This window comes from Strix aluco, chromosome 6, assembly GCF_031877795.1.
Source record: "Strix aluco isolate bStrAlu1 chromosome 6, bStrAlu1.hap1, whole genome shotgun sequence".
In the NCBI taxonomy this organism is placed as follows: Eukaryota; Metazoa; Chordata; class Aves; order Strigiformes; family Strigidae; genus Strix; species Strix aluco.
In genome coordinates this window covers 43,003,046-43,522,193 of record NC_133936.1, presented here as the reverse complement: position 1 = coordinate 43,522,193, position 519,148 = coordinate 43,003,046, and the positions used below count along the sequence as shown (strand labels likewise).

The window sequence follows — 519,148 nt, the reverse complement described above, 5'->3', positions numbered from 1 at the left end:
GTATGAAAAGATTCCTTTAACAAGAGCTTTGGGGGTCTGGTTAGATACTGAAATGAATGAGCAGTGGGATAGAAATGTGGCTCTTCTCACTGATCTGTTAGCTCTCTCTTTTCATGTTTTATGGCTTTAGAGAGTTTCCCTTCTGGTTGCAAAAGGACTGACTGTTTTGGTGCCACTGTGCCACCCCACACTAATGCAGCTGGTGGCTTCACAATGATGTGCAAGTGTTGGAGTTTAAGGCCAGCATAGTGCCTTGGACTTGTGTGGAAATGCAGCAGAACTGGTGTAGTCAGTCCTGCAAGGCTGTGTGTTTTTTTTGAACTGTTGCAAGATCTTTGAGTTTTCACGTTCCAGAGGGTGGTTGTCAGAGCCGTGGACCTATGGGTGTTGCAGCTCAGCAGTCTGCTTCCTTATCTTGTGTCTCTCCCAGGAAGGTGCATCTTAGTGTTCTTATGCCTGAGGACTTGTACCCCTGTGCTCGGCACTGGTGAGTCCGAGGCCGCACCTCGATGACTGTGTTCAGTTTTGGGCCCCTCACTCCAAAAAGGCCATTGAATGACTTGAGTGTGTCCAGAGAAGGGCAACGGAGCTGGTGCGGGGTCTGGAGCACAGGTCTGATGGGGAGCGGCTGAGGGAACTGGGGGGGTTTAGTGTGGAGAAGAGGAGGCTGAGGGGAGACCTCCTGGCCCTCTACAACTCCCTGAAAGGAGGGTGCAGAGAGGGGGGATGAGTCTCTTGAGCCAAGGAACAAGCGCCAGGACCAGAGGGAATGGCCTCAAGCTGTGCCAGGGCAGGGTCAGACTGGCTCTTAGGAAGTATTTCTTTGCAGAAGGGGTTGTTGGGTGTTGGAATGGGCTGCCCAGGGCAGGGGGGGAGTCCCCATCCCTGGAGGGGTTGAAGAGTCGGGTTGACCCAGCGCTGAGGGATCTGGTGGAGTTGAGAACGGTCAGTGTGAGGTTCATGGTTGGACTGGAGGATCTTTGAGGGCTTTTCCAACTGAGATGATTCTGTGAGGTGAAATGAACATCTGCTGTGGCTTTAGGTTCCCTGTGGAGTAGTCCAGATCTGTTTTTACAGGTGTCCCCCATCTCAGTATTGCTGTGTTCTCCAGGTGCTGTAATTCACTTGGCAATGTGTGTGCAACCTGATGTTGGATCTCCTAGAAAGGTGTTTTGTGCTGTGTGTGGTGCTAGTGAAGCTGTTGTGTTCAACTTTGCCATAGTGGGGCAAGTGGGGTGCAGAGCATTTTGAAGAGCTTTCCCTGCCTGCTCCAGCAGCACACTGAGAGCTGAGCTTTGAATGTAAAGGAGTTTAATTCCAGTCAGGAAAAGCAGTGTTGGCTTCTATAGCAAGCAGTGTGGTATGACAAAATGCGTGTTGAGCATACTTTCTTATCCTGGTTTTAACTCTGCTTTAAAAGTAAAACTGTTTATAAACTAAATCTGTGAAGGAAATAACTTTCTCTCCCCTTGCTGTAGGAAGGAGTGTTAGCTGTGTTTTTCTCTCCCCTCCTTCCCACTCCAACACCTCAAAAAAACATCTCTTAGCAGACCAGCTGTAAAATTTTTGGCTTTTGAAGACTGTGCTGTGCTAGTTGGATGAATTTATCTCCAGTTCTTTGTTAGATTGGGAAAGATAAAATGGCTCAAGTCCTCTCCACGCCTCTGTGTAGGTGCGCATGTGATATCATCTGTGGTCAGTCCTCTTATTCTATTGCCTGTGTTAATGCATGGGGAAGTTTGCCTCTTGCCCGTCGTGTCCTGTGCTTGATTCTGCCTGCTTTAGGAAGGCAGATTCCCTGGGAACAGTGGCATTTCATTTATAGTCATTGGCCACGTTTTATGGGCAGAACTACCAGCTTTCCCAATGGCTGCAGTTGGTCAGTCCAGAAGTCCAGCGACTTAACTCCCTCTTGGGTTCACTTCTTGGTTGCACAGGAGGGGTGAAAGGAAAGAGGAGGTGGGTGGGAGTGGGTCTTGTCACAAAAACAAAGGCTTGACATGCTGCAGCCTCAGATGAGGTGGTGAAGATTGCCTCTCAGCCTTAGGAACCTGTGATTTCATGCCAATGCTTGTCCCACTCTAAAAACTTGGCTTACTGCATTTCAGATTTATTCTCTTAACCATCCCCCTCTGACCTTTGCTGTGGTTGACTGGTGCATGTTTCTGCTTTCTCAGTATGTCCATTAATAGCTTCCTCGTCAGCTGGGGGACAGCTGAAACTGTCTGGGGTGTGACAAGGTCAGCCTCTCTGCTGAAGATACCTGTGTGTGTCTGAGCCTCCTCGAGCTTTGCACTTCAGCTTGAGGTACTGCTTCCTCACCTGCCCCTACCTACCTTGTGCTCTTAAGCAGTGACATTTGGCCCAGGCCTAACAATTAAGAGATCCAGTGAGTTTCTTCTTCCCCTTCTTCCTTCAAGGTGTAGCTCTCATCTTTTAGTAGCATTGAGGTTTGGATATTAACCATGCTGCTTCAGTTCTGCAAAAGGGAAGAGCCTCTGCAGTGAAAGAGAGGATGTGCATTGCTGTGCCCCCACCACAGGCAAAGATTCAAACGAATCCCTTCTGTTGGAAGAGCTTGCTGAGCAAGTGTAATTTAGGTGCACAACAAATTCCAGCTGGCTTTGAATGCTGTTTACAAAAGACTGGGCAAAATGAATCATTTGTGCAAAAGTTAATGGAAGCAACCAGAGCAGAGTGTGCGGGTGGGACGGCACACCGTAACCTGATGGGTTGCTCTCCAGAAATGGGCCTGCTCAGGTTTAGTGTAAACTGAACGTCTGTGGAGAACCTCAAAAGCCATCTGCGTTCAAGGAGGTCTTGGAGGAAAAGGAGGTCCAAAGACCAGTGAGAAGGATTGACTCTCCTCCATGTGTTCATGGCCTTCAGTTGACTTGCATGTGATCTTGGCAAGCTTCTTGGAGGCGCGTGGCCTGGGGAGCTCCTGTCTGTGTTGGTCAAAACTGAGCCCATCTGACAGTGTTGCCTCCCATGACCCTGCTTAGCTCATATGCGAAATGAGTGTTTTATAAACCACTGGTTGAACGATGGGCTAGGCATTCAAGACTGCATCCTCTGCTTTCCTTGGGGCTGAAGGGAGGTAAGGTCTAGGTTTCCCTGGCAGAAAGGTGCAGCTCTGGGATGCCAGCTTGTCTTTCTGCTGTGCTGGTGACAAGATGCCATGTCTCAGTCTTGCTGCAGTGATGAGCAAAGCCTTGGCCACCCAAGAGACTGCTTTGCTCCAGTTTTGGTGGTGTTGGTTGGAGATAATCTATTACGCTAGAGAAAGGAGCTCATACCAGAGAACTTTCCTGGGAAAGGGAAATTATTTCCCCTTGCAGTCGCTCAGGAAGAAGCACTTAATTTGTTCTGACCCTTTTAACCCTGATAGGAGGGCAATATTCATTACATAGCCGCTGCTCGGATAGCGTCACGGGCGGCAGGATGGCATGGAACTTGCAGGTTCTGCTCTGGTTCCCAGCTTTTTAAGTCTTGATTTGCTAAATACATATTCACAGTGAGATCAAAACAAGCGTGTTGCCTGCTGGTGCTGTGTAATTCCTCTGCAGGTGCTGGAGCCCAGCCTAGCTGCTTCTAGTTGATAGGACCACTCCTGCCGGTGTTCTCTACCCTCCCAAACAAAAAGGACAGGTACAAATGATACCCAAATTTTTACATGCCTGAGAACTTCATCTCAATTAGCTTAGTGGGTACTGAGCGTCTTCAAAGATAGCCAGGCATTGAAATCCGTGGCAGCCGCTGCAGTTCCCTCCGGGAGAGGCAGACGCCACACCTCATTCCTCCACCTGCTTGTGGATCAGCAGTTGGCGGAGCATGGCCTGGAGACACAATCCCAGACAGTGGTGCTGCACGGGGGATAAAGGCTGCATCTGCTGGTTGGCGTGCGGGCTGCTGCGCCGGCGGGAGAGCCTTCCCAGGCCTCGGCTGGGTCTCTGCACACAGGCATGAGCTGGAGGAATGTCAGTGCGTGGCCAAGGAGGGATTGCTGGTGGAGCTGGCTGCGTGTGGGGTTGCTGGCATGCCAGATGGGAGTGTGCTTCTCCCAGCTGTGGGCTAAAAGTTGTGGCAGAGCAAGGGGTTTTGGTTTTTCTGGGTTCCTTATCTCGCTGCTTCAGGTGGCCTTTCAGTGCTCGCGGGGCTCTGGCAGAAAGTGGGGAACCAGCTCTCGGGGTGGATGGTGTTGTGCTGCATTATGGTGCCAGAATAGCACAGAATGCCCCTCTGCCTTTCAAGAAGTGGGATGTAAGTGTGATAGATTGAGCCACTGATGTACAGGTTTGCTCTCTTCTGGTTCTGCTTCTTGCTTACAAGGCTGGTCCAAACAGATTGCTACTTTGTGTGGAAGCTTATTTCCTTTTTAGGAATCAAATTCTTACATGCAAAGTTCACAGAGTTTGTTGTGTGAAAGGGAACCGATGCATGCAAAAAATTGAACAAAACAGTGTTACGGTAAAGTAGGCATCAACTGTCCAGCCCTGACATGGCCCACGTCGGCCCCCAGGCTGTGCCCATTTGATGGTGCCTGCCATGGTCTCTGGGTGTTTTGGGAGACAAGGTTGATTTTTATCATCCTTGTAAGAGGTGAGGGTGTTCAGAAACTGGTGGGACCCACCGCTGAGCACGGTGGGATTTGCCATTGTGCCATTTGCTGCTTTCAGGTTCCGGTTTCGGCTTACGGGGAGACCCAAGTGTCTGAAGGAGGAAGAGAGGAGGAACTTGACAAAATCCTTTGCTGCTTTTATTTTTGGTTGTGGGTAAAACTCAGGCTCGTGTTGTCCTTAGTGACTGAGACAGGAGTATGGAGTCTGTCTATACTGGCTTTGCCTTCATAAAAGCCCTTCCTGCTGCAGAAGCAGTTTCCTACTCCCAGAATAAAGGCCCGTTTGTGACACGGAAAGCCGCAGCTATTCAGCTGGTCTGTTTGTCTTTGAGGATTAGTGTTGATACCTAGACATGGTTTTGATCTTCTGTTCTGAAGAAGCTGCCTGCTGCTGGGGTCATTGCTGGGAACTGGGGGGGAAGAGAGATTTTGACATGTTATCAGCAGTTATGGCATCTTTTGGGGGCTCAGCTGAGGTGGCCCAACTTACCCACAGCAGAGCAGGATGGTAGGTGGGTTATGGACTTCTGACCCATGCTGTGTGTGATAGGACCACGGCCAAAACTATGGCACAGCTTTAATCCTTGCTCTAGCCCTCATTCCCTCTGCCTGCTCCCTTTGTTGGGCAGTGCTGTCTGGGAGCTGAGGTGGATGAGCCAGGCTTGTCCTGCTGGCTGAAACGGTCCTGGAAGTCAGGCTGGTGTGGGAGGAAGGGGCTGTACCTTCAGCGAGAATGGGAAACCGAAGACAACACAGTCTGAGAGGTCTCACGGATCCCTGCTGACTTCCCTCTAGGGTGCTTGCTCTGAGCACGAGTGACAAAGGGATACTGCAGCTCGACGGAGCAGGAGGGAGATGAAGGACTGAACTGGAGTGAGGCATCAAAGCCGATTCTCTAACTGCTGCTTCCTGATCACAGTCTGGGTTCTGCTGGGTTGTAAGTTGGTGACACAGACCACCCACCAGTCTCCAAACAGAACTGGGGAGGTGAGCAGATCCTTCTGGCAGGGCATTCAGCTCAAGCATTGCTTTCAGATTACTTTGTCCAGTGTATTAATTCAATAGATGCGATCCTTGCTGCTTGCAACGGTTCCCCATGAAGGACCATGAAAGGTCATTGCTGTGTTGGGACAGATCGGTGCTGTGTTGGTCTCCAGGTGGTGATGGAGAGCAGTGGGGTGGAAGACAGTGTCTTCTGTTTTGTGCGTATGGCTTCCTCACACGTACTGGCATGTCTGCCAGCTCTCTGATGACCAGCGCACACCACTGTACGCATCTTTGAGTAGCTCCCAAATCCTGTCGGTGGCTTCAGACCCTGCTGCCAGTCCCATGGATAGCCCCAAGTTTGCCCTGTGCAAAGCAAGGTCAGGTTGGCCAGTCTTGGGGCTGCTCCCACGTAACCTTCTGGTTCCTTCAGGCTGGTGAGATGGGGTGAAGCACAGCCGTGCCATTTCCAGTGCAGGGGTCTCGTGGGAGGCAAGGGGGCAGGCAGAGGTTTGCAGGCAGGGATGTCAGGCTCTGCACCCCCAGGCTCCCTCTCAGGAGGTATTCGTACAGTAAGGCTGTTGAAGTTGAGTGGTGTGGGCTCTTTCCAGGAAATGTTTTGGTGGCTCTTTGCTTTAAGACACGGCTGGCTTACTGCATCGAGGAGCTCAGTGGGAGGGCTGCTTCCCAGCCTCCTGCAGGACTGGTTTTCTTGGGCATGGGGAGGTGGAGGCAGATCAAGTGAGTTGCCTGCAGCAAATCTGGGATTGCAGCAGACATAGTGCATCAGTCTCTGCCTAACTGGTCCCATGCTGTTGTGGCACATCTGCCCCCCCCCCCCGCCCCTTTCTCCTAGCCGTACTGATTGCCACCCCATGGACTCAACATCTGTTGCTGGAGTCCCTGTGCGTCTGGTTTTCCCCTTGGTGTCTGTCTGCATGCAGCATTTTGGCAAGGAGGCATGTTTAACTGGACAACGTATCTGCTTCCTCGAAGAGCTTAATATTAAACATGCTCTGCTGGCAGGAGCTTTTACTAGCCGTGGAGGCAGTGAAGGGAAAATTACTTTGATACCCAATAAACCTTTTGCCTGTGTGTTCAGATCTGGGTTGTGATACCACTGGGTCACAAGCAGTTGGCTCACGCTGGTGTGTCCTGGCGCAGCTCTGAGTACACAAACCCGCTCGCGTCCTCCTCATCCTCTTTGATTTGTGCCTCCTGCACTGTTTTATATTACAGTGATGGGGACGTCCCAACCAGATCTCTACTGGTGCTGTGGAGCTGTGGGTAAGCAACTCCACCTCTTGCAGAGCCTCCGGTATACCAGTCTTGCTGGTTTCCAGTAGGATGCACAGGGCTTTCCCAGCACATCCCATTAGGTGGCAATGCAGCCCTGTTCCTCTGTGCAGCACTGGAGGATGATGGCAGCCAGCGTGGGGCTTCAGCCTGCCTCGGGGGGGAGATGAGCTTCAGACGGGGGCCTGCAGACTGCTGTGGGATAGGCTGGGGCAGCCAAGGCTCTTGAGCATGTAGGAAGGGCACTTAACTCTGTGCTTTTTAGTTCTGCTTTGGCTGCCGATGCTAAGAACAACCCTGGGATTTCCATCCTCCTGTCTTTGAGGTGCCCTGTATCATGTGGTGGTTGTGGTGATCCTCAGACCTACTCTGTACCTTTTGTGGGCTATGTAGGTTCTCTGTAACCCCATTGGCCTCTGAGTCCACAAGCCTGGTGTTCCCTGTTGCCTTATTGCACCTCACCTCCAACCAGGGCAACAGGAGAAAGTGCCCAAGTGGCATCAGGACAGGAGGGGCACAGAGCATCTTCTCTGGAGTGACCAGCAAGCCAGGCAGCTCTTGTTCATCTGGCTGGCAGCCCGCATGCCCTTCCCTGCCCTACAGGCCCTGCCCCAGCTCGAGCTTCAGACAGGATAAAGCTTCTGCTCTCCATCCTTCCCAGGCCTGCAAAGGATGGAGGGGAAACACCTGCCATGCCCTTAGCCGGGGCCCTCAAGCTCTTGCTCAAGAAACTGGTGTATAGAGCTCATCTGGGCAAGTGCTGACAGGCATGCTGGCCTGCAGCCAGGGGCCTTCCCAGGATGACTGCTGGGCCAGACAGCAGCATTACTCATGGACCACGCAGAGCATCACCTGTGTGAGTGCCCTGTGCATTGGTGGCAAGGAGATGCCTGAATTTCAAACAGGAGTTGAGATCAAAGCATGAGGCTAGAGGCTGTGTGGACACCCCCAGGGAACACATGAGGGACTGGAAGACCTGACGTGGGTTGGGGATGCTCTGCCACCACCCAGCTCAAAGGCTGTGCATGATAGGTGCCCCCACATGCAGCCCCATGCTCTGTGCCCCCTTCTCCTGGGCTCTGGTGGGTCATGCATCCCATTAGCTGCCTCTCCCTTGTTTCAGTAGGATGTTATCTGGAGATCAGAAAGCGCTTGGGTCCACCTCTCGAATCCAGCAGCATTTGATGGCAGCCTGGCCAATGGGAGTTAAGTAATATTAAAGTGTGATATTTCATTGCTGTGCAATTAACTTCAGCTGCTTTCGAGCTGAAACAAATTACCCTCAAAGACTGTTTTTGTACCGGGGAGAACTTTGAACTGTGTTACCAGCCCTTTTGTTGTCTGGGAGGGGAGCAGCCCAGCTGGAATAGGGAGGCTGCTCCTTCTGTCTGTGGCTGCAGCTCTGTGTGTGGTTTTAGATGCGATAGTGTGGCCCAAACCAGCCCCATTCCCAGTGACGGCGGGTGTGCCAGCCTCCAGTGTAAACAAAGACAGAGGTTGTTAGCTGTGAATGTAATTAACCCCTAAAAGGGGGAGCCTGAGGCATGGGAAACTACCACAGCATCCCAGGAGAGCCTTTGGCTCCACCCTGGGTGTCTTCTCTGCTCAGATATATCCTGATGTGCCCCCAAGATGTTGGGCTTGCGGGTGGGAAGGACTGGCTCCTGGGTCTGCGTAGCCAGAAGCGTGTGTGCCCCACGCTGCATGTTGCCTCCGGGCCTCCGTGACTGCCTCACAGGCTTCTGGTGTGTGCTGCCATCCCCAGGTCTGCCCAAATCGCCGTGTGCAAATTAATCCAGGGCTGAGCTAGTTGGGAGAGAAAATACAGCTGAACTGCCTTATCTTGCAGTCATCCATGTTAGAAGGTGGCTGGCTGGTTCTGCAAAGATCTGGTGATCTGATCGCCTGCGGGAGCCACGGATGCCCTCTTGAGACAGGGATAACGCATGGCTCAAGATACAGCTCTGCATTTCCCAGCAGGACCCCTCCTTGCAGAATACACATAGCACTTGTTTGCGTTTACTTTGCGTTTGCATTTACTTTGCATTTGCATCTTTTATCACTCGCCAGCAGGGACGGTGCTGATGGTACGGCTTGACCTCCTCTACAGCCCAGGCCGAGGACTGTGGCACAGACTCCCGTGATGCGCCCGGTGGCTCGCGGCCGAGCCACTGCCAGCACTGCAGGCAGAGGGTCTGCCTGGGCCGATGGGGCTGAGCCCTCCTCATCCTGGAGAAGCTGCTCTGGAAGAGCAGGAGGACTCCAGCAGCTTGTCTGGGATGTCTCAAGCAGGGGTGGCTTAATTGTCTTTGATAAATTCATGAGATCATAAAAACAAATGAAGATGGGAAGCGCTCATGCTAATCCCTCGTTGCCGATGGGATGCAAGGCAGGCACGCTTGGAACTGGCCTGAGAGGATTAAGCTCAGCATCCTGAGGAACTTCAGAGGCACTGAGGGCCCCCGCTTTAGCCAAAAAACCATGCACTTAAAAGATGAGGAGAGCAAGCCTCCCAGCTCTGCAGCGTTATTGGGGGGTGTGTGTACCCCTGGGAGCCGAGGGCTGGGATCATGTTCTCAGCGAAAGGCTGGCTGTCCTCTTGGGTGCCCTCAGGAGAGAAGAAGGGAAGAACTGTGACTGGTCTGGACCTCTCTGCTCACCAATATACCCCCTAAGGTGGTCAGAGGAGTTTTAAGAGCTGCTCTGTTACTTTAGATGAAGATGGGGGATGCGAGTCCCTGATCTGGATGTGTCAAACGTGAGAGGCAAATCTTCTGCTCAAGTTCCCAGGGAGAAAACCACCAGCCCACATCTGATTGTGGCACCCTGGTCTCGCCTCCTTTTCCTCAGGCAGCAGCGAGTGCTTGCTATGCCTGCGGTACTGGGATGGATCACTCCCAGCGTGGGACTCCAGCACCCCTGTTTACCACTGCGGGGGCCAGCTGCAGTGGGGTTTCAATGCCCAGATGCAGTGTAGGAGGGGTCACAAGGAGCTGGATCTGTGGAGCCAAAAGGGAGATGTCAAATCCACAAGCTGGGGGAATTCAGGTTGAGCACTCTGCCATTGCCTTTCCAGGGCTGCGTTGTGCTGTGCTGCATCTCCAGCCACCGAGGAGCGTGGGATGCACCACAACCTCCTTGCTGCTGGGGGCACGAGATAACCAGGCTCTGCTTGGAAGTGCTGAATAACCAGGTCTGTCTAATGGGGCTGACCTAATGCCTTGTGCTTCTCTAAAAGCCAGCTCTTAATTTTAAGCCTGGGCAAGAGCGATCTCTTCAGCCTGACTTAAAAAAGGAGGAATTCTTCACCTCTGGTTTTGGCGCTGCCCTTGGAGCAGTATAGGAGCCAAGGCAAGGCTTGTGCCCCATGCATGAGGGGCTGCAGAAAGAGGTGTCAAGTGCCTGAACACCCCTTACTTACCCAAAAACATCCACCTGGGCGAAAGTGTGGGGTGGATGCATCCCCCTGGCACAAGGCAAGAGGGAGGGCAGAGCCTCTCTGGCTGGAGAGGCCCCGTCAGGGCTGTGAGCCGGCAGCAGCTTTGCCGAGACGTTGGCCGTAGCGAAGCGGGCATCGCTGTGTGAAGCTGCCCTTCCCTGGGGAAGGCAGTTGGTTTGCAGCCCGCTGGGGCAGCTGCAGAGCCAGCCTTGTAACCTTCAGATAGGCCAAGTGTAGTAAGTTAATGATTAGATTTATCATAAAGCAATCTAATGAGAAGCAATATAGCCAAGCACTTTCCATTCAGTGACGCACATCCAAATCTTAATAGAAGCTGACAGCCTGACCCTGTTACCGTGCTCCGGCCAAATAAAATCATCCTGATAGTTCCCTGGAGAAACAGCCACGGCTTTAATATAACTTCTCAAAACATTTATCTGACCAGCTTTAAAAAAAAAAAAAAAAAAACAAGACTTGCAGTGATTCAGAGCTGGTTTACATGACCTCTCCTCACGCTTGCTTCTCCAGCTCCTCTGCAGTGCAGGGGAGTCAGGGCAATGCAGCTCGAAAAGCCTCCACCTGCCCCTCGGCCTGGGATCACACAGCAGTGCGAGCACGGGACAGCTCGACCCCGTGCAGAACGCTCTGGTGGCATCCCCAGTCCTCTCCGGGCTCTGCTCTCGGGTTCCCAGAGTCCATGGCACTGGCACCTGGAGAACGTGTTAACATACTGCAAGTACTAATAGGGAAGCTTCAATAGTTGAAGGTATTGAACGGCTTTTACTGGCATATTATTTCTTTGCAGGTAACATTTTACCTTTACAGCTCTTGCAGGGCCAAGCCTCTGCTCTAAACCTTTCCTTGCGTTCTCTCTCTGCAGTTTAAAAGGGAAACAACATGTGTTTTATTACAAGTTCCCAGTGCAAGTCTCTGTCCCTCTCGCCAACTGTACTTTGATTAAAAAATCTGGGCATGTTTTAGGATCTTAGAAATCATTGCACTTCAAGCAAAAGATCAAACCCTGGATATAAAATGGGACTGGAAAGAAGGGTTGGTCTTTCCAAGCCCAAGTTTTATTGTTTGACTCTGTGTATTCGCATCTTCACATGTTTTCACATCTTCTCTAGAGCTGTTTTTTGATAATCAACCATGCTACTGTTGTAGACCTGTTTAGTGCATCAACTGCAGTAAAGAGAAGGACCAAACCAGACCATGACCTCAAGCTGCACCTGATGGTGCCATCCAGAGCAGCTGGGACATTAACGGAGTTAAATCCAGTTGGCGGCCGGTCATGAGTGGTGTCCCTCAGGGCTCAGTTTTGGGGCCCCTCCTGTGTAACATCTTTATTGATGATCTAGATGAGGGGATCAAGTGCACCCTCAGTCAGTTTGCAGATGACACCAAGTTGGGTGGGAGTGTTGATCTGCTTGAGGGTAGGGAGGCTCTGCAGAGAGACCTGGACAGGCTGGAGCGATGGGCTGAGGCCAACTGGAGGAGTTTCAATAAGGCCAAATGCCGCAGCGCTACAGGCTTGGGGAGGAGTGGCTGGAGAGCTGCCAGTCAGAGAGGGACCTGGGGGTGTTGATTGACAGCCGGCTGAACAGGAGCCAGCAGTGTGCCCAGGTGGCCAAGAAGGCCAATGGCATCCTGGCTTGCATCAGCAATAGCGTGGCCAGCAGGGACAGGGAAGGGATCTTACCCCTGTGCTCAGCACTGGTGAGGCCGCCCCTCGATGACTGGGTTCAGTTTTGGGCCCCTCACTCCAAAAAGGCCATTGAATGACTCGAGCGTGTCCAGAGAAGGGCAACGGAGCTGGTGCAGGGTCTGGAGCACAGGTCTGATGGGGAGCGGCTGAGGGAACTGGGGGGGTTTAGTCTGGAGAAGAGGAGGCTGAGGGGAGACCTCATGGCCCTCTACAGCTACCTGAAAGGAGGGTGCAGAGAGGGGGGATGAGTCTCTTGACCCAAGGAACCAGCGCCAGGACAAGAGGGAATGGCCTCAAGCTGCGCCAGGGCAGGGTCAGACTGGCTCTTAGGAAGTATTTCTTTGCAGAAGGGGTTGTTGGGCGTTGGAATGGGCTGCCCAGGGCAGGGGGGGAGTCCCCATCCCTGGAGGGGTTGAAGAGTCGAGGTGACCCAGCGCTGAGGGATCTGGTGGAGTTGGGAACGGTCAGTGTGAGGTTCATGGTTGGACTGGAGGATCTTTGAGGGCTTTTCTAACCGAGATGATTCCGTGATTCTGTGACGTGGGCTGGAGCTGCAGGTGCCCTTACACCTGAGCCCGGCACCTAATTTTAATGCTGACTGCAGCTCCTTGCAGGGCAGGCACAGAGATGAGGAGCCAAGATCTTCCCAGCAGTGGTTATGGGGATTTGGGCAACCAAGCTGGGTACAAGGGAAACCTTCCAGGAGTGGCTGGAAGGAGCAAGTCATGATACCCATCCTTGTGATGGGAGTGTCAGTTGCCACTGTCACTAGCTAACACCTAACTCAGCCAGGGTGGCATCAGCTGGTACCAGGAACCTCAGGGAAATTTCCATGAAGTCCTGCAGTCCACATCCAGGCTCTTCCTAGAACCTGTTTCCAGAAAAAGTGGTCTCTACTTGGGAAGTCTTCTCCAGCGTGGTGCTTCATGGGCAAAACAGCCCGAGCGGTTTTTGGTGCTTGCGTGTGGTTCACTCGGCGGGCTTTCCCCATTTGTATGTAGTTTATTTTTTGGTATGAATAATAGAAATACCCAGGGTCAGCTCAGCAGTTGTTTGATCCCACAAGTCCCTGCCCTTGGCCACATCATATGACATTGAGTTCCCCAAGGCAGATTGTGTGAAAAGATGCTTTTTTTCATCACTTCTGAATTTACTGTCTCTTCATTTCTGCTGAATGCCCTGTTGTTCGACGAGTGTGAATACAAGCTCTGTCCCTGGGACCGGGATGGCCCCAACCGCTGGGCACCAGAGGACCTCAAAGACGCATTTTCTTGAATGCGCTGATTTTGAGAAGGGCCCTCCAAGGCAGGGCAATTACCCCGGCTTTGTGCAACAACCTTGGTCCAGGAGATGGCCCAAGAGGAAGATGGAGACAGAGGCACAGAGAAGACCCACTCCGAGGGGGGAGGGAAGCTAGCCAGCTCTATCGGGAAGAGCTCTGAACCCCTCTTTGTGTTGCTGGCCTCGCGTAGCAGTGACCCCGTCCTTCCTCTGCCCTCGTGTGAGTGCAAGTGCTGCAAAAGTGCCTGGGAACCAGTGGTGGAGCAGGGGCTGGGGATGATGGGTCTGGTATTATGCTCATTCCCTCCTCGGCCCTTTCCTCCCCTGCAGCCCGGGCTGCTCTCTCCCTTTCTCTTTTTATCATGCCGTATCTCTTTATCCAGTTGGAAGCTCGAGCGCTCTCTGCTGCTGCTCCCAAGGTCTGACCATGCTTGCTGGGCATACCAAGCCACCAGCCCCTCAGCCCCAAAGCAGAGCCCCATGGTGTGGATGCTCCCTGGGGCACACAGCCTGCTCCACACACATCCTGACCCCGTTCTTCGATCAGCTCAGGTTTTGGCATGTCCTTGGGGACCACTGCACCCCCTCAGCTGCTCCCTGCTGAGCCCGGGCTGACATGCACCATCTTGCTCGAGTGCAGCTCTTGTATGTGCTCGTTTTCTACAGCCTAAAGCAGGCCACGTCCCCCGACACGTATGGCAATTTACCTGGGAGGCTAAGCCTCCCTGGGCTCTGTGTCCCCCCCGGGCTTCTGTCTGGAGGATGCCTGCGTAGGTCAGGATGCTCTGGGGAGGCAACAGTTCCTCAGTAGAGGGTTTCCAGGGGGAAATCCCTTCCAGAGCCGTTGCTGACTCACCTGAGCAGAAAGGGAAACCTGCCTTCCAGTAAAACGGGAGCCAAGGGCTGATTAATCGGAGGAGGATCATATGGCTGATGAATTTTCCATCCCTTGGACTTTAACAGGTACATGGGCATCAGGAGGAAGAATGCTCCAGTGCAGCTGAGAGGGACAGGTCAGTGGCAGGGAGGCTGGGGGACAAGCCAGGACACCGTGATGGGGACCCCCTTCCCCATCCAGGACCTGTCAGTGCTACCCGGGAGCAGCAATGCCCCCACCAGCTCAGCTGGGACTCGCTTCACAAGGTCAGCATCCCTCATGGTAGTCTGTGGCCACGTCTGTGTCACCCCTCAGATGTGGGGACTGAAAAGTCTCCCCTAAGTGTCACTAGAGGTCACTGCCGCACTGGCTGGTCTCCGGAGCCTGCTCCTCACCAGGACAGCCAGCAAGCTGAGGAGGAGCAAAGGCAGAGGAGCCCCAAGGAGCTGGAGCCATGCTGCGCAGCCCCGCTGCAGCTTCTGCAGGAGCAGGTGCTGGCAGGGAGATTTAGCTTGGTAGAGGAATTGTGCACTGGAGATGCTAAGCAGGGAGGGGATGCTGCTGGATGCTTCCCTTGCCGTTGGGCTCTGTCCCAGCCCTGCTCTCCTCTCGCTGGAGCTCCAGGACCCAAACCTGTCCCAACGCATGGCTCGTAAGGGAAGGAGTACAGAGGGCAGGGAGCAGGCAACGTGCTCCTCAGCAGCAGAAGCAAATGGTGGCTGTCACACGGCCCATCTTCCCTTCTTACTGAAGGAGCTGGGGCAAACAAACAGCCAACTAGACTAGATGGTCTTCAAGGTCTTTTCCAACCGAGATGATTCTGTGATTCTGTGAACTGTCCTCCTAAAAGCGAGGGCTGGGAAGAAGGTAGGCTCTAGTTCATCTTTCTGGGTAAACCCTGGCACATAGTGTTGTGCTCCAAGTGTTGGAAGCCTGTCTCACTTTGCTTAGAAAGGTGGGGTTTGTGTTTATGTAGGGGTTTTTTTTCATATTTTTTTTGCCTTAGGAGCATCCAGGTAAAACTCTTCAATACTTTTGATCTTTGGGGATTTGTTTTGTGTGCTTGATTTATCTTTCATCTCCCTAACACTGTTGTAATCACAGTAGGAATCACATCTTCCTTGTCACATCTCTAGAAGAAAGCTGAAAGCAACCTGTTCCTCCATAGTTCCTGCCACAAGGATCCTGCCAAAACAGGTCTGACCAATGTGCTTCGGAGACCAGATCTCAGTTGTAGCTGACTTCAGCACCTACACAACCCTCCCCAAACCAGCCCCCTGTTTCCATGCTGGATGGAGGAGAGCAGGCACCCACCAGGGAGTATCTTGGTGAGAGCTGGTCAGCTCTGAAACGAAGTGCATGGGGCAGGACCTTGCTGTGGTGTGCGATCCATCCCATGTACCGGGAGGAGAGCAGAAGGAGCGGTCACTCTTCTCTGCCTGCGTCCCATCCCTGCACACTGCTTGCTGCCAGTTGTCTGAAGAAACAGAAATTGCCGCCAGGTTTGGAGGTGTTTCTCACCTCCTCGAATACAAACAGGGCTGATTTGTTTCTTAATTGCTTGTCCATGGGAGCTGCAAGGCTTTGTCTGTGTGGGGTGGGAGGTGGGAGTTTTGCTCCATTTGATCGTGTGCTCTTTTGCCTCAGCTTCAAAGATCTCTTTGGTTTTCCTCTTCCTTTTATGTCCCATTTCTTGAAGTCTCACTCCTGCATGAAGGCACAAACCCAGGACAGCTGAAGGGTTCCAAATGCAATTATTTTGCAGAGCGTTTCAATAAATTAGCAGCTCATTTCTTTGCCAGACAGCACTTACTTTTCAATTGGCCCGTGTCTGTGCAGCCTGCAGTATGCATTGGACCTTTAGCCTTAGGGATGTCAGCTTGGGAGGACAGAGCCAGGCATGCTTAGCTGTGATTCAGGCCTGGATGTGACTCTATGCAGGTTTTTGCCCAGTAAAAGAACAATGTGCAATTTCATCTCCGTTGGAGATTTCCACAGTTTGGATTTCACAATGTAAAGACAAGGAGTTCCGCCTGTGAAACGGGAATGCAAAGTACCAGCACCCAGAGCTGCTGCTGGAGAAGAAAGGTTGGCACAAGCATCTGCAGATATATTTTTTTTTAATAGCCTTTTATTTATTAAGCTCCTTTGGAGTCTGATTCACTTGCTTTGCTCAATATTTATTAGTACTTCACCTGCCTTGAACTGGGAGCTGCAAGCACTTTGATAAATGGATTGCCTTTCCTGGAATGATGTCCCAACATCAGCTAATCAGTATCCTCAGCGAGATTGCCAAAGTACCACTCTTGTAAATCAAGGATGGCAAGGAGAAAGACCTCGAGCGCCAGCAGCGCAGGGCTCGCTTGGAGGCAGGACGGCCACCTAAGCACCAATCTCCCCATCTCCATGGGGTTTGGTGTTTGTGTAAGGGATCTCTCCAATTGTCTGAGCTCTCTGTTTAATTCCGGGCTCTCTCGGTTGTAATTGCACACAGTAGCATCGCCCGTTGGCCTGGCTCAGAGACCTGCCAGAGGAGTCAGGCCATGCTTAGTGCGACTGGATACCAACACCTGGTTGCAGCTGGCCATCGCATGCAGAAAAGGCAACTCCCCGTCTTTGGTAACAGGAAAAATGCCATTAAGCAGCAGACCTACTTGCTGTAGGATGTTGTGGGTGCCAAACAGCTATAAACGGCTTCAAAAAGTGACTTAACAGATTTGTGGTAGGAAAATCACACCGGGGCTGTGAGAAACCGAAGAGCGGGCTCTGGTCTGGGAAGTCCCTAGGCTCCTGTAATCCCCGGTGCTGGGAGCACAGGCTGGGCACAGCTGCAAAGCAGGTTGCATGAGGAACACATTACCATTGCGGAGGTTTTCCACCTCGTGCTGCCAGTGAGTAGGTTTGGGCTTTCTGAAAGAGGGTTTGCTGCAGTTGAAGCATCACCGCGGTGCCCGCCGAGCCTGTTTGTGTGTGTGGTGCCTTCAGCCTCCCCTTACAGCACTCTGCAGTCCAGCGGGCTCTCCATGGCACACACCATGCAGTGAGGGCAACCATCCCCAGTGCCCTTTCCATACCAGCTCCTGCCTGCCGCTCACTGCAGGAAGGTCCCTCACCCCTGTCCTAGCACACTCCAGGCTTAAAGGGCTGAGGTGCACAAGGATCAGGTAGCAATGTTTTCATAGGAAAGAGCCCGGAAACCCCAAGTTTGACCTCAAGCTGCAGCAGGGAAGGATTAGACTGGATATTGGGAAGTATTTCTTTCTGGACGGGGTTGTTGGGCGTTGGAATGGGCTGCCCAGGGCAGGGGGGGAGTCCCCATCCCTGGAGGGGTTGAAGAGTCGGGTTGACCCAGCGCTGAGGGATCTGGTGGAGTTGGGAACGGTCAGTGTGAGGTTCATGGTTGGACTGGAGGAGCTTCAAGGGCTTTTCCAACCGAGATGATTCTGTGATTCTGTGACCTGCCATCATTGCATGAACAGCCTCCCTGGGCTGGGGTCAAGGAGGCTTGGGACATTTCCCCAGGTTCTCATGGGTGTGATTGCAGCTTTTCCTGCAATGCCTCGCATCTGCCAGTGGTGTCCAATAAAGATTTGGTTCTTCCCTCAGCGGGAGAGTCAACCGTGTCTCCTCTCACCCCCGCTGTCTGCTTGTCATGAAACTGGCAGGAACCAGGAGCTGTACCCTCTGCTGAACTTGCCAGAGATGCGTTGCTGGGGATATCGTGGGGAGTCACAAGGCAGGCAAGCAGAGCATGGCTGTGTACTGTGCTTTCTCAGAAATGCCCAGGCTTGAGCAGAAAAGGTGAGTCAAGAGCCACAGTATTTTTGTGTGAAAGTCCCAGGACACAGTGGGGGCTGTGGCTCTGGGAGGCACTTCTCTTTCACGCGGTGCCAAGACATGCTCTTTTAGCATCCTGCCCAGTGCAGCGGCTGCAACCTGCCTCCATGGCTCTTCATTTTCTGGCCTCATATTTTCTCTGCTGCTTAGCAATGAGAACTGGGTGCTGGGCTTTCCTTGGCCCTCCTTGACAGTCTCAGCTGTCCTCCTCTCCTTGTCTTTCCTCTGCCCCCCTCTACAAGCATTAACTGATGAACGATCCCCAGGAAGGTATTTGAGCAGCATCTTCTGTGCCGAGGTTTGCTGTGGCCCTGAACGTGTTCAGCCGTTGCTGAAGAAGCTGCCTTGTCCATCCTCCGAGGGCGGTGAGGTGAGTGCTGCTTGCAGCCTGCACCCAGCACCGGCAGCCCCTTGCCTCTGGGGGTCCTGGCTGCCCCCAGCCCTGCTTTCCTCCCCGGGGTGTGAGCAACCTCTGGTATTGGAGTCTCTGGCACTGCCCGGCTGTCCTGGGGAGCAGGAGTTGTCCCTCTGCATCTGAAGCCATAGGTTAATCTCTTTCAGGAAAAAAAAATAATTTAGCAGCTCATCAGCTAGCTAACAGCTTGGGATGCAGATGATGCGAGACCACTCCTAATTAGCTGCTTTCCCATCTTCTTCGTTTGGAGATGGGTAAGAGGGAAATGTGCTATTCCCTGAAAATGCCTGTCTGTGGTAGGGAGCGGTGGCATTTTTGCAAAGGCGGTTTGGGGATGCATCTATATTTAATGTCTAGATGTTGCTATGGAGAAGCTGGATGGAGGCCATCAGGAAGTAGCACCTGGGTGAGAAGGGACCGTGGCCCCAGGGAAATGTTCCTGTGGGGCTTCCTGCTTGCCCAGGTGGCTTGTGCTGGCCACTGGGGTGAGCCGGGCCCCCTAGGGCAGGGCTGTCCACGTAGGTATGAGATGGGTGGGTGTCACCCTCCCTGCTGCCCCTCCAGAGAGGAGGGTTGCAGGTGGGGGACAGAGGGGACAGGATGGGCAGACGGAGGAGCTGCCAGCGGGCCTGAGCACAGCAGTGGCACCCAGCGCTGACGAGAAGCTGTACCCATGGCTGTCCCCTCTGCATGGTGAGTTTTCTTTAAAAAAAAAATTTAAAAAAAAAAAAAAATCTCTGTCACTTAACAAAAATGTTTCAGGCCTTTTGGGTTTTTCCCTGTGATTAAGTCTAATGAGAAGAGACAGTGGAGGATTTATTAGTATCTGCTTGCTGATTTCAGCTTTGCCTCTGTTATAACAGCGTTAGGTCTTCTGTCACTCCTGAGCAAAGACTTCACGCAATGTGACCACAGCCCTGACGGCAGAGCAGCGTCCTAACCCTTTCCCAGCTGCCTCATGAGGCGGGCTGCGCCAGTGTGGCTAGCGAAGTACTGAGTGGGGGAGAAACAGAGCGGCAGCAGAAATTGGGATGGAGGAAAATGTTATCTGAACCTTGACAGCATTGCCATGGTAACAGGGGACCTGCCAGCAAATGCTGCAGGCTGGTACTGCGGGCAGCGTGGCACTGTGGGCAGCGTGGCACGCTGTCAGCTGGGCGTCAGAGGGCTGCTGGGATGGAGAGGCTGCGATTTCCCCTGGGGAAGCCGGCAGGAGCCTTGGGAAGGTGCTCTGGGAGGTGATGGCAGGGTGAGAGGCAGCTCCGGGCAATGACAGTCCCTTGGGCAGCGTCTGGCCTCCTCTCTCTCCCCTCTGGTCTTGCTTCGCGGCTGCGCTGCCGCGCTCGCGAGGGGCCAAAGCCTCGGCCGCAGCCCTGGCACCGCTTCCCGAGCAGCCTTGCAGCGCGGCCGCCTTTCCACCCAGCTGCTGCTCGACCGCAAAGGCCACAATTAGCGAGGTTAGTCATGCTGGTGGGAAGCAGTGATTCCCCTTCGTGAAATAAAACCAAGGCTTGGGCTATGTTTTAATTCCCCTAAGGAGTGAAACCCAGACCATCACGCATTGCTCATCCAAACCAAAAAAATCCACTGGCCCGCAACATCCGCTGGGCAAGCACCCACAGTGTTTGCCCTGGCCAGAGGCGTTTGCATCCCTGGCCGAAGCAGCTCCTGATGGTCCCCAGCTGCCTGCCTGCCAGGCTTTGCCTGAAGGCAGAGACAGGCAGAGGAGACCCTGTCCCATGCAGCGCCCCGTTTCTTGCCCCGCTGATGGCTTTGGCCAGGCTTCAGCTCTGAACACAGCTCTGGGAGCTTTTGCCTTGCTCCAGCACCCCATGGCCTTCCTGGGGCCAAACTGCTCTTGTGGTGTAAGAGAGGGACGGCATGAATTGGGTCCCTTGGAGCAGCGCTGGTGGGATGGAAGCGTGTTTGGCTGGAGGTGTCTCTAGCCGGGGGGCTGGTGCGGGCAGCGGTGTTGGCTAGGAACAACCTTGCTGCCCTGGAGCGGCAGCCCGTGGGCTGGGGAGCAAGTCTGCAAGCAGCAATTGATTTAATGATGATGACCTGTAATTACCAGCAGCGTGTTTGCCCCCAGCCCTACCGTGCTGTAGAGGGAGAAAGCGCCCTTCCAGCCGCTGCCGTCGGTCTCCTGCATGCCTGTGGGGTGGGGGTGCTCCCTTTACAGCCATGTGAGAGGCATCGTAGGAAAGATTAAGTAAAAATAAACCAGAGTAAAAATAGTCCCACGTGTGCTTGCTTTCTATGGGAAATGAGGGGAATTTTGATATTAAGCAAAAAATGAGAGTGAAATTTTCCCTCCCAGCTCACCCTGTGGAAACTGGGGCCTGTCTCTGGGTGGGGGGAGAGGGGTTTTGGTCCAGTATAGCCCCTGGAAGATGGGAAGATACCCCCTGAAGTGGGTACGTCAGCTGAAGCGAGCGACCATCATCACACGTGGGTTGCTGCCCCAGCTGCACCCACGAGCTTTGGGCAGCACATCTGGGCTGATGTTCGCAGCACAGAGCTGGGCTGCCACAGACAGCTCCACGGCTGCGGAGAGCCCATCTGCCTGGCAGAAGGAACAGCCACCCGGCTGAACCCAGGGCTGGCACGTCCCAGCGTTGGCTGCCTGTTTAAGGGGCAAAGAGAGAAAATCCAGCAAGAGCTGCGTCGGGCACCCCCCTGCACTGCTCCTGGTCCCTGGTGCGCCTGAGGGCATCCCCACTGCTGCCACCACCGTGAAAGGTGGCTCATGGGCCCAGCCTTGGGTGCTCAAGTCCTGCTGCAGCTCCAGACAGCTACAGGCTGAGCTTTGAAATCTAGCAAATGCTGCTCTGTCCTGAACACAGACATAGTGCTTGCCCAAATAGGGCAAGGCGGAAAAAACCTGCTATTAAACTAAAAAACTGGGGTGGTTTCTTGGGAGTTTCACATAGGAAGATGCCTAGTCTGGATTAAAGATGTCACACGGTACAGACACATCTCAGCCCGTGCTAATTCACAAAATATATAAATGCACCTCTCCCCTCTGTGTTGCTTCTTCCCTCTTTTGCAATTTCTCTCAGCTGCTGTAACCTTCCTTTCTGCCCAGCTAAGCTCTCTTGTGCTTAAGCAATGCTTCTGGGGTGACCTAACTTTTCTGTATGCAAAAGCAAATATAAGGATTCATCCTTAATTGCACCAGTGGGAAAAGAAAACATTAATGGTATTGTAATGGCAATACAACCCCGCCCAGATTTGTACACGGCCCCGGTGCACTGGGAGGCCTGGGAGTCAGGGGCTGGGCTGCCTGAGCCTTCGCCTGGGCTGTCGGAGCTGACGGCTGGGGCTGTGACCACTGCACAAGGCTCCTCTCTGCGTTCTGACACCAGTAAGGCATTAAAAAGTCCAGGCAGAGTTCCCGTCCAAGATCCATGCAGGCTAGCTGTGCCAGGACTGCCAGTTTGCATTTTGCTTTTCCAAGTGTTGTCTCCTAGGTATTTTTATTACGCAGCAATCCTCATAAGCCCAGATGGGCTGGGCAGTGAGTTGTGGGGATACCCTGAGTGTCCTAAATCACAGGCCTTCCAAATGTGAGCTGTGCAGGGGCGCCTCTTGCCCTGGGTATGATGCAGATGACTCCAACTTCTTCGTAGGTACTTGGGTCCCACTGCAAGCCCGTTTGGTGGGAATTAACCAGCTGCGCTGAAGCTGGGGCAGCAGCATTGGCCTCACCATGCCACGCATTGTAAGGTAATGATGTGTTAAAAGTACAGAAAGCAAAGACTCACCAGGGAAGCTGTGCTTCAACCCAGGGACTGCAAGCTTAGGTGGGTAGGTATGGTTGGCTCCCAGGCACCAGGATGGGGAAAAGCCATGGAAAAAGGGGTTCGCTGGGAGGGGAGTGGATTTGGCTGATTAAACACACTGAGAACAGACCCCAAACCAGAAGTGTAGCAACTGTGGCTTGTCCCATGCTGTGTGACTGTGGAAGGAGCCTCACGTATGGCATTGGCTTTGGCTGACTCTGAAGAAAAATCGTTCTGTTCACTCTACCCAGTAGTTCTTGAGCAGACCTCTGCCACATGCTGAAAGCAGCAGCAGCCCCTTGGGGCCAGCAGCCCCCAAGAAAAAACATTAAAAAAAAGAGTGAGTCCCTGCAAACAAGACACCACCCCAAGAGCCCAGGAAGCCCCTTCTCCTTCCTGCAAAACACTGGAGTATAGAGCAAAGGCCAGGTGTTATGGAGACCTAAGGTTTTTAAGACCCTTTTGATGTGCTGATTCCCACAGCACCTGATGCCGTAGTGCCAGCTGGCTGGCTTTAGGGCAGAATAACCCTTGGGCAGCATTTTCATGTGCTGTTCCATGGGCTCAGGAAATCAATTCCAGCCATGGAGAGTGCCAAACACCCATAGTGAGCCCTTCAAGGGCAAATGTGTGCAAGGGCAGCGCTCCTGTTAATCAGAGGTGGGAAGGAGGGGTGGCTGAGAGAGGGAGTGCAGAGGATCCTCCTGGCTTTGTGCGTGGGCAAAGCTGACTCTCGGGGAGGGCATCTCTTTTTGTTGTCTGGGTATCAAATGGAATCGACTTTTCTCTGCCACCTCCCTGCTCTGTGGAGGGCAGGAGTTGAGACTTAAATCTGCACCTTTGCAGCTCCTCTGGAAAATTCTCCAGAGTTTCACACATAAAACAGGGCTAAAAGATTGGCTGAGATTCATCTGTCTGTTTGACTCTCACTCTTTCAACTTAACATCCAGTTGTGTACATATTTAACTTTGCAGTCTGGCGGGGCAAGATGGGCCACGGGTCATGGCTGCAAACAACATATTGGTCCTGGAAAAGAAGATTTTGGCTTGTTGCTGCAGTAACGCCTGTGCCGTGACAGCAGGAGGCTGATGGCTGTGTCTTGACGGTGCAGCTGGCTGTGTCAAGCTGTACTGCAGCGGGCAGATGAGGTCCGATGGGAGGCACCGGGTCGCTCAGTACGCAGTTATCCACCGCTGTAACATTCAGAAGACGAGTCTCCCCGGGTAAGCATAAGGCACAAGGATCCTGCCTGGGATTTGCCACAGACGTTGGAGCTGATGAACAGCAGAAACTGTGTGACCAAGCTATTGAAGCTCATCTGCGCCCTGTTACAGCAGAAACAGAGGCAGCAGTGGCAAGACCAAGAGATGGGCTGATTTATAAGAAGTCAATTTACTACATGCCTTATCCTATCCTCCCAGATCCTCTTCATTTCCTGTGTCCAGAGAGAAAGGAAAGCAAAACAAGGGAAACATGTTAACAGCGCACAACAGCAAAGCAACCCTCCCTGGTGGCTTCTGTGGGCTAAGTCTGAGCAAACTACCTTTCTACTGACGGCCTCTGTCCGGATGGATCCCAGGCAAGTTAGTAAGTGTAAAAGCCAAAAGGGACCGTGATTAGATCTGGTCCTTTTGGGTGCCACAGCCTGCAGTATCTCATCTTGTTACAGGTCATCTTGAGCTGGCCTGTGCTGACACATCTGATAGGAGTGCTTGATGACTATGGGGACATCAGAATGGGACTAGAGATATCCTGGGCTTCTCTCCCCATTTCTTGCCTTTTCTTTTAACTGGCAACCAGCATGGCCTTTAGGAAGCAGGGAAGAAACATTACTCAGTTACGCTAGCCAGGCTTCTCATGCATGACACACAGAAGTAAAGAGAAGCTGAAGTCATGGTCGCCCTTCATGTGGGCCACCTGTCTGAGACCTGATGGAAGTTTATTGAACCTTACTGGAGTCTGAATTCAAGTTTTTCTCTTCAAATCTGTCCTTTATGGGCTTGGTTGCATTTTAGAAGCTCAATAAAAGCAATCGTTTAAACTGAAACAGAAGAAAAATGGTCATTACATCACATTCCTTCCAGGCTGGCACATGTTAGAAATATTTTTAATTAATAACACGATGGGAAGAAAAAAGAAAGGGAAATGTTAAAGGAAGACCATGGACAGATGTAGAGGAGGAGCTCCATGAAGGAAGATGTCCACAAAAATCTCTCCTACCACACAGCCTCCAAATTGTTCCCAGGAGAGGACTGTGGAGCCAAGGCCTGGCTAGATCAGCCCCCGCGATGATCCAAGCTGTGGCAGGATGGGATACTTTGGTGGTGCCAACATGTGAATGTAGCATGAGGAAAGGACAAGAGTAGACAGTCTTGATTTAATTGGAGAAGCTGTGTGGTTCTTTCGGTGAATCTGCCAGGCTTGCCTGCCTAATGAAAGGTGTGTTTTAATTTCTGACTAAAACTTCAGTTTGGCTGGGTGAAATGGCATTTTGCAAAAGGAGGAAAGACAAATCACAGCATCTGAGAAGGCTTGGTACCTGCATTAGGCAACATGTGGCTAGCTGTTGTGAGATCCTGAGGTTGTGCTTGCTAAAAGGGACTTCTTGGGTCACGCTGGATGGAGATGAGGTCTGGTGAAATCCAGCCAAGTTGATCCAGAGCCAGTTAATGCAACATCCCTCAGCACACTGACCTCTCCATGCTGTTATACAAGGCTTTTTGAGGTCTACCAGGACAACCTGTGTTTTCAGGCTGGAAAGGTGCTCCCCATCTCTGCTTTATCTTATGTGTACACATGAAGGAGAAGTGGGGAAAAGACCCTTTGACACCTTCTCATTCCTGGATTTTTATTGGGACAAGCTCCCTCCTCAATGCAAAACGCAGTTTTTTTTACATGTCGTCTTTGTTTTGTTTGCTTGGAGAGAGCACTGGCACTCACTCCAGGAAATTAGCTCTTAACTAAAAGCATTTATGTAATTGGGGAGGGAGGGGGAGGTGTGTGTGCACTGAATTTGGGGAAGTTCAGTCTACAAAAACAAACCTCGCTAACTACACTTGGTTCTGATTAAGGAAGATAAATCTGTCAGTGAGAGGCTAAATTTACCGAGAGTGTAACCTCCCGCCCCTCGCCCCACCAGTGATGGTCAGGCTGCATTTATTTCTATTGGGCAATCTCCAGAAAGCATCGGGAGGTGAAAAACAATCCCCAGAAATGTGAAAAATGTGGAATGAAGTGGGGGCGGCAGGAGGAAGAGTGGGGGGAAGAGAAGATTGAGCGACCAATAGCAACACGATGGGTACAATTTCAGCTCTTTCGCTGCTTCCACAGCTGAAATAAGAAAGCCCAAGATGCGTGCTGAAGCCCAAGATGTGCATGCTGAAAATGCAGCGAAGGGAATCCCTGCTCCTCAGCTTCTCATGAGAATTGCTATAGGTGGGATCCTCGCAATTGCAGAGCTGAAAAAGCCATCCTAAAGCTAAAATGCAAAGGGGTACGTGTCACTAAAGCCACCTTGGTGCTGGTCTGTACAGCCAAGGTGTAGCTAGCCCTCTGCAGTCACCCACCACGAGGCCAAAGCTGGCCTTGGACGCGCAAAGCTGTGTTAGACTGGTCAGAGGATGTGAGGAGAATTGGAAGGACCAGGCAGCAGTAAATCTGAAGACACAAGGTAGGTCTTGCAGTTGGCTGAGTAATGGTTTAGGTCCCTGGTTACGTTAAGGTGGGAGAGAGATGATTTTGCAGTGAGAGCTATGACAGCTGCTTGCGAAGGATATCTTCAGTACTGCTTACTCTCAACAGTGTCACCTGCAGGGCCCTTTCTTACAGGGATGCAAGAGCTTTTGTCACATGCCACTGGCCAGAGCAAGCTGCTTTTCGATGTATTAGCTTGCCTGCTGCCACCAGATGGTCCTAGCGGTGTGTGGCTCGAGACACGTGCCAAGGATGCCCGATTTACTGCTGACCTAGCTGTTTATTTTTGTTTTCTCAACAGTTTGCTCTCTTTAAAGCTTTTTTTTTTGCATCCTGCAAGGAGCTGCTTTTGGTCACACTTGGTGTTTCTTTTTGCAGTCAAAGAGAGGGATATGTTTGACCCTGCCAGGGAAGAGTTTTGTGAGCAGAGATTCCTGCAGTAGAACTGAGGAACCACAGCATGGCAATGGCACCTCGCCCCATAAATCATGTACACTGTGATATCCCCAGCTCATGTGGAGGGGAAGCCCCTGTAACCACTATCTGTGGCCATCTATCTGTGCTACCGTGGCAGTTGTCTCCCTTTGGTTAGTTCGTCAGGAAATAAGCTGGTTACATCCTGGAGGAAAGTAGCTAGGAACTAAGCTTTCTAACAGTCTGATGAGGGACAGGGTGGCATCCATAGCACATGCTTCCCATCCATACCGTAGCCACCACCTTGACCTCTCCCACAGGGACAGACCTGCTCTAGGACACCATCACTGATGGCTCATGGACTCCAATCTGCTGCGTGAGGGCACTGGGAACGATACCATGCATCCAGAGCAATCTTCCTCTAGCATGCAAAAGATGTATGCATGGTTGAGATTTGGCTAGCTACTCAAATCTGTCATTGTTTTCTGTTAATCAATAAGTCACTGACTTCCACTGGACGTGAACCAGAACACAGGCTCACTTGGTTCAGGGTTTTAGCCCTCTACAGCAATGCTTTTTGTGGAAGAAGTACTACGGGATGGGAAAAAACTTGTTCACGTGGTCATTGGCAAACCGAGACCTCTCACTTGCAGGCTTGCTCTCGGAACTGTTTGAACAACCTGATCCCTTCTGAGTCTTGCTGAGACCAGAACTGAGAAAGCCATACTGACACTACAAGGAAGGCTTGGCTCCTGAACAGGAGACATCGTGACTTGCTGAACCTCTGTGGAATGTGGCTGAGTTTGATGATAATCACAGCACTGTGGCATCTAGAAAGCCACCATTTTGTAGATTAAGCATGAGAAGCCCAAAGGAGATGTCAGAAAACCAGAAAATGAACAGACCAAACAATGAACTAGGGCCAGATGCTCAGTTGGTGTAAAGCAGTAAAGTGCCATTGGATTTGCTGGAGCTGGGTGGATTTCTGCCAGGTGAGGATTTGGCTCTGCTGTCAGAGCATCCCTGTGCTGCTTTGTTCTAGTAGCTTTGGCTCTCTCCAATGGTCTATGCAATCTATACAACAAGGACATGGTTTTTTAACAGACTTTGCAGCTGCCAAAATAAACCCTCTCTAAGATACAAACAAAAAAGGCATTAACAATATTGGCATGTGCTCTGGCTGCTGCATTTCCTCTGACTATCCCTAGCTGGACCTTGATAAGCTTGATTTCTTTGTCACTTAACTCTACCTCCTCCTTAATGAGATTTCCATTGAAATGAGCCAGCCTGGGTTCCCGGCTGAGGGAGAGCACTAGTTGATGTCCTTTAAGAAGTTAGTCCAGGGAGAGCCGCTCCCATCCACGGCAGGAGGCAGGGACAGGCAGGTTCAGACCCTGCCTGAAAAGGATGGCCTCCTGGAGCTCAGAAGCTTGCAGGAACACAGGCTTCTGACTCACTTGGTGCACACTGTGCCTGTGCCTTTGAGGCAATTCAAGCACAAGGAAGAGGCAATATTTATCCCCAGCAGCAAACCCAAGGGGTGAGGCTTGTGATGGCCAGTTTACACAGCAACACCACCCAAGGACTGAAATCCTCCCTTGGGCTTGAGCCAGAGACAGTGCATGTCTAACAGTCACCCATGCCCCTTGCCTAGCCCCGGTCAGAAGAGGAAGGGCAGTGTGTTCTGTCTCCGATGATTATCATTTATCAATGCTTAGTGTGCAATAATACACCTGTCACTGGTTTCCCTCTTAAATTTTCCCTTCCACAGTTCCATCTCCTCTTTTCATGTCCCCTGTCAAACTCTCAAAACATTTAATCTTTTATTATTGGTCTTCAGATAAGCTGACTTGGTTTTCTTGTTTCTCACACCAAAAAGCCTCTGTTCAGTTCCTCTGATTTTGCTGCTGGTGTTTTTAAGATGGGTTTTGGATAGATGAAGCAAATTCAGCTGATGCTCCAGAAAATGCCTTGCATGCAATGACAGTCAGTTTTCTCTTTCCAGATGGGGCATGAGTAACAGATAGACTGGTAGGGACATTCGTGGACTCCATTCTAGAGTAATTTTATGTTTGTTTTCTCTTTGGTGCTACAGCCTTTGTTGATACACAACAAATGGTTTAGATCTGGGCTGCTGTGAGGACAGGGGCAATGGATTGTACATCTTTTCTGCAGTTGCATTTGCATGGCTCAGTAGAAGATGGACCTGGAGCTCAGAGATGTTCCTCCCCTTGGGACATAGTGTCTGCAGTGTCATGAAGCTCGGAGGTGGTTTTGAAGTGGGTCACAGAGGCTAGATTAGGATTAGAGTTTGGAGGAGGACTTCATCATGTCTTTTGGGAGGAAAACCTCATTTAAAATGTAACGAGGAGGATATCCTCTCCCAGCCATGGGGTATTTTTGTAGAGAGGATCTAATGTGGGTTTTAGGTCTTTCAGGTCAAGCTGTCTGAGACACAGGGCACAGCCTGTGCCCTTCTGCTTCTGTATGTTCTGGGGAGATGGTGAGAGGGGGTTTCTCTGTGTTCAAAAAGGGTGGGGACAATATACATCTACTTCTTTATTTCCCCAGTCTCCCTGGCAAAAACAGTCACATTAACATGTGTGAAAATTATTTACAACCGAGCTTTTACACTCGTGTCTTCTCCAGGCAAGGCGAGGCGGCACAAGGCGGGGAGGTAATTATCCCCACCACCCTGCTGAATTGCTGTTTTATGGTGAAGGCCCCCTGGTTCATCACGGGGAAAAAATACAGAGAGTTTTTAAAGGATTATTTAGCAAAATAATCAGGAGAAAGGTGCTGTGTGGGCTGATGCTGTGGGGTCAGCACATTGGCCTGTCCGAGGGGATGAGAGGCTGCCTCACCCACACACAGCCACGTGAGGTAACCTCATCCCTGCTGCCTCTCCCCAGGGATGCGGGCCTGAAAACTGCTGGGGGAAAATCAACAGGAGGGCTGGGACTCTGCCCTCTGATCCCACAGTCCAAGGCTTGCTGCCTTTGGGGAGGGAGGGAGAAGATGGTGGAGAGGCATTCCTCTATGGTGGTTCTGCTTCCCAGGTGACCTCAAAGGATGCAGGGAGGTGGCCATCTGTCTGGGTCCTCGTGGTCACCACCATAGAGGGGTGCTGGGCCTGGTGATGGTGGGCTATGCAGGGACAGCGGGTCAGGGAGATGCCCGTAGCCACCTCAGAGACAGTAGCCTTCCCTTGCTCAAGATGGCCTCCACCTCCAGCGGGGTGAAGGTGCTGCCACTGTTGCTGTCCCTGGAGAGGCAAGCAGTTGCAGCCCTGCAACCTCTTGCCATGGCTGCCACCACTGTGATTAAAAAAAATTGTGAGACTGCAAAAAAACCCAAACCAAAACAATCCCTGTATGCACATTTATTGCATTTATCCAACAATTTTGTAGTGGAGGAAAATAATATTGGCTTGGGAAGAAATGTAAGTTATATTCAAGTCTTCTGAATGTGTTCAAATGGGTTTTATTAGAACTGGAGATTTTAAAATATAATTACCGCTCTCTGCTACAAGGGCTCTGCTCATGAAGGGGTGTCCCTTAGTGGGGTGATGGTGCTGCTGCCAAGGTGTGCTCTCACATCTGCTCCCTGTGGCTTGCACAGGCCTGAATGTGAGCTCTTCAGCTTGATGCTTTGGCCAAGCCAAAACCTTGGGTTAAATAGTTCAACCTCCTGTTGAAGTATTTTGGTTTTCCTTTCTTGGGATTGGCAGGGCTGGGTGTGTGGTAAATCAGCTCATGCCCATTAATTAAAATGGTGCCTGGAGTCTTGGTGGGGTGCAAGGGCTCCCTGGCATCAGTCCGTGGTGTCCAAGCCTCAAGGAGCCGCCCAGAGCTCCACACCTCTGAACCTGGACAAGTCATTGTGGTCCAAGTTGACTATGAGGGAGTCCAACAGGGAACAGCATCTCTTCTGGGCCAGCCAATGCCCTGAAATGCTTCACCTGGGCAGGCCATGGAGGGAAGGCTTTGCTCCCATCTCTTGTGCTAGGGTAGGTAGGACGCTACATTGCTCGACCTGTCACCTTCTGCAGCTTCTGGGGTGGCTTATGTGGTCATCTCCCTCCCACTGTGCTTGAGCTGGCACTGTCCTCCACCCAAAGCATCCCTTTTATCTTTTCCAGCATAGAAACATTGACCTGAGTGAAAAATCTCTGTGTTTGTCTGCGTGGCATGTGCTGGATGCAAGAGTGGACAGTCCCATGTAGCCTCGATCCAGCCAAGCTGGTGTTGGGATGGTGCGTGGTAAGTCCTGCCTGGGTGGAGGGCTGCTGGGAGGACAGCTGTGGTCCAGCTCTCCCACCACCTTGGCTTGCTGGCGCGTTTCCCTGATAAATGAGCTGCTACGTTGGGGAGCAGAGTGGGGAAGAGAAACTATTGCTCAGACCTCACGCAACAGCTGTGATCTTGACGTGGACCCCCTCAAGGCTGAGGCACTCTCCCTCCATGGGGGAGAAGGTCTCACTTGGTAGGGGATCTGTAGTCTCCTCCCCTAGACCTCAAATCCCCTAGTGTGTTGGAAGAGAGGGTGCTCTCCTGCAGAGTTTGGCTCCATGATCAGCTGCGGGTCTCTGCCCTGTGTTGGCTCTGAGATTTGGCCCTGGGCTGCTCTGGTTTCACTGCCATCTGAGTAGCTTTGCCCCTGGCAAAAGGGTGCAAGGGACAGCTTGTGTCCCTAAGGCTCATTTACTGACCTAACCGATGGCAGACATCTGCTGGGAGTAATGGGCAGGTAATTTTCCATGTCCATCTTGGACTGCATATGGATAAAATTAGGGGAAAGGGAAGACTGGAAAAGAAACAGACTGTTTCTGCAGGAACAAATGAGTGTATTGAAAGGGAAGGGGAGGGAGGGGAAACTCAGCCCTTTTCCCAGCTCCCTTGCAGAGTGAATAAGATGTCCAGTGCCCCAAGTACCAAATGGTCTCAATTTGCTCCTGCGTCAAATAGAGCTGGTTCTCCGTTGGCGGGGGCCTTGGCAGGGCCACGAGGATGCGTTTCATAACAGCAGCTCTTGTCAAGAACAACAACAACAGCATCAAAACCATCAAAAACCTGTTGAAACTGTGCTATGCTCAGAACAGAAAACACATGCAAAGAGGAAAAACTCCCTCAATGAAAAAGCCAATGTAATTAGTCCTGACAAACTCTGCAAACCAGAGTCAGCCAAGTGGTGGAAGAGGAGGAGAGAAATAACCCAATATCATTTTATAGGCAAATGTAAATGGGTCATTAGCTGTCTTTGAACAAAATGTTCCTTGGTGGGGAAAGCAAGGGGACAGGCCTGGCTGTAGGAAATATTGCGGAAAGCCTGGCAGAGCATCCTGTGAAACCAGCTTTTGTGAGATGCTGGATGAAAAGGTTGCTCTGCTTTCTCCAGTTGTAAGGAGAGCTCCTGGGCTTTTTGCCTTTGAGCTAGGGTTACGGTGTCAGGACACAGGCACTTGGAGCTCCTGCCTGACTGGTTAAGAGAAGGAGGACTGCTCTCTGAGGTGCCTAAAGTCAGCTCTGAGCCTCTCCACATCATCTTCTCCATCAGTAGAAGTATTGACCTGCTCTAGGGTCTCCTGACTAACAGCAAGCTGAAGGTCCTCCTTTGCTGTGCTAGGTGCTGCACAGTCATCAGGGAAGACATAGAGAGTCCTCTCGTGATGTTAGAGCTTGGCTGGAGCAGTGGAATAGTGAGAACAGTTGATGTAAAGTGAGAGCAGCGGTAATAAGAGGATTATTGCATGCAAACCCAATGCGTGCTTGTCCAGACTCTGAATCAAAAAAACACCTAAATCAATAGTACCTGATCCTGTCCTGCTGCCCCTGTTACCCACAGCTCTTCCCCTGGAGGCTGGACAGGACAGCCATAGCTTTCAGCTGCTGTTTCTATAACCTAGCGAGGAAGAACCTTTGGGCTTTTTAGCTGAGACTAGACTCAATCCCTGCTTCTGGTCTCAGCAGGGAGGCTGACATTACCTTTCCACATTGTTAATAAATGTACCCTAGGAAGGGTGGCCCTGGTGAATTTTGCTTTTGCTTGTCTTGAACTTTTCCTGGTTTCTCTCCATAATAAAGGCACGTTCAGAAATTATTTCAAAAGGGGGAACAAACTGAGGAGCTGGACTTGGTTGCTGCAGATCTGATCAGCCTGTTTGATACATAACTATCCTGTGTGGCCGTATCAAGGCTGCTCAAGCCAATAACTGAAGCTCTACATACTCAGAGCAGAGACATACCTAAGACTGCTGCACCCCTGAGCTTCCAGCTCAGCTTCTAGTATCAGGATTTTGGGGAATGTTCAGGCCTGGAAGTTTCCATCAGATCCCGGTGTTTAATGGCCATTGTTAGATCTATTGTCTTAACTGGGTCTAATTCTTTTTGAGCCCTCTTATATTCTTGACTCCCACAAAGTCCTGTGGCAGTGGGTTCTGCTGTTTAACTGTGCGCTGAGAGAAAAATATGTATCCTTTTGCAGTGTGAAGCCCATTGCCCGATCCTGCTGCTGCAGGTCCCTTAGGCCTTGGACTGTACGGAATAATGACCGGATTTTGTATCCCTTCATAGTTGTTTTTGGTTGTGACTATCCTGTACATTTTCTCTCTTTCTCCCCTTGCTGTTCATACCTTCTCCAGACTTTGCCCGTGCATGTTGAAGAGCAGCATCCTGGTAGTACTTGGTTGATCACCATTGCAAAGACCACTTATTTTTTTTCACGCTTTGTTTTCTACCATTCCTCCCTTTTGTGAGGACCTTAATTTAGCTATTTTAAAAGCCTTGAGGGATCTTGGCAAAAGTTGAAAAGATAACACAATACATTGCGCTTCTCCCTGCATCTTCCACTCTGCTGTCTTGCAGTTCCTCCTGTCTAGCTTGGCATAAACTACTTGTAGCGCCCAGGATTTCGCCTGAAGCTCTATTCAGATGTTGCATTTGCCACTTTAGATTTTTTTTGATCCTGAGCAGCACTTCTGATTTTCATGTTTGGGCTCTATCAGAGCTCTTAGGTCAATTACAGCCTCGTCCTGGCAGGCAGCTGATTTTTATTATCCACACCTTGGCTTCAGATGGTTCAGGTCTCTTGTGACCTCTTTACAATGAACAGAGATTGCAATTAGCTTTTCTGTGCTAGTCTTATTTTTCTGGGTGTATTTAACAATAAAGCGTATCATGTGCGAGTATGTGATGCGTGTGGGGTGTTGGGGCACAGCTAGCAAAAATAAGTGTTTTTCTTAAGCACTGAGTCCATGCGTTTGTTTGGATTGTTTGTTTCTGGTCTCCCCACGGAAGATCTGAAAGTTTCAGTTTACTTATCCCACAAGAAGGGTGAAACAGCTGGATTCAGAAGATCAGTACCTCCTGCTCACTCTCTCTTAATAAATTTTTAATTGACTCATAATACCCTATATCTTGCTCTGCAGGATTGTCAATAGCCTGTTTCCAAACAGCTGGCTGCATCTCTTGCTCTGAGAGAACCCACAGAGTGGGAGGAGGGAAGACCTCCCCTTTGTTATTGTGCAGGAATGCTGATGGATAGTTTTATTCTTATTATAAATTTAAAATACTTCCACTTGCCTATTGCAAACAACAGATTCGTTGCAGATACCAAGCATGCATTTAGCAGTCTGACAGTGAAAACAGTACCAGTACAAACACCCTTCTGAGCCCAACCTTGAAAACACAGAATCACAGAATCATCTAGGTTGGAAAGGACCTTGAAGATCATCTAGTCCAACCGTTAACCTAGCACTGACAGTTTCCAACTACACCAGATCCCTAAGTGCTATGTCAACCTGCCTCTTGAACACCTCCAGGGATGGGAACTCCACCACCTCCCTGGGCAGCCCATTCCAACACCCAACAACCCCTTCTGGAAAGAAATACTTCCTAATATCTAGTCTAAACACAGAACAGTTGAGTTGAAAGTCTCCTTTGTACCTGCAATAGCATCACTTTTGCTGTGGTCAGTGAGGCACCTGGATGCTTCCTCACAGCTGCAGCGTTCTGGGAAATCTTCTGTTTTCCCCTATAGTCACAGAGAGACATTATACAAACTGATCTGGCCTAAACTCTCTGCTGGAACTTTCCATGAACACAACCTGGATGAACAGGGCTTGGTACCCATTCATACCTGAATGTGCAGAAGCCAGACAATGAGGCCCCCTTACCAAGGAAAAAGCCCTCTGATCTTTAGGGGAGCAAGAATTTCATTCCCAAGTTTCTACATGTTTTAACAATGACTTTGAGGAAACTGAAAAACTGGCCCTGGAAGGTCCCAAGCTGGCACCACTGAGAGCAGTGGGAACTGAACAACATCGCTGACACCACTGAGGTTGTCCAGGTCATGGAGTCTGTGTCCTGCCTTGGCTGGCTGTTCGAATTTAGCCCTTCAGAGGGCTGGGAACATCACGTTCGAGAAGAGGTGCCTCAGAGCAATGTAGCTTGAGTACTGCCTCTGGTGCAGGGAAATCTCTGGGTGCAGGTACCACTGCGACGGAGAGATCCTACTGCTGATCTTGCTGTCATTAATACAAGGCTGGGTGTTTGTAAAGGGTCTGTGGGAATCTGGGACTTGGGTCCAATGGCAGCTGGCAGGTAATCGTGCATAACTCAGTTAAGGTCTCCAGGGAATGCCAGTGGAACTTCTCCTTTATGTGTCCTCAGCAGAAAGGTGACTAATATGGGCACAGAGGTGCCACATGCTGGGTAGGGGGAGTGTGTCTCTAAGCTACCTGCAGTCTTTGAAACCTTCCTTCACCTACTTTTCTGTCTGAGTCCTTCATGTCCAGAAATCTGATTTTAAACAGTAGTTCAGTCCTACCTCAGATCTTTCTTCATTTCTGGTTTTTGCCTGGTGTGAGGTTCTGTTTGACAGTGGACTGGGTCACTTGTTCTTCCCAGCTGTGTCTCTTGATGCAGGCTTGATTTGAAGGTAGTGCTTCACAGACTTCTCCAGCTTTTAAACTCAATTAGAGAAAATTTGCATGGCCTTATTTCCCATGGGCCAGCTCAGTGTCCAGGGGACTAGAAGAAACAGCTGTACACCTGCAGTTATGGGTGTCAAGAGACAATTCTCCAAAGCCAGCCCCTAGAAAAAGGGACCCTCAGAGCCATCCCCAGTGCAGGGCATACCCTTTAATTCTTCTCCCCATTTTCAGGAGGGACAAGAGCTGTAAGCTGGTTGCAAACAGCTACACTCAGCTTCCCCTACCCAGTTTGACACATCAAGGGACTGTGCTGCTAATTCAAGACCACTGTGGTCTGGTTTCTGCAGCATTTGTTCTCTGCTCCAGTTCTTCCTTCCCACCCCAGTTCATCACCCTTCTGTGTGGTTTTCTCCATAGCTTATCAACTGCTTTTTCCCATCCCCATCCACTGACAGAGAGCACATCCCAAGAAAAGAAAAAATAAAAACAATGAGACATGAATGCTGCTGCAGCCAGGGCTCCTCTGTCAGGCAGGGAGTGTGTCAGAGCTCTGTGTAGCCCAGCAGCATGAATACAAGCCTTTCTGTGTCCCTGGCGTGTGCTTCCCAGTCGTCCCAGAAACACAACATTTCTGTCAGAGATTGTTTATTAGCCCCTCCATCTGGAACAGAAGCCGTTTTCTCTGGAGAAGAAGCCAGCAAGCTTTGTGCTCGCTGTGCATGATGAACACACGCAGAAGGCCACGTCCCCTCCTGCCCTCCCACTGATGCTTGGTGTGCTTCTGGGGACAGCAGTTCAGTGACATGGGTTTGCACCCCTTCAGGCAAAACTTCTTGAATAATGAATAGTCATGACAGGCCTGGCTGAAATGATAGGTGGTTTGGGTTATTGAAAATAAACAACATAAACTGCACAGATATATTTACAGTGATGAGCTGCTGCTTTTAAGTGGGCTCTGTTTCTCTTAGATTTCCTTAGTCTTCCATTCCTTCTTCCCTGGAGACTTTTAATGCCTGCAAACAGGTCCCAGTTAGTTGTTTTCGTGCTCTGTCTTGAACCACGGTGCAGTCACTGGTCTCTGTTTATCTTTCCCACCATGTTGCATCTTCTCATAGCTCATTGAAGGAGTCTGCTGCTTTCTACAGTTCTGGTGAAATGCTGAACCATCCATCTCCTTCTTCCAGCCCATGCAGAATGGGGTGTCTTCCCCTTCTCTGTGTGGGAGGTTCAGTGAAGCAGCTTTGGATGGCATGTTCAGAGGGTACGTACGCTGCTGCCACAGTGTGGAATGGGTTTGGGGGGATTATTATAATGGGCTAAAGAAACCATTGGGCAGCTTCTGGATGCTTGCTTTTTTGACCCAACCTTTTTCCTCATCTAGGGTTGAGGGTTTGGGTAGAGTTTGTATGACATACATACTCTAGCTGCTTCATATTGCCTGCACCTCGTTATGAAGACCACTGAAAAAAATTCAATTTAAAACGCAATGGTGATGTTTGACTCCAAGTAAGAGCCTGCCCGTTCTGATCTGAGGATTGGTCAGGTTGATATTTTGCTCTAGCAGGGGAGGTTTCTGTAATGCTATCCAGCTGAGCCTGCTCATACCGAGATGCTGGCATGTTGCTCTTTAGGCTATGAACTTCCAGGAATTTGTAGGTGGAAATCTGACTTGCTTGCATTATCAGAGCCTGGCAATGGTGGTGGTGGTGAATACAGAGTATGCTGCTCAAGCTGTGCTCTGCTAGCACAGGAACCTCGAGTTTAATAACAGCTTTGGAGTCAACTGGAGAGCAGCTATTGTTCTTGGGGCTTTTTCACGCATATATTACTTCAAGGTTTTTCCCTCCTTTCAGCTTAAGTACTTGGGGATAGAGGAATGAAGGAAGCAAGCTGCCAGTGCCTAATGCATATTTCTCGAAGCAAATGTATTGGTTTATTTTGTTTTAAACAACTTATTGCAAATGTGGAGCAGCTGTGGATTTTGTGATGACTTTTTTTATTTTTCGGAAACATGGGGTCATCTTCCTATTATTTGACAGCATGCTTGCTATAGAAAAAGTTGCAATAGTGAAGAATTTCAAAGTAGTTAGACTCAGCCATGTTTTTCACTCCCAATCTATTAAAGTCTATTCTGTAAGCACTCTGATGAGAAAGAATCTGGGGTTTCCTCAGGGGTCCCTCTTGCCCTTCTCTTCTGAGGCTGAAATTGAAGCAGCCCACAGTTCCACGCATCAGATCCATAAAGGGATTTAGGTATCCAAGTCCCAGCTCTAAATATAGTGTCCCAGCCTATCTCCAGAGACATTCAATTTTCACAGTGTCTTGTTCACTGTACCACAAGGCCTTTAGTCACACTTGAGTGCCCCCAGGGTGTCTGATCTGGGCATCTCTACACATCTTCTCTGAGGAACCTGGACAGAGAGGATTTGGGGACTTATGTAGTAGTGTTGTGATTCAGGTTTATGCACTCTTCTCCCTAAAAGAAGATGGCAGGGTTGTTCCTCTTTGGACCATAACGCACTAAGTGAGTGTGCTGTACGGCTTTGAAATAAAGTCAAGGAAAGAGCGGAATTCAAGGGGTAACATGAAGTAGGTAGGGCTCCAGCTCTTTGGAGGGTGGCTGGCAAGGAGGTTTTTTGTTTGGTTTTACTAGAGGCATTTGTCCAGCAGGAGGTATTATTGCTGCTTGGGATGGATGACAATTAATATTAATTTCATAGCACATAGTTTGCAAAGTGGTTGCTAGTACCCTGTGAGGCTGAAGATGGCCTGGCAATTCATTCATGAGAGTCATCTCAATTAGTCCTGCAAAAAGTGGAGTACTGATTGCTTACCGATGCCAGGTTAAACACTGCGACGGCCCATGGTAACTCCTGGGGGTGGGTGACATGTTCAGTGCCTAGTTGTGTATTCTCAGCTGTCGTCCCTTGTTGAGAGCTGAAACCCTCCAGCAGGGCTCTTTATTGCTGGGAGAGTGGCAGCGTTCCCTGTGTCTGCTGTGCCCGTGTCCTCAAGGAGACCTGGTTTTTAGCATAGCTCCGTTGCAGGGTGGATGCAGACACCCTGTAACAAAGGAGCAGACCCTGAGTATTTTGAGGGAGGGAGATAATAAGCCAATCTGGCACAGCGCTTTAGTAAGCCTGGCAAGTCAGCTCTGACAATGTAAACAGCTCTTTGGGGTGAAATGTTGCTTTTCAGTTTCAGAAATCTGCTGGCCAAGCTCTCTGCCAAAGCGTGGCATGAATGAGGTGCCCTATATTTTCTTGATCTCCTGTTCTGCCCCTCTTCTGCAAAAGGGAGATAACTGCTGGCTTTGCAGGGCTGGCCCAGGGTCTGTGGACCTGGGAGCCTTGGTGGTCGCTATGGTCTGCGGGCAGAGCTGCCCCGAGCACAGGAGATGTGCTTCCTTCAGCCTTCCCTCAGCCACACAGCACTTCTCAAAGCTGTTTCCCTAAAGAAACCTGAATGGGAGTTGAAGCTGCAGCTACCACAATAGCAGTGAAGTCCCAGCAGAGCCCCGGACTCATCTCCAAATGCCTCCTGCAAAGATGCTCTGGGGACTTGTGCAAGATCTTCTGGGGAGGAGGGGGAATGGAGCAGTTTGCTTCCCAGGGTTAATGTCAGCCTTCACGACTCCTCTGCCGCCCCCAGCTCCGCTCTGCACACCCGGGCTCTCGGCTCTGAAGTTTGGGAACGCCGGCCTCTAACTTTTGACCTCCCACACAACTCTAATTCCAAGAAACAATGCCCTAAATCTGCTTGCAGTGACGACAGCTCTCTGATTCCTACGGCATGGCTTGTTAAAAGATCTGAATCCACTAATAGGAATTGGCCTGATAAAAGTGACTTTTTTTTACCTCCCCACTTAGCAGCTATATGCAGCCCGGGGAATCTAGAAATTAAATTGGCTTTTTTTCAAGCCTCTTCTATGCAACAGAAATGGGACCCCTGCAGTGCAGTGCAGTGTTTCCAATTATATTTTGGGGCATGTTGCTAATTTTTGGCAGACAGAGAGAAACAGGCCAGGCAAATGGCAGGTGGCAGGCTGTTTTCATATTTTTACCAGGAGCATGGGGGAAGGGAGAGGGGAGAAGGAGCTGAGCTGAGCCAAGAAATGTGACCTCGCGCGAGTGTGAGCAGAACAGTTTTGGCACATGCCGGAGGATGGAAGGCTGGGCAGGGATGGCTGGGCCCATTTACATCCCCTCCTGCTGGGAACACGTATGCATGCAAGCAGGACTGAAATAAACACGCTCAGGCAACGGCAGCCGCCAGGTCTGGACTTGGGGACCTCTCGGTCATGCATAGCTCCACCAAGACTAATCAGCATCACGGGGCACACTCGGGACGCCAGTGTCATCTGTGGAGTCATGCTCCACCTCCCTGCTCTTACGTGTTTCTCTCCTCTGCCTTCGCCACATAGTCAGAAAAAAAATTGGCTTTTGTTCATTCATTTATTCATAACACAGCTAATGGATTCAAGATGGCACTGTCTCCGGAGGGCCTGGATGATTTTTCAAAGCTATTACACAATCTGCATCTATGTGCATGCATATGTGGAGTGAGGGTATTAATAACCAGAAGCTAGTACCCAGGACCTGCATATCTTCCAATGTGTCTTTCCCCCCTCAGGACAGTGGCATGGTGACATGAATGTTAGGAGTCAGAAATGTTGTTGTGTTCGTAAAGAGCTGCCTGAATTTGCGTGGACCAGGGGCAGAGCGCCCACGTCGCCCCAGTGATGCGCCAGCCCCGGAGGACTCTAGGGGGAAAAGCACTAAGACTCAGCATGGAGTCTTCTAGATGCTTAATTTAGGAAACAAATCCAAAAAACAAATTGTGAAAGCCATGAAGGAAAGTTGTGAGATATCTTAATCCAGGTCAATCTGAAGCTTTTTTTGGGCTGGGTTTATACTGAAGCTTGAGGGTATTAATTTAGTTATAATTGCTGAATTTTGTTATACAGTAATTATTTCACTGGAGAAAAGCAGAAGTGTTTCCTTTTGAAAAGACTGTACGGAGAGACTGGGGATGGGAAAAGATTTTCCCATAGAGGAAAAACATTGGTGAAGTGGGCATGATGTTGCCAAGCATCTTGTTTGGGTGGAATTGCATCTTCTGTAGGGGACTGGACAAGCTGAAGGTTTATTTCAAGCTGGCTTTGCTGCTTTGTGCTTAGATCTATTGTCAGAGGTCTTCAGCTGATGGAGTGTCATGGTGACAAAGAGTATTAGCTCTGGCTGAAGAGAAAGCAAGAAGACTTGCTGGAGTGGTATGAGGTGAGTGTGGCTGGCCATGTTTTCCTGTCGACAGCAGGAAAACCACTCTACAGCTCTTCTGTTGGACCTTTTTGAGCTGTTCTTGGACTTCTACAGGGACTTGCAAAGCAGTGACTTCCCAAGGGTGCATTCACCTTTGCTCTGCCATTGAGGCACATCGCCTCCTAGCCGGTGTTGTTTTACTCTTCCTGGCATGCCAACTAAACGAGATCTCAACAGCTCAGCCCCACCCATCACTCTGACTATTCAGACTCTGACATTTTATCTTCAGCCTCCTTCTCCTGCTGCTGTTTTGCCGCAGGGACAAACCCAGATATTTCTGGCACCAATGTTAATGTTCTTGAAATGTCTTTCAGCTGATAGCAAGCCAGCTAGTTAGGGACTTGCAGGATCCTCAGTGACCTTATTTCAGAAGCAAATTGTCAGGGTTTCAACCTGTTAATTTGCTTTCTTGTAACCTGCCTGAAGGGCCTGGAAACCAGGGCCCTGGTCAGCTTAAATCTTGGCAGTGTGCTTTCAGGAGGAGGTGCTGCCTGAGGATGGAGGGATATTAGTAATGGATTGTTCCACTGCTAATGGGAGTGTGGTTAATGTATTGCAACCTTTATGTTAAACATTTTCTGATCACAAGTCTGAAATTAGATGACAAGCAATTTGCCATTAGACCTTCTGTACAGTGATGGGCTAAACCTAGCTCTTGGTTTCACTGGTGTAAGTTCAGAAAAGCTCTATTGACTCCACCTGAGGGATGCTGGAAGGGAAGGTTGGTTTGATGATTTTTTTATCTGTCCCCTGTAATCCATTTGCTGTTAGTGCTGAGAAGCAGTGTTGTGTTATATGGCCTTCACGTGGTTGTCTGAAGGGAAGTCAGTCCCTTTTCATGCTAGCATCTACCCTTAAAGAACTGAAAAACCTTGTCAAAAGCCATGGCCTGTCTGCTCTGGCTTTGATCAGGCAGATCTGACATTTTATATCCACTCCATACTGTGGTAAATCATGCCTGTGACAGTGGCAAATCTTACTTTTCATGAGAATTCTCACCTACAACAGTGCACAAGAGGTGAACACACTTGTCTCAACACTATTGATGCAGCAACTCTCCTTGGTGTCCTGGGGAGGCATCTAGTTCTTTTGCCCCTGGACAGGATCAATTTTACATAAATAATTCCTGACAGGCCTTTGTGGAGACTCCATGCTCTTCCAAGACATCATCTCCCAGTGCGTTGTTGCTCTTCCCACTGAAGATTTTTCCTGAGTGTTTAGCCTGGATTTTCTTTGCTGTCTGTTCAAAGACATGCACAGGATGCTTAATTACATCTGGATTAGCCCCAAGACAAGGTGCCTTTTACCTGGAAACAGCAGTGCATGATGGAAGGGGAAAAATGCCAAACAGCCTAGAAAAGGACTTCCAGACCTGTTGAGTCTGGTATATGGAGCCAAGGGGTTCCTTAGGGATGGGGTAATCTAACACCACCCCAACATTGAGGTGTTATATGTTGGAGTTCAGGGCAATCGTTGCTTAATGTCTTCAACCTGCCAGTGTCAGAATGGTTCTGGTGGCCTTCAGAGCTGTTCTTATCTCTACCCTACTGTCCTGGTTTCAGCTGGGATCGAGCTGGCACCCAGCAACTTCCTTGAGTTCGACATCTTCAACCCGCAGACCATGAGCGTGGACTGCACCAGATACATCAGTTATGAGCGTCAAATGTAGCAGAGACTACACACCATCCTCCTGCCTTGAAAGACAGTAGTGAAGATGGAACCCAAAGTTATGGACTAAAGGAACTCACTACACATTTTTGAGGGGTGGGCCGTAGACTAAGGGAATTATGTCTGTGTGTATACATCAAAAAACAGGAAGAAGGATGGTGATTAATTAGAATGTGTTGGAAAACATGGAAGCTGAGCATAATGTAAATGGTATGGAATAAGGGATGGATACTGTCCTGGTTTCGTCTGGGATAGAACTAATTTTCCTTCTTAGTAGCTAGAACAGTGCTGTGTTTTGGATTCAGTATGGGATTGGTATGAGAATAATGTTGATAATAAACTGATGTTTTCAGCTGTTGCTAAGAAATCAAGGACTTTTCAACTTCCCACGTCCTGCCCGTGTGCAGGTGCACAAGAAGCTGGGAGGGAGCACAGCCAGAGCAACAGACCCAAATTGACAAAGGGAATATTCCATATTGTATAATGTCGTGCTCAGTGTATAGAGGAGGATTGGCCTAGAAGCTCGCTCTCTCTCTTCTGATTGAGGTTTCAAGGTTTTCTCTTCTCTGGGATCTCTAGCTATGAACAGTTTGGGCATCAGTCAGCAAGTGGTGAGCAATCTCATTGTGCGTCACTCATTTGTATGTTCTATTATTACTATTATTGTTATCATTATTATTTTAATTTTATTTAATTTCAATTATTAAATTGTTTTTATCTCAACCTACGAGTCTCCTTACCCGTACCCCTCCAATTCTTTCTCCCATCCCCCAGGGCTTGGGGAGGGTGAGTGAGCGGCTGCGTGGTGTGTGGCTGCCGGCCAGGTTTAAACCATGACACCTCCCCTCTGCAGTAACGGAGGGTTTAACGTTATCAATCTTTATTAGCATACGTGGAGCACTGACGAGCCTGATCCATCGCCTGCAGTCCTTACCAGTGTTTAAGTCTTATCACTAACCACATATTTACCTTGCTCTGATTCCAGAAATGGTAACCACTTATTTATAAAGTCTGTTTGATCCTGAGGCAAGGCTCACTGCCACATGCCAGTGAAGGCTTTTCCTTATTTCACTTATCTGCAGTGCTGTTGTTGGGAGGGCAGTTCTGTCCCAGCAATGAGGCCCGTTGCACATCTGGACAGCGTAGAGATTGCTAGACAGGACCAGGCTGTTGGTCTGTCAGATTCCATTTCCTGCATCTGACAGTGACCAGGACTAGACTCGTTAAGACTATCCACCCCAAGAAAGAGAGATCCTTATTCCTACTAAAAGTTTTTCTAAATCCGAAGCAAAGATGAAAAGGAGAAGTTCAGTGAGCACTTAATTAAATGTAAAGAGTGTTGTTAGTGCTGTGAATGGCCAACACAACTTCAAAAGTGCCTTGAGCTGAGACACATCCTTTGTTTTCTTGCTTCACTTTGACTTGCAAAGATATACGCCTAACACCTTGCTGTCCCAGTATGGTCTTTGCTCTTGAGGCCACTGGAATTCACTCAGGACCCTCAGGCACACTTGGATCTCCAGAAATGTCTAGCTTGGCTGCCCAAACCCACCATGTTGCACGCAGTCCTTGCTTCCCAGCATCTTCATCCCTGCCTTGCTTATTTCTGGAGTGAACATACCCAAAGAGCAACACACTTATCCCCGTGCCTGTGTCATGACCTGAAGCCTTGTGGCACAGTGGAGGTGGTACTGCATTTTCCTAGGGAGCTGCTTGTAATGTCCATCGAAATTATTTTGGGAGAAGCAGTATATATTCCCAATTCCTCCACCTAATGAAGATCTTCATAGACCTGTTAGGGTAGGATGGATAGTATCTCTCCCCCCCCCGTACCCATGACTTGCAAATCTTTAACAATTTCACAAAATAAAATGGAAATTGGATAACACCCTACACACCGCCTTTTTTTGTTTTGTTTTGGTTTTGTTTTTCAAACTGTGATTAAAAATACGAAAGCTTCAGCTCTGCTGTCTGTAAATTGTGTGCCGATGTTTACATTGGCATTTGAACTAGAATCGAGTTGCCTTCATTATGAACCAAAACGAGGTGGGGGGGGCAGGAAGGGGAATATACCCCTGGAATGATAATAGCTAAGCACTTGCACACTAATAAATTTAGGTGTTAATGTCTTGTTTTTGTGCTGTTTGGTTGCCATAGAGATGGGCCGCCTGAACTAATGGGTTTGTTGTGAGAAGTTCAATACACATTTGCCAAATGTTCTGTTTCTCTAGTTACCTCTCTGCTTTTTCCCATGCCACAGAGCAAATGGGTTTGGAACCAAAGCCCATTCGCCCTCCGTGAGCTGAGGGCGAGGGGTCCCTGAGAGAGAGGATCCCAGAAAATGGGGCTTGCTGCGAGTTCTGCAGAGCTAAATAAAAAAATAGACGCAAGAAACATCAGGGAGCAGCACTGCTTACAGTGTAACCCTGCAAGGCTATTTTGGAAACTGGCATATGTATTTATAGCGTATATTCCACGAAAGGCTGCGAATCAATGTCAGTATGAACAGAACAAGCAAGGGGGAGTGCTTACCTCATGAAACAGTGCAGGTAGGGACTGATATTTCTCCCCGCCCCGCTCCATAAGGACCTCCACCATAGACACCCCGCCGGGGTAGAACTTGCTGCATGAACTTGGTACACCTCTGATTTGCACTGCTTGCTTGTTCCTCCTGCCTGGGGCTCATCCAGGGCTAGAAACAGACCTCCGTGACTTGGGTCCTACCCCGCTGGGAGGCTTGTGGTGAGCTGATGCTTCTGAGTTGGATGTTTCCATGTGATGACATCTGAGGTTTAGCGGCAGACCATTTGGAGAGCCCTTCTCTGTTCTGAGAGTAAATTCAGCTGATGCTTAGGACAGATCATAGCTTTTTGTATGTGCTTTTAAAGGCCCAAAGAGATTGTTATCCTGTTCTATATATTGCAGCCAAACAATACCAAGAGCATCGACTCCAAGATGTGTGCAAGGGGCATCTGGTTTCCCAGAGCTTTACCTCTGCTGGAGGAGGCATATGCACCCATTTCATTCCTGCACAGAGTTTCCATCGCCTGGCTTAGCTGACGTACAGAATGTCTCGTTAGAGAATTGTGTTTGTGCACAGAACATGCACTGTGTGCGTTTTTCTCTTGATAGACTAAAAAATAAAATAAATAGGTGATTATTGTTTGGAACAATGACTTCCCTGTTCCTGCTTTGTGATAAATCTCATCTCAGCTTTGTTTACAAAGTAGTAGCTTTACTTTAGGGTTGGAATCTCTCTTTGCCAAATCATCCAGCTGCAAGCAACCAAAAGAGACCCTGACTCATTCATCTCTGCTGCAAAGGCAACGGCATTCCAGGGAGTTGTGGAGCGTTTTGGGAGAAGCGTACACTGGGACTAGCACTGTGGCATGGGGAAGGCGATGGAAGAGGTGAAGGAACTGCTGCCGGGCAAGTGGCCTTTCAGGGAAGAGGAATCCAATGAGATGTTGCTTTTGTGGGTCTCTAATACTCATTTGAATCTCCTCTGATGGTAGCTGGGAGGAATCTGTCATTAAGGGGGAAATAAGTCCATGTAGCTGTGTGTGGTCCTCCTGGGAATTTGACTTTAGTCTCAGATTTAGGTACCTTTTTACCTGGAGCCACTGAAAATTCACCAGCAGGGAGGTTTTTTTTTGGTCAGAACCTTCTCACTCAAAGTGCCAACACGCACTTTCTCTCATTTAAAAAGGAAAAAAAGCAAAATCCAAAGCTCTGAACAAATTTTTGTTTTTCAAAGCTAAATATTTGGTGGCTGCTAAGCACTAAGCTGAGAGGTGTGTTGCCAAAATATTCTTTTCCAAAACCTCCCTTTTAAAGTTGGTGCTTGTTTAAAAAAAAAAAAAAGGCATTTTTTTCCCCTGCATTTTTATGCAGAAAATTATCTGCGTAATTTTGTATGCTATGCTTATCACAGCATGTCTGGAAAGCTTTATCCAAAATGAAAATGTGTCTTGTTTTAAAAGCTATTTCCTTCTATTTGAAAATGTTGATGATTTTGGTCCATATTTGAGGCGTGGTTTTTTGTGGTGGCGAAGTTTTTCCGTATCTCCTGGCAAAGATCAGTGCACTTTGATAACAGAGATTCACTATTCGATGGCAGGGCGATGGGACAGAGTTTTTGCCTGGTGTTTTGGGAGCATTTTGATTTGTTATTCAGCTCAGTGGCTTCCTGGGAGTGCTGTCTGCAGTCTCAGGAGAAAGGCACACCACCCAAAGCAATGCCTGAGCCAGCAGCTGCTGCTGGCATCCCTTGTAGGATGTTCACACTGGCCTTGAGACTTCTCCACGCCAGAGCAGGGAGTCACCAACCTCAACAGCCCCATTGAATAATCAGTTCAGCATTAACAATGAACAGTCATCCAGGGAGCAGGCACAATATCTAAAGAACAAAGAGCAGGTGCAGATATGCCTGATACAGCAAAATAAACTGTGAGTTGAGCTAACTACTGCTGGGTGACCTCATGGGCTGTGCAGTTATTCTGGCTGTGTCTGCAAGTCAAGGTTTTGGATAGAGGTGGGGAGTGTAATGATGGGGGCCTTTTGAGCCAGCTGGGGATGATGCCAGTCCCGGGGGGACTGGCTGCCTGGTGGCATGTCCATAGCCTGGAGGAGCGAGTAGACCCAAGGCCAACACAAACTGAACCGCGCTCTCAGTTTGTGAGGGCACACATGCAGCACCAGCGTCATTGCGTGACTCGGGTGGCAAGACTCGTGAGGCAGAGGACTTGCAGAAGGACCTTGGGCTGAAAACCTGGAGGCAAATGCTGTGCCAGTGCCCTGTGCCCTGCTCTGAGGGTGCTCTGGGGAGTTGGGTCTTGAGGATGGGTTGTCCTGGGCTCAATCTGTGTTGCTTTGATGTGCTGGGCTGCTGGGCCAGATCCCATAGGAGTTTTTGCCCAAGCAGTTTTAGAGCATAGCTCTAACATCAGTGGCTTTCCCAGCGTAAAAGGTTGAGCAGTTTTGCTAAAGGTGAGAATGGAGTGAACTATGTAAGAGGGCAATTATGGATGCCAACAAACAGGTTTCTGATCCTTGAGCTATGTACACACAGCTTGCTTTCACTTTCCCAGCTAATCATACAGAAATTAAAGAAAACCAATGTTTTTCAACTGAGGATAGCACCAGGTTCTTTTTTAATGGGATCTTTCAGGCCACTGGTTAACTCATCAGTGGCTTGTGAGGGGTGGATGTGATACACTTGTTCCAGGTGTCACGTGAAACTTCTGATACTGCCTCCTTCAGTTCAGAAACTTGTGGTGGCAGAAGGTTTCCTGGGACATGAGGGAATTTATTCTGGGGGCAGAGAGGAAAAGAAATGGGGAAATGACTGACTTGGCAGGAAACTTGTCTTAAGTTATTTGAGGAAAGCATGAGGCTGACTGGAAAACAACTGCCCATGCACAAAGCAGAGATTTCACTCTGCACTGGTAGGGTGGAATTGAAGAAGAGTCCTTTCCCTATTTTTTTTTAAGAAGTGGAAATACAACAAGACATGACTGGTAGCCTAGGAGGAGAGACGTGAGGTACCTGATGGGCCTGGACTCATGGGAGCATCCTAAAACAGAGGTCAGTCTCTTGAGGTCTCTGTTACACCAAGAGTAACAGCAAACCAAGAAGTGCCACTCCTTGTGAAACTGGTTCTAAATGTAACACTAGACCAAGTGCTTGCTGTGGCTTTAGGAAAGGTTATGATGAGTAGGTTAGAAGTGACTTACACTTTAAAAAAAATCTTTTATATAAATAAATATCATATAAATATATATGTAGATAAAATCATGTAAACCCAAACTGCCCAGTCATGCTAAGACCTTAGCTAAGACTTTGGAAAGCCTTTGACTGACTTCTGATGTTAGATGAACACCTAATAAACTTAATTAAAGTTCAATTAGTGTAAGTAGGCTAAGTGTGGTGGTCAGCAGGCACAGCATAAGCTAAAATACTGTTGGCAATACTCAACCTGACAAAAAAAAAAAACCAAAACAGAAAATTCCCTTCTTAAAAAGAAATACCTTTAGGGGACTAGTTTAGACTAGCTGCTTCATCCCTCAGTGGTGGGGTTTTTTTTCTTTTCTTTCCCCAGGCAATACTGACCAGTTAAAAGCAAAGCCTGTTTCCTCACATCAGTGAAAAAAAAATCAGTTTTCATCCTTCACATTTCTGCTGCACTGTGCTCTGGAATTTCCCCCAAAACAGTTTTCTTAAGTCTTGGCATATGACACAGAGAGGTGTGTCTCACTGTTTTCTGCTGTTCTTTTCTTTCCAATAAAGTTCTAGCTGATGAGTGCTGTGGTTAGACAGCCTTAGCTGAGTTTATTAAAGATCTGATACTCATTTATTAAAGGACTTAAGTGAAACTCAGCACCGCATCACCAGTCTTGCTGATCCTTATTGTTTAGGATGTCCTTCACAGCTAAGGATGATGTTTCCTTGACTTTGAAATGAAATTTGGCTTCAGTTTGGGTATTTTGGCATTCAGATGACCGTGTTTACCTATGATGATCTCTCCTTTTTGTCCTAAACCTGAACTGTGTTGCTCGCTGGATGCTGGTAGGCAGCACAACCGAGCCATCAAGGTCTGTTGATGCATCCTTGGCCCGTTCAGCTGTTTTTATATGAAGGTGTGCTCACTGTCTAGGAAAGCTTATGGACAGCAAGATCACAAAAGGAGGCTTGCCCAAATAAGAGCTTGTTGGTCCAGTAAGTAGTATTGTCTCTCATAATGGGAAAGGACTACATCAGTGAGTAATGGTGGCTGAACCCAACACCACCGACCAAGAATGTGATCCCAGTTAAGTGTGTTTTCTTTCAAGTGCTTTTTTGGACTGGAGTGTTGGGCTGCCTATTGTATCATACCAGCTTAAGCCTTTCTGCACCAGCATCAACATCACCTGGCCACTGTTTCTCAGTTCAGCTTCAAATTCAGAGCTGTTGTATTGCAGGGCACCTCTGTTTGCTGTTGCACCTCCCTGTGAGAGGCCACAGGCTTCTTCTGCATGGGATCTCTCTAGCTCATAAGCAGGAGATGGCTGATGCCCAGGAAGCAAGATACCAGGGAGAGAGAGAGACTAATTTGATAGCTGGTGTGCAGGCTCTTCAAGGCCCTGCTCTGAATCAAGTCCATCAGTAATATGTTTTCCTCTTTCTTGGATCAGGAATTCCACTCTGGCCATGAGACCAAGTACGGGTAAGTCACAGTGTTTTGCAGTCAGCTCTAGCAAAGATTCAGCTTGTTTCTTATTTTATCTGTCTTGATTTGATCATCCCTAAAAATAATCTGCAATGCAAGATACCGCAGTGCTGAATTCCCCAGCTGAGCAAGTGGAACATGTTGAGAGGGTTTCTTGGATCAAAGTCCTAGGAGAGGAGCCAAAAGCAAAAGTCAGACTAAAGTTCAGGAGTATCCTTCAGATATAGAAAGTAACCGCACACAAAAAGCTGTTGTTCTCATGAGACTTTATTAGGCGCTGGAAGAAGCAATGCAAGTTTCGGACTCTACTGCATTTAAGTTGGAGGGAATGTGAAATGACCTCTGGGATCATATAATGTCTGGGAAAACTGAGAGGAGTAGGAAGTATTTAGGGCAATGGTCTCAGACACAACAAATGAAATCCTCTGCCCCCAAAAGCCATGTGTCAGACACAGGCTAAAACTTCCAGTGACCAAAGTCTGCTCTTGTAACATGCTAAAGCTTTCTTGTTGAGTCATTATCACTAAGCACAGGCAAGAACCAAGAGGTCTGCAAAATACATGAGCAAGCTACTAAAGGGAAGAAATATGTATTATTTGCTTTATTAAGGATAATTAGAAAAGTCTCAAATGAAGGAAAATTTCAGAATTATTCAAGAAAATGGATGGATGGTGGTGGGCTATAAGGCCTTTTAAAGGACTGAAACCCAAGCACAATGAACTCCTCATGTCAGCTGGAGCTACAGCCATATATAATCAGTCATACAGCTATCTCTTAGTAATAATGATGGACAAGTAATGGTGGGAAAGTGATGACATGATGTCTGGGATGCTGGAAGGGGCTGAAAGGAAAATGCAGCGTGGGAGATGAAGTAGAGTCGCTAACGCAGAGGCTTCTCCAGGAAGCCTCCTCTTGCAAGTGAAACATAAGCCCTGGTGGACTCCAGGGTGTTTCAGATCAAGGAGCAGCTGCTGAAGTCAAGCCCTTGTCCTGTAGGATATTGTGGGAGTCTCTCCCTATTTACATCTGTGTCCTGTTGAATCTTGCCATCAGGGCTCATTTGATTTTACTCCTGCAAGCATCAGATGAAGAGAGCATTTATGCTTATGTCTCCAAGTACTTGATGAGTGCACTCCTATCAGTAACGTCCCACATGCCTACCACCAGCCTCATCCCTTAGGAAAGGCCATTACTGTCCAGCAGCTTTATCAGAGAGAGACCTGCTTTGCTATCCTAATTTTGCTGGGCATGACTGAGGATCTGCCACCCCCTGCTCTGTGGGTAAGGCTGGTCATGCCAGCAAAATCACTTTGAGTTAGGTGCCACTTGCTCTTAATGAAGCCTGAAAAAATAGTCTTGCCTCTACCCTCTGGGTCAGGACTGTTGTGACTGCACAGTTCAGGTCTTCTAGAGGGTACTGCTGTATTACTTTTGCTGCAATTGCTTTTGCTGCTAAATGTTAGGTCTCCAAGTGTCTGGCAGGAACCACAGCCCAGCTGAGCACAGGCAATCACTCCATGGTGTAGAGGAATAGCAAAAGATGGAAAATGACCTTCTCACATCTAGAAAGCTGGAGGCACTTTCAGTGGTCCAGGCTGGGACACTTGCCTCTATTTCCTACCCAGGCATCACCCACTCTTTCCATTTGGCCAAGGGAATATTTAATTATTTATTTTTTAAAATAGAGCAGTTTTAACAACAGGGACTAATGCATCCTTGTTGACAGTGCACCTGGCAAGATGAGACATTTTATGTGAACACAGACTGATGTTCATTTATCACTGCTTATTGTTGTCACCTGCCTCAAACCCGGCATGCAAGTGCTTTTTCTTTCAAATGAGCTGTGCAGTCCCCTGATTTCTAAGTGGCTTCTGCCAACCCCTTTCTCGCCCATCATGAAATGTGGTTTCCCAACAGGGCTATCACCTGAAAATGGCCTCCCCAGCAGCACAGCAGGACACAAGGTCACTCACTTCTTAATGATGTGCTCAAAGGAGAAGGCAAGCCTGGGGCCAGCCTTGCAAATCCATCCTGATGCTTGGGCTGCCTTTGAAACTGGTTGAAAATTCAAAGTGGACAGCTAAACGCAATGGTACGGAAATTGCTGGAAGAACGGGATAAAATAACCAAAGACTCTATCTAGAAAACAACACAGTGTTGTGACTCTTTTAATTTGTCCTAAGTGCTTTTCTTTCAAGTGAAATCAATTTGCTATATATCTGCAAAGGACTGCATTCAGCCCAAACCCTTACAAACAATGCTTGTGTTTCACACCAGTTTACTCCCTCCCAGATCATATGTAGCCTGCTTTCCTCTTGTCCTTTGTGCCCTGCTGCTCACCGATGTCTTTAATGTCTTGATGAAAATCAAAAAGCAGGTTCTCCTTGGAGTTCAGAGGGACTGGACTGTGGTCAACCTAATTGAAGAAGGAAAAGAAAATCAGCAATTTTTATTTCTCTGTGCCATCATGGACAAGGGCACAGTTAGTGCTGGTGATGTCAGGGTGAGGCAGGTGCTTTCTGGGAGATTTGGAGCAGTTAGGAAGAGAAAATCATATCACATGTCATTTGAAATTTCCACTGCCAGCCCTGGGAGCCCACAGAGAGGTGTGAAATGATGCATCCTACTTGTTCTCCTAGCTGGGCTGAACCTCTAGCTGGAAACACATTTTTGGTCAGGCTAAGCAGATGTGAGTGAGGTTTTATAAGGTAGCAGATACCCTGAGTAAAAAGCTTCTTTTTTTAAGATGCTCTAAGGAGACTGCAGGGGATGCACACCCTCCGCTTGCAGATGATGGTACCCAGAGGCCTTTTTAATATCCCACATGCAGGTGAAGCATGAGTATAAGTGTAGTCTGCACTTGTGCTTTGCATTTTGAGCTGCTAGTTTCCAAACCTCCTCTTTGCATCTTTAACTCAGCTATTTCTGGTCATGGTGGCTGGGATGCCATGTGATGGAGCACAACACACCTCAGGGGGACAGCGACATGGCTCCGTCAAAAGGAGAAATAACAAGTTGGGTCGTTTGTCTTTCTGGAGACAGCGTGAAGCATCTCTGGTTTGAATGCATCTCTTTGTATATCTTGCTTTCTGCTGATTTGATCCTGGCTTTCTGTAGCGCCACAAGCAAAGACACGTGCATGGTATCGCAGAGTTATTCAGGTTTATAAAGTACTTGGTGCCCTATGCAGAGTAGTTACTTTCCACACATACCCTATACCTATTTTTTTACTGTATCAGTTAAAGGTTAGTAGTAGTCTTATACTCTTTTATGAGGCCATAATCAGACTCCCAAGTGGATAATTCAGGAAAGCAAAGGAAAACACAGTGCAACTGCTATTATTGTTCTTCAATGAGGTTAAAGGCAGTTGTTTAACAACTGAAGGACACTTGGTATGAAGGGAAATGGTTGTTTCTACCCTGGCTCTGGCAGATCTTAAAACTAAGAAACCTACTCTGTTGTTAAAAACAGCCATCTGACTGAGTAACCACTGCACTTTCTGAAATGGCTTAATTGGAAGTGGGGCTTTTTCCTGGATGAAGACTTTACAACTGAAAAAATACAACTCCAAAGCGCAGCAGGCTGTTATTTTGTTCTGCAGGTCATTCCAGAATGTTCTATTTTGGGACATCTTGAACTTCTTCAGGGGTTCTTCTTCTTCAACTCTTCTTGAGACCCTGTTCAAGCCAGGGGTTCAATGGGATTTGTCTTAGTGCCACTTTGCCACTGCAGGGCTTTGATCTTCGGTTTCATAGCCAGCCAACGCTCTTGGGTTGTCACTGGGGCAATGTCAGACCCTTACTCTACAGGATCATTTAAACTCTCTTGAATGTGGGAGAGCTGCTGAAGACTAAGTCAAGAGCTGGTTTCAACCAGCTATTAAATCCAATAGCAAGCCAGTTCCTTGGAGGACTGGGGCATCTGAAAACATCTTATGAACCAAATGGAGCAGATGAGCCACATGGGCACGGCCAAAGGAGACAAGATCCTGTCACAGGTCCCCAGGCTGACACGCTCAGGCTCTTCTCAGTGAGGACATTTGGAAGGGACAATCTTTGCCCCAGCATCCCCAAGTGATGCCCCGCAGGGAGGGTAGCTGTTGGGCTATGGATGGAGCAGCCTCCAGCCTGAGCTGTGGTTTTAGCTGGGGAAGGCAGCCAAAGGCAGACACTCTGTCTTGCATGGCCCTTCATCTCCCAGGTCTGCTCCTCTCACTACACAAAGTGACACGGACATGGCCTGGACAATGTCCTATAGCTTAGGAGAGCTAGACACACTGTGCCAAGGTGTTCATGATGTGCCTGGTTAAAGTTACTTAAAAAACAAAGAAAACAAATTATAGGAGGGTATTAAAAAAATCCAGAAGTTAAACTATTGTTTGATTTTAAAATTGGCACGTTTCCTTAAAGTATCCAAGAAACTAAAAGCAAAGCAAAAGATTTTAGGTCAAATTAAACATTTCAGGTCAAACAGAGACTTTGTTTTTGAAATCTAGCTAAAGAATATGAATTTTCTTTTCTCTTTTTGTAGTTTTTTTTCTTCCTGTTTATAGAAGTGAAGGGGAAAAGAGACTCTTTTTTGTGCGACTCCATAGATGTGCGTGCCAGGCTGCAGATCTCCAAGCTGCAGCTCAACTCTGCTCTGAACTTGGCAGTCTCACCCTGGGGTGGAGGGGTAAAATCCTCACAGAGGTTTGAACCTCCCAGTCCACCCTGTCTCTGGGGTAGTGCAGCTCCCATGGTCATGTTCAAGCTGGGATATGTGTGGGGTGTTGGGGACCCATACTAGGCAAATAGATAGGCTCCCTGTGTCCCTTGGCTCTACAGGGTTCACCCTCTGCTCCATGACCCAGTGGCCGTGTTGTTTGATCTGTGCCCATGCCTCAGGTGAGAGCAGCAGCACACATCCCCTGCCCTGCAGCACATGTGCGCAGGGACCTTGGTAACCACCACGTTTAGGAGCGCTGCATTCGATGGCCAAGGCACTAAGCATTGGGTTTTCAAGCTGCACTGTTTTTTTGACTGCCTACTCCTTGGCCTGGCATTTGCAAGCAAAGGGCTTCTGCTTTTAGTACCCAGTTCTGCTGGGTTCTGCCAACCCAGGTCTGCTTTCACAGGCTTCTCTGAAATTCCTCCTTCCACCTTCCCTGGAGACAGACTAACCTAGCTTTCTCCTCTGTGCACACCCTCTAAATCTTGCCATCTGCCCAGCTCAGGGCCCAACTTGAGTATTGTTTTCATTAGTTTCATGCCCTGGATGCCATGTGTACAAGTGCAATCTGCCCTTCTCTAGGGTCACATCTCTTTCAGCTAATACCAGGGTGCTGCCTCTTGCTGGAGCTGTACCCCATTAAAATTCCCCCTTTCAATATAGCGACATGAAACAAAGGCACAAGACTCTGAAAACTGTTGCCTGAATTGCCAAGCACTTGCTGACTCTGGAGCATCCTACTACTTCTTTAAACAGAGCCTTTAAACTGAGTCCATGCATTTATGTGGGCTGCAGCATGTTACTTGTCTGGAGACTTACAGACATGGGATGGGGTTTGGTTTAGGGTTTTGGGGTGGCTTTTTTTTTTATATCTCCTTCCTCACATGGAGGAAAGGTGAATCCACAGGGATTCACAGCTGGAGGAAAGGATGAATCCACAGGGGCCCCTTGGGTGGGGGAAGGGGTGAGGAAATGAGAGCAGCTTCAGAAACAGCAGGAGAATGAGCTTGAGGCAAAACATGAAAGAGAATATTCAAGGAGGAGGGAAAAAATCCACCCCAGTTGTTGCTCGGGGAGGACTGGTAGGGAATGTGTCATCTGGTATGTGCCACCATAGCTGCCTGGAGAGCGGCAGTGCTAGCCATTGGCCATTCCATGCCTGCTGCAGGCAGCTGCCCAGCATGGTGAGGGATGCAGCCATGGGGCTGGCAGGACCCCTCGCCCCCCAGACAGGACCTTGGCTCCTGACATCTGCACTGGACTGGTCCTGGCTTTCATTTTGGAGAAAGAAGGAGCTCTGCTCAAAAGATGGTCAACTAGCATGCACATAGGGGAAGGTTGCATCCAGGAGGGGTGCAGAGCTGTGGGCTGGGGTCATATTGGCCTGTTTGCCCCCTGTCCATCGAGGGTGGATGTTGAGGACCGCCGGAAGGCAGGAGGGATGGTGCTGGCAGATGGCACTCCAGAATGCACAGCGCTGGCTCACCCACCTCCAGCAGTGGTCCAGCACATTTGCTGGATGAGTTGAGTTGGACAGCGGTCAGGACCTTTTCAGAAAGAAAACGTAGGTGGCCTAGAGGGCTGGTGTACCCTGGAGTGAGCTGTGCCCTGCCAAGCCCCTCTGAAACCCACTTGATTGTGGGGCAGAGCCAAGGCAGGGCTTGGTGCTGTGGAAATCTCAGCACTTTGTTCCAGTTCAGAAATGATGGTTTTCAACAAGCCAAAGCCAGAACAGGAGTAGTATTGGTTAAATGAAAATGAAAACACAAACAATAAAAAAAAATCAATCTGCTGTTTGAAACAAGTCAAAGCAGCACTGAGCACTCTGGTTTGAGGACGGCTTTCCCTGCCCCTCCAAATGAAAACTCTAAACTGTGCCTGCTGTATTTTAGCTTTGCTCCATTTTTACCCTAAAAAGTGTGTTTATAAGCATTTATTTGTAGCTAGCAAGCCGCTTCCAGATGTGTTTATCCTGAATGTGCTTATCGGTTCCTGTGTGCCACTTTGTCATAATGAGCTCAAGAGGGAGCTTGCTATGTACTCAGTTCAGAGGACATTACTGCAGGAGCCGCTGCTCTCAGATACTGCTTGCTGCTGCAGGATGGGCTCGAGACAGCTTTGAGCAAAGTGCTGTACAAACATCCAGGAAACATCCATTCCTGCCCTAGGCCCTGCTCTTGTCCCTGAAATGTGCACCCCATAAATACAGCCAAATCAGTTTGGGTACTTCATTTGTGCAGTGCAAAGAGAGCTGCTGTGGGGACCTTGAGAGTTTGAACGTCTTTAGTGTTTTGCATTTAAGTTCTCAGCGTTAAAGTGCATAGCTAGAGGGCTTTGCATTTAATAATTTATTATTCAGTCCAAGAAATACACCAATACCTTTCTCAGAATTACATACGTCGTTCAAAACACAAAAGCACAAATCACTGAATCACTGAGGAATGGGCAGACATTAATGGCTACTGTTCTCCCTGCCTCCTGAGTGGTAGCCAATAATCAGCAAGAGAAACATGATTTTCTCCTAAACAAATGTTTCACTTCTGTGTGTGTATCAATATGTACAATTTCTCTCTTTTCTTTTTTTTTTTTTTTTTTTTTTTTAATTTTTTAAGGAGGCCAAGGAAAGAAAGGAAAACTTAAGTGCCTGAGGTGTGGTGAAGCATTTTGCTCTATCCTCTGACATTGCTAAGTGCCAGCTGTGTTTCCCGCCTGCTTCCCAGGAATGGGAGGACAAGAGCAGGAAGCGTGAGGATTTGGGACTGGAAAGACTGGACTGGGGGAGGAATTTCATCTTAGCTGTTCCAGGTCATGGGACCTCTGGTCCTGATGGAGGTCTGGTGGCAAGGCAGCGAAAGAAGGGTGCTCAGTGAGATAACCCAACCTCAGCTCAAGAGATCACACTTGAATGTTCCTCTACCATGTAAAGAGGTGGTGGAGAAGCTTCTATGTGAGAGGCAGAGGACGGGTTTGGGTGCTACCTAAGGAATTTCAACTTAAAGCTTGTTTCAGTAAAACATTTTGGGGACCCTCTCATGGGTCTTGCACAAAAGCAGGTCCAGCTGCTGCAGCTGGGCTCAGACAAAGCTGGTCAACCCATGACTCACACCATATTGTCAAGGACCTCTGAGATCAAGTACCAGGGCTAGGCACAGAGACCTACATGATGAGACCCCTCTAGCCAGAGCCCCAAGGTGCCCCAGCATGATTCTCACCGGGAATCTGGCCAGCAGCATTCACCCTACAGCACATGGAGCAGAGGCAGGAAAAAAAAAACCACTCAGGAGCGCTCACGCATTTGCCAGCGTTGCTGTAGCCAAAATATATTCTGGAAAGTATGGCGCATACCCGTAATTCATTTAACACAGCCCCGGGCTAAGAAGAAAACAGGAACTGCCCTTCTGAAACCCACTAATGGACCTTCTCCTTCAGTCTCCTGTTGCTGATAAAGCCCAACTTCATAAGCCACAGGGGAAGTCATAAAACTGGTGTCATGATCCCAGTGCTCGAGCCAAAGGCAGTTGAAAGTCAATGGAGAGGCTCTCATTGACTTGGATGTGCTGTGAAATTGGAGCTTATGCCATTAAACCTCTATGGCGAAAGATGAGGGAGGGAAGATGTGTGGGAGTAGGACTGTGAGTCCTCACTAAAACTCTTTGTTCCCTTATTTTTAATCTCCCATCACTGGACATGGTCCCTCTGGAGGTGCTGCCAGACCATTGAGTGCCTCCATCCCTGCACATCAGGCACCCTCTTCCTTGAGCAAAGCGGGGAACTTTGGTTTTATTCCATTTTTTTTTCCATGCCAAAGTCTATTTAATATCAGGTTTGCTGTGGTTTTTTTGGGTTTGGTCCCATAAATGCCTCTGGGGCAGGTCAGTACATCTCCCAAGCTACCAATTTGTTGTGCCTTTGGAGCATGCAAAATCCAAGGAGACCTCCACTGTTCAGTTTGAACATCACTCCCTAGTTGAGACTCAAATGGCGGGAATGTTAGAGAATATTATTGATAAACAATAGATGTCTGGTGGAGACGCTGATTATTTTCCTGGTATAAAAGGATGCTGCATCCTATGTGATAATTCCCCTTTCTTTTCCTCCTTGTTGGCTTTGTGTTTTTGTGATTTATTTGCGGGCTGGCAAGCGTCCACAACCCTGCAGGAAATGGATGTCTGCTATTGTGTTTGGGGGGGCTATATAAACGTGTAATTTTCCCACTACATTAATTATAGACGTTTCTCCCTTGCTGGAGCAGCTCCATGTTTTCTCTGCCCTTTCAGTTTGGAGACAGAGCGTTCTCCCCACACTCCCAGCCCAAGCTGCATGTATTTATAGGGAACCCTGACTCTGACATCCTCAACTGAGCTGAGGGAAAGTTAAAGAGTGGGTCATTCCCATTCGCCAGCTTGGCCTGGTCACAAAGGGGAAGCTGTAGAGGGGAAGCTCACTGGATTTTTTACCTGATGATAATAGCTCCAGAATAGCAGCATAGGCAGGTTTTCTTTGGCGATTCCTCCTGCTAACACTTTCCTCAAGAATAAAAGTGGTTTGCCCTAAGAAAACAACCGTCTTGTTATGGAAAAGCAATCGTAGAGCAATTTACTTTGGAATAGCTATGCTACTTAATTTCTGACTCCTGGATATAGACCCAGCTGAACTTGGAGCATAGAAATGAAACCCCAGGCAAAATTCAGGGTGGTTAGATCAGGTTTTGTTCAAGAAAAGGCTGGAGGGAGAGGTCATGCTGAGATACACCATCCCAGCTCTGTGCTTGTTTGGCTCTACTCTGTCAACCAGGTCTGGTCATATGGCCTTCAACTTGAATGGACTGGAAAAGTGTCCCTTTTTTGTTTCTTTCTTATGAAAATGTGGCTAAAGTGAGGAATTCCTCAGTGGAAAATGCCCTGCTCTGAAGAAGGCGTTTTAAAAAGGGATTTTGTCAAAATCCTTGTTTGGCTGAAGTGCAGGTTTTGTCCCCTACAAGGCCACCACAGTGCTTGGTTGGATTCATAGTTTGTGCTTCCCATCCCACGGGACCCCGCTCAAGGTTCCCGTGCAGGTGCTGTCTCCCACGGTTGATTTGGGACAGCAGTGGAGCCACACGGTGGGTGTGTGCCTGCAGATCTATATGGGAAATAATCTGACAAGGGAGCCCAGGCACAGAGGGAAATGGAAAAACCACACTACAGCTATGCAGGTCCTACCTTGCAGCCTGCCAGGCTCCAAAACCTGAATTTCAGGGCTGATGTGGGTATTTTTTGTCCTTGGTGGCTGAACTGACATGTGGTTGCTATTCACCTGAAGCTGTGATGCCTCTTCTGTGGGCTGAGCTGTGATCTGTGTTTGCTGGGTGGTCTGGAGAGGATTTGCTGTAGCTGGTCGTTGTTTCAAGGGTTTATTGATCTCCTGTAGTGCATGAAGTTCTTTCACATTACTTAAATGCTGGAGCTGGGCAGTGAGATGTTTAGGAAGCCCCTGACACTGTGTGTTTTGGCTCATGGTGTCTCTTGCTTGCTTCTGACCCAGGAAGTGTTAAAGTCCCCTGAAGAAAAAACATCTTAGAAGTACAGATGCACACAATGCAGACTGGGACAAGGAGAAGCAAACATCTACTCTTATTTTAGAGGGCATGGCTGCCAATGAGAAGTCTTGAAAATGAATCATGTTCTTTCTTTCTTGAGCTGCAACTCCTGGAAATAAGAAACCTGGACAAATTTGTACCAGAGGGTGCTGCATCTCTGAGTAGACCCTCCTCCTTCAACAGAGCAGCTCTGTTGAGCATCCTGGGCATCTCCGGAGATAATCGAACAGGTCTCATGATTTCCAGCAGGCTGGAGGTACCTGAATGTCCTTTGGCTTGTAATGAGGGTTCCCCATAGGCTCCTAATGAAGTGCAAGTCCTGCTGTGATTTTTCTCATTTTTTGCCTGCCAGAAGTGGGCATGTTCATCACACAGGGTATGTTGGAAAGTACAGAGCAGGTCGGATTTATTACAAGCACACAGGCTGTGCTGCCTGACCGTCCCTGTGTCTCCTACAGAGGCTTTGTAGAGCTGATGCGTGTGGGGGATATGGGCACACTCAGTTTCCACAAGCCAGAGACTAAGAGCCAAAAGGAAGAGAGTGGGGGAGGCCAGAGCAATGGGAGATGGCTCATTGGTCTGTGAGAAATCTGCAACTCATTGCTCTGCAAGAAATCCCAGACCAGGGTTGAGCCATCATTTTGGTTCTTCACCATGGGACTGAGAAGGGAGAGGGCCGTACCCACTGCATCCAGTCCCTGGGAGTGGAGGGACGCATGCCGTAACATCAGGGAGGTCTGCAAGGACAGGGCACAACCTGAGCCAGCTTGGTGGCATGAAATCAGGAGGAAGGTGAGGATGTGTGATGGGTGGACATCCTGGGATTCAGCTTTCTGGGGATCTGGTGGAGTTGAGAACGGTCAGTGTGAGGTTAATGGTTGGACTGGATGATCTTTAAGGTCTTTTCCAACCTAGATGATTCTGTGATTCTGAGCTGTGTCAGCCTCCTGTCTGGAGGCACTGCCTGGACGTGCTGGCACCCTGGCCATGCCAGGATGTGTCCCCTTGGTCTCTTTGGGGCTGGGAGTGTGCTGCCAACAGAGTTTCTTCCAGGGGTCCCAGCTATTCACGTGAGGTAAATCTGTCCAGATCCACATCAAAGTTAAGTGGCTTATTGTGTTTATTCTGCCTCATCCCTGTAAATCTTGAGCACTTTTCACAATCTCTCTTGCGTTTGACTCTCAGAGCACAACTGCCACACAGTCCATGTGCTGGCCAAACACTTTATCAGTCTGTGTAGATGAAGCCTTGTGGACTTGTGCAGGAATGTTATTGTATACCTGTGGCTGATGTCAGCAGGTTGAGGCTGGGACAGTGCCGTCAGAAGCCGTGTTTCCTTGAGAAAGCACCCACCTGATTGTGAGCATTTTTGGGGTGAGTCAGTACATGCAGCGTCCAGAAGGTTGCCGTTACATATACATGTGGTCTGGCCTCACTGGCTGATGGAAATCCTCCTGGGGAGGGAAGGATACCTTCATGGAATCTTTTGTTATCTTCAGTTCATCTCTTTCGAGAAAGATACCAGGAGGGGATGCTGCAGTGCTCAGCAGCAGGGGAACCAGGGCTTTTCTCTTTAACAGAAGTCAGCATCAGAAATTCCCCCTAATTCCAGCTTGAAGGCAAGGCTCATCTGTGCACTGGCCACTGATGAGGTGGGACACGGAAGGACCTTAAGCAACTAAGCTTTGTCCATTATACATCTGCTGCTGCTGCCCTGTCAGGTGTCATGTGTACCCAGTGCTGAGAACTGGCTGTGACCAGTTGTTTGGGTGGGTTGCCAGAGGGGTCACTGGCGTGGGGGTGAAGGGTTGGGAGCTGGGCTGAAGTCTCTTCAGGGGCTCTCATTTCCACCCATCAGGCCTCTCAGCACTGCCGCTGGTTCCCCTTTCCCATAACGTCAGTAAGATTTGGGCAAGGAGAGCAGACTGTTGACTGCTTGCCCACTCTTCCCGAGATGCTGTTTCTCAACCTCCTTTTTATTCTGAGCAGCCAAAAGGCAGGAGCGCGGGAGGCAAAGTGTGGCACTTGCAGCAAGCACTTCATGACATGCCCTGCGCATCCAAACACTATGCAATTTTGCATCTGAGTACCAAAAGCTAAAAAGCAGGTGAGACTGGGTTAACAGCCTGGGCATGGCAGTTTCTAAAGCAACGCCTGGGGAGCTCTAAACACAAACACCATTAGCAATAACAGGATCTGTGCACTTAACTCCCTGCCCTGCTCTAAAAGCACCAGCCCCAGCAGCAAACGTCCTCCACTTTATCCTCTTGGTCCAGCTCAGTGTTTAGCAGCCAAGCCCAGCCCGAGGAGCTGGACCACCTGCCATCACACAGGCATTTCGTTTAAATCGCATCCACGCCCTTTTCCATTTTGCCAGTTTTGAAGAATATTCACCATTAAAGCCCTTCCTTTCACGCATCACAAAGGTATGGATTTATTTGTGCGCTGTAACTGCCATGAATTTACTGCCCTTGTCAGTAACAAGGAGGTGCTGCTGTGATGCTGATACAGCCACCAGCGTGTGGCCTTCAGTGGCTGTAAGCTAAAGAAACACCATCCATCTGAATACTGGGCACTGCAGGGGGAAAGTATGCAGGGCAGGTGTAAATGTGGGCCAGACCTGAGATAAAATACAGGAAGGCAAGTGTGCTCAGCTTCCAGAGACCCAGGGAGGCTGCAGAAAGATGCTGAGCAGAAATTGAAGAGCAGGACAGCGCAGGTGGTAGAGGGAGTCAGAGAAACATCTATTATTTATATACCCTCTGCAGTGAGCTCACGGCAAGTTGGGATTGGTCAGGAACTGGGTCAGGACGAAGTGGGATGAAGCAAACAAAATCTGAAGTCCTTGAGCAAGGCCCCCTGTGAGCCCGTGCCGATGCTCTTGCACTCTTCCAGCCACAGCACCCTCCAGCCAGGTTCTTGGCAGCCACATCTCTGTGGCAGAGCCACCCTCTGCGAGCTGGATATGCCTGCAGTCCCATCCTGGTGAGTACGTATGGGAAGAGTGATATGTATTGCACAGTAACACACTTTGGGCACTTAGTAGTTTAATGACCCACATAAACATTTTCATCTTGTCCAGTTTTGGGTAACAGAATGGGTTGTTGCATTGATTGTGTCATGCTGGTGTATTCAGCAAACCCAGAGGCAGAGACACAGCTGATGGAGGGGAGAGGTGTTCCCTCACCATGAGCCAAAGGGGAGATATTGTTGATGTGTGGGAGATGCAATGAGTCAAGAGAGCCCCTGCTGCCTGCCAGTGTTAACCCCCTCTGTCTCCCTGCATGCCCAGTGGGGAAGGTGGATTCATGCATTTGGCAAGGCCTGGTGCTTGTGTGTGCAGAGACAAGGGGTTTAGTTTTACATGATGAATCGATGTGTAAGCCCACGGAGAGGGCCTGTGGGTTTGATGTGGCACTGGCAAGCTGTCCAGTAAGGCAAGTGATGCTCCTGGTAAGTGTTTAATCATGCTGCATTTTCTCAGGGAAAGCAATGATCTTCAACCACAAGGTCTGAAGGGCAGGCTCAGAAGGTCTGAGGCCCATCAGGATTGTTCTACCAGGTCTTAGCAAAGGCTAGCTGTCCCTGGGGTTCAGCTTCAGGTTTCATGTGTGCATGTGACATGACCCTGCATGACAAGCTACACTTGCAGAAACAACAGCCACATGTGCACTTGTAAAAGTATGAGATTGGTGGACGCATGCTGGCTAGGCACCATGGGCTGCCTTGAGTGTCTGCAGCTAGCAGCTCAAGGTTTGGGCTATAGAGTAACCCAGGTTTTAAGCCAAGTGACATCATCTTCAATGCTATTTCAACCTGCAGTGAAACTGGTTTCAGAACATATGAGTTCTTTGGTCCCTGCACAGGCGAATTTGTCCATGGAGATCACAAGGTACCCTAAACCCCCTTTTTCTACACAGATGTGTCCGTTTCAAGATCCTGCTTTGAAAGGTACTGAGAAAACTCCAAATATTACAGTCAATGGGAAGAACCTATGAGAAGCAAGAGTAGCAGAAAACTGAGGCAGCACACACACTGTTGGGGAAGTGCTGGCACTGCTGCAAACCACTGCAGGTAATCCCACAAATGCACAACACAGGATTTCTTGGTTTCCTCCGAGGCTGCTGGTATCAGACATGAAATAGGAAAAATATTGCACTGGATTGACTTAGTTTCCCATCAGGTCTGGCAATCTGTTTTTTCTTAAGGGGGGAAAAAAAAAATGAACACTCACACACACTGCTACAACAATGTGAAGTATTTTCCTCTTCAAGAGTCGTTCCTCACTATTCAACGCCTTCCTTTAAAGAATGGTGCAGAAGTCAAGAGCTGTGCATCATCCAGAAAGCACGCAGCACTCAACCGCAATGCTCAAGGATTCCTAGAAGCCAGTGTTGCACGAGGAGAGCTAAAACAGGGGACTCTGCAGCAAGCGTGCAGCTGCTCCTTCCATCCGGGGAAGCGGGGCTTGGAAACAGCACTGGGGGTTTGCAATCTGGCAACGCGCGCCTTCCACTTGGAGGAAGAAATGTCAAGGAGAATTAGTGAGATGACTGGAGACTTAGACTGCAATGGGAAGCAACGGCTGTTCATAAGCAGGCTGTGACTACTCAGCCTTGCTAATCAGATTTCAGAAGATGCTCAGCTGGCTCATGCTGTAGGGTGCTCATTGCATGTTTTGCTAACAGGGCTGTGTTGGGGGCGTCTGTCTTCCATGAGGAAGGAGAAGGCTTCCCTGGGGGCAGCCTGATTTGATGCCCAGAGACCTGATTTTTTCAGTGGCAGGGAAAAAAGGCCATTTAGAAACCTGTACCTCTCGGGCATGGCTCTGATACCTGCTCTGTAGGTCATTTAAAGCAAGCAAGGCAGGACCAGATGCTTCTCTGAGCACCAGCTGTGAGCACCGAGGTTACCGCACCCCAGCCTTACCCCAACAGATCTGCTGGCTGGGGGTGAACCAACAACCTGCCCAGCCTCCTGGGCAGCTGGAACCTGCCCTGATGCCAGAGCCACGGTGGCTTGGCACAAGGCTGGGCCTTGGCATGCCAGTGCCAGGAGGAAAAGCAACCGCATCCAGCACTGGCATGGCAGCTTCCTCGTGCTCGGCTGGTCCAGCTTGCTTCAGCCCCCCCACCAGAGCACACTTTGGAGCTGAGGCACTGGAGAACACGGATCAATACCTGAGCCAAGGGAAATGGGGATCCTTCGCACTGCATCAAGGTTTTAATTAGTAAAGGACTGTGCGATTTTTTTCATGATTTTCTTGATACCAATTCCCATGAAGAATAAAAGTTTATTTCCATTTCCCAGTGCTCTATTAAAGCAGCTTCCGTTAGCGCTGCCTGTGCTCTCGGCTGTGCTGTATATGGCATTTCTATTTTTAGAAACCAGGGTTGCCATGACAACCCAGTGTATTTTTTGTTAAATATAGCAGCTGTTGCAGGGAACTCTTGTCCTTCTGGATGTAAAGGCTGTGTTTTTGCCCTCTGACAGAGCTCAGGGTATTAAATGCAGATGAGAAAGGATGATTAAATAAGTGGAAGCCCAGAAGAAACCATGGATCTGTAATTACACAGAGGGGTTTTGAATGAAGCCGTGTGTCTGCTGCTTCAAAAGCAGCCCTTCTGTGTTAGAAACGGTGTGGGGACAGGGACATGGAGCTTTTTAGTGTGGGCTGTGGGCTCCATGAGACCACCCATCCCCTCTCTTTTGCCAGCCGGGATGCTGTCTTGCTGGCTGACTGGTCAGCTTGACTTTGTCCGTTCTGGTCTCTGCCCCTTCCAGGAGCCAGCCTGGTCCTGGCTGTGCTGCCCAGGACTTGTCCCATCTGGGAGGAGACGTGGGGGTACCAAATAGGTTGTGCCACCAGAGGATCCCTGTGGGAAGGACAGAGCCTGTTTCGGGAAAAGCAAGTTTTACCTCCTACCTACACTTAAGGAACTTAAAGAAGGGGGTTGTGTTGCTGGGTTAGGGTCTGGAGCTGCATCTCCTGTTGGGTGATGGAGACTTCACTGGAAGAAGTGCCCATGCACAGGTGCAGGTTCCATCTCCAGGGCTGGCCCAGGGGTGCAGCATGAGAGTGCTACAGAACGGTGCTGCACCCCAAAGCAGTAATGTGCCCAAGCTTTGGTGTTCGGTGGTAAATAAACTGACTCTGTTTCTTTTCTTTTTTATGATTTGTTTGGCTTTGTCTCTTCTTTACTGTACCCCTGTACGGTGCAAACACATCCCCTCAAAAGGGCTGTTTTTCATCTCCCGGGAGAAGGGAGAGGAAGAGGGAGTTCTCATTCTGCCAGGTTCATTTTGTGGCTGGCGCTTTGCCTTCCCGTTTCGATGGGAGCTTCCAAATTCAGCGAGCTCCAAGGGGCACTTGCGAGTCTCTGTCAGCACAGCCTCTGCTTTGCATTTCTATTTCAGTTCGCGTTGTGCCCAGGCGGCTGCAGCAATAGCTCTGTGCACAGGGTGGGGAGCACTATCGCTTGGGCCAAGGGCAATATGTCAGCTGGGAGATGGAGATCTTTTTTTAATTAACTGCTCTTTGCCTCATTAAATGAAAAAGGAAACCTAGCGAACAGTAGATACACAGCAGGGTTTAGGGTCTTTGAAAGTTTCTTTAAAAAGCGGATGCAACAACAAACAAATAAAGAACCAGAGTTGAAACAGCTTGATTTTTAAAATATCCGTGGAGGTCACTGTGACCAAGACTTTGAACAGGAATAACATATCTCTGGGATTCTTATCTGTTCCTGGAGTTATCATGAGCGGGATCTATTGCTGGGGATGTTATTGCTTTTCTGAATTTAATAGCATAAACGTTGCTTATGCAAGCAGAATGCTGCAGGGGAAGGGATTTCTTCTCGCACACCGCAGAGATGCCTCTGTGGACATCGGGGGCTTGGCTCCTCAACCAGCTGTGCAAGGGGATTTTGAGGGGTGGGGGATTTTGAAAAGTCAGGGATTTAGGAGGCAGTAGGATGGAGTCAGATGCTGGCTATGCTACCAACTGCCTGCTAGATTCTGTCCTGGTCCCTCTGCAGAGCTGGAACCTCTTTCCACGTGTGCTAGGGCATCTTCCTCTAGCTGAGGGCATAAATATGGGGGTCATCCCTGAGGAAGCACTGCCTGTACTGAAGGAAGGAAAGGCTGCCACATCAGGCTTGAAGACTCCCTTGCATCCTTCAGGGAATATGTTGTCAGACATTTCTGGCCCAGAAAACGTAGCTTGCAGCTAGGCGGGAGGTTTAGGGCAACCATTTTAGATGCTGCTTTGGTTTTAATCCAGCACGAGGTGAAGAGAACTGTGGAGTGGGCACAGTTACAAAAAGAGGTGATTGCACATGGACCCGACGTGGACCTCCTGTGTCTTCATGCTCCTCCAGCTGCGATGCTCATGCTGCAGCCTCTCTTCCTTAGCAGCTATGGCTGGCAGGACCTGGTGCTTTTGATGTTCCCTCTCCCCACTCTGGCTCTGCTTCGTTGCATCCCTGAATGTGCACAGCTTTAAAGGTGGTGTCAAGGCCCCAGAAACACTGGGCAGCTTTGGTGAACCCTGGTCCCAAGCGGTTGGACCTGAAGAACTTCAAGCAAAAATCACGTCCCTCAGGGTGTCCTTTGGAGTGGTCTTGTCTGACAGCCAGGCCAAAGACCACCCCAGAGCTGAGGACAAAGCTGCTTTGTGGCCTTTCACCATGCTTCCCCCAAGGTCAGTGCCCCAGGACTTCCCATAAAAGTGCATCTTCCCATTGCACTTTTATGGGCTCCTTGTAGGGGGTGCCCTTGGCTTGTGACTATCCCTGGTCTCGTGGGGATGATGCCTCCCATTTCTCACATGAAGCACTGGTGCCCCTGAGATAGAAGAGCTGCTGCCTGTGTGGAAAGAGTGGACACAGATGGTACAGGGGAGAAGTAACGCTGATGTCATACAATAGGACCCCAGCAATGTGAGGAGCTCAGGCAAAGCTGCCAGCAAGAGGTGCAGGATGTTTTGTCCTTGGAGCCACTTCCCCATGATGACACTTCCCACAGGGTTAGATACCATGCTGTGTGCTGGCAGCTAATCCTGCTGAGCTGCCCAGGAAGGGACAGGCACTCCCTGCCCACCTCAGCTGTACCCACCCGCAGGCAGGGCTGTGGGGCCAGGGTGATGCGGTGCAGGTTGTGGGCTCCATCTTTTTTCCTTGGTGGGTGCACACACCCAGCTGGCCCTGCCCACAGGGCACCAGTCATTTGACTGGCTCCACTCTGCAGATAAACTTCCTGCTGGTGCCAGAGGCAGAGTTTCCCCAGGAATGCATATTTATTAAAACTTCTGCCTCTGCTTATATGTCCACTTCCCTGTGTATTCAGTGATCATCTTGGTGTTTATGCTCCCTGCTTTCCCCCTATTGATTTATGGGTTTATTGTAATCTCTCCATTGTGTTGCTTCCCCCTCCAGGCAGCATGGAGCAGGCAGCAGTCCTGGGTGTTTTTTCCTTTCGCCCTGCGTGTTGGCTGGTTCATCCCTCAGCCATTTGCAGTGATTTGTGTGAGGAAGGACCATGGCAGTGGCACGCTTCAGCTGCAGACCATCACCCACAGTATCAAATATTGATGAAGCTGTGTTTTTCCCAGCGAGGATGCTCTTGAAGGCAGTGAAATTTCCCCAGCAGTGATGGGGGCTGCTATGAAGGATGGAATGCTTTTCACCTGCTCAGGAGATGGGTAGGGCTCTCTGCTGTGCCTCTGCAATATGAGCATGCCACTCCAAGTTTGCAGCCTCTTATCAAAGCCACTTGTGAGTCTTTGTGTGTTTGGTTTCTTAACAGTCTTTCAAGAGAGGAAGGAGTTATTTATTGCATCTCTCTTTAGTTTCTCATCTTGGGCTGTGGGACTTGTGGCTCAGGTGGACATCATGTCTGAAGGTCTGGTGAGAGGGTGCAGCTGCCAGGAGCATGTCTGTGAGTCCCTGCCAGGGAAGAGGGGGTGAGTGTCTGGCTCAGCAGCAATCTGAAAATCCCTTCTCCTGGGCTGTTTTTCTTGCCCCCTCTTTCCTCCAGCTTTGTGCAATGCTCCTCCCGTAGCTTTCCCCATCTCCCAGTGGAGATACCTTTGCACCCTGGTCTCCAGGCAGTCGCAGCTTTATCCAGTCCTGAAGCACTGCACTGTAGGCTGCAGCCAGCCATAGATCTCATCCCCACAGCTGAAGAAGGGAGCTTTGAGCACCCAGTGTACTGAAGAGATGAATGAGCATCTCCTCCGAGCTGGGGAAGAGAGAAGGAGTGCTGGGAGTTACCTTCCCACAAGCACAGAGGAGAGAGGATTCTCAAAATCTCTAGAAATGGGGCCCAAATTCCCTTGTTATCAGGCTTATACCTAATTGGGAAGGACATTTGGAGCATGCAGGGAGGCTGATATTCCTGCCCAGCATTCGCATTGGATGCTGGGACCCCACTGGGCTGGGCATTTCTTGGCAGCTCTGTGGGTCTTCTTGTCACTGTCCTGCTGCCTGGAAAGGCTCTCTTGGCTTGTACAAAATAAGGCAGGGTGTCCTTCAGTGAACGAGAGCCACTGCAAGGGCAGGGCTGTTCTGGAACTATGTGCATTGGGTGTTTTCCACATCAGGTTTTTTTTGGAGGGGAAGGGGGGAACACATGAATATCAAAGGAATTTTTGTTTGTTTGCCCCTGAAAGCAGACAGTTCTGCTCTCTCTTTTTCAAGCTCAGCCCTGTATCAGTACTCGGTGTGTTTGCCAGGGCAGCCTCAGCAGCATCCATATTTTTGTGCCATTTGGGGAAATTCTCTGAGAGAGGAGTCTCAATGGTAGTTTTGATTTAAGGGGAAAGTCCATACCTTCTGTGTGAGTGAGAGTTTCTGGGCACCAAGAAAACAGGGAGCAAGTTTTCAGGATGAGGGCACAGAAAGGAGAAAATGGCTTAGTCTCTTGTTCAAGGTTCCTAAAATGATTCCCAGCCTCCGTGCCTCTCACAACCCTGCCCTGCACAGCATTTCTTCCCTGGGTCTGCCCCATACTGATTTTTCTCATGGCTCTGTGTCTGCTGGCATGTGGGTGTGGACTTGGGGTGAGTGGGAGACCAGCTTATCATCAGGTCCTTTGGGTCTCTTCCACACCCGCTCCAGGCTGAGCACCTGCAGTGGCTCACAGTGCCTGGAGGGATAACTGAGGACCAAAATGGCAAAGGTCTACAGTGGCTGCTGAGTGCCAAGTTATCTGGAAATCCCAGGCCCAGCAAACACTGAGCCTGATGCCAAAAACTTGGCCTCAGCGGAGGATACAGACGAGAGATTCCTCTCTACAGCAAGAGGATGGGCTCAGGAAGACTTGCAGAATACCTGCCAGGCTACCTCCTGTCTTACTGCTGACGAGCAAGAACATCTTCGCTTGTTTCTGGCATGGGCAAGTGTCTGTAGCCTGTAACAACTTCAGGTGAGATCAGGTTAAACTCCTCACTTCAACTACAGGAGTTCCAATTAGTCTTTAGTAAAGACAAGAAGCTTTCGAAGGAAGAGGTTCAGAGAAGCCTCGCAGTCTGGGAGTGAGACCAGGAGTCTCCTGGCTGCTTTAGGACCTCTATTTACCACTGGCTACATTCCCCTTCCCAATTTGTGAGAAAGCCCATGGAGAAGACCTCCCCGAAGAGCAGGACGAGGAATGAGTTACGATCAGATTTGCCCACAAACTTCAAAGCAGCCAAGGTTTCCACCCTCCCCACAGGAACGTGAGCTGTTTGAGTAGCACTTGTTTCTGAACCAAAGCTGTGGCAGGAGGTGAGGAAGCAGCAGGCTGAGTTTGCTGTAGGCTTGTACCCTTGTTTGCTTTTAATCCAGCTTAAAACATGGGCAAGCATGGAGACACTGTAATCAGTTGTGCTGGTGCCTCCAGCTTATTTAGATTTTTTTTAATTTTGGTTTTGTTTTTTTTTTTTTTTTTAGTTTTAGCCTCCCCAAACACTTAGCTCAGTCCCTTCTAGGAGTAAATTCAGGAAAACTGTGTTTTGCCCTTTGCTGTGATCTCCCCATGCCCCAGCCCCTCGCCTGCAGGTTGGACTACACCCCTGGCAGCTGCAGGATCTCTGCCCCTCTTGCAGGAAATGGGAGGCCAGAACAGATGAGGTGAAGGTGAGTATCCTCCGGTGAGCCTGTGGCTGTGTCCAGGGTGGTGTGGAAATAGCTGCTGAAGCTTCATTCTCTTTGATGTATTCTTGGATGTGCAGTGTGTGGATTTTCACCTTCTTGAATTTCGCCCTGAGCCTTGCGTTTGTCCAAACAGGAAAGCCTGCCCTGAAATCCAGACATGACCACACAAGACAGGCAACAGGCTCATGTTACAGGTCTCCTCCTGAAAACAGCCCTGCCACCTCAGAAAGTGCGGGGGGCACTGGGGAGACAGATGCCAAAACCTCTCCTCCAATCCAGCAATTCTCAAAGGCAGCTGCATCTCTGAAGGAGAAGCAGGAACAGCTGGAGCAGAAGAAAGGCCAAATGAGATGATGCCATTAGGATTATTTCACCTCCCTGTTGAACGGGAGCCCTTTGTCAGTGAAATCCTCCTGTGTGGGGCTGTTACACCATTGCAGGGCAGGGGTCACAAACACCTGCAAGTCCTGGAGCATTTCACGCTCTGGGAAGGACAAGATGTCCCAGAGAAATGGCCACAGGGGATTTTTCAGCTCCTGACCTATCCATCACAGGTAGCGCTGGAGGAAGCTGTGATGAAACAGACTGTAAAAAACACAAAAAATCTTGGAAAAGGGTATATGGTGCCCCAGGATAACCTGTTGGGAAGGTTAGTTAAATGGTGTCTTACGTGAATAACAGCATCTCCCTTCCCCACAGAAAAAGCTTTCCATGTCCAAACCAAAACCTGTTGTTTGGGTGTGTTGTCTTTTGGTTTTGTGGGGGGGTTTGTTTGTTTGTTTGTTTGTTTGTTTTTTCCAAATGAATGCCATGACACAGGCCTGCCCCTTCAGGGAGGGGGGTCTGGCATGGATGCAATGACAGTCTCTCCCCGCCTCCCTCTCTCTGTGTTTCCCAAAGGGCTCATTCTTGCTGGATCCTCTCTCTAGTGCTCTTTGCATCTTTGTTGGCTCCATCTGCAGTACACAAGTGCATGTAAAGGCCTTGGAAGAAGAAAGCATTAGGTAGAGGTAATTATTAATGGTAGTAAGAACAACCGTGAGAGGGACCCTACTTGGGCTGCATTATAAAGCCTCTCTGAAACCAGCCACCCCTGCAAAGTAACCTCTTTGCTTGCTCTGCTTTGTCTTTCATCCTCCCGTGTGCCAATTACTTAACTCATCTCACTTCATGTTTTTCTTTCTCCTCCCTGGAATCTGGATCAAGTGCCCCTTTCTGTGGTCATGATATGCCTCCTCCATATCTTCCTCCCACCTTGTCATGTGTAAAGAAAAAGGGGGGGAATAATAATACTTTTAATCCCCTGTGAGCCCTCCAATGCCACTCACTGTGTCCTCTGATCCAAAGGCCACATAAAGGGGTAGCACAGATGCGTCGCTCAGCTCCAACGGCTGAAGACAGTTGTTAAAGGCTGTCAGTTGGGTGCATACAGCGAGGAAAAAGGACCCCCCCTCTTCTCTCCTAGGGCCTGGGAAGCTTCCCGGTTTCCCTGACACCAAAAGCCTTCCCCCTACAAGGTTTCAGCATTTGGTGCTGTTAACCCCACTGATCCCAGGTGGATCAGATGGAGGGGTCCTGCCAGGGATGCTCTTTCTCTTTCTCCCCCCCATGCAGAGGGTGGGTTGCAGTGCTTCCCATGTCATCCTGTCAGTGTCCTCGCAGGAGACTCTGGCTCTCTCTGCTAGGGGACACTTGTCCTTAGCACACCCAGCTCAACCCGCAGCTGGCAGAAAGCCTCTACAAAGCCAGGAGCTGTCTGGGAAGCCACCTCTGCTTAAACAGCAGGATGGACCCCAGCTGGGACAGATGCTGAGTACAGTTCCTCCTCTGGCTGGTGCCAAGCTGCCTTCAGAAAGTTCACCTTCACTACCAAAAAGCTGACCTCACAAGTATGCTGAGTTTTTCAGGTGGGCAATCCCTGGTGTGTTCCATGTTCAAGAGCCACTTCACAAAACAGAGTCCCTTCTGTCATCCTTTGAGGCCAGGGATGCTCCTCTGCTCCTCCTCTCCTCTGCTCTGTGTGTGCACAGGGGCAGCTGTTTAAAAGCCTCTCCCACCAGCGTCCCTACACACTCTGTCCATGGGGGACATGGGGAGTGCTCAGCAAACACGCCCTGCACCCAGTCAGTTTGCAACAGAGAAAACTCATCCAGTGCAGGAATTAAACTAATACATGATCTGTTTAATTTCCGGCAGCAGTGGGGAAAAAGAGATCCTCCAAAATCTATAAACTGGCCATCTCTCGAATGGTGTGGGATTAAGGAAAAGGTGCAGAATAGAAATAATTTTCATGGGGGGAAAGCATATAATTTCATTTGCCAAGGAAATAATACACTGTCTTCATGTGTGTCTTCCAGAGACTTTAAAAAGAATTAAGTGAGGGGTCAGAGGATGCAATTATAAGCGTGGTTTCCATGGGGGCAAAGTGGGTGGAAGAAATTTCCCTCCTCCCTCGTGACCTGGAGGTTTATACTTGCCCTAGTCCTGCAGTTCACTGCCTCTGTAGTCACGTTGGTAACTCCTTGTCCCCAAAAATGCACATACAGAATGAAACACTGGAATAGGCCAAATACCAAAATCTGGCAAGGACCACTTTATTATTAACTTTTAAAACCAGATCCCACCCAATATGGGATGCTATTCGGGGGGGAGATTGTCTCGGTCCAGCTTTGCTACCAAAAAAATGTCCCCATGCCCCACACTTGGTTTCAGCCAACAATTGGCAATGTTTGGGAGTGGGTCTGTGGTGGCAGCCCCAGCGTGGAGTGAGAGCTAAAGCCAGTGCTCCCTGTGCTGAGGGCTGGCTTTGCTGTCACCCAGCTTGTGTCCTCCGTGCCCCAGGGAACCTGATGCTGGCTGTGGGGGCCATGCTGTGCCCCAGCTCCAGCATGGTTGGTGGGACCTCTGCTCAGCGTGATTGTGGGGCATACGTATAGCCTGCACCCACCTCCCCATACCCCTGTGCTGGAAAAAGGGAGACGAGGCAAGACTCCCTGAGAGCCTTTGATGCGCTCTCATTAGCTGTGCAACACTGCTATGGCCTCTGATCTCATAATGCTAGTTTAAGACAGAAACTAAAACTTTTTGTTCTCTCTCTGCCGAAATGTGAAGCAAAAATCAGCAGCAGGACTTCTCGTATCAGCTGTGATTCCCATCAGCATCCATGGGGCAGGGGGAAGTGGGACACCAGTGGGGCTGGATGGTGGAGGAGATGGATGGGTGCCGCTTTGCAGCCTGCGCATGCCGAGGCAGCTAGTAAAAGCCAACCCTTGGCAGCGTTGGTTGTATTTTAAAGAGACCATCTGTTCCCACCAGCCAGCAGACCAGCCACTCGGGCAGAGTGTGGCTAGCCATAAAACGAGAGCTGGCAGGGACTGCCCCAGTGGGACCGCATCCACTGGACAGACCCCAAAACCACTGCATGGCGAAAGGGCTGCCACCCAAGGTCCCAACCCTGCACTGTCCCAAAGGTATCTTTTATTTACAGACCAGAGCCATTTGATGTGAATTCCTCCTCAATTGTCTTCACTCAATTGTCACATGGAAATCAGGTCTATTAAGCAGCTTTGGGCTGCAGCCAGTGCGCTATCCATTACAGCAAACTTTCATCCAATTATTATTATTATACCTCCCTCTTCTGCCATAAATAAGATTGGAGTTTTTTTCTGGGGCTCTTGTTGGAGCAGGACAGCTGTGAATCGCTGCCCAGAATTGCACAGGCGAGCCCAGCACCGCCATGCTCCCCTCCTGCCTGGGACACCCTCCTGGGACAGCAATAGATCAGGGTGATGATGGGAGGCTGCAGGTTCCTCCCCGGCAGTGGCAGGAGCAAAGACCATGAGCAGCTGAGCAAGGAGAGGTGCTGCTCCTTGAACCGGGGGTTTGTAGATTGATGCTGCAAAGCCTTGGGCAGCATCGTGGTTCGGTGACAGGGGCTGGTTCATCCCAGGGGACAGCTGAGCAACAAAAGGGGTCTGACCTCTTCTTCCTACCAGCCTGCATGCATGTATAAACATTCTTGGCACTCCCCTGGGATGTTTCTCCCTTTGTTTTGCATTGCAAATAAGGAATGGATCAGCTTGACTTTTTAAATTGAGTTGTGTCAAAACTCAATGGCAAATTTCTGTGAGCTCTGAAACGAGTGGTTGTGCCTCTTTGGGGACCCTCTGTCCATGTTGATCATGGGGGGAGGGTCTCTGTGTGTTTGTGTTAGCTCCCAGACACCCCAAGTCCCCCACATCAAGCCCTGCTGCCTGGGGACCGCCATGGACCATGCCGAAGGTGCTCTGCCTGCTCCAGGCCATGTGTACTCCACCATGCCGCTGCTTCTGCTTGAGTTTTTCTACCTTCTATCTCCATTCACATCCCTTCCTCACATTTGCTTCCCGTAGGTGGTGCAGAAAACAGCCCACCCTTCAAACAGCAGCAGTAATTCACAGGCACCACATGGCAGGTGTAGTCCCAGCTGCAAGCAGGGGCCGCCGGCCAGCTCCAGTCACCCTGGAGACCTTTGGCCAAATAAGATGTGCAGCTCTGGCGTGGGCCCTGCAGCACCCCGGTGCTCCCTGCACCCTGTAAATGACATGCCCACATGTGCCATCCCTCATCTGCTCTTGCCTGCATTTTCTTGGCATGCAACCCCTCTGTCCCTGATGGCATGCCTGGTCCACAGCTGCTAACCCCAATGATTTTTACTGTAAGTCACCAAAACTATCATCTTGTTTGAAGAGTGGGAGAGGGGTAAGTCCAGCTATCCAGTGGATGCTGCAATGAGATACTAATTAAATTAGCAAACTCAAGGAATTTTGAGAGGGTCATTAGGACTCCTGCCCTGCCTTCTCTCAAGCACGTGTACAGGAGGGCAGGTAGCCCCACAACTGCCAGTCACAGGCTTTCTTGCAGCCTCCTCCAGAGCTGCTGAAGGCGCCTCGTGTCAGGAGCAGAAGATGCAAGGCCAGCCTAATCTGCTCTGGCAATTCCCTCATCTTTAAGCATTGTTTCCCCCCTCTTCTAGAAAACAAGCATGTTTAGCGTTACACGGTTTTGGCATCTGAGTTGCCTGACGGCTTTAAAAGGGAGTAAACATCCATCCTGCTGACATGGCAATAAAACTGGTGCATCTGGAAGAGAGGAGTCAGCAGCAGATGTGCCCCTGCAAACTGCTCGCCGTGATGAATGCTCTTCCCAGATCCTGCTAATCCCTTTTCTCTTGCTCGTAGGCCTCCTTAATTGTGCTCTCTGTGATTAAATAACTCTTTGAAGACATCACTAGAAGTTATTTCTTCCATGTGGGAATGTCGCTTGCCAGGTTTGTAGCCTTTGGCTCTGGGCATACACAGCTTGTATTGCAAGGGAGCTGGGGAGAGCAGTGTCCGGGGTGCTCCGGTGACCCCAAAGTGCTCTGGGGAGAAGCCTGCACCAGAAGATCAGGCCCAGCCAGCTGCCCAGGAGGGTTGCTGGGCTTGGCAGAGATGCACCTGGATGCCCCGCATGAACCCAGGGATGACAAATTTCCAGGGAGATGTTGCTTCCCTGGTGGTGATTCCTCTCCCAGCCATCTGGAAAGAGCAAAGTGTATGGGTCTGGGGAGGAGAAAGGTGCCATGGATGGGGTGATGTGTTAAATCAGGCCATCTTTCCGTGGGCAGAGGGGAGGTGGGCCCTTGTTTCCAGCCTCCACAGGCTTCCCTGCAAGCATAGTACCCAAAGTCAGGTTTTTCGAAGGATGCTGAAGGTCTGCAGGAGGAACACAAAAGCCCAACAGGGCTTCAAGGGTGTCTGAGGAGCTTTGCCAAAATGCAGATCAGGAGGGAACTTATGGGTGCCTACACCCAGGAAAAATACCAGACACAGGCACTTTCTGCAGGATGGGCCCTATTGCGGTGGGAAGCTGGCAGAAGTGGTGTTCCATCTTCCGCATGCCATACTGCTGCCATGCTCCCGAGTGCTCCTGAGGAACCCAGCCCCACACCAGCAGAGCCTGCCCCACCACTGCCCACCCTGGAGCTTGTGCCCGCCTTCCCTGAGGCGGAGGAGGCAGGTCTCCCTAGATAGAGGCGAGTGATTGCCTGAATATTCATGTATCGGCAGGCAAGCTACAGCAGGCCCTTGTTACAAACTGCTACCCAAACTGCTTACATCCATAAATGAGGGAAATAAATAAACAGATGCTTGTTAATTGACTTAATTACCCACCAGCAAACAGGAGACCGGGAGCACATCAATAAAAAATGTTTTAAAAAGCAACTGATAGTAATTCTTTTCCATATGCAAACCACGCCGGTCTCTTCTGTCTACAATAGACTCCCCAAAGACAAGAAATGGATTTTCATTACACAGGAAGGAGAGATCAAAGTCTGAAAATTAGGGTTGTGGCCCAAAATGAGGCCCAAGTTTATGCCCTCTTCCCAAAACCTGAACTCTTCGAAACCCAGGCTGGGCCAGCATTTAGCCATGCCAGGAGTTACTGCAAACAACCCTCCTTGAAGAAGAGAAATCCAGCAGCTGAGGTAATCCTTGTTTTCCAGCGAGGAGCAGGCATGAAAGAGAAGGAGGCAGGGCTGGGAACTCTTAAAGATTTTTTTTTTATTGATTTTTTTTTTTTTTTTTGCAGAAGACGCTCGAGCAAAAGGGAGATGGAAAAATTGAAGACCTGTCCCCACGTCCAACCTGAGAACACGGGATAACTCTGATGTGCTCCTGATGGGGCTGGTGCTCAGTGCGAATACCCACAGCCAAGCACTGAGCCGGCAGACTCGGATGGATAAGTAAGAAATACCACCCAAGACAGAGGCTTATGGCCAGACCCCCGATCTTTTGTTCCAGGGCAGATGCAGAGGGTCCTGTACAGACCCTGGAGCTGCCCTGCTGAGCCTGGGAGTGGGGATCTGCCCCACAGCTCTGGATGGACATCCCTGTCCCCACCCTCCAGCTTTTTGCATGCCCCTTCCTGGCAGCCTGTAACTTCTCAAGGGGAATTTTCTGTCGGAGTCCATCGGAATGAAGCACAGACCATGATGTGGTCTGTTGACCAGAGCTGCAGAAGCTGTCATCTCCCGCAACCTCACCTGATCGTAACAGCACCAAAAAAAACCCCCAACCCTGCAAAAATGGCTATGCCAAGTTCCAAATTCTGCAACAACTTGAGTTTTAAACTATTGTTTTTCACTTTCTAGAAGTGATTCCCCCTGTCTGGGTGCTGCCAGCTCAGCAATGCATGAAGAAATCACTGCTGCAAACTGCCTCGTGCAAGCACCCTAACCCCCACCAGCCAAGACAGGTACCTGCCCTTTTCCAGCCTCCTCTCTCAGCGTGTTTGCTCTGTTCCCAGTCTGGCAGGGTGGCTGTGTGGAAAAACCAGTGTGGGCTCCCTAGGGACTGCTTGCAATCAGCCTCCAGTGCCGTTACCTGCGTATCACGCAGCCCCAACATTTAATGAGTGCCCCCAGGGCAGGCAGATTATGAAAGAAGCCCCATTAGCGTGCCCCTCACCGCCTCCCTGACGTCAATGTGACGCAGTGTAATCAGGGGAAAACGCAGAGCAAGGTACAAAACGCTGGGGAGCGCAGGCTTTTGGGTGCAACCGGAAAAAAATAAGAATTGAAGGGGTGGAGCAAGTGGCAATAAGAGATGAAGGGAGATTGTCTTATCACCCAGAGCTGGCAGCTGGAGTGAATTTCCCCTCCCAAGTGCAGACTCTGCAGGCGTGGGTGATGTTCTCCCATGGCTCAGGTCCTGCAGATCCAGCCCTTGCTGTGGGCACCAGGGTGACTGCAGCAGAGAGGGGACAGCGGGCGGGCGCTGCACCAGATCTCAGGCTGGCCTTGCTCAGATCTGATGGCATGTGGATTTTAGATCATGCAGGGATAATGTTCACAGAATCACAGAATCACAGAATTGTCTAGGTTGGAAAAGACCTTGAAGATCATCCAGTCCAACCATCAACCCAACCACTGCAATGCCCAGGCACTTTAATTTTGCACCTAGATTTTCAACAGGCTTTAACAATATTTGTTGGAGAACAACTTCAGTAAAGAGCCAGAGCATCTGCATCAACAGGAAGCTGCGCGTATGGCTGCATCTGTCCTGTGAAGTCAGGGAAAGAAACTACATCTGCAGAGTCTCTGTGACAGCAACCGAGCAGCAGGTACATTAGGGATTGTCCCACTTGAACTGTAGGGTGGCAGACTGTGTTGTGCGTGTCGTGCTGTAGAGGATTACACATTCACTGCAAACTCAGTGATATTTGCTGAGCCATCTCCATCAGTATTTCTGGTTTTGTCTGAAAGAAAGGAACAAGCAAGAGTATTTCTGTTCCTCTGCTTGCAGGGCAGGCCCTGCAGCTGGGACCCACGCAGGCTGAAACAGCAGAAGGCTCTTTCAAAATGCACATGAACCCACGTCTTACTTCTGAATCTTTTAAGTCTTACTTCTGTATTTTTTAACACAGCCTTCTGACTTTATTTTTTTTTTTCCTTGGCGCTCACAGCAATTGCTGAATGCAGGTGACAAGGGGGACATGGGCTGGTAGCAATACTTTCGCTGTGCTGACCAACCTGGCTTTGGCTGGACATCGCCAGCGCTCAGGAAGGTGACTGTTGGGAAGTCCCCAGGGTCACAGGCACAAGCCAAGTGGCCAAACACTCAGTGAGCACTGGGTGGTGGAGATGGAGAGAATGGGAGCCAGTACAGGGAGGGGAAGAGGCAGCCTCTCAAAGCACGGTGGCAGTGTAAGGCAGCTAGGATGTGCTTGTTGCTCCTGCTTGGGAATATCAGGCTGGAGTGAGTCAGACACAGTGATGGCATCTGGGACTTTTGCTCCATCTATCCCTCGGTCTCCCACCGAGTCTGGTGTCATGGGACACAAGCAATGATCCCTCTAAAGCTGAGGGCATGTTGCAGCTGGCACTGCTCTGCAGCATCAAGGGACAGATGCAGTTTCAAACACGGGAGCTGTGCATCTTTGAGCCTTGAGCCCATGCAAGATAAGCAGCAGCTCCATAAGCTCTCCATGCCCTGCCAGGTACAGGTCCACCCTGTCATCTGGCACTGCTCCTGGTTCAGTGCCTGGGAAATAGATAAGAGGCTCAACTGTGGGAATGGGACCATTGCACATCCCTCCCTCTTGAAAGCACTGCAGGAACCCATCGAAGGCCAGTGGGGAGACGCGTGGAGCACAATGAGGTGGTTGTGGTGGGGCCAAGCTCGCAGTGCTTGGCCGGTCTGTCCTGCCCTGGGGGAAGGGAACGTGTTTGAGTCTCTCCGAAGGAGCAGGGTGCCAAGCAGGCTCCCTGGCAGCCTTGCACGACCAGTTTCCAAGCACAACGTGCCTTTCAGCAAGACGTGCAGTTTCACCACCTGCTCATTCAGGCCTCTGGCTGCCACATTACCTATTTGTCGGTGTGCTTGTTTGGCTTTCTGAAATGTGCCTGTCCAGCTCCTCTGGCATCCAACATGCTGCTGCCTGCCTTGTGCAGTCTCCAGATTTGGGTTCCTCCTTGGAAAGCATCCACATTGCCAGCTATTTTTGGAACAGAGGCATCTATTGTCTTGTGCTGTTCCCTGCTGTGTTCAGGTCACGGCTCCCCCAGGGCCCCCTTCCCCCAGTACCCTCTCCCTTCCCGTGGCATGACTTCCGCATGCCCCACGGCACCTCTGGTACAGAGTGCTGCTAGAGCCCCACGAGGCAGGGCAGAGCCCTTGCCACCATTTTGTGGATGCCCTGAGCCCGTGTCTGCCCTGTGAGTCATCAAGGGGGTCCAGGAGCGGGGTGGACCTGGGTGTGTGAGGTGTCCACCTCCAGCGGTGGGCTCCTGCAGTCTGGCATGATCCTACCATGAGCCAACGATGGACCTGAGTGGCTCCGAACAGGATGGGTGGGAGCTGTATTTCGGGGTGAGCCCCTGCATTAGGCAGAGAGAGATTGATTGCTGGACAGACTGGATGTTCTTGGCAGGTCATGTGTTAGAGGCTACGCTGCAGCCCTTGGGCTGCCCTTCTCTCTTGCCACAGCTGAGTTTTGCAGCCATGGTGTCCATAGCAAGAAGGATGGGCTTCTGCTCCCCCAGCTCAGGACCTCTGAGACACCTTTAACCAAAAGTTACACCTCTTTGATTTCCTCAGTGGTGTTGGGTTCCACTTGCTGCCAATTTAATTGTGCCTCTTCCAGGAAGCTAGTCAACAATCTTCAACTGTGTCAGTTTGCAGAAGATAGAAGCGGGGTGGGAAGGGGAGATGGGACAGAGCTATTTTAGTCTAAGTCCATCTGCGTTGATAATTCTCCATCCAGCCATGATCATTACAGGAGCAGGATTTGATGGGTGACCTGGCTGAGCAAATGCTTTACACGCTTTGCAAGCACCTCAGTCTCTGCATACCCATGCATCTCTGCTTGCAGCGTGGTGGGTCAGCACGTGCTTCAGCAGAGCCACCAATGGAGCTGCAAATGTGGACACTGCTCCACAGCAAGAGGAACAAACAGCACCAGCAGCTCCTTCCCACCCCACGTTCCTCTCCCTGCAGTCAGCTCCACATCTCAGGAACAGCGATTTCGGCACTGATGGCCCCTCAGCATGTTAGAAAAGTTTCATGCAATCTGTTTACTTTTGGACATATGCTGTGTTCATGCTGCCTGGAGTCTTGCTGCCTCTAATAACTTTGGGTGTAATTTTCTCCAGTTTGGTGCCTGGGGCACTGATTGACACCTGTGGAAATAGGCCTCCAAGGGGGTGCAAAATGCCTTTGTTCCTCTGCTATAACTTCTTTACTGCAGATATAAAAAATGACACATGTTGCCCCTGAGGCACGGATCCTCCATGAGAAATCAGAGGGGAGAGATGGAAGGAGACGGGTCCACGCTGCACATCACCACCTTAGGAAGCTCAAGGGAGCCTGAGGTATCTGTGTATACATGTGTATAGATCTATAGTGCTAGATATATATGTCCCACAGAGAGTGAATAGTGCATCTCTCACCTTAGTTTCAGGGATGCCGAGGTCTTGGCGACAGCAGCTTTGCTGCACCTGGAAGTCACCTGGGTGGACGGGAGGTGTGCATTTAATGCACAGCATCTCTTCTTGCAGAAAAAGAGCCCAGCATCCTGGTTTGGTTTTCCGATTTTCCTCACTTTCTGAGTGCTGTTCCAAAATAATGCTCTGAGGGGAGTCCTTTGAGCCCCCAGCTCTGTGCCATGGTGTCCTGCTGTATGTGCCTAGATCACCAGCTTTGCTGCAACACAGTTTGCACCAAAAGAGACAATTAAAAAAAAAAAAAAAAGAAAAAAGTGCACTATTTCAGGGCTAGGAAAATCAGGTTTTTTTCAGCATGAGTGAAGTGATGGGACAGTGCTCTTCCAGCACTGTTTCTGATCTCAGGTGAAGTGTTTGGGCTGTGATGTACTCTGTGAGCCAGGTAAAGCTGCCTCCCACAGAACTGTTTTTTCAATGTACATATTAGAGTATATTTGCAATGTAAATTAATAAGTGCCATCTGCTTACCTCTGATGTTATGAGAATGTTGTCTTGTGACTGGCTACAAACAAGACAACATTGAAGAGGTAACACCTGCTGGTACATATTACTGCAATTTATTTTCAAACATTAGAAGATTATTTTGGATGGGAGAAATAGGTATAATCTCCTCTTGCTATGTATTAAGTGCTAATGAGAGGCACGTGTGTGGATTGCCAGACAACATCTTCGAGGAATAAGCAGTAAAGATGGAGTAAACCGCATCCAAGGGCAGAGGGACCTCAAGAAGGAGGCCGTACCTCTGCAGTTTGTCTGTGGCTTGGCCCCTGACTGATGAAGATTTAAGGGGATGTTTAGCTGGTGATAAGTTGCTGCTTGTCAAATGTAAAGCTTGCTGCAGAAATATATTGATTTCAGTCAAGAGAGCCCTGGAGATAAAAAAAAAAAAAGAAAGGTTTGTCACAACATCCCACTTTAGCCTTTGGGGATGGGATGGTCTGAATTTTCATTTCCAAAATCACAGCCTACTTTTGAAATGGAAATTATTCGAATGCTGAGACAGAGATGAAGTCTTTCTGCTTTAGCAAAATGAAACGTTTCATTTGACCCCGGGTCCACTTTTTCCCAGTTTTCCCAGAATAGGAATAAAACTAAAGAAACAGATAGTAGATAAAAAACTGGGACCCTTGAAGACTACCAGCTCACGTTTCTGCTCAGATATTCCCAAGCTGACATCCATCCTCCCATCATACCTCTTTATTTTTCTCATCCCCTTATTCTTCCACAGATTGGCAGCACCACAGGGCAGGGACTCACAGGCCTGTGTTTTAATATCTGACAGCATGCGGGTTATGAATTCCAGTGTGGCTATATAGGTATTTATGTAGGTAATTGTTATGTTGGTGACTAGTTTTTATTTTACGCTGCCTGAAGCATCTTGTGGTGAACAGGCGGGAGTGTGGTGCCAGTGTGTCCGCTCGGCAAAAGCGCCGTTGTGAAAGGTATGGCAGCTGAACTGCTCTTACCAGGGAGTAGGCAATGTTGATTTTTCCAATTTCTCTGCAGCCTGCATAGAGCTGGGTGTGCAGGACAGGTGTTTCCCCCAGGGCAGAGCAAGGATGCTGGGGGGGGTTAGACCTCCTGCCCAAACCTGCAGAGATGGGGGAGCTTGAGCAGGGGAGAGGAGAGCCCAGTGGGATTTTACAGAGGAGATGTTTTTTTCTAACAAAGGAGCAAGGTGAGAAAAGGAGAAACTGGCTGCAGAAGGGCAGGGTACTTACTGCTGGGCAGGTCTTGGGCTGCCAGAGCAAACTGGGGATTGGAAACATTGGAAACATTAATGATGCTAGCCAAAGAAGGGAATGAATGAGTTTGGGGATGCTCCAGAGAGCTGGGGCACACGTCAGCTTCTGCAGAGAGGTCAAGGCAGAGATAAGTGTCCTGTTCTCAAGAGCAAGAGCTTTCAACATGACCCTAAAGAGGGGGATTTGGAGACTGGAGCGGGCTCGAGGTGCATCCTTAGGGAGGATGGGGAAGCCTGAGCAAGCAAGCCATGAGCAACTTCAGAAACATTCCTCCTGGGACATGCGTGGAGTGAATTTTCTAACAGTTATTTTTGAGAGGCTTGTTATCAATGTTACTAAGCAAACCTGGCAGGTCCCCTTCCCCTTCTGCAGACCTGCAGGGAGCAGTTTTAACATGGTGCACCAAGGGGTGTGATGCATGCCAAGGCTCTTCTTACCCTGGGTGCAGGGTGGACCACAGCCATCCTGGTCTCGGTAGCAGGACGAAACAAGCAGACCGAGGTATCTGCAGTGCAGGTAAGTTGTGTGGAAGCATTTTTCTGCATTGCATGTAACTGAACTCCCGGAGTCCCAGCTGCAAGGCAGTGGTGGCTCAGAAGCAATAACTGGAGCAGACCTCTCATGGAAGACAACTGCACATGTCATTTAAGATGGAGGAGGCAGAAATGGCCTAAAGCGCAGAAAAATCTACTGGGGAAAGTATCACTGTGTATTCACCTGGTCCTCCTGGTCTTTCCCTAAACATACACCCCTGTTGTAGACTGGGTGAGATGCTGCTAGAGCCATTGCTGTTAGACAGGACCCTGGGCTAAGCAGATCTGAAGTAAAGAATTGCTTTCTGATGGGAAAAAAAAAATTATGTTACTCTTAATTTTAAAAAGGATTTTTACAATGAAAAGGCACCAGCGGAAGTTTTTCTCCCATCTGACTGACTTCTGTGTCATTTTAAGCACAGGGGCAATGGTGGGCTGGCACAGGGATACTCTTCAATGTGGGTGGATACTGTTGCTTTCACTGAGTTTTTAGGGCAAAGCAGAGAAGGCTGGGGTCTGGAGCATCACCAGGGTGCTCACACGTGCTGTCTTGGCTGTGCTCGAAGTACCGCTGTCTCCTGGACATCCCTCCCTGATGCCCCATGTCACCCATGGCCCTTGCTGGAGGGAATGGGAGCTGTTGGGGCCATATTTGTTAGATAAAGCCTTTTATGCATGATGTGCCTCCACTGTGCTTCCTCTTCAGTTTAAAACTCCCAGTCCTTTAAATTATCCTGGTGATGTTCAGCTGCCTCTCTGCCCCTTGGCTGCTTTCCACCCCTCCTACTTCCCAAAATCCAGAGTGATACAGTCAAGCTTTAATGAAACATTACCGGTGACTCAGGCCCGCTGGCTGTTATGAGTGGCACATGGCCCAGAGCAGAAATGCCATTGTGGGTGTTTGCACTGGAAATGGAGGGCCGGGGAGGGAGAGGGGTGCCGGTGGCATCCACAGGGCACTGCTGCCTTGCCACTGGCACAGCCTCATGCCATGGGACATTTTGCAGCTGATGCTGATGTGGGGGGATCCTGAAGGGCAGGGGGGATGCTAGGGGCAGGTGTGCAGGGAGGGGTACCCAGCAGGGATGTTGGCATGATGCATGGTGGTGGTGGTGATTGGTGTTCCTTATCCCCAGGCTGGGCAGCTGCCAGAAGAGGGCTAACCACAGCTGGATTTCCTGGTAAAAATAACTCCAGAGCATAAACTTTCACAGGAGGAAGGGTAGAGAGCACCTGGGGTCTGACTCCCTCCCTCCACCACATCAGCAAACATCTGCCCAGGCCAGCTGAGGCTGGGGGCAAGTTGGGGGAATGCCTTAGGTTGACACTGGTAAAACCCAAGAGAAGTTTTTTGGGGTTGGAAGGGAAATAGATACTGGGCTAAACTGATTAAAAGAGGACCTCTGGTCCTCTGGCTCACTGACCATTTTCATAAGAGCAGCAAAAATGGGCGAAGGGGAAAGAAACAGAGGAGGCGACGCACATGCCTTTCCTGAGAGGAGTGGGGGAAGATGGCTTTGCCCAGGGTGGTGATGCTGTTTGGCTTTGTGGTATTTCTTTTGTTTTTCCTCTGTGTCCTAGTCACCCAGCAGGATGGGGCCAGGCTGCCTATGTGATGCTGGTGTGAGTCTGATTGCTTCGCCAGGGCACGGTGGGAGCTGCTTTCCCACCCCAGCCACTGGGCTGGAGACCGCTGCCCCTCTTCCCAACTGCTGCAGCTGCTCCTGTAGTCCGGAGCCCAGCACAAGGGTAGCCGTGAGCCATGGGGTGGGGAAGGAGGACACGCATGTCCCTGGTTGCCATTTCCACATTCCCATCAAGACGTTTCCCTGGCCAATGCTGTGCTTCTCCTCCCTGTGATCTGCCATCGGTTGCAGGGGATGCTTTTGGCCATCATTTGGTGAGGTTACATCTATACAGCCACCTTGCCAAGCAGGGAGATACCGTGCCACCCCAGCAAGAAGAGGGCACCATAAGCACACTGCGCTCACCGGCTCCTTCTCTACAGGATGTGGTGGCAATGTTGTCTCCATTCAGTGTTTCCCGGGTCATGCCAGCGGTTGATTCCTTCACCCTGCCAAAGCCTGCTTGTGCAGTGGCGCTGGGAGGAGAAGCCAGTAATTTTCCACTATCCCCAGCATCGGGAGGCACAGAGCAAACACTGAAAACCTGGCAAGGCTCCATGGCGGGTTCACACCTATTGCTTTCGCAAGACATGCAATGATAAAACCCCGAAAGGCAAAGAAAGGCCATTGCTCTGATTCACTTAGCATGCTGCAAGCTGTCTTGCTTTGTTCCCTCTCTTCTCTTTTCTTCCCCCGTTTTGGGAGAGGAGGGGGGGGGCATTTAATGTTCTCAGGCTATTTCAGGCAGTGGCGGTGTTAGTGTCTCAGGTAGCCTGACCCTGCCACCCTGCTTCTGTCCCAGCACTTGCAGCGAGCCCGGGATCTGCATATTGGCTGTGACACTTCCTAATTGCTCAAGATGGATCGCTTAAGAAAAAGCCTTCCATATGGTCCGCAGGATTTAATTTTTTTGTATTTTTTCCCCCCCTTGCTTCTACAACTGTTACAGGAAAAGATATTTTTCCCCCTGTTTGACATATATGTAATCTTCTTCTGATACACAAATGCCAGATGGCACTGCAAAAAGATAATAAATGTGTCTGCAGCCTTCGACAGTTAAGTCTGGGAACCTTGAATATGGCTATAGAGGAGCTGGGAGTGGCTGGGCTTGGGTTTTTTTTTTTTGGGGGGGGGCATGTTGAAGATGGATCATTTCATCAAAGGCAGTTAGGGGAACTGGAAACAGTCCCTGTCCACCCCATGCCCAAGCCCTGCTGGGCACCCCAGTCTGGTATTTGCACCGTACTGCTTTCAGTGGTGAGCAAACCCAAAGAAACCAGAGTGGCAGAGGGATGTTGTTCTTAAATCTGCCTCTGGGAAGAGGCCCTGAGATGCAACGAGCAAGAGGGAAAGAAAACTTCAGAAACCTAAGGGCAGAAAGCTCGTTGCAGTCAATGGGCACCTTACTGCTGGGTTTGGACTCTCTTTGGATCGGGTATTTAAATCCCCTGGGAACAGTGATGTGAACACAGTCCCGCCTGCTGCAAGGGTGGATGAGCTAGGCGGTCTTTAATTTGGTTAGGAGTACCATCCCGTAACCATATTACTGTATGTAAATGTTGCTTAACGTTAATCTGCTAACACGCTTTCTCTAATTATGGGGGTGAAAAATGACTGTCGTCTTGATTTGTGCTCCGGGATAACCTTGGAAACACAGTCTCTTACCGCAGCAAGGAATTTCCTCCCGAAACCTTTGTTTAATAAACAGATAGGAGAGCAATCAGGTTGCAAAGCACTTTCCTGGAAAAGGGCAGATTAATTTTTTCTCTGCTGAAGCTGTGGGGGGGAAGGGAGGCCGTCTGTCTTCACATGTTAAACTCCTTTCCATGCTTGGTGTGGTGACTCACTCCTGACAGTCCAGCAGTGGATGTGCTTTCCTGCCGAAGTGGCTCGTCCTCTCCGGGACCAACCTCGCCGCTGGGCTCGCTGCAGAGCCACAGCAGGGTTTTCACCAGCAGAGCTCTCCATCTGTTTGGGTTTCTTCATGCTGGGCTTCACCTCTTCCCTACTGTCCATGAGGGATGCAAGCAGACATCAGGCAGGACCTCCTGTGCGTGCGCTCCATTACTCATCCCCCTACTGAAGCATCCTATCATCTTTTATCTCTAGCAGGCACCTTCCAGAGCTGCCTGCCCCCACCAGCCCTCATGCCATAGCTGATGGCCTCCACGAACATATTTTTTAGAAGAATGGATGGTTTCCAGCCTTGTCTCAGGACCAGCAGCATGCATCACCTCTTGCACGATGTTCACCTTGGGCAAAGCACAACTGGGATGAGTTTGGCTCAGCATCATGCTGCCTGCATTGAGCACAGGTTGGACTCCAGAGCTCCTTCCTGGCCAAAATATCACTGCTGGTGACCATTGCAGAGGGTGTTTGGGACATCAGCGGTGGGAAAGGTTGTCCAACTCTTTGGCCGGCTGCCTTTGCTCCATAGTCCCAACAAGGAATTTTCCACAGCCTTTGTACAGATAATCAGCCACGCCATCCCCAAACAAGTTGACGGCCTGTGCATAAGGTTATGCAACTGTTTTTTAAAAGCTTTACCATAAAATGCAAGCTATATGGGAGGCAGAAGGGCAGGTAAACCTGCTTGTGCATGAGGAAATTTAACTGGCATTCCCTTTGTTATGCCTAGTCCAGAATAACTGCCCACGCAGACATGCTTTTTCTAGAGCAAGGGTTTAGACTGATGCACCTGATGTGATCTCTCTGATGGGTAGGTGTCAAGCAGAGAGGTGTGGGATGTGCCCGAGCACGGGGCTGCAACCCTTCTCAGGCAGGAGCAGGTCTCCTGTGTGGCTGCACGTATGCAGGACAAGGTTTGCTCTTTGGCCTCCGCTTTCACCTGAGACCACCTTGGAAACCATGCAGCTTTCCTGCAGAACGGAGCAGGTTTGGCCATTGCTGCAAGTTCATGGGTGCCCTTCTTAGCCTGTGCAGGGCAAGTTTGTTAGACATCCGCATCTGCTGGAGGGTGACCATATCTCCCCAGCTTTCCACCAGCTGCCACCATCAGTTCTGCTTTGAGTTATGCATTTTTCTGCTGGGTTTTTTAATAGCTGCACCTCTCCTGGTGCTCCACGGTTGAAGCAGGGAGTCCTCTGCCGTGGGGTCTTTGCACCCCGATGCTGCATATGAACCTTGAAGGCTCTCTAGTTCACCAAAAGTGAGGGGAAATGGAAAAAGGAGTGAAGCACCAGAATGACATTGCCTGCTTCTCTGTAAACACTTGGTGCCATCACTCTTTCTATCACTTGCCATGAAGTCCTGAACTGCTTTCAAACTTTATTTTTAACAAAAAAGGTGGGAGATTGCTACAAATAGCATTCTTCCTGCCTATGGGCACATAAGCCAGGGAGGAAATATTTGCTGGCTGACCTGCAACCGGCAACATCTGGGCTTTTCCAGAGGCAGCTGACAAGGTTTTGCAAGGAGACCTTGGGCAGCTGTGCTGCTGATTCAGGAAACGTCTGACTGTGGGTGTTTTATGGGCACTTGCAGATCATTGCTGCAGTTCCTGCGCTCTCACGGGGTTAAATAACAACAAAAACACTGGGGAAAATGTTACTGTCGCCGATATCAGCTAAAGAGCTGTTCAGATGGCAAAGCGGTTATTAGATTTGGTCCTAACATTGATTAAGTGTGTGTGTGTGTGTGTCTCTGAGACATTCGTGCTGCTCCTCTGTGTATCTTTGGACATGTCAGCTATACCAAGGCATTTCCAATTATCCCGTCATCTACCAGATAAGGTGGTCTCAAATAGGTTTTTAATTTCTTGGGGGAAATAAAAAAAAAAAAAGGAGAAAAAAAGCAGCTCAGCAATCTTATATTTTAAATGGCCTTTGAGTAGCAAATGCTAACTCTGTTTCATCTCAGGAAGCCAAAGGAGAGCACATACACGTGTGTGTGCATGCTCACACGCATGCGTGCATGCCAACACCACCTGGGCAGATAACACTCCATCACACCTTCTTGCCCTATCTTTGACATTTCTTGGGCTCTGCAGAGAGTTTTGCAGACCAAGAAGCAACAGATACATCTGGGACCCTTTCCGCATAGTTTTTTTTTTTTCTTTCCTGCAGTGCTTCTGACAGTCTGGAGAAGTTCCCTTCAAAATTTGCGTGCAGTGGTGCAACAAGTGGGCAATAACACTGGCTCTTTACAGAATTTCACTAGGATTTCTCCTGTGTGTGCCCTCCATGCTTCCTCAGGCTTGTAGGCTTTGCCACGTGCAGAAATGAGGACAGGAAGGTGCACGCATCTCTGTTTTGCTGACCTGTGTCTTGGGTCACCTGGGGTTTCCAGCTTGCATAAGGAGTTCAGAAATGCCCCAGGCTCGATTTCAAAAGGCATTTCATTTCTAACAGGCAGGTGAATTTGGTGCTTAACTTCCAGTGAGATCTAACTAAGCAGCCTAAGTGCCTTTACAGTTCTTGCTGGGCGCCTATCTATATCTTTAGGTAGAGAAATACGGAGGGAAATGTGGCTTTTAATAGCTTGTGAGTCACGGTGAGGCATGCCTGCGCTGCAGGCGAGCAGCTGTGGCTGTTGCACAGTGGAGACAGACCCAGGCAACTTTTAAATGCTCCCACACCACCAGCCGTCTAGCTGGGACCAGCCCGGGCAAACTTGCCCTGCTTCATGGCATCGGGCAGCAACGTGCAGGAGCATCCTGGATTCCAAAGGCTAGCAGACCAGCCTCAGGCTATTAAAAAAAAAAATGATTGATTTACCAACATTGCCTTTGGTTTGCCCTCCTAGCGAATGTGCATCCCTGGGAAAGCTGCAGCCTGAGCTCAACGGAGGCACAGTGCTGTGGGGATGGGGGGAGCGTGGGGCTCACTGGGAGCTGCTGGAATCAGCAGCAAGAATATTCAGCTGACCAACTATGGCAAGAATGAGCAGGTTTAAGTTATAGCAGGAAGGATTTTGGTCAGACATCAGGATATGCTTTCTATGGGTAGGAAAAGCAAAGCACCAGCTACAGAAAATAGCTTTAGTACGTCGCAGAAACCAACAGACTCTGAAAGGGAAACCGGGACGTGCCTGGTGCGATGGTGAGGTTAGTCATGGAATGAGGAGATGGATGTGCAGCTGTGGCTGAGCTCACCCCTGCAGACGGGCTCTGAAGCACTGTTGTGTTTATCCTAAAATCAGTGTAAATTGGGACAAAGCTGGAGATGGAAAGCCTGGATGGGCTGCTGTGTCTCATATGGAAAGGAAACAGAAAGTGCTCTGCATGGGGATGGGGATGGAGACGGGAATGGGGTTGGGAGTGGGGATGTGGTGGGGTTGGGGATGGAGATGAGGATGGAGATGGAGTTGCAGATGGAGATGGGGATGGATGGGGATAGGAACTGGGATGGTGATGGGACACAAAAGCATGGCTGGGGGAACACAGGTGTGTTCCCAGCTTCGCTGCACTTCCCACATGACCCAAGCAGACCCCTTAGCCTCACTGCACATCCTTTGCCCATCTCTACATTGATGTGCTGAGCACTGCCCTTCCTTGCAGTGTCGTTGTACATCAAATGAGCTGTTTGAAGCCTGTAGCAAACAAGTCTTACAGAGAAATTTGCTATTATCCCTGATTGTGTGGACTCCAAGGCAAACTATTATCATATTTCCCTGTGATCAAAATGTTAGCGGTTATCATAAAGGATGCTTTAGGGTTTAAGACAGATACAGACTCTTTTAACAGCATTTATTTCTGAAGAACCTTCATCTTTACTCTCTCTCATGACAGCTGGTTTTTGAGTCATGAGCTGGTTGCAATTACTTTGCCTCTGTAATTCCATCTTCCCCACACTCTTCCTGGCTTCAGAGCTGCTGGAGGATGGTCACCTGTGTGGAGCCGTGCATGAAAATTGGATCCCAGCTGCAGGCAAGACTAGGAGGAAGTGAACGTGGAATATTTCAATTTAAAGTGTGTTTATTGTGCATTCTGTCACTGATTTGATGTAAAAAAATTTGCATGCAAATGACAGCAGATTTGCATCTCTCCTTTCATTGACTGCAGATGTTGAAAAAAAATATTTGAGGGGTTTTTTTTTAAGCTTTCAAAACATCTTAGAGGAGATTTTGGCGGCTGCCCTATTAACGCATCTATGTAGATATGCTGACCTCTCTTGAAAACAGCAGGCTGACGCCAGGGCATTTACACAGAGATGTTTGCTGCAGCACTCTGCAGTCTTCGCCTTTCTAAGATGTCCAGCATCATTTTGGAAGGATGTGGTGCTGACATCCTTGGACACAGAACCGTGTCTCTTATAAAAGTGGATTTTTTACATGGAAACACGTGGAAGGATTCTTCTGAGTACCATGAAGATGCTAGTTGTTTTTTATAATAGTTATAATGGGCTGAAGAACATTCTAACCAAGGCTCTAAGCAACCAGGAGGCATCCAGAGAGTTTTGGAGGCATCTTCTTCTATTGACAGTAGCAGGCACCAAGATCAAGGCAGCCTTGGGTAACAGTGGAGTGAAATTGTTCATCTTCCCCTTGAACTGGACAGATGGTTGAGTGCGTTTTTGGCAGCACAGGGGATGGGATGGGACCTGCCCAGGGGGACACTGGCTCTGCAGGGCTCTCCTGCCCAGCCTGTGCCCAGAGCAGGGCTGCCTCTGGAGACCCGTGGCTGTGGTCCCTGTGTTTTATTCAGAGAAGGTATAAACACTCTTCCTTTGTTTTCTTGGCAGCCCTCATTTGCAGAAAACCTGGGCCTGCTTATCAGAGGACTGGTGCATGTTTACATACATGCTGTGTACACAGAAGTATCCAGCGTGGAGTGCACTGCTTTGCCTATGCTATAAGAGATCCCAAAGCAAATTTGCAGCCCTGGTAGGACTAGTGAGCAGAGCACTATGTAGGTCCTGAAAACCATCCAAGCAGTAGCTGGTTTCCTCTCCTAATCTCCTGAGTGATGAGTTGAAAATTTAGCCTCTCGCTTGACTTGATTTATTCCAGTCACCTGTGCTTCAACTGCTGTGCAGGAATCAAAGACTTTGTTTTGACCCTGTCAAGGTTTTTTTTGACCAGGGAAGCTAGAAAAATGACCAAAGGGGAAAAGAAAAAAACCCCAGAACAACCAGAAAACATAAACAGGAACAAGGCAGCTAATGAACCAAGTTTTGCTGAGGTTGTTGTGACTCTACAAAAAATAGGCAAAGAAGTTACTCTTCTAAAGCAACCAGGTTTAAATAAGATGTTATCTGTGTAGAGATTTTTGTAACATTAGCTCTGCATCTGTCTGCAGCTAAGAGATATAAATAGATTTATACCTTTCTCTCCATATATATGATTTTATATATAGGTGTGAGTGCACATTAAGTGTATGCACGTGTATTTGTATATAAAATATGCACACTGGCTAGATAGAGACATCCATCTATCAAGTTATTGGCCTATCTTGTGCTCATTCGAGAAAGGGTTTAAAAGGAATTGCCTAAATACATAATACATGCTGGGATTTTTTCTTTTTAAGAGATGAGTCAAGTCAAATGCTATGATATAAATTTTTAATACCCCTATGACCTGATTTTTTTTCCTCTTGTGCAAGGAAGTTAACAATATGAAATGTCTTTCTGTTGTCTCTAATCACGGGCTGATTTGATAAGCTGTAATTATTATTCATATTTGAGATCTGCAGCTAGGGAGATGCAGGAGGTGTGGGGACTATTGGGATGTTTAGGTTTATTATTATTTATTACTGCTATGAATAAAAGAATAATGATTTCAGAGATTCTGCCAAGTAGTTCAGGCTGCAAATTTAACCCCTTTAAAAACTATTGCAATCCATTTGCATCTGATGGATGCTGGAAGTCATTTTAATCATGTTTTTTGGTTCCTTACTCCATTGGAGGAGTTGGAAAACTAGAAGAAATGGAAGAAATTATTTTTGTAGGCCCTATCAAAACTCTTTGTGTTTGTTGTTTGACCTTGGGCACTGTGTCTCTTAGGAACACTGGAAGAAGACTGTGCAAGGGGTAGTCATATCTCAGCTGCTGTTGTGATTATAACTATTGATCATCTTACCAGATACAGCATTCAAAGGCGTGTGGTGAGCAGAGAGAGAGTTGTGATCCCCACTATTATGGATATCTAGTGCTATACAAGTGTCGTGGCAAAGGTGAGGGGGTTTGTTAGGTGGGAAACAGCAAACGGCGTCTTCAGTTCAAGACCAGTATGTGCTTGTGTTGATTTCGACACTGGTCCTCATGACCAAACCCATAAATCTTTGGTTGTCTGGGAACATTCGGTGTCCTTGAAAATGTCCCAGTGGCTGCACCGAGTCAGACTGAATGCCCGTCTCGCACAGAGGCAGAAAGGCAAGCACAGGTGGAAGGTTGTTTTTAAGCCTCTGACATGTCTGTGCAAAAGAAAGGACACATGTAAAACGGGTGTCTATCAAGGTGCTGGGGGTGATGTGCAACAGGTCAGTTGACTGTATTTTAGATAAAGGAGAAAGTGGAGAAGATGGACCCTGTCTCGTTGCAGGGTCTTTGCTGTAAATACAGAGCAATATTTTCACTGATTCTGGACCAAGGTCCCCAGGTCTCTTGAGGGAGGGAGTGGGGGAGGTCAGCTCCTCCTGGGTCAGGTCTGATGTGCACCGCTGCCATTTTCTCCTTCTCTGAGCTTTGCCACCAAGCACCCACAAGCTTCCTCCCTTCTCCTTGCCATCATGCTCACCTTGGCTCACCACTTCTGAAATCCCAGTTCATAAATACAGATCCGGGAGTTTTTGCTTTAGCCACGCAAACCTGAAACACCGCCTATGGCTTCCAGCCACCGTATGAGGCAGTGCCAGAGCCCTGGTAAAAGGAGAAGGTGTAGTAGGCAGTCTTTAGAGACTTTACCTACCAGCATGCCAGCCTGTGTACAAGTAGATCCATCACCTGAGAACACCAACCTCCACCAGGTCTCTCAGCAGCTTCGTTGAAGGGTTTCTGGCACCTCTCAAAACCATATCATTTGAACTCTAAATAGGGTTTTGAGGGTTTAGCATTGGGCACTGGTTTGAAGATAAGAGTGCAGGGATAAGTTCTCGTAGACATCCTCCACAAGCAGAACATGATAGTTTTAGCTTGGATGAAGGAAGGAAAGAGCCCTTTTTTGCTTTCAGATCTGGAACCAGTGTGGCACTGTCCAAGGAACAAAACAAATGTGTTTGTAGGCTACTGATTCATCTGTCAAGTGATGTAAGTGCTTTGGGCTGCTCCACTTAAAGCCTTTGACATCTGTGGGTGTATGGGTGCAAATACATTGCTTATTTGTTCCTATTACCCTCCTGGAGTCAGAGCCAGAATTACCTTCAGTCATAACTCTCTCCTGTCTCCGTAAGTATAGACTGTCCTTGAAAGAGAAATGAATACATCTAAGTAACATCCCTTCTGAAAAATGTGGGTGTAGATTCCAGGAAAAGATGCTTTCATAAAACTCATAGTCGTAGGAGGCTTAGCCATGTGATGGCCAGAAACACCAGAAGGAAGAGCTCTGCAGCCAGAGGCCATGGCTTGAAAAATACATGATCAGAAGCCTGAAATGTCACTCAGCAGAAGGAAAAAAATCAGTGTGATGCTCATAGGGAACAGACTGGTGCAGCTGCCCATGACTCGCATTGGGAATCAACTCCTGAGCACATACCTTAGCAGACATTGGTGTCTCTTGCAGAATCTCTGGTACCCATTTTCTGTCTGTTGGTTGCTGGAAATTTTGGAGATGGTAATAAGGGGCTGGAAGGGCCAGTGAGGTTTTAGGCAGTAATGTTGCAGGGGGGTTAGAAAAGCTTTGACATTTCAGTGGCATTTTTCCTATAATCAGTTTCCCAAAGTTGGATCTTCTCTGTAACGTACTCAGAGGCAAGGAATTAATCTCAGAATATAAAATATACAAATCTCTTCCAAACAACCACATTTTAAATGAAGTCAGAGTCCCCTTATGTTGTGGCTTTATATTTCTCTGTCTTCAACTGTTTTGCATGTTAAAGGAGAACTTGAATTTAAGATTGTCCACACCAACATGACCTCGAACAAATTACATGTCCTGGATCCTTCTTTTCCAGTGAAGGCTGTGCCAGACTTCATGTCTGCTAGCTCTCTAGTCCTTGCATGTTTTCCCATCCACCTTTTTATGCTGTAGTCTCAGTATCTTTTCCTTCCTTTATTATACCAGGGCATAAGTTTAAAGACGTGAGCCACAACATATGCCATTGTCCCCTCCTAGAGATGAACAAAGTATATTGTTATGCTCCAAATGTGATACTTTTTTCCCCTGTTAAATGTTTTCTAACTGCATAGACCAACCATCTGTTTCTCTTTCTCTCTTCCATCATTCAATTCTTTGCACGTTATTCAAATTAATTATCAATTAAGAACCTGAAAGACTGGATAATCCAATTACAGAATGGTAAGACGGTCAAAGTAACACAGCACCTTATTAAAAGTCTCCAGATATTTAATAAGACAATAAATTCCTGATCTTTTGTTCTAAAGATGAACCTTCAGCCCAGTAAATGAAAACAGATTGACATGTATCTCTTCTTGGTCATTTATTTATGAACATAGGAAATGACATTGACTACCCCCCTTTCCATTCCAGATTTCAGATTGCAATCTTCTCCTCTCAGATGTCAAACTAACCCAGATAATAAAACAGCTTGAGTCTCAAGACATTCCCCAGAGAGATAAGAAAGTTCTCTGTTATTTTTTTTTGTGCTGAAGTGAATCTGGTTTATAAGGCGTAAAATCAGCTGTCCTTTAGCTCTGTGGTTATCCCAAAAAGAGAAGGGGGGTCTGGTTTTGGGACAAAAGCAGAGCAGCAGTGCTGGCTGCTGTGCCCTTGGGCAGCCATAGGAGAGTGCAGTTGGACTGTCTTTCAACACCCCTCCACCGAGAGGTGCTCAGAGAGGGAAATTTATGAGGCTTGGCATCAGGGTTGGCACGCAGGGCGTGCCCGAGGAAGATTAGAATGGAGGAGAGCTGATTGTGCCCTGTGTGATACCTGAGAGATTCTGGCTCTGACCATCTGTACAGTCTGATGTGCCTAAACCTTTCCCACAGTAATCCCTCTGGCTGCTTGCCCTCCTCTTGTAGATATAACCACGTCACATGGTCGCAAAGGTGGTGGCTCATCCTCAGCCGTGAAAGCAGAGATTACCCAAAATTTAGGGCTGAAAAGGACTGGAAGAGATCACATTGTCTGGCTGCGAGCCCCAGGGGATGAAGTCCACCTACCCCACTCCTGGTGACACCAGGCTGCCACCTCTAATAATATGGTAGCTTTCATTTTCAGCTGCAATTTTACCGATGGGACTTGAGGGCAGCTTTGCAACTGTGCCAAGAGCACAGATGCCCTGCAAGCCCGCTTTGCTCTGGGGGAGTATCCTTAAGGGGCTGCAGCTTCAGTTAGTTGGGCCCCTCAGATCTGCAGCAGCCAAGAGTAAAGTTGTGTAATTAACACAAGCGGTCATCGCTATTTGGTGCGGTTCCCGACGACAACTCATTTGCTTCGGTATTACCCCTGTCCTTTTTTTCACCCTTCTCCAAAGCCTCTTCCATCACCCCCCGCCCCCAACCCAAATTCGTCAGAGCCTCATAGCCATCGCAGCCTGCAAAGCGTCCTCTTCACATTCTCCTAACGCAATTGCACATAATTAAGCGGTACATTTACATGTCAGACTAAACCCACTGTCCAAGCTGCTCGTTCTGCTTTGTGCAGCGCTGTGCCAGGCGTCCTCCAGAAAGGATGCAAATCACAGCACAGAAAACATATTACGAGTGGCATGCAAGATCTGTGCCCACTTTGCCCATTGTGTCAAGAAAACAGAAATGCTTGTCAAAATACCAGCTCGAGTAGGAGCTCGCGGCTTCTGGAGGAATAAAAGAACCATGTTGGCAAGCACAGGACTAGACAGGCAGATGTCCTCCTCTCCACCCACTAGAATTTTATTGGCAATTGAGTTAACAACCTCTTTGCATATGAAAGTAACGGAGAGGCGCTGATGCGGCCTCGCTGGCAGGAGACTTGGCTGCAAAACCAGTGAGACATTTGACAAGGAAGCAATATGTTAGCAACATCTCTTCATCCGTGTTATCAGGGCCAAATTGCCACGGCACTTGCAGCCATGTGGAGGCATTAGATGCAAAGTGTTAGACGCCCTGCCATTCTTCCTCGTCATTTTCTCTTTTCTCTTACTCCTTTTTCAGAGCAGCCTGGTCCTGACACTTCTCTTCAAGTGGCTCTGGAGCCAATCCTGCCTTGTGCTGCTGTATATCCTTAGAAAATAGGCTGCCAGGTGCTGAACACCCACATTTTGAAATGATGGCTCATGGTAATAAATGGTTCTGGGGTTTTTTTGTGTTTGTTTTTTTTTTTTTTTTGTGTGTGTGTTTTTTTCTTTTTTTTTTTTCTGTAGAAGCAATTGCATTTTCAGGTTTTCCTTTAAGAGGTCACATTTCCGAGCTGATGAATGGGAGGAATACAGACTGGCAAAGCCCTTCCCCACACTGAATCCTTACAACACAATTTGTACCCCACAGCAGTTGTCCCCATACTCTTTGGATTTGCAGACTCACAGTCTACCTACTGTGGAAAAACAGACTTCCCTGTAGTAGACTGACAATAAGCTTGCAGTGATGAGCTGTATTTCATTGGTTTCTGGACACTGTGCTGTATCCAAACGTACCAGTGGACCCCCAGGAGAAAGGTGCTGCAGAGAAATCCATAGAGGTCTGAACAGGCAGAGGAGTGTAATCAAGTCAGTAGTCTTGGGGTCATTTTTGAGGACCCTGCGTAGCTGCAGTCTGCAGCAGAACCTCTGCCCTTGTGTTTACCAGGGAGAGAAGGAGGGATGGGGAATACTGTAGGAAACCTGCCCAATCTCCCATCCAGCCATCGAGCCCTCCCCCAAAAGCCGAGCCCAACAATGCAGCAAAGCTTTGCAACAGAATTGTTTTCTCACTGGTTCCTTCCCACTCTCTTTTAAGGCTCATTGGGTTTAATCAGCCATTGCAAACTGATGGGGTCACATCCTGCTGTCTGTACAGCTTGGAGGTGAACAACTCTCCCATTAAGCATCAAAGGATTATGCAAAATTCCTGTACAGAGCTGAGGAAAGAAATTGTGGCAGGAAAGCTGAAGGCAACCCTCTACCTATGTAAAGGTGCTCCTGAACTTAGCACATGGACAGCACAAACTGCCTGTGTGCAGGCAGAGAGGTGCATCGAGGCAATGTATGGTGTGGCCCCTTGTGAAGATCTTGGCCTTTCCGTACTGTCGGGTTTTGGTGATAAACTGGCTTCCCTGCGCATAGCCCCTCCACTTGCTGCTGCTGCATGCAAAGGGCTGGTTGGTCACCAAGAAAGAGAACCAATCCACCCGGTATAAAAGGAGTGAAGTGGGAGTGGAAGGGAATTGAGGCAGGTGACTGCAGGTTTGACTTAGTGTAGTGAAAAGCCTCCCATGAATGAAACCCGGGTCCATGCAAGAGAGGCCACTCATGTCCATCCCTGAACTCTGGGTGACTATATTTGCCCCTCGCCTTTCTGCATTGTCCCAGGGACTAACCACAGCCCCAGTCAGTGTTCCTGCAGATCTTTGCATTGCCCACTGTCCATGGGGACATGGTGAGCTCTCTCTAGGCTGGCACTGTCTCTCGTTGTGTGGTCCTTCTTTCATTCTCCCATGCCTTCTTCCCAAGCACCGCTCTTTAAGAAGTTTCATCAGTGCTGCTGTGGTTTCTCCTATAAAGCACACACGTAGACCTGCTGCTCCTTCAGGGCAGGTATTTAAGCTCCCCATCTCACTGTCTTCACTGTGATGGCCAATAAAGCCATCCTGTTTTAATGGCATGCAATGATGTTTCTCACAACTCAGCTTATCTTTCAGCTGCTATCATCTCAACCCCGAGATCTGACTCTATAACCTTGTGTTTTAAAGCATCTTCTTCCCTCAGGGTCAGCAGTACGCTGGCACGCCACGGCAAGCCGAGCTCTTTGTGTGACTGCAGTGCGTAAGCTGAAGATGTACCCTGGGGTTCCTCCAGGCTGCTCTTCTTGCAGGTTTTCCCAGCTTCCTTGCTGGTCCCGGGTAGGACAGCACGTCTTCCCTGCCTCCCTTGTGCTCCCCTACCCCTCTCTGACTTGTTGAATCATTGCTCCAGCCCTGAGACACTTCTAAGCCACAACACTCATTTCGCAAGGATGAGAAAGCAAGGTTTTCTCAACACTTCAGGTGCCCCAGGTGAGGCTGGGAACAAGTTGGCTGGTGGGGGCATCATCTCTCCAGTGTCCTCTCCCTGACATGCCATAGAATTAATACTGAATCTAGAAAACTTGCTGAAAATCCCACCTGGTAATTTTTCTGCATCTCCCACTTCCTCTGGACAATGGTCATCTCTCCTGAGCAGAGGTATGGACTGGTCATTCCTACTCCCTGAATCCCCAGGTAGACATGGCAATCACTGGGCAATGGACCAAAGATGTTGCACCTCATTGGAGGTGTTTTAAGTTTTTATGTCGCTCTTCTTCCCAAGCCGTGATGGACTTAAATAACAGCTGTTGATTGCACGCTGACTTGTTCACCAACAAAATATGCAACCGTTGGTGTCTCTTGCAAGGTCACTGATGTAGTTCGATGTCAAAATTGTCCTTGGTTCCTCCTTGATTGGGGGACAGAAGCATCAAAAGCTCTGCTGGGCTCTGAGCTCAGCAGAAAACCACAGGCAATGCTGCAGCAGGTCAAGCCTAGGACTGGTGCAGGAGGCAATCCAGCTGTGTTCAGGCAAAGTTTGTGGCAGGTTTGTGGCTTTTTTGTAGTGCATCTTCAAACACAGCCTGCCAGCCAGAAATACCTGGTCACACCATCTGGATTCTGTCAAGGGACAAGAAATGAAGGTTGCCCTCTGAATTGTAGCAAAGGGAAGGAAAGGCTGCTCTGGCAAGGGTCTCACTTTCTGCGGGTGCCAGTGAATGAGTTCCCAAACAATTCCACTTGCTCCAGCTCCCACGCATGGCAGAGGAGCTTCCCCAGGTATCTGGCTGGTGTTCCCATGTGAGCCTTTCCTTGCTGCCCACCTGGATGCTTTCTTCAGTGTTAGTTGGAGAATGTTTCTCACTTCCCGTACAACATGTTGCCCTGCATGGGAAAACACCTGCTGAATTTTACAACCAGAGATGTTACCCCTTGGGCTGCTGGTGAAGCTATCCCAGTGCATTACGATAGCTGTGTACGTCTACCACTGTAACACACGCTCTGGGTAATTTTTCAGTGTAAAAAGTGCTACCACAGTTTCACGTTTCCTCTTCACATTTTCCTGTTCTGTGCAGCACTCAACAGAGTGCATACGTATTTGCTGTTGTGTTTCTTTTGCGTTTCTCTTGTGCTGTCATGGGCATTTCCAGTCTGGGATTCAGGACCAGACATGCACAGCACTATTCTCCTTTTCCTGCCATATAAATTGCAGTCATCACCTGAAATACTCAACAAGAGGACATCAAGTTGCTCACCTGTAGGTTACTCCACTCTCAAAACAAGTCTGGAAAGGGTCCATCAGAGATGGTGCTGCTGCTCTGCATTTCTGTCTCAGGATGGAAAGGAAATAATCGTTTACTTCAAACCTCCAGATAAATGTAGAGCACCAGGGCCAGATATAGCTGCAGTAGCTATGGCTTTCCCTGGTCTCTGGCAAATGTATAGTTGGCTCCTACAGCTGCAACCTGGCTTGGAGTACGTTTAAGGAGGGTGTTTCAGGAGGAGAGGCCGTTGAACGGGTGAGGAACAGCATGTCATCCAAGACTACAGCAGCTATATGGGGGCAATTTGTGCTGGAGCCTAATGAGGAAGAACATTAGCTCCTCATATTTTTCACCTGCAGATGAGATCCTTAGAGAGGTCTGTGTGATTCTCTGCTTTCCCTCAATGGCTTTCCATCAGTGAAACATCTGTTAGTGTCTGGAGAGGCTTCCCCATGGTGTAGGTCTGTGGTAGAAGCTGAAGCATGGAGCTGTTTCCCAAAAAATTTGGCTCCCATTACATTTCTCTAAGATGAATCCACACAGCTGCGTGGATAACCCTGAACACATAAATCAGTGCCGATGGACACACCAGTGGCTGCCCACAACTGCAGAGACCTGAAACACTGGCACCAAGAGCTGTGACCTTCCCCTATGATGTGAAGGTGAAGAGGAGGTCCTTCTTTGCATAGGTCCACCTTGCCCATGCAAGATCTGCTGCAGGATCTGTGGGAGGACACGCTGGTGAGCAGAGACAATTATACCTCTTTCACTTGACCCAGATATTCCTAATGGGATCAATGGGACTACGGTGAGTCTCACCTCCAGAGGACCTGGCCCATGTTGTTGTGTCAACTGTCGCCAATTACTGGCTGTTTAAAATCTTTCTGGAAGCCAGACTTTGGCTCCAAAGGCACTTCAGTGGGTTTTAAAATGGCATTTTCACTCTATCCCAGTGGTTTGGAGAGGTTGTTACCCCAACGGGGCACACTGTCACTCTGCCAAGGTGCTTAAACAATGAACAGCCGAATTCTGGGAAAAATGAAAGGTGACTCTGAGTAAGTCTGCTTACTCATCAGGATATGGAGCACCTGTCTCTGGTCTCTCCCATTATTACCTTAGTTCTCTGCCATGGTGCTATTCACAGCATAGAGCACATTATGAAACACATAAAACACAAGAGTGTTTGGAAATCCGCCATTGACTTCCCATGATCAGTCAAACCCCAGACAAGCAAGGGAACCTCATTTTCTACTTCTCAACCCTCCATCACAAATCTGCACAACCCATAATAGCCTGCATTCAACCAGAGCCTCCCATCAGCTCCTGAAGGAAGGCAGCAGCTGTTAGAGCACTCAGCGTTGCTGTGTTCAAACATATCATCAGAAAAATGCATAAAATGATGAAAGCAAACTGCAAGGTCCTTGCCGTTGTTTCAGAAAGAAAGGCTTGTGTCATGGAAAGCCTTGCTCTCCATGAGCATTTCTGTACTCAATTTTCTGCTTGACAATTTATTCCAAGTATCAAAGGCTCAAGTCTCTCTGGATAATTCTTCTGGTCAGGGAATAAGCATCTGGTCTCTCTGATTGCAGGTTGCTTCTCTCATGCAAAGCTTGATTGAGACATGCATGTCAAGGTCAGAAATGAGGCTGAGCTTGTATTGTTCACCTAAAAAACCCACCAAGCAGCAGAAAAAGAGATAATAACATGTCTTTAAAATGGATTTGGGTAATATGCCTTTTGTTGTGAGTAATTATGATGTAAAGAAGAGTCAACTGTAGCATTCTAATGCATTAATTGCTCATTAGTTGTTAGGTTTATATATTTTTGCTGGAAAGGGATGGAGATACTTGGATGGAAAGCAGCCTATTTGAAGGGGTAGGAAGATTAAAGGGTTAAAAAATGGAGGGTGAATACAGTGTGATTGGAGCATAAAAATAGAGCATTCCAACCAAAATAAAGCACCCAGTTATCAACAAGACCTAAGCAGATCATTGGTCGGGAACAGCTTTGCACAAACATTGGCTGCCGTCAAAATGCTTGGTGGTGACATGGCTGCAAAGTGTTTTGGCCTCTGGGGCTGTAAAGACCTGGGGTCTGCCACTTGACTCATTTGCTGCTTGCAAGACTGTAAAAAGAAACTTGAAGAATATTCACCTGCCTTGCAAATTATCTGGTCCTGATGTGTTTGCTAGGTGGAGCCTTTTCTTTCCTGCTTTTGGGCTTTCACCTCTGCAGAGTCATTTCCAATGACAAGCATACCCCCCTGAAAAAGCACGCGCCAGGCTTTCCGTGTCAAATCAGCGATAAAGCTTTCGGGAAAACAATTTCCTCTGTGACATTTGTGAAGGGAAATTCTGCCTGGAAGGAAGCACTGGCAGGGTGATCTCCTACGCGGCCCCAAATGCAATGAGCTGTTTAAATTGCTTGATGCAGTGGGCAGGCCCATCACAACCATCCTAGAGAGGGGAAAATGGCATTTCTGAAATACTTATGTTTTTTAAAATACACTTCCCTTTTTTTTCCTCACACAAAATGATGTCTCTGATGGACTCCAAACAGAGCGTGGGCTGAACTCCGTCCTCTTTCATCTGGATCCCAGAGGCGTTCTCACCCCCGCTCCCTCCACCTCCACACCCGACGTCCTTGCCAAGCACATTGGGAAGAAGCTCCAATCTGGAGCACAACAGCATACACCCTGAAGCTAGCTAGCTAGCTTGAGAGACTACTGATGAGCTGCTTAAGGGTTTCCCTTTCATTCCTGCCCAAGATTTGAGGCTCCATCTCCCTGTCCTAGCCAAGTGGAGATTCAAGAGGCAGAAGAGGATCTCCACCGGTCTCTCCCATACTGGTGATCCCTATGTGCCCCCTGAACCGCGTGTGCCTGTGATGTGAAGCAAGCCACAGTCTGCACATCTGAGCGAGCCAGCAGAAATAACATGGCCTGTGGGAATAAGTTGCCTCTCCCCAGGGGCTGACCACACGTGTTCTGGTGTTACCCCAACGCCTGATCCAGCTGCAAGCCCAGACTTACTTATGTTAACACACTGTGAGCAGGTGCCACCCACCCACCCACGAGGGGCCATTCGTATTAGATCTTACTTTGTGATCTTCAACAGCGTGAAACTAAGATCGTGTGTTGCCTGTACCATCCAGTTTATGACCTAATGACGCAAGAGAGAAAGTACTGCGAAGGGAATTTAAAGCTCTCCTGAGCCAAATCTACATAGCTCATCCCTGGAACGACTACAGAAGGAAACTCCTTGTGTTGAGCCGTAAGATGCAGCAGATCATATGCCTACCTGCCAGGGATAATTTACTGGGCATCGGTGGAGTACAGAACTGCTCTTGCAACGCCATCGCCCACCTCCATGGTATTGTTCTTGAGTACTGCAAGGCTGCAGTTTCTGATCAAATCAAGCAACAGGAAACAAGGGAAAGTAAAATGTGTGTTCCTTGAAGAACTCTGTCAGCACTTTGTTGGCTGATGATCAGGCTTTGCTCTTCCTTAAATAAATATTCAGTCCGTTGATGCTTTTAGTCCCCAAACTATCTTAAGGGTGAAGCAAACAATGGCTCGTGAAAGTCAGTTTTCCAGGAGGACGCTTGCTTGTCTTTCAAACACACTTCTTGCATTAGCCAGCAGTGATTTCTGAGACAGGTGACATGCTGGACACACACAGGCTGTGTAGACCATGAGCTGTGGTGACTGTCAGCAGGCACCACATCCTGGATGGGATGCTGCTGCTGCTGCTGCTGGGATGCTGCAGAGGTGAGAAAGGAGAAAACTCCTTGTCAGATTGTGTCATTTCAGCTTTGGGGCAGTGGCCAGCTGGAGAGGCAGGTAATACATTTGCTCCAGTCAAACAGCCAGCATGGATAAAACATTAAATACACGAGTCGGGGGACCTCAGCCACAGTTAATGCCATGCATTTTTAATCAAAGAAACATGTCATTATGCAGCGGGATGGTGCATGCTGTCAGGGAGATGCTGCTCTGCACCCACAGCCCACTGCAGCCATCAGGGTCATCCCGGAAAGTGGAGGGGCCCCTGGAGCATCGCCAGACTGCAGAGCTGCTGCTGCTGCTGCTGCTTGTCCCAGGGGTCGTATCTTCTGCCTCTTTGATCTCCCTCTGACCTTTGCTGTTACAGCCGGGAAAGCTGATCCTATCGATTTTATGTGGATTATGATTTTCTGTAGATTGTCCTGAAACCTGCTAATTGTGCACACAGCTATTTATAGCATCTCAGAGTAGGAGTCAGAAATTTTTGATGGCACGAGAGGTTATCTGCACACACACACCCGCGGAGCTGACACTTCAGAATGTTCTCTTAAGTGACAGTAACAGACATTTCAAAGTACACATTTTCTATCTGGTTTTAAAGGTCTGTGAAATTTTCCACCTTCTTTCAAAAGAAAATACTTCATTTTCTGCTGACCTTTTGAAATTTCTTACTAGGAAGAAGCTGTGTTTGTGGGGGTGGACTGAACAATAATTTGGGGTCAGACCTGCTCCTGGCCAGGGTTCAAGACACCACGTTTGGTCTCTCCCCTCATCACGAGCAGCTAGAGAAAGGTGTCAAGTCTGAAAGAGGAGGTTTAGCAGCTGCTCTATATTACATCCCTGTGTCTGGCTGTGTGACTGCACTTCACCCTTCCCAGCAGCTTCCAATTCTCCATCTTCCTGCATCTCCACCCCAGCTTTGGAATGTCCGTGTCTGCAGAAGGTTCAGGCGGTAAAGCAGCAGAGCTCAGTGGAGAGAGCACCAGTTGGAGCCGGGATGCTCACTGCAGTGTTGGTTAATTTGGTTACACAGGGATGGTTGCACCATCTCTGCTGGCTGAAATGTAGATACTAAACCAACCAACTAAAGTCACATCTTGTGCTAGAAAATGCATTTGTGTCTCTACATTTGTTCTTTGCATGTCCCATGTGGGTTTTGCGTGTCTTCTTCGCTGAGAGAGGAAGTCAATATAATTTTAGGTGCATTTATTAATTGAAAGCTTGGAAAAATAAAAATCAGGGTTTTATTAGAGCTGTTGCTACAGGATTCTGCACCTTCCCACTCTGGCTCTGGACGCCTCTGAGTTATTTGTTCCTTTTCTGCCTTTTCTCCCAGTGAAATTAAAAAGGAGCATCACTTAACCAACTTAGTCCAGCCTTGAACACTGCAGTGTCAGTAAATATTGTTTCAGCAGCATCAATCCGTCATACTGAGCCCACTCGATACCTAGCCCAAACTGCTGCTCCAGTTGTAGTGTTTTGCAAAATAAGACACTGCTTCATCACAGATGCAGCCCACTGACTTCCTCAGTGAAAAGAGGGATGGGGTGTTTTTTTTTTTTGCATGCATTGTGTTAAGTGTTTGCTTGCAGCAGCCTGGAGCAGTCATTCAGAATATTTTAAGAGTGTCTTTCATACTGTCTGAAATACCTGGCAGTGCACAAAGGCCGAAAGTGGGAGTAATTGCAGGATTATTCTACACTGCCTGAAATAAAAGTAAAATGGCTGTGAATGTAACAGGGAGTCAGATCCACACCGTAAGGTTCGTTGAGTCTTTTGGTGTAATTAGCCACTATTATCCAGGTGCCACGAGGCAGTACTTCAGCAAATCTCACTTTGACTTGGAAATCATGGGCTAGAAGACAATAATCAAGGTCTTGGAAACTGGGAGCTTTGGAGATTTGTAGGGGCATGGTATTTGTCCTCAGGCAGTGACTCTTGGAGATGGATCTTGACGGGGAAAACCTCCTGCGAGAATATCAGAGGAGTTCCCATGAACTTCAAAGGCTGGCAGTACAGGTCCTGCCTGTGCCGCTCCGATGGCTGCAACAGTTGTAGGCTGCATGCATTTCATAACCTAAGTCCTTCTGAATGATATATAGTCACCTGGGATCTTTCTGATTCCTGGAAGATGGATCCCAGAGCCCCAGTGGTATGTCAGACCATGTCTGCTTCTTGACGGCATTCAGACCAGCCTCTGAAACATCTAGAAGCTGTTTTATAGGACTTTTTCTTCTCCCAGTCAGATGCTTGTCTCTGTCCCTCAGTCATCTCTGAGAACTGTGTTAAATCAGCCAAGGCTCATAAAGGATTACAAAACCTTGCTGAAAGCCAGAACTCCTTGTAAAATGGAGAAGGTGTGTAGAAAGAAAAGGGGTGGGTGTGGTGAGAAAATGAAAAGAGGAATGTCTCGACTAAGAGAAGAAAAAACAACACCTTCTCGTCTGTAGAGGTGTATCCTTAAGAAGGAAGGAGAGACATCCATTCATGTGGGTGGATAAAGGGAGAAGGGACACTCTGGGAAGGTAAATCACAAACTAATCAGATAAATGCTTTTTCACCCAATATGTCTTTATCCTGAGCAACCTAGTGCCAAGCAGTATCACTGAGGCTGAAAGTGATGCCAAAATCCAAAATGGGTTTTGCAGAGTTTATGGCAATGGGGAATGTCCATGTTTTGCAGCAAATATGTAGTAAATACATGAGTTTTTGAAAGGGACCTGGCTTCTGATAAAACCTCTGGGTCAGTGGAGGTTAGCTAATAGCTGTCTTGGGCACGGCTTCCTCAAACACATCTCTGAAGGAGATGGTGCTGCTCAGAGTGACTTTGAGAGCAGATGCCCTCACTCAGGTGGAGCACAGCACTGATTTAGATTGGCAACGTCTTTGCTTCTCCTAGCTAGGCTGCAAATGGGTGGTGATGGATGCAACCAAAGGAGGACATGCTGCAGGATTGCTGGCTCTTCACATGCTGGCTTGCATGTGTGCTTTGACTGCTTGAGTTCCAAGACCATGCATTGTTAAGGAGACTCTTTTTACAGCAAGGGACAAGTCTTCAAATAGTAAAGGGTCAGACCTCGAGCTGGTGTAGCTCCCTGGATCTCCATGAGCTCTGCCATTTTACAGCCATCCTGTTATATTTTTTTAGGCCATGCTTCATTTGAACAGGATGCTGCCTGGGCTGTAATTAGATGAGCATCTCATCCTTCACCACTTTAAGAAAGACATGTTTCCTGCCAGGAAGCAGGTGATAGGTTACAACTGGAGGTACTTTTGGGTTTTGTCTTATTAACCACACTGCTTCCAGTTGGCTCAGTAAAGCAGGGCTTTGTGCTTGGAGGTGGAAACTAGAGCTTCAAAGGCAATCCGTACAGGTCTTCAGACACTAAACGTCACAAGAAAGTCTGCCCATGGACACAGACACCAGGGTACACATCTCCTGTCCTCAGCAGGAACAAACGGTACCCAGGGAGCAGGCTGACCGCCTGACACGTGCGACTGAGCGTGCATGTTTGTGGTGAGTGATGCTGCCCTGTGCAAACACTCACATGCAGAGGCCCCAGCAGAGCCTGAGGATGCTGTACAGAGGCACACTGGGGGCTGGGAGAAGGGATACTGCTGAACAGGTTTGAGAGGAAAGATGGGTGTAGGCAAAGCTGGGTTTAGCTCTGGAGTGGCCGATGCAAGCCAGCCCTCACTCTCGCTCTAAGGTACATGATGAAATGCCTTGAGACCATCATCACCTTTCAATGAAGCCCAACTTCTCACAATTCCAGAGACTGAGGGAGGACCAAGGCTGTGCTTCAGGAGATCCCTGGACACAGCAGGGAGGGAGGGCTAGAGGGTGATGCCAGGCCAGTGATGTCTGGTTGCCCTCTGAGCACAGATCTTCATCCTCTGGAGCAGGTCAGAGCAGGAGTGCTCAGGTGGGCCGGGGGAAGCAGCGTTTCTGTGACCCTGCAGACTGCCTGACCCATAGCCCAGGGGACACGGCAGACTGGGTCACCCCTGCCTGGCGCTGGCCATGTCATCCTGTCCTCCCACATCTCCCCTCACCTCCATGCCTGCCACCTGACCTGACAGGTTAGTCTGAAAAGTCTCAGCAGATCCAAGGCCCCATGGGAATAATATCCACTGGCACAACTGCAATTAGGACAATTAAATAATATAATGATGGTAATAATGATGGGCAATATGGAAGCAGGCATGCAAACTACCTATGGATATGTTTCCCTTGAAGGACAACTCCTTGAGAAGAGTCTTTCTATGAGGTACTTTTCTTTGCCAGGCTGTTAAAAGCGTATTTGTCAGGTAGCACTCCTTTTATCTTAAGATCTTTCACTTCTTTTCAGGATAATGCTTTTATTATGTGACTTGAGGGGGGAAAAAAGTGTAAATAAGCCAGATGTGACTTCTGTAGCTTGGAAGGAGCTATTACTTGACCCTGCAGCTTAATAAAAATGCTTTCACTGATTTTTATTTTTTATAAAGGTAGGCACTGAGCAGTGCTGCTGATCGAAATGTATATAGAAGCTTTCAGTTTTCCTCCGAGCTTCAAGCTCTCCTGAAAGCAGGCCATGAATTATTAAGGCAGGAGATTACCTTAACTGGAATGTGTGTGGCTGCTTCATCAGTGAAGTTGGGGATCACTCTGAGGGGGCGGACAGAATTCCTGTGGAGGGTTAGAAACCCCAAATGGTAAGGCTCTCCTTGCTTTCCCTGCCTCTTACGGGAAGTCTGCAGCGGCTTACAGAAACTTCTGCTCCAGATCACTCCATCCTGCTTCAAAGTGGATGTTTTAAATTTTGTGTTTTAAAAGCTTCCTCCCAAAGACTCTCTTTGGCACTGCTTTTTTTTTGCCTGGACACACATTTGTTTTACATTTCTTTTTTGTTAAGATATATTAGGGTCTGGGGTGCCTCTTTCTCCTTGCTGTGGATTCGTCCTGGCTGCGGCACTGGGGTGCTCGGGGCAGGAGAGCCCTAAGCATTGCTTTTCCTTGCTCTCCTTGGGTAACAAATTGCTTGTTAGTGCAGGGCCACGATCCTTCTGGCCTCCCTGATGGGTGCCTTCACCAGAGGCCACTGGAATTAAAGGATCTGAGGGGGAGCAGAGAGGATGTAGCAGCAGCAAACCCTCCAGGGGACAGTCCAAAGACTATCTCAGTACCCCCCTGCAAGGCACCAAACCCCTCTGTGGCGGGGCACGCACCTCTTCAGCCCACTTACTGCTGCAATAGTGTCCACGTGCCTTTGGGGAGGTGGCCTTCAGACCTTGCTGCCCACCTTCCCAAAACCTCTCTCTGGCCTGGGGTGGGGGACCTTCACTGCTCTCCCTGAGTCCAGACATGCTTTGGGTACTGCAGCAGAAATAAGACAATGAGACCAAAGTTGGCAGCACTGAGGCTCTTGCATGCTCCTCTTTAAGCACTCATATGTCTCTGCTTCAAACTCCCCAGATCACCTTCTGAATTCATAACCGAGAGAAACATCCGACTCTGCATTAAGTCAAAGTTGTCCCTTGGGTCTCATAGGTGGTGATAGGAACATCTCAGCTCCTGAGTTTATATTCTCATAAATCTTAAAGAAGGTGATTTTTCCTTTCTTTTTTTTTTTTCTTTTTTTTTTTTTTTCCCCTCTCTCTCTCTCTGCTTTAATTACCAGCCGCAGGCATCGTACTGATGAACAACCCAGCACAGGGCGCACTCCCCTTGCCATGGTCAGAGCGTGAGTGCTCCCTGCCAGCAGACCCCGAGCAAAGTCATGCTTAGAGAATTGCTGAAATCCCAACCCCCGCAAAAGTTTCCAAGGACTCTAGTTATAATCTGCAGGGATTGCACCGGTCCTCTGGGAGAGCCAAGGGGATGCTGAGCAAATTTGGGTGCAGAGCTGTGAATGCAGCCTCTTTCTGCGTGGTTTTCAGGGCTGTTGCTTTCCTGATGATGGTGTTTATTATGTTTGCTAACAAAAAGAGACAGGGATGGACGAATACAGATCATCCCCTGACTTCCCTCCTCTGGCGTAGGACTAGGTTGGCTGCTGGCACTGGTGTAGTAACAGGGGAGCTGGAGACAATGGCATTTCCCCGGGTCCAGGCAGGCTGCGGGCTCTGTCCCGGTGTCTGCGATGCGAGACAGGCAGCGGGTACAACGTGCACCAGAGGGATCCCAGGGGACATGCCACACCGTGCAGCTAAATTAACGGGCTACGTGGGCTGAAGTGCATGCTGCTTTGTAGGAAAGCCCACTAACTGGCTCAGGGCAGCAGCAAGGCAGGATCTGCTGGAGGCAGACGGTGCTTCCCACCATCTCCTTTCTGCTACATCCCTTTACCCCATGAGATTTTCATTTTGGTGAGCAAATATTTCAGGCTGACATTTTCAATGGCATCCTGTGCACAGTATCAGCCAACCAAGGGCTCTAAAGCCTGCCAGTGCCTGCTTTACCTCCCCTGCAGCAGGTACCGCCCTGGACCTCAGCCTCCCAATGCACCGCTTCTAGGGATGCAGTCTGGTCGCCAAACTCTGGTAAGGATTCACCATGGTTGAAGGGCGTTGACATGTTGAGAAGCACTCTGTGCTGCTTGACTCTCCACCTCACGCAGATCAATTTAGAGAGGGATACGTTTGATTCCAAACCCAATTAGACTTTGTTTTCATGGTTTTACGTTCTTCCTTTGCATTAAAGTGCTACAACACTGCAGCCAACCACTAAAACCTAAAACCACATTAAACAAAACAAAACGAAAAACCTAAACCTGTGACTCGGATAAATTAAGTATTTCAGAGTGAAACATACTATAAAACAATAGAAACTATTATAAATCACACCGAACCAACAGAATCAACATACCAATATCTGGTTCGCTAGCACATACTTCTCAGATAAAAATAAACTGTTCTTGGAATGAACCCCTGCTTTGATTTATATCTCACAGTCCAAGTACACACAAGGAGGATGTAAAATCTGCTAATATAAATACCACTGGTCTCAGGCTTTTATCAGATGCTTTCTACCAGGAAAGAAAGGCTCTTTTTTTCCTGCTCAGGTAATTATTGTGTTCCTTTGAGCCAACCTCCCATGTTTCCTCGTTTTTCAAAGCTGTAATCCTGGGTGTGGGCCTCACACAAAATTACCCCAGCACTCCTTGCCAGGGAATGTCTCTGAGCCACGAGCCAGGCTCAGAGAAAGGATGGTCGTTTCGTGGGCAAGCACAATGGTAACTAAAGTCACAGACCAGCTGCAGGGGCCAGGAGCCACAAAGTGGGATTAGACCCTCCTTGGATGGATCAAGTCCCTCCAGCGTCATGCTCAGTGTGTGCAGGTAGGGTTCTTTTGGGGAGATGCTTGGGAAGAACCTGCTGCTGGGCAAGAGAGCCCAGCTCTTTCTGCATAGCCATGGCACGACCATGCTGGTCATCCTGGCATGTGCCATAGGCTGTATGTGAACGAGGCATCTCGTCATCCCAATTTCAACCCACAGAGCAAGGCTGCAGGGGGATGATGGGGAGAATATCCCTGAGATGGAGGTACTGGTGCTTCCACCTTGTCTTTTTGTAATGCAGTGGAAACGTTGTCGAGCTGCTGGCTTTTTGAATGCTCACTTCTTTCTCACTTGATACTGGGCAAATAATCTGTGATTAATAATTTATTCTATGAATTTTGCCTCTGTGGCTGAAATCTAATTATCCAAGTTGTAGACTAGCCAGGCTTTGGAAACAGCACATGAAATGAGAGGGTTTTTTTTCTGGAGTTGCCATTTACCTTTTTTTTGGTTGCATTCTCCTTGGAGAGCCAGCTGGGATGATGGGGCTTTTACTCGCACTTTATGGAGCTGTACTCAATCTTCTCACCATGTCCACAATTCAAAACTATTTGTGAAGGTGCCTCGGGGAATAATTTGTGTCTGTTGCTCTTGAGAGGCCAGTTCAGAACAGAAATTCAGAACACGGAAACTGGAAAGGGAGAAGAGATGCTCAGATGCCCACGTGGGAGCATATCCTCTGCTGTGTGGCATGAATGGTGTGTGAATCTCAGCCCACGTTGTTCTCCATCCTCTTCCAGAGCAGGCAGGCTGCAGGCAGCGGTGGCATTGGCAGTGCTCCATCCCCAGTGCCTGCCCAGAGTCCTGCTCTGTCCGTGCAGTGTCTCACCACTTGATGGGGACAGTCACAGCAGCGCTGTGGTCATGGCCCTTCCTAAACTTGTCCTGGCTCAAAGGCTGGCTGCAAATATCACCGGGAACCCAGCCGGGCTCTTCCTGGCTTCACCTGCTTCAAGGTTTCCGTGATCAGCCCATCTGTCTACTAACCAGGCAGAGCTGCGATGCTGCAGATAACATCCACCATCTCTGCGAGATGTCAAACACCGAATAAAACCTGCCTACAGCTGACACCACCTAAATCTAGGGTGGCCTCTGGCTCTGAGGGATGGGTGTAAATGTTACCCAGAGGATGCACAGATCAGCAGTGCACCTCACCCCAGGATTTCTGTTGCCAGGACCCAGGAATGAGAGGTTTTGTGATGTGGTGAACATGCAGATGTAGCCCTGGAGATGCTGTTTGTCCTGTCTCAGGGCATCTCTGCTCCACAGACTGGACTGGGGACCCAAAGCATCATCTGGGCAGCCAGAGCACCTCCAGCATGTTTGTGGGAGCTCTCAGCTTCATTCCTAGCTAATCCCCATGGGTCCACATGGGAGTTTAGCAGTCAAAAAGGGCTTTGGTCTGGTGTAGCACTGGAAACTAAATAAGCATCATTACACAGATACCTCCTGGGCTGGATAATTCAATCTGCTGGGCAATTTACAAAAGGCTACAATCAGCATGCAATTGCGTATCTGGGAAATAATGCACATGCAATGCTCCGGAGACCTTCCTAGTGTAGCTCCGTGGCAATGCGGAAATGTCTGCACTGACCACTCCGAAAAACACCACTTGTCGTTTATTTAAATAACAAAGTCGTGTTGCATTGTTTGGTAATGAAAAAATAGCATTTCTGGATGCCCAGGCTTGAAAACTACAGTCCAAATATTGTGGGATCAGATAAAAAAATATGACTTTTCATTCCTCTTTCGGTTTTTCCCCTTGAAGGTTGTGCTGCCAGGCCATGTGGCATTCCTGTGTCCCCTGCCCACTGAGCTTTCCTGATCCACCTAAAACCTTTCTGGAGGTATAGCTTTCCTGTGAAAAAAAAAAAAAAATCTCAATTTTATTCTCTTCCAGTGAATATCACAGAATCACAGAATCATCTAGGTTGGAAAAGCCCTTGAAGATCATCTAGTCCAACCGTTAACCTAGCACTGACAGTTCCCAACTACACCAGATCCCTCAGTGCTATGTCAACCCGACTCTTCAACCCCTCCAGGGATGGGGACTCCACCCCTGCCCTGGGCAGCCCATTCCAACGCCCAACAACCCCTTCTGGACAGAAATACTTCCTAAGAGCCAGTCTGACCCTGCCCTGGCGCAGCTTGAGGCCATTCCCTCTTGTCCTGGCGCTTGTTCCTTGGCTCAAGAGACTCATCCCCCCTCTCTGCACCCTCCTTTCAGGGAGTTGTAGAGGGCCATGAGGTCTCCCCTCAGCCTCCTCTTCTCCAGACTAAACCCCCCCAGTTCCCTCAGCCGCTCCCCATCAGACCTGTGCTCCAGACCCTGCACCAGCTCCGTTGCCCTTCTCTGGACACGCTCGAGTCATTCAATGGCCTTTTTGGAGTGAGGGGCCCAAAACTGAACCCACTCATCGAGGGGCAGCCTCACCAGTGCCGAGCACAGGGGTAAGATCCCTTCCCTGTCCCTGCTGGCCACGCTATTGCTGATGCAATATACTCTGATATATTCTGAATATTCTGATGCAATATACTTATTATTCTTTCTTTTATTTTTTAAAGGACATGGGCAACTTGGGGTACAGAGACAAGACTGGTTTAACTTTTGCCCCTTGTTTACCTTTGCTATTTTTTCCAGATAAGTCTGCCTCAGATTTCTGACCACAAACTAGTTTTTATTTGGTGGACTGTAGACAGGGGAAGGGCTATGTTAGCTCTGTGACTTGGGATTTACAGTCACGGGAGCGAATTTTAAGCTCTGGCATTGGAAGTACGGTAATTTTCTATGGCCTTGTGGTGTTCAGAACAGCAGGACAGGATCGGTCGCATCCAGCCCTGATGGAGGAGGCTCTTTTCTGGGCATGGGGAGGGATGCCTTGTTTGGGTCAGGTTATACTGACATTACGGGGGCAGAACTTGCATTCTGTGGCTTCTCTGATTTGCTGCCAGACAGCGCAGCTCAGCAGTGCTGAGGCAGCCTGTTTAATGGGCTGAGGATACGCAGATCTCCCTTTGCAAGATTTTAATCACCGGACAATGTGCAGGCGAGTGCACCGCTTCTGGCAGGGGCTCTCCCTGGAGTAACGCTGGCGGGCAGTGGCGCTGATATTTTTTTTGGTGATTTTGTTGGTGGCTTCCCTTTTTTGGGTTTATTTTGGAGGCTTGTGTTTTTTCTGCAGAAAGCAGAAGCCTGAAGGAAATTCAAGCTCTATCTCCCATGCCTGGGTTTGCCAGGATGGGGGGAGAGACACACAGGAGTGTAAAATGCTGCGGATCTGTGACCAAAATAAAGAGATTGGTGCACACAAACCCAAACTTCCTGCCACTGTAAAGCTATCAAGAGCCCCTTGATTATTTTGAATCCTGTCCTGATTAGTAATGATGTTTTTAATTGAAATTTCAAGGTTCATTACTGAACGCAGATTAATTAAATTGCGAGGAGAGATAATGAGAAATGTTCCCTTTGGACCCATGAAGGAACACATGTGTCCTAGAGAGACTCTCGCAGCCCGACCTGCTGCCGATCTCCCCAAAGAGCATCTTCCAGCGCACGCCTGCAGGGGCTGGGGGGTGCATCCCCCCCGGGCAAATCACAGCCCTGCTGAGCACCAGGCACGGGGTGCATGCTTGGCACCTTGCAAAGACAAGCCAGAATCATCTGTAAATCAGACTTGTCATGTTTTGCTTGGTCTCTGCTCGGTGAGAAGCTTGAAACCTGTGGGTTTCCCTGTGGGAAAAATTAATTGAAAACCGAGGCTGGGACCTTGAGATTTCCTGAGGTTGGGAGATGCTGGTCTGGTGCTGGGGGACTCAGCAATGTGGCTTACTTGCTGCTCTGATGGGGATGTCCCTGGACTGTATTGCCCCATGCTGTTACCCTGCTGCGTGCCCACGGCAGGGCAGGAGGACAGCGCTCAGCAGCGAGTGCCCCCGTGGCTTTGCTCCTGCTCTCACAAAGTCACCCCTGTAACTTCAGCAAGCTTCTGGCTAAAAGTAAGGCAGTTGGGGTTGTTGTCAGGGTTTTTAACCAGCCCTTCTTGCAATGTGCACTCTGAGGCAAAGCCCTCCCAAGTTTGCAATGGCTTTGCATTCAGAAAATACCACTGGGAAGGAGCTGATCACAAACCCCTCCCAAACATCTGTCTTGGAAGAGGCACCCTGCCTACTTACCTCATCCAGAGATCTCAAATGCAGTGGGATGGGAGGTGTTTCAGCAAAACCTGTGGGAAACTGGGACTGTGGTTGCTTGGAGTCCTCAAGTCACCGGAGACATGGCCCTACCCCTGCTTCTATGGAAGAGGTTGTCTTTTGGGGTGCCTTCTGCCCCCTCAGTGAAAACACCTCCCATAGCACTGCACATTGGGTGACCCTTGGTGGGTCTTGGAGAGCTGAATGTCCCTAGTGTGTTTGCTTTCTTAGCCACAAATTCCAGCTAAATGGGGTCAATTCTGCCATCCCTTTTCTGCAAACCTTGCCAGAAAGGTCTACTCCCCCTCCCTAATGAACTGCAAATAGCTGATGAATTTCTTGCAGAGATAGGGTTGCCCAACGAGAACCTCTGTGCTCCTGAGGACAGTGTGGGACCTGGCAGAAGCCACACTGTGTGGCATAGAAAATCACAGCCTGACTCGTCACAGTCACGAGAGGAGGGTTGCAGAAACTGTGAAGAGCAACATGGTCTCCATGAGGTCTTTGTGACCTTTCTTCATGACATATTTTCTGGAGAGGTCTGTGAAAATTAGAAAGATTTAATTGGGCTCATATGGACACTGGTAAAATCTCTTCTGACTGCAGTGTGATGAAGCAGATAAAACAGCACTGAAGATATTATTTCCTGGAAGCTTTTCTATTTCTGTCAGTTCTTACTTGCTAGCTCTCCCCTCCCTAGAGGATGAGCTCTGCTTTCATACACTAGTGGGTTTTTATTTTGGCAAAAAAAGTGTGGGTTTTGGCAGAAAAAAGAGACAGTACATCAGTGAAGAGGGGAAACCATTTTTTTTCCAAATGCTTCAAAGCTACCAGTTAAGGGTTTCCAAAAAGCTTTGGAGTAAAGACCAAGTGGATGCTAAAAGAGATGGGAATTGGCTCATATACTGAATGACTTCCATTATTGCTCGAAAAAGCAACTGAGTTTTGTTATTGTATTTGTGTAGACCACTGTGCTGGAGACTCCCCGCTGAGAAACAGGGTTATTTTATCCAGATACTGCACATAATACCGAGAAACACTGACATGAATAAACCTCATTAGAGAACAGGCATGCACTTCATGCCTACAGATGCAGAGGAGATTGCTCAGACCCTGCCCTGCTGGAAAGGCTCTTTCTTGGGACCAACGGCCCCAAAAGCAAAAGCATAATTGTTGCTGATGGCCTCATGCATCCTGGCTTCCCACTGTCCCCACAAGACCTTCCAGAGCATGAGATGCACAAGGAGGTGCAGAGCCGTGCCGTGGGACACCAGGGCACCTGGAGCATCCTGATGGAGCAGCAGGTGTGATCAGCTCCTGCTCCCGCATTCTTGGGCAGCCCCAGCTGGGGCTCAAGAGGAGACAGGTCTGCACTGTAGCAGCTCTTCAGGACTCATATGTTCCTCTGTGAGCAGGTTTGCCCAGGGAAGATGCAGCCAGGCAGGTGAGCAGCAAGACCTGTGGGCAGCAGGGTGATCCCATCAGGCTTAAAGCAGCTTGGAGGACAGGAGTCAGGTGCTGTCACCCCTGTTGCAGAAGGCACCCCAGTGTCCACAGGAGGGAGGGGATGGGGCACGGCTGGTTCAGTCACTCTGCAGGCATGGGGGACTAAAATGGAGACTCCTTCAGTGCTCACACCCCCCTGTGTCCTCTCTGCTGCTGGGGCCAGTCACAGCTCACGCCTGGGTGAGTGGAAAACCCACCTGTGCCATCTGGGCGTGGGCTCAGGCCACGTGGCACTGTGGCATTTGGGATTTAAGACCAGCACAGCTGCTGAGACTTAGCACAGAGGTTTGGGGGACATCCATACCTGTCCAGTGGTCTGCAACGGATTATCCAGCCAAAAGGACAGCCCTCCTTGTTTTTATTTCTGTCTCTTTTTTTCCCATCAGGATAACCAAGCCTGGGACACCACAGTGGTGAACTCATGCACCATGGCTAGACAAAACCCGTGCCGGCGATGCTGCTGCACCTCCCACCTGTGGAACCACTGGAGAGGCACCCTCAAGCACTGCTTCTGTTTCTGTCCTCATCGAAAACCAAAACCCAAGTGCCTTTCTGTCTTGGTAAAACATGTCTTCAGGGGATAGAAGAACAGCTGTCTTCTTTTTCTTTTCATCCCCCAGCAAGCAGCATTTATTATCTTGCAGTGGTTTTGCAGCTTGTTAGTAAATATGGCAGTGGGAGGGGAACTGGGCAATGCTGGGGTTCGCCAGGCTGGGTGCCCAGGGGGGTGCTGCTACTTGCCCTGGGAAGCCTTGGCAGCAATCTTGATTTCTAGGGGAACATAAACCATCCTGTCGGCAGCCCATCAAAATGGTGATCCCGGAGTAACGTTAAGGTGTAAGCCTCCATCTTCTCATCCAGAAGGAAATGATGATCTACCTGTGGCCGGATAAACCCCTACTAAATACTGACTGGTGATAAATAATTGCACAGGTATCGTTACCCAAATCACTGGCCCACTGCCACTGGGGAGAAAAGCAAAAATAACTGGAGAACACACACCAAGAGATGTTTTTGCTGCATGTTGCCTGAAAAGCAGAAGAACATCCTTCGATACCGGGATGCTGTTGCAGGAACGCAGCCTGTGCGTATATTTTGCAAACAGCCAGTCCAGTCCATAACACTTAAGCTGAATGGGAGACTAATAAATATTAAATGGAGACTGATGTTTCTATTTGCACTGGGAGAGGTCTTGAATCTCTTTTAGTTGCCTTTTTGAGAACAAAACCTGGGTTAAGCCATTGCCTCACCCAATCCTGTGCATTTTTATCCCCAAGTTTGCTTTGTTTCCAGTAGGCCTCTTAATTACAGTGAATTAAAAATTAAAAGAGAGGGTGGCAGCAAGCAGTGGGTAAACACTGTCAACAACCGGCCATGACGCAGGCTACGTGACCGAGTGCATCACTCTAGAGATTGTATTTACACTGAAATAAAGACAGATAAACCGGCGAGAGGGCGAAAACCCTTCTACCTCATTTGTGTATAATTATAACCAAACTTTTTCAGTGAAGTCACTTCCACTTGAAAGATGCTGTTTAGTCAAAGCAGAGCCTTTTCATGGGGAGGTATTAATGGGACGAAATCCTGTTTTCAGAAAACCATTGGAGAACCATGCTATTGCTAGCAGAGTGAAACACCACAGTCTTTCCTTTCAAGGGAACTTGGGGTTTGCTTTCTTTAGAAACCCCTGACCTAAATGGTAATTACAAAATTTTGAGAATTGGCTGAAACAAAAAGAGAATGTTCTTGCTTGTCCCAGCACATTTTATTTTCCTCCTGAATGCAATGAAAATGAATGTGGAAAAGCCAGGATACCGAGCACAACACAAATTTGGGTTTTGACTTCTCCTGTGCTGACATCTAGAATGAGATGTAAACGTATGTGAACAATCAATCTTTAAAAAAGACAAAATCAAGCCAAATCCCTCTTGAATCAACCCAGAACTTCTCCGGTCTCTGAGAGGAGGGATTTGGGTTCAAGGGGAGACCCACCCACCTTCTTTGCTGCTCGTGGCTGGAGATCGCCAGTGGGAGCAAACTGTGCCCCCCCCGCCCAGGAAAAAGCCACCTACCTTCGAGCGAATGCAGCGAGATGCAGGATGAATAAATGGAAATAGCAGACTGATTGCCAATTAAATGCTCTTTAAAATTTAATCTGAACATTAAACCTAACAGAGATCTGCACTTACGGGATCTGCCCACTGGGGCTGGCTCAAGCACGTATTCCCCAAGCGCCGCGGGGTCTTCAAGGGCTGGGCACACTCCCTCTTGGCAGTGCCTCCAGAGATGCCATGGGAGTCCTCGGGTGCAGCGCTCGCCTCCTCCAAGCCAGGGTGCTGGGGGGAGCCCACAGCTGCCTCGCACCCCACAGCTGGGAGCATCCCTGGCTGTTTTTCCCACTCAGCAGCCTGTGTTTCCTTCCTTGGGCATCTCCAGCAGCTGGATGTCCTGGTCCTTGGTTCACTTGGACACTTTGGGACCTTTTATTCCCTAGCTCTGATTGGTGTCCATGTTGTCTTGCTGCCCCACTCCTGGGCACAAAGGACCCAGGGGAAGGGGTCCTGTCCCTCGCTTGTAGGGAGCATGACCATCTGGGGAAAAGGGGTTCATGAACAGTTGCAACAAGAGGAGCTGGGCATGGGGGAACTCTTTCAGGGCAGGTGACCAAACAGAGAACATCTTTGCTCATCCCCCCTGAAGAAGGCCAGTAGTGCCCTGAGACTACCACCCAAGGTATCATCTCCTGCCTTGCCCCCAGCCCGGGAGAGCACATACTAACCACAGCCCCATGCCATTGGTGGGGAGATGCCATCCAACCCTGGGGACAGCGCAGGCAAGTTGCCAGGGCCCTGGCACCGCACTGTCTGCTGAGCTTCCTGAGCATTCACCATCCCTGAGAAAAGCTCTTCTCAATGAAAGCTGCTTTGCGACACCGAAACGGCAGTTTAAGACTTGAGTTTGCAGGGAGTAGCTGTGGATATAAAAATATAGGCAGTTTGGAAGCAACAAAGCTTCCTTTCCATGAATGTTTGGGGCAGCAAAGTCTTGTCCTGCAAACATTCCCAAGACCTGCAAGCTGGAGGGCACGGGCAAGGTCACAGCTCAGGCTGGGAATTCACATTTTTCACCAAAGTTTCCACCGGTGTGGTAACAAGGTTTTTAAATCACGTGGTTCGCAGCGTTGTTATGCCATTAGATGTCCTTGTGTGCTGCACAGAGCTGAGGCGGGAGGTCACCCCTGCTAAACAGCAAACACCAAGCTGGAGCTAGAGCCCTGCAGAAGCCTGGGTTTGTTGGTTTTTTTTTTTTTTTCTTTGTAGCTTTTGTCTGGTTTCTTTAATAAATGCCTTTTCTCTAGGAGAGACTGTGACTCCGCAAAGATGAAGCTGGTGCAGTGATGAGTTTAGGTGGTCATCTGGTATCTGTGGGGTTTTAGCACTCAGAAGGTTTTCTCCAGGGCTCTCAGATGGAGCAGGCAGCAAAAGGCTGGAGCCCATGGGGATGTTTGGGTTATAAACTGTGGAATGTGACTGCTCCGTAACGGATTGCTGTGGTTCAATGCATCACACGACACATCTGCACGTCCAGTACGTCCTCATCATATCCTACCGACAGCCAGGAAGCGGGGAGATGCGAGAAAAGTAAGCTATCTATATTTTTTCAAGCACACCATTTGCAATGTGGTTTGGTGAGCTGCTTTGGCAAAGTTCTGCTTTTGCTGGAAGGGGCTCATCCCTCTGTATTTGCAACGTGCGTGGGGCCTCTGAATGACCACTGAAGCCCACACCTCTTAAACCTTTTTGCAGAGACAAGCTGTGCTGCATCCACTGCAGATACAGTCTCAGCCGTAGCAGTGAGTACGATGCATATTATGAGCTGCACGTACTGCCAACACTCAGAGAAAGGGCCGTGCTCTAACAGCTCTCCAGGGGACACTGGAAACAGCACACGCCTGTCTGTAGCTGTGCATGATTTTTTCCACATTTGTAATTGCAGCCTTTTTCCCCTTTTGGTGGTTATTAATGTTGTTCGTTTCCTCAAAAATTACATCTGTTTAGATGTTAATTGAGTTAATTGTTACCATTCAGCAGCTGGAGCAGCAATTTAGCACCTGCTAATAAAGATGCTCGGTTTGAAGTTGTGTGAAAATGACCATATTACAGGATTGCTGTTGTACTGTAGTGCCAAAAGTGAGAGCAGCAAAGTTAGAGTGCAGTAATGGATGGAGAGATGTGCTGGAGGGTGGTTTCTTTGAGCACAGTGTCAACTTTCAGAGTCAGAGATCAGTAAACAAGCTGTGCAATCATGATAGAGAGCCATTGAAGCCAGGGTGGTGTGGCGGGGGAAGCAACAGAGAAAATACAGGTGGCAAGCACAGAATCAACAGTAAATACTCTTTCTCTTTTAGAAGAAGAAATACAGCTTATCTGTGACAGGCTAATTGGGTAGAATCAAAGGAGGGAAGAAATGTAAAAAAGAAGGACTGACGGCATGTATGAAAAGACCTTTTACTAAGTGTTTTCATGTCCAATTACGTGAAGACCTTTCTATAAAGAAAATGCAGGAGGTTCACAGGGGGTGAAGAGGATGGTGCTTGAGCAGAGTACCTCTGGGATGAGCATAATGATGACCACGGTAAGCAGGGTGGCCATTTCGCTTGGCATCGGTTGTGCCAGGCTGCAGAGGGACACCTGCCCTGCAGGAAGGATGGAGTAGGCAACACTGTGGGACCCCCACGCCCAGGGACCATGTGTGCTCCCCGGCACCCGCATGTGCAAGAGGTGGCAGACAGGGAGGAGGGCAGTTCAGCACACACCAGCACACAGTAGAAATCGCCAGTGAGGCATCAAGCCTTCTGCACAACACCCCAGGGAACAGCAGCCAGTCACCCCAGGCAACAGATTGTCCTGTGCTGAAGATGCTCTGTCTCGATAGGAAAGTCCCAGCGTGATGGAGACTCTCCTCCACCCCTCAGTTACGTGCTGCTCTCCTTCACTGTCCAAAGCATGGAGCTTATTTCTCATCATTTCAGAAATTTTTAGCTTTGCTGTTGCTGTCTAGCATCCTCTCAAGGATCACATACTTCCTTATCCCACTCACCGTGATTCCTTGCAGAAGCCACGTACTGAAGCCACCTCTGCCTGTTCTGCATCAGGACCAGTGTACTGACCTATGTGTAATTTTAACTGACCAGCACAGCTACATTTGAGGGCATATAGAGTCCAGTGTTTCCTTTGGCTGGGGTGAGATCACAGTCAAGGATGTGAGATCTTACCTTTTCATGTCACGTTAATTTTTCCTTGCTCTGCCGTCACAGAGAGGATTACATCCATGGGAGGTCTTCAAGGAGAAGCAGAAATACCCAGGGACACCTCTAAGCCCTGTCTGGCTTCACTGCCATGACCTTAGCCAAGTCACTAAAGGCATTTGGAGAGAGGTGGCGCTTCAGGGAGAAAACCCCAAACATTGCAGGACCAGCTCAGCAGTCCGGCAGCTGAGCAGTGTTCTGGGATGCCCTGATGCTTCTTTCTTTTCACTATCAAATTGTGCCACACATGTGGGCTCTTACCACCTGTGACACCACCAGAACGAAGCTGCAGGTTTGGGGTGGGGGGAGACCCCTTCAAAGCTCTCTTTAAAGCAAGGAGCAGAGGAAAAAGCTGATTCCTCTGAGGAAAAGGGTATTTCGGAGCAGTGGGTGAGTCACAGCCAGGCTCCCTCCCACACAGCCTCGTTATTTTGGCTCCCAGGCGCACGCACAAGCTCGCAGAGCTGTGCCGTCGCCCCTGCACACAGAGACAAGGGCACGCAGGGGCACAGTGTGTTTTGGGGAGCCATGCATGGCCCCCCACGCCATCACAGCCCTGGAGCTGCACGGCAGTCATCCCCAACACCACAGTACATGGGCAACAATTTCTGTACACGGGGACACCAGCCTGCAGGGCTTTGGGTGGCATCCCCCTGTTTTGGAGAGTAGAGCGCTCCATGATGTCCTGCACCCCCGTGCCAGCATGCCTATGCTTGTCCCATCATACTTGGTGGCCTGGGAGCCACCCACAGCTGCCAGAACACCTTTCCAGCCCTCCATGATGAGGCAGAGATGGATTGAAAAGAGGGCAGGGAATACCCTCTCACTTCAACCAGAAAGATGAACACATCCCGCTCTGTTACTGCCTGGAAGGGGTTAATGAGGTGCCTCATTACCTACCCAGGCTGTAATCAAGTGCCCAATTAAAAACTGCTGAAGAAGAACAGGCTTAAAAGGAAGGGTAGAGCTGCAGCAAGGTTTTGGGGAGTTTTCTGCAGTGATGGCCAGAGGAGCAGGGGGCTGTAGGCCAATTAAGGACATAGGAAAGCTGTGGTGTCAGCAGGGGCTGTTAATGCTCCTGGAGCTACATGAAAAAGATTGGTGCAAGAAGTAGAGTCCTGTTGGGGTTTTTAGGTTGACAGGAGGAGAAATAGGTCCCTGGGAAAGATGGGGTCAGTTGGGTAAGAAGGTGGAGACAGGCTGATATGCGAGCTTGCTGGAAAAGTGAGAGTTGGGGTGGGGATGGTGGGAGCATTTGCTGCTAAAGGCTTCAGAGAGTGCATAAGTGTGTGCTTGCCTGGCACATGGATATTTGCACTATGGTTAAATGTATAAGCCAAACCTTTCTCCCTTGCTGTCCTGGCCGTTGCTCTGGCTAGCTGTGTTGGGCAGTGCCTCAGGGTTGGAGCATGGCCGTGCTCTGGGATGCATGTTGGCAAGGCACTGCTGTAACCTGGCTCTAGGAGATCCTCAGCTGAGAGAAATGCTTCTCTTGCATGTGCTCGGCATGGGTGTACGTCGTCCTGTCCTGCTGGTGTCCCCTGGGTTGGTGATCTTTCAAGTGGGTCTGATCCTTTCAACTGCAAGACCCTCGTTCGTGCATCTCAGCATCCTGCTTCCCTGTATGGCTGCTGGGGAGACCTGCTCGTGTCCCACATCTCCACCCAGGGCTGCAGGCATTGCCAAAACCTCCCTTGCAGCATTACCAAACAGGCAGGAGGTCGAAAAAATAAGCGGATTCCTCTGTGTCAGCACAGGCAGGCTGCAGCCTTGGCCAATAAGCCCATGTTGTTGGGTCTTTCTGCTCTAGCAGTGCTGCTAAACTGTCCCTGTGCTCCGTTGCACCCTTCTGATGCAGGTGGCTCTGCTTCTGTCAGCCAGCATTGTGAAGTGTGGGGAGCCAGCAAGCTTGTGCTGGTGTGGGTCACTGGGAGGACTTGGGTTTGCTGGTGGTTAAGCGTGTGCCTCTGGCAGCAACATCTCCTCTACCTTCCTCCCAGTGTAGCAGGTCTGTGCGGTTCCCTGTGTCCTCCTCACAGAGCTACAGGGTCCTGCAGAGCAGCATCCCTTCTATCAATGTGCATCAAGGCTCTGATTTGGGAATATCCCAGTCCTCTACCTTTTATTTTTTGCATTCCCATTAGCTCATTTTCTGGGGATCCAGACTCCAGATCACTGTGCCATTGCCTGCCGACAGATGTGGCTGAAACCTGGCTTTCTTGAGATTTCTAGGAAAAGGCTACAGGCCAAGGAGAGATGCAAGCTCAGCCCTTGGACACCATGGCACAACCTCAGCAGCCAGAGGTGTTTCTTTGGTGTCAAAGAGGTGACCCTACAGTGCAGTGTAACCAGGAGGAGAGAGATCTGGAATTGGTGGTTGGATGATGTCCTGAGACAGAGCTGATCTGGTGGGGAGGGTGGGACAAGCTGTGCATGCCATCTCCCCCTGGCCAGGGCAGGCTGGCATGGGCATGATATGGGATGGGGGGAGGAGACAATAAAGTTGCAAAGTGGGCAGAAGCCCACCCTGCTGCTGCTTCTCCCATTTCACTATCTTCTGGTAGCTACTGGTCTCTTCTGCTGGGTAGCCCTTCAGCTGCCTTTGGTGGTCACTGATGGTTTGGGCACTGGAGGTACTGTGTTGCTTGTTGTGATCCGGAATAAGACATTTCTTGCCTCCCCGAAGAAGCTGATCTCGTAACATTAACCCTGCAGCTGCAGCAGCGAAAGGATGCTCTGGATGCTCCCCGCTTTGCTTCCAGGAGGTGGGCAGCGCTGGCATGCGATGCCTGCATTCTCCCACTCGGCAGAAGGCGTGGAGCTCCGTCTCCGGGCTGGAAGAGCAATCGCTCTTCCAGTGCTCAGCACTGCTGCTCTATTTCTGTACGGCGGGGTGTGAGGACTTAGCATGCTAAAGATAAAACGGTGGAATTTAATACTCCCAAGTCCCTTGAATTCCAAAACCTGGTATGAAATCCCTGCTTATGTTTAAATAATCTGTATGTTTGAGTAAAGGATTATGAACCAGTGGTGGAGGCAGTGCTTTCTTCGTTTCCTGCAGGGAAGTGCAGAAGGGAGTCCTTGGGAAAGTCAGCTTGCCAAAGAGCAGAAAGGGCAACCCAGGGGTGCTTCCAGCAAGCTCCAAACACGGGCGAGAGCCAGGAGACAGCTGCTCACAGAGGCAGGGGAAGCAATAACTAGTGAGAAATAACATTTAATTACTTCTCACTCCTACCAGTCTGGAAAAGAAAATCTCTGATGCTTTCCTCTTATGCCTGGTGGAAAGGGACCACGTTCTGGTTGTGGTTGATTATTCTTCATCAGGTGAAGAACCAGCCTGAGTAACAAGGATCAGAGCATCCCTGCTGCAACCCCTGGTAAAGCGTTGGTGGGACTGCAGGGTGGCAGCCACCACGGAGCTGCTCGGGTCTGGCTGCTGGGGTTGGCTTGCTAATAGCAGAGATGGGGCAAGTGGAAGGCTGTGCCTTTGCTGAGCTGGCTGGCAGGGACGTCCTGGGGCTGTGGAGCAGGTGACCACACTAAAAGGGTCCCTTCTGCCCCATGTGTGCAGGATCCACCCCCTGAGTGGCCGTACTAGCAGATATGACCCTGTCTCAGTTTGGCACAAGTGTTGAGTCGAGGGCAGGGAGGGAGCGTGTGGAGGAGGAATGCTTATAAACTTCCCTTGCTTTTGATGGAAATTGAGTTGGTTGCTGCTGAGACAAAATGCCTTGACTCTCCCTTTTGACACCCGGAAGCACTTGCTGAATTCAGCAGGGCTTTTCTACCCACCACCAACCTCCTCCATCTGTCAGCCTACTCCTACCCTTCCTCTACAGCTACAACAGGGAGAAATCAGTGATGGGTGCTGTTATGGAGGGCTGTTGCTCTATAACTGGGCACCTTTCTGGTGCCACTTCTACTTTCACTTGTTTTCTAAATGGTAATTTGAGGCAGACCACATAAACACCCTGTAACGGCTTGATAATTGCAGGTTGTAATAAATGACTGCAGTCACACATGGCAGAGCCAGGAGAAGTTGCCACATGGCCTGCATCACAGGTAGGAAGAGAGGAGCATTCACTTGCAATGAAATGGTATTTACCATGTAATTACCTTGGTGCTACATGGTAATTACTATGCAATTAAATGGTCAACAGGTACTGTCTAAACAAAGAGGACTTAAGTGACATCTCTGTCCTGAAGCTTTTAAAATATTACAGCGTGGTAAAGGGGGGAATGGAAATCGTAAAGTATTGATAGAAATGTGATGGATATAATATGTCCCTGACTTCTCTGAGCTGAAGCTGGCAAGGAGCAAGAAGGAAGCATCTAACTTGTCGGTGCCACCCTGGAGAACAAGGGGCTGGTGTTTATTGCAGAAATAGAGATTATAAACTCAGCGGCAAGGCTGCGTGCCAGATCGACACATGCCTCCCTTGTCCATGGTCCCCTTTTTCCCTGCTTACAGATGTGCACTGCAGCATGTGAGCCTGGGGATGCCCTCCCTTGGCTGCTGGGCCTCCAGCATGTGCGGGGATGGGGTACCTCCTGCCGAGCTCCCACATGCCACCAGCCCTAGATACCTGCTCCTGCTCCTGTTCAGTGACCGTCTGGGCCCTGCAGTGCCACACTGCCCATCCCATTCCTTAGAGGCTGTGGAGGGGCTGTTTAAAAAAAACCAGCAGTGACTCCTCCACGTTGCTGTGTTGCTGCTGTCATGTTCCCTGCGCTGTGACTTGTCCTCGCCTGACTCCCGTTACAACTAATTAGCACCTTGACATTTACACAGCGAGTGAGGCAGCCTTGATGCTTGCAAAAGAACAGAAGGCACATCTGTCTGCATGATCCATTTGAAGAGGAGGAACATGGCTATGTGGTGTTTATAGCAGGCAGTTGGGGGAGGAATTAATTTACAAAATTTTTTGAATGAAAACAATTCCAATAACTTAAGTGCCCTCTCCCTCCCACGTCAGCTGTTTACAAACTGTTGAGTTGAATCTGTCCCACATGTCCTTTGAACCTACTAGTAACAGAGGAAAAAAAAAAAATTAAATGCATGATGAAAAAACGATTTAAAAAAAAAAAAATCCTGCCCACAGAGTTCAAACAACTTGTCTTGCTTTAGCTTATACCAGTCTTCATGTACTTAGACAAATGTCATCAGAACAAGACTTAATTGACTCCATTTTGCTCTTTATGCTCATTAAAGAGGAATGTAGTTGTTCTTCTCTGTCTCTTCACCCTCTACGCCTGCCCCATGAAGGTGCTTTGTGTAAGGCAGTGATTAACTTTATTTGTGTGGCAGCAGACCTTTGGAGTTTAAGGGCATCCAACTGTTGTGGCGACGGAGCTGGGGTCTCTCCTCCTTCCCAGCCCAGTCGAAGCCTTGCCATGCTTGCCCTGTCCTTTCTCCATAGGGAGGCTCTGCCTTGTAGTACAGACCATGGAGACTTTCAAGGATCTTTAAAAGTGCTTCTCCAGCTTTACCGGGGCTGTGGAGGGAGGGGGAAAGCTCCCAAGCCTACCATCTTAGCTTAGGTCTGGCATATATCCCTTAGGTGTTAATGCATCGCAGATGGGCCATCTACTGCTCTCCTGTGATGGCAGGAATGGCACTACTTAGGGGGTAAGTAAAATGCTTGGCAGAGTGCAGCAACGGTTGGCAGTGCCATGCAGTGCCAGCGGTGCTGCAGGTGAGTCCTGCTTGCCTACGTCTCAAACTCAGGCTGGTGTAGAACAGCAATTTTCTTAGTTTTGCCTTGAATTCCTGATGACTTGCTCCTGCTTTTAAATGGGGGTGGAAGCTAATTGAAGGGAAAGGGTTGCAATTAAAAATGCTTCTTGTAGTTTTTTTTTCTGAAGGAGATCTCTGGCTCATTAGCATTGCGTAAGTGTCTCCTGTGTGACGTCCCTTGAAGCTTTCCAGAATCAAAGCTAAGCTCTGCCCTCTGGTATTTAGCGATCTGTCGTAGCCAAGCCAGATGGTGAAGTACAGGGGAAATATTGACTTCCCCACCCATTTTTGCAAGGAGGATAAAGGAAAGGCAAACCACTATCCCTAGCCAAAAATAAGTGGGGCAAAGTTGATAGGGTACCACTTTTGTAGAGAGCTGATGGCTGTGGCTTGGGGTCCCCTGCTTGCAGGTGATGAGTACAACCCATTTGGTCATGGCAGGAGTTATCTGGGATTAAAAAAAAAAAGAAAGTGTCTATGGTTGGCCAAAGTCAGGGTATGACTATGCTGAATTTGGGATGCAGGGCATCTCCTAATGCCTGTGGGAGGCCAGTGGGTCCAGGTGGCTTCAAGCGTTTTCTCAGCCAAAAGCTTCCTGTTTCAAAGGGAAGAAGGTTTGAGGCTTGCCTTGGTCTGCTCTGGATTCATGTAACCCACAGGCCAAACAGAAATGGCACAAAAATGAGATTGGGATTCTGCCCTTGGATCCAACTGCTTGTCCGCTTGCAATAGGTATTACAACAGCGAACCTGGTACTTTGTTATTGACTTCACTTCAGGATGGAGTCCCAAGTCAGGAAGGTTAACACAACCTCTGCATCATCTTAGATCCTTCTGCAAAACATGGGTCCTCACAGCAAATCAAGTTATGGGTTGCTCTGGCTAATCCCTCAGGCTTCCTTGGGTTTAACTTTGGATACCAGCACAGCATGGTGACCTGCTTTACAGGTCCCTGCTATGAGTTTTGGAGCTGTTTGGTACCTTTAACATTCTAGTTTGGGATGCTGTACAACCTTGAAAAGTCTTTGAAGGTTCTTGCATGTGTTTGAGGCAGAACCTATGATGTCTTGGGATCCTGCTGTTCTATGGGATGGATTAGACTCCAGTGGCTACCTACCCTACCTTCTGGGATTTTTGCTGAAAAAACCTGCTTGGGGGTGGGAACACCCTGCTCTGCTCTTCTTCACGCAGTGAGACCTTGAGACAGAAAACAGTGCACTCTTGTTCCACCCTCCACCACCTGCATGATGGAAAAGGTTCTCATGGTAGTGCCATGTCAAGACCAGCCACCCCTGCAGAACAAGCCTCCCTCTGAAAACAGAGGCAGGATGACAAAAACTACTCTTATCAGTGAGGCTGCAGTCCAGCACTGCTCCTCCACCTCCACCCCTGGTCAGAGACAGGTTATCACCATGCTGCTGCAGAAACGCGGCAGGGCTGAAGCATCTCCTCCCAGACAGGATGAGAAGGCAGCAGCGCTTTGGGCACGCTCCTCCTCTGCAGGTGTCAACAACTTGTCAGCATGGCCCCTGGTCCTGTAGTAAATCCTGGTGGTTTTGCTCCAGCAGGCACCACGAGGGTCATACAGACCAACCTACTGCGTCATGGGGAGAACACCCGGCTATGGATGGCGAGGGGCTTCTCCCTGAAGGGCTCTGCAATGTCTCTCCTGCTCGCCCCATCAGATGTCATATACAGGGATGTATGCAGAGGGCTGGGCTGACGTGGGATTGCTCATAGTAATGATTTATATTGGGCTTCTGCGCCCTCTCTCCCACCCGTTGTTAAACGTCTGTTTAAATACACGAGTTAACCCATCTGCCAACAGTGCTTTGATTAAGGATAAAACTTTAGTCAATGGTGAAAGGTAACTTGAAACGTGCAAAAGGAGGGAAGATGAGGGGAGAAACACGTGTAGCATAATAATAAGCTGAATTTTGAAGGCTCTGGGATGGCTCCTCTCTATTCCCCATCTTGTTGGCTGCTCCTAGGCAGCAGTGCCCATAGCAACACCGCCTGGTGCAAGCAAGGCTGCAGTGATCCCACTGGCATCCCCATCACAAGAGGGACCTGAATTAAGTTGTCGTCTGCTGCGGCTTTCCCCCCAAACCCAGCTGAGCAGCGCTCGTGCCAAGCATCCCGTTGGGAGGAGGTGAGGGATCTTTCATCCATCAGGGATGCTGAATGAGAGCTACGCCTCTCCTGGCTGTGAATGCAGCAAATCTACAAACCTTCCCCTTTTTTATTAGTAACTTTCCCCATGTAACCACGTTCCTGTGGGTTGGGGTTGAATGAAGAGAAGCTCCTGTTTTAATTTTTGCTGTCAGGAGTAACGGGTAAGTGTAGGAGGAGGAATATTAATCATACCCAGCAGGCATTCTTCAAACTTAGAAACAGCATAAGGAAGGAGCCCAAATGGTTTAAACATTGCGGGGACCATTTGTATGGGAGTCTCATGCTCGAAAACGTGCAGGATACTCTTTTTATTTTTTTTTTTTTTACCCCGATTTAGTTTAAAGGGGAAGTCATTGCTCTATCATCTCCTTTCTGCAGTAGGGACCAGGGTCTGCAGCCCTGATTGCCAGTCAGGTCTGTGTTCCCCGGAGAAACCAGGGAGAGGTGTGCAGGGGACATCATCCCTCCTGTTGAAAGCTCCATCACATCAACGATCTGTGTCTTTTCCTAATTCATTCTCTATCTGTATACAAAAGGGGAGGGAGTATCGTGTTTGTGCTATTCCAAATTTTTGTACTGGTGTTGTAGCAGGTGCAGCTCTGCCACAGGAAAATCAAGCTTTTTGCCTCTTTGGGGTGATGTGAGGGAACATCAGAGGTTCAGAAGGGTCACACCACGGGCTTCTGGGTCCACCCTGTGAAAAGAAGGTTGCTTTAATCTATCTCCTGGGCTTTGAGAGGCCCCCCAAACCTCATCCCCCTGCCGCACAGATGTGCAGACTTGCTCACAGTTTACCCATGACTGAGGACATCAGTCCCCACCGCGTGAGCCTGGGTGAACTGCGGCATCCTTACGCAACTCTTTCCCTTCCCTTTTTACTTTTCTCTACCCCCCCCCCTTTTTTTTTTTTTTTTTTTATACAAGAATCCTCCATATGAAGGGTGTGAAGCTGGCTGACTGCCTCCACTGCCCAGGGCTGTCCATGCTGACCTGGGACTGGCAGCCACCAAGGACAAAACACCCTTACCCAGGTAAGCCAGGGTACAGGGGATCTTCCCTGGGGCAGGGCACAAGGCATTGGGCACTTCTCCCACCTCCTCTCTTCTGTTTTGTTAATATATCACAGAAGCCTTTCTCAGATCGGCAGGAGGCTACGAGGAGCATCACTGCACTGCTGTGCAAAATTGCTATTCTCTTGCATCTCGCCACTGCTGAAATTGGGTACGAGCATCTGACTGGGAACCAAATTTCCTCTCCATCTCCTTAAGCATACAGAAAAGACTGCTTGACAGATTTCACCGTGCCTCAAACATTGGAGAAAAGAAAAAAACCAAACCAGAAAAAAAGATATGAGTTGTTCACAGAGCTGAAATCCTGCAATGAATTTTCTCAAACAAAACACAGTGGTCCTGGTGCTGAGCCAGTTTGTCTCGCTGGGCTCCCCAGAAGGGCAGACCTCAGATAGGATGCTGGAGAGCTGGGCTTTCCCAGAAAGAGGGTTTCTGCTTTTTGTCAGGGGATCATCAAAACAGATGCGTGAGTGAAGTGTTTTGAGTTTTGAGACAAAACTTCGTTCTCCCAGCTTAACCAGCTTCCTTGCAAAATTCCCAGCCCCTTCTGGTAAGGCATCCCAAACACGATGCTTGCGGGAGGCTGCAGCATTCCTCGCTTGCAGAAGCTTGAGGCCTGATTCCACATGTGCAAAATGAGTTTATTCTTCTGAATCGGCTCATGTTCTTTTTCAGCAACACATGGTTTGTTTGGGTAGGGGAATACATCCACTGAGGATGTCAAGAGTCCAACAGTAGAGAAAGGAGAAGAAAAAGCCCTTGTGAAACTTGGACGAGTATGCCCTGGCATCAAGAGCCAGAAGAATTGTGGTACCTGGAGTTTGCAAAACTCCCCAAACCTGTTGTTCTGCTCTGAACATATTTCTAAGGGGTTGTGGACCACTGTGCCTGGCTCCAAGTTTTGTTTCCCCCCCTTCCCCTGCCAGCAGCATTCAGTGTAGCAGCACAAATTGCAGCAAGCTGTAATTTGCCAACAGGGCTGTGTCCCTCAATGAAAGCTTCCCACGTGTCTATTGGAAGATTATCCTATCAAATCCTATGCTGCTCTGAAAGGTACGCATTTAAAACATGACTAACACTGATAGATGCTATTATTCTATTTTATTCTCCAGCTTGTGAGTAATGTCTCATTATAAATGGGGACGCATTCAAAAAAACATCATCTGCCTGCTGGAGCGTGGGCTCCTCCGCACGGGCAGCTCATGGCAGAGGAGCCAGTGCGTGGCAGCACGTGGCTGCGTGCGGGTCGGCAGCATCCCGGGCACCAGCATCCCATGAGTCCTGAAGTGGCCTCGAGCCCTGCTTGCTGCCCAGGCTGGGCTGTAGCTCTGTTTTGGGCTGGGTTTGATGGCCCTCAGCTCCCAATTGTCAGCATGCTGCAGGGACGGTGATCTGCAAGCCCAGGCTTCAGAGATGGCACTGGTGGAAAATGAGGGGTACTGGCAAAGTTTGTGCAGGTTATTGCTGGCAGAGCTGGCAGACTCTTGCCATGAAGGTATTTTATACCCTTCATGAGGTACGTGCAACCCTGCTGAATGCTGTACCTTCTCAAAGCACTGCAGTTACCGATAGCTGAATATCACCCTCTACAACTCCCTGAAAGGAGGGTGCAGAGAGGGGGGATGAGTCTCTTGAGCCAAGGAACAAGCGCCAGGACAAGAGGGAATGGCCTCAAGCTGTGCCAGGGCAGGGTCAGACTGGCTCTTAGGAAGGATTTCTGTGCAGAAGGGGTTGTTGGGCGTTGGAATGGGCTGCCCAGGGCAGGGGGGGAGTCCCCATCCCTGGAGGGGTTGAAGAGTCGGGTTGACCCAGCGCTGAGGGATCTGGTGGAGTTGGGAACGGTCAGTGTGAGGTTAATGGTTGGACTGGAGGAGCTTCAAGATCTTTTCCAACTGAGATGATTCTGTGATTCTGTGATCACAAAACTGAGCTATGGGAAAGTTCATTAAAACAGGGGATAAACAGGCTCCTGCCTGGTTTTTTGGCTCCCCAGCTGGGGATGTCAGTCTGTCTAGGCTGTGCTGCTTCTCTTAATGCCACTGAGATGTAATAGCTCTGTACCTCCTTGTCTAGAAATCATCCCTGATCTCCCACTATAAAGGAATCTTCTTGTGTATACGGAAGCCAGGTTCCTCTCCCCTATTGGAGATGTCTCTTGTCATCCACCCTCTGTGATCCTTTGCCAGTGGTGCTAAGCACTTGCATTTTTGGGGTCTTCATCACAAGCTGATCTTACTGTTGCATTTTTTGTGTGGGGAGGTCTCAGGTTTTGCAAGCCCCCTGGTCCAGACAGCAGGGCCTCCCTGGCAGCTAGTACAGCCATCACGTCCACGGACTGTTCTGGATCTGCTGGGGCTGCTTTGAACCACTGAGCAAACAAAGTGCCTCCTCTCTAATAAAAGCCTAGATATGTGTCTGCCTGATCAGCATGCCTGGGCTATTGTGTCAGCTCTCCAGGGGATAAAAATATCAGCAAGCAAGCGTGCAGCAGGCTGCAGGCATGTGGTGGGAAGTCTGCCTTTGGAGGTGCCTCTGGGAGCTGGTGGCAGGACCCACTGGCGGTGGCTGTCAGGGCTGGGGAGTTTGGTTTGCAGAAGCTGAGTCCATGGGGGCTGCCGGGAGCAAAACTGCACAGCTCTCGGTTCAGGCTCTCTCCAGGTGTCCATCCTGAGCCTTCAAACCTTCCTCCTAAAAAAGAGATCCCAAAATGCACAGGTGCTCATGGAAATGGTCAGTGCTGGCCAAGTGGCTTGTTTACTTTTTTGAATGCCATCTTGCCCAGCTTTCCAGGATTCGGTGGCGGGTGCTCTGGCTGTGTGTAACCCCGGCTGGAGAGAGGTGGCACCGACCTTCCCTGAGGCTGATGCAACCCGAGTGCCTCGTCCTCTGCTGCTGCCCAGCATCCCTGACCCAGGGTCCTTACCATCTGCCATCCATCCCTGACATCTCTCTTCTGACTCATGCAAAAGAAAATTAGATGTGTTTTATTTTCCAGGCGTTGTTTTTTCCTTCACCTCCTGCTGTGGAGGTTTTGGGGGTTTTTTCTTCTTTTTTGGTTTATATTGTTGGAACATTTATTTCCTCTCCTGTTTTTATTTTGAAAAGGGGAAGAGAGCCCACATCCCCCTGAGGTGTTATTAAGCTGAAAGGCTGGTGATTTGACTGTGAGGCACGCTTGCACCTCCCACACTCGTGCAGTCGGTGACGCACGCTGCAATCAATGGAGAGGGGATGAATAAACCCAGCTTTTGCTCCTCGCCTGCCATCCCCAGAAAGAAGGGGGTGGAGGAGAGAGGGAGGGAAAACTCTGCTCCAGGCATGCAGTTTTAAGAACTGTTTTCTATATAGCCAAGGGATGCTTGCCAAAACATCTCCGTCACATGACAGGTCCTCTTTGTCTCATGGGGTTAGGGCTGCACTGCCATGAAGCTTATGGGACTGCTGCAAGCCTGGCTCTGGTGTCCCTCATCTCATTAGGCTCTTTTCAAGGCAGTTCACTTCAGGGCATGTTGGACTGGTCCATGTGGGCTGTGGCTCTCCTCCACCTCATGCTTCTTGCTGACTCTGGACTTGTAAATGATGGGAAAGGGACCTTCCATCTCTGTGGTGTACAGCTCCTGGCACACTGCTGTGCGGCTCCCAGTGATGCAAGTTTAAGATGTTGAGTTCAAGAACCTGTCTTTTTGCTGTAATGGTCCATGTCGTGGTCTCCAACAGCGTATCCCAGACAAGGCAATTCCTCCCTCTCCTGATGGGGTGTCAGTCCCAGCGGCTCTTGAAGAACAGAAATATATGGTCCTGCATGTGAAATGAGGGTGTGCCTAGGCTGATGGGGGTGGCTGATGATGGTAGTACATTACCCTGGAGGACAGGAGGTGGCAAAGGCTGAACTGCAGGATTTGTGCATCTCCTGCCTGCATGAAAAAAGTCCCCAAAACAAAACAGCAAACTGGCTGTTGGGTACCTGGGACCCACCACGCTGAATAGATGACTTGAAATGGCTGAGCTGGAATCAGATGCTGGGCTCCAAAGGCTTCCTATAGCACAGAGAGGATCAGGACCTCCTCCTCCTTGGAGTGTGTGTTCCAGCCCCAAAGATTCCTCTTGCCTGGGGGAGAGGTATCTGAAACTGAATAATTAAACACTGGCAGTTGTTCTTCTTTTTCTGTCCCCCTCTTGCCTTCCTGCATGTGCAGCATTTCCCTGTGTGACAGTGAGTTGTTCCTTGTGGTGGTGTCGTGCCTGCAGTGGGATGAGAGGACATGAGACCTCTTTCTTCTGGTTCAGGCCATGCAATCCACACATCAGTGGGACAGCACTTCCCTTTGAAAGACATCAGTCCTTTTCTTTTTTTGCTGCCCATGTCAAGTGCTGCATCTTTAGTCCACCTTGGAAAACTCTACCTGTAATGTGCCTCCTGGCAGCTTCTCACTTCCAGAGAGCCCCCTCCAGCAGTGCCCACCCCCATGCCTCAACAGGGGAAGGAAATGGCATTGCAGAGGCTGCCGTCGCTTGTACGAGCAGTCAGTGCCAGCTTTCAGAGCTGTCACGTTAAGGATGCAGCTTGGATGTAGCTGTATCATAGCTGTATGCCCATCACTCACGGGCAAGTGTTTTTATGCCCCATATTTCATGCTTCAGACTATTTTTAATAATTAACACTTTACAACAGAGGAAATGGATAGCAGGCCATCATTTACACACCACATCAATAATAAATAGCGCAGTGCCAAAACACATCAATAACAGCTTGTTTGCCCCCTTCTCATGTTCACAGTGATCCAGTCGTAAGGAGGTAGAGCATGGGCAGGTGATCAGGCTAAGGTGCCAGCAGAGATAGATACCTGCTGAGGAAACAGAGCAGGGATAGTGTAGGACAATTCTGTCCTTCAGAAGGCTCAAACTTGGACAAAGCTCTGTGTGCTATGCAGAAGCTACATATGTGCTATTTCCCTCAAGAATACCTTTTTTCTGCTTAATGCAGCATCCCCTGGAAACTGGAAGCTTACTTGAGCAAATGGTTTTTGATCCAAATACAGACCCACGTTCCCCAAGCACCTTCCCATCCTCCTGATGCTGGCACCATCCCGGCTATGAGCTAAGCAGATGCTGAAACATCTGTGCCAACTGCACTGTCGCGGGCTCCAGCGTAGCACGAGCTTGGCGTGGGGGCAGAGCTCGCTTGGCACCCGCCTGCAGAAGACCACATTAACTATGGGTGCGTTAAGAAAAATATTTTCTTTCAGATCAGGCGTGCAATGCGTGACCACTGTTAATAGGCATCCAGGTCACAGGATCAGACCAGAGGTATCCAAAGTTAAACTCTAAAACATATATAGCATGGCTGTAGAACAGCTGTTTCACTCTACAAACCTGCTGCTCTGGTACAGCACTACTGATCCATGTAGATACAGACTGTATCTGCCTGAAGTCTCCCTGGTCAGCTCCTCGGCAGAGGAGAAATGGGTTGTATGGAGCATGGGAAATGATTATCTTAGCTCACATATCTGTTAAATCTTGTAGTTCCTCATTTCTTGCGGTCTTTGAACTGGTTTCCAACTTGTTTCTGTGTGGTTGCTGTAAGGGAAGCTTGTGGGTCCATGTGCAATGCTCTGTTATTCTTTATTGCTCATGTAATTTATATCTTTTCTCTGTCCTGCATCAAACCACAAGCATTTTCTGGGCTCCTCTGCTTCTAGCATTGGCCTTGATCAAACACGGTGGCAGTGTACCTGGTGCTGGTTTTCTTCTGCAGTCTGTGAACATCTTCAGGTCTGCCTAAGCTATGCTGCAGGCACCTTTTCCCAGAAGTCAGTACTGAAAACATGATGCTCACTCCAGCTGAGTTGTCTCTCTCCTTCCACATCGGTCACTCTGTGCTTTGACCTTTCTGCATGAGTGGTTGCTCTTGTTCTCCTACCCTGGCTATTTGGAGACATTCCTCTAGAGTTGGACCTCTAGATGTCCATGGCTTTCTCCGTTTGCAGGAATCCTACTCCAAAGCCAACATCTCCAAAGGAATTGTTACAGATTCAAAATTAACTGTGGGTGTTTCCGCTTTGCACCTTGCTAACCTCATTCCTACCTCTTGGCCCAGTAAAGCCCAATACCCCTGCAGCCTTGCTCTGTCCTGGTTACCACTCTAGACCATTCTTACCACAGTTGGCTGCTTCAGGTGTAATCCTGACAATAGCATCCCTTCCCACTCCATTCCCTTTGGCAGGCCTAGCAAATATTTCTGTTCCATACCTCTACTGCTCGTAACCAGTTCTGTATATATTTTGTATTTGGACCCTTCTGCAGTAAGGCTTTTTGAGGAAATCCTTGATGCTGGGGAGTTGGGCTCTCTCTGCTGGCTCTTTTGTTCTGGTTTCTTAGCCCACAAGTTTCACAGAAATGGAAAAGGGGAGCAGAAACTTTCTGAAGAAGGTGGAGATAGCAGGAAGCCAGTGTTTGTGGACTACTCTTTGAGCTGATCTATGTTAATAAGTGCTTGTCCTCGCTGTCAGGCTCCCTAGAGTGACTGCTGTCAGCAAGGCAGCAGCAGGAGACCTGTTCTAGGCTTGTAAAATGCAGCAGAGCAGGTGAAGCTGCAGATGCTGCTGCCGTTGCAACCAGGGGATCTCAGACTTCCTTCCTGGCACCGCTGCTGAATCCTGAAATATTCTGCTCATTTTTTCAGGGTCCATGAAGTTTCCATCCCAGGAGACAGACAATTCTTAAAAGCTTCCAGCAAGCTGAGCCTGAGCAGAAAGCTCATGCGTTTTCATGCAAGTGCCTTCTTGCTACTAGTTTCTCTTGCCCCAAACTACATAACCCGCTCTTCCTAACATGGTGTGTTTTCACAGGAGCTGGAACTGGCATGTTCTTGAAGAGAAGAGCACCCTGAAGATCAGTGTGCGACTGGGCTACCTCCTGGCACCTACCAAGACAACCTCTGCTGTGTTACTTGCTCCTTGCAACTCGTAACAACCGCAAGAGACTCTCCAAGCAAATGGTAATTCTGATGGGGGGGGGGGGGGCAGGAAACCCTCTTGTGCTGATGTTGAAATATTTCACGAGCTCAGTTTGACTTCAGGGAAGCTGTAGGGGAACCCAAGCAGGTTTCCATTGGATGCCTACCGACCTTCTCACTGCTTTTCTTCTTCTGGCTGACCGCTGGGGAGAAGTGAGGACTGCCCCAGCATCTCTTTCCAAAGTGCTCTGCTGCTGGGCAAGGCACTTCTCCTCCTCGAGAGGCAACGCAGTCCTGCTTGGCTGCCTCCCCTTCCACACAGAAGGTTAAAAAAAGAAAATCCAAACCTCAAACCAACCAAAAAACCCCCTTGAAACTAAACTCTACTTCCGACTCCCCTTTGAAAAGGAAGTACTTTTCTTTCCATGTAGCTCTAACAACGACCCTCTTTGCTGCCTGTAATGTTAAACCGCCCTCCTCTGTTGTCTTGTTGAGTCCTTGCAGATTTTAAGCAGTTCGATGTATATTTTAAGGCGCTCTCTGCCATTCCCTTGCCAAGGATATTTTTAAATAGCCATTATTTTGGTCGGACATACGAAAAGCCGAGTTCTTTCTATTGCTGGCTGTGCAAATCCTGTTCCTGAGGCTGTGCTGAAATGGCTGATGCCAGGATGCAGACAACGGTGTTTCTGGCACTGCTGGGAGGCGAAATTGCTCTTGGCAGGAGTAGCTCAGCTGTTTATTTCATCTCTGCTCATGGCAAGGGGTAGATGGGGAAGGGAGGGATTAATGTTTACTACATGGGAGAGAACAAAAGGAGAAAAATTAAGTTTGAGTATTTTGGAAGCACTATAAACAGTGGGGGAAAAAACCATTGACATTACCATTTCAACACACAGTTTAGCTCATTCTTCCCTTTGTCTTTCTAAGGACTCATACCTTCCTATCCCGTGAACCAGTGCAAAATTGCTTGCTACCTGTGAAGCAGCCTGCTTTCCTCACTGTGGAATAGCGGGATTATTTAAGGACATTACTGGAACTGGGAAAGACTATCCAGCCGGTCAGATGAGGAGAATTTAAATCAGGCTCATAGCAAATGACACTCAGATATGACAAGTTTACTGGGGATACGGCAAGAAAGTTATGATTACACCTTATATAACAAGCTGAGAAGTGACAGTAAGAAACTGTGAGCACATTAAAGACAAAAGCATTATGTGAGCTGGGTGGTCATAAAGATACCGTTCATACCATCTCTTTATAAAAATCATTGTTACCTGTTGGACGGTACTCCAGCTACCAGCGACAGAATTAATTGGACTGGTTTTAAACTAGCATAGATGATCTAGCCATGAATGGTGTCCTAGATTACATCCTGAAATGTCAGCATCATTGATGGCAGCTTCCATCTTCAGGATGTCTTCATGGCAGCCTTATGGATGTGTTATTTTTTCAAGTAATTTCAGATAATAACAGTGTATGAAGTGTTCTGCTGTCAGTAAAATATCAACACAGGCAGCTCTCAGCAGGTATCTGTAATAAAAGAATCAAATGCTAGTAGTTTTAAGAATCTGTGGATTAGGATTTACTGCTGCTTTGGCACTCTAGAAAGAGCGAGTATTAAAACTGCCAGTGCCTGAAAATTCAGGGTGCAAAAGGACCTCAAGGGACTGAGTCAGGAGTGTCTGTGTGCGTGGTGGCATGTACAATTAGCAAGAAACAAGGACCGTGTAAGAGTTAATTGGTATAGGCACTCATCTTTTAAGATCACAAGTGTTTCTGGCCAGAGACTCTGGAAAGAAATAGTAAGAGCTGGTGGCTACGGGCTTAACAGCTCAGCTGAGCAGTGAGGACAATGTTCCCGTGTGCATCCCCTGATTTATCTCTTTCTTATTCTTATCAACTTCCAAAGCGAGATTGACTGCACAGGGGACTCCTGTGGCCAAGCTTCTTGCGTAGGTTGCCTGAGGAAGGAGTTAGGCAGACGACAGCTTTCTCCTATAATTAACTTGCAAGGGAAAGGCAGTTTTTCAGTCCTGCCGGTTGGGACCAGTGAAGGAGACCGGTTTCCTACTGAAAGCACAGTACTGTCAAGGAATAACTGATCACAAGAGAATCCATCTTAAAAAAAAAAGGAAAAAAATTAACGGGGAGGGAAGTCAAGATGCTGCTCTGCACCTTTCAGCTTCTAAAGAGGTTTCTCTGCCTCATAGCTCAAGCCCTGGCTCTTGTAACAGCTGCAGTTGCTGCAGCTCTGGGGGATAGGTGGGTTAATTTCCGAGACAGAACCAGAACTGGGGTCACCCAGGTGGGATCAGCACACTCACCACTTGCTGCAGGACAAATTGGTTGTGGTGAGACTGGGCTAGAGGCATGGTTGCAGACAGGCCCTGCCCATCCATACCTTGATATCAGCTGGAGCAGACCTCTGCTCCAGGGTACTGTTCACAGCATGGTGTCAGGACCAGTTTTCAGTCATTTGTCACCAAACTGCATTTCATCCAAGTCTTGCCTCTCCTTCGTTTTGTCCCAGTCCCCTACAAGATGTCTCCCTGTCCCCAAATTCCCAAGCCCTTCTCCTCTCCAGCATAATTTCCTGAACAGCCACAAGCGTACTGCAGCCACTATTTGAGGTAATTTTGATTTGAATTAAATTTGATTTGCTCTCTTGAAGATGGCAAGGGGCACTTCTCTAAAGGATGGATAGTCTTTTTTTTGTAATTTCTTGGATCCTGTGTTTTGCATAGTAGCATCCTGTGCTGCAGGCAGGGATCACAGAGTTACCTGATAACAGCAACCGACCCATCAGAGGAAATCATTGGGTTAGTTTTGGTTGTAGTGTAATGGTACTGCCTTTCCATCACAAAGAAATATAGTCCTATGATGCTTAACAAAGACTTCTTGTTAGCAATAACTCAGCTGAGTGTAAACAAATCTACTCCATAACACAAGTCAGCTGTTTAAACACAGAACCTAAGGCATAGCAGTAGATCACCAAAATATACAGCAGATATTATCATAATATCATAGAACAGCTTCTCACAGAATTAAAATGATCTTTTGGGGCATTTGGCTATCTTCAGTTCTTGAAGGAAATATTCCCCTAACTGAAATAAATTCAACTATCTGATAACTACAGACAAAGGAAGAAATTAGATTGTCTAGTGACACATGGAGAGAAAATAATACAGCCTCTCTGAGAACTTTGTACTGTTGAGCAGGTGAAAATCTAAGGGTAGAAAATCTGATCTTGCTTCAAAAAGTACGTGTTGCTGTGATGCCCAAAAAGGAAGCAGATTTTTAAATAATAGGTTTCCTGGGGGTTCCTTTCAGAACCAGCTTTTTAGTGAAATATCTCTTTTGGACTTACAGACCTGTCTGGCAGTGGCTGGGGAGGACTCTGCTGCACAGCAGGGTTGTTTCAATTACTCTTGTTAGCACACAAACGTTTCACTGCTACTCCAGAGACTGAGTCCCACTGCACTCAGCCAGTGGGTTCCTGAGCCTGTTTCTCCTAAATTCAGGAGACCTCTTTTGCTGGAAATCTTTCCTCCTGCTCTTCCAGTATAGGTTGTTACGGACTCATCAGACCATCTCTCCAGCCCATGACGAGATGACTCGTTTCAGCCTTGGACTTCAGGGCAGGTTTTCCAGGCTTCAGCTGAGATCTGTGCCTCTTCCCTGAATAGCTGCTTTCCAGATGTGCTTTCTGCACTCTTCCAGCCATGGTCTTGCCAAAGCGCTTTGCTGATTTTCTGCTGTGTATGTATCCAAGTACTGAAATGAGCTCTCCATCTCTTCCTGCAGTTCCTGTGCAGCTAGTTATTTGCAGGGACTCTTTGGTTTCAGACCCAAATTAATGCAGTCCCTCGTCCTCAAAATGCAGCGTGTGCTCCTGTTCCTATATGCAGATACTTGCATTTGGTTGTCTTGAAAAATACGTGTTGTTCTGTGGAGCCCAGCTTCCCGTGCTTTCCAGATTGCTCTGCATCGTTTCTGTCTGTCAAGCTTCTTACATTGCACCCAATCAATATGACATCTGAGCCTCACTTGCTGGGGAATGGAAATCATAGTAAATATTTTGTAGTCTGTGCAAAATGAGTTGGCGGTCTCAATTCAGTTGATTTTAGGCAGGTGTTTGCATATATTCCCTGAGACCACTCTTAGATTTGGCACCCGATACTGTGCTTCCTGGTGGGCACTGCGTCAGGATTTGGGGATGGATCCTCTACCTGCAACCCCCCCAGCAAGCTTCCTGGACTCTTCAGCGAGGTGATGCCCATCCCTCAAAGAAACCCATAACCTGATGGGCTCCCTGCCCCCAAGGAGGGCAGCTGGGAGCACAGTACTGTGGCTGGATCGTGACACTTGGGAATGCTGCTGCCCAGGTGCTGGTTATGTTGGGAATTATGCCGGTGACTTCAAGCACCTGCAACTACCGCCGTGGTTAACTTTGTGATTGGATCTAAATGTATTTTATGGATTTACTTGAGGGCTGTGCCAATTTCTGTTGACATCAACGGGAGTCTTTCCATTGACCTCAGTGAGCGCTAAATGTATTTCTATACGCCTGTATGTTGTTCCAGGTTTGTTTTCACAAGGAGGAAAATAGTGGAGTCAGGACTGTGTTCAGTGTGGTTAGGTACATTTTTTCTGTAAATAAATGCAACATCCTCTTCCTTGAACTGGTTTTGCAGAGCTCAAGTCTGCTTTTCCAGGCAGCCCTCTACCTCAAGACACACTACTTTTTCCTTCTGTGTCGTGCTCACAGCAGCACCTCTAGCTTTCCAACCTTCAGGTAGGGTTAAGCACCCAGCTCCACCCAAACCAGCATCCCAGATTTTCTAAATGGAGCAATTAGATGGGGCAGGTGCATCCGTCAGGCTCAGCATTGCCTCCAGCTACCCCGGGATCAGAGAGGCTTGGTGGCAATCTGTAATTTCTTTCAGCATGCCTGCATGCTGATTGCAGACGTTGATGCAGTCAAAAGTGTTTCTCCATGAAATGGATGTTCTGGGAAATGTCTGGCAAATGAAAGTTTTTGAATAAAAAAAGTGATGCTTGTGAAATGTGCTGGAAAGTAGCCTCATCCATGACACTGGCTAGTTGGCAAAAAAAGAAAAAGTATAGAAGATTGATTTGTATCCCGCTTCAAAACCACTTTTACTGTATGAAGATCTTATAAAACCTACTGCCTGCACAGTAAGATTGTTCAAATAAGGCTCATGGAGATTCAGGGAACCTCTGCTGTGTGACAGAGCAACCACACCTCAAACCTACAGAAAAAGCAAGTGAGCTGAACGCCTAAGTGGAGATCTCACTCCTTGACAAGGAAGGTGAGCCAGGCCTTCAGTGAATTCAACGGGAGGCTCTTCCCTGCAAGGGAAGAGGCTCCACCGCCGTGGTGGTGGTGGGCAGCAGCGAGATGGCGGCTGTGCCGCTCTGCTCCTGCGAAAGCAGAAGAGAGCGCGTACTGAAATATCCTAGTTAATTCTGGATTGCTAACCTCGGCTAACATTAGCTTTGTACCTTCTGCTTTCCTGTTCTTTTTTGCTTTTTATTATTTCTAATCTGTGCAAGGACCTTCCCTCTTACCCCATGGCATGTCAGAGCGCTTGGTAAAGGAGAATACTAGAAATGCTTTGGGAAATTCAAGAAGATTAGAGCAACTGTCTCCCTTACCCATATGCTTGCTGACTCCTTCACAGAACCACCATAGTTTGGTGAGGCAAAACCTCCCCTTACAGAAATCATGATGATTCTCCATGGCTATACCCTTATTCACCCATATGTCCTCCCTTTTTAAATGCAAAATTCAAGAACAGGTACTAAGGCAACTTAGGATGGCAGGTTACAAGCTTGGCTGGTAGTTCAATTATTTCTTCTTTAATTTCCTTTAGAAGACTTTAGAAGATGACTGTGCTGATGAGAAGTAATTGATTCCAGTGACTTGATTATTGTTTGCTTTATTTGTCTAGTCTCTTCCTCAGATACTTCACACACAAGGGTCCTGTCTCCCTCCGATTATCCCCCATCAAGAAGGTTGTTGTGGGAAAAATTCCCCTTTCTCCAAATACTCCTCTTCCCTACCCCAGTCGCATGCTTTAGAAGTTACATCCATGCCTAAATCCTATTGACTTCAGTGTTTTTTTGAAACTATATTTATATGAACTGTTTTGAAAGCACTGGCTCCATTAGAAACGCATGCTAGACATTCTCTCCCAGACTCCTTTCAATGTTTTCCTTCTGTACCAATTATGTCCGGATGCAAAGTTAATCTGTGAAACACAAGAGCAGCTGTAGGGAGGCAGAGCGAAGGCTCAGCTAGCTTTGTGCACTATCTCTGACACTGGCTGGTAGTGGACACTTAATGGAAGGAGCACAAAAACAGGCATTATGCTGGCTCCAGCAAACCCTCCTAGCAAGCTGCAGCTTAACAGCTTACTCAGCTAGAGGTTTTTTTCTCTATTTTTATGTTTCCTAGATCTTTTTGTTCAGCTTACCTTCCATTATTTTGGCTCACTGCCTTTGGAGCACGCTCACTTTTCTGGCTTCCACAACCGTCTACGGTAGCGAAGCCCACAATTCGCATGAAAAAGTGCTTTGTTTTGGTTTTTAATCTGCATCGTTTTAAGAATGTGCCTCAAACAGTGCTCTTGTACTGTCAGGAGCGATGATGTGTTCACCACCACCACACACCTCCTGATTTGATGGAAAATGTGACGGACATCCAGAAGTCACCCCTTTTTCAGGCAGAGAAGTAACTGGCCAGACGTAAACTGTAACTTCAGGGGAGCTATTTCTCAAGCCATTTCCTGACAATCCATCCATCTCTTTGCTCACTGTTTGGGAATGAACTGATGTTTTTGTTGATTTGGATTATCTCTTTCCTGAGTGGTAATAACTAATGGAGGGACTATGGTGAAGTCAGTTTGGTTTTGTGCTACTGCGTATTTATCAGCACCTGGTACTCTGTTTTATCGTCATGTCCTTCAGTCCTTCTGCAGCTCTCTGTGGACAGCACTAATTTCTGCTACTTTCAGTAATTATTTTTTTCTTTATCCTCTGCAAATCGCTCCTGTATTCCTTTTCCAGATCCTTTAGGCTCTGAGAACAACACATGTCAGAGCCCAAATTGCTGTGGGATTCCACTGGGATTCCCTCCACTGTGAAAAATAACCATTTATTCCTACCTGTCCCTTCCTATTTTCTACCAGTTTTGAATTCACTTGTGAACATTTCTTCTGATCCCAGGAGAGATTAATTTTCTAGGAGCCCCTGGTGAGGGAGCTTTTGAGAAACCAGAGTACATGGTATCAACTAAATTGCCCCTACTTACATATGCATTGATGCCCACAAAGAATTCCCCAGGAGGAATGATTCCAACTACCAAAAGCATGTTTTTTCATCCTAGTTTTCTAATTATCTATAATGCTATTACATAGCCTCTACTGCTTTGCTCAGTGTTCAACTCAGTGATAAGTAGCTCAATGAATTCCCCTTTGGATTATTTTTGTTTGGTTGGGTTTTTTTCTTTTTATTTTTTGACAGCCCCCTTCCCTTTTTCAAAGGCTGACAGCCCTGGAGTTGATGTCATCTTATGCCTGGATTATCCCTCATCTGCACCAGTATGCACTGGTGCTGAGCAAAGGTAACACCCAGACGTGAAACTGTGCTTTCTACAACAGTGAGGGAGAATATTTGATGTCCCACGAACACTTAAGGCATCACCTGTGGTTTATGTGCACCATGCAAAACAAGCGCTCGGGATATTTCACAGTCTTTCTCTTATTTTGGAATGAGGTGCTGAGGATTAACATTGTGCCTATAGCCCCTCAGTGTGTCTGATGCTGCCAAATAATTTTTGATTTCTAGGGCTACCGACTGGTTTGCTGTAACAGGTAAAGAAAGACTTAACTGCATTAGTCCTTCTCCTTTCCAGAAATGCAATCAAGCTTATTCCACCACAATTACACCTGTGTTCACAGGCAGAGATGGCCTCAGGAGCTCGTGTGCTGCAGAAAGTTGTTGTGTCAGGATCCTTCAGGGTCCTGTAACCCAGGTGCCTGTTCCTTTCATAGCAGTAGTAGATTTACATGAGTGTATCTGTGGCCTTGCTTTGCAAAGAAAAACATAATGGCTCTGTTTAAAAGGTGATTTTTTTTTCTCATGTGGTGTAGGAACAGTGTTAAGGTTGACAAGCTAGCTCAGTTCCAGAGAAGCCGAGTTCTTCAGTCTGCAAAGGGCAGGCTGGCACACATTTTTCTTAGCTGTATTTTCAACATCTCTTTGAAGCCACATGTTTTTGGGTTTTCCACTCCTCCTCATCCCCATTGTCACTTTTTTTTTTTTTTTCCTCAAGGAGGACGTCTTATGGTTTCAGGAGAGATGCCACCAGGGGCTAGCCCAGCATGGAATTTCTGCAATTCTGAACCACTCTATTAGTGTTCCCAGGGCTGGATTCAATTGACAAGAGGCTCTGCAGCCAACCCCCTTGGACTGCACATGTGTTTATTTAAATGTCAGTGGCCCACACAAGCTGAATACCTATTAGCTAGAGCATGCATAAAATCCAAAGCACAGCTACAGTTCATATTTATTGTTCAAAGTACAGATGCCTTTATTGTTGTCATTTCAGTACCCTTGTATTTATGGTATTATTCAGTCAGCTCTGAGAAGTTAACTAGCACTTTGCAGTGTTTCTTTACTGCGAGAGTATAATATCTGCCTTATAATAAATATACAGGTAAGGGATTTAAGAAACAAAACAAAACAGCAACAACATATTGCATGTGAAAACTTTACTAAGCAAATAAAACATTTCCCGCCAGAGCTGCAGAAAAACAACCCAGCAAGCTGGTATCATCTGAAGTCAGTTAATGAAGTCAGTATATGTATACTTCCACTCTGTATTTTTAACTCTTGTCTTTTGTCATTCTCCAGCATTTCTGTACCCCACTCTCTCTAAAGCTCCCATGCAGGATGGAAATAAATTCACAAGTGTTGTAGAAAGGCTTTTTTGGTAAGGGCGGCTGGGAGCTGAGGACTTCAAGGCATTCAGGCTGGGTGTAAGTGCTGCTCTTCTGGTGTTTTGACTTTCTGCGCATGAATGATACTAGAAACGCCACTCCCTGCAGAGCTGTGTTAGCAAACCTGCTCAGCAGTGACAGGACAGAATTGGTTTTGCCAGAAAAGCTTGTAGTGGTCCTGGGAAAGAAGTTGGCAACTGTGGCAAATGGCCACATTTGCCACAGCTTTTGGCATAATCATCGTTTTTGGCATAATCATCCCCCCAAAATGTGAGGAGGTAAACCAAGCCTAGAGAAATGAGGATGCTGTATCTCTTCTGAAGGCAGGAGGAAAGCAGATAGAAAACACCTTTTGCAGTTGATAGTCTAGAAAATCTGCCCTATTTCAATTCTAACAGTTGGCTTGGTGAGGAAACATCCAGAAAAAAAAAAGATACTTTCTGCTAAAAGTAAAGCTATTTCAAGCTGATTTTAAATTTCACTGGCAACATTCACCTGTGATCTTTCTTAGTTTGGAGTGATGACAAAGCTTGCATTTGATTTGAGAGAGTAACAGTTTAATTAAAGGGAAAAAAAACCCAAACCCCTTTGTATTTGGCTGGTGTTGTTCTGCTGACATGAATGAATGTGAGTTACTCCAAGTGGGATTTTGGGCTCAAGTCCAGAAAAGCAAAAATGCTTCTTTAAAACCAACAGTAATAGGAGGCTGTCCTGCTCGCTCATTAAAACATGTAGAAGATGGGATGTATCAGGAGTAGCAATCATTTTTGCTTGAGGTTGCTGGTTTGAATCCTGTCCAGGCTGGTAGTGACAGAGAGCTGCAAACCTCCAGTGGTTATTCAGTAACTGACGTGAAATAAGTTGGTGGTCTTGTTCCAGTTCCTGGCGGTCAGGTGTGTGCATCACAGAAACCACCACTTCATTTGGCATCCTCTCTGAAAGCCGGAGCAGACAGACCAGTGATTGAATCAACAGAGAAGGGCACTGAACAGCCCTACAATTTTAGGATTAAGTCTTCAAGGCTGCTGTTGAGAAGGGCTGGCAAGACAGTCGGAGAGAGCCTGCTTTGCCCTGTAAGGGGGTGCTGCTCGTATGAAAGGAAATCCAATACCAAAGCCTGTCAGCTTTGCATCTTGCGTGAGTGCTCCATTCACTACTTAAAAGATTAATTTTGATGGGTAAGTTTCCTTGCAAAAGCATGTATAGTAGAAGAGCTGCAAGTACATCTTCTGCCGAAGGTGTGCAGCTGTACCTTACGCACTGTAGGGTTGTGTATTAAAGGCTAAGGATGCCCATGCTTTTAAAGTGGTTTCCAGGTCTGACTGTATGATTTCTGTATGAGAAGAAATCTCAGGTTAGATTTTTGGACTGTGACTTCAGAGATGGTTTTATAGACAGTCAGGCCCTTAGTGTACAGAGCTGCCAGTAACCGAGGCCCCCAAAATGGATGGATGCTCCTGGTAATTCGACTTTGAAATACATAAGAGATCTTCAGAGAATTTCTTTCATGATGGCACTGGACTCCACCTTCCAAAATCCTCAGTCTTGTGGAAAGATCCACATGGCCATGCACAGGAGAAATGGCTCAGCAGTGACACAGTCACATCCAAAGTACATTCATGTACCTGCGTAGGACACAGCTCCTTCCTCTGGTCTGATAATTACAATTCCTTTAGTTTTGTGACCTTGAAAAGTCTTCTTTTGCTTTTGTCATGTTAAGGATATCCATTTCCATTTTATTTTTGGCTGACTGTAGAGCACGAGCATCTAGGCCAAAACTCAATGGTAAATCTGTGACAGTCTCTATCAGGAAAAAGAGGATAATGATTATACCCAGGAGTTTTATCAGCCACAGCTGTTACACTGTTTGCTGGAGAAACTGTTCTTTGAAATATATGACCAAAATAAACAGCCTAGCATCTGTAGCATTGTGGATAATTTAACAAGTAATTTCCCCTGAAACAGTTGTCTGGATTTACCAAAAAGCAAGGTGACAAAAAGCGTTCTTGTGCTTTGGTGTTGGACATAAGCAGTTAGGGTTTGTAGGGTTCAGAAGAAAGTATGAAACTAAGAAGCATGCCTCTCCCACTCTTCAGCTAGTCCTCTGATACCATACTCTAATAACTCTTTTATGTCTACCTGCCTTATCCAAAATATGAGTTAGTTCATGAGTGTTGGGTTTGCAATCAGGCAAATTACTGCTTGTCCTTTGTTCACTTGACCAAATGAGCAGAAAAAAACCCCAAACTCTAACACTTTCTCTCTTCTCCTTGCTTATATAGAATCACTGTCCAATTTTGGTCCACTATGCTTCCTACCATTGCACCCTAGTCTCTCTGTGTGAGCCTGAACATGTCTTTCCCCTCATTCCAGCACAAGGCAGAGGCTTTATTTATCATATTCATGTTTCCCAGTCAGTCCAGCAGCTTTCCTAGAGGTTCTCCATATTAGCCTGCTAACGTGTGATGTTTGAGAAGTTCCCATAAGGGTTCATAACTGAGTCTTTATATGCAACAGGCCACCTGCTAACCTGATAGGAAGCTCCTGATAAGGATGAATCAAGATCGGTGTGCCTTGTCTCTTTGGGTGCCGGAGTATCGCAATGCGAACAACCTAAACCAATTCTACTGGAACGATACAGACACGTCCCATTGCATCATCATCTCTACAGGTACCTACTGCTAACTCTTCCTTTTCCAAAAGGAAAAATATACAGTACTTATTATGCAGTGCAGGTATTATTGATCAGTATCTCAATTACTTACATTCCGTTTCTGGGTTGGTCTCTACTGCCTTGCAGCTTTTTGAAACAGCTCTTCAGTTTTAGTTTCCCCTCTATCCCATTCAGTCCTTTTCTTGAATCTGGTCCATGGCACCATGGGGTTTCTGCTATCTGCTCTTTTTCAGAATGTGAAGCCTGCCTTTTTTCTTCCTTTTTTTTTGTGGAAGAAAGCTAGAGGGACCTCCTGTTCTGTTATAGGCCTGATTTTGCCTAGTGATCCTGTAAGAGAGAAGTAACTCTCCTTTCTGCCCATGTTTTATAGACACATACACAGATATTTCTAGGGATGCAGAGGTTTTGACTCTTCTGACCTCTCGTCACAATACATTCTAAATATTGTTTTTAACATTAACGGCTGAATACTCACGTCTTAGTTATTAAACAACACATCTTGTCTATTAAACAACATACCTGCAAATGAGAGTGCTAGATTCAAAAGTCCCATGCAATTATTTAATAGTGCCAAACAGGGTCTGAGTATAACTCTTCAGACTTCCAAGACATTCCTTTCATGATTTTGATACCATTTTCCACAAGCCCATTTCACTGTTGCTATTCTGCACACTTGTACTTCTGTTGGCGTGTCTTGATCCGCTGTGATGTTTTTTAAGAACTCAGTGAAAGCACTTATAATGAACGCAAGTTTTTAAGAGACAATGGGTAAAAAACAAGTATCAGGAAAAAAATCTTTGAGAGGAGAGAGAAGGATCTGAGCATTTTCCCTCTTTAGATGCCTCTGTGTCTGTGCATAAAGAGCTGAACCAGTGCTACAGGAATGATCTGTAGATTACATGTTTCAGCACAAGACCTACACATCCACAGACAGCCTCCCAGTGTGAGCTCCAGACTTTGACATTTGGAAACTTTCTGGATTATTTATGTGAATGTATTCAGGTACATTCAGCAAGAACAGATCTTTCTCCTTGCTATATTTTATCCTGATGCTCTACTCTGCTTTCTGAGTGCACCCAGTTGACACTTCTGTTCAGGTATTCCTCCTTTTGTGCCTGTCTTTTTGCCCATTCTTTATTGGATGTGCAACAGGAAGGTTTGATCTGAAAAACTGATATACCATAGTGATTGCTCCCCTATATGCAGGGAGATAAAATTTGAGGTCTTTTTAGTACTTCCTAGTGGGTTCAAATCTAAAACTAGGGGTTTCTTTTGGTTTTGTCATAGGAGAGGGAAAACAACATGACTGAGGTTTTGCCAAGTGCAAAACACAGCTGCCTAAGCCTTTTAATAGATATAGGTATTCAGGAAATGCATGGACTCTAAAGAAGAAAGCTGTGAGCCATATGAAATGAGATTAAACAACCCTTAGAAAAACAAAACGGAGGAGGAAGAAATTGAGAATTTGAAAGGTCCATGCAGTTTTGCCCCCACACATCATCTATCGGTGCTCCTTTTAGCCTCAACTGCTTAAAACTGAAATCATCTTCTGTTCTGGACCTTGGTCAAAAACCACCATGTCTGACAACACATGATTTATTCCCAAGCAGCACCGAGCTCCTGCCCCTGGGCACTGTTGATGTACTTTATATCTGGATTGGTCTTGGCTTCCATGTGCATAAAATAAACCTGCCTGATGGGACTTTGACTGGTGTGCTCATCAGCACTGATGTCACGTGGCCATCTCCAACCAGCGGGGAGAACTAAGCAGTGATAATGTCAACACGTAGCAGTACAGAAGACAACAGAGAGTCTGTGTTTACTAATCTTGTACAGTTGTGACTGATATTGGAGTTGCCATTTGCTTTTAACGGAATAGAGCTACAGTAGGCAGAAACTGTCAGCAACTTTATTAGTTTCCCACAGCATAAAGTTTTCGTTCTTTCATGCAATGACAAAACCGCCTGGTGATGGTTTGGGGTTTTTTTGATGCTCTACTGCCTCATTTATATGTGCAGATCTCCTACTAATGGGTACAAAATCCCAGTGTATTTATCCTCATCTTGTTTTTAGGCAGGGAAACAATAATATTCCTGTTTTACAGATGCAGAAACAAGGCACTTAAAAGAAAAAGGCTAAATCCAATAATGTAGTTAGATTTTGTTCAAAAGTGCTCTTCCCCAAGCTACAGTAGGTTGCTACCTTATTATGAAGGCAGCTATTAAGTGCTTCCCAGAGCTTAGTTTCTAGACTGCAAAGCCCCATCTTGGTGCTGTGTTGCTGGTCCTGTCAACACCAGTTTAAACTTAGACAATGTTCCAGAACCTAAATGTTTCTCAACCCTCCTCTATAACCTAGTGGCTAAGGAACTGAACATCTTGCCTGCTCTCTCACCTCATGCATCCTGCACATTTTCCTGCTCAGTGGCCTGCCTTCACAGCTGGAGGGATGTTATCCTATGCCATCATGATCACAGTCCTTTAAGGAGGAGGAACCTGCCAGGCAGAAGAGGGAAGTGAGCCTGGATCCCCCATTTTGTGGGTGCGTGCTCTGAACACTTGAAAATGCTGCAAGCTCTAGGCACCTGTAAAACAAGTAAACTGCCTCTAATTCAGTTTTTAAATAACAGAGTGAGTTGTGGGTCCCAAGCAAACGGCAGAATGTCCCTGCAGGCCTTAGTGACAAGATGTATTTAAGACTTGCTCTTGTGCTCGGCATTCCCCATAGACCAACTACAGGCAGCTGCACTGAGAACTTTCTGAATTCAGGCCGCTCGCCATGCTGGCCATTACAGATCCCATTCTGCCACATCCTTTGCCTGTGAATCTATTTACACACTCTCCCATAGAGTCCTGGATCTAAGAGACCTGGGTTCCCTTCCGGGGGCTGTAATTGTTGGCTTGGCTTTTTATTCGAGCTTTGATCCAAAGTAGATTGGATCTGCGAAAGGAAAGGCTCCAAGTACAAGCTCTGCCAGCTGCTACTTGTCTGTAAAATCTGAAAGTTGCTTCTTAAAGGCAGTTGCTGCTCCTGAAGCCAGGCATTTTTATTTGCATGAGAAAGCCGTAACTGCCTGTAAGATAGTCTATGATCTTATTTTAAAAGAAAAGGATAAAAATAAGTTTAATTGTGTTCTTGCTCTGCCTCAATTTAGCGGCTAGTCGTTCTCTTTTGTGCTCCCCACATTTTTGGAGAGCTGGTTGACACTTATTTAGGTTGGCACAAACTAAATATAACCCAGTGTGTGTGAAAGAGCATGCACTGGGTCACAGCTTCAAGAGCAGCAGACAGAAGCATTCTGCCTTTCACTGCAGAGCAAGGGGGTTATAGGCAAAATACGGCTATTCTGAGACAGCTCAATGAAACACACACAACCTGAACAAAAAGTAAGTATTCCATTCAACTTGTGAATGCCTCTGAAATTTATTTTTTGCCAGCTTTTACAGTCCACAGCCTTCTCATTCAATCTTGAATAATAGCTTTGAATTGAGCTGTAAAAGCTTCCGAAGTTTGAAGTCTTTTGACAAGTTAATTTAGCTGTATGGTAAAAAGTTTTTCCCCCAGATAGAATAAAGCCATCATATCATGAATGTAGTAGTCATCCAAGAGAAAGAAAACACCATTAGGATTAGAAATGATGGGCTTTATGGAGATAGTTTGTGGTTTAGTGTAATCTACTATCAATATTTCAGTAGAAAAATATTCTACTCGTCATTCAGCTGGAAGTCAATATCTTCCCTTAAAACCAACACCCAGGGGCCAGACTGCATATATTTTTTATTGAAAAAGTAACTTGTTGCTTTTTTGTCATTTTTTTTCTTACATTTATTTAGATTTTAATTGTTTTTCACCCTGTATCATGCAGGATGTCTTTTTTTTTTTTTCCCCCTGGTTGAGACAGAATAGAAAAATGAATCAATATTTCCTCTAAGGTTCCCACTACAGAGACACACACTTTTCTCCCAGCAGCTGCCACGGATGGAAATTCAAGGAAATAAATAACAATTTTTTTTTTTAATATTAAGAATCAGAAAACAATTACTGGTAAACTAAGTGTATCCAACAATTATTATAGCCTCAACTTCACAAAGATTCCATATTAATTTTAGATTTATTTCTTGTTTATATTTAAGCCTAGTGTGCCACTAAAATTGATTGAACTGAAAAGACAGTTGAGGGGGGAAAAGAGATTTCTTTTGTACTCTTAACTCTTCAGTTTAATCAAGAGGGATGATGGCATATTAAGAACTTTGGGACAGTGGTTTGTAATGGCTGCAGAACATTTCTCTATATCATACCAGTTGAGAGCACAGCTGTTATTGCTAAATAAATATGGAATTTATAAAATCCAGCAAAAATTGTTCAAGTTTTAGCAAGGAAACTTATCCAAAAAGTTTATTGTACTTATGATAAAATGACTGCCACGACAATCACATGTATATTCATTAGCGGTCTTCATATGTAAACTTTTTTAGTAAGTTTCCTACTTTTTCAACTTATGTCTTCCTTAGACTTACTTTTCAAACAGTGGCAATGTGACTTTTCCGTACTGCAGCCCAGAGATGAAAGCTGCTGCTCCTGCTATCCACGCTGCACAGGATGGCTCTTTCCAGGTGTAATTCAGGGCCGGAACATGGTGGAGCTAAGCTGCCTGACATCTCTGTGGCAAACACACAGGTGTGAGTTTCCAGCTGTGTTGCACCAAGCCTCCACCAAAGCTCCAGCATGGGAAGGAAGCGGCTGCTTGTTGTGTGGCTCTCTAATCTACTGCCACTAATTCTTGTATTCGGTGACATCGCATTGTATTTGATATTACTGAAATAAAAAGTATAATTTGAGAGAGTACATAAGATGGATTTTTAAAAAGCGTAAATATGGAGTGGAGAGCAAATTTTACATTGTGACCTTGACTCTGAACTTCACTTGCTTTTTTTCAAGTGGGAGACTTGAGTTTGTCCAAGACAACAGCAATAACTTGTTTCTTAGAGACTGGCTCTTAATGCTTCAGAATTTAAGCTTTTGTCCTTGAGTGATGAAGACTTGATGAAGTGTTGGGTCTGCAGACAAGCTGGAAAAATAGCTTCTGCAGCCAAATACAAGCTTCTTCAGCCTCAACAGGCACTCCCTTAAGTGGAGGAGAACCACCTTGTTCTCCTTTAGAGCTCACATTAAGCCAGACAGGACTGCTCTGAACAGAAGACAGATTTTGCAGCATAGCAAAAAAGAGAAGTCCTTGCAAGAGTTTTTTACAAAGATAAAAGAAGGAGTCCCAGCCAAAGCAAAATTCACCAGGAAAAAAAAAGGTATGTCAGAGGAAAACACGGGAGTGGGGTGATGTAAATTTAACATTCTCTATTTCATTACAGCCGCATCTTAAGTCTGGTTGGTTTGTTGGGGGTTTTTTTTTTGATGGCAGAAAGGAGTAAACAAGTATGCTGTAGGAAGGATGAAGAACAGATGGGAGTGGGAGACAAAGCAAAGAAGGGTGGCTGGCGGGAGAGAAATATCAAGGGAGAGCAACGATGGCAACTAACGGATCAGGAAGAAGAAGAGAAAACAATCGCCAGGTAGGAACTTGTGTCTAGGCTTGGCTCTCTCTAAAGAAGCAAGTAACACTGGCACTTGAGCAGGTCTTCAGTAGCTAGGCTCTAGAGGAAGTTCCTGCTGGCTTTCTTCCTAACTTGGTACTCTTTTTTTTGGCCATGGAGGTGGTGGGAGAGGCAGAATTAGAGTGGAAAGCTGAGGCACCCTATTTTACTTTCACCAGATCCATGTGACTAGAGAGGGAAATTAGCTGGAGTGTTGTGATGGCTGTTTCCTGCTTAAGAACATAAAAAATGGAACCATTCCTGACAAACACGAAGTAGAATTCAGCTAAAGATGAGGTGGAGGTAGGCGGGAAGTTCTGTAATTGCATTTTATTTAAGCCTTTATGAATTAGCTCTGCCAAATTTTTTATTTTTATTTTTTACTTCAAATGGCTTCTGAGTAAACTTTTCAGCTGCAATTACTGTAAAAACAGACTACACTATATACAATTTGATATAACATATAGGAAGAATACTTTTTCTTGTTAATCTTTGAGCTCTAATTTACATGAACAATGACAAGGTTTAATTTTCTGTCATTATGCACAGGTTAGCCTAGACTGGATATTAATAGATACACATATTCACACCCACAAGCACTAGTACTGCATCAATCAAATTTTGAAGATAAAACTTACACTCCATGGCAACTTTTAGGGCGCAATTTTCTTCTCGTGTTTCCTCTTTTTAAACTCCTTCAGTGATGCAGAAAGTATTGGAGGCATCTGGTGTGGCCAGGCAAGTAGCCTCTGCAGTTTGTAGCCAAGAGTCCGCAGTACAACACCCAACCCTTAGCGTTGAGGGTGTGGGGACAGGGGATGTGGGTGGGGGAGACAAAGTAGAGTACCTCTGGGCTCCATTCCGTTTAGAAGCTGCAGAGACCACTGAGGCAAAATGTTGGTTGTAACCCACGTTGGTGACCAGACCATTTCCCAGTTGTACCAGAAATGGGGAGCTGCAAGAGAGGGCAGCCATCGTTAGATCCACGGAGGAACTCACAGCCTTTGCAAATATTACCTTGTCAGCTACACAGTTGGCATTAGTAAACTTTTGATCCTAAAGCACTTATACCCATATGTCTCTTGACACTTAAAAATAATTTAGAAGATTATTTATACATGCATACATACATCGATGTGAGCACACAAACTGGCCCTGAATAAAGATAGCAGAACAACCATAGGAGGAAACCTAAAACCTCACTAACCAAAGAACAACAAACAAGCCCACAAGCCAATATAAGCTAAAAAAGAAACAAAGAGGGCTTCATCTTTATGCAGAAGCTCTGCTCTTCATGCCAGAGGTGTTCTTAGGTGCATATTAGAGGGAGGATATTCCAAAACTTCAAGCCTTCTCCAAGGCAAGCCATGCTGCCTGTATGCTCAAGCTTAGACTAATGAAAATGCAATGTTTTTTGTAAGTTGACAGTAATAAATTAATCTCTTAAAAATAAAGTAAGACTGGAAAGCTTAAGTTAATGGGATGCAATTGCTGACGGAACTGTCAGAGTAATTCTGACCTCTGCCAAGACCCAAGCATGTTGTTCACAGCATGGGAAAAAAAGCAACTGTAGGGGTCAGATCAATATGGCAAGGATTTTTAGATGGGTGGCCCTTTCAAAAGGAAATGTAGTTGCTAAACATCTCAAAAATAAATCAAAAAAAAAGGAGCAGTGTTTATGTACTACCACATATATGTAAATTTTGAGGGAGGGACAAAGTTGTTAGCAATTCCAGTCAGGTCCCAGAATTTATGTAAATCCAGATGGCTGAACTACAGGAGTTCATTTTTCTTTAAGGAAAATCTGGAAGTTTAAAAACAATTTAGCAAGAGCCAATTAATCAAAACCACCAGAAGTGTGCTGGGATGGCTGCCTACAAATAGGAATGTTATGTTTCATATTGTCTTAGTCAAGGATGTTAAGAAACTCCTTGAAAGTGAAGTGGGAAGCCCCCACGTATTTAATGGGCTAGTAGGGCATAGTGACTACACTCTAGGACCCTGACTGCTACAAGAGGTGTGAAAGCAGACCACTGCCCCCACGGGATGGTACCGTTAACTCCTTCAACTCTGTGCAAGCCAAGGGCTCCACCTGCATGAAGGACAAGAAGCCTCTGCAAGTTGTACTTGGATGGGAGAGGAGAGGTTGGAACAGCGTGCAGGTGGCCTTCGCCTCAGACAGAATGGAACTGCACAGAAAAGGGGTCACCTTCTTTCTAGGACCACCATGGTGGCTTACGTTCAAAAAAAAGGTTAACAGCCATCGCAAATGTAATAACATCAGATGTGGTGGCATTTGAGACTTAGACTTTCCTTGGCCATTGGCGATCTCTTCAGTGAAGCCTGGGATGGTTATCTAAAGCATCTCAGAGCGTGCCTCACAGGTATCCCCTGGCTGAGCTTTCGCACACCAGCTAATACAGATGCAGAAATATTTTGCTTCCCGTGATGCAGAATGTTTGCAGCGTCACTTCTTAGTTTCAGGCACTGTGCTAGTCAAAAGGCAAAACAACAAAACACAAGCGAAATGAGAGTTGCGCCAGCCACGGGCTTGGCCAATCAAGAAACTGCAGCTAGAGAAGACTTGACAGTTCAATAGGGTAATTCTTCAAAAAATAGAAAAATCAATTAGATGTTGAATGGTTGCTAGGAAAACATGGGTAGAGGTAAGTATGCTGAACAGTTCCTTTTAATTTTTTTGTTTTTTACTCTTGGTAATTCAGGCAAAGACTTGCAAAGATTTTGAACTATGCTCTCCCCTTTTCATTTTTTATATCTTGATTCAGCTGTTTGCTATTAAAAGCAGTGTACTCAGCAGCCATCTTTTATAGACAATACTTGATAGATAAAAACCAACACTTTAGGAGTGGGATCTTGGATGCAGGAAACTGGCAAAAAAAGTTTCATATTCTATTAAAATCCTATATATATATACCATGGCTTGCATTTTCTATGGTATTTGTAGTTAAACCATCTCCATTAGTATCCTGAGAACCAAAAAATCCAGTTTCAGATCTGTCAAACTACCTAAGAAGACAGAAGAACGCAAAACTTTTGTTACAGGTGAATTAGCTTCAAAAGAAGGCTTCTCCTACACTTGTTTTCCTACTAGTCCTGTCCTCATGTTTCCCCTAGCCAAATTACAGAATCACAGAATCATCTAGGTTGGAAAGGACCTTGAAGATCATCTAGTCCAACCGTTAACCTAGCACTGACAGATCCAAACTCCACCAGATCCCTCAGTGCTGGGTCAACCCTACTCTTCAACCCCTCCAGGGATGGGGATCCACCACCTCCCTGGGCAGCCCATTCCAATGCCCAACAACCCCTTCTGTGAAGAAATACTTCCTAATATCTAGTCTAAACCTTCCCTGGCGCAACTTGAGGCCATTACCTCTTGTCTTACTGCTCATTACTTGGTTCAAGAGACTCATCCCCCCTCTCTGCACCTTCCTTTCAGGGAGTTGAGGAGGGCGATGAGGTCTCCCCTCAGCCTCCTCTTCTCCAAACTAAACACCCCCAGTTCCCTCAGCTGCTCCTCATTAATCCAGATTTGAGTTTTTCTCTCTGTTACATTTCCACCTCTTAGTAGATACAGGTGAAACTGTGGAGGAAACTAGGAAGCAGTGGGTCAAGGAGAAACAGGGGGCAAGAAAAGTTTGCCGCGCTCGCATGACTTTCTCGGAACAGCCTCTCAGCACTGCTCTGAAGTCTCCTCACTTCATGCCGGTCCATAAAAACACGCAGTTTGTTCTTGGCCGCGAGGTGCCGGTCACCAGATGGGAGGGGACAGTGCTAAGCAAAGGCTCCATCACACCCTACGGCTGTCGGATGCTGAACTCAAGCTGGCAAGTGAGGGTCCCCGCCTGCCTGGGCCCCCAAGGCTGAGGGGGCACGGCCTGCCCGGGGACCTCCGAGACCCACACCCCGCTTGGTGCTCCTAGCCCGGCACAGGCTGGGCTCCTCCGCCGCTCCCTGAGGGGCCGCGGGCCCAGGGCCGACATGGCGGACACCGGCCTGAGCCCCCCGGGCCGCGCCGTCGCCTAGGCGATGGGCCGCGCGCCACGAGGCGGGGCGGGGGGTCAGGGCGGAGCCTGATTGGTTCCCTTCCCCCGCCGGGATGGCGAGTGGCGCGGGGGGAGAGAAAAGAGGGAGCCGCGGCTATAAATAAACCGCGCGTCCTGATTGGCCGGGGAGAAAAATGGTCGCACCACGTGACTCTCCATCTAAAAATTCCAAGATGGCGGATCCCGTCACGGGCTGAGTCCGTTGGTGGCGCGCGCGCCGCGGTGTCCGCGCCGGGGCCATCGCCGCACCGGCTTCGCCGCCTCGCCCGCCGCCGCCCAGGTCAGTACGCGGCGTCCCGCCGCCTCCCCGCGCCGCGCCGGCCCCGCCGCTGCGCCCGCCTGCCCGCGGCGCGGCCCCTTTAAGGCCGCGCGCTTTTCTGCCCGCCGGCTTTTAATTGCGGCGGGGGCCTCTCCCGGCCGCCAGGTTCTTAAAGGGATCGGCGGCGCGCGGCTGTTTTTTCGCTGTGCTCCGACCGTGAAGCGCGGAGGGTTCCGGAGGGGGAGGTGATGGGCAGTTCCCGGCACCAATCGGATTCGTCCGTGCGGCCGTGGCGGGTGGATTTGAGCCACTCGGTGGCTCCTGCCGCGTGCTGATTGGGCGGCCCGCTCGGCGGGGCGGGGCCACCGCGCGCCATCACTCGGCATGGGCGTAGCGGCGCGGTGGGCGGACCGGGGAGGGGGAGGCGTGACGGGCAGCGCTCCCGCCCATTCAGCGCGCCGGGGCTCCCCGCCGCTCGCGTTTTTGTGAATGAGGCGGGTGGGGCCGGCGCCGCCGCAAGTCCCGCCCCCTCCGTCGTTGGCCCCGCCCCGCTCCTCCCCTCCCGGGCGGCCGCGGCTCCTCCCCCCCCCCCTCCCGCCCCCCCCCCCAACCCTCCCCCCCCCCCGGCGAGCAGCGCCGCCGCCTCGGTGCTGCGCGGGGCTCGGCGGGGAGCGATGCGGGCAGCGGTGAGTGCCGCGGGCGGCGGCCAGGCCGGGGCGAGGGCGCGGGCCCGGGGGCGGCGAGTCGCGGGTGCTGGCCGGTGCGGCGGGGCGGGCGCGGCGGCCCTGCGGCGGGGGCGACGCCCGCGGCGGGGCCCTGCGGCGCGGAGCGGGCCGCGGCCCGGGGTCGGTTCTTCCCTCCATGCCCCCTCCTCCTCCTCCTTCCCCACCGCCCCGGGAATAACGCGCGACTTGGGGAAAGTTTCTGTCGGGGCCGTCTCCGCCCGCGGCCCCGCCGGGCTCCCCCCGCCGGAACGCGCCTCACGGCGGGCCCGGGGCTGCCTCACGGGGCAGCGGCCGCCCGGGCTGGGCCACGGAGGTCGCCCCGACCCCCGGGGCACCGACCTCTTCCTCAAAAAGAAAAATAAAAAATCACTAAAAATGGCTTTTTTTGTAACTCGGAAGAGAAAACAAGGGGTATTCTCCTCAGCATCACCGCGCTTTTTGGAAGTCCTGAGGTAACGTCGGGCTGCAAGGGAAGATGACAGGTCCAAGCCGGGGCAGGGCTCCGTCTCCAGCCACAGACCACGGCTTCTCCCCTCCAAACCAGGCATTTTGGGCAGAGCTGGTGGTGAATAAAGTGCGTGTGTGCTGCTCCGAAATGTGAAGTGTTGGTTTGTGCAGCGCTAAATTAACAACAACAACAACAAAAAAAAAAGCTTGTAGTGCGTTCGGAGGAGCGCGAAGGGAGGTGTTGCTGAGCAGTTGTGTGTGGGTTTTGCTGCAGGAATTTATCAGGAAGGATGCTGTGCAATCCCTCGGCTCCTTAAATGTTATCTTTTGAGTGTTCGTGGCGTGGCATGACATCTTAAGCAAGCAAATGTATTTACATAACAATTATTTGCCACTATAGCTCGGTGCGGCGTACCATTTAAAGGGAAGTAAACCTGCCCTTTATTCAAAACACTTGCGTAATTGTTTTGTGCAGGCATTTCATGATAGTGGAAGATTTTATTTTTTTTTTGGGTGGTTGTTTGCCTGTCAATAGCCTGCTTTGGAAGATTTGCATAAATTAGGCTTGTCACCGCAAACGCTTGTTTTCTGGCTATAAGAGTGGATTTCGTGCTACAGGCTTGCCTGATACTCCAGACTGGATTACAGGTCTAAAAATGTTCCTGAGAAGTGGGATCTGTGTTGTAAAGGTGTGGGTGGATTCAGGATGTGAAAATCGCTTGTAAATCTGGGATGGGGCGTGCAGCTCAGGGTGGTGGAGTGGGGTATAGGCGCTCTCCAGTGTTCTCCATTTCTTCTCAACAGGGATATCCAGGCAGCTTTATTTCGTGCTTGTTTCCAACAGCTGTATTCTGTTGCCTTCATAATGCTAATTTGAGACTGAAGAGATGGAGCAAGTATTATTTTGGCCCTCCGTGCTACAGTGAATTTCATCGTTGAGTGAATAACCTTCTTGCCAATGCATTTTGATTTACTGGTATTATGTACTGTCAATAAATGGGACTTGTGCTGTATTCACTGCTGTCAAAGTGCTTTCGGTTGTTGCCAAAAGCTACCTGGAGTTAATTATCTGAATTGGACTTTTTTTAACAGCAACATTTTTAAAAGCTAAGGAGCTCTGAAGTTTATATAATAATCTGGTTCTTGGCAAGGCGGCTTTTTTTTTTTTTTTGTAATGCGGTCTGTCGTGGCACTGAGTTTTAATCGTTTATGATGTTTCCACCACTGCTGTATGGAGTTTTCAGCCTAAAAGCTGCCGTTGTCGCTCCGCAGTCTCTCTGAAACGAGTTAAGAGGGCACTGAATTAAGAAAGCTCAGCTGCTTGTATACAAATATACATCAATTACAAGGCAACAAAGTTATTGCAGAATCCTACTGTAACCATGGCAACATGTTCACTCAATTACATTTGGAAATGTAAAATGCCACCCAGTTAGAAAGAGTAAGTTTTAGCGACTGCAGATTTTCTGTATAAAATGAAATGTGTAAGACACAGCTTTCCAGGTTTATATGCTTTTCTTCATATTTGGATGGCGTGTTTTAGCATGTGCATCTGATGACTTTCCGTTGCTGATATTGAGCTGTGCCTTTGGTTGTCTGAACTGAGGGGGGGAAAAAAAAATCCCCAAATCTTTAAATCTTTAAAATTTAACTTTGCCATCCTGTAATTTCTTTGGTTTTGCTCCAGGACTTGGCTTTAGAAAAGCGGACAGATTAGAAAATGCACAAAATGCATTTTGAAAATGACCTCAGAATACCAGAGGAATTTGTCACTTACTTAATGGGATGGAGGCATGAAAGAAAACCATAGGTATGGCATGAAAGCTTTTATTCCCTTGGGAGGAAATGTTTGTTGAGCAGTCTGTGGTCGTGTAGTGCCATCTTCAACAGATTATCCTAAAGCAGAAGAAAACTGGCAGGTGTGAGTGACCGAACTTGTGGTCAGCACCAGGAAGTTCTCAAGAAGCCCAGGGAGCGTCCATCGGCCCCAGGTTAGGAGATAGCAGGCCCAGTACACCACTGTCCTGATGTGCGATGCAGGTGAACTCCCTACTGGAAGTTAGTGTCATTTATTGCTTGCTTTTTGATGGTGACTTCCTAGCAAAAAGAGTAAAACAGAAAAAATAGTTTCTTGCATATGTTAATCTTTGAGTTGGTCAAGACACAACTTTCTGATTTGCTGGGCTCATGTTTTCACAGGCAGCGTCCCATTAATGCGGAAAGGGGAAAACCAACAATACGCTTAAAAAGAGTTGTGTTGTTTTTTTTTTTTTTTCAGCTAGGAGTGTTTACAGACACCTGGAGATTGATGAACTTCGGAAGAAGTTATGTAGTAACAGGGGCTGTTAAGAGTCATTTAGGTGGATGCAGATTGCAGTGGGTTGTCTTGAAGTAATGCATTTTGCCCAGATCTTCAGGGGCTTGAACTCCAGGCTGCCTCCTGAACCTTTGGAGTATCTGGATTGGAAAAGATTTGCAGGTCCTGTGGACCTGTGTTAGATTACGGTTAGTTTTGGAAGGAAGCTCTGTCCAACCTGTCAGGTTTTTCTGTTTTCGCCCTGAGCAGATAAGTTTGTCTGCCTTGTGGTTTGCATGCTCCTCAAAAGAAACAGCTTGAGCAAAGGGTGACTTTCTGCTCCCATGGTGAGTGCTCGTTTTTCTCTTTGCCTTCTGCGGTGGGCAGAGGTGGAAGCACAGGAGCTGCCTGTTTATAGACTGCTGAAAAGGTGGAGTTGATCTCGGTCTGCAACCTTAAATCACATGTTGAACTGCAAGGGTGAAGAGTAGGATTTGTTAAAAATAAAGGTTAAAATTGAGCAGGAGTCCATGGTTTTAGATTACATTGCCCTCTTAATCTTTCTTTGAAATGGCTTCGTGCTTTCTGGGGAGTAGACTTTTTAAAGGCATCTTAAGGTGTATCTGTGATTCAGAAACTTGGTGCAATGCCTGAAACTTGCCCTCTAGGATCATTTGTAGGTTTCAAATCTAAGGAAGCTACAGGCTTTCTATACACGAACGTGCCCAAACACATTTGAAACAAAGTGTTGAGACAAAAACTTGCCACCAAGTACATAGTATGTGATAGGATCAAATATTCTAGGCCAGATTTCTTTCATCTTCCAGAGCTGAGAATAGGCAAGAGCTTTTAAAATGGTTTGCTCACAAATGTGCTTATCAAATAACTGTGCTAAAAGGAGTTAGTATGTTGAGTGTGTCTTAAAACTTGCTGTGCAGCCTTACCTTAAGGAGGACAAACTGACAATTTCATGTAGGACATTTATGTTCATGGTCAGCTGAATGTTGTGCATGCTCCACTGAAAGACTACTGTCGTCTTTTCTTGGCGCTTCTGGATTGCTTGAAGTGTTTCTGTAATGCTTGTATGCCATGCTGAACCTTTGTAAGGTCACAGTAACTACTCCTCGTGTTTTCTCAAGGATAGCATCGTTTGTCTGGGTTAAGGAGCGTAAGTGCGTGCAGATGTGATGCTCTCTTCAGGGCTTGAAAACCTGAATGCTCACTGCCCAGCTGTGCCAACTTAATCTTGGGGTTAAAACATTTCTTTGGTGTCCTCTTCCAGTTAAAGAAGTGATTGTGTTACATTCCTTGGCATTGTATATATTTGTATTTACTGGAAGGAAATACTCCTTGGCATTGTGTGTGTGTGTGTGTGTATGTATAATATAAAACCTCAAATGCTTGGGACCATATTTTTACCTGCATCTATGGTTGAGTACACACGATAATATTACCAGAATACTTTATTTGCTGAATAGTTTCTGTTGATAACTTGTTCCAAATGGGAAAGCTTGTCACAAACCATGGAGAAATATTAACTGAGCATGTTACTTGGACACTGGTAATGGCATTTATTAAATACTTGCCAAGTATTTTTGACTTTTTTTGATGACTTCTTTGGTGGTATCATCTTCTACTTCATTGCTCCTCCAGTTCACCTTTGGCTTGTTTCCAGCTATCCTGTTGCTTTTCTGTGATCTTTTCTAATCCTGCTGCCCAGTCAACAAGTCCAGCCATTGGATTTAAGTTTTATCAGACTCCTCCTGGTATCCTTTGCGTTTGTGCTTTTGTAAAAATGCGTTTTACTCCACAGAGAAGCTCAAGGATGTGTCTTTCACTGAATTCAAAATTGCTTTTCAGTTTTGAGTCCACTTCCCTGATGGATAACTTCTTTTTTCCATTTACCTCTGCTTCAAGGTTCCCCAGGTCCAAGCAAATGAAAGGAACCTGGTTCTCTTCAGCTTGCTTGCTGATCTCAGAAGTCTGGGTAGGGGGGAAAAAACACATGAAAATATGTCGTTTTGCCTCAAATTGTTTAAGCTGAGAAACAGCAGAAATGCTAAAACTGTCTGCTTTAGTAATTAGAAATGTGGCAATATTGTTACCTAGTAAAAGAGGTAAATAGTCTTCTAAAAAATTGAAGTAAAAGCTGTGTGTGGTGAGGGAGGAAATGCGTCTTAGCATTTTGATTTGGTATAGATTGTCTCTTACATATATCCAAGTCCCTGGATGGGGTAACTCCCCAGACCGCTCTAGTAATTAATGCCACTTGCATTTTGATTGTTATGCAGAAAACTGAAGTGGGCCAGGTTTACTTTATCCTGCAGTGGACCATGTTGATAAGGCAATATATAACAGATGATTCATGAAGTGATGCTTGTCACTGCCAGGACTGCTTGAATAGCAAGCAGATTTTGGGCAATGCTTCTTCACCAGAAAGACTTGGGCAGTTTAAACGGAGAGGAGCAGGAGAGACAAATATGCACTGTATTTCTGGCTCTCTTAAAGGAGTTGCTTCACGAAATTTAAAAGTTGGGGGAGGAAGGGAAATGGGTGGAATAAGGGGGGTAGAGAAGCAGGAAAGCGCACAGAGGCTCCATGATGATGTTGAAAAAGGGAACAATTGGGAAAAGACTATAAAATCTCTTGGAAAGCTTCTGTGGTTTTCCCTTTGCAAGGAAATACAGCTTGGCTTTCCTCTGTAAAAATTCGGTCATTTTTTTCATGGCATTCATTACTAGACACATCTTGATCAACTTCATTTTTTTTCCTTTATGTTTTCCTATCAGATATTATCTTGGAAAAGTTTGATTAAAATTTGCTTCAAACTACCACCTACTAGTGCAGAGGAATGTGTGTTAACTTGTGGGCACGCTTAGCCATCTGCCCTCACCAAGTGATTGAACCTTTGTTCCTCGTACAAGAGGTATTTAAAAACCAGAAAGCTGCAGTTTGAGAGTTGGGTCTTAGGCTAATAAGAAACCTCTTTCTAGTTTGGTCAAGATTCGGTTGTGTTTTTTTGTTTGTTTTTTCCCCGCTTTTTTTTTTTTTTTTTTTTCTCCTAAGAGTCCTTTGAGACATCCATTTAGTTTGGTTGAGGACCAGAAAGGATCCGGAGAGGTGTTGGGAGGAGCTGGAGGCGATGTGTGCAGCTAATGTGGCTTATCCAAGGTCTGAGGAAGGAAGAGCTACTTTCTTTGGGGCATCATTATAGTAATTTAGACAAATCCTTAGGATATGACTAAGTGTTGCTCTGGCAGCGTGTTGCCCACGAGGTGATGATGTCTAGGAAAACATTCAGCAAGTTTTTCAGCTCTCCGCGTTGCAGATGTGACTTGCTGAAACGGCAAATTGAAGACCCTGCCTTGGGTACAATCTGGCTGTCACGTCTGGGTTTGTTGATGTGTTCACTCTCTTGTTTTCTTTCAAGTTTGATCTCCTGTAGACCATTCCTGGACGTGTGTATCTGTACATTTTATAGCAAGCCAGTAAACTGTTGGATGAAGAATTGTCTTTTAGGGGTTTTGGGTTCTGCAGTCATAGGATAAAATAATTTATCGGAGATTAACATCTCAGATTGGGTGCTAGCAGCGTAGCAATATATTGTTTTAAATGATCTTTTTAAGTGTGTCACTCTTTCATTCTGGTGAACACTGACATCCAATTGAACTTAACTCCATTTATCTTTTACGAGTAGTGAAGAATTTTGGTATTTCACACATAGGAAATAATTCACTTTATTAATTTTTCTGAAGAACTGGTGCTTTAATGAGGTGTCTGTCAGTAAGACTTAATTACCGGTAAATTCTGTGAACATTAGTATACTGTGACTTGTTCTATGTAAAATCAAATTTCATTTGTCAAACGCACAAGATAGCATTGGTTTGCTGTTGTAATTTGCGTTAATTTAAGTTTGAGAAATAGCAGTTATTCATAACTGGCCCGTCACTAGTACTGGTGCGCAGGATTTTGCAGGGTGTTGTACTTGCCTGAACTGGTGCTGCCTTGTTCTCGCTGCGATTGTGCGAGGACACTGGTAGTAAGGTGTAGCATCGCAGCTGTGTCTGTACTAATGTCTTTGAGCATTTCGTGTTGAATAAGCAGTTATTCAAATTTGCTTTTCAGGATTAAAGGTAGATGAGCACATTATGCTGTTCCCCCTTCCCCTAGTGTTTTCCAAGTTGTCTTCCCATTTGAGTTCTCATTTTAATTCACTAAAAACCTGTAGTTTTCACATTATCTCTAGTCAGTTAACACACTTCTGCTGTGTTGCATTTTCCTAATATGCTAAAATAGCTTATGTTGCTCAGTTGAAAAATGCTCAAGCTAGTTCTGGTGTTGTGTTGACAAAACTTTCCATCTTATATGCATCACTTGAAGAAAAGGATCTAAAATTTAAGCCTGAAACAGCGAATTAATTGTTGTATGCTGTTCCCAACAAGTATTCAGAAAGGGAGTGTTATTCAGAGTATTAGGAAAGTTACATTTTTTCCCCATGGGAGCTACAGTTACCTAGTTTTTGTTAGTGTATGTTCTGGATTCTGTTAAAATCCTGAATACAGGTAGTTCTTGCAGTTGAGCAAAAAAAAATGGCCTGCCTTCTTGCTGCAGGTTTGTGTAAAATGTGGAGCAGTGGGATATACTTTTCTGCTCAAATAATATGCGTGTAAGTGGAGTGTTAAGTGACAAAAGTTTTACAGTGATGAGGATTCTGAAAAATGGAATAGTCTTGAGTTTTAACTGTGGAGCTTGGTAGCTCAGGGCGGTGAGAAGGGAAAACTCTTTGCTCTGGAAACAGAGCGGCAGCGGGGCAGACGTTTGCAAATGCTGGCTAATTTGGAAGGAGGTGGGATGAGATAGAAGACGGGCTCTTGGCCTTGACTTTGAGTGCAGTGGCTCAAACTGCAAACAACTAAGGATGTAAAGGCTGTTTAATTCCCAAGGACCAGCGGAAAGGGAAGACCCGTGGTGCACACTGTCCTGCATGAGGGGTCTTGGAGAATTTGTAGGTAAAACTGAGCTTTCCTGCAGGCTGGATTATATTTTAGAGCACTGCATAGGTGGAACTTGTTTCTTTGAATGAAAAAAGCTGGCTGGCTTCTCCAGCCAGCATAGACTTTAAAAAAAATTAAAAAATGCTGTACCTAGTACTTCGGTTGAGTCTGGAGGAGACTTCTCTGAGTCATGGTGTGTGGACACGGTAGCAGGACTGACACAGAGGTTGGCTTCTTGCAGCACAGCGGGCTGTGCATCCTGCTGGGAAGCCTGGCTTGTTTCTTTAGTCTGTTTGGGGAAAAAGGGAAGCACAGGTATCTTTCTGGAATATCTCAGAAGATATTGGGTCATCTTTCACATGGAGGTCTTGTTGGAAGGAATGAATGATGGCAGCTTTTATAAAACTGCAGAGGGCAAGAAAGCAGGAAGGTGCAGTCTCGTGCTGCCTTGTGCCACCTTCCCAAGGAGACGATGCAGTTTGAGTGTGGTTTGTGTTGCCGTAGTGTCTTCAGGGTCAGTGAAAGAAATGGCTCCCTACCATGCCAGCAGGATCCTTGCTGGGTTGATGCTAAGCACAGCCCTTTCTTGTTCCATGTGCAAAGCAGAAAGCCTGGTCTGTCGCTGCTGCTTTCTGCTGTTAGTCAACAAACCAACCCTTGGATTTCTGTAAACCTTACCTCTGCTGTAGGTGGTGATTACTGTCACAAATTAATTGAAGTTATCCAAGTGTAGTTCTGTTGCTGCGGCTCTTATTCAGCAGCACTGTGGTGGAGCAAGGCCCGGATGTGTTTGGTAGTGAGTATGCTCAAAACTTTTGTGTCTTGTCTTCATTCCGTGAGGGAGAGGAAGGGAAAGCAAGATGAAGAGGCCACACACGTGCAGCTATGTTTGAATCTAGTGTTAGATACCCCGCTGAGTAACCGCTTCTTCCAGTGGACTGGAACAGAAATTGGCTACCGTGATCTGCATTTGCATTTTATTTTTTCCTCACTTGATGTAAATGAGCCTCCTAAAATAATTTTCCAGATGGATTCTGTTGTGCACTTCACCTACCCAAGACTGATTTTCTGTTTGAATCAAATGGCAATGCTTTGGTTGGGAGAAAATTTTATTATATATTTTCCCCAACTCTTACCTGCTGTCAGATCCTGGTGGAGGCTGAAGGATGCTGTTGAGTGAAGACTGCCTCTCACAGGATTTTTTTTTAGCCTGCAAGCATGATCAAAGGAGGAGGGAGAGGACTAGAAGTGAGCAGCAGGGTATTTATTCTGATTGCACGTGGTAGGTATCGTACGCTTTGTTGGGAGCTGTACTCACCTATTTTCTATTGGGTTTTTCTTCATCTCTGTACAGAAGTCAGTGCTTTGCACCGCACTGAAGACAGGCTACTGCCTCATCTGCTCCCTGTGCCTTGAATGGAGCATGTGAGGATGGTCTTAATCATAATTATGAATGAAATCTTAGCATTAGGAAAACAAACTTCTCGCTTGAAGTGCCGCAAAAACTATGAATTTGTGACAGAGAATGGTAATCTGCATTTTTACATTATAAATTGTCAAACCTAGCATAATGCACGAGAGCTGGATACTTCTGGATCAGTAGATTAAAAAGGCTTATGTTGATGCACATATTGATGTGATCTTGGGGCAAAGTGTAGCTCTGTTATTTGCTACAGTATACCTCGAAGAAGAGGGCCCTGTAAGTTGAAATCTTGCTCGTGAGTACATGTTGTGAATTGTTGACAACAGAAAAGACTTTATGCAATTTTATGAGCAATCCATGCTGGTTTTGGGTGGATTTACACAGACTACGTGGTCTTGTTTGCCTCTGTGGCTGTATGTGGGTATCCTTTGCTGATGTTTCCTATACTAGGTTATGCTTTGTAAACAGTAATAGGTGATGGTGGTACCTGATAAATTTGATTGTTGTGTCTGGTCTGTGGCACTGCGAGTGTAAAGATTGCTGGTGGTGTGTTTATTGGTGGGGATCAAATCCTTCTCAGTGCAGAAAGTTTACACACGCGTGAAAAAACAAAGCACGATCTGTTCTTTTGGTGGAGAAGTGAATGGTATGAATCCCTTCTGGGCAATATTGGGCTGATCTTTGTGAACTGGCTGGTAGCCTGGAGGCGACGGTGTGGGGCAATTGGGAAGGTGCAGCAGTGAGTGCCCAGGGTTTGACAGTGGGCCTGGATGGCAGACATGTAGCTAGTACCAATTTTCTGTGACCATCAGACTAAAGTGTCCTTATGTCAATTATCGACAGTATTAGCAATCTCAGCTGAATTCAGTTTGGCACTGAAAGTGTGCTGCTTCTGGTCTTTGCTATAAAAATGCCGGTCTAAAAATAAACTGACGTACAGGGATGCTGAAAGCAGGGGAGCAAATGAAGAACTTGTGCACAGAACATAAGGCAGAGCGCTTGACTGATTTACGGAGATGGCATCACAGAGTAATGCTGACCGTGGCGTGAGTGAGGTCCAGGCAGGAAAGTTTTGCACAAGGTAATAGTTCCATTGTAAGAGGAGAAGGAAGTAAGAAAACTGAGACTCTGAGATAGACATCGACCTCTTCAGTAAGCTTGCCGGCGGCTGGACTGCCACACTTCAAAGGGTATGCGTCATAAAAGCCCAAATAGCAATTGGGTGAGGAATATTATACTCCAGATATGAAATCCTGTAGTGTAACAGCAAAGCCAGGCTGTTCTTTTGCAGGTCCTGTTAGAAATTGAAGTTAGGACTGCATAGGCAGTATAAAAAAAATTGCGTTCATGTTTAATTAGGTATTGATCTCATTTAAAATGACAGAAAACCCAAGCAACTTGAGACACAGTCGTCTAATGCTAGAAATGAGAGCATCTGCTTTGCACAGGGCTTATCACCCCTCCTCATGAGAAGGATATCCAGTTATTGTATACTTTCCATTCCTAGATCTTCCCAAGTGCCATTATGAATGACATTCCCCACATTCTTTCCTTTGCTGGAAGGAGCTGATCAAGCCGGGAGGTTGGGAGGCACACTGGAAGCTGAGAGATAGCCTAACGAACTAGAGCCTGAGCTTTCTCTTCACTCCTCTGAGGATATTCCCACTGTGGTACCCTCCTAATCTGAGGAGTTTGGTATGGACATCTGATGCTCCGTGCTGCCTTTTTGCCCCAGTAAGAAAATTCTTCAGCGTCTGCATTCACTAGAGCAACTTTAAAGAGGAGCAAGTTAGGCTATATTTAAATAAAAGAAAAAAATAAAAGGCAGCATATTCTTGGCAATAATTTAGACTTCTGCTGTAAACTGTCTACATTCCCTGGGGGATGAGGTCTCCTTTTGTGAAAATCTGTTCTGGATTCAGTATGTTTGACAATTTCTCTGTATGACTACCTTCAGTTTTTCATTTCGGTGGTGTAAATGAGCAGACTAATGTGTGTGCTTCTAAGTACTGAGATTGTTGCTTTTTTTTAAAAAAAAAAAAAAATCAAAATAACCTCTTAAGTATACCGGGGACTGATGAGGCTTGCATTCCTAGTATTGCAACACAAGGTGTTCTCTATTCTAGACTGTAAATATTTATCTCTTGTCAAAGCAGAGCAGTTACTATTGGGAACTGATCTGGCATGCAAAAAGGTTTTCCTTAAGGAATTTGTTTCCTTTTATTTACAGTGTTATCATATATTTAAATTCCAGGGCCTCAGTGTATAGCTCTGAGGCTCGTTCTTAACACTGGCAACAAAAATCTAAATTATCACAGCCTTTGAATACGGATAAGTGAATTCTGAGCATATGCTGTAGCCAACCAACAAGTGTGGGTGTGAAATTCAAGCAAACATAGGAAAAGGTACTAATGTTTTCCTGCAGCTACAGGAGGACTATGAAATGAGAAGGATCGCAAGCCGTGTCACCGGGTGCTTTCTGGGCAGCAGGGAATTAGCTTCCAGTGCGGTGCTTGGGGTGCCTGCGATGGAAAGAGCACAGGCATTTTCACGGTCTGGCATTTTGCAGTTGCTTGTCTCTTCCCCTCCTCTTCGTGGGGCTCTTCTCTCCTAGAGCAGGCCCTCACGAACTCTTCCTGTCTCTCCGTTTAGCCTCCGTGCCAGCAAACATGCTTTGTCATAACCTTCCTTCAGGAGCTTCAGTGCTGTGAGTTTTGCCGAGTGATCTCTTGTTAAATTGCTGTCTGTTATGTTTACCACAGGTATGGAGAGATCTAGAGATGGTTTCCTGCAAGTGGTAATATCTGAATCCTCATTGCTGGCTACAAGTCCTGCTTTTGGAGAGTCGTAGGTTGCTTTAACCTCTCTGCAGTGGCTTACATTTCTGGGTAAATTGTTTCTGTTGGTTGTGCCATATTCAGCCTGGAAAGGTCTGATTTTTTTTCTTTTTTACATCTTCCTGGCTTTTGTACATAGTTATTTTTTGATACTGGCAAGTGCTGAAGTTCTCCGTGCTTGTTAGGTAGCTGACTTCCCCATGTACTTCATCTCAGAAGAGAAGCCAAGGGCTGTCAAGCAGGTGTCCTAGATGGAGTACTTTTTTTTTTTTTTTTTTCCTCTTTTAGGAAACAGACTCACTGAATGAAGTTACTGAAGCTGAGTTCAGTCGCTGCTGTAGTATGGAAGAGCTGCTTTTGCTCTTGCTTATAAATGTGCAAAATGCTTGTCTCAGGCTATATCCAAAACTGGCCTTTGAACTTGTGTCTCTGATTCAGAGGTGATAGGCAGATAAAATGAAGTGAAAATAACAAGAAATGCTCTGGTGTTTTCATATGTATACATTTTTTTCACATGAATATATTTCATATATATAAAATGATTTATATATTTCATATTTTCATGTATATACATTTCTGCTTGGTGTGTGTCTCAAAACTTTGAGGACAACAAACGGATGTCCAAGCGTTGCCTTTTTGAAGCAGCTCTCCTGAGTTTATCATCTACTATCAAGTCACGTAAATGTCAGTTCTTGTTCTGTAATATCTGTCTTCAAGGATGCATGGTCAATACAGCCTTTATTTTCTCCTCTCTCTGAAATCTTGTGTGAAATTTGCTGTTTGTGGCTTCAGGGCAACAAGCTCTTTTCTGGTTTGTGGAAAGGTTTGTAACTGGTAATTGATGCAGCTTTGTCAGGGTGGCTTATGGCTTTATGCAGAGTCTTTTTTATTAGAGTGCTAAATTAGAGTGCTAAAAGGTAAATGTCCAAAGTGATTCATAAATACTGGCGTTTTCAAAGTGAAGACATTTTTTGCATAGAAACCTTTGTTCAGTGTTTCCTTGAATGAGAAATAAAGCTGTCTTGGTCGAAGGGAACTGTTCTGATTGTTTCTGTGCTGGACTTGTCTCTTGCTTTAATGCAATATATTCTAGCAGAATTGAAGTTGGTTTTGAATGTTACTGGCTTTTTGCACTCTTGGTAGAAATGGCTGCTTATTTGTACACTTACTGGCTTCTGTGCATCTAGATATGTCAGCAGCCTCTGCTCCTTTTCGCTTGATCTTAATCTCCCCATTCCATTTCAGGAAAAAATGATAATAATCTCCTTCTCCCCTGCTCCAGCCTCGGAGTGTGCTTTGCGTGCACGGTGTTTTGAGGTAACAGGGAGTCACGTTTGTTTTGCAGTGGCTGTGTACTGTTGTTTGAATTTAAAACTGGTGCTGAAATGTAAATTTTCGGAGACGACTAAAATCCAAAGGGGCTATTTGTCTTTTGCAGTGCACCGTAGCTAGCTTTGCATTTTCACTGACTTCTTACAGAAAGAGACCGCAGTGTTAGCTAGCGGTGGTTGCTAGTGTTGGCTCTCAGGCCGCTTTTTTTCTTTTGGCATAATGTAATTTAGTAATCATTATATTCATGGTAACACAGATTCATCCAGATTAACATTTAAAATCAACAAAACCAAAGATTTTGAAAGTGTCTTGCATTCCTTCCTGCTCATTTATTTTAGAGTCTTCCAAGTAGCAGGTGATAAAGCGAAAGGAGATTCTGCACAGCAGAGCTTTGGTGGCTAAGGGCAGCTCATCTTGAAAGCCAAGCAATTCCTCCTGGTGTGGTAGCTGTGGAACTTAGCGTGAAGGTTTCAGGAAGATATTTAGGAGCATGCAAAGGTGCAAAATCCCAAAACCCAGAGGGGTGAAGAAAAGACCCTGAAGTTTGGGCTATGGTGTTTTAGAAATGGAGGGTGAAGGCTGGAGAAGGACAAAACTCAGGTTTAAATTACTTTGCTTGATTCCTACCCTGAAAGAGGAATGTCTCACAGGGAAGAATATTGTGTCTATGCTGCTTAGTGTGTAAAGCCATAAATGGCAGCATAAATTTTAATCTAGATCATAGAAAGTTAACAGAATGTGAATCCTTGCATATCTAAGCTAGGGCTCTAAGGCTTCCTTGAGGATGCTGACTTTCTCTTTTCAACTGGCGACTGACAGTGTTTCAAAACCTACCTTAAAAAAAACCAACCCATGTCAGATACTGTATCAGTCCTTGAAATATGTCCCAGTTTTTGTGGCTTTACAATCCAGTTTTCTTACTTCAAGGGACAATTCCAATTTGTCTTGCTGTGTTCGTGTTGTGCAAACAGACAAAATGGGCTGTATAGAATGTGGTGTAAATCAAAAAGTAAATGGAGCTTTTCCTTCGCTCTGAGTTAAATAACAGCCCTGGTGTTAGAAGCAACACCTGGTAAGTAAACTCTCAAAAGTTTGATGGCTGTTGTCTTGCTAAAGGTAACCTGTAAGTACTCTTTAAAGGTTTTGTCCTTTCTTGCTTTGACGGTGTTATAAAACAAATAAATAAATAAAAAAACAAGCCCAAACCCCCTCAAGAATAATAATGTCAGTTGTTCCTTTCTTGCTTTTCTTGCTTGTCAGTGTCAAGCTTGAAATATTTGACCAAGGATTCTAGTACTTTTTAATGACCAACATCACTTTTTAATAATTTAACCCTGCTTAGAAGGAAGGGTACCACACAGGAATTTACATTTTTCTGGTGATTGAATTAAATTTTCTATTACGGCTGTGTTTGTGGCTCAAGAGTGTGACTTGTAATTTAAAAATAGAACAAGTGGAAAACCTGGAACCCCTGTGAATGTAAAGGCATATGTTTCCTTTAGCTTCCCATGGGGATTGTCGCCTGTTTGGTTACCATCAGACTTGTGCTTTGGCAGATAAAGTCTCAGCAGCTTTGGCGCTGGGGGACTGAGGAGCATGGCCAGGACTGCCCCGCATCCCGAGGGGTGACCCTTTGTGCTTCATGCAGGACCTGGGAGCGGCGGGATGGGCGCTGGGGAGCTGGCTGGGCTGCTGGCATTCCCTCAGCATGAAAGCAGTGTGCTTTAGCAAAGGGGGTTCCAAAGGGGGAGAAAAAATCACAACTAACTAGCATGTCGCATATCATTTAAAGAAAAAAAATTCTAGCTACCATTTAAAGTTCTTTACATGGCAAAAATAACCGGTGACTTAGCTTTTAGTACTCCATCAGTTAACTGAATTTCAGTGTTTGACTGCCAGCTCTGTCGTGCTTTTACAGGTGTATGTCAGCATCACTTTTCATAAGTGTATGATGAGGGAAGAAAAGGTTTTCCCAACAAATAAAAACGTTATATTGCACTTTAAAGGCAAAGTTTTTTTGGTTTTTTTTTTTCTGTTCAGTGAAGTATCCTTTATGCTCGCATGTAAAATTTGTGTTTAGGTGTTGCCCTGGTTAAGATCCTTTGAGTAAGAAGACATGCAAATACATAAATGCACTACAGTTATACACTGTAACACATTTTTATTGGCTGTAGGAAAAGGGGCACATTAAAAGAAGAAATGGAAGAGTGACACCACAGGTTCTTTAGGACCGAGGTCTGGATTACTGCATTGCTGAGGGAAGTGCAGTGTTTTGGTAACAGTATTAGCATTCAGTGTAAGGCAGTAGTAGTAAAACATACAAAAATGTAAACTTTGGATCCCATGATGCTAGCTTTTGTGGGTGAGGGCATGCTGTTGTCTGAGCTGGGCAACAGCCAGAGTCAAGGGTGCTTATGTGAGGTCTGCACACTTTCCTGCAGTGTGATTTTGACAAGCACAGCCCTGTTTCTGTGGGGCAGGCTCGTGGGATATGGAGTTTAGGAGCAAAAAGGGGTGTGTGTATGAATGGTGGTAGTTGGCAGTTGGTTCCTGCCAGTAGCGTAATAAGGTTGCATTAATAGGTGTTTTTTGTAGGGGGTGTGTGTCATTCTAGATTTAGAAAATGGCATCGGATTGTTCTCAAATGAAATAAGTTTCTGAAGGTTGACAGTGAGTGTTTAAGCCACTTAACTGGGGCATGAAAAAGTGTCTTGAAGAACCGAGCTAAGTGGCTCTTCCCAGAGAGTGTGGCTGGACAAGGCTGGGTGAGGAGGCATGGGTGCATAGGGGGACCCTTCTGTCTGTCTGGGAGGTGAGCTCATCTGCTGGATACGGAGGGATGGAGGTGGTGGAGCAGGGCTGAGATCTTCAGCGGGTGAGCTAGTCCAGCCTCTGAAGCAGTGGGAGAGTCCAGGGGGTAGTTTGCATCACGCTGTGTGAATCTTAACTGATTTTAGTCTGTGCTGTTAGCATGATAACGCTTGTTGGGTGATGTTTTTTTTTTTTCCCTGTGCCAAAAAAAAAATTGGGTATCCGTGTCACAGATTAAAATGCACAAACTGTTTGTGGCGACCTTGAGGCATGTTTCTTTCCAAGAGCATGATAAAGGTCAGAACTTGAAAATCACGGTGGTAGTAGGTGGGAATGGCAGCATGGTTAGCATTGTGCAGTGAGCACAGAGTATTTGAGAACATGCATAATTAAGTTTCTGGTTAAACTTAATGCTGGTTAAAACTAGCGTTGCAGTGTAGTCCGTTCCAAAAGACACTTGGGGAAATGTTTTACTAGACAAAAGAATTGGACGAGTTATGTGACAGGGTTGCTTTAGTGTTCAGACTAAATTTTTTTTTCTCTTGGTAATCAGATAGCATTCAATTAAAAAAAAAAATAGACTAACCTTAAACAATGTTTGTTCTTTAAAAAAAGTCAATATTCTTTTTCCAAGTTAATGAAGTAATTAACAGTGATTGATGACACATGTACTCAGCTATTTTATGCTGGTAGACCAGATGGGTTAGGCACAGCTAGTGACCAGTAATTTTGATTCTTTGTCAGAAGGAACAAGAAGTTCAGATGTGGGCTGTAACAGCTGAAGTACATGAATAGAAGAGGTAGATGTTTTTCTCTTTGCCTTTCCCTACCTATGTATGAGGATTTGAAAAACAACCTCAGGTAAAGAATTGTGGGTTGTTCATTTATAGCAGTTGAGAAAGCTGAGCTAGAGTGAAAATGTGGTTGGCAAGCTGAAGGTTTTCAGTTGTTTCCCAAAACTAATTACATCAAGGTGTCGGTATCCTTTTTTCGTCTATGTTGGGCTGTTCTGAAAGGGAAAGGAAGATTGTGTGTGTATACAAGCAGGTGAAGAAAATAAGACTGTTTGAAAGCTGCGTTATTGAGCAAGTCTACAGAAAAATGGTGACTGGATCTGCGAACTTTCTATCGTGATCCGATTTTTTTTTTTCCCCCCCCCTTGGTGTGTGCTGCGCTAGCAGCATGGAGGGAGAGGATTTGGTGAATATCTTTGGTACAGCACTCTGAATATGGGTGTCAGCAAAGTAGAGAGATCTCAGTGCTGCTGAAATGCTTTAACGGGACTTCAGTGATACAATGGTAAGTTTTAAAATGTTGGGATACGTTACAGGTTGCTGAAACTTTAACTTGCACGAATTAGAGGGGGATCTTAATATGTTGTTGAAGTGTTGTGTTTAGATCATGGGCATTGATAACAAGCTTCAGCTGTTCTGAAGTTTGCATGGGAATGCTTCAGTCAGTGAGATGAGCTTGCTGTCTGCCAGTCCCACAAACTCTTCCTGGCGCTGAAAACGTTATTAGGGGTGTTTTGATTAAAAAGAATATACCATTTTTTATCACTTCTCAGTCAAGTATTTAAAAGGAGTTTTGATTTTTGTGCTTCTGAGTGGTGATCTACACGGAAGGAATGAAGAACTGAGACGGACGTTGTCCATAAACTCTCAGTATTCATATACCTTCTGTCAAGCGCTGCTTTTGGCTGTCTGATTTGAACTCTGCATTTCAAATGCAGAAATACTAGCATGGAGGAAAAACATGGCATGGGGGAGGAAGAGGGCTTCAGAAAAAACCCAACATGGTAGATTTTTATAGGTAACTGCCCAATTTGTACCGACTCCTGCAAGGCTTCAGTAGCAGCTGGAACAGGCTCCCGAGGCAGACTTTTATCCTTTCTCCCTCCCACGCGGATCCATCTGTGAGACTGCTTGTTCTTGCTGCTCTTGCTGAGAAACTGGATCAAGCTCAGAAGCATCCTGCTCTTTCAGACCCTCTGCCAGAGTCTTGCTAGTCAAGGAGGGCTCTGTAATCCTGCGAATCTACATATTCCCAGGTTTTACACACAGTCAGTTGCATTTCTGAATGTGCAGCTCTTCTATGAGCTGTTTTCCTGCTTGACTCTAAAAAATTTTTCCAAGCTGTTGACCACTTTAAATTGGAGCTCCCACAGAGTGAACATGAGGTGGTATTTCCAGATTTGCTCGGGTTCCTGAAGATGATCTTTTGTTCAGAGTCTTGGATCACACATCAGAGGATTTGGGCCCAATCATTATCCACTTGGTTGTTCCCGAAGCTTTGGTTTTTGCTTCTGGGTGTATTTGAGATACTTGCAGTGCTGCTTCGACAGCAGTACTTGTTGAGGTCTAAAAATAGAGGCGATATCAGCAGATCCCCTCTTTGGCTACCCAGTAGTATTACTATTGGTGTGAAATCTGTGGAAGTAGAAATAATATTAATGCTCTTGTGTACCCCTAGCAATGATGAAGGCTCATAGAAACTTTTGGGGCTTCATGGGTGTTTACCAGAAGATTTAAGTTTTTCCTTTTTAAGACATGCCAGCACCTTCAGCTTTCGAAGCAGCTGTAACTGTTGATCAAAGTGGTGATTTGCAGAAGTGCCTATAGATGGTACCATGAGGGACTTTGTGCAGAATATGCAAAAAGCATATTCTTCCAAGTAGCCCTTGGTTTAAAGCTTAGTGAGGAAACCTTGCAGTCTTCTACTAGGGGCAAGCTCTAATAGTGGCAGGTATGTGTTAGTTTAACATTGAAATGGGTGAAAAGGTGTTCACTTCTACTGAAATATCAGTGTCCCCTGTGTTTTCAGTTTGGGCTAGTGTCTCAGCATTTGGATTTACACAACTAAAGTGTAAGGGCTGCCACCAGAGATCGGTTTGAGACGCTGACTTGACTTTGAAACACAACTGAGAAGAGCCTGGGAAAGGCAGCCTTACTTAAGAAATCTGCATGCCATGGATGTTAGTAGTGGAGTGTTTCTTGACAATAAGAAGCAAAGGCATATGAAACTGTAGAAACCAATTTTTCTTGATTATTTTTATTGAGAATTTGTTAGACATAATTAGATTAATTATTTCTATATAGGTTTGCTACCCTTGAGTTGCTGTGGATTAGTTCTGTGTTAATGAAGTTAGCTCACAATTAATAGTGTCTTGCCATTTGTGGCTGTTGTTCATTTTGTTTTCTTTTAATGTCTGATGGTGACTTCAGTGCATGTATATAGCACTGCTTATATTGCAAAGGCTTGCTTAACGAGCCACTGCCTGAAATAATAGCAGGATTGCTCCAAAAGCGACTTCCAGGGACTGTCTAGCAATGTATTACAGGCTTCCCTGAAGGAACTGCGTAAATACAGAGTAGGTATCGGTTATTCTTGAAGTCTTAATGCACATATACTGTAATTTAACACTTAGGACAAATGTGGTTAGAGATTGAATCTCTTTCTGAACGTTATACCATACAAAACCTGTCACAAAGTGAAAATGTTTAGTGTGAGCGTATAAGCAATAAATCTTCACAGCGTGTATTTGAAAGTGGAGGTTTAAGGGAGAGGCGGAAACACAATATTTGTTCTACTCTAGGCTGTCATCTGAGAATAGCATTTGTAATGGCTGGCATTGAAATGTCAGCATTTGCTAAACAAATATACTGTGTTTTAATTCCATGAAGTACTGGATAATGCTTCTGTATTTCTTAGATCGTTAGTACATTTGATTCATTGTGGTGAGCTTTTGATCATAAAAGGTAAGTACCTCTGGTTTTGCTACTGCGAGATAAGAGTATGGAAACAACAAGTTTAGCAAAGATGGGATGCTCTAGTGATAAGGACCAGACTGGTCAGCCTGGATCTGTACTAACTGTGACATGTATGTACGTACCTAGTACGCTGTTGGTGAGAAGCTATTTGTAACAGCTGTATTAAGTTGGGTTTTCTGTTTAATTATTAGTTATACAGTTCTAACTGTTATGAAGGCTTCAGGTACTCAAACTGATTTTGCTCTCTGTTCTTCTTCCATGTGGATACCTGAGTGCTGTGTAGATACTTCCACTTGCCAGTTCACTTGAGTATTTTTCTTTAACTTAATGCAGGTGTACTCACCACTTGCGTAGAAACTAATTTAAGAGTTTGGTATGTGATTTCAGTACAATATAAAAATTTATAAGGAGTAAACTTAATATTTCTCAAGATGGGACTGTCATGTCAGTGTAGGACAAAGCAGAGTTGAGTTGATTTGGTGACTGTAGGTTGGTGTGTAGGTGGGCTTTTGTCTTTTAAAGGTACTTGATTGCCATGTTCTCCAGCAGCATCCAAGATGATGCACCTTCGGAGGCGTTTCACAACAAGACATGCATGTGGTGACACTTCTCTGAAACACTCTCCTGACTTGTCTCATGGATTTCCTGGTTTTGTGCAGAAGCACTTGGTGTTTGACCTCTTTTCTAAGATTTGTCCATTTGCTTTTGGAATTCAGGAAAACTTTTGCTTGTTCCAGCACCCTGAGTCAAGACTTTTGTAGTGCATCTAAGAAGGAGCCTGTAATGCTCTCTGCTTCAGCTTGCCACCTGAAGTATCTTTTCTGATACCTTCCCTCCCTTCTGTGTCCACCCAACCTGTCTCCCAGAAAAAGAATGGGAAAAACTTCTTGCTCTGAAAGAAATAGATGGAAAACAGAGCGATTGGTGACTTCTCTATATTAAGGATATTACAGTGATGCAGAACCACGATTAAGTCATCTCTGTCTTGGCTGAAGACTTATCTGCTTCACCTGTATGAGGAATTTGTACCACACTTCTGATAATTTTTTTTCTTGCCCTTCTGAAACTCTTATACTATGTACTTGGAAATTGAAGTGTCTAGATTTACACAAAATATTAATGATTTTGGAGGAACAGGGCTAATACAGCAGTGAATTTGGTGTTTTATTTTTATTTTCTATTACTGTCATGGTATTCTAGTTGCTGTTCTGTCCACAGCTGAGTGTTAGGCTGATGGTATATTTTACAGTGCAACCTGTTACTCCTACAATATGTGTTTAGAGATAGAAACACTGTCTTCAGAGTCTTAAAACTCTTTGAGAGGATGTCTGATGATGTTTGAGGCTTGCAAATATGTTTTCTGAGAGGTCTGTTTTGAGTATCGTTGAAACTGTAGGAAAACCAGCACTTCTGGAAGTGGGCAATGCCTGTGGAATTTGGTCTCCCAGGACAGAATCAGTAAAGCTGTATCCTGCTTGAGAAGCAGGAGTTGAAGTGATGTTGTTGAAGGGTTGTGTTGGTCCTCAGGACTGTCGGCACTGTTTTTGTCATCTTTCAAAGTGGTGGCTCTGGAGACACAGTTCCTGGAGGGACAGATCAGCCTGGGAGACAGTTTCACACTGCCTTTGCTCTAAATAAAGATGCAGTAAATCATTTTGTGGTCACAGTAAATTATTATATTTTTCAAACAGCTATATACCTCTTCCTTGACCCCTCCTCCTTTCATATATAGATACTATATTGGCAGTATTTTATAAACAACCCCTGAAAAGCAAAGGCAGCCTCTTTTTTTTTTTTTTGCCTCTGGGTAAAGTTCAGGATCTGTTGTTAAAGGAGAGATTTAATCAATAAGCTCCAACAGAGGCACTGCCTCTCATTAGATCTGTGAGGCTGTGCAAAGCACATGCGTTTTATTTGCAGGCTGCATGCTATGAGTAGGAATCCAAGCAAGCATCAGGACGGTGTTGTCATCACCTTACGTGGAGCACATGGGATTAAATGTAGTGCTGTTTGCCTGTTAATGCAGCAAGGGATCTAATACATTGGTAGATTTTGGGGGGGAAAAATAAAGAAAAATTATTACTGGTATTTAATCTGCAGTGTCAGGCAGAAGGATCGATGATAATGCTTTTTGGAAGATGGATGTTTCCATGGCTTTTGGAGACCAAACCCAGCAGTGTTGGAGCGCTGCTGAAGAAGTGCCAGGGTACGGAAGGCATTCTCCTTGCATCCCTTCTGCTGCTGTCTTTGCAGCGCTGGCTTTCTTGTCCTGCTACTTCTGCAAAGCTTTTAACATTCAGGGGTCTGAAAGGCAGAGCGGCTTTCTCTGAACCTAGAAATAAACTTCAAAGCACAGCGATGGGTATAGTAGGTGTATGACTTACACCATATTTTGATGCATTGGGTCAGCAGGCAGTTAATTTTGTTTAACTGAGGTTTTCAAGTGATCTCATCAGCTGGCTGGAATGTTGCTGTCTTGGGGTGTTGATGGTAGGCACCTGAGAGGGCCTGCAGATTGAGCTAGGTCATGGATAGCTGGCTATCCTGAAGCAACCAGGCTGACTTGGCTTAAAACAGTCTTGAAACTTCACCCTTAGGCCAAGATTTTTATCTTGGCTGAAGTACAGTAGCAATTTAAGCTCTGAAAAATAGAGCTTTGTAAATAAAGCTCTATCATAACTTTAATTACTGGTTACTGCACATCTGTACTTGTGACTATTAAAGAGGCACATCTGGAATGGGATGGGAAGGGGAAGGTGAACATTCATACTGTCAAAACACTTGTATGGTGGAACTGTAGGATTCCTGTTACTTATTATTAAAAAAATACTTTCAGTAGCTGCAAAATTTATGGAAATAGACTTGGAAGACTGTGGGATTATTTAGATTTCCTAGTTCAGATGCAATTCTGTCTCTTACTGGTTGGCTAGATGCTCAGTGGTGAAAAAGTGGCCTTGGAAAGTGTGTGGAAGGAATAGTGCAGAGCTGAGTTGTGGAGCTGTCGTGTGTGTGGTTTGGGGGGGCAAGCTGGTCATGGAGTTGGAGAGAAAGAAGGTGAGGGACCTTCTGTTCAAACAGTTTTGTGTTTAGAGCCATACGCTTTCTCCCTATACACATTATTCCTGTATATAGGTGGTTTGTTGCCACATGTGATGACGCAGCCTGTTGATGAATTTTCCACTGTTTTCTTTGTAGCTTTTTGAAGAAGCAGTTGAAGTCTCATGAAAGTATTTTAATCAGACCCATCAGTTCCTTGACATGAATGATGAAAGGTCTGCCTGCCGTACTGCTGAGGACCAAGCGTGCTGTGTGATGTACTCACTGGTAGGAGATGAATAAGTAAAGAATTAAAATGACCAATAGTGCCTTTAATCTAGGAAGGGTGTATAGTTAGGGATGGTGGTTTGTTGAGGCACCAAAACAGCTGAGAAACAAGGGGTTTTTGCTGAGGCTGCAGCCCCTCAGTCTGTCTCTTGCTGCGTGGTGACTGTAGATATGGAGGTGCCTTATCAGCTGGTGACAAGAAGGTGACAGCACACTCGGGCTGTGGCTACCTCCTGAACCAGGGATGTGATGAGGATATAGCTGCAGTTGTACCAGTCTACATGGTTTTAGGGAGTGTGTACTCCTAGGCATACCCTGGTAGAAGTAGGCTGAAATAGATAGGCCTTAATTTGCCCTTTGTACTCCTATTCCAGAGTTTTTTGAAGATCCAGCAGGTACCAGACTGAACAATTCTGAGAGGCAGGAAGCTTGATCATAGCAGTCCTATTTGCTACACCTGATTAAGTAAGTGTGTGTTTTATGCACCTGCTTGTTTTAGCCTACAATTCTGCTCAGCCTTTCTGCCCTGTAGTCTGAAACACGTGGTGCCATCCACCATCTTGTGTGCGGATGCTCTTCGGCTGCCCTTTGCTCTGTGCCTAGGGAAGGACTCCATGTGAAGTGCCAAAGCCAGCGTGGTCAGTATGCCACTGCTTTTTGTTTGCCAAGAAAATTCACCTAGCCGGCAGGAAGTCCTGGGGCTCGCTTGGAGACAACAGGTAGGCTACATGAAATGCTCCCGTGGCAGCAGCAGTCCATCTCTTTTTTTCTGCACGCTGGAGCCCAGTGAGTCTGACCTGAGTACGCGTACAGTGAAGCCTGCTGTGCCTGTGATCCCACTCCCCCCGAAAAAGGAAGGTGAGCGACCTGTCTGGCCAAATTAGTTGGTTATGAAGTTACTCATGAGAGGCTCATGCTGCTAGAGATGAACACATACCCATCTGCATCGTGTACAGCGTACGTCTGGGTTAGAAGTGGGCAGGGTGCCTGAGCAGCTCATCCCGGCCATGACCCAGTCCTTGTCTGTGCCCAACGAGCTCGCGAGAAGCGTGCCTCCAGAGAATGCGTGGGGTGGGCTTGCTGTTCTTATGGCCGAGATGTGCAGGCCAGAGGTGATCACTCTCGTCCTAAAAGGCAGTGGAGTAGAAGTAAAATAAGCTCTGTGGGGTTTTTTCGTGTTTTTTGTTTTGGTTTTTTTTTTAAATGAGACAATTTGCTTGAAAAACCCTATAGACCTCCAAATATCCTAGGCATAGGGGTAGACAGCATTGTGCTTCTCCTAATTTGAGAAGTGTTTTTGTGAGATAATGGCAAAAAGACAAATTTACACAAGAATTGTTGCAGATAGGGGGATGATAGCAAGTTGTGACTGCTTTGGAAATGTCTCGTTGGACAGCATTGAGATCCATGCAAGTGGTAACTGAAAATAAGATTTTGGTGGTGGAATAAGTTGGGAGATGATTGCTGTCTGTATCCTAGGAAGGTTTCTTTTGCTTATGCTTTACTCAGTCTTCTAAAATGTAGAACACATTTAGAAAAAAAAAAAGTATAGCTGAACTGAATCTGTAGCTTATCCAACCTGAGCATGGTTATTCTGTTGTCTCTCCTCTTCCCCGGCACTAGCATTACTTAAAACATGCAGAATATTTTGGGTCTCTCATGCCTGACTGAATTTAGATAGGCCTTTGGGGGAAGGAGTGGGAATAGGTAAACTGGTGATACTGTTAAAATGGATTTGCTGCTAATGTTTCAGTCCAGTTTCTTTGGGAAATTCATACATGTCTTTTCACTGTCTGTGATTCTTGCATTGTGAAAATGAGTAGACAGAAATGTGTTAACTCCATTCTGAATCCTTGTCTACAGCTGAGATTGCTTATGCTATAACATTACCTTCTGTTTTTATTGGAAATGAATGATGTTAATATTTTGCTAGTGCTTGATCTGAGCTGACTTGACTCTGTTCAAGAGGATATGCAAATTAATGGAACTGGAAGATCTTGAATGTTTGGGATGGCAGAGACCTGCGGGGATTAGAAATGACACTTAAGTAATTTTCTCTTGAATTTGATGCATAACATGAAAGAGCATTCCAGGTCTTTAAAAATGCAAGATGGGCAGAGGAACTTGGAGAGTAGTAGTGCTGAGACACTTGGGGTAGAGAGAAACAGCCAATTAAAGAGGCTTTTTAATGAAATACTGTAAGGAAGGCCTCTTTGTTCAACAGTGCCTGCCTGGGCATTATTCTGCAAACCAGGGAAGCACCATTACAAAGCAGGGCCCATCATAAGCGCTGGTGGTGGTATTTAAGCCTTAGACCTGGTTTTGCTGTGTTATTGGAAAGGAACACAAATATCTGAGCGTAAGAGCTCTTCCAAGAATGGATGGGACTGCTTGGAATGTAGTGGCACAGATAAATTGTGGACAGATGCTCATTGTGCAAGCGGCAGTAGTAGTTACTATCATAATCATCCCCCGCCCAAGGAATATTGCTGTCTCTTTGCTGGAGGTCACCACACCCTTGGATCTGCTGGTGGAGCAGTTTGGGGTGAGTGCTCCTTGCTCTGCTTTGAGCGGAGTCAGCTGGATTAATGTAGATGGGTTAACTCGTTGGCTTCTACCAGCAGGCTGACTTTGTGGCTGAACTGGGTTAGGGAGTGCTGGGTATAAACTGTTCCTGCTAGCCAAGCTGCCAGGGCCAAAGTGCCTTGTCAGGGCAGCGAGGAACTCCTCCGAGTACCAGCTGTCTGTAAACACATCATACTCAGTATCCAGGAGGGGTTATCATCTGTTGGGAGCCTGAATGCTGGTGGCTTTTTCAGTGCAAAGAGGAGAAATAACCTGTGGTTGTGAAATACTTTGCATAAAGGACACAGTTTGGTTTAATCTGCTTCAGTAGCTTTAGCATGGTTCTGAACATGACCTGCTGGTGGCAGGTCTCTCGGTGTATGTTAAAAAAGAGCAGTCTCCCTGAAATACTCTGCCTGTAAAACATGCCTATATAGAAATACTGGATGCTACTTGGTATAGTGCCAAAAAACCCCTGAACCCCCAAACCTGAACTTCAGGATACCTTGCAGCAGGGTCTTTTGCTGTAAGTATTGCCGGTTGCACCAGAGACACCATCTGTGGGGGCCTCTGAGGTGGGGGTTTCTATAAGCTAGGGTATCTACTACATTTATATTTTTATTTTGGGGGGGGGGCAGGGGTACACTAGGTTGCTAACTCAGTGGGGTTTTTTCTCTCTTCTTCCTCCCTCTAATATACAGCTTAAAAATAATTGGGAACGGTGGCTTTTTTCCCTCTGGGCAGTATGAAGTTGCTTCTTAATAATTTGTTAGAGGCTTGGGCAGAGTGGGAGTGGAATTGATTGTGTGGGTTTTTTTCCTTCCTGCTCCAAGACCACTTCTTGGCACCGAGGAATTTTTCTTTAGACTTCTTTGGGGAACAGATGCGTGGAGTACAGTTACCACTCATACATACGGCTTTTAAAATATGGAAGCTGTTGGACTGAAGAGGCTTCATATGGTGCTGTTGGAAGATAAGAATTAACACGCAAATTTGGGTTTTTAAGACTTGCATATGTAGTTGAAAAGTTTTTTAATTGTGATGTTAAATATTAATCTGCGCTTTTATGGTTATTAATCAAAATTGCATCTATAACTGAAAATTACTTTCTCTGCAACCTTTAATGCCTAAAATAGTTTCCTAGTTTAATCTTCTGGGGATAAATATGTTACATAATGTGTAATTTAAATGGTTGAAAATCTTAATTCTTTAATGTAGACATCTTTTTCTTTAATTGCAGGTTCCCATTTTGAAAGCCATTAGAAGATATTCTGCCACCCTATTGGATTATTTCCTATACAACTCAGCATGTCACTGTGCCCTGGATTTTATAAGGTGGCCATGATTTAATCCCCACTTCCAATTTCTATGTATTGGTGAAGCATTGGAGCTCTTTAGAGCTGCTGTTACTTGTGTGGAAACTGATCCGTCTCGAATCCCTTTTCCAAAGGACTAGACGTTACTAGCAATGAGCTCCCAAAGCCATCCAGGTAAGGGCAAAACCGCTTTAAATCTAGTAACGACAGCAAAACACCGTGTGTTTGTTGCATGAACAGACTTTATTGTGTTGAGATGATAATCCGGTCTCTCTCCCTGGATGACTGCTATATTGAAAACTGAGACTTTGCATGAAGATGAAAAATTGTGTTGGTCTTACCCGAGTTACAAGGAGATCTTGCCATTTTAGGTTTCTGATTGTTGCATTACATACCACTGGAAGTTGTAGGTATTTTCTGAGATGTTAACCAGATGTTTAATTTGTTAAATCTATGCTGATAAGTCTTAACAGTATGTAGTGTACCTCTAAGGAATGGTCATGGTTCTGCTGGTGTGTCTTTATTGATATTTAAGAAAACTCAGTCTTTTAAAGGACTTTTTAGTAGAAAAGAAAACGAGTCAATTGATCCATCTCAATGTTTTCTGGAGAATTATTCCTAATGTGTCTTGTAATTTAAGACATGATTCATCACTACAAAATTGCACATTTCTGTCTGTCAAGAGGATCTGTAGGTACTCAGTTACCTGCTTTTTAGCTTAAAGTTCTCATACATTTGTACTTAGTGAATTTCAGGTAACTTTGGGTTAGGCAGGGTTTTGTGAGCTTGTGCTTTGGAAGAGGAATTTTAATTGCGCTCTAATATGCCTGCTTTGACTGCTTCAGTTTGTGGTAGAGAAAATGACTGCTGGGAAGCAAGTAATCCAACAACGACAAGCCACGTGAAAGTACTTACTTAGCTATGCCTTTGAGAGGTTACTTTTGGGACTTCAGTTTAATCAGTTTTGGGTTAACAGTCAAGTAAGACTAAAGTGCTAAAAGCCAGTGAAGAGCTCCTAAGGTTTAAGGAACTGTATATTTATGGGGAAGAATTTTATATTTGCTTCAGAACTACTTCTAGCAGCTCATTTGTGTTTCGGAGGCTGGGAGCAAGAAACGCTGCAATAAATAGGGAGTTAAGCAGCAGCAGCATTGAAAATCTGACTCTCACGTAGGAACTGAAATGAGTTTATAAGCCTCTAAAATTGTCAGTATTATCAAAAAGGAAAAATCTGGCTTTTACTTCCATAATGTAGCAGTCTCAGATTTTGAAACTTGTTTTTGGTACTATGGGGAGTTGGGAAACTAAGTATATTTGTATGAGTAGAGTGCATTCACCTGTGACACATTTCTCGCAATGTGATGTTTTTAAAGAGATCTGTTCAAGTAAGTGGTTAGTTATTTGAATACTTTCCTGTCTCAAATATGAGTGAGACTGAGGAGCTAATGGTGTCCTGGTTTTTTCTCATTGTGGTGGGATAGGTTAAATATGTATCTACATTCAAAAACCAACAAACCAACCTAACTTGATACTGCTTTACTACTTAAGGAGCAGTTCTCCAGATATTTGGGAAAGCAGGATGTCCTTTTTAGTTGGCCTGTTCTGTTGATGGAGGAGTATTGAAAGCCTACTACTGATTTGTCTTGTTTTCTCTTAATTTATCTGCTAACCTTTACATTTTTTTTTTTATCTTGCCTCTTTTTACTGATTCTGCTACTTTTGCTCAAGTTCTGTGCTGATGCTGTAGCAGGGAGTCACTCAAGAAGAGCTAATGAAAAAAACCAAGAAGCTTCTCGTGTTAAGAAGTGTTTCTGTAATGCTAAAAATCCGTTTGAGCCTACCTTTTCTAACAACCGTGTCTAGAGTGGCCCTTGCTGAGTAGGCTGGTCTAATCAAAACTCAGGGGAGTGGCAGCTCAGCTGGATGGCTTTGGACATAAGTACGTTCTCCTGTGCTGCTGTTCCTAAACCTTCTTGGCCCTTGTCACGTAAGACCTTAGAGTGAGGTATGGGATGGCTCAGTAAGAGTTAAAGTTGTGACTACTATGTGTGTTTGGTGGAATATAAGACTACTAATAGGGGAAAGGTTTTTTTGTCTACTCTGGTAGTCAGCCCTTTCAAAGGTAAGGAAAGGATTGCAGTTTTATTATTAGAAATACAGCTTAAATTTCCTATTGACAGTAACATTGAAATGAAGAACATGTAATAGAAACTCAAGGCCCATCGTCAGTTGGCCCACTGGATATAATTTAAAGAGTGAAAAACGTTCATAAAACTGAAAAAGTGGAGGAAATGATCTTGTGGTGCTGTTTTTCACAGAATGGTGTTCTGCAGGTAGTCTTTATATGAAAATATTTTCACACAGTACCAACTTCCACAGAGTCTTACTTCTCATCAAATGTGGTTGAGAAACTCTCTCTGCGCCCTTTCTAGGCCTTGAGTTCTTATTTTGGTTGTATTTCCAAGCATTGGGTTGAAATTCTACAGTGTATCGTGGTGGCTTTTTACCCCTGGCTTATACTGTGGTATTCTTATTGCCTGTTTCTCTCTTAGAGTCAGTTTTATAATAATCAGTAGAAATATTTTTCCAAACCTTGCCAAAGATGGCATCTGGACTTCTCACGTCAGTTGTGATAGCTATTTTGATTATACGGCTACAGGTAATTATTACTAATGATGTGCACTGTTTAAGAGAAGGCTCTGGCTGAACTCAGCAGCCTATTAAACCTTGCTTCAGTGGATACAAGCTTTCTTCTCTAATCTTCTCCAAACCTATCACTAATGGGATGTTTTAGGACCAGTGCCATAAAACTGTTGCAGCATAGATGAATGAAAGTGGTTTAGGTTTTTTCTTTTTTCCCTTCCACTCTGCAAAGCTCTCTTGTGAGAAGTGTTGGCTACTGAAGGCATCTCACTGAAAAAGGCAACAAAATATGAAGACTAAGAAAAATATGACTTTCCCCTCATTCTTCCTCCATCAATGCCACTTTTCTTGTTATATTTTTCAGTAAACTTTCTCAGAGGATAAGTAGTAACTTTTTGAGGAGTACCAGGTGGGAGAAGTTAATCATCAAAAACTTTCAATGGATAAATCAGTCTGTCTTGGACATAGGGTAAAGACCTTGACCTTTGTTTTCTGAGCCAAAGGCTCTCTCCACAGTCCCTGGCTTGAGCTCTTGTGAACTGAACTTGCCCCAAAACCACACATGGGTGTGCTGTGTGTGTGAGGAGCAGAAGCAGCAGGTGGGCTGCTCGTGTCCCTCTTGTCACAAGCACTGTGTGCCCATCACCGTGTGGTCCCCACTGCTCTGGAGGAACGCCCAGCTCCCTCCAGGTGTCGGTAGGTTTTGTGGATTCCCCAGGCAGGAATGGGAATTGCTTTGGATGGAACTGCTGGGCAGGATGAAGGCAGAGGGGGGAAAGGGACTGAAATTGGAGGGTGGGGTGGCAGCAGGACGGGCTTTCCCCTGCAGTGACGGGAGCAGGAGGCTACGAAGACCTAGTCAGGACAAAGCTCAGAGGCATTGCGTGCCCTTTGGGTTTTGGCAGAGGAACCACTGCTTCTTTGGGTGCTGCAATAAAACTGAAAAAAATGCTGAAATTGTGCTATAAAAGATCAAGTTGCTGCAAAGTATAATTAAGAAAACTGGGCTAATTAAGATAACATTTAGGATTGTGGCAAAGCTTGGGGGGCGCAGGGGAAAGCATATTTCGAGTCACTACTTAACCTGTTATGTTGCCCACAATTTAAACTGACCTTATGTAAGCTGTGGTGCTGACGCCACTCATCTTACCCAGGCTGACTGGGTTGTATGTGATGGAGGGGTATTGGTTGTTTTTTTGTTTTCTTTTTTTTTTTTTTCCTTTCTCTCTTACTGACCTTAAATGATTTCTTACGGTCGCCTTCTACCTCCCCCCCCGCCTTAATTTTCAGTGGCTTGAGTTTCACTATCATTTGGTTCCTTAATCAGTAAAGATTGTTCTGCTGATACTAGTTATACATAAAGATTAGTTTAAAAACCCAAAACACTTAAAGTTAATCACTCAACTGATTTGTATTTGTTTAAAGTTCACTTTCCTTTGTAAAAGCTGAAAATCTCCATGTTCAATGAAGCATTTTGTTTATGAAATGTTATCTTACAGGAATTAGCCAGTCTGAATGCAAATGCTATATTCTTTCTTCGGAGCTACTCTTGCAGAGATGCAAATTTTATTTACATTTTGAAATGCTGAATGTTTGATAATTAGGAATATTGAAGTTTAAGAATGAGCTGCCTATCTGATATGGAAAAATCTGCGGCACGATCATTAAGACTGAGAGGAGATACCAGAGAAAGCAGAAAGCTTCGTGATCACACAACACTGGGAAAATGAGTTAGCAAGTCATGTGCTGTGATTTGCTAGATTGATAAGCACTTTTGTATGGTGTTTTATCTGCTGAGTGTGAGAAGCCACTCTCCTTTCATACTCCGTGGCTCAATGAGGCATGGAAAGCCATTTCATGCACTATACATAAGAGCTTCCCCTGTTAGTCTCTCAAACATTTTGCACCTCAAATAAATATTTTATGTGTTCTCTTTTTAAAGATTAAGAAGTTTCTGTGGAGATGCATTTCAGACTGGCTTTAAATGACACTGACCTACTTTCTGGCAATAATGAGTCTGTTTCTGTAAGTTATCTGGGGGCAAGAGCATTCTTACCATAAACATAAGGACTGAATTCTAGTCCTCCTTTAGCAGGACTGGGGCACAACTGGTGGCTGTCGTCTGAAAAAACATCTGGACATGGTGTATGCCTGCTTCCCCCTACCTGTCTGGTGCTCCAGTTCATTATGGCTGGATTCTTCTAGACTCAGCATTCAGGCTCCTGATCACAATAAAACACTGCTAGTAGTGGGTATAGGTAGAACCTCATTCTCTCTGATGCTGTCTTTTCTCTGCATGGAAATACAAAGATTTCTCCAGACCTGTCCTCTTGCCACACTGCCATGTGTGTGCTTCATGGGAAGCTGAAGTTTTGGGGAAAAGTTCAACTGTTTAGCAGGCCCAGCAGAGGTAACAGGACCTCCTCTGAAGGGATGCTGATGCCTGTCCTTGACAGCACTAGGGTAAGTGTTGAGCATGTGAAGTAGGAATGCAGTAGCAAGAGCTACTGCTGTGCCTTGAAGCTGTTGCCCTGAGCAGTCTTGTCCCCCGGCTTTGAGAGGGAATTTGAGGTTGGTTGAGAAGTAAACTCAGCAGCAAGATCTGGCAGTAAGAAGCTTTGGTTAGAAAGCTGAAAACCCTTGTGGATGGGAACTGTGCATGTCTTCATTTACTTTTCTTTCTTCAACCTACAACAGAATGCCTACTCCACCTGCATTTGGATTCCTATGTGTCTGTAAGCTGAGCCTGTCCTGGATTTCCTTTAAGAAGGAAAGTATCATTTTGAGGACCTTGAAAGTTTTAAGGCTTCTACCATGAAACCTGTGAAGTTTTCACTTTCTGGAGCATCAAATAGCAGAGACTTTCTGTACAAGGTTTTTATTGTACCCTCAAAAGAAGAGAATTGTTTTGTGCTTCAACTTGGGGTTCAAGTTGAAGTTCCTTCTAGGTCAGTGTCCCTGCTAAGTACATTCCTCTCATTTCTACTTTTTCTTTAAATGTAGTTCTTGCACTTTGGAATTCTTTAAAAGCCTGTTTCTAAAGTAAGTTTTTTTGCTTGTGATGTATCTTGCAGTGCAAAGATGAGAAGCAGGTACTTACGATGACAGACAGAGAACTCTGAATTATTTTGAATGAGGTACAAAGTAGGAAAAAGATAGAAAAAGGTCACGTGATAATATTTGAGATAGTCCTTGGGACCTTGCATCTCACTTGGAAAGGAGAGAAACCTTTTTCTATATGGTTACTACATTTTTTTGTTACTCACTTTTGGTCAACCTCAGTTTGATCTGTGTCTTACCTCACGTGTGCTTCCCCAGATTACATTTGTTACCGGACTGTAACAAGGAGTGTATTCTCAGTGTTTATTTTAAGTTATTCGGCTTGTCATCTTTGTGCCAGGCTCTCACACTGATGAGGTTTGTTCATGTGCCTTGATGTGGTCAGATCAATTAGGACAGAGCTGGTGTTGAAGGAAGGTTTTGGTCATCCCACTGATTCTGAAAGTGATTCAAGAGCAGGGGCTGAAAATCCACTTATTCTCAGGTGGATGTCAGCCATACATGGCATTTTTCATCCTTTAAGTCTAGAAAATCAGCTGCCTGGCTACCTGTGCTTTGATAGGTACTGCTTACCCTCACTGCAAAAGAAAAAATACTGCCTTCTTTTTGAGAGCTGTTGGTCAACAGCTTTTAGAGGTGGGTTTTTTTGTTTGTTTAAGAAATTTTCATACTGTTGGGTTGGGGAGGAGAGTGGAGAAACAATTGCAATGATGTTTCTTCTTTTAGTGTAGTTTTCAGTATATTTTTTTCCATCCATTAACATCTGTAGATACTGACTTTACAGACAGAAAATAGCCAGGAGTGACTGAATATGGAGTATCAGATGCCTGACTGGAGAAGGAAAAACTGGACATACTAATTCTCCCATCCTTCAGTAAAGGCTTGTCAAGTCCCTTTCCCCCATAGGTTGTAATATACCATGAATTTCCCCTCACCCTTTGTTCTTTTCTATTTAGGCTGTTAAGCAAAAAAGGCCTTTGAAGTGCACTGACACCTACAAGGTTTGAGGTACCAAGTGGAGTGGTCAAAGGTCTGGGTAAAGCATGCAATACTTTTCTTGGCCAAACTGTGATAGCGGAAATATTACATATATATGTAATAATAAATACACGAGAATGATTTTATTCATAGGCACCACCTATGAAATACAACATTGCATGGATTTTAGGGTGGTTTTCTAGTTTTCATGAATTTACACTTAAGAGCATTAAAGATGCTCAGTGGGGTTAGATCTCAAATAATTGATCTAACTAATTAACTGGCACAATTGCTGAGGTAGGATGGGCAGAGATTAACTCTCTCTGCAGCTGCGCTTCGGAGTAAAACTGCAGTGTCCACTTTGGTTTTTAGCCCTTGTGATGGTCTGGCCAAATGGAGACTCTCTGGCCACTTGTGCAGTGTGTTGCTGTTATCTTTTCTATTCCTATCCCTTCTCCCTCCTTTTTTTTTTTTTTTTTCTTTCCCCTATTTGCTTGAATCGTGGGACTTGGCTTTCTTCTCCCTTGTCCACTGGTGTTTGAGAGCTAGAGGCTGGCTGGGGCAGGGGCCACAGCTCCAGTGACTTTCTTGCAAGAAGAAAACAGGCAAGGGAATCTCCATTAGCATCTTTGATGTGCTCACTAATGAGAATTGTGGCATACAATTAATTCTTCCTTCAAGAAAAACTAAAAATATATCAGCAGATCTTTTAAACATTTTGTTTCTATAACCTAAATCAAAATACTGTTTCATCAGTTACTGGGAAAATCAGATGCTTTACCTGCAGTGCCCTTGTTTGCTTTAAAATACTCAGCATCTCTTGGTGTTCCCCCCAGGAACTACTGTCATGGTTTGGCTAGATGATGCTTGATAGACTGATGTGCTGAAATGTTGAAGCAAATTTTTAGCCTTTCAAAAGGGTGAACCTAATATTAAACTTTGCACTTACTGAAAGCTGAATTGCATACAGAAGAATATACGTGGGCTTTTTTGAGATCCTCCTGTCTCCCTGTGATCTCTTTAAAACTGAACTAGATCAAGATTACTTAATGTCTTCTTTCAAACAAAAGAAATGTGTGCTGACTGTAACAATTTAGGAATTTGTCTTGAATTTCAAACATGATTCAAGCTTATCTGTTTTTTAAGCATTGAAAAATCAAGTAGTATGTAAAAGCCCTTCAGGACTAGACCAGATCCGGCAGTATCCTGGAAAGCTGCTGTTGCAGCTTATGAACCTTATAGCAGAGCCATGCTCTGCCTTCCCCTGGCTCCGTGGGTTACTGGCTTGCTGACTTCCCATCCGTGCTGCTGTCAGCCCAAGGGCAGAGTCTGTATATCAAGACTATAATGGGGAATATTGGCTAGTTAATATGCAAGTTCTGCAACTAAGTCTGTTTACGAAGTGCTGCTAAGCTGCTTCTCTTTGGTTAACTTCCCTGAGGGGGGTGGTACAGTGTGTCCTCCTGATTGTGAAGGCCCTTCCTTGTCCACCTGTGTCGTGGTTTGAACTCGGAGGGCAACTGAGGACCATGCAGCTGCTCACACCCCCCTTACCCCCAGCACTGAGAAGGGAAAAAACAAGCAGAGATGCTGCTCACGTCCCCCTTCTCCTTCCAGCATTGGGAAGGAGAAAAGGACAAGGTCCAGGAAATTGAGATAAGTATGGGGAGGGGTGAACTCATCCATTATTGACACAGGCAAAAGAAAGGCTCGTTAGGGAAAGAAAAAAACCCCATAAATTTTATCCAGGCACTGCCAACAACGCTTAACAGACAGAGTAGGACCATGAGAAGCGTTACCACATCCTGAAAACACCTTCCTTCATCCCTCCCTTCTTCCCAGGCTCAGCTTTGCTCCTGATACCCCTGCGTCTTCCTCCTCAGCGGTGCAGGGGGCAGGCAGTGGCGAGTGTGGTCAGCCCTGCCACTTCTTCCACCTTGGGGTGGGAAGGGGGTGGACAGGTGGACTTCTGACATTCCTTCCCTGTCCCAGCATGGTCCCTCTCTCACAGGAGACAGTCCTCCACAAACCAGCTCCAACAGGAGTCACTCCTGCGGGCGTGTGGGTCACCTCCACATGTTGCAGTTCTCCCAGCACTGAACTACAGTAGCGGGGACTTCTTTCCACAGGGTCTTGGCCGCCCCCTTTGGGTGCAGTCACCTGTCCCGGGATGGGGCCCCCCACAGGCTGCCAATTGGTATCTGCTCCATCGCAGACCCCCGTGGGTGGCAGAGGGGGACAGCTCTGCTATCTCACCATGGGATACAGGGGAGTCTCTGCTCTGGCACATCTCCCCCCTGCCTTCTCTTCCTTTCTTCCTCTGACCTCAGTGTTTGCACAGATGTTCTCCTTGCAACTTCTCCTCACAACTCCCACCACTCCTCCTAGGTTCCCCCTCTTAAATATGTTATTGCAGAGCCACAACTAATTGGCCTGGGCTTGCTGCAAAGGCGGGTCCGACTTGGAGCCAGGAGAGCTTTGAGAAGCTTCTCACAGGGGGCCACAGCTGCATGTAGCCCCTTCCCTCGCTACTAAAAAACCCCTGTCACTCACTCAGAGCAGGACAGCCTGTCAGCCAGAAACTCAGCTTGAAGGTACCACTGGTGGCACCAGTTTTTGAGCGTTACCAGAAGCCCATGCATGTGTGTGAGGTTCAGTGGGGCATTGTTAACCCTCCTTTGAAACCCAGCAGTACAGGCTTTGCCAGGGAATCCAAAACTAGACTTAATTTTCCTAGTGGTTGTATGTGCTCTGCTCAACTTTGATGTAGCAACATCAAATTTATTTTGAAGGCCTGAATTGTGAAGTCTGAGTATGTTCTGCAAGGATGGCTGTGCAAGGTCAGCCCTGGGGAGACCAGGTCCAGGAGCCTGACCACATCAAGCTGTGGATGCCTGGGAAAGAGGGTAACAACAGGTAAGATTGTGGCAACAGCTGTTAATACTCCCTCTTAACTTCTAGTCAAGTGTGACTTGGATTTTTCTGGGGGCTAAGCGTGGTAAGTTTTACTTCATCGGACCTATTTCTGTTTCTGTCATCTGCCCAGTTGCTTTTGGAAGCTGCTTAAGCGTTGGCGTTTGTAGGGAATTGCAGAGTTGGACCTTGCAGCGTGAGGAACGTTGCATTGTATCCCTCTGCTTCAGAGCTCCTGTGGCTGAAATTGATGTTTCTGAGGGTCTGCTTCCTTCCACTGAGTTGAGGAGTGGAGTGGTGGCATCTGAGCTCTTCACTGTAAGCACCGGAGCTGGCATACTGGTGGAGATAAGTTGTACAAAACCGTTCCATCAGTTCTGTTTTGCACTGGTTTGGTTGTACCAAGGGTTGAATAATCCCAGCACTGAGAAAAAAATCTTCCTTTGTGTATTGATACTTGACTTGAACACGAGCAAAGAGTATTTTGCCAGTGCCATCTTCTCTTCCAGGAGAAACTTCCAACTGTGGGCAAGGTAGAGTTGCTTGCAGTAGAGGGGACTACTGGAAACCCTCACTGTGCTGTAGCTGTGCTCTGTGGTAGGGCTAGGATCAGGATGTTGGAGAAATGACAGATGAATTCAAAGAAATCATTTTTTAAAAAAATCAATCCTGACCCTTTCACTATTCAAGAATCTATGTACTCATTTTGTTTGTAGCTGTTATGTTGCCAAACCACATAAATAGCTTTATAGGGAAAATTGTAATAGGAGTGAGGTCTAGTTTGTGAGCTTTGAACTGCTAGCCTTGGCTTCAGGTAACCATTTTGTCCTGAAAGGCTGCTGCTGTAGTCGTGTAACCCCACCAGACTTTATGTAATAGCAAGGAGCCTTGGGGGTGAGGGGGTGTGGGGTTTGATGCCTCTCTTGGCAGTGTACTCATTGTGTATTTTGACTTTTTTTTAAATAGATGTTGCTGTCCATGAACTACCGTGTAATGACTCTTTGCTGTCAGGTTTCATCTTCTAATCAATAGACCAAGATCAATGCAGTTATTTGTACATGCGGTCACTTCAGATATACAGCTAGTCAAGTTGGGTGCAGACGGGAGATAGGTGATGCCCCTTCGGTTGCTTTACTTGTTGAGAGATAAGAGGGCAGGTTTTTTTACTACTTGTGTAAAGTTGGTTCCAGTATTTTCGATCAATTGACAATTTTTCAGGCAGGAAACCCTTAAAGCCTGGTGATTTTAAGATAATCCATTGAGAAGGATTTCTTGCTATTCTGTTTCAGCATTCAAAACTTGCACTTTCTAGCTAAGCAGACTTTTGCTTTATGCTGGCTGTTTTAAACGTGTTAGTTTAAAACTTTTTTCACACTAGTGTGCTCCTCTTCTATAAAATGCTTGAGCTGCTCTTGTGGGAAGACATAAAAGCCTGAACTAGACCAAGCTCTTTTGACCAAACTCTTCTCTGGTCAAAAAATAACCCAGAACAATAAAAAGACCAGAGCCCATACACCAAACTCCAGTAGTCCATCCAAGTATTGAATCTTTAACATCTGTCACTTTAGGAAAAATCTCTGAAACTTCCAAGTGCTTGCTTTATTCTAAATAAGGTACCACTGGTCTCTTACAACCTTTGCCAGGAGAAGGCATGAGATCCTTACAGCTTAACAAACCGTGAAGGGCTTTGGCATCTGTTCCCCGCCAGCAGCAAGTATCTGATTGGCATTAGATTTTTTTTTTTTTTTTTCCTTTCCAGCAGGTGGAAGGCCTGTTCTGCAGGCTCGTAACTCTTGACAGGTTTATCATGATGGCTTCTTGGCAGGTAGGGGTGATGCTGTTCATTCAGTCTGCCTTAAAGATTCTTGCTTTTTTTTTTTTCTTTTCTATAAAATGTAGCTTGTGCAGTAGATATTTCAAATAGGCCATGGGACTTTTGCCTCTGGTTTACTTCTCAGTATCCAGAATTGCAGCATGTAGAGCCAACTTGCAAGGTCAGTATCCCTTAATTGTCACCTCTGCCTCCCCCAAATGTGTTTGGGACAGGGTGATCTGAACAAACATAGAATCAGCTTCTGTTAACAAAGGTTTGAGAATGCTCTGAATTAGTCTTTTCACATGTTTTCTTTTCACGAGGAAAGATATGCATAATAGTTCTGTTCAGGCACTGGCTTCTTGTGATTTCCAGAGTCTTTCTAAAGTCACTGCTATGCAAAAGTTGCCCTTTAAATTTTTTTTTTTTTTGATCATATTCGTCGTGCAAGACCTCAACTTGTTGTTTTTAGCAGTTCACCAAAGTGCTTTCTAACTGGGCGCTTAAAGAGAATTCCTCCTCCTCCACTGATTAATTTCTGGCATGGAGCATGAAATAGCTCTTGCGTCAATAAATCGTCACAACCTTTGCTTGTCTCTGTCAGCGTAAATACAGTTGGACTCTAACATGCCCGAAAGTAGGCCAGAGGTTGCTAATTTTGCAGCTGTAAAGTGGTCAAGTCCGAGAGAGTGCTGTGGGATGTGCATGCTTGGTGGGATATCAGAGCTGCTGCATTTCAGGTTACAAGTTGGGCCCCTTTTCCCCTCTGTTAACTTCTTACATTCTGGAATTGTATTTTATATAAAAGGTACTGTTTTACAACTGTCTTAGACGATAATGTTTTTAGGTGCATTTGTGTTATTTACTAGAACAAATGTGTGTGTTTTTATAGCTATGAGCAAGCCAAATGCCTTTCTTGTCATACTTCAGTTGCTTGGGTTATGTTTATGCTAGTTATGAAACAAAAATCACCAGCCTGCCGTGACCCTGGTACTCCAGGCTTTGCTGATTTTCTTCAGTGAACTTGGGTGCTCCTCACACCTGCTTACTTCTTGCTACCCGGGTACGTATCAGTTGTTTCACAGCTCGGCTGCTGCAGTCCTCTGCTCCAAGGCTACCTGCGTAGCCTTGTCACTTTGGAGATGCAGCCGGGCTCAGAAGAGCGTCTGCGATGGTTCTTGGCTGTGCCTGCTTCGTGCTCGACGTCTTTGGGGGGGCTGCTGAGTTGAGTTCGAGACCTCGTTTCACTTCTTCACCTTTGGTCACTTGGGAAGGCTGGCTTTTGAGCTGGTTGTTCAGACTGTTTTTTTTTTTTCTTCCGGTAATTCTGCAAAGCAGAACTGGTGTTTGCTTTTGTCAGGGAGAATATGGATAACATTGCACTAAAGAATTGGAAGTGTTGGGCTTAATTGCCCAAAGTAATTGGGCAACAGTTACTTGATCTTTAGGTGTTCTAGCAATCCCATGAAAGAAACTTTCTACAAAGCCATTTGCTTGAACAACTGTTGTGCAAACTGGATGCTGAATGCTTCAGGAAATGGAAGGTAAGAAACATGGTAAATGACTTAGCAAATTTTAAAGATAGGGTAGAACTTAATTTTTGGGAAATGTAGTGTTTATATTTATTAAGTAGGTGGAAGAAAACTTGTATTTAATTGCAAGGATGACAGCACGCTTCAGGTATGCCAGTCACTGCTATTTGTATGCCTGTCTCAGTTAAGAGATCCAGTTGCAAGCCTAGTCTTATCTAAAAAGGAAAAAAAAAAGTACAACTGAACACTAAAGCTCATCTTTAAGTTGCTTTTCTATTGCAAAAAGCAGTGCAAGGTGTTTGGGGATTTTTTAAAAATGTTTTTTGTTTGTTTCTTTCTCTGAGTGAAGTAAAATCCTTCTCTGCAACAAGCTTACTACTGATGGTAACCAGGATCTACCATATGTCATCCAGGTATTGCTGTGTGTGTTGTGACAAGGTATGGCCATGTCAGGGTAAGACGAGTGGTGCCACTCGGCTCGTGGGCTGCTGTGGACGCCTGCAGCTTGCTGTCAGTGTATGGCCAGAGCTGCCTCTTTGCTGGAGTAGCTCTCTAAAGCCATTGCAAAAAATGTTAGTAGTTTATTGACTCTCAGTAAAGCAGGAAAGGAGCAAAGTGAAAATGTGAGGTGTTTGAAGTGACTGAATACTATGAAATGTTGTCCTGCTGATTAAGACACACCGAAGAAATGTGTATAAGTGATGGACTTAGGTTTAAAGATGTTTTTTTTCCCATCACAGAGTAGCTGCAGTCTGACACTTCAGACTTAGTCTTCTTTCTGTGTTTTGATTCTTGTAGAGAAGCGCGAGGGACCTGCTGAAGAGGCTGAAATGATACGTGTGCAGCTGCTTGTCAGTGCGAGGTTGGGATAAAACCTGCTGCTTCCCTGAGACTCCAGCAGTTTCTGCTTGGAGAATGCCCTGACGAAGCAGCGTTTGGTCTTTCTGGAAGCATCTTCTTCCTCCTACTTGCATCACTGTACCAGTGTCCCTGCAGCTCCCCTACCTGTAAACTGAGTAGTTGAGCTGACTCGATGGACCAAATGGCAGAGAAATTTCTAAAATTAGATGTATTTTCTTTTTTTATTCTCTTAATCTGTATCTAAATACAAACAAACACTACTGGTGGAGGGGCAGGGGAAAATTTCTAGACATCCCACTCGTGGATGAAAGCTTTTGAAGTTATTTTTGCCAATTTTGAGAAACCAGCTGCAGCTACTATGAAACAAACTGTTTGTTTCATAATAAACTTAGGCAAATATTCTTTCTGTCCTTTGGAAAACAAACAATCTGTTGATACTAATGCCCATGTCAGCCTTCTGCAGGCAGGAGGAAGCCTGAAAGGGCAGGCCTTGTGTTTTTAAATACTTTCAGAGATGTAATATGTGTCCGTTTGAGAAAACTGTCCACTTAAAGTTGACTTTGTTGCCAGAAAGGAAAGTATGGCTTGTTCTCAGCCCAAAGCGGGCGTTTGACAAGCTCTGTATTTTCTAATACAGGATAATTCATCATGTGCCAACTGTTAGACCTACAGCATTTATGTCTCCCCTTTCACTTCCTTCTCCTCTCCTTAGTTGTAAACTAGTATTCAGGAAGAGATTTAGATGTTTTGGTCAAGTTTAATGCATAGTATGTGCAGAGAATATTCTTCCCTGCCCTTTTTCCCATTAGGGCTTGAGACTTGAGAATGAAAGCATTTCTTTAACAGTATTTCACTGTGTAGTTTTATTCTTACGTGTGAGATGTGCCTGGTGGTGCCAGAGAAGCCACAAGATGTTGAACATTGCAGGAAAAGGCAGCAGTGGTTATGTCACTGGCTTTTTGGCAGCTGCTTGCCCATACCTGTGTTGGTGTGCAGACTGCGTGTGCTTTTCCTGCTTTTAATTGTAAATTCAGATGGCGGTGTTAATGCTTTTGTGCTGTTCCTGTAGTGAGGGTCTGTGTCTAGCCTGAATCGGAGGATCCTGGCAGAAGGTGACTGCTCAGGAGTGTATGATGCTGTTAGACAGCAACAAGGCTGTTTGGAGTTGGCTCAGGGATGTGGGGTTATTGTATTCATGTGTGTGTAATGTGTGTGTGTGTATATTTATGTCTATCCTAACTCTACCTTGGTTACTAAAGCTTGAGTTTGTGAAGGGCTGTTTGTTGAAGCTGACTGTGGGGTCATCCTTTGGTGCAGATACCAACTCTGCAGTGGGTACAGATCCTGTTCGCTAGGGTGAGTGATACTGCTGCATTGCCACTCGTCTGTCTGTCTGGCCTCCTCCCATCTGAACTGGCAAAAGTTTATTCCTTAGGGCCTGTTTGGCGTGGGCTGATGTTGGATCGGGTTGCTTCTGAAGTCTGATGTTGTTTTGGGGTGTTGTAGCCTGCTCATCACAGGCATGCTCATTTTCCCTGATTCAGGTGTCTAACATACCTTTAAATAAATGGGGTATTAGTATGGTGTGCTGTAGATGATAGGTGATGTTGGGCTAAAGACAGACTCCCGAACTGCTGAGTAAAGCTGTGTATTAAATCAAGGTGTGCTTTGCTTTTCCTTTTCCCTGGGAACTGGTTGCTGAAGAGCTGGAGATTAAATACCCACGTTAATCAGGCTGGGATGTGGCATGGTTATTTCCCTCCACGGAGGTGAGGGTTGATCCTGAGAGCTTTCTGGGCTGGAAGGTGCCCAGCACTGACCATTACATGTCGAGTTGTCTCTTTGGCTTCCTTTGTGCCTGAAGTCCCAAGAGGTGACCTCTGAGAAGTTGCTGCCCTGTCTAATGCTTGCTGCAGTATCAGCCTTCACGGGTGCTCGTTCCTGGATCATCCAGCATGCTGGCAGTGCCCATCACAGCATGCACAGAGTGTGGTAGGATGCATCTAGCAACATTTTTGTAAAATTTTGAGTTTGGCCAGCCTTGCTAAGACTTTGGATAAGCAGGTTAAAACTGGACACACACACACAGTGCGGCCTTTGCCTGGCCAACAAGTTAGTAATGCATTTGCTCTGGGTGTGTTGGTCTCAAAGGAAGGGCAGATGACGCTGCTGCTGAGTAGATGCTTTCACTGAAAGCCAGTCCTTGCTTGCCTTGCTGTTGTCCTGCTAAGGCTACAATACCTGTCAGACCCTCAGCAGCTCCTCATCAATATTGGGCTGTAAAGAGGGCAGACCACAGCAGCCCCTGCATTGATTGGGACTTCCAGCAGGAAGCAAGGGGCCCTTGTAGCCTAAAACTGTATCGGTTTCCTTCCTTCTGGAAGGAATTTAAAAATAGCTTCATACGGGCTCTAAAATTCCTTCTCTGCGTATTTTGGTTTGTATTTTACTGTTGAAGCTGCTTTCTTCATGAGAGGCTGCCTGGAGAATAGTTATTCAGGAACTGCCAGTCGTGAGCGTTGGATTTCTGTAGCTGTGGGAGCCGGACTCTGCTGGCCTGCGGTGCCGTGGGACGAGCCCTCCCTCCTGGGGAAGGTGAGCTGGAAGCAGGGCTGGCTTAAAAGAGTGTGGTTGCGGTGTTTCGTTTTGCTTTGTGAACTCCTGAAGCCTGCAGATCTCTGCAGAAGGAACTTGTTTTTATATTGAAATAATTATGCTTGTAGTTACTTTAGACACAGATGTATTTGTGGCTTTAGCAAGAAAGAGTATGAGACATAGTTGCGTTGGAAGATTATTTTTTGTTGTGCTAGAAACTCCTTTTTTCTCTTGAAAGAAACAAGCATGGGATTATTTCTTTTGAACTCTAGTGGCTTTTTCCCCCCCCCGATATTTTAAACTGGAATTATTTTGCACTAAGAATTAGTAAGTAGTGTTTAGAAACTGGTGTCAGTGAGACAGTAACTGGCTCTTATTTTGAAAGAGGCAGAGTGCTCAGTATTCACTCTCTTAATATCTTTTTTTTTTTACTGTTTTCCTGCAAGACTGCATTTTCATCATGTCTCCGAGCTTGACTGTTTTTGTCACATTTGCAAGTTGTTAATGACATCCTGGTTTGTTAATATATTCTTTGTATTGGCAAATTTTAAGTGATTTATCGGCTTAGATCCCCTTTATTTACTTCCCTGCCACTTCCAAGTTAGTAATTTTGCTGACTAAGCTGTGCAGAGGATACCTTTGTGCACGGGGAAGACAAGGGGAGGAAAACTCAGACTGGGGTGTTTCTCCTCCTTCCTCCTCACAAATTGAAACTAACGGAGCTTGCTGGATGCTTTCACTGATCGCCTGCTGATTCCTTTAACTAGAAAATTTCTAACTTGGAGCTTCCACATACCCGATTCATGTGTTAGATGCACTCAGAGGTATTTGAGCTGGAAGGCTCTTAAACACGACTAAAGCAGACAGCCCTGCCTCTGCTAGGGAAGTCTGGGCTGCATGCGCTGTTGCTGGGCTCTAAATTTTAGATGTCAAGAAAATAAATTCAGCTGTGTGGGTTTGGGTTTGCCCCCCCCCCCCCCCCCCCCCCCCCCCCCGGTATTGGACTTGTGAAATGCTGCTGTGGACCTCTTTCCAGGATAACAAACACTGAAACATCTAATTATGGATCAGTCTCTCATTCCAAGCATCACATGCTCACAGGGCTTTTTGATACATCGCGCAGATTCTTCAAACCACTGACCTTTGCAGAGTGCCCTTGGCTGTGCCAGCAGAGAAGCATGCTGGCAGCTTAAAGATGTTTTGTCTGGCATTTGAGCAGAAGTGAAAACTTATTGCTGGTGGAAACAGATGAGAGGGCAGAAAATGCAATGTGTGCCGAGGCTTTGGATGTCTGGCATTGTCTGATGGTGAACGGCTGTGGCAGTTTGTTCTCCTGTGTTGAAAGGTGACGTTAATGTTGAAAGCTCGGGGGGTTAAGCACAAATTGGACAGTCATTGCGACAGCTGTGTTGTCAGCCGTGGTTTGCTGGCTGTGTGCAGCTCTTTATTAATTGGACTGTCCCATAAATAAGCAGTTGTACACAGCCTTACGCACGCGATTCTTTGCAACGCTGCCGCACCGTAGCGGAGCAGCCAGATGTCACAACTCACTCCCGATTGTTCTCAGCAGGTAAAGCTACAGGAAGAAAACACCTACAGCTCTGGAAGAGACAATAGCTGAGTGGAGGGAGCTGGGGGTGATGCATGTGAAGGATATGTGATTTGTGATACCGGAGGCTTAAAGGCAAAAATAGCGTCATTTATAATAGTAAAAGTGAAGGCTTCTGCACTACGCCTTTGCATTCTGCCAGTCTGTAATGAATGGAGGAGTAGTTTGCTTACAGATGACAAGCAGGAATGAATAACTACTTAAAATTTTGGTGCTGAAGAAACAGCTTTTTCCTTTTTCATCTTGGCCTCCGAGAAAGTCAGAGCCATGTAGCCCCTTTTCTCACAGTCGCGTGCTGCTCTAAATAAAAATGTCAGGAAGCATAAAATTAAAACTCTCTCTGCATCCTTCGTCATCCCTGTGGAGTTTGCTGTTCTGCTTTTGGCGTGCTTGAGGACTTGTTATGACTAGGGCTACGTGCAGATTTTTTGGAGAGGACCCCCTTTGCTGCCTGTTTGTTTTTTGTTGTTCCTCCCCCCGCCGCCCCCTTTCAGCAGGAGGAGGAATTCAAAGAACAAATCCTCATCAGCAGGAGGAGGTATTCAGAGAACAATCCACTGCTTTGAACTTCTTCACCAGCTATAAACATCTCAGCAGCATGGGCTAGGAGATGATGTAGGCACGGTGTCTTACTGGGAGTGAGGTAAGGTAATGCCAGCAAGAGTTCAGCCGGAGGATAACTGAAATGATTCAAATTAGGTGGTAGTTTATCCAGGGCGAAATGTAAAGCTGTTTCTCCTTTTGGCTAGCAGGAGGTTGCCCTCTTGCCAATGCGAGGGCTTCCCTCGGGAGTGCGTTGTGTGTTTCTGTCTTCAGCGTGAACGTTTCATAGAAAGGAAAGTTGGATCCTTTGTGGGTTTTGCAGGCAAAATAGTGGCTGGTGTAAATGCAGCTTTCCTTGCTGACACAGGGTATTGGGTTGTTAACTTTTTCCTAGTCCAGTGACAGATTTTTACCCCAATTGCAAATTTTGCCTTACCAAACTACCAAAACAGCAGGCTACCTTTGTGTAATACCCCCAACCACTAGGATTTCTTAAGTTTGTAAGAAAGCTGTTGCAGTTAAATTGCTTTAAGGCAATTGCTGTAATGCAACCCTGATGCATTTTAGTAGATGGACACCTGAGGATATTTTGAAGGTGAAATGGAAGCATATTAATTTTGATGCTTCAAGAAGAGAAGCAAAGTGGGGGGGTAGGTATAAGCTATGTGCTGGGGTAAGGAACTAACATCCCTTGCAGTCTCATCTGAACCAGGGCTGTTGGCTGGAGCAGCTCTGCCTCTGCTCCTTGCCGCTGGCTGTTTTCCTCTGAGCTGATGCATCTCTGCTTTGTTTTCATGGAACCTCCTTAGGAGACCTTAAATATCTTAGTGGTTGATATTTGTAATGGAAGGTGCCGTTGCTTTTTTTTTCTTTCCTTTTTTTCCTTTCTCTCTTCCCCTTTCTTCTCCTAAGCCACTGCTTCGAGTAGTTCTTCCTGGACTTGCTAAGAACCTAGTCCAGTAGGGAAATGTTCAGAGGGAAAAAGCACCTCATGGTAAGAAGTTGAATACATCTAGTACAGTCTTTTTGTTCTAAGATTAATACTACTTGCTTGGTATTTAACAATAAACCTATTAAGATGTGACCAGAAGTGATTCTCTTTCACTGGCAAAATATCCTTTTTCCTTTTGTTTGCCAGGCTGGCAGCAGATACCTGTTGTACCTGAGGGACAGGCTTCTTGAAAACTATGGTATTTTGGAGTATTTTTCCACTTGTCTGCCCATGACTAATGCCCTGAACATTTCTGAGATCATCTGCATACCATGTAAGATAAATGTGTGCAGATTTATGTAAGAAGAAGGTGGGGAGAAAAGCCAGTAACTGGCCTTTGGGAATCGGAAAACTTTAAGGTGATATCTGTCAACGCTTTTATTATTTTCATCTTTGGCTTCAACTTAAATGTCACTAACTTACTTCAAGAGGTCCTATCCGCAGGGAGTCTTGGCAGGCGTTTCCCAAACAAAGCATGGGGATCTTGTTGATTTGGTTCAGATGTTGGGACTACCTGTTAGCTCTTAGAGCCTGTTGATACCAAGCTGTTGGTAGAGACAAGAGTACAGAAAATCTTTTTTAGAAAATTTTTGTCAGTTCTAATGATTTAAAATGAGATTTATTCCACCTCTACCAAAAGCAATGTTAGATACCTGCAAGCCCGACTAGGTAAGTGTGTGAAGGAGTCAGTTGCTGCATTTGCTTGAACCCCTTTTAGTAGGGTGCGTGGAAGAGGAGTTGCCTCCAACATTATTCACTGAAATCTTTAGGTATCAAAGGGATAACGCATCCTGCAAAATTTCCTGTGAGTGGGTTTGTGCAGAGAAAAATGATCATGAGTTCTTATAAGTGGTTGTGCATGAGACAGAGTTAAAGGCTGTATAATAGGAGTGTATGCCTGGATTTATGCAACCTGTGCTGTGTGTTAGGTCTCCTTTTCTCCATATAAGACCTGTTGGTCCCCTTACAGGACAAAATTTACACCCTCAAATTGTAGTGGTTGTTACTCTACCCCTTTTATTCTTCTTGTGCAGAGTGAGTCCCATGTTTGCTTCTTTTAAAAGTAACTTGGGGTGATGAGGTTGCCAAAATGGGAAAGTCCTTATTGGAATTAGTCTTTACTGAAGCTATAAATCCAATCACAGAGTGTATTCCCTTCAGCCTGCTTAAGTACTTATCTAGTCCAGTGTCGTGCCTGATTGCGAGTGGTAGGAGATGTTTAGAGCTGCTAAGAAACAAAACAGAGAACCCAAGATGAGTATAGAGTAATATAATATATTAGATGAGTATATAATTCTTTCCATTATGGTGCTTGATAATCTGGATGCTTTTGCTGGCCAAAATGCTCTACTTGTGCTGTGCAGAAGTGCAGGTAAAGGAGGCCGAGCTGACAGATGTGCAGTTAGAAGCTTGGAGGTACCTTAAAGTTTGGGGTTACTTGAAGTTTGGGGTCACTCGCTTCATGTTCTAACTGCGGAAAATATTTTGTGGATGCAATTTTCTGTGACTATAGGATTTGTAAATGATACAGAATTGTTCCAGATAAAAGTTGAGCATCCTGTAGAGAAACACAGGACCATTGCAAGCTGCATAATTTTACAGCTCTTGGTGTTCATTTCTGTGTGTTGTGTTTTGGGGAAGGAAGATTCATTCAAACGGGGAACAGGGGATAAAATTGTGCGTTTGAACACATGATTTAGAAGCTTCAGAGATGTTACTGTATGTTACTGGAACTCTGCAACTGTGTTACGTTCTATTTCTAAAATGCAGTATACTCAGATGCAACTGTTTTGTTGCATCTTGCAGCGCTGAGGAAGGAAGCACATGCAGGCACACTCTGGAAAGAAATCTGTAATCTGCTCTGATAAGCGCACCACAGGTTTTGCGTAGTGAGGATGATCTGAAACCTCGCTGACATACAAAGATCACCTGTATTCAGCTGAATCAGCCTTATAACAACTGCATGACTTCCTGAATTGCTGCGAAGGAAGGATGTGCTGTTGACTCAGAAGAAAGTTTATAATGTGTGTCTAGGGACAAGGTCAGCAAAGTAGATGTCTGATTTTGAAAGTTACCCATTTGCATGTGCTCTTAAGATTGTGAGTCACTATGACAGCCGAAGTGACTTAAAAATACTATTGTCTGAAAAAAAAAAAAAAAAATCATTTTACAGACCCAAATTAGAAGATGGAGGCGGGGAGGGGGGCATGAGCGATGGAGAGTTGCATTTTGTTAGATAACAGTAACGTGACAGGGCAGAGTGGAATTTGTGTTTGCATCATTAAATTTGGCACTTGCTTACCTAACTGTTTCACCCGTGTGTAAACTTGTGTGTTCCCTGTGGCTTGTTCTTACAAACTTTGTCTGTACAGCTGCGAGCGCTGTTATATGCAGATTCAATTCTGAACTGGATTGTGAAATGGAATATTTTCTATACGGATTTAAACACACATCCACCACACCCCCCCTCCCCCAAATCAGTCTTATTTTTTCCTTTGAAAACTGCTCGTTTGTCTTTGCCTTTGTCTGCTTCAAACATGCCTCTGTGTGTGTGGCATAGCTTAAATTTTTATGAACAAGAATGTAAACACCAAATCCGCACAAGACTTGCAGAAGAAGGCTGTAGCCCTAGTGCATCATCTGTTTGTTATGTAATCTGATATAATGGAAGCGAAATAGAAACCAGATGTCAAGTCAGAGCAATTACTATTTTTCATCTGTGTGTATTACAGTAAATGTACTTTGTATTCCTCCGCTCCCCCCTCCCCGCCCCCCAAAACCCTGAATACGGAGTTTTATTTGTTGGGGGGTAGGGAAAGTGCTGCAGGGGACTTAAGAGCTCTCAGCATGGTTCTTGCTTAAAGACTTTGTTATTCTGTACTTGTGTTCCTTCACGTAATTAAGGTCCGTGTGCTACTCCAGATCTGCGAGCTGGTGTATTTCCAATTTAAAAAGAGCCGGACAAAACCGCTTAGTCCCAGGAGACCACCTCTGCATGGCCGGCTCGATGGGTTGTACAGTCAAGCTGCAGACTTGCACTAAATTTAGCATTCGAAGTGAAGCTGCTTTACTTATCACCCTCAAGTTTGGTAAGAAAATCCTATTAAAACAGGTTTGGTGCAGACTCTGCTGTGGATTCTTTAGCTGAAGAAACATCTGGGAGGAGAGCAGATGGGAGCTGCCGTTAGCTTGTTTTCTCAAATTCGCTGTGTGACTAGGAGGATAAAAGGGAAAATGGATAATCATTGATTCTTTCTGTTGGGGAAATGGATTCTTCCACTGCTAGTTTATCCAAGAGGTTTATCTCTGCTGTTTTCCATTAAATAAGGCAGCCCCTTGGTTGAGAGAGAAATCAATAAACATCTATCTTCATATGCATCTTCACAAGTCGAGGTGTATATGTGATCTCACTGAGTGGTGGCTGATTTTAATCTTTCTCTTTCCTTCTCTCTTGTTTTTTAACCTGTTTTTTTGTTTGTTTGGCTGGTTTTTATTTGTTGCTGAAGATTCATTTTCTTCCTCTCTGCATCGCTCTGTCTGGTTAAGCTGAGAAGCCAGCAGTACCTTACTGTTGGGGTTTTGTGCTTGCAGGAGGCCGCAGCGGCTGGAGATGCAATTTTTCCGAGGGAGCGGGAGGGCGCCGGGAGCCACGTCAGGCATCCCAGCTGCATCCTGCAGGCCGCATTTGGCACTGCTGATTTACGGCTCCCCTTGGCGGGCTGTTTCACTGATGACTGCGAGTATGTTATGGATGAAGGTTTCATGTTCCACTGAATAAAAATCTTTCTGTTCTGCACCGACAGCTTTTTACTGGGTGGCTGCTGCGTAGCATACCTTAGATGCTAAACAGGCCTTTACTTTCTGTGCCTCTGTGAGGAATAATAAGTCAGAAATCTTTCATGAAGCTGGTATCTTCATTTATCTGTTAAGTACAGATAACTTCAACAAACCCTTCTATCAGTTCTATATTCCAGCCAAAGGAAGTGCTGGCAATGAATTAAAGATTCTTGCTCCTTTTAAACAGCAAGTCTCTCCCTTTAAAACCCAGCAAAGAATGAGGATAGGAGATCAATGTGAACACTTGCTGCCAGCCATTACAAATAGCATCTAATCCATACCACCTCTCCTTTCAAGGACAGCCTGGAAAGAGGACTTGGGTTCATTATATGTGGTTACTGCTCAGCTGTACTAACACCAAGCAATGGCTTCAGCAAGTCCCAGTGATGAGGGATGTGAGCTCACGTGTGAAGAAGTTGATAATATTTGAGAACAAGCCACCCTTAGAAAACAAAACAGGGAATTCTTCCGTTCCTGGAAAAACAATAGGCTTTGTCTTGGGCACCAGGATTTTGTAGTTAGTGCCCTGCAAGTTGCTGGATGGTGGGCAAGGAATCTTTTGAAAATGAGACTGTTGCCATGTGAAGTGGTGATGAGCCTTGCTAACAAGCGCTGTACCTGGACTGCTAGAGAGGAAGACAGAGGGGGACTTCAGGACTTGGCGTCGTTTCACTTTGGTTCCAGTTACCCTGTAGAAATACGTGCTCAAGCTTTATCCTGCGTTGAGTCTGTGCTGAGCATGGCTTGTGTGGAAGGTGGCAAACATTAAGGAAAGGAGACTGATTGGGATGAAAATGCACAAAATGATCCATGTTCCTCCTGTGCTCTTCAAAAAAGAAATGCAAAATCCTCCAGAAAAGCTCTGATGGGAACAGGGACTTGGCTGTTAAAAGGTATTTGGTTTTTCCTCCTGTAACATGATTCTGATCTGGGTATTTAAATTCAACCTTGAAATACGAATTTGCAGTGTGGATTGGATTGTGACTTTGTATGGCCTGCCTTTTCTCTCCTGTCCTTTAGCCAGTTGTCTCCTGCTGTTGTCTGCAGTAAGGATGAAGCTTCACAATAGAGTTCATTCCCCTAAATTGAAGATTTAACTGTTGAAGGCACTTTCTTTCCTGCCACATGAAGCATTTATAGAAAACTTTACAACTGCAAGGAAGCAGCCAGGCCTCTTGCACCTGTGAAGTCCTTGATGCTGCTGAAGGCAGGCAGCATCAGGCATTCCTGGTTGGAATCGCTTCCTTTCTAAACGGAGGCCGTGGAGCCCAGCCTGAGTCCCCAGGGTCACTGTGGAGATAACCCTCACGTTAGTTCTCCTGGACCTTCAGCCAGCTGGCTGACAAAGGCACCTTTCTGAAGGTAGTGATGCTCTTCTCTCTATGCTGGTGCTCTGCAAGGCCAGAAGACTGGGAAGCTCTGTGGCTTGGTCCATGTAAACACCTCTCACATCGTGCTGACTCTCACGTTATTGGAACTGGAGCCTGTGCTAATGGGGCTTAAAACCATGGAAATGCGTAATGGGAATGTTGGCCAGAGCATGCTGGTAGACAGAAATTGCTTTTTTCAATATAAGCCAGCAGAGGATTAGTTTTAAGAAGGAAAACAAGTCAATCAAATAGGTGTTGGGCTTGATTTCTCTGCTGTGGCACTGTTGTATAGGTGGTGACTGGCCTCTGTGACCTTAATTCTTGGCCAAGAGAACCTGATTGTGCAGCATGTTTTCTGGGGACAAAAATACTCGCAATAGCGAGTCACATGTCACCAGAAGCTCTTACTATAAAAACAGCAGCTCTGCTGAAAGCGACCTTCAGCATGGCTGCGAATGTTCGAGGTGTTATTTTTAACCTGTCTGGGTAAATTTCCAATACAAATGCTAGTGCCAATCTGATGTGTATGCTTTCCCAAATCCTTATCTTCTGCTTTCTAGTGCAGTGACGCATCGGATGGAACAGCTAGTTTTGGGGTTGGGTATAGCTTTGCTTTTATGTCTGCAGTACCAGAGAGAAATAAATACATCAGCTCTAATAAATTCTCTTTATCTAAATAAATCGGGGATGTTTTTAAGAAGATGAGGTTTAATGATATCTTTTTGTTTTTTTAAAAAAAAGACAAATGCTTTAACTAGGGCTTAAAAATAGATGAAGGCTGTACTTTGATTAGGTTGCTCTGGCACTGACGTCAGTGCGTGACATTTATCTATGTACGGATTTGTCGCTCTGTTGACTAAGGCTGTATTTACACAAATGGGGATATTTCTGACCACTGTGAGGCAAACGAACATCTCTGCTCAAGTTGTGTCCTTGCCCTTAGTATTCTTGGAGTCTGGCTTTCTCTCTTACTGCTTGATTTTTATATCGGGGTGGCAGCAGGGATTTTTTTATGTGTTGGAGGGTAGAGTTTTAGGTTTTTACGTTGCCATGAAGGTCCAGGCAGTAGGATGCTGTCTTGGTGGAGAAGCACGCTGGTGCTTCTTGGTCCAACTTGATCTGGACTTGGAGCAGGATAACAGAAGGTGTGAGCCTATATGGGTCCTTACTGGATGGCTTCATTAATAAATGGATAATGGATATTCTACAAATAGGAATTACAGAAGATGTGTCCTGCCAATGTGAAATACAAATGAAAAGCAGTGAGCAGTTTCAGATTAGCATGGCTTTGAGCGTAGCACCTGTATTTCTCTGCCATTTATCATTTCATGTTTTTATTCAGAGTAGTTACTATAATTCACACTGAGATTATTTTTTTCTTTAATTATTGCAAGGTTAAAAATTTCCTTTTATAGGGAGGCTGAACGTAAAGTTGCTGATTTGTCAATGTCACTTGGATGTTCAGCTGCAGAAGCTTCTCAGAGCCTCTCTCTTCCCTCTCCTCAAAGCAACACTTGGGGTTTCCCTGGCTCCAGATCACACTGTTTGTAACAGTAGCAGAAATCACTAAATAGTTTCTATAATCACTCTTATCTAAAATCTGGTTCGTGTAGGCTGGGGTTTCCCAAAAGTAACTTTTTGGGGACATACATGCAGTCGAAATGAAAGGGCAGAGAAGCAATCCTTTTCAGTTGTTCCCTTAGTAGCAATGTGTATTGCCAGTGTAACTGTTGCCTGTATAGAACTTGACTCTTGCGTTCTCATGCTGCTACATGAGGGAGCTACACGAAGCAGGAAGGCACCATGTCGTGTTTGTGGCAGAAAGCGTGATCTGCAGTGGAAGGGCTGTGACTCGCAAGTGGAGGTTACTGATGGTGAGACAAGAGGGGTTAGTGTTTCGGCTGCATGCCCCAGCTTTGTTGTGAGTGCAGCTGAGCACAGTCCGAGGCGGCTCTGGAGCAGCTGCAGCTCAGCCTGACGTTCTACTGCAAAGTAAAATTATGGCTGGTTTACGGTTTTCAGACTTTGGGCTGTTATCTGCAGTGGCATGGGAAAGATCCGTGTGCAGAATGAGGTGCTGCGGTTGGTTGGGGATGATACTGTTTTGGATGTCTTTGCCCTTGAGGTAAAACCCCCAATACTTTTTCCAGTGCTGTCATGATCATCTGGAAAACAAAGTTCTGCTCCAATAGGTCGGTCCTTTTCATATGCAGCAGTTCAGATCAAATAAATGACAGATCCCAGAGGCTGCGTTTAGGACTACAGGGACAATGCTGTCTTAATGCACCACTTGTTTATGTTTCCATTTTCTGTTTCTTTACCTTTCTTTCATTAGAAAGGCAGCTTGTTGGTACTGCAATCCCTTTTGAAATAGTTTTGACCGAAGGAGGGGGAAAGAATAGAGAGGTGGGTAGGCTCTTGAACACATGAACAGATGGAGGTACGATTGTTTGCATGTTTAAAATCTAAAATCCTTTTAAAAGGTTTTCAATCTAAACCTAAAAGGTTTTTAAGTCTAAAATCTTTTAGCGTACTTGTCTTTCCATCTGAACAGCCTGTAAGAATCTGGCTGATGATCTCAGTACACCTTTTAGCCAAGTGGGTTCTTGATTTTGTTTAGGGTTTTTGCTTTGGTGGTTTTTTTGTTTTGTAAATACACAAACCTTTCTAAGAAAAGCTAAATATTCCCTTGCCCCCTGTCACTTTTTAAGTACTTGTGCAGATTTAGATTTAAAAACTTTTTGAAAGATTTAACCTTTTCTATGGGAATTCAGATTTTGCTGTTTGAAACGAGGAGTGCAACTCTGGCTCCATTTTGTTTTCAGTTGCTGGTCTGGGGTTTTTGCATGTATTTATGTGGAAGCAGGAGCAGCTCATGGAGAAGAGGTGTTGAGGCTGTGAAAGGTTGGTTCTTAAAAATCAAACTTACTGGACTCAAAGCCCTTAAATGCTTTACCTCATCAACAAAATACTAAAGCTGCAACACATGCTAGATTCCCTAAATATGGCCTGAAAGATGCTTAAAATCTATGGCTGTAAGAAAGAACCTACCTCATCGTGCTGACTTGAATATGCAGTGTGGCCAAGAGAGAGGCTGCTGCATTGCAAAGGTGTGATTTCTTAATTGTGCTAAGGGAGCAACCAAAACAGCAGCATGAGCTAAACAAAATGCTAGATGGGTTCATGTGCTGGAGAAGTGTAGGATCTCTTGGGACTGTATTGATCTCATTGGGGTTCGTGTCTGTACTAAAAACCCATGCCAACCCTGCCCCAACCACCAAATCGTATTTTCAAATGATTGGTATCGAACAAGTTGAAGAAAGTCCACCTTGAAGTTTGTATGTCCTTGAACCTCATACCAGTCTTGTACTGAGGTTGACTTCTTTGGAAAAGCTCAAGCTACTTCTAGAGATGCTAAAGCTTCTGATATAGTAATACCTGATCAAACAAACCAGCTAATGCCAAAGAATTGAGTTGCCAGTATTAAAAAAACAAGTTCTGCTCTCATGCTCAGATTAGCTCATTACCACACACCTGAAATGTTTATCCGGAGAGCCATTAGTTGTCCAACTGTAGCTTTATCTGTTTTGCAGAGCTCCTGCTTCAATTGTCTTGACAACTTCCTGGTCCAGAGCTAGGCCAGTTCAAAGGATGACGGTTGAGCTGATGCGCTGGTACCCACAGAGGGTTGAAGAGCTTGTAGGCATGGCCTGGGGGCTGTGCTGACCTACTGACATGGTGTCCTGCTGGGTCTCTGTCCTCAGCCTCTGCCTGGGTGGAGGGAGCTCATGGCTGGCCCTGCTTCCTCCATCTCTGTAAGATCTGGTACCTCTTTACAGTCAGAAGCGGAGCCTGAGGGCATAGTTGCATCTATGACTTCAGTGATTACTGCAGGAGTCCTGTATCCTTTGGCAGGTGGAGGACAAAGCCATCCCAGTTCCAACAGACAATCCTCCTTAAAGGAGAGTGCAGTAAGTTCTCCCGTATGGGTCTTGATCTTAATGTCATAGCTTGTGTACTTGCCCTGGCAAATCTGTAGGTGACAGCTGTTGCAAACCGAATGCAATTTTGGGCCGCACAGGGCTGTCTTCTTGTTGAAATGAGTGTACAAAATGGAGATAAAATATCAATACCTTCCTCATTTTCTGTCCACAAGGAAAGCTAAGGGTAAAAAGTGCTCTTAGTGTGAAAACGTGGTGTTAGGGTCGTTGGTTAGTTGAAGCTTGAAAGAAATGGAGCTTAGTTTCCAGGTTTTTGGTATTGTAACTGTATTAGGCAGCAGCTCGTATGTTGGGCTGTCATGTAGGCTGACTCTGAGAAGTACAAGGCTTGAGATTTAGGCTCCAAAAAGTTCATCACCAATTCCACCCTTTAGTACAAGGATTTTGTTATATGGGGGGTTTGCTTTTTGATATCACAGCTGGGTGGGATGAAGGCACAACTCAGAAGAATTTCTCACATTTCTGGATGTCACAACTGCATGTGGTGTCATGAGCTGTGGTGCAGGCTTTACATTCAGAAGCTGTCCTCTTATATCCATCCCAGCCCATAATCATGCAGTTCATTAAGTGACTGTGCAGCCCCCCACATCAGCGCTCTCCACCAGGTCTGTATCTGCCCATCCTGTAGAACACCAGCACCGCTTTCTCAGTGGCTGGCTGGTATAATCCTAATTCCCAAGGAAGCAAGCCTAGGAAGTGACCCTTGGTCCCCATCTGGAAAAGAGTCCCAGCACCACCTTGTGTTGTAGAGCTTCTCAGGGCTTGGAGTTGTCCAGCCATGAAGGTGAGCTGGCTGGGGAGCAAGGGTGTTGGTGAAAGCAGACAGAAAACCCCTCTGTCTTATCACAGCTTCCCCAAACCTCGCTCTTTCTAACTGGAAGTGTTAATTCAGTAGTGTCTTAATATTTGTTGCATTTTTTTGACATTGTCTTTCTGTAGGGTGATGCCTAACAGAACTGTAGGGTAAAGGATTCAACACACCTCCTGCTATTACTCCATGCAGCATGAACAGAGTTAAATCCAGTTGGCAGCCGGTCACGAGTGGTGTCCCCTAGGGCTCAGTTTTGGGGTCACTCCTGTTTAACATCTTTATTGATGATCTAGATGAGGGGATCGAGTGCACCGTCAGTAAGTTTGCAGATGACACCGAGTTGGGTGGGAGTGTTGATCTGCTCGAGGGTAGGGAGGCTCTGCAGAGAGACCTGGACAGGCTGGAGCGATGGGCTGAGGGTGACTGTATGAGCTTCAATAAGGCCAAATGCCGGGTGCTGCACTTGGGCCACAACAACCCCCAGCAGCGCTACAGGCTTGGGGAGGAGTGGCTGGAGAGCTGCCAGTCAGAGAGGGACCTGGGGGGGTTGATTGACAGCCAGCTGAACAGGAGCCAGCAGTGTGCCCAGGTGGCCAAGAAGGCCAATGGCATCCTGGCTTGCATCAGCAATAGCGTGGCCAGCAGGGACAGGGAAGGGATCTGACCCCTGTGCTCGGCACTGGTGAGGCCGCCCCTCGATGAGTGGGTTCAGTTTTGGGCCCCTCACTCCAAAAAGGACATTGAATGACTCGAGCGTGTCCAGAGAAGGGCAACAGAGCTGGTGCAGGGTCTGGAGCACAGGTCTGATGGGGAGCGGCTGCGGGAACTGGGGGGGTTTAGTCTGGAGAAGAGGAGGCTGAGGGGAGACCTCATGGCCCTCTACAACTCCCTGAAAGGAGGGTGCAGAGAGGGGGGATGAGTCTCTTGAGCCAAGGAACAAGTGCCAGGACAAGAGGGAATGGCCTCAAGCTGCGCCAGGGCAGGGTCAGACTGGCTCTTAGGAAGGATTTCTTTGCAGAAGGGGTTGTTGGGCGTTGGAATGGGCTGCCCAGGGAGGTGGTGGAGTCCCCATCCTTGGAGGGGTTGAAGAGTCGGGTTGACCCAGCGCTGAGGGATCTGGTGGAGTTGGGAACAGTCAGTGTGAGGTTCATGGTTGGGCTGGAGGAGCTTTAAGGTCCTTTCCAACCTAGGTGATTCTGTGAACTGTCAAAGTCGTATTGTCATCCAGAGTGAATTTTTCCCTTCCCAAACCAGCTAAGACAAACCATGTGTTTTGCACACAAGAACATACAATCTCCAGTGAAAACAGGCAAGAAAGTGCAATTTGAGGGATGCATTTGATCCGATATAGCCAGCTGGTTTTCTGTCCTTTTTATTTATCCTATTGCAATATCTGTTTTTATCATATTAAATCTAAACTTTTGCAAAGTAAAAGGAGACTTAAACTTATAGAAAGTCATAAAGGATTTGTTAAAAATTCAAGGAAATGCATAGAATTTTATTTATTTAAAGTAGCATCAAATCAGCTGCTATAATAATGATGTATGATTGTTGTCTGCTTTTTTAACTCTTGGCCTTTGAGGGAAATTTGTAGCTGGACTAAGAACAAAAGTGGAGGGGGGAGTGTTTTGCAGATTGCTATTGAAGGGAGCTGTTAACTCAAACTGCTGATCCAAGTGAGGCAATTTTTTAAAGCCAGTGTCTCCAGTGGATGCTACTTAAGGACTGTCAGGTTCTGCCTACTCAGACTTTAAGGAGAGCATTAATTCTGCAGCAGTTGGTCTCCAGCTCTGGCTGTCAGTCTCTTGCCCTCTTCTGGGCAGCCTCAGGAGAAAGCCCACGTCCATGGGCAGCAGCTAAAAGATGAAAGGTCCCATGGATAGGAGAAGCTTTCACGTATGTGTGATTGAAAGGTGATGGCATTATTTGGACTTGCATATGTGCCCTTTGGTGACGCGTTTGTGAGCTGCGCCGTGGAAACACATACAGATATCAGTGGCGGTGAATCTCAAAGTTGCTCGTTGTTATGGGGATGCACTTGACATCTTTGTCGTAACTTTTAATTTGTCCTTGACACTGAGACAATAATAAAGGAAAACCACTAGAAATGGACTTGATTAAAGGCTGATACAAATTAACTTGCAGACTCTGTCAATTTATCATACTATCACAGTGCTGTGGCAGTCTATTTTCAAATGAAATGTGGATTTAAACCTATAAGCCTTTTCAGCCCTACAGGGGAGGGGGTAGCTGATGTCTGCTCCATTCAGGAAGGCATGAAATTTGTCGCTGTCTTTTGAAGCTGTGAAATTAACTGTTTCACTGCTACGTGATAGGCACTGACTCACAGATTTAGCAGACTCATCGCCCTGACTTTTGCATAGCTTTTACTTGGCCCTTATCCCTTGGTAGGAGGGAAAGGACTACTACCTAATGTCCTGTAAACACAGCTTGCTGGCACAGGAGTAAATTTTGATGCTAGTTTCAGACAGTCGGTAATATGGTTATGGAATATTTTCCCCAAATTTCTTAGTGGATGAAACCTGCTGAGTAAAATGCCGTTATCTCCGCTGCTAACCCTTATATGTTTGGGGATTTTTTTTCAAATAACAATTCTTTAACCTGCACTCACCTGCAGGCTTGCTGCCACTGCTGAAAATGATGTTTTCTCTGTGAGCTGAAGCATGGCACAGTCTCAGGCTGATCATTTCACATCTCACCCCAAGGCAGCTGCTGGTTTGTAAAGCACTGTAATATTCCCCTGAAAAGACAAGGGAGCTCAGAGGAACTGCTGTCCGGTGGCATCTGTGCTGGGCAGGGGTCTTGCTTTCATCCCCTTACCTCCTTCCCCCCAAAATCCAGTATCTTGCCTGGTAAGTGTCTGGGTGAAGGCTGTAAGGTAAGTCAGTAGTACACCATTTTGGAGACGTCAGACACATTAGGGTAGTGGTAAATCTTTATCTTGCCGAAGAAGGGGTTGGGGCCACATATTCTGGATGGCTTGAGGATACAGGGCTTTCTGTACCGCACGGCTTTCACTTGAGGATTTTTTTGCCTTGTGGTTAGTTCCTCAGCATGGCGTGGGATGGGCTTGCACAAGGTGGGGCTGTAGTCTGTGCTTTGGGTATCCATGGCACACCTGGAATAGGATGATTTTCGGACTGTGATGTTTGCTGAGTGTATTGGAGAGGTGTCATAATTTTAGAAGATGAGATAGTATGATCTTGGACCAGTGCTGGTTGAGGCTTTTGTACTGTTTTGCATCTCAAGTTTTTTTTTTTTTTCCTTGGTGATATAATGTATTGCCCGTATGCACAATCCTTGCATTTATAAATTTCTTACTCTGAGCATTCATGGAGCGCAGATGTTCATAAAACAGACATTCATGTCTTGAAAACTCCGCTCGCCTGTGGTGAATGGGAAGCTTTCCCAGGTAAGCTAGAGCTCACTGTAGTCAGTTCCTGAATAAATGAACCTTTCATCATTTATGGGAGGAGGGGGGGGAAACACCACCTTGCTGTGATGGATGCAAAGAACGCCTTCCAAACGCAAACACGGTGCCGGCAAATGCAGAGCTGTCTTCTCTGCTGCTGAGCTCAGGGGCTTCAGCAGTTGGGAGCTCCCTGCAGCAGCTCTTCGGGGCAGGTACCAGGAAAAGGATGTGGGATATAACAATTTGTTGGTAGCTGTGCAAGCTGCTTGGCAAATACAAGGCTCTGTCTGAATTGAAGCTGTATCAGTGGCTTAATGGGGTTTTCATGATAAATGGCAGTTGCTGCTGCTGTTGAATATGCTTATATATACAAAATACATGTTGAACATACATATATGCACATACATACGAATGCATATGTGCATCTCCTTTGCAGAAACAAGCATATTGTCTCTGTACCCTGTTTGCCCAGAGGGAGACAGCAGCCGGCAGTGACGTGTGTGGAGACAACACCAGTTAAACAGAATAGCTCCTTTACACACAGATATTTTGCATGCAATCAGCTGGGGCTGACTTGAGCTTACTCTTTTTAAATGTAAAGGAAAAAAAAAAAAAAAGAGGCCTCCTGGGCACTTCTTGTTCAGATACGGGCTGTGAAGAGGTGAATGACTTCTCATATGCTGAGGCTGCAGCAAAACGTTTGTGGAGTCTACCTTAGCTTGGAGGTCGAATGGTTTATGGCTCTTTGGGAAGGCGGCTTTCAGGCTCAGAGGGTGCAATAATGGATATTTAGGTATTTCTTTTCAAGTAGGCCTGCTGTTTTTAGTGCTGGCTGATCAGCTGAGATCGTCTAGGTTTTAAAGCTCAGATGAGAATCTTGTGGACCCCAAAAAACATCAGGGAAGTGAGTGTTCCTGACTAACGCAATACCCTTAGTTTAGTTATTGCATTTAAAACTGACAAAAAATAGCCTCCAGCTTTTATGGGGGATTTATGAATGTTTAAGCGATCACACAGTCCCTGTGAAATGGCATTCTTCGCTTGTCTGTTCAAAGGCACTTTGGTGTAACTCTGACATTACTGACGGTTGATTTGGGCATTAGACCTCTGACCCATCATCCTCTCCATGGGGCATGGCCTTGCAATTCAGCTGCTCCTTCCCCGTTGCATCTTGGAAGAGGCTCCTGTTGGAAGGTGTTTACATTTGAACTAATTGCAAGAGAGCCTCCAAAATTTTTTTCCTCTGCTAAGCTGATGTAGTACACTGCTGCCTCGACTTGAAGGGTGATTTTTCTCTAGCAACACCCAGTATTAACCTCTGCATTTGGTTGTTTGCTACTGGTTTAGTATGAATCCCTTAAAAGCTCTATGAAATAAACTTCTCGATCAGTGTGCTGTCGCAGGATAAAGCCAGGACTTGATTTAACTCTGTGGGATGGACTTCCACTCTCAAGACCCAGCAAAGAAAGGAGGTTCGCCTGGCTGTCTCTGCAGTGCCATTCCTGAGCAGTGATGTCTGTGGGCTTCTCACCTCTTTCCTCTGAGGAGCTCTGCAAAAACCCATGAACTTGTTGCCAGGGACAGGCGTGATGTGCATGTTTATCACAAAATGAATACTTGTGGTGAGGGACCACAAAGCTAGTCCATAAATGTAGAGAAATGAGTTGCTAAAGGCGGAGCTGAACACTGGTGAGCAGCGGTTTGTGTTCGTTGCAGTCGGCTCTGCAATAGGTATGTTCTTCACCTCCCTTCCGTTGTCCTGAAAAGCAGAGTTGAGTTATCCAAGCTGAACAAGGGGGAGCTTGCAAGGAGAGGGGCTATTCCTCAGTGTATCATCCCACGCTCTCAGCTTCAGTTGCAACAGAGTTATAGACCGTATTGCTCAACAGGCAGGCAGCTCTTTAGCTAAGCATTGATTTTGCAATGCACAGCTAGCAAAATGAAACTGGGTAAATCACTGATGGGAAAGCAAAGGTTTGGTGTTGGTTTTCCCCCCCTCTCTTCTAGTGGCTTCTACCTGTGGATGAAAGTGAGTTTCAGGGCCCCAAGCTCTGAATGTATGCTAACCAGGTTCCAGCCTTGGTTCTCTTTTCCAAGTTGTTATTAAATTTTCAAATGGAAAAGCGATAAGGAATCTTTGTGCAGGGGACATTCCTCATACCATGGGAGTTAAACTGCAGCTTTTGGGTCCTGCTCCGATGAAGCTCTGAAAATCTGATTAACCTAAAAGAGATGAGGTGTGCCCTGCCTGATGCCAGATAAAACAAAGCACTCGCACATGTGGTGAACAACTTGATTGTTTCTTCTCAGTCTGTTTATAGCAGCTTCCCAGCCTTCATTTGCTCTGATATAATCATTGGAGAGTGCTGTAGGGTAGCAGCAGCAGTGACAGGCTGTCCCGGCAGGAGATGTGCCTCCAGCCCTGTGTCCTGCTCCTCATGTGAGGATGGCAGTGGTGGTAAAGGCAGTTACCAGCTCTGTGTCAATCTTGGTGTGATAAATAGGTACAAGAAAACTTTTTTTTTTCTCCCCCAAGAGGTTGGGAAGGAAGGGGAGGGGAGTTGTCTGCGTTTCTTTTGGTTTGGGGACTGGTGTTAACTGCAAAGCCAGATTTAGCTCTGGTCTGTGCATATGTATTTCGGCACTAAACGTGAGCTGTTGCCGTAGCGAGTTGTGCTTATCACGTACCTTTGACCACCTCACCCATTGATCTCTGCCCAGTCACCAGCTATTTCTGGTGCTCTGAGCCTGAGCAGCAGCGGTCCCCAGAAGGCGGCTGTCTTGCACGCAGTGGTTTGTCTTCTCACTGCCAGCGTGGATTTTCCACAATCTTAAGAAGCGAAACGCTTCTCTCAACATTCAAGACTTGGTCCTGCATAGGACTGTTTAAGACAGGCTGTTTCGCAACCCCGCAGAGCGATATGTTACAGTCCTACAGTACTGAAAAGAGAGAGGTGGTCAGCTTTGGACACACTGCATTTGCTTCCAGGGCACAATATAGCTGTGTCTTCTGTGCAGAGATGCAGAAAGGTAAGGATAAATTTATAGAAAATAATAACCTGTAGAAGTAATAGATTTAAAAGAAATTGGACAGTCTTTCCCAAAACCAGAATCTGGATACCAAGTTTACCATTAAAATATTCAAAAAGGCTAGTGCAGATATGCTTAAACAGGAATTTATAGCGAGTGAAATTGAGAAAATTGGCTTTATGTTTTTTAAACCGCAGAAGAATAGCGTGGAAGGAGATTACCGCTCTTCTCTGTGTCTGCATACAGCTGCACGCCAAGGCTTCGCAGCTGGATTTTCTGAACATCTTTACAAAACTCACCTAGAGTTCCCAGTTAAAGATCTTGCAGCTGCTAACAGTTCTGCTGTTTGATAGCAGCTGCTGTATTGACAAGTGCATTTTTATCATGGGAGATGCCGGTGGAGTGGAAATGAGCAAGAAACAACTGTTTATATAATCCGTGCAGTATAGATCAATTACGGTGAAAACAAGCCCTTCGCTTGTCTGTAGCAGCGTGCACCTTGAACTGCGCCTGCTATAAATAGCTGCAACGCTGAGCAGCAGCATCTTCCGAGAAGTGCCAGCTTGAGTGCTTTTGTGTTCTCCTGGTGCAAGCAGGGACATGGTAACTGCTCTTTTTTAAGTGAGAGTCGTTCCCACGATGGTGAAAGTTCTGGTTTTTGGGTGTTTGAAAAGTGCCTCTTCCTTAGCTGGAACCCTGCTATACAGAATTTCATGCATATCATAACACTTCCTTCTTATTTCTTACCCTAATTGCCAAATTGGTGTTCAAGCAATATAAATGATTCATCAGCCAAAGCTCTTCTGGGACTCTCGTAGTAACTCCCATTCCTAGTGCATCTAGAAAATTCTTTCTAGTTTTACATTAAAGATTTGGAATTGGTGATTCTTTAAGTCACGATTAAAACTGGACATCTTGAGAACGTGCTTGATGTCAGCTCTGGAGATATATTTCTGCTTGGCGATTGCAATACTTGCTTTATTTACGTGGCTGACATTTTTAATCAATCTTGACAAGCGTGCAAAAAATAAACAAACCAGTACTAAGAGTTTCAGCTACACAAAGTACAGAGCAGTCAAGGTATTGCAGCCTTGAGCAACAGCATTTATGGTGATCCCTGATTTTTAATTGCTTCATCCTATTTTACCCTCATAGTCTAGTAACTCATTACACAGACAGTGAAGTTTTCTTCTTTCTAGATCGTACCATGAGCCATACTTCTATGGTTAGCTTTTTGGAGCCAGATAAAGACAGTGATGATCATGTCAAGGACTCTGCTTTTGCTGACTTCCAGTAAATTGGGATGTTTTTCTTTAACATAACGGGAGTTTGGGAAGCTCTTACATTGAGTGTTCCCGTTGAGGTTGGATTGGGGAGTCCTGGGAGGGTTTTGCTGTGCATGCAGGGTCACCTGCTTGGATAACTTCCCCCCCCAACAGGACTCTGGCAATTTTGCAAAAATGTTTCCTTTCCATAATCATTATTTCTTATTCCTTCTCCTTTCTATTTCTAAAGCAGAGGTTCTCTAATGTCAGACAGAAGGACTCAAGCAAAATCTCTTAAGGTTTTATTTTTTTTTTCTTCCAAACCTCAGAAGGTTTTCAAACATCACTCCTGCTTTAAATTTCTAAAACAAACCAAAAACCCAATCCATGCTTCTGCTTCAGATTTGATAATTTGAAATTATCCATGTGTAACTGTGGAAGGGCTGTGAGCACAGTTCCTTGTACCGGTGTCTTTCATCTTGTTTGCTGTTCTGAGATATCTAACGTGGCAATAAATTATCTAGGGCTGCCCTTGCTGCTTAACCAGTTCTTGCCACCTCTTAATGTTAATTAAGGTGGTGGGGGGAACACCCTAAAAAAGGTCTGCACTCTGAATATACTTTTCATATTTATGCAGCATACAAGTTTTATTGACTTTAGTTTTTAAATGTGTCCATTATTCACAAGTGGTAAAGCTGTAAGAGCCATCCTGGTCATGCCAAACAAGTGTCAATAAAACCTCCAACCACATTACTTGCTAGATGCTGTAATTTGCTGTCTTTTTTTTTTTAAGCATTTCAGACTGTTAGAAAAAAGACAGGTACTTGGGAGGGAGGAAGGTAGGCTGTTACTGCGCAGGGTTTAAAAAGAAAAAAATCTCTGCTAGAAATGAGACCCTTTCTAAATAAACAAGACAGCTTTTTTTCCCCCAGTTGTAAACTGGTCTTGTTGCCATAACCTAATTACTGGTAGTGAGCTGTTTGACTGACTTTGGTTGTAAATGGTACTTCTAGAGATTTTTTTATTTTATTTTTTTTTTTAAGTGTGTGAAGAAGCTCTCCTGGTAAGAGTACCAGGATGCTAGTCTTGTCTGGAAGATTGTCTTGAGGGACCTGGGAAGCATGGTCCAAATAGCATTTGCTTGGGAGAACTGTTTTTGAATTATATTTTTTAACAGTGTTAAACTCTTGTGATGTAAGCCCTCAAAAAAATCAAGGAGAAAAAAATTCAAGAGAAATCACCTCAGATTGCACCATGTCATTTCTCTGTTAAATAGTAGCCATTAATAAAAAAGAAAAAAAAATAAAGGTTTTGGAAAGGTTTTGGGCCACTCTTAACTAGTTTGATACCCAGTAATCCCTCCCCAATTTTTGAAGGGGACAGCTGCAGCTAGCAAAGGTTTTAGCCTGCTGGGCATCCGTTAAACTTGTTTTGCTTTTTAAAATCTTTCCCCAAACAATGTTCCCTAAGCCATGCTTTGTGCCCAGCTAGGGCAGTGGAAAACTCAGTGGGGCGGGAGACTTTGTGGGGGGCTGTTCAGCGGCGTCCCAACCATAGTGCTTCAGAGGCATGGCTCGGATGAGTCCTGTAGGAAGTTCTTGAGCTGTATGATGTTGGGGATCCCAGATTGCCTCTGACTTCTCAGAGGGACCTTGGGGTGGCTCAGAGTAGCACCAAAGTGCCCCAAAAGCCTAAAATGAGATATTTGACGTAACAGCAAACAAAACAAGCATACATTGTACGGTGTTTAGATGGCAAATTCGGGGAAAGCAGTTTAAATCAAAATCACTTCCCACCCTATAAAAATCTTTAATCTATTCAGATGCTTCTTCTAATGCCAGTAACTGGATCGCATGAAATCCTAAAAATGTTGAGCAAAGTCAGAATCCGTGTTGTCCAATGGTACTCCTTTTGAGTGTGTTCTTGCTGGCTTTCTGAGTTAGAGGTTATAATTTTTTTTTGTGATACAACAATACATACTGCCCTTTATGACAGTCATTTTTCACAGTAGTTAATCTTGATGATGAAAAATCTGTGGTCATGGGTGTACAAAGTACAAAACTTCTGATGTAAAATATTAAGAAAAGCTGAAATACAAAAAGGTGATGGAATTGCTTTGAAATAATTTTTATCTCTTTTCACAAGGTGTCAATGAATATTTAAGCATTCTTAGCAGCTGGGAAAAATGTTTTGTTTTTAATTTTAGCCCTGCTAATAAAGTCTTGTCATGTATGTCAATGAAGCAGAAAGAAAATTACTACAGAGCTAACTGTAGGTTGTCATTAAAGCTGATTTCCTGCATTAAGCCAAAAACAACGCAAGATTTCATTTCTGGACTTCCTAAGTATGTTAGTCATACTGATGGTTTCCTAGAACCCGAACCCTAAGAGCTATAGAAATGTACTATACTTGAAAGTATTTATTTGCTCTTGTCTGTCACCTGATCTTCACATGTTGATCTTCTGCTGCCCCCTCTAGTTTTAAGATAATGTGCTTCGGCTTCCAGCTGTTGACACTTGCAGACAGCTGCTTGTAGGGTCCTGCCTGAAAAATCCCTTCCTCTCTTCATTTAGCCAACGAAATAAGAAGCGATCTGTTGTTTGGAGAGCACAGCTGAAGTCACATCCTGCCAGATTCTTGGGCAGCAATGTAACTGGTGAAAAAATCCTGCCATAACTGTACGGGCACTTATTAGTTTGCTCACAGCAATTGAGAACACTCCTTAGTCTTCCGACTAGATAATTCACTATAAACAGAGAAAGGGGAGTTTCCTGGGAGCTAACTATAAAAAAAAAAATTTAAAAAAAATGGCAGTTCTTCGGTTTTTTGAAGCTCAGATTAAGTAATTTGTTCTAGTGCTGACCCTTTGATAGCACCTCCTTGTCTTCAGTCTTACTTGCCTTTTCACCTGCTCTCAAGTACGAGCTGCCAGAAGGTTTTTGGGCATCAGTTATTTTAGTGGCTTGTAATACCTGGAGCTCTAGAGTATCTTCAACTCTTCTGGCTTGTATATTTGACATAGCGCTTAAAAACGACATGGGACCGAACGTGTTTATACTGAAAAATATTGAGTCAAATGAGCTTTTTCATTTCCTGCAACATGCTGCAGTGCTTCATCAACGAACTTCATGAGGCTTTTGTGCTTTGAGTTGTGTTTTTTTTAATGATGACTAAACCAGAAACTGAGGAGGGGTGACAACTGCAGTGCGAGAAATCTTCTTTCCTTGTTTTCTGTCCCCCTCTCTCTAACTATTTTCATCCTGGTGAGTTAGATCTGATATTCTTGCGTTGGTGGAATGACTTCTCCTTAGGCTGGTCGCATCTGCAGTAATGCAGAGATGTTGAACTTGAGTGCCTCCAGCCTTTTAGACTTGTTCCTTTTGAGCCAGCTGCAACGGGTGTGTTGTACTGAAAGCTCTTAGGACTTACCCTTCAGTTAAAATATCTCCTCTGTAGCAGAGCAGCACTGTTGGAGTATGGCAGTGAGTAAGTGGCAGAGGCAGGGCTGAGTCCAGCCTGTGGAGGGGCTCTGAGCGGGCAACTTGGTGCGCGAGCAAAACTGGTGACATGGGCTGTGTCCATGCTGGGAAGAGGCTGATGCTGGAACATGTGCACGTGTCTCACAGGGGCTCACTTCATATCAGCTCTAATCTAGTTGTGTGGACTGAATATCCATGAGTGGAGAAACTCCATTACATGTACTCTTGGAGTACCTCTTCTGGGTTAATTTTTCTGCAGAGAAATCTAGTTTGTGTGCTGAAATGTCTCTGAGATACAAACCAGAACACAGTTTAAGTGGTGTGTCCCAGGAGATGCCCTTCTGAAGTGCACTGGCCCAAACGGACATGTTGATGTGGATGTACCCTGTGTCTAAGGTACTTGCTGTTTTGATTCTGTTCTCTCCCAGGATCCTGGATGCTGCTGCCAGCTTGGTTTAGTGTTTTTTTTTCCAGCTAACTTTTAAGAAAATGGTGGGAGGAGGTAAGTCTTGTGGACTTGTGATGGTGGGTGCTTCCATTGCTTAGCCTTTTCTTTACCCATTCCTGAACTGAGCTAGGGGCGCTACTTTCCCTGGGTCGTTGCAAGGCAGCTGGGTCCAGAATCCAGCTGGAAGGAGAGATGAGGGGCTGGGAAATGCAGGTGGTGATGGGGAAGATCTCAAAACACCAGGAACTGGAGGGCTGTGGGTGATGCATGGGAGTTCAGGTGCAGAACATAGGCCTGTTCCAGCAAAGCCATCTAGGGATCTGTAGGTTTTGGGATGGATTGCCATGCTAGCAGAGCTGGAGGCTGGGGAACATGGGTTTGGTGCAGACCACGGTGCAGATCTTGACACCCTTTTCGAGCCCCTCAGAGGGAAAGATGGTGTCTCATTTAGGCAGACTTCCGGGTAAGAGGTGCGTGTTGTTCTAGGTACCTTGGTATTGTCAAGGTGTATCTTGGATTTAAGAGTTAATTCAGAAGTCATGCTTGTTTGGATCTTCTTACCTACAGTTGTGTTTTGTCATGAAATGGTTTACGAAAAGATTAGTATGGAACAATATCTTCAGTTTATTTTGTGTTGTTGGCAGGATCTTTGTATATTCTCTTTTGTTTCTTAATTGTTTGCAGGAACATGATGGTGTTATTTTCATGAGTTAATTGTGGTAGAAGTTTGTATGCTCTCTTTGTTTGTGGTGGGGAGAGCTACAGCAGCACAGCACCAGCCTGCTGCTGGTGGCAGGGACCCTCCTGTGGCCCAGCAGCTCATTCCCCCAATTCCCACCCTCTTCCAGCTAGGAGGAGAACTGAGGTCTTTGATCTATGCTATTTCTCTCAAATTTGCAAATTCAGAGTCGAGCCAGAAGGTCTGATTTCCTTGGGTGCTTTTGTGTAAGCCCTGTGGGTGCAGTGGTAGGATACCTGTCTCTACTTCTGGGGCAGATGTGGCCTTACTGAAGTAGAAAGCATGCTTCTGACTCGACACACTTCCTCAGGATGATGGTTAGCTCCTTCAAGAGAAGGCTGCAACTGTCTCATGGCATGGCTCTAGACTGCAGACTTTCCAATTGGATGACTTTGAGGATTAATCCTAGAATGGTTTGGGTCAGAAGGGACCTAAAAGATCATCCAGTTCCAACCCCCCTGCCATGGGCAGGGACACCTTCCACTAGACCAGGTTGCTCAAAGCCCCGTCCAACCCGGCCTTGAACACTGCCAGGGAGGGGGCAGCCACAGCTTCTCTGGGCAACCTGTGCCAGGGCCTCACCACCCTCACAGGGAAGAATTTCTTCCTTATATCTAATCTAAATCTACCCTCTTTCAGTTTAAAACCATTACCCCTTGTCATATCCCTTTACTCCCTGATCAAGAGTCCCTCCCCACCTTTCCTGTAGCCCCTTTCAGTACTGGAAGGCCGCTATAAGCTCTTCCCGGAGCCTTCTCTTCTCCAGCTGAACCCCCCCAACTCTCTCAGCCTGTCCTCACAGGGGAGGTGCTCCAGCCCCCCGAGCATCTTCGTGGCTTCCTCTGAACCTGCTTGAGCAATTCCATGTCCTTCTGATGTTGGTGCCCCCAGAGCTGGACACTGCACTGCAGGAGGGTCTCACAAGAAGACTGAAGACACGTGAAGACATGGAGTCAAGTCACGTTTGCTATTCATGGTGTCTCTTCTAGCTGCCTCACGGCATGGCTCTAGACCGCAGACTTTCTAATTGAACTGCTCAGAGGATGAAGGCATGGAGTCAGGTCACGTTTGCTTTTCATGGTATCTATTCTAGATATGTTGGACTGAGATGTGTGGAGGGTATAGAAAGATCCCAGCTTTATCTACATTTGTGAACACCCTATGCAGAGCCTGCATGAAGTGCAAGGAAAGTGGGACCAGTTCAGGGCCAGCAAGAAGGAGAGCTGTAGCTTGGAGTTGGGTCAGATGCTGCTCTTTCCTGAAGTCACCCTTACGAAATGGGGCAAAATGTTTCTGTCCCCAGCCACAGACCTGTCTGGTCCTGCTCTTCATGCTCCTGGGAAGCTCATGGGAAAGGAAAAGAGAAGGGAAAATGGCTTAACCATGGAGGGGAGAGGGAGTAGACTTAGACTGGTAATAGAAAGGTCAAAATACGTGTCTGAGCATGCGGCAGCCCTACTGTCAAACTGGAGGAAATCGGTGGGGTCTGGTTGTGGGTTATCCCTTAACTCCACTGGGATTATGCCTTAACTCTATTTGACATACTATTCTTTTCTGCCAAGCTGTAGAGAAGTACAGCAAGATGCTAATTACACACTCATGCCTGAAGAATTATTACAACTGTTACCTAGGAAAATACAAAGTGTCTTTTGGGGGGGAGGAAGGGGAATAAAAAAATCACCTTATTGTGAGTGGTCTGCATTTGACTCTAATGCCTTTCGTGATAGTGCTGCGAGTGCATTAGCAAGTTTGTCCACATGCTGTTTTTATGCAAGTGTTACGGTCTGACAACTATGAATCACCCGCTCAGCTCTTGATTTACGTCAATCAAACCACATTTAAGAGAGGCTTTGTTCGCAGTTTGGAACACAAGACCAAGGCAAGTGTGTGAGTGACTGTTTCGAGCAGAGCCTCTTGAAACTGGGTTCAATGGTCCAAGCTGAAACTCTGGGGAGAGAGCCTCTGGTATAAGCGGGAGGTGAGAAGTTGCTGTTCTTTTCCTTCCAGTCCCCCAGACCTCTCCTGCTGGTACGCTGAGTTATCACTGAACTCTTTGAATGTACAAGTTTGGGCTTGTGTTTGAGAGACTGATATATGCAGATTTCTTTGTGTAAGCATGGGGTTTATTCCCAAGGTTGCTGTGATGAATGTTTTTATGCAAAGGGATACATGTTTGTCTTTAATTATTTGTGTTTGTTTTTTTTAATAAGAACAATCAAATTAAACTTGTTACAGAACCATGTTTCCATATCTCCAAACGTGGGAGTCCTTTCTTGCAGAATTATCTATACTTTTAGACAGTAAGTCTTACTTTCTGACCTAGAAACTGTGACTGCAGCAGGATCGCAAGCCAGGCAATGTCAGTGCCGAAACGGAGCTCCCACCTCGAAGCGGATTGCAAGCCCAGAAATAAATCCTTTTGGCAAACTCAGCCTTGGGGTGGGACACGACTTCATGCTGCCGATGTGCAGAAAGTCTTTTGTAGAGGCGTTGCCAAAAAGGCAATAACCCCCAAACCCACGACAGTCTTATCCGTCCTTCACTTAAAATAGCTGGTACCTAGCTAGAGATCTTTAAAATAGTTACAGAGCTGTTCCTGGAAATACACTGAGGTTTTATTTGTTCCTTTTTGAAGGCCTCTTGGTGAAGGTTTGCCTAGCAGTTCAGCAAACTGTAAGGTGCGTGCTGTCTTGTATGCAAGGTCTACTGCAAATCCATTTTCTTTTTTTTCCACCTCTTAGTATCCTCCTTTCCCTTGTAGGTGAGAGTGACCATATTTCCTTGTTTCATCTCTCCTCCCAGCCCATATCTGAGGTCCTCCCTAGCTCTGATGTTCCTGTGCAAGCATGCTCTGCTTTCCCTTGTCCTAAACCCACCCTTGACCTAGTTCATTCTCAAACTACTTCTCTGCCTCTTCCTCTCTCCATGCTTTCAGCTCATTGAAGTCTCTTCTCCTCCTTCCCGTCCCCCTCTGGCACCAGTCCTTGTGCTCATCAAAACATTGATCTCATGGGCTGTAGGCTTGCCAGCATAATAAGGCCACTGCTCTTCCAAACGCTTTTTTTTCCCCCTCTTACAAACACAGAAACAATTTTATTTTTTTTCTTCATTGGACTTGCTCTCACTATTTTTCAGGCTGAAATTAGAGGATTAATTCCTGCTTTCCTGCTGACAGTCATGGAAACGAGCTAATTTCCAAGTGTCACGATGCTGATCCTTATCTCATTCAGTTCCCAAAGAAGGTAATAAAATAACTATAAGAATAAATTGCTGTAGCAGATGCAGCACATGGGCATATGGCAGTCTATTAATTTCTTGTGTTCTACCCAACTTTTAAAATAAATCAATAAATGTTGATAAAACACTAGAGAGCATGCAGGGTTTTTTTCTCTACCCATATTTTCCTCCTCTGGACTCTCTGATCATAAATTTTGGCTGGTTTTAACTGTCCGGTTTTTGGACAACCTTAGTGTTTCCCTGTGGAAATGAACACTAACAGGCCTGCTTGCCTCTTTCTCCAGACTTGGGGATGTTATTGCTAGCTGGTTTTAATCCTCGGAGGCAGACTAGCAAGGAGGTAGCTGTTTTATCAGTTCATTGCATCGTATATTTGCAGTACGATAGTTCATAGCCTCTATGAAGTTACTTTGAGTTAGAGAGGAAACAGTTTTCCTGAACATTGCAAAGGACCCTCGTGCCCAACCATCATCACCTTTGTCCTTCTGCAGATCTATTTGAGTTGTTACAACAGTGACCCCATGCTCTTCCATACCCTTAAACTGGTCAACGTGGTGGACTTTTCTTGCCCGCTTTAAGTGTGGTGACGGAGGAGCGTTCATGTATTTGCTAGTGCTGTGGATTATATAACTGAGAAACCTGCTCTTCTTTATATACTCCTAATAAAACAGAAGTAGCTTGGTTGAAGAGCCTGGTCACACTATTCCATTTGTTGGTCCTCCTGGACTAGTGGTGGCCAAGCTATGACGTGGATGATGTTGGTGCTTGGCATGGTGCTGCTGTCCAGGTTCTTGTTTCCTCTGCAGTGTTTCTGCTACTCAAACTCAGGTATTGCATATAGGAAAGGTGTAAATAAAATAGATTAAAAAAAATGATAGAAAAAAATTAAAATTTCTCTTAAAAGTGGGGGAAATGGGTCCTTTATCTGTTTGAAATTTTGCGTTGATTCTTTTTGTGTCGGAGGAGGTGTTTGGGGTGTGTGTGGGAACTGTATCTTTCCTTTCTTGAGGCTTTTAAGTGACAACGTCCTGTTTTCATAAACTTAAGGAGGACGACTTTAAGAAGGGACCTGTTCTATCATCATGTTTTATCACAGACAACCACATGCAGATACAGCTTTTATATAAGGAAAAAGAAGTGTTTGCAAGTTGCAATGTTAGTTCTGCATTGGTGTTTAGGGGCACTTTTAGGGGAGGTGCCTTTAGGTAATCTGGCTGCACTTGTAGATGTGTGGGGCGGGAGACATGTCAGAAAAGTCAACTGGAGTCAGGTGGTTCCCTAGAGCAGAAATTCTCCTCTGGTTTGTGGGATATTCGACAAGTTCCAGTTGTTTAATGAAGTACACAGGTGGATTCCTAGCACCTTCTGACTCTCCTTGTCTTGCAGGTCTTTGCACTGTTAGCTGACAAGTGGCTGCTTAATCTCTGGTGCTTTCACAGGTACTTGGCCACCTAACCCTGCTTTTGCAGGCTAACAAAACCCCAAGAATATGGCCTAAAAACCAAAGAGTAATTGGTGATATGTCTAGACTGATGCTGTTGTTAGAAGGTTATTTCCCTGCTAAGAAGTTACGGAAGTTGTAAAGAGCAGCGGTCACCAGCTGCAGTGACTAAATTGTTTTTATGCACCTTTTGAACTTTGATTTATGAACAACTGCATTTCGAAATTAGGAAATGGCTGCACTTAAGGCTAATGAGTGAATAAAAGGGCAGTGTGTTACAAAGGGCTTTGAAGAAACCGAGACTGTTCTTGGACTTAGAAAAAGGAGGACTTGCAAACTAGCATAGTACATGGCTGCGTATTTTTTAAGTCTGCATGTGGCCAGTTCGGTGGTCCATCTCCAAATGTCTATTACCCATGCAAGCTTTGAAACATTTAAAAATGCAGGTCGTAACCCAGCAGCTGCTTTATGATGAAGTGTATTTCTGATTTGGCAGACGGTAGGTGCGGTTGCACAACATCGATCCCCTCCCGAGCATGTTTCGGTATCTCCTTTACACAATGAACTTGGCGGTACGAGAGGAGATGCGTGCCAGTGGTGCCTGCTCAGCTGGACGCGGGAGCTGGGCTGCTGGTTCCCCATGCCACATGCAAAACAGGGGCCTTGGTGACACAGGTGGGACTTCATTATGGTGGGGAATTTGCCCAGGCTTCAAATCTGCTTTGTTGCCATTGCAGGCTGCAGCAGTAACACTTCTGCCTCCAAAAAAGATGAGAGATGGCTGCTAGAGCAGGCTCTTGAACAGTCCTGCTAGGGGTCTTTCTGGAGGAGACCTACTCAGCATGAGTGTGTCTGCTCAAGGGAGATCTAGGGCAGGAGAAGAGAGGAGGTATTTCATAAAAGACATTGCCCTGTTTGTCCAAAGCATGCAGTCAAAGCGGGGCATGTTTCAGGTTGGCTTTGCTTTTGTGATAGCTTCTGGCCTGGCAGATGGGAGAGGCAGAAAGCTGTACCGAGGAAGAGCTCGGCCTCCATGAGAAGACCCAAATGCAAGGGGAAAGCTACAGTCAGTTAAACCATGCTTAATTTTGGCACCTTCTTTGTGCTTCGTCTCCTTTCCTAACTGTATCCTGAGCAAGCTGAAAAAGTGGAAGGGGGAAATACTTTTTCCATCCTAAACTAAAGGAAAGCTTTTGGGAGTAATTCAGTGGAAATTAAAGTTAAATCTTTCTATTAGCTTGATTTAAGAGGAAATTGTTAAATACTCCGGGATGCTGTCATTCTGTAACCTTAGACTGCAGCTTGAAGTTTTCTTCACCAGCTTTCTGAGTCCTCGAGTTGCTCGTCAACTTTTTGAAGATCTTCACAATGAAAATCTTCATGTTGTGTTTTTCTTTTTTCTTTTAACTCTTTACAAGTAATACTTCTGGGCTTGAAACTGTCAATATTAACACAAACTCCATAGGCCAGTGCGTCCTGTTTTGTGCCGTTCTAGTAAGTGAAGTTCAGTTTTATTAGATAACTACATATGTTTCAAAAACCTTTTTATGCTTCAGCAGCATAGCAGCTGAAGTGCTTTCAGAGTGCAGTCTCAAGCCTGCTTCTTTGATCTCCCTGGGGATTATGCAGACAGAAATGGGTGGAAATTGTACGTATATGTATGATGTGAACTTCTAACTGGGATTTTGACTTTAGGTGAAGGTGTTTTGGTTTCGAATAAAGCCTGGAGAGGGTTGGTCCTTTGGAAATCTAAACTTGCCCTCATTTGATTTATCAGTTAGTAGTACCTCAAAATATGGGTCTTCTTTCATATTAGTGAGTTTTTGTTTATTTAATCCTCTTGCTGGTCTGGTTCACTGCATGTCTGCAGAAACAGTTGCTATGCTTCAACTAAAAAGCTAGCACAGAGGCAGGAATGAGATGCAGGAGCAAGATGGGGAAGGAAATGGGACCTGCTGAAGCGAGTACTTGTGGCAGAGGAGGTACTGGTGGTAAAGCCAGTCGGGCAACCCGTGAGCTTTCTGCTCCAGGGCCCTGAGCTCCACACATGCCTTAAGTGTTGGTGTGTGGTACCCTTAGTGGGAGGCGGCTGTCCTGTGGAGGAGAGGAGGGTACAGCTCGGATTATCTTGGTGGCTGTGGCCCTACAGTATAAAGGGTTTGCAGTGGGGCCGCTCTCATTCTGCCTTGAAAGGAATTACTTTGGTTTTTATATTAGTTAATGAGAGTAGAATCTTGCCCTGAATCTTACTAGGCACATGAGTTTTCCCTCATAGGCTTAAGTACTGTCAAACCTCAGGGTTAGCATCTTTTTATTCAGTCCCTACCCATATCTGCATGCTTTCCCCCCTTTCCTTCTGATCCAGTCATTGTCTGATGAAACACTTAGTGACAGAAACAAAAGAAACTTATTCTCTTCTGTACCACTCATTGCTCTAAAAGCCCCGAGTGTTTAAAAATCTGCCTGCTGCGTTTCCCTTATTCTGCTGCCTTATTTTTCAAAGCAGATCTTTCTCTCCGAGGCAAACATGAATGTGTGGCTGTGAATTTGTCAGTTGTATATATTCTGGGGTTTTTTTTTGATTAACCTTAAGTAGTTGCGTCTTGCCTTACGCACGTGTGTGTATATGTTGCAGCAGCACCGTAGCATGCATGTGCATGTCTGTCTATGCAGCAGCACAGGCTCATGTAGCAAGTGTGTATTATTCTGTGCGGAGGAGCTGCTGCTGGGTGCTGCCTGGCAGAACGTAGGTAAAAGCTCGGCCATATAATACCAGCACCAGATTAGTGCAATGCCTCCTTAAGAGGAAAGATTCCTAAACTGCGAGTAAACAAGAGCCCCATTGATCTCTGTTTCTAAACTGCGTGTTCAAAGTCCTTTCTGATGACTCTTACATAGAGTATCTACTTTCGAGGACAGATAATAATTTTACGTGCATATTGAAAACCACCGTATTGCGAGGGATGGCTTGCATTTCTAATGGTGTCCACAGGAATAAAAATAGCTTCACCTTATGTGGTTTTATTAATCATTTGATGTGTGTTTAGGGAACCCGGCATAAGGTGCTGCCAGCATAGCAGGAGCAGATTGACTGCCCTTCCCCGAGGCGAGGGCTGGCTGAGCTCCCCACCTCTGAGAGCCACCAAAGCTATGTCTGAGGAGCCCTCTCTTTCCACTTCCCCCCCCAGGAGTCCAGAACCCAAACTGACTTGCAGTATTTACCCCATCTGCTTTGTACTGGTGTGTCGGTGCACCCCGTAGAGGAAGAAGTGAGTCTGGATTGTGGGCTTCTGGAGGAGCCCTGTTCTGAAGATCCCTGTTCACACGACCTCCTCCTGGTGTTTCTTTGTTTTGTCCTTCCCCGCTTAGCTCAGGTGCATTGCAGGGCCGCTCGCTTCCAGCGCTTATGGGCGTGGAGGTGGTGGTCACAGTGGTCACAGCTGCCATCAGTGGTTACAGAAAAGAAAGCAGCAAGATTTTTCTGTCTTTTGTTGATCCCAAGTTGCTACTAAAGGATTTCAATGGCAGCAGTTCAGCTCTCTACCTCACTAAAGCTGCCTGTGGCTCCAGGCTTCAGGTCTTCTCCTGTGGCTCCAGGGTGCAGCTGCAGACCCAGACTCCAAGTTTATGGCACTGAGGTAGGAGTTAGTCCTCTGAAGTTGCTCCTACCCATGAATGGTTGTGAATTGTTTCAGTGCAAATGAAGTGAACCAAGGAGAGACCAGGCAGGCAGGCCCTTTCTAAGGACAGCAAGTGCCTGTGGAACCCCCCATGTCATCCACTAGCGATGCTTGCTCATGGTCTGAACTGTGTTTTATTGGCTCTTCTTTTGGTTTTGCTTCTGCTTGTGACTGGGATGCAGAAGCTATTCCTTCCCGACTCGCTGGCAATTGGGAATGTATTCACATTTCTAATACATATGTCTTCTTGCAAACATCACTGCAGGTCCTGACCCGATGTCTGACAGCACGTGTGTCTCAAGGCTTCTTATGGGCTTCAGGTCAAAGTATTGGCATCGTTGTTTACTCCTCTGGGTGAAATTTGAGTTTGTGTGATTTAAACTTTCTCTGCTCTGCTGTTCCTTGTGTTTCCAACAGGTAGCACGTCAACAAAACGAAACCAAAAAACCCACCACAAAACCTCCTCTCTTCTAATGCTCACTCAAAACATCCGGGTGAATCATTCAAATGGTTGGAACTATTCAGTCACCTATATAATTTTTAAATATCACGAGGCACAGAACTGCGTACTTGCTATTTGGTGACTTTGTTTTTTGAAGTATTTAGCAAAAAATGGGCACATGTGTGGCGTTCCTAGTACTCTGTAAATGGGTTTGTCCTGAGTCTCTTGGGGATGGGTGTTTTCCCAAGGTGTTATGAAAAAAGCATGAATTATGATCTAAAATTTACATTCCAACACAAACTGGGCAGGCTTTCTGTGGAAAACTCTCTGGCCCTGTAACTTCCTGAAATCTCAGCAGCTTTATATGATCTCAAGGCCCGCTACTAAGTCAACAGCTTCATTCCAGGCCATATACGTTGCAACATGAGAGATGTCCTCAACCAGATGGGAGGTGAGCACATATTTTTGGGGTGGTCTTTAACTCTTCCAAATGCTTTTTCTATGGGTTTAAGTCTAGGGTGATGGAGACCAAGTTTGTTTTGGTTTGGTTGGGGGTTTTTTTGGTGTTTGTTTGTTTTGTTTTGTTTTCCCTCTAGGCACACCAGAATTGATTTTCTTTGCTTGTGGAGAGCATCTTGTGTTTTCCTTAGCAGCTCGCTGTGAGGCTGAGTGTAAGTCACTGAGGTGTCACCTCCCCAACAGTGACGCTTGGCTAGCTACTGTGGGACAGTCTGCTTGGGGCCTTTTTGCTAGGGGTTTATGAGTAGCTACACACACCAGCCTCTTCCCACACATCTCTTCGGAGCTCCAGTTAGCCACAGACGATCGAATATGGGCTTTGTGGTGTTAATCACAATTTAAGAATGAGTAAAATAACTTCGTAGCCCGTTGATAATTTGTTCTCTTCTTAGTGCACTACAATTTTCAATTTTTTGGGGTGAAAAAATGAGCCATCCTTTAAAACCTTAAAGGTTCTGCTTCCTCGGGTGTTTTTTCAGGACATGGCACTTAGATTACGAGAACTATGCTGTACAGCATTATCTCGAGCTGCCAGAAAAACACCCAGATCCTGTCTTAATACTTTGTTTCGGAAGGGCAGGGGATGGTAGCACTAACTGGTAACCTGGGTCATCACCCCAGTGGTGTGGCAAAGCTCTGCTGATGGCTCTCACTTTTTTTAGCTACTTTGCTCAAAAGCTTATGGATATTGTAAACTCTCCTTTCACAGGTAGAGCTTTCAAAGTAATGCCAAAAGTGAGCTGGCTTTTAGCCCCAAGCAAGACTGTCAAGGTGGCTTTTCATTTGTTTTTTTTAATATTTTTTTTTTACCAGCTATGTCTTATTTTCCTACTTCTTTGCACCTTTCCTAGAGTCTTGTGCTGCCTGTCCCCCTTTTGACAGTAATTCCCCATGTCCTCTGCCCCATGAGCTGTCTTCTTTGCAGTTAGCTATCAATTTCTTATCACTCTCTTTACCTTTTTGCTGGATTTTCATCTCAGTCATGGATCAATAGATTTTATTGATGAAGGACAAGATGGATAGACTGGGCATGGTAGTAGTAGTTTAGGAAAAAATTGCTAAAAAGAGGCAAGTGCTTCTGATTTGTAACAGTGTTGTACGTGCACATTTGTGTCTTTCCCATCTGTGCAGTGTACAGTGCTGGAAATACCACTAGGTGATTAAATATAAAATATTTTAAATCTCATGGATTCATTCTGTGTTGCAGATGAATTTGTTTTGAGGGAGAATTATTTTGAGACTGAGCATTTTATAGGAGGCTGATAATTTGCAGGGTGGCAAGCTACAAAGTGAGGTGGCAGGTCTTGGGGAGGGAATCTGTAGAGAAGATGCTTGGGGGATGCTGCCAGTCCTTGAACTTAGCACATCTCTTCCTCTTCATGCTCTTTATCTTCAGTGATCAACACGTTAAAAAATTAAGTACATAAAAAGGGTTAACTTGTTCTTAGTAAGATGACTGACCAAGAGGAAAAACTCTTTCATGCTGTAACTTAATATTAGTGCTGATGGTGGCTTCTCTTTTGTGTTCTTGGTAGCACTTTTGGATGTGCATACTTTATAGCACTGAAGAGCATTTAGGACTCAGGAGACTTGATTTTTTGGTGATACTTTGAATAGCCCAGCCCAAAGATATTTCACGTCTAAAGAAGGATCATGGTTATCCAGAAGCTGATCATCATTATCCAAGAGCGTGGTTCTGCACTCCTGTGCAACTGTACAGATATGGTCACAGAGGGTGGGAGCTCTGGTAAATCTGAGCGTGTATTAAAAGTAGTTGATGCTTTAGGAGCAGTGTGTGCATGCCTTTTGTGGGGCTGGCAGTGGAGAGAAAGGTCTACCCCAGGCTGCCTGGGGGCTCCCCCAGCCTGGGAACACAGTGTAACTTGGTGTGGTACTGAGGCAGCTGGATGGAAGGTATCTATATAAATTAAGTACGCCATGAAAATAAATATGACATCTGCAGCACAAAGGAAAAGGAGAAACATGAAGCTGGATGCATGGTGGGACACTTTTGGAAGTAAGTGCCTGGCTTTTCTTCACTTGGAAATACAATTGCTGGTCTGCTTTTTTTTTTTTTTCCTTTTCTTTTCTGCTGCATTCTTCATTTGGAGCATTGTTTGTGCTACCCTTGAACATTAACTGCCAAAGCATCTTCACTTGTGTGGGCAGCTGTGGAAGTCTGTTTTCCATCTTTTGGAAGATTTCAGCTAGTTAGGTTGCTTTTGTCATTCAATTTTCTCTTGTTTACCAGGGTATTAGGAAGCTGGAATACAAGCAGTGCATGTTTTGCCCAAGGAAACATCAGCAGTCCAGTCACCATTCCAGAAATTCCTCTCAGTTCATTTTTCTCTGTAACAGAGCTCAAAAAGATTCTGAACGCTGTAAACGTAAATCTGAAAAGGTCAAACCTCACGTATGCCAGAGACAGGAGTACAGGATGACAACAATGCAGGGGAACAGATGAATTTTTAAGCATGGATTGAGAACAGTACGTTCAGGGAAAACTGTCAAAGTACATGCCTTGGGTATTGAAGAGTTTGAGGTAAAGCAGCGAGGATTTCTCTTGTGTTACTTGGTGACTTCTTAACATACAGCAGAGACGGATCAGAACACAAGATTTATGGCCAGGAAGAAGGGCAAGAGCTGCATAAACTGGGGTTGTGCTTTGCTTGTGGGATGCTAGTGGCAGAGCAGTGCCCGAGGGAGGCAGCACATCACTGGGTCTTCCTGCTGGCCAAAGTTGTGTTGAGTATGGGTTGATGCAGAGCTTGCAGCTGAGACACGTTTCTGTTCTGCGGGTCTGTTCACGTGTGAGCTTGACGGTTTTGTGCTGAAAGCCTGTCCAAAGGCTTCAGTTTGGATGAAGTCCTTCATGTACATTTCCGTAATGGTGGGATTGGCTTTGCCTTGATGCATTTCCAATTCAAGACGTGGAAAACCGTGCACAGTGCAGGGGGAATCTCATCTACGGTAACAGAATTGACAAATGTCAAGTGTTTTCAGCTGCTCCTTTGCACATGGTGTACAAAGGACAAACAGTTCTTGCTAGCTGGGCGTTTGGCGTGTTGAAATGTGGGCCAGAATTGATTTTTTTCAGGAAGGCCATTGATTGGCACTGCCAGTTTGACGGGGCTGTCACTGCAGCACTGCCTCCAGATGCTGTTGCGCCAGCAAAAGACAGCACGGCAGTGTATGAGAGATGAACAGGGCTGGGTTCTCCATCACTGGCGGGAGGAAAGGAAAATAAAAATAGCGTCAGTGTAAAACACTGCAAGATGCAGCCAAAGCTGATGGAGGCATCTGTCATTTAACGAAGTGTAAAATCACGGGCTTTTTTGTTTTAAATAACATACAGATAAGATAATATGTTCAGGATAATAATGTGCACTTGTTCTAGGAAATGAGAAACTGAGAATATGAACGTTTTCTTAGCTGTGAATGCCTTGGAGCATGGGAAACGCCAGCAGACTCCTCTTCCCCTGCCAGCACCAGCGCCGCTTACCCACAGCCAGCTTTGTCATCCTGAGATCCCACCTTGCTGTTCGTGTATTGAAGTGAGTTGGCACAAGGAGAAAATCTTACGGTATTTAAATCATTTCAGGGAATGACCTAAGCTAGAAACGAAGGGTGAAAGGTGCTGGGGAGTGCCATGCACTGCCACATGTCGTGACTGCCGGGAGCTGGCTGGTGCTCCTCCGGACTGAGGAGTGGGTTCCGTGCGGTGGTTTCCGAGCCAGGCAGCAGGATGGGTGTGTTCCCCTGTGCCCCCCTTCCCCTGCCTCAGCTTCGTTTCATACGTGGGCTGTTTTAGGGCTGTTCATCTGTGTTTGGTGCCTACCTTGGACTTTTTTTTCCACAGGCTGTGCAGTACACAAAATTAATGTCACTGTTACGGTGCAGGGAGAGGCAGTTCCTACGGGCCACCAGTTTCACCAGCAAGCAGGGAAGGCAGTTTTGTAGTGAGAAACCAGGAGTCCACCATCTAAGGAAACTGCCCATTTACAGTTACTCTTCCCCACCCTGAAAGAGGTGAGGATAAAGCTTACAGAAAGGCATTTCCAGCTGAAACATCTCCAAATAAATTCAGGTCTTCTTTGAACCATTTTTAATTTTTCTCACCATTTTTTATTATATGGTGCGTTTACTGAACATACTGTTACTTGTTGTTCATGTAAACTAATGGAATATATTATTGTGTTAGGACAATAATTGTATATATACATGCATATAAGGAATACATAAGCATGCATTTATATAAATGTGTTAACTGATGTGATAACATTGTCTTCTGTGTAATAAGCCTTCTATTTTATGATCTTCAACATATATAATGTGGATTTGGAAGGGCGTTATGAAGGAAAAGCCATTACTTTTAAATTTATTTAAAGAGAGGGAGAAAGTTCAAGGCCTGTTATGCATTAAACAAAAATATTCTTTAAAGATGTTAGCTCATAACTCCAGGCAGCATATGTCTCCTCTCCAGAGAGTCCTACTTGTGAAAGCAGCATCGCTTGTGAGGGAGAGAATCACTGACTTGAAAAAGACTGGGTTATTTTGTCCAATCTGCCCTAGTTTGGAGCCTTTTCATCTTTGTGGATATTTAGGAGAGCCAGAAGCGTAACCCAGAGACTCATACCTGTGTTGGTTTTTCTTTTTTCTGATTTAAAAAAAAAATAAATCTCACCTGTAGCATGGGAGAGGAGTGACTGTTTGGGCTTGGTGTGGACAGTGCTGGTTGCACCAGCATGGGGTTTCTAAGTGCTTTTTCTAGCAGGTCCCAATTAATAATTTGCTGATTTTCAAGCTGCCATCTGTCTACACGTTTCCCTCCCTCCACGAGAAGTCTTGAATCTGTTTTGTGGCTTTCCTAAATGTATGTGTAAAATCACGCTCTGGCCATTTCAACATCCTTAGGACTTTAGCGCAGCTTCCAAGCAGCTCAGAGTGGTGGGATGGCCCCTTCCCCATAATGCCACCTCCACGAGATTGGCAGCAAAGGCCCTGGACTTCTGCACTGTTGGGAATAGGTTATTGCATGGCCACGGCCGCCTCGCTCTTCGAAAATTTGTTTCACAGTAGTATGAGATGTTAATTTTGATTTCCCCACTCCCCCATTTGCTGATAATCTTTTTTCAGTGTCCTTCCCCTTCCATGGGAAGGAGGGACCCCTCAGCTGCAAGAAGCTCTAGCGGACTTCTGAAGGCTTTCTGAGAGGTGCCACTTGGCTTTTTTGGGGCACACAGAAAGCTGTGGGAGGCATGGCTTTAGGATGAGAAATGGAAGATAAATGACTTCAGATTAAAAAAAAAAAAGTACAAAAAAACAACAAAACCAAAGCTGAAACCCCTCTCTTTTTTTTTTTTTTCCGATTACTTATAAGTTAATGGTGCCTTGAGCAGTTTTTCAAGCTGTAAAAACAAGTATCTTCATTTACACTTTTCTACTTGCAGTCATCAAACAAAAACCAATATAACAGAACAGAAATGCCTAAAAAAAAAAAGCCTTGATTTTTTTTTTTTTTTTCTTTCAGATATATTTTGATTACTAAGAATGATGACCCTTCTTGGTATTGCTGTTTTTACAAGTTGGCTTATTGTATTGCTTGCAACTCTCAGTCTTTGTTTTATTTAGCTGTGGTTTTTAATTTCCTGCTTGTGGCGGGGTCCGTGTTTGTCAGACGCTCTATAGCTGGGATCGTGCGGCTTGCCTTTCCGCTCGCAGTTATCGGGTTACGGCGGCGTTTGCTTCACAGACGGTTCAGTGTGCAAGTTGACAGCACGTGGCTATATTCAGCATAACCTGCAGCAGCTCCTGTCAACTCCTGTGCAATGTAAAGCCTGATGTTTTCAGTAGGCATAAATCAGTGCTTAAGTCTTGCTTGAACTTGGGAGTGAGCTTTTAAATCAAGAATGTATTCTTGCTAATGCCTCATCCTCACTGGGTTAATTCAGTTTTGAAACTAACGTATTAATTTCATTTTTGGAATGGGATTATTTTAATTTTTTTTACTTTGGAGGGAAGAGGAGGGTTGGGAAGACCCTTAGGTCATCTTCTGATGGCACACGGACTGTTGGGACCCTGCAGCTGTGGGATCTCAAGACATTCCTGAGCTGGGAATGGGGACTTCACTGTTGGTCCAACACATTTTTGCTTGAATGATGTTTAGGGGGTTCACAGTATGTTGCTTGCAGTTCATCTGCATCATTTCCCTGCTTATGGAGGTGGAACCTGGGAACTGCACTGGAGCAAGCCGAATAGTGCCTTTGGTTGGGAGGGGGATCAGGTGTTAAAGCGTACAGCAAACTGTCTTCCTGCTGTAATATTTGGAGACCTCTACAGAATATATTTTTGGAACATCTTTTTTCTTTTGTAACATATGAAAAATATTTCATCATGCAGTCATCTGATTCTGTATTCAGAGAAATCCTCATGGATTTCAGACCTCACCTAGGTGTTAAAACTCCTGAGATGTCATATTATGGATTAGTGCTGTCTCCGGACAGACCTTGTGCACTGTGCGTATCCGGGTGGCTGCGGCATCTACGCCGGTGCAGTCCGTGGGGTGGTTTGTGCTTCTCAGTTCCATGTGAGGCTGCACGTAGCAGGTAAAAGCTTAAGTGCTGAAAAGGAATGGACAAGTAATACTTGTTAATATGCTTTTTCATTTCTTTTGTCCCGTTTATCAAGGAAACTTTGGCACAGAGTTGTGAATTTCTTACGGTGCATTTTACTGTTAAACTTAACATGCTTTTTTTTTTTTTTTTTTTTTTTTTTTTTGTTCGAAGCTGCTCAGCACCATCAGTTAGGTGAGTCTAAGTATCTCATAAGCAGTTCAGAGTGAAAGGACTCTGTCCCAGTCAGGTGAGGAGTAGAGACTCATGCAGAATTTTATTGAAGCAGCCTGGCAAAGCAGGTGGGCATTTTGGCTGCCTGCAGCCACTGAGCAACATGAACCTTAAGGTAAAAGGGAGGGAGGATGTCAGACAATATATTTTTTTTCGCAATCCCCCGGTAGTGAGGTACTGAACATATGCAAAGTCCAGCATTTTGGGTTGGTCCTGTGGTAAGGTGGACTTGCTTCTCCTTGGTTTAGAAACAGGAGTTGCTCCTCAACAGACCAGGGGTAAGAAATTTCTGTTTCAAGATGTGCTACTCTCATGTTACTGTGTTTAATGCAATTTAAAATGCTTTTACTATAGCAAATCTATATTGCTAAGATTATCTAATATTACTATATTAGATAGGCATGGAAAAATGATCCATTGTGGTAAAGCGGTAAGAAAAAACTTATGCATTACAGAAGCATTTCAGCTTGTGTTAACCCCTTATTTGCAACAGAACAGGAAACAGAAATTTTGAGTGCGAGGGAGAAATTGTTCATTGTACCTTTCTCACGGCGTTAGCGAGGTTTTCCTCTGCCAGAGCTTTCTGTTGTTTTCTACTGTCAGGGTGAATCAGAGCAGGTGCCAAGGTTCGGTGTAGGGAGCTGTCTTCTGGGTGAGTCACGGTCTCCCCGAGGTGCATGCTGAAGCTGGTGAGCAGTCTCAAGTTTCACGAGAATAATACTTCCATCAACAGCAGGGACTACTGACAAAGTGTAAAACAGCCTGGGTTTCTCCTAGACAAGAGAAGATACCCAGGGGAGTCTCAGGTTTATGAGAAATGCAACAGTTTGGAGACGGGGTAAGGATTTTACACTGTTTGAAATGCACACAATTTATCCAGCTGGAAGCTTGCGTGCCTGCATCCTGGGCCGTCCCACAGATGCGAGTGTACTGAAACACCCGATCTGAGAGGAGTGGAAGAGACTTTCCTTGCAAAAAATGGGAAGAGCAGAAGGAATTGCTGCAGCAGAAGAGCCGCAGTTTGGCAGTCAGATCTGGAAGCGTGCAAGATGAAGCCCATGTAACCTCGTGGGTGAAAATCAGAGGTGCCTAGAGTATAACGTAGAGGAACACATGGTGGCACGCTGCTTGTGGCATCCTATAGAACAGCTCTTTGTGTTTCTGAGGTCGTGTGCCTTTTCAGCTGGCTATCAGTGTAGCTCTGCTTTCCTTTCCCATCAAGATTTCTTTCTTTGAGCCTAGCACCTTCTCCGATGTCCAGCTATACAGCCAGCAGTTAACAGTGCATCCTGTTATGGGAAAAAAATCTGGAAGCAAGCTGGAGAGCCTCACTCGAGGGAGCCTGCCTTTGGGGTTGGTTATCAAGCTGGGAGAGCAACCTGGGCTTGTGGCACAAACCGTGTTCAACAAGGTCGGGTGCTCAGGAGCTTTCTTGGCCTTCAGTAGTGGTGAGGTGGTACAAGTTGCACTTTTTCTGTTGGCAAGTAAGGTTTTCAGAGAGCACCTGAGTGATGACAATTATGTTCTTTACCTGCTGGAGGACCTTGCTCTGAGCACAAGGCTGGAAATGACTGCCAGATGCGTGTGCTGGTGATTAATGCAATAAAAGAAAACAGTAAATACTTTCTTGGAACAGAAGGTCTGTGTGTTGAAATCTGCCTAAAACCAAAACAAGACCCTCCAAAATCCTGGAAATATCTGCCGCAGCTCTGGTGTGAGCCAGCTGGGAAGAGCTCCTTTATGAACTCCGTTGATGGACCGTTATCAAAATTCAATCACAAGCAGTTCAAAAAGTACATTAATGCCTTTGGGATTTCTGCCTTTCTGACAAGAAGCAAAAAGTCTGTTCTCGCTGTTGCTGTTATCGTGACGGCGTAAGAAGTCCTTTGCTGTCCTCCTCTTGTGCGAGCGCAGATACACCCTTACCTGCCTAACTGGCTTTTGTGGTCTCCATCTGGTGCTCTCTCTACAAAGTGTGTGTCGTCGTCATGGCTCTAATATAAAGACATCAATTTCCACAGAAATACTTAGTTTGAGTATTTTAAAGTAAAACAGCCTTTTGATGAATGGCTCCACATTCTTATCTTCAGTTAAAAATAAGCTTTCGTCTTTTGGGGTGTTTGTTTATTTTGAGAGTGAGGAGCCAGCGTTGAAGTTTGGAGTATGGTCACGCTGGGCACAGCTGTTTTGAATTGCATACATTGTTTTAATTGCAGTTTATTCATGTACTTCTAGGATCGTTTCAGGGTTTAACTGATGTTTTTGATTAAACAGTTATCCTTTGCTGGGCACTGCCTCTGTTGGCCGTTTTGTCTCGAGCACTCGGAATTAGCATGTTGGGAAAGGATTTTGACCTCTGGATGTTGATGATTTTTGGGGTGCTGCATGTCAGCTTCACCCAGAGCAGCACCGTGAATTTGGTACGTAAAACCCCGGAGATTGGCGCTTGTTCATTCACGTGGGCTGTCCCTTCGTGTGCTGATGATATTGCAGCTCTTCCTTGCTGGAGTATTTCTGGTAGCGACTACTTTGTCTTGATGGTCTATTATATGACTGCACAGAAATAACTGTCCAAACTTTGTAGGCCATTTTCTTAAGTTTTTATGTGCACCTACTTGAAAAATGAGCGAAGCAAGGAAACAAAACTTGTCTTTTTCCCTTTTTGAGAGTGAGGATGGCATATTAAACATGGGATTGCTGTCTTGGCGTAGGGTGAATTGCAGTTCAGGTTGCTAATAAGCATGGTCAGCTTGTGTCTGATCCTTAAAGTTTAACCGAAAGGATTTTTCACTGGTGAGCAATAGAATTTATGCTGTTACAGTAACGGGCTTGAATACGGAGAAGATACCACATGGGAGGAAGGGTTTCTTAGGAAGGTAGAGCTGCAGAGGCTGTGCAGGTACCCAAGGAAGAGCGTGCAGGTGGGTGGGTTGGCAGACTGGCCAGCCCTCCATCCAACTGCTGGCTCTTACCCCAGTGGTATGAGCTGAAATGAGTCCCTGCCTGCTGTAGTTCAAATATATATTTAAATATAAGTTCTTAGGATGAAGTATTTGACCTAATAAATAAAACAGGTAGCAGGAAGAAAGGCATTTACTTTCAGACCCAGTTGAGCTGGCCCTGGCACTGGGTAGGTGGGGAGCAGGCTGATCTCACTCAGGACGGGTTAATGTTAAATTCTGCCAGTCTGATGGATGTATGTGAAAAAGGGGGGAGCTGGGTTTAAACAAATTATGCTGGTTTACATAATTCAAGCCATGGGAAAGAGGAGAGCTGTGATTACTTGTGATACATGGGGGATAAAGATGTGAGACACCAGAGCTCATGGAACTGTTGTTCCAGAGGGTGTTGTCCTGATGCTCATTGAATAAGATTGGTGTGACAGCAGGGAGGTGAGAAGAGCCCTCTCCAGGTCTCACTTAAGCTTCTGGAGTTGTAGGTCTCCAACAAGCTGTGTGTAAAACAGACGTGTCTAGTCCAGCTTCCCTGACCGTGCTGTTTGTTTTTTGCCTTTGATTGGCAGCTTTCTCAGATCTCTGATGGGGTTTTTTTCATTTGTGTGGGATTTTTCCTCAGTGTTTTAGCTCTTGTTTTGTAGAAGAAAGGCTTGATGGAGCACTCTGAAGGGTTGAAACTTGAAGCCTTGCACTCTGACAGGCACCTGGGACCCAGCAGCTCCATCAAACCCAAGTCCTGCTCTATTTGCTGACAGTCCTGTTTCCATGTCTATTTATTTTCCTCAACGAAAAATTCTCCCTTTTTTCCTCTGCTCTTTCCAATTCTGCCATCCACTCAAGAAGCTGCAGCTTGTAAGGCGAGAAGGCATCTGCTTAGTAGTGAAATCATAGATGGTTCCTGTTGCCAGCAATGTCCAGGGAGGGGTCTGAGCATCAGTTTCCTTTGCCTCTTTTCTCCGTGCCCTCTGCTTCATCCAGGAATTTTCCCTGGGTTAGCCTGCTTTCTGAAAGCATTAGTGTAATGGGTTGCTGAGTAATTATTATCACTTCCCTTTTCTGCTGTGGAAACTATCAGAGCCTTTGGACACAGCCTGCCTTGGAAATAGTTTCATGGATGAGTTTTATTTAGTGTGTGTGCTAGCTAAATGCAGGGCTGGGGTAAGGAAGGAAACCCATGCTGTTTGGTTCATATCACATACAGTTTGTTCCCTCTTTAACGAGGCAAGCCTTTTCTCCACTTGGTATCTCATTAGCTTGAACATAGTGTCCTGTGAGCGTGTGGGAAGGAGCTGGAATCTCGTTTGAAGCTGTAGAAAAGCCAGGCTATCTTTTAGCTGGATTTCTTCCTGACAGTTAATTCAACCGGAGAGAAGGGAAAATTAAGCAGGTTATTGAACCTTCTCTCCTGCCTTTAAAATGTGCTTCGTAGGTCTCCTTCTGCTGACAATTGCAGATAATTTCAAGGTTGTTTTTTTTTTTTTTTCTTTCCTCACTTCATTTTTGTATCACCAATCAGTTTTTAAAACCTACTGAAATATTAGTTTTGATTAAAGTGACATTATATCTGTGAATTTGGAGCTATCAAATGTGAATTCATGTGTTCTGAATAGTCCGTGATTGTGAAATGGCCGGGTGCCAGCAGCACCTCTCCTGCTGAATGCCAAGGGAGTCCTGTGGAGTTTGCTTTTTTTAGTGTGATGAAGTTCATGGGATCTGTCTCAGCAGATTAAGCACCTCACATTGATAATACCGATCTCCTGTGGAAATATTTATCTGTGATTGTGGAATACTGGCTTTACCCCGTTCACATACCAAGAAGGATGGAAAGTTTTATTCACTTTTGATAAAAGGCTACATTAAAACTTCTAAAAAAACCCACCATGCCGTTATCAGGGAACAGGAACATTTTGCAGAATGGCTCTTGAAAGAGTCTGTTGGTTGAACATAATATTCTAGAGTTAAGTTTAATGCTTGGACTATGCTAATTTCTTGAGGACAGTCACCTTTTCAGATGGATAGCACCCTGCAGATGGTGGCAGATTGCACCCTCCTCCACTCTTGCCAGGAGCGTGTGCTCACTGACAGAATAAAAGCAGTAAGGATGAATCTATCCATAAGAGTTGATGAATCTCTTGCCTTTAAAATTGAAGTGCTTCATGCCAGGGAAAATATCTGTGAATATATTTATAGTAATAAACAGTGTAGTCTCGTCTTCTTCATTGCAAGCAGGGAAATTGCTGTTCCACCAAGTCTGTGAAAGTGGAATCTACTTTTAGATGCTTTGAAATGGTAGTCTTTTTTTTTTTTTTTTTTTTTTCACTTTGGGATTTAAAAATATCTGAAGTCCAAATTTTAGAAATCTGTACATTAATTGACATGGAAGATATTATAGACAGACTACCTAAAGCTGATAGATAATGGCTGGTGTTATATCAGGAATAGGAAGACTGGGACATTTTTCCTGCTGCCTGGTGTTGATAGTCATTGACGTTCTATCGGGTAGGGCTGGGATAATGGGGAAGTGCTGTGCAAAGTACCAGCTTGGTTCTGCATGCAGCATCTCAATCTGAGATGGATTTAGAACATCAGGACATAGCAGGACCCTGCAGACCCCCACCCTGAGTCGCCCAGCACTCTGGGGGGACAGGGACACAATGATGTGTTCTGTTCTCCATGTGGTGGAAACTCTGAGCTGTGCTGTTGGGCCTCAAGATAGCCCCTGGGTGTTGAAGCTCTCAAATGGAGGCTGAGCTGGCTCCTACCTCAGGTGTCAGAGCACGTTCAGGAATGGTTGGGATGCTGGTGTTAAGCACACCTTTGTGGTAGGCTGCATTTGCTAGGTAGGTGTTTGGCATTGAATGGGAGCAGGTGTATTTCTTGGTTTTCCATCTTGCCTGAGTAAGGCTGAGCAATCTCTCAGGCTACCAAGGTGTGACAAGTGATCAGGACGAAGGACACTTGTTTTGCTTCTACTGCAAGTGCGTGCTGAAGCTTGTCCGTAATTGGACTTTGTGGTTATCTTCTGTGTACCAAATGAGCTGATTTTGAAACTTGTTCCAGAAGAATGGAATGAAAAACAACATTAAATATGGCTATTTTTGGCTTAAAAGGAAAAATACACATCAAAAGTGTGCTATACATGCTGTTTCTTTAATGTGGTAATTCTTTCTGTTGTATTTTATTTTTTCCTCGCTTCATGCTTCGTCTGTCTGGGGGATGGTGGAAAGGCTGGCTGTAGGGGCGTTCTGACTTTCCTTGCCCGAAGGGGGAAGCAAGTCTCCTGAAATGGCTAGCTGTTTCTTTTGGCTGTAATTATGTCAGACCATTTTCAGTGAGCTTTATCTGGTTGATCTAATGGATAGGCTACCACAGGCTTTAGATTACTTGCATTTACACGTAAAGGGTTATTTTATTACCGTGGATTTCTAAAATGACATCTCTTTCAAATTTTATGCAGATGAAGTCATCAGAGTTTGCTGAAGAGAGTGAAGATTGTCATGTTTAGTAGGAGTTGCGTTAGCCTCCCACTGCAAAGAATTAAGGAAAATAATGGCATAGGAAGTAGAACACAACGCTTCTACGGTTTGGCATTTGAAAAGTAATGTATTGTCATTTGGATATTAAGCAATAAACACTTTGAGGACCACAAGATTTCCAGTTTTAATGCATCTTGTGTATTTGGCTTCTAGGGTAACTTCCTGATAATATAATAAAGGTTGCTTTTCTTATTAACTGTTGCTGAGTGTTCTTTTTACCTTGATGTTAACCAAAGTGGGATCTGCTGGATTTATCTTTACTAGGTTCTGGGTGGGAAAACAGTACGAAGCTCTTGCAGACATAATGCCTTAGTATCTTCTAACTCTTGTGAAATAGTCACGTGGATAATAATGCTAAAGAAAGCTTGAAACCCATCATAGTTCTCACCCAGTGCTGTGGTCTGCTGCTGGCTTCAGTGAAACGCTCCTCCTGACATCTGGACCCATGAATGTCTCTGGAGGAATCAGTATTGTCATGGGCATGAAGGAGGTTTACAATTCCAGATATGTCAACCTCTTCTGTAAATGAGATGAATGTCAGCCTGACCTAGTTTCTACTGCATCAAAAGAAAGAAGTCAGAATTATAGCAAATTAAATATATACAAGACCATGCTGATGATGTTTATGCATTATGTCACTCACTGGCAATGGAAGGTGGCTAACTTGGATGTTAGATGATGTAGTAGTAGTAATAATAATAATTAAAGAAACCCTGAAAAAAACCCCCATATAAACAGGATTAGATTAGCTTTCATCTAAATGGGTGTTTTCTTGATTATACTTGCAGGCTAAAAACTAACGTATTTAGAGTCCAGCTCTAATAGATATTTTTTTGATTCTATCTTCATCGTCCATCCCCTGTTCTGCCTGTGGATATCTGCAGCATTTTATTTTTGCCATCCACCTTTAAGGTATGAGTAAATAGTGCTTAAATATTACGTTTGTTTTTGTTGAATTCTGTAGGCTGTTGCGATGCACTGGATTTTTATAGCAGTTGCAGTCGATTCCAATTGAAACCGTAATTGGTATTTCGACTTGATAGCTGCTGTAAATCTCAAAGAAGGGAAGAGAAGGATGCTCTCATTTTGTTAGGCTGCTTCTCTTTCGGATGCATAGTGCATCTTCCAGCTCTCTGGGCTAATTAAAATGCCATTACAGTACATGTGGTGCTACAATACAGTCTAGGGAGACTTCCAAAAATAGATTCTTGAGTGCAGACAAATTAGAGAGGAAATATGCACTGAGCATTTTCTCATAGGTTTAAAGAGAAATAATCCATTTGCTGCCTTAATTGCTTTCTTGTAAATGTTGAAGACTTTTTTTTTTCCTCTGTAAATTTTGAATGAGTAGACAAATAAATAATACGTCCATGATAATTACTATTCTCATTACTAATATTTTAACTTGTTGTTACACGCCATAGCTGTTAATATGCAAGTCAGGATGTTTTAGTGGACTGTGCTTAACGGTCAGGGACAGAGACTTTTATTTCTCAGCGATCCTGTTTTAGCCGCCTGGTATCCAAGGGCTCCAAGGTTAGTGCATGGTCTGGTTTTATAAATACAGCAGTACAGTTGACCAGAATCACCCACTCACCCACCCCAAATCCTGCCAAGAAGTAACGCAGACAAATACTGTTTGCACTTTGTTCAGCAAAACACCCCCCCCCAACTTGTGTATAAAATGCAAGATACTTTTTATGAAGTGACTGTGGTACATATGTACTGATAGCAGGGGAAAAACTAGATGTTCTTGGGCCTGGAAGGGGTCCATGAAATTGCTGTGGGCTTACACATGTAACAGAGACAGCGCATAACTGCCTGGGCAGTGCCAGTAAGAGTGAGGAGCGCTCGCTTTTCACAGCGTGTACCTCCCCGTAAGCTGCTGACAGCAGCCTGATGACAAGGGATGAGGCTTACGCTGGCGTGTAGACCACTAGCAGCCTTAATCAGGGGGAAGGGGAAGACAAGAGGAACAGCTTGTGATGGTGATGGCAAGTACCATGCAGAGGATCATAGCAAATGATGCCGATGAGGTATAGACGCTGTGTAGGGTTGTTCTGAAGCTTGCCCCTCAGACACGAGTCCCCATTAGTGGCTGGAGTGTGTTAGGTGAACTGGAGGGTGTTTGAGGTTGAATTTGAGGTGAATTCCCCCCAAAAATCCAGTCTGTGTGCTCAGACTGCTCCGTGATGCAACCAAAAATAGGGGATGTGGAAGAGTATGGGGAGTGGGGCAGCCAGGGGTTTGCTCCAAGAGCCTGCTCCCGACACTCCTGCCAGCACTCCTCTTTGTACAGGCTTTGAAGGTAACCCTGGTCAAGCATGCACTAGCTCATCTCTCGAGTGAAGATGTCTGTGAGGCTGATTCTGTCCTCAGACTTTTCTGAGAAGTGCGCTATGGTTGTGTTTGAGTGTCTTTCAGTTGTGCCGTGAAGCAGACAGGAAGGTGGCATGGTTGGAGAGAAGAGGAATGGATCTCTTTCTTCTCTTTGTGAGACAAGTTCACAATTGTTTTACTAGAAAACAGTGAAGAGAACAAGGTAATTGCTTGATGACAACTACAAATTCAGGAGTCATTGATCCAGAAACATCCCCTTTCTTTCTTTCCTTAGTGAAAGCTTAATTTTGAATGTGGATGCACGCTCTTAAAAGGATGTGGTTGGGATAGTCTCTCAGATGCCAACTGATGGCTATTTATCCTGGGCTTACTGTCAGCTGTCTGGTTTTGCCTGAGGCTTTTTATTGATTGGGCACTGAGAAATTGAAGCTTCTTTCTATTTTGGCTAGGAAGGCATGGGGGTAAGCTTTTGAGCTGTATCTTCCTGGGGAGAAAATAGCCAAAATAATCTGGTAACTGTCATGGTTTGCAAAGAAACAACTATCAAATTCGTCAGCAGTCGCTTGGACTGTTGCAGATGTCTTATTGGGATGTCTTATTGCTCAACAATTGTCCTCTGCGCTCTTTTTTCTTATGTAGGAACTGGAAATATGTAAGCAAAAAGCTCTAGTTCCTACTGAGAATGGTAGAGTCCGTCAGAGGTTTTGCAATTTGTGTCCCAAGCCCACCCCAAAACCAGCTTGGAAAGGAAGCTGTGAATGGCAAGTGGCAGTAGCTGCCTCCTGTGGAGGACATGGACTTGGCAGTTCAACGGCAAAGTCTTAGGTTTTAGGACTTGTTGCTTAGAGGAGGCATAATTCCCTGCCTTCTCAGAAATAACCAATCGCTGATATGTAGTGAAGTGTTGTCCAGAAAGTATATGACTAAAGAAGACCAGAAATGTATTTGCTCGAGATGTCTCAAGCTCCCTACATCAGCAGATAGTTGGCTCATCCTGAAAAAGTCTCAGAGCCACTATATTGTCTTCCCTCAACTGAGAATAGGCTGACATTGGAAAAACTCCCGAGTTCTGCAGAGCCTCTGTTGCATTTTTAAAAATCTTTTCTCGGAGGTTTCTCCTTGATTGCCTACAATTCATCTTCGGGTGTTGAATCTAAAACTGAGGGCAGTGCATTGGCCACAGAGGCTGTCACATCCCTGAGTAATGACCTCCCTTGCCTTGCAGATGTGCCTGCTAATGCATCCTGGAATGAACTTTTGTCTTCTGCATCATTACCAAATGGTGGATGCCTTGGTTTCATAAAGTCCTTGGCTTTTTAGGTTCTATCCTTGATTTGCCAGGTATTCCTCATTTGTAATTGTACGTTTGACTACTATTATTATTATAATCATCGTTATTAAGATGGTAGGCTTTTACTCATTTGTCATTGAACCTTGCATCCATCCATTTTCAAACTTGTCGTTGAGTTCTGCATCTCGTGCTCCAAAGGCCGATCTCTGTGATGGAAGGGCACATCTGAGTTTTAAATGCATCTGTACTGCTCTTACCAGTAAATTGTGAACTACTGCAACACGCTGGATATATAAATTCAGAAGCAGATGCTTGAGTGGGCTTTTTAAACCAGGTGTGTACTTGGTTTAGGGTGATTTATTCAGGCCTGGTTTTCTTACTAATCTGCCCCCTGTAGCTTCTCAATGTGGATTGTTGTGTTTTGGTGGGTTTTTTGGGCTTGTGGGTTTTTTTAAATTAAAACTTGAATAAAATCAAAACTTTGTTTGCCAGCCAGACATACTGACAGAGAAACAAGTAATTTTTCTGCCTTCAACTTCACCTTGATCCATCTGTCTTTTTCTCTTACCTGATTTTTTTGTTCTGCCTCTCGAAATTGTCCTTTCTTTCAGGAAATCAAATCCTAGGCAATAACGCCAATTTTCTATACCTCTTGATTCTGCCTTTCTTCCCTGCCTCTCTTAAAGTTTTACCCCTACGGTTCTGTAGGACTTTTCCTCTACTCTGGGTGTCCTTTAAAGATAATTGTTGGCGGTTCATCACTTTACTTAAGGAGTTCAGGTAGGCCAGGGTGATTTGCATCAGGTCGAAAGATCTGAATACATGGAAAACTATTTAAATAACCTCATAATTCCCAGTTCTGCCCTGCATTTTTAAACTCATCAGAGTAAGGCCTCTTACAGTTTTCTGTAGGAGCTCACTGAATGCTTCAACCTTCTGTTTTTGTTCATTATTCGTGAACATTATTGTGTGGTTGTTTTTTTTTTTCAAAGTAATAAAGCTGTACTTCCCTGTCCTTGTCTGTTTTGGTTTTGCCTTAGATATTGTTCGTTTTGCACCTTCATCTTTTCTAAGAGTTTTTATCTGTGCATGTTTCTGTCTTATTCTGGAGTGTACTGTAGACATCTTGTCTTTGTGTTTTTATTTTCAATGTGTTTAAGTCCTACAAACCCAGCTACTTCCAAACCTGTCCTGGCTATATATTTAAAGTAACTTAAACAACTCTTTGGAACAGTCTAGGACACAAATAAAGTGTTCCAGTTCCCATCAATGAATAATGGCTTCATCTTATTAATTAATGAGTAGAAATACCCATCTGGAAATTAAGCTACACTAAATGTTCTCTGACTCAAGCCATAAATCAGACAGTCTGGTATCTGCCTCCTTCCAGGCTCGATGGGCATGTAGTTTGTCTTTCCCTTGTGAGCATCTTGGACTGGACAGTCTGCAGGCATCACTTCATTGCTGGCTGCTGTCAACCCTGAGGTTAATCTGCGCGGTTCAGCCTCCCTGATACATCTGGAGCAACTCATCCCTGCACTTTTCTCATATTTTTGGTGAAATCGTTAGATTTGATTCATAGAATCATAGAGTCTCAGGTTGGAAGGGAGCTCAAGGATCATCTGGTCCAAACTTTGTTGGCCAAAGCACGGTGTAGACAAGATGATGGCCCAGCACTGAGTCCAGCTGAATCTTGTGTCCAATGTTGGGGAATCCACCATTTGCCTGGGGAGATTATTCCAGGGGCTGGTTGTTCTCAACATGAAAAATTTTCCTCCTGTGTCCAATCGGAATCTCCCCAGGAGTAACTTGTACCCATCATCCTTCGTCTTTTCCATGTGACTCCTTGTAAAAAGGGAGTCTCCATCTTCTTTGTGGCCACCCTTTAAATACTGGAACACGGTGATAAGGTCTCCCCTAACCATTATCTTCTCAAGGCTGAACACACCCAGTTCTTTCAGCCTTTCCTCATGGCAGACTGCTCACTCCCTTGATCATCTTTGTGGCCCTTCTCTGGGCCCTCTCCAGCCTGGTCACATCTTTTTTTTGTATAGTGGGGATGAAAACTGAGCACAGTATTCCAGTGTGGCCTGACAAGCACTGAGTGGGATAATGTCTTCTTTATCTCTGCTGCTGATGCCCTTGTTGATGCAGCCCAGCATCCCGTTGGCTTTCTGTGCTGCAGCAGCACACTGTGCACTCATGTTGAGCTTGTTGCCCACCAGGACCCCCAGGTCCCTTTCCACAGAGCTGCTCCCTGGCCAGGTATATCCCAGCCTGTGCTGCACTCCTGGATAATATTTTCCCAGGTATAAGACCTTACGCTTGACCTTGTTGAACTTCATAAGGTTCTTGTTAGCCCACCATTCCAGCCCATCCATGTCTTCCTGCAGGATGGCTCTCCTTGATTGATTCGTACAGAACCAATTCAAGAGGGCAATTTCTTGTCAATTATTTTTAGTAGCTTTGGAAAAAATTGGCTAGTAGAGCTCAAAAACGCTTTGTATTTGTAAATATCTGTCTTGAATAGTACAACATTCAAACCAGGGTTTTTGGCTTGTGAAAGTCAAATCATGATTGCATGGTTTGACCTCTTTGCACTTTCTTTCCTGTCGTGACGGTAAGACAAGCTGCTTCCCATCCCTCTCCACCGTTTGGGAACTGCAGAAGCACTCCCTGTGATCCCTTCTAGGCAGTAACAGGGATAAAACCATAGAGCTGTGTGTGGCACAGATAATTTTAGCGTCTTCTGTGTTTTTCTCTTAGTTTTGTATGTGCCAAAGCTTTCTCTGTAGATACATGGTGAAGCGTGGAGAGAATTGGAGCTGAATGCTTTGTAAAGCTGGGAGGTGGGGGTAAAACTTTTGGGTTTTTTTTTTGGTAATGGAAGCTGATTGTATTCATTTTGGCATTTCCAGACCCAGACTCTTCTCTCTTAGTGCTTTCTAATTGTTGGCAGAAACCATTGTGCTTTTCCCTTGTCACACAAAGGTCACTTATACAGCTGTTGGTTTAGGAGAGATCCTCCAGTAACAGTGGTAAGAAAACCCAGTGCAGCAGTAGCATCAAGGATGCTTTTCTTGAGGCTTAGTTCCCCTTAGGTGACCAGTTTATCTTCAGTGTGATGGTGCAACAAGATCTATGAAGCAAAACATAAGGTATTTTTTTCTCTTTTAAAGTTATTTAGAGCACATAATCACAGCCTAGAAATCCGAACCCCTCCATCATTGAGGGGTCAGTTCTCAGGATTTTTTTAACAGATAATTCTTTTAAAGTTTGACTTCGGTTTAGCTCATCTGTTTGAGAGAAGGAATCCGTCAAAGCAAGCACTTTTTCATGCGTAGCAGTATTGCTGAGCAAGGAGGAATCTTGGTAGATTGGGTGTTGTATGGGTTTTAGTACTTGATCAAAACTTGATGTAGTGCAGTTAGGATTTTAAAGCCTGCCTTCAGGCTGGTGTTAGGGTCTCTTCTGCTCCTTTCAGAAGGCTTAAGGTTTTTTGTTGCTTTGGTTTGGGGTTTTTTTGGTCAGTATTGTGCTGGCAGTAGAGAGGATGCTTCATTAAATGCAGCAGCATTTTAAATTTCCTAATAAACTGATCACCTAGACTCTTAAATGATTTCTTTGCTCTTGTAGCATCTTTAGCTCATTGTAGGAAACTGAGGAGACAAGAAGAATGTTTAACTGCTTCAAGAGGCTAAGTTTGTGTTCTGGGGGTTTTTTCCTTCGGTTTTGGGCTCAAAAGCCAAGCTAACTCTGAATGTGCGGCAAAGTCTTTTGAGTCTTAAGATGCCCAGTTTTTTGTTGAGTGAAGCTTATTGATGGTACAAAATATGACAGCTTTGAGTAATACAGATACTGTGCAACCACTACAATCCAGAACAAAAGAATATCTTGCATCCTAAGTACCTGACCCGGTGTAGGATTGTGTTGGTTTTGGGGAATCTCCTGCAGTATCCTGATAGCAAGTGGTGTCTGAAACCAGATAGAGTCTGCCTGCATTTATGGAGGTATCTGGACTAAGAGTTTTTTGACTTTGGCTTACAGCTGTTGGGATGCTGCTGGGAAAAGGACACCACTTGAGTTCCAGCTTGGAGAGTCTGGTTACAGAGCATAGGCCTCTCTTAAATACAGGCTGCTTCTGCAGTGAGACATAGTAGTTGTGTAACATGAGCTTGAAATCTCTCCCAAGGTCCTGGCTTCTTAACTGCTGCTTGTGCAGCAACAGAGAAGGTGTATGGGGAGCAACAGAGCAGTACGTGTGTTGTCTGCAGCTACTTCAACTAAAAAAAACAAACCCAAAACTCCTAGATGCTAGAAAGTGTGTAAATGGAAATGTCTTCAACACTGCTTTGCTTCTCAGCATTATATTAACTGTGGAGATGCCAGGGATGCTTGTTCCCACTGCGGGGCTACTGCCTGCAGCCACAGCATGGGGATTCACAGAATCCTCTCGGTTGGAAAAGCCCTTGAAGCTCCTCCAGTCCAACCATGAACCTCACACTGACCGTTCCCAACTCCACCAGATCCCTCAGCGCTGGGTCAACCCGACTCTTCAACCCCTCCAGGGATGGGGACTCCCCCCTGCCCTGGGCAGCCCATTCCAACGCCCAACAACCCCTTCTGCAAAGAAATACTTCCTAAGAGCCAGTCTGACCCTGCCCTGGCGCAGCTTGAGGCCATTCCCTCTTGTCCTGGCGCTTGTTCCTTGGGTCAAGAGACTCATCCCCCCTCTCTGCACCCTCCTTTCAGGGAGTTGTAGAGGGCGATGTGGTCTCCCCTCAGTCTCCTCTTTTCTAGACTAAACTATTGCCTGGTGCCCCAGCTGTGATGGGTGCTGCAGCCTCTGAGCAGCAACCCAAAGCCTTGTGTGTTCACCCCTCCGCAGCAAGAGGTGGGGGTGCCCAAGGCATGTCCCGGGTCATCCGATGAGGCTGAGCAGGCCTGCCTGGATGTGCAGGCTCCTCACCTGCAGCCAGAAGGTGACGCATCTTGTGGTACCCAGCTGCAAGTCGCAGGAGAGAGGAGGATACAGAGGGCTGGGAAAAAAGGTGGTAGGTTACCAGGAGCAAGAAGGGTGAAATGATTATGCTCTGGATGTACCTACCCAAAGAGGTTCTTTTTAAAAAAAAGTCTCCTTAAGGTAACCAACTTCTACAAGTAGCGTATTATTTGGGGGGTGTGTGTGTGCTTAGTGTGGTGGGTGTGAGAGGTGTGAGATGGCTTGCTCCTCAAGGGGAAGGCAAGTCGTGCTGACTTGTGCCTTTACACCTTTAACCTTTTTTTATCTATGCTAGTAGCCTGGGAGAAGGGGTGCCTTATACAAGTATCTCCTGATAAACTGCCGCCTCATTTTTTTTTTTTTTTACCAATAGAGATTTATTTTTTTAATCACTCAATACAGCAAATACAGAAGCTCACTCTGACATAGTTTGGTTTCACTTCCAGCGTTTAAGGCGTCAGTGCTTTTAAAGATGTTCTTAAATGTTCTTCTGTGATTAGTCTATTACTCATTTTGAAACAAAGATTAAAGAGTGTTGGTTTGTGTTTTTTTTAAATTAGTTGAAAAATGTAAATATTTGTTTCTTAGAATTTAAAAAAAAAAAAAAGTCTTAAAAATCTAACTTTGGTGATTTCTGATGCACTGGTGAGACTGAAAATTCACAACACTGGGAGTGGAAGTCCACGGACAACAAAATAAAAAACCTGTATCAGTTTGGCTTCGAAGCGGGTTACTGGCTTCATGCAGGTGCCCGTCCACGGTGTCTGTCCAGTCAGGTGAGCCTGCCAAAATAACTGGTGCTGTGAACTCACGCTAGAAATAGGTGGGCTTTTTGTCAGTTCTTTTCTGCCAGCAGCTTTGTCCCACTGGAGGTGTGGGTTTAATACATCACTTGCTCAGAACTGTTGGGTTTAGCATGAGAAAGGACACCTTTGCTCCCAACAGCCTCGCTGCAAATGGGTGTTTTTATCAAAATTCACCCGGATTTGTCTCACGGAGCACCTGGACTGCTGATACAGGGCTCTGTTTCATAGCTGGGTCCTTCTCTGAAGGCACATCTTCATCTGAAGTGGCTCAGTGGAGAAGCTGAAAATATTCCACTCCCCAGGAAGACTCAGGGGCTCCCCTCGCCTCTCCCCACCGCGCGCTCCGGCTGTGCCGCAGCGTGTGCCGGAGCGGGTACGCGTGCCGTGCCGGCTGGACGCCGGGGCGGCTGCTGCTTCGTTGCTAGGTGAGCCCAGCAGAGTGACATATTTATTTTTTTTCTTCAAGCCGCTGGCAGGCTGAAGAGATGAGTTTTGGGAGCTGCTCGTGGTCCCTGGGCAATGCTGGTGTGTTCAGCACAGAAACGTAGCGAAGGCTTCAGCAGCAAGTAGGGCTGCAGTTTGCCAGGGAATTAAAAAATTACTCACGAGGGCTGAGATGGCAAATGCCCGTCTTGTAGAAAAAACAAGGCTGTAAAACCCGACATTTAGTAACCAGGGAGGATCATATTTTTTTTGCTATCCGCTTAGCTCTTTGATCTGCAGTTGACCACTGGATTGTGAATCTGGAGAGGGCGACATCTGAATGTTATTTAAAATTATGATGTTTCGCTCTACCCCTTCAATCCATTTGCCTCCTCATTTATTGCCATTTGCTGCTGCTCGTGTAGGTGAAGCTCAGCTGGCCAAGTGTCATCCCACCGACACTGTAGGTTGGCCACTCTGGTACAGCAAGCCCAGCCACTGTCTTGGCTCTAGAAGTAACAAACCCAAAGCCAAAAATGTTATAGTGTGAATAATCTGTATTATTTGTTTGAGAAGAACTCAGCATGGTTATAGTTTAATTTATTGACACACTGCCTGAGGTTGCACTGATCCTTGGTATGGTCACTGAAGGCAAAGCCATGCAAGTGATAGAGAAGACCCAACTATGTTCCCTCCAGAAACCTGGAATGCAGAAAACAGAGAGAAGAAAACAAAGTGTGATTTTTTTTTTTAATTATTTTTATTTAATTTTGTATGTTTTTTAACATTCCACTGACTTCTTAACATTTTTATAATACTGTCCTTTGCTTTGTCTGAGAGATGGGGTGACTTCTTTGATGTCTTCAGACAGGGTTTGGCTTGATCGTATCTGTGCTGTAGCCCAGAGTGCAGAAAGGTGTTAGAGGAGAGCAAGTGAGACAGAACTGGCAAAGGTGGAGATATCTACAGTGAAACAAATAGGTTTGAGATAAGTTTTCTGTATTCAGGTATTCATAATCTAAGTACTGAAAACATCATTTAGCGTTTTTTGCTTCAACTTTTATTAGGGGGGGCAGATGGGAGGGGTGACTAGAAAATCTGGTCTGGCAGTCTACAGCAGTAGGTATTGTGTTCTTCTGTTTTAACTCTACCTGAATGCAAGATACAATCTTTGAAATATTTTAAATAGAGAACTGCTTCAGCAAGATGGATTTCTGCATATCATTTACAAAGTATGTTTTTAATGCCTTTCTGAAATCCAAACTTATGCAAAATGGAGCTTGTTATGCATGTCTATGCATTTTAATCTCCTGCAGTGATTTGTCAGTTTTCCTTAACATCTCCCTGGCATATTACAGCCATTCTTCAATTTTGCTTCACAGGGTTGTGTTTCTGTCTTAGCTCGCTCAGTTCTCCAAGCAAGGAATGAATTGCAGTTTAGTTATTGTATGGTAAGGTTTATAAACTGACGTGCCTGTTTCCTTGGATTGGGATTAGTACCAGTTATGGATTTAAAGACTGGGAAAACCTGAGCGTAATTTGGGATACAATATCTTTTATTTTATGCTTTAGTATAAGCAGTTGTTACGCAGCTGTCCTGTTAATGTTCTTGTTTCTATTGATTTGTGCTACTTGTGGGTTTCTGTTTTAATTGATAATTGGTTAGTAAGGTTTTTTTAAAAAAAATATGCTTGGAATGTCTAAAATAGCTCAGCTAACCAAAGAGTTGATGTGATTTTTTTTTTTTTAATTTTTTTTTTTTCCTCTTTCCAGATGGGCTTTCTGGCAGAGACCAGCCAGTAGAGCTGTTGAATCCACCTAGAGTGAACCACATGCCTAGCTCTGGTAAGAAGAAACTTTTATTAAATATTGTTCCTATTCTGGGAATGCAGTAAAATATTCTGCAGCTCTATCTTGCAAGTGGGAGAGCAGAATGCAAATGTAAAATGCTGGAAAAAAGTGTTAGAACTTGCACACATCTACTTTCCCAGGCTGGGCGAGTGGGATTTGGGAGTGGAGGGAGGATGGAGCACAGCAGCCTTGGGAGTCTTAAATAGCTCAGCCCTCACTCTCGTCAGAGGGCTAAGGAGAGCCTAACCTGGTTGAAGCTGCTTATCTGCCTTTAGAAAGGAGAGGACAGCAGAACAAAGCAGCACCTTAGAGTCTTCACGGCCTAAAGGGAGCACTGCGAAGCAAAGTAGGTTTTTGAGTTGCTGCTCCCATTAAGGAGAAATCTCCTTGTGTTGAAACGAGGAGCCAAACACGGCTGATCAAAGCGTATCACGCTGGGCACCAGGCTGTTTGCTTTTCTTCCTTCTTCTAATGATCCTGCTATGGTGTCTCTTGGGTCTTGCCCTTCTGGTATGAAGCAAGCACAGCAGGCACAGTGTTCATCCTGGAGACTTGTCTGCTCCTCATGGGACTGAGAGAGATCTTATGGTTCACAGTTGCAGCACTTCAAGTGATGGAAACCAGAGCTTTGGTCATAATACATGAAATGCTGTGGAAAGGAATCTGCTGCTGTCTTCTGTGTCTTCCCCCTTCTCTCTTCCAAATGCGTTTTGTTTCCAGGTGCGAACAGACAGAGGTATTTATGCTAGGAATGATAGGATATACGAAGCATTATCTACTTTCCAGGTAGGAGCTTGAGTTTTCCAAAAACCCAACTTTCCCTCCTCTGTTGCTTCCAAAATGCCTTTAGGTCCTTTTACATTAAGGAAGAGATCTTGCAGAAGATCTAAGCGCTTCTGGTAATGCAAGTCGGAAAAATGTAAACGAATTTGTTATTCAAAACAACTTCAGTAGATTAGGGAGGGAAAAAATGGACTGTGACCTAACCTAGATTTTTGTGGATTTAAATGCATATCTGGCAAAGGAAACTTTTAAAGAGGTAGAGCTGTTGTGTGGAAAGAAAGGAAGAGATCCTCATCTACCAGGTATGAGTGCTTGGCTTCGGATTCTGAGAAATTTCTCTTCCTTCTGTGTGCTCCAAAGCTTGTCCGTGAGGTAAGGGAGATTATATTTTCCTAACCTTGAGAAAGATTCTCATTTTAAGACTACCATGGTAACACAGGTCAACTTAAAGTTTTTACTACCCATTTCGTATCCATGTGCTAGATTGAATTTTGTGGCTCTGCACAAAAGGAGTCACACTCCTCTTTTCTGTCAGCAGATCAGTGGTCAGTATTGTGAATGTGATGGGCTTTAGTCTTTTACTTTTTTTCTTTTTTTTTTTAAATTATTTTCTTTGTTGCTTATGACTGATGTTTCATTTTGAGATATTTCAGGACAAAGGCTGATGCTGGTTAACAACTTGAGTAACCTGATTGTAGAGTTCGGCATGCTCTGACTATTTTTCCCCAGATGAAAGGAGGCTTTTTTAAGGTGTTATGGACTTATACAGGATTTATGGAATTCTTACTGTTTGGACTCCATTTTGAGTATTTTTTAATAGCTCATCCGTATGCCAACTGAAGAAATAAACAGCTAGCAATTACTGGGGAGCTGTGCTCACCCTAAGTGGGCGGGATGTGCGATAGGCAGCGACGTCTCTTTGTTGAATAACTTCTGCGAGCGTTTGAGCCGTGGGAATTCCCGTCTTGTGCTGGAAAGCTCAGGCTGGTTACGTGTGTAATGGACAAAGCGTAGGACCGACTGGGAGTGAAGGTGTGACCTTCTGCAAGAAGCAGCATTAACTCTAGACAGTGGTCACCTAGCTACTATTCACTCGAGTCCCTACACTTACTCAGTTTCTGCTAAATTTTGGAGAAGTATTTTCAGCCCTGCAGTGTGTATACAGGCTGGAAGAGTCTCTCTTATTTTTGATTTTCAGAACGGTAATGAAAAGCTGGAAGCACACTATTTGGCAAAAAGCTGTTTTGGCATGTTTGTAAACGCAAGCAAATATCATTGATCTTGGAAGTGGCTCATCAGCTGGCAAGTGTGATGCCTGCCTTTACCTGTGTATCCTGGTGGTTTTTTAAAATGACCGTTAAAAGTTGCTGTCAGATTGAGGGAGTTACCCACTTGGGCAAACCATTGTTGTGTCTGTTTTTTGTCATTATTGCGTTTAGGAGTTGGCTGCGGATCCTTCTGAGAGAAGAAAGGAGAAGTAATACCGAATATTGCTCTGGAAAAACAAGTTATGTGTGGGTTTGTGGGGTGTTGTTCCAAGTCTCAGGCATGGCTGAAATAATGGTGTTGAAAAACAGCTTAAGGAAAAAAGTGCTTGATAGTGTCCTGCGATAGTCCGTTGGAAACCTTACCCGTCCTGGTTATGGTAAAGCGACTGATTTGTAGCCCTCATGATGAATAAACTTGAGCGGACGATGAGCCTTTATCCCCAGAAATACGTTTCTAGTTAAGATAAAATCATTGCGGTGTACTTGTAGGAAACCAAAATGTTTTCTCTTCACCACGAACCAAGTGAAGGAGAAGTTTGATCCTTGTTAGCTGTTTTTCTCTGATGTAAAGGGCTGAAAAAGGGATGTACAATACCTAGGTCCTAAACATGCTCTGTTCTGTGGAAGCATCTCAAGGACAAAGTCAGAATATTTAGAGTATTTTTATGAACCATTTTGGGAGCTGAGCAAAAATGGAGTTCAGTCATTGGCAAGGTGTGTTTTTAGGAAACTGATGTATGTGTCTCTGTGTTTTGCATAAATTAAGGATTCATTCAAGAAGGGGAAACATTTTCTCTTTTCAAAAATGTATCACCCATAATTGGTGCTTCTGAATTTTAGTTGCTTGTAAAAGTAAAACAAGACAAAACCCCCACAACCCACATCTTGCACAGGAATATAAGAATCTGTTTGATAATGCTGCTTTCTCTTTTTCTGGCTTCAGAATGTTACTGTATCTTTGGCGTGGTGGGGGGGGGAAAGAGGCAACATTGCTTTTCCTTAACTTTCACTTGATGAATTCAGAGATCTTCAGCGCAGGGGCTACACAGATTATTTTTAGTTAATGTTACGTTAAAAATCTCATGATGATTAAGGGGCTAAGTTTAGCAGGAGAGAAGGCTTCTCAGATACATGGGAACGGAGGTGACCACTGCCTGGTTGGGATGGGTGGCAGCAGATCGCTTGTAGACGGGCGAAGGAATTGTCCTGCAAGTTAGCATCCTGGTTTTAAGTATTTTTTTTTTGTGTGTTTTACAGTGTTGTTCTTCTTTTTAGCAGTGAATTTAGCTGTAGTCTGCATAAGAGAACTGATTCATATGCAAGGAGGGAGGCACAGAGCTCTCTTGTCTTCTTCCTTTTCCTTCCTATGCTTTTAAACTATGCTTTGTGAAGCTGGGGAGCCGGTCTTAAAGACCTCGATTGTGTAAATATCTAGATATGTTGTATATAATCCTCTTAAAAACATCACCTGTGTACTGTTGATACCATCCTTGAGATTTATCAAATAGATCTTCATAAAGCGTACTTTGTAGAATGAGTTTTCTTTCTTTATAAGGGTGTGTTTACAGTACTTTAGATAACTACCTCCCTTAAGTCTTTTCAGTTTTGCTTGTTGGTATAAATTTTGCAGTTGCTCATTTTCTTACAGTGTAATCTTAAGCAACTTCTTTAGTATTAGAAATGTGAAAACAACTTGATATCTGTAATATAGAAGTAAAATGCTAGAATTAAATAAAATGGAAACTAGTCCTTTTTAAGCTTAAAAGCTTTACTTTAAGTAATAAAACTGCAAATTGGGATGAACAGTCTCAGCCAACCAGCTGTGTTTCCCCAATATGCTGGTTATGGCCTGATGTGAAGTTTTGGGGATATTTGTGTACAGTGCGATTACTGAATTAGGAAAGAAATTCCCCTTCCCGTTACGATTCCATTGGCTTTTCAGGGATGTGTTCCCGAGTTGTGATAAAAATAATAGTGAAATCATAGAATTATTGCTGTGGTTGAGTACAGCTGACAAATAGTTTGCGTTGGGACATATCCATTGCAGAATACAGGTGTATGGAGAGGCTGAGGAAAAGACACTGGGCTTCTTGCCCCTGAGGTGAAAACCTCTCTCTGGCCGCTGTTGTGGATCAGGTGGAAAGCTGCTGCCTGCCTTCTTGAGGTTGTTCTCCATCTGTCACCTGCAAACCACTGGAGGTCTGTGAGGCCGTCGCGCACATTAGCAAAGCGATTGGTGGTTTTCTGATGCGTTTTAGAGGGTTGATATTAGTCTCCTGCAAAACATTAGGAATTGATAGGTTAAAGCATGGAGGGTGGCTGCTGCTGAGCCGTTTCTGTAAGAGCAACAGGGGCTTGACTGGGGATGTCCTAATGGCAGTGATGAGCATCTTCTACATGAGGCTGCTCGAAGTGGCCCTCCCACATGTGGCTGTGCCCCTGCTCTCCAGGCGGGTCACTGCTGCTGGCCACGCTGCCCTCCTGCTGCTGCCTTTACTGCGATGCTGCTGCTCAGCCCTTGGGACGGCTCTTCTAGCACCATACTGGGGCTCTTCTGGATCTGACACTAGCAAGAGCAAGGCCAGCATGGCAGGGGCAGCCAGAGGATTATGCATGAGATTTCAGCTCCTTGCTTTTTTCTTCTTCCTGGATCTAATTATCCAGTCTCACTTCCACATTCATTTGAAAAAAGTGTTGATGTATGTATGAATAAATGGTTTGCAAGAGCCTCTGGACTAATATTGTTACATTATTTTACAGGCTTTTGAAATCAGAGATTAATTCCCGTCTAAGAGGAAGGAGTTGGTCTAACAGAGCCAAAGACTGAGCCATTGTTAATTTATCCCTTCAAAGGAAGGGGATGCCCTCTCACTGCACCGTGTTTTCAGATACTTGCCTGGTTCCTATAGCGTGTCTGCTTCAAAAGCTCCTTCAGAAAGGTACCAAATCAGCGTGGTGCAGGGGGGCTTTGAAGCAGGTTCAGATTGCTGGCTGGTCAACTAGAACTCAGAGCCCCCGACAGGCTCATGCCTCCGCTGACAGGACCCCGTTCATCCTTGTTCACACAGGGACGTGTTAGTATGGGAACGACATACGGTTTTCTCGTGCCCCAGAAGTGTAGCTCACATGCAGACAGGCTAGTCCTTTAGTGTTAAAAATATCCTTATCTATTCTCCATGGAATCTGGGAGGGAGCAAGGGCCCACCCAAATTATCGTTAAAAGTGAGATTTTTGAGAAATCATTTTAACGTCACAACCATACACTAAGCAGATTAAATAGTTGTTTGCTTATCGTCCTATTGTTAGCTTATTTAAAAGCTGTAGGTATTTTTGTCAGGCTTGGTGTATTAATTTTACCACCATTTAGATGCTCTGGTATAAGATAGTGGAGAAACTGGTGTTTGCTTAGAGCCTTGATAGTTAAAATCAAGTTAACCTTGTACTTACTGCAGCAGGTATTCTTGCTAACCCTAAGCTGGATGTACAAAATGTAGCCCATGCAGTAATAATAAAAGAAGTGTTTTACTAGCTAGAGGTACTACTGAAGCTCCCCTTTGTAACCCGTTGCTCAGCAAGGAAAGCCTCGTGCAACACTTCAGCCAGCTCCCAGATTTCCACAGATGATTCGCTGTATTGTTGTGCTTTTATAAAACCCCTCTGCAGCACGCCGAGAATGTGGTCAGCAAATTTGGGGTTATTTTTGCAGGACAGGGGAGGGAATTGCCACATCTAGAGACTCTGGGCAGCTCCCTGCAGAGTAGCAGGGAAGTTCAAGCTTCAGGACCTCTTTGCTGGACTAATATTGCGCCCAAACTCCTGTTTTGTCGCTCAGAGTCGTAGGATAATTGAATGCTTCACTCTCTAACTCTCCGTCAGCACGTGCCGGTTGCAGGGTTGCGTGTGCATGTGTAGGGATGTATGCAAGAGGGATGAGCTTTTTGGCCAGCCTGGTGAGGCACCATGTCTTGCCTAAACCTCAGCATCCATGTGCTGCAAGGAATTAGACCACTTCTCTTCCTGAGTTGGGTTTGCTGGAGCGGGGACCGCTCTGTTGTCTGCCCAGAACGTGGATGTCCTGATCCTGTGGGGTAGGAAGAGCAGGACCCCGCAGCTCCTAAACTCTGCTTTGTTGTGTTTTGTCTCAGAAGAAGTATTTAGCTTGTCACCTCCTTTCTTACCCACAAGGAAATGGTTATTAAATGGAGGAGGTGGGATGAATTATTAACGACTTGTTCCTCTTTTAAAAAGCAGCACTTAAATCTTAAGCACTTGAATACAGAGCTGTTTTCTTAGATGAAAGGTAACTGGCAGGAAAGTTTGATTTACTGCAAGAGCCAACTTGCTATTTTTCTTATTCCCTCACCTTGTTTAGTTTATTAATTCACCCTGATCAACTGTAGATTTCACTGGATTTGCTTAGTTCTGACTGTTCACAAAGTGCTATTTTCAAAATAATTCTTCTCCCCGTTTCCCTACAAAGGAAAGGTTGGTTGTGCCTTTGCTTTTATATAAAAGCAGGTGATGGAGGGAAGAGCCTTTGAATGCGTGACGGTATTTACATTAAACTTTCTGACTTCTCAGGGAAGAAGGATATGGCACAATACGAACAGACATTTAAAGGCTCCCTTGAATTGTTAATCAGTAATCTGTTCCCATTGCCTCTGGCTCTTCTAAAAATAACAGGACTGTGCAATGAATGAAAAGCGATAAATATTTCATGGAAAGTTGATCACGGATTGAGGCATTTCTCGGTGAAAAAATTCTGCGTGTCTCAAATGCAGTCTCTTGGTGACTGTGCTGTGTCCTGTTTGTCATGTGTGTTTCCACTCCGGGTGTTTTGCCTAGATCTGCAACCCTAAAGAGGTAATCAAGGTGAAATCTTTGTTGGTGTTTTGTTTTTTTTTTTTTAAATTTTGTTTTAATTTTGTCCTATGGCTGGAGTGGTCTGACACACCCTGTACTCAACTCCTCTTTTCCATCAGCTTCTCCTGACGCCTGCTAGATCGATGTGAGCGTTAGCTGGAGGACAAGGGTGGAGGAGTTGCTGAGGACTGTTTCGTTAGCAGCATGTTTGCTTTGGTCCACGTTCCATTTTTATTGGTGTGCTCTGTGCTACGGAGCTCCCTGGGGTGCTTTATGCCAAAATTAATTCAGGGTAGTTTATTGCTAAAGGGGAAATAGATGCCATAGGTCTGTGCTCAGCAGCCACCTGCGTTCCTAGGATTTTAGGAATTCCTCTTCTGACATAAGATGCATTTATCAAGATCCTAGAGGCTCTTTCCCCAGTGTATATTGATTTTCAGGGCTGTATTTGGATCTGCTTTGTCTTTGGGCAGTGGAGGGAATATCAGGTGAATGGCTTGTGCAATGATGCCTAAAATATTGTAGCAGTCTCCAGATGCTGAGCTGGAGAATTGCCGTTGGTTGATTTAAATAGACCTTTCCTGTTGCTTTTCCCCCCTGCTCCCCTCCCATGCCCCCAAATCCTGCTCCAAACCCCAAAAATGATTAGGGCTGAGACATAATTCACCAAGTATACAAATAAAAATTGTAACCAAGCTACTTCAAGCCAAAAAGCCCAGGCAACGCTGACACGCCGTGTTAACGCGAGAGTGCTGCCGATGTGTGATGGTTTCACTTTGGTTTGACTTCTTAGTTGTTTAGGCCTTGAAAGCTGGACGTTGCCTTCAGCATATAGGGTCTTCTGAGAGCTGCACTGCGATGTGAGCACTTCAGCTTTACCAGCACGGTTTCCTTCTGCTCTCCTAAATCAAGGACTCTCCAGGCTTCTGAAGGAGCACCGTCTGGGAATGTCCTCTTTCATCCTTGCCTAATTCCTCTCGCCACAAAGCAAGTTTGAAATCAGCGTTTTCTGTGCCTTGGATGCCAGTAGTAAGTTCATTCACGCTAAAGCCATCTCATTTATGTTTATGGTTGCTGCTGGCTTGGCATTTGCCCCTTGATTTGAGGTCTACCTTAAGCCAGCATCTCCTCTAACTTGAACAAGTGCTTATGATTAAATATCTGCTCCTTTGGCTTAACTCATATCTTGTGATTTAAACCACTCAATTGTTACTACTTTTCCATCTGGTTTTCATTCAGGAAACTGTGTCATATCAGATGATTCATTCATATTTGATTAGAGATTTCATTATAAGCTGGTCTTAAGTTTTTATGATCTAATAAAAGGCTTTGGAATCATTGACTTGGAACTGTAACTGTAATATACAGTATAAATGTACTGCACATTGTAATGATGCTTTGCTAGGTATTTTTTTAAGCTGTTGCAGTTCTTGCTAGTGAATTGTGTACAGTGAATTTGTTTAAAAGTTTCTAATGAAATTCAACAACTTGAACTTTTCCGTTGGAGAGAGGAAGTCTTCACAAACTAGTGTAGCAGTTATCCAGGTTGCACTGAAGACTAAACTGTGAGTGAGATTTAGGTCAAAACTTGCTTTTCTTAACCCGTTTGTAGTCCTGCTCATAGTCATGCTGTAATGATATTGATGAAGGTCTTGACCATCCTGACTTGTCAGGGTGTCACGTGCATTGGTTAAGTGACACAGGGAAGGCTTTTATTTTCACTAAGGACAGGGATCTGCCACCTGTATGCAAATTGTTTCTCAGATTAACTAAATGAATACAAAATTTTTTCAATTTCTTCTAAAAATGGATTAAACTGTTACAATAAGGTATTTTAAAAAAAGTTTTGATGGGAGGGGCTACATTTATCCTCTATTTTTTGCTATTTCAAAACTGTCTTTAAGCTCTTAAATATTTTTTTCAGTTGTATATAAAAAGAGCTTATTTTTGTGCTTAAAATATTTTGGGAAATCGTTTTGTTAGAAAAATATCAGACCAAGTTATTTTCTGCTGTGCTTAATGTTTGATGCCTGTATAATATATTAGAAAATGAATATATAATGCAAAACTAGTCAAAGCAAGACTATCTGCTTGATAATGCACCTGTGAAGGAAGCAAATCCATGTTCTGATTGAATGATTTCCATTAAGTTTTGCTGGGTAGACTGAATTCCTCGAGTTGGGGAAAGAAAAAAATCTGTCATGAATGAAATTAGCAGTTTTGGTTTGTTCATATGTTTTGCGGGGAGGATGGGGGAGGGATGGACAGACTCAAAAGTTTCGAGGTGGGTATTTTTGAGTTCATTTTGCACTTGAAAAATAATTGCACCTCATCAGTATCGTTCTTGGTGATCCAGATCCTGTCGTAGATGTTGCCAAAAGCTTTCATTGGAATGTTATACTGGAAGATTAATTTGAATGGGGTGTTGTGACTCTATTAGGGTAACTAGACAAGCACCTTGTTCAGTGATGGTGCTTTTGCATGACTGTTGGAGCTGGGTTGTGGCTTCATGGCAAGTGTGTCACCGGGATCCTGAGATGGTAGCTGCAGGAGGAGTCAACTGAACAGAGCAGAGAACTAATGAAGGTGCAGCTATTTTGTCATGAAGGTAAATGAACTTTGCGAGAAACTGGATGGTCTGTGTCTGACACAATCTTCTTATCAGGGAGTGGGCAAATGACATACCAGAAGTCTTTCCTTGCACATCTGGCTGCAGATCAGGCCTGGTCTCCAGATGTGCAAGGGATGAAGAGGGGTTTCCAGCTGATGCACAGATGTTTAGGAGCTGGGATGGTATGGTTTGCACCAGTAAAGATGAGTTTGGAGATACACTCCCATAAGCTGGAGTGTGAGAGGGTTCTCTGCAGTCATCTAGGATTTTGCGTTGCTTCGTGCTAAAAGGTCAATTCAGAATCGCAGACAAGCAGATATTCCCATCCACGGGAAAAATAAATACACAGGTGGTTGCAAATGCAAGCCTAACCCTTGCAAAGCCTGCTTTGGAAACAGGTGGGTTTAGTGAGGTTCCCTTGCATAACGGCAACCTCGGGGCTTGGCCCATCATCTCCGCATCGGAGCTGTGCTGCTTTGAACGGCGCTTTGTGGCGTCTGCGTTGGAAAAGGCATCCAGGTCTTTTTTTGAAGGAACATGACAGTTCCCCGCCTGACTTAGAAGATACCCGGGATTCATCCTAGCGGCTCGTTGCTCTGCAATGACGAGGCTCTGTGTCTGCTGCCAACTTACTCTCTGACCTTTGGCAAACCGGTTGGCTTCTTTTCTCTGCCTTTCCCTAAAATCAGGTAATAACTGTATTTGCCTGTCCTAGCAGTAGTGTGTTGTAGTGGTCACCTGCACAATACCTGCAGCAGATAGTAGGAAATTGAAATGAATTTGGTAATAATCAGGTCCTAGTCACATCCCGGTGATAGCCTGCTGCCTTGATGATCCCACGGTGGAGGAGTTGTTAGCAGACGTCAGTCCGCTTTCCATCCATGAAAATTCAGTATCCTGATTAGCAGCGTGAAGCTTGTTGCTTGTCTGAGAAAATAAGTTATTCCTTATTAAGCCTCATATTAGAATCAGGGTTTCTGTGCAGTAAATGTGAGGGTATTTCCCTTGCTTTTTTTTGCAGGCTTTTGCTTTAATATAATACAGAATCAGGTAAACTTCCATCTTGACTAATTCCTTGCACAGTTGTATTTGTATGCATCTACAGAATGTGTTCCTGTTGAGCAAATGATTTATTGTGAGAGTGAATGAGTTGGATGAAGGAAAAGAGAATTTACAGGAAATAATCTGGCTTCTGAAATGATAGAGGTGCCAGAAAGCAGGAGAACGACAAGAACTGAAAAAAAAAAAAAAAACCCTTAGGTGGGGATGAAAGCCACAACAGCATTTGGATGATGCGTAGAATATCCTCAATTAAAAATCAGCACTATGGGAGTTTTAAATGGGGAAAAGTTGAAATGGTGGAGACAAAGGAGAAGTGGCATCAGTTTCCTGCATTTCAGTGTGGTGGGGTTTTTTTGTTGTTGTTGTTGTTTGTTTTTTTTTTTTTTTTAATTCCTTTTAATACAGGCTGTCTGAATTCTTTGTTCTTGTACTTTCTTTGAATTTGGACCATTTTGGCTGGACTTCTCCTGATACGCACTATCCTTAATTGAAACAACCGTAAACTTGGGGCTTTTTACATGGAGGCCTCTGGGAGACCTGACAAAAATATTGTGCTCATATCTTATTTTGGCAACTCAGAGGCTAAAGCTTTGCATCTCACAACTGGTTAATAACTAAATGCAGTTGGTGCCATCCGAATTTTATTCTAGTGCCCCGAGTCAACCACCGATAGGTAGCACTTTTTGTTGAGTTTCCAATAAGCTGCCGTATAACCTCACTCCACCAGATCCCTCAGCACTGGGTCAGCCCGACTCTTCAACCCCTCCAGGGATGGGGACTCCCCCCCTGCCCTGAGCAGCCCATTCCAACGCCCAACAACCCCTTCTGCAAAGAAATCCTTCCTAAGAGCCAGTCTGACCCTGCCCTGGCGCAGCTTGAGGACATTCCCTCTTGTCCTGGCGCTTGTTTCTTGGCTCAAGAGACTCATCCCCCCTCTCTGCACCCTCCTTTCAGGGAGTTGTAGAGGGCCATGAGGTCTCCCCTCAGCCTCCTCTTCTCCAGACTAAACCCCCCCAGTTCCCTCAGCTGCTCCCCATCAGACCTGTGCTCCAGACCCTGCACCAGCTCCGTTGCCCTTCTCTGGACACGCTCGAGTCATTCAATGGCCTTTTTGGAGTAAGGGGCCCAAAACTGAACCCACTCATCGAGGGGTGGCCTCACCAGTGCCAAGCACAGGGGTAAGATCCCTTCCCTGTCCCTGCTGGCCACGCTATTGCTGATACATTTCTGACTTGTCCCAGCATAAGCCCCCCCAGAGCTGCTCATGCTCCGTCTGTCCCATTGTGCCCTGTGCTGGTTCCCCACTGTGCGAGCCCACAGCCCTCATATTCTCCTGCTGGAAGCGAGGATGTGCGTGTTCACGGTGGTCTCTGGGGCCCGCAGCAGCAACGCTTGGTCACCTCCTCTTGTGCAGGCAATGTTTATTTGGTCCCCAGAGTTTAGTCTTGGGCATCGCATGTCAGAGGAGCGGATATCCCTCGTGCATGCTGCTCTTCAGTGCAGTGGAGGCTTTGCAAGGAAACACGTGAAAGCCAAGTGTTACACAAGTCATACCTGCTTAATCATCCTTTGCTGGCTGTATTGGTGATAAATATTTATAATACAGAGCTGCTTTTTTTAAAGTTTGGTGTGCGGCTGCAAGGAAAACATTCCTTAATCCTCATGGTCACAAACAATGTTCTTGTTTCCTTTTGACCTTGCTAAACCACGACACCTGAAAGCGAAGGCACTGGGTTTTATTCTATTTTGTGTGCTATTGTCATAGTTTTTAAAGCTCATAATATTTAAAGTGATGCTTTTCTCTCACTCCTTAGGAATACAGAGAAGGATGACTGAATTGTAGTAGAAACCCTCAGACGTTTAGATGCAAAATCATTAGCACAGGTATAATTATGGCCTTTTTTAAATTTGCAAGATGTCTTTTGCTGGTAGGAAAGATGATGGGGGCAGAGCAGGATCCTTTCAAATGTCATGCTGATATTGCAGGGCTTGCAGGATGGGGGAGTGTGGAAGCAGGGTGCTGCTTTAGTCTTGTTCCAAGCAGAGATCTCCTTTTAGGAGGAGACATCATATTGTCATCATGTAACACAACTTTGTCTTGCCAGGTCTGGTATCACAGCTAACAAATTATTGCTTCTGCTGACATCTAAGTGACAGGCAGAGTTGAAGGCATTTGCCCAGAGAGTGCTGGGACTCCAATGCCCGAGATACAGATCTGGCCAGCCAGCAGGTGGGGTTTTATTCCTCCATTTCTGAAATCGTTCTTTGATGAGCAGTGGGTTTTTCTGTTTGTTTTCTGTTAGTGAAAGACAGTGATTTGAGGTTTCGGGATCAGCAATAGGTTTGTGAAGGTGTTTGTGATGCATTGAGAGGGAAAAGCGAGCAAAACTAATTCTTGCTTTTCTGACAGTAAGCCAGGGAGCTGGCATGCTTTTCATTTCAATTGGAGGTTTCTTAAGATGGTATTAGACCTGCCCCATCTGTCTCAGCCCAGGTTAGATGACAAGGGATTTTGCTTAACCGAGCAGTAAAGTTCTGCTGATAAAACCCAGCTCAGAGAGCGACAGTAATTCCCTTCACATAATACGCTGTAGCACTCAAACATGTTACCCTCTCAAACGCAGCATGCCTCAGTCCTGGGGTCCAGGAGCATGTTGACTATGATACCTCCAAATATTCAAAAAAGAGCATGATTGAACAAGTGGCAGATCTCTAAAAGCATTCGTGAAACATCCCCTTCTGTGTGCTTGTGTACCCACACTGAAACACAGCCCAAGCTGGAAGCGCTTTCTACCTCTGAATACACAAGAATATACAAGAATAAAAATGCTACATCAGGAATCCTGCTCTCAATTACAGGAGCTTGCTTAAAATATTTGAGCAGACTTTATTACTGTATTTTTGAGTGAAAGGTATCGTTACAGATGCTGGACAGGACTGGCCACGCTGCGTAGTGGCAGCCACGGGGCATTCCTGAACTGGAGCAGAGGTGTGGAGCTGGGGAGAAACACCCAGCTCTGTCCCTGAAACTCAAACAGATCATGGTGTTCAGGTTTCCACTCCACTGGAAGTGTCTATGTGAGGGCATTTAACCTCACAAATCATGTTTTGGATTTTAAAGCCAGCTAAGATGTTCCAGAGAGAATGGCTCCTCTTCTGCATTTCCTGCCTTTGATAGTCTATAGGGTTTAAAAAGCAGCCAGTTTTTCCTTGTGGTAAACTACAAGTGGAGCATTAGCAAAAAAATACTCCCAAACGTACATTTATATAGATAGAAAAAATAAAATTTCTTTCATGTTATGTATAAATCCCTGTTACAGGGATTTATCATGTCTTGAAGCAGTGCTAGCCAAAATTTACAGAATCACAGAATCGTCTTGGTTGGAAAAGACCTTGAAGATCCTCCAGTCCAAACATTAGCCTAACATTGACAGTTCTCAACTCCACCAGATCCCTCAGCGCTGGGTCACCCCGACTCTTCAACCCCTCCAGGGATGGGGACTCCCCCCCTGCCCTGAGCAGCCCATTCCAACGCCCAACAACCCCTTCTGCAAAGAAATCCTTCCTAAGAGCCAGTCTGACCCTGCCCTGGCGCAGCTTGAGGCCATTCCCTCTTGTCCTGGCGCTTGTTCCTTGGCTCAAGAGACTCATCCCCCCTCTCTGCACCCTCCTTTCAGGGAGTTGTAGAGGGCCATGAGGTCTCCCCTCAGCCTCCTCTTCTCCAGACTAAACCCCCCCAGTTCCCTCAGCCGCTCCCCATCAGACCTGTGCTCCAGACCCTGCACCAGCTCCGTTGCCCTTCTCTGGACACGCTCGAGTCATTTAATGTCCTTTTTGTAGTGAGGGGCCCAAAACTGAACCCACTCATCGAGGGGCGGCCTCACCAGTGCTGAGCACAGGGGTAAGATCCCTTCCCTGTCCCTGCTGGCCCTGCTATTGCTGATACAAGCCAGGATGCCATTGGCCTTCTTGGCCACCTGGGCACACTGCTGGCTCCTGTTCAGCCGGCTGTCAGTCAACCCCCCCAGGTCCCTCTCTGACTGGCAGCTCTCCAGCCACTCCTCCCCAAGCCTGTAGTGCTGCTGGGGGTTGTTGTGGCCCAAGTGCAGCACCTGTCCTCCCTGTCCTCCGTCCTTGACTGTGTTTTCAGGGTCAGGAGTTAAAAGCCCTTGGGAACTGGGGGGTTGTAAGATAACACTGTGAAGAAGCCAGAAGGAAAGGCTGGAGGTGAAGAGGGCTGAGTCAGATGTGTATCAGTCCAAGCACAAACCAAGAGAAGCTGGAGAATCATCCGGCTTGTATGAAGTGGACAATATAGGGTAAAGATGACTTTCCATCCTGGCCCAAGCTACTGGAATGACAGAGCCCCGAAACTGGTTCCAGGTGATATTACAGAAGAAAAATGGGCTGGGTTTGATACGTCTAAACTTTAATGGAGTGGGAATTAACATAACTAACCCTTCATGACAGGGACTTTATGTACAGTCTTTTGAGCAGTAGGCATTGTATAAGGAAAAAAAAGCACCTCATTGCTGGATATTTCTTGCGTGCATCTTGCACTTTAGACCCGTAAGTGGGGGGGAAAAAAGTACTTTGACTTGAAGCTGCTCTGTTGTGACAGGGTAACAAAGGTGGGCTGTTTCCACCTGCAGCTGATCTGGAGAGTGGATTCTATGGATTGGGGTTAGAATGCTTTATTTCTCTTAAATGTAATTACATTTAAACAAAGAATTACCTGCATTCTCACTTGTAACATATTTTCTCCTGAAGTGTGCTGTGCAAAGCAGCAGAGGGCTTCCCCCATAGCTTGTGTACCTTAATGTTAGCCTGGTGACCACCTGCCCTGCTGGGACATCTGGTGGGGAGCTTCACTCTGTGGTGTACCTGTATTGCCTTGGAAATGTTTTATTACATAAGGACGTACTCATTATGGGCTCAGTAATGGCAACTGCATATATAGGTTGAACGGGAAGTTCTCACTTTTGCTGCTTGAATTTTTTTTTGGTGTGGTATAAAGTGTGGACTGTGAGTGCTGGCAGCATTGTTAGTGGTGCTTTGGGTAGGGGAAAAGGTTTGCTGCAAAATGAGTTTGGTTGCCAAATTATTCCTTCCTTATATTTCTTATACTGTGTTGTCTGTACTCCAGGGCACCCTGTGTGAGAAAATCAGGCCTCTGGAACTGATGGTCATCTCCACAGTGTGGTGGTAATGCGTAAGCCGTGTTGGGGAGGATATACCTCTCTTATGATTGGTTTTGGCTAACAGAAAAACCTGTTCTGTAGTGGGATGGAAGATGTCTTTCCAGAATGGGTGGTTAGGTGTTGGAATGGGCTGCCCAGGGAGGTGGTGGAGTCCCCATCCCTGGAGGTGTTTAAGAGTAAAGTTGACTTAGCGCTTAGGGATCTGGTGGAGTTGGGAACTGTCAGTGTTAGATCAATGGTTGGACCGGATGATCTTCAAGGTCTTTTCCAACCTAGACGATTCTGTGATTCTGTGATATGTTGCACTGTTGCTCCAAGTAAGGAGAAAGGGGATGGTGAAATCTTACTAAATCTATTGGGATTTGAGAAAAACTTCCATTTTGGGTAGGGCTGGAGGTGACCTGGCTGTCAGTGGTCACGTTTCCTGACTCCCCTTGTCATGACCCAGCTGCTGCTCTGCTCACCATCATCCTCCTTCTGGTTGGCCACCGAATTTGGGGGGCAAGAGCCCATGGGAGGGAGTTACGCCAGGTTCCTCTGGAAATGCAGTGGTCTAGCTTTAATCTTTGCTGTGAACACCCCTCAGGGAATATTGCCATGTGTAATATATTTTGCATTTTCGAATCCAAATCATGCGAGAGCATTTTATAAAATGACTAATTGACAGTGCTGGTATGCAACATACTTTAATAGACAGGTGTTTTGGTGGCAATCAAAGCAGCACCATCTTTCTCCTCCTGGTTCTGAGTCGTTTGACAGAGAACTTGTTTACTTAAGAAAGCAAAGCAAATTTGCAGAAAGTTAATAGCACCTTCACCAGTGACCTTTCCAAGGTTAAATATGAGCCATCTGGGGGCAGGGTACGTTTCAAGTGTGCTACCAGCATGTCATCATTTGTTATGTTGGTGACAGCAGTAGTAAAAACCTCATGTCTCATCGGTGTTCAATGACCAAGTTACTAACCTTCAGAGATGACACCCCCAAAATTTCATGCAATGGCCAGAGCACCTGAAATGGCTAAACAAGCTCTATCTTAACCTAATGGTGCTAAGAATAAATAAATAGATTTTAAAAAATTCATTTTGGGACTGTGAGGACCTACCATGGTGACCCCACGCTGGCTCATGAGGCATCATCACAGCCTAGTATGGGCTGCAGCACACGGGCGTTGGTGTGTGCTGTGGGTGGGTGAAGGGAACTTTTTCCTCTTTTTTTTTTTTATTTTTTTAAGGGAGGAGAGGATGTTGTTACAATGAAAAAAAATAGCAGGGGAAAAAAAAAAAAAAAGGAGTAATAAAGCAATCCTTAAAATTGCAGAGAATGAAATTCTCTAGAATTCCTTTCTCCAATGACAGCACAGGGCAAGTTTTAACTTCTGTTTAGACCATTGCTTTACACTTGCTTTGATACATGATATGGCAACGTCCAGCCACTGATAAGAGATGGAAATAACATAGCAGGAAAGACATTGGCTATGTTGACACAAATATCAAGTATCCCAAATAAGTAGCCAAGAAACTTCATCTAGTTTTATGTGAAGCCAAATATGCACGGTATCTGAAATGAGCTTTCTGAGGCAGAGGGAGAGCCACGGGGTCATTTCACCTCATTCAGTGTAAGAAGGAATTAGGGGAACGGCCCCGAAAACTGTCAAGTTTATCTTTATTTGAGAACAAATTTGGGATTAATCCACTCTGCTTTTAACTGTTCACTCCTGAAGCTAGCTAGTGGTGACCCACCATTCAGTAGAAAAAAGACAATGTGATATTTACTGTCAAAATAAGAACAATGCACAGCAATACTAAAATAAAAGAAAACAGCCCACAGATTATCCTTTTGCATAGGACAGATGCGTTAACAGTAATGACACTATATGTATATACACACTTTGGTTGTTTTGTTGATTTTTTTTTTTTTTTTTTTCCCCCCAGAAAAAGGAGATTTGCATTTTGAGCAATAGTATTCAAGTTAGATCTTAGGAAAAGGCTTCTGCTGTCAGACCTTGTATTGCAGGTCTGCGGATGCTCCTCTGCCTTCCCAGAGCATCTCGGTGAACATTGGCTTGGAGATCTACGACTCGGCGTAGCCTTTAGTTACAGCACTGTGATTAGCACCTTCTACAACGCATAAAATTCGCCGAGGTTGGGTGCCTAATGGATTCCTGTTTCTGGCTTTCTTTTTCACTCTTTGTGCTGTATCCTTTTTTTGTACTATCTTTGCACTTCTTTTTATAGCATCAGTGCTTAGGGCTGCTTGGAAAGGGACACAAAGCAGTACGAGGGCGACTGCCTGACCCTCTTCCCAGCGAGTGCTGCTCCCGCAGATGGCAGCTCGGCAGCGAAGCTGTGAAACGTTCGCCTGGACTGATCAGCAGTTAGGAGATCACGGGCTTCCTCGAGATCTGCCACCTCCTGCCTCTGCAGCCTTCTGCAGACCTGATGCTCTCGTGGAGATGAGGGAGCAGCAAAGGGAGCCTGAATTGGGAGCCCAGTTTCCCTTTGCTGGCTCACGTGCCAGGGTTGGGCTCAAAGCTGACATTGCCACCACCTCCACTCCTGTTGTGCCCCAGGAGAAGAGCTGTCTCAGCTGTGTTGCTTGCTTTCCATTCCAAGTGCTAACCAAAGCCTTCAAACTCTACGTGCTAAGAGTCATCTTGGAACATCATTCCCACCTGGCTTTTACCAAGCACTCACTCAAAGAAGGTCTCACTTGGCCTCTGCAGTTGTGGCTGCTTTGCAAGTGTGTGCTCAACCCAAGTATGACATTTTATAGCTATTGCAAGTGTGTCCTGGAATTCAGTTCACCTTCCTGAAAAGCTTTCTGCACCAGTTTTCAGAATACTGTATATAAAACAACCCTCTTTGTTGAAGCCTTTTAAGTTCTTTGCAGCTGTCTGGGTGCTGAATATCTGCTGTGCTAGTGTTGTATTGCCTCTACGTATCGTACTTGATTTTGTTCTCTGTCAGTGCCCTCAGGTTGCTGATGATGGCCTTGAAAGCCATTTTGGGTAGGCACGAGTGGACAAAGCTGGTCCTCTACCCTAATCTGAAGGGGGGGATTTCAGGGGAACTTCGTTAAAGACACCATTTTCCCCCTTTCCCCAAGCATTCACTTAGAGATGCCGGTTGTACATTTTCAGGGTCAAAAATGTGGTTTACTCATATCCAAGGAAAAAAATATTTGTTGGATAAACTCCGTTTTCTCTTTAGAAGAAGCCAGTTTCACCACAAATTGTGTTCTTTTGCACAGAGCTTTGAAGTTTTGATGCTGTTTGCTGGGTTGGAAAAGGCTGGCTGCAGTGCCATGCCAAGAGAGAAGCAGAAAATGCAGTTACTTGGCAACTTGTCATTATACATCATCGAACCCCACCAAATTCCTGAAGCTTGTAAATACCCATACGCTTCTGTCAAGCAATAACTCTTTTGCGCTATTTCTCACAGGTTTATCAATGTATACTTGCTGCTTTTTTTTTCCCCTTTATTTTGAAGAATTTGGGCTTCAATGTAGAGATTTTGGCGACGTGTAAATGTGCCAACGAAATTACTGATGCTGGTCAGCGTAGGGTCCAGGAGCTTCACCATAGTTCTGCTGCGCAAGAGAAAAATCACTTTTGAGGTGCGTGAGGTGACAGACGAATAAGAATTACGTGCCATGTAAAAATCACTATAATAATAATAATAATTCTAGTCCTTTTAAAGCAGATTTAATAGGGTTTTTCAAACAGTCCTAGAGCATGTTAGATATTAAGTTGGTGTGCATTTTAAAATATGCTTTACTCTTATCTCAGAAAGTATGTTCTTGTATATGATGAAAATTTCAGCTTCTAAGTAGCCCTTATATGTGTTATTTTACACCTTTGACTTATAATATTAACTGCTATTTTATATGTAAATACTACTTCATCCGAAAGACTCAGCTGTGCATCTCTTGGTGAATATAGCTGCCTGTGAATGTTGAGGACATTTCTAACTGCAATATAGGTGACGATGAAGGTTTAAACCCTTCTTAAAGGTGTCACCTAGTTAATGGATTCAACACCATCTACGATATGGTAACAGTTGTGGGTTTCTGCCTCGTTACCTGCCGCTGTCGATTCTGTTCAGCAAAGGAGAGCTGTAATGTTACGAGTGTCATGTTATCAGCCTTCCTCAGGTTGCAGGCATCTGGAAAAGTTGTGGTTGGGAAGCTGTTTGCCTCCCACAAATGAGATGAACTGGGTTATTGTTAAAGCAAATTCAAGCAGCTGGGTGCCACATTAAGGCTTTGCCCATGTGCAGCACTCCTGGTTTACAGTACATTCCCTTTTTCCTCTAGCTATAAACAGATTTAGACTTCCTTGGTAAAGCAGTCTTGGAGGAGCAATTAAACTGAGCTGTTTTGTACTTTAAGATATTGCAAACCAGATCTTAACGCTATGCTAATCTTAAGACATTCATTTTCACAAGCAGCAGATATTTAGTCTTACACGTGCCAGATGGGTTTGCTGCTGGCACCACTTGTGAGATTATGGTCAAAACAAGGACAAATAAGCTATAAAATTCCAAGACCTTACTGAGTAATTTTGTGTTTTCCTTCCCAAGGACCAGCTAGTTGTTGTATTGCCTTATTTTTGTCGCTGTCAATGTGGCTGGAAAAGCTTCTTCAAGCATCTGAGATGGGCTCATAATGAGAAGAAAAGTTTTGCAGTGAAGAGTCTCTCCCATCACAGGTTTAGTTTTGTATTGTACAATGGCACGTGACTGCACAGGCATTCTGCTCTGATACCCGTGTTCTGATTACAAACAGACTTAAAGCAGTAAACATGTGCAGCTGCCTACAGAAGACTCACTTATACTAATGTAAAGGTACCATCAGTTATTATCTTAAAGCTTTGGGGGAAGAAGACTAATATAACTGGAAGCAAATACAGGGAATAGATGTGTATAGTGGGAGTCTTTTTAAAAAATATTTCTTTTTTTTTTTTAAGCAAGCTTTATATTATACCTTAAAAAAAAAAAAGCCATTATAGAGCATTGCCAAACTATTATGTAGTCTTTGTCCAAATCTACCTCTGTGCCCTGTCTGGAATAGAGGGTGGTGCACACCACTGCAGCCTACATCTGTATGGAGAAACACTGAGTTTAGGGTGAGCAGCATGGGTGTCCATTTTTATTTACAGCCCAGGACTAATGTTTTCAGCACGCCATGATGCTAAGCTTTTAAAAACTGTCTTTATAGAAGTTTTGGACACTATTAATGGAAAAATGATGCAGGATCTTTCCTGTGAAATGTTGAGGTTGTGCAAACCTTGAAAGTATTTTCTGGGAGAAAATACTAAATTCGTGATTTCATTTTAATCCAGTGAAAATCTGCCAGTGTCCCCACTTGTGAGGCTCTCCAGGGATGGGTACAGTTGCCTGCAGGTTGCTCCCTGCTGCAGGAGGTGGTGGTGGTGGTGGACAGGCATCTCCCTGGGGTGTTCCCCGTTGAGCAGCGACTGTCCCCAGTGCTGGCCCTGACCTTCAGGCTGTCCCACACCAGCCTTTCCAGGGGAGTTGGTAATCATACCCTGACCCAGTGCGGGGCTGAAGGGAATGAGGACAGACACCGCTAAAGGCCTTTGTACAGCTCTGGTGCAAGCTTTTGATGGTACCTTTTTCCATTAATCATGAATATTTACATTGGGATGAAACAAAATCAAACTGCTGCCGGTTACGACATCTTCACAATTGTGTGTGACACCAGGGATTTCAGAAACAACACTTTCCTTAAGCATAAATCAAGGCAGATGGTAAAAGCAAGTGACCTACAAAATATAACAAGTTTGCTCACCAGAAATGTACAGTACAAACAAATGTACTGTCACCTAAAAATACTGAGATGGCATTTCTGACAAAGTGATGATTGTACGAGGAAGTCAAAGTTTGGGTAAGGCCAAGAATGAATTTTACTACCTCTAAATACACACTGGTGATCAAACTGACTGTAAGGTATCTCAGCCTAATCTTTCTTCCTCCTTGTAACTTTGATCGGGTTTATCTAGTTCTGTTTTGTTTGGAAGTGAAGTTATTACATCAGGCCTTCTAAAACTGCTGCAGTCTGAAGACCTCAGTGTCTTGCAGAAAACAGCACTGGTTTGTACTGTTCGTATTCTTTTTCTCTGAAACGAGGGCCCAACAACTTCCTTTCTAACTAATGTACTATTGTGATCTGCAAATAGTGGAGTTTTTTGATAGACCCTTCATGTATATGTCCTCACACGTTCAGCTGCAAGTTGGTTTTGTAGCCTCCTTGCAGAAGTGCATCCTCTGCTCCGGTCACCCCAGTAAGCCAGTTCCTCCATGCTGGCAGGCAGGGACCGTGCTGAACCCGGCTCATCTCCGCATCCTGCTCAAAGCCCTGGCCAGTTATCCCAGCACCAACTGGGCACACGTGGCAGGAGCTCCTCAGCCTGCTCAGCCATCAAAGGCACAACAGCTCCTGCAGCTTCATCCCTCCCCCATTTTCAGGCGTCGCCTCTGGAGCCCCGAGCGCCTTGTGCACGAGCGGTGAAGTCTGTAGTAAATCTCCGAGGCTCTTTGCAGGGCTGGGGATCAGCAGAGAGGAGCTGGTGTTGTCTCACAGTACCCACCAGAGCAGGGCTCTGCAGTTAAAGCCTGCTACCTTGAGCAAAGCAAACTTGAGCAAATCATCTGTGAAGTGGAAACATGCGAATCAAAGCCGGCTAATTGACGGGAGGATTAGGCTGTAGTGATTTAAGACAGCTTTAGTTTGGTATGGAAACACTGACGCAGGATTTAACATGCTTTAAGTTCTGCTTGTGGTCTTCGGAGTTAAGATGGGTGGTCTGACGCACAGGCAAACACAGAAATCAGTCTTCTTCTAGAAGTTTCTGCGTACCAAAAATTTGTAACAATGGCATTTGGAAATATTAAGTTGCTGTTCTTTGGATGGGGTCCTTCGGCTGATCAGCTGGGAGAGCAGAACGGCTTTCATAGACCTCCAGGCATGGGCTTCTGGCATGGCGGGAGACGTGTGGTCTGGGATTTGTCTGGCAACTACCTCACAAAACGCCGTTAGATCACCTCACCTGGCTCTCCACTATATTTTAAGTTCAATGCCAGCCAGAAACATTTAGGTCGGTACCTTATGTTTTGCCACAGATTGTTGTCTGGCAAGACTGAACTGAGAAAGGGAAGATCCACCACTTCTCTTGGTAGTTATTGTGGCCCTTAGATCTTGGCAATTAGCTTGGCCTCTGTTAAACTTGCTTCTCACAGCTGAAAAATAGGCCTTTTACTGCAGCCCTGGAGCCTGCAGGCACCTGATAGTTCCTCTTAGCTGGTGCTTACATGCTGTAACCCTGGGGCTTTGCAGTTTTGGTGGACTGATCCAGCTGACATCTTTCACGGTGGTGTATTCCCTGCTGTCTTCCAGCCACCGTGGTCTTTTTCTCAGCAGTTGTTCCAGTTCTTCAACACACGTCCTAGAAACCAGTTACTGGAACCGTAAGTTTTTATCAGTGCTATTTAAAAGTAAAATCTCTTTATGCCCTCTCTCTATTTTTAGGATTTATGAGCAAGAATTGCTTTTTCAGAGGATGATGCTCTAAAGAGAGCTGAGCAGTTCGTTTTCACACATGCTGTTGTGTTTTATGAATATTTCAAATGGTCTGGCTTTCCTTGCAAGGATGACTTGTTTCGGTAATCTTTTGGGTATACATTTTATTGGATAAATTCTGTGCTCTATAAGAAAAAAAAAACCACCTTAAGTTCAGAATTTCTTCAAATGACTTAATGTGCTAAGGCAACTAGACATTAAGGAGAAGTAATTTTATAAAATATTTACTCTAAATGAGATAAGAAATTCCTGACTTAATGTTTCCATTAACTTGATGTGTTTTAGAAACAAAAACTATGACTTTGGTAGCTTTAAAACAGAATGGCACCTCGAAGGCAATAGGTAACAATGACCCCAGAGCTAAGCAAGGTCTCATGCAACTTGCAGAGGTGCTGTTTGCCTCTTCAGCAGCAGCAAGTTTTTTGCAGCTTTGTGTTGCACAGAGGAAGAATTACAAAGAGTAGTTGTTTGCAAATGAATTTCTAACATTTTGTGAAAAACATCGGTTAAGAGTGGGTTCATAGGCTTGAGGGGTGAAGCAGTAGAACACACAGTGCCTCGTTAGAGTGGCCTAAAAATAAAATACTATTAATGTAAAGCATGAATTTCTTGATGAGGAAGGATTAATTGTATTGGTGTCAAACAAGAATTTTATCAAAAGAAGGTTTTGGTTGTTTTAAAGATTATTTGTTTGGCTTTGGATACTTTCTTTGAAATAATTTTTGTATAGGAATATTTGAAGTGAATATAAGAACTGACTGTCCCATTTTTGTCATGTTTCAGTTATTGTAGAGTGCTATAAAAAGAGATACGGGGTCTGAAGACAGGCCTTGAGGAGCCACGTCATGGACCTGTGGTCCTTTGTGCAGTCCCTGATCCGAAGAGAGATAGTCTTCTGGTAGTTTTCCAGATGAGTTGCTGTTCACAGTCTTTACCAATAAAGATGCTAAGTTTGAGAATGCACGTAGAAGACTGCTACCGTCTCAATTCCTTAAATCCAAAGGCGAGGATTTGGGTGCTGTTGTGCCAGCGTTGCACTCTGGTAAGGCACAACTCAAACCACTGGTGGTTTTCCTTAAAGGAGTGAGAGAAGTCATCCAGAAATGGTTGGCAGCTGGTAAAATTCCTTTGTTGTTGATTTGGGATTTACCCAAGTTGTGCTTAGAGCTGGTCACACCATGGATTGCAATTGCTGGGAAAGACTTGCCATATCCAAAGTCACTGTGTCACACTGGTTTTCCTCTACCAGCCTTGCTTACGTGCCCTTTGCTTCCTGCCTCATGCTGTCACCTTCCACGCTCATACCCAGCCTTTGCTCTTCTGCCACCCTGGTTTCTCTTTTTTCATATGGTGGCAAATGGATGGAGAGTTTCATACTAATCCTTCTCCAAACTTTTAGAATAAAAGGGGATGTGAAGGGAGACGACAGTGCAAGCTCTGCCTCACGGTCAGCCTCGTCCTCCTCCCTGAAGCCTTTTGTCTTCAGCTGAGAAGCGTTTCAGGGCTGTTGCTGGCTCCAGCGATACATTTTGGTGTCTGGCACAAGTGTGGGAGCCCGGTATGGGGCTTCTGGAAGCAACCCTAATGCAAAAATGAATGTCCCACTGACATTCATTTGTAGCCTCATTTCTTGATAATAACAAGGATGTGTACTACTTCAGGGAAGTGGTTGGCAAATAATTTCCATCTCTACTTGTCTCTAGTTACAGCTGAATCAACTTTAACCTTCTTAAACTTGCTTTTAGAAGCCTTCTTCTTCAGCTTACCTCCTGTAGCTCCTCCGTTACTTGTCTGGATATCCTTTTTATCTCTTTCTTCCAGTATTCTGAATGCCTTTTGTCCACATTTCCCCTTCATAACAAAGTGTCCTCTTAAGCCTCAGTCATCTGAATCACTGAACCCTCTTCAGGTTCTTTCCAAAGTCTTTTATCTTTTTCAAGTGCTCTGAAAAGTCAGTCATTGTTAATTTATTTTGGGTAAGGATACATATAGGATCTCCATCCTTATATATATTTTTATATATAAAGTCTCTCACCTTTGGGCTTCTCACAATATCCTGTTTATTTTTGTGGAAGAATCAGGCTACAGTCAAGCCCTAGGTGGAGAAGTTTGTTGCCTGAACATAACTGATGCAGAGTTGTAGCCTGCCACATAAGTAGGTAGGCACCATTTAATTTGCCACAATCTGGAAACCCTGTAGTTAGGTCCAGGTTTCACAGTCTGAATAGCTACCCAACAGAAATAAGCCATCTGACTGCTGGTGGTCTGATGTGGAGCTGAAATGTGAATATCGCCTGGGGTCCACGGGCAGTGCTTGCCTCCCACACAGGAGGTCCCTGTGCCAGAGTCTGCTCTGCACGCTTTGGTCAAGAGCCAGCTACAGGTTCCCAGACTCATTGATGTCTGCCCTGTCCTTTGATCAGCCTGAGTTACCCTATCACAGAATCATTCAGGTTGGAAAAGACCCTTGGGATCATCGAGCCAACCATCGGCCCAACTCTGCAAAGGTCTCATATCCCCCAACACCACTGGATACCACTCTTACAATTTCATAAGTTAGATTATTTAATTCACTGAGGCTCTGCTGCTCTTTATTTTTGGTTTTACCGCTTTTGAAGTTCTTTAGCTGTATGCTGTGATTTAGGTTTTATTTTAGCTGGCATACGCACTCCCCCATGGCCCTGTGGTCAGCTGGGTGCTGTGCAGAAGCTCGTGCTGAAATTCAGATCTCCGAGGAGCGAAGCATTTTATTCTCCAAATAACAATAGGCAGTAAAGGAGATGGTTTAGCACTAAAAGTTTGTTTTAAGGAAACAACTTACCTAGATGAACCTGGTGAGCAAACCCTCCTGACCTTTCTTAGGTTCCACAGAAGAAAAACAACTCTTTGTGGAAGTATTTTGACACAGGTTTAGCTATGGTGATGTTTGTAGTTAATGATATCAAGACCATGTTTCTTTTAGTAAAAACACCATTTTTGCATGAACTACAATTAAATGGAGTTTGATGCTGAACGACTGACTTGCTTTTTTAAGCAACATAAACCAGAATGGCTTTATTTACAGGATCAGTGAGGGAACACTTGCTCACCTCTTGCTTTGGTTGTAGTAGATGTTGTGTAGATGTGATATAACCTAAATTTTATGCAGCTGTGAATGACTTGTCTTCAGGTTGCGTGCTGCTCAGTTGGGTAGTTTCCAATAGCGGAGTCAAAGTAAAGTTGAGTCTTTAACTTCTGTACCCAACTGGTGCCTGTCTTTCTGCTTTTCTATGCACACTACCAAGGCTTTTGAGAGTGACGGATGCCACAGAGAAGGTGATGAAAATATGATGAAGGAAATATGAGGGGAAGTGGGAACCCATGTGGGTGTTCGTCCCTGTTGATCCGCCCTTTGGGAAAGTGTGTGCTGTTTCCCTGCAATATGCATCGGAGTAAGGGAACACTGACTGTGTCCCTCTCTTCCATCTTCTCCACAAAGCCCTAGTGGGGCACGGGAGTTTTGTGGTCATGGCTCTTCAATTGGATTTAGGTCATCCAATATAATAAGGATGCAGAGAGGGGAAAAAGGGGAAAAAGTGTTGGTTGTTTTTTTTTTCCCCAAATATTCTTGTGAGCCTTAGAAAGCGTATGTTTAATTTTTCCTTGTTTTACACAGTAGCATTTGCTTCTTACTCCAGCTGAAGGACAGTCTTTGCAGAGGGGGGGAAACAACCATCTTGTGCTCCACCTTTCGTTGATGTTGGGCAAAGTGGGAGATGGCTATTTTAAGTGCTTGACCTACCATTTATAGAATCAGTGTTCTGCTAAATTCAAAGATTGTTCTCAACGTCGGGGACCTTTTAATTGCAACTGGTTGCGTAAGGACTTGAATGCATTGGATGGGCAGGCACTGACAGCAGTCCTCTTAGGCCTTCTGAAATGCTGCTCGACAGGTGGTTTGTGAAGCTGCTTAACAGACACATCCAGGTGACCAACCAACTTAAGCCCTTTAATAAAAAATATTAGAACTTTAATTCTAGAAGCTTGTGGCAATAAAATTCAGTTCTCCTTTTAAAAGAAAGTGTTCATTCATGGAGATGTCTCTTGCTTTCTTGCTACACTATTTTTTCCTTGAGAAAGCAAGTTTAAAGTAAAAATATGTGAAACTACTATAATTAAACTTAGATCTTAATTATTGCATCATTGTGGATCTGTTGTATTAAAACTCATCCCTATGTCACTCTGGCTCTCCATGTGCGAAGCAGTGCCTGTCCAATACTGATAAAAGAAAATGATGTTCTGGTCTTCACAGATGGGGATATTTTCAGCAGAATGAGTGCTGAGGTTTTGTTTCGGATTTAAAAGGCCACGCTGATGTCAGTGGCTTGTGCATAAACGCTGAGAAAAAGCTCGCTTTGAGTGAGAGTCATCGCTGTGACGTTGGGAAATCTTACTGCTAGGATGGGGAATGCGGGGAAAATCTGCCATCGTCCTTTCGGGTTTCAGTGCGAGCAGTGGAAAAGCTGATTCTTCCTGTTAGCCCACACTCACACCGATGGACTTCCTTAAGAAAAGAGCTTTGTAATTATTCTCAGACTTTTATCAGCCTGTTATGTTTAAATATGTTCCCTTTGGCTGATGCAGCTTTAAAAAAAAACAAAGGAAAAGTTGTCTTTTTTTTTTTTTTTAGTAGATATCTTAACTCAGGTGCGTGTTTCATAGTGTTTGTGTTAAGGAACTGAAAGGCATTTTGCAGAAATGAAAGTGCTTTAGTGTAATTTCTCTGTGCTGTCGTGGAATCGGAATATTTTGAGGTTATCTGAATTTCTCTAGAAAACTATTTGTGGTTATTCTCATAAAATAGCATATTTTTTTTTTTTCCTATGTGTCTTCATCATTGTGAATGGATAACAAGTAACATCCTGGGTCCTCATGCAGCTGAGGTACCTGAGTATATGTGTTATTTGAAAGCAAAAGCCCTGAGAGAAGGGGCTGCAGAACGCTGTGGGCTACTTGACTGTTTGAACATACGCTTCTCTTCTTGGACCAGGGTCTGGGTTTCTAATAAACTGCTGAAAACGCTGCAGCCTTTGAGCAATCCATGAGACTTTTGGAGAGCTGCTGAACGCTTTCCTATTACACTTTGCTATTTACCTGCTGGTTTTGCTACTTTTACTTTTTTTTTTTTAATGAGAGAGGAGATTGCATTGCGTGTTTTGGGGCTTATTGTACAGCTGGGAGTCCCTTGGCTGGTGACAGCAGTGGGTTTACTAGCCTGTGTTAATAACCATTTATTTGCTGTTTAAAATGATCAGAATATGTCTTTTTAGTAAAATTACAGCATATACTGTAGGGCAGGTAATTCCTAAGAATTTTGTTTCACCTCTTTTGATCTTAGGGAGTTAACATACCATGGCTTAATTTCCAAATAAATTGGTACGTTAGATCTTGCACTGTTTGTTAAAGCTCCCATTCTCATGGAGTCACCAGCTGCTAATCCAAGAGACTGCTGTGTTGCCTCTGCTCCGCCGTGCAGTTTTCCTCGGTGGTGCCCAGATCTGCCTTCAGCAACATTTGTGCTGCTGCTTTTTCTCCTTTTAATGATAATGATTCCCTTCCCTTGCCTTGCAAGATGGTAGGACGCAGCAGGCGTGGGAGAGCAGGGGCTGGCCGCGGGTTCTCCGTGTGGTTTTGGCAGAGGACCAGCCTTCCTTCTCAGCAGCACATAGGTGACTTTGATCTCCCAGCTCCTCTCGATGTCTTTAGGAAGCTGACAGCATTTCCTCATAGCCATAACTGCTTTTATCACACAACTCTTTGTCAAATGGCCTGGCTGTTTACCAGCTGGCACCATCTCTACTTGCGAGTGAACCTTCACTTCAGTTCTCATCACATCATCTTGCCCACTCTGCCCCAGGATCCCCTCCGTCTACGTGAATGGCACCACTGTGCTTTGACAGGAGTTATAATGGGAAAACAACTCTTCCTTGGTGCATCCGAGTGAGGAGATGTGATGTCTGCTGTCCTCCTGAAAGTTCACTGTTTAACTCTTGTCACCCCTGCTCTGTCGCTGGTTCGTCTGCTGGCTTTTATTCTTGCCAATGTAGAGGTCACTGCTTTGCAGGCTCCAGAGAAAACGCTGTGGGAAGGTCCAGGCGTTTGTGTAACCCCACCTTTGCTGTATATCCCTTAAACTCACCCGTACGTATCTAGCTGAGTGGATTTTTTTCTTTTCCTCATGGGGAGTTTTTCATGTATAATCTCAGAATGAGACTTGCAGGCTCCTGCTCCATCTCCTCCATGTTTAATTCTCTTTTCTAAAGTATCGCTTTCCCTTGAAGAAGTTCATGGTGAGATTAGAGAGAAGCAGATGAGAAATCCATGTGGGTTTATCTCTTCAAAAAGTCTATCAGATCTTCCTTCAACCTGCCTTTTTGTCTTGGCTATCTGGTAAGGTGAGGAGTGTCTTGTACCAACAGTGAGACAGATGGATTAAAGAGCTTCAGCTGCCGGATAATGCTTGAAACAAGGAGGCAGGTGAAATTATATTCCCAGGAATGCCTTTTAAGGAGGGATATATATTTTATGTTTTGTTTTCTGGTGTTTATTATGCTTTTTTCTGTGGAAACTCTGAAGGGTTTTGGTTGTCTACCCCGCATCGTGCAAGGAAACCATGCAAGAAAAGGCTTACCACAATTGTATGAAGTCTAAAGTAAGAAATAATCCAAGATGACTCTTTTGATTCCATTATATTTAATTTCGGTAAAAGCGCTGGCATCATCCAAGACGCTCATTTGTTAAAGATGTCATTGATTAAAACAAGAAGAAGACAGAGTAGGATAATGATTGAAAAGGAGGTGGCAAAACCTGAGTGTCTCCCTTTGGAGCTTCTCTATCCTGCACAGGCTCATCTGTTGGAGACATCTGTGCAATCAAGGTTTTATCCTGGCCTTCTCACAGGCACTGTGACATTAACTCTTCATGTTCTTGTTATACATTGTGTGTTTGACAGTGCCCTGTTTCGTCTGTGAAGTGTTTGGCTTTCCTGCTGTGACAAGACACAATGCTGAAGGTGCTCAGGAGATCAGGGTGGTGCTGCAGCCCCTGGTCAAGAGTGTTGAAGTCTTTTGCAAGTACTTTAGGTGGGACCATCAGAAATGCAGCTGGCTTGTAAGATATTTAGTCATAAAAGTTTATATTTTTCCAAACTCTGATGTACTGCTCTGAGGCTGCAAGCAGGAAAACACTGTAAAATGTTATTTTCTGTCTGTTGTTGATGTAACTTGGTGGTTTTTCTTCTTGGAGTAAAGAGACATATTTTAGTGTTTTAAATCTAAGATGGAGAAGCAGGATAAGCTGCTTGTTCAAGTTTTGGTTTTCTTATCATCATGAATAAAATTTGTATGTAGATCTCTCGTAGGCTTCTAATAAACGCTAAAGAGATCTTTTCAGGGAAGGTATTAGGATCAAAAAAGCTGGTTATAGAAATCCAGAATCACTGTGCCCTTATTATGTCTTCAGGTCTCAGTAGTAATCAGCAAAAAGTTTCTTTGCAATGAATGAGTGAGTGACATTTCAAGCTCCATCTGTTGCCTACGGTGCGGTGCCTCACGATGTGTTTCAATGGGTGATGGGATGATTAATTTTGGTTCCCATTCATGCCGCATGAAATATTCTCATAGCAGGGAATGACTCCAGCCCTTGCTGAACTGCAGCATGTGTGGTGCTTGTAGGAAACCTCAGCTGCTGTTTACTCCTAGCTTGTGCGCCGAGAAAGGATCCAGGCTGCGTTTGCATTCACCCACGCAGCTCCCTAGCAAGCTATGCAAAAATACCGGCGACTGCGGTGTGCTGACCTGCCTGCTTCGGAGGGACGGCTCCATCGCCAGCGCCGCTGCAGCCTGCGCTTCCTCACAGACCTGTTGTGAACAGAGGACTGGCCTGTCCCCCTCGGCGAGGACCACCTTGTCTCAGGGCGAAATAGCGGTCTGACTTCTTCATCTCACTGTCCTTCCGACTGTGTGCTTCAGCTCGTTGTGTAATTCTAGCCCAAAATAACCCCCCTTGGGATCCTGGTCCTTGCCTTTGGGAGAGTAGAGGTAAGAATTAAGTAAAGCAGAGCTGATGAAGTGCTTCTCCCCGCTGCCCTGCGGCACCCCACCTTCCCAGGTCTGCACATAGTCCTTTAGTTTGCCCTGGCGTGGTACAAATTCACCTTCATCCTGCCTTCGTCCTGCCCCCGTATGATGCTCGTGATGTGCCGCAAGGGATGTTGGTGTCCTGCTCCCACCACCTGCGCAGGGTCCTGGGCAAGTTTTGGGGCTCCTCTAGTACAGCCTGGTGAAATTTCTTCTAGAGAATAAGCTAAATGTAGATAGTAACGTGTTGTTTGGTTGGGTTTTTTTTCCCCCTCACCCATTAATTTCTGTTTATATTTGGGGCATCTAGCATGCTGTAGATTAAAACCAACTAGATCTCAGGCGCTCCGAGGGTGCTGTGCCGTGTCTGTGTCCGCTTTGTTCCGCTTTCCACAAAAAAATACGCTGCTTTTATCCTGGCACTGCAGTCAGATACTGCAGTAGCTTGTTTCTATTAATAGCTCTGATCTCACCGTCCCTTAGTGTTTCAGTGAGTTTTGACATTTTTGGAAGTGGAAGCCCTTCTGGAAAAGGGTGCCTTGCTTGCCCAGCCACCGGGCTGCCTGGCAGAGGGCATGCCAGCACCCCTGCCTGCTGCTGCCAGCACCCCTGCCCGCTGCTGCCAGCACTGTGCCGGCAGAACAGGCAGTTCCCGACAGGCCAGGGTCGGGGGGGCGGGACACAGGACTTAATTCATAATAATCTAGCGACACTCAAATAACACAAGTCTTCCTTCCAGAATAAACCACTCAAAAGCTCCCTCGGCTGCGCTGGATGTGAGCAGTTGCTCCTTGCCTCGTTTCCAGTCTGATTTCGAGCAAAATGAAGGCGGTGGGTTTTAGAAACGGTGTTTTGTGGCTTTGAAGCCTGCCTGCGCCGTGCTCCTGACACGCCAAAGTTGCTTCTGCCAGCAACGACCTGGTATTTGAAGGTTTTGCAAAACACAGGAAATTTTTTCAAATTCAAAAGCTGTTGCCAGACAGCAAGGGCAGCCCCCAGGAAATAAACTTGATGGAATAAACAGATGATTTTTTGCTTCTGCCCAGCGATGAAAGCAGCTGAAAATAATGCTTCGAGGGGGAGGTCCATGCACACGCTTGCTCGGAATCCCACAGCTTGCACCGTGCTGGGATGACGCTGGTTCGGCGGGGCGGGATGGGGTTGTCTCCGACAGCAGCGGAGAGCTTGGGGATGCTGAGCACAGGCTCTCGGTTTTGTATTTATTTTTTTGTGTCTGCTGAAAGGCTGACGTGCCGCTTTTGGCAGAATCTGGAGGGCAACGCTTGCACGCCAGTAATTAGAAAGCAAAGTCGTTAGTTAGAAATAAAGTCCCAAGTCCAGAGAGGATGGGAGATGGGGAGAGGAGGGGAGAAGCTGAGTCAATGGTTTCTGGAAAGCCCTGGCCAGGGAGGTTCAGCCGCAGCTGTCCAGAGGAGCGTCCCCTCCCTGGTGTGTGGCGATTTGGAAAGGCACCAGGGACTATAGAGTTACTGTAGGAGCTGAAATGCTCTTTTATTGGGGTTTTCTGCACTCTGTCTCCTAAGCTCGCTCTGTCACAGGCACGTGGTGGTATGTCCGTACTTTATATACTATCGGGGCTGGCAGGGGGGTGCTGCTTTTCTTCATCCAGCCTTGACCAGACACTCATCCTGAGGGTTTTGCAGCAGATTTGGGGAGGTTGATGCGATTTCTCCCTTCAAGCCGAAGGGAATTGCCGAGCAAAGGAGCAGGGCGGCTGGGAAGGAGCTGTGCAAATTCAGTGGGACTCGCTCCGTGCCGGAGGGAGGGAGATCTAGGGGAAAACATTTCATGCACTTTCCATTTGTGATGATGTATTTAAAATGTGAGAGGTAGTTTTGTGTGTTGCTTAAATTTAGATGAAAAAAAAAAAGGAAAAAAAGTATTTCTGGCAACAGCATTTGATTTTTAAAAAAACTAGTTTGAGAAATATTTTTCAAGTTCAGCTGAAGTAAAGGTTATGCTGAAATGAGATTTGGATTTAAATCTTTGCTTCAAATATCCCGTCTCCATCTCTTACTGAAATTTTGTTTTAACATACATTTTAGTGTGTTTTCAGGACTCAATCCGTCTATATTTTCGTCCTTTAAGGACTTGCATGAAAATGCTGTATCAGAGTAGGGGAAGAAAATAGTTATTACTGTTAGTTTTATTTAAATATGTATGCACATATTTAAGTAGTATCACCTTCCCCTAATTCCTTCCAAAATGCTCAGTACTGTGGAGAAGTTATTTTCCATTTTGGAACATGGAGAAACTCAACATATGACTTCTCTGATAATGTGTTTATCTGCAGCCTTTATGTGAAATTATTTTAATGTCAAACGTTTTTTGTAGAAAACGCACCCTGGCTTTCAGGTTTGAGGTTATCAGTTTATTCACAGCAAATGTTTTTAACAACTTAAATGTATTTAAGATGACTTCCACTCAGCGGTGTTATGTGCAAGCTGCGAGATGTCAAATTTACAATCTCAACCACGAGGCTGCTCTGTGCCGGCAATCGATGGGGACTAGAATGCTTTAGGTCTTAATTAACGTACAACACGCAGGCAGTCTTTGATGCATAGCCATGTTTTATTTATTTTGGGAGGGAAAAACCAGCAGAGTGTTTCTAACTTGGTATAAAAATAATGGTAACTTGATCTGAAAAAAAATCCCTACGTGCCTCGGTTAAAAAAAAAAAAAAAAAAAAAAATTCCTCCTGTTTTCTCCGTCTGTTCCTACGGGGAAGGAAAAGGCAGGGAGAACATGAGATAGTTTATTATTCATAATCGAGATCTTGTCTTCTAATTCATGAGTTTGGCATTTCTCATTAAAACTCTGAATATAGTCTTTGTGCTTTTGCTAACGTCATGAATCTGATTGTATTAATATGTTCTCAAGGCAGAACCTATAAAAGCAATTTTCTAGTCTACCATAAAATATTCATAAGAATACAGGCTTTTTTGTTTTGATGATGTGTTCATTAAGCAGAGAAGGTTTTATTGTTTTCGGGAGGGCTCTGTAGGTCAGAAGCACTCGCCGCTTCTGTGGGGAACTCATGGCATTTCAAATAGGGGTTTTTTTGAGACTGAAATAGTAAGAGTTGGGGATGACGCAGCCTCCGCCGAGGCTCTGAATGGGAATTGTGGTCGTGATCGCTGCAGCTGGCGCCCCGTGCCCGCGTGTCAGGCGTTTCGGGGGGGATGAATCCCTTTGGATGGGAAATGGGAGGTTTGTCAAGTTTTCTTGGGACTGTAACCCAGCACGGTGCAAGTTAAGGCTGTTACTAGGGCGTAAAGCAGGAGTCATTTATCACAAGACGCAATCACAAGTAGTAGTAATCATAAGTAGTAGTGTATTCCTTCTGGCTGGAAATGGATTTAATTTAACGTATTGAAAGCTTTTATTTTCTGCTTTTAGGAAACGCAGTGTTTGGATCATGGGGAATGTAGGAAAACAGAGGCAGATTTCAAGGAAAACTGCATTTAGCCTAAATAGCATTGACAAATTCAGAGCGCTGTATTGAAGCTAAACAGATTTATGCGGAGACCGGGTAAGCGGGAGCGGGTGGCTGCTACCTCGGTATTAGTAACCCTGACCTTTAGTCCACATGTATAAAAGATGGGAGATGTTATTGCCAGGTGCTCTGAAATCTTCAGCTGGACATAAAAATAGTCAATGCATTTAAAAGGCTTGTGATTCACGGAGCCCGCTGCACTGTTTGGTTTACTGACTCACTGGGTTTGATCCTCTAGGATTAACTGTTTCGAGCTCTCCTGGAGCCTTGGGGGTTATAAAGTTGCATTAAATCATACTCAGGATTATCTTGGGGGAGTTTTGGAGCTCTGGGGTATCTGTCTATAAATCTGGGAGGCGGGAGGAGTAACAGGAGAGCTCCAGCAGCAACACTGTGCTCGTGTCCGTATCCAGCACTTGCCTGGACGTCGTTTCCACGTGGATCCTGCGCGTTGCTGATGGTCGGGTGTGTCTGCGTCCTTTACATTGGAGTGATCGCTGTAGGTTTGATTCGGTGGGGTAAGACCAAGCTGAGTTGTACAGTTCTATTTCAGCTTTTTTTTAAAGGTGGATGTAATTTGTCCTGGAAAGCCGCTGCCCCTGGTGAAATGGTGCAGCAGCCTGTGGGGTTCTTCTAGATTTACCACCTGATAAAATCGCTGCTATTCCAGGAATAGGTACTGAGCGTCTTTCATAACACACAGTAATTACATTAGTAATGCCCAGGATATAGCATCTGTATGCAGATGGTTAAAGTGGATTTTTGATAGCCACAGTGCGTTGTATTCTTGAAGATGGATTGCATTTTGGGGACTTTTTTAATTTGTTTTGTACAAATACATGTTAGTTTGCTTTAGGACTCTTTTTTTTTTTTTCCCTTTTCCCCATTTTCCATATACATCCAACATAATAGTGGGGTTTTTTGCTGGCATGGACACTTTACTCTCTTACTTTTCCAGGACATGTCCCGTTTCCCACACTCCTTGGGACACCTGATGGTTTCAGATTGCACCTTTTGTCCCATAAACTGTGCTTCTGGGGCAGGTACCATATAGCTGTAGGGCCGTTCTGGGGTTGCCTGAGCTTGACCACTGCTGGAGGAATCCATAACATTCTTCTGTCACTCTGAAATCCTGGCAAACCGGGATCCAATTTAAACCATCGCATCTAAGATGAGAAGTTTCTGAAGCGACAGTCCGTGAAACAAGATAGCCTCCGCAGGGCTGGTTTCGAGCTGTCAGCTCCCACTCGCGTGCGGGGAAGACGGATGAAGAGTTTTTTCTGTGCGAGCGGCTGCAGCAGTTGCCATAGGGATGCTCCGTGGGCAGGAACGGGAAGGGGCTGACCACAGTACCGACCACGTAGGAGAGCATCGGCTGTTCCCAAGGAGAGCTTAGGACTATGTTGTTTAGGTGGGTTTGAATGGTGATGTATAGGTGAGAGCGTGGTGCTCTCCCTGAAATCCCTGGCTGCGACTCAGCGACCTGTGGTGAGGAATCCCAGCTCTGGTCCTGTGGGGGAGAGAGGGCAGCGGGGAAAAGGCCCACAGGAAGGAAAACAATGGGGAAGTGAAGGGAAGAGCTTGTGGGTTGAAAAATAGCAACACTTCCAGTAATGTGACCTTTTGCAGAAAATGTTTCCATCCAAAAAAAAAAAAAAAAAAAAAAAGTCTTCTCCCCAGCACAAGCTGAGCGTAGGGAGGGGGAAGCACGCTGCTGTTGCACGCGTACTGTGCTCCTGCAACCCTGCTGCCTGCTTTGGGGGGGTCATATGTGACCGAGCCGGTGATGGGGAGCAGGACACGGCCCCTGCACCCTGTGGGTGCGGGCAGGAGGGACGGTGTGGCAGGGCACGGGGGGTCTGCTGCAGCCCTGGGCTCGCTGAGCGCCTGGGTAGTGTTGCCTTCCCAGCCTCGGAGGAGTGCCTGGGCACCCGGGGTTTCCAGACCAATGCCCATCTGTGGGATACACAAAACCATGGCCCCTCTTCTCCAGAAACGTTAAGAAACTCAACTCAGATAATTTTGTAACACCCTCCCCGCTCTTTTTTTGCGTATTTATTTTCAAAGAAAAGCAATGGGTTGTCTTTTTTTACTGTGCTTTTCATTTCCTGCACTAAGCTGTATTTCTTTACTAAGCTACATTTCTCTGCTTTTGAAGAAATGATGATGTTGTCCCTGAAATTGGTCTTGCAGAGAGCGAGCAAAATTTCTACATTCATCCTTTGGTATGTGATTTTTGTTCTTGTTTTCCTTCTTCAGCTCCAGCAGCATTGGCCTGGCTGTGCTTGTTTAAAACCCCATCACTTTGCTCAACATCCTCCTTTCCAAGGAACTGCTGTCTAGGATGGAGTTGCCTTTCCAGTGGTCCCTGTCCCTGCATTGTGGCCTTGCCCTTAGCAGCAGGGCAATGCATTTTGGTTTACATGGGGCCACCTTACAAAACACCCCTTTTTTTTCCGAATTACTCCACTATTTTTAAATTTTATTTTATTTACCTGTGCCTCTGTGCTTCATTTAGCTTCAGATTTTACTAGCATCAACTTCTTATGCATTTCTCAATTGCTAGCAAAAATAAATAAGTGGATAGCATTTGGGGAAAAATTATAAACCCTTTCTCTGGGATTGATGATACTAATGTCCTGATAGAGGTTATGTGCGGGCATTTGCTGGGTATCGCTCTTTCTTGGGGGATGGCACAGAAGGGTGACAGTGAAGTGGCTTGTGTGACCAGGGCTGCGTGCCACCTTCAGCACAGGAGTCCTCATTTATTTCTAACAATTTACAGTTGATTTCAGGTGACCTCTGAGGAGATGCTGCTTGGAAGGACAGGCTCAACTTGTTCTGTGCTCCTGTCTCACGTCCTTGAGGAGGTGGCTGAAGTCAGAGCTAGGGTTTAATGATCAGACTTGAAGTGAAGGAAAAGTTTGATTTTTGTATAAAATGGAAGTTCCTATTTTCATGGGTGACATAGAGGTGGTGAAAGGTGGTGGTTTGTCTTAGTAAAACTTTTCCTTAAGCCTTTGCAATTCATAAACATTTTCCATGCCTTTTCCTTTTGAATTGGAGTTTATTTCACCAGCTAGTTCATTTGTAGGCAAGGAGAAATCAGCTTTTGCGTAGTAAAACTGCCTTTGCTTTTGCTTTGGAAGGATGTCTGTCCTACTGGGGCTGGCCTTGTGGTGACTTGTACCAATGGTTTTGTGGTAGGTTGGCATCTCTACCCCTGTGAGATCTCATAGCCTTCCCCAGGCACATGCCAGAGCCCTGCAGACTGCCGGGCAAACCCCGGGTAACCCTTTCATGGGGAGTGGGATGTTTTAGCAGGTGTGTGACTGATGCAGCTTCAGTGATGCTGCCGATGCTCCCTCCCAACTTTCACAGAATCACAGAATCGTCTAGGTTGGAAAAGACCTTGAAGATCATCTAGTCCAACCATTAGCCTAACATTGACAGTTCCCAACTACACCATATCCCTAAGCACTATGACAACCTGACTCTTAAATACCTCCAGGGATGGGGACTCCCCCCCTGCCCTGGGCAGCCCATTCCAAAGCCCAACAACCCCTTCTGCAAAGAAATGCTTCCTAATATCCTGTCTAAACCTGCCCTGGTGCAGCTTGAGGCCATTCCCTCTTGTCCTGGCGCTGGTTCCTTGGTTCAAGAGACTCATCCCCCCTCTCTGCACCCTCCTTTCAGGGAGTTGTAGAGGGCCATGAGGTCTCCCCTCAGCCTCCTCTTCTCCAGACTAAACCCCCCCAGTTCCCTCAGCCGCTCCCCATCAGACCTGTGCTCCAGACCCTGCACCAGCTCCGTTGCCCTTCTCTGGACACGCTCGAGTCATTCAATGGCCTTTTTGGAGTGAGGGGCCCAAAACTGAACCCACTCATCGAGGGGCGGCCTCACCAGTGCCAAGCACAGGGGTAAGATCCCTTCCCTGTCCCTGCTGGCCACGCTATTGCTGATACAAGCCAGGATGCCATTGGTCTTCTTGGCCACCTGGGCACCCTGCTGGCTCCTGTTCAGCCGGCTGTTAAAAAAGAAAGCACTAGATAAAATAAAGCCCCCAACCAACCAAGGTAAAAAAAGCCCTTTACTTACCAATTTTGTGGAAGCTCAATGTTTTTGAAGGGTTAGCCTCTTTTATTCTGCAGATTATGTTCATTCAAAGGTATCAGAAGGGTTGTTGAGTGATTGCCTTGTAGAGAGGCATTAAATGTGGCAAATGTATGGAGTACATGTGAAATGCAGAACTGTCATTCAGGTGAAATATAGAAATTTTTAGTCATTCATGGGATGGCAGTAATTTTTTTTAGCAGAAAGACGCTGAGTTCAGTTATTGCAAAGGTAGTTTTTGTAGATGTCTGTTGTTGCCCTTTTTTATGACAAGCCCCTTGTCTTTACTACACAGGTTATCAAGGTGTTAGTTTTCCCTTTTTCCTTCTCTTAGCATACATCTCTTATGATGAAGCTGTGTTACAGGTCCTCTTGCTACACATTACTGTTCTCTGCCTGAGTCTTGGTTGTGCGTCAGGTTTGTCCCACTTGGGACAGACTTGAACAGCAGAGGAAAGTCTTTGCATTTGGGCACCTGTTTCCTATCACTGCCTGTGAGATACGTTTGCACCTTTCTGGTGGTTGCACTGAGAGTCTAGTCTGTCACTGAAGCACTTAACAATTTTTCCTAGGCGATTCATTACATGTTTGCTTATGGCTAAACTCCTTTCCAAAACTGGTTATAAAGGATACAGCACGTAGTGGTTTTCTGCACAAATTTCTTGAAGTGGGACCTTCATGTTCCTGACCATAGGAGTCCATTGGTTGATCCATCGCAGGGCAAGATTGATCCTTTCTGTTAAGTTGTAGATTAATCTTAATCCTTCTTATTTCAAGTGATGCCAGAAGAGTGGAGTGGAGGTGTATGTTTTGAATACACAGATGTAGAATGGTATCAAGAAGGGTCATGCACAATGTGTTGAAGACCTTTGCTTTTAGAAAACACAGGTATTTGTAGGAGGTGGTGGCTGGAGGAAAACTTCTTGAAGTCTGTATTCCTGTAGTGGGTTTCTACCATTTAAACAGTGGTGTGAGTTTAGTGCTGCTGTTCTTGATTCAATCCGTGGTTCCTCAAGGTCTTTGCTGGACACAGTATGAGAACTAGATCCCTGTGAGAATGGGGAATACACTCATCTCTCCTCTTGTGTTTTCACGTTGTAGTTGATGTGACCACAGCACTGCCCTTGCAAGTTGCACCGACTTCAGTCCCAATGGATCTGCGCTTGGACCACCAGTTTTCCATGCCCGTGACGGAGCCGACGCTGCGGGAACAGCAGCTTCAGCAGGAGCTCCTGGCGCTGAAGCAGAAGCAGCAGATCCAGAGACAGATCCTCATCGCCGAGTTCCAGCGGCAGCACGAGCAGCTCTCCCGGCAGCATGAGGCCCAGCTGCACGAGCACATCAAAGTAAGTGATGGGCAGCTCTGCCTTGGGTGGCGTGCGAAAGCATCCCCTTACCAGGAGGAGATGCACCAACTGATTTATTTTGGGGGTGGAGATACTGTGATGGACTTGGTAACCCATGTTTAGAGAGTGAACTTTTGTAAAGGGATGCGAGCACAAGATTTAAAAGGGGGATAGGGTAGAGGAGAGAAAGCAAGCAGTGTGCCCAGGTGGCCCAGAAAGCCAACGGCGTCCTGGCTTGTATTAGAAATAGTGTGACCAGCAGAAGCAGGGAGGTGATAGTCCCCCTGGGCTCTGCACTGGTGAGGCCACACCTGGAGTGTTGTGTCCAGTTTTGGGCACCTCGATACGAGAGAGATCTTGAGGTGCTGGAGCGAGTGCAGAGGAGGGCAACGAAGCTGGAAGAATAAATCCTGTGAGGAGTGATTGAAGGAGCTGGGACTGTTTAGTGTGAGGAGGAGAAGGGGAGGGGAGACCTCATCGCTCTCTACAACTACCTGAAAGGACATTGTAGAGAGGTTGGTGCTGGTCTCTTCTCACAGGTGATTAGTGACAGAACAAGAGGGAACGGCTTTAAACTGCAACAGGGGAGGTTCAGACTGGACATTAAGAAAAAATGTTTCCCAGAAAGAGTGGTCAGACAGTGGAATAGGCTGCTCAGGGAGGGGGTGGAGTCACCATCCCTGGGTGTGTTTAAGGGTCGTTTGGATGAGCTGTTGGGGGATGTGGGGTAGGGGAGAAGTTTGTAGAGTCAGGCTGATGGTTGGACTCGATGATCCCAAGGGGCTTTTCCAACCTGAATGATTCTGTGAAATCTCGTGTCACGTTAAACATTATCCACCCATCTGCACATATTCAGAAGTCCTGTGCCCTACTGCCAACAGGTGGCTTGCTTTCCCTGGATCTGGGAAATTTCAAAAGAATTTAACCCAACAGGAGGGCTTTTAGATTACCTGTCACTAATACCACATATTTGGGAGTAGAGTGGCATATAAACTGCTCGCTGGACGTGTGCCGTCAGCACAAGATGCAAACCAAATGTTTGGACCTTAGTGTGTCTGCAGGCATGGGAGTCGCAGATGCAGCGGGTGTGGGTAGTTCTGCACACCAGGAGATTTTTTTGGTGTTGCACGGTGCAAGTTAGGCACCGGCCTGGTGCTTTGCACTGCTCTGTCGCATGGGACGGAGAGAAAATGTAACACACGGGATAAGTAGGAAGTACAGTTTAGAAGATGGCTGTTGCATAGTGAAAATGTTAGACATTATATAAATATTTCACAGTGATAGACTATTGCTATGGTAACATAAGCTTTCAGAATTGCTAATATGCTCTCTTTTCAAAGGGGGATTAGCACTGCACATGGTAAATAGCGTTAATGTAATATTAAAAAGCAACCTCAATTCAACCTTATATAACTTTCATTTTAATACAGAATACATGTCAGAGTGGGGAAGATAGGATTAAAAGTTAATGGTGTATTATTTAGACTTTTCAAACACAGATACGAGCTTGGGTTTCTAAGGACAGTTGCTGTTTGAAGACTGATTGACAGCAAATGCCTGTGTCCTTAGTGGGTCCTCTGTGTTCTCTTCAGGACATGTAGGTTTGGGGAGGTGCTTGTGTGTAAATACATTTATATATACGCTCATATGTATGCATAGTAAGTGTATACATGTGTGTATATGTATGTATACATGTGTCTTCACATTTATGCACAAATAGCACAAGAACATTTACCACATTTGCAGTCCACATAGTACCTTCAAGAGGAAGTGATGGGAAGTATCTATGACAACTCTTTCCCTTATTTCCTTATAATTGCATGTGCCTATAGATATTTGTCTATTAAAAATAAGAAAGGGTCGTTCGGATTTAATGGACAAGCTCTAAGCACTGATGATAGGAACATATCTGCTCTCTTTTACGTCAAAGCTATGACTGATTCTGATAAAAGTCTGTGTTAAAAGGAAGTCGAGATCTAATTTTGAGAAGCCAGTTAGCACAGTATATCTAGACCATTAGGTAATGAAGTTCTTCCTCTAATGTGTAAGCTTGGCTAGATGAAAAACTTAAAATAGGAATGATACAATCCTGTATGAAAAAGGATGACCTGCAAGGTGATCTCCCATAGCGGTAAGTGTCATCGTGCCCAGAATTGCTTTAAAAATAAAACAGCACATTATAGAAAGAAACCCCATGATATCTCGCATATAAAATAAACCCCAAACCGTATACTAACGTGTAATTATGATGCACTTTCTTCGGGGAAAACATACTCAGCCAACAATGTCAGCCTACATTTGGATGACTCGTAGATTAAACCGACTTTCAGAAGCTGGCAACTGTGTTAAGTGCAGTGACTGTAGGTGCAGGGAAGCTATTATTTTGTCCAGAGAGCTAAAATTCATAACCTTGTATTTGGACTTTGAACTTTGAGCCGTTCAGCTCCTTTATAGCTCATGAAAAAAGCAGGGTGGGGGATATTAAAACACGTAAAAAACATTTATTCCGTATAAGTGAAGCGCTAGGGTTTGAATTGTGAAATTTGGCATAGAAATGAAGATGCAGGGCTCTTTTTGGAGGAATTCAGGTGTTTTTTTAAAAATCAACTGCTCGGGGTGCGTAGTAAAGGCCCTGTGTGCACACGTGTGTGCGTGCACACCACCCTGCTCCAAGCGTGCAAGGAGGGGCTTGCTCTTGCACGTACGTTGGATCAAGGAAATGCTTCCTGCTGCTTCTCTCCTCATCTGTTAATGCCATGGGCAGGGGGTGCACAGCACACAAACGTGCCTGTAGCACACAAACGTGCCTGTTTTGTGAAAGGTCTAAGCAGATGTGCTGCTGCTGGGCATGTCTCTGGCATGGGGAGGGGCAGGATCTCTGACATCTTTTCTGTTTGCTCAAACACTTGACTAAAAACGTGAAGGAAACAGCAAATTCCTGACATCCTCTTTGGGAGCTCAGGATAAGTTAGCTTCGTTTGATGATTGGCTTATGGCATCACTGACGAGATTAAGAATTTCATTAGTGTCTTGTCTCCAAAGCGAAGTGTTCAATATGCAGAAATAGTTTAGTCTGAGCAATGTAGTTGTGAGATTCTTCAGTTGAAAGTGAGTTTTAGCCTGAATGTAATGGTATTGTAATGAAGGTGTCATGCGTGCATGACTTTTATAAATTCTCAAGTTCCTTCTTCAGGTGGAGATGGAGTCTCACTTTGGGCAAGAGAGGGCTTGGGAACCTAAACCTGCCCAGATTTATGTGGGTTAAGACTGCATGTAATGACTGATCTTGCAGAGTGCCTTACTGCTGCACCAGGTTTGCTTCTTGGACATCTTCAGTGTCTTCCCTGACATTGGGGTTGGTTTTTTTTTTTTTGTTCAGAATGCAAAGTTTCAGCGAGGTGACTGTGCATCTTGCAAATTTACTTCCTTTCCAAAAATTTGAGGCTCCTGCAATTTTGTTAGTATTTTCAGTGTCAGAACAACCTCAAAATCTAATGAAACAAACCAAAATGGTAAAATGCAAACATCAAAGCTCTAAATTTACTCTGATGTCAAACAAAATGAGGCTTGTTTGACTTTCTCCCTGGCACTGGTTTCCTTGGGAGGTGATCAGGGCCTTCGCTAATCACACTATTAAATCCTGCAATTGCTTTGTAAACTATTTCTGTGGAGAAGGAAGAATTTCTGCATCTTACTAGGTTTTGTATATCTAGCACTAGAATCAAATAATTTGACTTTTTTCATTACAGCTTAGCATCCACTATTTAAATCAACAAGTGCAAAGCATTTATTTGTTCATATTGTGTGTGTACTTGAGCAGCAATTTTTCTGCTTTACCCTGTCTTATGCCTGTTTCTAAATCCCATTGCTTACAATTCCTAGATTATAAACATATTTTGGATATAGCAGACAAACGTCTGGGTACAGTTACATATGCAGAGCAAATATTGCAGTGGATCTTGTCTTTTGCTGAGATGTTCAGGTTTAAATACCTTTGCACTCTTCCACTTACTGCAGTTGAGTAGTTTTGTCGACAGGAGTTCAGTGCCTGGGCATCTGCTGCTAAAAGTAAAAAATAGTTTCGGTGTATTTCTTAAGCAGCTTTTCTGTTTTTTGGACAGATGTACATACAGCCAGCATTGCTAACTTACAGCAAGTGGCACTATGAACATTTTAAAGAGCTTACTCATTTTAAATGTTAAACCCGTAGCTGGTACAGGAGGAATCACATTCTGTGTTAGTTTTCTTTCTTTTATTGCCGTGGTGTCAGCGTGAACAGAGGAACTGCTCTGACTCGATGTGAACTAAGAGGAGGGGAACATCTCTCCCTCCCACCCCCAAAAAGCATCTTAAGGTCGTCTTAAGTAAATGAAATTTGGCTTGAAAATGCTGGCATGTATGTCTTGTTTTTCTATTCAAGTAGATAACTTTTTCCTTTTGAAATCTGAAGTTCTGGCATTTTCCAGAACCTGGTTTTATTCCAGCAGCTGAGTTTTAATCATCTGACCTAGTGTGAGAGGAGAAGACGATGGGATGGTCCTTCTGTGTGCATGTGCGATCCCTTCCCTTGTCTCACCCGAGCAGTCCTTGCTTTTATAGACATTTTATTTTGGAAGAAATGGCCTTCACATAAAGGTGGCAAATTCCCGAAGATCGTGCAATTTGGAGAGCCAAGCTACGAGTGAAATAATACTTGTATATGAAGTATAATGGACGCAGTTAGAGCTCGGCACGTGGGGGGAGTGGGATCGTTGCGTGTGGGGCATGTCAGGAGAAAACCCTGACACGCTTAGGGAAAATAAGCCGAGCCTTATGAAGACTTCACACCATACGGAAATAGAGAAAACTGTCTTTCACAACTACAGCGCAGCTTTGCAGATTGCTGAGGTTTGACATCTGAAAGTGGTGCAAGAAGGGAAGCCGGAGCTGGTGAGCTCTGGAGGCTGCTGTGGGCTGGCTGGAGGCAGAGGCGACGGCTCCTCTCTCCTGTAGCTGCTTACCTTCAGCAAGATGGGTTTTCCATTCAGGCGTGCCTCGCCAGATGTATAACAATATTTATAGCCTTCAAATCTGCCTTCCTAAACAAAAACAAGGATGGAATAAGGAGCCTGGTGCCCAGGCCGTTGCTGGTGAGACGGTGGAAAGCCTCTCCACAGGTCCCAGTGTGAGCTTTGCTTGACCTTTGATTGTGAAGGAATCGGCAATGAATTTTTTCCTTTGTGAGTCACTCATTCCCAGCCAAGATCAGCTGGAAGTTACCAAAAGCTTTTCCATTTGCCTTCTGGTCAAGGGCTGAAGCGAGATGATTGAAGAGGGGCAGGATCCACGCTTTGGCAGGGTTAGAGGCACCTCAGGCGGTGTGAGATCAGCAGAGAAGCGAAGGACGTGGTGGGGAATGTGGTTAATCTCTTCCGTTCCTGCACTGCCCGAGCTCAGAGCAGGGCTCTTCCCAGCTCTGGCTGTTTTATAGCTAAAGCCGGAAACTTATTCAGGATGCTGACGCACGTCAGCATTAGCACATGACAGCAGACACCAGAAGAGTCCTGATGGCCATGGGATAGCAACACAGGCAAGCAGCTGAGCCTCACAGCTCCTCGTGGACCTGAAATCCTAACCTGGAGGCATGCAAAGTTGTTAATTCTGTCATGCAATGCTACTCCTGGTTTTCCCATCATCTAAGAAAAGAATATTTGTGTGCATCAGTAGCAGGGGGAGGACTAGCCTGTACATACAATGTATACAGAGAAGTCATGGGTTTGTGTATAAGCAGCAACAGCAAAAAGAGCTTTGTAACGATGTTCACCGAGGAGTGATTCTGAAATAGTTTTATTTTTATTAACACAACAATTTCCTACGTTTAAGAGTATGCTATGCTGCTTAATGGCCTTGTGCCAATAAATAAAAATACGTGGAATGTTTTCAGACATTGGCTATATATATATATATATATGTAGCAACGTTCAGATAAAGCCTGATGGTTTTGTTAGTTTTTGCTGGTTTCAGATGACATTTTTTTCATCAGCGTAGCTTCCGAGCCCTGATTGGAGAGGTGATAACACATCTCAGGTGTTAGGCCCTTGTGGGGTGAAACTCTCTGGCCATTCCTTATTTTTGTTGTGGAGAGTAAAAGTCTTTCATTAAGTCTTCCGGACAGATTTTGAAATGCTGTAAAGAAAATGTAAAGTTATCTAGACTTTGTGCCTTGGTGATGCTGAAGTGAGAAAGTGCTCTGTGCTTTCATTTGGAGCCACCTGCCCTTGGAATAGCAGGTTTGCTTGCAGGATAGCTCACTGGGCACACAAATCGCATCGTCTTTTAGTGTGACTGCTTTCAGAGTCGCCCTGACAGTACCTAGAGCTTCTTTTTGGTGGCCTCTCTGTGTCAGTTCCTGCTTAAGAGGAAGAAATGTGCTTTTTTTCAAATCTGCTGGTGGGGTTGGTGTCATCTGCAGCTGTGCTGGGTGGCACCTTCCCCGTGCCCCCAGGCCAGGGATGCTGAAGTTGGCACCTTGGTTCCTGCAAAGCTTGCCCCTTCCCCCTGTGTCCTGCTCCTCACGTTGCACTCCGGAAAGGCAAACTTCCATTTTAGCCCCCATACCCCGACTCTCGTTGCTGAGCGTGTCTGCTCCATCCTTCCTGCCTACATCAGCCAGCAGGGAGGGACTCCCTCTGCTGCGTTTTGTGCCTTTCTTCTGCAGTCTGCATCGTTTTCAAGAGAAATTTAAAAAGCCTGGAGATACCAGGTGTCTGCCTCTGTCTGTATTCTGACATGATAGGATTATTCATTTTAGAAAACTGCAGCTGGGTACAGTCGGCGGTAAAAAACCAGACTGAACATTTTGTGCCTTGTTGCTACTTGAATGTATTGTACCGTGCTCTCTTGCTATTTCTAGACGGCTTCCTGTTCTTTTTCGGTGACCTTGCCTCATTTTTCTGGTGCACAGAGCTGACTCCAAGACTTAGACCTGGATCCTGCAAAACTTAACTTCTGATGGAAGTAACCCTGGGGAAAGCTTTTGTAAGATCAGAGCGTTTGCTCTCTTTGAAGAGTGGGGGGTGACTTTCCTCAGCCTCAGTCAAGATGTTTTCCAAGAACGATGAGGACGAATCTGCACATGGGTAGTGTCAACAAATTCATCTAGCAGCTTGGACACTTGTAAGCCCCATCTCTCGGTTGAAGAAATTAATAAATTAAATTTTATTTTTTTAATTTCATAAATAAATTAACATTCATAAACTTGGAATTGCTGTTGCTGCATATGGGCTCTTAACAACATTGAGCTGGCGTATGGAAGAATGAAGTTGCATTTAAAGCATAAATCATGTTGTGAATAACTTCACTCCCGTATACGCACTGCGAACAACGTTGTGGGATTAATCCCTATGTTTACGTTTCCTGTTTAACTGGTAGAGGTGTGTAAAAATGATAAATACTTGGTTTTTACATTGGTGACGTGTTACCTTCAAACACCACGCTTCTGCTGCGCTCGCACGAGCATCAGATGATGTTGAACGTTCATTTTTAGCATGCAGCCTTCCTTGGGGCACTGCAAGTGCTGGGTCTGTCAGTGCCCCATGTCAGACGACGAGCAGCACTTTGCAGTTTGCTTCACCCCCATGTCCACTCCCTGTCAGATGGAGCTGAACCCGAAATCTCACGGGAACGGCAGCTGAAGCCATGTGTTGGCAGCCACCCTGCCCGCAGTGGTACTCCACTGGGAGTAAAAACCAAACCCAATGGGAGCACTCCGGTGAGGTCTCCCATCTCTGGGTGGGTTTACTCTTCTTTCATACAGGTGCTCGGGAATGGTGGATCAGTGTAGCCACGCTTTTCCTTTTCTTTATTCATATTTCTTTCTTTGAAATGACCAAAACCCAGTGGTGGCTTCTCTAGCTGCTCCCATTACAGGATCTCTTTGTCCTACATCTCCGCTCCTCATACTGATTTTAGCATCATATTCCCATTCCAACACCTCTGCTTCCTGCACCCTGAAACAGTTCACAGAGGACATAAGTGCTCCTCTGAGGACTGAGGTATCGCTTATGTCACGATAAAGTCTCATGTAGTATTAAACATCTGGGTCTTCTTCCTTTACAGGACAATTTATATGGTTCTTTGATTTACAGAGATTCCTTATTGCCATCTGTGGTCAGATGGATGTTCCCTGCTCCCTGGTGCAAGGTGTACGGATTTGTCCTCCCCTTCAGTATTAAGCGTGTAAAGCACAGCACAGACAAATGCAAAGGAGTTTTCTCCACCTTTAGAGGGGGAAAAAAAGGAGAAGGAACTGAACATGATGGATACTACAAATGGAGCTCACTGCTTTCTGGAAAGGCTCTCAAATTGCTTCTGGAGAAAGTGTATAAAGTCTAAACTGGAGTGTTAGGGAGCTCAAGGCACATGCAAATGCATTCCCAGCACTATACCTCTGCAGATATTCGGGGCTTAAAGGGATGAAGCTGCTGTGCAAACTTTCAGCCTTTTAGGAGAGGTGAGCAGTAATGGCATGGAAAGGAAATGGGGACACAAAATTATATATCCATATATAAGCTGCCAAAGTAATAACGTGGGATCTTTTTACCTAGAGCTGGCAATAGGGAACATAACTATCATTCCCTTTCCTGGAGACATTTGAGCCTCATAAACTTGAACACCAGACGCTCCCAGTAGGATATATCTACCCAAGATCAGTCTCTTGCCCAGGAAGCTGTCGTCTGGGAAGGATCATTTCCCTGTGTAGTGAAGAGATGCTGCCCATGGGAACTTCTGGCACAGGACTGCCTGCTGTCAGCCTGCCTGATAGCTGGAAGGGGGCACGCTGAGTATATGTTCAGCTGCTGATGTGTCCAAGAAAAGAGACGATAGACGTTCATTCTTCTGAGCTGTGCTTTCAGATTTTTGTGTCTTGGCTTCTGCTGGAAACCACAAGTTCCCCTTCCCCTGCCCCCATCTCCCAGTACAACTGATTAATTCTGACTAGCCTCCGGTGCTCCAGGAGATATCTGAAACACACCGTGATGGAGCCAAGAGAACGAATCCTGAAACTGGAGCCACAGCCTGAGAATTTAGTAAACAGGATGGGGAGAACGTGAAACAGAGAGTCCAGCCAAAGGAATGACCAGCATTGAGATCGCTCTAAAATAACCTGGTACAACAGTTCTTCCAGAAATCTGTTGACATCTGTGCTTTGCTTCTACCCGTAGCTAATGACTTTTCGGGGGATGGGTGTGATTTGATGTGTGCATGTCTTGGTGAGTTCTTCAGTCATCATCACCTACTGTTTTCCTTTATTTTTACAGAATCTGAGCTCCAGGTCATTTTAAATACCTAATTTAACCCCCCAAAACTGTAGAATTTTGCCAAAGCAGGTGGCAGATGATTTACCTTAAAACCACTATTTGCACCAAACCCCCAGCCTTGCTGCCTGCTAGGTGAGAGGACAATCACCTGAAGCTTCTGAAAGTGTTTACTGGGTCATACCTTAACTCAGCCTTTAAGAGTACAAGTTCAGGGGGTGCTAAGATCTACATTGTTGGGGTTTTTTTGGTCTTGTCTAGCATTAAGTTGTCAGGTTTGACGTGAGTACTTTACTTGGGCATCCTTACAACTTCTTTGAAGCTGTCGCCTCCATCAGAGGCCAATGTCTTGTTCAGGGGTGGCAGGTGAAGTCGTTGTACAAAGTCCCTGAGCTTGCCTGGAAGGAGTCTTCAGACTGCGGTCTTGTGACAGGCTGGACCAAGCCAGCATGACCTTGGTCTGAGGTGGAAACCACGTGTACGTGTGAGGAGGAATGCTGACCCATGGGTGGAGGATCAGGCCACCTTTCCATCCCATCTGTGTTTCTTCGTACCCTGGCTGCCTTGTGCTGGAAGTAGGAATCACCTGCAGATACTAAGAGCAGCAGAAGTGCTCAGGGTGACGTCCCACCATGCTGGAGCACCTTCAGCAGGTTATCTCAGGCGTAGATCGAGATGCAAGTTAGGAGTTGGACACAACACTAAGCTACTTTGGATCCCAGGGAACATTTATTGGCAATAAGTATGCAAACTGTTGTTCACCCAGACTTGCATGTGTAATTATCTGCATGAGTAAGGGTGAGCTGTCTGGGTACAGATAGTTTTACGCTACCTTCCACTAATTGCAGTGAGGTATTCAAAACATACATTATAAAAACCAAGGAGCCATAGTCTAAGCTTCAAAACCTCTCCTGCTTTGCAGATTTTAATCAGTTTTACCATGGTGTGTGAAGTAAATGCAAGCACCTTTAAAATGATGGCTGTATGGGAAAGAAGAAGCAGAGGAGCATGGGCGGAGGGCAGTGCCTGGCTTCTGGGGGACAAAATAAGGTAGTGTCTGCCAGGTACTGGGATGCAGGAAGGACTCCCATTCTTGCTACTCATGTAGCAGATTGAGGAGTGGATAAGGAGGTCTTAATGCAGCATAGAATCATAGAATGGTTTGGATTGGAAGGATCCTGAAATATCATCTAGTTCCACTAGCCCAGGTTGCTCAAAGCCCTGTCCAACCTGGCCTTGAACCCTTCCAGGGAGGGGGCAGCCACAGCTTCTCTGGGCAACCTGTGCCAGGGCCTCACCACCCTCACAGGGAACAATTTCTTCCTTACATTTAATCTAAATCTACTCTTTCAGTTTAAAACTGTTCCCCCTCATCCTATCCCTACACTCCTGATGCAGAGTCCCTCCCCACCTTTCCTGTAGCCCCTTTCAGTCCTGGGAGGCTGCTCTAAGGTCTCCCCAGAGCCTTCTCTTCTCCAGCTGAACCCCCCCAACTCTCTCAGCCTGTCCTCACAGCAGGGGTGCTCCAGCCCTCTGTTCATCTTTGTGGCCTCCTCTGGACCCGCTCGAGCAGGTCCATGTCCTTCTGATGTTGGTGCCCCCAGAGCTGGACACAGCACTGCAGGGGGGGTCTCCCAAGAGCAGAGCAGAGGGGGAGAATCCCCTCCCTCGCCCTGCTGGCCACACTTCTCTTGATGCAGCCCAGGACACGGTTGGCTTTCTGGGCTGTGAGTCCACATTGCTGGCTCACAGTCAGTTTTCCATCCACTGCTACCCCCAAGTCCTTCTCCTTGGGCTGCTCTCAATCCACTCCTCACCCAGCCTGTATTTGTGCTTGGGATTGCCCCGACCCATGGGCAGGACCTTGCACTTGGCCTTGTTGAACTCCATGAGGTTTGCCCAGTCCCACCTCTCCAGCCTGTCCAGGTCCCTCTGGATGGCACATCCCTTCCCTCCAGCGTGTCAACCACACCACACAGCTTGGTGTTGTCGTATGTCTCTGTGGAATACGTCCTCGTTCTCTCTGGTAAATGGGATCTTTGCTGTCAGAGGGCACTGGCTGACTTCTGGGCTGAAGTTGCTGGAAGATTTCGGAGCACTACCTTTCCACTTCTGTTGTAACAACTAAAGAAACCATTTTAGCTCCACTTTGCTTAAAAAGAGGTTTCTTTGTGCCGTGGAAGTTGACAGTGTGCTTACTGATAAGGTGTCAGTGCCTGTTCTAGGTAGACATGCTCGAGAACTGAAGACAATTGGGGAATGTGATGGCAAAATCCACTGCACCACTGAGTCCTCATGGCTAGCTGACGGTTGATAAATGCCTGGAAATGCTCTACATTCTTCTTATTACATTTATTAATATTAATATATGCTAAAGGAGCACCAGCAACACTAACTACAGGTACAGTTGAACATTTGTGCAGTTTTCATAAATAGTGGAAGCAGTGACATTAAACATATGCAGGAATCCCCATAGTTATAAATATTTACAAATATTTATTTTGGCAAGAGCACCTAATTCAGATGTTCCTAGCTGCACTCCCTAATACAGTGTGTATGTTTGTCACACGATATGGTCCTCAAATTGATAGTTGAATTAGTCTGAATGCAAGGGATTTCCCTTGGTGTATCACTTTGTATTTCTCAGATATTTAAATTTCATTACAGCTGAGGGGAAAAAACACACCGCTCCAGCTACGCACAATTAACGCACGAGTGTCGTGGAGCCAGCATTGATTCATTTGCCAGCAAGAGAGTTCTAACGTATTGTGTGGTACGTGAGCACGATCTTGCTCGGTAATTAATAATCCTTATCAGAGCCACCTAAGCGTCTCTTGGTATGCTGTGAATTGCAGTTCAAGAGATGCTTATGAATTCCTAACTCAGGCACATTCCAAAAGACCCAAGCGGGAGAGATTGTGTCCCACTGAAATGCAGCTCTGAAAAATGTTGCCTTTAGACATCAGTAGACTTTTTTTTCCCCCCAACTGAGATAGTCAAGGGAAGGTTAAATGCCAGACCAAGCCCACAACGTGTGGATATTACCTTGGCAGAAGAAATCTAGCATGTGGTGCAGCAGGCGGGTAAGACCACGCTGCAGTTGGCCGCACACAGGTCTGAATCGCTACCTGTTAAAATTTGCCTCGATGGTTTTAGCTGAAGCAGAAGCTCATATTTTTCTGAAGTTTCAGTTCAATTTGTGCATAGGACAGCTTACTGTATGTTAGCAGATTTCCTGCTTCTCCTCTTAGTCAGTTGGTGGTGGGTTCTCTTGCTGCTTTTTTCACAAAGCATCAGCAGAAAAACCCATTTTTAAATAAGAAAATTAAATTGCAAGCCCCCCAAAATATAAAGTTGGGCCACAGTCTAGAATCAAGTGAGTTTTAAAACTCGATGGTTTTAAAAGTTTATGGCCTCAAGTTGCACCAGGGCAGGGTCAGACTGGCTCTTAGGAAGGATTTCTGTGCAGAAGGGGTTGTTGGGCGTTGGAATGGGCTGCCCAGGGCAGGGGGGGAGTCCCCATCCCTGGAGGGGTTGAAGAGTCGGGTTGACCCAGCGCTGAGGGATCTGGTGGAGTTGGGAACAGTCAGGGTGAGGTTCATGGTTGGACTGGAGGAGCTTCAAGGTCTTTTCCAACCGAGATGATTCTTTGATTCTGTGATTTAATGTGATGGTTATATTCCTTCCGTGTGTATAATAACAAGATGGGCATCAGTAGCATCAAGGACGAGCAGTGCAAGCCCTACCTTGGGTCAGCACCCCAAATCCTTATCTGAGGTCCTTGGAGCGTTTGGGAAACGGGGATGCAGTCTGAGTGATCATCTGAGCTGGCAAAGGCACCGCATCGCCAGCACCCCTGCGTTTTGCTGAGCCTGCACCATATATTTCCTGTCAAATACTGTCTGTGTGGTTTGTTTTCAGCCCTAATCATGAAGAAATATTCATGCCATAAGAAGACATCACAGTTCAGACAGAGCACTCCAATAGGTTTTCTTCAGTCATTTTCTGAGGCTACAACAGACACCAACAAAGTGATTTCTTTTCGCTTTTCATGGATACGATTGGAGAGGTTGCTTCATTATTTTTTTTTTAATTTTTATTTTTTCAACTTTGAAAAGATTTGAAAACTATATTAAGAATAGGCTTTGTGGAAACTAGGGTCAAAATCAGCGGAAACAATATATCTCTAATGAAACTTCTATAAGCCATCCAGATACAAATTGGTCTTTTCATTTACATTTCACTACAGATGTCAATGAAAGCACAGTTCCTTCTAAAGCATCCTAATGTATGTAAACCATTGCAGGAAGCATAGCATGCAAAGCTTAGGAGACTGCAGATGGAGAGAAAAGGCTCCTGATTTCATAAAAATAACAAAACCTGTTTTAACATATTGTGCATTAAATATTGTTCATTTGCATACTTTCTATGGCTAGGTTATAAAAGCCCACCATGTGGTGGACTTGTTGGAAGTCTGAAAAGATACTCTTTCTCCAAATGGAGATGTGTTAGTGGAAGCTGCTGCTTAATTATAAAACAAAAATAACTAGTTTCCTCTAGGGTTTTTTTTTGTTTTTTCTTTTGTAGGTTTTTAGAGTCTGGATTTTTTGTTGTTTACATAAAATTCAATAGAATTAGGAAGGGAAACATAGGTGCAATCACTGCAGATTCTGCTAACCGGGGTTCGGTGTTTCACAACATTCTGCCTGCTTGGAACTGGCAGCAACAGGGACTCCTCCATCAAGAGTTTCCAGCAGATAGCCAGGCAGATTGTAAAGCACCTCTTAGATTATTTTTTTTTTTTTTGCATCTTTATATAGAATGGTATAATTTTATGTGTATCGTCTATAGTGTATCTGCGGCTGAAGCATTGGATGGTACAAATGTACAATACCTCAAATAAGAAATTTCTGTCAAAAGCATAAATAGAAAAACGTGCAAAAGGAGAAGGAAAAATCAGTGTACGTGGGGTGCGGGTTTGGAGAAGGATGGAGCGAGACATGCTCTTGGAGGGAGCAGGTTCCCTGTCTTAATAGCCATGGCTTGCCCTGTTCCCTTTCCTCACACAGGATTTTGTGAGGCTGGAGCAGTGGGTGGTATCTGAGCACAGGCACCCATTAAGTCCAGCCTTGGAGAAGTCTCATCTATCGCCAGAGCAGTGAGAGGTTTGAAGGTTAAGGTTGCCAGCTTAAAATCAGTCTGCTAGTTTATAAGCTGCCAACATAAAGAGTGCAGGGCAGGCATAAGGCGAGCGGGGCGGCGGGGAGCCGGCGTGCTCCTGCATTCAGGGGAGTTTGCACGAGGAATTGGAGCAGCCCAAGTAGTTGGCTTTAGCACGCATCTTGCTGGAGAGGATGCAAATGAAATTGGGAGGTGGTAAATCTTAATTTGAGCTTTTTTCTTAGAATTGTCAGTAGAACTCCAGGGAGGAGCCCTGTGCCAGGGGAATCACCTTTTACAAGCCCCATGGAGATCCATTCACACCTAGCCAAGCTGCAAGCTGCTGAGACGTGTCATTTGTCATCTGCTTTTCCACAGCCTGGCTTGCTCCTGGCCGGCTGTCAAGACATGGGGTGTTCTCTGAGCACTGACAGGTACCGCCCCAGGGCCCTGTGGATCAAACTGCCACCTCTGATCCCTTGGGAAATCCCTCTTGGACCCAAAAAGGATGCTCTGGGCTGCGGAGATCCACCCCAAATTTCCCAGGAGGTTGGTGGGTCCATGCACATCTTCCAGGTGCTGGGATTTAGAGACGCAAGGGGGAACTTGCACAGTGGACAGGGGCAGGAGCCTTTGGTGCTTCAAGTCTTGAACATCCCATTTGATGAAAGCTTTGCAAATCTTGACCTTAATTAGGCAGTCTGTCTCTTGGTTCTTCCCAGGAATGTGTGTGAGTCGAAAGGGCTGGGGTAAATCCCTCCTTGAGAGATTATTCATTTAAAAAACAATTTTCCAATCAGTTCTTTTGTAATTAGGCTCAGAAATGGGTGGTGATCATGCCCACAAGGCAACTAGTGCTTTTACATTTAGCGTTGGGGTGTGAGGTTTGCACAGCAGACTGGAAGCAACCAGCGTTTGATAAAGTTCAAAAGATTTGTCTCAGTCCATGGGAACTCCTCTATAGACACAGAGAGAGAAAAGGACCGTTGGAGAAATAAGAGTGCAAAGTCATATAATTAAAGACTTATTAAAAACACGTGCAAGGGAACTGAACTGGTCTTGTAGAGCCTGCGTTGATGATACCGTATTTTGCTGCAAGTGCCTGACTTGGTGAGTTCAGCAGTATTCCTTCAGCACAGGGTGTGTACGTGGTGAACACTTGAGTATTTGTAATTAAAGCATCCTAATGGGGTTTTACTTAAAACACACGGTGGAGAGAAAATGAAGATCCAGCTGGAGTAGTGCTTCACCGTGGCTCAGCGCAGGCTCTGGCACCAGGCTCCGGCAGGGCAGCGGTGGCAGCAGTTGGTTTGTGGAGCAGAAGTGGGGACCCAGCCACACGCTTCCGCAGCAACAAAATGGTTGGGGAAGCACCTCTTTGGGTGGAAGCTTTTTGTCACTTTCTCAAATTAGGTGCTTTCTAAACAGGATGCTTGTGCTTATAAGTGGACCGTGGACCATGCCCTGAAGCCTGGAGCATATAGTGCCTATGGTTTAGCATAAGTGCTGTCCTGAACTGAAAATGGGACTGAGTGAAGTGAGTCATGGTGCAGGAGCCTCCAGAGAAGGAAAAGGCCATTTTTCTTGTTTCTATGAATTAAGCAACATTATTGTCACCTGATAGCAGCTTCTGGTTTAGCTCTGAGAAGTCTGGTGGTGTTAATTTGTTGTTTTTCCCCTCGTCCCTTCTCCACAGCAGCAGCAGGAGATGCTGGCAATGAAGCATCAGCAGGAACTGTTGGAGCACCAGAGGAAGTTGGAGCAGCACCGACAGGAGCAGGAGCTGGAGAAGCAGCATCGAGAGCAGAAACTTCAGCAGCTAAAAAACAAAGAGAAAGGAAAAGAGAGTAAGTCGCAAAAGCTCACTTGTTTCAATGATGACAGGTAGAGCAGATGAATGGAAGCCATAAAGCAGCTAGCTTTATAAAGCTGGAGAAACCTTCCTGATAGCCTCTCTACAAAGCTTGGCTGCACAGGGAGCTTATGTAAAATGTGCGGAGGTATTGAGGGTAAAAGAGAAATGTATTTCTATGCTTTATCTTCATTTTTGTCTTACTAAATGCCATTTTAGCATTTTTCAAAAGGAAGCGTATCGTCTCTTCACTTGATTTAACATTTTTTGAAGTATTTTTGGCAGCATTCCTAATGGAGGCAGAATATTAAGCCCGTAAAATACACCAGATGCACACTGCATTTCTTTTTCTTTTACTTTTCTTAATTTCACTCTTTTAAGACGTAGCCGAGTTCTCGGTTCTTAGCTTTAAAGTGTTTTCATTCAGAAAGTACTTCTTTCATGAGGTTACAGATTGTGGTTGGCTTTCCCATGTGTCATTATGCACTTCATGAGATTCAGTAAAATGATTATGGCCTCACAATTTCCCTTATCAAAGACACTTTGGTTGCTTGTTCGGTTTTCTTTTAGAAGTGAATGGGAGGAAAAATACCTCTCCAAGTTGTACTATCAACTCGTTAGGTCTTCATTTCAAAGGAAAGAAAGAAGCCTGTGATGGAAGAAGCGGAGAGCACTGAAAGGTGCCAGGAGATGGGCTGTTCTGTGGGACAAGGAACAAGATGAAGCTCCAAGAACAGTTTTTCTAGTAGGAAAGGACTGGGGTCTAGGAGACTGAAAAAAAAACTATCTGAAGGTTGAATTCCCTACTCCCTGCATGTGCATCTTGCAACAGCAGGCTTTAAACTGCAGCCAAAATGGGGGAATGCACAGACCTACCCCAATATCTTCATAAAGCAGTTCATAGGAGGTCCAGTGTGTCTGTGTGTGTTTGGTTTGAGTTTTGTTTGTTTTAAATACTGGAAAGACCAAAGAATCAGAATCTACTTAAAAGAAGCAGGAGTGAGTAAAGGTGATGATAACGCAGGTTTGCTACTCTGGTGCCTGGTTGGCTGCCACGTGCAACGCTTTCCATTTTCCCCTGGCTGATTTGTGTTATTTTCCAAAGTAAAGGCAGTCGGTTCGAAGTGGATGAAAGCTATAAGCATTTCCACTTCGCCCTGCTGTTCTCATCAGCTGTTGATATTATATCAATGTTTAGCTGGGCCTCGCTGCAAAATGGATATCTGGCTATTCTCATTAAAGTAATTTACAAATAAACAAAAATGCCTGAATCTCTTTAAAATGGTAAAAGCATCGAAGCACCTTTTAGATGAAACACATAGGTGTAGAGGGAAAAACAGAATTTGGGGATGTTAAGTTGAAGATCCTGTTCCCATGGCTACAGTTTTATTTTTAAATTACTTTTTATTTCAGAAGTACTATGGTGTATAATCATTATAGCACCTCAGCTCTTAAGAATTCTTAAGTTATTTTTCTCACATCAGAAAATTTTGCTAAGCACACCACAGCTAAAATTGTCCTGATCTGAAATATGAAGAGTGCTTAACAGATGAATAGTTTATTCTCCCTCCTTCATCCATCACTGTAAGCCAAAATACAGTTTTGTACCTTTTAGAAGGCAAATCACAAATGGGTTTAGATTAACATAATATCAGCTCCTTGCGTTTTCGTCTTGGGAGCCTTAACCTGTCCCTCGTGAACTGACACCTGCTATCATAAAGCTTTTGATCAAAAGCATGGCTTCCACAAAAGGAAGGAAAATGTATATGAAGGTAAAGGTGTGTTTTTCGCAGGATGAGGAGCGATAGCTAGTCATCCTGTCTTTGCACTGTTAGGATTGAACCTAGTCCTGCGCATCGGCGTTTTCAGACACTCTGGGCATGCACCATTCAATCCCTTGCTGCTCAGGCAGCCTTGGACCGTGGCTTGGCTTGGACTTTCTCCTACAAGTTGGCCAGCTGTGATCAGCCCACCCTATCATTAAGGGCTTTCTCCTGTGAATTTCCATGTGTTCTGCTCCTGCGTTGTGCAACCTCCTCCTTCTGTGAGAGCCCGGTCCTGCTTCTGCCCTCCCTTATCCTCTCCCCGTTACCCCTGCCTTATCCTCTATTCCGGTACTATTTGATCCTGGGACAATATGTAACTTGTTTTTGTCTCTGCGGTAGTCTTCCGACTCTGTAGAGCCATCCTGTCTGCAGTACTTTGCTCATTGTGGCTCTCTACTGTTTGCGGTCTTATCAGTTGATCTGCTCTTTGCTCCCTGCTCCTCTTAAACACTCAGACCCTCCAAAACGAATAGACCAGCTTCCCAGCTTGGTTTTCCCCACCATGCACAGCTGCTCCCCTAGCCAGGGCTGCTGCATGGGCTCTGGCTCTCCGGTTCCTTCTCTCTCATCCTCCTTTTACTCTCCCATGCCTTTTGCTTCCATTGGGGTTCAGTGTCTTGCTTCCTGCCTGTGGAATTATTCCATCTATATGGGCTTTTGATGTCCGATTTCTGCTCTTGTCCTCTTTGCTTATACCCCTGCATGGTGTATTTTATCGTGTTTGTGACAGGTGGTCCCTTTCTGCCTTTGGAGGCCTCTTTACTGAATATTGCACAGTGCTTCTGCCTGTAACAACGTGACTGGGTCCAAAATAACCCAATATTAAAAGTGACTTAGACTGTTTGTTTTTTTTTTTTTTCTTTTGGTCTTTCAACTCAAGGATCAAGAGCTGAGTAAAGGTCTTGCATGACAGCTTGGTCCATGGCTCCGATGTTGCCCAGGGAAGGGGAAGACTGCACGTTTTTATCTTGTTAAGCATATATGGGGCCTTTTAGCTTCTAATTAAGGAGGAAGACATGCCAGGGGAGCTTTTGTAAACCTCAGGATCCAAAAATGTTTAGCTTCAAGTCTTCTAAATAATGTCAGTTTTATCCAAAACTGACAGAACGCAGCCATGTTTGATTATTTTAAAGATGCTAATAGATTAAAGATGACACTTTTTGGAGAGAGAAGGCCTTTAAGCATGAATTTGTCACCTATTCTGGTCTAGCCATGTGGCTTGCTACGCTCATATGAATTTAACTCCAGCTCCTCAGTTGAACTTCCCACTGGGCTACATGCCAACCCTTCGTTTGTAGAGTTAGTGAGAAAAGGCAGAGCTCCAAAAAGGTGGATTTTCAAGCTTTTGAAGGCAACTTCGTAGTTGAACAATATTACATCTTCAGGCAGTGCTTTGTAGAAATATTGCCGTTTTCTTCTCTTGGGGAGATACAAAAAACTGTTTCCCCGGTCTGTCAAATGTCATTGTTGAGTAGGATCCAGGAGACAAAAGATCACCTTGTCATATTTTAAGTTTTTATTCCCAGTAGAGCAGACAGTTTTCCTGGCCTTTTCATTTTCTTGTAGCCTGGATATTTTCCTTTGGAATTCTTGCTTTACGCCACGGTATAGATGAACCATCATTTTCCACATGTTCTGCTTGCCAAACTTTCTATGCATTACTCCATCAGGAACTCTGCCTGCGAATCTGTTCTGTCAACCGAATGATAATTCTAATCCATCATCGCAGTAAAACAGACTGGTCTCTATTGTGGAGGAAATAATGATTAGAAATTACACAGTTGACATTTTAACTCTGCGCTACAAAATTACTGACTTTCTTCTTTAAATGTTAGATTTTCTATTTGAAGAAATAGATTGCACACTTGTAAATGAATTGGAATATTATGTAGGTCTTATTGTACACAGATACTTTTGAACAAAGAGGTCCCTATTTACAAGAGTTTTCAAGACAAAAAGTACATATGAGACATTCGTCTCATCCCCCTTCTGCTTGCAGATGTGACATTTAAAAACTTGAGTGTACACAAGACCCTTTTTCTGAAATACCTTTGATTAAAAGAAAGCTGGAATACCTAGTACAAGTGCTTTATTCTAGGCGTACTTTTATGCAAGTGTAAAAATCCTCTTCAGAAATCTTTTATAGTGAAATGATAAATCTCTGATTAAATCTCTGTTTTCAAACATAAGTTGTGATTATATGCAAAGCTAAAGGAAAAAAAAAAAAAAGAGAGAGAGCTCCTTACTAGAGGCGCTTTGTTCTTTCCTCTTTGAAAGAAAAGCTCTTCTTTTGGGCTGGAAATCAAAGATTGCATTCTGGATCTTTTTAGAAATTTAAATTCTTTAAAGTATGTGAATTGATTAAATAACCTTTTTTATTTTTTGACATTTCAGGTGCAGTGGCAAGCACAGAAGTAAAGATGAAATTACAAGAATTTGTCTTAAATAAGAAGAAGGCATTGGCACACCGGAATCTCAACCACTGTATATCCAATGATCCTCGCTTCTGGTATGGGTAAGTGGTACTGGGCTTATCTTTATGATTCAGCCGGTGCCACCTTTTTTCACAGTTGCTGGAGATGTGGGGAATAGACCTGATGTGTTTACTGGATGAACTAGAACAGGGATAGAACCAGGGTTTGACTTTGCTGTACGTTACCCAAGTGCATTTTTCAGAGCATTTCAGTGTGAATAACTTCTGTATCTCCTATGATGCTCACAGCATTTTTGTGAGTAGAGTTCTTCGCTATCATCTTTAACCCATGATGATTCAAACTTGTGAGTTCTACCATGAAGATCAAGCTTTGTAAGATCTCTAGCTTTTCACCCAGGATTTCATCCTGCCAGGTGTTCTAAAATTTGAACTTTAGTAAATTGGGGAAATGATTTTTTTATGTTCAGTGAATTGCAGCTTGGAATAGTTGACCTAGCGTTACATTTTTAAAGCCTTTAATGCTTACTGCTCATCTTAATCTCTCAAAGTTGAAAGTTTTGTTTACTTGGCTCTTCTCTGTAAACTGCTGGAAACATCAAGTGTGTCCCGTCTGCACGTCTAATCGCAATTGCCCCAACATCTACATTTTAAACTGAAAATTTTCAGCTGTTGGTCTCCAAGAAAACCCAAATGTCATGTGGGTTGAGAAGGTAACAGCTGATCTTATAATGACGTGGGAACAAAGAGTGACTTCTTTGATGAGTTCAAATGCACCAAATAGCAAATATAAATGATGGCATTATGAACAAAGTACAAGTTTCAGTTCCGGAAATTCACTTCTTCACTGTATAAAAGAAAATCAGCAAATTTGGGGTGATTTGAAAACTTCCACTACTATAACATTGTGAATATCTATATTTTTAAAAAAGAAAAAAAAAAAAAGAGAGAGAAGAAAAGAATAACTAAATAATTTTTTAAAAGAGCGTTTTGGATGTTGTCTTTAGTGACCATAAAATTAATGAAATTTTGAATGACAAAAGTCAAGGAAATTTTGCTGTGAAATTTGTGTTCAAGCTGAATGCCTGACAGTATTTTAAGACTTAAGAAACTAGCATGGTTACAGGGATGATGAGGTCATAGCCAGAAGATGTTTCCAAATTCAAGAAACTAAGCTGAAACTAAATTTGAAAGACATCCCAGCTATGAGCCAGTGTAGAAATGCTGAAGTGTAGTTGGCAGAAAAATTAAAATATTTTTCCAGTAGGGTGAGATTGAGCGGTTTTAATACTCTCTGAAAATCTAATCTGAGACTTGAAAATTGTATGGTTATGTCAGTGGTTAAAGTAGTGAGGTGTTGTTAGTTTATGCAAAGATAATATTTAAGGCCCACTAGGTCGGTATCAAGGATAGTAGAAGAAGCAGGAGAAATGGAATTTCAGTGAAGACAACATAAGTATCTTTTTTAGATAACTGATTTTCCACTGTTCTTAATTGAGACCAAGAAATTTGGGAATTTTATTAAAGGTGGTTGAAGACTGAGCCCCTGTGTTCTCCATTTTTTTTGCAGTTGGTTAAAATACCCGTTAATGCAGAAGTGGTATAGTCAATTAGAATTAAGGATGGTGAACAAGTGCTTTGTTCCAAACCCTTTGATCCTTTGGCCCTAGAGAAACCTGGCATAGAATTGCCATCATAGGTGAATTTAGACAAGAGAAAAATAAATTTGGGAGTGGTCTGAATTCCTTATGATTTTGCACAGTTTTCGATGAACTGCTTTTCCACCCGGAATCCAGCATGCGGAGATGAATCAAAGAGCAGCAGTCTGTAATACCCCCATATGTTACAGGGCAGGAGATTATTTAGCCAAGTCATGGTTAAGGTTTCAGTATGTTCCCTGCCTTGTTCTAAGCTAAGGCTGAGAACTTTCTGAGCACCAATATATTGTTTAGGTTTCCTGTGATGCCAACAACATACAAACTGTTGCACAAGGGGTCATCCTGTTTCTTATGGATTTAACAGCCTTGCCATCCCCTCATCTTCCCTCCATCTGTTTTGTGGTGGGGAGAGGATCAGTATTCTGGTTTTCTAACAGAAGATGTGAAGAGGGAAGAGCGAGCCTCGGAGGCCTCACGAATCTTTCTAAGGGTCTGTCTCAGTGAGAAGTTGCAGGCAGGCATGAGCTCGTTCTGCTCAGCCTTAGAGGAGGGCAGATGGCAGCAGGGCTGCGTGACTGTAGTGTCTTATCTTGCGGTGGAGGATTTTGAAATGCACCCTTCAGTTGTTAAGGCAGAAGTTGAAGATCTTTCGTTTCCCTTCTATTTAAAAAATATTTTTTTAAAAAGAGAAAACCTTTCAATTAATTACGTATTACTGTTTATTTGTATGTCATCTCATAGGTTACCAATTCAGTTATAGAGATATTTATGTACGCACATACTTCTAATGTGATTCAGTTGGGTGGTGTTTGGATTTCACACACGCAAATGAGGCTTGCAGAAGATAGACTTGATGCTCCTACTGTGAGCAGGCAAGCCAATTAAATGGTAACAGATGCTGAAATAGTCTTTTAAATGACACGCCTGCTTTTAAGCACTTCCTTTGGTCTTATTAAGGTTTGTGAATTCCCTTTTAAAAAAAATTGAAAGCATTACTTGGAAAAACCAGATCTCCTAAGGGTATTGAACACCACAACGGTTCTGCGTCAATGGCTGTGACATGAAATGTGTTCTGTTGACATGTGAAATAGTTGTCGTTCCCCTGGCCCTTTGGGCCAGGCTTCACTTGTCCACTGAGATGTCCAGATGCTTTTGCCTTCAGTGACTTGCATCTGTTTAAACTTCAATACTGACGGTTGCTGGTGCAACACGGAGTGTTTATAGTTACTAAATATTTTCTGATTAATCACTGATGTTAAAGGGCATTGTCGCACGTGCGGATCAACCCTTGAGATGAAAAGGGACCAGTTTTAGAGGTTTTGCAGAATATTGTTGTGGTCCAAAGGATCTACTGAATGAAAGAAAGAAACTTGGTAATGCTCAGTAATGTTTCTCAGAGGCTTTCGTAGAGGTCTTCCTCAGTCTTCAGCTCTGTGGTATTACACTTTGTACACTCTGTTTAATATATAAAGCTCCAGTCTATATGTAATTGTTTAAAATAGCTTTGTGGACTATAATTTTCAGATTACATTGATGATAGGCAACAACAAAAGAGGCGGTTCTGAATTTCATTGTCCGACTGTCCCTCCTGTGGATCCTGATCCCACTGGACAGCCCTGCTCCCAGGAGGTTTTGCTCTTCAAGATACAACATAACTAAGAGTGGTTTAGCAGGAACACAGACAGAGCACCTTGGGCTTAGCAAACAGGGCTATTATTTCCCTAGGAAGTTGTCAGAAATGCACTTAGGAAGTTGCCACTCAAGGTGGTAGCAATCAGGAAAGGAAGTTTAACTGAGTATTTGCATGGTAAGGAGGGAAAGAGAGATAATTATACATTAAATTATTCCAGTGTACCTAGGTGTCTACAGTCTCAGTAGACAAAGCATCCTAGCACAGATTCATATGTTTGAATATATTCAGTTTGCGTTGTGTGAATATGTTTGAAGCATCATGCATGCTTTGCTGGGCGCGTGGGTTTTTGAAGGCCCTGAGAGCTCGAAGAACAGGGGATGCGTTATGTGAAGGTATGTGCTTTCAGGAATGCCTGCAAACTCAGTTTAGTATACAATTTCATCTCTTTCAAGACCTCTGAAATTCTTGGGCGGGCATGGAGACCAGTTCATTTTGCTCGAAGCAGCGTAGGGTGTTGGATCCCAGTCCTCGAGCCGTATAATGTATTCCTGTTTGCAGAGTTAAATATCTGTCATTCAGCAACCCCAAAGCACATCTAAACAGGCGCTTTGAGTTCCTGTGCGTTCCCTAACAAAGCGATGAAAATAGCTTCAATGTACATGATTGTGCAGCTTAAGTCATGACTTAAAAAGAAGAGAAAGAAAAGCCTATTGCTTGTATAGGCAAGAGCAAAAAATGCCATTGTGTGACACGATGGGTTTAAGGGCTCTTGGCTTGCAGCATCCAGGCTTCCTGTTTGTGAAACATCTCTCTGTGCTGCCTTCCCATGGTATGAGCAGATCTGGGCAGAGAAAGCGACTTCTGTTTTCGGGAGGGATTCAAATATTTTTCAGTTTGGTTCTGTTTTGATTGCAGGTGATGATTAAACTGTGCGTGCATGTGGGCATTTATTGGTGCGAATGTAAAAGAGTACACGATGTGCGCAAATGCTGATGAAAAATACAACTGTGTAAGAGCCTGAAAAATTATTCTGCCTATATGTACAGAGGGGTTTGGAATATAAAGGGGGGAGGATTAGGAAGCCACAGTGAATGACGCTGCTTGGTAAGAACTGTGGGTATAGAAAATCTTGATGTAGATGTTCAAATAAACTTTTCAGAGGTTTTTGGTAGCAAAATCATGTAGAAAATTCGATGTGTTTTCCTGACGTTTTGTTAGCCCCTTATTTTTGGAAGGGTATGACTTGTAGTGGAATTGATGTATCTCACCAAACAGCCTACTTCTGATTTGAGCTTTCAAAACGTACTGCTTAAGGAATTGGATGAATTGGTGTAATTTTCAACTGGGAATGGCTCATTTTGTTTCCTTAAGGAACCTTTTGTAGGGGAATATTTTTAACCAAGGTCTCCAAGAATGCCTGGTTATTAGGCAATGTAAAATTCCAAATATTCATTTCTTTTGACGAAGTTGTCCCATATTGTTTAGCATCTTGAGAAGTAATACAGGGTTTAAATTCTGTTTAAGCTTAAAATGTAAATTTTTGTTGATAGCTGTGTGGCTGTCACCTGTGTGGCTAAACAGTCATTCTGTTGATGTAGCTACTCTGCTAACGTGCAGAGTCTGGAGGCTTCCTGAAGTCTGTACTGATCGGGCTTGGTAGAGCTCCCGAGTAACGGCAGAGCTGGGCACATGTCATTAAGCAGGAAAGATGCAGCCAACAAACTGGTAGGAGGCTTAGAAAACTCATTCATTATTTAATATCCTTAGCAAACAGACTGTAATTTACTTCCAGCAGCCTGCTCAAACAAAGCTATAAATTATCAGCTTCGAGAAGTTAAACTGGAAAGGTGTTGAGTACTTTGGCCCTATCTCTGCAAAGTACTTGTGTCGGGAGGCAGAGAAGCAAAAGGCAGAAGACCACCTATGCAGCATGGCTGCTGTTAGCCAGTTTAAACGTGTGGCACCTAATGTGTTCGTCGTTCAGTTTTGTTTCATCATTAGACTTTTGTCTCCTATGTCTGGATTTTATTCAGTGAAGGGAAGTTGTTCGTTTGTGCTATGGTTGAGGGGAGTAATGACACCCATGCTTGGCTTCAAGGGTATGATTTATCAAAACCCAGCCCAAGTATGTGTTTAAAATTATATTCGTGGTTAAATACCTTCATGAGTTGAGCCATGCTCCACAGGGTAATTCTTATACTGACAATTAAGCATATGTTTAGTTACCTCCCTGTATATTAGACTTCAGTGTCTTTTTAGTATGAGTGCCTAGGAGGAGAAGGCTAGTACCAAGATCTTTTCCTTTGCACTGATCACTGATAACAGACGAGGCGAAGCTGCACTTGTTCCCTTTGTGTGTCGCTGGTGTAAAGCTTCTCCATTCTCTTTCTCTTTCCTTCTGTGCAGGAAGACGCAGCACAGCTCTCTGGACCAGAGCTCCCCACCCCAAAGTGGCGTATCCGGCACCTACAATCACCCTGTACTGGGGATGTATGATTCCAAAGATGACTTCCCACTCAGAAAAACAGGTAGCGCTCACGTTAATTTTCTGTGTCGCCTGCTGTCTTTGCTGTGACACTTGGTCCTTTTTTTTTTTTTTTGAAAGGGTACGTTACCAAAAAGCTGTATTTCATGATTTATTTAACAAGTACTTACTCTCCGTCCTGCTCCCCCTTCATCTGTCACTGTACGTGCAGTGTTAGAGGGAGGCTGGAGTTGCTTTGGGTGTGCAAACTTGAAGAGCTGCAGGCAGGAGACAGCGGAGTTGTGTGTCAAAGTTTGTGAGATGTTTTCACAGAGTCAAAGCTAATACAGAGATCTGGGTGTCTGAAGTCAAAGTATGTTTTGCTGAGTGAGAAAAGTACCAAGAAAAGTTCATTTCTTCTGGGATTTGCATTTTATATACAAGTTTATACTTAAAATAAATAAAAATGTTTCTGCCAGTCAAAGCGTCGGGACTTCCTGCAAGGGTTTTCGTTCACACCTAGACAGTTATTTCTCAGTTAGGTTTTTCCCTGCACGGTGGCTAAGCAGGTCAGTTATTTCTCAACTATATATTATGTAAACCAGGTTGCTTTGGTTGGCTGTGGTCCTCAGCTCCATATCACATGCCTAAGCCAACACAGCCTCAGCTTCTAACCTGGCCAGCTCGTGATCCTCGGCTGCTTCCTTTGGGGAACAGCTGAGCTTCGATGAGCTCGTCCTGATTCGGGGAGCAATGCTGCTCACGTGGGTGGTGCAGACAGTGCTACGTGGTGGGAATCACTTCAGAAGACGAAAAAAACTTTTCTGAAAAGACGGAGTGGAGGTAAGAGGAAAGCAGGGGTTTGATTGAGCTACGTACCTTCTGCAGGTGCTGCCTAGCTATTTCTCAGGTACGCTTTGTGGATCTTCAAACGTGGAGGGATGAGCACAGGTAGTCAAAAAGTATGTCGTCCTTGCAATAAGGGATGATGACAGTGTGTTAACCAAATCCCTCTATGGATTTACTAGTCTTTGCTCTAAATCAGTTCCGAAGAGCTGGCAGCCCCTTCTTTTCCTTCTGGGAGGGGTGTAGGTGCTCTCATGGCACTTCTTCTCCTAATAGTTAGAAGTAGAGCAGGTCTTAGGTGCAGTGAATGGTGTAACACAATTCTTGTTACCTTTGTAAACTTCTTTTTTTTCTTCTTTCATTAGCTGATGAGAAAAAAATACACTTCCACACTGTTGTCTTGTTCCTTCTGCCTCCTAGCTCTGTGCATTAAAAGACCTTTTTGGGAACTTCTCATTCTGGACCATAACACCTGGCCTGCTGGATGGATTCCCATCTGCAGGGCAGTAGACTGTCTTCCTCCTCAGCAGGCATGATGGGTTGGTGACAAACACTTCAGCTGCACCAGGAGTCAATCGAAAATTGGCAAGCTCTCTCCAGGAGATGTTTTTTTTTTCCCAGGCACACCCTGTACCTTTGGTGGTGGTAGTTTTGACTGTGCCCTTTCTGGAGGACTCCAAAAGCAGAGCTTAGAAAACTGGATTTGCTGAAGGGTAGGGCATCCTTTAATCTCCACTTCTAGATAATGAAAGACCAAACACCCCATTAGATTTGCTGTCCCAGGCACTGCCAACACAGCAGCAAGCGATGCTGCCTGGGCTTCGGGACTTTGCCTTTCGCAGGAGAGGTGAGCGCTGGTGGAGGACAGCCCTCAGAGACTTCCTTCAGCTCTAAAGCCGGTGAAGCAAAGATGTGCTTGGCGTACACATCTGCCTGAGAGGAAAAATGCAAGCCCAGGCTGCTAGCAGCCATTGCTGCTCTTCTCTTCTGCTGAAGGCTCCTCTGGGAAACTGCAGCGTTTCCACACAGGGAGGCATCCCTTGCCACCGTACCTATCACTTAAGGCCTGTAGACAGTGTGATTCTGAGAGATTTTTAGCCCTTTCCTATACCTTGTGAAACTAGGTGATCCATTTCTGATGTGTTAGCATCCCCACAGCATAAATGGGCTTCGACGTGCTCCAAAACGTCCCTTGCTCATCGCTTCAGGGGACCTTCCTTGTGAGATTGAGTTTGAGGATCAGTCGCCCTTCTTGGTGCCAGTGTTACGGGAGGGGATTTCTGCAGGAGAAGGGAAAGCATCCGCACATCTCAGCCCTTTGCTGCTTCCCAGACTGAGCTCTCAATAAGACTCTGTCTGAATAAAAGCCCTGTCAGACAGGGTGAATTAAGGATGATAAATGTATCTAATCACATTATTAAAAATGGAAGCAACCAAAATCATTGTTGTTTTAAAACAGGAAGATGTTGAGCTGATTTTGTTTTTCCAGAATGCTGATGCTTGTTCTTTTTGGGCACTAGCATTAATCTTTTGGGGACTGGTCTGTGATACAAATGAGTTCACTTGTAAGGTTCAGGGGAGAATTTTTTTCTGTTGTTTTCTTTTATTTTCCTTTCAACGCAACAGCACGTCAGTCTCTGGCATAGCAATATCCTGCAGAAATCCCATTGCCAAGAATGTTAAGTTGCTTGGAGAAGAAAGGCTTCTGAACAGTCTGGTGTAAACAAAAGGCAGGGAAGGCTGGAGCCCATCCTAAATAAAGTTCTTTATTACGGGTGAGCTTTTCAGATTTTTGGCACCAGACAAAACTCTGGCTTTGTGTCGGTAATTTAAAACCGCCATGTCGTGTAGTCCAATTTTATTAAATTTGATTAAATATTTGCAGTTCAAATAACAGAGTCCATCACAATACAGTTCTGATTACCAGGGCTGGAATCTGACCAATACCATCATTAGGAATAGGGTGACTTAGGGGGCTGCAGGAAGGCAGTTTGAGTGATCATTTCTTCTAGGGTGCGTTTTCAGAGCTGGCAGCCTGTCCTGCATGTTGAGAAATTTTTAGGAAGAATAAATACGTCATTGCGCTGGGTTTTAAAAATACTACCTTTTTTTACTGTTATTTAAAGCATCATGATGTGGTCACAGGTTATCCCTCTGTGCACACTTGGAGATAACTTGCTAGCCTAAAACCCAAGTGTGAATGTTGTGAGAGAGACCCCGTGAACTCGCTTTGGTAGAAGATGTGTGCGTGAATGTTGTCTTAAAAGTGCTTGAAAACATTCAGCATGGGAAACAGTCAATGCTTGCAATGCACTCCTAATGCATCCTGTCCCCTGAAATCCTACCCTGTCTGATTTGTTTTACTAAATTATGTTCCAGTTTCTTGGCCATTTGGTTTCTGCATGAAATTGTTTTCCTGTCAGGCTGCTGGCTGGTGCAGTTACTAATTGCTTGAATCCTGTTCTTAGCCTGGCTGTGGGATGCACTTCACTCAGTTCCCTCTATCTAAACAATTTGGGGCTCTTCCTTTTTTTTTAACTGAACTAAGAACAGTTTGGTTGGTGCTGCTCGTGCTTTTGCTGATAAGTAACTGGATTAGCACAAGGATTTTTATTTCCCCTTTTGTGGAGTTTCCTTTATTGTATGTCCATTATCCTTAGTATATGCATTCTGTCCACACCTGTCGAGAGGGGAAATAAAAATATATTTTAAAAATTTTTTAAAAATATAATAATAGAGGGGAATAAGTGACCTTTACTGCCCCCAGATCAAGGTTGGTGTGTTCCAAATTTAATGAAGCTTCATTACGTGCTGTACTGGGACCCTCTAAGAAAAATCTCTGGAGGATCCTTTCAGAGTGATTTTAGTCTGGGTTGGGGCTGTCTTTTGTTGCCTGTTTTGATAACCCCACGAATTGTTTGTCAACAGTTTTCTTGGAGCTGCTGAAGTTATTTTTAACATAGCTTTTCAGTTTTGCATTTCTAAGGAATATGGTGTCCTCATTTTCTCCCCAGGAACAAGGTTGTTCATGGCAGTCCCTGCTTTCTGAAAATTGAGCAGTGGACATATTAAAACGTGCTGTTAATTAGAAAGCTGACACAGCCGTCATCACTGAAATTTGTAAAAAGAGAATTATTTAACATTTTAACGTGCTTTTCCTCTTCCTTACGTAGGGTTTTTTGTTTGGTTTTGGGGTTTTTTTCACATCCTGAGCATGGCTGGACCATGTCCTGTCAGACACTAGCTTTTCCACTTACTCCTGCATAGAAGTAGGGTAAGGATTCCTTGTGTTCACTGGGACTTGACAGCCAATCAGGATTTCTAATGAAAGCCACAGCATTTCAATTAGTTGTCGTTAAAATCAGGAGAAGTTTTGCCAAATTCAGCACCTGCTAGACTTGCCTGGCCAACACGCATTCAGCTCACTAGGATGCACGACCTGGAAACATTTCCCTGTATCTATATTTAAACCTGACCCCAGAGTGAGAAAAACAGCTCATTTCTTTTGAAGTACTCATAAAAGATCTTCTCCAAAGTCGTACGTGTAAAAATGGCTGCGTCTGTAGGACCCGTGAGGGTTGTGAAGCAGGCTCAGATCTTGTCATAGTTTTGCTCCTGCTGTTGGATAAATCAAACCTTTCCCAAGACAGCTGCTCTCCTTCGACCCTCCTTGTGCCCGCACGAAGGGATCTGTGCCTTTGCTGCTGCTTAATTCCCCTGCCTTGGGCTGGCTGCTGGTCTTTAAACCTTTCTCCTGAGAGATCTGTCAGCGGAGGTGGGATTTTTGACAAAACTGATGTTACCAAAAATGCGCAATTGTTTCACTTTGTCCTTTTTTAATTTGTGCTTCTCGACCCTCTGGTGTTTGCCAAACCGCTGTGGTTCGTTGGGCACAAGATGTCCTCCTGCATCCTTCAAGAGCAGCGGGTGGCTGGTTTTTGGTGTCTTTGGCTCAGTTCCTGGGGGTACTTGGCCCACGGCTGCTGCATCCACGGTCACTGTTTTGTGAAGCATCACTGAGGCTCTGGGTCCTGGCTTTTTTCTTTACCTCCAGTATCACAGCTGGCTGCACTGGAGGGGAGAAGATCAGAAGGATGTTGATGGGCATGAAGATTTTAAGGAGGCGAAGGATTCCTGTGGTTCCAAATATGTTTTCACTGCAGAGCTGTGGGATAGCATCTCAGGGTGTGAGTTTCCACTATTTCCAAAGCTAGACTGAATTGAATGCCAGACTGGGAGTTTACAAAGACATCTTTGGCGAATATGTGTCTCTGAATTTCCTGCCTAGATAGTAAATGAGTGCATGCGTGCGTGTGGTACGTACCTGGGGAGAAAGGACAAGTAGAAAGTGTCACAGACCCCTCTTTCAGCATCTTTTCTCTGGGGACCAGGGAAGAACAAGTACTCTACCCAAAAGCCTCCCATCCCAGAAACGTCTTTTGCCTTCGACACAAGTCATGACGGAAGAAGAAGGGCTGGTTATAGGTCAAGTACTGTGTCTTAGGGCTTGTGGTAAAGGCAAAAAACCCTGTCCTCAACCTTCACAGCCCACACAGTTAAGAACTAGCAGGAAAGGTCCAAGGAGAGGTTTTTAGCTTGGCATTGTCAACCCACAGCTTATGCACCCCTTTGCTGCAGTGACTTCTCTCAGGGAGTAAAGGAATGCAACGAAATGAAGACATCTCCTCCTGCTTGTCTGTATGTGGTGCAAACGGGCAGAATCCAGCCCATCTGCCACTTGGAGGGCTGCCCTGGCCAGTGGTTTTCCTGAATTTCACCACTATTTGGGACCTACTGCAGCAGGAATCTGACAAATACGTCACCCATGCTGATGGTCCCAGCAACCGCTACAGTTTCCAGCTCACCAACCTGCTAAAAGGAGAAGGTTGATGTTGTTGTTCTGGCTGTATCAAACATGAGTGGATTGGGAATGATGACTTCTTCTAAGCCCCAGCTTGCACTTAGGTGGGTGATGGTGAGATGTACCTAGGCTGCAGGGTCCCGATCCCTTGCTGCCCATCCAGAGCTGGCCATGAAACAGGCAGCATGGTCCTTCCCTGCCTGCATGTCCCTGCCAGGCACCACAAATCAGTGCTTGTGCACAGTGTATGCTCCCTGGCTTACAGTGGGGAGCCCACGGGCTGGCACTGTCTCCCATTTTCTAATATTCTTCTTTTTCCATGCAAAAGAGAGGAGCCTGAGAGAGGAAAAGCATCCAGCATCCTGTGATGTTGTTGGTTTCCTCACAGTATTGCAGAAACACAAGTTGTTTGAGTGTTATTTGCAACCAAGCAGGTGAAATTGTTCTGAACTTCTTGCATTTGAAAGAAAGAAAAGGGAAAATGAAAGGATTTGTCAATAATTAAAATGCTGTATTTCTCAAGAAAGGCATAATACCTCTCTGAGTTGGTTCTGATTATTGGAATGTTTTAAATGGTTTGTTTTATGACAAAGATTGTTTAGAGGAAAATAGAGTAGGCTGAAATCCTGGTGTAGCGTGGGAGTATAATTTAGAGAAAATCTTTGAGCTTTGTACGGCATGGAGTGTCACTCAACTTGGAGAGCATCTTTGCTTTCCCACCCACGTTGTCCTTCCAGCTGATGTGGTCGGAGGTCTGGCTTCCCTGGGCAGCTCGCTGTGTCCCAGGGACCCACGCACTGCCTCGGGGTGTGCTCTGTGAAGAGGAGGCACTGACCTGCGTGAGAAATCCCTATTGGTATAAATGGCCTTTCCTGCTCCAGGTGGAGGACGTCAGTCTCTCTCATCCAAAAATAACTTTATTAAACACAAAAATTACTTTATTATTGTGATGCTACAGGATAGCTCTTCAGACCAGCCTGTCGACATTTCAGAGAGCAGCAACAAACCAAAGTGCAGTTGGAGGGACCAGCAAATGCTTGCTTTAGTCCCTCTATTTCTTCTGGCAATTGCAGCTATATGCACGCTGGGGAAATCTTTGCTCCTGTGTTTTTTGGCACCAGAGGCTATGACCTGTGTTCCATGGGTGCTCCTCTAATGTTGAGGTTTGCCTAGAGGCAAAAGGAGGGCACACCCCCTTTCCTCGCTCAGGGCTCTGATAAAGCAGGTGCACTTTTGACATGAGAGCGGGGAATCCATGAGGAAAAAGCATCTCTTCCCATCAGTACTGTCAGTGGTGCATTGAAGGAGAAACCTCTTTCGGTAGAAGACCAAAGTCTTCTGGTTTAGTGTCCCCTTTGAGGAGCAGGGGCTCCAGGAGGCCCAGGACCTAGTCCTCAATCATTCAGTGAACCTGCCCTTCTCCTTCTTGGCCCTCTCAGCTCCATCTCTGCTTCACAGGCACTCCCAGGAGCGTGCATGATTTCACCTCTATGTGTGCATATATATATATATATATTTATATATATGTTTATATATATGGTTTGTTCCAGCCAGTGCTGAGATGCTTGGCCTCTGGGCCACTGCATCTAGCAGAAATTAAATTCAGGTCTGATCTAGGAGAGCATGACAGGTGTGTGCCTGTCCTCTGTGGGTCAGCTTTGACCACAAGCACCACATGAACAGCATCCAGAGTGGTAACTTGGAGTGATTTCTCCAAACTGAAACACAACAGCTGAGCTCTAAGGAAACTGCATCACTCGAGCCATGTTCCACAGGCTTCTCAATGCACTGTTTCCCCTCTCCTGACCCTCAGCGGTTTGCGACCGTGTGTGACAACGTGAGATTGATTTACTGGGTTTATGTTGCTCTCTTACAGTTCCTTGGAAGAGCACCCAGAGCAGGAGGAGGCTGGAGGTAGGGCAGGTTGCTTCTTCCCATGGGAGCAGCCCAGCATCAGGCAAGGGCAGGGGAGATGCTTGTGGGACGTGTCAAGGAGAAGGGAAGAAAGGCAAACTGCACAGGGCTGGCAGGACAGGGCATGGATGTGGTCATCATGGCTGTAGCAGGAAGGTTTCTAGGTACAGAACAGATTGCAGCTCAAAAACAAGTGCTTGGTTGGTCCGTGAGGCTCTTGATGAAGGGTGGAGGGGACACCACCATGCGTGTTTTGACCCACCTTACTTTAAGTTACATTTCAGTAAAGGTCAGCACAGTTCTTGAGTTTAAAATGCCTGTAGGGTTTTTTTGGGAGAAGCTCACTTTAATGTAAGATTGTCCCCAAAAAGTTGTGGCCACCTTGGGTCGCTCGCTGGGGTCTCCCTGGTTTTATAGCTGCTCCCTGCCCTCACGTTCAGGCAGCCGGTAGCTCCCTCTGCTACAGGCACTGCAGCTTTTTGGTTAATATCAGAAATTGCGTGTTTTTCTCTTACCTTCTACACAGCTCAGTGCTGGTTTAAACACTTTCTTGGAGAAACTCGCTTGGAGGATCTCATTCTCTCCTTTCTATTCCTTGTCCCTTTCCACATGTCTCTTATCTTTCCTCTCAGATAATACTTTGAACGGTGCAAAGCTGCTGTTTTTATTTAGACTTTGGAAAGGGAAAGCAGAGACAAGATGTGGCATTTCCACGTGTTTATTTTTCTAGTCCACTTTTGGCTATTCACAGCGGAAACCTTCCTGGTGCTCCATTATGCTGCGATTTTGTGTGGTTTTTTAGTCAGGCCAAGTAAATGATAGTGAAGCTGTAAAAAGTGTCAACGTTATATGCTCGGTTTAATGGGTGTTAAAGCCTTCTTTCTGCTGCTGAGATGCTGCGACTACTAAACTTCAGCATGAAAAGTGCCAAATATTGACCTTTAATAAGGTTTCATTTTAAGGACACAGTACTTCCATAAACAGCCCTTCCACAGAGCTCTTACACAGTCCTCATGCCAGCACAGAGTTAGGAGAAAAGGAAGAAAACCCAACAAATATCTTTATCTGTCCCTTTCTAATCATGTATGTTCCCAGATGTAGTATTCCAGGTGATGCCATCCAGCATGGTACCAAGATCATGAAAAATAGTTTGTTTCAGCAGAAGAGCAGGCTGGCTCGTTTTCTTTCTTGTTTTATTTTCTAGTTTGGGAATTTTCTGCTGCCACTTTTGCCCTGTGGTACCTGTCTCCCTTAGGTACATTTGTGGGACGCTATTCTTCTTGTCCCCCTCTATGCTGATGCCTGAAAGTATTGAAAATCAAGAACGTTGGCTCGCTTGGGCTTCAGAGCGATAACGGTGAAATGATTTTCAATCTTTTTGTTTGTACCAAAGGTGAACTTTGCTGTGTCCAGCGTTACCAGGTCCTCCTGACTACGTAGGTCACGATCCATGATTTTTGGAGAGGAGAGACCACACCGTGCATGCAAAGGAGCAGTAATGAAGGTCTGGGATAGACCCAGCCAGGGAGCAAAGAAGCCGCAGAGTGGGGAGCAAATGCTTAATTGCAGAACGTGTGGTCTCTCCTGCTTAAGCAGAATAAAAATTTATCTTTTTTAAAATCTTGGGTTATGCAAAAGACTAGTTTCAGACAGCTGTCTCTCTCCCTCTCCTATGTTTACCCGTGGGGTGACCTGGATGTCTAAAGGGAGACAAGGTAATTGTGTTGGCCTTTGCCTGGCTGGTGAGGCTCAGTATGGAGCTTAAAAATAATAGTAAAAGAACAACAGCCCTCCTCAGTCCGCAGCTGCCGAAAAGTAAGATGTGCAAAGACTGGGATTGGGGTTTTCATGGTTTTCATGGTGCATTGTTTGTGGTTTTTTTTATAAATGTAGATGGGTAATGGGAACAGGGCAAACACTGCCCCGGACTTTGTGTTGTTTGACTTACATAGACTTAATGTCAGATTAGTTCAGCAGCTTAGTGGATGCAATTCTAGGAAGAAAACAATGAGAATGACATAAATGTTGAAGAATTGGATTACATGGGTCCTGCTGCAATAAATGACGTATAAGAAGGGTAACTTGGGCTTGAGCCTGTGAAAACTAGGGAAGCTTTTGGCTTATGTTCTAGTTATTAATTTACTTGGAGGAAAACAAAATATTCTTTGTATAAATCCTTATTATAGGCCAAATTAAATATGTCACTACTGAAGAAATCCCACTGGCTTTGTGGAAGCTGACTCAGACTTGGACATGGGCTTCATTTGTTTGCTAAACAGGAATCAAACTAATTTTTCGATAACTTTAGGGCATTTGTTTAAAAGACTTCACCTTAAGATGTAGAAAGCTACTAAGTTTTGTAATTTAGTCTTCAGTTCTCTTAAGCTTACACTAGTTAGCAGTGATGGGGAGCAAGGCTTTGGGCATGTTGCCTGACAGGGTGAATATCAGGAGGTTTTCAGTGGTGTTGGTGTTCCCTAAAGAACACTGAACCTGTCTGGTATTGATAGTTAGGTGTTGCTTAAATTCCTATTTTATCCTTTTGAGGGACAGCTCTCTTCAGCTTAAATATATTTTTTATTTAAAAACATCTGAATAAGCTTAAAGTATTTTGAGTTTTGGAAATGCCTCTGTGGAAAGCTACATATTTTATTATAAATTATGCTATATGTAAATTCTTTGAATTTGAGACTGTTTTGCGCTGCCTGTGCTGAATTTTAATTCACCTACTTTGGGCTATATAGCACCCAATTAAATGCATGTAGGGATTATGCTCTCTGAGGTCTCGATGACATGTTAGATTTGGGATTATATCTGGGGGATAAATGGAACAAAATCAGAGTGAACTAAACCAATGTGGTTCTTTAAATAGACTGTTTGCTGTTTCAAAACTAAGCCCTCCAGCTGAGGAAGCGAAGGAGAAATATATGGCATAGTTTTGCCTGAAAATAGTTTTGTCTGACGAATTAGAATACACTGCTTTTGCCATAACTTATTCTCGAGGTGTTTTCTCTTTTAAGGCTGTGATTTTCTATGCTCATTCCCTTCCTGGTACATGGAAGGATGTTTTTATTGTGGCTTTACGTATGGGATCTATATGGTCATGTTGGGTAATCTGTGACCCTAGTTCTTTTTTCCCTGCCATTTTTAAGGTGTTTCTAACCAATTCATTCTCTGTATTTGAAAGCTGCACAATTACTTGTCTGTTCCCCACAGAAAACATACTTCAGATGAACACCATGCGGGGTATAAATTGCGTATGAATAAAATTTGTGCTGAAATACAGTTTTTATTGTCATGTTTTTCTTTGTCAGAAGACAGATCCTTTCAACAGCTGTGGCATAGGCTTGTATTTCATTTGTTGTTTGGCAGTGCAAATGTATCTAAAATGGATGTATCGGCATCTTGCTGTGACATGTTCCCATTTGTTCTTTAAAGTCTTGACCGGAGCTTCAAGACAGTTACTAGTAGTCAGTATTTGGAACAAATAAAAGCTGTGAATTAAAGGATGTGGGATGAGGTACCAAATGTTCGCATGCCCAAAGACTACTTTTAAAATAATGTCAACTTCTGTTTTGAAAAGAACTTTATCAAGTAGCTGGTTAGAGCGTACGCTTGTGTTTTGCCTAGCCCACCCTTCTGATATTGCCCTCCGAGCAAATGACAGATTTGCATTCAGTCCCCTGCCATTTTATATGCAAATGCCCTATAAGATGATTTCTGCTTTGCTAATGCACTTCATACTGCATTTCAAGCATCATCTTAAGGAGTCTGACGCTTTTTTTTTTAGTGCTCCCTTTATCTCTTGCTGGCATTTTTCTGTCCAAAACATTCATGAAAAGCTTTTATTTTTTTCCCCCCCTCCCAAAAGTTTCATCAAAGAACTGTTTTGATGGCTTAACTTCAAGCATTTGATCTTGAATTCATCAGCCTTCTGATTTTTTAGCCCTGCAATTAACATTGTCAGGTTTGATCTTTTACATGACCCGGTGGTCAAAGCCAACTGTAGGGAAATATATTTGTAGCCAGACGTAGTTAATTCAAATCAGTTTGTAAACCCTATTTTCATTTTTCTAAAGAAGTGTAGATTATTGGCCCTGGAGTGTAGGGAGCAGAGTGTATCGGTACTTAATGGTGAGAGCACAGGATTTGCTGGTTCAAAGGGATTAAGCTGCAGAGTTGTTAAGAGTCTGAGGAAGGGAAAAGATACGGCCAGTTCACAAATCTTGTAACTGTCAGGAGCCCTCAAGCGCCAAAGCAGATATTTCATGTATACTCAAGAGATCAGAAAGTTTACAGAGAAAATCATCTTGCAGAAGGAATCTTGACTTAAGGCTTCATTACCTTTATAAAAACTTGATAAGCTGTGCTGTGCAAACGTGTGCAGTGTTGCCAGCTGTCATTAACCCGGAGGCATTAGGGGTTCCCAGGAGCTCTGCTTTGACTTTTGGACAAATGAAATCTCAGGATTTGGGTACAGCAGAAGTTTTAAGATAGTCTCTCAAAAGGATGATGTACGCAAAGCAAGTCAGACTGTGGTCTCGGGAAATACATGCACACCTACCCTTGGCAGTCGTGAATTTTTGAAGTATTTGATGTGTTTTTAGATATGGTTTAACTTTGTGGCTGGGATGACGTAACCAAGTTGCTCCCCAAATAAACAAACCTTCTCCTCCCTGGCGCTGGCTTTGGCCTTGGCCACACTCTCATGCCCTTTTTCTTAAGTTGATACTGGCTTCAGTTGACACAGGCTTCTCTGACTCCAAGGTGAGTTGCTTCAGGGAGGTGAACCAGCAGAAAAACATTCACCTGTTTTGGTTGTGGGGTTTGATTCTCGTATTTTCTTTCCCCCTCTTCTGACGTATCTCCCTAAGCCAGCTCACCATGGGGTCGGATGACTCCAAGGGTGTGGAGCTGCCCATTTCAGCAGATAGCGTCTCAGCCCCACGGTGATGCTCCACACTGACCAAACATCTCAGTTGTCTCACCAATTTGTGTATTGATTTTTCTGATCCCATGAGTGAGGTTTACCGCTGGCTTGGAAGCAAGTTGGGCAGAGGTGGGAAACTAGGGGATGTGAATGATGCTCTCTGCAGGAGTCTGAATGAGTTCACAGCAGGTTGTAAGTCTGCGTCTTCATTTGAAACAAGAGATTGCAGGATGATGATGATTTTTTTCATTAAAATGCTATTGACTTTCATTGCCAGTGAATTCGGATATCGCATAGGCTGGCACCTGTTCATTACATTAAGAAATCTTTGTTCCAGATATGTGCTATCAAATGACTAATTTCATTTAGGCTTCTGCAAATGCTGAACTGCAACCCAGCCTTTGCGTTGAGTAAAAAACTACCGACATAATATTAACCAAGACACTGTTGTTCTTTTCCTTTTTCTATTCAGCGTCTGAACCCAATCTGAAGTTACGATCCAGACTAAAACAAAAAGTTGCTGAAAGACGAAGCAGCCCCCTCTTGCGCAGAAAAGATGGTCCGGTGGTTACTGCTCTTAAGAAGCGCCCGCTGGATGTCACAGGTACGTCGGGTAAGCAACAGATCTGTGCCGGCAGCCACATACTCAGTGAGATGTCCCTTTCCAAAATGAATTCTTGCAGCCAGTTGATTGTGCAGTCTGGATCTCTCACGTGCCTCTCAAGGTTGGCAAAACCTGGATGAAGTTGGCAGAATTCAGCGGTGAGTGACGCAGGTGGACATCAGGTCCGTTGGGTACCCATCTATTGAGACAACGTTACCAACTCAATGAGCTTTTTTTGTAATTTTTAAGACATGCACAGACAGATAGAGATATGTCACTAGAGTGCTATTTTTTTTCCCCCAAGCATTTCTATGATCTTCAGCAACAGGTTGTTGAGAAATAAAATTTCTCAGAGGTGATCCTATTAGTATCCATGAGGAGGCCATAATTCATGGCTGTTGTCCTCCAGCAGTAAATGCTTTACAATCCCTGTTTGTTTTAGGCTTTGGGCAGACTGCCATAGTTCCTTGTTAAGTAATTACGCCAAAGTTTTAAAACATGTAAGGCACTTTTTTATATATATAGCTGATATTTCTGACTACTTGACAGTTTCTTGTTGAAAAATAATATTCTTCTGGGAGTAAAGTTTGTAAGGAGGGGTCAGAGTAAAAGTAGATTATATACATTACCATAAAGTTAATTCTTAGCACCATCTAGGGATGCCTCTGTGTAAGTACCACTATGTGACAGCTTTTTCAGACTTGTCTCACTTTAAGGCACGGTGTCATCGTTCAAACAAACTCTAAAAAGTGAGCTCCCTTGAGAGAGCTGGGTGGTTTGGGGAGACCCTGGGGCAGCTATGCACCACCCTGTATCAAAGCCTCTCTGTTTGCAGAGGGTATATATGATTTCAACAGCTAAGCATAATTTATATCGGATCTGAAAATTGAATTCACTCCTCATATATTGCTACATGTCATGCGGCTTTTAGGATAAATCAAGCCCTAATAGCTGACTGTTTGGTCCCAGTAATGCCTTCAGAAATGGCAGTGGAAGCTCCAGCTTCTCCCTGAGCAGGGACTTGGTTCAAGAAACCAGCCTGGAGCCTGGCTAAAAAAATGTCTGAGTTGTTACAGTAAGAGGGAGCTTTTGAATGAAAAATAACTTTTAAAAGAAGTCCCGCTTCAGGGAATAGAAGTTACATCTAATCCCTGAAGAATACATCTCCATAGAGTCACAGGTTGAATGTACCAGGTACATTTCCTATGTCTAGATAGTATGCATGAGATCTAATACGTTGTAGTTAATGACATGGTCCCAGAAAAAGCACTTCTTTTCCATGCAGTCAATACTTTTTCAAAACACCCAGACTCTCCAAAGTTCCTTTCCGTGGAGAAGTTCAGTGTTAGGTGTTAGTCAGTGACGAGCTTTCTTGATAGTGAGATGCCTCCCCAAATGCACAGCCAACAAAAAGCAAAATAAGGTTTCTTTTTTTTTTTTTTTTTTTTTAAAGGAATAATCTCTTTGCTACTTTGCTGGAGGTACTTGCAAGGACCAAAATAACAAAATAGTATGTACAGAATAATGCCACAAAAGAAATAATTTTTTAAAATCCCCCAAATTGTAACAATTGGCTTTTATTTCTACTGGGGCATCCTAGAGCAATTAGGAGACTGCTGCAGCCTGAACCATTGCAGCCGCTGGGAGATTCTTCTGGTGTTGGGCAAATCCTGTGCTTGGGGAGGAGGAAAGTTCAGAAAAAAAGTTTTAATGTTATTTACCTTCCAAAATAAAAGGAGAAACACTGGAAGCTGTGCCATACACCAGGTGAGAAACCTTCCGAGGGAACTTTTCTGACTGTGGCAATTTCATGTGCTGTTTCTGTTCATTATTATTTCTGTCTCATTAATGCGGAGGCTTTGATTTCAGGCTGGTCATCTCCGTGGTTCAGGTTGGTGAGTTCACAGGGAATGTGTTGATAAAATATACAAAGCTGAGAGGATTTTTCGAAGCGTTCAGGTGATAACAGAATTGAGAGATTAACTCTGCCTCGGGTGTTTCCAGTGACAAAGTGTTTTAGTCCCTGAGTGGAGAAGACTTACTGAAAAAAAAAAAAAAGGCAGTGATGTGAAACAGATTTACTGCTTTGGACCCTGTAGAGTTTTGCCTGATTTTTGTAAAATGTGCTCAGCCATGACCACGGCCAGCTGTCCGTCCAGTCCCATCTCAGGCGGCTTTTAAATCTCTTAAAATGATTTAATTTGCCATCCTGGCAAAACATCATCCTTGTGAGTCAGTCCCCAGGCAGTTTTGGGGAGCTCAGTGCTGTGGGAGCTGTTGTGCTGTGTGAAGGGCAGTCCAAGGCAGGTCATGTTTCTGCGAGGACCCAGCACGGTGTGGGCACTTTGCAGGGGACAGGGACATTACATGTGCCCACTTGCCTGCACCAGAAAATCTCAGTGCTGCTGTATAAAAGCAGAGGTCAGCCCTCATGTGTGAGGGCTGCGTGCTGGCGGTGTATTTCCAGTAAATCCAGACGCACCAGAAGCCTGCATGGGAAAATGGCAACGCTGAGATGGTTCCCTGGTTGTTCCAGCGTGAAGTCTGATGCAATATGTGGCAAGAGGGTGTCGTCAGGGTTATAGGTGAAAGAGGGTGAGAAGCACTTCTAGAAAAATGACGCAGGACAATCTTGACATCCTCCAGTTCGGGCTCTTCAAGCCTTCCGTGTCTTTTATTATCTTCCAATTGTATTTCGAGTTATTAATACACTATAAGAGAAATCCCCGTGAGGAGAAGACATAAATATGTTAAGTAGGTACTTGGACAGACCATCTGAAAGTGTTTGTCAGTATTTTAAGAGCCCTGGGAAGATTTATGGGGGAGATGGGGAGGAGGAGGGTTGCTTTCCTCCAAAACAAAACTCGAGGGGTTGTTATCTGTCTAAATACCATCGCGGAGATTGTTTGTAACGCTGAAAGTTGGTTTTGGATGTGTTTTTAGACTCTGCATGCAACAGTGCTCCTGGATCTGGTCCCAGCTCTCCAAACAACAGCTCCAATAACATAAGCGCCGAGAACGGAATTGCAGGATCAGTCACGAGTATTCAAGCAGAGGTACAGAGCCCTTCCTCACTCTGATTTTTAATGCTTGGGCTTCTAATCAGTTTTTGCAGAGTTTTAGGAATTTGAGCGTACAAACCGGTGTGCACCACGCTAAAAAGAAACCCAGATCGTGACTTGGAGCGGACTTTGGCAATTACCTCTCAATCTGGGCTGACAGGATGCATTATCTGTTTATTAAATCTAGTTTGAGCCAGCTCGCAAGCTGCTTGTGGTAACTTGTAGTGGTTTTGTTGTGAGGAGAGAGTAAAAATAAAGTGATTTAACAAGGTAAAGCATGAAGAATGTTTCCTGGTCAAATGCAAGTGTTTTAAAATTTGGGGAATCGTTTCTCATATGTTGTATATAGGATAAATTTGTGGTGTGCAGTAGGTTAGTCTAAATATGGCCAAACCAGAACTGGGTTAAAGGGAACAGATTTAACCTTTTCCTCCCCACCTAGGGATGTGAAAGCTTGGTGCCTGGTGCCATGTGCCAGTTTATAATCCCATAAGCTTTCAGCATCACTTGAGGCATCTGCTGTGGATGTCAAGGACAGGGGTATTGGGCAGAGTAAGCTGGAGTCTAATTCAACACGGCAGCTCCTGTGATCAGGGTTACTGAAACCCACCATTTTCTAAAGGCAGGTAATGGGGTGTGAGCCACGTTAACTGGCTTTCACCATAAGGCTTAGGTGTAGAACACCAGTGTGATTGTGTCATGTCCCTGGTGCGTTTCTTTTTATCCAGCTTACCATTAGCTGTTCTCCCCATGAATATAGCGTCTGTCTGAACATCAGGACTGTAAAAACAGGCTTGTGCTTGTTCTCCCAAAATTGTCATTTAGAGCTGAAAAAGACTTCTTATAGTACAAATGTAAGCCCTTACTGCTTTCTAGTTTTGTACAGATTTTCACTTTATTTTTATTTCTAATGTAGTGTAACAGCATTTAATATAGGCAATATGCCTTCTACTCCACCCTCTCCTCTGCCAAATTATCCAACACATACCTTCATCCACTCCAGTCAGTTGTAGACCTTAACAAGATTTAGACAATTACTGTAAAGATTAAGATGGTGTAAGGTGGAATCTTCCCTTGACACTGGGAGCTGAAGCTGCTCTAAAGAGACATGGCTTTTGAGATGCACGCTGACCATTTAGTCTTTTGGAGCAGACCTGGAAAAAGGGATCTTAAATAGAGCGTTATTGATCGGATTTGCAGAACTGAAGACTGGCTGAGCTGAGGGCACATCTTAGGTACGTTTGTGTTAACCCCAGGAATACTAGCGCTGATCCACGAGCTGTCAATCTTGTCTATACTTAGCAAACTGCAAATCCCCAATTACTGCTGATGGAAAAACTAGCGGATTCTACGATTTCTTGTGATATAAACAGAGCAGGCAGCTTGCCACAAGTCAGAGTTAGCGCATGCAGGTGAATGTGTAGCTGTAACACTCTGCTTAACCATTTTATTTTTCAACTAAACAATCTGAGCTCATCGTCTGTGACTACACCACCAATACCTAGTAAAATGGACAAAGACTATAAGAAAAACTCTTTTCATCAGCTGCTTGCCATGCAGCAATTTTGTAACTTAGGCTGAGGCATGAGCAACGCAGACGATTTGAAAGAAATCCCTGTACTGCCAAAGCCTTTCCCTGAAAGTCATCTTTGCCTCTTTTGCAACTGTGCTGCAGTGGGTAATTCACAGCGATGCCACTGCATGCGAGGAAGGAAGCATGTTCAGCTAGCATTTTATAACAAGAGCAGCATTTGATCCATCATCTCCAAACAACCTGTGCATAAAGGAGGAAGAAAATTTAGTTTTAGTTTCCCTGAAAATGATGTCTGGATTATTTCTCGTCTTTTTATAATTTTTGGAAAACAGGAAAAATATAGCATACAAATGATTGTGCAGTTCCAATTTTAAAACTGCCCAGGACTGTGTTAAGTATATTGGATCGTTGCCATCACAGAACAAATTGAAACATAAATCACTGTGTGATGGCAAACAGAGCGTCGATAACCTGTTGCACAAACTGTTCTCCTCCCAGCATTTCAGGTGTACTTGAATGACTTAGCTAAATGTCCTGGTCCTTTGTGTTTATTTTGGGGGGAAAATGACTCTCCACTTTGTTCCAGCATTTCACATTGTGTGATGCTAGCACATCCATTTGCCTGTATAGGTTCATCTGGGAAAAAATAACCGGGCAAAGCAGGGTTTTGGTTTCTTTAAAATCTTCAATAGAAGTAGTATTACCTGGTAGCTCGAGTGTTGGAGATTTCTTTAATACCAGTTGACCAGGCTTTCTGATGTTCCCACTTTTAAATATTTAGAAATATTTAAATGTTTCGGAGAAAATAATGTTGCCAACTTTAGGTGTTTCATGCTTACCTTCATGTTTTATTTTAAATGAGAAATATGTCTCTTTGCTTCTTAGTTCGCTGGGTCACCTCTTGAACAATTTCAGATATGTTGGAAGATGGTATCTGAGTTCATTATTTAAGTTTCAATCCTTGCTTTCGGTGTGGAAAGACTACAGCTCTGCCTCGTTTTAAAATAGACAATATCTATTTTTAAATACCGTTTTTAAATCAAAAGATTTTTTCCATCTCTGAAAGGTACATGATATTCTTTGCCATTGCAGTTGATACAAGACTATAAAAAGTACTTGACTATAGATGAAAATTGTACATGCTGAAATTGTTCTCTTCTGTGCAATTCAAAAAATGTTTGTGTACAACCCATAGATGGGATCTGTATATTTAAAGTGATGATAATGCTGCTAAATACCATTCGCTGATAGCGTCAAGCTGCTGCGTTTTTCTCTTCGCCGTTTTTAAAACAAATCCCCAGGAAGTAGTTTGAGGCACAGCTATGGAGTATTGATTGTTAGAAGAGAAAATAGATGTAGTTTTGTTTCATTTATGATACCAGTAAAATATTTCATTACTCCGCTGACTGTAACTATCTTATTCTCGATGTGGCATGCTAACATTATGTAATTTAAATTAAAACAAAATTGCCAGTAGTGCTCAAAATTACTTGGAAGGAGTGTGTGTCTGTGCTCAGTCACATGTCCTTACCAGGTGCCACTCAACAAAATGCTCCCTGCAAATTTCCTCCTTTAAGGCAGCAAATTGTCAACTGAGATCTAAAAAAGAGATTTTACTCATTTTACGGGAGAACTGATCTGTAATATATTTCCAATAAGCTTGAATGACATTAATGAAAGCACAGGAAGGCAAAAGGAAATAAGAAAAAATGCACTTTGCACGTGAAATTTTGCACAGGGTCGTAGGAAAACTAAATGACTTTGAACGCTTGGAATTTAGACACGGCTGGACACTGGGAGAGTGACTGGCAAGTTGGTGGCACGTCGAAGAGCGCAGTTGAAAGGCAGCCCAGCATCTGATAATGATGACACACACGGTCATGGGAAGGCTTTACTCCTTCTGTCCTCCTTGCACAGGCAGCACCAACCTCAGGTGCCAGAGGTGGGGTGTCCTGTTAAAGCTGTCAGCTGGCCCAGTTCAATTTTGGTAAATCAAGGAGGCACAATTGCTCTCAAAGATTGTTCTATAGAAAATGTTTGGTTTTCAATATTAGTTCTTACATGCTTTTTTTTTTTTTTCTTCCCTAATAGGTTGCTGCAGGGTTTTTTTAAGTTTCACCTTAAAGTCTTTGAGGGAGAAAAATAGTTTCTTATTATCCAGCACTGCAACCAGGGAAATAACCTGCAGAGTCTCATTTACTTACAGGACTATGAATTTAAGTCTAGAATGTATAAAGCCATTCTTCAGATCTCTGTTACATCAGTATAGATTGTTCCATAGTACAATATTAAGTTAATCCTTTTTTTCACCATAGCACTTGAGTTAAACAGTAGAAATTCTATAGAAAGTCTGCTTGAAATCTAAACTCTCTTTTATTTAGGTTGGAAAATCACCTGCAGAGAATTCAGGGTGATCAGAACACTTGTTTCCTAACAGGAAAATCAGGCAGTTTATTGTAATTTTAAAAACGAGTTTTCTAGTGCATATTTCAAATCAATCTTGTTTTGAAATTAAAGGTATATTTACTGAAGTGTTTTTGCTTTAAATGGCCATTTTATAATTCCGTAAATCTTGCATTTCACCCTGAAAATCAGGAAATAGCTACATAAATGCAACCTTAAGGCTTTTTGATGAAATTTTGAAGTCTGATTTAAGCTAAAGCACGTTAGTAAATAGCATAAATTGTCTGTGATTTGCTAAAGAGAACAACAACCATTGTAACGCTGTTTTTTTAAGGTAACCTGTTTTAGCCTTAAAAGGGCAAATACTCGAGAAGAAGTAAGCTGAGACGTAATCTTCTTTGCAAAAGCTTTTTGCAGTGGCACTGCATGAAGACTGAGCAGAAGCAGAGTACCGGTGAGGTTGTAGGGGTGATCTTTAGTCTCCAGGAAAGATCAAATAAACTGTAAAAGGTGTCTCTGTAGGGCAGGGAGGTTGGCAGCAGCTGCAGAGCGAGACCATCCCTGTGTTGGTTACCCTGGTCTCGTTGCCCCCTGCCTGGCCACGGCAGTGGCGTTCAGGGCATGCACCTAGTCTGTGCTTCTTTAGGCTGGGTCTGAAGCACAGCTTAGCTCCCCCGTTCAGTATTTCCAATGTCATAGTGAAGTTACCCACTCTGTGCGTTTGTGATGTGTTCTCACAGCAAGTGTACTGTATCCTTGATCCAACCTGTGGATGCTCTCTCACCAGGACGATGTTCTTGATTTTGTTTGCAGACCAGCCTGGCTCACAGGCTTGTGAATCGTGAAGGCTCAGTAACACAGCTTCCACTCTACACATCTCCCTCTTTGCCCAACATCACACTAGGACTGCCTGCAACTGGCCCTTCCAGCGTAAGTGGTGGGGGGATGCAGCCTTTGAAATGCTGCTTGCACCGATTTATCCCTTAACACACTGTGTCATCAATTGTGCGTTGGCAGGGAGGATCAGCACAGCAGGATGCTGAGAGACTTACTATCCCAACCTTACAGCAGCGGATCTCTTTATTTCCTGGCACTCACCTCACTCCCTACTTGAGCACTACAACGTTGGAAAGAGATGGGGGAACTGCACATAACCCTCTTCTGCAACACATGGTCTTACTGGAACAGCCAACTGCACAAACTCCCTTAGTCACAGGTGAGCGCTCCGTAGATAATGTGCAAAACTCAGTCCCAGCTGCGGAAAGAGAGCCAGTGACAGCTGTTGTTTTTCTGTAAAGTCTGTCTCTTGTACAAAAAAAGATACTGCATCATCTATACATTCCGTAGGTATAATATATATCCTTTAGGGGGTGTGATACGTTGGGTAGAGGCGACACTCGCAAAATCAGAGGTTGCCCACCTCATCCGGAGGTTGGGGGAAGTTACCTTGTCATTTTGGCAAAATGAAAATGGTATTTACTTCCATAAGTAAAGCCTAAGTTTGTAGGTAAAAATTTAAAACTAAACTATTAAGAGCTCTAACCACTTTAGATTCAAGTGGAGACAAAAACATTGCGTCTTATGGTTACCTTTGCAGTTTATCACGGATGGTTTCTATTCCGTGTATGAAAGTCACGCACTTACAAAATCACGGATTGAAATACTTGCTTTTCATCGTTATTATAAATGGCAAAAAGATGGCAAAATCAATTGCATTCAAACAGATTGTATTTGTTTGTATATGTTACATTTTCAGTATGCTAATTGCTTTGAATCATTCCCTGTGTCATATTTTCAGAACTAAGTACCTGTGGGAAGGCATATTTCTATAAATAGGGTTGATTCAAAGCAATAATTCCCAGTAGGATGCATTTCTGGTTTACACTATGTAATGTTGGAACAAAGGATGTTCTGCGTAAGTTATAGACAAGTTGATTTTTATTTCTTTCATTCCATTTCTAATGGAAACTCTTGAGAGATGTTGATCACTGAAGCATCACGGCACGGCTCGCTGGTTTGGCTTGTGTCTGGTTTTACATTCAAATCCCAGGAATATACGTGGGGTTGTGATAAGCTTATAAGCATGTGCATATGGGGAAGCTGAAGCACAGAATCCTGGTATTTAGCCAGCGCTTCCAGAGCCGTGAGATGATGTGTGCAGGTTCCTTGAACCTTTACATCATTTTCTGCTGCCTCCTTCTGCCATGGTTGCTGTGGCATGACGAGGTTACCCAGAGTCCTGACATGGCTCTTCGCCTTTGCCCAAGGTCTGTTGATGAAGAGCCATTGGAGAAGACTTCCCCTCTTATCCAATCACCAAAACTTTCTTCTCTGTTCGTGCTGGTGTTTGCTTTAAAGCACACATAAGGAAGAAGTGCTGTTCTGTTTCCTATTCGACCTCTCTCAAAGCTTCCCTCAGTTTACAGTGTACTGTGTTTGCTTCCAAGTGTAATCCTTCTAGTCCACCTGCTACGTGTGGTGTTTTCAGAGTGAGTACAACATGTTACAAACCAACGCTTAGGAGGAATATTCACAATACAACAGAGCAGCAAGAAGAAATACACGTTGCAGATGCAGCAAGCTAACACATGGTCTCAAAAGCCCTGAGTGGACTGGCTGCCAAACTACAGTTAGTACTTCGAACTTCCTTGGAAGCAAAGTGGCGTTTATTAGTATTCTGCTGATAGCCTTCAGCTCTGGAGATAGTCTCCTGATGGCTGCAAAATGATCCAGCATGATGACATGCTCTTTCTGTGCAGGAAGATAGACACGGGGGGTTGGAGAAACTAGAGGAGACTTCCTTAGGTCTGCTACTCTTGTGACAGGTTACTCTGAATAATATCCTTCACGTTGCCGTGTACGTTCTGAGTAGGAACAAGGTGTCTCCCTGAAGGGCCTTCATGGGGGACCTTGGTCATTCACTTGGAGGAAGGTAGTCTTCCAAGGTGTCCTATGCAAATGTAAAGGATCCCTTCCTCTGCTGTCAAAGTTGAACTTTTGGGAAGAAGAACTGTGATATAAGGGAGATGGACCACACCTTTCCAAATTATTCATATATTCGTACCCACACAGACATATGTGTGTGTGTGTGTGTGTGTAAATGCACACACATTTATAAAGTAAGATACCCTTTTACATGATTCTTTTCAAAAAAGCAAAGGGTGGGAGAAACTCAGAAAATCTTTCCCCAAGAAGAGAAGCTTTTAAATGAGCCAGATTCTTCCATGCAGGGCAATTCTGTGAATCAGTGGGAAAAACGAGGTAATGTCCTGGGACAGAAATGTCAAGGTGTCTCTAAACCACCGTATTCAGCTGGCTGCAGACTTCTGGGCAGCTTCTCTCTCTTCTCAACCAACGACTGAAGAAAGAAAAGGTGCAACTTCTCTGACTCTCGAACTGGGCAGTATTTCTGAATGTTACCGACCACTTGCACAGTCTTTAGTTTGTTTTATACAACGAGGTAAAGCAAAAGAGTACTTTTTTCCTAAAAGTGTGTGCAGCCTTATCTACATGAGGGAGACACCAGTGATGCCTTTCTATCCCAAGGTGTAACGAGCAAAAGTAAAGACTTATCCTCAGCTCCTCCACCCTTGGGTTTCGCTTTGTGTTGGGCATGTCTTCATGTCCCAGCTTTCTAAGAAGTGTGTGAAGGTATGTTTCTGGAGAGCAGAGCAAGAACTGGCTTACCTCAAGAACAGCTAAAAAGACAAGATGCTTTCTAAAGACGTGCCGTTACCGGAGCTCAGACAGGTATTTCACGTGGTAGTCATCAGAAACGCCTAAATTGCCAAGAGCATGTGAGTAATGCAAGCTATCTCAAAATAACCTTCTGTTTTCATTAAATTACTAGCATGTATACACAGGACAGTGATGGAAACATTTCTAGCTATTTGTCATCTTGGCCTCCAACTTTCTTTCTACAGGAATAATCAAGCCTGATAGCTCCCATATTCCTGAAATGCCTTTTTCCAACACAAACCTGGCCAGGGGTTTATCACATGGAAGTTTTCATCCCTAGTCATTTCTACGGGGTGGGATATAGCACAGCCAAAAGCAGATGTGCTTCCCTACATGGTCTAGAGTGGGAAGCAGCTTCATCAACATCCATCATCCTTCAGCACATCCAGTGAGCCCTGTGTAAGGTATAATTACTGGATGCTGCGGAGGTGGCAGCTTGGGTTGGTGGTTTCCTAGAAATGAACCAGGAATTACTCCCTGTACGAAGACAGGCTGTAAGACTTTAACTTCTCCAAACTGCCACTGTGATCTTCATTCACATCACCCACCGAGCAATAGAAGGGTTCGTAAGGTATTGCTGATTTTAAGAAATGAAACGTTTCCCTAGGATCTGTGAGTAAACAAGCTAACAAAGAATTCAAAAGAAAGCAAAGTATTACTCCATCCAGTGGTAATTAATTGTTATCTGTTCTCTTTTAAGGGTGCTTCAACTGTAAATGGCGAGATGGCTGGTTTTAACGTTATGTATCATTGTCACCATCAGCGTTACTCAACAGCCGTTTTCTCCCTTCCTTTCTTCTTCCTTTTTTTCTTCTCTGCTGTTTTTTCCTCCATATTATCTTCAGACTGGTATCTTTCAGGACTGCCCCTCCATGCACAGTCTCTGGTTGGTGGAGAACGGGTCTCCCCGTCAATACACAAACTTCGGCAGCATCGCCCGCTGGGGCGCACGCAGTCCGCTCCCCTTCCCCAGAACGCCCAGGCCCTCCAGCAGTTAGTGATCCAGCAGCAGCACCAGCAGTTCTTGGAGAAACACAAACAGCAATTCCAGCAACAGCAACTGCACATCAACAAGGTAGGCCTGATGCTTTTAAAGTCTGTCTTCTTCATACAGCATCGATACCAGCGTTAGCTGACACTATCTCAGAGTTTCTTGTGCGGTAATGTTTGTGGTCTCAACCTCCATAAGCAACTGGCCTTCAGCCTTGAACCTGTTTTTCATGATTTTGAGAAATACCTCGACAAGAATGTGGACATCCATCAGCAAGGCGAGCATCAATACCTGTGTTGCAGACAGTGGAAAGGCAGTACAGTTCAAACTTCTGGCTTTCCAGTAATATTTTTTAAAGTTGTCATTGCTGCTGTTCATCCAGATCAGGATCTTTTGTCAGTTTTGTGGCAAAACATAAAATGCTGTCAAGGAATATGGGGGGAATACCTACTGTGTATATATTCAGTTTGGGAGGGAGAAGGAGCATGGATTTGAGAGAAAAAAAAAAAAAAGGCGCAAGGGATTTCAGACATGACAACACCAGAAAGTAATTGCAAGTGAGATGTTCAGATTTGCTGAAGCATTTTTCACTGGAATTACCTTTGGAAAGAGAAAAGCTGTTCCCATCTCCAGTCCAGATTCTCTAAACTCTGGCCCTGTGTAAAGCATTGCAGTGTCCTATCCATTTCTTCTCCTGAAAATGAGGATAGTTTTGCTGTGCATCCTGCAGAGGTTGTTTTGAAGATGAATTAGATGTGATTCAAAAATTGCTTTGAAGAAAGCAGGTACTGTGTTTATTATCTCGCGTTCTGTAAATCACTCGGAGAACATCGGGTGAACGTTGCAGAGCACCATTCATCAGTGTACAGATTTTGCAATTGCTGTGTAGCCAAAATAATCTGTCTGGGCATCCTGGTATTACAACGAAGCTCAAACAAAGCTGCTTTGAGATGATTGCATTGAGTGTGAATTAAAAAAGAAAAAATCTGTCCTGATGTTTTAGCCTATGGGAAGGTAAAACTCACCTTTTACACGCAAGAGGTCTGATCGCAAGTGGTATGGATGGAGCTGTGAGGTTTTACCCCAGCTGAGGTTTTCTCCCAGGATTTCAGAAGACACGGTCTGTTGCTAGACTTGCAATATAAAAAAGGCTGTTAGGGAAGGGGGAAATCGATCATAATCAGCGTGATGTTTCTCTGACTGATTTATACTGTTTTGAGGCTTTCTAAAGACTTTTCTCAAGGCGTTCCAGTTGTGGCTTTCTCTAAGAAACAAGCAAATCCAGTAGTTAGGTTCCAGTCTGGGGAGGACAAGTTCGATGGCAGGCGGACCTTTCAGATTGCTGCAGTTTAATTTATTGTGGAGGTTTCTCCAAATATTTTTACTGTTCCAGTCCTATGAGAAAACACAACTACTGAGAGCTGGATTTAAAAAAAAAAAAACACCCCACAACCCCAAAAAAACCGCCACCAAAACCCACCACACAACCCCCCAAAACTTTGTTTATAGACTCGAGCTAAGGCAGGATGATTACACAAGTTACTGACGTCAATCATGTACTTCTGGAGAGCTGCCACCACGCACCACGTGTGCCAGCCCTGGCCCTCGTTCAGCCCCTCACACTGGGGTGGTGGGGAGCTGCCACTGCCATAGAAATTTCCCTTACCCCCCTCCGAACACCCTTCGTGACCAGGATCATCGGACGCGGGGCGCTAGGTAGGGTTTCTTTGTTCGGAAATGAATGTCAGCTTGGCATTTTGTTTGTTTGAGGTTTTCAAGGCTTTTCCGTTGCCAACGCTTGTAAGCGTCCAAAGACTTCGCCGTGACGTACCCACTGAACTCATTCAGACTTCTGCTCGGACCTCCCAGGAGCTGGAGAGCCTGTGTGACCAGAGCCAAGCCAGTTTTCCCGCAGCACTCTGAATTTCAGCTTTGTTAGAGCTGTGATCTATCGCATCCATAGCAGAGGCAGGCGGGGGGCGGGGTGGGGGGGGACTGTAATTAAACTGATTGCGCAGGGGCGATTTCCCTGTGTTTGATTTATATAAGTAATGAGTTTAAATCGTTTTGGTACTAGTGCTGTATGCGTGTGGCAAATTTATCCCCTGGGATAGCATCCAAGTGCTGACATGGAAAAAGACTTTACCCAGATGCGCAGATATTTTAAGACCCTTGTGTGTAGGAGAGTAAGGGCACGACTAAAAATAATGTGATAGATTGCTGCCTTTTAATTATTAGCAGAACTGACAGCACTGTCTGTTAAGGTTGTCTTGGATTTCCTGTAAATAATATGAGGCTGTTTTCAATTGCTTGTGATTTGTCCAAACTTTTAAGATTTTGGCCTTAAACTTTCCCTGATAGGTGTCTACATCAGATGAAATTTTTGAGAAGATTGCAGCCAAAACAAGTCTTGCTGTTTCCAAGAAGGTGACTAAGGAAAAATGTGTTGGTTTACTCCTGATTAAAAATAATAAGAATAATCATCTAGGGGATTGGGCTGTGAAGCCCTGGTGCTGGAGGCTTTGGATCAGGAACTTGGAATTGGACAAATGAGGACAGGGTGGGTGGGTGGGTAGGGAAGGAGAGTGCAGAGGGATGGGTTGGGAGGGGCAGGGCTCCTCGGGGTGACCGGAGAGGGGTGTGTGATCCCTTCCAGCATGGACTCTGAAGTCCTTGGTCAACTGCCGTTGGCAGCAAATTGGGCATTGCTTGAGCCTTGCAAAGCCCATGGGAGTAGTTAAGTCACACATGCAAGTCTTGTTCACTTTTCCTTTTTTCGCATCTTTTCGATCCAATTTTTGATAAGTCGTATCTCTTTTACAAGATTCTGAAGGGTAGTACAGAGAGGGGTAAGAGCGGGGCTGCTCTCCAGTGGCGTGCTGCCTCGTTTGTCACAGAAATCGGAGGACACATAAGGAGTGGAAGAGGGAAAGAGGGGGCCTTAGGGCTAAGGCAGCTTGATGCCGTGGCAGGGAATTGGCTTCCTCCTCTCTGCCGCAGAGCCACAGCCCACTGAGCAGATCCAGCCAGCGGGCAGCTTGCAGCAGCACGCTCAGCTTCTCCCTGCCTTCTGCAGGACAGGGAACCGGAGCTGCTAGCTGCAGAGGTGTGCTTGCACACCTCAAACATGTCATCTTAAAATCAACTGTATCCTACTGAAGCCCCCGTTCAGCGGGGTTTCCTAATCTGCCCCAGCTGTGCATTTGATGGCATGGAGCAGCTCTGCTCCCTCCCTGCTTGCTGTCAAGTCATCGTGAGCACAGACGTGCTCGTATTTGCAGAGCACTCGTGCTCTAGTGATTGCACTGCACAATTGTATGTAGAAATCAACAACTCTTTCTTCCCAACCAGGGTTTGAGACATTAAATGAGATTCTGGATAAGATACTCAACAGAATCACAGAATCGTCTAGGTTGGAAAAGACCTTGAAGATCATCCGGTCCAACCATTGACCTAACACTGACAGTTCCCAACTACACCAGATCCCTAAGCGCTAAGTCAACTTTACTCTTCAACCCCTCCAGGGATGGGGACTCCACCACCTCCCTGGGCAGCCCATTCCAACGCCCAACAACCCCTTCTGTAAAGAAATGCTTCCTAATATCCAGTCTAAACCTTCCATGGCACAACTTGAGGCCATTCCCTCTTGTCACTTGTCACTTGGTTAAAGAGACTCATCCCCAGCTCTCTGAATCACTTCACGCTAATTGAGCACTGTGCAACCTTTGATCAGAATGAGGTATGTGCCTTAAAAGAGTAAATACGAAACGGCCCTGAAAATAAAAGCCGTAGCATTAATGCAAGTGCACGGGAGCGTTGACCTGAAATGATGCAGTCAGCGTGCGCTCGTGTTTCCCACCTTTCTGTGTGTTTAACACTCAAACCTCGGGAATGGTTTTTCCCCACGGTCAGAGGAGCTTTGCGGGACGAGGGGGCTTTATTTGACATACGATAAATAGATGCAGCAATCCCGACATTGTTTCATCTTCAGCAATTACCATTTCTCTGCAGTCTTCAGTCTCTTTTAAGATAACAAATTTTAGTCTTTTATATATATGAGAGAGAGGAGCCATGATATGCTCATGATTCCCTGTATCGTTTGGAGGTTGACACTTGGGGAGGTATTTTTGTCATGACAGTGAAGCAGATAAGGTAGGACGCTGTTCTCTGAGCAGACTCCAGGTATTTTGAGTTAAGTGTTAGTTCTTCAGTGTGATAGATCTTGAAGCAGCAATTCCCTTTCTAAAGAGAAATACGCAAGTGACATTTCTGTAAATTCTATGCCAGAAAACTCAACTTTTTACCTTTCCCTAGTGAAGATGAGTGTTTTGGCTTTAGTGCCCTGGATGTATAATTCACTAGAACAGATAATCTCCCTTTTAGCCCTGTGTTGTGCTGTTAAGCAGATTAACACTGAGCTTTTGTGGTCGAATTGTGGTTCTTCTGAGTAAACCCCATTTTTAGCAACTGGGAAGTGAGGTGTTTCTCCTGCTGTGGCATATATATGGCAACGTATATACGCCAGACCACAGTGCCCCAGTTTGTCTGGTGCAGCAGCGTTGGGTGGATACATTTTTATTAACACCTAGAATTTAACCTTGCTATTTCCTGATTTGTTTTTTTTTCTTTTTTGGAACGCGTTAACTGTTTAGACTCAAGGGGCTCCTGGAGTAGCTTTTCATATGTAATGTTTACTTCGGAATGTTAGAAAAATACAGTGTATTAGGTTGATTGCACAGCATTCAGGCAGGGCTGTTACCCTTTGAACGGTTTAAGGGAAGCCTGGTTTTGAAGCCCCCAGACATAAGTTTGGGTGTAACAAGTATTGAAAAAGATCTCCGGAAAACCTCCTTCAGCCTTCATGCTAAGCATCTCAGCCTATTGAATAAGAAATGCCTTTCAGCAGGATAGGAGATGCTTGATATTCGGGTGCTTGTGCACTGTCACACTTATTACTGCATAAATGCTGTTAAGTGGTTTTGCCAGGAGCCTTTGCTCTGCAGGGTGTCTGTTGCTGCAGGTCTGGCGATATGTAAATGTGTACCTGATATAATCGAGCCCGTAATTCCAATTATTTGGGAGAGGGGGGAAAGAAAACAGCTTCTGCTGGTGCCAGTGTGTTTTCTCCTCGTTCCCCCTCCTTTTCCCCCCCAGGCAGTCCCTGTTCTTTGATTCATTACAGTTGGGTGTAAGCACAGGCCAGCAGTCTCATGGTCCTTCCAGCAGGTAGGCTGCCTCAGACAGTTACGTGTTTTCCTGCTGTCTCATCATTTCAGGGGGGAAAAAAAAAAAAGAGATTTTTCTAGGCTTTGGCTGCTGCAGAAGGCTCTGCCAGCTCTCTAAGTGGCCTACGCCCATCTCGGCCTCTCCCTTATCATCTCTTGTTTCTCCTTAGTCTATAAAAGTTAAAAATTAGAATCCAAGGGGTACGTCATGTGGGAAGAGTCATATCAATAGCTAGAAGAGCTAGACTTGTGTTATCGTTTCTGAGTAATTAATTCAATCCCCCAGCAATATGTTTTCTTCTTGTCCACGTGCACGCTCCCCTGCAGATGCACTCTGTCCTTACGCCTCTCTGCTAGTGCTCTTTTTTCTCTTCAACATCCCAGCCCATGTACCCGCTCCACACCGCCTACCTCCCACCTCTCGATTCCTAGCCACATCCTTGACTCAAGACCAACACTTTCTTGGTCGTCTGCCTCAAGTATGCTTTTGAGCTGAGCCTTTATTATCTCTTTTTTCTTCCTCTATTTTTTCTTCCAAGCTGTGTCTCCAGCTATCCAGAGTTGTTCTCTTTCTTCCCTGAGTTTGTCCTTCATCTCCAGAGGGAGGAAAGGCAGGTTTCTGCTGGTTTCTGCACAGCATGGCACGGTCAGGGCCGAGCCGGTCTGTCATCCTCCCTTCCTGGCTTCTCTCTTCCTCTGGACAATGGGACGTGCTGTGCTGCCCCACCAACACCTGTGTCCCCCACAATGCTTTCAAGGAGGAGCAGGACTCGGCGTGGTTGATGGTACCAGCACGGAAGATGCTGAGGCTGGCTGGGTCCTGGCTGGTACCTTCTGCTACTCCACCCCGTTCCCAAAACAGGGAAGTCACTCCACCTCGCTGGGCATGCTCTGCACTTTCCGGCATATAAACTGGGTAGATATTAACAGTAGTGCTGTCTCGACCACCTTCCAGCATGTTCCTGTCTGCACAAAGTTTTGACCAGCTGTACATATCTGGCAAAGTGGAATGAGGTTTTGGTGTGTTGTCAAGTGTGATCTCTTTGACCTTCTCCTACCTGGATGAGCTGTATGGAAATGTGATGATTTATCCTAAACTTTGAAGCTGTGTGTGGTTGTTTTCAGCCACCAACCTGTATCCTTTGATGCACACCAGTCTGTCCAGCAACACTGAAGTCTCTGAAGGGCATGACTAAGATATTCCCTCCAGCAGAGATGCCCTTGTCCACAAGGCTGTTACTAATCTCATATCTGAAAGCAGTCCCCTCAGTGATTCAAACTTGTTCTCTACTTTCAGTAACCGTTACCAGGATGAACAACACTGGAGAAATGCCACATTCCTGTGTTGGACTCCTAAATTGGAAGAGATCTCGAAAATAGATCTGTCTCAAGTTTTACTTAGAGTCATGCCCAACTTTCATCTCTGTCAGTCTGTGATAACCGAGGTGATCCATCATGTTCAGTGTCGAAGGAGCCTTGTCCTTTTAATTGTGCAGGACCAGCAATTTCCTCTGTAACTGCTTGTTGTCACAAGAGAAAGATTCAGAAGTGCACAGCTTCACCAGAGTTAGTCTGTCCAGATAGGAGGCTTTGCTACGCAGTCTTATGGAAGTTCTTCAGCTCTGCTTCTGCTTCCCAAGGAGCTCTTCAGCCACCTTTTAGACCAGACAGGTCCCTGGGACACTTGTTGCCTAAAGACGTGCATTAGTTATCTCCTTCTAGGAGCTTCTCAAGCATTTTTCTGTTGGGGACTCTTCATTAGTCTGTGATGAGTAAACAGACATTTCTAGCCAATTTAGTAGTATCTTCAAAGTCTTTGGTGTCCTAAGAACTTAACCACTACAGGGAAGGTATCATGAAGAAGTAGATATATCATATCTAGTAGACAAATCAGATGCCAACTGACCTGAAATTTTGCTAGCAAAGGAATGCAGCTTTTTTTTCCGTATGAAACATTCCACAGAAAAATGATGAATTCTTTGGTTTTCCCTGTATTGTGACCTGACATTGCTGTGATTTTTTTTTTCTTTCTATTCTTTATATTTCAAAGGTGTAGATAAGAAACCTGGCCAGTTGCACTGAGTCTTTTAAAAAAGAAATTTCTGTACCGAAATAGTTAGTAGTCCAAGGCTAGAGAGGCAGTGCCTTTAACAGCGTTTTATAGTGGCAGTATGTGATAGCCAGAGGCGACTCTGTTTGAAAATAGAGGAGCAACCTCGTTGCAAAGGAAACTGAAGAGCTAATTTTCAATGCTATCGTAACTTTATATTCATTCTCTTGCACTTTTATTACCTTAAATTTTCTTAAATTACATGAACACGTGTTCATCGAATTGCAAAAATGGAAGATTTTTAGGAAGTTTTAATGGGCCTGGGATGCACATACTCAGGTATTATATGGAATATGTTCATAACAAAGTGCTTTCTTTGCAAAATTGTCCTTTAACAAGAATAGGGTTGCAGCAGCTGGAACAAATGACATACCAAGAGATTCACTTTGAATTAGGACAGCAAACCGAATGTTTGAAATGTCCTTGTCATTGACCACTTGATCTTTCAACCTTCATTGTGCTTTTCATTTAATTCTTAAATTTTTATGGAGATGGAATAATTTAAAACTTCTAGGGAATTACACTGCTTCTCATTTCCATTACATTTGACAATGACATTGTAAGTTATGTTCCCAGCAATTACCTTGCGTGGTTCTTAAGTTCAAAAGGTATTAAGTTCAAAGCTTGAGACCTTTGATCCAAGCAGAACAAAGAGTAGCAGAAGATGGTTTATGATGATTTAATTATCTTTAAAACAGATTATATTCATCAAGCTGAAGAGAGCTTAAAGAAAAATGATGGAAGAACTAACTTTAGCTTAACGTGCTTTAGTTATCCAATGTGTATTGCAAGTAATGGAGAGGGGGGCGGTGGTAATTCACAAAAATCCTTGAGAAGTTTTGATCACTGAATCTTTTAGGTTGGCAGGAACTTTATGAGATCATTTAGTCCAATGTCCCTGCTTGAGCAGGGTCAGCTAGAGCAGGTTGCCCAAGACCATACGCAATTGAGTTTTGAGTATCTCTAAGGATGGAAACTCTATAACGTCTATGGGCAACCTGTTCACGTGTTTGACCACCCTCACAGTAAAAAATATGTTTTCTTGTGTTCATAAGGAATTTCATGTGTTTTAATTTGTGCCCCCTGCCTGTTGTCCAGTCACCTGTGAGTTCAACCATCAGGCCCCATGGAGTTATGTATGTCCAGGTTTTCTTAAGTGCTCCCTAAGCCTGGTGGTCCTCCACCAACAGTAAGTCTTCCTTGCTTCAGATTTTCCCTCTGGTCTCAGGGGCTTGGGATTCCTGAAGGACGTTTTTATTAGTAAAGAAGGCATTATGTGCCGTAGCCTTTTCTGTGTCATTTGTCACCAGGTCCCTTCCCCCATTCAGCAGTGGGCTCATGATTTCCCTACTCTTCCTCTTTTCTTTCTTGATGTCTTTCATGTCCCTTGCCAGATTCAACTCCAGGTTGGCTTTGGCTTTCTTAACACTATATGTACAAGATCAGATGGCAACTCTTTACTCTTCCTGGGTCACCTGTCCTGCTTCCAACTCTTGTATACTGCCTATTTATATCTTGTGTTCAGTTAGGAACTCCTTGCTCATCCATGCAGACCTCCTGCAGCCCGTGCTTGATTTCTCACTTGTTGGGGTGGACCTTTCTTGAGCTTGTAGAATCCTTGAGTATCAGCCAGCTCTCCTGGACCCCTCTAATCTCCAGGACTGTATCCCATGGGACTCTTCCAAGCCTGAAGAGGCCAAAGTCTGCTCTCTTGAAATCCAGGGCTGTGGCCCTGCTTTTTGCCCTGTTCCCTCCTCTTCGGATCTTCAACTCTACCATCTCATGGTCACTGCAGCCAGTGCTGCTTCTGTGACTTCCACGTCCCCCGATAGTCCTTCCTTGTTTGTAAGTTTCAGGTCCAGGAGAACACCTTCCTTGTTGACATCTTGATCACCTGTGTCAGGAATTCATCATCAATGCACTCAAATCTCCTAGATTGTTGGAGCCCTGCTGTCCCGTCCTTCCAGCAGATAGCAGAGTGATTAAAGTCCCCCTGGTTAAAGACCAGGACCTCTGAAAGTGAGGCTTCTTTTGGGTGTTTGAAGAAAGCCTCATCTATTTCTACCTGACCAGGAGGTCCACAGCAGTTTACCTACTACAAGAGCGCTCATCTTGGTCTGTTCACTTATCTTGACATTTAAGCTCTTCAGGGAATCACAGAATCATCTCAGTTGGAAAAGACCTTGAAGATCCTCCAGTCCAACCATGAACCTGACACTGACCGTTCCCAGCTCCACCAGATCCCTCAGCGCTGGGTCAACCCGACTCTTCAACCCCTCCAGGGATGGGGACTCCCCCCCTGCCCTGGGCAGCCCATTCCAATGCCCAACAACCCCTTCTGCAAAGAAATGCTTCCTAAGAGCCAGTCTGACCCTGCCCTGGCGCAGCTTGAGGCCATTCCCTCTTGTCCTATGGCTTGTTACTTCATTAAAGAGAATCATTCCCAGCTCTCTGCACTCCCCATCTGTACTGGGGCATCATTTGACTGACTCCAGATCCATACCAAGGCACAGATCCCCATGCATTCCTGCTTATCCTTCACATAAAGGGCAACTTCCCCTCCTCACCTTCCTAAAAAGCCTATATCCCTCCATCATAGCACCCTAGTCGTGTGAGCTATCCCACCAAGTGCCCATGGTCCCAGGGAGGTTGTAGCCCTGTAACGGCACACAGACTTCTAAGTTTCCTGCTTGTCTCCTAGCGTAGAAACATTTGAGAGGCACTCAAGCATACTGATTCCCTGGGCTTGAGACCTTCCCCTTCAGACCGTTCTGCAGGCGCTTCTTTCTTTACATGCCTGTGCTCAAAGGATGCCTCTTCATCTCTTGTTTGTTGAATGGTGTGTCCTTTCTGCTCACACCACCCCAAGGCCCTTGGCCCATCTCCCCTGTCGTCAGCTTCCTTAGCTGCTTGTTGAGGAGCCACTCCCTCCCCTGTTGTTTCAGGTTTAAAGCTCTGACTACGAGCTTGGCCAGCCTGTTGGCAATGGTACTTTTTCCCTGTTTAGTCAGGTGGATCACATCTCTTCCAAGAAACTGTTGACTCTCAAAGACAGTTCCACGGCTGTAGAAACCAAAACTCACTTGCCAACAGCAGCTAGTTGTTGATCAGTATGAAAATATTGCCTCTTGTTACTAAGAGGGATGGGACTGCACTCCCCATCTCTGCTGGGGGAGTCACTTGAACCCCAGAGGGTCTTGACTTAAGCTTCTAGGAAAGATAATGCCCGTCTGCATGTTCTGCTCCTTTCAGGAGTCCAGACATCTGAAACGCAATAATCCACAAAGCACTGGCCCTGTGTCCCAGTCCTTCAATGCTCCATTTTTACAAGCTTTGAGCTCCAGTTATTTGAGATCCTCTGCTGTAGCTATAAACAACCTCTTGCCATCCTTGCTGTGATACTTGCAGGCAATTAAACCTTTATATTACCTTTGTCTGCCTCAATCTGCTTTGTATAGGTTTGCTTAAGTTATATGGCAGAGCCTCTCTTTCTACATTTAGGGAAAAAGGCTTAGTTTCTCTTTCCACATTTAGGGGAAAAGGCTTAGTTTCAGGTTTGAGCCACTGTTCTTCAAAGAGCAAGTTACTTACAAGTAGTCACTCATTCTGCATGTGTTCAATAACCATGTTTTGATTTAGCTTTATTAGATTTAAAATCAATATTGCTTTTCATACCAATGACCTAATCCTTATTAAAGCTCTGCCCTGACAACTTTCAGAGTTCAGCAGTTTCTTTATAAGCCTATAAAACTGGTACAGCCTGAGCTCTTGTAAAGAAAGGAAATTGATTTATTTACCTACGCTGGATTTAAAAACAGTCCACTTTTTTTTTGTTGTTCCAAATAATCATAAGCAGTCTGAGTGAGAACTGTGAGTTTTATCTTGCCAATGAACTTTCAGAAAGTCTGAGCCTGTGTGAATGATGGTGAAAATTATACTGTTCCCTTTGTTCTAGCAGCTGCTTTCAGAGGAGTTCACTATCTCTGGTTAGGAAGGTCCGATTAGAATGATGCTGCTCTTGCAGTTTGCATCTGTACAGATGCTGTAAGTTGAGTCTTCTCAGTTTTCTCCTAAATACATAAGAATGCAAGTTTCAGAGGAATCTTTTTAAGATGGCCTCTCACTTAACAGATAAAATTCAGGGGGTGATTCAAGAAGAAGCTGGGCAAACAAGGCAGCAGAAACCCTCTTAGAGAGTTTGCGTGTCTCTTACTCTTTTTCAGAATTTAATTGCCAAATATATTGATGGTTATGCAGCTTCTGTGTGGGTTTGTGAATGGAGTAGCATCCATAAGTGTGCAGGCACAAGAGGCTCTTATTTATTCAGAGGGAAAATCAAGTGCAAAATGCAGGGGCCACCATTACTTGGGACACAGGATTTCATAGCACTTAAGGTTAACCTGACCTTTCCCTTGAGTGGTTGTTTTGGACCTAGTTTATAAGATAAAAGCTGTAATTCACAATTGCTCTTTTCATGAAGCTGGTTCTTTGTGGAGAACAGAGTGAACATTACCTGTGATGAGTTACATTTTATTTATTGGTTAACCTACGTGTTGTTTACAGATTATATCAAAACCCAACGAACCAGCTCGCCAGCATGAAAGCCACCCTGAGGAGACAGAAGAAGAGTTGCGGGAACACCAAGCCCTTTTGGAGGAGCCATACAGTGACAGAGTCGCAAGCCAAAAGGAGGCCTCAGGGCTGGCCAATGTGGTGCAAGTGAAGCAAGAACCCATCGAGAGTGATGAGGAGGAAGCAGAGCCGCAGCAGGAGCTGGAGTCTGGGCAGAGGCAGGCCGAGCAGGAGCTGCTCTTCCGTCAGGTGAGCTCCCAGAATACCAGGTTTGAGACTTGATTCTTTGTAGAATCACAGAATCATCTCGGTTGGAAAAGACCTTGAAGATCATCTAGTCCAGCCATTAACCTCACCCTGACCGTTCCCAACTCCACCAGATCCCTCAGCGCTGGGTCAACCCGACTCTTCAACCCCTCCAGGGATGGGGACTCCCCCCCTGCCCTGGGCAGCCCATTCCAACGCCCAACAACCCCTTCTGCAAAGAAATACTTCCTAAGAGCCAGTCTGACCCTGCCCTGGCGCAGCTTGAGGCCATTCCCTCTTGTCCTGGCGCTTGTTCCTTGGCTCAAGAGACTCATCCCCCCTCTCTGCACCCTCCTTTCAGGGAGTTGCAGAGGGCCATGAGGTCTCCCCTCAGCCTCCTCTTCTCCAGACTAAACCCCCCCAGTTCCCTCAGCCGCTCCCCATCAGACCTGTGCTCCAGACCCTGCACCAGCTCCGTTGCCCTTCTCTGGACACGCTCGAGTCATTCAATGGCCTTTTTGGAGTGAGGGGCCCAAAACTGAACCCACTCATCGAGGGGCGGCCTCACCAGTGCCGAGTCCAGGGGTCAGATCCCTTCCCTGTCCCTGCTGGCCACGCTATTGCTGATACAGGCCAGGATGCCATTGGCCTTCTTGGCCACCTGGGCACACTGCTGGCTCCTGTTCAGCCGGCTGTCAGTCAACACCCCCAGGTCCCTCTCTGACTGGCAGCTCTCCAGCCACTCCTCCCCAAGCCTGTATCGCTGCTGGGGGTTATTGTGGCCCAAGTGCAGCACCCGGCATTTGGCCTTATTGAAGATTGTTTGATTCTTGGTAGTCACCTTATACTACTCTTAAGGGGGACAAGCTAGGGAGAACCAGCTCCTGAGAATTTCCTACATAAAGAAACCTGCGCATAAAATCAGTGCCAGCCTTCCCTGGAGTCACTGTCAGCTCAGAAGTAACAAGGAGGGGAATCTGGATCACCTGCACAAAACACAATGTGTTTGCAGCCACTGAACCAGTTTCTGTTTGTTTCTTTGGGCAGACAAAGTGTGTCTTAACATTTTTGAGCACTAAATGCTAGCAGAGGATTTTATGTTTTAAAACCAATTGACTTGCCCCAGTGAAGGGCTGGATAAGGGATCGAAGGATGAGGTTCATTGAAGGGGATTCCTTTTTCACAACTGGAGATCCCAGAGATTGCAGCTGTGCTCACTTTGGAGAGTAAACACCAGAGGCTTGTGGATTGCAAGTAATAAATCCAGTAACAACGTAGCATAGCATAATCTTCCCCAGTTATATGGCAGTCTCCCAAAAGCTGTCTGTTGTGGTAGCAATAATGAAGGTGAGAAGGTTGCAGTTCTCTTAAGGCATCAGTGCTCTGCTTATCTTTGCAGCCCTTAGCACTCAGCATCTGACTGTACCTACAGCCGTGTGTAACCCCCGCATGGGATCTGCAGCCAAGAGCAGATTGCTGTAGCCATGCCAGGGTGTAGCTGTCTGAGAAAATCCACAGCCCTTGGCTAGGGAAAACGGACTTGTGCCAGGTTTGCAGTTGCAGTGTCTGTGAATCAGGTGCAAATCGGTTGATCCCTGTAGTCATTTGCATCTCCCTGCTCACTGCCATCTCCCTAGCACTGCGGAGCTGACTCGCGTGTCCCCAGTGAATGTCACTGGCTGGTGTTGCTCAGAGACTACATTTTTGGTTCCTTATTGAGCAGCATTATCTTCATAACGGTGCTGCCTTGGAAGATCAGTGCCGTTGCCACCCATGCTGGTGCAAACTGTTATTTGAACTTATATTTATATACGTATAAATATTAATATATTTTATATATTTGATTTAACTTTAAAAACCCTTCTATGAAGGCACCACGCAGACTTTCAGCAAGTGCCTGCTTCTTTTCCCCACAGCAAGCCCTTCTGTTGGAGCAGCAACGCATTCACCAGCTGAGAAACTACCAGGCATCGCTGGAGGCAGCTGGCATGCCTGTCTCTTTCGGAGGGCATCGGCCTCTGTCCCGTGCACAGTCCTCGCCCGCCTCGGCCACCTTCCCAATGTCCGTTCAGGAGCCACCCACTAAGCCAAGGTTCACAACAGGTAACATTTTGGGGCACTGGAGGCTGAAGCGGTGGGGCTGTGGTTACCGTTTTGCCTTATGTTGTGTTTTTCTACCCTGGCCCTGCCTCTCAGCTGCATTTGGGGACTCCATAATATCCTGTCTTCTTCAAGGATAAGATTCAGTTGTCTTGCACCCTGTTGTCCTGCTTGTCCCTTCCCCAGAAGGACAGACACCCTACGGTCCAGACAGAAAATAAACTGCAAAAAATCAATAGAAGCACAGCACAGTACTTTAATTATGTATCTCCAGAAAAAAAGGACGAGTCATATGCTGTGACAAAGCTGATTTAGATGCAAAGCAGAGAGAGGCAATGTTATTGAAAAAGGACAGCATGCCAAATGCAGTATCTGTTGGCTGTATTTTCTGCACCTTCTCCAGTCCCTATGCAATCTCATGCCATAAGTTATCCACTCCGGGCTCTGTGCCAGCCTACCCCTCCTTCTGTAACACAATCTCTGCCCAGGAGTCTGTGCCTGTAGGTTAGGAAAAATGAGGTGAGTTGATTATTTCAAGTTGTCTTGAGCAGACAAACAGACGGAAGAGTGTTTTCTTACCTGTTCAGTCTTCATCTCGAAGGAAAATTATGAGTGCATAATTTTTATGAGTGCATTATGAGTACACGTGTCAAGTGAAAACCAGAAGTGCAAAGAAGGTGTTAATCTCCCCACGAAGATTAAAGGCAAAAAATAATTGTTCTTCCTGAATCCTGACAACCAACTTTTTTCCACCCAAATCCTTTCTGTCTATTCAGTAGCCTTAGTAACAGATGAAAGTAAATTTATGTGCAACTTTTCAAGTCCTATGCCGGGTGATTAGGCGGACTTATTTTGAAGTCCGCCTTCTTCCCCAAATGTCAAGCTCTATTTTGTGAATGAACATTTTGCAATGTGATGTGTGCCCTGGGAAAAGGAAGGGGGGAAAAAAATCCAGAACGCCCAAGTAAGAGCAACTCATGATTTTGTTTCTCTTTCACTTACCCGTTTATTCTTATTTAACCCACACTTTCTGCATCATTAAAATCAGCCCTGTGAATCGGATTTATTTTCAGACACTGATGGTGTAGTAATAGTGATGTGTTAAATACAACTTTGTTCTTCAGCTGCTAGCTGCAGGGTAGGAAGCATGTGCGATCAGCTCTGTAAAAGCTCAAGCAGTATCTCATTTTTGCAAATCATCCCTTTAAGTCCCTATTTGTTGTTAATATTGAAACCTTGAATTTCAGCAAAACTGTTACTTTAATGCAACCAGTTAGAGCAAGATTATTCTAGATTTTAGCTTTTGCCAACGGTGCAAAGAAGGGTAGTCTCCTGGCTCATGTTCAAACCAGATGAAACTTGAGCATCTAATACACTTAGACCCAAACCTTGTTGCTTGAAAAACAAGGAAGCCTGGCCCTACTTTAAGAGATTATGCATTCCCTCTCTTCCTTCCCTTCTCCTCTGGTATTTAAGTTGCATTGTCAATCGTATGCAAGACTCTGAACATACAATAACATTTCCTACCAGAGGATAGAAGTTTGACTCAGATATATGCCTCTGAATTTCATTTAAAATTACAGGTAACAGTAAGAATGTAGATTTTGAGAATTCTGCTGCTTTGAAAAGACACTGTTATTACGATGTTATGATTTATTTCCCTTGGAGGCGGGTTTTAAACAAAAAAAAAGAAGCGGCTTAAACTAAGAATATCACATTGCTTTTATCCAGTACAGTGATATGAAGAGTGCTTAGTGTAGTTCACCTGTAAAATATCGTTTTCACAGCATTTGTCCGTGTTAGGACTCCAAGGGCTTGATTTTTCCCTTGCCTTCTGTCTCGTGCTGTTCTCTACATTTATGCTAGGTGAACGGAGTAGGAAAAACACAATAAAGTGCTGTCAAGGGAGGAAGCATTTGGCATTCACTGACACTAATAAAGGTGCAAAGCAGAAAAGGGGAGACCTTTATACTGGTCCTATAGTTTAATTAACCATCACTATCTGCTTAACAGTGGCAGGAAAAAAGAGCCTATGCTATGGGCATGCAAGCACAGCGAGGAAGGGCAGGCGTTTCAGCTGCTGAGCATGTGTGTGCAAGTTAGATTGCTAATGTTTTCTTGAAGTTGTCCACGGTGTGTCGGAAATTGTGGTTTTGGAGGTGGATACTAAAGCTTAATCACTAGGATTGAACTATTCTTTGAAAGGCAGGAAATTAAAGTCTTGGGTATTTTTCAAAACAAGCAGTGCTGAAGTGCATCAGGCTGCTGCTTCTCTAGGAAAATCCATCTGTTTGATAAGTGGCTGCTTTGGAGATTGATCCTAACACAATTATGCGCTTTGGATTTCAGAGGAATTAAGATTTGAATGGTTGAGATCATTTTGTGAGAGGGCTGGAAAAAACAAACCTCATTCAGTGGCCCTAATGAAGTCAACCGTGATCGCTAAACATGAATGTGGCTCTTAAGAGATCAGTTATTGTCCAAGAGACAAAGGAATTGTTCATCACTTTCATGTTCAGGATATTATATAGAAAACACTAACGCTTTCTTTGGACAGAATTAGGACCAGACAGCTTAAAATTCTGGGTTTTATGTATAATTTATTTTCCTGTCTCTATCGGTGACCGATACCTGAGACTTCAAAGGTTTAGGGAAAGAACAACATAATACACCTCTCAAACATGTGCATTACTCCACATGAAAGTGAAAACAGTGCCCTTCCTGACTTCTTCAAGCGATCAGTTTTATGTCCTGAAGCATGACACTTAATTTTCCTTCCGACTAGCATACAAAAGAAAGCTAGTCCTTGAACTTGCCCTCACTAGCACAAGTAGCCCCCTTGACTTTAATGAATACTTCTGCGTGCACTGTTCTACACACTTGAATAAGACTTCTGAGGTTAGGCCATTAATTTGCATAGCTCCAATTATCCAGTCTCTGATCTCCTGTAAAAATGGTTCCACAAATTATTCTGATGTTCTGCATTAAAGTATTTTTCATTTCTGATGAAGGCATTTATTCTCTCCTGTGCAGAGCAATATAATTATCTGAACCTCAAATCATATGTTTGTTCTGCCAAGAAAAGCGAGTTGGTTATGCTTTAGTGCTGACCTTTAAAAATGATTGTTCTCATGTCTTTAAGAGTATTGCTTCCAGCACCACTTAATTTAACTTGTAATGGCCAATGTAGTTTTGTATTTTAAGCTTAAATTGCCAAGCTCTCCTTTGTGTGTGTGTGTCTTCATCTGAGTGTCCCCAGCCGCAGGAAGGAACTTGAAACAGAATCACAGAATCATCTCGGTTGGAAAAGACCTTGAAGCTCCTCCAGTCCAACCATGAACCTCACACTGACCGTTCTCAACTCCACCAGATCCCTCAGCGCTGGGTCAACCCGCTGTTGTTGTTCCCTTCTTTCCAGTGGTTTAGTTTTTAAAAAAGAGAAACGTTGAGTGACGTGTGATTACAGTACGGAAGAACTTCATTGAGGGACTTGTGTTATCACTGAGTCATGGGGGAAGCTGAAATTATACAGATCAACCAAATTCTAGAAACCCCCCTGTAGCCTCCATTAACAAATAGAGATGAGTAGGCATCCTACCACGCCCTTTTCTGAAAACCTTTTCTTTAACCCTTTCGTCTACCTACATTGAATAGTCTCAGTTACCAAACCCCATTTTAGGTGTTTGCATGGATTTTAAACACGTGTAGCTTTCCAGCGCTTGCAGGTGCAGATGAGGAGGTGCTGGTCTGTGTGGCTGGGGATCTCACCCACAGCTGCCTGTGTTTGCTGTCATCGGTGCAGTGCTCTCAGCTGACACCGAGTAGGATGAGCTGATAAATACCACTGCCTCCTTCTGAGCTGACACCAAACTTCCTCCAGAAAAAACTGGGAGATACCTGGCAGATCTGCTGCGCTGTAGGGAGACAAGGGAAGAACAGAAGTATATAAGGTCGATGCAAAAAGCTGTTTTTTCATTTGCATGGCTTCTGCCCTACCAGGCTCTAGGGTTACCCAGGTACAAAAAGAGAGAACGACACAGAGATTTTTAATCCAGCTAGGCATTGCTTTATCTGTGTACCTAGAATTGCATCATGATAGTTTTCCAGGAGTTACTATTTAAAGCTTAAAGACTTGGGAGAAACACCCTTTAAAAAGAAACTTGCAACACAGACTCACCTATCGAGTATTTAAATGGTCTAAGACCCCTTTAAACTTTGCAGTGCAATCAGGATCATTCACTGTCAGGTTATGCCCAGCTCCCAAGTAGCAAAAAGATTTGTTAGAGCAACAGCATTAAGCATCGTCTGGGCATCCAGGAGCTGAGCAAGAAGAGGTTGATTAAAAAACACTACTTGAAAATGCTTGATTTTTTTCCCACAAACTTACAAAGGTATGGCATGAACTAGCCTCAGATTTATCTCCAGGTTGGAGTGTCCTTTGCAAATGAGGTGCAGCTTCGTGTTCATAGCTTTCCTGTATTATATTTTACTTTTCCCACTTCCGTTAGTGAATTCTCTGATGAACTCTCCTGCCTGGGGTCCATGCAGTGTGGTTTCCCATTGCCCTTCTCTTTGGCCATCACCTGAAGGCCTCAACTGCACCATCTTTTAGTCCTTGGTGTCTAAGGTCGATGCCCTCAGAGGGTGCAGTCCTGGCCCTGCAGAGTGCCCATGGACAGAAGGGAACCAGGGTTGCACCCAGGCAGGTCAGCAGCTATCTGATGAATGACTTGCTGCTTGTACTTCTTTCTGTTTAAATTCAAGGCTGGTTGTTAACTGTGAATATATATATGTGTGTGTTGAATAGATATGCATGCAGTTTTTGGCTTTAAATCTATAAAGCCTAGTTGTAGTCCCTGTAGATACGTCTGGAAATCAGAGAAGGCAGAACCACTTTCCTTTTTTTAATATGAATGATTAGCCAAATCTAGTGCAGTCCCGTATGGTCTAGGAGGACATCTACATGGGGTTCTTTTGGGTAACAAATACTTTGTCAAAATGCATGATGTCCCCTGAAGATGAGTTTCCTTCAAAAATAAATCAACCTGAGGCAAGGTTGCTGCAGACCTTGCACTAGTTTAAATGAACTCGGACTGGGGAGTTCTCATGGACAGCCAGCCTTACCACTGGGCTACAACTTCTTCTCAGGTGACATCTACAGTGCTTACCTTTGCCCAGCAGCTCCTGATGAAGTTTGATGCTGTGAATCAAACATGGGAGACCTCTACAGAGCTTTGCAGCATGATCTTCTTTAACTGAACTTTGGCTAACCCAAAGGCAGTCAATTAACCAGTGCTATGTTCTCTTCCTAGAACTGAATGTGGTTTGGGTTTTGTTGGTTTTTTTTTCCTTTGCACTCACCTACAGCAAAGTGAGGAACTGCCTGATACCTCCCCTAAGGCTGAATACCTGAAAGTGTCAGTGCCAGGGTTTGCCTCAGAGGGGAAAGCTAAATTTTTCAGTGGCAGAACATGTCTACACTCAGTCAAAAGGTGTGATTGGAGCTCAAGCCAAGCTTGGGTACGTGCAGCAGCACGATGCACAGCTCCAGGCTGTGTGTCCATCTGTGTTCTCGGAGTCTGGTTTCTTACAAGCCCTTTTGAACTCCATGCAGTTGCAAATTGTGCTGTTTATCTGCTCCAGAACTGGCTGCATGAAAGCTCCTTGAGCTGTGTTCATGCCACCCACCACAGCATAGGTGTGCTTGTCTGGGATTTCGGAGGAGCGATACTGCTTGGAGTGCAGACCCTTTAACATCAGGATCTGGGAATGCCTCCTGCCTTTGCTGCTAATTCAAAGGCTTTGGATTCCCATCAAGGTCTTTGATTTGCAACTTCATACTGTGCTTTCAGACAGATATTTCTTGCAAGAAACCTTACTCCTTGGGGGGAAAAAAAGTTCAACCCCTTTTGTTCTGTTTTCTGGAGCTTGTGGCTGAGGGGAAGGGTAGATTTAAACATTTAACTCTTTTGCTTGAGTGGAAAAAAAAAAAAAAAGGTCTTTTGTCACTGGGACTGCATAGCTGTGGAGGACCTGCTGTTTTCCTCCAGTGGAACATTGGCTATGAAATCATAACTCCCCTTCCAAAAACATACCCGGGCAACTCTGGAGCATGAATCAAAGTCTCCTACGCTGTTGTCATGCCATAAATACTTGGTAATGCAAGGGGATTTAGCTGCCTGACTCCCACGTTCAAATGAAACAACACTGCTAAATACCTACATATCGTGCTGAATAATTATGCCCAAGTGTGTGCTAATAGCCTTAATTAGCATGTTGTCAAATAATGTTGATGCAAAGACTTCAGCACAAACTATTTTATGAAGCAGGGTACCTGCTAACGACTTATTCCTTATGGTTTTTAATCCCAAGCCCTAGAGTCATTTTAGCAGCAATTATAAAAGTACCCAGCAGAAAAGTTGCGAGTCGGTCCCCTCCTAGATCACGTTCCTGTGCTGGCACCTCTGTATTCATGCTGATGCTTTCAGTTGTCACCTTCTTCTGTCACTCTCACACTTTCAGCCTGCAGAGATGTTGGTGACTAATTTCTTTACCAGATCCGTTGAGGATTTCCAGAGGAAGGGATCCTTGCAGGTTTGATGCTGTCTCAGCATCTTGGATTTTCATTTCATAGAGCCCTGTGACTCCTGGTAAAACACACAGTCTTTGTCTAAGAAGTGTTCAGTTGAATATAAAGTACTGTTGTAAAAAAAAAAAAAAAAAAAAAAAAAGGAGAGTTTTTTCCATATATCTGGCAAATTTTATTTTTTTTTTTAACCGAGAGCAATTTTGTAACCTCTGCTGCAGGCCTTGTATATGACACCTTGATGCTGAAACACCAGTGTACCTGTGGAAACACCAACAGCCACCCAGAGCACGCGGGGAGGATCCAGAGCATCTGGTCCCGGCTCCAGGAGACGGGTCTCCGTGGCAAGTGTGAGGTAATAAAAATACCAGCAAAGGGGCAGATGAGGTGGTGGGCCTGGGAGAAAGGGAGAATTTGGATTTGTCTGGTCGATTCAACTGCTGGATTTATGAGCATTTTGTGGGGCTGATTTCTGGTCTTGACGGTAGCATATGTACCAAACCTGCAGCTCTGGCTGTTGACTTCTAGCTGGATGTGCAAACTTTATGCTGCATTCTGGCTTGAAATTTGTATAGCTCCAGCTGTTGGCAGCGTTTTGCCATTGTGGCCTGAATTTAATCCATTCCTAGATGACTGCTTATGTTCGTGAGTGTGCGTCTGTCAGGGGTACTTTTCAAGCGATCTGATTTCATTGCATTGCAATGACTGTTAGAAATTTCATGAAACATTAGAGGATGCTCTTGCCCGATGTTGCAGTGAAGCTGCTTCTGTAATTTTCAGTCCTGTTCCCTATAAACTGGAAGTCTCTACCAAGAGTTGCATTTTGAAGCAGCCAAAGATAAGAGCACAGCATAAAGTAGCCATGTTACTTGTCATCACTCCAATCATAACAACAAAAGCTGTGGAGCAACAAGTTTGTATTTCTGAGGTTTAATAACTTTATTACTCTTTGATAAATAATGGTCAACCTGTGGTGAAGATACTGTAAAAAGAATGAGGGTAGGAAGATGTTACTAAGCACTATTCCATCACAGGAGGTTAAACTAACCTTATTGGACATAAATATTTTAAGAGCAAGGCAAACTAAGAGAAAAGCTTAGATACTAAAATACAAAGGCTAATGATTAATAATTGTGATTAATAGTAACTATTATTCATAACTAATAGCAGTGATAACTTAATGGTAGCGTGTGTTCATCAATTCTTTGAGCAGCTGAGGAAACTGAATCACACAGTATATTTGATTTATGTCAGCATCTGGCTAGAAATATTTTCTGAGCAATCAGGAAAGACATCCACGTGGTGGCAGCATTGCCATTGGCTAAAGTTCCCCGTTGTACCCTTATTTATCCCTGAAGAGAGTAAGGAAGAACTTCAAACCTGTTTCTGTCTATGGAGACCCATTTAACTGGATTTTGGGTTTATTATTTGGAACCAAAAAAAAAAAACCAAAACAAACACCAAGCACCCCACTGCTGTCTAGCTCCTCTGTTTAGAAGCAGGAGTTAAATTGTGCAGTGCTAATTGCCTTGTGTCCTAAATTTGTGTTACAGATGTTCTCTAGTGTGTCAGTTCTTCACTGCATGATCCCAGGCAACAGTTACTTTCCTTAATTTGGTATTTTCAGTTGCTCTCACAATTGGAGTTGTCACCTGCTTTCCACCTATGTTTCCCTTCTGACTCATCTTGACTGTTCCTTTTTCTGAAAACATAAATATGTGATGTTAGCTTCCTGCCTCGATCCCAGTGTTTTCTTCTCTGATGGCTTTCTTACGCCATTTCAGGATAACCAGCTGCTCCAATTGCACTTGCTTCTCTCTCTCGTTAGCTTTCCTGTTCCTTTACCCCCACCGTCTACTAGTCCTGCCCAGACCTGCGTTAAAGTTTCCTTCTTTATCTTAACTTTTCTCAGGGCCTTGATGGGCACAAGCTTTCCCTGTTTTTCCATCTTCTTCCTACGTTGTCACTTTTCTGTTCTTTGTAGGGTGTTTTCTGGAGCCACTCATTCACTTTCCAATGTCCTTGACCGATGTAATTCTTTTCCACGTTGCAAAGCCATTTGATCACTTCCCTGCCCTCAGAGTCTTTCTCAGTTGCAACCTGTCTTTATCAGTGAGCAGAGTGGAGAGCAATCAATATAGGGGTTTCCTTCAGTGAAGATTACCTTCACATCAGGTGGCAAGGGAATAGCTTTTGGCACGAGTGATCTCTGCTGCTAGTTTGGAGCATGGGCGTGAGCTGTTGGCATTGCCTGGGACAATGGATTTGTGTCCTGACCACAAGGACAGGAATGCTGTAGACTTACCATGTAGAAAGCTTCATTCTGTGGGACATACTCCATGATAGGACTGATTTAGAAGGAATTTTGCAGTCTGGCCTAATAATTACGCTTACTTTTAGTAATTACAGTACTTTTTCAAATCCCTGTTGCCTTCTGATGACACAAAGCTGAGTGGTGCGGTTGACACGCCTGAGGGACAGGATGCTATTCAGAGGGTCCTGGACAAGCTTGAGAGGTGGGTCTGTGTGAACCTCATGAGGTTCAACAAGGCCAAGTGCAATGTCCTGCACCTGGGTCAGGGCAACGCCTAGTATCAATGCAGGCTGGGCAAGGAGTGGATTGAGAGCAGCCCTGAGGAGAAGGACTTGGGGGTATTAATGGATGGAAACTTGGACGTGAGCTGGCAATGTGTGCTCGCAGCCCAGAAAGCCAACCATATTCTGGGCTGCATCCAGAGCAGTGTGGCCAGCAGGTCGAGGGAGGGGATTCTCCCCCTCTGCTCTGCTCTTGGGAGACCCCCCCTGCAGTGCTGTGTCCAGCTCTGGGGGCACCAACATCAGAAGGACACGGACCTGCTCGAGTGGGTCCAGAGGAGGCCACGAAGATGATCAGGGGCTGGAGCACCTCCCCTGTGAGGACAGGCTGAGAGAGTTGGGGGGGTTCAGCTGGAGAAGAGAGGGCTCTGGGGAGACCTTAGAGCGGCCTCCCAGGGCTTATAAGAAAAACGGGGACAAACTTTTTAGTAGGGCCTGTTGTGATAGGACAAGGGGTGTAATGGTTTTAAACTAAAAGAGCGTCGATTCAGACTAGATATAAGGAAGACATTTTTTACGATGAGGGTGGTGAAGCACTGAAACAGGTTGCCCAGAGAGGTGGTAGATGCCCCGTCTCTGGAAACATTCAAGGTCAGATTGGACGGGGCTTTGAGCAACCTGATCTGGTTGAAGATGGTCCCTGCTCATTGCAGGGGTTTGGATTAGATGACCTTTAAAGGTCCCTTCCAACCCAAACCATTCTATGATGTTGAAGCTCCATGCAGGACAGCATAAGCTGTGCCTCCTGTCCCCACCTGCAGCAGTGTGCATGTGATGTGCAAAACTTTAACAGAGCTGTTTCTATGAGGATGGCGATGCAGCCTGTTATGTATCTACATTTTTTTAATGTATTATAACTGCTCCATCTACACTCGGAAGGAGGTGAGTATTTTCAGAATTAGTACTAACTAGGTCTGCAGCGAGTCAGCAGCAACACCTGGATTACAGCACTCAACTATACACTTAGTTTTTTGCTGAGCTCCTGTTTTATTCTTTTTTTTTTTTTTTTTAGCTGATGGACACATCTGTGCATGCTCATTTTTATCTTCACTGTTGCAGGTCTGTTGTCCTGTGCCTCAGATATTATGAGCCAGTTCAGTAAGCCCAGAGGCCTGATGTGAAAATTGTCTGTGATTAGGTAGTTAAATCCATTTCTTGCAACTCATATTTGTAAAAGGACAGTTTGAACTTTGACATTTCCATATCCTCACGTTTCCCCTTCCTTCCTTAACATCCCTTTGCTGTGGTCTGGGTGTGGATATAGTTTGATCCTGTTGGTTGCAAGTAGTTGCTCGACATGGATTAAAAACACAGCGCCCTGCGTAGTAAATAATCCCTGTACACACTGTGTGGGATCAGACGAGACTCCACTGGATCCCTGTCCTCTTCCAGGAGTTTAACAGCTCTTGTTCCTCCCCATGACTGCACACTGAAAATAAATCCCAGCTCTGCTTTCTCATGCAAACTCAAATAATTCTCAGTGTCTGTCTCCTGGAAATGTTCTTTTGGTGTTTCTGTTGCACACATGCCCCAAGCCAGAAAAGGACTCACAGATAAATATTTTTATCATGCATGCAAACAAATACTTGCTTTGAAATTTCAGAAATGAACTAAGTGAAAACCTGTTTTCATCAGGCAGCTGAGAGGCTCCTAGACAACCTGCCAAGTGCTGAGTTCCCACCATTTGTCTCAGAGGCAATAGAAATGATCCAGAAGGGGCACGAATATTTTTAGAACATTAAAAAACATATCGCTTCTCCCCCTGCCTCTCATTTTTCAGCAGTGAAACAGATAAGTATTTGCTGAAGTTGTCCAAAAACTGCTTTACGTCCAGCTGAGGGGAAAATGTGTGCCAGATTTGTCGTGTAATAGGTAAGAGTCTGGCAGAGTTGCACAAGTTTAAAGATGACCCTTTGGAGTGAAAGCAGTTGTCCAAACTTAACGACAGCTGCGGTTTAGAGTATTGCTTGTTCATTAAGTTAGTATAAAATCCAGCAATTACTCTGGTGTACGTTCAGAATTTAAAAGCAACAATTACACTAATTGAGGCAATCTTAATAAACGACTCTGCCCCCCAAACGAAAACCCGCAATCACAGCATACTGTAATACCCCCAGCCTTCATCAAGAGCGTGAGGAAATCAATACATTTTGCTCTGTTTCAGAGGTAATCAAATCCCTGGGCTGCTCAACTAGGGTGGGGAAGAATGAGTTCCTCAACCAGGGTCCATCTCCAGGCGCATCCTGGCAGCAATCCTGCGTTGTTTAACGCATGAGGACTGTTAGCTGGAGGTTAATTGCAGCTGCTGAGGACTGACATGGCAAAGCAGAGCCAGGGCTGGGCCGTCTGCAGGAGCAGAGCTGTGTCCGTGGTGTTCCTGGCACAGCATCGGGCGGGTGGCTGGTTGGGGTGCAGGACGGGTCCGGGCGGTGAAGCCTCCGGAGAGCTGCTCCGTGCTCAAGGGTTCCTATCGCAAAGCACCGAGGGCACGCAGGAGGTGGTGGTGGTGGTGCCTGGGAAGTCAGTCTCTGGAGAAAAACTTTATAACTACTTTCATGACTTTTTTGGGGCCACAGCTGAAACAAAATCTGGCTCACAGTCTCTCAAGATTCATACCTTGAATGTCCTTTTTGAAACATCGTGGAGTGAAAGGGTGAATAAAACACAGACTAAGAGGGCAGCGGGGGTGGGTTGGTTGTTTTTGGCTCCAAGATAATGGATGAAGAGTGTGGAAGTACAAATATAAAGCAGTAGGAGAAGAGAGGTGGTGTGGCATTGCGAAGGTCAGGTTCCGTGCAGAGAGAGGCACCAAGGAAACGGGGTAAAGAGCCAACCACTTCATCAGGGTTAAGAAGCCAACTCCTGAGCTGAAAAGCTGGGGTTTAGCAGCCAGGAAGGAGGTTAGAAAAGAGGAGGGGTTCTATGGAGTGAGCAAGCTCAAAAGACAACACAAAGCCTCAAAGATAAGAGTATCATGACTTAAGAGCTCTTAGAAAGTGAAGAACTGCTTGAATTAGGACTGAGCAGACTGAGCCGTGGACTGAGATACAAATCATTACGGGTCTGGAAACAGGAGTGAGGGATGTGTTGTGTTCTCTAACTTAATGGGGGGGGGGGGGTTGAATTCATTTTCTTGCTGTCTTTGTGTTAGAGCCAAGGACAAAGCTTGTGGCGTGTGAGCTGGGAGATGAGAAAGGTGCAAAAGGCTCTAGAGCATAATCCTTTCTAGCCAGGCAATGTTTGCTGTGACATTTGTGATATATATATATTTGTTTCAGTAAGTAGTAGCTTTTTCCTTGAATGTGTTTTATTTGCGGCACAGAACAAAGTTCTCCATCCACTTGTAGCTTCTATTTGGTTATGGGTGTCACGTGGAGAGGAGGGTGGTGTTGATACCCTCCTAAAGAGCACGGAGCTTGGATGGCTTGGTAGGGCCACCCACTTGAAATGCAAACAGCCCTTCCCCATCCTGGGGAGCTGAAGCCGTTTGCATCCACAGAAGATCTGGCGCGTTATTGCGACGGGCTGCCGTTCTCCTGGTGTCTTCACAGAACGCCAAGAAATGCAAAATGCTATTTTTGTACGTCCCCTAAATGTAGCAGCTGAAAATGGGTCAGTACGTCTTGTTCAAAGGAAGAGAGTTGGCATATGGGTTAGAGGGAAGCTGTAAAAGCCTGTAAGGGGGGACTGAGGCAGGCTTACCATGAACAAAAAAGGAAGACAGGATAAAAGTTCAAGGGGGATTTGCCAGATATTTCCATCCCTTCTGGGTCTAGCATTTTTGTGATTATTGCCTCTTTAATGGGATGCTGTATTTTTGCCTCATCATTAACCTCAGGAAACCTAGGTGGTGGAGCAGAGCACGGAGAAAATGAAAGAGGAACTGGAGAGCAGAAATGCCAAAATTAGGCGAGGCAGAGCGCATGAGTGCTCCAGCCGTGCTTTGGTTTCTGCCGCCTTATGCCTCAAACGGTTTTACAAAGTGATTTCCTGTGCGCTTTGCAACACATGATGGAGGCTTATGCTGAAGGTTTGAGACCAAAACAATCCCTCGAGTTTGTTCTGTGGACCATGCTTCAAGCGTGGAGGTCCTGGAGTCCCCGTGCTCCCGGCACGCTCCACCCCGGGGTGCTGTGGCTGGGCCAGGCTGCAGCCCGAGACGGCGGCACGGTGTGAGAGCAGGCTCTGCTTGGCTGGAAGTGCCGATGCCTTTGAAGCATCTTGTCTGTAGCACTCTCCTGCAAAGTCAGCAGCACACAGCGGTGCTTTCTGAGCGGCGGCGGCAGCTCTCGGGGGCGAGAGGCACTGTTTGACCTTCTCTTCAGACCAAGTTTTCCATTTGAAAGTCTATTCTTTTTAGGAGTGTGATTTCTTTTTTCCCCTCCTTTTTTTCCCTTTAAGCTCTCCTTTTTTTGTGTGTTCTCATTAGAAACTCTGCTTCTCCAGGAACGTGGAAGTCTTAAAAAAGCAACTGGCTTCGACGAAGCCACGGCGAAGGCTGTGCAGGAGGCGCGTGCGATCCTGCGTGGGCTGCGCAGCGGGATGCTCGTTGCTGAGACTCACATTTTGGGTGACCCTGGGACCTCTACAAGAGGTTTTCAGAGAGCCTTCCAACATTTTGCTGTTAACTATTTATATTTTAGTATTACTATTGCAGAGGAGAATAATCCTCTCCTTCCTCTCGTGTCCCTCAAAGTGACAACTCCTTTTAAAGTGTTTTAGTCCAAATCATGACCAAATATCATGAAGTAATTCTAAGCCATATAAAATAATTCTTTCTTTTTGTTTTGGTTTTTTTTTTTATTTTTATTGGAGGAGGAGGGAGTGCATGCATGTTTCTGAAGCAAAGCAATCCTCTTTTCTAAATAACCTTCCTCTCTCACATGGCCACCTCTTGACTTATCCTGACCTTAGCACTTTTTTGACTCGCTGCATATTTCCCTTGCCAACATTTTGGAGGCAGTGCCAAGCTCCCAGTTAAAAAGGTGAGGTATTTTTTCCGCTGCCGGGAGTTGGTTGCCTTCTCTGGTATACCTGATATCCCCTCGGCGCTGTCTGCCTGCTGGGGAGCACTGCCTCCTGTGCAAGAGGCCATGGCATGGTCCTTGTACGCCCAAGATCCAGCATCTCCAAGTAGCACTTTGTTCTTGCAGACGTATATTCCATTGCAAGTGGGTGATGGCAACAAAAGATAAGTCCCAAAGGTATGCTGGACCCCTGTGACAGAAAAGGGGAAAAGATCCCCAATTTGTAAGATGTGAAGTTGGGTCCTGCTGACATCAGTAAAAGCTTTGCCGTGACCTTGAGTGAAGCCAGGGTTTTGACTTCCATGTGCATCTGCCCTTCTGGGTTTCAGCTGGCAGGGGTGAGCACATATGCTACAGTACTTCCACCTGCATCATCCTATAAGAAAACAATCTGCAGTAGATGAAATCTTGTGGGATTTCCAAGATGAGTTTTAGAGCAGAAAGTTTGTAACTGACCCTTAATTGCTCAGAGGTTCAGTTTGGAAAGTGGTGTGTTTGGGAGAATTTTTTAGGTTAGCTTAATGATCGTGGTGGGGTGTGTCAGGGGTGGTTTGGGGGATGCATTTCCAACAGTGGGTCACTTTATAATGGCTTATAACTGAAATCCTGGCAATTAAGTGGTTGAGCAATACCTGTGTCATTTAGCAAATGCTCTGCAGTAATATTTTTAAAACACAAAAAAATCTAAAGATAACTTTATATCTCAAGCTAGTATTTTGGATAAGATTAAACCAAAATCTGTCTTACAATGAATTTTTTTCACATAAGTACCCATTTTCGTTTTTTGCTTACTATCTTCATGATTTGCTAAGGAAAAAGTTCTTTAAAGAGAGTTAAGCAGTTATTTAGTGATTTCATCACTCCTTTTCTTGCCTCTTTCAGTGCATTCGTGGAAGAAAAGCAACTCTAGAAGAGCTGCAGACAGTTCACTCGGAAGCCCATACGCTGCTGTACGGCACAAACCCTCTGAACAGACAGAAACTGGACAGCAAGAAACTTCTAGGTATCGTTCCCTAGGGGGGTGGGGGTGGTGTCCCCTTCCTGACCTCCAGCACCCCCGTCAGCCCTGACTCTGGCAAACACTTAGCAGTAGCAGTGTGAGAGGTGGGACGTGAGGCTGCCTCCATCCTCAGCTCTAGGCAGTTTCCAAGAGCGTTCTTTCCACCTTTGTTCAGTGTCTGCTTGAGAGCTGTAGAAGATACATCTCCCTTCAGGTAGATCCCTAAACCCTAGATAACTAAAAATTCCTTTCTTTGATGTCTTCAAAACCTAGAAGGAAGTTTCTCTGAGGAGGAAAGGTAATGCAGACATTTTATTTTATCCTTGGACACTCTGCTCTGCATGTTAGAAAATTATCCATTGCTAGGTAGGAACTGGAACACCCTACTAAGGACCTGGATCTGCAGCACTGACCAGCTGCGTAGACATCAAAAAATAACTGTCAGTTTTGTGTGGATAATCCTCAAGAAAGATGCAGGGACCTCTTAAATAGTCTGACTTCTGTTTACTTTGGAGTAAGATTGTTTATCCCTATCACTGGCCTCTGGATCTTCCTGAAACAGGGCTGCATCTGCTGTAAAAGATAGACATTTTCCCTGCAAAAGATCTAGTGGGTGGTTGTTCAGATAACCAACCCCCCATAGCAACCAAACCACATTGATTTTAGCACCTTACCTCTGTGGAGACATCATCTTCTGCCTTTACTTTGTGCCTTTTTGCAGCAGTAGGTGATAGGCTGGAGAGGCAAGTTCTCAAGTGGGGATCAGCAAAAAGTTCTGGAACCTAGAAGTTGAGAAAGTTTATTTTGGGATTAGCTTGACTTTGGATGATATAAAGAGGTTTAATTTGATGGGCTGCATGATGTAGTAGTCGCAGCAAAAGAACTGGAAAGATTTTGCAACATATTCAGTACGTACATTAGATCCCTGAAGAGGAAAGCTATTAGCCAGTTGTTTAAACATGCAATTAGCACTGTATTTATAGCTAACTTACCACCTCTTTAAAACCCAGAGAAACGACAAGTAGACACCTCTGGCTGAATGATAGCACAGCTAGTATGTAAAGTTTAAAGAATTTATGATGTCATATCCTTGGTAGTGTAAAACTCTCGCCTTGCATAAGGCATATCCACCAGTCCAAAGAAACAACGCATAAATCTTCCGTAGTAGATCTGAGAAGGCTCCTCATTTGAGGTTGCACCACCTTCACGCTGACTGATTTCTCTGGAAATTCTTGACCTGTAGTGCTGAAGGGGCGTGAGGACGTGCGTCCTGACCATCTGCTGCGGTGGGATCAGGCAGTCCTCCAGCATCTGGCCCCTTGGCTTTGCCAGCTTGAACTAGGCAGTGGTCATCATCTGCGGGGCGGGGGCTGAGCGGGCAGGGCATCACCCTAACCCCTCTCCTTTTGGAGATACCCCTCGCAAGATACATTTTTTTAGAGTGGACTGATAACACTGAGTGTTTCCTGTTCATTCAAATGTCAGATCCTCTTGAGATACTTTTCCGCTCCCTCTTTGACTGTTGGCACACTCTGTTTTAATACTTTCACAGATACATTTGGAGATACAAGCAGTTTGGTTGGTTGATATTGGGTGTGGGGATACCCAGGTTTTGCTGAACCATTCCTGATGGTTTGTTTAGAGAACCTGAGGGAGGATAAGTTCTTGCTCTCCCTGTGAGTACTTCTGTAGTTTTGCTGTGTGTCCCCCATGTCACTCATTTAAAAATGTCTGTAGAGATCAAGTTTATCCCTATAGTGAAGAGAAATAATTGTAATACCAGAGGGTATTCCAGTACAAAATGTTGCCTATTTGGGTGTCACTTGCAAAGAAGACCAAGTTGTTTAAGAGCTGCAGCCATAGACAGAAGGTCAGATCCCCAGGATCTCCAGTAGCAAGGGCTTTCCAGTAGCTCTTAGTTGAGCTTAGACCTTGTTTCCTAAATCCATTTTGGCCTTGAGCTGCTAGCAGTGGGACTCGCTGCCAGCTCTCATGACCATCTTTGCCCAGACAGCAGAGGACCGCTTCTCCCCGCTCTCTGGTTGTCCTCCGGTGGCACGTGGAGCTGTGCATGGGCCACAGCTGGCACTGACCCGTGCCGAGCACCAAGCTTGGAGGAAGAGCAAACAGCTTCACCATTCAGCATGGCTGCCAGTCATCCCATCAGGCAGGAGAAAACAAGTTGGCAGCTTGACAGGCAGGGGTCTGGAAGGGGCAGCACGGCAAGCTGAAAGGATGAGAGGAGTGAGCCTGGCCGGAATGTCTGCATAGCACCAAGGGAGAAGTTCTCCTCTGGGAGCTGGGCAGGAATAGCGATGCTGGCCCTAAAACCAGTTTCTTAACTCGATGGCTTCCACAGTGCTGGATGGGAGCGAGGGTAACAGGCACTGATGTGTTGGGAAAACCTCCCTGAAAAACCTCAGTGTGTGCATTTGTGTATAGAGGTGAACAAAACTGCAAGCAGCCCCTTCTTCAGCAATCCTTTCCTGTTGAGAGTTTAAAAGCCTTTTAAATTTACAAAACAGCTTTGTGGGGTTCTTTTAAATATGTTAGAGCATAACTGTATGGCAGGCTTGAAGTCTGAGACCAAAGCTTTGTGTGAGGCTCACATATGCAAATGTAAGTTTGTTAGACCTGAGTGTCTTGACATGTGTACGACTCTGGTGGCTGACGCCATGTAAACCCTTTGCCTTTGATATGTCTATGAGGAAGAAAAAGCATGAGAAATCTCAGCCTAAAAGGAAGAGCTTGTAAAGCTGGGGGATGAAAACACGGGATGTTTCTTTTTAAGCTTCTGCGAATGATAAGGGGGGTGTCCCTTCATCTGGCAGTTCTTTAGGAGAAAGCGGGAAGGGGGTAAATAGTTCAGGCTTTTCAGAATTGCAAGCAGGCGTCATTGTGGCTCTGCTGATTACTTTTACTTCTGCAGTTGTCCTGTAGCTTGTTACTTCTGAGCCTTACTCATTTCTCAAAGAGTGCCCTTCTTTACATGTGTAGGAGAACAGACTTGCGACGGAAGCCCACCACTGATGCTGAAGTTAGTTTCCCCAGAGAATCCTGAGCATCACAAAGATTTGCTGTGTTTTATCAGGCGGGTTTGAAGGTGACGACCTTCGAGGCAGGTTGCACAACTCTATCCCTGGAAGTGTTGCTAAAGCCCTTGAAAGTCTGAGGGTGAAAAATACAAATTCATCTCTCATTTGACAGTGTAAAGCTTTGGAACCTGTTGAACAAGTTTAAACTTAGGCAAATAAGGCTGCTTTTAATTTGTGGAGAGCAATCATAAATTGTTGTCAAGAAGATAAATATCCAAATAATGGGTGGATTAGCAGTGAAAGATGTGACAGGAGGTCTGAGGAAGGATGATCTAAGAACTTTCATGTGGATCTAATCAAAGAGTGAATCTCGCTGTGCACTCGGATTAATAATACAGATGCATTAACTCCGCTTTCAGTCACAAGGGTAACGTATGTGTCTGCGATGCATTTGACACCAGCATGGTCCTCAGTAACGTCTGTCTGCTGTCATGGCTAATTCACGCTCTACAAAGCTGGTAGTTAGCATTTAAGGGAATTTATTCTTTCGGTATAGACACGACCAGAACAAGAACCTGGTTTGGTGGGGGAAGAAAACCTCAACCCAGTATACTTCACCGTTAGCTTTCACTAACTTTAAATGGGTCTCAAGCAAATGAATCTCAGGCAGTGTACTCCAGATCTTTTACAGTGTTTGCGGGTACATATTTCCTTCTCCCTGTTTGCCTGTGGTGCACAGACACGTGTAGAAGTCATACGTGTATGGTGGTGATGGATAGGAGACAGCATGTTCTTGTTTCAGTATACCATTTATAAACCTGCAGAATTTTGAATGGAGGGTAATTTGCTCATATACAAGCCCAGTAAGTGATGTTACAATTCTTACAGAGGCAAAATTAGCACTACAGATAGTTTCCTTCGTTTTACTTAAATTCTTGATGTTGGTTTTGCTCTTTCAGTCAAAATACATGTTTTCTTTGCCTGCCACCGGTTTATCTTTTGTCTTCCTCTTCTATGAAGCTCATGCGCTCCAAAGTCTTCTAGTAACTGCAGATGACTGATAATCAGGGTGTTTTTATGATTTCCTGTCCTACTTCAGTTGATAGCGGTTAAAATGTTCATTTGAGAAGACACGCTGAGCAGTTGTTGGTAGCATCTCAATCATTTACAGTCAGCATGACAGCTTGAAATGTAGGACATCACACAAACCTTGCATAAAAATAAGTGATTTATAGGAGGCTTTTATATTGGAAAGGCTTTTGAACAACTCAAGTATGTACATTGTGTATGTATGCATTGTAACATAACAGGCTTGGCTCTGTGTTTTCTGAAAATTGCAAGAAAACCCCAGTCTGTTATTGTGTTCAGAAAGATTGCAGCGTTGCCATAAAGTTGGACCAAAATCTGGTGAACTTTGACTTTCTGACTTAAAGAGTCCGTTCTTTTTCCTACAGGTTCTCTAACGTCGATGTTTGTCAGGCTTCCTTGCGGTGGTGTCGGGGTGAGTACTCTCTTTAATGTGTAAATAATGTCCTGTTTGTTCTCCCAGTCCCACGGGTAACAAAAATTGTTGCTTTGCATTCCATCAAGTGGGTAATTGCAACCAGATGTTACCCATAAACAGGGTCTGCCTGGGGTGCGGGGTTGCAGCGACAGCCTCATGTGCCTTTCTTCAAAAGCAGCGTGAAGATTTTTAAACTATTTTGGAGAGCCAAAGTGTGTGTGACATTCATAGGCATGTTTCGTCTCTGGCTTTTAGGAGGAGAAACTTCATTTCCCAGGCAGTGATGTTTAATGGCTTGGAGGTTACTACATTTGAAAGCAAGCCTTGCATCCAAAAATGCTTTCTACGTAGAAAGCAAGATGTGCTTTTCATGCTGCTCGTGCTGCGTAGGTGTTTCATCTTCAGTATTTGTACTTCAGAGCTGCCTGCCTCCTAGTGCAGGTGGAAAACATATTAATAAAGTAGTGATATTGGAGGGCAATATTTGGGAAGTTCCTGTAAATAGTAAGTGGCTGCATTTGTGTCTGGGCTACATTACTGTCCTTGAATGAAATGTCTCGCAGGTTATGCAGCACAAGGGAATTGCAGTCCTTAGTACTTCACATCTTTCATTTCTCGAGCTCCAGGACAATCACGCATGGATTCTGAAGGAGGTGACTAAAATACCCCTCCATCCGTCATGGGAAAGCTGAACATTAGTTTTCATCCGTCAAGATTCCATATAATAGAAAGACTTTTTGTTGTTGTTTGTTCCCATAAGGCTAAAAAACCCCAAATACTATCCAAATACCTTGTGTTGAAGGTTTGAAGGTTTGTGTTGTTGTTTTCCTTTGAAGCCTGAAAACTTGAAAGTTTTCCTTTCAAGTCAGACTTTCTGCTCTAAAGTTTCTGCGGAGGGTGACAGTACAGAAAATCTCGGAGAACAGGAAGAGAAAAGAATGAGAAGAGACAATAAAAGGCATTGTGTTTGAAAATTCACAGTGGTAGTTCTTATGCATAATTGTAGCTCGTGAGGTTGAATTTAGAGGTCTGGATTCTGTTATGGAAATGAAACAAAATTGTTTTCTTCCTGAGTCTTTGCAAAATCGCTGCTTTGAAAATTATCCCGTCAAAAAAAAAAAAAAAAAAAAAAAAAGAATAATCGGCGTTTATTCATACCGCCACTGCTGAGCACTCGTAGAGATATTTTATTTTGTATTGTAAATATGCTGCAGTCTCCTAATTCATGGCAAATTTTTGGCTAGAGTTTAAAAGGTTTGGATTTACTCTGCCCTGCAGTCAGGCATGCCATTCAAAGCAAAAATTATCATTTGCAAATGAAGACTGAATGGTAACAAGTAGAGACAGTGCCTGAGCCTAGCGCAGTCCCAGAAGTCTTGCATTAAATCCTAAATCAAGGCAGGAAACACCGTAGTGCTGGTATTATCGATACGCTCGTAATAAAGACAGCGTTTGCAGTTAACTCGCTGGTCGGTTGTCTCTACAGGCCCTTAAATATTAAGTAAAACATTTGCTGACTTTCGTACAGTGTTTTAACAATCCTAGCAGATAATGTTCATGTTTTCTAGGAGAATCTTTTTAAAACCAGTAATTTACTAGTAAGCAACTATGGGATAGTCAGATTTTGCTTAAAAATTGCTTTCTGTTGGTTTTGCTTCGTTTTCCTTCCCCGGTCAGCTCGGGACACGGTGCCAACTATTTGTGTACTTCTGCTTTTGTGACTGGTGCAGGAAAACACAGTCTTCTCTGCTTTTGGGATGCGTTTCTAATTAATATATACAGCCCAGCCATATATTTCACAGAATCATCTAGGTTGGAAAGGACCTTGAAGATCCTCCAGTCCAACCGTTAACCTAGCACTGACAGTTCCCAACTCCACCAGATCCCTCAGCGCTGGGTCAACCCGACTCTTAAACACCTCCAGGGATGGGGACTCCACCACCTCCCTGGGCAGCCCATTCCAACACCCAACAACCCGTTCTGTGAAGAAATACTTCCTAATATCTAGTCTAAACCTTCCCTGGCGCAACTTGAGGCCATTACCTCTTGTCCTATCACTTATTACTTGATTAAAGAGGCTCATCCCCAGCTCTCTGCAACCTCCTTTCACGTGTTTGTAGGGAAGATGAGGCTATGGTACAGAACGACTGGCTGTAGCATAGTAAGTGCTTGGCACTTGTACGTGCCCTGAATGGGTTTAAGCGTGGACCGTATCCTTTGGGGTAGGAGAAAAGTACGGACACCTCACGGGGTTCTTTCAACCCCGTTTTTGACCGTCTTTAGAAGTGTGAGATTTGTCAAGAAAGCTGGCTTAGCAGTGTGGTGTGTTTATTCAAGAAATAGAGGGAAAACTGCAGTCTTTGTTAGCATGCCAGTTCTGAGAGACTCTTGATTTGATTTGCTCCGGGAAGCTGTTGGAAGCAGCCCTATAGTGGGATCTGAGCTGGGGCCACAGAGCACACCTTTCAGTAGCCGATGAAAACCAAATTATTTTCTGCACCAGAGAGGATGACAAGACATTTTTGAGATGCATATAATATTTTTTTGAGGAAATCAGAAGAAAAAAATTCAAAAACATCAGAGCCTAGGGTAAAACATGAGTTATGAAGAATTTTAGTGTGAGAGGAGGTGTAATGTAAATCTGAGAAGTTTTGGCATGTGAATACTGCTGGGAGATTGAGTGCTTGTTATAGTCTAATGAAATAATTCCAAATTGTTCTAGCAAGAGAGCTTAAGGGGTGTTTTTCTGCTGTTGCTTGGCAGGCCATTTTCAGGCTGCAAGGTGGCCACATAGCTTTATGAGTGATGGAGTTTTATTTAGACTCTCCCTTGTTTGAGATTGCCAGGTTGGCAGAACATTACTCATCGCTGAGCAGTAATCAGTCTCTGTTTTATCTTTTTCTTACAAGTTGAGAAGGCTGTGGAGAGGCAGCCCTGGTGCTGTGAGAAGTCTGTGTGGGCTCCAGTCAGTTTGTACTGGTGAAGGAACATCATGTGCACATGATGATCAGAGCACCTGTAGGACATCCTCTTGACTACCCATGGTTTGTAGCCCAGGTTTGAAGGAGAAGGGATTTATTTCAGCAGAGGGTTTTTCCTGTCTGACTTTGTCACTTAATAAGTGCAGTCTAGGGGATGCTTCATGGGTCTTTGCATTCAGCTCACCACGATGCTAGACAGCTTTCCAGCTGGCTGACTGCTTTGTGAGGAGGATTTTCCCTGATTGATACTGGTCTGCCAAATGCTTTCCAGGGGGCAAACATGATGCCATAAAGAAAAAGGGAAAGAAAAGAATTCAGAAATTAGTAAAGTGGGGACTGGTCCTCTATTGGATTTATTACTGGTTAGAAGATAGGAAATAATGGTCAGAATTACAATCCCCAAGAAATGTGTGTATTCACTGAAATGCTGCAATGCAGGGGATCGGTCATAAGCAAGTGTCATTTGCTGATGGCATTAAATTTATTTAGGGTCCTCAAAGCGAAAGCTGCCTGCAAAGAAATGTGGATAGTGTCATGGTAACGAGAAACTAAATAGTAATGTAAAAGTAACGTAGCACGTTAAATTCAGCGTGGGATGCAAAATAATGCTTGTGGGCCGGAGGGGGACTGGCCTGGAGCAGGTGAAAGCTGAATGATTGTTGTTCTTTATAGGAAGCTGAGGAGCTGAGGGTGTCAGATGAAATTATGGGCTGGAAAGCTTGAAACCAAGTCCTCCTTCTGCAAACAATTAAACAAGGCAATTTTTTTTTCCATAGGGGATGTCATGTAGATTGAAAGAATACATGGATGTGAAAGGCCATGTAGAGCAGTTTATGGGGGAGAAGCCCATGAAGAGCTGATAAGCTCCAGGATGAAGTCTGGAGCTTGGGCAACCACGAGTTCTTCTTACCAGTGAGCGAGCCAAAGGATGTTAAAGAGAGTGAAGGAGCAGTAAAATGTTTAGAGCAACTAACTTCATCACATTAACACCTTTCAACCTCTCTAACAATTAAGTCACAGTGTCTCAAAACCAATGAGAAAAAGGGTAATTTTGTTCCCTGGTGCTTGGAAACCTGTCAGTTCTTCTCCTCATTGGTTTGTTCTGTGCGAAGAAGCCTTCACATCACTGTAGCTGACACTAACAAACCTCCTTCCATCTGCAGACGTCTGATCATAGCGGGAAAGGAAGAAAGTACAGAAGCACTTATATCAACAGATGTGAGCTCTGATTTAAACAACAGTAATTTATTCCTGCTGATCTTCAGCAGCATCTGCAAGTGCAGTATGCGGTGTTTTTACTTAGGACATTACCTTCACTTCTCTGCAGCGCACACACTTTTCTTAATGTGTGACTTACATGCACCAGAGCATTACATAATCAAGGATAATTAGAAGAAGCTTTTGGAGAAAGGAGTTTGAGCTGCAAAATAGTTCCAGCATACTTACATCCAACTTCTTCAGAACACTCAAAGACTTGATCTTACGATAACTTTCTTTCGTGTGTAGTATTTTCTTTTTCTGTGCACATTCTAAAAATATCTAAAGATCTAGGGCTTTAAAAAATGTTCTTAGTGTTTTTGATCTCTTCCAGAATATGTTATTCTATTTTTGGTTGTAAGGTCTTGATTAGAGCTTATAAAAATCTTTACCTGTTCAAGCAAAGTAGATTATCGCAGAGCAGAGACAATGAAAAGGACTTCTGTGGAATGTAAATGAGAAGAGACTAATTAGCAAGTCTTAGAAGAACAGAATGTGAGCAGGGTTATTTAATCAGTGCTTTAGAGCAGTAGGAGACACAGTTAGGTAAAGACAAGTCTCTGGCAGCACAGACGGTGTGTGTCACTGTCACCTAAGCGTGATGACGAGCAGTGATGAGGAAAGAGCAGAACTCCTTCGTTCCCCTTCAGTTTGCAGAGGCTGGAGCTGCTGTGCAACTTGTCTCTACCCGTCCCTATGCTTCATTTCTTACCTGCATAGCTCTTCAGCTAAAGATCAGAATAATGAAACCTCTTATAAGACCCTCCTCATTTAATTTTGAAATGTTAGTAAACAGCATAGCATACAATGTGAGTAGGAGCCTCATTGTGTGTATTAAAGACTTCAAGTTACAAGGAAGGAAAAACTCTTTCAAGTTTCACCCTGAAACATCTTAGACATTCCGCGTAGAAGAGAGCCTGTGTCAAACCGTTGACCCTTCTTCTTCTGCAGTCACTCATCATTTTCTAATAACAGTACGTGCTGCAAAGGTTAAGAGCCTGCAGCAGGCCCCAAGTGCTGAATTCCCTCCCCCCAACTCTAAAGGGAGCCCTCTCCTATGGGCTCACCTAGCACAAACAGCAGCTTCTTTTTTAGAATGAGCAAGGCATTAATATTCTTATGAAGAAGACAAGTGTGCTGACCAGGACAACTGCTTCTCAACCAACAGCGGCAGATGTGGAAGACTCTGTATCTCTGACACAGTTGTATCCTCCAGCTCGGGAGAAAAAAGAGAAATATACCCTGTTGGATCAACAAAAACCAAGAAATATGCTTCCTCTCTCCGTAAAGTCCTTCCAGATGGTAAGGCTTGATGTGCTGTCCCAGCAACAACTTCTGTGATGGCAGCTACATCAAAGAGCTCATAGGCAGGGAAAGCCAAATAGCGTCTCCCCTGTAATGAACTTCAGAATTCAGGAATGATGGAGGGGTCAACAGCAGCCCGCACACCAAACAGCAGCAGCTTCAGAGCCGGAGAGCAATCCAGCTCAGGGCCACATTAATAACATTTTCCACCATGGCAGAGTCTACGCCCCCCTGCTGCAGAGCACTGATGGCTTCAGTGGGACTGTTCAAACATTTACAGTCACACAGATGATGAAGTGCTGCCTTGGAGCAGGGCCCAGTGGTCTCCAGATATCCGTTCCAGGGAAGGTGGCTGGGTGTTAAATCCTTATCTTGGAGATGTTTGCACATGAGATGGGGCAGCAGAGAGCTTGTGGGTGGCAGCAGACATCTCTGGATCCAGTCCTCCTCCTGCTGGGGAGCTGAGTGTGGGGGCATGGCAGAACCTTTCAAATTGTCTTCTAAATCACAGGTGGAATGCTTTTTTCTAAGTACGTCATTTCTTTCTGGAGAAATAATAACTCTTTAAAACCACTCTGTCTTGCCCTTCTCGTTCTTGAAGTGCTGCCAACGCGAGCCCAGTTGCTGCGAGCCCTGCAAGCATCAAAGGGGCTGAATGTGGTGGTGTTTGGCTCAGGCACTGGTGACTTCTGCAGCTGGCACGAACAGACATCTGAGGAGATCCGAGGGTCTGTTGGTCCCTTAGGTAAAGCCATGCATAGGACATGTGAATTTTGGGGTTTTGTATTTCCCTTCCTCTGGTGTCTTATGGTGAATGAAGATGGCCCTCTGCAATTCTGCATCTGTGGAAGGGGCCTGGTACTTGCTGTGGCTGGCCAGAGTGGGAAGCTCGTGGCTTCTGGTGTCCTGCAGTGTTTTCTTTCAAGACCAAGAAAGATGGGTTAGATATGCTCAGCCCAGGCTGTGCAGTGCAGCTGTACCTCACTTGAGCAGTGAGACCGAGGGCACCAAGGTGGTCAGCTCTTAGCAAAAGGCAAGTAGATGTTCTCTGTTGTATAAATCATGAGTGTCTCCCACTCACGGAGGGGAGAGGATCTGAGGATCCCCCAAGGGGAGAGGATGAAGACTGCTGGATCCCCCAAGGGAATTTAGCAGTGTTATCCTGATTGCAAAGCAGCTTGACCATCCCATAATGTCTTTACAGGACTGCCCAAAGACGGACCCTCGCAGAGCACTAGCATGCTGGTCGGTGGGGAGGAGAAGCAACTTGGTCATCTTCCCACCTTTCTAAGGGCTTTTGGAGGGATGTGATCAGATCAGTCCCATCTGCTGCACGTGTGCGGTACTGATCCAGGACTCCTGGTGCATCACTCAGACCCCGCTGTATTTCTGTTCCCATGTTACTACCTGAATTTATGGGAGTCCAGGGGAGCCCTCATACCACAAATAGTCACTGTGGGGCTTTTCCACCGATGCAGTGGCTTTCCCCAGAGTATGAGACAGTGCACGTATTGGCAGCGTTACCGCATGGAGATGACTTTTTGGTATTTTCCAAATGCTTTCTTGCTTTACTGTGACTTCAAAAGCATCCTCAGGGCAGATGTTGCCAGAAGCTGTCTCTGATAACAGGCCTGGAATGATTTCCACTGGCTTTAGCACAGCCGTGAAGGAGATGGATCAATCTCCGATGTGGTGACTCGCATTTCCCTGCAGCTCAGTGAGCAGACTGGATGCCAGACAAAACAAATAATCTCTTTCTTTTCTTCTCCTTTGCCATTGTTTCCATAAATAAGCACAGTACAGAGTAAAATGTGAGTAATAGCTGGTGATCCTTCACATGGAGAAATGTTAGATTTATCCTATGATGTTCCCAGGCAGCCGAGCTGTCCTGACATGGGACAGTCCCAGCAGTCTGGCTTTTGCAAAGGCTGTGACTGGCAAGAAGCAAACAAGCTTAGCTTTCATCACTGCGTGCAAGACGGCCGGGAGTGCAGCAGAGGAGATCCAGAGCTTCAGCCTGGAAACAGCCCCCCGGGAGCCGTCCTTCCCCCTCTGCTCTCCGCAAACTTGCCAGCTGAACTGCAGTAAAAAAAAGAACAGGCATTTCATCGCGTGTCTGCAAACTAATCTTGTCCCCATACGGTTGTTGGGGTGAATGTGGTAAAAGCCAAGGTTTCTTGCTTTTTGTTTAAATTAGGACACGATCTTGTATGATAATGACATGGGGATGTCTGCAGAATGCCTTGCCTTTGGCCTATTTGCACATTTTCAGGGAGAAAATACAGAGGATGGTGGTCCTGTCAGATATTTAGCGTTGAAATAAATGTCTGTAGTCAGCAGCTAGATTTTGAAGGTCTGTTGTTAGCTTTGATGAGACAGGGTTGATCTTATGGTTCCCCCGGGAAGCTGCTGTCAGCGTAACCTCACCCTGGCAGTCGTGGGTAGGCGTCTTTTAAATGTCCATTATTAAACATTCTTCTTTATTGTGTTTTTTTTTTATTTTATAGAGTCATTGAATGATTTTGTAAACCTTTTCATTTCATCTGGGATCAGTTTCCTCCAGCAATTAAAAAGAAATACTGATACCGTGGTGCTGGTAGGAGTATTGGTAGGAGACACCTGCAGATTTACAGTGCTTGAAATGCTGAATTTGCTCCTCTGTTACGGCACTGGCCCTTTAGCATTGCAGAGCTGTTGCAAACAGTCATCTCTTGAGTGTCGGTTGGTTGGATGGACACTCGGTAGTGGTGATGTTACAGTGATTGGTGGGCTCCCAGCCCTGGTACTGCCGAGATCAGTTCTGCAATTTAATGCATTTAAAATTAATGCATTTAAATTTCATGCATAAATACGCATTTAATGCATTTATGGATTCAATGCATATGAATAACTTCTTTATAAAACATGGGTGTCCCTTTCCTTGCTGTTCTTGTTGCTCCTAAACGTGGTTCCTGTGTGTCTCCGATAGGTCGACAGTGACACAATTTGGAATGAAGTTCACTCGTCCGGTGCTGCTCGCCTGGCTGTGGGCTGTGTCATTGAGCTCGTTTTCAAAGTAGCCACAGGAGAACTGAAGGTTGGTATGAAAATAACACTTGGCTTTGATATAGGCTCTGTACAGGACTCAGCTCAAGGCTGTGTTATGCAGGAGGTCCGGTTAGCTTCATTTTAATGGCACCATCTGGCTTTAGTCATAAAAATCTTTGAGGATATCAGCAAGTGAACAACAGACTCCTGGTGAATGTTCTTACGCACCGATTAAAAGGAAGAAAGAAACCAGAGCAGCAAATGAAATCACTGTTCTAGTGTTATCTGAGGGTCTTGCTGTTGCCTTCAGCTGGGCCAGCCCGTTTGCTGTTTCAGTGACCTCATGCAGAATATTTATTTTTTTTTCCCTGAATGAAAGGAAATGCTGTACCAGTTCTCATAAAATTCATGTGGACTTTTTTCCCCCCTCCAAAACAAGGGAGACCATCATCCACTGCTACAGTCTTGTGAGAAAACCATCGAGAACAACTACATAGTTCCAAAGCAGAATTAACGCTTCTGGCTGCAACCTCTGCATCCGTCTTTGTGCAATCAAACCTTCCTTTCTGTCTCACTTCTTCATTTTCTTATTTTTGTATGCAGAACGGATTTGCTGTTGTTCGGCCTCCAGGTCACCACGCAGAAGAGAGCACGCCCATGTAAGTATGCGTATGTGCTTTATCAACTTGCTTCGGTGTTTGCCTGTTGCGTGATCTGCAGCTGGAAATTAGAAAGGTGGTTTGTTAGGTTAGTGTTACAGAATTTCTTGCTTATTGACATGCAGGACAATACTCAAAGCTCCCAATGATTCTCTGGAAGAGGGCAAGATCCTGCTTAGTGGTTTTGGGTCGGTATTGTTTAGTAAGAAGCAGCATTACAGTCATGCTTTGAAAAAGTGTTGATGCTTTTATTTGCTTTACTCCTGTGAATTGATTTAAATTAAATGCTGAGTTCCCCTCTCCCCAGCGTTTTGAGGCCTCTCTGAGCATGCCCACTCCCTCCCAGCCAACACACCGTAGTGCTCCAGCCCTGGGTCCTTTCCCGTCCTTTCCTCCTCGCCACATCCTCTCCCTGTCCCCTTCCCTCGCACGCAGTGCTGCAGGTCCCGTGGGCAGCTGGCACTGAGCAGCATCTCATTGCAGTGGGTTTGGGAAAGTGTGAAACGTTCCCCATTTCCAGAGAGGTCGTAGGACACCTGCTGCTGCGTGACTTTTTTGTGTCTCTAATTGAGCACACGTGCATCTTCCAGGGAGGAAAGAAGAGTGAGAGCAGAAGAAATTTCTTCCTACTATGTTATATCTAGATGATAGATGCACTGGGACCAAGGAAACCTGTAATTAACACCTGTCCTTTTCCTCCTGTCTCCCCCCTCTCCAGGGGTTTCTGCTATTTTAACTCCGTGGCAATTGCAGCCAAGCTGCTCCAGCAAAGGCTGAACGTTAGCAAAATCCTTATAGTGGACTGGGTGAGTAAATGCTGGTTCTTACACTTCAGGAATGCAGGTGGAAATTTTTGTGGGTTTTTTTTCTTGCAAGGGCAACCCTAGCTTTGTAAATCAGTGAAAAAAAAAATGTCTGTGGTCTGCAAGCCAAAATTTGTTTTTTTAAAGTTTGGGGTTTTTTTCATAAAAGTGTTATAATAAAGCAAAATTGTCATAAAGGGTCCATAGTTTTCAGAATAAAATGGTAATAAATAAGTAGTTGCTTTCTAAAATAAGCCCATAACACTGTCTCAAGGACACGTAACTGCAAACCGTGCTGGGTTTTGCCTGTTTTTTTCCTGGAGGTTTTGACCTTAACTGTTACAATCCATCGCAGCTTTCTTTTCAAGACGTGAGCACCGGTTACTGAGAGGGACAGGCTGTCTGACATGGCTTGACCGTTGGGCTGGATGGTCTCAGTGTCCTGCCTCTGGGCCAGCGCAGCCTCCGGGCGAGTGGGCAGGCTGTCAAAAGTGATCTCAAAATTGGAACAAGACAGTGAAATACGCTGCAGACAGCACAGTGGGTTGAGAAAGAGCTTGTTTGGGATTTTGCTGTGGCAATGTATAGATTTAAAAGTGTGGCCAATAGATTTATTATTTTTTTAATAGATAAAAAAACATATTTATGTGGCTGTGAAGGCATTTGAGTTGCTGGGTATCGGCCAAGAGTTTTGATTATATGGCCACAAATCTCCCATGGTCTACACCCACAAGTATTTATCTTTTTGACCTACTAATGGACATCCTTTTCCTCACTTCCCACCAACTGTTTTTCATATCAGGAAGGTGCCCCTTCTTTGAATGCCTGTCCTGTTACAGCCTGCATTTCTGCACAATGTAGCAGTTCAAGAGGGGATCCGGGTCATGGGTTTCTGGCATTTATTCTTGTTGGGCCCAACACAACTTTGCTGGGCACTTGTGTCAGTGGTCACCCCACGACCGATTAAAGATGCAAATTTGGGGTGGCTAGTAGAGTCTCTCCATCCCCCAAGATTGGGTATGAACCTGCTTCTCTCCATCCAAGTAAATTGATCCTGTCCTCAGTTTTGATACGTGCTTGGTTTACCCCCATTTTTCCCGTGTGTTAAACAAGGAGTGTAACCAGAAGCCAGCTGTGCAAAGCAGGTTACTCTCATTTGTGATAAATGGCTTCAGCTAGATCAGAGAAGTGCAGAAAACAAAGCACAACAGCAAAGAAAACCCCTCCAAATCCCAAGTTGATGTCTTTAATCTGCGTTTTTACTAAGGTACTAACCTCCCTCATATAATGCAATCTCTGTCCCCGAAGGATGTTCACCATGGGAATGGTACTCAGCAAGCTTTCTACAATGATCCTAATGTTCTTTATATTTCACTACATCGCTATGATGATGGGAACTTCTTTCCAGGCAGTGGTGCTCCCGACGAGGTAAGAGCATGGATCGGCACAGCATCCATCCGTGTCTGGTAGGACCTGCTTGGGGCTGTGATTCAGGAGCCCCCCCAGAATCTTGGGGAGCCTCTGCCAGGCAAGGCTTGGAGAGAAGCTCCTGCCACCGCTCCCGTGCTCGTGTGTGTTAGTGCCCCTTTGGGAACGCATCGCCTGGGTTTTTAGGTTTGGTGCCTTCTCATCCAAGTCCTGACAGCCGTGGGCATTGTGTCCTGCCCCCTGAGCTGGCAGGAAAGCCTGTGCCTTGGCTAACGAGCTGAAAATGAGTCAATGCAATTAGGTTTTCCAGCCCTTAGGGGAGAACCTGTTCCAGAGGAGCCCTTTGCCAGCTGTCCCAGCACTCTGTGTACTCCTCAGGATTTCCCCCTTTACAGACATAAGCTGTTTCTTAGATGCAGGAGGAACAGGTTGTCCCTGGCTGTGCCAGCAGTGCTCGGGTTTCCTGGCACAGCCTTGGATCCCGTCTGTCTCCCCTTCCCCTGGCCCTGCTGAGGCATCGCTCACCCCCACTGCCGTGGTCACATTGCACGGCCCCGACGGTGGGATCTGAGCACCGGTCGCTGCTGTTGGACCAAATCCACCGGTGCCTGGTAGTGTCCTCAGAGCCTGCAGCAGAAGGGCTGGGACAGTGAAGCTGGGAGACCTTTCTCCCTGAACTCTGGATGGATGCTCCTACATCCATCACATCCTTCCTTTCCCTCAACGTTGGCAGGAAATACTGTCCTTCTGGGGTGATTTATCAAAGGGAAATTATATCAAATACTTGTATACTCTGAGGTACTACAGGTTTGAAAATTCCTAGAGTTCTTACCCCATCAATTTTACATTTTCCCATTCGGCAAACATCGATGTTTCCATTTTGATTTCTAAAGAAACTTAAACATGATGTGATACCTCTTCATTACCCTGTTTGTGCGCTGATGTTGTAGTGATTGAGCAGCAGCCCTTTGCATCAGGCTTAATTTCTGCTTCAGAGGTCTCAGACCTACTCTTTTGCTGACCTAATAATCTAGTAATCTGGTTTACAAAATATCTAGTATTGTAAGACAACACTAGACTAGACCATCCACCTTGTATTTAACCATTTATAGTAATTTTAAGATGTGTCATTCCAAACCGAATAAAACAAAGAATACAAAATAAATTCAGTTAAAGACACAGATGGATAAATAACCCACCATGGATGGATGAACCCCCTGTGTTTTTCTACCAGCAGTATTCGCACCAATACAAGGAAGAATGTGCAATAAAAGCCCTGCAGCTTTATCCAGCCCGAATTATCTGGCTGTGCATTGTATTTCAGTTGGGTTTTTTTTCATATGTGGAGACCTAAAAAAAAAAAAAACCAAAAAAAACCCCAAACAGTGTGTGTAGGAGTTCAGCACCCTGTGCGGAGCTGCTGACAGCCAGTGGCAGCAGATGGTGGCCAACTCCCTTGCTGTTCCCAGGGACCCACAGCCCGTGCTTACGGCCACCACGCTTGGGCAGCCACCAGGTCCCTGCTTGATGAAGGGGCTGAACACAGGCTTTTTGAGTTTCAGTATGGTTGGGGAAGACATGACCTTGCTTCTTGGCAGACAAATTACCAGAAACCCCTGGATTATTTTTCAGTTTTCCCCTTCAGGTATTTGCAGTCTGTGCAGATGGGGATGCTTGCAATACATGGGGGAAGCATGGGGATGTACTTAAATTTACCACCTATGTGTCCCTCAAGCAGCGAAAATCTTTTCTCTGTGAATCATATTTTTCCCCAGCAGAGGGGGAGCTCGCTCTGATTAAAACTGTGGGTTTTTTTCCCCCGGTTGCAACTATAATGAAGTATAAAATATGCTTCTGAATAAAGCTGAAAATGAATTAAGGAAAGGTATTGCATGTAACACACTCTCCTGTAAAAGGAGGAAGAAGATCCATTTGACAATGAGGTGGGTTTTGGGTGAGCAGCAGTCAAATACTGCTGGTCCACAGCTCCCATAAAGATCAGAGCATGGAAGAGCTTTATTTTCACTCTTGTTTTGGGGACCAGGAAGCGACTAGAGGGAAAAATTAACCTCACTACCACCAAGCTATTGAATCAAGATCCATATTTAGCTGAAAGAATATAAAGACAGCAGAGATGTGTTGCCAGTTTGCTGTATCCGTATGTGGAATTAAGAGTACCATCTCCCTTTTTCAGGTTGGCACAGGAGCAGGAGTTGGTTTCAATGTTAACATGGCCTTTACTGGTGGCCTTGATCCACCGATGGGAGACACAGAATACTTAACTGCTTTCAGGTAATACTGAAGTTATCCACTTACAAACATATTTTTCACCTAAACTGGGTTTCTTTTTCCTCATGCCGTCCTCCTTAATCTTGAGTTTCTTTCTTGCTAAGTTTAGAAATACAAGATTTACATCTATAGTTGCAGTTACTTTTTGAGTACCATAACAAAAATGAAGCTGAATTAAGTAATTAGGATATTTCTGGCCTTAAGAAGGGTGCCTGTGGCGTTAGGGGATTGACATACTTGCTGCTCAGCCCTGATTGATGCATGAATGTAAGATGTCAACTGATATGCCATCATACCAGCTCTTCTGGTTTTGGCTAAAAATCTTTTTACCTCTTTGGGGTAAGTATTTCCACGGGTAAACCCACCTGGATGGGGAGGGGAACCCAGAAAAACTTCTTAACAAGTCATCATGAGTTGAAACTTGGGATTGCAGCTGCCTCAAGGCTTGAGATGCTATTGCTGCGCTGCAGACGATGGTACCCAACTTCTGGGCGAGTTGGCCATGCAGTCCCTGCAAGAACTCTACTCACAGCTCACACCACAGCTCCCTCCCCAGTGTACCTAGCAAAGGGACGTGGGCTTGTTTTGATAAACTGTAGATTTTATTATTGTTCACTCAAGATATCAAATATGCCTGTTCCAACCAACTGGAAATCGAAACGACTGAACTGTCGGGTTTGTGCTGTTCTTACTGGATTCTGGTTTCTCCTCAGAAGCAGCATGTTGTGTGTTATGAATAAAAATACAATCATCTCTTAAATAAGTGTTACTCATCACTCACTGTCAGAGTGTGAATGAAGGTAAGCAAAGCTGTGGCATTGAATTAATGTGTTGCTGGGATATCCTCCTTGATTAGCAGTAATAGTAAAGCCAGATATAAACCACTATGATGGGTTGTACAAGCATATTTAAGCATGCTCCAAAAAACTGGCATCATTTGAGTCTCCAAATGGAGCAGGTGATGAAGCCACTTGTTGACTCACTTGTTTGTGTCCTTCTGGTCTTATTGTCCTGCTCGCAGAAGCATATGATACCTGAGGATCCCGTGGAGGTATCTGCAGGGAATCGTTTGATCTAATCCTTACTTTCCTCCTCATATCAGCATCATCAGAAGAGATGCGTGAAGCAAAACACACGTTAGCTGATCTACAGTCAGGCACAGCAAGGTTGTGGTCTCTCTGAGCAGTGTCACTGCAGGAGCACTGCAAGAGCATGGGTTAAACATCATCTTGCTAATGGGCAAGATATGCCAGTGGGGTGATTGTACAGCACTGGTGTTTTGAGGACTGGCTGCAAGCCTGGAGTGATGCATTTGCCTCCCAGAGCTTCAGAGAATGGGAAGAGAAAGGTATTAAAATTAACTATGGAAGCAGCAGAATAACAAGATGGAATGAAGGCAGATCTCTGGGTAGAGGAGAACTTCTAAGTAATGCAATAGCAAATAGAGGCCAGTGGGAGACCACACTTTCATTTCTGATGTTCCTTCCAGGAGAAAGAATATAATTCTCTGACCTGCTGGATATATAGGCTTTATTTTTCTTAGACTGTCTTGTTCCACCCCCTGCCTCCCCCGTGCTGTAGGTCCATCCTCTCCAACTGGCATCTTTTTTAATAATTACGGGTTGAAGTGGTTTTTCGTCCTCAAACCAGATTTAGTTCACTTCTGGCGACCACCCCACATAAATTCAGGGAGACACACACTTGCCAAAACATGGGATGCAAATTTCTGGCAACAGGCAGATGGAATATCACCTTCATGGAATGGCATTAGATCTGGGAGCATTATTTCTGTTCTTCCCTGTGCGCATATTTGTATTCCTTTATACTGAGCAAAAAGGGCTTTTCAGTCTGCCGTTAAAAAGCCTTCAAAGAATGTATACAATTTAAAATAATATCCAGTCAAGTAACTGTCATTTGTCTCCATGTTTTATTCCTGTTACAGGAAAGCAGCTCTTTCCTCCAAAGTGGAAGTCTGTTTATCCCAGCAGTCAACAAGACTGATCTCTTCATTAGAAAGAGAACCCGTAGCTCATGACGGAGTGACATACTTGCTATTAAATATTAATTGAGTTTCAAGGCTTCTGGAAAACTGCTCAGTCTGCACAGCAGGACCTTTGCCAGCCATTCCTTAATAGGCACTGGTGTCTTTTTGCCCGGAGAGTGCAGCTATTTGGGGAACATATTTTGGAGCTAGTCACCGCCCTTATTTTGCCAGGGTTTGGGAAGCTGAGGAACGCTGTGACTCGTCCTCCTAGGTAGCACCTCCCGTAGTCTGCCCCATGTGCACACCTTCAGTCAATAAGTTAAATTGGAAGCTTTTTTTTAATCTTATGCCAAGTTTGGTCATGATAATACATTGTCAAGTGACCTTTTTAAATCTTAACCAGCTTCTTTGAAAAACGTTTTTTTTCCCCTTGAATCTTTCTATTGATTTTAATGTAAAATAACGCTTTGAAGTTTGCAATTTATAGTCCCCCAAGAGTTAGAAAGTGAAGGGAATGGGTCATATATCCTTTTTTTTCCCTTCTTTTCTTGCGTTAGCCCCTTGAGACAATGCATGCCTTCAAGGCTGCACCTTGTTATTCCACCCCATCGAATGCCACGTTGCATTTGCTGGGGATCAAACCTAAGATGAAGAAAAGATAAGAAAATTGGCCATAATGAACTCCAGAAGCAGCAGGCATTTTCACCATGAACTTGGAAACTCACAGTGGAGAACTGAGCTTTAATTCAAACCAGTCCAAATGCCAAACTGTGAGGCTTTGAAGTCTGTAGAGGAATCAGTGGAAATCCTTTGAGCTAGGCAAAGATACTGATATACTTTTTCTTCTTTTTTTTTTTCTTTTTTTTTTAAAAGCCTTAACTCTTCACATGCTGCTTGTCTGCTTTTAGGGAAGAAAGCCCTCTTTCTACGTAAAACAAGCGGAAGAAAAATAAGCAACGTGCTTTTCAGGTTTTTTTCTTCCATTTCAGGATGAGCTGGTGTATGGATTTGATAAAAGCATGTGCTCTAATGAAATAACTACTGAGATAATTGTCCTCATAAATTAGTCTTCTGATGAGTGAATAAATAAATCCCAATGAAACCGATCATCCCCGCACTGAAAACCTGTTTCAGTGTTGTTTTACTCTTTCCAAAGAAAGGATGGTAACTTGCATCAGTGATTTTTCTACTGAGAATTTCTTCTACAAATATTGGCTTCCCCTGGCTTGCAGTACAGCGCTGGGTTGGACAGGGTAGCCTGACCTCTTAATGTTTAGTAATACCGCCGAGCCATTTCAAAAGTGAGAACAAGAGTTAAAAATGCAAATTGGAGAGCAGCCTTGCCGTGCACTTTGTCATTTATTGTCTTCATAGCCAAGGGCTGAAATCACCGGCTGCCCCATCTTGAGGTTGGGGTGATATCATGATTGCTGTATTTTGGGGGTGAGGGAGGGGCCGGGGGGGGGAATGGACGGACACAACCCCCGGGGTGGAGTCACCCCAGTCACTGTTAAGATGTGCAGAAGGGATTTGGGGAGTTTGCTGCGAGCTTGGCGCTCCTCCACCCCATCGTAGCGGCGGCTCTGCCTGCCCAAGACAGCATGACATTATAATTTAGCTGACCGTTCGCTGGGCGAAGGTCCCACGGCTGAACTCACCGCCCAAGTATGTGGGCAATACAGATTTCACAGATTAGGCAGAAATGTATTAAACTCTAATGTGAAAAATGCAGGGCATATAATTTTAAAGTCCTTAACTCATCAAAATGTTATTGGTGTTCGTCGCTGTTATTCCGTAGTTATAGAAACAAACAGTTGTAAAATTCAGTTGGTTTTTGTTTTTTTTTTTTTTTACCAGAGTCTGTTGTTCCCTAACTTGTTATACAAGCAGAAATCATGTTTGCTTCTATAAATCCTCCTGACGTTTTCAAAAGCAGAGTGTGCAAACCTAAGAGACCTGCAGAAAAAATGCAAAGACTGCAGCTAGTTCCTTATTACACAAGAACAGCCATTACTTAGTGAAATTAAATTATTATCTTTAAATTAAAAATTATTATCCACAAGAGTTTTCCTCTGAATTTACTGTAAGAAAGTTTTTCTGATGATTCTAGCAGTTGTGTTGTCTCATACAATCTTTTTCCCTACCCTGAGGTCTCCTCCACAATTATAATTCCATATACAGCTTGATTCTGCGTTAGTTTTATTTTTATTTAAAACACCTAAACCAGAAGTAAAAGCCAGGACTGTATTTGAAAGGTCCCTCCTCCCACCTTTCTCGGAAAGTGTTAAATATGTTCAGGAGCCAATCTGGGGGGGATTTTGTTTTTCCCTTAGATCCATAAACTATTTCAGGAGTGAGTAAGAGGGAGGGGGGAAGATGATGATGTTTTGCCTGGAACTGTTGTTTCTGTATTTTAGATTTCATGCTCTTCCAACACCGTTTTCGTCCCCAAATTCCTAATCCCTTTTGACATAGTAAATGACCGTGGAGATGGCTGCTTGGAGAAACAAAGACTAGAGTCTTCAGGAGGCTGATTAGCCTTATGAGCAGCGGATAACATTTTGATATATAGAGAGATATATATGTATATGGCCAACAGTGGGAAAAAGAGTCTCTGAACAAAGTGCTTACCCTTCTAAGTTTCACCGATTTGCTCACTGCAATTGAGCATTTAACAAAAAATCCTCTGTAGGATTGTTGAATCTGCCTGTCATTGGCTAGTAACAGACTCAAAATTATTCAGTCTTCTGGAAAATAGATACAAAATTGGTTTCTTTCTTCCCCAAATGATTGCAGAACATGATCAGTAGTGTTGACTGTTGTATTGACTAATGCATAGCTGTTCAGCTTAGCTGTGTTCAGAGACAAATGAAAGGATTTGCTTTATTTTAAGCACGCAAAACAAGCCTCTGAAATTTGAGAAATTTAAAGGTAAGCCTTGTATTTTAAAAAATTCTACATGGCTTGAATGAGTATTCAGCGTTACGAACACTTTCGTTCCTTAGTGAATAACTCTACAGCTACCTTAGCCATTAGTTAAAAGACAGTTCCAGACAAAACTGCTCATCTTCTTGATCATAATTTGAATTTCTGGCTTTTTTATAGTATCGTCACCATGGAAAAGCCATAGCTTTGTTTGCAGTTTAATTGTTGCTTTCTCTTTACTGTGAGGGGTCTGAGCAAAGGGGCTGTTCTCATCTGCACGAGAAAAAATAAAAACCAGAAGACTGGGTTAGATGTGCCTGAAATGCTGCCCACAGATGAAATCTCAGAAATACATCGTTTGAAAGCTGTTTATTTGCTTGCATCTTAAATTTTCAGCAGTCTTTTTTTTTTTTTTTTTTCTGGAGTGGTTGGTTTTTTTTTTTTACAATTAAAAAAGAAAAATGAGGGAGAGAGTGCTGAGAGGCACTTTGGTCCTCCTGGTCAAGTTTTATGGCCAACGTTACAGCTGTTTACATGGTAAGCATCAAATAGAGCTGGGACTGTGGCTTTGGAGTACTGGTGTAATACTGGAAATAGGAGAAAGTCAGAAGCAAGAGCAGCCCTTGAGAGTTTGGGTAGGAGTCATGGGTGAAGGAAAGGGTTCAAGTCTGGATTTGACAGTGCTCTTGAGTTTGGATGGGATTGTGATGGTCAGGGTACCAAAGGCATCATTACGTTATTTATTCTGACACCCTGTCATCTTGCACTTCTCCTCTGGCTGCCCCTGAACACGTACGGCTCTTGGGCAACCTCTGTCCGGGACGGGCAGCCAGCACCATCCCACAGGCACAGACTGTCTTGTCTGTCCTCCTGGCTTCTCTTGGATGGGGCAGCCAGGGGACCTGTGACACATGTTTCTTAAAACTCTGGGGGACCTGATTAAAATTTACTGTGCGTGGAGAGCACCACTAATGATTGCTCAAGAGTTGAAAGGACTTGCTGAGGTAACCAGCTGTGGCTGTAAGGTCACCCCGTCCTGCGCTGGAGAAAACTCTGGACATCCTCAAAGAGGCTTCTTCTAACTCTTGTCAAATACTGATTGTTTTACTTTTAACCAGCAACCGCTGCTTTTTCTCTCCTAAAATTTATACAGGCAGGGTTCGTGGTTAACTCCCGGCGCTGCCTGGGTGGTGGCTGTGCTGCTAGGGGGTATCTCTGAACTGCTGTCACCTTCAGCCGAGCATCACCCGCACCATCACGCTGCTCGACAGCTGTCCCTGTTCCTCAGGGGTGTTTGTGCTCGGGCATCAGCAGATGAGCTGTCCCACGGCCCAGAAATCGTTGCCAATTCGGGGTTGCATGGTTTGCTCACTGCTGACAAACCATGCCCACATCACGGGGGTGCAGGTTTGGGCTTGCTCTGCAACGAGCTTAGGGTGATCCCGCACATCCGTTGAGGTACTAGCAGCTCCCATGGTATCGTAACTTGGGGGGGGGGGGATGGAATCTGATGATTTTAGCAGTTTTCCTTCAGTTAGAAATTAAAGAGCTCAGCAATACTTCAAAGCTCAGGAAAAAAAAAAAACCCTCTGCCACGTGCACTTGCTGCGAAACTGCTGCTTTAGTCCTTTGTGAAGGAGGTGGTTTTTACTTAAAATGTCTGTGGGTTTCACTAAACAGATTTTTGTCGACTGTAAAGCCATCAGCAAAAATTATGCTATTTTGTCTTCCTTATGTAATCATCTCCCTGAGGACAGAATGTATACAGCAATCACGTTGTTTGAGGAAAAAATTAAAATTCCTCTTTCGGATTTTGTAAGAATTAAAATAAGATCCTTTTTGCTTAGTTTTCTGTGTCTGTGTGCAGAGACTGGCAGGCAGGAGGCTGATAGGTTACTGTGGCAATCAGTTGGCAAAAAAAAAATTAAAGCTAGAAGGCTTTTTTTTGGACTACATGAGGTTTGAGAGCCTTGACCAGACCTGCAACATGCACGGTGTCCCTGCCTGCAGGGACTCTGCTCAGCGGTGGCGATGAAAACTACTTGATGGGCTTAACCAACACTGGAAGTAGCTCATTGCATGGTTGATGTTAATACTCCATTAAAAAAAAACTGTGCAGAGGGCAAAATGGCATCAGCTCAGGTCAGTGTTGGGGCTAATGCAAGTTGCTGATACTAGAAGGTGTCTTGTGGCTGTTTAACATCATTGTAGCAAGAGATGTGAATTTTTATGGATGTCTTGATAGCGCTTGAACAATCTCAGCACTATACAGACCTTTCTGGGCTCTTTCTGTTTTTCAGGGCATCACATCACTACTGTACTCAATAAAAGATAAAAGTGAAGTTCTCATGTATGCAAAGATATTTACAGGTTCATGCTTTGGTATATGAATAGCTTCACTTCATGCTTTAAAAAATTAGCCTTGCCAGTGGCTCTTCCTAGGATGAGGAAACTGGGAAATATTGTCGTCTTAAGTACCAGCAATGGTTGGCATTGGCCAGGTTGCCCTAGGGATACATCCAAGTTTCAGTGGGTACATTCATAAAGGAAAAAATAACTTAATTTAGAAAATATTACTTTATATAAGGGCAACTCTCTGTGCACATCCTTGCTTTTCCACCATTTCCTGCAGTTGTCAGTGTCCGATCAAAAAATTCAAAATAACTTTCAAGCTCCTGCATGTGGCTACCCCGGCGTGAACTGAAGACACGAGAAGGTGTTCATCCAAGAGTGCTTGCGACAGGCTTTCTCAGTCAGAAAAGATCGTGGGTGTCTGCATTGTGTTTATTAAAAAGCTCCACTGCTTTGACTTTTTTCCTTGCTGTAATTCCAGTTCTGTCATGTTTGTGCTGGAGCTGTTAGACGAAGAAGCAACTACTTGCTGTCTACTCAACTTTCCAGTTTTGCTTAATTGGCATCTTGATGTGGGAAATGGGATGTTTGCAACCTCGTGTAGGTTTTGAACAGAAGTTGCGTAGATTGAAGAGATAAACCAGAGGGAAAAGGCCTTTTGCTGAGAAATCACAGATACAGACCTCTTGTTTCATTTAAATACTGGCCTTAACAGGCAGTAGTTTATGGATGCTAAGCAATTCAGTCCTTTTTTTGAACGAACAAAATGTCAGAGGATGGTGAACCAGAGTTTGGAGAGCTGTGTTTGGGTGGGATATTTGCATGTTAAAGCTTTTTGCCCCATGTGACATCCTCAGCCTTTCATTATGGTAAATGAGAAATGCAGCAAGGAAAAAATAAATAGCTTTTCAGATTCTGCCAAGGCTAAAGGAGGTATTTCGAAGGAGAGCATAGAGACAAGTGCCACAAGCCGAGGTTGCCATTGGACAGGTTTCTCAGGTGGTTTTGCAGCCTGTGCCAGGTGCCCTCTTATTTTCTCCTTATCCCCTCATGCCCTGTATGTACAGCCAAGATATGATCACAAATGGGAAACACGATGTAGGACAACTTACTTCCCTGGTCAAAACATGAGGCTGTTGATGGAGGAAATAATAAACCTGAAAAAATTAACATGAACTTAATTTTAAAACTGTACTTGCGTGGCGGTGCAAGGTCTTCAAACAGCCAGGCTCTCACCTTGTGAGAAAATAAGAGATGGACTTCACTACCGTGGAATAATAGTACAGGGTTGTGTAACAGGTTTATTCAAGATGGTTTGTGTTCCTGCTGTTGTTCAAGAGCCAAAGTAACGTGTCTGCCATTGTTAAATTTTTGTTGCAGAACGGTAGTAATGCCCATTGCCAATGAATTTGCCCCAGATGTTGTGCTGGTGTCATCTGGTTTCGATGCGGTGGAAGGCCATCCCACACCTCTTGGAGGATATAATCTATCAGCAAAATGTAAGTTGTGGATTTACAAGAGCAGAGATCTGAAACTGGTGTAAATCGCTGCTGTCCTAGGGACTAAAGTATACGGTATTTCCAGGTTTTACATTTTGGTGTCAATCTTCATATCTTTCATTTCAATGGCAAACTCTCAGCCTTTTTCTTCGAATCGTCATGTGTTTTGTCACTCTACCGTATATATTTTGGTCTGGCTGATTGCCTTCATTTTCTTGAAGCATAGCACATTTCAATTTGTAGTGCAAATAAATTATGTAAGTTACCGATTCATTCGTAGTCACATCCCAGTGGAAGATGACTGCTGAATTAGAGAGTTATGCTCGTTTTAATGCAAAATGGCAGAAGGAGGCAATGCCAGATGTAAACAGTGTACCTTGCTCTGAATGCTAGTAGAAGTCCAGTTCTTCCTCCAGGATACCTTATTAAAAATTTGAGCTGAATATTTTTGTTCTCTACCTTTGAAGCAACTGTACAGGCCCCCAAGAACCTCCTTTTTGCTTTGGATCTGTGATGTTTTGCATTGCCCAGGAGACCCACTGAAATCCCCCACCTTGGTGATGCTGGGTTTACCTGGCACTCTTTCATTGAAGTCGATCGAGAAGATGGTTTCTCTTGGAAAAGGATTTTATTAATTATTTTTCAAGAGTTTTTTTCAGCCAGGAATCTTACTCTCTACAGTGAATTTCAGAGCCTTGTAAGGTAGCTGAACCTATAAACTTTATGTAAGAATAAAGTGAAATAGATTTACAAGAAACAAGTTATTTAAGATGTCCAGAAACACTTCATAATGAGAAGGTCCTGTTTACCTGCTTGTTGAGTTTCCCATGCTCTGTTACTCTCACAAAACAGTTATGGGCTCAGCCGTGAATCTTTTTATCTGTCTGTTAATTTGCCAATTTGCAAAGGCACTCGTGGGCGTCTCTGCAGAACAGAAAGCACGGAACAGGGATGGCGGGTAGAAATGCCCTGGATTTTCTTTTGTTTGGAATTTTTTTTTTTTTTTTTTTGGAGGGGGAAGGTTGCTTTGAGGACACATTCTTTAAATCCTCACAGCTTGGTTCTGTTTTGTTTAAAGGGTAGAAATGTATTGTGTGTCATATGATCAAAGTCGGGGGTGCCCCAGGAATTTTTATAGCATATTATATACGGGAAGAAATGTCTGTTAAGAGCTAGATGTGAAATATCTGTGGGGCACTGCGATGCTGCTATCACAACTGAAAGCACCGGCAGCAAGTTTACTGATTTCCTCTTCCCCTCCTCCATCCGCATGACTGCTCTGACTTTGCATCTTCCAAAGCAGGGCAAAAAAACGCTTCCTTCTACCTTCTCTCCTTCCTTCCAAAGGAGATATTTGCTGCTGTATTTAATTCAGGGCGCTGAAGGGTGGTAGGGAGGGTGGCAGTGCCTCTCACCTGGGATAAACCCCAGCATAGTGCTCGTGGGGGAGATACGGATCCGTCCCGCGGCGCACGTGGCTGAGCCAGTCCGACAGGGAACTGGGGCTGGAATTCTGCAGTGAGCGTATTAAAATCCAACCTGGCTTATATTATGCGTTGAGTCCTTTCAGATCCCTTGTGGTTTTTTAATATGATGTAATTCCTTTCTATAACTCTTTGATCCTTCGCCAGGAGCCTGATTCCAGCCGCAACCTTTGCCCTTCTCCTGCATTTCCTCTTTTTTTCCTCGTTACAGGCTTCGGGTACCTGACGAAGCAGCTGATGGGCCTGGCCGGGGGTCGCGTCGTCCTGGCCCTCGAAGGAGGCCATGACCTGACAGCCATTTGCGATGCCTCAGAAGCGTGTGTTTCTGCTTTGCTGGGAAACGAGGTACAGAGACAGGCAAAACCAGGGGCCGCCACCTCCAACCCCCTTGAATTTGGGCATCTCATCCTCCAAAACAGTCAATCTGCTGAATTTTTGTCATTGTTTTGGGTCCTTTTGATACATGTTGATTTAGAGTGAATGCTTTATTTGTTTAAAAACCACCTGTGTTTGGCAATCTGTATTATGAGGATTGAAATAGCTAAGAATTTAATTTGGGTTTATTCTTTATCCAAATAGTTTGCTTTGTGCTCTTTGGAAATCAACTACTTTCATTTCTTTCTGAAGTCATTGTCCAAGCCTTCCCTTCTCTTTGCAGACCCCCTCTCTAGTCCTACAGCCTGTGCGTTGGGCAGCTTGGTTGACATTGTTTTCAATCATATTTTTTCCTTGATGTTACATTTTCTATATTCTAAACATTGCTGTGTTGGAAAAGCCTCAGCTGTGTCACAGAAGTTGGCCAGAAAGACCAAGGTGTGTGATTGCAAGATAAGAGCAAGACAGAGAGGTAGACCAAGAAATCTAGTTTTTGGGTTCTGGGGAGGTCAGGGTATTTTCCTACAGAGGAAACTTCAGATACTTTAGCTTTTCTGCCTTCCCCCCCCCCCCGCCCCCCTCCACCTACTTTTAGTGTCAGTGGGATTAAGGAAGAAATGATTCAGATTCCCTTTGCTGGTCCTCCTTGATGCAGCCTGGCTATCAGCATCCGCTGTAGCTGGCACCAAATGAGCAGCTCATGCCTACATTTCTACGAATGGAGTTGATAATTTAAAATTTTGGAGTGGTGGCATTTGACATGTCTTTGGGCTCAGGGAGTTCAGGTCGTGTACTGCAGAAATGCGACAGCAAGGAAATATAGAAATCAGTTATCGGCAGCGAAATCTCGGACTGGGGCTCTTGTGCATCTGCTCTATCTGTACCTTTGCAGACACTTCTGTTCAAGAAGCATGTTTCTATATCATCTGTGGGCTTTTGAGTATGGTTAGTTTGGGTCAAGCTTCCCTCCTTCTGGTTCGTTGGTCTTTTTTGGACACCTGTTCTCCACATACAGTCCGGATGGGGAGTCTTGGATGGCCACAACAGACTGCAAAAGTGCCTTACATCAGTTTTCCACCTCACTCATAGAAGCAAGTGCTTGCTCAGCCTGCAGCCCCAGGTCCCTGCTTGGTATCTGCTGTGCATGTCCTGGTACAGCGACGGCTCTGGAGCTGTTCAAAACAGTGAGGATTGATAACATGAATTAAAACACCAGCACAGTGTGATTCCTTGGGCTACGTACAGCTGAAAATATCAGCCGGGGCAGAGGAACCACACCAACTTGAAGTTGGGGGTGGCTGTGAAACCGTGGGCAGCATTAATGCCTTGGCTAGTGTGTTTGAATCTTTTTAGGTTGCCTCTTGAATTAAGAGATTGCCCTCATTACCTTGTGGAAATGAGCAAATCTCAAGAGGCCATGGTAAGAGTAATGGGACACAAGGAGGCTGCTGAGATGACCTCTGGAGGCAGTGATCTCAGACATCTGCTTGCCTGTCAGATGGTGAAAGAAGGAGGTTCCTCCCAAAGCTTTCACCTGCCTTGGAGAGCACAACCAGGGTCTCTCATCATCACACTTTGCTGAATAACCCCTTGGGGCGGGAAGTGAGGGAGGATGTGTGGTCAATACCTGAAAGTGCAGCACCACAGAGGGGAGAAGCCAAGCAGTATTTCAGCTCTAGTTCTTCCTCCAGCGGAAGCTGACTTCTGGGGACGTTGGTGAGCTGCCATGAACAGACTTGCCCTGACTCACGGTTGTAGTTCAGTGACCATCAGCCTTTTGCAGGTCTGGGAAGTTGGAGCCAGGGAGCTTGGATCTGTGTGGAGGTGCAGATCAGCTATGTTTGACTTCCAGCCTGTTCTAGAAGTGCTCTGTCTTGTAGGATCCACACCACATGAAGGACAACAGTGCCTGGGCAAACCTCACTAACCACTCAGAGAGATAAAACAGCTGGGATTCATCAAAAGCATCTGCTTCGATCATCCAGCATCCCATCTCCGAGCATCCAGAGAGCATCTGCTCCTTGTGCTCGGGCAGGCAGTTCTGATAAGGCTCGCAGCATGGGTAACTGGTCCCACACGCCAGCCTGTGCTCAGCCCTCAGGACAGCCGCAGACTCGGGAAGCAGCTGCTGTACCAGCGTGGAAGCAATGGAGTTTTTATTGCAGCACCCATCTCTCTTAAGCTGACAGCGGATGGCACTGTTGTCACCACAGCCAATTCCTCTGCCTCCCTGCACCTTTGGGTGCAGCTGGAGCTAATGGCAGGATGCGCTTTGAAGGGGAGACAGAGGAAATAATGTGTGAAGGATGACATTCCTCTTGCTTAGCATGCTCCTACGATGCAAGCGGGGGACTGCAATGTGGGGTGAGGATCTGCGTGCAATAAATAAGCGCTTGATCCAAGCCACGAACGTGTTTGGAAGTGCAAGGCTTTAGGGAGATCTCAGCACTCACAATAACTTGGATCTTGTCAGCTGCCTGAGTGGTTTCATTTAGCACAGTCAATATTGATCCTTAAAGGTAAAAAAGCATTTATGTTTTTTTAATCACCGAATCAGGACTGCTGTAAGGCGCTTTAAAATACTTAAAGATGGACCTGTTCTCACTTTTCCTAGGTGGGCTATAAGGCTGCACAGATATCATGATACATGTTCTCCGACTTACCCACACATCAAAAAGCAGGAAACGCTGGTTTTATCAAGGTCTTTTATAAAATCTTTTTAATGCAAGGAAGTTGGAGGGAACTGCTGTTGCTTTGTCCCGCGGCCCTTTGATGAAGTTTGATATACAGCGTGTTAGACGATTTTGCATGCGTGCACATGGACAGGCAGCTGTGGCCAGCGGCGGGCTGCAGGGAGGTTTGCTGGCTGAAGAGCCACGCCGGAGTTACACGGGGAAATGGTAGGAAATGAGGGGAATGGTGCCAGTCCCCAAAGCATCTACGTTCACCAGCGGAGATCAAAACTCCCGCTTCAGAAAAAGCGTTATGCAAAGGCAAGAGCCGTCTTGTTCCCAACTGTCCAGGAAATTAAAACAGAGCTTTAGCTTTGCAGCAAATTATTTTAATGTGAAATGAGTTAGTGCCAGGCGAGGTTACTTGAAAATGTATGTACATTGCTTTAGTTAGAAATTTAGTTGTGCAAAACTAACACGACTTCAGTTGAAAAATCAAAGGTGGACGTGATGCAGGGGAGATCCACTGATGGTGATTTAGACCAATAAGCCACCATTCCTCTCCCATTACTCAAAGCGGCCTCTGACAGCAGCGTGCTGGCAGCGCTGGAGGGCAATGGGGGCAGCAACTCACTCCGTTGGGGGCATCAGCAGCCTTTACACTTCAAACAGGTTCTGCTCCGTGGCAGATGCTGTTTGTGAACTGTCTGTTCCCAGGGAGTGATGCTGCTATTTAAGCTCCTGGGCACCCATAGCATGCACTGCCCCAGGCTAGGAGCCATGCCAGCACCATGACTGGAGCAGGGTGTGGAGCTCCCGTGTCCGTGGGAGCTGCTAGCGGTGGGGAGAGGGATGGGAGCATGGAGGCACGTGCAGGGGGGTCCTGGAGCTCGGCCACACTCACAGTGCAGCCCGTTGCTGCTACAAATGCCTTGGTGGTTTTCATACAGAAGTAGCAGAGGAGTGTCTGGTGTCAGTCTCCGGACATCCTGAATAAACAAGAAGGTGATAATAAGAAGTTGCTTAAAACCTTTACCTAATACCCAGAGGTATTTCCTTCCTTTTCCAGGAGAGCAATGGGTGAGGCTGTTGTCTGTGAGTGTTATTTCAGAAGGAGGAGCGTGCTGTGGAAATGATTCACACGTGTGGCCAAGGCTGCCTGATGTTGCGTGCTTTCTATCAATATCAAGCAAGAGGCGTTAGAAAGCTCTTACTTAAAGATTTGTCCAGGAATTGCTTTTGCCTTCACTTAATGTCATACAGAAGCCAGCTTGGGCCAGAATTATTTTTAGAGTGGAGAATTTATAAGAAGTGCAATCCATAATTGTTAAATCTGGAATGGAGCAATTTCTAGTCCTCATGAAGTACCTATCGAATGGCTGCCATGTGGTCGCAAGAGCAGATCTCTTGGCTGGAGCTTCTCTTGGCTTTGAACAGAAGTTACAGTTAAACTTTGCTGTAGATTCTTTTTATTAACTATTAAACTGTGTCTGCTTCTTTGCCGGGGAATATCCCTGGTTGGGTCTTGACCACTGTTTTCAGACACAGTTAACAGCTGTGGACATCTCTTGTTTTGGATACCCAGCCTTGGAGGTCTGTGATGAATTCATGTTCTTAGTGGAGAACTGGGGGTGTCAGCGGGGGGAAAGAAGGAAAAAATACGGGCTTGGAGAGCATCAGATCTGCTAAAAGTTTTTTCTGGAGTATTTAGTTGGTTGTGAGGTGTCTTGAGCTCTTGTGAGTCTAATCCAAGCCATTGGCCATGTACATGAGCCAAGTAGAGCTGCTCTGCTGGGGCATCCTTACATACCAAGCAGACACCCCTGCTGTGCCAGACACCCAGTGACATCTGCTGAAAGCAAATAACCCCATCTCCTTCCCTTGGAAGACCTAGTTATAATTTTGCATTATTTTATTATCGTTATCATTAATAATAATCTATAATATATAATAAGTATATGTCAAAATGTAATATAATAATTATATAATAATAAATTGGAAGTTCTGTGCTGCAGATCCGGCTCCTTTCCTGGGGAGGCGTGCTGGGGCCACAGAAGCTGCCCTAACTCCGTGCCTGTGCAGTGTTACTGTGCTGTTGCCATTTCCAAAGGATGGCAGGAGCCACAAGAATGTATCTTAGGGTCTTGGCCATCTCTTCATGAAAAAAAAAGACCCGACAAACTAATAATAGATGTAGGTTAGTTGTATTTGAGCCCAGATTTCTTGCCCAGTGGGAATTGAAGCAAGCGTTGTAGCTACAACAATAAAAGGTTTAATAACTTCATAAAGGACAAAGGGGACAGTTTTAGCTTTTCAGAGGACAGATGTCTCAAAGTGAGAGAAGTAACCCAATTGAAGAAGGTGTTCTCCTCTTCTTGGGTTTATTTTTTAAAGCAAACAAAAACACAAACAACCCTCCAGCAGTGCTGTCTGGGGCCTTCCTCTGGGAGACGACATGCATGCTCCTGCTGCAGAACAGACTTTGCCAGGGATGTCACCCCGTGGTCTTGACAGAGGAGGATGTTTGACGCTCGTTGTCTTTACTGATGTTTTCTGTCACCAGAAGAGCCCTGACTTACTGTTCTGCTGCACCCACCCCCCAAATGAGCAAAGTAAAAGCACCACAAAGAAGGATGCAGTTTTCAGGATTTTGATCAAATTTCTCTTTTTCTGTACCGACCGAAGGCTGCTGGGGCTGGGGTGGATACAGGAAGAGCTTTCTATCAGGCAAGAGGAAAACGTCTCTAGAAAATAGAAGGAAATGCTGTCAAGCAAGGAGAGGGCATTTCCCTTGTTCTCCCCCTTTTCTCATTCTCACACCTTTCCCCTGCCTTGGCTGCCAGAACTCTTTCATGCCTCTAAAAAGAAATGGGAAAAAGTGATGCCCTTCATTGCTGAAGGGAGCTCTGAAGTTATTGTCCGTCATTCACCATAGGTGCATTTGTCCGTGCTGATGCAAAGGTGAACTGGATCCCCTGGGAGTTTTGTAACCTCCTGACTGCAAACTGAAAGGGCAAATCTTTCCAGGGTGGTAGACCTTGCATCCAAAAACAAGCGATATGTGCACCTAGTTTGGACATTAGTTTTCTATATAGTAAGTCTCAGGTCTGCAGAAGCTTTTTGCTCTTGAGCGCTATTACTTCAGGAGCGATCTGGTGGACGGTCACGAGTGGTGTCCCCCAGGGCTCGGTTTTGGGGCCACTCCTGTTTAACATCTTTATTGATGATCTAGACGAGGGGATTGAGTGCCCCCTCAGTAAGTTTGCAGATGACACCAAGTTGGGTGGGAGTGTTGATCTGCTCGAGGGTAGGGAGGCTCTGCAGAGAGACCTGGACAGGCTGGAGCGATGGGCTGAGGCCAACTGGAGGAGTTTCAATAAGGCCAAATGCCGGGTGCTGCACTTGGGCCACAACAACCCCCAGCAGCGCTACAGGCTTGGGGAGGAGTGGCTGGAGAGCTGCCAGTCAGAGAGGGACCTGGGGGGGTTGATTGCCAACCGGCTGAACAGGAGCCAGCAGTGTGCCCAGGTGGCCAAGAAGGCCAATGGCATCCTGGCTTGTATCAGCAATAGCGTGGCCAGCAGGGACAGGGAAGGGATATGACCCCTGGACTCGGCACTGGTGAGGCCGCCCCTCGATGAGTGGGTTCAGTTTTGGGCCCCTCACTCCAAAAAGGCCATTGAATGACTCGAGCGTGTCCAGAGAAGGGCAACGGAGCTGGTGCAGGGTCTGGAGCACAGGTCTGCTGGGGAGCGGCTGAGGGAACTGGGGGGGTTTAGTCTGGAGAAGAGGAGGCTGAGGGGAGACCTCATGGCCCTCTCCAACTCCCTGAAAGGAGGGTGCAGAGAGGGGGGATGAGTCTCTTGAGCCAAGGAACAAGCGCCAGGACAAGAGGGAATGGCCTCAAGCTGCGCCAGGGCAGGGTCAGACTGGCTCTTAGGAAGGATTTCTTTGCAGAAGGGGTTGTTGGGCGTTGGAATGGGCTGCCCAGGGCAGGGGGGGAGTCCCCATCCCTGGAGGGGTTGAAGAGTCGGGTTGACCCAGCGCTGAGGGATCTGGTGGAGTTGGGAGCGGTCAGTGTGAGGTTCATGGTTGGACTGGAGGAGCTTCCAGGTTTTTTCGAACCAAGATGATTCTGCAATTCTGTGATTTTATTTCTTTATTTGAAGCAGCTCTGCTAATCGAAGCATGGTCTCAGGGGTCTACACTACCACTGGTAGCCAGCGCTGCTCAGTCAGTCAGCAGAGCTGTGTGCTCCCTGACTGATACAGCTGGGATGGCTGAGACCTCTAACAGAGGTGTAGCTCCCATGGCAAAACCACCTCCTTGCTGGGACAGCTTATTTCACACCCAGGGGCTGGAGTATGTCCCAGCAGCAGTGTGGGTTTGCCAGTGGGAACTGCATTCAAACCAGCACTTGGCCATTACAGGCAACTCCATCGGCGTCATACTGCCCGTATGGGTTTCATATACAGGCTTTTACAGGTAGCTCCACACCGCAGAGCTTTGCTTCAATGTAACTGGAGATGGACCTAGAACAGCAATGGGAGAAAGACTTAGAGAAGCTCCTTTAGAGTGGCATTTCCTAATTCATCTCTCTAGCAAAACTCTTATTGTCCCATGTTCCTTGTTATGTAAATTGTTATTAGTGCTTTGGTTATTTTTTTTAACAGTTGGTAACGAAGGCAGCACTGCTTTTTTGAAGGTGGGATGTATGTTAGAGCAAAACAGAAATCATCTACGTGCCACTTACATTTACAGCATAAAAGCAGCCAAGCCCAGAAAGATGCCTGCTTTTTATGGGCATTTGCACTGAACATTTCTGGGGAGGTTTTCTGTGTCATCTTTCAACTTAAAGTCTCAATACCAGCAGCATGTCACTTGCTGTCAAACTTTTTGTATAAAGAGCAAAGGAAAGAAGCCAGCATCAAAAAACCCTAAATTTTAATACCTGATTATGAGCCTTACTGGTGACTTCAAGGCCAATTTTTTTAAAAAATCAGATCTAATGGTGCTCTGCCCTGACAAGACTAGCCCAGCAGCTGGTAAGAGGCATCGATTGTGACTGAGGTTACAGTCGTGCCAAGTGTGGCTTTAAAGCAGTATTTTGCTGTTTCTCTGTACCAAAATTAGACTATTTACTCTTAGGGTACAGATATTTTTCAGTTAAGAGTTAATAAATACACTAGATTAGGTATTTAGAAGAATTTAAAAGCTACCCATTTTATTTCTGTAGAGGAAAACCAGAAATGTAGCTGTTACTGTATTTTTAAGTTGCTTTTATTTGCACATTGTTTTACTAGTGAAAACTTTGCAAAAAGGTAGATCTGAGCAATAGTTTAAAAAGATCCTTTGTAAAAGCAGCCAACATCACTTGCCTTACTTTTCTGGTCTGTGTAATAGTGTCTCTTCATACAGTCTACATCAGTGGCTGCAGCAGGCTCTTTAGGAGCTGTGCAGCTGTGGAGCCCAGTGGAGCTGCAGCACTTTTTGTGTGGAGGAGCATCAGGCTGGAGGAGGCTGCACTGAGTATCATGAGAGCACTTAGAAAGTCTGTGTATTTTGGATATTTAACTGAAGGCGGATAATAGGAACCAGGGGAGTGGAGGCTTCATACAGCAGAGCTATTTGCTAAATTGCATTTAATGCCTGGTCTCTAACTTGAGATAACGTTTCTTCGGTGTTCTTCTCTCTTTCCAGCTTGACCCTCTTCCAGAAAAGGTTTTCCAGCAGAGAGCAAATGCTAATGCAGTGCACTCAATGGAGAAAGTCATCGAGATACACAGTGAGTATAGCCCTGTTCACCCAGCTGGTTCCCTGTTGGGTTGCCCTGTGGGACACCCGTTTGACTTTAAACTGCAACAGGGGAGGTTCAGACTGGACATTAGGAAAAGATTTTTCAGAGAAAGAGTGGCCAGACAGTGGAATAGGCTGCCCAGGGAGGGGGTGGAGTCACCATCCCTGGATGTGTTTAAGGGTCGTTTAGATGAGATGTTGGGGGATGTGGTGTAGGGGAGAACTTTGTAGAGTCGGGCTGATGGTTGGACTCGATGATCCCAAGGGTCTTTTCCAACCTGAATGATTCTGTGATTCTGTGACTTCTCCATCAACCTGGCAGCTCCAAATTCCCTTGTCCTAGTTTACAGGTGGTCACTGCACTGTGAACTGGGTTTGTGCAGCCACAAGCTGGTCTTACTGTGCGTGGACCGAGCGACGCATGGGGAGCAGTCGATTGAAGGAAATGCCTTGGCGCTTGAGGAGGAATTAGTATTAAAAACTCTAAAATCTCTGTAAAGGACAGGCTGTCCTGCACTTAGAGTTTGCCCTTATCTCTTCAAAAGCAAATCGGGTGTCTCCAAATAACATAAGTCTCATTGGGTGTTGTGGCACCCATTAATTAAGAGTGGATAGGGATGAAAGTTAAACAGAGTATTGCATGAAGTTGCTAATATTGTAGGTTTATTTAGCTGGGGAGATTAAAATCCTCATAGTTGAAGCTTTCCTGGGGACATTCTTGAGGGATGGAGTGAAAGAGCCTGAGTAACGTGGGAATCCCACACAGCGTCCTGACATCTTGCCACTTCAAACTTTTGTGGTCTAAAACCGGAGGGGGCTAGTCTCCCTTTTATAGGGCAAAAATGGAGCTTAAAAGACACCAAAACCTTTTTTTTTTTTTTTTCCCCCCTGAAAAATGCCCGGTGACTTTAGAAATTTGAATTCCATTTCCAGAAGCTGCTCTGCAGAGTGCTCAGCACCAATGGGACACCTCAGCAGCACCTTGAGCCAGCCCATTTTATTGTTTTTTTTACTTAATATGAGCACAGCAAATTAAAAGGGGCTTTGAGTTAGACCCTCAGATCTGCTGCCCAGCACAGGAGAGGCGAAGATATTTGGAAACAAGTTCCTCCTCCCCACCTGCTGGTCTCACTGTATGGGTTCTTGCTTTCAGGCTTTGTTGTGGCTTCTTGGGTACCAGCAAATTCAGTGTGTCCTGCCTGGGGGCCAAGAGAACATTTTTTATTCTCTCCCTCTGAAGCCTTCCCTGTGCTTTTTCCACTGAAAAAAGATGTTTATCATGCCAAACTGAAGACGTAAAAAATAAATAGATGGTCTTCTTTAGTCTTAGGTGATTTGCCCACAAAAGCATAGCAAGAACATGGCAGTTAGGAGCTGAATGCAGTCCAAATCTGGACTACATGCTTCCCTCTCGTGTATTTCTCCTTAGGTCTAAAAGTTTCTGAGGGTTTTGAAGTGAAAAAGGAAATGTCGTTAATTTTTGAGCGCCTAAGTGCCCCCTTCTATTAAGGCAGAGGGATGCTGTACACCTCTGTGGAGCTTGGATCCTCACCTCCAGCACTCCTTCCACATTTGTCCTTTTGAAAATCCAGTTTCCACCTCCCACCTTTCTTCCCTAGCCAAAGGAGAAGAGCATCTCATTGCCAGACAGTGATTCAGCCCTGCTTTGACATCTTAGGTGTCCTTAAGGGATGCACAGGTGCATGTTTATCAATGCTCTCAATAACTTTTGGCTTTAAAACCTAGCTTTTCAAGACACAGCAGCATAGCAGCTCCTCTGTTAGTGCAGTAGCATGGCATAGAGCTCGCAGGGGTGTCTCTGGCCTCGCCTCACAAGCCAGGCCTCCCTTGGCACGTGTTCCCAGGAACTCACTTCCACCTGCAGCTTCATGGGACCTCAAGATGGTCCTTGAAGCGAGTGAACATGGCTCAAGGTTGCATTTTGTGCAGGCATGATGAATCTTCCCCAGGCAGTTCTCAGCCGTCTGCTGGGCCTGGGAAAGTGGGACTGCAGGGCTGGACCCATGCTGGTGCAGGTGCCCTGACTGCCTCTCTTCTCACCTCTGCCCCAGGCAAGTATTGGCATTCACTCCAGCGTTACGCCTCCACGGTGGGGTACTCCCTGGTCGAGGCTCAGAAGTGTGAGAACGAGGAGGCGGAGACGGTAACAGCCATGGCATCTCTGTCAGTGGGCGTGAAGCCAGCTGAGAAGAGGTGAGTTGCTCTCCTTCCCCTTTATCATCACCTCTCGGAGTCTGTCCAGGCAGGAGGAGCTGTGGTGGGCAGCCTTCTGGGCTGATCCTCTCCTTTTAATCATTGCACGCTCATTCCCCACATCTCCTGTCCTCCACGGGTTCTCTAAAGATCTCGTGGGCTGCAGGAGAACAGCAGTGCCATGAACTCTGTATGTGACCTTAGTATGGTGCACGCTGCGCCTGACCCTTCTGCTCCAACCGGAGTTGAACGTGGTTTTGGACCGTGAGAGAAAATTGATTTTGCTGCAAAAAATGTTGTAACACTGCACAAATGAAAACAGGTTGTCTAAAAACCCTTCTTGGTGGCAAGTTTTAATTCCAGGGGAGCCAGCTGAGCACAACTGCCTGGGTGGGAAGGTGATGGGAACATAAGGCATGAGACTTAAGCACCACAAATTGTCCAACCCTGTTTTCTTTCTTCCCTCTCTTCCCATCTTGCCTGGCTGTGAAATTGCTCAGACCTGATGATGAACCCATGGAAGAAGAACCTCCCCTGTAGCATTCACCTTTGAGCTGGAGTTCTCCTGTTTGTTCGTCTTCGTCTTGAAGCTCTGCCAAGAAGCTTTCTCTTGTTACTCCTGTGTCCTGTCATGGTTTTTTCCAGAATACAGAAGGACAACCAGGTGTAAAACAAAGCAACGGAAAAAAATCTCTCCATATCTATATGCGTCTACAGTATAGATTTGCTGAAAAAGAAAAATGCCGGTGAAGAGCAGTACAGGACTGACACACTGGGCACTCTTCCTCTGGTTCTCACTGGGAGCAGAAAGGGGAACGACGCCCGTGAAGTCTTTGGCAGAGTTGCCAAAAAAAAAAAAAAAAAAAAAAAAAAATCGAAGATTCAACAACACATATGAAAATCAAACAAACAAACCTTAATGTAAAACTGGTGCTTACAATTTGATTACCCACAATTCAGCAATCTCTGCTTGAACCACTCAACCCATCTTGTAGTTTCATTTCTTGGATTTTTTATATGGCTCTTGCCTGCCTGTGAGTCAACGACATTCTTGTCGAAACCAGAACAATGGGAGATGGTGTATTTTTAACGGGGAGGGACAGGGAAAGAGGGACTTGTCTTACATCTAAAGAAAAGGGAAAGAGAAGGGGGGAAACGGTAGCCCAGATGGAGTCGGCTTTATTGTCTCCAAAGCCATCTGAAGATGAGTTTGTGCCTTTTTTTTTAATTGATGGATTTGGTGCAGCTGGATTTTCTGAAGTTTGAGGAACAATGCCTTAAGTAAAAAAAAAAAAAAAAAAAAAAAAAAATTTAAAAAAAAGAAAACAAACAAAAAAACCCACAAAGAACACAGCAGTTCATGAATATTTTTCCTCTGGTTGGGAAAGCCAAGAACTGCCATCAGGAAGGAAGACTTTTTGGCTTGTGCTGGCATGATGGTGGGAAGCAGGCATCAGCTGAACAGAGCGTCTCCAAAAACTGTCTACAAGTTTGGATTTGTTTTGTTTTCTTTCATTGCTGTTTAAAAAAAAAAAAAAAAAAATTAAGGTAGTTGCCAAGAAAGTGGCAAATACTGTTGGGTCTTTGAAATTCAACCATTTTTAAAAACAAATTTTCAAATGTTTTCTCTCTTCTACATTATCTAGTAATTGAACTTATCAATTTGGTTGTTGAAGCATGTAATAGACACAAATGCAGGTTTAAGACTGGAATGCTTTTTATTAAAAGCAACTAGCATGAGATATTGCTTAAATTGTTAGGTATAAATATATATGTGTGTATAATGTATATTCCAAATGTATTCCAAGCTTAGAAACCGGATTCCTATGAATTATTGATAAAAATATTTATGATGCATTTATAGAAAAATATATGTAATAAATGCATACTATAACAGTAGCCATTGGAAGCTCCCTAGGGACAGATTTGTGAATTGGAACGTAAAAGGTGCTTTTGGAAAAGGATCCAGGTTGAAACTCGAGGATTTTCAGACGACAGGTTGGAAAGTTTTTCAGAAAGCCAACACGTTAGCCACTGGGCAACTACCCTAAACATTTGTATTTTAATTTAAGGTTTTTAGTTGTGATCCTTTTCTAACAAAAAAAAAAAATGAGTTTTTTATAGCAAAGACTATGAATTTGCTGTTAATTTTTATATCGATATTTCACAAAACCCTAAAGAAGCCTTGTTTGTGTGACTCTGACATTTATTTTCTATTTGGCAGGTTTCATTTCCGAACGGCAATAGCATCTAAACCTTTTTTCCTCCCACTTTTCTTGCTTGTACATTATTTTCCTTTTTTTTTTTTTTTTAATTTTTCCTTTCTCTCAAGTCTTATGTACAGTGAGCAGCTTTCTGCAGGCGTAAAGAACTGTGGCAGATTGTCAGAGTTTATTTTTCGGAAAGGGTGCGTTTTATCGAGGAGGGAACGCGATGGGCTCTTTTGTATAATGATACCGCCGACTGTATATTTCCTCAGTTCTGTTATAGTAGCTATGTAAAGAAAATAAGGAGTTTTCTTACCTTCGACATAGTAGTATTCCAATGGGCGATGTCTTTGTCCTCCGCGCGGATCGTAGTGAGGATTACAGGCGGCTTCAGTAGCTGCCTACCACTGGGAAGGCTTGTCGGACACTCTTGGGACAGCTGGCATTTTCTCTTCGCCGGACAGACAGACACGCAGACACGCACGCACACCTCCCCACGTCCTCTTTCTCTCTCTCTTTCTCTCCTCTTATTCTTCCCGTCGCTGGTAGGGTGGGAGAACTTTTCCCGAAGGTATTTTTTTCCCCCCGAGGAGGTCGTTGGCCTGCGCCAGCCTCGGCTGTCACCTCCTGCAAACGGCGGGTCGGAGAAGCAGCAAAGTCCTGCCGCGAAGAGTTTGGGCAGCTTAGAGGAGAACGGATTGACACGCGTGCCTTCTTACAGCAGTGTAGGATAGCACACACCCCTCGTCCGAACAACCAAGGGTAGCTTTTTTTTATTACTATTATTTTATTCTGTTACGATGACGACTGACGGGGTTGCTTCCAGTAACTTATTTTTTTCCAGTTCTCGAAGCAACCATTTTCATTCCATTCAGGACTCGCTCGCGGGAGGAATTTGAAGCATAATCCTATGTGTGAGCAAATGCAAGAGGCTTTTGTTTTATTCCTCGGTTTATAATGCAATTTAAAAACCAGACACTACTGTATTTGAGTTTTGCAAACCCAAGTACGTGTTAAAATTATGAATAGCTTCGGTCACGTAGGACCATCCTCAGCATATTCTAAAAATAATCTTCCCGTGTAAAAACACAACGTACCTGGAGATGCTGTGGTTTGGTTTTTTTTTTTCAACCAACCACTTTGCTGCTGTGATCTAAAATTAATCTGGCTGCCGAATCTGGTGACTGACTTTAGATTTTCCTTTTGCCGTGTACACGCTGTGGGCAGTAACCATGTTGACACGATCGTTTCTGTTGTCAGCTCTTCCCTGGAGGGTTTTTGTATTTCTCCTCTCGGTCGTGGCAAAGCTTTTTCTTTTCTTTTTGTGTTCCTGAGAGCCGCCGGCTGGCCATGCTGAGCCGGTTTCTTTCTAAAAATCGGAGGAGCTTGTCAGGATGCCGCCTTCGTTTCTTTCCATCATTTCGCTCAGCTTTTTGCCAGGGACGGAAAGATTTTTCCTGAGACGTCAGAGCTCGTCTCCTCCAAACTCCCGGCGACGTGGTTTCGTTTCGCAGCGGCACCTGCTCCCCGGGTGAGGTGGGGATGCTCTTCGGGCCGGTGCAGGCACAGAGAGGGGGGAAAGAGCCCTCGTTTTGAGGCTCAATGGGGTTTTTTCACCTTTTGAGCCATTAGCTTCTTCATTTCAGATGACTTTGCCATAGGGCGGCTGCGCCAGCGGAGCGGGAGCCCAGGATGCTCCTGCATCCTAGCATGGTGCTGCCCAGGGCATCCTTCGTACCTGCTTGGAAAGAAAGGAGCATCTTTAAATCCTCTTTACAGAGAAGCGAGGCCCAGTTTGCAGTACACAAGTAATCATTGGGGTTTTTTGTTGTTTTGTTTTTTTTTTTTACTTTCGATAAAAAACATTCCTTTTTTTATTAGTCGCAGTCATGTATTCATTCCATTCTTCCTTTTGTAAACTTTTTTGGGCCCACATCTTTTATGGGCATTGATATATATAAATATATATATAAATATATATGAATATATTTTTTTAAGTTTCCTACACCTTGAGGTTGCATGGTCTGTAAGGTTGGCATGTCTTTATATTGTATACAGATTTTGCACGCCAAACTTGGCAGCTTTGAAAATGAAAAAAAAAAAAAAAAAATTGTGGTTTTGGGTTTTTTTGGGTTGTTTTTTTTGTTTTGGTTTGGTTTTTTTTCCTCTCGTGGCATTTGCAGAGACTAAAGGTTGGGACGTTGTTGTCACACACACACACACACACACACACACGCACCCACGCGCGCACCCACACAGCTACACACAAAGGAAGGAGAGTGGGAACATTTTTTGCGTCTTACTGAACGTAATAAGAAATTGTGATTTTTATTGTTAAAAAATAAAAGAGTAAATAAAAAGGACTACTTAAACATTTCTCATTTTAAGAAGAAAAAAAAAAAAAAGACGTTTATCTAGCACTTGTGACTTACCAATAATAGAGTTTATTGTATTTATGTGGAAACAGTGTTTTTAGGGAAACTACGCAGAACACACAAAGTAAACTGCCTGTGTCGTCATTATTTTTTTTCTTTTAATTTGGGTTGGTATTTTGTTTTGATTTCTCGGCTGGGTGGGGAGGTTGGATGCAACCCTTTGTCAACACACGTAGTCATTAATTCTAAGGAGATGAATGACAAGGACTTTAAAGAGTTAACTCTTCAGCACAGCTGCGTTAACTTTTTTAAAATTACTTTTACATGATGTATTATTGCTGGGTTTCACTTTAAACAGTCGTGTACTGTGCAACACTGTGGTTTAAAACAAGACTTTACATCAAAAAGAAAACATGTTTCTTCATTGTCATGAAGTTGAGCTCGTTCTCAGCTCATCTTCACTTTGTCTTTGATATTGATGAAAAAGTATCCTATTGAAAGAAAATAAATTAACACTTTTCTGTGCTCCATAGTGGAGGCGCTATTTTCCAATTTATGAGGATGACAAACTTATATATATAATATATATATAAAAGTGGGGGGGAGGGGTTGAAACATTATTCACCCAAGAGCTTATTACAGATATGTAGTATCAAAAAGTTGTAACTATATTATATTCTACTTTATACCTATACATGCTCAGTATGACGTCACCATTGGTAGCAGCTACCGGTTTACGCTGTAATTTAGACACAATTTCACTCTTATTGTATGGACCCTACTTTAAGTGATGGTAGCATTCTTTGTGCTAAATTTTCTGACGGTCCTTTCTTTTACTTGGTGGAGTTGGAATATTTTTCTCGTTCTTATTTTTGTTTGGGGTTTTTTGTTTTGGTTTTTTTTTTCTCTTTTATCTTCTTTTTTTTTTTTTTTACTGGCCAATGGTGTCTTTCTCTGACAGTACCAACTTCAATTTCAACTTTACTAGGAGTCCAGTATTTTGTACCACATTATGACAACTTGTTATTCTTGTGGTGTAAATAAAAAGAAAAAGTTAATTATAGTACCACCTTGGTTTCTGTTGCTGATCTTTTCATCTGGTGCCTTCGGTGTGATGTGATCTTTCACCCGCTTTAAACAAAATGGTTTCTTGGTGTCATGGAAGGGGGTCTTGGCACTGAAGCAGCTTTTTGGTCAAAAGATACCCATGTGTGTGTCAGGATGTCCAGGGTAGAAAAATTGCTAGAGCTTCTGCCCAGTTTCCTCGCTGCTCCGAGATGTGTGTTGACAAATGCCTGCATGTAGAGACTGTAGAATAATAAAAAAATCCCACTGAAGTTGAATTTCCAGCAAGAAGTCCATGAGAGTGGCTGAATTTCCCCCAGAAGCCACCAGCAAGTGAAAATCAGGAAAATCAACGGAGAGAAAAACTGATATTTGGCATCTGGCTCTGTTCTGCCTGGTGGAGTTCTTAGTGCTTTGCTTGGCTGTAGCGCTTTGAAGTTGGCTGGGTGTGGACCTGCCTGCCCTCAAGCTGGTTCTGTAGGGAGCGAGGCTTAAGTCCCAGAGATCCTTGTTGCCATTTCACACGGTGCCTGTATCCGCAGGGCTGTGGCATGTCCCCCCTCCAGCAGATGCCCTTCACCTCCAGGGTAAGTGCCATTTCCGTGCCTGATTGTCCAGTTCTGCTCTGCCTGGTTGTGCAGGCTCTGTGGGGGGCTCTCCCACAAACCCACGGATCGTGGCAGTGCCCACCTTGTCTGTGGTTTAGGAGAGGTTCTCAGTGGTTGCCCTCAAGTTCAGATGGGTGAAGCAGATCCACCCTTTTTCTTTCCTGGTCTCATTTAGATATGGTTTCCTTCTATTTAGCCTCTGTATCATCCTGCTTGCCCCTGGAGCCCACTGAACCATCTAAAATCAAGCTTCTCCATCTGTGTGAACTGGACACATCTTCTGATTACAAGGCAACCAGTTCTGATATCCTTTCACTGGTTCCCTCCTGGATGCAGAAGACAAGTCCTTGGGGCTCACATTTAAGCTAAGGCTCTTGTATGTCTGCAGAGTGGCCCTACCCATCGTACAGGAACTGCTGAAGAGCAGCCCTGGCATGAAGGGGAACAAGACTGATGCCATCTGCCCCGGAGAGCAGCCTTCAGCTTAGTGTCCCAGCCTGTGAGTTGCTCATGAAGTGGGGAAGAGTAGTGATAGTCTGGGGACCTGCTCATGGCTTCAAGTGTCTATCACGCCATTGGCAAAACCTAAGCAATTAGCCAAGGAGAAAATCACCTTTCCTTCTAGAAGCCTGGATGATTGCTTCTTGCTCATGTGGGAATAAGACTGCTGTGCTCAGGGATTATCTTCATGGACGTTGCATTAGCCCATCTGTTCAGCACAGCAGAGCGAGGAGCTTGGGGAGTCTGCTGGGCCATACGGACTGATGGTAGAAAAATAGTAGGTTGATGTTCATGGTCTCTGCAGGGCACCTCATGGAAGGTGTAGGGGAGAGCATGTAGAAAAAACTTGTGATCTTGTGAGCATCACGATCCCCTCGTCGGCAGAGCATTGCTGCTGCCCCGCGTGCTAGCTGCAGCCCTTTGCACATGCAGGGAGCGTCGTCCACTGACGTGCTCTGAGAAGGGGAAGCTCAGACTCTGGTGCAGGACAGCCAGGGTGAGTGTGCAAACCCACAGCGGGTCCATGGCACATGGGGATGAGGCTGCTTAGGTGCACGTGCCTCTCCTCATGGGGAAAGAGGCAAAGTTACTCACGGCCAAAGCCCGCCTAAGCCATTGCACTTAAAGATAGCAAGAGGACCAGAGCAGTGGTTCTGTGCAATGTCCCGCTCACAGGTGTGAGTCCACATCCCTACCCACGGCAGCAGCAGTCGCACCACCCCACGGGACAGCAAACGTCACCTCTTGCTCCAGCTGTAGCCTGGGAAGGTCCAAGCGGGCAGAGCCTGTATTTGAGGCAGGGTCACAGCCTTGGGATGGGGCTTGCCTTGCGACCACAAGCGACATGGAGGTGGCAGCTGGCTGTAACGTGTGCCAGCACAGCCAGGAGGGTGGCTGCAGCTCTGTCAAGAGGAGGCATGGGGGCTCTTCTGGGCAGAAAGTTGGGAAGGATCTTCCAGGAGCTGGGGGAGTTCATCTGCTAGTGTGAGATCCCACCACCAGGCGATCCAGCCCGGCTCTTACAGCCTAGAGGCATAGGGCTTATTTCAGGAGGAGCTCCGGTTGTTTCAAACATGATTTCAGACTCTGTGCAGTGCATTTGTCAGAGGCTGCTAATCCTTTAAGAACCCCAGGTCTCGCTCTGCGAAGCCAAATGTGCACTTTGGGCTCTGATAAATACTCACCGCTGAGTGGTGGTTTTGAGACCCTACAAATTAGGATGATGGAGGGAGGCTGTTTAAAAGTGCTGGGCTGGATGTTTTGGAGGGAAGCCTGTGACAGGGCTTCCTTTGGCATCCCCAGGACCTGTGGTATCTGATTATCCACGTCTGCAACAATACTTTTTCCTTCTCCAAATCCACTGGTTAAGACCTGCTGGTCCAGCCCCAGGCACGCAGTTTGCTGGGGAGCGGGACCTGGTCTGTGAGTGTTGACATGTCGGGCCTGCAAATGCATCTGCGATTCAGAGCTGCCTTAATCTCGCCTGAAATGCTCTGGGCTCGCTGCTCACCGTGAGCATGTGGACATAAACCTGACGCAATGCAGCGGGGAGGGTTGAACTCAACAGTGTGGCACCCGCCCTGGGGGCTCGGCATGAAATAATATATTTCAATAACTGCTACTTTAGCCATGGAAATTTTTATAGCCAAAAATCTGTTAAAGAAAATAATATTGCGCTACAATGAATGTGCCCTGATCCCTTTTGAGGTGGTTCCCTCCAGGCTCCTCCGGTGGGTGCCCATGGCTGGGTGCAAGGGATGGGTGCCCAGCTGGGCACCGGTGTGGGTGCTGCTCCAGACCCTTCCCAAGGCTCTTCCAGGGTTAGACAGGTTTTTTCAAAGAGGCTGTTTCTCACTCTGGGCAACAAGTCAAGGCTTTGTGCTTTAAATGAATGTCTCTGTAGCAATGGGAGAGCTGCAGGGGAAAGAACAGGGTCTGATATTAAATATACAGCCTGAGCGCACAGGGGGCAAAAGTTCAGCCTGTGCCAGAAAAATGTCCTGCTTTTACAACGAGATTTGGATCTGTGCTGAGTGGAAACTTTCTCCTAGGGCTGGTGCATGGTTGATCTCTTACGGGCTGGTCTGAAGACCACTGAGGGAGCTGAGAACTCTTTTGTTCCCCCTGCCTGGATCTTACAGGCAAAAATGTCCGTGTAACCTCCAAAACTGCCCTGGAGTGTTGTTTGCTTTTCCTCAGAGGAGGCAGGAGTGGTTTTGCTGCTCGCAGAAGGGCAGGTAGCTGTAAGCTGTTTCTCCTGGTGAAACTGGCTGCTCAAGGCTTGGATGATCGCACGCTTTGCTGGGTAAAAAACTGGCTGGATGGCCGGGCCCAAAGAGTTGTGGTGAACGGAGTTAAATCCAGTTGGCGGCCGGTCATGAGTGGTGTCCCCCAGGGCTTGGTTTTGGGGCCCCTCCTGTTTAATATCTTTATTGATGATCTAGATGAGGAGATCGAGTGCACCCTCAGTCAGTTTGCAGATGACACCAAGTTGGGTGGGAGTGTTGATCTGCTCAAGGGTAGGGAGGCTCTGCAGAGAGATCTGGACAGGCTGGAGCGATGGGCTAAGGCCAACTGTATGAGCTTCAATAAAGCCAAATGCCGGGTGCTGCACTTGGGCCACAACAACCCCCAGCAGCGCTACAGGCTTGGGGAGGAGTGGCTGGAGAGCTGCCAGTCAGAGAGGGACCTGGGGGGGTTGATTGACAGCTGGCTGAACATGAGCCAGCAGTGTGCCCAGGTGGCCAAGAAGGCCAATGGCATCCTGGCCTGTATCAGCACTAGCATGGCCAGCAGGGACAGGGAAGGGATCTGACCCCTGGACTCGGCACTGGTGAGGCTGCACCTCGATGACTGGGTTCAGTTTTGGGCCCCTCACTCCAAAAAGGCCATTGAATGACTCGAGCGTGTCCAGAGAAGGGCAACGGAGCTGGTGCAGGGTCTGGAGCACAGGTCTGATGGGGAGCGGCTGCGGGAACTGGGGGGGTTTAGTCTGGAGAAGAGGAGGCTGAGGGGAGACCTCATGGCCCTCTACAACTCCCTGAAAGGAGGGTGCAGAGAGGGGGGATGAGGAACAAGCACCAGGACAAGAGGGAATGGCCTCAAGCTGCGCCAGGGCAGGGTCAGACTGGCTCTTAGGAAGTATTTCTTTGCAGAAGGGGTTGTTGGGCGTTGGAATGGGCTGCCCGGGGCAGGGGGGGAGTCCCCATCCCTGGAGGGGTTGAAGAGTCGGGTTGACCCAGCGCTGAGGGATCTGGTGGAGTTGGGAACTGTCAGTTTTAGGTCAACGGTTGGACTAGATGACCTTCAAGGTCTTTTCCAATCTAGATGATTCTGTAATTCTGTAAAAAGCACAAGGCTGCTGCTGCTCTCCCTGGGCTCCCCAGCTCTGGGCAGAGGTCCTGGTGGGTAAGCTGCGGTGCCCAGGGCTCCTCTGAGGTCTGCACAAGGGCACGGGCTCTAAATGCTGTTTTCTGTCTTGTGGTCCTTTCCAAGAATCCCAGCTGCTCTTTTCCAGGTAGAGTTCAGCTTAGGGCTTTCTGCTGCAAAAGCAACTTTTGCTTTTTTGGAAGAAGTGTTAGTGAAACTCAGTAAGTGGGACTTGAAATGCACTTGTCTTGAAGTAGTCATGGCTTTAGAGAAAACACAGATTTTGTAATAAAGGTGCTGGAAAAAATAGCATGTGTGCTAAAAGCCAGGTGCTTCAGGACGTTGCAAGGGGACTGGGAGCTGAGCTCGAGTCCCCAGGTGGGGAGAGGCTGGGAGGTGTTTCACACTGTTTCCCCCAGAGCAAAATGTTGTGATACCTGATGAAAAGGTGCAATAACACGGCCACGTCCAGGAATTCAGGATCATTCTGCCTGCATATAGGCGGAAAAGCTGAAGCCTGGCCAAGGCAACAGAAATCTGCTCCCATGGGTGTGACTGCCGTGATTTCCTCAACATTAAGGAAAAGAAACAATCTCACATCCTATGTTGCTATAATCACAGTAATGTAGGAGGGCATGAATTGCCATTTTTCAGGAGTCTCGTCCCCAGATAGGTGGTATTTTAGCAAGAGGATACGCTTCAGGCCACCCAGGTAAATAGTGGGAGGAAAAGAGTGATAGATTTAAAAAAAACCCAAGCAAACTCAAGCAGGACCAGGCAGCACAGGTGGCTGGTGCTTGAAACTGATGCTGTTTTGTCCTGCCTGCAGACAGCAGTGACCCATGTGAGATATGTCTACAGCAAATTTAACTGCAAAGAAACATCATGTATGAAAATAATTTAACTCAAGAGATCCTAAAAGCTGAATCAAGGGGCTGTAGATGGACTGTAGGAACACAAGACGAAGCATTGAAGGAGAATACCCAGAACCCCACAGCAACTCTACCAAGACAGAGACTTTTAAATGCCAGTAAGTGTTTGCTCCCAGGTGAAGCAAATGCAGACAGTGTACACAAAGTCACTTCAGAGACTCTAGAAAGCCTGGTACTGGCCAAATGAGTATGTGGTGTGGACGCAGAGCAAGGGGATGGAGCCATTTTTTGTATGAATTACACAGCAGTTGCCCTTATAGTCTGCCATGGGGTATGGCTGTAATAACGCGTGTGTTGAATGAAGATGCCTGTTGCCAGGAGAAGAGAGATGTTCAAAATGGAAAGAAATGCCTTCCAGACCGTGCCTGCAAACAAGACTTAGTCAAGTTGTCCAGTGACAGGCAATAGAGAGATACAGATAATCAGTAACACTGGGCCTTTTCCAAGGGAACCCCAAAGGTTGACGGCATCTGCTGCTAAGACTGTACAATGGCTGCAGGTCTGAGTGAAGATGGGAACAACCCAAGGCAAGTCTTAGATGTGCAGGTTAGGCTCTCCAGCCTGCAGGCAGTACAGCTGGTCCTATTCAGGGGCCTAGGGATGCTACATCATGTTGTGCTGGGTTGACCTTGACCAGCAGCTAAGCCCCTACCCAGCCACTCACTTAGTCTCCCACAGCAGGATGGGAGAGAAGTTGAAGGGTAAAAGTGAGAAAACATGTGGGTCAAGATAAAGACAGTTTAATACGTGAAAGGGCCAAGGGAGTTGAGCTGTAAAAGGCTTGGCTAAAGAATGTTGCAAAGCAGAATAAGGAGGGAAAAGCTGAGGAAAATGATGGTGAGCCATCCCTGAATGGACAGCTGCTTCTGTGGGAGCTGCTCAGGGAACAGTAATGGGAAGGAAATCTCTGGAGGTACATGAAAACCAGGGCTCCTCAGCAGGGCTGTGCAATGCTGTTCACAGGATAACAGAGAATACATTTCATTAATTGTGAAGGTGATTAAAAAGCATATTATAGGTTGTGGGGAAGTCACAGTCTGCCTTTTTTACAACATACAGCATAACTTAGCAAAACCAGTTCCTGCCAAGAACTGAGAATATATTCATATTTCATGTCTGTGCAAATAGTGTCTCACAGGCTGCACTAATGAAAGGTTTCAGCAGGGGCGAAGCAAATCTAGAAGAACTAATTACAGGCTCTGAGCAAAAAGGGATCATCTCTGTGTTTACTGAGGGGCTTACTGGGTTGGACCGTGGGATTTCTGTGTGATTATAAGGATGTGAAAATCTGGGAAGCCACCTGAGAGGTGATTGCACAGGGCTTGGATTTTGTTTCTTGAAGTCTCCCGTGCTACCCAAACCTGAGAGTGCCCAGAAAACTAGGGCCTAGAGCAGAAGAAACCACAGTTGCAGACACAGGACCTGCTTCTCCTCTGGGACCAGCCCTAGGGCTGCACAGGAGCCACAGCAGCAGTGGTCCAGGAGGGAGGCAGGCATCACCCCCGTGGGTCCCCGAATGCTGGGCAGCAGCACGCTGCCAATGTGTGCTTGGCTTTCTGAGCTCAGAAAGGGACCACGAACCTCTCTGGGAGAGCCATGGGGTTTTGTTGAGGGCAGTGGGAATGGCGGAAGTCTGCTGTCCATCATGGCCACCTGCACAGGGAGCTGGTCCCTGAGCATCCTGCGCATCCCCAGCCCTGTGCGACAGGGCAGCAGCTGCAGCCAACCCACCGCTCCAGCTCCTGGAGGAGTGGGCAGCACAGGGAATGCTTCCAGCTTAAAACAGATTTTTATCTCTGAAAGTAAAACAGATGGGGCTGGGAGGCTGAGCATGGAGAAGAGTAAGGCTGCCCACAGTGCCGTTGATGAGGCCCCAGCCTCGGCTGACTGCAGCAGCTCAGAGCTGCCCTTCTGGCTAAGGCATTGCTTGTGCTTTGGATATTCCAGCCTGGGGACAAGCCTCCATGCAAGAAACAACCTGCTATTCAGGCTGGGGGGGACTGTGACACGGGCCAGGTGTCTTCTGGATGTCCCCTAGGTAAAAGTGAACCTCCCTTGCCTCTCCACAATTAAAGCACATTAAATGCTCCAGTAGCAATAACAAGATGTAATGAGCCAGGTCCTGAGCAAAGGTGGTGGCACGTGTTGCTCCCCTACTGCAGGACCTCTCTACCTGTCCAAGCTGCTGCTCCTCTGAAGGGAGTGTATGGATGTTTAAACGAAACCACCCCAAAAGTTCATTCCTGCACTGCATGCATGGCAGCAGTGGGGAAAATATTTCTTCCTGTGTAGGTCTGATTGCACAGAGAGAGCATCAGCGTGCACCAGCCGCAGACAGGTGCCCTTTATCTGCTTTATTACAGGCCTTCTGAGTAATTTTCATCTATTTTTTCATTAATTCATTCCCCTGCCCCAAGGTGGAAAGGTTTTGAATCTGCAAATTCAATACAATTTGGAAAAAAAAATAATAATTTTTTACAGTATTTAGGAGAATGTGGGTACAGACAGCATCATGCATTTGTATTTGTGCTCCATTGAGGCACAATTATCAGATGGTCAACAGTTTCAAAGGGCCTGCAGGAACAAGAAACCTGTTTCGCATTAAATCAGGAAGGGAATGGGGAGCAATTCCTGTGCTTTAAAGGTAATTAAGTAGACAGAGGCCTCGAGAAAGCTTTCAGAATTTCAGTCTTCAATTGCGTGTTTTAGTTTGAAGGAGAAAAAGGGGGAAAAAACGTATCTCCTTCCCCACTGCACAGAGCAATTTCTGAAATCCTCCCCAATCCCCGTGAATAATACAGCCAGCGCAAGCTTAGCAACTGCCTTTTAGCTGGCTGGGTTCATTCGGTGGTGAGCGACAGGAATTTCTGGAACCTATTTATCCAGGAGGTGGGTCTCGGCGCTGATGAGGGTCCCTGCCTGGCCTCCAAGCCAAGCCCAGCCTTGGTAGGGCTGTGTCGGGTCTGGTCTCGAATTGTTTCTGCTGCACTCCGGGAGAAGGAAGATTGTGACCAAAGGGGATAAAATATGTCTTTGGGAAAGGTGGAGAGAACTTTTTTCTGTGAAAGGGAGGAAAGTTGAAGCAGAGACGGTGGAAAAGCTCTACTGGGAGCCCCAGGCGTGTCCCAAGCCCATCAATAACCCTGCCAAGTCTGGGGAGCTCCGGGTGAAAGCCGGTGCAGCCAAGAGGAAAGGGTCTGCAAACCCTTCCCCTGCCCCCACCAGGTCTTTTCAGCCTGGGTGCCATGGCTGGGCACACAGGTCCACAGTCCACAGGCAGGGAAAGCCAGGTCCCCAAGCCCACCCCTGAGGGATGCAGCTCAGGAGGACGAGGAGAAGGAGGAGGTGTGCACAATGCTGCCGAATATCTGCAAACTCAAACCACAGAGTGGCTTCCCATAGCTCTGGCTGGAACCTGATCAGGGCTGCTTGGTTTCCTCTGGGCTGATTGATGATGGCTTCTAATACGTTGATATACTTTTCCTATTTTAGGGGACGGATGATGCTTAGCATGTGGTTGGTGAAATGGCCCTGTGTTCAGCGGTATAACAAATTGTCTTGGCCAGGTTTATCTGTTGGGCTTCATTAGGGACCTCTGTTGCGCCAGATTCTGAGGGTGCTGAAAATGAGACTTGAATTGAGTTATTCCTTGTGGGCTGCAGGCTAATTCTTCTTTCATCTAAAGCCTTTTCATATTTGACCTCTCTCCCCCTTATCTGCGACGGGTAATTTGATTTGCACTGTTATTTCAAAACAATTCCTTTTGGTTCCCTTTGTGAGACAAGAAAGGCAGGACTTAGGACTTAAGTATCACAGACTCCTTCCAAGCTCTGTTTTGAAGAGGCTTGGAGGGGGAGGGAAGGAAGAGCAATCCGACCAGAGCAGTAAAGTATCTGCAGATTTCATTAGGGCTCCTCTGAAGCACATCTCAGATTCACTCTATGAGAGACCTGGCACGGAGGCACGATGGATCACGCCACGGGCTGTCAGAGCCCTTGTTCCTAAGGATCCCGGCTCAACGTGCTGGTGCTGCTGGTCTGTTTAGCAATTTATTCCTGGTGCAGCGCCATACAGCTCCTCTAGTTAAAGCGTGCTGGCATGTATTTCTGGAGGGAGGAAAATAACACACAAACACGCAACTTCACGGCTCCCAACCTCCCCTTGGTCAAAAAACACGGCACCTTGATTTATGTCTTGGGGTCTGAAGTAGCTGGTTTCCTGAGTTCATGGGCAGGGCAGCTGGCAGGTAGCTTGCACAGCCTTCTCTGGAGGGGAGCCAGCATTGCCAGCCAGGTGGTCGAAGCGGCGTTGGCACGTGCTGTGCAGTCTGGGTGGAGGTTGAGCACAGCCCACGCCAAAACTCTGAGGGCCACCCCATCAGCATGGAGATACTGGAAAGACATCTCTGGGAGCAAATGACCTCCCAATAACAGGCAAACCTCCCGTCTAAAATCTAAAATTTAAAGTAATTGCAAAAAAAAAAATGGCAAGCTGCAAGTCACCTGTAGCTTGCAGGAGAGGTAAAGATTAGTATTATTCATGCAGCATTGAGACTCATCCTCCAGAGCAGAGACAAACTGCGTGGGCAACCTGCAGAAGCTGGGAGGAGGACTGGTGTTGAAGGCAGTAGGACACATCTAGAGATGTCCAGGGTGAGAGAGATTTTGCTCTTCCCCCTTCTCCCTTGTCTTACAGCAGGACAGGTTTCTTTTTTAGCTTGCCCTGTCTGAAAGAGGTTTTGCCTGTCTCGTCCTCAGCTTTGGGACCTTGGGGAACTGAAGTTTCACAGCAGAGCAGCTCAACAGCCAAACAGAGGAAATTAAAAATCACTACAAAAATGCTGTGAAAAATGCATTGGCTGACAGTGCTCAATGGCAGCTCTCAAAGCAAGAAAATCCTTCTTGAGAAACTTAAAAATAATCTCCCAGTTTTGGTTGTTTTTTGTTTGTTTTGTTTTGTTTTTTTTTTTTATTTATTTATTAAATTAAAGATGTTAAACAAACACTTCATATTTTGGCTGGTTGCTGGAAAAGTCAAGTGGAATGGGAAAAGGCACACTGACTGCCACCAAAAGCCCCTGTGGGCTTGAGCCACCTCACACTTGCCCTGCTGGGTGGTTGGTGAGAGCCAGTGTATGTTTCACGTGCTTTTCGAAGTTTTAGGTGAATTTTCTTCTTTTCCAGACAACTTAGGTTTCACTTGGAACCTGTCTGGCAGGATTTGACTTCAAGCCTTCTTGGAGCCAGGGCCCATGGAGATTAATGACATGGAAAATGAGGAACACTGACTGTAAAACTCTGAAATTGTGGGAAAAAGGCAGCTTAGAGCCAGCCTCTGGTGAGAAGGTGTGTGGCTTGTTCGGGGTTGGTGTTTGGAGAGGCAAAGGCTCTGGCATCTCCTTCAGGGCAACAGCCTTGTATTTAACAATAGCGTCCTAAAGAAATCTGACAACCCCTCTCATGAAGAAGCTGGAGTGCCTCAAGTACAGCAAGTCCTTTCCTTCTCCTCCTAAAGGGTGTGATCCAGCTTTCTGCGGTTCATGAAAATACGGGACAGCATGGGCTATGGCAGAGGATCAGCCAGAAATGCAGGTCTCTGATTTCCCCTGCTGCTGCTGAGAGGGCACGTCCCTGACCTGTTCCTCAGCTTTCCTGCCTTTCCCCTGCATTACAAGAGCTGTGGCACGCATCCTTCATCACCTCATGAGGTTTTTCTGGTGGTACCAAAGCTCCGGACTGGGGACATGATGCTTCTCTTTGGGATGCTGAAAATCTCCAGGCCAGTGTGCCTTGGTCATGCATTCAGGGTTGGACTGGTGATGGGATGGAGGTCCTCCTCACAGTTTGGACTGTCTGGGGGTGTCAGGCTGTTTGGGGTATCTCAAGGAACAGGATGCAGACAGAGCCTGGCCACATTGTCTCAGCTGAGAACAGGGATGCTGGTGGTAGCTGTTCCTCCCAAGCAAGGAATTCCCTCCAACTTGGCTCCATCAGGGTCTCCCAGCTGCAAGCAGGGAATGCAAGTCATCTCCCTGGCACAGGAAGCAACACAAAGATTCAGCTCTACATCACCTCTCATGTAATGCTGATAGGAAAGAGTCAGCCTTTATTCATTGCAAAATTCACCTAGAAACACATTTTAGGGTTTCTCATCCTAGAAGAAAGGTTCAGCTCTTGCTGCAGCAGGATGGCTTGGCCATGGCCACACTCTGTGCAGGAAGGATGTGAACAATGAAGCTGAGACCATCCCTGGACAGCTGCTGCTGGGCTTAGCAGCCTGGTGCCATCTGAAGAAAGCAGCTCCTCTGTCCAGGTGAGTTTTAATCCGTGGGACGTGGTTGTTTTCTGAACTCTTGGTCTGGACAGTCACTTCTCCAAAAACAATTGCAGCTTCAAGGGAAATGTGTTTACAAAGGAAGGAAGATTTGAGGTAGGTGCAGTGAAGCTGGAGGGGGGCTACGTGGTTTGGACATGGGATGAGGGAAAAGGTGATTTCCACCTGTCTGTGTTTGCTTTTCTCCTATGAGATGGGTGAAATGGGACTGCAAAGCCACGTGTCTGAGCCAGAGATGAAGGAGCACCAGTGCCACAGCTCAGGTTGTGCAACACGCAGCTGCTCGAAGGCATTTTGTCACTCTGTGCCCAGGGATTTTAGTTCTTGTTGTCTGCCTGGGACAGCTGTGTCCTCCAAGACCTCCCTCTCCCTGTGTTCCCATCCCATAATCCCAATGGGAAATGAAAAACTCATTTCCCTCCCCTCTCTTCCCAATAGCACGCACAGGCAACGGTGGTGGGGAGCAAGTCCAGACCTGGTGCAGAACAAATGACTTTTCCTTTTTCTGATGCAGTTTCATTCCTCTGAGGTCCCTGTCACCGCTGGTCCTCAGTGCAGAGGCTGCTGACTGTCCCTGCTGCATCACTAACGTCGACCATCCCTGGGAGGAGACTTCTGAATCTTCCGTCTGTGCTTCTCCGCATCACGCCTTGAGCTGGGATGGTGGATGCAGGCATGAGATAAATCAGCATGGTAGAGGCTTGGAGACCAGTGATTTAGGATGCCGGTGCACGTCCCTTTCTGATCATGACCCTGTGAAGGCAGTCCGAGCCTGCGGTGGGGGAGGAGGGACAGGACTGTTTGAAGTCCAAACCACCCGCCTCTCCTTTTCAGTCCTTTAAGCCGGGGCTGAGCTTGATTGAATTAGCATTCCCCAGCTGGAAGCAGGGTGAGGGCAGGCTGCCACCAGACTCGGTGGGCTGGCAGTGCAGGCAGGGGGGGCTGCTCATCTGCCACAGCCCCCCTGGCACCCATGGAAAGCAGCACCACAGAGCATCCCCACCCTGGAGCGGACACGTGTGGAGTTTGGTCCTTCAGTTATTTTCTTTAACCCAACCTGGGCAAACAGGAAAAAAACTAGGGAGTAGGGACGATGAGGATGAATGAGTCCTTAGATGAGGAAAGGTGCAAATCACCTGGAAAGAAGAAAAAAATATATATCCATTTATATATGTATCTATATTTTATATATATAAGTCTGACCCAGCCCTGAACTTTTCTGGCAGGGAAGCAAAATTCATGAGGAAATATAGCACAGCTTGCAATTCCTCATTATATCAGTGGGAGCAACGTTACTGGGGCCAGTAAATCTGCCAGATGGCAACAGGGGGATTAGGTGGGAAGGTGGGACCCGCAGGAGGGTGTTGCGTCTCCCCTCCCCCAGGTCCTGCTCCACCCCCACCTTCTTCGTTAAGGAATGTTAATCATCCCAGCTCACAACATGCTCTTGGAGGTTTGTTTATAATAAAATCTTTATGGTGCTTAGAGGTTTGGTTTTTTTCCTTTTCCCCTCTATATTGCAAGATGGTTGCGTGCAAGGCTTGGGAAGGATGGCAGCTCAAAGCAACTATCCTGTAGGTATCCCTGGGGTCTCTCCAGCTCTGGGAGACTTGAGGTGAGGAAACTCCCACTGGTGCTATAGACACCTGATGTGATCATAGGGACTAAAATTTGCACTGACATCGGGCTGCGGTTCCAGGTTTGTTAATGGGAATGCATTGTGTGGCAGCATCAGCGTAACTGGGATGAGATGACTGTGGGCTACCTCTTCCCATATTGCTCTGAGCACCCTGCAAGCCCTTTGTGGGCTCCAGTTTGCTCACTGGGTGGCTTTTAACATGTTGGGGTAGGCTGGGCTGGGCCCAGGCTGCAGCCAGCCCCCTCTCCGCACACCCTAAGGCTGCCCATCCATCTGCAGGAGCATTGTCAAGAAACTTTCAGAAATTTGATCTTTCCAAGATCACTGTACTCATTTAGGTTAGTTAGTCTGCAAACAAGGAATGGGCTCAGAAGTTATCTGGAGGGCAGGGGAAAGGAAACAACCAGACAGATACATGCCTCGTTAATCCCCAAAGCCTCATTTGCTTAAGTAACCAGACCAAAGCTGCCAGGTTAGGGTCAGTCCCAGCTGGGTGTTGGCTGTCCCATGCTTTGCAATACTTCTGACACATCAAGGAAAAGCCTTTTCAACAAATACATCAACAAACAGTGCAAAATAAAAGATTAAAAAAATCAAGTGACTGGCAGAGAACCCAGCTGGCTCCTTCATCTGTGGGTTTGTTTATTTTCCATAGTTATCGAGGTTGTCCTCGCCACTCCATCGTTCCAGGAAAAACCACGGCGTGGTCCTCCATCCCCGACCTTCCTCCTGCTTTCCCTTCAGCCTCTGTTTCCTCCTCTCCCTCCCCAGCATCCCGTGCAAGCCATGAAGGGTGGGCCATTTCTCTGGAGGGGAGGAGGGAAAAAAGTGCTTCCCCCAGGGCCCACTGTGATTTCTTGTGAGTGTTTACAGGATTCATCCTGGCAAAAAGCAAACAGGCCGGGCTGTGCCAAGGTATGATATCACAAGACTGACGGACTCCAGAGCTGCTTGGACGGATTGGGGAGAGATAAAAGGGGGAAACTGTCCGATTAACCGGAGCCCCGGCTGATCACCTTGAGAAGATATATGGAGTAATTTGGGGGGGGGGAGGATAATAAATACTGCAGTCCGGAAAGGCAATGCTTTGAGCTACCATAACCAAGCTGGACCTCTTCAGAGCCTGCCAAATTGCATTCTAGGGCATATGTTTCAGTGACCTAAGGGGTATGCATGCACACGAGCCAAATATTGACCTGTTTGCTAGTGGTAAAGCCAAGCAACCCGCTGCTTAGCTGCAGAGCTCCCTGTTTCCTGACACAGTTGTTGATAAAAGCTTTCCTCTGTGGGGGGGACTTGTCAAGCGGGGAAGCACGTGCAAAAAGCCAAGCGTGAAATCCTGCTTTCCTTGCAGCTGCCTTTCCCAGGGGGCTGCCTCAAAGCCTGTGTTAGCACGGAGAGTGTGCCAGAGGAGAGAAGCAAGGACAGGGGTGTACAAGCACAGCGCTTTCTGGAAAATGGCATCCTGAACAATACATTTTTTTTTGAAAAAAATACCCTGAAAAGGAGTTTCACTGCCTTGCCCCTTTCTTCAGCTAGCGTGTCTTTGCTTCTGCTGTGTCAGTGGTGCAAAGAGGCTGCTCCGAGGAGAAACCCCCCACATTTCCCAGTGCCATAGCAATACTGTGTTAATTGGATAGCTCTCCCTGCCCACCACATTTCTGCAATTGAACTATTAAACTTGTTTTGTATCTTAATATCATGGTGCGTTAATAATTGTTTCATTGTGGGTTGGGAGCTCAAGTCAGTAAAATGTAAAATGTAGCTTCCCAATAGCAAACCCAGAAATATTCTTTGTGTCACAGGACTAGCACTAAATTTCCTGTATATTATGTACATCTCCACCATCCACAGCATTTCCCAGTGACTTGTGTTGTGCTGCAAGCAAAATGCTTAGGCTGGCTCAGACACACTGAAACACACACTAAATTATTTGGAGAGGAAAAAAAAAAAGCACTTCAAGCACTTCCAGACTAAAAAAAACAAATGTTCAACCCTTTCTTCCAGTTTTCTCCACGTGGAAGTTTTCTCTGGTCAGCACAGGCCTTTTATTTAGGGTTCATCTGAACTTTTTTTTATTCATATATTTTTGTGATACCAACAGGAAAAGGAGAAGCCCTAGTGCCCAAGCTTTGCCTAGGTGAATACATAGGGCAAGACCTTGCTTGTCAAGTCCCATGACGCGAGGAGTGCTTGGATGACCTCATGGCTTTATGTCATCTCTGATGAGGCACCACAGAGACCTAGAACCCTGGTGAAGCCAAGACCGACCACAGTGAATTAATCAAAATGTACGTTATAGCCCATGCATCTGTCCAGGAAGTGTTTCAACCAACCACCCATGATAAATTTGGAGCACTGATTTTTCAGAGCCTGTAATTACCAAACAAGGTAAGCCCAGTCTGGGTTTCATCATCCAGTTTAGTTTATCACCAGCCCCCCAAAGGCTGCTTCAGGGTATTGCTGCTGAGCCAAGGGTGGCTTACAAGGTGCAATAGTCTCTTACACGATGGGCTTTTGCATTGGATTTGAATTTATTTTCTGCCACTGAATATTTCTCACGGGAGCATCCCAGCTGAGAGCAAAGCCCCACTGCACCAGGTTCAGGCCAGGAAGGTGGAGAGAGGCAACCTGTGCTCCAAAGAGTTCTAAAGAGAGGAGAAATGCTTGGGAACGTAAGCCCTGTCCTCCCCAATTTGCAGGTGGAGAGCTAGCATGAAGGTGCATGAACAGCAGGATGAGTTTCATCCTGATATAGCTGCGTATTCATCTATCTCCACTTGTCCTTCAGGTTCCCTCTTGAATCAATGGGAGCAAACCAGCACCTCAGAGGGTAATTTGTTGTGTCAGGCTTAGGCTGTGACTAAGCAACTTCTCTCCATTAGCTATGTGACAAACGGCTCAGACACAACCCCATGTTCAGAGGCATGGGCAGACGTGTGGCCCAAATCCTTGCGGTGAAGCTGAAGGATGCCACCTGAAATGTGACATGAGGTACCTCTTGCACATCACACTTTCTGTTCCTCCCATGCCAAAAATCTTGTGCTTTGTTGTGCTTGCAGAGCATCTACTTGTCTTACTCTCCTTCTTACCCAGACCCTGTTGTTTTCCCCAGACAGATTGGTTATTCAGACCAGCCCAACCCAGGGAACATCACGGTGTGACGTTAAACTGAGCTATGCTATATTGCAGTGGTTCGAGGTTGATATTGCTCATAGGGTCCAGACAGCAGAGCCTCAAGGAACTTTACATGATAAATAGCGAAATGTTGGCAGCGTCAGATGGTTTAGATTGTTTGTGTGCCTGCATGTATCACTGCAGGCAGTATTATCATGGGCAATGTGTAGATTAAACATCCCAATACGCAATGGGAGTGTTAGAAGGGAGGGGGTCAGGCACCGAAGGCGTGGGCTTCTATGCTCCCTAATGCAACCAGATGTTTTGGGTGTGAGAGAAGAGCTGTAGGCAGCAGGACACTGTCTCCCAGCCCCAAGCAGAGGACTGCGCTGCTTTCGTGTGGCTCAGAACCAGTATTGCCCATTTTCCCTGGCATATTTGTGGTTGGGAGTCTCAACTGTGACCTGAGAAAACGTTGGTGTCCTTTCTCTGGTAACCCAAACTAATTACTGGGAAATGACTAATCAGGGTTGGACCTAATCCTGTCTCATCAGCACTCTGTCCTGCAGCTGTGGTAGCAAGGAAGGAAAACTGGAAAGGGTAGGAAGAGGGAAGGCAGAGCAAGCAGCACCTCCAAAAGTCTGGATGTTTTTCCACTGTGCCTGACTGCCTGCAGCCAGCAGCTCCCCACAGAGAGGACAACATCAATTCAGGTGTGCCCTGTGAGGTGTCAACAGCTTTTTGTCAAAGCTCCACCACACTTGTGGTCTAGAAGAACATCTGACCAACCTGTGCAGGACACGAGTGGCCTTTGGCCTTACTGAGACCCCACAGCAAGACAACAGAGGGACCAGAAGGACATGGGGTTGTGGTAGTGGTCTCTAGCCCACAGTGCCAGTGCCCTGTGGATGCTGTTACATGTCAGTGGGCAACGGTGAGCTAAGGGACCCAGAAAGGTGGAGATGGCCTCCCATAGCTCCTGAGTAACCCTTCTCCTGCTGTAGCAAATGGGAAGGCTCAGTTGGACCTTTGCAGGGAGTTGTGATTTGCTTTTGAGCATCCTGAAGGGTTTTGTGAGTGGTTTGGTCACAGGGAGAGCCCCCCTACCCCATCTATGGACAGCTTTATGGGAATTTGCAAGTGATCTGCTTTCTGCTTATTTAATGAACTTCAGAGGCAATATGGGTTATGAAGATCAAGCCATGCTGACGTGCTCCAGGTCAGCACCAGCATCTGCTTTAGGCAGGTGGCCAGCCTGTGGCCTGGAGCCTCCTTCTTGCTGCCCCATGTCTCCTGGAGAGACACTGGCAGAGCCCATGGACGGGAGGTGCTGTCCCATGGCATGAATCAGAAAGCAAGGAAGATGTGGGGAGCCCAAAAGCACAGCCCCCATGATGTTTTCCAGTGGAAAACTGCCAAATGGATGCTACCAAACTCTTCTTTTCTTAAAACTCTATTTTTCCAACAGGAAAATGGTTTATTTCACCCTTAGAAGATCTTGCATGTTGTCAGGCAAAATTGTCTTATACAGACTTCACTTAGGAGGAGGATGGGTGGAGGAGACACAACGTTTCATCTTCTCCCAGAGCTGTGGTGGGTTCCTCTTGCCCGAAGGAATGTTTCCTCCTGTCTAGTAGTTGCTCCACTTCCGTGGCCTCCCAAAAAACACGAGTCTTGCAGAGTAGCTTGATTCTTATCTCCACAAGATGCCTGCCCTGGATTCCCAGTGCAGGATCGCCTGCTTGCAGGGTGTTGTAACCTCTCTGGAAAGGAGCCAAGGCATGGATGATCACATACATTTTGAATTAGGATGTCTTTAACTCCTCTTCATGCTGTCTGCACTGTCCTGTCTTTGCATTTCATAGCTGTTTCTGCAGCTCTCCAGCCTTCAGTTTGGTTAATTTTCCCTCCCTAGAGGGAGAACCCTGAGGGGCTTAGTTCCCCAACTGTCATCTCAACAGTCCTCTCTGGAGGACAAGCTTGACATCCCATGTGGCTCCTCCATTTTGAAGGTTGCTTCAGTAGCTTAGTGGTGCCGTGGATGATGGGGAAAACCCGTTCATGTGGATACTGTGAACTTGGAGTGGGCGTCCATACCCTGCCCAGAACTGCAGAAGTCCCCAAACCCCTGACATCTATGTTTCCCAGGAGGACACAACAGGAGGAAATTATCTCCTCAACTAGTTACCCTCCACCGCCCTCTAGTGGTTATGGAGCCCGTTGGGCCTGTGATGGAGTCAGTGAGGCAGAGAGGAGCACAGTGTTGCAGAATAATGGCTTGTTAGTGCCTCCTTTCATTGTTAATACTATCTGAAGGCCATAACATGGATTCCTGCTCAGGTCTAGAGAGACACGTACCCATGCGACACATCCCTGGCATTTCCAAGCTGCAGTCTGAGCCGCAAGCCAGGGTGGTGGAGATGGGAGTCACACTCTGCAGCTTCCTTTCTTGCTTTCTTAAAAAATATATATAAATAAATTTAAAACCAAGTAATTATCTTTTCTGTCTAAAGAGAGAAGCTAAAGAAATAAAACTACAATTGGCTACAAGGCATTAAATCTGTTGTTCCCATCCCCCCACCTCTGTCTCAAGCCTGTAAGATTATGGGGTTTCGGTTTTATTCATGGGCTGAACCAATTCGAACATGTGGCCGAAAGCCTGGAGAGGAAAGATGTTGTTAATCTGATGCTCTGGCTTTGGTTTCTGATGCTGTCAGCTTCTCGGAGAGTTAAAAATGAGTAGATGAGAATGGAGCTGAGATGGGATAATAAATATCAGGCAAGGACCCCCCCTAGTTTCTCTGCTGTCGCCCCAAGAGATGTTTCGGAGCTGGCGGTAATCATTGCTGAGCAAACATCTGTGTGTGTGTGTGTGTGCGCGCGCATGCGTGCGTGTGCACATCTCTTTCTTGCTAAATATTTTCTAAACAGAGGGGAGGGAGCTCCTCACCGTACAGGAGCCGTGTGGGACACCTGAGGCTTAACATGAGGTCTGTGACCTTGTTTTTCCCTCTGTGACCCATCAGACCTGGCCTTCGTGCAACCCAGAGCTGGTGGGCTCCATCTGTAGCTCTGCAAGACCATGGCTCCAGCACTTCAGCTGGGGTTGGCTTTGAAAGGCTCGGTGGCAGTGTGGTGGTAGAGGCAGGGGCATGTAGCAATCCCCCAGCTCCTGCCCTCTTGTGTTTCATCACCTGGCAGAAGGTTTTTTGGGTGACAAGGAGGAGAAATGTCCTTCCTACCTAGGGCAGATCTCACTGACGCCTTCCCAAAGGCATCTCTGCTGGGATGGCAGCATCCCTGCCTCTAGGTGATGCGGTTAGTGCTGTGAGAAACAGCTGCCTTGCCTGCACAGCAGGGGAGATGCTGGGGAAACCCAGCCCCAGAGAGGCACCCCACATCTGGGTGTCCCCCACGTCTCTGCATGCTCCCATCCTCCTGGCGGGGGAGTCCCCTCCCAGCCCTCCTTGGGAACAGCCTGGCCAGCACTCCTTCCCTACAGCCATGCCTGCCCCGACCTTTCTCCCAGGACGGGTCCGGGGACTGTCGTGGTTGCCTGAGCACTGAGATTCCTCTTTTTTTTTTTCCCCCCTTTGGAAGTTGGGAAGTTTCCAACATGAGTCACTGTCCGCCTCTTCTCCGTAATTAGCGCACTGGGAGTTGCAAGTATGACTTTGGTGTAGTCTACTAGAATTAATCAAAGTATATCTTACACATTTAAATGCAGTAAAACCATCATCCGGCCAAATCCCTCCTGACTGGCACAGCCCTAGCCCCAGTCCTCTCTCCCCCTGCTCTTTCCTCTTTTTTTTTTTTTTTTTTCTCTCTTTTATCCTTCCCTTTTAGCACTGTTTCCCACAAATGCTCATAACCTCTTTTCCCCTTAAATTTGGCAAGGCCCTTCTCAGGGAGGTTTATTTTTTTGTGCAAGTTTTGCAGCCCATTTCCTTGTGTCCATGAATGTCTCGCTGTGGTTGGGTGTTGGGAAGTTGGTGCTTTGGGCTTTGTTTGTTTGCTTCACAGGCTTTTGACATCTTAAATAAGAGAACAATTTTGCCATTTGACAATAGGAATAAAAACAAGTGACCCACCCTACTGCTTCTTTCAACTCCCTGTTAAAGCCTCTTCATTTTAATCGATTTCAGGAGTGACCAAACTTTTTAAGGATCAAAAAATGTGATTTGGGCACTTTTTCCCTCTCTGTTGGCCATCTTGTTGTATAATAGCCATATGGGTGGAAGAGCTCCAGTCGCTTTGCTGATCTAAGCTCTGTGCATGGTGAAGACCATCTCCAAAGTGCTGCCTGGGGATGCATGTTGGCGAAGAAGCCCCCTCTCCAGCCTGCTCAGGCTGGGCTCAGAGGTGGGATGCTGTGTGGTTGCAGTGCTGGTGTCTTTTAGAGCAGTCTTTAAGCTGTGTGCTCAGACTGGTCTCAGGAGGTGGGGAGCCAGGTCTGACGGTGGGGCTCACCAAATGAATTTGCTTGACCCTTGTCTTGCTGAGATATAAAAACTTTAGGTTTAATTCACCAAAGTCCAGCATCATCTTTACTCCACGATTTGCGTTTGAGGGCAATGCTTGTCTGGGGAGATGGGGTCAGAGCTGCAGACACCACAGAAGGGTTCTTGTGTGACCTGCTATCACGAGGCATCTGTGTCAACAAATACCAGAGAGGTAATTTGGCAAACCCATGGGGGCTCTGCAATGGGAATTTTGGCTTAGTGGGGTGGGTTAGAGGGTAAAACCAAGACCAGGAGGCTGGTACTGGGGAAAGGCAGGAGGTGAAGGGTCCCAGCAGAGATGTCTGTGCACCCATGGGTGCATGGTCCCCACTCTCGACAGGCTGGTTATCCTGGACAGGAGAGCAGCCACCACGGGCAGCTTCTCCTGCGCTGCCCTCACTGCTCTGCTTGGTCTGTGCACTGCACCACGCTCCCGCGGTGGGAATTGCTGTGTGCTTTGGACTACATGGTCCTGCATCTTACATCATGGCAGCCTCTCCTAAGGTCCCGCGGTGGGGCAAGTCACTCATGGTCGTTAACTAAACCCATGTCTCTGCCTGCTTTCTGTAGCTGGAAAGAACAGGCAAAGCCTTGCTATGGTTGTCCAGTGTCTTGGACTGAAGAACTCACCTCAAAAAGGCAAGGACCGATCGCAAGAGGGAAGCTCCAGTCATCCGTTCCCAATCTCAGACATCTCCTGTGAGAACTGCGCTCTGTGGGTTAATGGCATAACTGTGTTAGAAATGTGTTGAAAGAGAATATAGCTTTTCTTTCATGCAGAGAGTCGTGCTGCTGAGATAAAAGGCATGCTGTAGAAGAGGCTTGATTTGGGGATTTAGCAGTGCAGGTAGGAATGCTGAAAGCTCGGGGAGGGGGTTAGTCTCCATCCGGTATTTTTCCTTGTAACAATGAAATGTTTCTTTCCTGGAAGCGGAGTACAGATTCCCTTGTCTTTTGATACCCACGGTGTCTGCTGTAGCTTGAATTCCTCACAGATAACAGGAAAGTTCTTAAAGACAAACTTTAGAGTTGTACTCTTGCATTCCCTCTTCATTTACTCAGGTCTGTTTTCACTTCTCAGGATACACAGATATATGAGCACGGACTTTTCTAGCATCAAAATTTCAAAAAGTTGAGATTTGGAATGAGCTGAAAATGAAATGTTGGAAATTAATGGCGAACCAAAATTAAAAAAAAAAAAAAAAGAAAGAAAGAAGATATATTCTTTGTCAAGTGAGACATTTGAGATAACCTGAAATTAAACATTTTACTTGGACACTGACAGTTTTATATTGTAAAATTAAAAAAAAAAAAACAAAAACAAAAACAAAACCAAACTTTTGAATCAGACTCCTTTTGGAGTTTTCATTTGGAAACACATGAAATATGCCTTCCTGATTTTTTTTGCCAGGTTTTGTTGTTGTTAAAGCCAACAACTCCCCCAAATTTCTGCAAATTGTTGTAGTTTTGAAAATAGCCATTTAAAAATATCAACCACCTCTACTTACTCTGACTCCAAAGTCCCAGCCGGCAATCCACAAATAATTAGCTAGTCTCTGCAATCTAGGAGCTGCACATCTGCAAGCCAAATTTCACCTGTAGGTGATTGTCAATAAAACCAAGGACAGAATCTGAGAGTCTAGGAGTTAATGAAGAAGAAGATGGGTTCTGGCACCAATTTGGGAAGACATCTCAGTCCAGCACAGGCCTGTAGCATGTGCTTAGATGCAAGTGTGCGCATAAGTCCTATTTGGCACATGTTTGAAGTGCTTTCCTGAGTCAAGGCCTTCAGTTTCAACCTCCTAAAAAGTTTTGGCAAACCATGAAATGTGCTTAAAGACGAGAAATGAAAACACGTCGTAGTTGGCAATAACCTTTCAGTTTTGAGGGATGTTCATTTTATAGGTCAAAGACATATGGGAAAAATTCATACATTTCCCAAATAACAATGCATAGTGTTGGGAACAATTTAATCTGAAACAGCAACGTGGGGTTGGGTCATTAATGAATCTTGGATGCAGTCATCCACATGCTGCAAAACCCGGCTGGAACAGGGCGCCAGCTAACTAAGGATGGACGTGCCCTGATGGATCGCAGAATGAGATCCCACCTTCACCTACAGGCCACGACAATCAGTGCAGTGCAAGCGTGAGTCGTCCAGGCACTCGGAGTTGAGTGCCGACCACCTGCATGTCCCTCGCACCTCGTCCAAGGAGGTCCCTGGCGGCCAGCTCTTCCAGAGCCAAGATCCAGAGCTCCTCCAGAGCCATCCTGGCAGTGACAGCACGCCTGCAAGTGGAAAGTCACTCCAGTCCAATGCTACAAGAGCTCTGCAAAGACCTTGGCAGTGTGAACTCAGGGGGAGCCAAAAACATGACAAGGGTGGACAGGCATAGTGTGTGTGGGAGGTGCAGAGGTCAGTACGGAGACACGACTGCCTCCTCCAAAGAGAGGGACGCTGAGCAGTGCCTGGATGAGGTCCTCACAGGCATCCTCCTCTTCTTGTGGGAACCAAGCTTGTCGCCCCTCCTCATCCCGGAAGGAGTGAAGTGTTGAGTTGGGGCAGGTTGCTCTCCATCGCAGCGGATGGGGTTTTGGAAGGAGCCCATCGGAGTTCAGTGCTGTATTCTGCAAGATAATGGGAACATCCCAGCCAACAGGACTTGGCTTGGGTTTTTGACTGTACAAAGGAAACCCCAGGCTCATGATTCGTTATCCCCCCTGCTCGTCATTTGGCTCCATTTCAGATCCAGCCTGTAAAATGTGGTGGAAAAATTACATGAAGGAGCTTGATTGCACGTCCACTGCGTCAGTTGACCCCAGAGTGACAGGGCCCCATGGACCCTTTATTTTTATCCTGGGCTGGGATTGCTTTTCAATTTTGCAAGACAGTTGGAGGTTGGGGACTGTGTGACTTCCAGGACAGGATGCAAGCCCAGAGCAAAGAACCCACCCTCTGCCACTAGCCAAAATCCACAGCCTGATTTTCCTTCAGGTTCAAGAGTATGTTTGTGTTGGTAGACCAGACAGTCCTGGAGATCCTGAAGGGGATCATACATGCATGAGTCTGTTCCAGCCCCGTTTCCAAACATGAAAGCCTGAGTAAGGTAGAGTATGTATCACTCGCAGCTCTGTTTCAGCTTCTGAGCCTTTTGAGCACAGCTGAAATCTTAATCTCAACTGCTGCTGCTTTCATTAAGGCATCACTTGGGAAAACTCTCTCTGAAGATCTGCTGTCAGCACCAGGAGATATCATAGGGTAGATAAGGTGCAGGTGGCATGTGCTTTTGCTGTTACTATATTTACTCGATCTGCTGGAGGGAGCAGCATGGTCCCACTTAAGCCCATCTGTATCAATAGGAGGGAACTAGGCTTAGACCCTGATTTGGACAATGTTAAATTTGTCCTTTTCCCAGTATTCTTCCTCCCGCCTCTCCTCTTCCTCCTCTTCATTGCATCTGTATCCACACGATGGCACCAACCCACAGGCACTGTCTGTTGTGCTGAGCTAGGCTGGGGAGGTGAGGATGACCTAGTCAGGGGAAGTTTTCCCTAACACCCCTGGCCGGGTGTGCTGGAAAAGCAAAGGCAGCTGAGCTGGGTATGACCCACACCACTCACACCGGGTGGGAGATGCACCCATTTACTCCTGGTTGGGAGGGATTTATAGGTACTGTTGTTAGCAAGTTCATTACTGGTTGTGATGGGCAGTTGTTTGTGTTGACTATGTCTCACCAGGGCATCAATAAAAACATTGGGCTATGCAGGGTTTGCAGCAACTGCTGAGCAGTCATCCACAACAGTCGGATCCCTGGACAGGTTGACGCAGGAAGATGTTGCACCCCTAGCCTGAAGCTATCATAAGGCTTTAGAGGAGTCAAACCCCATGGCTGGTTTTGAACTGTCCTGTTTCTAACCATGACACCTCCCTCCCTGTGGGATGTGAACCTGCAGCTCTGGGGCAGAAAGGGCATTCAGCTCCAGGAAGGGTCAGGTTGCCCCAGTGGGCTTTTCACAAGTAGCTGTGAAAAGCAGCTCCTCTCTTTCAGCAGGATTTGAGCACCCAAATCCCTTAACCTCTTTTTGAAACTGGCTGTCTAAATCACCTCCTCCTTATATAGCAGGAGCCAGTTTCTTTTCCCATGCCAGCTGAGCTCTGAAACTTCCCTTGAAACAGGAGGGTGCTGTCAGATGAGCAAGAACCACCACTGAAAAAGTTTAGTAAGAGAGTGCAGGATTTGTACAGCAATAGCAAGGCCGAACTTTTTGGGACACTCAGAGCTGTCCATGGCAGCGGAGGGCAGAGGGTCTTCTCAGCAAGCGCCATTCCTCTCCGGGACATGCGGTTTCCCAAGGAGAAACACAGATGCTTTACACTTTGGCTTGTGCAGTTTGCTTTGCTCTTTGACACGGAGCTTTAGCTGGACTCTAGGATATGAATGAGTGCAAGCAGCAAACCTGAAAACCAGCTGCATTTTCTGCTTGTTGACTTGCTTCCTCTTCAAAGCAAAGCAAGCATGTGCATTTCTGACAGTGGGATTTGGTTTTGCCCTTTCCAGCCTGCAGCGTGTCAAACGGGGTGCTGATGCTGTGGGAACACGGATGGCAGAGCCATTAAAACCTGGCAGTGGGACTGCTGATCTGGCGAGAGACAGACGTGAGGTTTCACATCTCTGCCACCTTTATTTTTCTAGCAGTCCTGACTGGCACTTTGTAAATTGAAACAGGGGGCACGATACTGGCCAAAGCTTCCCAAATAGCTTGGGACTCCAGGTAATAAGGAACTGCCTTCTGGTTTGGGGGAATGAAATATCCCGCTTGTTAAATAGAATGTGAGGGGTAAAAAAAGTCAGCTTGGTGGTACTAAATGAAAATTTATGAGCCAAGCTCTTTGAGGACGAAGGTAGAGGGAGGCAATGGTTTTGTTTAGAAGTGAAATCATCGGCTTCGAGCCTGACCTTTGGCTTCTCCTGACCCCAATACTAATGAAGGGGAAAGGGTCTGGTCATATAAACATGTCACAGCATGAGGTTCAGTGATGTAAGATCTGATTACGGCTCAGCAGAGCTGTACCAGAGGTAGCCATTCCCAGTCCATGCTGTGCTGTGGTGCTGGGGCTGGGCTTCCCCCATCCTGCCTCAAGCGGCTTCCCCTAACAGGACTGGGGATGTGTGTGCTGCAGGCTCCTTTCAGAGAGCTTCTGCCTTTATATATTGTGCTCTGTCTCGCCTAATAACCTAACATCATCCATCGTGGGGAAGGATGGAATGTAGACAGAGGAGACCCTGTGCATCACATTGCACAGGATGGGAGCTGGAGGGTAGGGCAGGGACATGTCCACCCAGGGCTTTGGTCCCACTCATCCCAGGTGGCTGCAGAGGTGTGTGGAGTGAGAGCTCTGCATATCTGATGGACATTTAAAGTAATTTCTTACAAAGGACTAACAGGAAAGAACAACTTTTGCTAACATAAAATACCTTCTCACTCCTTTAGTGGGAACACATTACCTGTGCAGTGTTTGCAACAAAAATGTTGGCATTGTTGATTAATTCTATTTTAATATGGTATTAACAAGTATGGACTTGCAAAGGCAATGAAGTCTCAGTGCAGAGAAGCAGAGTTTAATATGAATGAAACTATAACCTGAGAGCAACACTTGATACATGGAAAATGGGTCTGAGCTGAAGCCTGAATGAGCCATCCATCTGCACACTGAGGTATTTGCATGTGGTCTGTAAGAGCAGGCAGGTCTTTCTGTACTGCGAGTTAATCCTCTTCCTCTGCACCCCTCTCTCCCTTGACACTCATGGTTCCTTTTTTGTGGCTGTGGAAGGTAGTACTCAGTGTTGTTTCTCTGGAAGGGACAAATCTCAACCCACCTCAGCCCACTGCCACAATGTGAGATGGTTGGGACTCAAGATTTAATGGATATTTATTTCTCTGCTGGCTTTTAGGTGGTGCAAGTTCCCCCAGTATCTCAGCTTGTCCTCGCACCCTGGTGAAACAAAGATGCTCTGTGGTGGCCATCAGCGACTGAAGCACAAACCCAAACCCCGATGTGAGCAGGTCATGGACCACCAGGCATCCCCAGATGTTTCAACGTGCCCAGAGATGCATGGTGGTGGCATGGGGCATGATGCCTGAATGCAGCTAATGGTGATGATGCAGCCCCGTTGCTGCTGAGCAAGTGGGTCACAGTGAGACCTGCCTGTGGGGAGAGCGAGCCAGGTAATAACTCATGCAAACATCTCTCCAGCCAACTCCTCTGACTTCATGTATCCTGGGGAAAAAAAAAAAAAAAAAAAAAGGAAGAAAAAAAATTGGAAGGAAATTGTCTTCCCTTCATGGCCAAGATGCTTAAAAACTGAGTGCAGGCAGAACCATATCCGTCCCTTTCTGGGGTGGAGCAGCAAATAACATTCCTGTGCTTGCCTGTCCCCACTCCCAGCAGTGTCTCTCTCCTGGCATCCCACCTGGGGTGCTTGGGATGCCATGAGGCCTCCAGAAAACCATGACCCTTTGGCTCACATCAGTCCCACTGAACCGTGAGGAGCTGTCTGAGGTCAGATGTCCTTATGCTCCCCAGGAGTATCAGTGCCCACCAGGTACTACAACCTGGTGCCATGAGTCCATTGGAGGGAAGGTGGCATTGGTGGGGCAAGGTAGTGGCCACAGGGCTGGCTAGGCGCTGGCTGTGATTGTCACTGTTGCATAGAGGAAGCTTTGATGAAACATGGTCTGGTGGAGACCAGTGGAGTGGGATAGAGGTGTCCAGGGGAAAGCAGTGGAGAAAAAGCAGAGCAAATATGGAGGTCAGAGGCCTTGTCATGGATGGAACTTAAAGAGTGGCCAAGGTTGGCCATGTGTGTGAGGCTCATGCCTGGGTGTGGCAGATGTGTGGCTGGCCCAGTGGATGGGATCTGCCAGCTTTGGCATGAGCCACACCAGCGTGCCCATGGAGCTCCCTGCCCAAGGTTTTGGGTCCATCACCCCACCAGGACTTGCCCTGCCTGCTGTTTGGATGGAGAGCCCCACACAGCCTCCAGCCTCTGCTGATCACCCAGAGAGGGGAGAGGAGGAGGAAGGTGCTCAGCCTCACGCCATGTGTGAGAAAGCAAAGGGCTGTCGGAGGAGAGGGGTTGGGGTCAAAAACCAGCGGTGCAGGTGCCAGAGCCGAGCCCTGGCACCAGATCCGGGGGAGCCAGGGGATCATGGTGCGGGTCCCCACCTCCCACTGCGCTCTGTGAGCCGCTGTCTCGCACATCGCCGGGGCCGTGCCAGCTGGTCCCTCGCCCAGTTCCTGCTGAGTTTCCACCAGATCACTAATTTGGGAAAGCAAGCTGCAGTCTGGCAGGCCGTTCTTGAAAGAGGTTTCTGAAATAAGGGATGTTAGGAAATTTCATTATGTATCTTGTGGCCATGTGCGAAGCAGGAATGTTTTTTTCAAATAACTACCCGGACAACTCAAAGACGTGATGAACTGCGAATGACCCACGGAGCCCATTGTTTCTAGTAGCTGGTGAAAAACCCACAGCAACCAAGGCAAGGATGTCAGACTTGGGTTGAAAACAATGCTGATTGAAGTGGTGGTATGAAGCTGGGGGGGACAGTCCCCTTCAGCAGCGTAACTTGGTGCGGGGTGGGGGGACACATGACACTGACAATAAGGAAAAACCCAGAGCAAACCGTGCAAGTCCCCAGCCTCAAACTACCTTTGCATGAGAGCAAATTTATGTTGAGCGTGGCACGAGCACTCCAGCATTGCAGAGGCTCAACTGGAAGCACATGCTCTGGCCATATTCATCATCCAGGCTGGATAAGGGAGGCTAACCCTTTTGTAAGTGTTGGCTGGAGGAAATATGACTTATCTTAAAGAAATGAATCATGTTTCAGCAAATGCTTCCTGCAGAAATATTTTTCTCACAGCCTTTGTTTGGGGTTTTGGCAGATCTGGAGTTGCTGGCATTAGCAAAAGCTGTCCCTCCCGCCCACTGTTCCTGGGGCTTGAATAGGAAATAAGAAATAAAGGCGGAGGGTACGTGGAAGGCTAAATCCATCACCACTTCTGCCTTGAGCTTGCAGCAGGATATGAAGCTTAAAGGTGACTTTTGAAGGAGATCCCCAGATAAAGTCAAGGAGAGCTGTGTGCTCGGCTGATCTTGCAAACATACCTGTCCTGGACAGTCAGTTTACAAATCTGCTTTTATGGCCTCATACAAATCCCTGTCAGGTGCTGAAGTTTGTTGGAAACCAGCGGCTAGTTCCTTCTCTCGTTCCTGGAAAAAGGCATCTTGAGAGGGGGGAAAGGGGGATATCTCCTGTTTGCATTTCAAAAAATGTGTGGTTCACCTCAGGAAAAAAAAGAAAAAAAAAAAAGAAAAAGCTGTTTTCACTTGCAAATCAACCCTTAGCTCCTTGTTTCCTTCTGCAAAGGCTTTGACAACATTCCTATCTGCCTATAGGGAGAGAGCACAATTTGTAGATGTCCTCCTGGGTCACAGTTCAGGAGGGGAGGGAGTCCATCTTGATTCTGGAGAAATTCAAATTTTTTTCTTCCCAATGGTAAGGAATTTTTCATGGGAAGGCAATTTCATTCCTCTGCCTGGTAGGCTCACCAATCATTTTAAAATAGACCCCTGGGGGAATAAGGCCTTTAAAAGCTCCATTTGCTCCCAGTCATTTTACACAGTAACCCAAGATGAAGTGAAAGATCTTTATTTAAATATGAATTAAGCTCCAACCTTACTCTTTACTGCATTATTTTCCTTTGAGGTTTACTTTGATATTATTTCAAAGTCTTGAAGCTAACAAAATGCTGGCCAATATTTAAAGTGACAGGAGAGTTCTGGAAAAAGATTTAGGAGGCAACTAAAGTCTTCCAGTGCAGGGCTCTGAAACAAGACAGGAAATCATAAAAGAGCTGAGTGCACTTTACCATGCTCAAAACAAATTCTGAGACTACAAAGGCGAGTGGAATGGCATCAAACCCACAAAAAACATCAAGATACAGCTGAAAAACCTACATCAGCTTGAATTATTCGATTAAAACATAGGTGAAATGCTGGCAATGTATGGCGTTTACTTCTTCTTGGGGTTTAGGTGACCAGCTTATGGCTACAGATTTGGTGCTAGAAGTGAGAGAAAGGGTTAAAGATGAGACATAAACTCATGATTTTTAATGCATTGTGAAGAGAGCATGCCTGAATGATGAAGGGATGGGTTGTGGAAGAGGGTCTTCTGCTGGGCCTGACCTCTTCTTTTGCCTTTCATGGCTTCCAGCAGTCCATCTGCTGCTGGAGCAACTACTGGAAGAGGTTTTGTCTGCCTGAAGAAGATGGAGGAGGGTCCCAAGGAAAGGGTCTGCTCCCCCCAAACCACCAGGCCAGCCAGGTGGGACTCAACAGAGTCCCAGGGCAACACTGGTGAGGCTTCCTTGGGGTGGTGGGCGTTGCTTCTTGAAACCTGTAATTGTAATCTCTCCTCTCAGTGAGTACTTTGAAAGGCATCTCCAGAGGCCAAGTATCCAGAAAGTCATCTGTGGTTTTTGAGATCCATGTTTGGTTGAATCCAGCAGTGAACAGAGCCCTCATTCAAAATACCTGAAGGCATTTCTGGCCAATGCTGTGAGCAAAGCTAGGCAGAACAAATGGAGGCCACATCCGTACTGGAACAAAAGTTGTGCCGTATGGGGGGGCGACCACCTAAAATGATTTGCTCCTCAAGCCTGGCCAGGCGACATGCGAGATTAGTTTCAGTAAAAATCTCAGGCAACAGCACTTTCACATCGCTTGTGACTTCTGGGTAAAATTTTTATCTTTATGTTTAACCCTGATAAGGCCACTTTGTCACTATGTTTCATAACAGCAGTAAACAGAAGATTTATTGTTATCCTGATCATACAGCTGACTGCATATGGGTTCCCCAAAGGTTCATGGACTCCCTCCTCTCCCAGGTTTGGGTGAAGTCTCAGTGTTGAGATGATGCTAGCCAACATAGACCTCTGTTTACTGTCGCCTTTCAAGGGGGGGCTGAATTCACCATCCCAGAAACGGTGCCTGGGTGGTTCCAGTCAAGTGAGGACTCCAAGTTTACAAGCATCCCTGGGAAAAATTGTCAGAGGTCCTGCGGTCCCCAATCCCTCCTTGCTGTCAGCATTCCCTGGTTGTGTGAAAATGAGGTGGCCTTGGAGGAGGCCAAAGAGAAAAGACATCCCAAGGGGTGGGACTTGGGTTTTGGATTTGCTCATTGAGGATTTTTCGTTATTTTTTAATTTGGTCTGTATCAACAACTCTAGCTGAAAATGCGAGTGGCAGCTGAATACTTCTTTTCCCCCTTTTGAAAATGGGGGTGGGGGGTGGGGGGTGGAGTGTGGCAGTGCTAAGATGAGTTGGTATTGGATAAAAAAATAAAAATAAAAATAATATGAGTATGCTTTACATAACCACCTCAGTGCTTGGCTTCTTTCCAGTGAATATTTTGCTTTGTTGTTAACCAGACCCCTGCACAAAATAGGATGAGCTGGGTGCCTTCTGTAGCCTTTCATGTGCACAGAGACCAAATGGTCCAGAACCAATATTTAGCCAGGCTCTGCATGTGCGTGCTGCCACGGAGGAGCAACCCTGTTGTTGGGAGCTGTCACATGTGCCTGAGACTGCTGCATTAAGGGATTTTTTGTGTTTCATTCTCTTTTGCACAAAAAGAGTCTGCCCCTGCCCTCAGGCACATCTCTTCATCTCTCACAGGGTGTTGGGGTTTCATGCAGGGGTGGGATTAGGAAGGACAAAGTGAATCACCTTGGGAATTAGGGTGAATGCTGTGATAAACTCTTGAAAAAAACTTCTACACATGAAAAAGGAAAATAAATATATCTATGTTATGTCCTGTGCACAACAACACAGCTTCAGTTTTAGGGTGTGTTTTACCCTTAGTTCATCTTCTTCCTAACTGACCCATATTGCTGGTGATGGGCTGCAGCTCATGCAAGATGAACTTAGATGAAAAAGATGAGATGAAAAGCCTTTTCAGCAGCTGATTGAAACGCGTGTCTCTCTATTCATCAATTCAAGTGTGTTTTCTGTTAAAAATCTGCTATCTGGAGAGCTTACAGCTCTCAAATTGTCAGGACCTTTTGCAGCATTTGATAGTCTCAGTTCTCCACTTGGGAACCGAAACCACTCATCCAAGCCCCAAGGCATGGCTGTTTTCTGACTGGCCTGACCAGCTTTTACAGATACTACTTTTTCTGCCGGAAAAAAAAAAGAGTTGTATCATATCTCTGGGTTCCATATTTACCTCTCAAAGGCCATTCACCCACAAGAGCCTTGGCTAACCCCTAGATTTCATGGAAAAGGTACCAACAGGTGCTTGTGAGCAATTTATTTTCGGTAGTAGTTGCTAATGAACTTTGCACAGAGAGAGACCAGATGCTTTGCTCTACCATGACAGGTCATTAAATGCATGGCATCAGAGCATGGGGTTCAGCAGCCCTGACTCTTTGTAGCATTAAGGAAGGCACATGGCAGCTCTCATGGCACTGCTACAGCTGCACACATCTGGCCTGTGGCTTGGGTAAGTCTGACCATCTCCTCCTGGTCCTGGTCATGTCCTGGGAGAGCAGAGCAGCACACCAGGCTCTTCCGACGAGCCGTTAATAAGGCTGAAGTTGGGTTTGGGTGCCCATGCTTGAAAAAATGTCACTCCTTGTGGTGAAATCAGTTTGGTGCAATCTGGAGCATCTTTAAAGATTCACAAACTTGCAGAAATTAACAGACAAACATTCATACCCTGGGGAAAAAAAAGGAATTCCCTTTGCTGCATGACATGCTGCATCACATGACATCTGTTAAATTCACCTTCTTAAATGGTATTTTTGGCTCTGCTGGTACCAAAAGCCCAGGCTGAGATGTCATTTACTTTTCAGAAAGTAAGAGCTTCTAATGGATGTGATGTATTTCACTCTATGCAACTACTCTTGTTTTAAAATAAACATTTGACGTTGCAGCTCTGAAACCTATCAGGCAATTAATACATCTGATACACACATGTATGTTCTTGATTTGGCATGTTAAAATGTTTTTCTCTGAAGCTGGTTTAGATGGAATGACATGATTTATTTTTTAATGGCTCTAGACACCACAACGTTGTGCTTTTTTTTTTTTCCCCGGAGTCAATTATCCTTCACCATCTTTTCTTTCCCTTCCCAATACATCACTCCCAGCCACTTTCTGAGCACATTTCTCTTACAAAGATCTGTCTCACTTCTTGCTTTGCAAAGTCGAGTTGATAATCCCAACAACAAACGCTGATGGTCCCAAACTGCCTTTGCCAGAGACCTGTCCTTTAACCAACCTCTCTGTCACCTCAGTGTTGCAGTCCAGATGCTCTCAAACTAACCAGCATTGCTGTTAATCCAGCAGTGAAAGGGTGTGAAAACAAAAAGTCATTTGGGATAATTTAGCCCCACATTTCCAGATCCATCGTGATTGTTCTTTAAAGGAATTTTAATTATTTTTAAACATGTTATTTATGACCTTGGAAATTGAAACCTGGCGTCATCATGAGTATGACTGAGGGTCTGACAGGGCTCTGCAAGGCAGTGGAGGAAGGTTAGCGGGCACTAGCAAAGCCCACCAGTGTTTGCTCACAGAGTGGACGGTAAGTAAGAAGAAGGAGCAGATCAGCGAGTCTGAGGTGCAACTGGCTTTTGTGGGTTGTGCATCTTTTCTGGGCACAATATGCAAAGGCCTCTCTGGGTCATGGGCACAGCTTTTCCATCGCCATATGTTCATGCAGCCCCTCCCTGTGCTCTTTGAGAAACGCTTGCCCTTAGCATTTCCATCAGCACGCTTGATGGAGACCAACTTCTTGTTACTCTAGCTGAAGGCAAGAGTGCAGACCGGTGGGTCTGGTGCGTACTGAGATACATTGCATTTTGCTTAATAAAGGGCTCTGCTGAGAGCAGAAGCCACTCGAGCAGCGCGTTGGAGAACATGGTGCTGAAGAGGTGCACACCTCCTCCGCAGCACCTGCAGCCTGAGCAGACCCCCTGAGCCAGGACGCAAGTAAATAACCAACTACTCCTGGTATATGCAGGCAGACATCAGCCCAAACAAGTGATGCTCATACCTTCTGCATCTCATCACCCACTACCTGGGAAACATCTTTTAGCCAAATTGGTGAGTTTTGAAATATTGTGGGGTACAAGGAAGTGGCTCGGCTTCTGCTCGAAGCTGTGCAGTCAAGAATGTAAATCTCATACCTCCGGTAGCTGCATGACATCTTTATTTTATTGGCAAGAGAAGCAGTATACACAGCGACATTGCAGTCTCTTAGCTCATTAAAAATATCTCAATAAATAAAACAAATAAGCAACATATACACTGGAACAGAAAATGAAAAAAAAAAAGGGGGGGGGGGGGGGGGTGAGCGGTAGCAAATCATGGAGCAATAAGGAGGAGGCGGTAGAGTGTGGAGGGCAGTCTGTAATCCAGGCTGTACTTGAAACAAATCATGCAGGGAGCTGGGGACATGGTGGGCTTTTTTCTTCTTTTTTTTTTTTCTGAGAGCCTTGGTCCAGTTTTGACATTACTGTACAAGAAATCAGGTTTTGAATTTTAAAAAATAGACAAAAAAAAAACCAACCAAAAAAGAATACAGCTAAGGGGAAGTAAAATCCGAACCCAAAGATTTCTCATAAATGTATTCCTGAATTAAGATTTTTCAGAAAAAAAAAAAAAATTAGAAATAAAACCAAATGCACAGACAGACACACACAAAACCCAACAACAACGAACAACCAGGAATGTTGCTTCTCTTTGGTCAGTTGCTTGGGGAGAGATGTTGCAAAGTTTCAGACCGTTAGCTTTGGTGCTGTTTACTTCTCAGTCTAAGTGCTCCGCAAGAGTTCAGAGCGAGGGAGGTCAAGAGGGGTCTTCTGGACCAGTTTACTTGAGGTTGTTAAGGTTTCAGAAGCTACAAACTTGGATACATCCCAATTCCACTTCAGTTTCAGACACTGGACAGTCTGGAGAGAAGGAGAAAGAAAAAAAAAGAAAAATAAATATGCTGAATACAGGCCATCTTTCTGAGATATGCTGTCTGGTAAGTTTTTTTCCTCTACAAACCAAAGCTGTGGTTCATGAACACCCGTAACCACACGTTGAAACCTGCCCCTGGTCCCAGCAGTGTGGAGGCGCACGGTCAATCCAGCAGCTGGGTGAGATCCAGTGTACCAGGAGCAGCCCCCATCTCCCCTTAAGCAAGTGAAACGGGGAGATCAGATGCTCAGGCGAGTGAGATGGACTTTAGAAACCCCACCCACAGCGACTCTTGGCTCCTCCTGCAAAAAACAGGCAAATCCTGCTGGAAATGAATACGCTTTCTTTCCATCCTGGGGTAACGCTTTTACGCAATATCTAAGAACATCCAAAAACAGCAACAAAAAAAAATCAACCTCAACTTAATTCCTTTGACTTCTGGATGTATAGCCTAAGTTCAGAGCCTGGTAATGCCGCAGCCTTTTTTTGCATTGTACTGTGAAATGGTAAATCCATAGGCAAGAGCACTGTATCCATCAAAAAGTCCATATGCCGACAGCAGCATCTCCAACCCCAAGGGATGTTGTGCTAAACCCTTTCTCCGTGTGATTCCTGGTGACCCAACCCTGTGTATCATCTCTCCTTTGCCCCATTTATCAGGATGTGACAAGATGTAGCAACATGTTGGGGAACTCTGTTACCTGTGGGGTTTACTCTGATCTGCAGCAACCTGCTGTTGCTCATTTGTGGGCTGATGGGACAAACTCTGTGACCCGGCTGTGCCCATGGGAGATCCCATCAAGCTTGGGGGAGGGATGGTTTTGCAGGCAAGATGCTGTTTCTGCCTTCAGAAAGCCACCTCAGCTCATATATCAAAAAGCAGATATAATTATTTCCTCCCACTAAGGAAAACTTCCATTTAGCTTATTTCCTTTCCTTTCCTTCTCAAAGTTATTAATTATCTAATTACAACCACATTCTGCAGACGAGCTCAGGACTTGACAGGCTGCCCAGGACCACTTAGGAAAGCTTAACTGCTTGGTGTGTGCGAGCGGCAGTGGTTTGTGCATGTGCACGTCGGACAGATGACAGGCTGGCCCTTTCCTAATGCTGGCGTTGTCACAGCCCTAGCTGGGGAGGGACTCGGGAAAGGAAAATAAAATATAAGGAGGAGGAAGATGCCATGGAGCAATTTTCTGATGGTCTTTTTTAAAAATTATTTTCTCCAGCAAGCAGAAGAAAGGGTGGAGGATGTTCACTGCCAGCTAGAGGAGTATCACTGTGCCCTGCTCTTCTTCTCTGAACCTGGCTGCCATGTAAAACAAGGTGAGACCAGGTAGAAAGCAATACTGAGCTGATCTGTTTCCACTGACTTTTTCAATCCCACCCAAGACCGGAGAGGTCGGCACAAGGCTGCTCTTAGAGCAAAGCTGGTGATTTGCAAGCTGACGTCTTTAACCCTGGGTGAGAAGCCCTGCTCTGGCTGCTGCTGTAGTGTGGGATCTTGTTTCCACTGGTCCTTTCTAGTTTCCAGCAGCTCTTTTGGCTCTGGCCAACTGGAAAAATGGGAATTTCACAGAAGCTCAGTGCTAACAGGGTGTTTTGGCTTCCCAGTTACAGCCAGGTGAATGAGCTAGATCTATCCTGTGCCTCAGGGCTCTGACATGGCTCTCCTGTGCTCCCAGGGCTTAACCTATCCTTTTCCATCCCACACAGGGCACCAGGACCAGGGTCATGGTGGGCAGACGTTGCTGCTGCTCAGCCATTACTTGGCTAATGCCTGGTTATCAGCCATGGCAGAACCAGATGATCTGGTAGGCTATTTCCACTGGTATTTTCTGTGATTGTCCACCGGACGCTAAAGCAACTTATCTCAGCTGGTGGAGCAATATTATGACCAGATACAGAGGTCACCCAAAGGAAGCTGCTATACCTGGCTATGAAGAGGTTATTCTCCTCAGCTTGACAGGTACTTGTGTTTCAGTTCACATAGTGTAACATTTTGCTAGTTGTTCTTGCCACATATCCTACATAAGATCCACATCGAAGAGTAAAACCTGATCATTCACAGACTCAATCTGTCAGCACGATAGAAGGAAAGAAGTACACAAGATGAAAAAACAGCCCCTGTGTCACCTATTCCCTCTGTTTCTTCTTCTCTGGACCTTTGGGATGTTGGATGCTGACTGCTTTTGAAAATTGGGCTCTAAGTCACAATTTTGAAAACACATAAATGGTAACAGAAGGAGGTGGGCATCTTTATGTTGCATGCAGGGACACACTTTGGCAGTGGGATGTGTGGAAACATGTCCACTGCAGGCAGAGAAGTGATGAGATGTATGACGTCTACACCCAACCTGTTCCCCCTCAGTTACCCCCTCCAGGGTACCCAAATAGAGGAGTACTGTACTAAAAACCTGACAGCATCCCACATGGAGCTTAATAAGGTGAGGGGGCTTCAGTGACTTCTCAGTTTGCTTAGAGCAGTGGACAAATTATACTCTGATTCTCTCTTGTGATCCTCATGTCAGAAATCTGGTCCTTGCTCACTGCAGTTTGAGCCTTGGCTGAGTAAGACGGATAATACGCCAAAACACCTGCGGGCTGGTCTTTCCTCCTCTCCTACCCAGTGCTGCCACACCACTGCAGCCAGTGGTGGCTGCCTCCTCCCGCCCCTTGTTTCTGGAGAGCCCACTTTAAAGTGTCCCAGTAAACCCAGTGCTTTGTGCCTGGGCCCCCAAAGAGCTGACTCTCATCCCCCAACTCATACACCAAAAGGGGAAGCACGGCCCCGCTTGCCTTCAGGAGCTATAAAATGAGTCAGCGGGGCCCTTCTGGCTCCGTCCCCTCTTCAATTATAGAGAGCTTTTCCATAATGATTTTGTGCTTTAATGGACCCTCCCAAGGTCGTGCTTCATGTTTATGATCTTTTAATCCCAGAGGGGCTCAGCAAGGCGTTCGTCAAAGCCTGCCAAGGCACTCAGCTGGCAGCTACTCCTGTGGCACTTCTCAGCTCCGCTCCCGCGAGCCAGACCCACGGAGGTTTCCGCATGCGCTCCTGCAGGAATGGCTGCAGGTTTCCTATAGTGAGGTATGGAGCTATGGGACTTATTCTTAAAAGAAGCGGCAAAACCCAAAGTGGATTTCACAGAGAGAGGGCAGAGTTTCTTCCTGGCACTAAGCTGGTGTGATAGCACAGCAGGACCTTGCAGAGTTTAGTTTTAATCCCAGCTCACGCACAGGTTTGCTATGTAATTGCTCTCTCTGCGTGTGCCTCAGTTTCCCTGGTTGGGAAATTGCAGTACATCCCTTCCTCTTTTACAGAGCATCTGGGATTTAGTCAACTGGTGCACGTAAGGCACCTTGTGACTCTCCAAGGCATAGCTGAAGGGCATAATACTACATTATAACACTGCATGATTACAGTAGCTGGACTGAGAGATGACACACAGTGAAGCACTCTGCTGAATAGACTTTCCAAGGATTTCTCTTACACCGCAGCTTGTAACACAGAATATAGTTGTTATGCACTGCTATATCGCAGACCCAGTGCAGTTTCTTCTGTGAATTAAAGTCCAGTTGCTCTGTTTTTTCCTTGCTTTAGGAGCATTTCCCAGGCCAAGACCAGAACATGCGAACCACAAGAGCAGAGAGCTGCTGGCTTGATGTAAGGTGGCAGCAAGAGCACAGCCCTGGTTTCAGGAAATTTTGCAACATGTCCCCAGGGTCTTCACTTATATAGGATTAGGGTGGTTTTGGTTACAAAGGGATTGAAATAATTTCCATAACATGACCAAGAGTGCAAATGAAATAGAAAATGCAGCAAAACTGTTTGAGCTTGTTTGTTGGTTTTGTGTTTGGTTTTTTTTTTTTTTTTTTTTAAAGGATGCTTTTTCAACTTCTTTTAAAGTTGGGAATGTAAAAAAATGGTTCTGCCCCTGGGGCCCAGCCTCTCTCTCTCCATGTGGGCTTCAGCCAGCCAAAATCCCTACCAGGAAGGTGCTGGCCCACCTTCTTGCCTTGTGTGTGGGGCTGGGGCTGGGGTCAGGCAGTGAGTGGGGGGATGAGGGGTGCGAGTGGCGGCGGGGTGCAGTACACACCAGTTGCTCACCCCGCGCCAGCTGGTACTGATTTCAGCAATCACCAAGAAGTTTATAGACTGTTTCCTCCCCCCTTCCCCTTCAACTTAGGGAAGTACAAAACAACGTGGGTCAACACAGAGACCCCAGCCCTGCTCAGTGGGTCAGTGCAGGGCACGCTGCCCATGGGCTGACGGAGCTGCCTTCAGGCACCTCCGGAGTGGATGCGGTTTCTGACCAAGCGTCTTTGCTGAAAGGAGTTTGAATTGCAATAACGGATTTCTTATAAGTGACACCAGCGGGCACGCTCCTCACTGACCCTGCGTGTGGCTGCCCCGGCGGTCCTGGCCAGTTTCCCCACTGACCCACATTGTCCCGGCAGCTCTGCTGCCTTTGGCACTGTCCCTGCCACCGTGTTTTGCCTCCTTTGAAGTCTCTCTCCCCAGACTGTGCCTGCTTTTTAAGTATCCCCACAACATTCATTTTAATGGGATGTTAACTTCAAGGGCTGCTTTTTTGGTGGCTGTGGAGGTTTGGAGCAGGGAGCAGCATTGCTGCAAGGCAGGCTGGGGAACAGCGGGGCTGCCTGGGGTGAGGAGGTAGGACACAAGCAGAACAGGCAGCAATGATGGGCACGGGCGACAAAAGAGCTCTGTGATCTTCCTCCCTGGGAAACAAACACGCACGGAGGAAACAAATGCTAAACCAGCTCACGAGAAAGTGCCAAACAAACTCAGCTGGAGATCCCCATCACCACCATGTAGAAAATCATCCTTCCAAAATGAGAATAACCAGAAAGGATCAATATAGGGAAACACACAACAAAAGCCTTCTTGGGCTATCACTGGTCCTCGTCCATGCTGTTATTTAAGGCTTCACTGTACTAGGTGCTGCACAATAGCTGATAAGATGTTATGGGCAAGTTACAGGGTGAATGGGGAAGGAGAAGTCCCCTGTTGAGTTGGATCCGCTTGGACATAACACCTGAGCAAGCATGTTAGGCAGTGACCTCTCTGGTTGTTGCCCATGTGTATCTTCAGGGCTGGAGAGCCTCTATATATTTATCAGGAGGAAGGAAATGTGACATAGATGAGTTATTCTGGAAAAGTCCAGCCACCGGGTTCAAGCAATGCTGTGTTACAACACAAAAGAGGACGCTCTTGCTTTAGAAAATCAATAAAATGTTTCAGTCGGCGCTAAGTAGCAGCTGCCCTTAATATTTTTTCAAAATAAATAAATGCGGCTAGTTTGGTTATTGCATTATGTCATACCCCCGGTACGCCCGCCCGCCGCACCAGCGCTGTGTGCGTCTTGCCCCGTAGGCACAGGCACAGGGAAAAACAACAGCGAACAATGCAAAACGTGACTTGGGGGTGCACGTGTCGGCCCCCGTGCCTTCGGAGAGAAAAGGTCAGCATGGGCTGGCGTGAATTTTTGAAATGCCAAAGCAAGCAGCTCCAGAAATTGGATTGTTCTTTTTTAGATTAGGAAATGCCAAGCTGGAGGGGAGGACGAATCTCAGCATATTGACTCTCAGGCCAGAAAGTCTGAATTTGGATTACTTCTGGCCATGAGAGCTCTGTCTCGCCTGCCTACTGGGACAGTGGGTTGGATGCAACCTGTGGCAGTCAACCTGGGCTCCTGCAAGCATCCCGTGCTCCTCTCTCCCCACCTCTGTGACCCAACTCAGCCACAGATTTGCCAGCCAAGGGGACTGCCATTAAGACATCTTGAAGTGCAGAGGTCTGAGATACCAAGGAGGATCTTGCTGGGGACACAGAAATCACCTAATTTGGCAGAGGTTGTCATTGTCATGGGCAGGGTCCCTAATGAGGTGCTCACCACCAAATTCCCCCAGTTCACCCCTTAACCTTCCTCATTCCTGAGCCTGGTGAACAGGGACCATCGCTTCCAGCTGTCTTGAGTATGACTGCTTTAAAAAAGCATATGGCAAGCATCAGCAGTAATATCCACGGTCAGGTTTGTACGCTTTGCCTTCCAGCATCCTGTGGTTTTTTATCTGCTCAAAACCTTCTGAAACTTATGTTGCTTGAGCTGAAAATTTTCCATGCCCAACGGTGATTCCTCTTTCTTGTCATTGTTTTTGTTTTCTGGAGCCTGGGCAAAAAATGGTCCAGCTGTTTTGGAGTACAGGGAGAGTGGAAAACAGCCGTGCTCCAAAAATGCTGAAGGCTTCCCTGTGACTGTGTGTTGGAGGCTGGGATGGCAGTGGGTGGAAAGCTGAAAGGCAGCATGCAAATCGTCCGACTTGCAAAGCAGCTTCCCACCTGGACCTGGAGGAAATTAAGTTTGTTTTGACCTCGTTCTGAGCCTCCCAAAATCGCCTTCCAACTATGCACAGGCTGAGTGTTTCTGTGAGCCATATGAAGCAGGCCTGAGGCAGGAAGCATGGGGAGTTATTTTGGCTTGGCTTTTATCACAGCACCGTTAAACTTGCAGCCACCATGAAGCAGCAGAGATGTGCTAAGTTGGAGGTGAGGTGGCTGCCAGGAGCTGGCTTGGAGCTGGCCTCATGACCAGCAGTTTGGGACATACACAGGGAAACCACGTATTTGCTACCTAGACCAGGTGAAATGTGTTCCCAGCAGAGTGCCTGGCCAAGCTTTGGCAAACTGGCACGGCGGCTCCTTAACCCTGGGTGGTGGGATGCCTCTTGCTTCCCTCCTGCCTGAAGAAGAACCTGGGGTCATGTAGTGAGCTGAAGTTAAGGTATGCCCAAGTGAAGGCTGTGCAGGCAGCCTTCCCTCTCTCCTGCCATGCCCACAAACCCTCCGAGCCCTCCTACGAAGGATCCTCTTCACCTGATGCTGTCCTCCCTCTTCCTGCTTCACCCAAAGCAAACAATTGCTCCATAGCCGAAGGCAGCACCGCTTGTTTCTAGAGAGTGTGTAGAGAAGCTTTTGCTCTATCAGTCAAAACTGGATGTCAGAAAGTGATATTGGAGTGACACCAGAGGAATTTTCGAAGATTTTCAATTCTGCAATTTCTGTGTTGAAATTTCTGCATAAAACATTCATCAAAAAGGCTAAAACTCAAATTCAAACACATGGAGAATTTCAGCTGAATTTGTCAAAATCTTTTAAGTGTGATTATGGTCTCTGTTTAAGGATGGGAAAACTCTATTTGCACATGTATTGTTCATGTTTATGCATGGTTTAATATATGTTAAATATTTTCATAAAAAAGTCAAAGGAAGAAGGGATATTGTGTTCTGCGTATAGCATACATAAAGCTACACTCGCTGCAGGCATTGGCTGAATCTCTACCAAAGGGATATTCTCAAATTATCTTATGGAGTTGACAGCTGTCCCCAGAGCCACAATGGATTGTAGTGTATAGTAGAAATTTAAAATATTTTTGTGATTTGAATGGTGCAAAAATTTTTAGGAAAAATACCATATTGCTTAGCAGCAGCAGGACCTTTGCGAGCAGGTAAACACGTGCCCTTCCTTGCGGGAAAAGCCAGCGTGTGGCAACCCCTGAGAAAGATGGAGAGCCATATTTCGGAAAGCCATTTCCACACACCAGCATTTTGGAATGTGAAACTTGACCACACTGCAACAGGGTGCCTGGTTGGGGAAAATCAGGACAGCAGCAGTGTGGGGTGGGACACCAATGCTTGAGTCGTGTCCTTGAGCACATCTACCTTGCTGCCCACCCATCTGCCTGGGAAACCAGCCCGTACTTGTTGTGCAATAGTCTCTGGGGATACCCAGCTGCCACGCAAGGGGCTGGGGGACCTCTTCCTGAACACGACCAGAGGGGAGTAGCAGAGGTGAGGCATGAAGGGGAAACTGAGGCACAAAGGAACAGCACCTTAAAAGAGCAGAAATCCCTTGATTTTTAGGCCATTTCTGACCATGAAAGGCTAAAAAGATGGGGGTGGGGAATAAGTTCCCATCCTCATGGTTGCTTTCTGCCCTCAAGGGAGTGCTGGTTGTTGTGGCCGTGACACAGACCCCTCCATGGGCCAGGAAAGGAAAGAGCCTGAACGTGCAGCCGTCCCTCAAGCAACAGAAACGGCAGCAGGGCCAGTCGTCAAGGCTTTAGAGGGGAGGAAGCAGCGGAGAAAGGAATTCAGATAATTGTGTACATGCAGAGGCGGGAGAGAGGGCCAAAATCAGATCTAATGCTGCGGGTACAGACAGACTGAAACCAGATACCCTGGCTTGTGTTTTTCTGCCTTTGCTGGTATGAACCCTTATCAACCATCCCCTCTTGAAGACTCCCAGTTGAAGGAAAGCCACAATTATGTGCGTCTTACAGCTGGGAAACCATTTAAAAACATATCCCTTGCAGTTGTTCATTCCTGAGCCGCAGGGTCCCCCCTGCTATCTCCAAAAGTACCCCTTGCCATCTAGAGGAAAGCCTCTAATCTAACTTACTCCAGGCTTTTCAGACCTTGGACGATTTATCTGCCCATGGCTGGTCCGAGGGAAAACCTCCTCCCCGTGTCCAGCAGCTCCCCAGTTTGTTATTGGGAGCATAACTAGCGGTTTGATGGGGATGTGGCATAAGAAAACAGAGATTTAAGCTTTTTCTCCTCCCTTTGAGAATGTTTCTGTGTCCCCAGCCCCTCCTGCACACCGCTGAGAAAGGTCAATGCTTGCTCACACCTCACTGTTTAGGAAAAATTGCGGTGATGAAAGATCCTAAAGAGACAATGCCAAAAAAAGAAACCAATGGGAGAGCTCGTGACCCTGATCCCTCCTGCCCGTGTCTCGTCCTGGCCGACGGAGTAGGACAGAGCACACCCACAAGACTGGGAATCAGATCAGCTGCTAAAACCAGTTCCTCACTCACAGCTGAAATAAATCCTGGGCACTTGTGAGTGCTCCTCTCTAAGTACCCACAGCAGAGAGAAGAGGATTGATTCAACTTTTTTCAAAATAAGTCTAATGTCAGCAGGCAGCCAATATTGATTGAAATGACTGAATAATCTGGCTTTAAATCCTTTTTTTTTCCCTCACTCTGCTGCAGAAAGGCTCATTGGTGCCCATGGCCACCAACCTAAATACACATTATCTATGCAGTAGATGTCAGGGCGTGCTGCCCTGGAAGAGCTGCCTGACCTGTAAGGTGCTCAAGTCCAATTTAACAATGCTGCAATGTGTTTGTCACATTATTTTTTCTTTTTTTCACCAGATTATTTTTTTAATTAAAAAAAATTTACAAAATATAGCAAACTGACATTTTAGAAACGCACGAGACACCATTTGCTTGCATGGATCCGGTGCAGTTGACACTGTGTTTACCAGAATGGCCTGTATTTAAAACTGCTTTATTAATCTATAAAGTCTTATCTGTTAACATATTAATCAGCAGTTAATTGACTGCTTTTGACTGCCACATACTTTACTATTTTGGTATCTATCATGCAGCTGACCTTCTTGCACCCAGTTCATATTTAAAAGTGGAAAATGAGCTTTTCCATTCTTTCAGCTTCAGGCGTACCTCTGCAAGGCTAAACTGTCTGGAGCAAAAGAGGTGTCTCCAGCACCAGAGGAGGTTGTGACTCTCACAAACAAGTTTAACATCTCTGCATGCTCTGATCTCTATTTTTCCTTAGCTCCTGATAACCGAGCTGTTGTTTTTTCCTTGCAGCTTCAGTTTCTTTCTACTTGAGAAGAAGAGAGAGATGCTCACCAAAAAAGAGAAGCTGAAGGGCTGGCACACCCCACCCTGGACCCGTGAGGTACCTGTAAGCTCAGAGCTCCTTTGGGAAACCAGCTCTGCCCCGACTCAAATCAGCACAGCTCACCCATGCCCATCAATGTGGGAAAGCTGAGGTGGCCTCCGTTACACCCAGAAACTCGTGGGCTCAACAACCTCCCATGGGAAAATTTGCCCTTTGGGGCCCTGAAATACCAAGAAAGCCACTTCTTCAGCATTTCGGCTTGGGGCTGATTGTCTTAGCCCAGGTAAAATCAGCCGCCTGGGGCTGGCCTCATGGTAGGGAGGAGAAGCCAGAGCTCTGCAAGGAAGCATTTTGCTGCTGGGACACTCAGAGTTTCTGTGTTATGTCCTGCCTCCCTGCAGCAACCTCCAGGCAGTTAATAATATTTGCTCCAAGGTGCTGTGTCTGTCCCTCACCAGAAAATTAAACCAAACAAAAAAAAGCTTTGAACAGGAAGGAGCCCCCCCCAAGGAACATTTCCCCCAGTCCTGCACTCCTCCACAGCCTGATCATTGGCCTCTTTGGGGCAGTGGGGCTCGTCGCAGCTGGAGGAGGAGGTAAGTTTGTGGGAGCCCCTTGTTAAAATCTTGGCAGCACATCACTGAAAGCTCAGCTAGAAATTGCCGAAAGGCGGAAGCTGCTAATGAGCAGTTGGAGCAGGAAAAAGCAGAGCTGCTTCAACGTTTGAAAAGACCGTCTAAGCTCCGTCCTCGGCTCTGCCCAGCTGCCTCGTGGGTGGCTCAGAAGAACAAGCGCCGGGGGACACCACCAGCATCTCCTGACCCATGAAAGGGCAAGTGGCCAGGGAAAGCCAGCAGCTGGGGGCAAAGAAGGACAGGAGGGAACCAGCCACTGCCAGCTTTCCCAGCTAACGGAGAAGCAGGGAAAGCCCATCACTCTTTCCTTGGGTTCATCTCCCCTCCTCAGAGGCACTCACACATAAACCTGGCTTTGCACAAGGAAGGTGTAGAACAAAGGAGCAGGGAGAGGGGAAAAAGACAGGGAATGAGATGTTCCTCTTGGGAAGCTCAAGTGAAATAGATGTGGTTGGGAAGGAGAGGTAGTGCAGATACAGACGTGTCCTTAAAGAGTGGCCCTGAAGCTGATGAGGCTTATGCCAAGGATGAGGGCAGTCATCATGTCTTCCTCTGCCTCGTGAGCCCCCCATCCTCCAGCCTCTGGGCTTCTCAGATGAATAGGGGCCCCAGCTGCCAGACAACAAGCAATTTTCTGGGCAGCCACTCAGTTCTCCTTGCCTGAAATGCACAGTCAAAGCAGTGCCAGAGAGATGGAAATATGTTATGTAGAAATCAGGTAAGGAGGGCAAAGTTGTTATGGATGGGCCATACACTTCTACTGAGATGCTCACAGCAAAAGCCATGCAAATCTTACCCTGCACAAGCACAGCTTGTAAGCTAAGGCTTAATTTATTTTAGGAGACAGTTGCATGACCCGTTACAGCTTAATGACTTATACCATCAACTGGGCTACGATGACTGACTGTGTATCTGCGCTAAGCTGTTTGCAAAATAAAATATATTGGTGCTGAAGACAAACACGTTCTTGTAGGCTGACTGACACTCTCTGAAAGGAAAACATCAACAGGAAGATGGTTCTTCTTCCTCTTGGGAATACGTGAAGACGGTGGCTTAGGGCAGCTGGCGCCGCATGCGGCATGGTGCAGCATGCTCTGACAATGCTGGCAGTCAGTGTGAAATGTGTCTCTGGTCCCTGTCCGCCTCTACGGGGATAAACACAACTAAGATATGAAATGGGCTGTAAAAATACCCTTCTGCCTCCACCTCATTTTAGAATAGCAGAGAGTATTGGAAAAAGGGAAACCTCTTCTCCTCCCTCTGCGTTCCTGCCAAGATAATACAAATTCTAGGAAAAACACCTTCTCTAAAAATAAATATATACATCTGCAGCTTTATTCTTTTTCCAAGGGAACTCTTTCGGTCTGGCCTGCTCTGCCAGCAGTTTCCTTATAAGCTCTCCTTATTTTTCCTGTGTGTAGCAAGTATTCAGCTGCAGTTTGCAAACCTCATGAGTGGCAGCATCCCTGTGGGAAGTGACAAACATCGTTCTCTGGCTCCAGAACTGGGACTGAGCACCAGCAGGTCCTACCCCAGGGATGAGACCTTTCCTACCCATTTCCTCAATTTACCTATCCCTGCCCTGTTTAGATTAGGTACTTTGGGAGCAAGTCTTGCTGTATCTGTACATGGCTGAGCACAAGGAGGAACAGCCTCAGCTTTTTTTCATCAGTGCAGCACAAAGACTCTGTAATAATGTTGACTCCTAAGAGTAAATCAGCAAGTGGATGACAGCCGCCATCCGTTATGACTGACTCAACTGCGCCGATTAATGCCAGTGGAATTAATAACAACAACAAAAGCCCTGCTTTAAAAGCATCGATGGTTTAAACTCCTTACTTAAAAACAAAACAAAACAAAAAAACCTGGGGCCACCCACTAAAAAGCAGAGATAGTTTGCTTAAAATCAATGGCATTTTGTGGGCTTCTGTGAACAATCCGCAGGACAGGTACGATCGCCTTACGAACTCGAGGTGCTTTTTAATGTTTGATACAGTCACTGACAAATAGCAGCTGAAACACCTGTAGACCAGATGTGCACAGCTGTACGTGTGCTGCTGCTGATCAATCTTCAGATTACATCATGCTCCAGATGCCTGACTTCAGAAACGCTTGGAAGGCAGAGCTGGAGTGCGAACTGCAAGCTTAGGCATTTCTTTCTTCCCAACAGCAATGCCGTGCCTCCTCTGCACGCAATGCCGAGCCCTTTTGTTGTCACCTTGACCTGCACAATGCAGCCTCAAAGCAAACAGAGGAGAAACTCCAGCCAGCCATTTGGGGAGAGACACTGGCATCCTGTAGCCAGGAATAATGCCTCTGCATGATTAATGTGCTGGGGAGATGGGCGATGTATCATCCACTCTGTGTTTCTACCACCTGAGACCCAAAAAACCATCAACACTTGCCTTTCAATTGGTTTATTCTGGTGTTTCTCCACACTGCAAGACATGGCACAGCTTCACTATCTCTCTACAGGCACACACGTGTGTGTGTGTGTGCATGTATAAAGGAACTGCTGTGAAAGTCAAGTGATTTTAATTTTCAGTGGATTCATTCCCTTCAAGAAGTATGGCACTTGTGCCTATAACACTGGGAAGCAAAATTTTGCCTGCCCTGAGAGAAACTTGGAGGTGATGGCTGAAAAAAGACCCTGGTTTTTTGCATTTGGAATAGGGAAAAAAGTTATCCTTTTGCTGATGAAGCTGTGTTCACTCTTCAAAACTGGCAAACAGCTGCTGGGGCGGATTCCCTGGAGCTCGGGGGATTTAATCCTCAATTTTTACAGTTACGGACCTTTACAGAGCATCACAAAAGCCCTTAATGCGAAGAAGCACAATTCTGTCTCCTTGCCCAGCATGCTCAATGCCACCATGCCCTGGTCTTGGCAGAGCTGGAACTTGCATCCTGGGTGATGTTCCCAGATGTTTACAGAGAAAAGGGTGCTACTTTGGCATCTTGCCCCTAGCATGAGGCAGTGTTTGAAGAATGTGCCCTCACTCACCACACCCTGGTCCCTGAAGTCAGCGATCGCAACTGCTCGGCCTCAGCCCGGCAGCGTTTCACGTGGCGGCAGGTGCAGGTTTTTGATAACCACCCAGGCTCTGAGTAACGATGGTGAATCAGTGTACGTGTTACTAATCTCCCAGGACTTTCAGAAGGGATTGTACCAGGCCAGGTCTCCATCTGGGATTGATCATCACAGCTTCATTGAAGTCAAGGGGCCAAATTCTCACTTGGAATAAACCAGCTTAACTCCACTGCAGTCAATAAAGCTACTCTGATCTTTTTTTATGGCAAGAATAGTCCAACTCTTTAAAATACGTGAGGTTACAGGGTGTTGCCCTCATGCAGAGGGAGTTACATTTTAATACGCTGAACAATCCTGCTGGGGTAAGAAGTACTTGGCATCCAGTGAGGCACTGTGGCGCATGCTGGTGATGTTAAACACGCCATGCTTCAGAGAAAGCCACCAACCAACTGACATGCAGGTCTGGGGCAAGCACAGCTCGGGACAGGAGCCCCTCTGCATTCACCTTTTTGGCTTCCTGTACACGACTGATGCTAACAGCATGCCTCTTGGAATGATGACAGTGACTTTGAATATGGGGGCTTGCTTTGCATTCGTTATCTGCTAGTGCTGGGAGGTTCTTTCTCTCTGTCTTTGATGGTCTAACAGCTACATTAACATGGATACAAGCCTGGCAAGAGCCATCCTGGGTTCTGCATCTCTCCTGGGCCATTTCTAGCCTTTACTTCAAGTACCGCACTGTATAATCCTTCTCATAAACTTTATAGCTTTTGCCTTCCATGTAGACGACATTGCCCATGCTTAAAACTGGACCTCTAGACTTCAGCCTGAGTCCTTTCATCCAGCTGCCACTCTTTAGTTTAATAAGCCCCTTCCTCCCCCTGCCTTGGTGCTTATAATCATCCCTGCCACCCCTTATCTCCTTGCCAGTCTCTTCTCGAGGATGACTCTCTGCTGCCTGGGGGTGCCCAACACAACACAGCTTTGCATCAGGAGACCTTTGCAGGACAAGTGGAAGGAGATGAGGTTACTTGCATGGCTAGAAGGGGTTTTGGAGTCTGTGGAGGGTTTGGTTTGAAGATGCCATGTTTCAGCATGGTCTCGTTTGCTTTGCTTCAAGCCTCTTGGTTGGCTCTGGTCAAACAAATGCTTGAATGTGCTGTTTTTCAGCTCTGTGCACCTTGGACTGTGGTGGCTACTAGTTAAGGTAATGGCAGGACTTTCTGGAGAGGAAGGCAATAACAGCAGCTGTGAATCTCCCTTGGGTCTGGTCATGGGTGAAATATTTTATCTTTATTTTTGCGGTTTCTGATGTTGCCATCCTACTTTGGGAGTGTGGTCTCCTGAGGAGATAGCAGCAACCCATCGGTCCCTGTCTGGGTTCTGAGCAACCATGAATCACTCATTTTTCCAAGACTCATAAGGCTAGCATCATTGCTTCTAACTCTGCTTGAGGTTGGCCGGCTGCTTTACAGGCTTTCCTGAAACTGTTACGTGGGTGATGCTGAGCAAGTAAGTAACGGGAAGCGGGAGAGGGAACGATCTTACTCACAACCTCTTTAGCAACACATTTTCAGCCTGGACAGTGCTGTGAGCTCCCCAGGATGAGAGCTGCCCAACTCACTGCTCTGTTCCAAGAGCCTGCACTCCCATAAACTAACATCCTGAGGGTTCTAATTTCCTCTGCAATGACTAACTAATAATTTTTAATTTTTTTTTTCATGTGTACCAGTGACCTGGGAGTGGACACCAAAGGTGGTGTGTTCTGCTTGCTGTCTACCAGCTTTCTATGTTGCTGCTTTGTGCTTCTTTCCTAAAAATAAGCTACCCACTTCAGAGTTTTCATATCAGTTTTTCATCACAGTTCTGGAGTTTATGGCTTCACGAGAGGTAAAACAAAGTTGATTGCTCCCTTGCTGTTATTTTTCAAAGGGAAACAAACCGCCTCACTCCAGCAAGTTCAAACTCCCAGGGGAAGAAATATGCAAAGATGAAATCTCTCTGCTAAAGGAGCAAAAAAGTCAGCGTGCCCTTAGCTGAAGTATTTAATCGCATGCCTAATGTCTAAATGTGTGTCGTTAGCCCCGCTGACTTCAGTGGGATTTAGCACACGCACTAAGGATGGACGTTAACATGCTCTGCTGAATCAGAACAGGCTAGCAAATGGTTACCAAGAACTTGATTTGCATGCAGCATGTACACAGAAGCCTAGAAAAAGCTCTGGAAAATTGGTTTATATGGTCTTTTCCATCCTGTCATTCTGCAAAAGGCAGATGTATGTTTTCTTGTCTCCAGTTGTCAAGGTTTTTGAATTTCAGTGATTAAATGAATGGGTTAAGTCAACATTTTCAACCAAATTAGTGTGGATGACTCAGCTCAACGCCAGCTGGCTGGTCTTGTTTAGGTTTGCCAGCTGTAAGCTGGACTTGTTTGAACCTTTGAGTCTGAGCTCTGCTAGGTTCCCACTGAGCTAATAACCTGTATTACTGTGGTACTGATGCAATCCCCTTTCTGGAGGGGAGGAAGATGAGTTCTCTGCATGTGTTTAAAACAAAGACTTTGTGCCTTGACTTTGGCAATGCCGTTCCTCTCTGAATTTCACAAGCTGTCCTAGGATGTGTGGACCTAAGCTAAGCTTGTGCTCCTGTGAATCAATGGCTTACTGTGAAGTTGCTTCCTGGTGGGCTTCTCATCTGACTGCCTGGATTTACAACTGATGCTGAATAGCTTTTCTGCTCTATACAACTGAGTTTTACACACGGCTTATGTTTGCAGTACAGCAAAATGTTTCCTGAAGTTTCTTATTCCCCAGGTTAAATCTGCACATGTTTGTGAAGCGTGAGGGAGACTGGATGTTACATTTAGTGATTGAAATGGAAGCTTTAAAGGCTCATTAAGAAATCAGATTGAATGCAGGTATAGGGAAGTATTGGTCTATCTCTGTCTAGAGTGTGCATGCTTCTACACACAATACACAGGTCATCCTTGATACCATATTTAGACTTTAAATATACTGTAGGTGTGTAGGATGTCTGTAGTGACTTAATTTAAGCACTTTTCACTCCTCTGTTCTTTTTACCAGTTAAAGATGCTTTTGTTTTCTTTTGAAATTTCTGGTTGCCACTCTTATTCAGGCACAGATTGGTCTCATCATATCTACATGCACACTTCTCCTACACATGTAGCACCTATAATACAGCATTTGCCTGTATCAGTAAATATTGGTGTGTATGTATATACATACATGTAAATCCACCTTAAAATTGGTGTTCATCTATTAGGGAGTACAACCACAGGGATACCACTGACAACCAAAGAGATTCTGGTTTTAGACATCACACCTTGTGGAGAGGGTCTCTTCTTCCACCTGATCCTCCGTTCTTAGCGAATGAGATATTAGCTGTATTTCTTATGACTTCCTCACACGAAACATAAATGGGCTTCTAAGGATCAGAAGTTCCTCAACTTAAAGGCTCCCTAAAACCAGTAGTTATTTATATTTATAGTAGTTATAGCATCAGTAAATGAGTGAATGAAATGAAGTTTTAGGAGCTGGGCCCAGGGAGGTCGGCTGATTCTTGTGGCACACAATTTTTCCTTGAAGGTGGAAGAAGTAAAAAATGCAAATGGAAAGGAACTCACAAGCTTCCCCTACCTGAACATGACTGCTGCAGCTAGGAAGGATAAAGGCCGTTACCTAGAGCAGCGTGCCTGGCTGGGAGCTAGTCTCTGCAACATGTCTGAAGCTGCAGCCACTTGAACCGCAACTGGAAACCTTTGCAGCAATGCAACGTGCTTCTGTCCCTGCGGGACTGGCAGGAAGCCTTTGGAAATCAGCACTCCCCAAGTGAAAATAACTCATTTGCTTGTGCCATGGCTGCCAGCTGGGGAGATGTCCTCAGGCTGGGGGAGCTGTTGGGCCACACTTGTCTCCTGGAAGTGCACAGATGCACCCTACAGGAAATTTAACCTGCCATCCCACGCGATTTGGCGGAACAAAGTGATCTCTGCCCTTTTCATACTTACTTATATTTTTAGTTGACTGCATAATCTGGCCCTCTACAAAGTCCCTTCAGGAGGTCACACAGCTGAAATAATAGCTAATGAATTTTTAAAAATGATTTGGGAGTTAAATAGTTTATTCTTCTTTTCCTTCCCTCGGTCCCTCTTTGGCAAACACTCCTGGGTTATTCTACCAGAGTGCTTTCCCTTCCAGGACAGGGCATGCTGCAGAAGCATCTTATTGTGTATGAAGGAAGGACCTATGTTCATCCCCAGGTGTTTGCATGATTTGTTTGTGATAATGTTTGCATTTATCTCTGGTTGTGGGATGGTCTCAAATCCAGAGGATGGTACTCTTGGACTTCTCCAGTATAAACTATCCAAACTATTTCCATCTATGCCCTGTTAATGAAAGGAGCTGAGTTTATTCCTTTCAGTGGAGCTGTGCCTAGTTACACAAGCTGAGCTCTGACTGCAGAGATTGGTGGTTTGTACCTGTTCTGGGGGAGTCTGCTCCCCTTTCCATGTCTGCAAAGATCCTCCCATGTGCATGGGCTGTGGATGAGATGCTTAGCTTTTGGGAGCTCCCTGCCTTTTCAGGGGATCACCTCTGATGAGACCCAGCCAAGTCATCATCTTGGCTGAGGATTGTTCCTAGGCACAAGAGAGCCAAGGGAATGCCTGTGGGCTGCCTTTCCAGGAAAGGGAGCTGTGGTCTAGTTCAGGAACCAGAAATGTCTGTGGAGATGGCCTGGGCCACTGCAGTAGCAGGACATGTAGGGGCTGCTCTGAAACTGCTTGTGTCTTCTCCTGGACTTCCAGCTGTATACCTCAACCCTGAATATGTTGCTTTATCCCTACTTACGTTGGTCTTGTATATTATGGGTTTAAGTTTTTCCAAGAGATTCAAAGAGCAACTGAATGATAAAGACTCTCAGACATGAGCATAGGCTGGCATTCTCAAAAGGATCAAGGAAACTTCATACCTTTCAAAAAAATCTCAGTTCTGCAGGGGCCCTAAATCTCTTTCACCTCACCTCTCTGCTTCAGTCTGTTCATCAGACCCTGTCACTTCCCTAATAACAGATCAGAGGAAGGAAGTCCTGCCTGTTTAAAGGCCAAGTTCAGCGCAGTGCTCTGGTGGGGAGTGGGCCCTTGCACATGGTGAGGGTGAAATAGTTTTGTCGTGCTTCAGCTCAGTGATGTTTGGCCATGTTTGTCATGATCAAACAAAACAGCCTGGCTCCCTGCTGTGCAGGGAGATGCAAAACCATCAGGGTGAATTTTGACCTACCTCATGTTTGGTAGCAGATGAGAGCTGGGGACCTACTGCTCTTGTGGGAGAGCTGGGGGGGGGGGGGGGGGCTTCAGCTCGCCTTTGGGTCAGGGTTGGCACCAGGTGGGGGAGAAAGTGGGGAAACCTTCCTAGTACCCTGCAACCAGTCTCTGGGAACCCTACTTACATCTTTCTTCCTTCCTTGTTTTTTGTATCCCCGGAGGTTGTGTAGGTGTGAAAAGGGTGTTGCTGGCTCCTGAGAGTCTTTCTGCCTCCAGTCTGTCACTTTCTTGACCCTGATGCTCATGGCAGGTCTCGCTGCTCCCCCTTCATCCCAGCCATTGTGCCCACAACATCCAAGTGATGGCAGTGCTCTGTGGTCTGCACAGCAAAGTGGAGATCCCCACTGTGAACAGGCTCCTCATGTTAGTGTGATGCCTGGTGAGTTCTCAGACTCCCTTTGTGATAAATCCCAGCCAAAGCTGCTCATTCTGCCTGCTGCCTCTTCCTTGGTCCCTAAGGCCCTTTGCTTCCTCTGCTGTTGGTCTCCTGGGCTCCTTCTTCTGGTCTGCTCCTCCTTCTTCCCCCTCAGCTCCCTTTGCTCCCTTTGTACTTTGCTCCATCACTTGCCTCTGGGATGAGATCACAGGATATGATCCTAGCTCTTGGTTCAGATTTACTCAGCTTTGCATTGTGCCTTCTCCTAGTTTTGGGTTCCTCGCTGCCAGGCTCAGCTCAATACCAGCAAAGGACAGGGAGACATGTGTGAGCACATGTCCTCCTGGCAGCTCTCTATAATATCAGTGATTGTACTTCCTAAGGCTCCTCCTCACACAAGGCTTCAAAAACATGGAATTCTCCTTCCATGTAATCAGTGTGAGTTTGTCCTCCCTTGGAGGAAGCTGATGCTTAAATCCCCTCTACTTCCCTCCCACCGCTAGGCGCCATCTGTTATAGTTGCACTGCAAAAAGATGCATCTTCCCAAGATCCCACCCTACTTCTCAGAAGGGACTGCAGCATGGAGGAGAATCATGCAGTTTTGCATCTATCTGTAGCAAGAAAATGCCAGTGTGTTAGGATCTACAGCAAGGCGGGGAAAAGGAATAGATGAAGGTACAGAAAAACAGCTGAAAGTGTCCACAATCTGGGAACGCTCCTGGCTCAACGCCTGGAATGCAAAATTCTTGATGTTTTCTGCTTTCCTTTCTGCACCAGAAGCCTCTCTTGCTGTTGTGGTGTCTAGCTTTAGCCCTGCTTTATTGGCATTTTATCAAAGTCCCACGTAACTTTTTTAATGATGCTATTAACAGAGCATGTAATGTCTTATTTAATCAATTAATGTAGTATTTTTAATAGGGTATGTATCTAGCCTTCAGACTTTAGGTGGGAAAGCTTGAACATGTGATCTCTAAAGAGTGCAAAACTAGCAAAAAGGTCTTGAAGTACGGTTTCTGAAATCCTGTCTCGGTTCAAGTCTGATGTGGGGGGCTGGCAGCTGCCTGGGAATGGGGAGGAACCAGGGGCAAAGGCTGTCCAAAGCTGCAGGAACACACGAGGGCTTTCACAGCAAGGTGGAGAGAAATTCTCCAGGTATCAGCGTGATTTTTGACAAAGAAATTCAGTCTTGCACTCAACAGCAGTTATCAGTGTTGTACAAAGGAACGTGAGGATGGTTGCATCCCTGATCTAGGAAGTCAGGGGAGAAAGTTAGTCCAAGAGGTGTTTGGGTCTGAATTATTATCAATCAGCACTATGCAGGCAGTTGTGTCTCTGCCCTAACTTTTGCATCTGTGTGCTGACAATAATGGTGGCTTTTTTTTTAAAATGCATCCCCATGTCTGCAAAATCTCTGGTGGTTTGTGAACCACAGCACTGCTGATTTAAAGTATGCCTAAATAGTTAAGGAAAGTCTGATTTTTGCTGTAAATGCTTGCTCATCAGTTTTCCTTTTAATCATTGCAACTGTTGGGACTTAAAGCCCCCTTGGCTCCCCCCAGTCACTTTGCACGGCATTTTCGCTATTCTGCTTTAACTGGAGACCTCGGGATGGCTCTGGCCCAAGTGAACTCCTTGAGATCCTTATGCAGTATTCTCCTGGTGGTACCCTGAGATCAGCAGATGCTGGCCTTTCTCTCAACTCCCACTCAGTGCCTCAAATCCCAGGGAAAGCTCTCCTTCCGCTGCTACACCCTGTGCTTTGAACACAAAAATGATTCAACAAGATCTTGGGGGTTTGTATGGTTCAGCTGCCTTCAAAAATTCGCCGGGGTTTCCAAAGTGAAGAACACCTCCATGCACAGCCTGCGCTGTGTCTTCAGTGCCAGCCCTCTGCAGCGCTTCCTCAGCACTGATGCATGCGTAGTCTGTCTGCATGGTAAGATTTCTCTGCCTGTGGTAAAGCTAATTCTCCCATGAATGCTCCTGCCTACCTGCATGCGATGCCTGTTCGCAATTACACACTGAGCTCTTCCCGAGTTATGTAGCTGAGATGTCCTTTGCCTTCAGCCTGGTGCTTCTAGCCCCAAAAAACAGCAGCCAAACCGCCTGTGGATAAATAATTTGGGATTATAACGGACATGTTGATTCTGTGCAACTCCAAGGAGTGTGTGAGTGCAAACCACTGTCCTGCACAAAGTGGGTGCTGTGCCTGTTGAATCAGAGTCTTACTATTGGCTTCAGCAGGAGGAGGGTTTGGGCTGTATTTTCTTTTTTAATTGTGCCTCCACTGCTTGTTTGGAAAGTTGTTGCTCCCCTTTGCCATGTTGTGCTGCCCAGAGCAGTTCCTGGAGAGCAGCACACTCTGCTCTCTTGTGCTTTCTTCATTATCTGCTCCATTAATGCATGTGCCTGCCTCTCTGCCTTTCATGTCTGCTGATCTTTCTTTTTCCCCCCCCCCTCTTTAGGTCACTTGTTTTGGGTCATTTCTTTCTTGGTACTAACTCCACCACAGGGTTTTCCAGATTTGTTGCTCTTCTGACTCTGGAGGGATGTTTTGTTCTTGTTTATTTGTTTTACTGGCCAGAATACAAAAGGTTAAACAGTTTGAAGAACTTTATTCTGTATTTACTGCCGAGGTAGGTTTCCAAATCAACAGTAGGTCGTGTATTGGAGAGACTCAGAGAGCTGCTTAACCTTTTTCCTTCCGTTTTGTCTCTCTCCAAATCTGAAGCGCACATCTGCAATTTAAATTGCTGAAATGAGAAGCTGTGAAATGCACATAAATTGCTGTAGATAGGCTGCTCACTCTGGCCCTGGTACAGAGCCGGTTTCCATTTGGCAGTGGTCAGATCCCTCTGGGCTGCAAAAAGCACCTAAAAATACAAGGTACCAAGAGGATGTTCTGTGCTGTGGGGGGACAACCAGCAAGGAGGATGGGCTGGCCTGGAGATATGGGGCTGGGCAAAGAAAAACCAGTCTGATTGCATGTGGATCACTTCTCTACATGCACTGTTTGTAGGAAGGTCCTGTCTCGTGGGGAGCTTACAAGATGGGCAGGCAACAGGCTCTCAAAGGAAAAGTATTAGCATTTTCTTTTCAGAGGGGAAACTGAGGCACCATCCATCAACCAAAATTGTATGGGTAAGTTGGGTCTGAACCAGGAGTAGGTTCAGCCTGGCCCTCTCATTTAGGGCACAGTGGAGATGAGTGTCCCCAGGTTGGGTTATGGGTACAAGGAGAGCAAAACCTGCTGGCCCCATCACATCAAATGCCATGTGCTGATGGAAGAGCTGTTGTCCTTATAATAAGCCCAGAGGCTCTGGTATAAACCACCCCAACAAGGGACTTCAGCTAGCCAGCCCTAACATTCCATGGCACTTGGGGCACAGGCGGGCACGGTCCCCACCAAAAACAGCAGTGCAAAACGGGCTGGAGATGAACAGAGCAGATGGGAGCAAGTGTGGGGTCTTCTTCATCAACCACCATCTCTGCAGAGGCTCCCAATTTGCTGTCCTGCCAAACACCCCATTTCCTAGTAGCCAAGTGTATGGTTACACACCCCCTGCTTTTTCCCTAGCAGCAAAGCAGGGGTGAGACATCTCGACTCCCAAACTGCAACCAACACCCCACATTTCTTCTATTCAGCAAGTCTTGGTGATTCTCTTCTAAGGAATTTATGGAGCAGCCATATTCTGATTTTTGTCCCACTCATCTCCCTAACCCAATATCTTGATTATGTTCCTGAAAGCTCTCCTGAGCTGTTTTCAGTTGTCTCAACCACTCAAAATGCAGGTTTGGAGCAAGGGGCTGGTGGGCAGACTGGCTCTGCTGGGACACAGGTGGGTCCTAGCCCTGTGCTGAAGCACTGCAGTGCATAGAGCCCTGTGGGTACAGCACCTTGGCAGGGCTCAGCTTGTTAGCGTGCACCCCAATCTTTACATTTTAAAGGAGCTCAGTCCCTCAGTGAAGGGTAGATGCTTTCTGGCAGACCTGTGGGTACCAGCAGCTGGGAGGGATGCTTGTCGCATCCTGTGCCTGCACCGTGTTTGCTGAGCTGCTGGTAGGAACGGGCTGCATCCTGGCAGGGGTTTGTCACACTGGTACAACACGATCCATTTCGTTGCTATCGCATATTACAAGTTGTGATGTCAAAAAATACTGCTTATTCAGGGTGCAACCTGCTGTTCCTGGCTGTCAGTCCACAATATTTTCTGCAGTTATTTACAGGATATCTGTATTTACCATGCTGCAGGGCAGCGTGCTGTGGTTGCAGGATTAGGGCCTCTCTGCAAGGAGGCCTGGGAGGCTTGAGAGAAGGGGTTTTTTGTGTTTAGACCACAAATTGCCTTGCTCTTGAAGCCTGACGATTCTATGAAAGGACTGCAATGCATGACCTGCTTGGAGTAATCTTTTAAAATTTTGGTTGTTTATTGAAATAGCTGTAGATAAAGGAATGGAGTAAACCTGTACTGTTTTATTTGGAGCTAATCTAAAGTCTCCTATTAAGATGAGGACAGTACAGCTTTAATCATATATGTAGAAAAACACACAAAAGTAATGAAATTTTTTTTTTAAAAAGCAGTTTTTCTATATAGTAAGAGTATGTTGACAACTGCCTGAGCATCAGCCGGTCAATGTGCATGAAAAAGGTTATTCCCAGGATTCTCAGCTACAGCACTTGCAGTGTAGCTTGTCTGTACCTGCTGCACGGATCTGCCAGACACTTTGGGTCAGAAACTGCCACACAGCATCAGTGAATACTGCTCAGAGCGTCCCCCTTGTAAGACATAATGTTTCACCTTGAATTACGTCGCTGACAAAGCAGCAGGCAGCTGTGACTGCAGTGTAGTGGAAGTGCCTCTGATGCCATTTGTCATTCTGACCCTAAATTAAATAACCCGGGAGGCTGATGCCCTGATGATCACCCCTGTGGGATGTGCTCGGTGCAAAATTCGAGTCCTCCTTGCTTTGTGCAGTGAGGCAGCTCCTGGCTGCTCCCCAATATGCCACATGCTCCCTGTTAGACACACACGAGATGTGCCCCTTGGATGCAATCTCAAACCGACCTTACTCTTTAATATAGTGTATCCTGCCCTCTAGTGCCAGCAGATGCTGAGTCAGCAAGAGCCCAGGAGCAAGCTGTGCTGTGCTCCTGTGACTTTCCACCTTTTTCATCAAAGGGATTTCTCTGAGCCTGGGAAACTGCTAATTACGGGGCTGCTAGGATAAGGAGAGCTACTAAATATGTTTTTGCCTCGTTGGGATGTTTATGCAACAGTTTGGGGACAGGGTACCTCAGTATGGCTTTGGATCAAGCATAGCTCCTTGGAAGTATTTTTTTGAGATGTTTTCAAGGAAAATGAGCTTTATAATGGAAACAAGAATACACGTGGCAGGCTATGTGAAAGAAGGCTTTGGAGGTCAGAAAGTTGTTTCACTGATGAGCTTAAAAATAAGCCTTGAAGCTTGGGGAGTGCTTGGCTGTCATGTAGGGGACAGATAGAGCAGGGATAACACCTGGAAACAGGTTTCTTGCTTTTCTCCTAAAGAAAAGGAAGAATAATTTTCTGTTTAAAAAGAAAGTTGAGAGCCTTTCGTTTTGTTACTGGCTCTGTTGGGAGGGGAGTGGAGGTTGCCCCCAGCCGTTGCCTGGGGCTTGCAAGAACGCTCCCGGGGGGTATCTGCTGTGAGCCAGGCACAGCCCATCAGTGCTCCTCAAAGCTCCTCTGTACTCATCACATCTCCCTCCCTCCTCCTGACATGACCCTTCCCTTCTGCTATTTTTAAGACCCCATCAGGCAAAAGCTTCAAGATTTGCAATGAAGGGACACAGGCTGGGGTGGGTCAGTCCTGGCTGCAGAGCTGTGCATGCCTCCAGCCGGGTGGGATCGGACCCGCCGGGGCTTTTGCACAATTTCCTGGGTTATTTCAAGCTGTCGGCAAGGTCCAGCCACGGGAGCGCTGCCGGGGCCATGAATGGGAGGGCCTTTCTGTACGCAAGCGAGGCTGCGGAAAACGGAAAAAACACTTTTGTATAAACTACTCTCCTCCTCCCCTGTCCCCTCTCTTGGATCAGAAATGCTGGAGATTGGGGAAAGGGGAAAAAAAAAAAAACAACACCACAAACCACAGGCCCTGAGAGGTCACCCATAGTTTTCCTCTGATGCATGGCGGAGTGCAAGTGCTGGCGGAGCTGTTAGGGTGGGTTTGTTTCTTTAAGGTGTCTCCCAGAGGGAGGATCAGCAAAATGCAATGTGGCAGCTATGGTAACTCCTCTTGGCTTTCAGCACAGCCCTCGCTGATCACACAACTTGCTAGTGAAGAAGGTACAGCTGTCCAGGCCTTGGCAGGGATCCCCACCCTCTGCTTGCTGCCAAATGCTGTTTTTCTTTTTTTTTTAAATTTCCTAGTTTCATAAGAAAATGGGATAATCGGCCTCATCTGCCTCTCAGCCCCATCTGATGACTCCTGGACCTGCTGGGATGAAGCCTGATGGTGCTGCATCCCTATGTGGTGCTGGGATGTTGGCAGCCAGGGAGGTGGAGGGCTCAAATTTGAGGGCTTCTGTCCTGCTGTGAGATGCTGGGACTGGAGCAGGAGGACCAGGGTTAAAGTCTGGGGTCCCAGCAGTGCCTGCAAAGGGCTGAGCACTCTGGATGGAGCTGTGTTCAGGGCTGGTTTGTCTTTTTTGGTGTGGGCATCCCACTGCCGTGGCCACCTCACATGCACACCTGCAAGAAGTGAACCAGCTGGAATTGGTCAGCTTGCCTGGGGGCAAAAGCCCTGCTGTGTGTCGCACCACTGGGCTAACAACCTTCCTGAGTCATGTCCCTGATCAAGCCACGGCTGTGGAGCTGCAGGTCCCTCACCGGCCATGTCTGCACTTACAAAGCATAATGGAGCAACTCAGAACTCACCAGTGCCTCCAATACCAACCAGTGCTGGAGTTGGAATGGGCTGCCCAGGGCAGGGGGGGAGTCCCCATCCCTGGAGGGGTTTAATAGTTGGGCTGACCCAGTGCTGAGGGATCTGGTGGAGTTGGGAACAGTCAGTGTGAGGTTAATGGTTGGACTAGGTGATCTTCAAGGTCTTTTCCAACCCAGATGACTCTGTGATTCAGTGATTCTGTGAATAGTCCCAGCAACCAAATCCCCTGCAAAGCTTTAGGCATTGAGTTCCTAGCCTGGACTCCCCACAAAATGTCCAAGAAGCTCTCCTCCACTCCTCTCCCTCTTTGCATCCACCATGGCAGTGCTGGCCCTTGCCTCCCAAAGCACATTTGGGCTGTGCTGGCCTTGTCCCATGAAAAAGGACTGTGCCCAGCTCCAGGGCATGGTTGACAGCACCCCATCCCCAGGAGCCTGCCCCGTGCTTCTGCCGGCACTGCTGCAGGACCTATAGCTTGTCTGTGCCAGGAGCTCCTGCCAGCCCCAAGGGACAAGCCTGGTGTGCCAACAGCATGGGCAAACACCCTTTGCATAGGGTGGGTGCCGTTTGGAGGTCCTCTTCAAGATGCAATGTTGAGATGGGCTTGCGCTGGGGTTGTCTAGCACAAGGTGCTGCAGCTTGCATGGACAAGCTGCGTATTCGCATGCAATGGGAAAGCTGGCATGGAATTGGTCCCCTGGGATTCTCCAAGCTTCTTTGTCAGGCTGGGTCTGGTGGTGTGGCACGGCAGAAACGACCGAAAAGCTCCTCATTTTGAAATATCTGTCTGTGTGTGTAATTTTAATTATGTGTCTGAATTAAAGAAGAGCTGAAGGGCCGCGTGATCAGTGCAGTGGATGAGTAATTCAAGGGGGGAGCCTGTGGATTTCTTCTCTATAGAGGTTTTTAGTTGTAAAATAATGCAAATGTTGCTAGAGCTGTGTGAGAACTCATGCAGTAGCGTTTAAATGAAAGATTAAGAAAGAACAGCACGGAGGAACAAAAATACATCGCAACCGATTTGCACGGCTGGTGAAATGATGGCATTAGGAAATAGCACCAAACATGCTATAAACGGGAGGTTTATTTCTGTAGGAGCAGGGATGAGTGGGCAGATCTAAAACGTACCCAGGATTTGTACGCGTATGTGCTCAGGCGTTATGTATGTAGTACTTCTAAAAGCATTTCTAATTGCAGCAGAAAATAGGTCAATAATGATATATTCGAGAACAATAAACCAGTATCAAAAAGGGGAAATATATTTGAAGACTGTTGCTTTTTAAGCCACGTATTTCTCTTTCATTCTGACATAATTCACCGCCAAGAAATAGCTACTGTTTTCAAAGTCATATCTATTTCCCTTAGGGTCCTCAACCACTTTAGAATATTTACCTTTTGCCACCCGCTGAGAGTAGAAGTATTGTCTGATTTACAAAATAACAGTGCTTACAAATAAAATTTTCAGATGAACTCACTCCTAGTAAAAATCAGTATGTTTTGAGCTCCCAGTTCACGGCTGAAAATGTTACCCTGTATCCTCAGCCCTCTGGGCACATGGCATTCATTGCCTGAGGGCACCTGTAATTATATTTTGGGGTAATGGGGTCTCTTTATGGCACACTTCACCACTAATTTCCCTGGCACAAACATGTAAAATGGTGCTGAGTTACTCCTTTGCACACATTAAGTTATCACCAGGAATATTGACCACTGGGTCGTGTGCTTTCAATGTTTCTGAGGGGATCACCGGAAGGGGATGCCCCGATCTCCCTTGCTTTTGGGGCACAAGCTGTGGCTTGAACATTTCAAACCCTGGTGCTCTGAACCACCTCTCTGCAGCACAACCAAAGAGCAGGCTCACCACTTCTCTACGGGGAAGGTGGTGAGAAACCAGACGCTCAGCCGCGCTCCAGCTCCCCTCCAACAGCGAACATTTCAGACCCATACGGTATAAAAAAAGGGAATATTTAGTGCTGGTGATAACAGGAATCTATTTAAACACCCCTTCTCGTGGTAAAAGATGAAAAACCTCTTGCAGAATATCTGGTTGTTCAGTGCATAAAACCCCACCGAGCTGGAACAGAGCTTTGAACGTGGAGATTGCAATTAGCGGCAGCAAAAAGGACTCTGTGATAGGAGAAATTTCCTGAGCTCATCAGGCAAAATGATAAATTTCTATAACAGATGCAGAATACTCATCTAATGTGTAAAAATACACATTAACATGTTTTATGCATAGATTATTTTTAAGACACTATTATCTCATCTGGCCTGCTTTTATCATGTAGTTTTATGCCCCGGTACCTTACTGGGAAGTTTCCATGGTGGTGATTCCTTAGTACTCCCAAAGGCACTGCCACAGCCAAAAACTCTGTTTCCATATGGATGCTCTTGCACAGGCTGAATTCCTGCCACCCATCCCACGCCGTGGCACCCACTGCTGTCTGGTGTGCCACAGCCCACTGGGTAAGCTTGCCTGTGCGTTTGGGGGGAGAAAAGACTTAAGCTCACAAGACTTGGCAAAAGGTGCCTGTGGGATGCAATTTGGTGCGTACATGGTGTGGAGGTGGTACTGGGCATCCTGGTGGGAAGTATACAAGAGGGACAAGGAGACAGGCACTCAGTTTCAACACATCGAAAAGCTATTTTCCCCATCTTAACTCATTTGATTAACAGTTTGATTGGGTCCCCGATGCTTTTCTCCTGAGAGCCCCGCTGTGCCTGTAGCGATGCTGGAATGGGAATGTACCACTCACATCCAACAATGTGCTTCTGGGGAGGACGACACGCTGCTCTGCCTCTGCGCTCAGGGTGGGTGACATTGCCAAGCACCCATGGATTCTGGGGCTCCCCCCATGCCACACCGCGTGTGCGACTCAGCCCGCGGCACTGCTTTCCCCCAGGGTCCTCGCTCTGAACGCCCAAGTAGGATCTTATAGCTTTTTCTTAAATGGGCAACACTTATATAAGTGCTATTACATATATGTCACCCTTGACAGAGGCACAGAACAGGCGCAGTGGGATGGGGCTGTTTAGATGTTGAAAGGAAAGCGATGAAATGCAGCGTTGCTGGTCCTCCACGTTTCTATTCTTTCCTTTCAACAGTGAGATACTATTTCGTTGCTTCTCTGTCCTGAGCACATTCGGGGTGGGTTTTTTTTTGTGCTGTGGGGAGAGCATGCTCCCAACAGCATCCTCGGGGTGATGGCACGGGGGTATCAGGGTGTGGCAGTGCTCCCCAGGCGTGCTTTCTGCAGAGGGATTAAAGTCCTTTCTTGTTCTTAACTAAATGTCCCTGTTACCAATGGCAAATTGTAAGCTGGGAAGCACATGTCAGTTTGCCTTTCTCCTCAGTCTGCCCTTATTTTTTGTTGTTTTTTTTTTTTTTAAAAAAAAAAACATCCCCGTGATTTTCTGAGCTTCCCCTCCCAGACAGAAATTCCTTCTAACGAACCATATTACACAGCGAGATTTCATCAGGGTGTGCATGAAACATGCCATAAGGGTCAGTCTTAAAAGGTGTGTGTTCGTGACTGTGCAAGATCCCTCTGGCAGATTAATTTTATTAAGGAGTTTGGTGTTGGGGACACTGGATGCAGATGTGTTGGGGAATCCCCCAGCCATGCAAAATGCTGCTTTTTATGTGAAAGCCACTCCCTGGCTGGATCCCACCCTACTGAGTTTTCCAAGCTGGATCAGCTGACCTTTTTCTAACAGGAGCCTCGGTACAGCCGTGATCCCCCAACATCTCTCTTAGCTGAGCAGTTAGATTTATTTACATTTAAGCACAAACATATGATTTTTAAAGGAGGCCCGAACAGCCTGAACCGAAGGCATAATCGCATAAATTACTTCATGAGGATTTTTGGTGGCTAAATTCTTCCAAAACCTAATTCATACATTTCAAAGCATGAGTTTGGCAGGTCTAATATCTCTTAAGGAAATGGTAAAGCTTCTTCTTGGGGGTGGCAGTTAACAAGGCAAAACTATCTTATTATGAATTCAATTAAAGCTAGTACAGGCTTACTGGACCTCTTCCAGTAAATATATATCAAGCTGAACCAGTAGACATCTGTCTCTTCCCCCCCCACCCCACCCCTTTTCCGTTTTCCAAGCTGTGGTTAAAAGATGGAGAGGAGAAGATGGGAGGAAGAGGAGGGACTATAGCTCACTTCCAGCTCACCGTACAGTGCAGGGCACAAGGGTTATTTTCTTTTTGATGTCTGATCACTTTTGCAAACTGCGTGAGACTGGGTCTGCTTAACTTCCATCCTCTGCTGAAGCACAGAAGCCAAAAATAAATCCCGAATCGCATGAAGGGCTCACAAACAAAGCCCCTGGGAGATGTCTGGGGGTGCCTGGCTGCCCTGCTGCCCGCTTCCAGGGAGACCCCAGCCCCGGCAGGCGCAGGATGAAAGTCTGGGCACTGGCAAACACCCACTGGCAGCTGGTTTGGGAAAGAACCCGGCCGCCTTTCCTGGGCTCAGTTCGGAGGATTTGATCAAAATGCCCTTTCCACCCAAAAGGCTTAGACCTGGGGGAGGACTGTAGGAGAGAACTAACGGCCTCTTTGAAACCCTCCATTAGCAATAGTGCTTAAGAGTTGTTGCTTATTTAACATTTTTACAGGAGCGGTAGGTACCAAAAGCCTCCCTGTCCCATTTGCACCCTTCTCCTGCAAGGTCCTCCTGTCTCCAGGTTCCCGATGCTGCTTCCCGTGATGTGGCGGCTCATTTTCAGAGGAGAAAAGCTGATTTTTTTTTTCCCCTTCCCAAGGGAAAACCCTCCTTACTGCTAAATGCCGAAAGCCTCAGACTCAGAAAGGCTGTCAGGAAGGCTGACAGATTGTGGAAAAATCTGTCAGAAAGGCTGACAGATCGTGGAAAAAGTTCAAAGGGAGATCCTCTATTTTACCAGTCAACACCCCAAAGAAAGCCCTGCTTTAACGCGGGGGGAAAAGCACATCCCCATGAGCTACCAGAGCCCCGATCCCCACCTTGCATGCCTATCCACATGCACGCAGAGAAAATATAAGCACCAACAGTGCCAGGGAGGTTGACAAAGAGCCCAGCTGAGGGGGGTGCATGCTGCAGAAGAACCTATTTGCCTCTTAACTGGCTCCCCTTGCTGGGAGAAGGACAAGGGCATTGCCAAAGCTGGTGCTGGTGGCAGAGTTTCTGTGCCACAGCAGGGGCTGGGGGGACCGGTTGCCGTCGGCTGGGTCCAGTGTGGAAGCAGTTAAAGAGACGGGTATGAGGGTAAGGGCTGCCTTGCTTTGATTTATTGGCTGGCTGAATTAATTTGTTATTTGTGTAGCATTAGTTGTTGTTGCTGAGTAGCCATCTTCTACTGCTACAAATCTAATTAAATGCTGGGGTGCCCAGAGTTGTTTTTTTCTTTTTTTTTTCCCTGGCAAATATTTCTACTGTTTTAATTCTTGAGAACTAATAATTAATTAGCACAAGGCTGCTAAGTATCCAGCTGGAAGACTTCTTGTTTTTCCTCACTTTTAAATCTAAGAAGTAAATCATAAGCAATGGTGTATAGCACTCTCCACGCCACTTACAGCAACCCACTGACATGTCTGATGGGATCATTAGCTAGCAAGAAGCAGCAAGGTTGCTCAGAGCCAGCTGAGGATCTGGCCCAGCGCATTTTTCATGGCACAGCACTTTATTTTAATCAGCTTTTTTCGCCTTTACTAATTTTCTGCAAAAGCTGGAGGTGGGAGTGGGGGGAAGCTACCCGAAACGTGTGCTTTCCCCACCCGGCAGCTGTAATTCCCTGATTACATGTCAAGCTCACTTTGTGCTCGGGGTTGTGGTGGCGTTCTCTTACATGTTCATGGCCTCATCAAACTATTTCTATGGCTCTACAGCAAGACATAAATTCTGGAGATTTCAGGCTTGGAGATTTCAAAGTCATGCTGAACCACATGGAAATTATTCTCAGAGGTACAGCTATAAAAATAATTATATTGCTAGGGGGAAAGAGTGACAAGAAATGTCCCCAAAAGAGATTTCAGCGGTGGTTACAGGATCTGTCCCGGCTCTGTAAGAGGCTGTTGTGATCTCCAAGGCTACTTTATCACCACTACCTATAACTCTATGAAATATGCCCCACAAAACACTGAAGGAAGGAATGTGAAGGGAGGTTGCAACGGAGAAGCGTTGCAATCTTCCCCTTTGTTTTAATGAGGATGCTTTGCAGGCTCTTAAAAATTAGAGCTACTCTGCACAGATGACCGGTGTGAGGATGACTAATTTGGAGACAAATCAGGTCTACTTAGCTGAAATGTATGCCTTGACTGTTCCCTGAATGACCCTTCAATGCATATCTCTCCCAACAGGACTTTTACCGCAGCCCGGTCTCTGGCAGATTAAGTAATAACATGCTTTTGCCGCTCTTCTAAGCGGTCCTTCAGTTTTGATCCAACATTTACCCTCCACCATGCGTGTCTCTAACTCTTTATGATCAGTAATTAGTTTATATGCATCTATCCTGTGGCAGATTTGTCTTTTGCATGTCTCCTTCTTCAGAGCATTTTCCTTGCACCCTCCCTTCCAAAGGTCTCTGAGCCTGAGCGTTTTCTGGCTGACTGCAACATATGTGGTGTCCACTGTTTAACAGATTTATTCTTTCCCAAGAAAAGACACGAACGTAAACAGAAGATCCAAAATGCATTTTGCTGGGCTTTTAAATGCACTAAGATGAAAACCCCCTGCTACAAGCCTATTAATGTAAATACCAAACTTTACAATCCTTCCTGTCAAGGAAACATATTTACATTTTTCTAAGGATGCGTATAAAAAAATACGGCTTTTGGGACAAAAAGAGCTTAGTTCTACTGTCACAACACCCCCAGTGTACTGCTCTCATATACTATAGAATTAGGTTGTTCCCAGGGCCAGCAGAGATAACATCTGTTTGCTTCTTTAAGGATGAAATGAAATAGGATGCTGGTGTTTTATACTGGGAACAGCCCTGGAAGTCTGAAGGGGCAATGGTAAGAGGGCCGTGTATCACACGCACACGTTGCCTGCAGCTTCCCCAGCACAAAAAAGATGGGAAAGGTGTTATTAGTGCCAGCCTAGGGGAGGCAAAGGGCTCATCCCAATCCCTGCTGCGGCGAGTGGGAAGAAGGGGGTTGCTGGCAGACCAGACTTACTGGCACGAGGGTTAGGGCTACATTGTCCTTTACACTTTGCTGATGTTCCTGCCATCCAGGTTGGACAGGATTTTTCCTACTAAATGGAATAAAAGCAAATCTATTTTCTTTTCTCCTGATTTTTTTTTTTTTTGCAGTTCAGAGCATCTTGAACATTTTGAAGGAAAAACAGAAGGGTGGCTGCAAGGGAAGGGGCACAGGTGCCGGTGATGAGAATGGGGAAATTTGGGCGAGGAAGGCTCAGCTTTGCATGTCTGTTGAAACATCCTATTTCACTAATTGAAGTACAAAGTTCCGCCTGTTTCTCTTGAAACTACCAGAGTAAGTTGTCTGTAATTACGCAGAGCAGAACAGGAAAACCTCTGTGGCCAGAGGAGCGAGCAGCAGTGACCTGCTGGCGTTTGCAGAGGCCAGGTGGCATTTTACCAGTTCCCAAAGCTCTGATTTTCTAATCAAAATGCTCCTCTGATTTTTTTGAAGCCGAAGGGGAACAATCGTTCCTCCAAGGAGAAAACCTTTCTTTGCCTATCTCTCCCCAAAACCCAGGGAAAAGGGAGGATGGCCACAGCAACCCAGCCGGAACGGTGCTCACCCCTTCATGCTCACCCAACGTTTGCAGCGCTCGCTACTCCCTAGGAAAGGCAGGAGCTTATCCCAAATTCAGAAAGCTATTTCTTAAGGGTTTTTTTTTTTGCCATCGAGACTGCACAGACTGCTCCCCTGTTATGCCTAAAAACTCCACTGGCCAGGACAGACCCATGCAGAAGTCTGTGTCACACCACCCAGCTAAGTTTGCCCATTTTAGAGGGTGTCTCGAGGATCTTGTCTTTTTTTTTTTTTTTTTTTTTTTAACTGGCAGATGTAATTTTTGTCGCCATAAACGATAGAATTTGACACCGCACCGCACCACACCAGGCCATTTGTCAACAATGTTTTCAACAGTTCAACCGCACGCGTGTGCATGCACACACAGGCACAGAAAGGAGAGGCAAGGGGGGAAAGTCCGGGGGCTTGGGGAAAGGCGACCTTCCTCTAGAAGGCACAGAAATGTGGAGCAAAGAGCCACCTCTAACCACCGGCCTGGAAGTCGGGTTACAGCAAAGACACCAAATACTGATTCACTCTGAAGCAAACTGAAAACGCGTCAGGGTTTGGCTCTACGTCATGGTTTTTCACGCAGTCCGAAATGTCGCTCACAATTTCTTTTGGGTAGGGACAATCTGAGCATCTACATATAAAAATTGCTGTGTCTTACTTAGCAATGCTAATAATGCTACAATTGACAGTGATTTTTAAATACGGTTAAAAAAAAAAAAACGGGGTTTGCTGCTAAAGAAGTATGTGATAGAGAGGAATGGTTGTATATTAGATAACAGCTTTAAAACCATCATTGGCTAATGGCAGCACATCATTTGGGAAACAACAGAATAAATGCATTGTTCCATCCCAGCACTTTACTATTCAGCCAATCTAAACTGCTGAAGAAATATGTGTTGGGGACATTTTACATCTGTTTTTGACAAGAAGCCTGGGTTTTTGTGTGTGGATTTTTCGTCTTTTTTTTTTTTAATCTATTTGCTGCAGCTTTTTTAGCAAGATTAACATGGGAAAAGGCACTCTGTTTTATAAATGGAGGGTTTATCCTTTTAAAAAGCGACTCAACTTTGGCTTTTTGCAGTTGAAATTAGGGCACGGTGTGCAAAAAATAGTAACGCCAGCAATAGCCATTAAAACCCACAACAGCAACGTTACCGATTTAAACAAAACTAAACAACAGGCAGCTTGTGCAACGGGTAGAGTAACCAATTTTTGAACAGCCTAACATTTTGGGGGGTCCCTAGAAGAGTGCGTGGAAACCTTAATTGCAGCACCAAAATGCAAACTGTTTCAGGATGCAAGTGAAACATTTACTTGAAGCGGCTTCTAAAACGGTTTTAAGCCTGCATTTTATACCGCTAGTAAGTCCTGGGTGAACACTTTTTGGCTTTTTCAAACAAGGTACTGCAGTTGCATCAAGATTTTTTTAAATGAGGCGTTTATTGCTGCTAAAACAAAGATGGATTTGCCTCTTTAAAAAAGCCTGGCCAATGGGCTGGGATAAACTTCCTTTTCGTCTTTAAGGAGCTGATTCTCCGCATGATGAAATTATTTCATTTTACATCACGCGCGACGCTACGAGGAGGGGGAAAATTTCCCTTTCGAGTGTTTGCTTGGCAAAATGGGTTCGCAGGCTCTGCTTTATGTACGGAGCCCCAGAGAGCGACCGGCTGTATGCAAACTCTGGCTGACACAACACAGAGCTGCTCTGCTTAATTAGCTGGAGATGAGGGTGTTATTAAGGGCCTTTTTTTTTCTCCTTTCTTACTGCTTATTCCTCCCTCCCTGAATATTACAAAGGCAACATAAGAGGAAGTCGTTTTCTGCTAATGGAAAATGATGAGGAAGGGTTTAGTGATGAGAGTAAATAAGAAACTACATCTTAACACCAGCCTTTGCTTTACCGGCACTTTGGGGAAGGGAAACTGAACAAATACGAAAATTTGGCAGAGTTTCTTCTATCTTTGTTTGCTTTTTATTGTGTGAGGGGGAAGGGGCACAGCCTGGGGTTGCAGCCGACATCTGCTGCATGTTTCTTTTAAGAGAAACGCAACCTGGGGCGAACTCGTCGCTGAAACCCGCTTGGGTCCCGCGGACTCCCTGGTCCCCCATGGCCAGGAGAGGATGCGGCCACCCCGGGAGCCGATGGCTCAGCACCGGGTTTTTGGGGCACAACCGCCCATGGAGCGGAGCAGCAGCTGTTTCGGATCCCCATGTCAGCCTGTTGTACTGATCGCCTTTTCCTCTCTTAAAACCCTTCCCTGAAGCAGCGCTTTCTGGCAAATCTCATGCAGCAATGGTTTTCCCCCCCGTCCCTCATCAGCCAGCCCTCGATGACGGTCCCTTCTCCGCTCCCCCATCCCCACAGAGCAGAAACATGCCTATTTTTTTAAAAAAAATGGGACATATCTGATTTTTGTCTGCCTGAAAGTTGGGGGGGTTTTGTAATTTTTCACAAGGTGCAGAGGAGAAGGAGGGGGCCGGACACATCTACACTGCCCATCTCACCTCCAGGTCAGTGTCCCCAAACCCCTCGCCCAGCAGCATCCCCACACCCCACCAAGCCATGCCACCTCTCCCCAGGCAGGACCGTGCCACGCAGCAAAGCCAGGATGGCGAGGGGGAGCCATGGGTGCCCCATCCTGCAGCCAGACGGACGCGGAGCATCATCCAGAAGAAGAGAAATCGGTACCTACCCCTTTGGCAGCTGGGCTCGCCTGGCCTGGGCGGTGGCTAGTGGGAGGCCGACATGGACCATGCTCCCTCCATCCTCCATACGGAGAAGGCATAACTCAGCCTCTCATGAGCCACGTAACTGCAGCTCGTCATCTTACTGTCCATCTCGTCGCTCTGTAGCACCTGGTAGAGGAAGTCTATATACCGTGCCGCCAGCTTGAGGGTCTGGATTTTACTGAGTTTGTCAGAGGGCAAAGTGGGGATGATTTTCCTCAAGGCAGCAAAAGCTTCATTGAGCGACTGAGTCCTCTGCCTCTCTCTGACATTGGCCAGGATCCTCTGGCTCTGCAGTTCTTCATAAGATTGGGAGCTGGGACTGGACTTTTTCCCCCTCTTCCCTGGGTTGGGGCTGCCATCTTCGCTGGACTTCTTACTGTATCTTCTCTTCCTGCCAAATCTCTTTGGCTGCCTTTCCAGCTCCTCTTCACTGGTCCCCAAGCTATCCACAGGGGAAACAGGAGAACTGGAGCTTTCTTCCATGCTTTCTGAAAGAAGGGGAGGGGAAGAGACTTTCCCCCCCTCCTTATGTTATGTGAGTGTGTGTGTGTCTTAAATGTGCTTTAAATTCCTGAGACAGATCCTTTGGAAAAACAGGAGGGCTTTTTTTTTTTTTTTTTTTTGCTGACCAAACGTTTTCCAGGTTGCTTGAAGGGCTCTTATTTCAAGGACCGGGGTTGTGCAAAAAATTGAGGTCTTGGAGAGAGGAAGTTATTCTAACTTTTTGGAAACTTTAGCTGAGCTCAGTTGCTAAATAGTTGTCAGAAGTGAGGGAGGTGCGGGGCTCCCTTCTGATTGGCCGGCCAGGTCAGTGGGAGGAAAGCTTTTCCCCTGCTAAACTTTCACAGTTTTATGTTACACTTAACTAAAATCTTGGGAATGTACCTCGAATAAAAGATAGCTGGCGACCACCCCCTGCCACCACACCACGCCCCCTCCCCCCCCCCCCCCCCCAATAGATGCTGAATTTGCAGCACCCCTCCAGGGTAACCCCCCTGCCAGGGTTTTTTGGGGTGCTGGTCTGCTTGCTGAGAGTTTGCAGGCTGCCTCCCAGACCATGCTGCCGAGGGTCCCGCTTGCAGCTCCATGGCCAGGCTGCATTGGCACCTTACCTGAATCGGGGTGCAAGTCCTCTCACGCCCAAGAAAATGCCCCATTTTTGCAAAACGGTGCCCTGTTTTGCAGTATCCCCAGTGCTGGGCGTCTTGCAAACCTCCTGCTGTCCCTTTGTGAGCTGCTCCTTGCAGCACCCTGCGCCCAAAACTCCCTGCCCTGTGGAGATGGGGTGAGGACCTGCCTCCTGGTCCCACAGGATGACCTTGGGGTGGCAGAAGTCCCCTGGGGCATGGTGAGGTTTGGGGACAGCTGGGGGAAGCCCCTGCAGGCTCCTTACTTGTGGGGAGCATGGAAGGACCCTCTTGGACTAAGCCAGGGGAGCCTGAAATATGGGTCATCTGGAAAGCAGATACTAGTTTGTAGAAAGCCCCACGGAGAGTACACCAGAGAGGCAATGCTGGCCACGCGGCCCGTCTGCCTGCCATTTTTCTCCCCGCTTTTTTTCCCCCCCTGTTAAATGCTAAATAGTACTTTTTGGGGAAGCAAGAGCTGAGGTAGGTAGGCGGACGTCTTTTCCTCCAGAATATCCTGCTGTTGAAATCGTGGTATCCCAGCGCATAAAAATTGTGGTAGCAGCTCCAGGGTTTCTGATGTATCAAACAGAAGACGAGGGATCTATTTTTCCTCTCCATCACACCAGGGAAAATGTGGGAAAACTCTCCTTGCTTCCGTGGAGCTAAGGCAGAGCAAAATCAGATTTGGACCTCTGATTTCAGTTACAGCCCAAATTGCAGGAACAGATGCATTCCTGAGCAGCAAAGATCATGTTTTCAATACGGAGCAGGAAAATAAAATAAAACAATAATAATAAAAATAAATAAGACAAAAGGAACCTGTAAAATGTAGATGTTGTATCAGAAGAATTAGTTTGGAGTGGATTTCTTTGCAAAGTTTTCCACTAGGTATCAACACTCATTAATGGAAAAAATAATGTCTGGTTTGATTGGAAAGTGTTCCTTGGTAGGAGAAGGAATTTTGGCTTGCCTGGGGCTGACTCCACTACTGGTAGGTAATGTTTATAGTGGAAAGACTTCCCCAGGCAGCCCCTGGGGAGAGCCTGTGTTTGCTTTCAAAAGGAAAGGTTTTCAGGTGCAGCACAGAAGTCGGAAAGCGAGGCAGTTCTGCAAATAGATTTTTAATCCAATTTAAGACCCCGGCAAGTCAGACAGGACGGGTGCCTCCGCTGCTTACACCCCAAAGCCAGCTTTCCAGAAGGGCTCGGGGCTGGCAGCTGGGGCCAAAGGTTGGCAACTGCTCCGCATCTGTGACCTGGAGGTCCATGAATACAGGGGCTGGGATGGTGTCTACCAGCCCCATGGACCCAAAGGCAGATACCATCCTCGGCTGAGTTAGGACAAGCGATATTTGTGCTGGGGAAACCTGAGTAACAGCCCCTCGCCTGTCCCGTAAGCGAAATAAACTGCTGTCGATAGTGGTGCCAATGTGAAACTGTGCCTCGGAGGGCGAAACACCCTTTGTAAGGGGGATAGGTTTGTCCTTGAGGTATTTAGAAATCTCCTCTTCTTAGTGTGTGGGATTATTTCAAAGTATTAAGAGAAGCCATCATCGAAGACCGGAGGGACACCTCCGCTTTCCAGCTGCAGAGAGCACGGTTTTTCCCAGCAAACAGGTTCCCTGCTAACAGCACGGGCTCTCCCGCGCTTGCACCACATTTATGGTGGTAAGCCACCGTGGATTTGCAGGGCTGCGCGGGGCATGGGAGGGCAGTTGGGCTGCAGAGCTGAGCACCCAGACTGCACTGACCAAAGGTGCAATAGGTGCCTGCAAAAGGCTGCTCAGGGAGGGAGCAGAGCTGCATTTTGGGCTGTGTTTGAGAGCACCAGGAGAAAGGGGAACAGACCTGAGCTTGCGAGAGCAAGCAGAACCGATCGTTGCTGCCTCTCCTCTCCCACTGCCTTGAGGACATGTGTGCTAATACTTATTCTGCATCTTCCTTTTGCCCTGCCGTGATCACCAAAGGCAGGACTTGATTTCCCGGGGAGCGAGGTGTTTCCGTGGGGTGGGACTTGGTCCTTCTAGGGGTCAGGGGCAGAGGGGTTTTGAGGTTGGACTCTGTGGATGTGTCTCAAAATTCCCAGTTCTCAGCTGGCACAGGGATTTTGCCTTTCTGATAACCACCAGGCCCATCCCGTACAAGCGCAGCAGGAGACATGCAGCTTCTGGGCATCATGCTGGAACTGTGGTGGCAAAAGGATGCGGCCACATGGCAAAGTCCTGGTCCAGCCGAGCCTCTGCTGCTCATTGTGCTTTCAGCTGTGCCTCTCCGGGCTGCACAGCACAGAGCAGGAGCAGGCTCCCGCGGCAGAGCAGCTCCTCTCTCCTCCGCATGCCATGGCTATATTAAATAAATAAATGAACAGCCCCAGCCCCCTGCCTGGCTTCTGCGAATGAGCCCGAAGGAGTGTTTGCACGACAAAGCAAGGCAGGATTTCTCCCTAAGGGGACTGTTGCTGTTCGTAACCTCTAAATGTGCAAAGCTTTTTAGTATCAGGCAGGCTTCATTAGGGGAAATTTATGGTGAAACTTGGCTGTGTCATAATTATGAAGTCTATAAGCCCAGCTCCAACGAGCACTGCTCCAGAGCTGCTGTGTATGTGTGTACTCTTTACGGCCGCCGAGTCCCCTAGCAGTACTTAGTGCCAGAGCTAAGTACAGTGTTGACAATACTGCAAATATCTTCCTTTGGAGCAAACCAAAGGCATGGTCTACGTGTGCACAGACCCAGGTGAAATGTGATCTGGTTCTTTTGAAAGAAGAGGGAGTTTCCAGAGGTTTGTGGGGGAGGCACATGGTACGAAGGTACTGCTGGCAAAGAAGGATGGGGTGGATGCATCCTTCCTGCTACCACAGCAGGGTGAGAAAGAAGTTATGAAATAAAAACTGCAGTACAAAAACCAGTTTTGGTGAAAGTTTAAGGCCTTGTTTAAATGTGACATCCACTACGATGCTGCTGCTCTACCACTGCCATTACCGCGTTCCTAAAATTTCTTGTTAGAGGGAAACAATGAACACAGCCTGGGCTTTGGGATCAGTGCTTATTCTCCGTAGGAAGCCTGTGGTCCAGGTGTCCCCCTGGCAGGGCTTGGCCAGAAAATCACCCTTCAGCCCCTCTGGGCTGCAGAGGAGAGCATTTGGATTTCTGCCTCCTGCCACTCTTCCCTCTGCCCACAGTAGGAAGCTGGGAAAGGTTGGGTGCCCTGTCAGTAAAGGCAACAGGATTTTAATGTTCTCAGACTGCGCTTCCATGTTGGGGAAGCTGCCAAGGATGCAAATTTTTGGAGCAAACTGAAAGAAGAAAGATGCTGTTGTGCTTACTGCCTTCCGCCTCCTCACTACCTACTGCTATAGAGAAAAGCATCATTTCTACTTTCAGAAATGTCCCCATTGCAAATTGCATCCGATGTTAAATGGCCTCTACTGTAGCCAGGTCTAATTAAGCTGATTATATTTTTTCCCTTGCCTTTGGTGTGATTTAGGGGATAATTCCTTAGTGCTTGTGCAGCAACCACTAAATGTGATCTGGTGTGCGCATCTTCCACGTCCTGTCTTTGCAATGGCAGTCATGTTCTGCCTTGCACTTCTTCTTTGTGGGCTTTGTTTCCTTATTCCTTGTGTTGCACCGCAGCAGCAGCCAGACGCGGCAGGCGGATGTTTCCCAAAGCATTGACCCTGCAGTGACAAGTTTATAATCAAAAGCAAAGGAGCGGTGAGTGAGCAGCACAGATAAGAGGCAGGAGGTAAGGAGAGCAAGGCTTTAGGGATAAGACGGTTGGAGCAGAGCACGGTTTCAAAGTAATTGGATACGCTAACGCCGGAATTTTGTGCAGGAATGTACATCTGTTTCTGAACTGTTACCAGCTGATGTGCCCGCTCTTCCTTTCTGCTTCCTCAGTTATAAACCCTCAGAGCAGCAGACGCAAGCAAAGGAGAGGCTGACCCAGTGACAGCGAGTCCTATTGCTTGTTAATCCTGCCGATAAATGCAGTCAAGGTCAAGGTGTGGTTTTGATTTGCGAAGGTGTTGCTGGGGCAGCTGGGCGTGCCGATGCCTGCCCCATGGGGAGCGAGGTGACAGCTTCTCCCCATGCGTGGTTTGATGGCTCCATCTGGCTTCCTCAGCTTGGTGCTTGAGGAGGTGGGAAATACGGACCTTTTTAGGGAAGACTTCACAGGAGAATGACAGAAAAGAGACAAGGGAAGGACTTGGAGTTTTTCCCAGTGGGCATCTCTTTCTTCTGAGAAAACCCCGCAGGCCCTTTGCCCATCTCCTTTATGAAGCTGGCAGCTCCGTCCAAGCTTTGACCAAACAGAGTGTGAATTGCAAGGGCCATTTTTCCAGAGTTTGCTTTATTTGCTGTGTATAACATCAGGACAAAGTATCTACAGTGTAATAAAGAGAAATGGAAATCATAATTAGTTTTCAAAAAATACTATGGTGAGTCAGGTTGTTAAAAAGTTCTGTAATTCACAGTTTTTCTAACCAAGGCCTGGATTCTGCAAAGCACTGGAATATACCTTGGAGAAGAGAGGTGCATCTGAGTCCCACTAACACCTGTGGGATGTAGGCATGTGTTTAACGTTACATAAATGATAAATACAGTCCTGAATTTCTGATCTGAATCGCTTCTGAAACAAGAAAAGAGATTTTCATTGGCTTCAACAGGTTTTGGATCAAGGTCTCAAACATTAAGCCGTTGGAGGACCAGTTCAGATCTCCTGGTTGTCCAAGCTCCGTTGTCAGTAGGACAAGGATAATGTAGACCAGACACAGTTCTGCCTCGAACGCTGGGTGCAATGTTTCCGGTCTGATCACTGATTGCTGGCAAGATTAGAAATCCGCATAATTTCTCATGTTGGTAACGTTGGAAAGCTAGCATGTGTCTTGCAGTAGGAAGAAACCAAAAGGCAGTGGCATTGCAATTGTGGATTCTATTTTTAATGATAGTGCAAAGCAAAGAAGAACTGGCATTTGGAAGAGTAAAAAGTAGTAGCTATCATGATTCCAAAAATAACATTTCTATTTTAGATCATTTACCCAAGGCCACCACTAATTGCAGATTGGAGTGGAATGTCTCTCTGGGAATCCACGAGGAAGACAGATTGTTTTCCTCTTTTTGGAAGGTGAAATATTAATTGCGGCTGCAGCAGTAGTAACTGTAGCTTAAAACCTGGGCTAGGGAAAATGAAAATATTGTTTCATGAACTGGAAAATCAAAGCATGTGAAATATTTTGTTCTCCTTGCATTTCCTCCCCCATCTCCAGCCTCATTAAACTGGAAGGAAGGGCTTCCCACCAACATCAGGGAGAATCCAAAACCAGCCTGGCTGTTCCAACAGTATTCAGGCACTGCTGGGAAGGGTCAGTTCATCTTTTGGACAGCAACACACACTTCAAGACAAGTCTATTCAAAACGAAATCAAGTTTGGTTTCCAGTTTTTAGCACTGTTTGACAGATTCTCCATCTCCAGAAGATGGAGGACTGCTTTCAGTGAGGAGCCAGAGCTTGCTCATGAGATGAAACTTTGGTTGACTTTAACAGTACAAGCGCAGTCCGTGGTCTGGGAAGGATTCAGCCAAGCTGATGATAGTGAGACTGACCTCCTCTCCCAGTCCAGCCATGGAGGGAGGGACTGTCCTTTCTCAGTCCCCATGGTGGATTACAAAACAGGTCTGCAGAAGTTGATGGCCTCAGGTCAGTGTTTTGCTGTCATCTTTAATCTGCAAAGCCCCAGAAACAATGTAAGGGAAGACACAGATTCCCATAAAGCAGATTTAAGGCTTGTAACTTAGCTGCCTTCCACAGCCCCTCTGGTGGTGTCAGCAGGATCCCAGGGTGAAAACTGTTCCTGCTGGGCACAAGTTGCCTTTGCAAACACCATGCTCTTTGTCCATCTCCTGTTCTGGATTCCACCACTGACTGAAGTGGTGTACACAGTAGTCGGTAGTGCAGTTGCTCTTTTTACACATCTTGAAGCCCATAGCTACTGTGAATTCACAGTACTGTGAATTCTTGATGGCTAGAAAGCCCACCAAGAAAATGTCCAAAGTACTGTTGCTTGTATCCCTGCATTTCATTATTTTTGAGGATTAACCAGGACCCTAGAGCGTTAAATCAGCCTTGTAGTTGACTATGTGGTCAGGTGAAAAGATAACAAAAAGGAACTGGGAAGCAATAACCCGGGCAATTATACTGCTATTGAAAGAAATGGTTTTCCCCATGGGTCCACATAATCTTTCTCAAAGCATGTTAAAAATCAGCTTTCCCAATTTCCCTCAAATTAAATCACTTTGAAGGCTATGTCAGGTGGACACATGGCACTGGTGTCATGTCTCCTTGCTGCTGACCAGAGAAATGCCTTATAACTGTACAGACACAACCTGAAAAATTGCATGATGAGTGCAAAGGCAGATCCAGAGGAGTCTCTGTTTGCCTGGGTGTATCACTTGATAGATGTGTACACAGCAAGGAAGGATTCATTGCCCTGAACTTTAGCCAACTGATTTTTAACCATTGAGGCTGCCTCTAGAATTTAACCACCAAAGTACAGCATCTTGCAGTTCAGATGTTGGGTAGCCAAAATGATGAAGTTGGACACAGATAGCTGTAAGACAGCTCTGCCAGGGGAAGGCAAATCCTTCCTAGGCACTGGGTGCATGTGCTGGAACCCACTGGGGTTTTTGGAACTGTCAGAATTTGGGAAAATCACTAATTTTGAATGCCAGGGCAAAACAAAGGGAAACTTTTTAAGGTTTCTGAAGTGAGAAAAACTGAGTTTTCAACGAGAAGAGGATGGGATCAGTTAAAAACTATTTGTGGTCTCTTCAGTCAGCTCTGAACTTTACCTTGGCTTTGGTTGATACCTGAGTTACTCATAGTTTACAAACCCTCCTTTGCCCAGATAAAAATGTGCAATATTTGTCCTTATTTCTCATCCCACAGCACTGTAATTCCTCATTTCTTCCAGGGTGTAAGCCATAGTAGAGGCCATATATCATGTTGCCATCTTTTGGTTAAGGGAGATGTTGTCACGTCCCACACAAACGAGGGAATACAGCTCAGGAGCAGCACTTCTTGATGGCTGGATGGATTGCTGCTGAGTGATAAATTCTCATCACAGTTCTCAGTGGTGAAAAGTCCTGCCTTTGAAGTGTTGCTGCTCCCCATCAGCCTGGTAGTGGGATCTTAGAGATGGGACCTTGGTTTCCTGTACCAGAAAGGAAGAGGTCTACTGGTTGGGTCATTGCCACCATTGGGCAAACTCAAGCAATTGGGACAAACCTCCCCTACTATTCATCTACTTAAAGCAGGGAACTACACCTTCTGCCTCAAAGGCTGTGGAGCTAGTTAAGAGCCAAATCACAGCTATTCTCCCATACCTTAATGGTAAAAACAAATGCGGGTCATTTGGTTTCCCTTTCTTGGAAACACTGCTCAAAAATCATAGCCACTCTTCCTTTCTTATCCATCTTTTTAAACCACATTTTAACTTTTTATTAAGTTCTTTCCCAACAGTGCTTCTCTGTGTTCTCTGTGGGCCTTTAGACATTACTGATGTTCCCACAGCAACAGGACAAAATACAGCATCCCAGCTCCCAGCCTACTTACTGCTTTTTATTTTAAACCGTAGCCCCAGGAGAGCTGTGGCTCACACTCTGTGGAGGTTGATGGTGCTATTTAATGTCTTCAGTGGTATAGTGTCTTTGCAGGAGGGTGGGACCTGGTGAGAATCCCTTGGATATCAACTGAGGAGTAAAGTCATCTGGTTTAGGTCCTTTGTGCCTTGCTCTTATGTATTTAAATGGCCTAGAAGAGGGAGGGGGTATCATGTTGGAGAACCTCCTGGGTGGCTAGTGAACTTCTCACCAAGTAGATAAAGAAAAGCCTGACAGAATTAGTTATTGAGAGAAAAATGTTTGTTTTCTAAGTAGAAAAAAATTTTGTGAAACATGCTAACATTTCTAGGAAAACATGATTTATTTTGGAAAACCAGGCAACCTAACTCTGACTGCTTTACCTCCGCATGTTGCAGTTTAAGTTTACTTGTGTACAGGTACTTTAGTTGACTGTTGTCCCTTCTCTGGACATCCCTGATAGACCATGGCAGCTGATCAGGAGGGAGCTCACCATGCTCCAGGTTGCCTGGCCACGAGTAGAATGGACACAGTAAATCAGTGCCTTTGAATTTTGGTGGAGCAATGGGCTGGTACCTCCTGATCAAATTGCTTGGTTACCAGCTGATTTGGTTTCATTTTTGTATTTAATTTGATGCTGAAAGGTTGAAATTTTCCATTTAAAAAAAAAAAAATATTGCTGAGTACTACACTTGCACCATCAAAAGGGACAGTCAGCCAAACCTGCTCAGCTGAGAGAGGAAATTATTTTTTAGACTGATTAAAACTTCTGCGTTTTTCTTTGTCTTTACCAACACCTGTTTAACTCAAGCACCTGAGTAAACTTTGAGGAGAAAAGATCGCTTTGTTAAAGACTCAACTGGACCCTGAAAGATCAGGTTCCACTTCTGGGACCCTCAGCAAATCGAGGGGAAACCAGGCTTGACATTCCTAGTGAGATCTGGGGAGAAAAAGCAGGAAAGGCACATAATTTCTTTCAAAAACAATTAGGTGAAAAAACCCCAACACAAACAAACAAATTCTCAAAAGTTAAGGTTGGTAGAATTTAAAAGAAGCAACCATAAAAAGTCATAAATTACTATCATTAGTTTTGGACTGTTGTTCCGGAAATATTAAGTGAACTGGTTGTTTTCTCAAGAGTAACAACCTTTACCTGTGCAGACCATACTGTCCGTTGGGACATCATGAACCATAGCACAGGTCTTCTTGATGTAGATCTGGTTGTAAACACACCACTGTATAGACACCAAAACGGGTGTAAAGGAATGCGTAGTAGCTGAAATGACATTTTCAGGGAAACAGCTGCACCCCTCGAAGGTACAGGAAGAGCATTTCTGCAAAGCATCTGTGGATTTGTATGTGTTGTGTCAGGGTGTTTGGGTGTTTTAACCTCCCAGGCCTGCTGCATCCAGGAGTCAGGGTACCTTTTGCTCCTTCCATTGATGCCTTGCTCTGTTGCACCCCTGGTGTAAGAACACGCTGGGCAAGAGTGACCTGCTCAATATTATCCTGAGCCTTGCTGTGTTGTGACTGGATGACAGGGAGCAGTGTTCCAGCAGTACAGCAAGAAGCTGGGCTCTAATTGGTCTGTCCCAGCTGCCCACACCCTATCTTCAGCATCACAGATGAGAAATGGATTTGAGAAATATATTCCTTTTGGTGAAACTATAAGTTGTATTACAGGGCTGGATGAACCACTTCATTCTTCATGGTGGGACATGTTTTGCTCTCTGCATGAGAGAACAACGTCCTATAAGGACAACTTCAAGCATGTAGGTCATTGCATTGAAATTAAGGGGGTGATGCATGTGCTCACACTTTCTCCAGAGGCACCCCAGTTCAGGAGGTGACATGGGCAGCAGCTGCAGCCTTAGGATATGGTCCCGCTTCCATGTTATCCAATCCTTGATACAATGAACACTGCATACTATCTTTCTTTGCCATGAGGACGAGCACCACAACGCGTAGTGGGTTGCAAAGTATTGCATTTTTGTGTATTTTAGCTCAAGAGGTCTTTTAACTTGCATTTAATTGTTGAAGGAGGAGAGCTATAAAGCATACCTGTCCTCAGCCTGAACCTCCCCCAGCTTTTTCATTATCAGTTGAGCTTTACAATTTTATTTTTTTTTTCTGGCATCAATACTACTGTGATGTTTCATTTCCTTCTCTTTTGCGCTTTTGGCAAAGATAAAGTTTACTGTCAGTTCCACTATATACTCTATCAGGTGACTCGGAGTCTGATCCACAACTTGCAAAGTCAGCAGAAAACATTATGTTGCTCTCAGCAGGCTTTACAGCGACCTTTAATAATTCTGTTCTCCCAAGGGGGCTGAAGTATGAATCCAGTAGGCATTTGTCGTGTCTCAGTCTCCTAAAGGGCCAATAATTTCTTGCAATATTTTTGTAGGCCTTTGATCCATCACTGTTGCTTGATTGTGCTTTGAAGACTTAATAGCACCCCATATCCCGCACTTATTAAATTCAAATTCTCCAGTTGCATTTCCCTGGAAGATACATAAAAATAACACATGGAGGAAATATAACTGGAAGATCCTTTGTATAAGCTGGCTTACATTTCGTATGTGGGGAAGACACTGAAACTATTGCTTTTGCACTCGTGACAGAACCATCTGTATAATTTTGATATAGTGGAGTATATCTGAAAAAGCAATAATAGGTCGGGGAGCTGTGTGCTGGCTTCAAAGGCTCAATTTTCAGTATGCCGCTAGGCAGCCTTTCATTTAGAAAGAATTAGCATTGGAGGCACCTAGCCATAGAAGTTGCCATGGACTCTGACAATAGACGTGTCTGTTGGGATTTTACTTCTGTAGTTCTACCATTGTTGGGAGGTACTTATTTTGGGGTTGGGATTGAAGGCTCCCAGAATCGCTCAGCTGATTGAAAGGGAAGGGTAAATCAGTGTGATAAGCCATTTTCTTGAGGACGGTAGAGAATAGAGTGGGAGATGCAACCGATTTTGGGTGGAAACACTCTCCTATCCAAGCGAGAAGGCAGATGATCCATTAACTGCTGGAAGAACTGGGGAGAGAGAAAACAGGACACCCTCAGCGATCCCCAGTTTATGAGGTCCCTTTACCATCCTGCTCATGTACAGAGCTTCCGCTCAAGGGTGACATCCTGGGGACAGCACAAATCCTCAGTGAAACTGGGGAAATACTTTAAGTCACTCTATTTTCTAGGGTCTCACCAGGAGGCAGGTGGGACATTTCTGATAAATTTCAGTAAAGCCACTTGATTTCTGTGCAAAGTCCCTTGCAAGCACCAAGCTACTTGCAGGCACGTGCGCAGCCGTTTACTCAGACCTCACCTCCATAAATCCATGCTCTCCACTGGAAAGCTCTTCTCTTTGCCTAAGCAGGGAAAGAAGCCCGAGGAGAACAGAGAGAGCTTGGTTGCACCAGAAATAAAATGGGTGATGAGCAGCCTTGGGCAGGGTGATGGAAACACTTCCATTGACTCTGATTTGCCCTGGGCCAGCCTAACTTTGGGAACTGTAAGATTTGGGTGGCTAATAAAGAGCCAAGGTCTCCAGTTCAACACCACATAAGCACAAACAGCACTTTCTGAACCCTTGGCGGGGCTGGTGGGACACATACCTTCTAGCTTACGAGGCAAAGCCTAAATGAAAAGTTAGAAACATCAGCATCTCACGGCATGTTGTGCAACCAGAGCTCAGTGATATTTTGTAATTAGAATTGCTCCCTGTTTTGTTGTTTGTGGTCTGGGTTTTTTTTTTCAGTGGGATCTGCTTTTTTGGTGGGAGCATATGTTGAAAAACAGAATCAGAAAGCAAATAGAAAAAAGAACAGTTGCTTGAAAATAAACAATTTGTTTTCAAGGAAGTTGAGAACTTCCTAAGGGAAGTTTTCAGAAGCATGAAGAGTTTTATCTGGGGGAAAGCAGAAGGCTACATGCAGCAGTGCTTACTGCAAGTATTACAAAAGATGAATCTTCAGCCTGACCTCACTGATACATCAATTTCAAAAGCCCCAAAGTGTGTTTGTTCTTTTAATATAGTCTTCTTTCTCTGTACAAAAATACTTCTGTGGACAAGGATGGAGGCAGGTTTTAACCTGAAATCTTTGCAAGGCTGGTGTTGCCTTGGCAAAGGTACCTAGAGACATAACGTGCAATTGAGGAGATGAGTGGGACCCTGGAGGAATCGCCTTTCATGTTCTTTCTTGTGATGAGGTGAGCCTGCTAACAGCAGAGTGGGCTTTTTCAGTGACACTTTTGGGTCAATCAGCAAGTCAGATGGGCTCAGTCTGGGCCACTTAACAACCCCAATATCCCCAGACCCTTCCTCCCAGCCCTTGGGCCCCAGATGTGGGCTTCATGAAGGAAGTTTCCAGCCTGGGCACCTCTCTGCATTGGCATCTTCATTCTGCTGTGTGGCTGGAGACCATGAACACAGAGGAATGAGACAGGATGGTTCTTTTTCCCGCAGTGCATGTGCATGCTCCCAGCATTGTATCTCACAGCTGCTGTACGGGTTTATCTCCCTGCAGCAGGAAGGAGGCAGGAGCGGACAGACAGTATTGCTCCCTATGTGCAATGGGGTAAAACACCCAGTGAATGCAGCGGGAGCAAAGTGAGGCCAGTGCAGACCAATTTAGAAATTTGCAAGCAAACATCTGTCAGGCACTCAGCACAGATGAATAACAAAATCAGACTGGAGCAGACATATGACGAAATCCTTCCATGTGGAGGGAAGGGGGAGGGGGACAGCAATCCAACGTGTACTAATATTTTCATTATAATGCGAGGCATATCAGTAACACACACACACATGAAGTATGGAAATGTGGGGTACGTTGTTGTGCCATATGTTTTAAATATCATTAAGTAGGCCAGTTTTGTCGTATATTTGATATTCTGGCTGTTGTCACTAGGACTGGACCAACCGATTCATATGGAATATGAATTGGCCTTGAACTCAGGCTAATCGCTGACCCAAAGAGAGTTTTGCAAAATGCATTTCTAACCTGAGAAATGATAGGCTAAATCTTGCGCTATGAGAGGAGGGCGATTGGTCGTACACTTGACCCAGATACAAATCTCTGGGGTTAAAAATAAAGAGGCTGTTGGATAGCAGGGACAAAAACATGTCACTGATAAGATTTGTTTTCCCTTTTTTGTTGTTTTTGCTGGAAAACGCATCTCAGACAGAAATCATGATCATCATTTTTTGGAAGTTACAGTTTTCAATATTTTCCTCTCGTGTTTCAAAGCAAGGAGGAAGTAATGAAGTGTTGATACATTTACATTTTTAATTTGGAAATTAATGTAAAACTTTCACTTTCTTTCAGATTCCCCACTTTTTTCCAAGGAACAAATAAATGTGAAATGTGGAAGAAACCTTACTTCCTCTATTTTTATTTCTTACCTCTTAAAAATAAGGGAACCTCACCCAAACCCTCATTTTGAAATATTCATATAAAAGTCTCCTAAGTTTAGAAGAAAACCAGAGGAATATTTCTGGGGACAAGTTCTTTCACTCCTTTATTTTGCTGCTTTTTGCTTTTCCTTTGGGAGGGTCTCCTGTCAGCAGAAAGGGGATAAAGCAGAGAAAATCAGGGTATGGAGAATATATTTATTTATATTTTTTATATTATCAAACAATTCCTGATTCTTTCCCATTTTTTTTTTTCCTTTTGAGAAAAAGAAGGATGAAGGAATCAGTGAGAGGTGTAGAAGGGAGCACCCGTGCACGACAGATCCTCTCCTCTCTTACCCCCACCTCTTGGCAAGGAAATTGAATTCACGGCGAGTTTCAAATGAAAGCACCGTGCTAGGGGATATTTTTTTGGGGTGGGAAAAATCTGCTCCCTTGTCTGGGTAGCTCTGGTGTTGCTTTGCAGAACGTGGGCTGGGACCCGAACATCTCACAGGGCTCCTTCCTGTTCCCACGTCCGTGCCAGGAATCGGACTCCGCGGGAGGATTTCGGATAATGTGTCCTGGGAAGATGGGAGCCAGAGGGGGATGGAGCTCCCTCTCGCAGAGCCGGCCTGAATCTGCAGCCCCAACACGCCCAAGAGCACGAAAGCTGGTGTTGTTGCTGGAGTTGGCAGATAATGTGCACGAGGATCACAGCTGATGACTCAGAAGGTGCTGTTTTTACAGACACTTTGCTGACTACAAAGTCACTCTGAGAGTTTGATTTTACCCTGCAAAACTCATATGTAAAATGCATTGCCTTTCCCCAAGAGAAATCTGTTCGCTTGCAGATTTGCTTTTCTTTGGTGCCACCGGTAAATGCAGAATCAGCTCATCACTGAAGTCTAACAGTTCCAGAAAGGTGAAGATTTGCTAGCTCCCTGCATGGTTGTTTTTTTTTTTTTCTTTTCTTTTCTCATCAGCTTCTGCTCAGGGAAATCAGTGTGAGGTAGTGGATGCAGTGGATTTGCACGGCAGTGCTTAGGCTGTAACTTGGTCTGAAAAACCTGCATTGCCAGTAAAGCAGAACAGAAAGGGAGAGAAAAGCATCCATCACCCTGATTTTTAGGCTCTGGATTGATCAGTTGGGCTGCTCAGTAATGACATTTGCTGCTGGTCCTCTTTGCTGTGACTGCTTGCATTATATTTCACAGGTGAGTGTTGGGTGCAGAAAGCGCCAGGAGGCAGAATTTGTGGGCAATTCTTTGTACAACAGCCTTCTTTAGAGCAAAACTGGGGAAATATGGTATGGGACAACACGCTGATCAGGTGAAAATTCAGGCTGGCCTCCTAGGAGCCGTTAGTGTTCTTCCCTGGTTTAATCAAACATTCAGAAGTTTAATGCCAGAAGGGACTGTCTGATCGCGTTGACTTCCTGCTTATGGCAGGCTGGAGCACTTTGGCCAGACACCTGTGTTGAGTCCACAGACATGTTTGCCTAAAATTTGTCATTCACTAACTCTCTCTTTTATCTTTTCTTTTCAACTTCACTCACTTTTTCCCATGTTATTTCTCCTTTTAGTCTTTTAAACAATACCCTCTGCAAGGTCCCTAGCAGACGATGGCATCCCTGCTGTGGTGGAGATGTTTCGCCCAGCCCCATCTTGAGCTACTGCACGGTCCGTGACTGCATTTCAGCCCACTTACCAAATGTGACAAGAGCAATCCTGGCTCCTTCACTGCAGTGACTCATGAGGACAAGTTATTAAGATATTAAGTCCCAGGACCGGGGCCAAGAGGATTCAGACACTGCCTGCATCACTGTTGCTGTCTCTGTCCTTCTCCATGGCG

General features: G+C 45.9%; 2 protein-coding genes, 2 long non-coding RNA genes and 1 pseudogene across 7 annotated transcripts; 4 read left to right on the top strand and 1 right to left on the bottom strand.

Annotated features, from left to right (window-relative positions):
* The first annotated feature begins 121,380 nt into the window (after positions 1–121,380).
* LOC141925001 (uncharacterized) lies at positions 121,381–151,074 on the top strand. The gene is made up of 3 exons (XR_012623724.1): positions 121,381–121,789; positions 139,286–139,434; positions 150,939–151,074. It is a non-coding gene; the product is annotated as an uncharacterized LOC141925001 (long non-coding RNA).
* A 3,269-nt stretch (positions 151,075–154,343) lies between these two features.
* LOC141925000 (uncharacterized) lies at positions 154,344–155,933 on the top strand. The gene is made up of 2 exons (XR_012623723.1): positions 154,344–154,481; positions 155,607–155,933. It is a non-coding gene; the product is annotated as an uncharacterized LOC141925000 (long non-coding RNA).
* Positions 155,934–160,925: 4,992 nt separating this feature from the next.
* On the top strand, positions 160,926–431,551 carry HDAC4 (histone deacetylase 4). 4 transcript variants are annotated; one of them, XM_074829852.1, is made up of 27 exons: positions 160,926–161,030; positions 188,774–189,023; positions 265,093–265,164; positions 305,406–305,650; positions 321,803–321,953; positions 326,179–326,299; positions 331,913–332,034; positions 344,994–345,125; positions 348,069–348,181; positions 352,938–353,054; positions 353,142–353,340; positions 356,708–356,937; positions 368,752–369,009; positions 370,923–371,109; positions 377,914–378,047; positions 386,197–386,317; positions 390,804–390,850; positions 399,365–399,472; positions 400,027–400,082; positions 400,801–400,888; positions 402,194–402,313; positions 404,508–404,605; positions 413,244–413,362; positions 415,058–415,191; positions 423,594–423,678; positions 425,762–425,903; positions 426,404–431,551. In XM_074829852.1, exons 2-27 carry the CDS (start codon positions 189,002–189,004, stop codon positions 426,441–426,443), a joined length of 3,261 nt encoding a protein of 1,086 aa, XP_074685953.1. In that variant the 5' UTR covers positions 160,926–161,030; positions 188,774–189,001; the 3' UTR covers positions 426,444–431,551. The 4 variants fall into 4 exon arrangements, with proteins under 4 accessions (XP_074685953.1, XP_074685954.1, XP_074685951.1 ...); XM_074829853.1 differs by lacking the exon at positions 160,926–161,030 and adding an exon at positions 161,633–161,695; XM_074829850.1 differs by lacking the exons at positions 160,926–161,030; positions 188,774–189,023 and adding exons at positions 255,449–255,493; positions 264,509–264,551.
* Positions 430,261–431,687, top strand: LOC141925533 (uncharacterized; annotated as a pseudogene).
* Positions 431,688–465,821: 34,134 nt separating this feature from the next.
* TWIST2 (twist family bHLH transcription factor 2) lies at positions 465,822–503,814 on the bottom strand. Its single transcript, XM_074828328.1, has 2 exons — positions 503,094–503,814; positions 465,822–466,574 (listed from the first exon to the last, which is right to left on the bottom strand). The coding sequence occupies exon 1, from the start codon at positions 503,611–503,613 to the stop codon at positions 503,131–503,133; it is 483 nt and encodes a 160-aa protein (XP_074684429.1). The 5' UTR covers positions 503,614–503,814; the 3' UTR covers positions 465,822–466,574; positions 503,094–503,130.
* Between the last annotated feature and the right edge of the window lie 15,334 nt (positions 503,815–519,148).

Excerpts from the sequence above, each read along its gene's own strand:
- HDAC4 (XM_074829850.1), top strand. The coding sequence starts at position 255,449 with ATGGCAAGTACCATGCAGAGGATCATAGCAAATGATGCCGATGAG. Across the intron at positions 353,055-353,141 it reads CTGCAACTGGCCCTTCCAGC|GGAGGATCAGCACAGCAGGA; the intron begins GTAAGTGGTGGG and ends GTGCGTTGGCAG. Across the intron at positions 400,889-402,193 it reads AAATCCTTATAGTGGACTGG|GATGTTCACCATGGGAATGG; the intron begins GTGAGTAAATGC and ends CTGTCCCCGAAG.
- TWIST2 (XM_074828328.1), bottom strand. The coding sequence starts at position 503,613 with ATGGAAGAAAGCTCCAGTTCTCCTGTTTCCCCTGTGGATAGCTTGGGG.